Source organism: Pleurodeles waltl, chromosome 4_1 (assembly GCF_031143425.1).
Source record: "Pleurodeles waltl isolate 20211129_DDA chromosome 4_1, aPleWal1.hap1.20221129, whole genome shotgun sequence".
NCBI classification, from domain to species: Eukaryota; Metazoa; Chordata; class Amphibia; order Caudata; family Salamandridae; genus Pleurodeles; species Pleurodeles waltl.
Window position 1 is genome coordinate 608,301,273 of NC_090442.1, and position 439,417 is coordinate 608,740,689.

The 439,417-nt window shown below is 45.9% G+C and overlaps 1 protein-coding gene across 1 annotated transcript; it reads left to right on the plus strand.

Moving 5' to 3' along the window:
* Positions 1-63,418: 63,418 nt before the first annotated feature.
* Positions 63,419-379,597, plus strand: LOC138287178 (sodium-coupled monocarboxylate transporter 1-like). The gene is given in 16 exon segments (XM_069227537.1): positions 63,419-63,754; positions 126,807-126,872; positions 135,234-135,285; positions 194,667-194,734; positions 211,139-211,293; positions 232,614-232,754; positions 238,930-239,059; positions 250,499-250,587; positions 253,029-253,060; positions 253,063-253,140; positions 257,969-258,036; positions 280,927-281,013; positions 289,886-290,097; positions 308,908-309,011; positions 376,670-376,758; positions 379,354-379,597. Coding segments are annotated over 16 exon segments (1,803 nt in total). The 3' UTR covers positions 379,450-379,597.
* Positions 379,598-439,417: the final 59,820 nt, after the last annotated feature.

A 439,417-nucleotide genomic window follows, 5' to 3' on the forward strand; every position in this document is an offset into this window, starting at 1 on the left:
ACCAAAAGGCTGCACTGGTTGAGTTCCAACCAGGGCAGAAAGTCTGGGTTCTGGAGCCTGTGGCTCCCAGGGCACTCCAGGACAAATGGAGTGGCCCTTACCCAGTGCTAGAAAGGAAGAGTCAGGTCACCTACTTGGTGGACCTGGGCACAAGCAGGAGCCCCAAGAGGGTGATCCATGTGAACCGCCTTAAACTCTTCCATGACAGGGCTGATGTGAATCTGTTGATGGTAACAGATGAGGATCAGGAGGCAGAGAGTGAACCTCTCCCTGATCTTCTGTCATCAGACCCAAAAGATGGCACAGTAGATGGAGTGATCTACTCAGACACCCTCTCTGGCCAACAGCAAGCTGATTGTAGGAGAGTCCTACAACAGTTTCCTGAACTCTTCTCCTTAACCCCTGGTCAGACACACCTGTGTACCCATGATGTGGACACAGGAGACAGCATGCCTGTCAAAAACAAAATCTTTAGACAGTCTGACCATGTTAAGGAAAGCATCAAGGTGGAAGTCCACAAGATGCTGGAATTGGGAGTAATTGAGCGCTCTGACAGCCCCTGGGCTAGCCCAGTGGTCTTAGTCCCCAAACCTCACACCAAAGATGGAAAGAAAGAGATGAGGTTTTGTGTGGACTACAGAGGGCTCAATTCTGTCACCAAGACAGATGCTCATCCAATTCCAAGAGCTGATGAGCTCATAGACAAATTAGGTGCTGCCAAATTCTTAAGTACCTTTGACTTGACAGCAGGGTACTGGCAAATAAAAATGGCACCTGGAGCAAAAGAGAAAACAGCATTCTCCACACCTGATGGGCATTATCAGTTTACTGTTATGCCCTTTGGTTTAAAGAATGCCCCTGCCACCTTCCAAAGGTTGGTGAATCAAGTCCTTGCTGGCTTGGAGTCCTTTAGCACAGCTTATCTTGATGATATTGCTGTCTTTAGCTCCACCTGGCAGGATCACCTGGTCCACCTGAAGAAGGTTTTGAAGGCTCTGCAATCTGCAGGCCTCTCTATCAAGGCATCCAAATGCCAGATAGGGCAGGGAACTGTGGTTTACTTGGGCCACCTTGTAGGTGGAGGCCAAGTTCAGCCACTCCAACCCAAGATCCAGACTATTCTGGACTGGGTAGCTCCAAAAACCCAGACTCAAGTCAGGGCATTCCTTGGCTTGACTGGGTATTACAGGAGGTTTGTGAAGGGATATGGATCCATTGTGACAGCCCTCACTGAACTCACCTCCAAGAAAATGCCCAAGAAAGTGAACTGGACTGTGGAATGCCAACAGGCCTTTGACACCCTGAGACAAGCGATGTGCTCAGCACCAGTTCTAAAAGCTCCAGATTATTCTAAGCAGTTCATTGTGCAGACTGATGCCTCTGAACATGGGATAGGGGCAGTTTTGTCCCAAACAAATGATGATGGCCTTGACCAGCCTGTTGCTTTCATTAGCAGGAGGTTACTCCCCAGGGAGCAGCGTTGGAGTGCCATTGAGAGGGAGGCCTTTGCTGTGGTTTGGTCCCTGAAGAAGCTGAGACCATACCTCTTTGGGACTCACTTCCTAGTTCAAACTGACCACAGACCTCTCAAATGGCTGATGCAAATGAAAGGTGAAAATCCTAAACTGTTGAGGTGGTCCATCTCCCTACAGGGAATGGACTTTATAGTGGAACACAGACCTGGGACTGCCCATGCCAATGCAGATGGCCTTTCCAGGTTCTTCCACTTAGAAAATGAAGACTCTCTTGGGAAAGGTTAGTCTCATCCTCTTTCGTTTGGGGGGGGGGTTGTGTAAGGAAATGCCTCCTTGGCATGGTTGCCCCCTGACTTTTTGCCTTTGCTGATGCTATGTTTACAATTGAAAGTGTGCTGAGGCCTGCTAACCAGGCCCCAGCACCAGTGTTCTTTCCCTAACCTGTACTTTTGTATCCACAATTGGCAGACCCTGGCATCCAGATAAGTCCCTTGTAACTGGTACTTCTAGTACCAAGGGCCCTGATGCCAAGGAAGGTCTCTAAGGGCTGCAGCATGTCTTATGCCACCCTGGAGACCTCTCACTCAGCACAGACACACTGCTTGCCAGCTTGTGTGTGCTAGTGAGGACAAAACGAGTAAGTCGACATGGCACTCCCCTCAGGGTGCCATGCCAGCCTCTCACTGCCTATGCAGTATAGGTAAGACACCCCTCTAGCAGGCCTTACAGCTCTAAAGCAGGGTGCACTATACCATAGGTGAGGGTACCAGTGCATGAGCATGGTACCCCTACAGTGTCTAAACAAAACCTTAGACATTGTAAGTGCAGGGTAGCCATAAGAGTATATGGTCTGGGAGTCTGTCAAACACGAACTCCACAGCACCATAATGGCTACACTGAAAACTGGGAAGTTTGGTATCAAACTTCTCAGCACAATAAATGCACACTGATGCCAGTGTACATTTTATTGCAAAATACACCCGAGGGCACCTTAGAGGTGCCCCCTGAAACTTAACCGACTGTCTGTGTAGGCTGACTAGTTCCAGCAGCCTGCCACACCAGAGACATGTTGCTGGCCCCATGGGGAGAGTGCCTTTGTCACTCTGAGGCCAGTAACAAAGCCTGCACTGGGTGGAGATGCTAACACCTCCCCCAGGCAGGAGCTGTGACACCTGGCGGTGAGCCTCAAAGGCTCACCCCTTTGTCACAGCCCAGCAGGGCACTCCAGCTTAGTGGAGTTGCCCGCCCCCTCCGGCCACGGCCCCCACTTTTGGCGGCAAGGCTGGAGGGAACAAAGAAAGCAACAAGGAGGAGTCACTGGCCAGTCAGGACAGCCCCTAAGGTGTCCTGAGCTGAGGTGACTCTGACTTTTAGAAATCCTCCATCTTGCAGATGGAGGATTCCCCCAATAGGGTTAGGATTGTGACCCCCTCCCCTTGGGAGGAGGCACAAAGAGGGTGTACCCACCCTCAGGGCTAGTAGCCATTGGCTACTAACCCCCCAGACCTAAACACGCCCTTAAATTTAGTATTTAAGGGCTACCCTGAACCCTAGAAAATTAGATTCCTGCAACTACAAGAAGAAGGACTGCCTAGCTGAAAACCCCTGCAGAGGAAGACCAGAAGACGACAACTGCCTTGGCTCCAGAAACTCACCGGCCTGTCTCCTGCCTTCCAAAGATCCTGCTCCAGCGACGCCTTCCAAAGGGACCAGCGACCTCGACATCCTCTGAGGACTGCCCCTGCTTCGAAAAGACAAGAAACTCCCGAGGACAGCGGGCCTGCTCCAAGAAAGGCTGCAACTTTGTTTCCAGCAGCCTTGAAAGAACTCTGCAAGCTCCCCGCAAGAAGCGTGAGACTTGCAACACTGCACCCGGCGACCCCGACTCGGCTGGTGGAGATCCAACACCTCAGGAGGGACCCCAGGACTACTCTGATACTGTGAGTACCAAAACCTGTCCCCCCTGAGCCCCCACAGCGCCGCCTGCAGAGGGAATCCCGAGGCTTCCCCTGACCGCGACTCTTTGAATCCTAAGTCCCGACGCCTGGGAGAGACCCTGCACCCGCAGCCCCCAGGACCTGAAGGACCGGACTTTCACTGGAGAAGTGACCCCCAGGAGTCCCTCTCCCTTGCCCAAGTGGAGGTTTCCCCGAGGAACCCCCCCCTTGCCTGCCTGCAGCGCTGAAGAGATCCCGAGATCTCCCATAGACTAACACTACAAACCCGACGCTTGTTCTAACACTGCACCCGGCTGCCCCCGCGCCGCTGAGGGTGAAATTCCTGTGTGGGCTGGTGTCCCCCCCGGTGCCCTACAAAACGCCCCTGGTCTGCCCTCCGAAGACGCGGGTACTTACCTGCTGGCAGACTGGAACCGGGGAACCCCCTTCTCCATTGAAGCCTATGTGTTTTGGGCACCACTTTGAACTCTGCACCTGACCGGCCCTGAGCTGCTGGTGTGGTAACTTTGGGGTGGCTCTGAACCCCCAACGGTGGGCTACTTTGGACCAAGAACTAAGCCCTGTAAGTGTCCTACTTACCTGGTTAATCTAACAAATACTTACCTCCCCTAGGAACTGTGAAAATTGCACTGTGTCCACTTTTAAAACAGCTATTTGTCAATAACTTGAAAAGTATACATGCAATTTTTATGATTTAAAGTTCCTAAAGTACTTACCTGCAATACCTTTCGAATGAGATATTACATGTAGAATTTGAACCTGTGGTTCTTAAAATAAACTAAGAAAAGATATTTTTCTATACAAAAACCTATTGGCTGGATTTGTCTCTGAGTGTGTGTACCTCATTTATTGTCTATGTGTATGTACAACAAATGCTTAACACTACTCCTTGGATAAGCCTACTGCTCGACCACACTACCACAAAATAGAGCATTAGTATTATCTATTTTTACCACTATTTTACCTCTAAGGGGAACCCTTGGACTCTGTGCATGCTATTCCTTACTTTGAAATAGCACATACAGAGCCAACTTCCTACAACACACTAGTAGGTCCACTTTTAATCTGAAGGGGGTTGGTACAAAGAGTCTCCAGGAGGAGGGGTAGATCCTCCTCATCTGTCCATACCCATGTCTCAGCAGTATCTGACAACTCTAGCCCAGAATGGGAGCCCTTAGATAGGGAGTTCAGCAAACTGAGTTTAGACGAGGGCAGGCTGACGCAGCAGCAGCAACAGTTAGCCCTTCACAGGGAGGCCGTCGCAGTAGAGAGGGAAAGACAGACTTTGGGGTTGATATCCCATGGTGGCACAACAGCATTAGGGAAACTAGGGTCAGGAGGGACTTCTATGACTCCAGAACTCTCAGCAAAATATTCCCACCTTTCATGGCCGGGGAAGATATCCACAAATGGACCACTGCTTTAGAGAGGGCTTGTACAGTACAGAATGTCCCTCAAAGATATTGAGCAGCCATCTTCTGGCTTTCCTTTACTGACAAGGGTAGGGACAAACTCCTCACTGTCAGGGAGGAAGATGCAGACAACTATCAGGCACTTAAGGATCTTCTCATTGAAGGGTTTGGATTGACCGCAGAAGAATTCAGGAAAACCAGGAAGGAGTCCTCCCAAGATTGGGTAGATTTTGTGAACATCTCTGTCAAGGCCCTGGAAGGCTGGTTACATGACAGTAAAATGCATGATTATCAGGGCTTGTACAATCATCCTATGAGAGAGCAAATTCTTATCAACTGCATATCTGATAAACTTTATCAGCATCTGATGGACTCAGATCTGACCACTCCCCAAGAATTGGGTACGATGGCTGACAAATGGGTTTGCACCAGAGTAGGTAGAAAAACTAACACTGGGGTTGACCAGAAGAAGAAGGATTCTTCCAAGAATCAGGACAAAGGTGGGGAAACATCTAAAGATAAGAAAAAGGCTTCATCAGGCCCACAAAGTTCTTCTGGGGGAGGGTCTAAATCCTCTTCCTCATCCTACAAGAAACTTTGGTGCTACATTTGTAGACAAAAAGGCCATGTAGCAGGTGACAGCACCTCTCCTAAAAAAAGCACGAAGCCTGCTACTACCACTACCATTTCTGTCCCTAGCAATAGCACAGGTAGTAGTAGTCAGTCCAAGAGTGTAGCTGGGTTCACCTTGGGAACTGCAGTGGGCTCTGGGGTAGTCAGTGAGACCTCTGAGGCTGTGTTGGTCAGACCCTTGGATGACACACTGCACCCTGCCCTGCAGACCCTCCCCCCAGGCAGAACAGATACCTCCACCACCATATTATGAATACTCTACACCTCCTCACCCTCCTCGTCTGTGTGACCCCTAGCCTCCTTGGCTGCCACCCAGGCCCTCAATGCCTTTTGCAGGTGCTCCTTCCTGGCGGAGTTCTTGATTGGGCCGACAAGATCCTTACAAAATTGCTTAGGTTGAGCCACTGTGTACTCCTCCATTTTCTCCAACTCAAAAACAGCCTTTGAGACACAGATGGTGCATCCCAAGATTGACACGTGTTGGTAAGGTTCAATCAAAAATGCAAAGTTTCAAAAACAACAGAGAGTTCCCAAGAGAAGTTAAAAAATCACAAAAGTATGGAAGCAGGAGAAAGTCTGAGAGAAAAAACAAAAACAAGTAGTATGTGGTCACGTAATGGTCTGCACTGAAAACAGTACGCTTAATCACTGTATGTCAAGTACAAATACAAGTCCAATCCCACCACTGCCACCAATGTTAGAAATGGGGTCTCTGCTTGGCAGTCAGTTTGCACTTTGTCCAAGCAGGGACCCTCACTCTAGCCAGGGCAATGAAGGTACATACTCAAGATAACTCCTGCTCACCCCCTTGGTAGCTAGGCGCAAGCAGTCAGGCTAATTTAAAAGGCAATGTGTAAAGTACTTGTACTAACACACACAGTAATACAATGAAAACACTACAAAATGGACACCATACCAGTTTAGAAACATATGTTATGTATATCTAAATCAAACAAGACCTAAACGACAAAGATCCAACATACACAAGTAAAAATATGAATTTTCAAAAGAATTAGAGCATTACTCAAAAGAAAACAATGGAAACGTTACACAAAGTACCTGGTTTGCATTAAAAATAAAGCCGCACGGACGAGCATGCAAACAAAAAAGTTAGCGATGTTTCGACTCCTTACTCGCAAGGGAGGCTGTGCATCGTTTCTTCTCCATTCGGGTCGGTCATGCATCGTTTTTCTCTCCCGCAAGAAAGCGATGCGTCAATTTCCAGACATGCACCTCGGATCCACGCAGGCTTGCATTGATTTTTGACGCCCAGTGAGGATGTGTGAGAAATCCAGTCGCACAATGTGGATTGCGTCTTTATCAGCAGCCGCAAGCAGGTGTTGCTTTGTTTCTCCAGCACCAATGTGGCGATCTCCCAGCCACAATGCAGGTGGAGCGTTGATTCTCACCGCAAAGCAGGTGGTGTGTCGTTTTACAGCTGTGTTGTAGTTGATACGTCGAACATTTCCCAGCACGGTGTTCTGTGCGTGGATTTCAGTCCTTGTTCTGCCAACCTCACCTTTCAAGGGCCCATGGACTGGATGGGGCACCACTTGGCAGGGCAGGAGTCTCAGCAGAGAGTCCAGGTGCTGGCAGAGGAAGTCTTTAATGGCCCTGAGACTTCAAAACAGGAGGCAAGCTCAGTCCAAGCCTTTTGAGATTCTTCACAAGCAGGAATGCACAACAAAGTCCAGTCTTTGTCCTCTTTCAGTCAGAAGCAGCAACTGCAGGCCAACCCAGCAAAGCACAGTCACAGGCAAAGGGGTAGTACTCCTCCTCCAGCTCTTCTCCTTGGCAGAGGTTCCTCTTGATTCCAGAAGTAATTAAAAAATCTGGGGTTTTGGGTCCACTACTTATACCCCTTTCTGTCTTTGAAGTAGGCAAACTTTAAAGGAAAGTCTCTGTTGTTCACAGGATCGTGCCTTGCCTAGGCTTGGTTCTAGACACACACCAGGGGGTTGGAGACTGCATTGTGTGAGGGCAGGCACAGCCCATTCAGGTGTAAATTACCACTCCTCCTTCTACTCCAGCTCAGATGGCTCATCAGGATATGCAAGCTACACCCCAGCTCTCTTTGTCTCACTGTCTAGAAGGGATTCACAAACAGCCCAACTTTCAGTTTGACCAAGACATGGAATCCACAAACAGGCAGAGTCACAGAATGGTTTAAGCAAGAAAATGCTCACTTTCTAAAAGTGCAATTTTCAAACTGACAACTTAAGAACCAACTTTACCAAAAGATGTATTTTTTAAATTGTGAGTTCAGAGACACCAAACTCCACATTTCTTTCTTCTCTCAAAGGGGAACTACACTTAAAAGATATTTAAAGGCAGCCCCCATGTTAACATATGAGAGAGATAGGACTTGCAACAGTGAAAACTGAATTTGGCAGTATTTAACTGTTAGGACATGTAAAACACACCAGTACATGTCCTACCTTTAACATACACAGCACGCCGCCCATGGGGCAACCTATGGCCTACCTTAGGGGTGCCTTACATGTATAAAAAGGGAAGGTTTGCCCCTGGCAAGTGGATGTTCTTGCCATGTCAAATTGGCAGGTTAAAACTGCACACACAGACACTGCAGTGGCAGGTCTGAGCCATGTTTACAGGGCTACTCAAGAGGGTGGCACAATCAGTGCTGCAGGCCCACTAGTAGCATTTGAGTTGCAGGCCCTAGGCACCTCTTAAATCAAATATGCCTATTATGGAAACGCCAATTACACATACGATTTCACACTGGGAGCACTTGCACTTTAGCATTGGTCAGTAGTGGTAAAGTGCCCAGAGTACCAAAAACAGCAAAAACAGAGACCAGCACACAGTCAAAACATGTGAATCAGAGGAAAAAGACAGGGGAGACCACACCAAGGATGCCAGGTCTAACACTATAATAAAGTGAGAAAGCAGGGTGAAAAAGAAACTGCAGATGTGGGATAGAGAGACAGATGTAGGAGTGAAAGAAACAGGCATAAGGTCAATCAAGACTAGGCAGTCTTGGTGTTTGGCAAACCTATCATTCAGCAGGGGGCACGTAAGAAAAACTTTGTGTCCCTTTCCTTATTTATTTAGAAATAAAGCACTCTCCTTCTGCAACTTTCATTCCTCCTTTTTCATGACCTGCTGCAGACTTCCTCTCCACCCCCATTCAACCTTTTATTTGCTGAGCCATTCTTGGACATTGTCTTGATGGTCACTGTGAATAGAAGACTACATAGTAGAAGACTTTAGTTATTGGTTTGAAAAATATGAATTGTACGAGACTAGATGTCTTCTCTTGAACTTCACTCGATTAACCTTCAACAAACTTATACTTGATACATGCAAAATTCTATCTCATAATATCACCAGAGTGACCAGAATCATCACATCATTTGAACTGCCCATCATGTGATTCACTTCAACTTCACTACTCTGTCATCACTTAATATTACTATAGTCTTTTAACACATACAAATGGTCACATCTTGGAGAAAACATAACCTACCAAGAATCAACTCTAATCTAGTCATAATCATAGCTACAAAACCAATGATAAAAGTTTAACCATTCTACCTCTGGCTGACATCCGCCCTTGACAACCTTAACCTCCCGACTACTCAGCCCACCCCGAGAGCATAGGTCACAAATGTTTTGCTGGAAATGCTTCCAAAGTCGGCATTCCAGAGAAGATGCAGATTTTTAGGCCTTCGATTTTTGTTGATGAAGAAATATTGGTTGTTGTTGTACAAATAGTTTCATGGCACCAGAAGGTTTGATGATTGGTTAGGTGTCACTCTGTCCCTGTAGTCTTGAAATAATTCTTTGTTCAAGTTGACATCTCAGCGATCAGGCTTGGAAGTATTTTTTGGCTCTTGTACTTGAAAATCCATTACCTCTAGAATGCACTTCACATGTACTTCAGTTGGATTGCAGTTTCATTTTGTTCAAGTGCCATTCCTATTCTCTACGTTGAGGTGACAAGAGGCAGAGGGTATCTGTGAGTAACTTGTTGATCTTCACTCCGCATGTCGCAAGTGTAATAAGGGTGTTAATGCAGAAATCTCTGCTATATTTTAGTCACAACAGACTAGATAGCAGATTTAATACTATAGGTCGATGAACCGAGCGGAATCTGCTTTAAAGAAAACGTCAGAATCATCAAGTCAAACATGAAACAATGCACTATATATCATTATAAAACCAATGCGACCATTAATACCCAACCAGTTTATTAAGAAATTTAAATATTTATTTCCCTTTATTAACAATGCTAAAGTCACGAATATTATTCTAAAGTTCAATTGATACATGTAAAGAAACAATAAAGGCTGATTGAGTCTATAAAGGAGTTGGTATAACATGCAACTTGTTGTGGTCAACGGTGTTGCCTGATTTTCCTCTGAACTACCTAAACCTTCAGATCCAGTCTAGTTATGTGTGCATCAAATGCTGTATGGAGTAGCTCCTGAAAGCTGTGCCCTTACAGGCCTCTGATTCATGGCTGATAACATGTCGGGGTTAAACTCTTTAATTCAATTTAATTTCAGGATAGTATTGAAGTGCATGTACTGTGAAATGAACGTCATTGTGGATTTTATTGCTCAGTCATGGGTTGATGGCAGCTCGAACCTGGTGCCCTGGTAGGTTGACTTTTTTGCCCTTGTGAGCATACTCTCACATGGAAGAGCTCATTTAGGTGAAATTTGATTTTGTGCTTGGGTAGTGGTTTTGGCTGGTATCACTTTGGTAGCCTTTGTTTTTTGCACAAACAATGCACTGATGTCTGACTGACCATGATGTTCAATAGTAGACATTTAGTGCATGCTTCACTGTGCCTCTGATTATGGTCTGGCTAAACTGTGACGCTGTCACCAGACAATTATGTGATCATCACCAGGAGAAGGGTGTTGGCCCCACCAACATTTTTTCTGCAGTTCTTTGCCCCACCCTAACACATATCCATTCCCATGCTCTTAACTTATAACACTTCACATTACCATACAACATCCCTCTAAGGACAAATCTATTGGCCATACCAATGTCTGTTTTCTTGTAGATTTTACATGGAAGGCTATTTCTTAAAATGATACATGTCGACTTTTGGACTTCTGCTTCTATTTGGAGAAGTTCATCCTCATGATTTGTGGAAAGTCTTGGACACTCTTTTGTGCTTTTCCCATTTTGGACTTACATATCCATTGCACCCTCCCAACACTCTTAAGAAACTACAGTATTTACTAGGTTTCTTCAATTTCGGCAGAAGGTACATTCCAGACTATGAACAACGTCTCAAGCCACTTTATGACTTGGTTCAGGCCAATTTTTCTAGCAGACACTGGACAGTTGAACACACACACATCCTTAGGGAATTGCAACAGGACATGCTAGAAGATAAACACTTGCACACACGTGACAATAAAACGAATTTGGTCATCAGAATAATTGCTGGTGCCATTGGATTTACTTATGTCACTTTAATGAAGGCGAAACAGTACCCATAGCATATAAATCACATTTATACTCAAACGCAGAATAACGTTTTGCACTACAGAAAAGATTCTGACAGCAGTTCAGATGGCTGTCATAAAGGAGAGGCCACTTGCCCAGGGGAAACGCATTATTGACGTTACCCCGGTGCCGGCCTTGGAGGCTGTCACCAAAGCAAGCATTCCCAATGCAAAAGCATTGCATCCACATTAGATACAGTGGGCAACGTCTCTGACTGCCAATGATGTCGATTACATCTTTGATTCAAAACTTCAGACACAAGAGTTTCTCCAGTACGAACAGGAGTACCCCGCTCCTCTAAATATCTTGCCACTTGACAGATACCATACTGTCATTTACACTGATGGTTCAGCACAACCCGCTGAAGGTACTAAACATCAGTATTCAGCCGCTTGCACAGCCATAAGCGGAGTGATGGAAGGTGGAGTCTTCCATCCACATAACACCTACACGCAGACCCTAGGGGACTGCACAACTCAGTTGGCTGAACTTAAAGCTCTTATATTAGCGCTAGAACACACAGAGCCAGGATGCCTGACTTTAATAGTCTGTGACTCATATTACTGCATCCAGTCATACAATGATTATCTTAATCATTGGAAGCTGAACGGGTTTAGAGATTCAAAAGGGAACACCATTAAACACAAGACATTGTGGGGTAGGGTGGCTCATCTTAAGGATAAGCTACCGTGTGTCCATGTAGTACATACATTGGGCCACCAACGTGTAGGAGTACACGTTACCGGCAACACTTTGGCTGATGAAGCAGCCAAATCTGCAGTAGCTCTGGCTTCTGTGGCTGCAGTGACTCGTTCACAGACGAGACAGGATAATGAAATATTGACTTCCCTGAAAGCTTCGGCTGCAGGCAAGTCTCTTCCGAAGGTATACCCTACAAATTATTCTTATCATATCAGTGGGCAGAATGTTGCCTACGCAACAATTCCTGGGGTTGGAGATTGAGTGATCCCCAACGAAGACCAGAGATTAAATCTAATAAAAGCAGTGCATGAGGGTGTCGCTTCTGCACATGCTGGTATTTCGGCCACGATAACACTCTTACAGAAACGCTTCTGGCGGCCTGGTCTATGCAGGCAGACAAAGAAATATGCTCCAATATCAAACGCCCACCACAGACATCCCTCTTAGTGTCCAGCAGGCCACTACAATGTGTGTACCTGGATCATTTTGGTCCACTCCAACCTGATGGTGCATACAAATGCATCTTAGTCGCTGTAGATTCTTGTTCTAGATTCCTGTGGGTATGGCCACAGCGGTCGGCTGACGCTCGAGCTGTTATAAAATACTTGCTGATCTTTATCAGTACATATGCTATTGCAGCATGCCATTTGCCTCTAAGGCATCCAGGGACACCATGGGGACGATGGATGTTGAACTCCATTACTCCTCACCATACCATCCAGAGGGAAATTTGGTCGTCGAGAGGCAGAACCGTGATCTAAAGCAGTCCTTAACAGCTCAGGTATTAGGTTCAGGCCGGAGTTGGCTTCATCACCTATATGGGGTCCAGAGACCACTGAATAATCTGCCAAGACGGTCCTTGAGGGGACGCACTACTTATGAGGTTCTCTTTGGGATACCCATGTATGTTCCAGATCTTGGTGCCTCTGGTTTGGTGGCAGCAGAAACACCATTTGACATAAATGAAGTCTCACTGTCTTACAGGAGCTACAGCAATTTCGTGATCATAAATCATCTACCGGTGCTGCCACTTTAGGAATAATGGATTTAGCGAAAACTTCGACTGGCTGGATTCCTAAAGTTGGGGTTCTGGTTTGTGAGAAGATCGCTGTGAAGAAGGAATTCGGTTAATCATACAGAGCACCTGTACCGGTGTTGGGCATTCAAGGTACCAGGACTGTCATCTTACCACCACTGCCTGGTTCACGAACGAACAGATTCATTTCCATTGATGACATCAAACTACACCATGTGGCTGATCTTTCACAGTAGACCAAGAGGTCACTTGGGTGGTTCCCGATCCCCTCTCCAACAGGACATACCTTTACATAATAGAATGACCAATACTACTACGGACTATGCAACAATGTCCAATTCTGTTACAGATACCTCCTCGACCATGGGGAGGTCGGGAAAACGAACTCTTGCTAGTTCCAGTTACCACTTCAATGACAACACCTGTCCATAATTTGTCCGTTTTTTTTACACGTACACTTCACAGAGTGATGACACTGCCTACCAAGAGCCTCCACGTGAAGTGGACCAATGTACAAGTAATGCACCGGCACCAGAATTTGCAGAGACTGCCTCTGGCTATTTCGTAGACATTGATGACTTTTCTTCAGACTCATTCACTATTGTGATTGACAATGTCCCAAAAATACGAAAGGTGTATCAATGGCTTAAAAAGAACTATTTGAACTACCCATGGAACTATTTATGGCTCTGTTTGACATTTTCAGCATTATTTTTTGGGGTTGGTTTTGTGACGGTTTTCTTTTTGCTCATAAATGGTCACTATATTCCTGACCGCTCCTCTGTTGAGCCTGTGGATGAGGTCTTAACTCCATATCATTCCTCACATAAGGTCTGAAGGGACTTGTCCCTTGTGAATATTACAGCAATACCAATTCCTGATGGGATTGTGTGGGACAATGTTCCCTTTGATATATACGGTCCTACTGAGGTTATTCAAATACCATATGTGTTAAAAATATCTATGACAGATGTGATTACACCTGTTGTTGTATCTAATGATTGGGATGTCCAAACAGTTGATTCCATGCTAGCTGAAATGAAGGACTATTCCGTATTTAAAAGTGATGATGTATACGAACACACAATGAATTATGGGGAAATGTTCTGTTACAACAATTGGGGACATTATTACCTACACCGTGCCACTAGACACACGCCTGTATTGAACTATACACATTGGGAACACTGTTCAACACCACCAGTGGGGAGCCCAAAACACTATACAGATAAATTTACATATTTTTCTGGGCATGACACGAAAAATGCGGAGTCATACTATTTTAAGTTACCTCCTTCACAAATTAGGAAAATTTTGCTAACTAACACGAAACTGATTTATTCAGATCCCTTTGTATCCCGGCTCGCAGTTGAAGGTTACGAATACTGGAAGAGCACTATTGACTTAAAAAGTGTATGGGGAACACAAGATTGGCAGATACAGGGTAAAGAAGCTTTGTTTAGAGCATGCCCGATTCCTGTGCAAATGATCTTTTTAAATGACACGATTCAACAGACATCCTGTCTGGGATTAGCAAAAGTTAAAGACATGAACACGCCCAGTATCCCCACACCGGCAAAGTTTAATGATTGGCAATATTTCCTTAACATCACCGAGGACCCACTAGATGCGATGGTTAAGGCTGGTACCTATAATTCTTCTCTTTCCAGTCCTGGCGGGTGCTTAATATGGCCGACTGACACCAATAGGTGTCAAGCACGTTTTTTGAACTCTTCAGGGGTTTTTTCAATTAACAGGCCAGACCCTTGTTTTATATCGGGTCAACATACAGGTATAATTACAACATACAGGACCTGATTCTGACCCCGGCGGTCTGAGACCGCCGGGGCCAGGGTCGGCGGGAGCACCGCCGACAGGCCGGCGGTGCCCCGCAGGGCATTCTGACCGCGGCGCTTTGGCCGCGGTCAGATTTGGAAAACCGGCTGTCTCCCGACGGTTTTCCGCTGCCCTTGAGAATCCTCCATGGCGGCGGAGCGCGCTCCGCCGCCATGGGGATTCTGACACCCCCTACCGCCATCCTGTCCGCCAGGACCAGGATGGCGGTAGGGGGTGCCGCGGGGCCAATTCTGAGCCGACGTCCTCGTGGGAAGGTTGATTTGCCCTGGGCTGGCGGGCGGCCTTTTGGCGGTCTCCCGCCAGCCCAGGGCAAATCCCAAAATACCCTCAGCGGTCTTTCGACCGCGGAGCGGTATTTTGGTGGGGGAAGTCTGTCGGGCGGCCTCCGCCGCCCGCCAGACTTAGAATGACCCCCACAGTGTGGGTAAACTGTGCCAACAATGGGTACAGACTAACACGTTAGCCGCAGTTAAAAAACACCTGAACTCTCTTTCTGACGATGTAGACTTGCAGGATTTTCTGCTAGGTCCTAGGAAACAGCGCTCTAAATGGTTCTTATATGCTATGTATAATGAGATCTGGAAGCTTTCACAGATAGAAGCTGCTGCACGTTTAAGGCAATTAGATAAGGAAAACTTAGAGAAAGCTTTAGCAGTTGTCGACAATGGCATGAACACTCTGTCCAATAGGATTTATTCACTATCCAACATTGTGTCGTCTGCTATTGATATTACTCAGACAGACTTGTCCCGGTTATCTCATGGACAAACACAGCTACGTTCCATCATGCAGCTAGGTTGGACATTACAGATGCTGAAAAATGGCCGCATTCCATGGAAGTATATTAACAGGAGTGAATTATTCACTGTTTTTAATCTTTCTGTGAAACAACAGACAATGGCTAAAAGGGAAGCTAGTTTCACCATGCTTCACATTGAGAAGTTAGATAAGTTGCCCTCCACAGTAGCAGAGAGTCCTTCAAGTATTTGGCTCTTACATGGCATAATTAACTTGCCCATTTCGACCTTTCGTTTCTCACACTGCTCGAAACATCTTGCAGTGGCAGGTTCGAGCAACTAGGCGATAGCTATATTAAGGAAGAGTGGGAGCTGCCCTTTGATTATAAATGTTTGAACGGCGAAACAGAGGTTTTTGTGAGTGGAAGCGAATGTGAGACTACTGTTAGTCATTCAATGATATGTAAGCAGGTGTCCCTTCAAGGCCTTTGCAATGCGGGGGTCGTGAACTTAGCCTGTTTTCTGAAGGGTACTCCCCTCCCTTTGATTCAACCGGTATTTCATGTACTTTCCAATGGAAGTTATGTGGTACTGAGCGATCAAAGTTGTTGCGGCATGCAACCAGGAATTGCCTACGCAATCTCGGTCTCGAAGGTCATTATGTGTCGCGGACGTATTTTATTCCCCCCCACACGAGAGATAAAAGTATCTGACATGTGGCCCCACATAGATACTATTAATGTAAATTATGACAAGCTGAGCAGCCTAAAGGCGCTATTGTTTCAAAAACAGGTCGCGTTGACATCTGCTAGAGAGACGTATGCTCTCCAGATAGCGAGATCATGAGCCAAGATAAAATCCCTATTCAATACCAACTTCCCCAAGCACTTTGAAGAACAGGTATCCAGAATATTCAATGCTTCAAGCACTGCTGGGATTGTTCATTTCTTTAAGGCTGTTGGGTCTGGTTTCGTGTCCATCTTCCAGACTTGTTTTCGGAGTGATCCCATCAGCCATCCATTGGCTCTTTTCAAGCGTGTTTGGTGGTTTTCCGATTATTTTGGCATTGATTGGCAGACTACTACTGCTATTTCTTCTGATTCGCAGTCGTTGTTTCTTTCCAGCTAAGCAGAGCAATGGAGCCACTCCCACTAACTCAACTGTGCTGTGAACGCATGGTTCGGATCTTCGGTGCCCCCTTGCTGGTGGAATTGGAGCATGATTGGTCATTGTCATTTCGGCCACTTCTCTGGTGTGTACAGCCAGTTTTCTGCTGCATGTGGTGCCTCTTCGAACACCTGCCTATGGTATGTCTTGCTGTTGCACCGGCATCTCCTTTGGACCACGAACTGCTGATGTCCCCGATGATGGTTTGTTCACGGTCATGCCCCTTGAGACTAAGGTTGCTCGGCGAGGCCACTTATGAGCCTTCCGTTCTAATGTCTGCCATGGACGATGGCCGTGCTGCAGATGGCTCTGCACTTGAGACTGACACGCACTACTGCTCCGTGGATCCGTTTGCCCGCCCGGCAATGATGATGTGGACTCTTTTTTGAGGTCCTTGATTGGTGACTTCAATGACACTCTTCGAGATCATGACTGTTAGAAATGGGGTCTTTGGTTGACAGTCAGGTTACCCCCTGTTCAAGCAAGGACCCTCACTCTAGTCAGGGTAAAAGGGAATCACGCTCAGCTAACCCCTGCTTACCCCCTTGGTAGCTTGGCAGAGCAGTAGGCTTAACTTCAGAGTGCTAGGTGTAAAGTATTCGTACCAACACACACACAGTAACTTAATGAAAACACTACAAAATGACACAACACCAGTTTAGACAAATAGGAAATATTTATCTAAACAAAACAAGACCAAAACAACAAAAATCTGACATACACAAGTCAAGGTAGGAATTTTTAAAGATTAAACTAAAAAATAGCGCTTAGAAACACAAAATGCTTCGATGAAGTGTTAACACGGCGTCGTGACGGAGTCGTTCCCAACAAGCCGACACCAGCGGCGCCGGACACGGAGTCGCGTAGACCCCCAAGTACAGTACCTTTGGTGAAGAGTGAAAACAAGTCGATGCACGAAGTCGGGATCGCGGCATCAGTGCGAAAAATGTAATCCGTGCACTTCGAGCGGCGTAGGTCATGACGTGGTGCGGCGACTTCCACGGGGCTGCAGTGGCGTCGGGCCTGCGAAGATCGTCACGTTCCAGCGAAGGTCACGGTGTCGGGTGCAGGCGGCGTCACCGGATTCAGCAGTGCCGTTGGTCCGAAGTCGATTTCCACCAGCTTTCCTTTCATTGGCCCAGGGACTGGATAGGGCACCATTTGTCAAAGCAGGAGTCTCTCCAGAGACTCCAGGTGCTGGCAGAGAGAAGTCTTTGCTGTCCCTGAGACTTCAAACAACAGGAGGCAAGCTCTAAATCAAGCCCTTGGAGATTTCTTCACAAGATGGAAGGCACACAAAGTCCAGTCTTTGCCCTCTTACTCTGGCGGAAGCAGCAACTGCAGAATAGCTCCACAAAGCACAGTCACAGGCAGGGCAGCACTTCTCCTCAGCTCTTCAGCTCTTCTCCAGACAGAGGTTCCACTTGTTTCCAGAAGTGTTCTAAAGTCTGTGGTTTTGGGTGCCCTTCTTATACCCATTTTCTCCTTTGAAGTAGGCCTACTTCAAAGTAAAGTCTCTTTTGAATGTGAAATCCTGCCTTTCCCAGGCCAGGCCTCAGACGCTCACCAGGGGGTCGGAGATGGCATTGTGTGAAGACAGGCACAGCCCTTTCAGGTGTAAGTGACCACTCCTCCCCTCCCTCCTAGCACAGATGGCTCATCAGGAAATGCAGACTACACCCCTGCTCCTTTTGTGTCACTGTCTAGTGTGAGGTGCACCCAGCCCAACTGTCAAACTGACCCAGACAGGGAATCCACAAACAGGCAGTCACAGAAATGGTATGAGCAAGAAAATGCTCACTTTCTAAAAGTGGCATTTTCAAACACACAATCTTAAAATCAACGTTACTAAAAGATGTATTTTTAAATTGTGAGCTCAGAGACCCCAAACTCCATATGTCCATCCTCTCCCAAAGGGAATCTACATGTTAACCTATGAGAGGGATAGGCCTTGCAACAGTGAAAAACGGATTTAGCAATATTTCACTGTCAGGACATATAAACACATTACTATATGTCCGACCTTAACCATACACTGCACCCTGCCCTTGGGGCTACCTAGGGCCTACCTTAGGTGTGCCTTACATGTAAGAAAAGTGAAGGTTTAGGCCTGGCAAGTGGGTACACTTGCCAAGTCGAATTTATAGTTAAAACTGCACACATAGACACTGCAGTGGCAGGTCTGAGACATGATTACAGAGCTACTTATGTGGGTGGCACAACCAGTGCGGCAGGTCCACTAGTGGCATTTGATTTATAGGCCCTGGGCACCTCTAGTGTACTTTACTAGGGACTTACTAGTAAATCAAATATGCCAGTCATGGATAAACCAATTACATACAATTTTACACAGAGAGCATGTGCACTTTAGCACTGGTTAGCAGTGGTAAAGTGCTCAGAGTTCAAAAGCCAACAGCAACAGGTCAGAAAAAATAGGAGGCAGGAGGCAAAAAGATTAGGGATGACCCTGCATAAGCAAAAAAGTCCAACAATGACTGTAGCAAATAATTTGATGAATTGCCTTGCCATTTCCGATTAAAAGTATGCATTCAAATTGACTTTGCTTTGGCCTGCTGTGCTTGTCATGATTGACAGTAATATCTTCGTATGTGTTTTAGCTAAATATTTTTTACTATCTTTTTTAACATATTTTAAATGATTTTTAGCTAGTTTTATGCTTTTAGCTTTTTAGTTCAGAGCAATTTTAGCGTTTCGGTTCCTGTACCTTCGTCATACCTGTTACGGCAATGGGGAGGGTGTAGTGAATCCTAGTTTGTTTTAATAGGATAACAGGAGTTAGCTTAGCCTCTGGCTTGCAGACTCGTGCCCCCGTCACCTAGTGACTTTTAACCTACTTAGCTTGCTCTGTCTTAGCCCATTTAATTATTTATTTCTTCTACAATGGCTGCCTTGTTTATAGTTAGGCCACTTGTTAAGGGTAACATTATCAGTGTCACCGCGCCAAGGCGTCAAGATCAAGCACCAAAGACAAACATGATGATTTCAAGATGGGGATGTATTACTCTACGACAGTGGTTCTCAACCTTTTGACTTTTGTGGACCCCCTTTTAATCATTACTGAAACTCGGGTAACCCACTGCATTATTGCTGGAATCTTGGGGCCCCCCGATGAGCCATTGCTGGAAACCAGGGTCCCCAGCTAAGCATTTATGATTTGAACAGCAAAACAATGCACAGCAAATACAGAAACAGGCATTTATAAAACAAACACACAAATGCTAAAGTATTTTATTCATTCACAAATAAACAAAATCAACCTTTTAAAAGGAATGTTGGTGCTTTTCCAAATTAATTTAGGTCACTCATCGTTCATATGATACTATATTCTATTTGATGCAGCAATGCTCCCACAAATAAATCGGAGGATTTACAGTTGTACATTTTGCTTCTTTATTTTAATACATTTTATTAGTCTGTTAATATTTAAAAACATTTAAGTAGTCGCAGTACTCCTTAGCAAGTCCGCCCCCCGACCACATGTTAAGAACCACCGCCCTCAGATGATCCTGAATATTAATGGGTATACCTTGTCTGACATACTGTGGAAGTTAAGAATTCCATATGTTAAAAAATGTTGTCTGCAAAGCGGATAATGCCCAGAAAAAATGCAAGTATCTGCTTCATGGCAGCGGTGACTGGCTACTGTAGAATTGTGTAGTGAAAGTGGTTTTGTCAAGGGATACGAACATCATAGTATTGTGAGTGCTTAAAGTTAGTGGCGGAGATGAGATAGTTGTTGGGGTCATTACTCTGTGTTTGGGTGATAGTCTAACTGATTGGTGCTGAAAGAAAGTGCTGTTGCAACTGCCTAAAGGGAAGTGAACGGAGGGAGTGACTTGTGTAGGAAGCGGTGCCGGAATCATGTGTCAGTGGTGTTCTGAAAGGATAAATGGTGTTAGGTGCAACAGAATGTGTGTTGTGAGGGGTCAGTGAAAGGGTGATGGAGGAAGGTGCTTTTGCTTCTTGTATCTGTTTAGTGTCTCAAACTTGTGTAAGTAGATGATGGGGAGTCAATGGTGTAAATCAGTGCAGTGAGTGGGTTATCAGTTTTGCTGATGTTGCTGTGTAGTATTCAGAGTGATTGAATGGTGCTTTGTGAGGATGTTATGGTGAGATGAGTGATTAGTGTTGTGAGACAGTTATATGAGTAGTGTTATAAGTGAGTGGAATATGCTGTTAGCATGTGGATGACTGAGCTTTGCGGCACATGGCTAAATTACATTAGGGGGTGAATGCTTTGAACAGGTGGTTGCATGTACAGTTATGGAGGGTTGTTGTAGACGACTGATGAATTAATTTTGTAAGAAATTAATTTTGCAAGAGGAGGGCGCTGACAGTAGTGTGGGAACAGTGAGCAGTGTCAAGGGTGAACAAATATTGAGTTAGTAGTGTGTGCAAGTGAAGTCTAATAGCTTCAGTGATGGTGAGTGAGGGATCATGTAAGTGGGTGACTTTAGGTAAGTAATGTTTCAAGTGAATGTGGGTGAACTGCGGTGTTGTGTAAAATTGTGAGCATGTACTAAGTTAACTGTGGATTGAGTAGGTTAAAAGGCTGTGGTTCATCACATGACATGGTAAGCACTGCATGGTTAGTTATAGCATTTTGATTGTGTGGTTGCGCTTCAGTCTGTGAGAGGTGTTCTAACTACAGGGAATGTGTGTGGATAAATGAGGTAGTTAGTGAGAGGCTGTGAATTATGATATGCCGTTTCATACTCTTCCTGCAATGGACGCTGATAATTTTGTGTTGTGAAAGTTGACTCGTGAGTGAGAAATAAAATTGGCTCTGGAGTGTAAATGATGTGCAAAAGATTCAAGGAGTAGGCTGGAAGAGAACAAGGGAGATAGAGGAGTGTGGTAAGAGGATAAGGGTTTGCTACGAAAGGACAATGTATTGCTTTGTGTAGGTATGAGTGATGGAGGTGTATAGAGCAAGGTGTATACACCAAGGATGTTGCAGGATTGATACACTGCTGATGCAATACTTTTTTTGGAAAAGAAAAACAGTTTTTCCATCACTGGACCGTACAGTGGTTGGTTCAAAGCAATTTAAAGTAGACTTTAGAACAATAGGTGGGGGGTGGACACCACATGCCTCTGCAACAAATCACCACATGATCTACCTACGTGCATACTTGCAAAACCTAGAACATGGCTCAAACACATTGGCAAAACCAATAGCTCTTGCAAAGGCAAGACCTATTGTTTTTTGCCAATGCTTGCTTCAAAAAGGCAGTCACAGACATGGTAGCCTCCTGACTGCAGTAGGCCACCATCCCAGTGAGGGTCTCTGATCGGAGTAAGCCACAATTTGCAACCTCATGAATACTGAAGTAACAGATCAGATTGCGTCCCACTCTGAATTAAAAAATTTAAACCAACTTATTTGTGCATAGATCAGTTCCAAGAATTATTTACTGGTCGCAAAAACACTAGCTGAAATTTGCAACCAGTATTCAACGAGCATCAAATAGTACATCTTATTATCCAGTCAGCTACTAAATCAGCGTGTCCAGCCAGGGAAGAGTTGGCAACCGTCACCACCTTCTCCTGAGTCCTGAGATAGACAAGAAATCTGGCTATTGCGACTGGTGAGTGAACCCATGCAAAAAATACTTTGCAAGGGAGCTTCTTCATGTGTGGTGGAAGCATACAGAGGTTATCATAAGGAAAGTCAATAACAATGCATGTCTTAAGGCTACAGAACAAAGTATGGTGGCACTCCGCAGTGTTTGTTCTCACACAAGTCCCAGCTAAGGGTTCACTTACCACATAGTATGTTAATGACAAGGGACTGGTATGTCCAGTAGCCACCTGTTAACTTGCACTCTTTGATAGCCACCAACTCCCAGACTCTTCAGTAACACACCTCAGCTCTCGGTCTTTGAATGTTGCAATAGAAGGATCCATTGATCTTGAAATGCTGCTTCAACTTTGTATTGAAAAGTGTGGAAGGTGGAAAATAGTTTGATCAGAGATGGAAACTGGACTTATTTTCCTGCAAATTAACAGAAGACCCTCTGAAAGTTGTCATGACTTCACATATTGATTCATGCCAAACACCCCTTTTTTAACCATCCCCCATGCCTGTTTACCATTTTACCATACCTTTTAGCCATCCCACCATCAATTACAGCTGTCTGATTTCAAAGCCCTTCATCGCAAACTCATTCTTCTGAGATTGGTAAATGGATTAAGATGAAGCAGTGTATTAGTAACAGTATTTAAAAGATAAAGTAGAATTGCATTTTTTTTAACTGCCATCGCCTGCTTCCCCGTCACCACCTGAGGTCTTCAGTCACTTTAATGTGCTAATTCTGGCCCCCATCATCACCCACAGTAATCAAATGTTACTCAATCATAGCACTTGCCTCAACACATAGTGTTATCTGGATCAAGATCCACACTATCATTTTTCATATCAATCGCACTTTGTTATTTATTGTGGGACCAAAGCCATTGTTTCAAATTATGTAAACAGAATGCTATTTAAAGGGTTTGAAAACCTACACTCCCTCAGAAAACGGCTCATATATTTAAGGAAAAGGCTTTGGAAAACCTTAATACACAGCCACCTACCCAAAAGTACTCCAACCTGTTGATTTTACTAAATTTCTATGTATATTATACCTACTTATAGTGGCTTTCAGCTGTTCTGTTGTTGCGTCATTAATATTTTTCACCCACTCATTGTAGCACAAAGCACAGGGAGTAGGTGAACCGACTGCAGCCATTAGCTAATTTCACTGTGAATGACAGCATTCTTCCTTTTCACTAGAAACACATAACCAAAGTAGTTCCTTTAAGAGCTAACGACTACCATGGATGGCAAATTGTGCTTTTTGAAACCAAAAATACTTTTGTTTTTAGCCGATTAATTTTTAGATTGATGCGTGTCTAGCAGTTTTTTTGCAAAAAACAAGACACAATGAAAAGAATGACAAAGTCAAAGGGATGGCAGTCATGCCTTACTGTTGCTGTTTCATATTTTAGAACATCCAAACCCAGTAAGGAACACAAAATTCACTCAAAAAGTTAGATATACGTTAATATTTAACAATCAAAATGAGGGTGATACTAGAAACACTGTCACTAGGTCACAGGGTTAAGGCTAAGCTGAGCAGAGATAGGTCTTCCACAGGATTTTTGTAAATTTCAGGACAGTGCAAGACCACATGAGATTCCACCCGACCTATCACTTCGTGGCACAGCTGTGACCATTGTAAAGCAATAGTTTTATCATATGATCATTGCACTCATAGATCAGGCATGGATTACAATGTGCAAACACGATCTCAGGTGAAGGAGTATGAAAGAACTGTGGATAAGGAAGGAAGGAAACAGAAAGAGATGGAAACCATCAAGTATAGGTGAGAAGGAAAGACTTATAAAAAGAGAGAGTGAGGAAGGGGAAGAGATTGGAGGGTGAGCCAGAGAAAATGACAAGAGGAGAGCGAACTGGGGAAAGCAGAGACTGGAGTGGAAGAAAGGAACATGATGAGAATGAAAAGATGAGAATGAAAAGAGGGGAAAGGAGAGGGGGTAAGGGAAAGGAAGAAAAGAGGACCTAGAAAAGAGAGCATTAATGGGGACAGAAAGGAGAGTGGAAGGGAAAGATTGAAAAGTGAAAAGCAGTTAGTGAGGGGAGTGTAAAAGCAGAGCTTGAAAGGAGAATGGATAGTAGTAAAGGAGTGAGGTGAGAAGCGGAGAAAAAAAAAAAGGAGATAGTGAGGAAAGAGCGAGAAAGTGTGTATATCGCTGCTTCATAATACATACAGTAATAAAATATGTAAAGCTGAAGAATGACAAGGCTGTATCATTCCCGGGCCTTCCTCACCTAGTGTGTAGCTCTGCTTTACAAGGCACGAAATAGTGATTCTTAGGTGATTCCCAGACTGCTATGGTTTTTTGTCATCAAAAGATGTTTTCCTGACATTAGTATAGGTATTCTGATAAAAGTGTCAGTGTTCCCATCAGAATTTTTTGGTGGAGAATTACGACGATGCTTTCAGATACCAAATCCCACTGCTACGTCTTTCGAAATGAAGTCCTACTTTCAGATAGACTCCCAAACATGCATACCTTTGCATGAACAAAGCATGAAATTTAACTAAGTCTGCAAACTGGTGTTCAGAGGCGAGCTCATTCACGCCCTTAATAGTGGTGGGAGAGCCACGGACAGCTCGAGGCGGGCTCATGTTAGATGCCTGCTCTGGCTCAGATCAAAGTCCTCGTGAAACCTTGAGCCAAAAAGTAGCTGATCTTTCACACCAGGAGATGTGGTCTGGTGGCTAAAATGCCAACCCTGGTATGTAGGGAAGCAGCAGTGGCAGAGCCAGTGTGCCATGGGCCCGAGTGCAAGGAAGGAAGTGCACCCGTGGCTGCTGTTTGAATTGGAAAATACAACAATAATCAAGGGTCAGTGGGTCCCTCAGTACCACTGTACCTGCTGCAACAATTAAAGAGACGCCCTTTGTGACAAGGTCCTGATCTGAGCCTTGGCTTTACATCCTGTGTATACAGCCTACTGTCCCGGTGCTGACAAAAAAAAGTTTAACAGTCTGTGTTGTTGCCCATGTTTCGTGCTATATAAAAAAGCCAAAAAAGTGGTTTCTGGCAGTCACAAACGCCCTGTTCACGTATGGCAACAATTAAAGTCAAGGTATTACTTTCGATGGGAAAAGATATACCCATCTAGTGGTCGAATTGCTCTGTGTGAAATCATGTAACTAGGATTAATCCCAGTTCCTTAACTGTGGCCAAACTGTGATCCTTTGAAAATACGTGTTATGCATTATCAGTACGTGAGAAAGCAGCTTCAAATACTGGATCGGCGCTGCACAAAAAACTCTCCCGTTTGATTAAACTAACTATAATGTTGCCCTGTGTATTATAAGAATCAATGCCACATATAGGGTACACATGACAACGGACTTGCCTCACCTCACTAACTAGCATTGTATCAGAGCAGGGGCAGTACTGTATGTTTCTCAGTCCATGTCACTTTAAATACTCATGAATGCAGCGGTATAAAACGATGTTCTAATGGGAAACACTTTTGCATGTTAAATAAATATACTTATCTTGGTTTAAAAACGTTATCCCACTCCAGCAAAATTGCTGCATGATTTACATACACCTTTTTTCAGTGCTCGGCTCCTGCGTGAGTTCTAATAGCCAGCCACTCGTTTCTCTCAGCCTCGGTTCTCCCTTTGTTAGCTTCGCCAAGTCTAACCCCCCATGGAAGTGCCTCGTTCAAAAGTCTGTGCGGGGCTCCAAACAAAGTCACAGTCATGCAAGCCCACGGGTTTTGGGGTCCTACTCCCATGTCTTAAAAATACTTGAAAACATGCTTGTTGAAGATCACAACGGAGAGGTGGGCCTGAGCATTTTACACCCTGCGTCCACCTCTTCCAAATAAAACAATACATTCAATGGCTGCATTTAAATGGTGGTTCCCGCTTTTCAAACAAAGAGCCATGCTTGCCAAAAACCCCAGAGGGTGGAAAAGAGGTGGAAAATCACACCTGCCTCTCCCCGGTTTCTACCTCTCTAAAAAAAATACCGAACAAAATGGAACAATGCCTTCTCCTTCCCATCTCTAGTGAATAGGGCACCGGATCCACAGACTGGCACAGCTCGACACTTCACCACTTTCTCTCTCACCTCACCCTCGGTCCCACTCGAGCTACACTTCCGCTTCCGTTAAGATGCAAAACAAGTAGATAAAAGAAACAGAAAAGGGGCGACAACAAATGTGCAGTGCAATAATTAAACTGTCGCCCATCAAACATTGGCAAAGACAGCCTGTTCCTAGCTTATACCTACAACATCTTTGCAGATGTGCACACCATCTTTAGTAGCCTTTAGTTTTCTTGTTTGTGCTAACTATTGTGGAAGCAGGCGAGACACTGCACAAATTATTATTTGCGTTGAAAGTACAGCAGTTTTATGTTGCAAAAACTTGACCGAAAAACGTAAACGCGCTTTACGTGAGAACAAGATATTTTTACATCTGAGAACCAGGCGTTACAATTTTTTTGGGGAACAGGGAAGTTACGTGATTTACTCACACAATGTTGAGTAGAGATTGGGATTTGAACCATAAAGTTGATGCAATGCTTCACTTGGAACCATATTCTTTTCATATAACTGCCACACAAATCGTTGTGGAACTGTGTATTCCTTTGCTATAACAGCTATACTAGGATTTTTTAAGAGTACCTAAAATTATTAGTTTTTAAAAAAGAAACACAAAAAGTTTGTAAACTTCTGCTACTTTATTACTATTTGGAAGTTACATATTTTTGGGATTAGCAATAAATGTAAGGGTCCAATAATTTAAATCAATCTAATAACGTAGTAATAAAAATATATACACATGTGTATGTGTGTAAACACAACACACACATGCTAGGCAGTAGATGGAATTATATGCAAAATAATAATTTACACATATATTAACAATTTTCAAAATGTTTACCCTTAGAGATGCAAAATAAAAGCACTCTCAATATAACAAACTTTGATGTAAAGTTACTCCCAATGCACCCACCTCAGTGTAATGGCCCCAGATGTAGAGCACTGCAAAATAACTACTCATTCCTATTTGCATGCATTAGCAAACTTGTGTAATCAGATACTTATCCTCAAATCATCGGGAACAATCTTGTGTTGTGAAGTAAAGTCAGAAAGTCATTTTCAAATCATCATCAAGGCCTCATGCCTAGTTTCTACAGTTTTGCTGATGACTTCAAGAGCTGGATGATGTCTGATGACATGAAAATGACTTCTGGAGTAGTTGGATGATCATCCAATTACTCTGGGATGGCTTCTAAAGTAATCCTGGTTGACCTGGGCTGTCAGACCAGTACCTCTAGCGCTGTCAGACAGCCCTATAGGTAAGTCTGACCGTGGAACTATTCCTGGCAGAGGGTGCAGCCACTTGAAGTAGCGATTCCGCGAATTCTTGAAATACTTTTCTGCTTCGAAGAGTATTGAAATGGATAAGTATTCCTTACCAAAAGTCATCGTTTACTTTTATGCCAGGCTAAGGATATGGGGCACTGTACATCATGAATCAGGACCTGACTGGGTAAATCGCAAAAAACAGAAGTCTGGAGTGACATTGTGATTGCTCAGAGCCTGGTGTGTTAGCTATTAAGACTATAAAGGTACACCAGGTACTTACTGTTGGTAGGTTTGCTTCTCACTGGGCTGTGGGAACTATGCCGGTCACATCTACTTCAAAGACAATTAACCTTGTGGTTCAGTTAAACATTTCCACGGCCAACATACGAGATAAACTTTCTCATAGAATCATCACTTGGAGCTCTCCTCTGCGTGTGTGGGTCTCTGGCTCTTGGTGCCATCAATATTTTAAAATTTGTGTATCTAAAGGACTCGAGGCCAGAACGAATTCCCACAAAATGGCCGGCTCCTTTAGCATCTGGGACTATGTGGTCTTCTCTGGGATGCTCCTAATCTCAGCTGCTATCGGGATATATTGCGCCTTCGCCGAGGCAGGACAGAAGACCTCCAATGAGTTCCTGTTTGGTGGCAGGAACATGAATGCTGTCCCGGTGGCCCTGTCCCTGACTGCCAGATTTATGTCAGCAATAACTTTACTCGCTATGCCAGCTGAGATTTATCGGTTCGGGACTATGCTTTCTATGTTGGCCATTTCTTACCTTTTAACAACCGTTTTTTGTGCTGAGACTTTCCTTCCCGTTTTCTATCGGTTGCGAATGACAAGTACATATGAGGTGAGTGGGATATTCAATATCGTTGTCACCGTGGATTGGCATTGCTAGACCTGTAACAAAAAATCCCAAATCAGATAGGCCCCATTTTTAAAGTATGCAAAATTCGTATCTCAATGTGTGAAAATTGGAAGTTAAAAATCGGATAAGAGGAAGGACACCTTTAATGCAAGCAGGGTCAATCTCGTGTGTTTTTTATGAGAATTCCAAAACAACAGTTTTACTGGCTCCTTAAGAGTATATCACTAAACCTTCAAAGTATGCTCTGTAGAGTCTCAGTCGGAAGCAGTTAGGAACACTTTGATAATACATCCACAGCAACATTAAGCATTTGTGGATGTATTTGGAGAATGCATGTGGGGCGCCTCCTTAATCCAACCGGAGATATAGGTGGTCATTCTGACCCTGGCGGTCTTTGACCGCCAGGGCGGAGGACCGCGGGAGCACCGCCGACAGGCCGGCGGTGCTCCAATGGGAATTCCGACCGCGGCGGTAAAGCCGCGGTCGGACCGGCACCACTGGCGGGGTCCCGCCAGTGTACCGCGGCCCCATTGAATCCTCCGCGGCGGCGCAGCTTGCTGCACCGCCGCGGGGATTCCGACCCCCCCTACCACCATCCAGATCCCGGCGGTCGGACCGCCGAGATCCGGATGGCGGTAGGGGGGGTCGCGGGGCCCCTGGGGGCCCCTGCAGTGCCCATGCCACTGGCATGGGCATTGCAGGGGCCCCCGTAAGAGGGCCCCTACATGTATTTCACTGTCTGCTGCGCAGACAGTGAAATACGCGACGGGTGCAACTGCACCCGTCGCACAGCTTCCACTCCGCCGGCTCGATTCCGAGCCGGCTTCATCGTGGAAGCCTCTTTCCCGCTGGGCTGGCTGGCGGTCTGAAGGCGACCGCCCGCCAGCCCAGCGGGAAAGTCAGAATTACCGCCGCGGTCTTTCGACCGCGGAACGGTAACCTGACGGCGGGACTTTGGCGGGCGGCCTCCGCCGCCCGCCAAGGTCAGAATGAGGGCCATAGACCTTGGGAGAGGCCCACCTGCCTGCCTGTTCAGTGGAAGCTTTGGCCTCTAAATAACTCCCTAGCAGAGGATCGCCTGCAGTATTTAGAGGTCCTTGTCTGGCGTGGCGTAACGACAATTCACAGCCCCACCCTGTAAAGTACATGCAGGCCCTCCCCCTCCCCACCACCTACCGCTTTTGCTGAGTAGTCCCCCTGGAGCTCAGGGCCCCCCTCCGCACTGCGGGGGTTACGGGGGCTTACGTTAGGACACCAGCTATGCAGAGACCTATGTGATGAAAGTACATTTGTCAATGTGTTGGATTCACTTTCAGTTGTGTGCTGAGAGCCATGTTGAAGCGTCCTGTTGGACGTTATCTTTGACTTTTCAGCAACACGTCTCAAAAATGAGGATTTGATGTTTCAAAGCAAAAAGAAAAAAACACATGTCCTTCACATGTGCAATGATGGCCTCAAAAAGAAAGACGTAAGAACAATTCGTATTTTTTTTTTGGGACAGCACGTTACAATGAAGCCCAGCAGCCTGACAACAACTGCCCCCCTTCTCCTCAGAATGTCCTTCATGCCAACTCCCACACGTGAAACAAAGCAGCGGATTTCAGGCCACCCTTATAATAAACCCACCTGACTCCAAACACAACAGTTTCCCCGAATATACCATAATGCAATCATTTTTTCCCTTTGTTTCAGAGGCATTTTTTATATTTTCCTGCCTGGGTCTTTGCTTCTTCACCTGGCAGATCTGGACAGAAAAAGTGTGGTCAAGTAAGGTTAAGCTTGACTTTGACCTGGTCACCCTGTGACAGCGAGTCACCCCACTTCAGATATGAGCCCGTGGTGACTGGATCTCTGAAAAGTAGCCAGATGTGAAGCAGTCTCATAGCCCCCCTCCAAGAGACCAGCTGTTAAAAGCACTCAACACTGCAGAAGCACCCAGAACAGTCTCTCTGAGGCAGGACCACCAAGAATGAACTGCAAGGCTGCATGCTCACTCCCCTTTAGAACAACATTTCTCCTACCACTCCCACCAAAACAGCTCATTTTAGGGAACAGTGCTCCAAAGTATGGAATGGGGTTTAGGACTTTGGTGTAGCTCCTCAGTGCGGTGCCTTGTGGTGAAAAACACAATACTAGCATTATCTTGTCTTGTCACCTGGGAGAGCATCACACTTCTGTGATTTCTTGGAACTTTTACTTAAGCAATTTCCAGGTTTTAACACTTCTGCCATGATGGGCTTTTCTTGTGAGCAATGACACTCTTCACTGCATTTAGTAAAGAAATAGCATATCCCTAGCAGTGGAAGCCTTGTCCAGGTTATCCTCTGATGGGCTGATTTAGAGTTTGGCCGACACACTACTCCATCACAAACGTGATGCATAGCCCGTCTGCCATGTTACAAGTACAATAGAATGTAATAGAACTGTAATACGTTTGTGAAGGATAGCCTGTCCGCTGTGTTACAAGTACCATTGGATATAATAGGATTCTAATGGCTTGTGATGGAGTAACCCCATTCGCCAAACTCTAAATTGGGGCCTAAGTCTCCCTGTGAACTCCACAATAGAGGTCTCCCATAGGCTGCATTGAGAAGAAGGTTGCGGAGGACAAAGCTTGCCATCTCCTGTTGTCACACACTATTTAGATTACCATTGCATGAGTGGAAAGGCACCCAAAAAGATATACAATGTATACAAACTTTCTGAAAACCTGCATATTACAGCCTAAAGAATTGAACACCTCGAGGAGAAACATTATAGCAATATGAACAGTTGATTACACAAAATAAGATGGTCGTATGTGGAACATACTCATTTGCAAAAGACTATCAGCAGCATTATAGTCACTAGCTCACTGGTTCACATGACGTGATGGAATAGGCTACTGTTCAATTAAAACAAAGAGGGGCATAACTAGGATCCCCACACAGGAGGAATAAGTGGAAAAGCACTTGAATGGCTCTAACCAGAAGAAAAAATTATATAATTCAACCAAATGCGCAGCATGTTTAAAGGCCTTGGGAACATAGGCTTTTTTCAGTGTGGGGAATTGGCACTTTGTTGCAGTGCCCCCATGTTTTGCCTAGTTTCTGGATGCAATGGGATCCTGCTAGCCAGGTCCCCAGTGCCAGTGTTCTTTCCCTAAAATTGCAAAGGTAATTGAATACACCACTATAAGTCCACAGTAAAAGGGTACTTAGGTTGCCAGGGCTTGGGGTACTATGGGTAGGCTCCTGAGAACAGCAGCACCCTCCAGGGCATGCATCCAGATGCACCCAGCACTGCCATTGCAGGCTAAGTGTCCTGGTGCAAACCTAAAACACAAAGTTGACATGGCACACTACCTGTGTGCCCTGTCCACCATACACTGCATTTACTATAGGTAAGACACCCAACTGGCAGGCCTTACAGCCCTAAGGCAGGGTGCACCATATTGTATGTGAGGGCATAACATCATGAGCATATGCCCCCACTGTGTCCTTGCCAAACCTGGGACACAGGGAGTAAACAGAGCAGCCATTTTAATACATGTGCTAGACACTGGTCAACATGAGTTTCCCAACTGGTACCAGTATTGGATTTATCCCTAAATGTACCCAGGGGTCACCTTAGCTAACTACCCTGGCATGGTTGCTGAAAGGTTCTCTCCAGCCTGCCACCTCCATACACTCAATCTACAAACCGTGCGGGAGAGCCCTGTCTCTGGTTTGTAGAACAATGCCCTTCCTGGGTGGAAGTGCTAACACCCCCTCCCTCAGGAACTCGGTGGTGCCCAAGAACTGCCTCCAGAGTGGAGGTACCACTCTGCAACAAAGAAGAAACCAGCAACCCAGTGAGGGTCACTTCACTGACTGGCCGCTAACTCCCGAACTGGAAATTACAGCCAGACCAGATGACATGCCAACAACCACGAAGACAAACCCTGCAAGTGTGCTAAGATTAGCAGCACTGTGTCCTCCAGTGGCCAATCTGTACCAATACCCTGGGTACTGGTCAGCTGATGTCAGACACCTAGAAAACCAGTCCGCCTGGGACTGAAAAAGGACAAGGAGGAAGTCCCAGTCAAAGGACTTCAGAAACACCCTAGACCTCCAGCCAGAGTACCCCGGTTGTCTTGTTAGCGACCCTTAAAGTGATTTACCTCCTGGCTCACAGATTCGCTCTGCACCTGGCCGCTCTGTGCCCTGCAACGAAGAACCTGCTGTGCCCTAAGGGTCCCTCACCCCTTGTGACCTGGATACTCCAACAGGACCCTAAGGAACCACCTCTAAACTTATCTGCACAGACCTTTTCCAAGTGGTCCCCGCAGTGGCACTGCACCAGCTCCAGAAACTTTTTACCACTGCTCCCGCTGGAACGGGAGCTGCTCGAACTTTTTCAGTGGGACCAGTGTGCCCACCAACGACCTCGACCAACCTACAAAAGAACAACTTGGTAAAGCAACAGTGTGATTTTATATGTATTTTTAAAGGTGACCTTCCATTGATTCCTATGGTGTGGAATTACTCACAAAAAGACTAGTTTTCTTAAATGTCAAAAATCCATATCTCCAAAAGTATTTAACCAAATTTAATAACCTTGGTCTTAAAAATGATATAAAAATCGGAAGTATTTTTATAAATTGGTCTCGAGTTATTCCGTCGATTGTGTGAGTTGCATGATTGATACTGTGAGTACAATAAATGCTTTGCACTTCTCCAAGATTGGCCTAACTGCTTGAGCAAGCCACCATAAAAATTAGAGTATTAGGTGAGCTAGTTTGTACCTCTGTAAACCAATGTGTAGTTGCCTGGACCCCCTGCACAGTGTGCCTAGCTTTGACCACTACATAGAGGGCCAGCCTTCGACATTCAGTTTTAGAGAGAAAAGCACTCAAGTTTAGAAACTTAGTCAAACAAATATATAATGGAATCTGTGGTTCAAAGAGCATAATTGTTATCTAGGATCACGTTTCTCAGAATACAATCACTTGCAGGTGGGGTTACTAAGGGCTTTTTCTGTTTCCATAACTCGTGTCATCAGTATCAAAAACATTCATATAGAGAGGATTTGAGTCAGTCCCCTTCCTCCTTTGGTTCCTTCGAGTTAGTTTCCTTCCGCGAAATTGCGTCAAGAAAGTGTCATTCTAATTTTAGATCAGGTCAGGGGAATATTTCAGTTTCACTGTTACCTACTGTTAGAAATGGGGTCTCTAGTTGGAAGGGGTATACACCCTTGTTCAAGTATGGACCACTATCCTACTCAGGGTAAATCACACACAATCCAAATTATCTGGTGCCCACCCTCTGGTAGCTTGGCACTGAGCAGTCAGACTTAACTTAGACGGCAATGTGTAAAGTATTTGTGCAATAAATCAGACAGTAACACAGTGAAAACAACACAAAAATACACAACGCAAGTTTAGAAAAATAGAGAATATTTATCTGAATAAAATAAGCTCAAAATTACAAAGATCCAATAACCAAAGGTTGAAATATCTCTTTTAAAAGATTTAAGAGAGTCTTAATCCTTAGAAATAAACAGTTGTCTCTTTGTTACACATAGTACCTGGTATGTGTCACAAATAACGATGCATGGAGACTGCAGAGGAGGAGCTGCGTGGAAAAATAAGGTGTTGTGTCAGATTTTCTGACGCAGCACAGACAATGCGTTGTTTCTTTCTGCGCAGCAAGGGGTTTGCATCAGTTTTTGGTGCGCAGTGTTGGTTCCTCACTGCGATGTGGGGATATTTTGATGCCCAGGGACAATGCGTAAAAATCATTGATGTGACGGGCGCTGCATTGATCCGGTAGGCGATGCGTCAAATTTGTCCATCGCAAGGCAGATGCTGTGTCAAATTCCCAGTCGGGAAGTCAGTCTGCATTGTTCCGGTTGGCTGTGTGGCAATTTCTACGTCGTTTTCAGCAGGTGTTGCAGTAATTTTCGATGCACAAGGTGTTTCTTTGAAGAGATGAAGTCTTTGTTGGCCCTCAGACTTCAGAAAGAGGGGGCAAATGCAATCCGACCCCTTGGAGAGCACTTTTGAGGGAAGGCAGAGTCCTTATAGCAAAGTCAGAGGCCAGCAGAGCAGCAGGGCAACAGCAGGGCAGCAGTCATTCTCAGCAAAGCAGTCCAGATGAGTCCTTTGGGCAGCCAGTTTGTTCCTCTTGACAGGGTGCAGGAGTAGGGCCAGAAGTATCTAGTTTGGTGGGGTCAGAGACCCAGTTTATGTACCCAAAAATGCCTTTGAAGTGGGGGAGACTTGAAAGAGTGGTTTTGACGTGCACAAGTTCCCTTTCAGCTCAGTCCTGTCTGCCAGGGTCCCAGTGGGGTGTTTAGCAGTCCACTGTGTGAGGGCAGGCCACTGGCCTTTGAAATGTAAGTGTCAGGCCCTCCACTCTTCCAGCCCAGGAAGACCCATTCAATATGTAGATGAATGCAGATGTGACAGAGTATCCTGTGTTTGAGGTTGTCTGGGTGAAATGCACAAGGGAGCTGTCAACCAGCACAGACCAGACTTTGATTGGAGACAGGCTGTAAGGTACATATGGTTTAAAGTGCAGAGAAATGCTCACTTTCTAAAAGTGGCACTTCTTAAATAGTAATATAAAATCCAACCTCACCAATAAGCCGGGTTTTCTATTACCATTCTGGTCATACTAAATAAGACCTGGTTACCCCTTTCAGATCAGGGTCTACGACTCAAAAACTATATGAGGGTAGTCCTAATGCTAGTCTATGAAATGAGCAGGCCTCCCATTAGTGGAAAACAAATTTAGGAGTTTTTCACTTCCAGGACATAAAAAACACATATGTACATGTCCTACCTTTTACCTACATATGATCCTGCTCTATGGGTTACCTAGGTCCTACCTTAGGGATGACTTATATGTAGAAAAAGCGGAGTTTAGGGCTTGGCAAGTACTTTTAAATGCCAAGTCGAGGTTGCAGTGAAACTGCACACACAGGCGTTGCAATGACAGGCCTGAGACATGGTTAAGGGACTGCTTATGTGGGTGGCACAATCAGTGCTGCAGGCCCACTAGTAGCATTTAATTTAAAGGCACCAGGCACATGTAGTGCACTTTGCTGGGGACTTATAAGTAAATTCAATTGGGTATGAACCAATGTTACTATGTTTAAGGGAGAGAGTATATGCACTCTAACACTGGTTAGCAGTGGTAAAGTGCACAGAGTTCTAAAACCAGCAAAAAGAGTGTCACAAAAGTGGAGAGAGGTTGCCAACAAGTTGGGGGATGACCACTCTTAGGCTGTCAGGTCTAACACCTACTGGTTCTTAGACGTGCCAGTAAGCCTGCCTGAAGTGTACCAGTGCATGGATGGTGATGTGAAGTGCCCAGGAATTGCAATGGAGGCAGTTTTGGGTTTTTGCACCTTAATGTTTTTTCACATCTAAAAGTTATTTTAACTTTATCACCTAAAATGTGTTTTTTGCTGCCAAACATGATTTTTGTTCCTATAAATGCATAGTCCTCTTGATGTTGAACCAGTGATGATTTTGCACCATAATGTGATTTTGCACCTATGCTGTCTGCATTTTTATAGGGATCACACCACATCCCCAACATTTATTTTGCAAACAAATGCTCCTAGAGGTGTTTCACACGCATGCTGCTGTTGCATCGTGTGATTTTGCATCTCAACGTGTTGTCAACTAGTTGTGTAGCCACACTAATGCGTTCCGTTTACACTTAAAGTGACATCTTATTAACTTTGTATGCACAGTAATTTTGCATTTATATATGCGACCACGTTCATACTGACTTTGCACCATCTGTAATTTTGCACCTACCTGCTTCTCCCCTAAATCGTATTTTGCACCGGAATGTGTTTTTCACATTATTGTATTTTTGTGCAATTAAGCGTTATCCTAACTTTGCTGAGGTTATACCGCTGGAGGACAATAGGATGTCATGGTCAAATCCTCAGAAACCAACCTCCATATCTTTACTACTTTGTTTAGCATTGGAAAGCCCTAAACGCTTCTACCGTGGCTAGCGATATTTCCACTGGTATCATGCCTATCATCCTTACCGGGGGCAGCCCACTGTCCCACTAGCTCACCATCACCCTTTCCTCCTTCTCCATTACGGTACGGGATGGTCACCGACAAATACTGAACGGAATAGAATCAGAGAGCATCATGCCAGCATGAACCAAGGCAGCCTCTACCATAACCGGGAGAAAAGCTACTCCTACACTGAAACGGATAGAAGTACTATCCAGGACCAACCCCTAGCTCTCACAGAAGCCACCACTGCCCCTTCTCACATCCTCCCTCTCTCAACTAACCTCCTTGACCAGGCCAGCTTCAACAAAACCAAAGAACACAAACTGACATTTGACAAAGGTAATCGATCATTCATAGATATGCATTACTTGCGTCACACTTCATTGTATTCATGTACTACTGATCAGAGCAACAATGTTATCCACTTCCCAGAATTAACTGCTTGAAGTCAAAATTAAGCTGCTTCTCTGGTCTCCACATCTCTGTCACAAGTATTCTCCTTCCATCGCAAAATGACAGGCAGGTCATAAAAAGCCAGTTAGCATTTTTCACCCACTGTTTGTTATATAACTGATTATACATCACTCCCCTTGTTCTGATGCTTCTACATATGACCATCTTAACCGTGGGAAACAACAGCATACGCCATCATTTGAGGAGTGCCTAAAATGCAATCTTATGAACTAAATAAACTCCTCATTCCAGTACAAACAAGACACCTAAACCACTAATGCCGAACCTTTAACATTGCCCATCAAGGGGGCATAAAGAGATTGATGGTTTCCTAAATGATAGCACTAATCAGCTCCTCTCTTATTGTGATCAAGTTTTCCCTGGAAATGTAAACTTCAGTTGGGAATAAAACAAAGACATTCTGAATAAGGGTTCCATCATCGTGAGAAATTGGTTCGTTCGTTGAGGGGGGTTAAGCCCTACTAAGGCAACAGCCATTATCCCGGTAAGGATGAACCACCCAAGAAATTCACTAAATGTACCTCTTCTTAACACTCAGGTTAAGCACAAAGGCAGTCAGGCTTAACTTTGAAGCAATCTGTAAAGTAATTATGCACTACTTAAACAGTAATAAAGGGAAAACACAAGACAAGGAAAACTCTGCAGCATTTAAAAAATAAAGAGTTAATCTTAATAAATTAGTTAAGATAAAAAATAAAAAAAATGCAATCCGTAGAACTGGAATCATGATTTTTAAAACTTTTTAGTGAAAAATAGCTCCTAATAGGTCAAAACGCAAAGCACACCTAGTTGCGAGAGAGGGTCAAAAGGTATAGCCGACCACAATAGAGTGTGGTTTAGATGTACAAAGTGGATTGGGCCCGGTCTCTCCTTACATTCGGACTTACAGAATTTTCAAGAAAAAATGACTGAGGAGGAAGTGTTCAATAGGGCAAGGCAACCATCGGTGACCAAGGAGGAAAGGTCATCACTGGGGAGCTGCTGGATGAAGTGGTGGTGAAGATTTCTATGTTCGAAATTAGGGGCAGATTTATTAAAAGGTTACATCACTTTTGCACCATTCAATGGATTCCAAAAGCGACGCAACCTTTAAAGTGTGATTTATCAAGCCACACAAGGACCCTGCATTGCCTTGAGTAGCAAATCTAGAGTAATGAAACACAGCACAAATGGCTGTGGTGCATTACTCTGCCCAAGGGAGGCATTTCATGGGTGGTCCATGGATTTTCCCACGCAACACCCAAGGATTATGATGCATTCCCAAAGTTACCATAAGTAGAAGATCTGGGAATTAGCCAAAATTGCTATGCCTCTCTAGGTGAGGCATAACAAAGAGACATGTTTATTTCTCCATATTATTTCATCTTTCTATGTGTGTTGCATTCTGCAGCACACTTAGAAAGAGGAAAATGCCTCAAGGGATTGTTTTTGTGCAGGAAGATGCCCCTTCCTGCACAAAAACAATACAGCTTACAATCAGGCACCCTTATACCATGGTGCCAGAGTGCCTGCTTTGGCACCAGGCAGCACATTGAGTGCCAGCAATGGGAAAAGGCAGAAATGCACTATATAATGTTAAATATGGTGCATTCCTGCCTTTTTCCTATCATGCAGAGCAGCACAGCAAGGTGACTTGTTGAGCTGCATGAATTTTTGATAAAGGTGCCCCTTAGTCTATGTTTTGGAAGTCAAAAATCTCCAGCAGGACAAAGTGCAGGTTGAAACAAGCGAGGGTTTCAGAAGGCTGGATTCACTTTCACAAAGAATTTCTGAACAGGATTTGTTGCTGCGGAGAAGAAAGTAGTGGGAGCTGCTCCAAAGTCAGGCAGACTGGCGATGCACCTTGGGCAGATCAGCAAGCAGTTAGGTCCCAGTCTCCTCTTGATTCTCAGAGAACGTTTGGACAGAAAACTTTCCAAGTCCCAACCTTTGGATTAGTGCTGTTTGGGAATCTTTAACATCACTTTCAAGTGTCCAGGACTGGGGGGGCACCACATGGAGGGCCTGGACTTCATTAGGCTGGGTACAGATGTTAGGTCAAGATGGTTGGAGCCTTTTCTGTGCCTGAGGCTCTGATAAGGAGGCCAGCCAACTAGCCCTTGGAGTCTTGGGTTCAAGCATGAAAGCAGGACTCAAGTACCAGAGCAGTCCTCTGAAGTACACAATAGGCGACAGGCAGCAGGGCAGTCCTATGAGAGTCCCTCCACAGGGCAAGAAGTGAACCAATTTTTGGGACATGTTTTAAGGGGCCACTTAAGTGGGTGGCACAATAAATGCTGCAGGCCCATTAGTAGCATTTAATTGACCAGCCCAGGTATATGGGATACCACTGTACTAGTAAATTGAAAATGCCAATCAGGTGTAAGCCAACTATGGCATGTTTTAACCTTTTGGCAGCCAAGGACATAACGGTTATGTCCTGGCTGCGGCGCTCAGGCGCCAAGGACGTGACCGTTACGTCCTTGGAACCCCCTGGGCAGGGTTGGAAGGAGAATCGCTTCCCCTTCCACACCCGCCCCCCGATCCTTACGTTGCGTCTGATGACGACAGCGTGCGATCGCGCGCTAATCTCATCAGAGGCCTACCCATCCGGGCTAGGGCTTCCAGCGCAGATCGGAGGAGAAATGCAAAAGCATTTCTCCTACGATCATGTGGAGTGGCTGAGAGAGGCATCAAAGGGACGGAAAGGCCTGCAGAAATGAACACTAGACACTAGGGAGTTTTTTTTTTGTTTATGCATAAGGGGAGTGGCCCCTTGGGCAAGGGCAGCTCCCTAGGGGGGTAAATTATTTTACATCTGTTTCTGCCCCCAGACGGGGGGGGGGGCATTGGGGGCAGAAACCCCTAGACACCAGGGATTTTTATTTTTATTTTTTTATATTTGGAGAGCGACCTCTTAGGCAAGGGTCGCTCCCCTGGCAGCAAAATTAATTCTAGGCCGTTTCTGATTGGCCTATTTTCATTAGGCCAATCTGCCCCCAAGGGGGGCAGAAACCACTATACACCAGAGATTTTTTTTGTTGTTGTCAGTTTCACATTAGTGGAGCAACCCCTTAGGCAAGGGTCGCTCCCCTGGAGGGGGGCAAATTTGTTTTAGGCCATTTCTGACCCCCTTGGAGGCAGATTAGCCTATTGTAATTAGGCTGATCTGCCCTCAGGGGGGCTGAAACTTCTAGGCACCAGGGATTTAAAAAAAAAATAATAATAATTTTTTTAGGCAAGGGTCGCTCCCCTGGGAGCAAAATTATCTTTAGGCCATTTCTGCCCCCGTTGGGGGCAGATCGTCCTATTTTTATTAGGCCAATCTGCCCCCAAGGGGGCAGAAACCACTAGACACCAAGGATTTTTATTTTTTTTGCGTCAATTTCACGCAAGCGGAGCGACCCCTTAGGCAAGGGTCGTTCCCCTGGGGATCAAATTTATTTTAGGCCATTTCTGCTCCCCTTAGGGGCAGAAACCACTAGGCACCAGAGATTTTCTTTTTTTGCACCAATTTCACGCAAGGGGAGCAACCCTATAGGCAAGGGTCGCTCCCCTGGAGTGGGGGGGGGATTTATTTTAGACCATTTCTTCTCCCCTTGGTGCAGATCCGCCTAGTTCTATTAGATTGATCTGCCCCCGGGGCAGAAACCACTTAGGCACTAGGGGTTGGTGTGTGTGTGAGTTTTCTTTGGGGGGCAGCCCCTTGGGCAAGGGTCGTTCCCCGTGGGGGCACATTATAGTTGGCCATATCTGCCCATTGGCCTATTTTTGGAGGGCCCATCTGCCCCCAAGGGGGGCAGAAAGCCCACCAGAGACCAGGGAAGATTCTTTTTCAAAATAAGAGGGTGTGGGTATGGCTATAACCCCGTCCCAAATAAATGGGGCCAAAGTTGTTCTGCCCACTGGGCAATTACCCCCGATCCTCAGCCCGGTGGTGGGGCAGAAAGTCTATTAGATGCCTGGGAATAAAAAATAAAAAAATAGTGTGGTGGTGGCTACCAACCAGTATGGACATAGTTCTGCCGCCACCCTAACTGAGCTTGGCTAACTCGCAATGGTGAGGGGTGCACTTTTTTGACTTTGGGATGCTGCCATGTAGAAAAATCCACAAGACCTAGACACATCTGAAAACTAAACATCTGGGTGAGTCCAGGGTGGTGTACTTCACATGGACCCCGCACCATTTTCTTACCCACAATGCCCAGCAAACCTCCAACTTTGCTGGAAATCACACATTTTTTCCACATTTTTGTGATGGAACCTTCCATAATCTGTAAGAATCCACAAAATTCCTACCACCCAGCATTGTCTCATCTATACTGATAAAAATTCCCACTAGTCAGCCTAAAAATGATTTTTTCAATCTGCCCCTTTTGGACCCGCTTTGGTTCCCCCTCAATTTCAACATGTTTTTGGCTCTTCCCTGTCACAGGCACTTGGCCCACCTGTACAAGTGAGGTATCATTTTTACCGGGAGACTGAGGGGAACGTTGGGTGGTAGGAAATTTGTCCCAGTGCTGTGATCCCACACAGAAATGTGGGAAAAATTTGATTTTTTGAGCAAAATTTGAGGTTTGCTGCGGATTCTGGGTAAGAAAACACTGAGGGATCCACGCAAGTCACACCTCCCTGGACTCCCTCAGGTGCCCAGTTTTCAGAAATGTCTGGGTTCGGTAGGTTTCCCTAGATGGCTGCTGAGCCCAGGACCAAAAACGCAAGTGCCCCCTGCAAAAACAGGTAGTTTTGTATTTGATAATTTGATGTGTCCGGATAGTGTTTTGGGGCATTTCCTTTCACGGGCACTAGGCATGCCCACACAAGTGAGGTACTATATTTATAGGGAGACTTGGGGGAACGCTGGGTGGAAGGAAATTTGTGGCTCTTCACACATTCAAGAAGTTTCTCTCACTTTCTGTTGCGTTTCCTGTCACAAGCATTAGGCCTACACACGCAAGTGAGGAACCTTTTTTGTTGGGACACTTGGGGGAACACAGAATAGTAAAACAAGTGTTATTGCCCTTTGTCTTTCTGTACATTTTTCCCTTCCAAATGTAAGACAGTGTGTAAAAAATACGTCTATTTGAGAAATGCCCTGTAATTCACATGCTAGTATGGGCACCCTGGAATTCAGACTTGTGCAAATAACCACTGCTTCTCAACTCCTTATCTTTTGCCCATTTTGGAAATACAAAGGTTTTCTTGATACCTATTTTTCACTCTTTATATTTCAGCAAGTGAGTTACAGTATACCGGTATAGAATGAAAACCCATTGCAAAGTGCAGCTCATTTATTGGCTCTAGGTACCTAGGGTTCTTAATGAACCTGCAAGCCCTATATATCCCCACAACCAGAAGAGTCCAGCAGACATAACAGTATATTGCTTTAAAAATCTGACATTGCAGGAAAAAGTTACAAAGTAAAACGTGGAGAAAAATTGCTGTTTTCTTTTTTTACCTAAATTTCAATATTTTGTTATTTCAGCTGTTATTTTCTGTAGGAATACCTTGTAGGATCAACACAAATTACCCCTTGCTGAATTCACAATTTTGTCTACTGTTCAGAAATGTTTAGGTTTCTGGGATCCAGCATTGGTTTCACACCAATTTCTGTCACTACATGGAAGGAGGCTTAATGCACAAAAACGCAAAAATGGGGTATGTCCCAGTAAAATGCCAAAATTGTCTTGAAAAATTGGGTTTTCTGATTCAAGTCTGCATGTTTCTGAAAGCTGGGAAGATTGTGATTTTAGTACAACAAATTCTTTGTTGGTGCCATTTTCAGGAAAAAAAAACACAAGCCTTCTTCTGCAGCCCTTTTTCCCCATTTGTTTTAAAAAACAAACTGTTCGCTGTATTTTGGCAAATTTCTTGGTCTCCTTCAGGGGTACACAAACGCTGGGTACCTCTAGATTCCCATGGATGTTGGAAAAAAAGAACGCAAATTTGGCGTGGGTAGTTTATGTGGACAGAAAGTTATGAGGGCCTAAGCGCGAACTGCCCCAAATAGCCAAAAAAGGCCTGGCATCTGAGGGGTAAAAGGCCTAGCAGCGAAGGGGTTAAGGAGTGAGCACAAGGACTTCAGCACTGGTTAACATTGATGAAGTGCACAGAGTTCTAAGGCCACCAAAACAGCTTCAACAGAAAAAGGAAGGGGGTAGGCAAAATGTTTGGTGGAAGACCAGCCTCAGGCTGACAGGTCTACCAACCGTGGACTTGATTTCCATAATGAAACACCACATACAATTCTCAAACCCTCTTAAATTGGATTGATCAGACGACGTATTTATCCCATTGAAAATCCTAAACTTACTGATCATTCTAAAACAGAGATGGAAATGGTAAAAACTAGAGATTCGTGCCAATTAAAAAACATTGGCAACATTAACAGGTCTCGCTTAAATATTCTAAGATATGCCAATTCAGGAACCTGAGACTTTCTGTGCCTTCTGGGTATGTACTGTGTTTTTTTTATTCCTCATGCATGGGGGGGAGGGAATAAAAATCCACAAATTCATCTCGTTTTCCCACGATGTAGTCCCACCATATACAACCGCTACATTTAAAGAAATCTTTTGGCTAGATGTTCATCCATGTGCTCTATACCTTGGTTACATACCCTATAGAATCTCATGGACACAGCATGTGTTTCAGTGCACTTGGTTAAATGACATAATAATTCAGGTTTTGTGCCTGATGATTGTGTTTTAAAGCGTGTGTGTTGTATTGTGGTATACACGCCCTTTGGTGCTCCTTGGATATCTTTTGTTGATGTAAAAGTGAATTGTCCATGGAACTTGACAATAGTTGTTGCAGTAAGTGGATATGTGCTAATATTTATCGCTGGTCTTCAAGGTGTGATGTTAGAGAATACTGTTTGTAGGGTAAAAGGCGATCAGTAACTGACGTTTTACACGGAGAGTACATCGGTTCGCAAAATATATCTGCGTTTTGGGTAACTACGTGCGCTTGAATAATTATGGGTTCTGAGATAGTTGTGTCTTCAGTGAGCAGCAGCCACCACCCCTTATAGGAGATTTACTTTTGCTGGCCTGTGGATTTTCCACAGGAAGACCCTGTATATTGGCCATAACTCACACAGCCCTGGCATTACTGATAACGGTGGTACCGGCAATTCACATTGGGGTAGAGGTTAAATTACAGGAATTCCGAGTTTTTGGAAAGCAACATGCAGCAATGGACTCACAATGTTGATTACCAGACGCTTTTCCCGGAAAGCTCCGGGTGAAATACCCCACAGTTGCTGTGTTTTGTAAATCTTATAATTCCAGTCAAATCGGAATTATTGTGCCATTCATAAGGTGGCTCCATAAGTGGCAGTGCCCTACTGAGGCACTGAGGGGTAACTTTCATGCACTGTGAAATGTTGATCTTACTCACTTCTATTGCTGGTTCTACGTGTCGTTTCAGTATATTATGACTTCTGGAGGAAAGGCACACATCACCCAAAATAGACCCATAAATAGATGGTCAACTTTAGGCAATGTGTGCTGAGGGCACTTGCTGGACTAATTGACGCCCACTGAGTTGACTGGTTCCAGGAATATATATATAACTGTAAGAAGGTGGGTCTCTAATTGGCAGTGGTTTGTACTATGTACAAGTAGGGACCCTCACTCTAGTCAGGGTAAGGGGAGCCACACAGCTAAAATAACCCCTGCTCACCCACTTGTTAGCTTGCCATAAGCAGTCAGGCTTATCTCAGAGGCAATGTGTTTTAAGTATTTGTACACACACACACACACACACACACACACAGTGAAAACACTACAAAAGAACTCCACACCAGTTTAGAAAAATAGTGAATATTTATCTGAATAAAACAGGAACAAAACAACAAAAATCGAACATTCACAAGTAAAGATACAATTTTGTAGTAGAGAGTTTAGAAACACAATAGCTCCAACTGGGGCTGCCACGGCATCTTGACGAAGACATTCCCAACTGTCCAACGCCACTCATGAGGGAGTGCGGGATGGTCATGGAGTTGCACGGACCCCAGTCACAGTACCTTGGAAAACAAAGACGTTGCACGGAGTTGTGAAGGTGACGTGCCACTGGAGCCAGTGAGGCGGTGGTTCCTTACTGCTACCGAAAAGGTGAGTCATTGGTTCCTTACTGCTAGGTAGGGAAGGTGAGTCGTCGGTACCCTACGGTTGCAGGGGAGGTGATGTGCCATTGGTACAAGGTATCTGTTCCTTACAACAAGGCAAGGTCGATGAATCCAGCAGGTCAAGATGCGAGGCGTCGACTTTGCAGTGTTAAGATCATACCAGGGGCCCACAGGTGCAGAGTCGGGTGTCATAGATGTCTGTGATACGACACTTGGAACTCACAATGTGGCAGGACTTCAGAGTTTATGTGCTTTGTGTATTTTTGGTTGTAACAGAATGCACTCCAAGGGCACAGGAACTGGATTTGGCACCACTTGGCAAGTCTGAACTCTCAGCAAGAGAGCGCAGGTGCTGGCAGATAAAGTTTGTGATGTCCCTGAGACTTCTTAACGGGAGGGAAGCTCAGTCCAACCCCTTGGAGAACCTTTGGAAGCAGGATGTAGAAAGCAAAGCCCAGTCCTTCCACTCCCAGGAAAGAAGTAGCAAGCAGCAGGCCAGTGCAGCAAAGCAACAGACAGAGTGGCAGTCCCTCCTACAGCATCCGGCTCTTCTTCCTGATTGTCTTCAGTCCAGAAGGATTCTAACTGTGTCGGGTCGAGGGCCAGTACTTATACCGTTTCTGCCTTTGAAGTGGGCAAACTTCAAAGAAAAGTCTTTGTGGTGCACAAGACCCTGCCTTTTCTGCCCTGGTCCCAGACACACTCCAAGGGGCTGATGACTGCTTTGTGTAAGGACAGGCACAGCTCTATTCAGGTGCAAATATTAGCTCCTCCCACCACTCTGGCCCATCAGGATATGCAAGGCACCCCTTAGCACCTTTTGTGTGACTATCTAGATTGAATTCACAAACAGCCCATCTGTCACCCTGACCCAGAAGTGTATTCCGCTGATAGGCAGAGGCACAGAATGGTTAAGCAAGAAAATGCCCACTTTCTGAAAGTGGAATTTTCAAACTTAGAGTTCATAAACCAATTTCACCAAAATATGTATTTTTAAATTGTGAGTTCAGAGAGTTCAGTGACCCCAAACTCCATATCTGCTCCCCAATGGGAAATTCCACTTAAAAGATATTTCAAGGCCATCCCCATGTTACCATATGGGAGAGGTAGGCCGTGCAATAGTGAAAATCAAATTTAGAAGGATTTCATTATCAGGACATGTAAAATACACCAGTACAGGTCCTACCCTTTAAATACACTGCACCCTGCCCATGGGGCTGCCTTGGGCCTTCCTTAGTGGTGACTTACATGTAGTAAAATGGAAGGTTTGGGCCTGGCAATTGGGTGCACTTGCCAGGTCGAAATGGCAGTTTAAAACTGCACACACAGGCACTGCAATGGCGGGCTGGGGACATTGTAGCAGGGCTACTCTTGTGGGTGGCACAATCAGTGCTGCAGGACCACTTGATTTGATTTACAGGCCCTGGGCACTCCCAGCACACTATACTAGAGACTTACTGGTAAATTAAATATGCCAATCTTGGATAAACGAATCACCAATACCATTTAGACAGAGTTTAGTCAGCAGTGGTAAAGTGCACAGAGTACTAACGCCAGCAAAAGTAAATTTCAGCACAGGACAAAAACAGGAGGTCAGAAGCCAAAAGGGTTGGTGATAACCCTGCAAAAAGGGCCATTTCCAACAATAATCAAAACATAGTTCAATGAAAATAAAGCCAGGCACCTCAAATGAAAGGGGCAAGAACACCAAGTAGTATCACTAGGAAGTCGAAATTGCTCATGATGAGATGCTAAATTCTCTTAAGGAAGTGTATCAGAGCCTTTAATGTAGGGCACCATGCTTGTAAATTAGATCCACCAATGAAAATACGTGGTTACTACATCTCATTGGTCAAAAACGAATAAATTCTCACATACACAGTTTGACAAAGTGGTAAGTATACTTTAATTATAATTAAATATGAGATTTAATGTTAGAATCAACAAGTGATTATCATGCAACATAGCTTGCACATGGTGCAAATAAACTAATACAGTTGTTACCAACAACATATCAACATTCTCTCATTAGAGGGTTGGAAACTATGGGACTAGTTAGAAGTTTGGCGGAAAGGCACTCTGCCACAAGTGTGGCTGAATGTCATGTCTGCCAAACAGATTGTTCAAGCTCTGTATTTAGAGTTGGACTGACCATCACTTTTCAGGTGGTGGTTCCCCCACTGACTCTGCTGTCAGCAACCCTACACTGACAGTCCAACAGAGTTGGGGCTGTCGGTGTAGGTGCATCAGACTGTGTGCCATATTTAGAGTGGTTTGATGTATTTGTTGTCATTTGTTGTCAGTTTGGGATAACCCTAGAAACTGTGATGAACCTGAATTGACAAAATATCATAATGACCCTCTAACTCTGGGAGAAAATTCCAGGGGTTTTAGGGTTAATTAATTTTTTTTAAACCAAACTCACAGTTTTGGAGTTTGTATTTTGAAAAACTAAAAGGTTTGAGGAACAGCCTCCTGAAACATGGCTGCTGCTCAGCAAACTTCCTGTGCCTTTAGAGGGGCCGTTGTGGTAGTGCCTCCCCTGAAGCCACAAAGATATCAGTAGGGTGGCAGTGAACTCAAAATAAAGAGGTGCTAGTTCAGCCAGGGTAGCAGAGTAAAAGATCTCTGCCACTCTGGTGAACTGCGGGCCTCTATAGTTTAAATCAGGTCCTGTATAGTATGTTTCGAGCAGATCAAGGATAATAACACATAAAAGCGCCAGGAAAGGAAATATTATAGATTTCTTTTTAAAAAGTTGGCTCAGGATCACATATGTTAGGGCATGCAGAGGAGAGGTTCACCCTTCCTATCTAATGGAGTATAATTCATTAGAGACAGTAGTGTTTGAAAGTTGGAACACATTGATCTCTCTGCTTAATCGCAGAGGCAGCATGAACACAACAAAGGTACATTCAGTAAGCAGGAACCAGCTGATGAGCCCAAGCAAAGGGAAACAAAATGAACTCAAATAGCAAAAGACAAATGAGCATGCAGTAATCTCTGTTGAGAAGAGCAGAAATAGTAACACACAAAAGCAACAGGACAGGAAATATCAGCGATATTTAGAAAAACATTAGGCTCAGCATCACAAATGTTTGGATATGTGTAGGGAGCTGAGTTCTGGTTGCAGTACCCCCCACAAACACACTTTTTCCAGATTTGTAGATGCAACTTTGACTGAAGTGTATTGGGTTCCTGCTAACTAGGTCCCTAGTGCCAGTGTTCCTTCCCTAAAACAAGACACCTGGTCACTTGATCCCAAAGTCACTAGGCCCTTCAGCCCTCCCATAAGTCCCTAGTAAATGATACCGCTGGCACCTAGGGCATGGGTACTGAAGAGTGCCCCTCAGAGCTGCAGCACAACGTGTGCCACTCTGAGGGACCCAGCACCAACTTTATGCAGACTGCCAATGCAGGCTCCCAAAATTGAAAACACGACATGGCACAGACTTGGTTGCCAAGTCCCCTAAAACACTGCTTGCAATATCTGTAAGTCACCCCTACAATGGACCTTCAGCCCTAAGGCAGGGTGCATTATATTACAAGCAAGGACATATATGCATGAGCAAATATGTCCCTACTACGTCTTTGTTGATTCTTAGACATAGTAAGTTTACATGGAAATCATTCTAAATGCATGCGATGGACGTTGGTCACTATGAGTTCCCCAGCTACATGCTGGCTTCTCTGAACTTAGGGATGTTTGGTATCAAACATCTCATATTAATAAACCCTCACCGATTCCAGTGATGGATTTATTCATAAATGTACCCAGAGGGCACCTTATGGGTGCCCATTGAAAAACATGCCAACTGCTGGTGAGCTCACTGACTGGTTCTGACCAGCCTGCCACCAACAGGTGAGAATCTGACCTCCCAGTGGAGAGCCTACACTCTTGAGAGGTCAGAAACAAAAGCCTGTCCTGGCTGGGGTGTTACCCACCCCTCCCCACGGGATGACCTGCATTCCAAGGCAGGAGATTCAAAGAAGCCCACAGCCTTTGATATTCAGAACTGGTCTTACTCAGAAGAAGCTGCCACCCTTGTTCCCACAGGGCCCATCTGGCACCTGGACAGGTGGGAAAAATAGCTATGCAAGAGGTGTGTCACACTTCCAGACTGGAAACACTTCTAGAGTGGCCAACCTGAAGTGGACACAACTTAGGAAATTCCGCCATCTTAAGTGTGGTGGAATGCAGGACCTCTGTACAGGGTGATGCCCACTCCCCACAGGAAGTGGTCATCTAGGGTGTGCCCTTCACTCCCATTAACGCCCCCTAAATAGAATATTTAGGTAACCCCTTGATACCACATCCTGAGATCTTTGCTAGACACAAAAGAAGGAGTGGACAAGAAGCCTGCTGAACCTGAGAACCAAGGAGCACGACTGACTTGGCGCCAACCCTGCCTGCCTGTCTGCTGCACCAGACCCTCGAGGAGCAACTGTCCTACTGTTTCGGCTTCCAAGAAATGTGGAGCGCTACCAGTGGTTAGCCAGGAGGAGCTCCCTTGATGAAGAAGAGGTGCTCCCCTGCATCCACAGGCACCCAAGAAAGACCTGAGAGGATCTGGACCCCTAAAAACCAGACGCTGGATATCACCACTGCACCTGAGCCTCCCAGCCTGTGTTGAAGTGGGCCAGTGGTGTAAGCATGGTCCCCAGGCCCTCCAGAAAAGAAGTCAACCCTGTGCTCACCCACTGTAGACTTCCCAATGGCATCTGCAAACTGTTTCTGCAGACCCACCAGCAACTGCAAGTGACCAGAAGGCAAAGGTACGGTGCACTAGAACACCTCTGTACCCGGGTTGGAGAAATGGCATAGGCCCCTGTGCCTGAGCTAGCATCAAACCAGTCCGCTCAGGCCAATCCCAGTGCTGCTCTCATGCTTGCTCTAGCATGAGAGCAGCTTCTATATTGAGATCCTGTGCTTTGTGCCCCAGTGCCAGGATTTGTGAAGAGAGAAGCATCACAAAGGCGACCAGCAGGTAAGTTTTATTTATTTTATCCTTTTTAACCCTCCCTCCCACAAAGCCCTCCCCATCCTCCCTCACAGTCCTCCCCACCCTCTCTCCCCCTGCCACCCCACTGCCTTGGAGGTCTCACAAGAATGTCCCAGCCACTTGCAGATCTGCAAAAGAATAAAACGCAGACCCAGCCACTCTAGTCCATCATCAAGCAAGGCAAATGCAGCCCCAACCACTTCAAACTGACAAAAAGCACACCCCCAGCCACTGGAGAGTCATTTTCCACAGTTTTATAAAGACATTTCTTCCTGAGACATCTTAAAAGGATTAAAGGCAAAATGAAAACTTAAAAGATACTAGTTAGCCAGGAGTGCCCTCAGATCATTTCTCCATGAAATATAAATGCCACAGTGTGAACGAATAGGTGTTGCTTGAGATAGCCTAAACTGTGGGACGCATGACAATTTAACAGCCCTTAAATGATAACAAGTATGTGATTCCTATTTTAATCTGGAAAGTCTTAACATCTATTGTACATAGGTAAATGCATAGCAGAAGAAGTCATCTTTAAACAGTTGGTAGACGTCACCATAAATTCAACTTTCTGGCAAAGATCTGAGATCCTACTAAAAACTGGTGATAAAGTAGATCCTTGTAATTCTAATAAAAATAAAGAAAAAAACAGATGTGTGTAATTCCACTTTTGATGGTCCTCCTCAATGCCACTACCTCTGTCTCAAAATTCCATTTGAAGGCTCCATCAGTGCTTAACCTATGCTGGTGGTTGGAGGTGGTGGGCACCGGAACTGAGATTTTGGGACCGGGACGTATTTATTACCATCAGACACTGACCCAGTGCAGGAAGGATAAAGGAAAAATGGGGACCAAGAAGGCAGAAGAGAAAATATTGAAAACTATGATAAACTGAGGCAGCAGGGATAAAAAAAGAAACTACAGATGTGGGATAGAGAAACAGGTGTAGAAGCAAAAGGCACAAGGTGAATAAAGACTAGGTAGTCTTGGTGTTTGGCAAAACTATCGTTTAGCAGTGAGCACCTGAGAAAAATGTTGGGTTCATGCCCTTATTTATTTAGAAATTAAGCTCTCTCCTTCTCCAACTTTCATTCATTTTTCCTTGTGACCCACAGGCTTCATCTCCACCCCATTCAGCCTTTTATTAGCTCAGTCATTCTTGTACATTATTTTAATAGTCACTGTGGATAGACAACTTCATAGTAGACTGCATAGTAGAAGACATCAATCATTGGGAAATATATGAATTGTACCACACTAGATGTCTTCTCTTAAGCCTCAGATCAATTAACCTTTTATTAATTTATTAATTTATGCACGTACAGTTGGACTTGCACTTGATACAAAATTCTCATTCATAATATCATCAGAGTGACCAGAACCCTCACATCATTTGAACTGCTCAGAATATGATTCACTTCAACGTCATTACTCTGTCATCACTTAATATTACTATTGTCTTTTACCACATACAAAGGTTTACGCCTTGGAAAAAACATAACCTACAAAGCTTCAACACACATATATCCATTGCCAAACCTGCCATTCTAAAAATAAAAGTTCAGCAGTTCTTTCTCTTGATAACTTCAATCCTTGACAGCCTTAACCTCCTCAACTACTCAACCCACTCAGAGAGCACAGGTCACAAATGTGTTGCTGGCACGGCCTCCACAGTTTGCATGCAAGAGAAGATGCAGATGATTTTTAGGGCTTGGATTTTGTTGATGAAGAGATAGGCCTTTTTAGCTCTGAACTTCCAAATGCACAGCCACTAGAATGCACTTTGCATGCACTTCAATTGGATGGCAGTTTAGTTTTATTGAAGTATCATTCCTGTGTTCTATATTGAGGTGTAAAGAAGCAGAGGGTATCTGTTAACTACTTGTCGATCTTCAATTGATTTTTCTTGCGTGTGGAGGGTGCGATAAGGGTGCCTAATGCAGCACTTACTTTCCTCTGAAGGGGCGCTAGAGGGTCATCAGTTTACTCCATGAGGCGGCCTGGCGCATCAAGAATCAGCTGTGAGAAAATATTGGGGTGAAGGGTATTACAATTCCCACAGGAGGTCCTGTGTTCTGGGACTGATGAGTATTTTATTGTTGTTTTCTTTTAAATGAGCATATCCTTATTGATAAAAATACTGAGCCAATGGTCAGATCTGGATAACTGAAGGATGTGCAAGACACCATGGCTAGAGGTAGTGGATACTAGGTTGAGGCAATAGTCTGGGACATTGACCATTTGGGAGATGTCTAGAGTCTCCAATTCTTAAATTGTGTTTTGTCTGGTAGTTGTTAGGCATGAATTTGTTTAAGGCACTTTCTTTTCTACTTGAAAAAGGTATTTTCAAATTTTTAGATACTGAGCTGATTTCCTTTAATCTTTATCTTTCCAATATTTTAAATATTTATACTGAGTGAGGGGATGTGGAACTTTTTGTGAAGATGTAACAAGCTTCTTACCTCCCACAGTCATAGAGATTGGTGAGGTAGGGTATGTGAGTTCCAGGTTTTTCATTGATATGGATCTTCATACAATTGTGCGAGGAGTGTAGAATAATAGCTATGTGGTGATTTCTAGGAGTTCATGGAGGGCATTTTGTCTTGTACTTCTTCATTCTTTGTTTCAGAATTACAGATGAAGAATAATTGTTTTTAGAGCTGAAAGGGCTGCATTTGGCGAGCTTATGAAAGACATAGTGAAGCTGACAGGTTTAACGGTTATCCTGATCTCTAAATGCTTTCTGGTGTTAGGTACCAATGACCCACAGGTTATCCATCGTTCAGCATCAATGCCAGAGCACTGATAATTGGATCAGATCATTGTTATGGGGGTTGTTAGATGTAAATACCTTATGTCCAAGCCAATGTAGAACAAACCACACATATTTAGAGAAATTGTTTAATGGGTTTGAAAAACCTATATAGGATAAACAAATTCAGACTCGCTCCTGTTTTTCATTAGATTGGAGACCTAAGCTATTTTTTGTAAAAAGTCAGGGACTGCGTCTTGTACCAGAGAGGTAACAATCAGGTTTGTCCGGTGGAATATATCAGAAGAGTTCTCTGGAAATGTATTAAGAAAATAGGCTCCAGGAATCAGGAGAAAGGTCTGTTGTTGACAGCGGTGTTGAGCATTTGCATGGGTGTGATGTTTCTTAATAATGATCATGTAGCCTCATTTGTCTGTTTTTGATCTTTTTCCACCATGGGTCATGTTCTGCTTTGACATAGAACTGCCTGCAGATGGCATCCTGTGTACTTTTATTAAAGGCTCTTTACTTACGTCCTGATTGACAGAACAGATTTACATGAGCCTCTATTTCCTGTTCAAGGATGAATGTTTTATCTATGGTGAAGTTGGGCATCTTGATGGCTGCCCTGTCTCATTAGAGCATCCTATGTGAGCACGGTCACCTGGTGGCCATTGCTTGTGGAGCTGGTGACATTAGCGTGCATTGGGCAATATATTGAGGCCCTGTGAGGCAATGTTCTGGTGATCCTGGAATCCTGCTGACTTTCAGAATCACTGCTGCTGCTTATGGATGTTCTTCCATTTATGTGTTGTTCCATTGATTCTCCATGGAATGTTTGTTTTCTGATTTGCTCAGTGGTGATTTAGCCTTCCTACATGCAGTTCTTCTATAAGTGATGTGGCAAGTACCTGATGTTCCTAGAGGCAGGTGTAGTATGTGTTAACCCAGACAGACAACCATGCTTATAGCTTCTCATCAGTTGTCCTGAGTGGGTGTCCAATGGGTTCAGATGCCTCCTGTTTAAGACTTGCATGCCCCTTTATAACGTGTGTTAGAAGCCAACAAACACAGGTCAGAAAAATATGAGGAAGGAGGTAAAAAGATTGGGGATGACCCTGCAAAAAGGGCCAGGTCCACCACAACCCCCCTCCGGATGAAAACCAGGGGAGACCAATCAATACCTTGATGGACTTCCCTGATTAGGCGATAGAACAGGGACCCTAGCCCTCAACAGCAGGGGCACGTTCCAGTTCTACGCCTTCCTGAACCCAGTTGGATCCCTCTGTCCATACTCTCAGGGCTTACTAAGCTAACCAATGGGGAACCCTTCTCCTCATCTGTGGATACCATCTGTGCAGCCCCTAATCTTACTTTGCCCACTGTATCCCAGGGAGCGGACAGTACCACCATGGCCAACATAGTGGTGTGGCTCACTCCACCCTCAGGTGTGACTTCTGTCCCACCCCAGGGGCAACTCCGTCCACCAGGACAGCAAGCCACAGTGGCCACTGACAGCTGTCAGCGATGAGAGCAAGACCCCAGGCCTTTCAAGGCTCTCTAACCACTGTGACTGTAGAGAGTTGGGGGCAGTAGCCCCAGGTGCCTGGCACCCTTTTACCACTCTCCCTTCCACCAGGTCAGGGATGACATCCTGACACTGGTCCTCCCCTCAGGGGCTCTGTACCCTACCCCTAGAAGTGGCATCCCCAGAGTCCCGAATCGTTATGCTGCTTGTAGAAGCAGCCCAGCACAATTCTCCTATCAGTGCAGGGATGTTAACCTGCAACTGGTCTTTCAACCTGGGGTCTGTCGCCTCAGGTTGGACCAGAGTAAGGGGCTTCCCTCCCTCTACCTCACCTTCTGGGGTCCTGCACCCCCCCACTAAAAGTGCCCCCAGGAATCCAACATGGTAGGGGCACTATTAGCAGTTGCCCTCCCTCCAGGTCAGGGGGGCACCCTGAACCAGACCCTTGAATCCAGGGCACCCTTGAATTGAACTGGGGTCAAAGGTGAATCTCTCCCTCCCCTGCCCCTACTCCCAGGATTCTGCACCCCCCACCATGGAACCTAGAAGTCACAGCACGGGAGGGGAACATCCGGAACAATGACTCCGGAGCAACGACCTGCGTTGTTAATGCAAGCGGAACCACGCTTGCGTTAACAATGACTCCCTTTTTCTCTGCCTTAACCACACATGTGCTGAACAACGCAGGATTGGGGGGTAGTTTTTAGGGGTGGGTGGTGGATTAAGGGCTTGGGGTGGGGGAAGGTTGGGGTAGTTTGTTTTTTTAGGGGCAGGGGATCGGGGTAGTTCTGGTTTTTAGGGGCGGGGGATTGGGGCAGTTCTGTTTTTAGGGACGGGGTTGGGGCAAGCTAAGTTTGTTTTGGGATGGGGAGCCGGGGTACGTTTGTTTTAGAGAGTGGGGGTGGGGCATTAGGGTAATTGGTTTTTGGGGGTGGGTGATCAGGGTTGTTTTTTGGGGGTGGGGGGTCTAGGTAGTTAGAGTTTTTGAGGGTGTGGGGGTTAGGGTAGTTTGGTTTTTGAGGGTGGGATATCGGGGTAGTTTGTTTTTTGGGGGTGGGGGATCGGGGTAGTTTGGTTTTTGGGGGCGGGGGTTGTTGAATTTGGGGTTGGGGTCAATGTAATTTTGTTTTTAGGTGCGGGTAGCTTTCTTTCTGGGGTGGGATTGGTTGTTTTTAGGGCACGTGGGGGTTGGGGTTGGTTTTAGGGCTCAGGGTGATTGGGGGTATCAGGGTAGTTTTTAGGGGTGGGTGGGGTGATTGGGTAGTTTTATTTTTGAGGTGGGTGGGGGTCAGGGTAGTTTATTTTGTGGGTGGGGTCGGGGTAGTTTTATTTTAAAGGCGGGTGGGGGACGGTGTAGTTTTACTTTTAGGAAGGGGTAATCTTGTTTTTAGCGACAGGGTAGTTTTGTTTTTTGGGTGGGGTGAGTTTTTAGGGTGGGTGGGGCGGTCGGTTATGTTTTAGGGCTCATGGTGGGTGGGGGGTATCGGGATAGTTTTTAGTGGTGGGTGGGAAGGACATAGTAGTTTTATTTTTAGGGTGGGTTGGAGGATCGGGGTAGTTGTATTTTTAGGGCAGGTGGGGAGATGCATGCATTGTTCAAACATTCCACTGGGAGGGTGATTGGGCAAGCCGCCTCCCCCCAATCAGGTCAGAGTTTACGGTGCACCTGACCCTCCAGCCTAGGATCTGCACCACTCCCTGGCAAACCAGGACTTCCTGGGGAGCACACATACCCCTCCCCACAAGGGAAACACCTTCCCTAAGGGCCACATGAGAGTCTGGTTGTTGCTGGTCCCCTGACCTCTGCCCACCTGGCAGAGCCTGGATCCCCCCAGTCCAGAAATTGTATCACCAAGGTCATTCCTGGGGGGCTCTGACCTCAGTGCTGACCCCGAGCCTCCAGGTTCTCCACTGGGCCCACAACCCCCTCTCAACCCTCTGTCTGGACTTCTACACCCTGTCACTAAGAGTGGTACTGCCAGACACCAGAACTAGTGGGACACTGGCGACAGCCCCCCCAAGTGCTCCTGACACTTTAGGGGTCACTCTCAGTGGACGGCACTATGGTCCAGGCTAGGCTCCCCTCCTGGCTTTCACTCATGGAATCCTCCAGGATCTGGGTCTGGATCTCAGGCATCCTGGGAGTCAGCCCACCCCCATTCCGTCTCCTCTGAGACTGGACATGGGATCCCTCACCCATCCCACTACACTGGGACCGACCTGGGACATGCAAGTCTTCCCCACCTCACCTGGTTGGGAAATACCTTAGGCAGTCCCTTCAGGATCACCCCCAAATGCCTCTTCTGTCCCTCTGGTACTCACCCAGAGTTCTGCCTCCAGTGCAAGTTCCCTAGGGTCAGAGAACTTGCACTCTACCTGGTGTTGGTGTAGCTCTGGAAAACAAGGACTGGGCATATGCTCTCCAGTAATCACATCACACAGCCCCTCACACGAGTTAACCAAACTACCCTTCACCCAACCATCCACTGATTCAGCCTTGAAAAAGTACCCCACATCACCCTCCTGAGACTGGTGAGACAGTACCTGACTGTCTCTGACTCTCAATCCACACTCTTCTGGGGTTTCTCCACACTCCACAACCAGGACCTCCACCTGGAGGGAACCCCTCTCCCAGTCACTCTCACCTAGAGCCAGTAGAGTGTCTCTCCCATCACTAGGAATATGACTCCCCATGCCAGTTCCCCAGTCCACCTCAGGGACCCTGTGCACTACTGGAGCTGCCTCATACCCCTTAACCTCCTGGTGTATGTTAACCCCCTCCTTCAAGTCGGACACCAAGTCTCTGGGCATGTGCACTTCTTCAGCACTGTATATAATATATTTGCTGCCACCATCTGAACTGGACTCGGCCCTCATGGCTTCCAGCTTCAGCTCTTCACAGCTCAGTTCATGAGCTATTGACATTTCTTTTTCCAGGGCTAAGGCTCTCTCAGCCTCAGCACTTTCAAGCTATTTGTATAGCTCTCTCAGCCTCCGCTCACAAGCTAGACTCCATTCCTCTCTCTCTGATTCCCTTTCCGGGCCAATGCCCTCCTCATCAGAATAATTAGTATGGCTTCTTCCCAGCGTTTCATCTCATAGTGAAACAGGGCTGTCTCAAGAACCCACCTTTGGGACATTTTTTGACAGCCAGCCCCCTTTTCTTTCAGAAAACCATTATCTCCCTCATTGTATAAATCTCCAGGTGCCAGAAGTTGGCATCCATTCTGCAAAGGCCTCATAGGTGCAACTAAAAAATAGAGTCCCAAAAGTCCCAGTACCTCCAGGAGGACAACAGAGAAAATAAGAGGAAAAAACAGAATGTGGTTGCGTAATGGTCTGCACTGAAAACAGTAGTGTACACTTAATCACTGTATGTCAAGTACAAATACAAGTCCAATCCTCACCGCTGATCACCAATGTTAGAAATGGGGTCTTTGTTTGGTAGTCAGTTTGCACTCTGTCCAAGCATGGACCCTCACTCTAGTCAGGGCAATGGAAATACACACTTAGATAACCCCTGCTCACCCCCTTGGTAGCTTGGCACAAGCAGTCAGGCTTATCTCAGAAGCAATGTGTAAAGTATTTGTACCGACACACATCAAAGTAATACAAGTAATACAGTGAAAAACCCTACAAAATAACTACCACACCAGTTTAGAAACATGGGTAATTTTTATCTAAATCAAGCAAGTCCAAAATGACAAATATCCAACATACACAAGTCAAGATATGAATTAAAAAAAGAATGAGAGTCTTCCTCCATAGGAAACAACGGAAACATTGATTTTACACATAGTACCTGGTTTATGCCAAAATCATAGCCGCACGGGTGAGTGTGCATCGGAAAAGTCAGCGATGCGTTGATTCCTTCATCGCAAGTGAGGCCGTGCATCGTCTCTTCTCCGGTCAGGTAAACAATGTATTGTTTTTCTCAATCGCAAGAGAGCAATGCATCCATTTCCGGATAGGGCACCTCGGATCTGCGCTGATTCACAATGACCTTGACGACCAGGAACGATGCGTGAGAAATACGGTCACGCAGTGTTGGAAAACCGATTTGCGTGGGGTTCTCATCATTATCAGCAGCCGCAAGCAAGTGTTGCGTCATTTCTGCAGCCGATATTCATTGTTCTCCCAGCTGCGATGAGGGTGGAGCATCAATTTTAGCCGCGGAGCGGGTGGCGCATCGTTTATCATTCACGTTGCAGATGATGTGTCGAAAATTTCCCCACATGGAGTTCTGTGCATGGATTTCAGCTCTTGTTCTGCCAACTTTACCTTTCAAGGGCCCAGGGACTAGATAGGGCACCTTGTGGCAGGGCAGGAATCTCAGCAGAGTGTCCAGGTGCTGGCAGAGGAAGTCTTAATGGCCCTGAGACTTCAAAATAAGTGTCAAGCTCAGTTCAAGTCCTTGGAAATTCTTCTGAAGCAGGAATGCACAACAAAGTCCAGTCTTTGTCCCCTTTCACAGGCAGAAGCAGCAACTGCAGGCTAGGCCAACAAAGTACAGTCACTGGCAGGGGCAGCACTTCTCCTCAGCTCTTCAGCTCTTCTCCTAGCAGAGGTTCCTCTTGAATCCTTGAAGTTATCTTGAAGAAACCTAAAGCCTGGGGTTTTGGGTCCACTATTTATACCCCTTTCTGCCTTTGAAGTAGGCAAACTTCAAAGAAAAGTCTCAGTTGTTTACAGGATCCTGCCTTGCCTAGGACAGGCCCCAGATACACACCAGGGGGCTGGAGACTGCATTGTGTGAGGGCAGGCGTAAGTGACCATTCCTCCCTCCACTCCAGCCCAGATGGCTCATCAGGTTATGCAGGCTACACCCCAGCTCCCTTTGTGTCACTGTCTAGAGGAGATTCACAAACAGCGCAACTGTCAGTCTGACCCAGACAAGGAATCCACAAACAGGCAGAGTCACAGAATGGTTTAAGCAAGAAAATGCCCATGTTCTAAAAATGGCATTTTCAAACTAACAATCTAAAATCTAACTTCACTAACAGATGTATTTTTAAATGGTGAGTTCAGAGACGACACCAAACTCCAATTTCTATCAGCTCTCAAAGAGAATTTGCACTTTTAAGGATATTTAAAGGCAGCCCCCATGTTAACCTATTAGAGAGATAGGCCTGGAAACTGTGAAAAACAAATTTAGCAGTATTCACTGTTAGGGCATGTAAAACAACACAAGTACATGTCCCATCTTTATCATACACTGCATCTTGCCCATGGGGCTACCTAGCGCCTACCTTAGGGGTGCCTTCCATGTATGAAAAGGGAAGGGTTGGACCTGGCAAGTGGGTACACTTGCCAGATCGAATTGACAGTGCAAGGCTGCACACACAGACACTGCAGTGGCAGGTCTGAGACATGTTTACAAGGCTACTCATGTGGGTGGAACAATCTGTGCTGCAGGCCCACTAGTAGCATTTGATTTACAGGCCCTGGGCACCACCAGTGCACTCTACTAGGAACTAACCAGTAAATCAAATATGCCAATCAGGAATAAACCAATCACCAATACCAATAATTTACACAGAGAGCATCTGCACTTTAGCACTGGTAAGCAGTGGTAAAGTGCCCAGAGTCCTAAGCCAACAAAAACAGGTCAGAAAAATAGAGGAAGGAGGCAAAAGATTGGGATGACCCTGCAAAAAGAATTGCACGAATGAGTGGTAGATGTCATGCTGGCATTGGATTATTATGTGGCCTATTTGGCATGCAGTAGATCCTTGCCATCCCAAGGCATTGTGGTATGAGCTACAGGAAACATTACGAAGGAGTTGGTGTAATATGCACCTTGTTGTGCATTGATGGTATTAGCTGATATTCCTCTGAACTACCTAATCCTTCAACTTCAGCCTAGTTATGTGTGCATCTAATGCTGTAGGTGTAGATCCTGAAATCTGTGCCCTTACAGGCCTGTGATCTTGTGATGAATAACATGGGGGTGGGGGGGTTAAAGCCTTTAATTCATTTTTATTTCTGGAGAGAAGTGCATGTACTGTGAAATGAATGCCATTGTGGCTTTGATTGCTCAGCCATGGATGATGGTAGCTAGAAGCTGGTGCTCTTTTTGGTTGATTTTTTTGCTCTCAAGAGCATGCTCTCACATGGAAAGGATCACTTAGGTTAAATTTATTTTGTGCTTGTGTAGCAGTGTTGACGGGGCATCACTTTGGTAGCCTTTTTTTATATGCACAGTCTCTATGTGTGTCTGCGTCTTGACTTTTCTCCTTTGTGGTTTCTTTCTGACTGGATGTGGTAGTGTTTTTACACCAACACATTGATACACTGATGTCTGACTAAACATGAAGTTCAATAATAAATTCTGACAGAACATGTTAGTGCCTGTTCCATTGTGCCTCTGATTATGGTCTGGTTAAACAGTGCAGCTGTCCCCAGGCAATTATATGAGCATCACCAGAACAGAGCTTTGGATCATTTTGGAAGCCAGGAGTACATGGTTTGATTGTGCATGGTGATTGTGATCAATTAGTTTTTGTTACTATCCAGCTGCCTGAGCTTGAACTTTTAGGGGCACACACATGACATTGTAATGCTATTAAAGTGCTTTAGATAAATAGATACTTTATGTTGTTTTTCTCTGACAGCAGCACAGATTGGAGGAGGACAGTCGTTAACCTACATGAATTTTTAGGCCTGGCTTGACAGTGCAATTGTCCCTTGTCCTTTGTACCTAAACTAATATTATTCTGCAGTTTTTTTGCATCCCCTAACACATATCTATTCACATGTACTTTACTTATAGTGCTTCACATTACAATACAACATTCTTTTTAAAGCCAGACTTATTCGGCATGCCATTGTTTGTTTTCTAGTGGACTTTGCATGGATGGCTTTTTCTTCAAATGATGCATGTCGACGTTTAGGCTTCTGATTCTATATTGAGAAGTTCATCCTCGTGGTAATTAGGAAGCCTTTGACACTCCTTCATGTTTTTTCCATTTGGGACTTACATTTCCACCAGAAAAAAACCTGAAAGTTGTAATCAACAGGCAAAAAACAGCATTTCCACGATGCAGCTTGAATTAGCTGGAATTGTCTTCATAATTTTTCAGTACATATCACATATTCTTCAAAGTGGATATCGTAAAATTAGAAACCACCTGTAACTGATCAACTAAAATATATATGGAACTTATCCAGGGGGCTCCTAGACAGAAAAGCATACGCTGATTATTTGATATGTGCAGGGATTCGTACAGCCTGACCTTTAGTGGCGTCATGGAACACCATGGGGCTCCTGCAGAACCTTGAGTAACCTCTGGAGAATGAGGTCTACAACTATATACGATCATTTGTTCAAAGCCATCTGCAAACAATATGAGAGCCCTGCATGTTTCCATATCCAGACTGCATCTTAAACCAGTGGCTGAACCGCCCAATGTTTAAGAACACCTTACTGTGGCCACCGATGTGACCGAAATGCCACAAGGAAATTCAGCAAAACGTCATGCAGTCTTCTCCTACGCAGGGTCACGCTGGTTCGAATTTTATCCTTTTGCCACATCAGAAAGCAGAGAACGGTATAATTCTGGCACTTAATCTAGCCATATACTCCCGGTGTTCGGTCATGGACGTTATTTACTCCAGCGATTTTTAGCATGGATATATTTTGACTTAATAAAACTATAATTACTTCTAGAATTCTACGTATAGAATTGTATGGCTTCTCTTCAAAAAGTTAATTGGAGCTCTAGTTGAAGGACATCGGCAGCGTGACATTTTCCCCCAAAGCTTTACTCTTTTGCCCCACTTTAAAAAAAAAAGTTTTACTTCAAAACCTTACATTTTTTATATGTTTATACGTTGATGGTGTTGTATATGTTGAGTTAGCAGGCCACGTGCAATTTGGTTTGTGTCAAGTACTGATGTCCGGAGGATGTCCCTGTTTCCACTGTCTTCATTTATATATTTTTTGCTATTTTATATATCTATTTTATATATCGTGAACTCGACACTAAGGTATTGGAGCGCTTTACATTAGCACCAGTTATGTTACACAAGGACACATTAATTTATTTGTTTTGGGAGGCACGGGGAGATTAAGTGATTTGCCCCTAATCACAGGATGTAGAGCCCTCCCCAAGACTCGTACCTCAGTGCTTAATTTGTATTTGTTGTTTCTGGTGCGGATTAAACCTGGGAATGCATCATAATACTATGCCTTCCCAGGGGAGGCACAACAAGGAGAAATTTGCATATTTCTCTTTGTTGTTTCCTATTCTAAGTGGGCTGTATCTTGAAGCACACTTTGAAAGAGAAAAGTGATGGGGGTTTGTTTTTGTGCAAGAAGGTGCCCCTTCCTGCACAAAAAAAATCTTGCCTACAAGGCAGGCACCCTTGCACCATGGCGTAAGAGTGCCAGCAATGGTGGCTGGCAGCCAAAAGGGTGTCAGCGCGCACCGTATAATGTTAAATATTGCACATTCCTGCCCTTTCCCTTATACACAGCGCAGCAAGGTGTCTTTTCTACAATGCGCGAAAGTTTCATAAATCTGCCCCAGGCTGTATATATATGTTTGTAAGGTATTGATGGGCGGACAGCGTGCTTTTCAGCTTGGTGCACTCAATATCTGTAACAATATCAGGGAAATAGACAGTCAAAACCGGCCCTCCGACCATAAACCATGCCCACATAAAGACAAAAAACGATGCACACGGTGACCTGTCAGACCAGTACCTCTAGTGCGGTCAGACAGCCCTATAGGTCAGTCTGACCGTGGAACTATTCCTGGCAGAGGGTGCAGCCACTTGAGGGAGCGATTCCGCGAATTCTTGAAATACTTTTCTGCTCTGAAGAGTATTGAAACAGCTAAGCATTCATTACCAAAAGCATTGTTTACTTTTACACCAGACTAAAAATATGGGGCACTGTACATCATGAATCAGTGACCTGACTGGGTAAATCACAAACAACGGAAGTATGGAGTGACATTGTGTTTGCTCAGAGACTGATGTGTTAGCTATTCAGATTATAAAGGTACACCAGGTACTTACTGTTGGTAGGTTTGCTTCTCACTGGGCTGTGGGAACTATGCCGGTCACATCTACTTTAAAGACGATTAACCTCGTAGTTCAGTTAAACATTTCCACGGCCTTCCTACACACGAGACAAACTTTCTCATAGAATCATCACTTGGAGCTCTCCTCTGCGTGTGTGGGTCTCTGGCTCTTGATGACATCAATATTTTTACATTTGTGTCTCTGAAGGACTCGGGGCCAGATAGAACTCCCTCAAAATGGCCGGCTCCTTTAGCATCTGGGACTATGTGGTCTTCTCTGGGATGCTCCTAATCTCAGCTGCTATCGGGATATATTGCGCCTTCGCCGAGGCAGGACAGAAGACCTCCGATGAGTTCCTGTTTGGTGGCAGGAACATGAATGCTGTCCCTGTGGCCCTGTCCCTGACTGCCAGTTTTATGTCAGCAATAACTTTACTCGCGATGCCAGCTGAGATTTATCGGTTCGGGACTATGCTTTCTATGTTGGCCATTTCTTACCTTTTAACAACCGTTTTTTGTGCTGAGACTTTCCTTCCCGTTTTCTATCGGTTGCGAATGACAAGTACATATGAGGTGAGTGGGATATTCAATATCGTTGTCATCTTGGATTGGCATTGCTGTATCTGTAACAAACAACCCCAACTCAGATTGGCCCTTTTCAAAAGTATTTAAAATTCGTATCTCAATGTGTGAAAATTAAAAGCTTAAAGTCGAATAAAAGGAAAGGCACCTTTAATGCAAGAAGGGTCAATCTCGTGTGTTTTTTTATGAGAATTCCAAAATAACAAATTTGCTGGCTCCTTAAGAGTATATCAACTAAACCTTCAAAGTGTGCTCTGTATAGTCAGGAGAGATCAATCAATCAATCACGGTTCTTATAAGAGCGTGGCTAATCACCTGTGAGGGTCTCAAGGCACTAGGGGAAGAATGGGTTCAGTTGAAGACCCAGGTCTTGAGGTCCTTCTTGAATTGTGGTAGTGAGGGCGATCCCCTGAGGTGTAGCAGATGAGTGTTGTTGGTTTTTGCGGCGAGGTAAGAGAAAGATCTTCCTCCAGCTGAGTTCTTGCGCATCCTTGGGGCAGGTATGAGGGCCAGTTAGACGGATCGGAGGTGTCTTGTGGGCGTGTGGAAGGTCAGGTGGTGGTTGAGGTACATGGGTCTGATGTTGTGAAGGGCCTTGTATGTGTGCATGAGGAGCTTGAAGGTGATTCTTTTGTTGATCGGGAGTCAGTGAAGGTCTCTCAGGTAACCAGAGATGTGGCTGTGGCGAGGGATGTAAAAGATGAGTCTGGTCGAGGCGTTCTGGATTCTTTGCAGTTTCTTTTTAAGTGTTTGGCAGGTGCTAGCATAAAGTGGGTTGCCGTAATCTATTTTGCTGGTGCCGAGAGCTTGGGTGACTGTTCTCCTGGACTTGTCAGATTGAGTTTAAAGCAGCTGTCCGTCATCCAGGCAGTGACTGCCTTCATTCCATTGTGGAAGTTGTTTTTTGTGGTAGTGGACTTGTCTGTAAGGGAAAGGATCAGTTGGGTATCGTCTGTGTAGGAGATGATGTTAAGTCCGTGGTTTCTTATGATGTTAGTGAGTGGGGTCATGTAGATGTTGAAGAGGGTGGAGCTCAGAGAGAAGCCCTGAGGAACTTTGTCAGTTGTAGGGAGAAGGGTGGGATCCTGACTCTCTAGGTTTGGCCGGTGAGGAAGGAACAGATCTACTCTAAGGCTTTGCTGTGGATACCAGTGTTGTGGAGTCTAGTGCAGAGGGTGTGGTGGGAGATGGTGTTGAAGATGGCAGAGAGGTCTAGGAGGATGAGGGCTGCGGTTTCACCCTAGTCGAGGAAAGTGCTAATGTCGTCCGTTGCTGCGCGGAGTGTGGTCTCGGTGCTGTGGTTGCTTCTGAAGCCTGATTGGGAGGGGTCCAAGATGTGGTTGGTCTCAATGAATTTGGTGAGTTGGGCATTGATAGCATTCTCAATGACTTTGGCTGGGAAGGGGAGCAGTGAGATGGCTCTGTAGTTCTTGAGGTCTATTGTGTCGGCCAAGGGTTTCTTCAGCAGTGGGTTCATTTCTGCGTGCTTCCAGTCTTCATGGAAGGTGGAAGACTTGATGGAGCAGCTGATGGTGCGGCATAGTTCAGGGACGATGGTGGCGCTGGCACAGTTGAAGATGTGATGGCAGCAGGGTTATGAGGGGGCTCTGGAGTGGATGGTTTTCATGATCTTCAGGGTATCGTCAGTGGAGAGAGTGGTCCAATTGTGCAGGGTCGGATGGGATCTGGATTCTTTGGGTGCAGTGGTTGCAGGTGGGGTTGGAGGGTCTTGGGTGGGGAAGCTGTTTTAGATGTCTAATATCTTGGGATTGAAGAAGGTGGTGAGGTTGTCACAGAGGTCTTAGGAAGGGGATGTCTGTGGAGTCCGTGCTGAGATTGGTGAATTCTTTGATCACAGTGAAGAGGTCTTTGCTGTTGTGTGCATTGGTGTTGATGCATTCCTGAATGGCTATTTTCTTTGTGGTTCGGATCAGGTGGTGGCGTGCAGTGATGGTGGTTTTGAAGAGTGCATGGTCATTCACACATGTGTAATGGTGCCTTAAACCAACCAGAGAATGTAGGCAAGAGACTTAGGGGCATATTTATAAGAGGGTTGGGTCACATGTGCACCACGAAATGTAGCAGATGCACAACACAAACCTCTAAGACAAATTTATGAAGCCACAATAAGCCACTTTGCCTAGCTCTGAATGACCTCATAAATCTGGAGTAGCACAACCCCGCGCAAATCCCTGCATTGTGCTAATCTGCCATGGGCAGGTGTTCCAGAGGTGTTGAGGCTGATGTTCTCCTGCAATTCCCATGGGTTTTGATGTATTCCCAGATTTACAAGGACTTGTAAACCTAGGAATGTGCTGAAATCTTACACCTTTCCAGGAGAGGTATAACAAGGAAAAATAGCTTTCTTTCTCCTCATTTTTTCCTCTTTCCAGGTCTGTTGCATTCTTCCTGCAAAAAATCCTCCTTCCTGCGCAAAAACAATACTGGATACAACAAAGGCACCCTTGCGCCATGGTGCAATGGTGCCTGTGTTTGTGCTATGCAGCCCATTGTGCGCCAGCACAGGGAAAAGTGCAGGAATGCACCGTATTGCCTTAAATATGACTCATACCTGCTCTTTCCCAGTGACACAATGCGGCGCTGCACTGCTCCACTTTGTCACAAATATTCCCCATAGGGTCTGATGTAGAACTTGGGAGATGGTCCACTTTTCTGCCTGTCCAGTTGCGTTGACCTCTACCACCTCCCAAACTCCCCAGCAGAGGATTGTTTGCAGAAACCTCTGTAATGAAAATACATTTGTCAATGTGTTGAAAGAACTTTCTGCAGTATGCTGAGCGGGCAGCCATGTTGAAGCATCCTGTTTGACATTCTCTTTGGCTTTTCAGCGAGAAGCCCCCATAGTGAGGATTTGCTGTTCCAGAGCAAAAGGAAAAAAATGTCCTTCATATGTGCAATGATTGTCTTGAAACGAAAGAGGCATTAACCATATATGTTTTATTCCGGATCACGTTACCATGAAGACCAGCAGCTTGCCCAGCAGATGCCTTCCAGCTCCTCAGAATATCCTTCTTGCTCACTCCCACATATTGAATAAAGGAGCAGACTCCAGACCACATTTATAATAAACCCTCATAAACATCGTAGTTTCTCCGTTATAACATAATGCAAGACTTTTCTCCCTGTGTGTCAGGGGAATTTTTAAAAATATTTTTCTGGCTGGCTCTATGCTTCTACACCTGGCAGATCTGGACAGGAAAAATTCTTAGTGGGCTCAAGTAAAGTGGAGCTATTACTACTTTGCCTGTCACCTTGTGACCGCGAGTTACCCCACTTCAGAAATGAGTCAATTGAGTGGATCTTTGAAAAACAGCCAGATGTGAAGCAGTCCAATAGCCCCCACCAAGAGTCCAAAAACACTGATTTTGCAGTGTTGAGTGCTAAAAACACTCAACACTTCAGAAGCCCCCAAAACAGTCTGTCTGAGACAGGCCCACCAAGAACGAGTGGACAGCCTTAGAAAAATTGAACTACGAGGATGCATGACCATGCCCCTTTATAGCACAACCCCTCCTCCCTCTTGCACCAAAACAGTGTTTTTAGGGAACAGTACTTAAAAGTATGTCACTGGGGTTTAGGACTTTGGTGCAGCTCCCCAATTGGGTGACTTGTGGTGAAAATCCCAGCATCAGCATGTCTTTTCTTGTCATCTGGGAGAGCAGCACACATCAGTGACTCCTTGGATCTTTTACTTAGGAAATTTAAATGTTTAACACTTTGTCCATGATGGACTTCTCCTCTAAGCAATGACACTGAATTTGGTAAATACATTTCATAATTCTAGCAGTGGAAGCCCTGCACAGTTTAACTTCTGATGGTTTATTTTGCACCTTTCACCCTTTATTATCCTTCCATAAATAAATGTTGCTGATGTCGCACATAACCCTGGAGTGAAGAAGAATCACTTTCCTCATGAGGGAAGTAAGGGCCTGACTTAGAGTTTGGGGGATGGGTCGCTCTGTCACAAATGTGAAGGATGTCCTATCTGCAGTGTAACAACTACAATAGGATATATTAAAATTCTAATATTTTGGGATGGATTAACCCCATCTGCCCAGGTCTAAATGAGGGCATAAGTCTCTCAGTGACCCACACAATAGAGGTCTTCCATAGGCCAAGATGAAGCTTGCCCTCTGCTGTTGTCACACACTATTTATATTGCCATCGCCTGAGTGGAAAGATGCACAAAAAATAAACACTGTGTACAGACTTCCTGAAAACCTGCATATCACAGCCTAAAGAAATTAACACTTTGAAGGGAAACATTATAGCCATATGAATAGTTGATTACACAAAATAACATGAAGGTATGTGGAACATTCTCATTTGCAAAAGACTATCAGCACCATTATAGCCACTACCACACTGGTGCACGTGACGTGATGGAAAAGGCTGCTGTTCAATTAAAACTAAGAGGGACGTAACTAGGATCACCAGGCAGGAGTGGAAAAGCCACTTGAATAGCTCTAACCGGAAAAAAATGTATATAGTTCAACGGAATGAGCAGCATGTTTAAAAGCCTAGGGAACATAGGCTTTATTCAGTTTGCGAGAGAAAAGCACTCAAGTTTAGAAACTTTGTAAAACGAATATGCAAGGGAATCTCTGTGGTTCAATGAGCATAATTGATACCTAGGACCACGTTTCTCAAAATACAGTCACTATTAGGTGGGGTTACTAAGAGCTTTTTCATTTTCCATAACTCATATTAACATGCATATAGAGGGGATTTGAGTCAGTCCCCTTCCTCCGTTGGTTCCTTCAAGTTAGTTCCCTTCTGTCTTTTCCTTTAAGAAGTGTCAGGTCAGGGATATATTTCAGTTTCACTGGTACCTGCTGGTTGTCTGTCCTGACAGTAAGCCTACCTAAAGTGCCCAGGAATCGCAATGGAGGCATATTTGGGTTTTTGCACCTAAATGTTTTTGCATCTAAAAGTTATTTTGTCCTTATTTCAGATTTTTGTTCTTACGAGTTTCGCACGTTGCACCAAGGGTGATTTTGTTCCTAAAATGTGCTTTTGCTACTAAATATGATTGTGCTCCTATGAATGCACATTCTTCTTGATTTTGCACCAATGGTGAATTTGCATCATAAAGCGATGTTTTACTTATGGTGTCTGCTTTTATCTAGGGATCACGCTGCACCCCATAAGTGATTTTGCGAATAAGTGTGATTTGTGCACCTAAACTTTTTCCATACTAATGCTGACATTGCGCCGTCTGACTTTACCTCTCAATGTGTTGTCAACAAATAATGTAGCCATACAGATACATCCCTTTTACGCATAGTGACATCTTTTAACACATTTTTGTGTGCAGTAATTTTGCACCTGCACGTGGTACCACATTCCTACTGACTTTACACCATCTGTAATTTTGCACCTACATGTTTCTTCACCTAAAATGTTTTTTGCACCTAAAAGTGTTCTTTCTCATGTGTGTTTGTTCAACTACCATTAGCACACCTTTGTTGAGGTTGCACAACAGGAGGACAATAGGATGTCGTGGCCAATTCATCAGAAACCACCCTCTACATTTTCATCACTTTGTTTAACATCAGAAAGCCCTAAACGCTTCTACCGTGGCTAGCGATATTTCCACTGGTATCATGCCTATCATCCTTACCGGGGGCAGCCCACTGTCCCACTAGCTCACCATCACCCTTTCCTCCTTCTCCATTACGGTACGGGATGGTCACCAACAAATACTGAACGGAATAGAATCAGAGAGCATCATGCCAGCATGAACCAAGGCAGCCTCTACCATAACCGGGAGAAAAGCTACTCCTACACTGAAACGGATAGAAGTACTATCCAGGACCAACCCCTAGCTCTCACAGAAGCCACCACTGCCCCTTCTCACATCCTCCCTCTCTCAACTAACCTCCTTGACCAGGCCAGCTTCAACAAAACCAAAGAACACAAATGTTATCCACCTGCCAGAATGAACTGCTTGACGCCAAACTAAAGCTCCATTACTTGCACGAGGAATACGAAAAATTCAAATCACAGACTCCATATCTCTGCCACAAGCACTCTCGTTCCATCGCAAAAAGACAGGCAGTTTGTAAAAATTCAGGTAGCATTTTTCACCCATTGTTTGTGACCTGACTAATCATGCATCAGGCCCTTTGCTTTGAAGCTTCGACATTTCACTGTCTTACCCCTGGAATACAACAACATACACCATCACTTAAAGAATGCCTAAAATGCAAAGTGATGAACTCAATAAATTCCTCGTTCCAGTACAAACAAGACATCTAAGCCGCTAATGCTGAAAAACTTGCATTGCCCACCAGGGAACATAAAGATATTGATGTTTTCTTTGATAATAGCACTAATCAACCTACCTCTATTGTGATAAAAGTTTCTTGGGAAATGTCAGCCTCCATTGGGAAAAATACAAAGACACAATTCCATGCACACACCCATCCTAAATAAGGGCTCCAGCATTATCAGAAATTGGGTAGTTGGTTGAGTGGGGTTAAACTGCAATAACCACACTCCCTGTCAGGGTGAACCATAAAAAAGTCACTAAATTCACCTGTGCCTAACCCTCTAGTTAAGCACAAAAGCAGTCAGGCTTAATTTAGACGCAATGTGCAAAGTACTTAAATAGTAATAAAGTGAAACCACAAGACAAAAAAATCTCATACCAATGTAAAAAATAAGGTAAATCTTAATAAATTATTTTACACCAAAATTACAAAAATTCAATCAGTAGAGTTCTGAATTTTTAAAGTTTTAAGTGAAAAACAATGGCAAATAGATCAAAGCACCAACCGCGTACATCTAGTTGCGCATGCGCAAGATCCGGGGCAAAATGAAAAGGTATTGCTGACTGTAAGGGAGGACAGTTCATATACAGAAACCAGATTGGGCCCAGTCTCCACTTACCTTCAGACTAAGAAGACATTTCAAGAAAAAATGTCTGAGATGGTAAAATTCAGAAGGACAAGGCAGCCAGAGCTTTCTGAGGAGGAGGTGTCATCATCGGGGAGCCGCTGAACAAAGTCAATTTTTATGTTTGGGCTTAGTCTCTTTTTTGGAAGTCGAAAATCTGCACTGGTATGAAGCTGCAGCTCTAAGGCTCCACAAGGTGTGATACCCCTTCAGTGAAGAGCTGCTGAACAGGATTTGCTACTGTTTAGCAGGAGCTGCTATAAAGTCAGGCTGACCAGTGATGCACCTTAGGCAGATCGGCAAACATGTAGGTCACGGTCTCCTCTCAGTTCTCAGACAACTTTTTGGCAGAATGTTTTCTAAGTTCAAAGTTTTCGGTTTGGCTGTCAGCGCACCAATAGCAACAGTTCCAATAGTCCAGGACTGGAGGGGCACTACTTGGAGGGTTGGACTCACTCATGCTGGGTCGAGGTTTGTTGCCAGGATGGCTGGAGCCTTTTTTGTCCCTGAGGCTCGGATCAGGAAGCCAGCCAACTAGCCCTTGGAGTCACTCTGGGAATCTTGGTTTAAGCATGAAAACAGGACTCAAGCGGTAGGGCAGTCCTCTGAGGCCCCAAGGCAGGCTTTAGGCAGCAGGACAGTCCCCTTAATGCAGCCGTGAATTCCTCTGAAGTACACAGCAGGCCACAAGCAGCAGGACAGTCCTCTGAGCATCCTTCTGCAGGTCCAAAAGTGAGCTGAAGAGTTTGAGGGTCCAATTTTTCTAACTGGTTCCCCCTTTGAAGTGAAAGAAAGTTGTGGAGTTTTCCCCCTACAGGCATGTCTGGAATTTCCTGCCTCCCTGCCCTAGTCCCACTTTGTTTGCAGGCACAAAATGCTAGTGTGAAGTTCTTTGTGTGTGAACTGAAGCTGTCCCTTTGAAATGCAGGTAAGGTTATGGGTAGCTTTACCCCCATCCTGTATTGGATGGCCGAGCCTGCCAAAACAAAGACCCTCTATTCTATGCCTGTCTAGGAGGAACACACCAAGGCCAGCTACACCTAGTCATATGACCCAGGAAACAGGCTGCACACACCAAATGGTTAGTGCAAGAAAATATAAACATTTCAAAGAGGATTGTAAGTTAAATTATAATTCCTTAGACACCAAACATGACATTTCTACCAGCTCACAACAAAAGTTATCACTTGTTAAATGTAACACAATAATCCAATGTTATCCTAAGGGAGGCGCAGACCTCACAGAAGTGATTTTTTTTTTTGAGTTTTTCACTACCAGCACAACCTATATGTCATGGTTTCGGGTGGGTCTGATCAGGACGATGGTTGGGACACACCTTGAGGTCACCTAATAGCCTAAAGAGGTAGTGTACTGGGGCAGAAGAGCAGCTAAAGGCATACACGGAAAAGACAGCCATGGACAGGCACAGGAAACAGGAAAGTAAAAGCAGAGCAACCATTGTGTGAACAAACAGGAAGCGGATTACTAATGGACAAACACGCTGAGGTTGTACACAGAGTAGAGCGCAGAACCTCCCACAGTGACAGGGAATGTCAATGCCTCTGTGCAGTTTGCTCTTACAGATAGTCACCCTGCCAGCCCCATAGAAAGGAGGCAGCAGAAGTGATTCTGTCTCTGGACCCTAGAGCACAAACAAGGATAGAACTTACATACACAAAACAAGCTCTAGTGGGTCCAGCTGGATACACAGTGGCGATTCCTGGAAAAACAGCAGTAGCACACTGTCACTGTTAGGCACAAAAGACAACGTATAACAGTAGACAAGGATGGGGGCTGAAATTGCCTCCTGGAAACCAGGAGCCAACCCCAGTACAAAGGAGGACACCTATACACTGGTGAAGACTGATAGAACACTTACCAGACACAAATACTGAGAGGAAACCAAAACAGAAGGGACAAACTAAGAGACAGAAGCAGGAACTGGGAACAGGCTCAGGCTGAAGCAAAGGCAGGACTAGGACTTGAAAACAGGGCGCAAACTTGTGGCTGGAACAAATAGAGACAGGACTGGGAAACAGGGAGCAGGCTCTGGCTGGAATAGGCAAGGAGAGGGCTGGAATACAGGGAGTAGGAATAAGCAGTAATCAGGACTGGGAAACAGAGAGCAGGTTCAGACTGAAACTAGGCAGGAGCAGAACAGAGAAACAGGGAGCAGGCTCAGGAAGAAACAAACAGGTACAAGGCTAAGAGATAGGAAGCAGGCTCTGGCTGGAACAATCAGGAGCAGGGCAGAGAAACAGGAAACAGGATCAAGCTGGAACAGAACAGGAACAAAACTGGAACACCATCCGATAAGGAGTCTGTAACACAAAGGAATCGAACTCCAATGCACGACGGGGATATTGAGGAAATGGCCATTTTGGCCCCCAAGGAAACCATACAACTACTAAAAAAATATAGATCTATATGTACATATAGATCTATATATATAGAAATAGCTATGTATAAACCAAAAAACAATAAAAAATATACAACACTTGCACATGCAGGACTCCAGGAAAAGAAAAATAAAGTTTAATACAACACAACGCGTTTCGGCTGTCAAGCAGCCTTGGTCACGTGATAAACACCTCATCCAAATCACCATTAAATACTGTCTCAACATAGACATAGAAATGGGACAATAACAGCTAATTGGAAACAAGTCCATATACCACAACCTCCCAACCTATACAGTTTTTTAAGACATAATAACTGATTTCAAATTTCATTATTGCACCTACAGTTGAGTCAATATATAAATAATTAAATATTGCCATTATCTGTGTAACAGGAAAGAAAAGATGATAACATGTACCAGTGTAATTAAATAAATAAAATTCATATTCACCGGACCATTCAATTATATAGCAAAATACTATAAATAAGGTCTTCTTAAGAATATAAATATATTCAATAATCAAACACTGTAATCCAAAAAATTATGGTCTCCTACATCACAACTGATAAGTACAATATATTACTATGCTTAAAATATTCTTATCTGTAAACTCAGCAAGGAAGGTCCCCCAACAATAACGTGACACCCAAAAAAGAATGATGACAATGATGACAATAGATTTCCATCTGACCCCTCATATCAGAAAGAAGAATTGTATATAAATATCAATAAATAGAAAACTAATTTGACAACTAACCAAAGAAGTAAATATATACATATATAAATACCTATCATTACCTCATACCTAATACCTAAACCAGTTAAAACACATTCATATTAAACTGTCATCATCAATAGGTCTTGCTAGTTTTCAAATAAGTGAGTATTTAATTCCTCACCCATATTTAATCCATTCGGAATCTAAGTTTCCAATTCTATGATATATTTAGATTCCTTCTTCCTCAATGTCAATTCTCTATTGCCCCCCCATGACAAGGGGAAACATGTTCAATGCCAAAATATGATAGCTTAGTGCAATCAGAGTTATGTTTTTCCTTAAAGTGTCTCGCAACAGGATAATGCTCATCATTAGTTGTAATCGCACGCATATGTTCTAAAATGCGTTTCTTAACATTATGTTTAGTACTGCCCACATACCATTTTAAACACGGGCACTCCAATATATAAATCACAAATGGAGTACTACACGTTATAAATTGGTTAATATATCCCACTTTTCCCGGTTGGCATACATCATATTGCTTCCGCATAATGCTGTTGCGACAGGCCTTACAATGTCCACAAGGAAAAAAAAACTGTAAATTGTGTTGTTTCAATTGAGGAATTGTAGTTATATCATTAGATCTTAACATATCATGTAAACTACGTACTCTCCTATTAGTAATCTGCGGTCTTTGTTGAATAACATCTCCAATAACAGGATCACTCTTCAAAATTTTCAAATTTTTTGAAATAATCTTGTTTATATCTCTCGTATCGTCATTTTATGTCGTAATCAGTCTAGTTACTTCTCCTTTCTCCTTTTCTAATCTCCTAGTATTATCAAATAGGGTATCTGCTCTACAAATCCCCTTTACCTTATCAACTGCCCTTTTAATCACCCATTCCGGGTAACCCCCTGTTTGAATCTTTTGGTCATCTCAACTTGTTCTGCTTCGCTGACGTCACGCCCCCCCTACTGCTGTTAGTTCTGGTGGGAGCCGACGATGCTTGCAACAACGCCTTAACAAACAGGGTAAGGGAATGGATTGCAATTAACTGTACAAACTTATTCAAGCGGAAAAAAATATCGTTTTGATTCAGCTATATTTTTGATGTAGCTGTGGTGGAGCGGAGACAGCGGTAAATTAATGATTATGGTTAACCCGCTGTATATACATATATTTTTTCAAGTCACACAGTTTTTAAACTAAAGTTTGAGGAAGAATTAAACATATATCTAATTTCCATGATAGGATATGTTATTTGTGAGGCAAAGCCTTGAGAGTTTGGGAAAATCTTCTGCGGTGGATACTTGGATACAGTACATTGAGCATTTGAGCAGCATAAGTGCGGCGGGTATTATTTGGATTATTTAATCCGGCAAGGGGAACCAGGAATGTTCCTGGGGGACTCCGGATTTTTGTGGAGTTAGTTTAATACATTTGAGTATAGTTCTGTCTCACTATGAATGATGACATAGAAAACGAGAGACGATTGGCAGCGACAACGCTGTTCTCTATCGACATGGTTAGGAGGACCCCTCAGTACTTTGGCCAGGAGAACGCTAATGACTTGAAGACTTTGCTATACATATTGGAGAATATGTATAGAGCTGAATTATCTAAATGGTGGGAAGCTACATCCCTGCAAAATTATGTTGATCAACGAATGGTTCCAAGGGGTTTATGTATTTTTATTACCCCTTCGTATGAGACACCCAATCCAGAAATGTTGAAAGAATTGGCAGAGAATTCTGCCCGGAGCTCTAGACATATGCTTGAGATCCTTATTAAATATGCGTGGCAGGACCGGAAAGCCCTATTAGAGGAGCAAGAAAGAAAGTGCTAGATGACCTCAACCTAAGATCTGAAAAAGAGAAGGAAAAGATTTCTAAGTTTATGGAAGCAATGAACTTGAGATTGAAGAAATATGAAGAGGACATTAAGACTAAAAAACAACAGAAATTACACAGAGATATAGGTGACTAGGAAAGTGGAAGAATTTTGACATTTAGCAGGAAATATGACCATCTATATAAAACATCTCCTAGTAAAGATTTATTGCAGGAAGGACAGTCTATTTCGGAACGTGATATTGAAAGTACAAGAGAATCTGATACTCCTAGTTCCACAGAGAGTGAGAAATCTATTGAGGAGATCAGTAATAAACCAACTACTTTTTTAGACGAATATCACCTGCTACGTCATGGCAGGCACATTTTCAAGAATCAACAGGAACAAACATCAAATTTCAAAGGCAGAACATCAGGCCGAAGTGGAAGACGGGCGGAGCAGAAGAGGCGAGAGAGACTCAGAAACCATAAGAAGAAGAGATGTCACTTTGGGGCAAGTGGGAAAAACAATGAGAAGCTCCAATCTACAGATCTAATGAACATTACTACGGTGAATAAAACAATTATGAATTTATCTAATTTGGTTTTGTCTGACAGTGATAAATTTACATTAGGTTTAGGCCTCTCTTTTTGCCCTACAAAATGTTTTAATTATGCTGATTTAAGGATTGATCTCTTCAAGTTTATTAGGAAATTGAAACTGCACAAATGGTTCAAACAAAAGAATTTGTGTGCTGGGGAGGCTGTTGGTTCCCGGGGGTCTGATTCTCAGGAAATTCTCAGTATCAGTGATGTGGACTCATTAGTAGCCCTTTATGAATTAGAGAGGAATGAGTCTGATCCTGAAGTCTCTAGGAATTTGTATAAAATTCTAGATGAGTTAACTATTACTTATGACTTATCTGCCCCTACGGGGTTTAAACCACAGTCAACTTTCTTCCCAATTATGAACCATGATAACATTGATACATTTCATGAGGTGGTGGTCAAGGATTTGATTCATTTCCGACATAAAACATGGTTTAAATCTCGGTGTAATCACAATTTGACACAATGTCAGAGAAGGTTGATTAAAAAAATGGCTGATGACAAAGAAATAGTTGTCTGTCCTGCTGATAAGGGTGGAAATATAGTACTTATGGATAAGCAGAAATATATTGATGAGGCTGAGCGGCAACTCCACAATATACAATTCTATAAGGCTACTAATAAAGAGGCATACTCTAAGAGTGTCACAGAAATTTGGCAACTACTGTTGGAGTGGAAAGATAAAGGATTATTGTTATGAGAAGAATATTGCTTTCTTAAAAAAGATTTTTCAAAATTACCAGTGTTTTACATCCTCCCTAAAATCCACAAAAATGAAACCAACCCTCCTGGGAGACCTATTGTGTCCTCATGGGCAGTGTATTAGAAAATATTTCCAAATACGTAGACCACTTTTTGAGGGACTTTGTGCTTAATTTGCCATCATATGTCCGTGATACTAAGGACTTCCTGGGAAAATTGGAAGGTATTGTATGGGAAGATGATTTCCTACTATTGACATTGGACATTAATTCTCTCTATACTATTATTGACCATGAGAAGGGCATTGCTGCTTGTAGACATTTTTTACGTGTGAGATCTTTGAAATATTTAGCCCATACGGAGATGATGATAGACATGATAAGGTACTGTCTGACTAATAACTTTTTCTTGTTTAACGGGGCCTTATTTCAACAGATTCTTGGGACGGCGATGGGGACATGTTTCGCTCCCAGTTTTGCTTGTCTGTTTTTAGGCTGGTGGGAAGAGTAAATTTTTAAGGATGAGGAATGTTACTCAGGAGTCAGCCAGGCTATTTTGTGGTTGAGATATATCGATGACCTTTTCATTATTTGGAACGGGACGGAAGAAGAGGCATTACAGTTCATTGGTCAATTAAGCGACAATAATTTGAAAATTGCGTTGTCTTTGAACATGAGTAGAACCTCTATTGAATTTCTGGACGTTCTAATTAAGATCAGAAAAGACAAAACTACCACTGAACTGTTCCGTAAAAGTACAGCAGGCAACAGTTTGTTGCATGCTACTAGTGGTCATCCAGATAGTCTAAAAGGGAGTATCCCATATGGAGAACTGCTAGGGGCTAAAAGAATTAGTAGTACTGAGGAAGCCTTTGAAGCAGAACAAGTTGAGATGACCAAAAGATTCAAACAGCGGCGATACCCGGAATGGGTCATTAAAAGGGCAGTTGATAAGGTAAAGGGGATTAGTAGAACAGATACCCTATTTGATAATACTATGAGATTAGAAAAGGAGAAAGGAGAAGTAACTAGACTGATTACGACATACAATGACGATCCAAGACATATAAACAAGATTATTTCAAATAACTGGAAAAGTTTGAACAGTGATCCTGTTATTGGAGATGTTATTCAACAAAGACCGCAGATTACTTATAGGAGAGGACGTAGTTTACATGATATGTTAAGATCTAATGATATAAATACAATTCCTCAATTGAAACAACACAATTTACTGTTTTTTTTTTCCTTGTGGACATTGTAAGGCCTGTTTTGCAACAGCATTATGCGGAAGCAATATGATGTATGCCAACCAGGAAAAGTGAGATATATTAACCAACTTATAACGTGTAGTACTCCATTTGTGATTTATATATTGGAGTGCCCATGTTTAAAATGGTATGTGGGCAGTACTAAACATAATGTTAAGAAACGCATTTTAGAACATATGCGTGCGATTACAACTAATGATGAGTATTATCCTGTTGTGAGACACTTTAAGGAAACACATAACTCTGATTGCACTAAACTATCATATTTTGGCATTGAACATGTTTCCCCTTGTCATGGGGGGGCAATAGAGAATTGACATTAAGGAAGAAGGAATCTAAATATATCATAGAATTAGAAACTAAGATTCCGAATGGATAAAATATGGGTGAGGAATTAAATACCCACTTATATGAAAACTAGCATGATCTATTGATGATGACAGTATAATATGAATGTGTTTTAACTGGTTTCGGTTTTAGGTGTGAGGTAATGATAGGTATTTATATATGTATATATTTACTTCTTTGGTTAGTTGTCAAATTAGTTTTCTATTTATTGATATTTATATATAATTCTTCTTTCAGATATGAGGGGTCGGGTGGAAATCTATTATCATCATTCTTTTTGGGTGTCACGTTATTGTTGGGGGACCTTCCTTGCTGAGTTTACACATAAGAATATTTTAAGTATAGTAATATATTGTACTTATCAGTTGTGATGTAGGAGACCGTCATTTTTTGGATTACAGTTTTTGATTATTGTATATATTTATATTCTTAAGAAGACCTTATTTATAGTATTTTACTATTTAATTGAATGGTCCGGTGAATATGAATTTTATTTATTGAATTACACTGGTACATGTTATCATCTTTTCTCTCCTGTTACACATATAATGGCAATATTTATTTATTTATATATTGACTCAACTGTAGGTGCAATAATGAAATTTGAAATCAGTTATTATGTCTTAAAAAACTGTATAGGTTGGGAGGTTGTGGTATATGGACTTGTTTCCAATTAGGTGTTATTGTCCCATTTCTATGTCTATGTTGAGACAGTATTTAATGGTGATTTGATGCACTTTAAGATGGCCGCCACATTTTGAGTCCTTTGGTGGGGATCTGAGATTTTGTCTGTCTTTTATGTCTAGTATTATATGGTTTTTTAACTTGGAGCACTGTAACAATGATGTATCCATGAGTAAGGCTGTTGCCGAAACGCGTTGGATTTGTGTGCTGAAATAAATTGATTTGCACCTTGGAGGTGTCCTGGGTCTCCTGTTATTTGAAGGAGTGTTGGAAGATATATATATATATATATATATATATATATATATATATATATATATTTGCCACCAGTTGTCTTGCAGTTGCAGCTTGCGTCTTCAAAGCAATGCACATACCTCAACTGACGCAGTTCAACTGTAGCTTTTAGGCAGCAATAAAAAAGTCAAGTAAGTATTGTGATTATGTTTCTGCTACAAAAGGATCAGACGTTTGTCTAGTGGCAGTTTGAGTGCCATAAAGTAGCACAGAAGGTTTATATGCCTACTGCAAAGATCAAATCTGTATTTTATGTCAATAGCTGAGTACATTAGTAAAGTCAGCCATTACCTGCGCTGTAATACAAATGAAATGTATGTGCAGGGTGGGAGGAGGCTATGGAGAGATGAAGGCCACTTTTGCTGGGTGGTAATGAGGGAATCCGAGGAGGAGGGAGTGGGAGCACCAATAATGATTGTTGTACTGGGCGCAGGAGGTGCTAAAGACTGTGACGAAAGGAATGTGACAAGGTGTTTTTTGAGTGTCTTGAAAGAACGTGCTGATTGAGCGAAAAAGCGCAGGTAAGGTGGCCTCTACTGTTGCACGTATCTCACACACACCATCGATTTTGTGACTGTCTACGTAGGCTACTGTTTTAGAGCAACAGTTTAACCAATAGGATGACTGCTGCCGTCACTCGGGTTAGAGGACAGCTCTGACATAGGATCAGAGACTGAGACATCAGATACTGAGACAGCATCTGAGGGATAGGACAATGGCGCAGACTCTGGGAGTGATTTTTCAGTCGGAAGAGTCCCATTCGATAACTCCTCTTCCAGTAAATTATGAGGGAGGTGATGAGGACAGTCCTGCTGTCCCTTCGCAAGCACAGTCTGTGCAACAGGGGAATAGTGGGTTAGCCCAACCCAGAGAGCAGGTGAATGCGGCAGCAAGCAGAGAGAGAGAGTGCTCTCTTGGGAGCTCCCCAATTTAGTTCAGCCCCAAATTCCACTGCCCAAATCGTATTGTGGAGACATCAAAATTATCTATCACAAAACAAACTATTTTTGTAAGGCAGGCACCTGTGTTTTTGGTCCTGGGTTCGGCGGCCATATAGAGAATCATACTAAACCCAAACATTTCTGGAAACTAGACATCCGGGGGAGTCCACAGAGGTGTGACTTATGTGGATTCCCCAGAGTTTTCTTACCCAGAATACCCTGCAAAGCTGAAATGTTGAATAAAAACTCTATTTGTGTCACATTTCTGTCACACAAACTACAGGAATATGCTGGGATCCACCAAATTCCTACCACCCAGTGATTCCTCACCTGTCCTGATAAAAACACTATCCCACTTGAGTGCCTATACTTAGTGCCTGCGTCAGGAATGGATCACCCCAGGGTCAACAGCTGCCTCATGTAAGGACCAACATTGACCGTTGTGTGATCTATTCCTGTCGCGGGCACCAGGCCTACCCACACAAGTGAGGTACCATTTTTATCAGGAGACGTGGGGGAACACTGGGTGGAAGGAAATTTGTGGCTCCTCTCAGATTCCAGAACTTTCTGTCACCGAAATGTGAGGAAAAAGTGTTTTTTTGGCCAAATTTTGAGGTTTGCAAAGGATTCTGGGTAACAGAACCTGGTCAGAGCCCCACAAGTCACCCCATCTTGGATTTCCCTAGGTGTCTAGTTTTAAAAAATGCATTGGTTTGCTAGGTTTCCCCAGGTGCCGGCTGAGCTAGAGGTCAAAATCCACAGGTAGGCACTTTGTAAAGAACACCTCTGTTTTCTGTGAAAAAATGTGATGTGTCCACGTTGTGTTTTGGGCCATTTCCTTTCGTGGGCTCTAGGCCTACCCACACAAGCGAGGTACCGTTGTTATTGAGAGACTTGGGGGAACGCTGGGTGGAAGGAAATGTGTGTCTCCTCTCAGATTCCAGAACTTTCTGTCACCGAAATGAGAGGAAAAAGTGTTTTTTTGGCCAAATTTTGAGGTTTGCAAAGGATTCTGGGTAACAGAACCTGGTCAGAGCCCCACAAGTCACCCCATCTTGGATTCCCCTAGGTGTCTAGTTTTCAAAAATGCATTGGTTTGCTAGGTTTCCCCAGGTGCCGGCTGAGCTAGAGGCCAAAATCCACTGGTAGGCACTTTGTAAAAAACACCTCTGTTTTCTGTGAAAAAATGTGATGTGTCCACGTTGTGTTTTGGGCCATTTCCTTTTGTGGGCGCTAGGCCTACCCACACAAGTGAGGTACCGTTTGTATCGGAAGACTTGGTGGAACGCTGGGTGGAAGGAAATTTGTGGCTCTTCTCAGATTCCAGAACTTTCTGTCACCGAAATGTGAGGAAAAAGTGTTTTTTTGGGCACATTTTGAGGTTTGCAAAGGATTCTGGGTAACAGAACCTGGTGAGAGCCCCATAAGTCACCCCATCCTGGATTCCGCTAGGTGTCTAGTTTTAAAAAATGCACAGGTTTGGTCGGCTTCCCTAGGTGCCGGCTGAGCTAGAGGCCAAAATCTAGAGCTAGGCACTTTGCAAAAAACATTTCAGATTTCAATGTAAAAATGTGATGTGTCCATGTTGCGATTCCTGTCGCGAGCATTAGGCCTAGCCACACAAGTGAGGTACCATTTTTATCGGGAGACTTGGGGGAACACAGATTAGCAAAACAAGTGTTATTGCCCCTTGTCTTTCTCTACATTTTTTCCTTCCAAATGGAAGACTGTTTCTGTAAGAAAACCTTGTAGGATCTACACAAATGACCCCTTGCTGAATTCAGAATTGTGTCTATTTTTCAGAAATGTTTAGCTTTCCAGGATCCAGCATTGGTTTCACACCCATTCCTGTCACTAACTGGAAGGAGGCTGAAAGCACCAAAAATAGTAAAAATGGGGTATGTTCTAGTAAAATGCCAAAATTGTGTTGAAAAATGTGGTTTTCTGATTCAAGTCTGCCCGTTCCTGAAAGGTGGGAAGATGGTGATTTTAGCACCAGAAACCCTTAGTTGATGCCATTTTCAGGGAAAAAAACACAAGCCTTCTTCCGCAGCCCTTTTTTCCCATTTTTTAAAAGAAAACAAATGTGTCACTGTATTTTGGCTATTTTCTTGGTCTCCTCCAGGGGAAACCACAAACTCTGGGTACCATTAGAATCCCGAGGATGTTGGAAAAAAGGACGCAAATTTGGCGTGGATAGCTTATGTGGACAAAAAGTTATGAAGGCCTAAGCCCGAACTACCCCAAATAGCCAAAAAAGCACTGGGGGGTGGGAGGTGGGGGGAGGGAAAGGCCCAGCAGCTAAGAGGTTAAATTGAATTGATCAGAATATGGATTTATCTTTTTTTAAATCTCAAACGTACTGTACCCTCATCGTGCTAAATCGGAGATGGAAATGGAAAAGAGACTTCAAACACATTACAAGCATTGGCAGCATTAACTGGTCTCACTTGAATATGCTAATACATGCAAATTTGGGAATCCGTCACTTTCTGTGACTCCTGGTTAAATACTGCGTTTTTTATCCCTCAAGTTTGTGGGGGAGTGAAAATCCACAAATGTATTTAGTGTTCCCCCCATGTAGTCACACCATATACACCTGCCATATTTAGAAAAATATTTTTGGCTGGATGGATGATCATCCATGCATTATAAAGCTTGGTTACATACCCTATACTATCATATGGACACAGCATGTCCTTTAATGCACTTCGATAAAATGCTGAAACAATTGGACTTGTGTGCCTTATGATTGTGTTTTTTTAAGTCAAGGGAGTAGCCAGAAAATTAAAATAACCCCCACTTTGAACCAAAGCTCTTATTGCAATCGAGCAAGCAAAGCAAGTCATTGCGACCCTCCCTAAAAGAAATCTAGTCTCTTCCACCTAAGCATACATAAATTCATCCTTTCATCCTTCCATGCACCTGGTATCCACCATTTCATATTTACATTCTGTCATCCATACATTCTTTCATCCATATTTCAGTCTTTCACCATTCTGTCTCTCTGTCCATTCATCTGCCCATCCATTTCCAAACAGATCTCCAAACCTATACGTCAAACCCATCCATTCTTTCACTCATTCATCCACTCTTCACTTATCCATCCATCCACCCATCATTTCACTCACCCATCATGCACCCTTTCACTCAATGCATTCACCCTCTCACTCAGCCATCCATCCTTTCACTTATCCATTCACCCTTCCATCCATGCTTTCCCTCACCCATCCATCCTTTCACTTATGCATCCACCTTTTCACTCATCTATCCATTCACCCTTTTTTCATCATCTATCCACCCTTTCATCCATCCATTCATTCACCCCAATTTCAATCATCTATCCATTATTTACTCTTCTATCCTATATCCATCCTTTCACTCACTCATCTATCCATCCAGCCGTTCTTTGACACATCCATCCATCCATCATCCTCCCTTTCACTCATCCATCCAATTTTTCACTCATCCATCCATTCTTTCACCCATTCATCCTTTCAGTCATCCATCCATCTTTTCACTCATTCAACCATCTAAGTCATCCATCAACCCCTCTATCCATCAATCCCTTCCCCATCCATCATCCATCAATCCGTTAATGCATGTACCCCTTTACTCACCCATCCATCCACCTGTCCACCTGTCCACCCACTTTCACTCATTCATCCATCCATCCACCCTTTCACTCACACACTCATCCATTCACCCATTCACTCACACACCCTTCCATCCATACTTTCATTTACCTACCCACCCACTCGACCGCCCACCCTCCCTTTCATTTTAATTGTGAGCATTTATCTGCCGAGTTGCAGACAGAGGAGGCCCATCAAGAGGCCCATCCTCACTGTCGCTGCTAAAAGGGGTGGGGGGGAGGTAGGCGGAGGGAAGGGGTGTTCACTACCTCCCTGTTTGAAGTGTATGTATTGTACTGTATTATTCATCCCAAGCCTTTGGGTTGAGTAAATGAAGGATATACTCCAAATTAACACTTCTGGATTTCTTTCCTCCTCCACCCCTCCATTACTCCAGTCAATCTAACTAACAAACTCTCATATCCGCGGCTCAAATTAACTCATAATAATACTAAAACTGTACCCATTATTAAACGATACTAATCCATCACTAATTCTTGTTGGGTACCAGAGTAGCATGCTGCTCATCGAAAAGCGCTTCGACGCCTCGTCAGGGGTAGTAAGCGCTATATAAATACGATTACAATACAATTACAATTACAATATTGTAGTGTACTTGCTCCTTGATGCCCGTAGGATAATTATACTGATTTGAATGTGATTTAGCCATGGAAAATGACAATAGATGTTGCAGGAATTGGTTATGCGCTACTATTTACCGCCGGCGTCCTAGGTGTGATGTTAGAGAATAGGATAAACAGTGATCAGTAACTGAGACTTTCCACAGTAAGTGAATCACAGAAATGTGTTTTATTTTCCAGGAATATTTCTGTTGTAGATTCTAATTCTGAAAAACACGTTCCCGTTCCAGATATTATTTCTCAAGTTGCTGTCACCTCTATGAATCACTATGTTGGTAGGCAAATTCCCTATCAATTTATAATTCTTCCTGGAAGATGTTGGAGAAGCCAATGAAAAATATGCCTAATGTTGGAGAATTTGAAAGCTTCCTCTCACAACACTTGTAGGCTGAGGATGTTGCTCCACTGTTAGAACCACTCCATAAACTAAGCACTTGAAGGACATTTAAAGTCTTACAATAAAAGGAAAACTAGAGAATGTTTAGAGTGTCATTTTAATATTTATTGCTACCCGGTTCGCAAAATATAGCTGCCTTTAATAATTATAGGTTCTGAGATAGTTGCGTCTTCCGGTGAGCAGCAGCCACCACCCCTTATAGGAGATTCACTGTTGCTGGACTCTGGATTTTCCACAGGAAGGCCATAATTCACACAACCCTGGAATCACTGATAACGGGGGTACCGGCAATTCACGGGTTAAATTGCAGGAATTCCGAGTTTTTGGAAAATAACATGCAGCAATCGGACTGACAGTGTTGATTACCATACACTTTCCCCGGAAATCGCCGGGTGAAGTACCACAGAGTGACAGTGTTTTGCTAACCTTATAATTCCTTCCAAATCTGAATTATTGTGCCATTGATAAGGCAAGTCCACAATTGATAGTGCTCTAGTCTAGCTTTGAGGGTGAGTATGCTTGCTCTGAGAAATCTTGATACTACCTACTTGTATTGCTGGTACTACCTGACAGTTCTGTATATTGAGACTTCTAGAGGAAGACATACCCCACCCAAAATGCACCAATATCTAGATGGTCAGCTTTTGGCCATGTGTGCTGAGGGCACATGCTGGTCTGATTGACACCAACGAGGTGACTGGTTCCTGGAAACCCGTCTGTACCTTCCATGGCGTCCGAGGAGCGTGGAGACGAGGCAATTCCCGACTGCCAAGTAGAGCCATCTTTACCTTCTGCAGACTGCTGAGTGGAAATCGGCTGGAACACAAGAGAATAGATCACTCTGCATGTTTTGTTACCTGGTAAACAAGAGGGAGATTGCATTTTGTGATCTCACTCAGCCTTATGTTGTCTGCATGATGAATACTGTGACAAACTGGGTTACTAGTTGAGGGGGGTGAAACCCTACTCAAGCAGTAGTCACAATCTTCGTCATATGTGTAAAGCATTTATGCAACACTTCAAATAATAAAGTGAAAACACAACACAAGAAAAACCCCACACTATTTTAGAAACACAGAGGAAAAAATGCAATAAATACATCAACACCAAAACAATAGAAATTTAACCAAAAGATCTTGAGATTTGCAATTTTAAAGGTTTCAGTGAAAGTAGCAGCAAGAAGTCTAAAGCGACACTCACGGCTATCTGTTGTGCCAGACCGGGAGAAAGTCACAAGTTTCAAGCTGACTGCGATGGAGCATGGGATGGATATAGGGATCAGGTTAGTCCAGCTGAAAAGTTACCATCTCAGTCCGGCTCAAAGATTCCCGTTCGCAGAGGAGGGGCCACATGAAGCAGGGAAGCGCCATAGATGGTCGTCAATGTAGCGCAAAGACCAGGCCTTGTGTCAATAACGATCTTTGCTGTAGCAAGAAGATCCTGTTGCCGTCATGTGCGGCTGGGTGGAAGCTTCTCATTGGCGTTCCCTGTGAGCGGTTGATGCTGCGGAGTGAAGAGTTGGGCTAATGAAACTTTGCATTGGTGGGCACTGCGATTGACAAGGTTTTCGCACCAGCGGGTCCGTTGGCAGTCACAAAGAGCCTAAAATCTTCAATTTAGCCCCCCTAAGGGGCACCACTTTGGGTCAGGAACATGCTATAGCTGGATCTAGGTACTAGTTCGGATGGTTGAGAGCGTGTTATGTCACTGTGGCTCTGCACAGGAGGCCAGTAGACTAGCCCTTGCAGTCACTCTTTAAGTCCTGGTTCAGGTGCATATCCAACCCTGCTCACTCAGGCTGGACAGCAGTATGGTAGTAGGGCAGCAAGATACCAAAGCAGCAGCCCAGAGGGGCAATAATCCAGTAGGGAACTACGGTCCAGCAGAGTGGCAGTCCTTTAAGCAGAACAGCAGTCATTCTTCCTTGCAAGGTCTCCATAGGTCCTGAAGTGTACTGAAGGCTTGGTGTCTGAGGTCGTATATTTGTACCAGGTGCTTTCTTCGAAGTGTGAGACCCTTCTGGAGATTTCCATTGGAGGTGCACAGGTTTCCTGCCTCCTCTGCCCTGGCTCCGGACCAACAACAAAGGGTATGCAGCTGTTTGTGTGGAGGTTGGACACAGCCTATACATGTGTAAGTAGGGCGGTTCCCAGCTCCACCCCTCCCATCCTGCCAGTGATGGCTCATCCAGGCACATCTAAGCCCTCTATTTGTGTGGCTGTCTAGAAGGAATACACAAAGCCCAAATGTCAGCTGCACATAGTCACGTGACTTATTAAATGTAATACGGTTACTCCAATGCTGTCCCATTGGAGAGGTAAGCCTTGCAGTAGTGAAAAACTAATGTAAGTGTTTATTACTTCCAGGATAAGTAAAACTTAAAAGTAAATGTCCACCTTTTTAGATACATTGCACCATGCCCTGCCCTGCCCTATAATATATATATTAAAAGGAAGGTATAGGCCTGGCAAAGGGTTTATTAAGATAAAAATAGCAGTTTAAAACTACACACAGAGGCTGCAATAACAGTCCTGAGATATACAAAGGGCTAATCGGGAGGGTGGCACAATCAGTGCTGCAGGTCCACTAGTAGCATTTAATTTATAGGCCCTGGGTACATGTAGTTGCACTTTACTAGGGACTTATAAGTACATTAAGTACGCCAATAGGATGTAATCCAGTTCTACCTTCTTTTAGATCACAAACCCTTTAGCACTGGCTAGCAGAAGTAAGGGGTGCAGAAAAGCCAACAAAAATGGGGTCAGAAAACAGGAGTGTGAAGGCAAAAAGGTTGGGGATGACCCTGCAGAAAGGGCCATGTCCAACAGATACCTTTACCACCCCTCCAGGCAGATAATGAGACACCAAATCACTGTCTGTCCCTCAAGATGAAGGTTGAACTCTGGCCATCCTCTTATGGGCTAATGCATCCCACATCCAAGCTTGCCTACAATAGTGGATTTAAAAAACTGAACAATTCGAGAACTGCTTCTAGAGGCATAGATAAATTGATCACATTATTTGGAGTGTTTACAGTTTCTCTTTTCACTATTGAGCTCCCATAGTTCACAGAATATTTGATCAACTGTTGATGGAAGTACTCCTTGTTGGAAAATATATGTGTGTCACGTGAGGCGATCCATTTTGGATTATGAGCGAAACTTTAAGCAAACTACTAGCTGGTGTTTGTTCACAGATGTGGTGGCTGTCCTCTGTAGACAGAATCTGTGAGATCATTATAATGCATCCCCATTGCATCCATCTAGTGAGAATATCTGACTTATACCTATCAGGCAGAGAATAACTGTTATCCTTTATGCAGCCAGTCCTGCATTTGCTGAGCCTCAGTGACCCTATGACTGACTCATTGTACACAAGATTTGAAACAATGTGAACCATCAGACTCGGGAGATCCATGGTTGTGGTTTCTTGGAATTCTACAGCAGGGTTTTAATAGTGAGAAAAGGCAGTTCAGGGCTCCAGTGTGCAAGGATTTCATACACCTGCTTGCACAATTTCATGCCTTGGCCTGCGATAAAACACCCAGATGTTGGAGCGGATTCATAAGTGCTAAATGTATCTTTCTTGGTTGTAGGTCCGGTCCCCCATGCTATTCATTTGGTTTATCTAAACCTCAGACCCTAATGCATAAAGACAGAAGGCAATTGAATTAAACCACCTTAAAATTTCCCCACATCCTCCTTGATTTGATGTGGCTTTTTTACCACTGTGAAATCACACAGTGAAATCTACCAGACCAATCGTACCAGCCAGTGCTTAAGGTTTTGTAAGAAAAAAGGGGAAGGAAAAGTCTTTTCTTCTGATTAAGTGCCCATCATCCAATAGCGTGGCATGCTTCATCATCGGGTCCCACCGTGGTGATGTTCAGCCAAGGAGGCTCAACCTCTAGGGAGGGAGCTAAAAATGCAGGTAGTTTATTTGGAAATTTCTCGGACAAGATGAAAAAATATTGGGGTGGATATATCAAGGTCTTAGCATCCCCAACATTTATCGGCGTTTTACCACTGATTCTTACCACCTCTTCACAGATCATCAACATATTATTGTTTGATACCTCAACACTGTTATACCCCTGAATATATTTAAATAAACTACTGTTAGAAATGGGTTCTTTGGTTGGCAGTCAGGTTACCCCCTGTCCAAGCAAGGACCCTCACTCTAGTCAGGGTAAGTCACACACAATCCAAATTATCCTGTGCCCACCCTCTGTAGCTTGGCACTAAGCAGTCAGGCTTAACTTAGAAGGCAATGTGTAAAGTATTTGTGCAATAAAACATACAATAATACAATATAGCACCACGAAAATACATCACACAGGGGGTTATTCCAACTTTGGAGGAGGTGGTAATCCGTCCCAAATGTGGCGGATTTACCACCAGCCGTATTACGAGTTCCATAGGATATAATGGACTCGTAATACGGCTGGTGGTATATCCGTCACTTTACCGTCACTTTTGGGACGGATTACCACTTCCTCCAAAGTTGGAAAAACCCCCACAGTGTTTAGAAAAATATATGATATTTATCTGGTAAGATGCAGGTCAAACGATTAAAATGCAATAAGTATATGTTGAGATATCACTGAAAAGTGATATAAAGTGTCTTAAGTCTTTTAAAAGTAAACCAACGTCTCTTTCAAGCACAAAGTACCTGGTTGGCATGAAAAATCTCTGCAAAGAACCGCAGAGGAGGAGATGCATGGAAACAAAGGGGTGTGCGTCGATTTTTTGGGCTGCACACGGCGATGCGTTGTTTAGTTTTCACTCAGGGACGGCTGTGCGTTGATTTCCGGTGCTCAGTCTTAGATCCTCTTCAGGTTGCGTGGATTTCCGGTGCTGCTAGGCAAAGTCACAGGAGCTGCGTCAATCCGGTAGGTGTTGCGTCAAATTTTCTACCACACACCAAGCACTGCGTCGATTCTTCTCTGGATGTCGGGCTGCATCATTCCGGATTGGCTGAGCGTCTATCTGGTGAAGCCGTGCGTCACATTTCCGGTCGCTACGCTGGTGCTGGGTCGATCTTCTCGTTACAAAGTTCGGCTGCATCGTTCCAGTTTGGCGTGCAGTGAAACTTTCACGGCGGTGCAGGCTGTGTGTGGTTTCTGGAAGGCTGTGTGTCGAATTTCACTGCACAAGGAGTCCTTCTTGTAGAGATGAAGTCTTTTTCGTCCTGAGACTTCAGGGAACAGGAGGCAAGCTCTATCCAAACCCTTGGAGAGCACTTCTTCACCACAGCCAGAGAGCAGCAAGGCAGCAGGGCAACAGCAAGGAAGCAGTCCTTCACAGAAAGCCGACAGGTGAGTCCTTTGAGCGGCCAAGCAGGTCTTCTTGGCAGGATGCAGGTTCTAGTTCAGGTTCTCTTCTCCAGGAAGTGTGAGTTGGTAGGGGCAGAGGCCCGGTTTAGATACCCAAATGTGCCTTTGAAGTGAGGGAGTCTTCAAAGAGTGGCTTAGAAGTGCAAAAGGCCCCATTTAAGTTCAATCCTGTCTGCCAGGGTCCCACTAGGGGGTGTGGCAGTCCTTTGTGTGAGGGCAGGTTACTGTCCTTTGACTTGCAAGTGTCAGGCCCTCCACCCTTCCAGCCCAGGAAGACCCATTCAAAATGCGGTTGTATGCCAGTGAGGCTAAGTATCCGGTGTTTGGGGTGTGTCTGAGTGAATGCACAAGGCAGCTGTCACTGAGCCTAGCCAGGCGTGGATTGTAAGGCACAGAAGGATTTAAGTGCAGAGAAATGCCCACTTTCTAAAAGTGGTATTTCAAAAATAGTAATATCAAATCAACTTCACCAGTCAGGAGGATTTTGTATTACCATTCTGGCCATACTAAATATGACTTTCCTTCTCCTTTTTGATCAGAAGTTACTGTTGAGGCGGGCCACTCACCTGAAAAGCAGGATGTCTGCAGGGGCAATGGTATGCCCCCGACCTCTTGAAACACCTCTTGGCACTTCCTGGTGGACACAGAAACCCTTGCAGGTGTCCCAAAAGGAAAGGAGTAGTGGAAGAGAAAGAGACAAAACACTGCCACGTCTTGCCGGTCCAGTCAGGCACCCTGTGTCTTCGGGGGGCAGGTTGTTGTTGACAAAGTGATAGTAGAGTTAGTGCACTCATCTTCCTTGAGACTGAATCTCTCTTTCTGATATGGGCACGGGAGTGGTAGAAGAACACCGGGATGCTCCAGCACTTTTCTTGGATAATAATAACTGTTGGCACAATTACTAACACTGTACTACCAAAAACCCAAACTGAGTACCATAACAATAAGTACTGTGACACTAGGGCTGGCGTCACAGAGATTCACTGTTGCACACTACAATTAGAACTGTGGTTGCACTTATCATGCACAAGAAAGACAAACAAGGGCATTAATTATATCACACATAACTTTCCTGCATGCATAGGGTTAAACTAAAAGGAACAAAACAATCCAAGAAATACAAATGTCCACTCTGGGTTTAAACAGTTAGGGTGGCACAATTTGGTTTGGTTTCACTGTGTGTGTGAAAAACCCTTTGTAGGAAGTTGGCTCTGTATGCACTATTTCAAAGTAAGGAATAGTATGCACAGAGTACAAGGGTCCCCCTTAGAGGTAAGATAGTGGCAAAAAGAGATAATACTAATGCTCTATTTTGTGGTAGTGTGGTCGAGCAGTAGGCTTATCAAAGGAGTAGTGTTAAGCATTTGTTGTACATACACACAGGCAATAAATGAGGAACACACACTCAGAGACAAATCCAGCCAATAGGTTTTGTTATAGAAAAATATCTTTTCTTAGTTTATTTTAAGAACCACAGGTTCAAATTCTACATGTAATATCTCATTTGAAAGGTATTGCAGGTAAGTACTTTAGGAACTTTGAATCATTACATTAGCATGTATACTTTTCACATAAAACACAATAAGCTGTTTTAAAAGTGGACAGTGCAATTTTCACAGTTCCTGGGGGAGGTAAAGTAATGTTAGTTTTAACAGGTAAGTAAGTCACTTACATGTTTCAGTTTTGGGTCCAAGGTAGCCCACCGTTGGGGGTTCAGAGCAACCCCAAAGTTATCACACCAGCAGCTCAGGGCCGGTCAGGTGAAAAGGTCAAAGAGGTGCCCAAACCACATAGGCTTCAATGGAGAGAAGGGCGTGCCCCGGTTCCAGTCTGCCAGTTTTTCTCATTATTTTCTCCGGCCTTGCCGCCAAAAGTGGGGGCCGTGGCCGGAGGGGGCGGGCAACTCCACTAGCTGGAGTGTCCTGCGTTGCTGGCACAAAGGGGTGAGCCTTTGAGGCTCACCGCCAGGTGTGACAGCTCCTGCCTGGGGGAGGTGTTAGCATCTCCACCCAGTGCAGGCTTTGTTACTGGCCTCAGAGTGACAAAGGCACTCTCCCCATGGGGCCAGCAACATGTCTCGGTTGTGGCAGGCTTCTGGAACCAGTCAGCCTACACAGATAGTCGGTTAAGGTTTCAGGGGGCACCTCTAAGGTGCCCTCTGGGGTGTATTTCACAATAAAATGTACACTGGCATCAGTGTGCATTTACTGTGCTGAGAAGTTTGATACCAAACTTCCCAGTTTTCAGTGTAGCCATTATGGTGCTGTGGAGTTCGTGTAAAACAGACTCCCAGACCATATACTCTTATGGCTACCCTGCACTTACAATGTCTAAGGTATTGCTTAGACACTGTAGGGGCACAGTGCTCATGCACTGGTGCCCTCACCTATGGTATAGTGCACCCTGCCTTAGGGCTGTAAGGCCTGCTAGAGGGGTGACTTATCTATACCTGCATAGGCAGTGAGAGGCTGGCATGGCACCCTGAGGGGAGTACCATGTCGACTTACTCGTTTTGTTCTCACCAGCACACACAAGCTGGCAAGCAGGGTGCCTGTGCTGAGTGAGGGGTCTCCAGGGTGGCATAAGATATGCTGCAGCCCTTAGAGACCTTCCTTGGCATCAGGGCCCTTGGTACCAGGGGTACCATTTACAAGGGACTTATCTGGATGCCAGGGTGTGCCAATTGTGGATACAAAAGTACAGGTTAGGGAAAGAACACTGGTGCTGGGGCCTGGTTAGCAGGCCTCAGCACACTTTCAATTCAAAACATAGCATCAGCAAAGGCAAAAAGTCAGGGGGTAACCATGCCAAGGAGGCATTTCCTTACACAACCCCCCCCCCTAAACGAAAGAGGATGAGACTAACCTTTCCCAAGAGAGTCTTCATTTTCTAAGTGGAAGAACCTGGAAAGGCCATCTGCATTGGCATGGGCAGTCACAGGTCTGTGTTCCACTATAAAGTCCATTCCCTGTAGGGAGATGGACCACCTCAACAGTTTTGGATTTTCACCTTTCATTTGCATCAGCCATCTGAGAGGTCTGTGGTCAGTTTGAACTAGGAAGTGAGTACCAAAGAGGTATGGTCTCAACTTCTTCAGGGACCAAACCACAGCAAAGGCCTCCCTCTCAATGGCACTCCAACGCTGCTCCCTGGGGAGTAACCTCCTGCTAATGAAAGCAACAGGCTGGTCAAGGCCATCATCATTTGTTTGGGACAAAACTGCCCCTATCCCATGTTCAGAGGCATCTGTTTGCACAATGAATTGCTTGGAGTAATCTGGAGCTTTTAGAACTGGTGCTGTGCACATAGCTTGCTTCAGGGTGTCAAAGGCCTGTTGGCATTCTACAGTCCAGTTTACCTTCTTGGGCATTTTCTTGGAGGTGAGTTCTGTGAGGGCTGTCACAATGGATCCATATCCCTTCACAAACCTCCTATAGTACCCAGTCAAGCCAAGGAATGCCCTGACTTGAGTCTGGGTTTTTGGAGCTGCCCAGTCCAGAATACTCTGGATCTTAGGCTGGAGTGGCTGAACTTGGCCTCCACCTACAAGGTGTCCCAAGTAAACCACAGTTCCCTGCCCTATCTGGCATTTGGATGCCTTGATAGAGAGGCCTGCAGATTGCAGAGCCTTCAAAACCTTCTTCAGGTGGACCAGGTGATCCTGCCAGGTGGAGCTGAAGACAGCAATATCATCAAGATAAGCTGCACTAAAGGATTCCAACCCAGCAAGGACTTGATTCACCAACCTTTGGAAGGTGGCAGGGGCATTCTTTAAACCAAAGGGCATAACAGTGAACTGATAATGCCCATCAGGTGTGGAGAATGCTGTCTTTTCTTTTGCTCCAGGGGCCATTTTGATTTGCCAGTACCCAGCTGTTAAGTCAAAGGTACTTAAGAATTTGGCAGCCCCTAATTTGTCTATCAGCTCGTCAGCTCTAGGAATGGGATGGGCATCTGTCTTGGTGACAGAATTAAGACCTCTGTAGTCCACACAAAACCTCATCTCTCTCTTTCCTTCTTTGGTGTGAGGTTTGGGGACTAAGACCACTGGGCTAGCCCAGGGGCTGTCAGAGTACTCAATTACTCCCAATTCCAGCATCTTGTGGACTTCCACCTTGATGCTTTCCTTAACTTGGTCAGACTGTCTGAAGATTTTGTTTTTGACAGGCATGCTGTCTCCTGTGTCCACATCATGGGTACACAGGTGTGTCTGACCAGGGGTTAGGGAAAAGAGCTCAGCAAACTGTTGTAGGACCTTCCTACAGTCAGCTTGCTGTTGGCCAGAGAGGGTGTCTGAATAGATCACTCCATCCACTGAGCCATCTTTAGGGGCTGATGAGAGGAGATCAGGGAGAGGCTCACTCTCAGCTTCCTGCTCCTCATCTGTCACCATCAACAGATTCACATCAGCCCTACCATGGAAGAGTTTTAGGCGGTTTACATGGATCACCCTCTTGGGGCTCCTGCTTGTGCCTAGGTCCACCAGGTAGGTGACCTGACTCTTCTTTTCCAGGATTGGGTAAGGGCCACTCCATCTGTCCTGAAGTGCCCTGGGAGCCACAGGCTCCAAAACCCATACTTTCTGCCCTGGTTGAAATTCAACCATTGCAGCCTTTTGGTCATACCAAAACTTCTGGAGCTGTTGGCTGGCCTCAAGGTTTTTACTTGCCTTTTCCAGGTACTCTGCCATTCTTGAGCAAAGGCCAAGCACATAGTCCACTATGTCTTGTTTAGGTTCATGAAGAGGTCTCTCCCAGCCTTCTTTAACAAGAGCAAGTGGTCCCCTTACAGGGTGGCCAAACAGAAGTTCAAAGGGTGAGAACCCTACTCCCTTCTGAGGCACCTCTCTGTAAGCGAAAAGCAGACATGGCAGGAGGACATCCCATCTCCTTTTGAGTTTTTCTGGGAGCCCCATGATCATGCCCTTTAATGTCTTGTTGAATCTCTCAACAAGGCCATTAGTTTGTGGATGATATGGTGTAGTGAACTTATAAGTCACTCCACACTCATTCCACATGTGTTTTAGGTATGCTGACATGAAGTTGGTACCTCTGTCAGACACCACCTCCTTAGGGAAACCCACTCTGGTAAAGATACCAATGAGGGCCTTGGCTACTGTAGGGGCAGTAGTCGACCTAAGGGGAATAGCTTCAGGATACCTAGTAGCACGATCCACTACTACTAGGATGTACATATTTCCTGAGGCTGTGGGAGGTTCAAGTGGACCCACTATGTCCACACCCACTCTTTCAAAGGGGACCCCCACCACTGGAAGTGGAATGAGGGGGGCCTTTGGATGCCCACCTGTCTTACCACTGGCTTGACAGGTGGGACAGGAGAGGCAAAACTCCTTAACATTCTGGGACATATTGGGCCAGTAGAAGTGGTTGACTAACCTCTCCCACGTCTTGGTTTGTCCCAAATGCCCAGCAAGGGGAATATCATGGGCTAAGGTCAGAATAAACTCTCTGAAACTCTGAGGCACTACCACTCTCCTAGTGGCACCAGGTTTGGGATCTCTTGCCTCAGTGTACAGGAGTCCATCTTCCCAATAGACCTATGTGTTCCATTTTTCTTGCCTTTGGACTCTTCAGCAGCTTGCTGCCTAAGGCCTTCAAGAGAGGGACAGGTTTCTTGTCCCTTACACAACTCTTCCCTTGAGGGTCCCCCTGGGCCTAAGAGCTCAACCTGATAAGGTTCCAGTTCCATAGGCTCAGTTCCCTCAGAGGGCAGAACTTCTTCCTGAGAAGAGAGGTTCTCTTTTTCTTGTTGTGTTGCAGCTGGTTTCCCAGCTGACTTTCCTTTTCTCTTGGTAGGCTGGGCCTTTCTTCCAGACTCCAGCTCTACTTTTTCACCCTGTGCCTTGCACTGTGCCCTTGTCTTGACACACACCAGTTCAGGGATACCCAGCATGGCTGCATGGGTTTTCAGTTCTACCTCAGCCCATGCTGAGGACTCCAGGTCATTTCCAAGCAAACAGTCTACTGGGATATTTGAGGAGACCACCACCTGTTTCAGGCCATTGACCCCTCCCCACTCTAAAGTTACCATAGCCATGGGATGTACTTTAGTCTGATTGTCAGCGTTGGTGACTGGATAAGTTTGTCCAGCCAGGTATTGGCCAGGGGAAACCAGTTTCTCTGTCACCATGGTGACACTGTCACCTGTATCCCTCAGGCCCTCTACACTTGTCCCATTAATTAAGAGCTGCTGCCTGTATTTTTGCATGTTAGGGGGGCAGGCAGCCAGTGTGGCTAAATCCACCCCACCCTCAGAGACTAATGTAGCTTCAGTGTGACACCTGATTTGCTCTGGGCACACTGTTGATCCCACTTGGAGACTGGCCATTCCAGTTTTAGCTGGATTGGAGTTAGAAGTGGTATCTTTCTTGGGACAGGCCTTGTCTCCAGTTTGGTGTCCAGACTGACTACAGCTACGACACCAGGCCTTTTTGGGATCAAAGTTTTTACCCTTGTACCCATAATTGTTTTGTGAAGAGGCTCTGGGCCCACCCTCCTGTGCAGGTTTTTGGGGGCCTGTAGAAGACTCTTTACTATTTTTGTTTTTTGGCTGTCTCACCACCCTTCCCCTGGGGAGGTTTTGTGACCCCTTTCTTTTGGTCACCCCCTGTGGAAGTTTTGGACACCCTAGTCTTGACCCAATGGTCCGCCTTCTTTCCCAATTCTTGGGGAGAAATTGGTCCTAGGTCTACCAGATGCTGATGCAGTTTGTCATTGAAACAATTACTTAACAGGTGTTCTTTCACAAATAAATTGTACAGCCCATCATAATTACTTACACCACTGCCTTGAATCCAACCATCTAGTGTTTTTACTGAGTAGTCTACAAAGTCAACCCAGGTCTGGCTCGAGGATTTTTGAGCCCCCCTGAATCTAATCCTATACTCCTCAGTGGAGAATCCAAAGCCCTCAATCAGGGTACCCTTCATGAGGTCATAAGATTCTGCATCTTTTCCAGAGAGTGTGAGGAGTCTATCCCTACACTTTCCTGTGAACATTTCCCAAAGGAGAGCACCCCAGTGAGATTTGTTCACTTTTCTGGTTACACAAGCCCTCTCAAAAGCTGTGAACCATTTGGTGATGTCATCACCATCTTCATATTTAGTTACAATCCCTTTAGGGATTTTCAACATGTCAGGAGAATATCTGACCCTATTTATGTTGCTGCCACCATTGATGGGTCCTAGGCCCATCTCTTGTCTTTCCCTTTCTATGGCTAGGATCTGTCTTTCCAAAGCCAATCTTTTGGCCATCCTGGCTAACTGGATGTCCTCTTCACTGGAGTTATCCTCAGTGATTTCAGAGAGGTTGGTCCCTCCTGTGAGGGAACCAGCATCTCTGACTATGATTTGTGGAGTCAGGGCTTGAGAGGCCCTGTCTTCCCTAGATAGGACTGGTAGGGGGGAATCACCCTCCAAGTCACTATCATCATCCTCTGTGTTGCCATCCTCAGAGGGGTTGGCTCTTTCAAACTCTGCCAAAAGCTCCTGGAGCTGTAGTTTGGAAGGTCTGGGGCCCATTACTATTTTCTTTAGTGTACAGAGTGACCTTAGCTCCCTCATCTTAAGATGGAGGTAAGGTGTGGTGTCGAGTTCCACCACATTCATCTCTGCACTAGACATTATGCTTCTAAAAGTTGGAATACTTTTTAAGAAACTAAAAACTAGTTCTAGAATCTAATTCAAACTTTTACCAAACTTTTAAACTCTAAAAGGAAATGCTAACAGGGACTAACACAAGGCCCTAGCAGGACTTTTAAGAATTTAGAAAAATTTCAAATTGCAAAAATCAATTTCTAATGACAATTTTTGGAATTTGTCGTGTGATCAGGTATTGGCTGAGTAGTCCAGCAAATGCAAAGTCTTGTACCCCACCGCTGATCCACCAATGTAGGAAGTTGGCTCTGTACGCACTATTTCAAAGTAAGGAATAGTATGCACAGAGTCCAAGGGTTCCCCTTAGAGGTAAGATAGTGGCAAAAAGAGATAATACTAATGCTCTATTTTGTGGTAGTGTGGTCGAGCAGTAGGCTTATCAAAGGAGTAGTGTTAAGCATTTGTTGTACATACACACAGGCAATAAATGAGGAACACACACTCAGAGACAAATCCAGCCAATAGGTTTTGTTATAGAAAAATATATTTTCTTAGTTTATTTTAAGAACCACAGGTTCAAATTCTACATGTAATATCTCATTTGAAAGGTATTGCAGGTAAGTACTTTAGGGACTTTGAATCATTACATTAGCATGAATACTTTTCACATAAAACACAATAAGCTGTTTTAAAAGTGGACACAGTGCAATTTTCACAGTTCCTGGGGGAGGTAAAGTAATGTTAGTTTTAAAAGGTAAGTAAGTCACTTACAGGTTTCAGTTTTGGGTCCAAGGTAGCCCACCGTTGGGGGTTCAGAGCAACCCCAAAGTTATCACACCAGCAGCTCAGGGCCGGTCAGGTGCAAAGGTCAAAGAGGTGCCCAAACCACATAGGTTTCAATGGAGAGAAGGGGGTGCCCCGGTTCCAGTCTGCCAGCAGGTAAGTACCCGCGTCTTCGGAGGGCAGACCAGGGGGGTTTTGTAGGGCACCGGGGGGGACACAAGTTCACACAGAAAGTACACCCTCAGCGGCACTGGGGTGGCCGGGTGCAGTGTAGAAACAAGCGTCGGGTTTTCAATGTAAATCAATGAGAGACCAAGGGATCTCTTCAGCGTTGCAGGCAGGCAAGGGGGGGGGCTACTCGGGGTAGCCACCACCTGGGCAAGGGAGAGGGCTTCCTGGGGGTCACTCCTGCACAGGAGTTCCGTTCCTTTAGGTGCTGGGGGCTGCGGGTGCAGGGTCTTTTCCAGCCGTCGGGAAATGGAGTTCAGGCAGTCGCGGTCAGGGGGAGCCTCGGGATTCCCTCTGCAGGCGTCGCTGTGGGGGCTCAGGGGGGACAACTTTGGTTACTCACGGACTCGGAGTCGCCGGAGGGTCCTCCCTGAGGTGTTGGTTCTCCACCAGTCGAGTCGGGGTCGCCGGGTGCAGTGTTGCAAGTCTCACGCTTCTTGCGGGGAGTTGCAGGGGTCTTTAAATCTGCTCCTTGAAACAAAGTTGCAGTTCTTTTGGAGCAGTGCCGCTGTCCTCGGGAGTTTCTTGGTCTCTTGGAAGCAGGGCAGTCCTCTGAGGATTCAGAGGTCGCTGGTCCTGGAGAAAGCGTCGCTGGAGCAGGGTTCTTTAGAAGGCAGGAGACAGGCCGGTAGGACTGGGGCCAAAGCAGTTGGTGTCTTCTTTCTTCTTCTGCAGGGGTTTTCAGCTCAGCAGTCTTCTTCTTCGGTAAGTTGCAGGAATCTAAATTCTTAGGTTCAGGGAAGCCCTTAAATACTAAAAAAGGGCGTGTTTAGGTCTGGGGGGTTAGTAGCCAATGGCTACTAGCCCTGAGGGTGAGTACACCCTCTTTGTGCCTCCTCCCAAGGGGAGGGGGTCACATCCCTAATCCTATTGGGGAATCCTCCATCTGCAAGATGGAGGATTTCTAAAAGTTAGAGTCACTTCAGCTCAGGACAACTTAGGGGCTGTCCTGACTGGCCAGTGACTCCTCCTTGTTTTTCTCATTATTTTCTCCGGCCTTGCCGCCAAAAGTGGGGGCCGTGGCCGGAGGGGGCGGGCAACTCCACTAGCTGGAGTGTCCTGCGGTGTTGGCACAAAGGGGTGAGCCTTTGAGGCTCACCGCCAGGTGTGACAGCTCCTGCCTGGGGGAGGTGTTAGCATCTCCACCCAGTGCAGGCTTTGTTACTGGCCTCAGAGTGACAAAGGCACTCTCCCCATGGGGCCAGCAACATGTCTCGGTTGTGGCAGGCTGCTGGAACCAGTCAGCCTACACAGATAGTCGGTTAAGGTTTCAGGGGGCACCTCTAAGGTGCCCTCTGGGGTGTATTTCACAATAAAATGTACACTGGCATCAGTGTGCATTTACTGTGCTGAGAAGTTTGATACCAAACTTCCCAGTTTTCAGTGTAGCCATTATGGTGCTGTGGAGTTCGTGTAAAACAGACTCCCAGACCATATACTCTTATGGCTACCCTGCACTTACAATGTCTAAGGTATTGCTTAGACACTGTAGGGGCACAGTGCTCATGCACTGGTGCCCTCACCTATGGTATAGTGCACCCTGCCTTAGGGCTGTAAGGCCTGCTAGAGGGGTGACTTATCTATACCTGCATAGGCAGTGAGAGGCTGGCATGGCACCCTGAGGGGAGTGCCATGTCGACTTACTCGTTTTGTTCTCACCAGCACACACAAGCTGGCAAGCAGGGTGCCTGTGCTGAGTGAGGGGTCTCCAGGGTGGCATAAGATATGCTGCAGCCCTTAGAGACCTTCCTTGGCATCAGGGCCCTTGGTACCAGGGGTACCATTTACAAGGGACTTATCTGGATGCCAGGGTGTGCCAATTGTGGATACAAAAGTACAGGTTAGGGAAAGAACACTGGTGCTGGGGCCTGGTTAGCAGGCCTCAGCACACTTTCAATTCAAAACATAGCAGGGGGGTAACCATGCCAAGGAGGCATTTCCTTACACCCTTCAAAAGCAAATTCCTCAAACCTGAAACACAGGCATGAATGACACAATTCAAATCCAAAAGTTATGCTATTAGAGAAAGAAAAGTCACGTAAATGTTCTTTTAAAATTGCACTGTCACTTTTTGTAGTACTTGTGCTCAAGCAGATGTCCTGAAGCACATTTAGGCAAGTAACTACAATAATAATGTAGAATGTTCAGAAATGCATTTGTCTCTTCAAGATAAGCACTCTGCCAAAATACGAGATCTGAAATACACCAGCTGTTCTAGGAAAGAGCTGCACTCAAAGAACAAACTCCCTGGAGAATACTAGTCACTTAGCTGCAGTCTTTTCTGGAGTGCTGGAGGAATGCCTGGTGTCAGCTGGTACAGGAACAAAGAAAAGAATTGCCTCAAAAGTCCTGAATATGAGGATGACAGCAGGGGCTGGACTGCCAAATCAGATGCTGAGATCAGGAAGCAAAACAAAGCCAAGCAGGGAGACATGCTTCACTCTGCTGTTTATAGCCAATCAGCAGTTGAGTTTCCATATGTGGATGAGTCACCACACCCAATTAGAAGAACATGTCTATGCCACACCCAATTAGAAGCACATGTCTACACCTACTCACATTAGCAAACAAGCATTGGTAAAACAAGCATTAATAAAACCAATTGCGTAACACAGCACTTTATGTTTACTTAGAAACATGACGGTTTAACCAAGAACAGAGTTATGATTTAACCCTGGTCCCTGGGTATGCTGACAGATAATGCAGGATGCACCTTGGGGATTCCTGACAGTTACCACTCAAACAATATATGAGGGTAGCCCTAATGTTAGCTTATGAAAGGAGCAGGCCTCACAGCAGTGTAAAAACAAATTTAGGAGTTTTTCACTATCAGGACATGCAAACTACACAGGTACATGTCCTGCCTTTTGTCTACAAAGCACCCTGCCCTATGGGTTACCTAGGGCATACCTTAGTGGTGACTTATATGTAAAAAAGGGTGAGTTTAAGGCTTGGCAAGTACTTTTAAATGCCAAGTCGGAGTGGCGGTGTAACTGCACATACAGGCCTTGCAATGGCAGGCCTGCAGCATGGTTACGGGACTACTTATGTGGGTGGCACAATCAGTGCTGCAGGCCCACTAGTAGCATTCAATCTACAGGCCCTGGCACATGTAGTGCACTTTACTTGGGACTTATAAGTATATTAAATAAGCCAATGCGGTGTGAACCAATGTTACCATGGTTGAAGGGAGAGAGCATATGCACTTTAGCACTGGGTAGCAGTGGTAAAGTGTGCAGAGTCCTAAAACCAGCAAAAACAGTGTCCAGAAAGTGGAGGGAGGCAGGCAAAAAGGGGTGACAACCCTCAGGCTGTCAGGTCTAACAACCACTTTTTTGGAAATTAGTGAATTGCAGATCTGTTGCTTAAAACAATTAGTTGACATTTGTCTTAATTGACTTCAGTAACACCCAGCTCTATTGTGTATTAAAGTCTTTTATCATCATTCATTAGTGAGTGTGAAAATTCCTTGATTTATGCTACGTTTTAAGTAAATAAGGAGCAAGTTAGTGTCTCCAGGTAAATGGCAGAGCAAAGACTAAGGTATTTAGAATATATGTGTAACTGTGAGGTAGGTTTGAGCCACAGTCAGTGAAGAGTGGGATTGTGAAAGCCTTTAGTTCTCTTACTTCTCACATATTAATGAATAGTCTCAGTATTTCATTCATTAGGTTCTATTGGAGTCAAACAACAAAAACTTGTTCAAATTAAGTTGAAATTGAGAAGGATCAGAATTGGTCACGTGAAAGAATGCGCCACTCTCTGGCACGAGGCCTACCACGGACATAGTCAAACAGAATTCAAGGCTGTAAGGAACTTCAGAACACGTACCATCCAACATGAAATGTCAGTCGTGAAGGCTGGGAGGTTTGTCCATCTGACCAAGATCTTTTTATTCAAACCACATGTCTTGGAACAACAACAAACAACAACGCTAAAACCGTTTTCTCAATGGTAAACCGAAAATTAATAGCTTTTGGAGATTGCAAAAATTCTGGCCTTTGGAATTTCATGCACGCATCGCTCAACCTGACTCAAACGTGCCATGCGATTGCGGGTTGTTATCTTTTCTACCCAAAATACCGTCATTCAATACATGAACTCTCCATTCGAGGAGGATTGCTGTTAGGGTTTGAAGTGTGCATTGTTGCAGGTGTAGTATTATTTTAGTGGAGCGTGACTGGGCGTTGGCCATAACAAGGTTTGGGCAAGGTCACTGGGTGGGGTTTGAAACAGGGGATCATAGTTGTGCAGATGTAATCCAGAAACTGTGGAGTCAGGTCCGAAGTTTAAGAGGAAGGGTGTGGGCAAATGTAATATATTTGAGATCATGGGTAATAGTCGTTTCCTACTAATATTAATTTTGGAGTTTCATCACATTGAACAGATTTTCCAGTAGTTACAAAAGCAAAAGGGAGAGGAGGTTGTTTAGGAAATTCAGGTTCGAACTCATTGCTTGTATCTAATATGGGTATTGCTTTGGGTCTGACTGATTGATTGGTAAAATAATCTGCCACCAAGAAGCGCTTTGGCTTACTTATGACTTTGAACACATAACACTTTATGAATGAAAAAGTAGTAAATCTGCCCCCGTAGAAGTATGCTTATGTAGAGGTGCAGATTTGCTACTTTTTTGCAATTCACTAACACTCCTATTGCATGCTGAGCAAGCTGTCCTAGGTAGAGGTCCCAGATCGGACATATCCCAAAGGGGAACTGAGTCTCCTGTGTAAAGCCACTTCTTTTTTTCTGGGGAAAAACACTTTTTTCTGTGGAGAAAGCTATTCTCCCACACACCATACCGCTCTGAAAGGTAAGTTCCTCCATCCCTTTGCTGGTGTAAATCTCTACCCATATTTATGTTTGGATGGAGTCATACTGGAGTTTCTGAATGCCTTCAAGCATACGTTTGTGGATATTTCTTCGTCAAACCAATTACGCTCTGAATGTGACCAGTGTCTGGTTGTAATTGTGCATCAGATTATTATTTGTAAATTCCCTTTTCGAATAATCAAATGGTCGGGCCCATTAGCAAAACATTAAAATGCTGTGTTACTTGAATTTTAATGTCTTTATGGACTGGCTCGAGGGACTATAAGAAGCGTTTACTGAAGAGAATGGATGAGGTGTGTTAGAATATTACCAGGTGCGTAGCTATCAATAGTGGAGCAGTTGTAGCGGTTCTAGATTCAGAGTCGTCGGGGTCCACAATGGAATCCCTGTCCCCTTGTCAAACAAGAGGACAGGGTTCCCATTTTTAGGTTGAGCACGCAAGCGCTTTGACCTGTTTTAAGTATTGCGGGCTTTTAACCACGCCCATCTCACGCCCATCACTTTCTTTCGTTCCTGTGCTTTCCTTTAAAAAATCACTTGATGTCATTGGCAAATGCTTTACATTTGGCCCGCCTTGAGGCTGTTTTTGTCATGCCTTGCAGGCTGCTACTGTTTCATGGTTCGTTGCACGATTGCTGATATACTTCAGCAAGAGTGAACTATTTTTTTTCTTTTGTCTCTCCCCTTCGTGCTGCATGGCGCACATGGTGCTCACAGCGCAAACAGGCACAACAGCTGAACCCGATCAGCGGTATTAAAGCGCTGGTCACATTGCTCACGGTTGCCTAATCAGAGTCATTTCTTGTGGCTCTTCCCTTAAAACACTTGAAATTGGTAAATGCTTTAAGTAAAACACAAATCCTCAAAGTGAAAGCGGCTTTCTTTGTACAACGGAGGGACACTACTACAATATTCACTGCACTTGGGAAACTCGCCCAATAATGCTTTGCAGGGCATTACTTTTACAAAATATTTTTGGTGATAACTAAGGCTCTCATTACAACCCTGGCAGACTGTTTTAAAGTAGCGGTAATACCGCCAACAGGCCGGCGGAAAGAAAAATGGAATCACGACCATGGTGGAAACCGCCAACATAGACAGCCACTTTAACATTCCGACCGCCACGGCGATAGAAACACACAGGGAGGTCACCGCCAACAGACAGGCGGAGGACAAAGTACCGCCCACTGTATTCCAACACGTCTATCCGCCACCTTTTCCGGGGCGGAACCAACGCTATCAGAAGCACGGCAGAAACAGTACACAGAAGGTAAACCACTCACCTCTCGACACCCAACGAGGAACCAGGACGCCATGGAGCCAGAGTTACACGTCCTGCCATGCTGGTCTTCCTCCTGCTGTATCAGGAGCAGGACAGCCACCGTTGACGACCACGGTGAGTCCTGAACCTACAACACAGGGGAGGGGGGAGGGAAAAGAGAGTGACACACACACGCAACACGCAATACTCCCACCCGCACCATAACCCACAACACCATACACACAAATACATGCAGCAACATTACATATACACCTCCTCACCCCCTGGAAAAATGCAAGGACAAAAGGAAATGATTGTAACAAGTGCAATCAAGAAAAATCAGATAGTGAAAGTTCAAAAATCAGTTTATACAAATATGTACATCAACTAGACAAGTCCGGATAGTGTTCCAATCATTGTCCGTGGACCAGTGGTCCCAAAATGCATGGACGAAGCCCACACAAGATACCTGACTTGAAACGGAGACAACACTGCAGGGGAATCAGATCGAAATTAAACAGGCACCTCAGGGGGAATGGGAGGGGGGGCACCTCAGCCGGATGAACGCACTATGCCACTGCAGTATGAGGAGGCTCCATGCCCATTGCTGTATCCTGGGGAGTGCAAAGCCACGTTCTCTCAAGTCTTTCTAGTGGGTGGTTTGCCCACTGCATTATCCTGGGGAGTGCAAAGCCAAAATCTCTCAAGTCTTTCCAGTGGGTGGTTTCCCACTGCTTTATCCTGGGGAGTGCAAAGCCTCAGTCTCCCAAGTGGATAACAGTCTCCACTGGTTCTGGAGGGGGCTTGGTGCCCAGGGTGCTTCATCCTGCCAAGGACTGAGGTAATGGATGCCTTTCTCCAATGGTTCTGGAGGGGGCTTTGTGCCCAGAGTGCTTCATCCTGCCAAGGACTCAGGTAGTGGATGTGATTGTCCACTGGTTCTGGAGGGGGCTTTGTGCCCAGAGTGCTTCATCCTGCCAAGGACTGAGGTAGTGGATGTGATTGTCCACTGGTTCTGGAGGGGGCTTTGTTCCCAGAGTGCTTCATCCTGCCAAGTACTGAGGTAGTGGATGCCTTTCTCCACTGGTTCTGGAGGGGGCTTTGTGCCCAGAATGCTTCACCCTGCAAAGGACGGAGGTAGTGGATGTGATTGTCCACTGGTTCTGTAGGGGGCTTTGTGCCCAGAGTGCTTCATCCTGCCAAGGACTGAGGTAGTGGATGCCTTTCTCCACTGGTTCTGGAGTGGGCTTTGTGCCCAGAGTGTTTCATTCTGCCAAGGACTGAGGTAGTGGATGCCTTTCTCCACTGGTTCTTGAGGGGGATTTGTGCCCAGAGTGCTTCATCCTGCCAAGGACTGAGATAGTGGATGTGATTTTCCACTTTTTCTGGAGGGTGCTTTGTGCCCAGAGTGCTTCATCCTGCCAAGTACTGAGGTAGTGGATGCCTTTCTCCACTGGTTCTGGAGGGGTCTTCGTGCCCAGAGTGCTTCATCCTGCCAAGGACTGAGGTAGTGGATGCCTTTCTCCACTGGTTCTGAAGGAGGCTTTGTGCCCAGAGTGCTTCATCCTGCCAAGGACTGAGGTAGTGGATGTGATTGTCCACTGGTTCTGGAGGGGGCTTTGTGCCCAGAGTGCTTCATCCTGCCAAGGACTGAGGTAGGGGATGTGATTGTCCACTGGTTCTGGAGGGGTCTTGGTGCCCAGAATGCTCCACATGCAGTGTGGCTGGTCCCATTACCTCACATGGGTGTGTGTGCCACAAGAGTGCCTAGGAACAGGTAGCATGATACGCCATGGAGGCAGAGACATACCTCACCCTGCAGCGGCTTCGCCTTCCACCTGCAGGTGCAAACAGTGATGACATTCATGCCTCATGGAAGCTGTGCAGGGTCCAAGCAGTCTCCTCCAGCCTCGGACGGCTGCCCACTGGGGATGGTAGCCATGTCAGCTGTGGTGCCACTGTCTGAGCATGTCGCAGGGCTGGTGGCTGTGCTTGCGGCGGTGTCTGTGGCAGAGGTGCTGGACGTGGTGCATGTGTCAGCACCTGTTCAGGGACACAGCAGGAGGTCTCATGCAGCCTCGGACGGCCGCCCACTGGGGAAGATGCTGGGGACTGTTGCTGAGGCTGCAGACGTGCAGGTGGCAGTGCAGGTGGCAGTGCAGATGGCGGTGCTCATGGCGGTGCAGGCGGTGGTGCAGGTGGCGGTGCAGGTGGCGGTGCAGGTGGCGGTGTTCGCCGCCGTATAGGTTGGTGTAGTGGTTGACAGAAGTGGTGACTCTAGTCCCTCAGTCGGAGCCACCTGCTCTTCAGCTTGTGTCCCTTCCCCACCTTTGATGGTGCCGCAGGTGTCTTGCCACTGTCCCCTTTTGTTTTGGAGAAGCCCTTGGTGGCTGGTAGGTGTGGCTTCTCCCTCCGGGATGTTGGCACCTTCTTCACCTTGGCAGGTGGGGGAATGTCCTTGGCCTCGCTAGGTGGCACACTGGCAGCCCTGATGGGTGGCGCACTCGATGACCCAGCAATTGCTGGTACCACTGTGCCTGGGGATTTCTGTGGCTGAGGTGCTGGGCTGGGACCTGGAAAGCCTGGCCCTAGGGGAAGGACGGGGGAGGTGTAGGGAAGAGGTCAATGTTAGCCAGGAAAAGCTTCTTAGACACTCTGGGACGGGAAGATGGAGGTGGTTTGGGAGTGGAGGAAGAGGTAGTGGTTGTAGGAGGTGTATGTTTGCTGAATTTGGGTGAAGGTGCATGGGCCGGAGGCTGTTGTGAGGTGGATGGCTGTTGGGTGGGTGTGTGCCTGCGTTTGTGTACTTTGGGAGGAGGGCTCATAGACACACTGGGAGAGGACACTGGGGATGTGTGAATGGAAGTGGGGGTGGTGATTGCACGTGAGCGGTGTGTGGTGGTGGGCGTGCTGGTGATCGAGGTAGTGGCTGAGGATGTAGTGCATGCAGGTGTGAGTGGAGACGAGACAGGGAGGGAGGAGGAGGACGTGGAGGAGGGGGACACAGTGGAGGCAGTGGATGTTGCTGTGTCTGCATGGGGATGGTGCTTGTGTGAGTGCTTGTGGGATGTGTGGTGCTTATGTTTCCCATGTCCACTCTTGTGTGTTGTTGAGTGTGCATGCTGATCTGATGGTGTGCTTGGGATAGGTTGAGGTACAGGGGATTGGGTAGGGGTGGGGGAAGTTGGAGGGGGGAGGCTGGACAATGGGACAATGGCTGCCATCTGTGTTGAGGACAGAGCCTGAAATGCTCTCTGTTGGGCCGCCTGCCCAGAATGAATTCCCTCCAGGTATGCATTTGTTTGTTGCAAATGCCTCTCAACACCCTGGATGGCATTTAAAATGGTAGATTGCCCAACAGTGAGGGATCTCAAGAGGTCAATAGCCTCCTCACTGAGGGCAGCAGGGCTGACTGGGGCAGGGCCTGAGGTGCCTGGGACGAAGAGGATGCCCACCCTCCTGGGTGAGCGGGCACGAGACACACACTGAGGGGCTGCTGGGAGGGTGATGCTGGTAGGGGGGGTAGCAGCTGTACCTGTTGATCCGGTGGGCACAGAGCTGCCCGCCACCTCAATGGAGCTCCCATCAGAGGAGGAGTCGCTGTCACTGGTGTATGCTCCTGTCCCCGTCGTGGAGCTCCCCTCGCCCTCTGTCCCACTGGTGGCTTCAGATTCCTTTGCTTCACCCTCCAGAGCTATGTGGGTTGTAGCTCCCTCCTGCTCCGGTGCCACTGCTCCTCTGCCAGATTATGCTAATGCACGCAAGAACAGGGAGACAAAACAAAAAGGGGGGGATGGCAGAAGAAACACATGGTCAGTGCATGCAACACAACTACTGTTGGCGGACACAACACACAGGGAGCAGCCTTATGCACTAAGCCATGCACTAACAGTCCTTAGCAAATTCACTGGCCCATGGGGGACGAGGCCTAAGCCCAATTGCTGTACACCTGGAAGTCACAGGAGCCTGACTAGGTGTAGATGGCTATTACTAGTAGTGGGGTTGGGGTGGCACAGACCTTGCCCAACAAGGGACCTAGCCTACCAAGTTCGCCCTCGCCTAGGGGAACCCACAGCCCACTTCGCCCACCCAGAAACCTCTTAAAGCGTGCTGAGTCAGCCGAATTAGAGTGTACTCACCCCCTTGTGGCTGCTGTGATGCCCTCAAGCGCCCATTCAACTCCGGATAGGCCACCGCCAGGATCCGGTACATTATGGGGGTCATGGTGTGACGGGCACCCCTTCCACATTGGGAGGCCATCTTCAGCTGGGCCTCCACCGTCCTCTTGCTCCAGCGGCGCAGGTCGTCCCATCTTTTTGGCAGTGGGTGCTCCGTCTATGGTAGACCCCCAGGGTCTGGACGTCCTTGGCGATGGCACCCCAAATACCCTTCTTCTGGTGGGCGCTGACCTAGAGGAAAAGTGAAGTAAAAATTGATGTTTCTATCACGTACATTTCATCTCACGCATTGCCAAACACCTCCCACCCTGGCCCAGACTTACATACACACACACTATCCTCACATGCTGGCCTGTCCCCCTCCCCACCCTCTTCCATCCACGACACTCCATACATTCATGTGCCATCCACCATGCTCACAGTGCACTCACCTGTTTGTCTGGAGGACCGTACAGTTGCGTGTACCCATCCACCAGTTTCTCCAACTCCTCCGAAGTGAAGGCAGGGGCCCTTTCCCCAGACACTGTAGCCATTGTTGCTTCCAGAGAAAGGTCACAGCAGCACTTGCAGTGTAGGACCTCTCCTGTTGAAGGTCAGGTATGAAGTGAGTGAACAGATAGAAAATGGCAGCCACGTCCGCGGCGGTGCGTACCGTCACCGCCGGCGTACATCGTCATTGACTCCTGGGACCCATAGGGCCCAATGTTAACCAATGCTGAATTGCGCAGTGTTCTTCGACCGCCCACCGCGACGGTGTACAACGCCAGCGCTTTTACCTCATTTCTCCTTGTCTCACCTTACAGGTCAGGCAGCCGCCATTTCAGGGGGCCACATGGCATGGAAAAAAAACTGCATCACACCTATTTAGGCCTGGTATATGGACATCTAAAGGCAGATTGTGAATTTCCATTGTTTTACCAAATTACACATTGTGATACCTAAGTGTTGGATGACCCTATGCTCGCTGTTCTCCTCCATAGGGCACGTCTGCTGTGGCAGGTGATGAGATGGCGACATCCTCCGGTGTACAGACCCCTGGTGGACCTGTCGACAATGGAAGAGACACATCATTATCACATACAGTGCAACAATCCTGGAACTGTGTGCCTAGTTGGAGCCAGACCTGATTCCAGCTATCCGCCATCCCACAGGAATACCCCCTCTAGTGCAGGTTCTGTCTGCACTCCATTTCCTGGCCAGTGGGTCTTTTCAAACAACAGTGGCCATGGCATCAGGGATGTCCCAGCCAATGTTCTCTAACCTGTTGTCCAGAGTGTAATCTGCCCTGCTGAAACACATGCGCAGCTACATCATTTTCCCTCAAGTGGAGGATTTGCCCACAATGAAAGGTGACTTCTGTGCCCTGGGACATATCCCCCAAATCATTGGTACACATGTGGCAGTTGTCCCCCCCGCAGGAATGAACAGGTGTACAGAAACCGGAAAAGCTACCATTCACTGAATGTGCAGATGGTGTGTTTGGCAGACCAGTACATCTCCCGTGTGAATGCCTAGTATCCTGGCTCTGTGCATGACGCTTACATTTTGAGGAATAGCAGCATCCCTTATGTGATGGGGCAACTCCAGAGGCACTGTGTGTGGCTAATAGGTGAGCCCAAGGTCCCAACACAGTTGACATAGGTGTCTGGGTATGGGTTTGTCCCTAAGGGTTAGTGTCTGTCTAACAGTTGTCTCTCGACATTTGCAGGTGACTCTGGTTACCTCAACCTGTCATGGCTACTGACCCCAGTGAGGAATCCCAGGACAAGGGAAGAGGAACGCTACAATATGGGACATGGGTGAACTAGGAGGATTATACAATGCACCTTCGGCCTCCTGAAGGCCAGATTCCGGTTCCTCTATCTTACAGGTGGCTCCCTATACTACTCACCGAAGAAGGTGTGCCAGATAATCGTCGCCTGCTGTATGTTGCACAACCTGGCTTTGCGACGCTAGGTGCCTTTTCTGCAGGAGGATGGGCCAGATGGTGGTCTTGTGGCAGCTGTAGAGCCTGTGGACACTGAAGAAGAGGAGGCAGAAGAAGAAGATGAAGACAACCAAAACAACATCATCATGCAATACTTCCAGTGAGACACAGGTAAGAAGATGTAACTTCTTCCCACATCTCATACTATTGTTGGAGCTAGCATAGGTCTGTCATTTTCACTCAGTGTATGGACCCTGACTTGTTACTTTGCCTTTCCATTTCACAGATCTGGGTCCCACTTTGTGCCCTCTGCTATGTTTACTGCTGGCTTACAGCTGTGTTACATTGGTATGTGAACAAGTACATTTACATTGCTATATTCCAGAGGTTTTGCAATTACACATTTGTGAAAGCACAGACTGACTCCAGATTGTTTTGTGATTCAAGGATGTTTATTTCTGTGCAAATACGTGGAGGGGTGTGTGAAATGGGCTGGGGTGATGGCTGAGGAATGTCCATGGCAGAGTCCACTCTATTTGTTTCACAGGTGCATTGTCCAATGGGGCATAGGAAGTGGAGCAATGGCAGTTTAAGGTGGACAGGGTGTCAAAGTGGGACAGAAGGGTGACATTCAGGGGGGTCTTATTTCCTGGCGGGGGTCTTGCCAATGTTCTCTGTCTTGTTCCTGGATCTCAGGGTCCATTTGCGGGGTGGTTCTCCTTCTGCAGGGGGTGGGGTGCTGGTGGCCTGTTGGTCCTGTTGCGGTGCCTCCTGTCCACTAGTGCCGGTGGAGGTGGAGGGCTGTTCATCGTCCTGGCTAGTGTCAGGGGCCCGTTGGTGTGCCACTGTGTCCCTCCTGGTGTTGACAATGTCTGCCAGCACACCTCCATGGTGACCAGGGTGGTGTTGATGGACTTCAAGTCCTCCCTGATCCCCAGGTAGTGTTCCTCCTGCTGCCGCTGGGTCTCCTGAAACTTGGCCAGTACCGTGCCCATGGTCTCCTGGGAATGGTTTTAAGCTCCCATGATATTAGAGAGTGCCTCGTGGAGAGTGGGTTCCTTGGGCCTGTCCTCCCCTTGTCGCACAGCAGTCCTCCCAGCTTCTCTGTTATCCTGTGCCTCTGTCCCCTGAACCGTGTACCTACTGCCACTGCCCCCAGGTCCCTGATCGTCCTGTGTTAGTGGGTTTGCCTGGGTTCCCTGTAGTGGTGGATAAACTGCTGATTGACGTGTCCTGGGGACAGAGGGATGGGCCCACTGGGAAACCGACTTTCCCGAGGTCCCAGATGGGCCGGGCTGGTCATCTTGATCCAGGCGTGCAGAGCTGCTGTTGTCACTGTGGACCTCTTCTGTGGGGGGACTGGATATGTCTGGCACCTCCTGTTTGGTGACGTTGGGTATGGGTCCTGTTGGGGTGTGAATGCATAATCTTAGTATCTGTGTGTGCCATCTTGTGCAATGGGTGAGTTAACCTCTACTTCTGTGCTTGCATTATTGCTGTGGCCCTTGTGTGATTGGTGATTTCAGGGCATGAGTGAGTCTCTCTACTGGACATGCTTTGGTGATGGGTGTCCATGCATTGGTGTTACATGCAGGGCTTGATTTTGGGATGTGTGGGGTGATGGGTATAAGGGTGAGGGTGGGAGTATGTGATGGCATGTAGGTGGGGTTGGGGAAATAAAGTAGTTAAGATATGACTTACCAGAGTCCAGTCCTCCTGCTACTCCTACGAGGCCCTCAGGATGCAGTATTGCCAAGAGTTGCTCCTCCCATGTTAGTTGTGGGGGAGGAGGTTGGGGTCCAACACCAGTCCTCTGTACAGAAATCTGGTGTCTGGATACCACGGAACGTACCTTCCCCGGTAGGTCGTTCCACCTCTTTCTGATGTCATCCCGTGTTCTTGGATGCTGTCCCACTGCGTTGACCCTGTCGACGATTCTCTGCCATAGCTCCATCTTCCTAGCAATGGATTTCTGCTGCACCTGTGATCCGAATAGCTGTGGCTCTACCCGGATGATTTCCTCCACCATGACCCTGAGCTCCTCCTCTGAAAACCTGGGGTGTCTTTGAGGTGCCATGATGTGGTGTGGGTGATGTGTGAGGTGCTGTCTGTTGTGATGTGTGAGGGGATGTGTTGGTGTGTGTTGCTTAAGATGCGTGGATGTTGTATAAGTGATGGTGTTGTGTGTCTGTGGATGCTGGTGTTGTGTTAGCTAATCTCTCTCTCCAGCCTTCTTTCAAATTTTTGGTTGTAAGGGTTTGTGGGTGATGTGGGTGTGTGCTTTGTATTGGATTGGGTGTGTGGGAGTGGTGTGTGTATGTGTATCAGGTGTGTGTATTTCGAATTGTCCAATGTGGTGGTGTTTTGTAAATGTGTGTATATTTTGAGCGCGGCGGTGTGTACTGCCTATGGATTACCGCAGTTGAAAGACCGCTTCGTTGATTCGTGGGTCGTGATAGTGTGGGCGTATTCCTGTTGGCGTGAGGGTGTGGGTTTTGGTATTGCCAGTTTATCACTGACCTTTGGTGTGGCAGACTTGTGTGGGTGTCTGTATTGTGGCGGATTCCGAGCTGTGAGTCGTAATACCTGTAGTGGAATTCCGCAGCCGCAACGGTATGTTGGAGGTCTTCAGCATGGCGGAAAGCGGGACTTACTGCCAGGGTTGTAATTAGGGCCTAAGTCTGTGGTAGTCCTAGGACAATGGGACCACTTACACAACGTTCAGCATGACATGCTCTTTCTGTCTACATCATGTCTGGGTCCCCACACTAGGTTAGTGGGGACCCTAAAACAATAACTCCACCCACTATGCAGTGTCTTTTTAAGTGCTTTCATGGGTGGAATTTTTGTTTTACAGCTGGCCTTAGCTTGTGCTTTAAGGCCTTGTTTGTAATATCATTGCTAGAAGCCTGTTGCCTCTAAAAATGTGTAATTTACTATGCTTTTTAGGAGCTAAATATATGGTTATGCGGCATCATTTAATGTAATTTTCTTTTTGTGTGGTTATGATCTCTAAGGGCTAACTATAGAGTTACATGATCATGTTTCTTACAAATGCTATTTTCATTGTGGTGTCCTCTAGGAGCTGTTCTAAGCATTACCATCATGTCAACATACTAAAGTATTCGCAGCATGGAAACTTGCCCCATAATGCTTTGCAAGGCATTAATTTTACAAAACATTTTTGCTCATAACTCAGCCTGTGGTGGTCTAGGACAACCTTCAAAATATTGACCACAATATGCTCTTTTTTTCTACATCATCTCTGGCTCTCCACACTATGTTAGTGGGGACTCCAAAATATTAAACCCCTACTACCATTCATTATCTTTTTAAGCTTTCTCATGGCTGGAATGTTTGTTTTGTTGCTGTGCAAAGTTATGTTTTATGGGGTTTGATTGGAATATTATTGCAATACGCCTGCTTGTCTTGAAAATGTGTAATGCTAATGTATGGTTATACTGCATTACTTTCTCCCATTTTTTGGGGGGTAATTATGCTGTCTAATGGCTGATTGTATGTTTACATGACCATGTTTTTTCAAATGCTATTTTTATTGTGGGGTTTGCTAGTGGCTATTCTGAGCATTGCATTCAACATACTATATTATTCTCAGCACTTGTGGGGCATTACTTTTACAAAACATTTTTGCTAACAACTCAGCCTGTGGTGGCCCTAGGACAACAGGAAGATTATATGACGGAACACCGAATTAAAAACAACTACTAACCTTAACAACGAGGTCGGAACACCGACCTCGTCCTTACTACTAATGATTTTACCACGAATGCCTTAACAACGATATTTCGTTGTAAAGGCATTCCTGATAAAATCATTAGCAATAGGCACCATTCACCCTACATCCCTCAACCCACCCTCCCAACCCCACCCCAAAACCTAAAACCCGCTGACCCCCCACCCACTCCCCAAAACCAAAAACGCCCCACCCCTCAACCCCACCCTAAAACCTAAAACCCCCTGACCAACCACCCACTCCCCAAAACCAAAAACGCCCCACCCCCCCAACCCCACCCTAAAACCTAAAACCCCCTGACCCCCCACCCACTCCCCAAAACCAAAAACGCCCCACCCCCCCAGCCCCGCCCCAAAACCTAAAACCCCCTGACCCCCCACCCACTCCCCAAAACCAAAAACGCCCCAACCCCATCCCAAAACCTAAAAACCCCTGACCCCCACCCCCTCCCCAAAACCAAAAACGCCCCACCCCCCCAACCCCACCCCAAAACCTAAAACCCCCTAACCCCCCACCCCCACCCCAAAACCTAAACCCACCACTTACCTTCGCCAACTCCCTTCTTTGTACCTTAACCACGCATGTTCGTTGTTCAGAACATACATAGTTAAGGCACAAAAATACGAAATCGTGGTTAAAAAAAGCGTTGTTACGCTTTCGTTAACCATGACTTTTGTAATAAAAAAGTCGTAAAAAAGGATGTTTCCCCAACAGGAACACCTTTCTGTCTACATCACCTCTGAGACCCCACACTAGGTTAGTGGGGACCCCAAAATATTAACCCCTTCCACCATTTAGTGTCTTTTAAGCTTTCTCCTGGATAAAACTTTTGTTTTGCAGCTGGGATGAAGGTTTGTTTTAAAGTCCTTGCTTGTTACATCATTGCAGTAGGCCTGCTGGCCTATAAACATCCTCCAGAGGCTGAGTATATGGTTATACTGCATTACTTTCTCCTGTTTTTTTCATTGGGTTATGCCCTCTAGGGTCTGACAATATGGTTACATGACCATGGGGGTCATTACAACCCTGGCGGATGGCGTAGAACGGGCGGTAAGACCGCCAACAGGCTGGCGGTCTTACCTTGGTGTATTATGACCATGGCGGTTACTGCCATGGTCAACCGCCGGTTCTCTGTCCCGCCCGCCAGGGCGGAGATGACCGCCGGGCTGGAGACCTGGGTCTCCAGCCCGGCAGTCGTCAGTATACACCAGCGGTATTTGGACCCGGCTTACCGCCGTGGATTTCCAGCGGTTTCAACCCTGGCTCTGATAGGGGTCTCCCCACCCCCCACCCGACACCCTCCCCTACACCCCCCACCACCCCTGCCACCCCCCAAAGGTGGCAGGGCCCCCCTCTCCACCCCGACCCCCAACATAACATTTCTCACACACACCCGACACGCATGCAGGCACCACCAACACACAAACGCACACACCCGACATACATGCCTACATCCACACACAGTCAGACATGCACACCCACATTCAAACATACACGCACACATCCATACAGACATACCCACAGCCATACACGCACTCATTCCCGTCAACACAACATCCCCGCAAGCATACATGCACTCACACCCCCCTCTACATACACACACGCACACCCCCATGCACACACACAACACACAACACCCCCCTCCCCTAACGGACGATCGACTTACCTGGTCCGTCGATCCTCTGGGAGCGGACGGGAGCCATGGGGGCAGCTCCGCGGACACCACACCGCCAACAGAACACCGCCACGGTGAATCACAGGACGTGATTCGCTGGGCGGTGTTCTGTTGGCGTGGAGGTGGAGGTGGAGCAACTTCCACTTCCCCGCTGCCCGCAAGTATGGCTGTTGGCGGCTCTCCGTCGGAATAATGACGGAAAGCAGCCAACAGTCATAATACGCCGAGCGGCAAACCGCCTGCTCAGGTCTTGCAAAAAGACCGCCGAGGTCGTAATGACCCCCCATGTCTCTTACAAATTATATTTTTGTTATGGTGCCCTCTAGGGACTGTTTTGAGCGTTAGTGTCTAATGCCAAAACTTTATTTCTGATAAATGTTTATATGACAATTGTATATGTTTTAATAATCTCTCCTTATTACAATTATGACCATGATTCAGACCAACTTAACATCCTTATTACACTATGACTGTTTGAACACTCTTGATATGTTTGGGTGACCCTTGTAGTTTATTTCTCCTCTATGGCTGTCTTGTGTCTTTTTTGGGCAATTGTGTTAGCCAGCCAGCAACTCTGATGGTAGAGTGGTGAAAGCAGTATTCTATTGGAATTAATATGGCAGAAATTAAGATGCTAAATGGCAACATTTTTCATTTTTTGCTGCAGATAGAGGAAGAAGGGAAATGCAAGTGCTTTAATTATGTGCAGGGCCACTGGAATGATATGGCAGGAAAAAATGAAATTATGAAGCAGGGTTAACCAATTTATTTAGCAAGAAAGTCCAGTTAAGAATTTACAATTTCAATAGCTCTAATTCAAGCAAACACAAGACCTATTGCATTGCAAATGCGTGTTCTTGCTTGCATTAGGACTCATAGCACCCTTGCACTGCCACTGAATATTAATTGAGACACCACATGCTCTTCTGGAAGACTAGGGGGTGTTGGCTATGCGTCAGTCAGGTTTCAGCATGTATAGGGTTCTTTCTTCCTTCCCTTGTTGTTCACAGGTTCATGGTTTGGCTGACCCTGTGAGGTCATGGTGTTTATATGAATGGGTGCTGTCCGAGGTAGGGACAGTGGTTTCTCTAATAAAGTACACAAGCAGCCTACTGAGTGTGTGTAGTACATTCTTCAGAGTTGAAAGCTGTTCTTGCAACATTGGCAATGATAGTGGGATCCGACATCCCATTGGCACCGCCAACAGAGGAGCCAAAAAGCCTCAGCAGCCCCCAGCTTTGATCTCAACCAAGAGAGGGCCAAGCGTCACACTAAAGGTAGAGGCCCGCACAACTGAACGTAGCTGCCACAACAGGCCAGGCATTATCAAATCTGTGAAAATACCCATCTACTGGTCACACTAGTAGAGCACTGCCACTGTGAGGCCATCTCTGTGAAACCGCCCACCAACAAGGAAAGAGCGGTGTCGGAGAATGGACAAGTAACCAAAGAGTACAGCCACGAGGGGGGCCCAGAGTGTTTAAGTGCAGCCCTGACAATTGGTCGTAGCTTGGTCAGTAAGATTGGGGCGGGGTTTGTTCTTGAGATTACCCACAATCACACATAAAGTTGAAATACATTGTACAACAGACATTTCTTAAGATGTCTCCTGAAGGAAAAGAGGTCCTTGGTCTGATGCAGGCCAGTTCAGCAAAGCACCACAGCAAAGGGACAGAACTCCTCCTCCAGCTCTTCAGCTGTTCTCCTGGGCAGAGATTCCTCTCAATTCCAGAAAGATTCTAAAAGTCTGGGATTTTGGGTCTACTACTTATACCCCTTTCTGCCTTTGAAGTTGGTAAACATCAAAATAAAGTCTCACATGTTTTCAAGATCCTTCCTCATCCAGGCCAGGCCCCAGACACACACCAGGGGGTTGGAGACTGTATTGTGTGAGGGCAGGCACAGCCATTTTAGGTGCGAGTGACCCAGACGGGGAACCCACAAACAGGCAGAGTCACAGATTGGTTTAAGTAAGAAAATGTCTACTTTATAAAAGTGGCATTTTCAAACTCACAATCCAAAAACCAACTTCACTAAAAGGTGTATTTTTAAATTGTGAGTTCAGAGACTCTTAACTCCCTATTTCCATCTGCTCTCAAAGGGAATCTGTGCATTAAAGTGATTTAAAGGCAGCCCCCATGTTAACCTATGAGAGAGATAGGCCTTGCAACAGTGAAACCCGAGTTTGGCAGTATTTCACTGTTAGGACATGTTAAACACACACGTACATGTCCTACCTTTTAAATACACTGCACCCTTCCCATGGGGCTACCTAGGCCTACCTTAGGGGTGCCTTATATGTACAAAAAGGGAAGGTTTGGGTCTGGCAAGTGGGTGCACTTGCCAGGTCGAATTGACAGTTTAAAACTGCACACACAGACACTGCAGTGGCAGTTCTGAGCCATGTTTTCAGGGCTACTTATGTAGGTGGCACAATCAGTGCTGCAGGCCACTAGTAGCATTTGTTTTAAAGGCCCTGGGCAGCTCTGGTGCAGTTTAATAGGGACTTACCAGTAAATCAAATATGCCACCATGGATAAAACAATCAACAGTATAATTTACCTAGGGAGCACTTGCACTTTAGCACTGATTAGCAGTGGTAAAGTGCGCAGAGACAATAATCCAGCTAAAACAGACCTGAAAAAATAGGAGGAAGAAGGCAAAAAGTAACCCTGCAAAAAAGGCCATTTCCAACAGGTGCTTTTCAGAATTATCATAAAAAATGTTGAATCTAATCCTGCAAAGGACCCAGAGGCCCATTGTAACAAATCAGAGCCTCCTTTAATGCCTGCTCAGAGCAGACATTATAAGTGCCGAAAAATATGACGCAAAGAGTTCACTTAGATTGCTTTACCCCATTTTTTCGCCCTCCCCTAATGGGGGAACATCCCCTTTGCATACATTATACCATGCGCAGGCATAAAGGGTCACAAAGTGGCACAATGCATGCATTGCACCACTTTGTAAATATGTGGTGGGTGTTTTCGACCATCTAACGCCACAGCGTAAACAAATTATGCTAATATGTCGTTAGTATGGTGCTTGGCCCTCTTAAATCTGGGCCTTAGTGGTTCTTGCCACTGTTCCTTTAACAAATGGTTCACATAGGACACGCTTAATAAGTTTGTGGCCAACCCCATCCTGGAAAACCAGTGGATTGGTTTCTTCTACCCTTTAACCTGTCCACTTTAGTTGATGCTGGTAGTAGTCTGAGCTCCCGCTGGCATAGAGCTCCAAGTTGATGAGAAACGCAAGCCCCTTACCCTCCTCAAGGTGGTGATCTTTGAAGGAGAAAGCAATGCAAAAAATTATCAAAATATCACATATCACAAAAAACATTCAAAATCTAATGTAACACCGCAACACAGTACAACAGAACAAGACTAAATTGCAATAATGCAGCATACAAACACGGCAGCACAATAAAAAATAACAGAACTTATCACCACCACCACCACAAAATGCTACAAAACAAATATGCACAAACTTTTTTGTCACACATTACCACTTACTGAGCCCTATTTTCAGTGGCAAAAGTGTTTGCGCCAAGCACAGCCTTAACCTACCACCAAGGTCATGAAATACTGAAGAGTCCAAAATGTTTCTTGATCTAGCCCATATATGTTACCTTGTAGCCAGCCCAGTGCAAGTACTTTGAAAGCAGCTAAACCTTGCAATATTATGCCAATAAATGTTAATAGTAGTAAAAGCTGTTGATGTGTGTAAGAAAATGCTTCTTTTTACATGATCGCCCTTAATGGTCTTTGGACTGATGCTGCTGGTTTCTTGACTCTGCACACTGGTACCCTGCTAACCAGGCCCCAGTGCATGTGCTCTTATCCCTGGAATGTTTAACTTATCTATGAGTCTCTAGTATATTGTATCCCATGTACTGTAAGATAAATGCTCTAGTATATTGTATCCCAGGGCGTGTACGATAAATGCTGATAAACCATGCCCTTATGATGGAGGTGCACTAGACACACAATACCGTGGAGATGCAATACAAGCAGGAACGGAGATCTCATGAATCTAAACATTGCTGAGCATTCTTTGATTACCAGGGAAGTTGCAACACAGATGCGTAGTAGTCCACCAGGGATCCGTATCCATCTTTTTCTTAGAAGTGACCCACTGTGGCAAGGGACTGCCTCTAGGGTTACTCTTACTTCGGGTGACTGCTCAGCCCAGAATTCCTTTGAGTGTCTTGCCATTTCTTGCCATTCCTGAAGCCTGAATTGCCCTGCTGTGCTCCTTGCACCATTTTGGCAGGCCTAAATCTTTCTTTTTAATAATTATCAGTCACCCTTAAAGTAGGCCTGAAACCTTAAAAGCCTATGGGACAGGATGCTTGGTTTTTCAAAGTAGGGCATTAAGGCTTAAGATTTTGCATGCCCTGGTAATTAAAAATCTCCAAAGCTGTTTTTGACTGTGGAAAGGCTGGCTCTCCCATTGGCTAATACTAATTTACTCCATTCCATGCAATAGGTGCTAAACTCAGTTTGGGATTAGCTACAAAATGGTCAAGGACTCATTTTATAAGTAATTTGTTAGACCTGACAGCCTTAGGGTGGTCTTCCCCCCAACATTTTGCCTTCCTCCTCTACTTTTCTGACCTAGGTTTTCCTGGTATTAGAACTCTGCACACTCTACCACTGCTTACCAGTGCTAAAGTGCTGTAGTCTCTTCGCTAAACATGGTAATATTGGTTCATCCTCAATTGGCACATTTAATTTACCTATATGTCCCTAGTAAAGTGGTGACACACATATCCAAGCATGTAAATTAAATGCTTCCAGTAGGCCTGCAGCACTGACGCACTCAAGTAGCTCTTTAACCAGGCCTCAGGCCTGCCATTGGAGAGGCTGTGGGCCTCATTATGACCCTGGCGGGCGGCGGAGGCCGCCCGCCAGGATTCCGCCCTCCATTATACCGCTCCGCGGTCAGAAGACCGCGGAGGGTATTATGAGTTTTTCCCTGGGCTGGCGGGCGGTCTCCAAAAGACCGCCCGCCAGCCCAGGGAAAAACTCCCTTCCCATGAGGATGCCGGCTCGTAATCGAGCCGGCGGAGTGGGAAGGTGCGACGGGTGCTACTGCACCCGTCGCGTATTTCACTGTCTGCTACGCAGACAGTGAAATACTAGCGGGGCCCTCTTACGGGGGCCCCTGCAGTGCCCATGCCATTGGCATGGGCACTGCAGGGGCCCCCAGGGGCCCCACGACAATCCCTACCGCCATCCTGTTCCTGGCGGGCGAGCCGCCAGGAACAGGATGGCGGTAGGGATTGTCAGAATCCCCTCGGCGGCGCAGCGAGCTGCGCCGCCTTGGAGGATTCTTATGGGCAGTGGAAAACCGGCGGGAGACCGCCGGTTTTCCCGTTCTGACCGCGGCCAAATCGCCGCGGTCAGAATGCCCAAGGGGGCACCGCCGGCCTGTCGGCGGTGCTCCCGCCCCCGTTGGCCCTGGCGGTAGAGAACCGCCAGGGTCAGAATGAGGGCCTGTGTGTGCTGTTTAGACTACCATACCAACCTGGCAAAATAAAACTTTTCCCAGGCCCAAACCTTTACTTTTTATACATATGTCACCCGTAAGGTAGGCCCTGGGCAACCCAGATGGAAGGGTGCAATGTATTTAAAAGGAAGGACATGTACTATTAAGGTTTACCTGTCCTGGTAGTGAAAAACTCTCAAATTCGTTTTTTAACCACTGAACGCCTATCACTCCCATAGGATAACAATGGGATTACCTTATTACATGTTTTTAAGTGTCATTTCTAATTGGGAAGAGAGACTAAGCCTGGTGTCTTTGGAATCACAATTTAAAATCCAAGCTATGGTGAAGTTGGAGTTTACATTGCAATTCTCAAAATGGCACATTTAGAAAGTTGGCATTTTCTTGCTCTAGCTATTTGATGCCTGTATCCTGTTTCTGATCACATGTCTGGGCACAGCTGACAGTTGGACTTTGTGAATTCCTCATAAACTGCCACACACAACGGGAGCTTAGGTGTGCCTCAATGGGCCATCTCTGGTAGGATAAGAGGGAATAGCTGGGCACAGCCTCACCTACACCTGAATAGGCTATGTCCTGTACACACACAAAGGGCGGCATACATCCCTGTAGTGAGTCTGGAGCCAGGGCAGGAATGGAGGACCTCTGTGCAATTCAAAGACATCTCCCCCACTTCAAAGGCACCACTGGGGATACATTCTGGACCTCAGACACCACCGCTTCGGTACACATTTGGACCTGTCAGGAAGTTGAAAGCACTGCCAATCTGTTGGACTGCCACTCTGAAGGAGCTGCTGCCTTGCTGTGCTAGCCTCCTGCTCTCTTGCCTGGAGAGGAATAACTGGACCAGGAAACGATTGTGAACCCAGGACCCTAGAGGGACTAAATAGGCTTGTCTGCTGGCCTCCTGATCTAACCCTCTGGGTCACAACAGGATCTCCACAGCTGTGGGACCCATCTTCAATGAGTTCCTGATGCCCCAAGGGGTACCCCTCAGATCCTGGGCTCTTGGTGTGGTTCTCGAGGTCTTAAAATCAAGCTGTTGGACTCTTTGTGAACCTGAACTGGCCCATTTGCTCCCAAACTGTGCCCCTCGCATGGAGCATCAGCGAGAGCTGTCACTAGTTCATCTCTCCACCAAGCAAGCATCATCCGCCAGTGTGGATCCCCTCAGCGAGGCCCTAGCCTGTCCATCTGAGATGCCTGGCCTGCTTTTTGTGCCACATCAACCATTGCCAGTGAAACCCCCCTTGCTCCCAGCAAACTTCTCCCCTGCAAACAGGACTCTTGTCACAAAACTTCATAAGGTAAAACTTTAGCAGGTCTAATTTGAGACTGTTTCAAACCTGGCTCCATCACGGTCAGCCTGAACCTCTGACTTTGATCCAGTCTAGCGTGACCAGATTACTGTGGTTGTCGCTTTCTGTTCCTATGGGCTATTTTACAGTTTATTCTTTAAATAACTCCAGTTCTACTAATTGTATTTTTGTTGTTTTATTTATTAAATTATGCTCTATTTGTCTAACCTGGTGTGGAAACTGTTTTACTGTTTGACGGGTTACACAAATACTTTACACACTGTTTCTAAGTTAAGTTTCACTGCTCTGTCCCAAGGTACTTGAGGGTGAGCACAGATTCTTTTGGGGTTTGGGTGTACCTTACCCTGACTAGGATTGTGGTGATTACTTGACCAGGGCTTACACCCCAGTCAACCAGTAACACAGTTTCTAATGTATTTTAAAATCCAACTTAATGGTAAAGTTGGATTTTTTTTATTTTTTATGGACCAGATACTTTCAGAAAGTTACATGTTTCTTCCAAACATCAAAAGCCTTTTCTACCATTGTCCAGCTGTCACCTGATTCATCATAGCTCCCCTGGCGTGAGATATGGATTGCTGCCAAACAGTGGTCAAAGAGCTTTGGGTGTGGAGGGGTGACTTTCTTCCTTGAGCAGGATGGCCTGGGGCTGTGCCCAGACCCTTTCCGAGACTTAAAGGATGCCAACCCTGTCACTGGCAGATGTAGTTCACTCCTGGGCCTGCCTCTATTTTGTCTTCCTAGGCAGGCTGGCTCCAAACCCAGTAGGAGGGGAACTTTCCCAGAACTGGTTTAGAGCGACTTGAAGGAAGGTATGCCTATTTCCATTGCCACACCTATGGGTGGGCAGAGGAAGCTCTGCAGAAGCGAAAAAAGGCTCTGACCTGGGTGCTTACAGTGGCTAGGGAGGGGCCAGGAGTCACTACTACCTACACAGTAGTGTTTGGCATAACTGTCGCACCCCTGGATGCATTCTTCAGAACAGTACTGGACTGGTGGAGGAAAGGAATGCACCTGCTTTTGCAACCTGTGAGGACAACCCTAAGAGCTGAACCTGTAGCCACTTGTACCCAGGACAAAAATGTGGACCCCTAGGGTCAGTTGGCCACAGGAACACAAAACTGACCAGAGTCAACTGGACCTGCCTTAGGCCTTACTGGTGGCTTCCACAGGAATGAGTCCTGACCACTAAGTGATGTTCTTGAGGATCTGGAAACCTTGGGCCAGATGTATCAAAGGGTTTTATCCATTCTGTGTCTATGAGAAAATGCGTTCATACATATGGCCCCTTGTCTTGTGTCACAGTGTATGTCAACCCTAAAAGTGAGGACTTAAAAATGTTCTGGCAACTTTTCTTCAAGAGAACCAATGTAGGACTGGGACCTACCTGCTAGCCAATCTGTTGAGGGTGCATCACAGGTAGAATTGGGCTTCCCACAGCTCCCGCCATGTTCTTCACTGTGACGATATTGAAATTGCGTCCAATAACATTGAACCCTGCGCCAGCTTTAGCCTGGAGCCTTGGGGTAATTCTGAGCTCCAGAGAAGTGTCAAAGATTGACCACCAATGACTTCATCAGAACCAACACCAACTGGCACCCTATTGATGACGAGGCAATTTTTGGCTCGAATCGTGAACGTCCAATCAGAGCTTTCCAATATTTGTCAATCACCGCATTGAAACCCCATCCTTCTGCAGCTTACTTCTACTTCAGTCTGCTGTCTTTGACGCCAGCGGACCGATTGATGACCTGTCACCATCTAGTACTGTTTGTAAGACAAGAAGGTAACTCTTTGACTGGGACAAACACAGTCCGTTTATCTGACTGGTGAATAACAGCTGTCGGTCTTAACTTTTGACTCTGCCACAGTATAGTATGACCAGTTGCCAGCGGTTGGTCTTTGCACATTTTGGTGATAGTTTTATTTAAAATATTAAACATTCACATCTCTGGTTCCCCTTATGTTGGTCATTTTGTTCATGAACGTATTCATTGTTGTTATAAATTTGAGTGGGGGTTTTATTGTATGTTGTTTTGATGTTTAACCTGTTTTGGTACTTCTAAATAGTTTACACATTTTCATAATTTAAGCTGTCTGCTCTGTGCAATAGTTACCAGGTGTTGAGTTCAGGTTTAAACTGCTTAATTCTTTACTGGACCTAACCAGAAGAGACACATTATTGCTTTTGGTGGACTCCGCTTTAGCCAAACTATTAATCAACTTTTCACAATGTGAGTTCTCAAGTTGTAAATATAGGGCATCTGTTCCCTTCTGAATTCATCAACACAGCTTAAAATGTCTTTCTGTGAAGCACACATATCAATCACACCATATTTCCAGTTCCTGCCACTATCAGAAAACGCTTTAGATTTGAGACATTTGTTTCAAAGCATTTTAAAATCTTTGAAGCATAGGCATCAAAGTTTGGTCACTTGTAACTCTACCTGATCCCCACAAAGTGGATAACAAAGAGACAGATTACCTGATTTACTTAGATTTCATGCAAACAGTTCAGCAAGGGACGTTGCTGTGCTGCATTGCAGGAAAGAGAGAGGGAGAGAGCAGAACTGCGCCATATTTAGCAAGATATGCCACAGTTCAGCTCTTTCCTTGCACTGGCACAGGTTGGACTGCCTAGTACTAAGGCAGGCATCCTGGCACAAGGGCACCTGCATTAAAGTCAGGATAGATTTTGTGCGGGAGGAGTACTTTCCTGCACAAAAACTACATTTGAATAATATTTCTCTTTGTATATTTGCAGCAGAATGCAGCACACATGGAAAGAGGGAGTAACAAGGAGAAATATATATTTCTCTTTGTTATGCCAGCCTCGGGTAGATGCGCCATTTTGGCACAAACCATATGGGCTTGTATTAAAATACATGGATGGATAAATGGGAATGCCCAGATCCACCAAAGGAATGCCTTAATGCGATGCGATGGCTTGAGTTGCCTTGTTATGCAATGTAGCTCAAAATGCTAGTCTGTATTACTTTTCCAATTTTCCAGGAAAAAAATCCTGATTTGCATTTAAAACTTAAATTCCACCACATTACTTTTTAGAAAAGTAATGCAAATCCATCTAAAAGTGCTAGTAAATCTGGGCGGAAGTGTTTAACTCATTATGAGGTACTGGACTGATTCAGCACTATTCTGAAAAATAATATGCAAGTGCAGTGCTGGTAATGCATGCAATGTATTAATGATTCTTGTTTCTTTTGCAGTATTTAGAACACAGATTCAATATATATGTACGGCGTCTAGCGACTCTGCTTTTTATCCTATCTACAGTAAGTAATTTTGTTGCTTTAGTTAATAGTCATGCAATTTGTAATGTAAATCTTGGCTAGAATTAGCAACGACCATAAACAATGCTCTCTCAATTGGTTTAGAAAACAACTGTGAAAGTGGACTGAAGACTGACCGTGCACCAACCACAATATTGCTGATAGGCACAAGCTTAAGAGCTTGATCTTAGAGCCGTGGAATAAAGGTCTCGCAATCTCATCACTGTATATTTGTTCTCATTTGCGTCAAACAGAGGAATCTCAGACCCTTCGGCCATATTTATACTTTTTAGTGCAAAACTGCACTATCGCAGTTTTGCATCAAAATGTTCTGCACCGGCTTGAACCATTCCCGAGCGCCAGCCGGGCACCATATTTATGGAATAGTGCAAGGAGACGCAAAGCGTAGGCTAGCATAAAAAAATGACTCTAGCCGGGTGGGGTGGCAGTATGGGAGAAGGGGGTTTTGCGCCAAAAAATTACATTAGGCAGGTTAGAGTTTAAAATAATGACTCTAACCAACGTAGTGTCATTTTCTGATGCAAAACCATCCATACCACATGACTCCTGTCTTAGAAAAGACACAACTCATGCCCACCACCCCAATGGCCAGCACAGGGAAAAGTGTCCCCTGGGCATGGCCATTGCACCCAGTGCCATGTAGGGGGGCCATTTCAGGGCCCCCAATGGCACTTTAAAGAAAATAATAATACTTACCTGTACTTACATATACTTACCTGGAATGGGGTCGCCCATCCTCTCCTGTTCCTCTGGTGTGGGTGGGGGTGTCCCTGAGTCCAGGAGAGGGCACCTGTGGGCTTATTCCATGGTGTTCCACCATGTAAATAGACTCACAGGTCCCCTAACCCCTGCCCTGAGCCACTTGTTAAATAATGGTGCAAAGCAAACTTTGCACCATTATTTGACCCCCTCCTCCCCCATGCGTGATTTTAGCACAGGGGGGATAAATATACCACTAAAGCCATAGAGTCATTTTTTGCACAGGAACGCCTACTTTGCATCTCATTGACCCAAGGTGGGTTTCCACGTCAAAAAAATGACTTTAACTCCATAACTTTGTCAATAGACGGGTCTAGCACCAAAGTATGAATATGGAGTTAGTTTTGCACGGAATTTGGGTAAAACAATGACGCAAATTTGGTGCAAAACAAGTATAAATATGCCCCCAAATCCTTTCTTATTGTACTATCTAAAATGCACATCCCACAGCTGGTGCAAAGCACAATCATGCCCATTTAGCCCCAAAGAGCTGGTGTAAGCGATGATTCCCTACATGAGTATAATTCTATCCTGTGCATGACTGACTGCCCCATGAACACTCCCACGCTGGTCTGTGATACCCTTCACCTGCCCCATTTAGGTGAGCATCATTACCTTGTCTGGTAGACGTTTCTGTAAAACCCCTGATTAATCCATCAAAATTCATTTATTTAAGCCCTCAGTTTGCATGCATCTCAGACCATGATCACAACCCTTTGTTCACAAATGAAGTTCCCCTAACAGATCTTGCATCATTGCATCGTTTCCTTGTTTATCTGTTGTAAATGTATTAAGACAAATAACAATGTACCTCTGTGTATGGATTTGCCAGGTTTGAGTGATGAATCAAATAGAGAGATTACATAATGGTATCTTAAATACCTACTGTGGTTAATCATCACTATGTTCTTCACGGCAGTCAAAGAAGCCCATTGTTGGAGAGTTGCTGTCTTTAAATATTAATTGTTGTCCCCCACCGCCCTCCTATCCCCACCCTCAGTGTAAGATAAGGTGTGATCTGCTGCTCATTGTTAGCTTCTAAAAATGCTATTCATTGTTACAGACGTAAGGCGTGGGGTAGATGTGTGGACTGTGATTGACATATTACATTGAAAAAAAGATCAATAAGACACAAAATCGAAATTTAGGCCACATCCAAGTGTCTCACTAAACTCTTCAAGAATTTACTAGAACATCAAACTTTGTGGATCCCTGCAGGTTCCAGAACGTTTCTCAAGATAACATGAGGAAAATCTATGTTTTTTGCTAAAGATTGTGGAAGCCACACCTGTGGACACCACTGTGGACTCCCCCAAGGAGTCTAGTTTGTAGAAGTTAGTAGAAATATCTATGGCTGGTAGTTTGCCAGGGGTGGCAGCCAACCCCAATGCTAAATAATGCAGTTACTCCATCCCAACAACAGATGCAATTAAAATAAAACATAAAACATCCCGATGTTGCCATTGTGTGTTTTCAATCCCTTCCCGTCTCTTGCATAAGTCCACCTCACACATGTGCAGAAAGGTTTTATTGGGAAAAGTGTGTAAACACAGAATAGTAGAACTATGAACAGAAGCCAGGGCGTAGCTTGGTCAGTAAAATGGGTGTGGGGTTGGGGTGGTTGTTGAGTTTCAGATTTCCAACAATTGTGCTGGGAGATAATGTTAAAATAAATTATTCGACAATCAGAGTGCATAAGAGGGGGGCTTAAAGGTGTTGGAAAGGGAGAGGAATGCAGATTGGTAGGAGTAGCAAGTGAGATAAGCAAAATATTATGGAAAATAATCAACACTTCTAGGGCTTTCAAAACAGAGATGAGAGAGAGTGTGTGTGTTGTTGTCAGTGTGTGCATGCAGAAATCCCTGGTGAAATCTGATACACACCTCACCATATCCGACTGAAAGCACCTGAACCCAAGTATTTGTCAGAAAATATTTTTTTAGGGGGGAGTAACACCCCAAACACCCCAATACCCCTGAAGCTACGCCCTTGATTGAAGCATGGTGAATTTACAATGACAAAATTCAGTACTGACAACCACTTAAAAAACTGTTGAAAAAATTACAACCCTGTCTGTTCCTGAAGGCTGTGGGAAAGAATGCTTAGCACACCAAGCATTTTACTAATCCCATTTTTAGAACAAAACACACTTTCCTGCTGATTGACTCCCCCCATTTTTTAAATAAAACACATATTTTGCTACATCTTAGCTGTTTTCCCTGTACCCTCCTCTGCAATCCCCAAAGCCTGGGTGCCTTAAGAGTCCCTAACATATAGAAAAACATAAGCAAATTTGGCCTGGATATCTTGTGGAAAAACCTTTTAAAGGCTTAAGAGCGCACTGCTCCAAATATCAAAGAAAGGTTCTGCATTTGAGGAAAAAGTCTCAAGATTCAAGAACTCTACAGTTAACAGAGAAAGTTCAACTATGTTATGTTTAGCAATGTCCACATCTTTTACTGTCTGTCTCAGGGCAAATGTTTACTCAAACCTTCCAGGTGCAAGATTCTTGGAAGTATTTCTTCACAGACAAGGAACAATCTATCAGTGCAATTTCCACTGCTTGGGTACATGTTGGGCCTCGTTTTGAGTTTGGTGGGTGGCAGAGGCTGCCCACCAAACTTTTTGGGAAGGAAAACAAACACTCTTGTTTTCCGCCCGCTGGCGCTATTAAGAGTTTGGGCCCCCTGCACCCCACCTCTGCCAGCCTTTGGGACCACCTTGCAAAAGCTGGTGGAGAGGGGACTCGTAATCCCAAGGCCAGAGCTGCTTTCAGCTCTGCCCTGGTGGATTAAGACCGCTGGCACCGCCAGGCTGTCAACTGGTGGCAACCTGGTGGTGCCGGCGGTCAGACCGTGGCAGCTCCGCCAGGGTGTAAAACCATCTCTTAATTTTCTGGGATGCACTATGTATTTCAAATGTTTTTGAGGGTTCTTGAACTGTATGTCTACTGATAAATTCAAAAACTGATAGGCAGGTCGCTCCCCCCATCTGCTACGCAGCCCCCTGTGGGTTGAACCTCCGTTGGCGCTTTTGCCACCTAACTACTCGCTCCCTTTTTTCTGTACCCCTGCGCTTGGCTTCTGTGCCAATTAGTTTTTTCATTCTGTGCCCCTGTGTTTTGCTTTCTGTACCCCTGTGCTCTGTTGTCCCTCTCCCGCCGTCTTTTCCCGCTGTTTTTGTTCCCCGGGTTTTCCCCTGGGTTTTTCCCTGGGTTTTGCCCTTGCTGCTGAGCCCCTGCTGCCCCACCCCCTTCACTCCCATTGGCTGCCCCGCTCCCACCTCCCAGCTGCTCCTCCCTCCCTCTGCCCTCATATGGAGGCCGCGAAGTGGGCGCGTCGCTGGCGTGCCGTAGGCGCGCCTAAAGCAAGCCCGTCTGCGCCCGTCAGCGCCTGGACTACACCCAGCACCAGAACCCCTGGAACCCGCACCCCCGCAACACCAGACTGCACTATGACGCAAGCACCCTCCACGCACTCAACACCAGACGAGACCACCCCTGCTACCGGGCCACCCCGAAACGCACCCAGGGGCCTTTCACCTGCCGGAACTGCAGATTCACCAGCATCCAACTCTCCACACCACCAGCCAGAGAACCCAACCACCTCCGCTGCATCCTCCTCAACACCCGCTCCGCTTGCAAGCACTGCATCGAACTTTGGGACCTCCTAGACTCCACCGCCCCCGACGTCGCCTTCCTGACGGAGACCTGGCTGAACGCCACCTCAGCACCAGACATCGCCATAGCCATCCCACAGGGCTACAAGATCTCCCGCAGAGACCGCACCAACCGAGCGGGAGGAGGAATCGCCATCATCCACAAAGACTCCATCAAAATCTCAACAAACACCGATGACACCCTCACCACCGCCGAGCACATGCACTTCCAGATCCACACAGACCCCAAAACCACCCTCAGAGGAACTCTCATCTACAGACCTCCCGGACCCCGCCCACAGTTCAGTGACACCATCGCCGACCTCATCAGCACCCACGCCCTCGCTTCCATGGACTACATCCTCCTCGGGGACCTGAACTTCCACCTCGAGAACAACAACGACGCCAACTCCACCGCCCTGATCGACAACCTCACCAACCTCGGACTCAAACAGCTTGTAACGACACCCACTCACGCCGCTGGACACACGCTCGACCCCATCTTCTCCGCAAGACCCCACGTCTCCTTCTACCACACCACCGAACCACACTGGACCGACCACAGATGCTTCCACTTCACCTTCAGAAAACCCACCACACACCACCGCACCCAACAGCTACCACGCCGCTGCTGGAGCAAGGTCACCGAGGACCAACTGACTACCGCCCTTGCCCTGACACCACCCACCGACACCACCGACCCAGACACCGCCGCAACCAACCTCACACAGTGGATCAATGACTGCGCCAACACCCTTGCCCCTCTCAAGACCTTTACAACAAACCACACCAACAAGAAAGCCGCCTGGTTCACTGAGGACCTCCGGATCTCCAAGCACACCTGTCGGAAGCTGGACAAGAAATGGCTCCACGACCGAACACCAGACAACCACACAGCCCTCAAGAGTGCCACCCGCAGACATCACCAACACATCAGGACCGCCAAGAAGACCGCCTTCAAGGACCGCCTAGACAACAACGCACACAACAATAAAGAGCTCTTCAGCATCGTGAAAGAACTCTCCAACCCCAGCTCCATCACCAACGACATCCCACCATCTCAAGACCTGTGCGACTCCCTGGCCACCTTCTTCCACCGCAAGATCACCGACATCCACGAGAGCTTCAACCCCGACCCCCCCGCACCCACCACCCCTGCGACTACCACTCGCACCAGTCGCCTGACCGTCTGGTCCAGCATCAGCGACGAAGACACCATCAAAACCATGAAATCCATCCACTCCGGATCCCCATCGGACCCCTGCCCTCACCACGTCTTCAACAAAGCCAGCGCAGCCATCGCGCCCCACCTCCGGAAAACAATCAACTGTTCCTTCGAGACAGCAACCTTCCCAGAAAGCTGGAAGCACGCCAAGATCAACGCCCTTCTGAAGAAGCCCAAGGCGGAGCCCAAGGAACTCAAGAACTTCCGGCCCATCTCCCTGCTCCCTTTCCTGGCAAAAGTGACCGAGAAGATTGTCAACAAACAACTGACCCGCTACCTCGGACCCTTCCCAATCCGGTTTTTGCAGTAACCACAGCACCGAGACCACCCTCATCGCCGCCACTGACGACATCCGGACCCTGATGGACAAAAGAGAAACAGCCGCCCTTATCCTCTTGGACTTATCAGCAGCCTTTGACACGGTCTGCCACCTCACCCTATCAGCACGCCTCCATGATGCCAGTATCCAAGAGAAAGCCCTGGCCTGGACCACATCCTTCCTCTCCCGCAGAACCCAGAGCGTCCGCCTCCCACCCTTCCGCTCCAAAACCACGAGATCATCTGCGGCGTCCCACAGGGATCCTCCCTCAGCCCGACACTGTTCAATATCTACATGGCCCCCCTTGCCCACGTCGCACGACAACACAACCTCAACATCATCTTCTACGCCGCCGACACCCAGCTGATCATATCCCTCACCGAAGATCCCCACACCGCCAAAGCTAACCTCCACCGAGGAATGAAGGCCGTAGCCGACTGGATGAAGGACGGCAGACTGAAGCTGAATTCAGACAAGACGGAGGTCCTCATTCTCAGACCCACCCCATCAGCCTGGGACGACTCTTGGTGGCCCACGTTACTAGGCCCAGCCCCGGAACCCACGGACCACGCACGCAACCTGGGGGTCATCCTCGACTCCACTCTCTCCTTGACCAGGCAAGTCAACGCCGTCTCCACGTCCTGCTTCAACACCCCCCGTATGTTCCGCAGGATCTTCAAATGGATCCCCCTCAACACGAGAAAAAACGTTACCCAGGCCCTCATCACCAACAGACTCGACTACGGGAACGCCCTCTACTCAGGAACTGCAAACAAGCTCCTGAGATGACTCCAACGCATCCAGAACGCCTCGGCCCGACTCATCCTCGATGTCCCCCGCCGCAGCCACATCACACTCCACCTGAGAGGCCTGCACTGGCTCCCCGTCAACAAAAGGATCACCTTCAAGCTCCTGATCCAGGCACACAAAGCACTGCACAACACCGGACCCACCTACCTCAACAACCGACTCAGCTTCCACACCCCCACCCGAAGCCTCCGCTCAGCCAACCTCGCCCTCGCCACACTCCCCCGCATCCGAAAAACCACTGCCGGTGGCAGATCCTTCTCCTACCTCGCCGCCAAGACCTGGAACACTCTCCCCACCATCCTACGACAGACCCAGGACCTGCTGGCCTTCAGAAGACTCCTCAAGACCTGGCTCTTCGACCAGTAGCACCCCCCCCTCCCCAGCGCCTTGAGACCCTCGCCGGTATGTAGCGCGCTTTACAAATGCAGTGACTGATTGATTGATTGATTGATTGATTAGATCAAAAGTGTTCAACCACACCACCTCATTGGTATCAGATATCATATTACAGCTAACACATTTAGTAGATGGAATGAAGTGCTTTTTAGGTTCTTGAAACTTTTTCACAAGGCCTTTGCCTGGCCAAATCCTTATTTAAATACATAGCAGAAGTTGGTTCTCATGAATTTCAGCATCCAAAATTCTATAAAGTGCACAGGTCCAAAGAACAACACGCAATTTAGCTTTACCAATATGCAACTCTACTATTAGAAATCATTGGCAGATATTAACATAGTTCCAGATACATTCTGAGAACCTCACCCACCCCCACCCCCTCATTAATTCTTACAAAGTCAAGTATCAGCCTTCTGCATTCAGTAAGATTTCAAAGAAATGCCCCAGCCTTAGTACATGGGTTCATCACTCAATGTCTGAGCTGATTTGTAGCTCCAAAATCTTTCTAAGGCTTGTGTTACAAATAACCTACACTTCTTCAATTCTATGAAGAGCCAATCTTTGAGTATCCTTAATTGAGCAGCGTTATAATAGTGTTCCCCGCTGGGCACCTTATTGCCTGTTTCTGGGCATCCTTAAGAGTATAATGGTGATCTGCACGTATTTAGTGTCCAGATAAGCTTCATAACGTGCCCTTGTGCCCTCTGTAGATCTCTTCTCTGCACCTCTACTGAGATAGCTAGAAACATGTAAAGAAGTTGGGGATAGAATTACTATTTCACGCATTGCTTTTTCTTCTTGGCATACAAAAATATATTTGATTAATTACTTTAAGTAAAGTAAAATGAAGACATCAGTTCTATTTTCCTTTCCATTAAAACATTCAAACAGTCACTGTTTGAAAACTGAACTTCTCCTAGTGTAAAGAAAAAAGCAACTGTTTCTAGTGGGGATGTAGCAATTTCACGCTCTGAGTGAGTTGCAAATCTGTTTTTTTGGAATACAGGGTAGTTACATGTATCAAAACGCTACATTCTCTCCGCAGCAAAGGACTGCATTGATGAACAGTGGTAACAGGGGATGTTTGTTTTGAATATATTTAGTAATTGTGGTAAAAACTTCAACTTTTGTGGATTGTGCTGATTGTGTGATTAAATGTTGTGGATTTTCATTTCAGGTGATGTATTCTGGCATTGTAATTTATACACCAGCATTGGCACTGAATCAGGGTAAGAAACTGTCATCACCTTTCTAGATTGATTTGTGTTTGATAGCTCCAGTGTGTGGAAACTCAGGGACTAATTTAGAGCTTAGTGGGTGGGTTACTCCCTCGCAAACGTGACAAATATCCCGCCCACCATATAACAAGTGCCACAGAATATAATGGACTGGTAATACGGCAGACAGGATATCAACCACATTTGTGACGGGGTAGCCCGTCTGCCAAACTCCAAATCAGGCCCTCAATTTGTAAACCACTAAATGATTCTCATACAAAACAGCTATGAATATTAATTTGGTCACACGCAGACATATTCCATTGCAGGTATTTCCTATATAAACAGAATATCAATTTTAACATCTTTGTTACAAAGCTCACTGACAGAAAGTGGATGCAGTAGGTTATTCTTTAATAAGCTGCCCTTCCTCCTGTAGAAAATGGTGGTTACTCTGATCCAGAATGACACAATAATGGAAATGGAGTTTATTATGCTCTTCTTTGACATTCTATTTTATAAGCCCATCGTCTCATGTCAGGCACTGCATTTGGGGTCCTTGGTACCCTTGAATATTTATAAGTGAGTGATAATTTTCTTGAACAAAATATGCACTCACATTCCATGCTTTTTCTGAGAGTTGTGGGTGGTGGGAATTTGATTATACACAGTGAGGAGGTGGGGTAAACCCTTGCAATAGCGTAGCCAGTATGTCATGGGCCCTAATGCAAGGAAGGAATCTGCCCCTCTGGCTACTGTTGAAATTTGGAAATATTACAATAATCAGGGTTCAGTGGGCCACTCGGGCCTCCCTCTGGACTCCGGTGCACTGCACCTGCAGCATCAATAGATGTTACAGCCCTGACCTCTAGTATATTAAACCAGAGCACTCTTGTTCCCTGGCCACAGCCCAGAGTGAAATATCTGCTACTTTTAGGATCCCCGAGGAGGTTCCCCCACAGACATAAAGCACAATATTATTTGCTATCTGTCATATTGAAAAGGAATCATTAATGCAGGCCCGTAACCAGAAGTATGTTTTTATTGAGGTGTGGCTCTCAGATATGAACAAACACTAAAGCTATGCACAATATGTGCATTGTGTCCCGCTTGTAAGCAAAAAAGGTACAGTATGCAAGGTTTAAAAGCACACAATGCATTTTTGTGCTTCTTTTTCTCTATTGGTGTGATTGGATATATGACTAAATATCAACCTCCAGAGTATTGTGGTACAAGAATATCAAGGACTGAATATAGAAAGATAAGTGCGTATAGGAAAGTATAGGTTTACTATTTCAAGCTCCACCACTTCTACATACCTTGAAAGATAAAAAAAAATTATATATATATATATATATATATCCACTCAAAAAGAAATTCAAAGTCTGGCACTCCATGCAATTCACTGGCCTTTGTTTATTTAAAAAAATCCATTAAACAAAACATAGGGCAACGTGTTTCAACCATCACGGTCTTCTTCCTTGGCCCTTTTTACAAGATTACAACTAACAAGATGTGGCCCCTCCCACTTACTATATATACACCCTTATCCATAGACATAGAAAAAAATCCATTTTTTTTTTTTTGTGTACATCAAACAGTGTCAAATTCTAATATTATGTTTTATCTCCATTTCATATTACCTTCCCTTCTAGAGTAATAATGAACAATAATACAGATAATTGGATGAGCCACTCTATAAAACACTAAATCATCAAATGGGAATTCATGTAGGCCTTTCAAAAAATAAATGATAACCTAACCTAACATTATTACAATTTGCCTCTGCCTTTATAGCATCTGACTAACCAAAATGAACAGAAAGTTCTTCGTCCTTGTTCAGTCCCCAAGGATAATGACTATTCAGCTGAATAATATATTCAGATTCCAGTCTCCTTAATTGTTTCTCTCTATCACCTCCTCTCGGGGTACCCAGGACCCTGTCAATACCATAAAATGTCATCTTCTCAACTTTACCCTCATGTTTCTGGTTGCAATGCTGCACTACTGGATAAGCAGCGTCCTTGTTCAATATTGCTCTCCAGTGCTCAAGAATACGTTTTTTCAGAGGAAAAATTGTGCTGCCGACATATTGCAACCCACATGGACATTCAATTACATAGACAGCAAAATCTGATTTACAACTTATATATTTCTTAATGTTAGCTCGCCTACCCGTAGGTAATTCATATTGCTTGCGATTTGAACTGTATCTGCACGCTTTACACTTGGCACATTTATAAAAACCTTGATGTTTATCTAGGAAAGTTTCTTTTGTCTTCCTTGTGTAACTATGTACAAGAATATCCCTTAAAGAGCTACTTCTTTTATAGGTTATCCTAGGCGTACGACTCACTAACTGCCCAATTATTCTATCAGCCTTAATGAGATGCCAGTACTTTGTGAGGATCTTTTTGACTTCTGGAGAATATGCGTTAAAAACTGTCACAAATCTCGGGGTATTGATACCTTTTCCTCTCTTTTTAGGAATCAATAGTTCTGCCCTTTGAACTTTTTCTGTCTTTCGGCATGCATTCTTTACTATTCTATGTGGATATCCCCTAGATCTAAATCTCTGTATCATTGTTGTTCGTTCTCTCTCAAACCTTTGTGAGGTACTACAATTCCTCTTAGCTCTTAACAATTCCCCATAAGGTATACTCCATTTTACATTCGGTGGGTGGTGACTTGAAGCGTGTAGAATACTATTCCCAGAAGTACTTTTTCTGAACAATTTTGTATGCAACGTGCCTTCTTCTACTCTAACTTCTATATCTAAAAATTCCATCACCTGTTTGTGTATCTTATATGAGAAATGCAAATTCAAATCCCTATTCGTTAACGAATTCAAAAAATCATATAACATTGATTCTGGACCTTCCCATATCATAAATATGTCATCGATATAACGTGTCCAGAATATGATATGTTGGAACCATTTTATATTCTCATCTGTCAACACCAATTGTGTTTCCCACCACCCCATAAATAAGCAGGCATAACTGGGAGCAAAGCAACTCCCCATCGCAGTCCCAGTTATTTGTCTATACAATTGATCCTCATACATAAAGAAATTATTTTTCAAACAGAATCTTAACATAGTCAAAAGCAGTTCAGAATGTTCCAAGAGTCTAATTGGTTTATCCCTGAATAAATGTCGACAAGCCTGAATTCCCTTCTCATGTGGGATACAAGTATATAGCGATACTACATCTATAGTTACCATAGTGTAATTAGTTTGCCAAGGAATATCCTGTATTTTTGTTAGAAAATCTGTAGTATCTCTGCAATATGAATTTAAATTGAATACATAAGGACTCAAAAAGTAGTCTAAATAAATGGAGGCATTCTCCAATAAGCTGCCTCTTGCTGACACTATGGGTCGACCTGGAGGGTTTTCAATATCCTTGTGGATCTTGGGTAGCAGATAGAAACATGGTACCACTGGTTTCCTTACCAGTAAAAACTTATATTTGTCATCTGACAGTAGACCTCTACTGACGCCTTCAAAGAGCAAGTCATGAAACCTGCTTATGGAATGCCAGTAAGCTGACATTGTAGATAACTCATAACAGGCTGGATGAAGCAGTTGCCTCTTAACTTCCTGTTGATACTTAATAACGTCCCACAACACTACATTACCGCCCTTATCCGTTGGCTTTATCTCAAATGAGGTTGCTTTCTTAAGGGATGTTAGTGCTGTTCGTTGGCCTGCTGTTAAGTTTTGTGCAAAAACATCCCTTGTCCTCTTCCACAATTTGAGCAGCTCCAAGGTTACTGCTTCATGAAAGGCATCAATGTTGTCATGTGGTAAGACTGGATTACAACTCGATTTGGCTTTAAAACTGCTACCACTGGCACAATCTGTTTGTAAGTCTAAATCCTCTAGTAATTCAATGTCTGTCACCCATGTTTTTTCTCCTATCTCCAGTTCTCGTAAGGCAGCTAAATCATCTATATCGCTAATCATTAGTTCTAGAGCACCCTCCGAACCATCCGTTTCTGTTGTATGTGAAACTATATCATCCTTCTGTTGCGCAAACATTTTCATTCATTTTAATTTCCTGATCAGGTGAAAAATATCAATTCGTGTTTTTGTGTAATTGAAATTGGCTGTCGGGCAAAACGATAGCCCTAATTCCAATACCGATCGTTCATCCTGTGACAAAGTATAAGATGAGATATTGACTACTGTCAGCTCTCTATCCTTCATTGTTTCTTCCTCCTGGTCTGTCGTGCATTCCTACCGGACAATTTCTCGTTTTCTTGTTGGCCTGCCCCCTCTCCTGATCTTTTTGTTTCTGCACCTTCGCCTTTGTCTCTTGGAGGTTTCCTCTGTGGTCTTGCGCTCATCTGTAAAAAACGATATTCTTCTAGTGTTGTGAATGGTTGACCCACCGATGTACTTGGGCCCGAGGTCTCTTCCAGGTCTGATACATTCTCCACACTCGATTCCGATGAAGACATTTCCTGTCGTCGTAGGGCTTCACCTTGTCTGTAATCCTTTCTGGCTTGGTCATATCGTCTACTGAATGTTAGGACACGTCCTGTTGCATAGTCATTCTTGTCCCGCAGGAATTTCCTCCTCTTTTTCAATTTTATCTCATCTTCATATTTCTTAAGTCGTACCTCCATGTCCTCACAAAATTTCTTGATCTCATCTTGTGTCTCGTATTGTTCAAGACTTGTTTTTAGTTTCTCAATTTCCTCACTGGTTTGCGTAAGTTCCATCTCCGCGTATTTGGATAAGAGTTCTAACATACTTTTACAAGTTGTTGCCATTAGAAGTGACCATTCTTCCAATAACTTGGGATGTGGATTAAAATGTGTTGGAGTAATTAAAATTCGTAGGCCCCGTGGGACCTGGCCAACCTCAATATAGTTATTTAATGAAATCACTTTCCAGACTATGTTGATCTCTTTCCTCCTTAGTTTCTCCAATTGCCATAACTGTTGCTTGAGGGGTACCGCCCCTTGTGCGCTTCCATCTCTGCCCCTATGCATGTCAAATCCCATGCTTATCGCTGTTTCATCAAACAGATTGCATGCTTCATCTATCCTCTGGCGTATTACCTCACTCATGTTTCCCAAACAGGTAAAACTAATTAATGATCCAACCAATATTACAATGCTGTACGATCCAGTAGAAGGTATTTAACTACTGGGAATGAGGAGATGACTATTTACACAGCATAAAGACTGAGAGGCAATAATAAATGGCAGATATAAAGGACATTAGGGGAATAGCACCTTGTGCTTATTTATCAAATTTTTATTGGAAATAAAATTAGTTGCCATTGTAAAACACTTTCCTCACATACGGCATTGTAATATTGGTAGACTTACAAACAGATTGTGCCATTGGTAGCAGTTTTAAAGCCAAATCGAGATGTAATCCAGTCTTACCACATGACAACATTGATGCCTTTCATGAAGCAGTAACCCTGGAGCTGCTCAAATTGTGGAAGAGGACAAAGGATGTTTTTGCACAAAACTTAACAGCAGGCCAACGAACAGCACTAACATCCCTTAAGAAAGCAACCTCATTTGTGATAAAGCCAGCGGATAAGGGCGGTAATGTAGTGTTGTGGGACGTTATTAAGTATCAACAGGAAGTTAAGAGACAACTGCTTAATCCAGCCTGTTATGAGTTATCTACAATGTCAGCTTACCGGCATTCCATAAGCAGGTTTCATTACTTGCTCTTTGAAGGCGTCAGTAGAGGTCTACTGTCAGATGACGAATATAAGTTTTTACTGGTACGGAAACCAGTGGTACCATGTTTCTATCTGCTACCCAAGATCCACAAGGATATTGAAAACCCTCCAGGTCGACCCATAGTGTCAGCAAGAGGCAGCTTATTGGAGAATGCCTCCATTTATTTAGACTACTTTTTGAGTCCTTATATATTCAATTTAAATTCATATTGCAGAGATACTACAGATTTTCTAACAAAACTACAGGATATTCCTTGGCAAACTAATTACACTATGGTAACTATAGATGTAGTATCGCTATATACTTGTATCCCACATGAGAAGGGAATTCAGGCTTGTCAACATTTCTTCAGGGATAAACCAATTAGACTCTTTGAACATTCAGAACTGCTTTTGACTATGTTAAGATTCTGTTTGAAAAATAATTTCTTTATGTATGAGGATCAATTGTATAGACAAATAACTGGGACTGCGATGGGGAGTTGCTTTGCTCCCAGTTATGCCTGCTTATTTATGGGGTGGTGGGAAACACAATTGGTGTTGACAGATGAGAATATAAAATGGTTCCAACATATCATATTCTGGACACGATATATTGATTACATATTTATGATATGGGAAGGTCCAGAATCAATGTTATATGATTTTTTGAATTTGTTACCGAATAGGGAGTTGAATGTACATTTCTCATATAAGATACACAAACAGGTGATGGAATTTTTAGATATAGAAGTTAGAGTAGAAGAAGGCACGTTGCATACAAAATTGTTCAGAAAAAGTACTTCTGGGAATAGTATTCTACACGCTTCAAGTCACCACCCACCGAATGTAAAATGGAGTATACCTTACGAGGAATTGTTAAGAGCTAAGAGTAATTGTAGTACCTCACAAAGTTTTGAGAGAGAACGAACAACAATGATACAGAGATTTAGATCTAGGGGATATCCACATAGAATAGTAAAGAATGCATGCCGTAAGACAGAAAAAGTTCAAAGGGTGGAACTATTGATTCCTAAAAAGAGAGGAAAAGGTATCACTACCCCGAGATTTGTGACAGTTTTTAACACATATTCTCCAGAAGTCAAAAAGATCCTCACAAAGTACTGGCATCTCATTAAGGCTGATAGAATAATTGGGCAGTTAGTGAGTCGTACGCCTAGGATAACCTATAAAAGAAGTAGCTCTTTAAGGGATATTCTTGTACATAGTTACACAAGGAAGACAAAAGAAAGTTACCTAGATAAACATCAAGGTTTTTATAAACGTGCCAAGTGTAAAGCGTGCAGATACAGTTCAAATCGCAAGCAATATGAGTTACCTACGGGTAGGCGAGCTAACATTAAGAAATATATAAGTTGTAAATCAGATTTTGCTGTCTATGTAATTGAATGTCCATGTGGGTTGCAATATGTCGGCAGCACAATTTTTCCTCTGAAAAAACATATTCTTGAGCACTGGAGAGCAATATTGAACAAGGACGCTGCTTATCCAGTAGCGCGGCATTGCAACCAGAAACATGATGGTAAAGTTGAGAAGATTACATTTTATGGTATTGACAGGGTCCTGGGTACCCCGAGAGGAGGTGATAGAGAGAAACAATTAAGGAGACTGGAATCTGAATATATTATTCAGCTGAATAGTCGTTATCCTTGGGGACTGAACAAGGACGAAGAACTTTCTGTTCATATTGGTTAGTCAGATGATATAAACGCAGAGGCAAATTGTAATAATGTTAGGTTAGGTTATCATTTATTTTTTGAAAGGCCTACATGAATTCCCATTTGATGATTTAGGGGGTCATTCTGACCTTGGCGGTCCATGACCGCCATGGCGGAGGGCGGCGGAAGCACCGCCAACAGGCTGGCGGTGCTTCCTGGGCGATTCTGACCACGGCGGTAAAGCCGCGGTCAGAAAAGGGGAGCCGGCGGTTTCCCGCCGGTTTCCCGCTGGCCCAGGGAATCTGCCATGGTGGCGCTGCTTGCAGCACCGCCATGGGGATTCCGACCGCCTTCCCGCCAGCCTGTTTCTGGCGGTGTCCACCGCCAGAACCAGGATGGCGGGAACAGGTGCCGTGGGGCCCCTGGGGGCCCCACAAAGATTTTCACTGTCTGCTTAGCAGACAGTGAAAATCGCGACGGGTGCCACTGCGCCCTTCGCACCCCTTCAACTCCGCCGGCTCCATTCCGAGCCGGCTTCATTGTTGAAGGGGCTGTCCCGCTGGGCCGGCCGGCGGTCTTCTGGCGGTCGCCCGCTGGCCCAGCGGGAAAGCCGGAATGGCCGCCGCGGTCTTTTGACTGCGGAGCGGTCTTTCGGCGGGAACCGCTTGGCGGCCGCCGACCGCCGCGGTCAGAATGACCGCCTTAGTGTTTTATAGAGTGGCTCATCCAATTATCTGTATTATTGTTCATTATTACTCTAGAAGGGAAGGTAATATGAAATGGAGATAAAACATAATATTAGAATTTGACACTGTTTGATGTACAGAAAAAAAAAAAGGGATTTTTTCTATGTCTATGGATAAGGGTATATATAATAAGTGGGAGGGGCCACATCTTGTTAGTTGTAATCTTGTAAAAAAGGGCCAAGGAAGAAGACCGTGATGGTTGAAACGCGTTGCCCTATGTTTTGTGTAATGGATTTTATGAAATAAACAAAGGCCAGTGAATTGCATGGAGTGCCAGACTTTGAATTTCTTTTTGAGTGGATATAAAATGGGTCTTGTGCCCATTTACTGAGCACCAACCACGTCAGGCGAACGCTGGAAGGAACACAGGACTGTTTTTTAACAATATATATATATATATATATATATATATATATATATATACACACATATATCACGTGGGTACATATTAAAATTTCATTTTTTACAAGGAAAGTTGGGAAAGCCCCACAATTAATTTCACTAAAAGGTTGTGACAAAAGATGGATGGTTCAACTATTTTGATCAAAAGCAAGTCAAAACTACATGGACTTGAAGTATGGTTTGGAATTGGCCTACATCCCTCACAGGTACAGGCCAGTTGTGGGAAACGTTCTGTTCAAAAAGAGACCTTTGTTAGACATTGACCAGCAAGACAAGTGGGCATGGTAAAGGAAAGGTGAATGTGTGAACCTGGGATAGGTCTATTTGAGGCCTGTGACCTGGCAGGGGCATTAGTTTCATCCCATCTTAGAAGAGCCATAGATGGGCTAACAGCAGCTTTGTTAGGTTATGTTAAGATAAATTATGATATTAGTTTTGTAAAGCACATAGCTGACCCAACCCTAGGGCTTCACAGTGCTAGTCCCAAACACAACCAACAAAAACCAGAAGCAAAAGGATGCTAGAAACAGAGTACCCCTCAGAGCATTCCAGAAGCAAATAGCCAGGTTTTCATCTCTCTTAACCCAAGATACAACAGCCAACTTGAGATTGGCTGATTGCAGATGTCGGTAAGGTTGGTACAGGGTCAACATGCTACAAAATAGGAGCCCTCTGGGAGGATAAGATTTTATGAGTGGTGCACAAGGGCTTAAACTGCACACGCTTCTCCACAGGTAACCAGTGCAATTTGTGAAGCAGGCCGGTAGCTGAGCAAAATTTCATAGGAGAAAACAGCAGCCTAGCTGCAGCATTTTGAACTCACCGGAGTCTGCAGATTGCTAATTTATTAGCACCTAAATATAAGATGTTACAATAGTCCAATCGCAATATGATTGCTGACTGAACAATAATCTGATGAAAGCTCTGCCTCTAAGCCTTTGAGTGGTGGTTTCATGGTTTACATCTAGGACTCACTTTGTGATAACCTCTGTCTTTGATACTGCTTGCATGGTACCTCCCATTTGGATGCTACAGTATTCTCCACTTCCGGAAGTATGGATACTCTCTTCTCTTTCACATGCAATAGGGTTTTTGCATTGAATCCTCAATATGGCACATTCTGTGTGCCTAAGATTGCTTGGATGAGCGTGCACTTTTCCGAGTGTAGAGTGTAGAAACGCCATGTGTACTAGAAATGGAAACTATGTACTTGCAGAGGGATTTTTCATCTTTACTACAGATGTAGATAAAAGTCAAGCTTGATGTTATGAAATAGAGACTGCCATATTTAAATGTACACTTGAAAGCCAAATCGCCTCCATCATAAAACTTAGGCTTCTCAGCAAGAAGGTTGTTCTTTCAAGACCATTTTTAGAAAATAAGTGCGAATTTGTGCAGTGAAATAAATTGGGAAAGATGTATTGGCAAAAATATGATTGTGGGGAACTGGCTTTTTTCAGGTACATGGCCACTTTATGCTCCACTTTTCGACTATTAGGTTCTGGTGTAATGACTCTGAGGGTGCACCGATGCCTGCTAACCAGAACCTAGTGACAGTGTTCTGACCCTTGCAAGTGTATGTTTAATTGCCTTACACACAATTGTCATAAGTAAACTTACTTATAAGTCCCTAGTATATGGTACCAGTGGAACCCAGGGGCTGTAAGTTAAACGTGTCCCTCATGGACTGATACACTTATTGTGTTATGTTATGTTATATTTATTTGTATAGTGCACTAACCACCCAAGAGGGTATCAAGGCACTTGGACAGGTGTGTAGGTTTGTGGTCTTCAGGGTGCTTATATGAAGAGCCAGGTCTTCAGCTTTTGAGGAACTCAGGAAGTGAGAAGGAGGATCTGATGTGTTGAGGGAAGTCATTTCTTGTCTTGCGTGTGATGTAGGAGAATAAACAACCTCCAGTTTTGCTTTTGTGAATGCAGGGAATGTGTGAGAGTGAGGCAGAGCGTAGGTGCCTGATGGGTTGGTGAAATTGCATGCAGCTGTTCATGTATTTTGGTCTTGTGTTGTGTAGAGATTTGTATGTGTGTGTTAGAAGCTTGAATTGGCTGTGCTTGTGAACAGAGAACCAGTGAATCTCACTGAGGTATGATGTGATGAGGGTGTGGCATGGGAGGCCAAGTATGAGTCTTGCAGTGGTATTCTGGATAGTGTTGAGTCTGTGTAGGAGTTATTTGGAGATTCCAGCATAGAGAGTGTTGCCATAGCCCAGTCTGCTCGTGATAAGTGCTTACATGATGGTCCGTTGGTGTTCTGAGGCAACCGTTTGAAGATTTTTCGCAGCATGCATAGAATATTGAAGCAGGAGGTGCACACTGGATTGATTTGAGATGTTTCCTTGAGCTTGTTGTCTAGGATGATCCCTATATTTCTTGCGTGGTCTGTGGGTGGGTACTAGCTCTGACGGCCACCTAGTGGAGTCCATTTAGGAGGTCTTGTTGCCAAAGACCAGCACTTCCATCTTGTCAGAGCTCTGCTGCAGGCAGATGATTCACATCCATTCTGCTACTATGGTCATGCAGTTGGTGAAGTTTCTTCTAGAGGTGGTTGTTTTGTCGGTCAGGGAGAGGATGTGTTGGTTTTTAAAGTAACTGCTAGCATCAGTAGTTGCCAAAGTTTGTGTTTAAAGTGAAAATGCAATCATTCATGATTTGCATCTTTTGTATTTCTGGAACTCTCCAGTAGATTTTGTTCATTTTGGTGTCTAAAAATTCATAAAAATAAAATCTATTTTTATAAATTCGTGCCAGATTTTTTTTGTGTCGTATTTCTATCTTATTTAATTGGAGGAGGGGTGACCTATGGCTCACCAGGGTATTATATAGTTATTTAATTACATATGTAAGAATAATGGTCCACAATAATACTAATACCACAACACTCATTGGCCGGCAGCCAACTGAAATTGGCACCTCTTATATTCACATATCTGCTACAAGGGTTTTCTGTGAACAGTACTGTGCCTCCAATAAACCAGCCATCACCAAATAAACAGGCATGGAATAACTGAAGTGATCTATCACACACTGGTGGTCTATTGGAGGACTTTAATCTAGACCACTATGGCAGTTTCCAACTATATGTCCACTATGGCTGCTTCTTTACACCTCACAAGGACACTCAGATATGGAATGATAGTAACAATGCCCATTCCCACAGATCTCTCCACTTCTCTCTACCTCCAACCATGCCAGCTCAGGCTCACAACGATACACAAAATGTGTGATTTGACAATCTAGTGCAGTCACCGGCTATGCAGACTATAATCATAAGAAGTGCAATAAAGGCCCTGCTGAGCTGTTGAAAGCTGTTAGTGTACTGAAAAACCATGGACTGCATGGCTGTGTCCTTCACACTTCATCATCCACCACACTGTTTTGGGTTGTGTCTCATGACGTGATAACAGCACCTCGATGGTCATTACGCACAACATGGGAACACTTCCCACATAGGATCACTAAACAAAGACAAAAACCTTTCCAACTACACACCCTACATGTCATGACTTTCTGCCCATCTAGGTAAGCACCTAACTGCCCCAACTATGGGTAGTAGGTGCTATAAAAGTCCTGCAATACAATACAATATTTATTATTTGTGCATCAGCAAGATTTGTTTTGATATTATTAAAATCTTTGTTTCCATGATCACACTTTGGAATTCCAAACAAGATATGCTGAATTTGCACTTTCATAACTACTGATATATTTTGAAATATTTGTAGAGTTCATTTACAGGTATTTACATGTTCTAGTGAATTAGAAATAAAATGACATCCTACAGACTCTTTTTGTACTCCATGTACTCTGGTGACAAGGTCAGCTGGATCACATTACAAAATTCTCTCACTTTGCAGTCAGAGAAAGGAAAGTAAACAACATCCCCATATTAAAAGAATGAGCAGCAATTTATCAGGAGACATAGCCTGATGTTTGTCCTTTGAAAATGTGACAAGATAAAAGCGAAACTTAATGGCACCTTTATGTCTCATCCACCTTCTTAACTCCAACGTGGTGCGCATTCAATAAATGGTTTGCCAACTGCCTGGGTCACTCAGGTAGGGAGCAAAAATGAATATGGGCTAGACCAGCCCTCAAATACCCCCCATGGCTAGGGCCCTGCATGAATGACAGAATGATACACTCTAGAAGTTAACTAGCTAGATTCAAAATTACCTGAGGAATCTTGGATACAAATACATTTGCATGTATCTGAACACATTTCTCCATGGTTTCTCTCTTGCTAAAGGATGTCTTTCTTTATGAGAATACACATTACAAACTAAAAGAAGAGTCATGGTGCTATGGTACAGATGATCTAAGTTGAAATGGCTGCTCAGTAAATTATGAAGCTTAATGAGCACACATTTAAAATTTTGCAAGTATAAATGTATGGTGGCACAACAACTTCTTTCTTTGTTTTCCAGCCTACTGACTCATAGGCATGTAAAGAATATTTTTTAATGGGTTACTTTGTTGATTTAATGTTGGCTTCCAAGCAATGCATGACTTGATTACAAACACAAGTGCGACAAAATAATTGGGAGAATTTGGGTTACTGGTTGAAGGGAGTGAGCCCCTACTCAAGCAGCAACCAACAATTCTTCTTAGGATGAAAAACAAGGAAACCCCAAACCAACCTGTGTTTAATCTTCTGGTGGATTGAGACAAATGCAGTCAAGCTTAACTTAGAGGCAATGTGTAAACTATTTATGCAGCATAAAAAGTGAAAAATCCCACATAATTTTAGAAAAATTGAGTAATGAAAATAACAACAATTCAATCAGTAAAAGTGGAGATATGCAATTTGAAATATTCATGAAAAAGTAGTGTCAAAAGGTCCAAAGCTTCAACTGAGGGTATCTGGTCATGCTACATGGGGACAAAATCACTGCCCAGGATTGTACCTTGTGTCCTTGGTGTGCGCGGCAATGTTTAAGTGAGGCTTTGCGTCATCTGACATCAATTCCAGTAAATCTGAGAGCCTTTGCGCTGCTCTGGGTCGGTTCCAATGAAGCGTGCATCTGTGTGGCGAGGCTTTCTCGGGTGTCGCTTTGCGGGGTGACACTTCGCAGCAGGTTGGGGGGAACCTTCAGTTAGGCCAAGAGGAACTCTCTTTGATGCCCAGGCCCTAGGAAAGAACCACCCCTTGCAGATCATGAACTCACTATAGCAGGCACCAATTGTGCTTAGGCAGGTCCAGTCAGGTCCAGTGCAGCAGGTCAGCTGACCCTTGGAGTCACTTCAGCCTGGGATGAAGGCTATTGGTCCAGTTTTACTTCCCGGCAAGCAGCGCAGGCCTCAAGCGATATAGCAGTATGGTGTCCTTCTGTATTAACCACAGATCCAGGAGTGTACTGAAGAGTTGCCTCTGAGGGTACACTACTTAACCATTTTGAAGTGGGGAAGCTTCTACAGCCCTCCCCTTGTAGAGATGTCTGCAATGTCCTACCTCTGTAGCCTGGCTTCAGCTTGTTTGGGGACACAAATGACAAATGTAAACCCCTTTGTGAGTGTGCTGAGGGATATCCTTGTGGTGTACAAGTGTGGTAAGCAGTAGAGGCTGCCACTTAATGGGGTTGGAAAGGTGGGACAGAACAGGAGTGAAAAAAGGGACACAAAAAAACACTTACCTTCGGGGTAGACACGTTAGTCTCCCCTCCGTCCTCGTCCTCTCCCTGTTCCTGGCTGCACACAGGCTCCCAGCCAATCACGATGCTGCTGTCACCAACCTGACAGCAGTGTTGTGATTGGTCTGAGCAGCCTGCTTCACTGCTCAGGCTGGGAGTGGGAGCCTGTGCAGGTTCTCCACTCTGCTGTGCAATACAGCCGCGTAAAGAACATGCAAAGTTTGCATGTCTGTTTGGCCGGCTCAATGCGGCTGGCCAAACAGACATGCAGACTTAGGCCTTCATTACAACCCTGGTGGTCGGTGTTAAAGCGGTGGTAATACTGCAAACAGGCCGGCAGAAAAAAATATGGGATTACGACCTTAGCGGAAACCGCCAACATAGACAGGCACTTTAATACTCCGACCGCCACGGCGGTACAAAGAAACATTGCGGCGGATACTGCCAACAGACAGGTGAAAGACAATGTACCGCCCACCCTATCACAACAGGTGTATCCGCCACCTTTTCCGGGGCGGAACCAACACAAACAAAAACACGGCAGAAACAGGACACAGAAGGGAAAACACTCACCTCTCCACACCCCACGAGGAACCAGGACGCCATGGAGCCTGAATTGCAGATACTGCCGATGATGGTCTTTCTTCTTTCTATCAGGAGCTCCAACGACGGCGGCGATGACCACAGTGAGTACTGCACCTACAACACAGGGGAGGGAAAAGAGAGTGACACACACATGCAACATGCAACACCCCCACCCACAACACCATACACACAAATACATGCAGCAACAGTAGACATACACCCCCCCTCCCACCCCCTGGAATAAAGCCAGGACAAAAGGAATTGATTTGAACTAATGTAGTCATGTGAAATCTCATTATCAAAGTTCAAAATCCAGTAAACATAATTATGTACACCAACTACACAAGTCCGGATAGTGCACCAATCATTGTCCATGGACCACTGGGCCCAAAATGCATGGGCCAAGCCCACGCATGACACCTGACTGTAAACGGAGAGAACACTGCAGGGGCATCAGATCGAAATGAAACAGGCACCTCAGGGGGAGGGGAGGCACCTCAGCCAGATGAACGCAGGACGCCACTGCTGCACGAGGGGGCTCCATGACTTTTGATGTATCCTGGGGAGTGCAAAGCCACAGTCTCTCAAGTCTCTTAAGTGGGTGGGTTGCCCACTGCTTTATCCTGGGGAGTGCAAAGCCACAGTCTCTCAAGCCTCTCAAGTGGGTGGGTTGCCCACTGCTTTATCCTGGGGAGTGCAAAGCCACAGTCTCACAAGTCTCTCCAATGGGTGGTTTGCCCACTGCTTTAACCTGGGGAGTGCAAAGCCACAGTCTCACAAGTCTCTCCAGTGGGTGATTTGCCCACTGCTTTATCCTGGTGAGTGCAAAGCCACAGTCTCTCAAGTCTCTCAAGTGGGTGTGTTCCCACTGCTTTATCATGGGGAGTGCAAAGCCACAGTCTCACAAGTCTCTCCAGTGGGTGGTTTGCCCACTGCTTTATCCTGGGGAGTCCAAACCCACAGTCTCTCAAGTGGATGCCTTTCTCCACTGGTTCTGGAGGGGGCTTTGTGCCCAGAGTGCTTCATCCTGCCAAGGACTGAGGTAGTGGATGTATCTCTCCACTGGTTCTGGACGGGGCTTTGTGCCCAGAGTGCTTCATCCTGCCAAGGACTGAGGTAGTGGATGTGATACTTGTAGGAAAGTACCATCTTGCCTGGCATGTTACCCCCATTTTTCACTGTATATATGTTGTTTTAGTTGTATGTGTCACTGGGACCCTGTTCACCAGGGCCTCAGTGCTCATAAGTGTGCCTGAATGTGTTACCTGTGTAGTGACTAACTGTCTCACTGAGGCTCTGCTAATCAGAACCTCAGTGGTTATGCTCTCTCATTTCTTTCAAATTGTCACCAACAGGCTAGTGACCATTTTTACCAATTTACATTGGCTTACTGGAACACCCTTATAATTCCCTAGTATATGGTACTGAGGTACCCAGGGTATTGGGGTTCCAGGAGATCCCTATGGGCTGCAGCATTTCTTTTGCCACCCATAGGGAGCTCTGACAATTCTTACACAGGCCTGCCACTGCAGCCTGAGTGAAATAACGTCCACGTTATTTCACAGCCATTTTACACTGCACTTAAGTAACTTATAAGTCACCTATATGTCTAACCTTTACCTGGTAAAGGTTAGGTGCAAAGTTACTTAGTGTGAGGGCACCCTGGCACTAGCCAAGGTGCCCCCACATTGTTCAGGGCCAATTCCCCGGACTTTGTGAGTGCGGGGACACCATTACACGCGTGCACTACATATAGGTCACTACCTATATGTAGCTTCACAATGGTAACTCCGAATATGGCCATGTAACATGTCTATGATCATGGAATTGCCCCCTCATACCATCCTGGCATAGTTGGCACAATCCCATGATCCCAGTGGTCTGTAGCACAGACCCTGGTACTGCCAAACTGCCCTTCCTGGGGTTTCACTGCAGCTGCTGCTGCTGCCAACCCCTCAGACAGGCATCTGCCCTCCTGGGGTCCAGCCAGGCCTGGCCCAGGATGGCAGAACAAAGAACTTCCTCTGAGAGAGGGTGTGACACCCTCTCCCTTTGGAAAATGGTGTGAAGGCAGGGGAGGAGTAGCCTCCCCCAGCCTCTGGAAATGCTTTGTTGGGCACAGATGTGCCCAATTCTGCATAAGACAGTCTACACCGGTTCAGGGGACCCCTTAGCCCTGCTCTGGCGCGAAACTGGACAAAGGAAAGGGGAGTGACCACTCCCCTGACCTGCACCTCCCCTGGGAGGTGTCCAGAGCTCCTCCAGTGTGCTCCAGACCTCTGCCATCTTGGAAACAGAGGTGCTGCTGGCACACTGGACTGCTCTGAGTGGCCAGTGCCACCAGGTGACGTCAGAGACTCCTTCTGATAGACTCCTTCAGGTGTTAGTAGCCTATCCTCTCTCCTAGGTAGCCAAACCCTCTTTTCTGGCTATTTAGGGTCTCTGTCTCTGGGGAAACTTTAGATAACGAATGCAAGAGCTCAGCCGAGTTCCTCTGCATCTCTCTCTTCACCTTCTACCAAGGAATCGACTGCTGACCGCGCTGGAAGCCTGCAAAACTGCAACATAGTAGCAAAGACGACTACTGCAACTCTGTAACGCTGATCCTGCCGCCTTCTCGACTGTTTTCCTGGTGGTGCATGCTGTGGGGGTAGTCTGCCTCCTCTCTGCACTAGAAGCTCCGAAGAAATCTCCCGTGGGTCGACGGAATCTTCCCCCTGCAACCGCAGGCACCAAAAAGCTGCATTACCGGTCCCTTGGGTCTCCTCTCAGCACAACGAGCGATGTCCCTTGAATCCAGCAACTCTGTCCAAGTGGCCCCCACAGTCCAGTGACTCTTCAGTCCAAGTTTGGTGGAGGTAAGTCCTTGCCTCACCTCGCTAGACTGCATTGCTGGGAACCACGACTTTTGCAGCTACTCCAGCCTCCGTGCACTTCCGGCGGAAATCATTTGTGCACAGTCCAGCCTGGGTCCACGGCACTCTAACCTGCATTGCACGACCTCCTAAGTTGTTCTCCGGCGACGTGGGACTCCTTTGTGTAACTTCGGGTGAGCACTGTTTCACGCATCCTCGTATTGCCTGTTTCTGACACTTCTCCGGATGCTACCTGCTGCTGAGAGGGCTCCTTGTCTTGCTCGATGTCCCCTCTCTCCCCTGGTCGAATTTGCGACCTCCTGGTCCCTCCAGGGCCACAGCAGCGTCCAAAAACGTTAACTGCACGATTTGCAGCTAGCAAGGCTTGTTGGCGTTCTTTCGGCAAGAAAACACTTTTGCACAACTCTACAAGGCGAGTGGAATCGGTCCTCCAAAGGGAAAGTCTCTAGCCCTTTGCGTTCCTGCAGAAACCGCAGCTTCTACTGTCCAGTAGAAGCTTCTTTGCACCCGCAGCTGGCATTTCCTGGGCATCTGCCCATCTCCGACTTGCTTGTGACTTTTGGACTTGGTCCCCTTGTTCCACAGGTACCCCAGATTGGAAATCCAGCGTTGTTGCATTGTTGGTTTGTGTCTTTCAAATATTATTCCTCTAACACGACTTCTTTGTCCTTAGGGGAACTTTAGTGCACTTTGCACTCACTTTTCAGGGTCTTGGGGAGGGTTATTTTTCTAACTCTCACTATTTTCTAATAGTCCCAGCGACCCTCTACAAGGTCACATAGGTTTGGGGTCCATTCGTGGTTCGCATTCCACTTTTGGAGTATATGGTTTGTGTTGCCCCTATCCCTATGTTTCCCCATTGCATCCTATTGTAACTATACATTGTTTGCACTGTTTTCTAAGACTATACTGACATTTTTGCCATTGTGTATATATATCTTGTGTATATTTCCTATCCTCTCACTGAGGGTACACTCTAAGATACTTTGGCATATTGTCATAAAAATAAAGTACCTTTATTTTTAGTATAACTGTGTATTGTGTTTTCTTATGATATTGTGCATATGACACTAGGTGGTACTGTAGTAGCTTCACACGTCTCCTAGTTCAGCCTAAGCTGCTCTGCTAAGCTACCATTATCTATCAGCCTAAGCTGCTAGACACCCTATACACTAATAAGGGATAACTGGGCCTGGTGCAAGGTGCAAGTACCCCTTGGTACTCACTACAAGCCAGTCCAGCCTCCTACATTGGTTGTGCAGCGGTGGGATAAGTGCTTTGAGACTACTTACCACTCTTGTCATTGTACTTTTCATAAGAGAAAAATATACAAAACAAGGTCAGTGTATATACACATAGCCAAAAAGTTTTGCATTTCCTCTTTTCACTCTTCTCTAAGTGCTGAAAAGTACTTCTAAACTTTCTAAAAAGTACTAAAAAGTTTTAAAAGTTTTTTTCTCTGTCTTTCCAAAAGCTCTGACAAACTTTTTTCTCTTTTTCTATCACTTTAACTCTCTCTAAAAAATATCTGGCACAGGCCAAAATGTTGATCTGTCCAAACTTGCATATGATCACCTTAGCTGGAAAGGAGCAAGGAGTCTCTGCATAGAGAGAGGTTTGAGTGTAGGGAAGAATCCTTCCTTGGAACTGTTACTTAACATGCTTAGAGAACATGATAAGGCTAAAAGTGCCCCATCTGTTGAAAAAGTAGCTAATGGTTCTCAATCTGATCCAGGGACTCCCCAAGGAAAAGATTCAGGAAAGAAACTTCCAAGCCTGCCCATTACTAGACAGTCTAGCATAGTTGGTAATGATGATGAGCCACACCATACAAATAGTGTTGTCTCACATCATAGCAAAAGCATTTATTCTCACCATACTGGTAGTGATGTTTCTGTTAGCCAAGCTGTTAGGGTGGCTTCTGTAAGGGACAGGTCTCCTTCTGTTCATTCCCATCATACCTCTGTATCTAGGAATGTCCCTCCCACCAACCCTGATGACAGAATGTTAGAGAGGGAACTCAATAAGTTGAGGGTAGAACAAACCAGACTGAAGCTTAAAAAGCAACAGCTGGATTTGGATAGACAGTCTTTTGAACTAGAGAAGGAAAGACAGAAGTTGGGTTGAGAGACCCATGGTGGCAGCAGCAGTATTCCCCATAGTCATCCTGCAAAAGAGCATGATTCCAGGAATCTGCACAAGATAGTTCCCCCTTATAAGGAGGGGGATGACATTAACAAGTGGTTTGCTGCACTTGAGAGGGCCTGTGTTGTACAGGATGTCCCTCAAAGGCAGTGGGCTGCTATCCTATGGCTATCATTTAGTGGAAAAGGTAGGGATAGGCTCCTTACTGTGAAAGAAAATGATGCTAATAATTTCCAAGTTCTTAAGAATGCACTCCTGGATGGTTATGGCTTAACCACTGAACAATACAGGATAAAGTTCAGAGAGACCAAAAAGGAGTCTTCACAAGACTGAGTTGATTTCATTGACCATTCAGTGAAGGCCTTGGAGGGGTGGTTACATGGCAGTAAAGTTACTGATTATGACAGCCTGTATAACTTAATCCTGAGAGAGCATATTCTTAATAATTGTGTGTCTGATTTGTTGCACCAGTACTTGGTGGACTCTGATCTGACCTCTCCCCAAGAATTGGGAAAGAAGGCAGACAAATGGGCCAGAACAAGGGTGAACAGAAAAGTTCATACAGTGGGTGACAAAGATGGCAACAAAAAGAAGGATGGTAAGTCTTCTGACAAGGGTGGGGACAAATCTAAAAATGAGTCTTCATCAGGCCCACAAAAACACTCTGGTGGGGGTGGTGGGCCCAAATCCTCTTTTAATCAGAACAAGGAAAATAAACCATGGTGCTATTTATGTAAAATAAAAGGCCATTGGACAACAGATCCCAGTTGTCCAAAGAAAAGCACCAATGCTCCTACCACTACAACCCCTACTGCTACCCCTATTGTCCCTACTAATAGCAGTGGTGGTGGGAGCAAACCTACTAATAGCCAATCCAAGGGAGTAGCTGGGCTCACTATTGGTAACTTAGTTGGGGTTGGCCTTGTTAGGGAGGCCACAGAGGCTGTGTTTGTCTCTGAGGGGGCTATTGATTTAGCCACCTTAGTTGCTTGTCCCCTTAATATGGATAAGTACAAGCAGCTACCCCTAATAAATGGTGTTGAGGTTCAGGCCTACAGGGACACTGGAGCCAGTGTAACTATGGTCATAGAGAAACTGGTCCACCCTGAACAACACCTACTTGGTCACCAGTACCAAGTAACCGATGCTCACAACAACACACTTAGCCACCCCATGGCTGTTGTTAATCTCAACTGGGGGGGGGGTTACTGGTCCAAAGAAAGTTGTGGTAGCCACAGATTTACCTGTAGACTGTCTACTATGAAATGATTTGGAGACATCAGCTTGGTCAGATGTGGAGTTGGAGGCCCATGCAGCAATGCTGGGCATCCCAGGGCATATTTTTGCTTTGACAAGGGCTCAGGCCAAAAAGCAAAAAGGACAGGGAAGCTTGGATCCTGGAACAATGGACCAAGTGCTCCCTAAAGTTAGGGCTAGTAGAAGCAAACCACTTCCTACTATCCCTCCCTCTACAGTGGATTCTACTTCTGAGGAAGAAGAATTCCCTCCCTGTGCAGAACCTTCACCAGAGGAGCTTGAAGCAGACACTGCTGAGCTTTTGGGTGAAGGGGGGCCTGCCAGAGAGGAGCTGAGTGTGGCACAGCAAACCTGTCCCACATTAGAGGGTCTCAGACAGCAAGCTGTCAAACAGGCTAATGGGGATGTCAGTGACTCTCACAGAGTTTACTGGGAGGACAACCTCTTGTACATAGGGATCCTAAACCTGGAGCTGCCAGGAGATTAGTGATTCCTCAGGAGTACAGAAAGTTCCTCCTAACCCTGGCACATGACATTCCCCTAGCTGGGCATCTAGGACAAATGAAAACTTGGGACAGGCTTGTTCCCTTGTTTCATTGGCCTAGAATGTCTGAGGACACAAAGGAATTTTGCAAGTCCTGTGAAACCTGTCAAGCGAGTGGCAAGACAGGTGGCACCCCAAAGGCACCCCTTATTCCACTGCCTGTGGTTGGGGTTCCCTTTGAAAGGGTAGGGGTTGACATAGTTGGCCCCCTTGACCCTCCTACTGCTTCAGGCAATAGATTTATCTTGGTGGTAGTGGACCATGCCACAAGATATCCTGAAGCTATTCCTTTAAGGACCACTACAGCACCTGCAGTGGCAAAGGCCCTCCTGGGAATATTTTCCAGGGTGGGCTTCCCAAAGGAAGTGGTATCAGACAGGGGAAGCAATTTCATGTCTGCATACTTAAAGGCCATGTGGAAGGAGTGTGGTGTAACGTACAAGTTCACAACACCCTATCATCCACAAACAAATGGACTGGTGGAGATATTTAATAAAACTCTCAAAGGCATGATTTTGGTTCTTCCTGAAAAGCTCCGCAGGAGATGGGATATCCTTCTACCATGCCTCCTTTTTGCCTACAGGGAGGTACCCCAGAAAGGAGTGGGCTTCAGCCCCTTTGAACTTCTTTTTGGACACCCTGTTAGGGGTCCACTCACACTTGTAAAGGAGGGTTGGGAACAACCTTTAAAAGCTCCTAAGCAGGATATTGTGGATTATGTACTTGGCCTCAGATCAAGAATGGCTGAGTACATGAAAAAGGCCAGTAAGAACCTTCAGGCCAGCCAAGAGCTCCAGAAGCAATGGCATGATCAGAAGGCTGTTTTGGTGCAGTACCAACCAGGACAGAAAGTGTGGGTCTTGGAGCCTGTGGCCCCAAGAGCACTCCAAGATAAATGGAGTGGACCACACACAATTGTTGAGAAAAAGGGTGAAGTCACTTATTTAGTTGACTTAGGCACTGCCAGGAGTCCCCTCAGGGTGCTCCATGTCAACCGCCTGAAACCCTACTATGACAGGGCTGATCTCACCCTGCTCATGGCAACAGATGGGGGACAGGAAGAAGACAGTGATCCTCTACCTGATCTCTTCTCTTCCACAGAACAAGATGCTCTGGTGGAAGGTTTAGTTTTGGCTGATTGTCTTACTGCTGAGCAGAAAGACAATTGCATAAACCTCCTAGATCAATTCTCTGAACTCTTCTCTACTGTGCCAGGTACCACTTTTTGGTGTGAGCACACTATAGATACTGGAGACAGCTTGCCTGTCAAAAGTAAGATCTATAGGCAGCCTGACCATGTCAGGGACTGCATAAAGCAAGAGGTCCAGAAAATGTTAGAACTAGGAGTGGTTGAGCACTCTGACAGTCCATGGGCTTCTCCTGTGGTACTGGTACCAAAACCCCATTCCAAAGATGGAAAGAAGGAAATGCGGTTTTGTGTAGACTAGAGGTCTCAACTTGGTAACCAAAACTGATGCTCACCCTATACCCAGGGCAGATGAGCTCATAGATACACTGGCATCTGCCAAGTATCTAAGCACTTTTGATTTGACTGCAGGGTATTGGCAGATCAAATTGTCAGAAGATGCTAAACCTAAGACAGCATTTTCAACCATTGGAGGACATTACCAGTTTACTGTAATGCCTTTTGGTTTGAAAAATGCACCTGCCACTTTTCAGAGGTTGGTGAACACAGTCCTGCAAGGGCTGGAAGCTTTCAGTGCAGCATATTTGGACGATATAGCTGTCTTTAGCTCCAGCTGGGATGATCACCTGGTCCACCTATGGAAAGTTTTGGAGGCCCTGCAAAAGGCAGGCCTCACTATCAAGGCTTCAAAGTGCCAGATAGGGCAGGGTAAGGTGGTTTATCTGGGACACCTTGTTGGTGGGGAACAGATTGCACCACTTCAGGGGGAAATCCAAACAATTATTGATTGGGTTCCCCCTACTACTCAGACTCAGGTGAGAGCCTTCCTAGGCCTCACTGGGTATTACAGGAGGTTCATTAAGAACTATGGCTCCATTGCAGCCCCTCTTAATGACCTCACATCCAAGAAAATGCCTAAAAAGGTATTATGGACAGCAAACTGTCAGAAAGCTTTTGAGGAGCTGAAGCAGGCCATGTGCTCTGCACCTGTCCTGAAAAGCCCTTGTTACTCTAAAAAATTCTATGTCCAAACTGATGCATCTGAATTAGGAGTAGGGGCGGTCCTATCACAACTTAATTCTGAGGGCCAGGATCAACCTGTTGCTTTTATTAGTAGGAGGTTGACCCCTAGAGAAAAGCGTTGGTCTGCCATTGAGAGGGAGGCCTTTGCTGTGGTCTGGGCACTGAAGAAGTTGAGGCCATACCTGTTTGGCACTCACTTCATTGTTCAGACAGACCACAAACCTCTACTTTGGCTAAAACAAATGAAAGGTGAAAATCCTAAATTGTTGAGGTGGTCCATATCCCTACAGGGAATGGACTATACAGTGGAACATAGACCTGGGAGTAGCCACTCCAATGCAGATGGACTCTCCAGATATTTCCACTTAGACAATGAAGACTCATCAGGTCATGGCTAGTCTTATTGTCCTTCGTTTGGGGGGGGGGTTGTGTAGGAAAGTACCATCTTGCCTGGCATGTTACCCCCATTTTTCACTGTATATATGTTGTTTTAGTTGTATGTGTCACTGGGACCCTGTTCACCAGGGCCCCAGTGCTCATAAGTGTGCCTGAATGTGTTACCTGTGTAGTGACTAACTGTCTCACTGAGGCTCTGCTAATCAGAACCTCAGTGGTTATGCTCTCTCATTTCTTTCAAATTGTCACCAACAGGCTAGTGACCAATTTTACCAATTTACATTGGCTTACTGGAACACCCTTATAATTCCCTAGTATATGGTACTGAGGTACCCAGGGTATTGGGGTTCCAGGAGATCCCTATGGGCTGCAGCATTTCTTTTGCCACCCATAGGGAGCTCTGACAATTCTTACACAGGCCTGCCACTGCAGCCTGAGTGAAATAACGTCCACGTTATTTCACAGCCATTTTACACTGCACTTAAGTAACTTATAAGTCACCTATATGTCTAACCTTTACCTGGTAAAGGTTAGGTGCAAAGTTACTTAGTGTGAGGGCACCCTGGCACTAGCCAAGGTGCCCCCACATTGTTCAGGGCCAATTCCCCGGACTTTGTGAGTGCGGGGACACCATTACACGCGTGCACTACATATAGGTCACTACCTATATGTAGCTTCACAATGGTAACTCCGAATATGGCCATGTAACATGTCTATGATCATGGAATTGCCCCCTCTATACCATCCTGGCATAGTTGGCACAATCCCATGATCCCAGTGGTCTGTAGCACAGATCCTGGTACTGCCAAACTGCCCTTCCTGGGGTTTCACTGCAGCTGCTGCTGCTGCCAACCCCTCAGACAGGCATCTGCCCTCCTGGGGTCCAGCCAGGCCTGGCCCAGGATGGCAGAACAAAGAACTTCCTCTGAGATAGGGTGTGACACCCTCTCCCTTTGGAAAATGGTGTGAAGGCAGGGGAGGAGTAGCCTCCCCCAGCCTCTGGAAATGCTTTGTTGGGCACAGATGTGCCCAATTCTGCATAAGCCAGTCTACACCGGTTCAGGGGACCCCTTAGCCCTGCTCTGGAGCGAAACTGGACAAAGGAAAGGGGAGTGACCACTCCCCTGACCTGCACCTCCCCTGGGAGGTGTCCAGAGCTCCTCCAGTGTGCTCCAGACCTCTGCCATCTTGGAAACAGAGGTGCTGCTGGCACACTGGACTGCTCTGAGTGGCCAGTGCCACCAGGTGACGTCAGAGACTCCATCTGATAGACTCCTTCAGGTGTTAGTAGCCTATCCTCTCTCCTAGGTAGCCAAACCCTCTTTTCTGGCTATTTAGGGTCTCTGTCTCTGGGGAAACTTTAGATAACGAATGCAAGAGCTCAGCCGAGTTCCTCTGCATCTCTCTCTTCACCTTCTACCAAGGAATCGACTGCTGACCGCGCTGGAAGCCTGCAAAACTGCAACATAGTAGCAAAGACGACTACTGCAACTCTGTAACGCTGATCCTGCCGCCTTCTCGACTGTTTTCCTGGTGGTGCATGCTGTGGGGGTAGTCTGCCTCCTCTCTGCACTAGAAGCTCCGAAGAAATCTCCCGTGGGTCAACGGAATCTTCCCCCTGCAACCGCAGGCACCAAAAAGCTGCATTACCGGTCCCTTGGGTCTCCTCTCAGCACGACGAGCGAGGTCCCTCGAATCCAGCAACTCTGTCCAAGTGGCCCCCACAGTCCAGTGACTCTTCAGTCCAAGTTTGGTGGAGGTAAGTCCTTGCCTCACCTCGCTAGACTGCATTGCTGGGAACCGCGACTTTTGCAGCTACTCCGGCCTCCGTGCACTTCCGGCGGAAATCCTTTGTGCACAGTCCAGCCTGGGTCCACGGCACTCTAACCTGCATTGCACGACCTCCTAAGTTGTTCTCCGGCGACGTGGGACTCCTTTGTGTAACTTCGGGTGAGCACCATTTCACGCATCCTTATAGTGCCTGTTTCTGGCACTTCTCCGGATGCTACCTGCTGCTGAGAGGGCTCCTTGTCTTGCTCGATGTCCCTTCTCTCTCCTGGTCCAATTTGCGACCTCCTGGTCCCTCCAGGGCCACAGCAGCGTCAAAAAACGCTAACCGCATGATTTGCAGCTAGCAAGGCTTGTTGGCGTTCTTTCGGCGGGAAAACACTTCTGCACGACTCTACAAGGCAAGAGGAATCCGTCCTCCAAAGGGAAAGTCTCTAGCCCTTTGCGTTCCTGCAGAAAGCGCAGCTTCTTCTGTCCAGTAGAAGCTTCTTTGCACCCGCAGCTGGCATTTCCTGGGCATCTGCCCATCTCCGACTTGCTTGTGACTTTTGGACTTGGTCCCCTTGTTCCACAGGTACCCCAGATTGGAAATCCAGTGTTGTTGCATTGTTGGTTTGTGTCTTTCCTGCATTATTCCTCTAACACGACTTCTTTGTCCTTAGGGGAACTTTAGTGCACTTTGCACTCACTTTTCAGGGTCTTGGGGAGGGTTATTTTTCTAACTCTCACTATTTTCTAATAGTCCCAGTGACCCTCTACAAGGTCACATAGGTTTGGGGTCCATTTGTGGTTCGCATTCCACTTTTGGAGTATATGGTTTGTGTTGCCCCTATCCCTATGTTTCCCCATTGCATCCTATTGTAACTATACATTGTTTGCACTGTTTTCTAAGACTATACTGCATATTTTTGCTATTGTGTATATATATCTTGTGTATATTTCCTATCCTCTCACTGAGGGTACACTCTAAGATACTTTGGCATATTGTCATAAAAATAAAGTACCTTTATTTTTAGTATGACTGTGTATTGTGTTTTCTTATGATATTGTGCATATGACACTAGGTGGTACTGTAGTAGCTTCACACGTCTCCTAGTTCAGCCTAAGCTGCTCTGCTAAGCTACCATTATCTATCAGCCTAAGCTGCTAGACACCCTATACACTAATAAGGGATAACTGGGCCTGGTGCAAGGTGCAAGTACCCCTTGGTACTCACTACAAGCCAGTCCAGCCTCCTACAATACTCCACTGGTTCTGGAGGGGGCTTTGTGCCCAGAGTGCTTCATCCTGCCAAGGACTGAGGTAGTGGATGTGATACTTCACTGGTTCTGGAGGGGGCTTTGTGCCCAGAGTGCTTCATCCTGCCAAGGACTGAGGTAGTGGATGTATCTCTCCACTGGTTCTGGAGGGGGCTTGGGTCCCAGAGTGCTCCACGTGCAGTGTGGCCGGTACAATTCCCTCACCTGGATGTGTGTGCCATCAGCTTGGCGAGGTACAGGTAGCATGATATGCCATGGAGGCTGCGACATACCCCACACTGCTGTGTCTTCGCATGCCACCTACAGGTGACAATTGTGATGACAGTAATGCTTCATGGAAGCTGCCCAGGGTCCTGGAACTCACCACCAGCCTCAGACGACTGACCACTGGGGATGGTAGGCATGTTTGCGGTGTTGCCACTGTCTGAGGATCTCGCGGGCCGCTGGCAGTGCCTGCGGCGGTGTCAGTTGTGGCGGTGCTGGCTGCGGGGTCTGTGGCGGCGGTGCTTGCGGCGGTGTCAGTCCTGGCGGGGCTGGCTGCGTGGGTCTGTGGCGGCGGTGCTGGCTGTGGGGTCTGTGGCGGCGGTGCTGGCGGCGGTGCTGGCGGTGGGGTCTGTGGCGGCGGTGCTGGCGGCGGGGTCTGTGGCAGCGGGGTCTGTGGTGGCGGGGCATGTGTCAGCACCTGCTGAGGGAGAAAGCTAGATGTCTCCCCCAGCCTCGGACGGCTGCCCACCGGGGAAGAGGCTGGGGACTGTTGCAGCGGCTGTAGACGTGCCGGTAGCGGTGCAGGTGGCGGTGTTCACCGCCGTACAGGTTGACGTGGACGTGGACAGAAGGTGTGACCCTGGTCAATCAGTCGGTGCCACCATACCCTCTCCTGACTTGCCCTTCATTTTTTGGCCCTTCCCCACCTTTGATGGCCACTATCCCCTTTAGTTTTCGCTGACCCCTTGGTGGCAGGTGTTTTTGGCTTCTCCCTCCGGGATGTGGGCACCTTTTTAACCTTGGCAGGTGGCGGAATGTCCTTGCCCTCGCTCCGTGGCACACTGGCAGCCCTGATGGTTGGGGCACTCCATGACCCCGCAGTTGCTGGCACCACTGTGCCAGGGGATGTGGTGGCTAAGGTGCTGGGCTGGGACCTGGAAAGCCTGGCCCTAAGTGAAGGACGGGGGGGGGAGTGTAGGGAAGAGGTCAATGTTAGCCAGGAAAACATTTTTAGACACACTGGGATGGGTAGATGGAGGGGGTTTGGGAGTGGAGGAAGAGGTAGTGGTTGTAGGAGGTGTACGTCTGCTAAATTTGGGTGAAGGTGCATGGGCTGGAGGCTGTTGTGAGGCGGATGGCTGTTGGGTGGGTGTGTGCCTGCGTTTGTGTACTTTGGGAGGAGGGCTCACTGACACACTGGGAGAGGACACTGGGGATGTGTGAATGGTAGTGGGGATGGTGAGTGCATGTGAGCGGTGTGTGGTGATGGCCGTGCTGGTGATGGAGGTAGTGGCTGAGGATGTAGTGCATGCAGGTATGAGTGGAATCGAGACTGGGAGGGAGGAGGGAAATGTGGAGGAGGGGGACACAGTGGAGGAAGTAGATGTTGGTACCTGTGCATGGGTATGATACTTGTGTGAGTGCCTGTGGGATGTGTGGTGCTTATGTTTGCTTGAGCCACTCTTGTGTGTTGAGGTGTGTGCATGCTGGTCTGATGGTGTGCTTGGGATAGGCTGAGGTACAGGGGATTGGGTCTGGGTGGAGGAGGTTGGAGGGGGGAGGCTGGACACTGGGACAATGGCTGCCATCAGTGCTGAGGCCAGAGCCTGAAATGCTCTCTGTTGGGCTGCCTGGCCAGAACGAATGCCCTCCAGGTATGCATTTGTTTGTTGCAAATGCCCCTCAACACCCAGGATGGCATTCAGAATGGTAGATTGCCCAACAGTGAGGGATCTCAGGAGGTCAATAGCCTCCTCGCTGAGGGCAGCAGGGCTGACTGGGGCACGGCCTGAGGTGCCTGGGGCGAAGGAGATGCCCACCCTCCTGGGTGAGCGGGCACGGGACACATGCTGAGGGGCTGCTGGGAGGGCGGTGCTGGTAGGGGGGTGACGGCTGTACCCGTTGATGGGGTGGGCACAGAGGGGCCGCCTGCCGCAAGGGAGCTCCCATCAGAGGAGGAGTCGCTGTCGCTGGTGTCTCCTCCGTCTCCGCTGTGGAGCTCCCCTCGCGCTCCGTCCCACTGGTGGCTTCAGACTCCGTTGCTTCACCCTCCAGGGCCATGTGGGATGCAGCTCCCTCCTGCTCCGGTGCCAATGCTCCTCTGTCTAATGATGCTATTGTACACAAGAACAGGGAGACCACAAAAAGGAGGGGGAGACAGAAGAAAGACATGTTCATTGCATGCAACACCACTACCGTTGGCGGACACAACAGACAGTGAGCAGCCCTCTGCACTACGCCATGCACTTTTAGTTCCTAGATTAATCACATGCCCATGGGGTACGAGGCCTAAGCCCAATTGTTGCACACCTGGAAGTCACTGGCGCCTGACTAGGTGTAGATTGCTCTAACCACTAGTGAGATTGGGATGCCACATAGCCTGCCTCACAAGGTACCTTGCCTACCAAGATTGCCCTGGCCTAGGGGAACCCACTGCCCACCTCCCCCACCCAGACACCTAGTAATGCGCGCAGAGTCAGCTGAATGAGAGTGTACTCACCCCCTTGTGGCTGCTGTGATGCCCTCAAGCACTCATTCAACTCCGGATATGCCACCGCCAGGATCCGGAACATCAGGGGGGCATGGTGAGATGGGCACCCCTCCCACATTGGGAGGCCATCCCCAGCTGGGTCTCTGCCGTCTTCTTGCTCCAGCAGCGCAGGTCCTCCCATCTTTTACGGCAGTGGATGCTCTGTCTGTAGTGGACCCCCAGGGTCCGGACGTCCTTGGCGATGATATGCCAAATAGTCTTCTTCTGTTGGGCGCTGACCTAGAGGAATGGTACAGGGGGGAAGGACATTACTTACCCGTCCGGACCATCATAGTCATTGCCCCACGTTCCCACCCTTGCCCCATCCGCACATCCAGGCCTCAGCCCCCCCATGTATCTTCCATCCACACCACTCAAAACAGGCATTGCCCATGCAGCATGCTCACAGTGTACGCATCTTTTTGTCTGAAGGACCGTACTGTTGCGTGTACTGGGGAGGACCCCATCCACTAGTTTCTCCAACTCCTCCAAAGTGAAGGCAAGGGCCCTTTCCCCAGACACATGAGCCATCGTCGCTTCCAGACTGAGGTCACAGAAGCACCTGCAGTGTAGGTCGTCTCCTGTTGAAGGTCAGGTATCAAGTGAGTGAACGGACAGAAAATATCAGTCACGTCCGCGGCGGTGCGTACCGTCACCGCCGGCATACATCGTCATTGGCTCCTCGGACCCATAGGACCCAATGTTAACCAATGCAGAATTGCGCTGCGGTCTCCGACCGCCCACCGCGACGCTGTACAAACCCAGCACAGTTACCTCATATCCCCTTGTTCCACCTTATAGGTCAGGCAGCCGCCATCTCAGGGGGCCATATAGCATTAATAATAACTGTGTCACACCTATGTAGGCCTGGAATACTCACAGTTACAGGCACATTGCGGAATTATAAATTTGTGCAGATGACATTTTGGGATACCTTAGTGTTGGCTGACTCTCTGCTCGCTGTTCTCCTCCATAGGGCACGTCTGCTGGGGCAGGTGATGAGATGGTGGCATCCTCCGGTGTACAGACCGCTGGTGGACCTGTTCACAATGGAAGAGAGACACATAATAGTCACATACAGACTTGATCGTGCAACAATCCAGGAACTGTGTGCCCAGTTGGAGCTGGACCTGATGTCAGCTATCTGCCATCCCAAAGGGATACCCCCTCTAGTACAGGTCCTGTCAGTACTCCATTTCCTGGCAAGTGGTTCCTTTCAACCAACAGTGGCCATTGCATCAGGGATGTCCCAGCCAATGTTCTCTTACGTGTTGACCAAAGTGTTGTCTGCCCTGCTGAAACACATGTGCATCTACATCGTGTTCCCTCAGGTGGAGGATTTGCCTACAGTGAAAGGTGACTTCTATGCCCTGGGACATATCCCCCAAATCATAGGTGCCATTGATGGGACACATGTGGCATTGGTACCCCCCGAAGGAGTGAACAGGTGTACAGAAACCGGAAGAGCTACCATTCTATGAATGTGCAGATGGTGTGTTTGGCAGACCAGTACATCTCCCATGTAAATGCCAAGTTTCCTGGCTCAGTGCATGACGCTTACATTTTGAGGAATAGCAGCATCCCTTATGTGATGGGGCAACTCCAGAGGGCAACTAATAGGTGAGGCCAAGGACCCAATACAGTGTGAATAGGTGTCTGGGTATTGGGTTGTCCCTAAGGGTTAGTGTGTGTCTAACAGTTGTCCCTCGATATTTGCAGGTGACTCTGGTTACCCCAACCTGTCATGGCTACTGACCCCAGTGAGGAATCCCAGGACAAGGGCAGAGGAATGCTACAATGAGGCACATGGGCGAACTAGGAGGGTGATTGAACGAACCTTTGGCCTCCTGAAGGCCAGATTCTGTTGCCTCCATATGACAGGTGTTTCCCTCTACTACTCACCAAAGAAGGTGTGCCAGATAATCGTGTCCTGCTGTATGCTGCACAACCTGGCTTTGCGATGGCAGGTGCCTTTTCTGCAGGAGAATGGGCCAGCTGGTGGTCTTGTGGCAGCTGTGGAGCCTGTGGACAGTGAAGAAGAGGAGGCAGAAAAAGAGGATATTGACAACCGAAACAACATAATCATGCAATACTTCCAGTGAGACACAGGTAAGAAGATGTCACTGCCTCCCACATCTCATACAATTTCTGGAGCTAGCAGAAGTCTGTAATTTTCACTCAGTTTATGGATCTTGACTTGTCACTTTGCGTTTTCATTTCACAGATGTGGGTCCCACTTTGTGCCCTCTGCTATATTTCCTCCAGGCCTACAGCTGTGTTACATCGGTATGTGCACAAGTAAATTGACATTGCTATATTCCATGGTTATTGCAATTACACGTTTGTGAAAGCACAGATTGACTCCAGATTGTTTTGAGATTAAAGTGTGTTTATTCCTGTGCTAATAAGTGGCAGAGGTTGTAAAATGGGCTGGGGTGATGGTGGAAAATTGTCCATGGCAGAGTCCAGTCTATTTGTTTCACAGGTGCATTGTCCAAAGGGGCATAGGAAGTGGAGAAATGGCAGTTTAAGGATGGACAAGGTGACATAGTGGGACAGAGGGTGACATTCAGGGGGGTCTCATTTCCTGGCGGGGGTCTTGGCAATGTTCTATGTCTTGTTCTTGGATCTCAGGGACCATTTGCGGGGTGGTTCTCCATCTGCAGGGGGTGGGGTGCTGGTGTCGTGTTCCTGTGGTGGTGCCTCCCGTCCAGTAGCGTCGGACAGAGGTGGAGGGCTTTTCATCATCCAGGCTAGTATCAGGGGCCCCTTGTTGTGCCACTGTGTCCCTCCTGGTGTTGAGAAGGTCTTGCAGCACCCCTGCAATGGTGACCAGGGTGTTGTTAATAGACTTCAAGTCCTCCCTGATCCCCAGGTAGTGTTCCTCCTGCAGCCGCTGGGTCTCCTCAAACTTGGCCAGTACCGTTGCCATCGTCTCCTGGGAATGATGGTAAGCTCCCAGGATGTTGGAGAGGGCCTCGTGGAGAGTGGGTTCCCTGTGCCTGTCCTCCACCTGTCGCACAGCAGTCCTCCCAGCTTCCCTGTTGTCCTGTGCCTCTGTCCCCTGAACCGTGTGCCCACTGCCCCCAGGTCCCTGATCGTCCTGTGTTAGTGGGGTTGCCTGGGTTGACTGTAGGGGTAGACACACTGCTGATTGACATGTTCTGGGGACAGAGGGATGGGCCCGCTGGGTGGGTGTTGTGCTGGTGTTTCCTGCGGGGGGAGGTTCAGTGGTGGTTTGTGACTGTGTCAGGGGAGCCGACTGTCCCGAGGTCCCTGATGGGCCGGGCTGGTCATCTTGATCCAGTTGTGCAGAGCTGCTGTCATCACTGTGGGTCTCTTCTGTGGGGGGACTGGCTATGTCTGGCACCTCCTGTCTGGTGATGTTGGGTAGGGGTTGGTAGGGGTGTAAAGGCATGATTATTGCATCTGTGTGTGCCATTGTGTGCAATGGGTGAGTGACCCTGTACTCCAGTGCTTGCATTCTTGGCTTGGTCTTTGTGTGATAGTTGGTTTGGGGTCTATGTGGGTATCTGTTGTGGACATGCTTTGGTAATGGGTGTCAATGCTTTGGTGTTGCATGCAGGGCTTGGTATTGGGACGGCTGGGTTGTGATAGTGGGGCATATGTGAGGTGCTGTAGTGATGGGGGTGAGGGTGAGGGTGTGGGTATGTGTTGGCATGCATGTGGGGTGGGGGGATAAAGTAGTTAAGATATGTCTTACCAGAGTCCAGTCCTCCTGCTACTCCTGCGAGGCCCCCAGGATGCAGTATTGCCAAGAATTGCTCCTCCCATGTTGTTAGTTGTGGGAGAGGAGGTAGGGGTCCACCGCCAGTCCTCTGTACAGCAATATGGTGTCTGGAGACCACAGAACGCACCTTCCCCCGTACAGCGTTCCACCTCTTCCTGATGTCATCCTTAGTTCTTGGATGCTGTCCCACTGCGTTGACCCTGTCGACAATTCTGCACCATAGCTCCATCTTCCTTGCAATGGAGGTGTGCTGCACCAGTGATACGAATAGATGTGGCTCTACCCAGACGATTTCCTCCAGCATGACTCTGAGCTCCTCCTCAGAGAACCTGGGGTGTCGTTGAGGTGCCATGATGTGGTGTGGGTGATGTGAGAGGTGGTGTGTGTTGTGATGTGTGAGGGGATGTGTTGTGTGTTGTTTGAGGTGCATGGATGTTGTGTAAGTGATGGTGTTGTGTGTCTGTGGATGCTGGTGTTGTTTTAGGTAGTGTCTCTCTCTGGCCTGCTTTCAAATTTCTGGTAGTAAGGGTTTGTGGGTAATGTGGGTGTGTGTTTTATAGTGTTGTGAGTGTGTGGGTGTGGTGTGTGTATGTGTATCAGGTGTGTGTATTTCGAATTGTCCAATGTGGTTGTGTTTTGTAAGTGTGTGTGTATTTTGAGCGCAGCGGTGTGTACCGCCAATGGATTACCGCGGTTAAAAGACCGTTGCGTTGATTCATGGGCCGTGATAGTGTGGGCGTATTACTGTTGGCGTGCCTGTGTCAGTTTTGTTATCGCCAGTTTATCACTGACCTTTGGTGTGGCGGACTTGTGTGGGTGTCTGTATTATGGTGGATTCCGAGCTGTGGGTCGTAATAGCTGTAGCGGAATTCCGCGGCCGCAGCGGTATGTTGGCAGTCTTCTGCACGGCGGTAAGCAGCATTTACTGCCAGGGTTGTAATGAGGGCCTTAGTGCTGCAAAAGTCTTCCTCTGGCCCCCTCCCTCCAGCCCGGCCCTGCCGCTTACTCCCTGGAAAAATAAAATGATATTAACATCACTTTATTATCATTTTACTTACCCCACAATCCAGTATGGCAAAGTTCCTCCTCCTTAGCGGGGTAGCCGACCCTGGTGGTAAGTAACAGTTCCACCCTCTATCAAGTCAGAGATGGCCCATCCTGCCAACACCTATTCTACCTTTGTCTCCCTGTCTGGGAGTAATACACAAAGGCCAACTGCCAGCTACACCTAGTCATGTGACACAGTATACAGGCTGCAGGCACCAAACGGTTACAACATGAAAATGCCAACTTTCTAAAGGCAGCATTTTCAGAATTGTGAGTTGAAATTCAACTTTATCATTAAAGAAGATTTTACATTACAATTCTTTATGGACTAAACTCGTTCCTAACGGAAAGTTAAAAAAAATGTTTATTAATGTCAAAAAACGTTCATTGATATAATAAGGTAACCAAGTGTTATCCAGATTGAAGAGTTTTTCACTACCAGGACATGTAAATGTTAAAGGTACTGGGCCAACTGTTTTTTAAAAACTGCACCTTGCCATATGGGCTATTTAGGTCCCACACAAGGGGTGACTTACATGTACTAAAAAGAAAAGTTTAGAACTGGAAAAAGATTTATTTTGCCCTGTTGAAATGACGGTCTAAAACTGCATATACAGTCTGCAATGGCAGGTCTGAGACATGTCTAAAGGGCTACTTATGTGGGTGGCACAATCAGTGCTGCAGGTCCACCATTATCATTAGATTTATAGGCCCTGGGTACACGTTTTATCATTTAACTATGGACTTGCAAGTAAATTAAATGTGACAATTTGGTGTAAGCCAAGTTCACCATGTTTAAAAGAAAGAGCACAAAAACATTAGCACTTGTTAGCAACGGTAATGTGCGCAGAGCCCCAACACCAACAAAAACAGGCATTTGAAATGCAATAGGTCTCAGATTTGCTTGAGTTAGAGCTATTGGTGTTATAAATTAATAACTAAACATTTCTTGCCACATAAATTGGTCAACCCTGCCTCATAATTTCGTCTTTTCTTGCCACATAATTCCAGTGGCCCTGCATATAACTAAAGCACTTCCATTCACCTTTTTTCTCTATCTGCTGACTGGCTAACACAATTCCCTCCAAAAAAGACACAAAACACCCACTGAGGAGTAATAAGAGAAATCAACTAAAAGGGTTGCCCAAATATATCAAGAGTGTTCAAACAGTCATAGGCCCTCATTACAATCCTGGCAGTCGGTGATAAAGTGGTGGCAATAACGCCAACAGGCTGGTGGTAACTACTGTGAAATTATGACCATGGCGGAAAGATCTCCGAAAGACAGCCAATGTACCACACCGACCACCACGACGGAAACAACAGCCACCACCGCGGTAGCTGCCTACAGCCAGGCGGAAGTCAAAGTTCCACCCACCATATTAATACACTGCAATCCGCCACCGTTTCCGGGGCGGTACCAACGACATCAAGAGCCTGGCGGAAACACTGCACAGCAGTGAAAGGACTCACCATTGGAGACACAGGGAAGAACCACGCTGCCATGGACCCCAAACTGAATGTCTTCCCCAAGATCTTCCGCGTTCTACTCCACCACGAACACCAATGCTGGTGAAGACGATGACGGTGAGTACAGCCGCCTAGCACACAAGGGAGGGGGAGAGGAAAAAGAGAGTAACACACACACACCACACACACCCCCAACACCACACACACAAAAAGCTGCATTACAAAAACAAGTTGACCCCGTAACTCGGCTGAATAATGCAAGGACAAAACGATTTTGAAAAAGTGAATGTAAAGAGATCAACACAGCATGAAAAATAAGATAGGCAAGATAATAGATATATACATATGTACACAAAAAGGGACACAGCCCAGTCCACAATGTTTGTAGGCCACATGGCCACAGGCCAAAGTCCAAGGCCACACATGTCACCTGCACCAACACGGAGAGAACACTGCAGAGGCATCATTTGGTAAATAGGCAGGTACCTCAGGGGGATGGGAGATGGGGGGGCCCTCAGCTGGGAAATTTAACAAGACCACTGGTTCCTGGAGGGGGCAACATGCCCTATGCTTGGTCCTGTGGAGTGCAAGGCCACAGTCTCTGAAGTGGGTGACTTGCCCACTTGCTCTGGAGGGGGCAACACGCCCTGTGCTTAGTCCTGCGGAGTGCAAGGCCACAGTCTCTGGAGTAGGTGACTTGCCCACTTGATCTGGAGGGGGCAACATGCCCTGTGCTTGGTCTTGGGGAGTACAAAGCCACAGTCTCTGGAGTGGGTGATTTGCCCACTAGCTCTGGAGGGGGCAACATGCCCTGTGCTTGGTCCTGGGGAGTGCAAGGCCACAGTCTCTCAAGTGGGTGACTTGCCCATTTGCTCTGGAGGGGGGCTCGTGCCCTGTGCTCTCGATCCTGGGGAGTGTTGGGCATGTTGGTGTCTTATCCACTAGTTCTAGAGGGGGCACCGTGCCCTGTGCTCTTGATCCTGGGGAGTGTTGGGCATGTGGGTGTCTTACTCACTGGTTCTGGAGGGGTCATCGTGCCCTGTGCTCTTGATCCTGGTGGTGATGGGCTTGTGGGTGTCTTACCCACTGGTTCTGGAGGGGGCATCGCGCCCTGTGCTCTTGATCCTGGGGGGTGCAAGGTCACTCTCTCTCAGGTGGGTGTAATACCCACAAGATTTGCAGGGGGCAGACTGCGCAGCAGCCCATAGAGGCAGGAATACATGCCATCCGCCAGTGGTGACGGCTGCTCAGTGGTGGTGGTGCTGCTGGTGGGGGGAGGCTCCTGCCCATCCCCATGCAACCTCTGACGGCTGCTTAGTGGAGGCGGGGTGCTGCTGTTGGGGGGAGGCTCCTGCCCATCCCCTGCAACTTCAGATGGCTGCAGAACCATGGTTGGTGGTGGGGGCTCCGTCACAGTTCCTGCCCCAGGCCCCTTGCTCTTCCTGGCAGCTGGGGCAGGCTCCTTTCCCTTCTTAACAGCTGCTGCAGGCTCCTTTGTCTTCCTGGCAGTTGGGGGCAGGCTCCTTACCCTTCTGAGCAGCTGTTGCAGGCTCCTTTGTCTTCCTGGCAGGTGGGGCAGGCTCCTTTCCTTTTTTTAAAGCAGGCTCCTTTGTCCCATTGGCAGCTGGGGCAGGCTCCTTTCCCTTGAGGCTGTCTGGTGCAGGCTCCTTCACCTTCAGGCCACATGTGGCCTGGATCCTTTTCCCCCACGAGTGGGTGTGGTGACGACCAGGCCTGTGGACTGGGTGGCTGAGGTGCTTGGCTGGGTTCTTCCTACCCTGCTGATACATGCAGGACGGGGGTGATGGGTAGGGAAAAGATCAATGGTGGGTAGGAACAGTTTTTTAGGGACATTAGGGCAGGAAGAGGGAGAAGGATTGGGAGTTGGAGGAAGAGGGAGTGGTTGTTGGAGGTGTCTGTCTGCTGCTTTTGAGTGCAGGTGCGTGGCCTGTATGCTGTGGTAAGGAGGATGGCTGTTGGGTGTCTGAGTGCTTGCGTTTGTGTACCTTAGGAGGGGGGGACAGACACAGTGGGGGAGGGCACAGGGGACTTGTGCAGGGCTGTTGTGGAGGTGTCTGCCAGTGAGGTGTGTGTTCTGCTTGGTGTTGTGGTGATGCTGGTAGTGGATGATGATGTAGTGCATGCAGGTGTGAGTGTAAACTGAGAGGGAGGTGGAGGAGGAGGGGCAGACAGTGGAGACAGTGGATGTTGGTGTGTCTGCATCTGGATGGTGTTTGTGTGAGTGCCTGTGGGATGAAGTGTGGTGCTTGTATTTGCCTGTACCACTCCTGTGCGTTGTCTTGTGTGCATGCTCATTTGCCTGTGTGCTTGGGATGGTTGGGGTTGAGGAGAATGGGACTGGGAAGAGGAAGTTGGAGGGGGGAGGGTAGAAACAGGGACAATGGCTGCCATCACAGAGGAGGCCAGAGCCTGGATTGATCTCTGTTGGGCCACCAATCCAGTAAACTGCCCTCCAGGAATCTATTAGTCTGTTGCATCTGGGTTGCCAGCCCCTGGATGGCATTCGCAATGCTTAACTGCCCTACAGAGATGGATCTCAGGAGGTCAATAGCCTCCTCACTCAGGGCAGCAGGGCTAACTGGGGCAGGGCCTGAGGTGCCTGGGGTGAAGGAGATGCCCACCCCCCTGGGTGAAAGGGCATGTGCAACTCGATAAGGGGCTGCTGAGAGGGCAGTGCTGGTATGGGGGGTGGCAGTGATACCTGTTGCTGGGGTGGTCACAGAAGTGTCTGCCACCACCTGGGAGCTTCCATCGGAGGAGGTATCTCTGTCAGAACTGTCCCCTCCAGTCTCCGCCAAGGTGCTCCTCTGGCCCTCTGTCCCACTGGTGCCCTCAGTGTCGGTGGACTCCGCCTCCTGGGTCCTATGGGATACAGCTCCCTCTGTCACTGGTGCCTCTGCTCCTCTGCTGGATGATGCTAATGCACATAAGGACAGGATTACAAAACAAAATGGGGGGGAGAGACAAAGGATACATATGGTCAATGCCTGCACCAACACCACTGTTGGCGTACGAGGCACCCTCACACACAGGGAAGAGGCCTACGCAATATGCCATAGCACTACCAGAGAAATAGTTAGCAGCCAAGGCATGGGGAGGGGCACACACCACCTACTGCAGCACACCTGGGACCCACACAGCCCTAACCAGTAGTGGATGCCTACGAGCGAGGTAGCAAGATTTGCCCTTCTGAACCCTAGCCACCAGGGGACCTACGCTGCAATGTCAGACCTGTCCTGGGGCACCCACTGACACACATCCCCCACCCAGATACCACCCCACCAGCTGTAGGTTGTAATGATGCCCACTGTACTCACCCCCTTCTGGCTGCTGTGATGCCCTCAAGCGCCCATCCAGCTCAGGGTAGGCCACTGCCAGTATGCAGGTGTAAGGAAATGCCTCCTTGGCATGGTTACCCCCTGACTTTTTGCCTTTGCTGATGCTATGTTTTGAATTGAAAGTGTGCTGAGGCCTGCTAACCAGGCCCCAGCACCAGTGTTCTTTGCCTAACCTGTACTTTTGTTTACACAATTGACACATCCTGGCATCCTGGTAAGTCCCTTGTAACTGGTACCCCTGGTACCAAGGGCCCTGATGCCAGGGAAGGTCTCTAAGGGCTGCAGCATATCTTATGCCACCCTGGGGACCCCTCACTCAGCACAGACACACTGCTTGCCAGCTTGTGTGTGCTGGTGAGGACAAAACGAGTAAGTCGACATGGCACTCCCCTCAGGGTGCCATGCCAACCTCACACTGCCTATGCAGTATAGATAAGTCACCCCTCTAGCAGGCCTTACAGCCCTAAGGCAGGGTGCACTATACCATAGGTGAGGGCACCAGTGCATGAGCACTGTGCCCCTACAGTGTCTAAGCAAAACCTTAGACATTGTAAGTGCAGGGTAGCCATAAGGGTATATGGTCTGGGAGCCTGTCAAACACGAACTCCACAGCACCATAATGGCTACACTGAAAACTGGGAAGTTTGGTATCAAACTTCTCTGCACAATAAATGCACACTGATGCCAGTGTACATTTTATTGTAAAATACACCCCAGAGGGCACCTTAGAGGTGCCCCCTGAAACCTTCCCCAACTACCTGTGTAGGCTGACTGGTTTTAGCAGCCTGCCACACTCGAGACATGTTGCTGGCCACATGGGGAGAGTGCCTTTGTCACTCTGTGGCTAGTAACAAAGCCTGCACTGGGTGGAGATGCTATCACCTCCCCCAGGCAGGAGCTGTAACACCTGGCGGTGAGCCTCAAAGGCTCACCCCCTTTGTTCCAGCACCACAGGGCACTCCAGCTAGTGGAGTTGCCCGCCCCCTCCGGCCACGGCCCCACCTTTGGCGGCAAGGCCAGAGGAAATAATGAGAATAACAAGGAGGAGTCACTGGTCAGTCAGGACAGCCCCTAAGGTGTCCTGAGCTGAGGTGACTCTAACTTTTAGAAATCCTCCATCTTGCAGATGGAGGATTCCCCCAATAGGGATAGGAATGTGACCCATTCCCCTTGGGAGGAGGCACAAAGAGGGTGTACCCACCCTCAGGGCTAGTAGCCATTGGCTACTAACCCCCCAGACCTAAACATGACCTTAAATTTAGTATTTAAGGGCTCCCCTGAACCTAGGAACTCAGATTCCTGCAACCTAAGAAGAAGAGGACTGCTGAGCTGAAAAACCCTGCAGAGAAGACGGAGACACCAACTGCTTTGGCCCCAGCTCTACCGGCCTGTCTCCCCACTTCTAAAAGACACTGCTCCAGCGACGCTTTCCCCAGGACCAGTGACCTCTGAATCCTCAGAGGACTGCCCTGCTCTAGAAGGACCAAGAAACTCCCGAGGACAGCGGCTCTGTTCACCCAAGACTGCATCTTTGTTTCCAAAGAAGCAACTTCAAAACAACTGCGTTTCCCGCCAGAAGCGTGAGACTTGCAACTCTGCACCCGACGCCCCCGGCTCGACTTGTGGAGAAACAACACTTCAGGGAGGACTCCCCGGTGACTCCGAGACTGTGAGTAACCAAAGTTGGCCCCCCTGAGCCCCCACAGCGACGCCTGCAGAGGGAATCCCGAGGCTCCTCCTGACCGCGACTGCCTGACTCTCAGATCCCGAAGCCTGGAAAAGACCCTGCACCCACAGCCCCCAGGACCTGAAGGATCGGAACTCCAGTGCAGGAGTGACCCCCAGGAGGCCCTCTCCCTTGCCCAGGTGGTGGCTACCCTGAGGAGCCCCCCCCTTGCCTGCCTGCATCGCTGAAGAGACCCCTTGGTCTCCCATTGATTCCTATTACAAACCCGACGTGTGTTTGCACACTGCACCCGGCCGCCCCCGTGCTGCTGAGGGTGTACTTTTTGTGCTAACTTGTGTCCCCCCCGGTGCCCTACAAAACCCCACTGGTCTGCCCTCCGAAGACGCGGGTACTTACCTGCTGGCAGACTGGAACCGGGGCACCCCCTTCTCCATTGAAGCCTAAGTGTTTTGGGCACCACTTTGAACTCTGCACCTGACCGGCCCTGAGCTGCTGGTGTGGTAACTTTGGGGTTGCTCTGAACCCCCAACGGTGGGCTACATTGGACCCAAACTTGAACCCCGTAGGTGGTTTACTTACCTACAAAAACTAACAAATACTTACCTCCCCCAGGAACTGTTGAAAATTGCACTGTGTCTAGTTTTAAAATAGCTATATGTGTTTTATTTGAAAAGTATATAGGCTATTGTGATTATTCAAAGTTCCTAAAGTACTTACCTGCAATACCTTTCATGCAAAGTATTACATGTAGAATTTGAACCTGTGGTTCCTAAAATAAACTAAGAAAAGATATTTTTCTATACAAAAACCTATTGGCCTGGAATTGTCTCTGAGTGTGTAGTCCTCATTTATTGCCTGTGTGTATGTACATCAAATGCTCAACACTACTCCTTTGATAAGCCTACTGCTCGACCACACTACCACAAAATAGAGCATTAGTATTATCTCTTTTTGCCACTATCTTACCTCTAAGGGGAACCCTTGGACTCTGTGCATACTATTCCTTACTTTGAAATAGTGCATACAGAGCCAACTTCCTACAGCGGGCCATCAGGGGGGTCAGGGTTCGATGGGCACTCCTTCCTTGTTGGGCAGCCATCCCCAGTTGGGCCTCCGCCGTCTTTCGTGCCCAGCATCTCAGGTCCTCCCACCGTTTGCTACAGTGGGTACTCCGCCTGTCATAGACCTGCACTTCCTTGGCGATGGCACGCCATATACCCTTCTTTTGATGGGCGCTGACCTGCAGAAGCAATAGACACAGGAAAATATATTTAGACAAACAGTCCTGCCTGTTGCAATTATGGCCCACTATTCCCCTTCACATTGCCATTTACACACACATGGCCCAGCACACAAACTATACGCCGCCCAGAGGACATCCACCCACCCCCTTACATGAGGCCTTCACACACACACCACTCCATGCATTCATGCCACATGTATCGTGCCTACAGTGTACTCACCTGTTGGTCTGGAGGCCCATACAGCAGTCCGTACTGAAGTAGGACCCCATCCACCAGTCTCTCCAACTCTTCTGAAGTGAAGGTTAGGGCCCTTTCCCCAGTCACACGGGCCATGGTAGGTTCCAGACACAGGTCACAGCAGCACATGCAGTGTAGGTCCTCGCCTGTGGATGATCAGGTAGCAAGTAAGGGATCAGTTAGAAAATGGCAGTCACTTCCACAGCGGTGCATACTGCCAACGCCGACATAGATCACCATTGGTCACTGTAACACATAGGACCCAATGTAAAACAATGAGGAGTTGCACGGCGGTTCCGGACCGCCTCCCGCAATGGCGCACAATGTCACCTCACTTCCACCTGTCCCTCCACACAGGACAGGCAGATGCCCTTTCGGGGGGGGGGGGGCAGTCCCTCCAAAATTGCGGCGTCACTGGTGAAATTAGGACATAATGGACACATCACCCTTACCCATTACAAGTTAACAGCATGCAAAGTTCTGTGTAGCTCCATTGTTCAATTTGTGACCGGGTCCTCACTCTTTTGCCTCATAGATTGCTACCGCTACGGATGAATAGGAGATGGAGACATACCCCCGGTGTACAGACCCCTGGTGGACTTGGCAACACTAGAGGACAGGCACATTATCCTCACCTATAGAATGGACAGGGCCACAATCACAGAGCTGTGTGCCCAATTGGAGTCTGACCTGATATCTGATATCCCTCACCCCACTGGGTTTCTCCCTCCTGTGCAAGAGCTATCAGTTCTCCATTTCCTGGCAACTGGTTCTTTCCAAGTTACAGTGGGTTTGGCAGCAAGAATGTCACAGCCAATGTTCTCTATAGTGTTGACAAGAGCGTTGTCTGCCATGATTAAACACATGTGCAGCTACATTGTATTTCCCCAGGTTGAAGATTTGGCCACAGTGAAGGCTGAGTTCTATGCAATGGGACATATCCCCAACATAATTGCAGCGATTGATGGAACACATATTGCATTCGTCCCTCCCCTCGTCAGAATGAACAGGTGTTCAGAAATCGGAAGAGTTTCCACTCTATGAATGTACAGATGGTGTGCCTTGTGGACCAGTACATCTCCCACGTCAATGCTAAGTATCCTGGGTCGGTGCATGATGCCTTTGTCCTGAGGAATAACAGCATCCCAAATGTGATGGGCCAAGTACAGAGACACAGGGTGTGGCTAGTAGGTGAGTCCTGGTTTCCACCCAGTAGATGTTGGTATATGAGTATGGTGTGGGCCATATTGGATATTGTGTGGCTAAATGTTGTCCCTCTATATTTCAGGTGACGCTGGTTACCCAAACCTATCATGGCTGCTGACCCCTGTGAGGAATGCCAGGACAAGGGCAGAAGAACGTTATAATGAGGCACATGGGCGAACCAGAAGGATAAATGAAAGAACCTTTGGCCTCCTGAAGGCCAGGTTCAGGTGCCTCTATCTAAAAGGTTGATCCCTGTGCTACTCACCCTAGAAGGTCTGCCAGATAGTAGTCGCATGCTACATGTTGCACAACCTGGCCCTCAGATGACATGTGCCTTTTCTGCAGGAGGAGGAGGCTGGAGATGCCCATGTGCCAGCAGTAGACCCTGTGGACAGTGAGGATGAGGAGGCAGAGGATGAGGATGAGGACAACAGAACATCAGTGATCAGACAATACTTCCAATGACACACAGGTAGGACAGTGTTACTTCACATTTCAATTACATTTGTTTGAATTTGTGTGGCACTGGCATGCTGATATTTCTCACTTCTATGCCCAATTACTGTCCCCTCTGGCAATTCATTTTGCAGATGTTGGTGACCTCACAAATACTCCTGGTGTGATCACTGCAGCCAGCTACAGGCCATTAATCTATGCTCAATTTCAGTACAGTTGAATTGCAATGTTTGTACCAGTTTCAATGAATACATAATTGAACATATGACGTACTCCAGACTACTTTTCTTTCAAGGGTGTTTATTGAAGTGCTAAGAAATAGAGGGGCAAGTGCAAGGTGATGGGGTGATAATGGAGGAAAGTCCAGGGTATTGTTCCAGTCTGTTTGTAACACAGGTGCATTGTCCAAGGGGACATAGGAAAGGGAGCAATGGCAGTTCAAGGTGGACAGGGTGACAGAGTGACAGAGTGGGACACAAGGGTGACAATCAGGAGAGTCTCATTTCCTGGCAGGGGTCTTGGCAAATGTCTCTGGCTCCTTTCTGGATTGCAGGGAACATTTGCGGGGTGGTTCTCCTTCTGCAGGGAGAGGGGTGCTGGTGGCCTGTGAGTCCTGTGGTGGGGCTTCCTGGCCACTCGTGGCAGCGGAGGTGGAAAGCTGTTCAGATGTCTGGCTAGTGGCAGGGGCCCGCTGTTGTGTGACTGCCTCCCTCATAATGTTGGCCATGTCTGCCAGCACCCTTGCTATGAGGATCAGGGTGTTGTTGATGGCCTGCAAGTCCTCCCTGATCCCCTGGTAATGTCCCTCCTACAGCCGCCTGTTCTCCTGCACGTTGTCCAGGATCTGGCCCATCGTGTCCTGGAAATGTTGATAGGCATGCAGGTAGAGGGGTAGTAGTAATAAAGAGTCGACTTACCAGAGTCCAGTCCTCCCCCTACTCTGGCCAGGCCTTCAGGATGCAGGATTGCCAAGACTTGCTCCTCCCATGCTGGTAGTTGTGGGGGAGGAAATGGGGGTCCACCGCCAGTCCTCTGTACAGCGAGTTGGTGTCTTGCTGCAATGGAAAGTACCTTCCACCGTAGGTCATTCCACCTCTTCCTGATGCCATCTCTAGTTCTTGGCTGTTGTCCCACGGCATTGACCCTGTCCACGATTCTCCGCCATAGCTCCATCTTCCTACCTATCGATATTGCTGCACCTGTGCTCCAATTAACTGTGGCTCTACCCTGATAATTTCCTCCACCATGACTCTTAGCTCCTCCTCTGTGAAGCAGGGGTGTCTTTGTGGTGCCATGGTTGTTGTGTGAGGTGTGTAGGTGAGGGTGTGTTGGGTGAAGTGTTGGGGTATGCGATGTGGGGTGCATGAGTGGTGTATAGGTGTGTATAGTGTGTGGCTCTCGTTGTGTCTGTGGTCTTGATGTCTCTCTGCTGGCAATGAATTGTAGCCGTAAAGGATTGTGGGTGATGTGGGTGTGTGTTTTATAGTGGTGTGGGTGTGGTGTGTGTATGGATGTCAGGTGTGTGTTGTTTGAATTGTCCAATGTGGTGTTGTTTTGTTTGTGTGTGTCCATTTTGAGCATGGCGGTATGTTCCGCCAATGGTTTACTGCCATTGAGTGTCCTCCGTAGTGATTCGTGGGTCATAATGTGGTGGGCGTAGTGCTGTTGGCGTAAAGGTGTGGGATTTAATACCGCCAGTTTATCACTAACCTTTGGTGTGGCGGATTTGTGTGTGTGGCTGAATAATGACGGATTGGTGTGTGTGTGTTTCATAATATGGCAAACGGATATCCACCGTCGCGACGGTAAGTTGGCGGCAGTCAGCGTGGCGGTAAGTAGGATTTTATGCCAATGTCATAATGAGGGCCATAGTGTACTAAGGATGTTAAGTTGGCCTGAGTCATGGTCATAATTGCAATAAGGAGAGATTAATAAAACATATACAATTATCATATATACCCAATAAAAACCTTTCATAAATAAACCTTTGGGATTAGACTGAAATTATAAATTAAGCACTGCAAGCTAAAGGGGTTAAAAGTGATTGTACATATATTAAACATGCCTGAGATGGCTTTGGAATAATGGTGCCTCAGTATTCACATTGAACTGCAACAGCTGCATGTTGGAAAGGAATGCTTTAGGCACCTGCACGTGATTATTTACAAATTAAGCTCTGAGTGAGCTAAAGGCATTAAAAGTGGCGGAACATATATAAAAAATGCCCAAGATGGCTTTAGAATAGTGGTGCTTTAGTATCCACATTGAACTGCAACAGACGCGCATTGCAAAGAAAAGCTTTAGCCACTGGCATGTAATTATTTACAAATTAAGCACTGCAAGAGTGAGCTAAAGGGGTTAAAAGTGTCTGAACCTAAATAAAAAATGGCTGGGATGGCTTTAGAATCATGGTCCCTCACTATTCACATTGAACTGCAACAGCTGCGCATTGGAAAGGAAAGCTTTAGGCACCGCCACTTTATTTGTTTACAAATTAAAAAATTAAGCACTGCTTTAAAGGGGTTAAAAGTGGTTGTACATATATTAAAAATGCCCGAAATGGCTTTAGAATAATGCTGCCTAAGTATTCTCATTAATCTGCAGCAGCTGCGCGTTGCAAAGGAATGCTTTAGGCACTGGCATATGATTGTTTACAAATTAAGCACTGCGAGGTAAAAGAGTTAAAAGTGGCTGTAAATATATTAAAAATGGCTGTAATGCTTTAAAATCATAGTGCCTCAGTATTCACATTGACCTGCAACTGCCATGCATTGGAAAGGAAAGCTTTAGGCATCACCACTTGATTATTTACAAATTAAACACTGCGCTAAAGGGGTTAGATGTGGCTGTAAAGATATTAAAAATGCCTGAGATGGATTTAGAATAACTCTGCTTCAATATTCACATTGAACTGTAGCAGCAGCGCTTTGCACAGGAAAGCTTTAGGCACCTGCACATGATTATTTTCAAATTAGGCACTGCAAGATTGAGCTAAAGAGTTTAAACGTGGCTGTACATATATTAAAAATGCCTGAGATGGCTTTCGAAAACTGGTGCCTTAATGTAGGAAAGTGCCACTGTTGGCATGGTTACTCCCTCACATTTTGCCTAGTGTTGATGCCAACTTTGTGTGAAGGTGTGCTGGGATCCTGCTAACAAGGCCCCAGCACCAGTGTTCTTTCCCAAAATCTGTACCTTTGTTTCCACAATTGGCACACCCCTGGCACACAGTTAAGTCCCTTGTAAAAGGTACCCATGGTAGTAAGGACCCTGTAGCCCAGGAATATCCCTAAGGACTGCAGCATGTATTATGCCAACCTAGGTGACCCCTCACCTAGCACATGTACACTGCCTATGCAGCTTGTGTGTGCTGGTGGGGAGAAAACAACACAGTCAACATGGCATCCTTCTCAGGGTGCCATGTCCAAAAATCACTGCCTGTGGCATAGGTAAGTCACCCCTCTAGCAGGCCTTACAGCCCTAAGGCAGGGTGCACTATACCGCAGGTGAGGGCATAGCTGCAGGAGCAATATTCCCCTACAGTGCCTAAATCCATTCTTAGACATTGTAAGTGCAGTGTAGCCATATTAAGTATATGGTCTGGGAGTTTGTCATTACGAGCTCCACAGTTCCATAATGGCTTCACTTAACTTCTCAGCACAATAAACCCCCGCTGATACCAGTGTAGGATTTTTTTGAAAAATGCACCCAGAGGGCATCTTAGAGATGCCCCCTGTATGTTAGCCAAACTACTAGTGCAAGACTGACCGGTCTGTGCCAGTATGCCACTTTCAGAACCAAGCCTTTCCTTGGTGGAGGTGCTTCTCACCTCCCCCCTACAGGAACTGTAACACCTGGCGTGGAGCCTCGAGAGCTCAAGCCTTGGATTACAGTGCCCCAGGGCACTGCAGCTAATGGATGTGCCTGTGCCCTGGACGAAGCCACACTTTTGGCAGCAAGTCTGGCGGGAATATTAGGGAAAACAGGGAGGAGTGACCACCCCATCCAGGACCACTCCTAAGGTGTCCAGAGCTGAGGTGACCCCCTCTCTGCAGAATCCTCCATCTTGTTTTGGAGGACAGGGACCAATAGGATTAGGGTTGTGCCCCCTCCCCAAAGGGAGTGGGCACAAGAAGGGTGTAGCCACCCTCAGGGACAGTAGCCATTGGCTACTGCCCTCTGACCCCTGTAACACCCCTAACTCCAGGATTCAAGGGCCTCCCTTAACCCAGCTCATCAGATTCTAGGTGACCTGACAAGAAGAAGGACTGCTTAGCTGAAACCCCCAGCAGAGAAGAAGGAAGATGACAACTGATTTGGCCCCAGCCCTACCGGCCTGTCCCCTGCTTCAAAGAACCTGCAGCAGCACAGCGACGCATCCAGTGGGACCAGCGACCTCTGCCAAGCTCCAGGGGACTGCCCTGCACCCCAAAAGGACCAAGAACTCCAATGGACAGCGGCCCTGTCCAAAGAAGAAACAACAACTTAGGACTCCAACCCCACTCCGAATGCGTGAGTCCTGACCACTCTGCACCTGACCCCCACGGCCTGTGTCCAGGTGGTCCAACTGACTAGAGAGGGTCTCCAGGTGATTGTGAGCAAGTGCCCACCCTGGGTTGACCTCTCCACCCATCCAGAGGGAACCCCAAGGACCTCCCTGACCGCAAAAGCTCCGGACGAAGATATCCGAGGCCTAAAGACACACTGCACCCGCAGCCACCAGGCCTTGGAGAAACTGACCCCCTGTGTAGCAATGTTTAGCAAGGGCCCTCCTCCCTGTCCAGCCTGTGGTTTGCCCGAGACGACCTCCTGGACCTTGCCTGCAGCCTCTGAGTGACCCCGGGGATCCCCTCATAGAGAATCATTAGAGACCCGACACCTTGTTTGCACCCTGCTCCCAGCTGCCCCAGTGCCGCTGAGGGTGTTTGTTTGGTGCCTACTTGTGGCCCCACCAGTGCACCTCTAAACCCCCAGGTCTGCCCTCCGAAGATTTAGGTACTTATATGCCTGCAGTCTCAATAGGTGCCCATGCTTAGTTTACCTGCACTTTGACCTCTGCACTCGGCCTGCCCCATGTTGCTGGTGGTGGGTGTTTGGGGTTAACTTGAACCCCGACTGGTGGGCTTCCAAACCCCCGGAGACTGGAACTGTAAGTGTTTTACTTACCTGCAAATGAATCTAACTTTTCTTAACCCAGGAACTGTTTCTGAAAATTGCAGTGTCAACTTTTAAAGCAGATTATTGCCAATATTTAAAAAACTGTATAACTTATCAATTTCAAACAAAGTACTGTTGATATATGTGTGAAATACAAATCTATTAAAGTTCTTACCCGCAACTTGAATCTTGTGGTTCTAAAAATAAATTAAGAAAATATATTTTTGCTATATGAAAGCCATTGGTCTGGAGTTAAGTCATTGAGTGTGGGCTTCTTTGATTTTCTGTGTTACTTTAAACTACCCTCTGATAAGCCTAACTACTCAACCACACTACCACAAAAGAGAGCATCAGTGTTATCGACGTAACCTCTGTTAAGCTTTTGGGAAACCCCTAGACTCTGTGCACGCTATATCTCACTTTGATATAGTATAGACAGAGCCAGCTTCCTACATTGGTGGATCAGCATTGGGGTCTACGACTTTGCATTTGCTGGACTACTCAGCTAATACCTGACCACCCAACTAAATTCCAAAATTGCCTCTAGAAAACTGATTTTTGAATTTGGCATATTTTTCTAAATTTTTAAAGTCCTGCTAGGACCTTGGTTAAGTCCCCTTAGTATTTCTTTTTAGATTTAAAAGTTATTGTCAGTTAGGAATTGCTTACTAGAAGGAGTTTTTAGTTTCTAAAAAGTAATCCCAACTTTAGTAACATAATGAACAGCTCAGAGGAAACAGTTGTGGAACTCAACCTCACCCCTTACCTCTATCTAGGGATGGCAGAGTTAAGGACCCTCTGTAAGCTGAAAAAGATCAAAACAGGTTCCAACACTACCAAGGTCAAGCTCCAGGAGCTCTTGGCAGAGTACACCAGGGAACACCCTGCTGAGGAGGAAGACCTCCACTCAGAAAGGGAAGCTGTTAGATTTGAGGAGGATGAGATCAATGAAGAAGACATACTTTTAGCAAGGATGGCCAAAAGGTTAGCTTTGAAGTAACAACTCCTGGCTATAGAAAGGAAAAGAGCAGAAATGGGCTTAGCACCCATTAATGGTGCCAGCAATATAAATAAGGTCAGAGAGAATACTGATATCCTAAAACTCCCCAAAGGGATTGTCTTAAAATATGAAGAGGGTGGTGATATCACCAAGTGGTTCACAGGCGTTGAGAGGGCTTGTACAATCAGAAAGTTAAACAGATCTCACTGGGGAGGACTCCTTTGGAAACTGCTCACTGGTAAGTGTAGGGATAGACTGCTGACACTCACTGGTATAGATGCTGAATACTATGACCACATGAAGGCTACCCTGATTGACGGCTTTGGATTCACCACTGAGGAGTATAGAATTAGGTTCAGGGAGCCTCACAAAACCTCAAGCCAGTCCTGGGTTGATTTTGTAGACAACTCAGAGAAGACAGTAGATGGTTGGATAACTGGCAGTGGAGTGCTTGACTATGATGGGCTTTATAATGTGTTTATGAAGGAACACCTGTTAAGTATCTGCTTTAATGGCAAGTTGCATCAACCTCTGGTAGGCTTAGGTCCAATTCCTCCCAAGAATTGGGAAATAAGGCAGGCCATTGGGTCAAGACTTGGATGACCAAGCATTCCTTAGGGGGTGGCCAAAAGGAAGGGGTCACAAAGCTTCCCTAGGGGAAGAGTGGTGAGACACCTAAGGACAAAAACAAAGAGTCTTCACAAGGGCCCCAAAAACCTACTCAGGCGGGTGGGCCTGAGCCTCTTCACAGTCCACAAATGGGTATAAGGGTTAAAACTTTGATCCCAAGAAGGCCTGATGTAACACCTGTAGACTGCATGGACACCAAACTGTAGACATGGTCTGTCCCAAGAAAAATCCTACTAGCACTACTCCAGTTAGTACTGGAATCGCCAGTCTCCAGGTGGGATCAGCATTGTGTCCAGAGCAAATCAGAGTTCACACTGAAGCTACTCTAGTCTCAGAGGGTGGGGTGGATATAGCCACACTGGCTGTCTGGCCACTTAACATGCAAAAATACAGGCAGCAGCTCTTAGAAGCCCTGAGAGATACAGGTGCCAGTGTCACCATGATGACAGAAAAACTGGTTTCCCCAGGACAGTATTTGACTGGACAAACATAGGCAGTTACCAATGCTGACAGTGTGACTAAAGTCCATCTGATGGCGATGTTGACTTTAGAATGGGGAGGGGATACTGGCCTGAAACAGGTAGTGGTCTCTTCTGTAATCCCAGTGAAATGTTTGCTAGGGTATGAACTGGAGTCCTCAGCTTGGGCTGAGATAGAGCTCAAAACCCATGATGCCATGCTGGGAATCCGTGAACTGGTGTGTGAAAACTAGAGCACAAAGAAGAGCACAGGGTGAAAAAGAAGTGTTGGAGCCTGGAAGAATGGCCACACCTTCCAAGAGAAAAGGTAAGAGGACTGGGGGACCAGCCTCTGAACAGCACAAGAAACAAGACCTCTCTTCTCAGGAAGATATCTTATCACCCAAGGGAACTGAGTCCTTGGAGCTGGAGACTTATCAGGTAGAGCACTTGGGACTAGGGGGACCCTGAAGGGAACAGCTGTGCCAGGGACACCAGACTTGCCCCACTCTTGAAGGCCTGAGGCAGCATGCTACTGCACAGGAGAATGGAGATGCCATTGGCTCCCACAGGGTCTATTGGGAGGATAGACTTCTTTACACTGAGGCCAGAGACCCCAAACCTGGTGCAACCAGGAGGGTGGTAGTGCCTCAGAAGTTTAGAGATTTTATCCTAACTTTAGCATATGACATCCCCCTAGCTGGGCATTTGGGACAAGCCAAAACATGGAGCAGACTTGTCAACCACTTTATTGGCCCAATATGACCCAGAAAGTGAAGGAGTTTTGTAGCTCCTGTGTCACCTGTCAAGCCAGTGGCAAGACAGGTGGTCACCCATAGGTCCCCCATTCCACTTCCAGTGGTAGGGGTTTGCTTTGAAATGGTTGGTGTGGACGTTGTAAGTCCACTTGAGCCACCCACAGCCTCAGGGAACCAATGCATACTGGTAGTAGTGAATCATGCAACCAGATACCCTGAAGCAATTCCCTTTAGGTCTACTACTGCTTCTGCAGTAGTCAAGGCCCTAATTGGTATTTTTACCACTGTGGGTTTCCCTAAGGAGGTGATTTCTGACAGAGGTACAAACTTCATGTCATCTTACCTCAAACACATGTGGAATGAGTGTGGGGTGACTTATAAATTCACCACACCATACCATCCACAAATCAATTAACTTGTGGAGAGATTCGACAAGACATTGAAGGGTATGATCATGAGGCTTCCTGAAAAACTCCAAGGGAGATGGGATGTCCTCCTGCCATGTTTGGTTTTTGCCTACAGATAGGTGCCACAGAAGGGAGTAGGGTTTTCCCCTTTAAACTTCTGTTTGGCCATCCTGTAAGGGGACCACTGGCACTTGTTAAAGAAAGCTGGGAGAGACATTTCCATGCGCCTAAACAAGATGTGGTGGACTATGTGCTTGGCCTTCATTCTAGGATGGCTGAGTACATGGAAAAGGCACCCAAAAACCTTGAGGCCAGGCAACAACTCCAGAAGTTGTGGTATGACCAAAAGGCTGCACTAGTAGAATTCCAGCCACTGAAGAAAGTTTGGGTTCTGTAATCTGTGGCTCCCAGGGCACTTCAGGACAGATGGAGTGGTCCTTACCCCAGTCCTGGAAAAGAAGAGTCTGGTCACCTACTTGGTAGACCTAGGCTCTAGCAGGACACCCAGGAGAGTGATCCATGTTAACTTCCTGATACTCTACAATGTTAGAGCAGACATCACCATGCTGCTGGTTACTGATGAGGATCAGGAGGCAGAGAGTGAACCTCTTCCTGACCTCCTCTCAACTGACCCTGCGGATGTGCCAATAGATGGAGTTGTCTATTCAGACACCCTCTCTGCCCAACAGCAAGCTGACTGCAGGCAAGTCCTACAGCAGTATGCTGAGCTCTTTTCTTTGACCCCGGGTCAGGCACACCCGTGTACCCATGATGTGGACACAGGAGACAGTTTACGTGTCAAAAACAAAATTTATAGACAGTCTGACCAAGTCAAGGAGAGCATCAAAGTGGAGGTCCACAAGATGCTGGAGTTAGGGGTAATAGATCACTCTGACAGACCCTGGGCTAGCCCAGTGGTCTAAGTCCCCAAACCTCATACCAAAGATGGCAAGAGAGAAATGAGGTTCTGTGTGGACTATAGAGAGCTCATCTCTGTCACCAAGACAGATGCACACCCTATACCTAGAGCAAATGAACTAATTGACTAGTTAGGTGCATCTAAATTTGTATATACCTTTAACTTAACTGCAGGATACTGACAAATTAGAATAGCACCTGGAGCAAAAGAAAATATAGCATTCTCTACCTCTGATGGGCATTATCAGTTTACTGTTATGCCCTTTGGCTTAAGGAATGCCCCTGCCAGATTCTAAAGGTTGGTGAATCACGTCCTTGCTGGCTTAGAGTCCTTTAGTGCAGCATATCTAGATGATATTGCTGTCTTTAGCTCCAGCTGGCAGGATCACCTGATCCACCTTGGGAAGGGTTTGCAGGCCTTGCAATCACCAGGCCTCTCTATTAAAGCATATAAGTGCCAAATAGGGCAGGGCACCATTGTATACTTGGGCCACCTTGTAGGTGGAAGCCAGGTGCAACCCTTACAACCCAAGATCCAGACCATTCTGGACTTGGAAGCTTCAAAATCCCAGACTCAAGTCTTGGCATTCCTTGGCTTAACCGGTTACTACAGGAGGTTTGTGAAGGGGTATGGATCCATTGTGACTCCCCTCACAGAACTGACTCTAAAGAAGATGCCCAAAAAGGTAATTTGGAATCTTGACTCTCAAAAGGCCTTTGACACCCTGAAAGAAGCACTGTGCTCAGCACCAGTTCTTAAAGCTCCAGATTATTCTAGGCAGTTCATTGTGTAGACAAATGCCTTTGAACTTGGGATATGAGCAGTCCTGTCCCAAACCAATGATGATGGCCTTGACCAGCCTATTGCTTTCATTAGCAGGAGGGGACTCCCCATGGAGCAGCATTGGAGTGCCATTGAGAGGGAGGCCTTTGCTGTGGTTTGGTCCCTGAAAAAGCTGAGGCCATATTTACTCACTTTATTGTTCAAACTGACCAAAGACCTCTTAGGTGGCTAATGCCAATAAAATGTACGACCCCTAAAAAGTTTGAGGTGGTCCAAATCCCTAAAGGGAATAGACTTTGCAGTGGAACACAGACCTGGGACTGCCCATGCCAATGCAGATGGCCTTTCCAGGTTCTTCCACCTAAATAATGAAGACTCTCTTGGGAAAAGTTAGTCTCATCCTCTTTCATTTTGGGGGGGTTGTGCAGGACAGTGCCACTGTTGGCATGGTTAGCCCCCCACCTTTTGCCTAGTATTGATGCCAACTTTGATTGCTAACCAGGCCCCAGCACCAGTGTTCTTTTCCAAAATCTGTACCTTTGTTTCCATAATTGGCACACCCCTGCACACAGTTAAGTCCCTTGTAAAAGGTACCTATGGTACCAAGGGCCCTGTGGCCAGGGACTGGCTCCAAGGGCTGCAGCATGTATTATGCCACCCTAGGAGACCCCTCACCAAGCACATATACACTACCTATGCAGATTGTGTTTGCTGGTGGGGAGAAAAAGGCAAAGTCGACATGGCACCCCTCTCAGAATGCCATGCCCACAAACCACTGCCTGTGGCATACGTAAGACACCCTTCTAGAAGGCCTTACAGCCCTTAGGCAGGGTGTACTATACCACAGGTGAGAGCACAGCTGCATGAGCAATATGCCCCTATAGTGTCTATGTCTATTCTTAAACATTGTAAGTGCAGTGACACATATTGAGTATATGGTCTGGGAGTTTGTCATTACGAACTCCACAGTTCCATAATGGCTTCACTGAATACTGGGAAGTTTGATATCAAACTTCTCAGCACAATAAACCTCCACTGATGCCAGTGTGTGAGTTATTGAAAAATGCACCCAGAGGGCATTTTAGAGATGCCCCCTGTATATTAGCCAAACTACTACTGCAGGACTGACCGGTCTGTGCCAGTCTGCCACTTTAAGAAATAAAGCCTGTCCTGGGTGGAGGTGCTTCACACCTACCCCCTACAGGAACTGTAAAACCTAGTGGTGAGCCTCAAAGGCTCAAGCCTCGGATTAAAGTGCCCAGGGCATTCCAGCTAGTGGAGTTGCTTGCCCCCCACAAAAGCCCCAATTTTGGAGGCAAGTCCAGAGGGAAAATTAGGGAAAAAAGGGAAGAGTCACTACCCCAGCCAGGACCACCCCTATGGTGTCCAAAGCTGAGGTGATCCCCTCCCTTCAGAATCCTCCATCTTGGATTTAAGGGCCTCCCTGAACCCACCTCAACAGATTCCTGGCAACCTGACAAGAAGAAGAAGAAGAAGAAGGCCTGCTTAGCTGAAACCCCCAGCAGAGAAGAAGGAAGATGACAACTGATTTGACCTCAGCCCTTCCTGCCTGTCTCCTGCTTCAAAGAACCTGCACCAGCACAGCGATGCATCCAGTGGGACCAGTGCCCTGTGCCAAGCTCCAGAGGACTGCCTGCACCCCAAAAGGACCAAGAACTCTTGTGGACAGTGGCCCTGTCCAAAGAAGAAACAACAACCAAGGACTCCAACCCCACTCTGAATGTGTGAGTCTTGACCACTCTGCACCCAATGCCCACGGCCCGTGTCCAGGTGGTCCAACCAGCTAGAGAGGGTCCCCAGGTGATTGCGAGCAAGTGCCCACCCTGGGTCGACCTCTCCACCCCTCCACGACAACACCTGCAGAGGGAATCCCAAGGACCACCCGACCGTGAAAGCTCCCGATGAAGATATCCGACACCTAAACACACACTGCACCCGCAGCCACCAGGCCTTGGAGAAACCAACCCCCAGTGCAGTAACGTTCAGCAGGCGGCCCTTCTCCCTGTCCAGCCTGTGGTTGTCCTGAGACAACCTCCTGGATCTCGCCTGCAGCCTCTGAGTGACCCCGTGGTCCCCTAATAGAGAAGCTTTGGAGGTCCAACACCCGGCCGCCCCAGTGCCGCTGAGGGTGTTTGTTTGGTGCCTACTTGTGGCCCCACAGTGCTCCTCTAACCTCCCCAGGTCTGCCCTCTGAAGACACGGGTACTTACCTGCCTGCAGATCTGAAATCTAGTGCCCCCAGTCTCAATAGGAGCCCACGTTAATTTTACCTACACTTTGACCTCTGCACCTGGCCGGTCCTGTGTTGGTGGTGGTGGGTGTTTGGGTTTAACTTGAACCCTGACAGGTGGACTTCTTAACCCCTAGAGACTGGAGCTGTAAGTGTTGTACTTACCTGCAATTCGATCTAACTTTTCTTCCCCCCCAGGAACTGTTTCTGAAAATTGCACTGTCAAGTTTTAAAGCAGATTATTGCCAATATTTCAAAAACTGTATAACTTGTCAATTTCAAACAAAGTACTGTTGATACATGTCTGAAATATGAATCTATTGAAGTACTAACCTGCAACTTGATTCTTGTGGTTCTAAAAATAATTAAGAAAATATATTTTTGCTATAGAAAAACCAGTGGTCTGGAGTTAAGTCATTGAGTATGTACTTCTTCAATTGCCTGTGTGTGTACAACAAATGCTTTACACTATCCTCTGGTAAGCCTAACTGCTCAACCACACTACCACAAAAGAGAGCATTAGCATTATCTACTTTAGCCTCTGAGGAACCCCTGGACTCTGTGCACACCATATCTCACTTTGATATAGTATATACAGAGCCAGCTACCTACACTCGGTATTAGCATTGAACTGCAACAGCTGCACATTGCAAAGGAAAGCTTTAGGTACCAGCACGTGATTATTTACAAATTAAGCACTGCGCTAAAGGGGTTAAAACTGGCTGTACATGTATTAAAAATGCCTGAGATGGCTTTAGAATAACACTGACTCAGTATTCACATTGAACTGTAGCAACAGCAAGTTGCAAAGGAAAGATTTAGGCACCAGCACTTGGTTGTTTACACAAAAAGCACAGCGAGCTAAAGGGCTTAAAAGTGGCTGTACTTATATTAAAAATGTCTGAGATGGCTTTAGAATAATGGTGCCTCAGTATTCACCTTGAACTGCAACAGCCACATGTTGTCAAGGAAAGCTTTAGGCTCCTGTATGTGATTATTTACAAATTAAGCATAATGGTGCCTAAGTATTCACATTGAACTGCAACAGTCACATGTTGCAAAGGAAAGCTTTAAGCACCAGCACGTGATTGTTTATGAATTAAGCACTGCGATCTAAAGGAGGTAAAAGTGTCTGTACATATATTAAAAATGTCCAAGATGGCTTTAGAATAATGGTGCCTCAGTATTCACATTGAACTGCAAAATCTGCACATTGTAAAGGAAAGGAAAGCTTTAGGCACTGGCAGGTGATTATTTACAAATTAAGCACTCTGCTAAAGCAAAACAAGGGCACCATGGCAGAAAAACAAATGCCTTTAAGTTTCACATGAAGGAGACACACTGCTTTTCTCCCCCAGCCACTCCAGGCAGCAGGTGTGCCTGTACTTAAAATTCATAAATATCCACGATCCAAGCGATGTGTGTAGTTCACGTGTGTAAGTTGATTAAATTGGCCCAAAAACAGGGGGTATAAATATTGTAATGAGAGGTGTACTTTATACTTTGAGTTTTATACCGAAGAAAGTCCATGGATACCCCTATGATTGATCACCAGAAAGAAATTGGTGTGGCTCCTTTCTTCTCTTGCTGAAAATCTATGCGCCGGGCCATATGGTCATGCATAATTTTTACACCGGGCTGCTTACATTAAAGAGTGGGACTGTTTTAAGACCGTGGCTTGTGACATCATTACAATTAAATGAAACCACACTGAAAAGACACTGAAAAGGTAGCCTCACAAGCCTGACACCTTTTGAAATATCCACTCCACACCCAGCTAATTAGGAGGACAAGCTCTTGCAAAGCAATAGGTTTCGCACACTGCAAACAAGTTAATTGACATCTTTTGACAACAGTGCCCATAAGCAAAAAACATAAAACGAGTTAGTGCTATTAGCATTGTAAACTCCTAACTCTTGCCACATAAACTAAAAATGAAAAGTAAAACAGTTTCACAGAAGCGAGCCGACAGCCGCCATGAGTGCGAAGCAGACACACAAAAGGAAACAGAAGTTCGCTTGCTGTGAAACGTATTGGCCAAAAGTGCAATTATCCATGTAGCAGCAAAAGTGCAATTATCCATGTAACAGGGTCAATATCATGTAAAGGGCTCGACACCTGCCCAGCAGGTTTGCCCTGCATAGGAGGAAACAAAATAAAAAAGTAGTTCAGAAAGGGACTTGTATGTTTTCAGTAGTTTACCGGTGCACTCAAGGAGGGTTAAATACCAGAAAAGGCATGACTTATGCATGCTTTTCACTAATGAAATCACACAAATTTTAAAAGGCAAATCCATGGACCAATGAAGTGATGGGCGTGACATGGGCGCGTTAAAAGCCCACAGAGAGATTATAACAGGGGCCAGAGCACTTTGCGCGCTCAGCCCCTAACAAATCGAGCAAAAACAGCAGGAATAAGGCAAAAGGTTTGCAGGGACACCAACCTAAGGCTGATAGGTCTAACAATAATCGTCAGTGTAAACATTATTTTATAATATTTATTTTGATATGGTGCACTGAAATTCAAAAACCTTGCTGCTTCTACTTGTTAAAGCATCCATATCAATGCATGATTGTTCACAGTGTTTATTTTGTTTTAAAATGCATAATATTGTATTACATATTTATGTGTTTTATTATTCTTTTTAGTGACAGGATTTGACTTGTGGTTTGCTGTACTCTCAACTGGATTAGTTTGCACATTCTACTGCGCGATGGTATGTTAATTTCATTACAGAAAACTCAGCTAATATTTACATTTTTTCTTTTTATTTAATAAATATTAAAATGTGGTATGTTGTTAAACTGACTTTACAAACCTGATACTGAAACAAAGTGTACACTGCATCCAACATCACAGAATAGAACATCAATGTGCCTTTTTCCTGCTTTGAAAATAAGGGGTGAAAACAATTTGAAGTTCAACCAAGCTAGCATGTAATGAACAGCTAATTGCACGAAACTAGCTATTTTCAGAACATGCTGTGAAGGTATGATGACTGCCTTTGATATGAACCCTGGGGAATGGCTTCTTTCTACAAACATCCCTAGCATTGTACACATATCTGGTGTCGGAATTACTGACTGTTGATGCTAAATTGGTGAATATGGTTCCTAACCAGTAACTACTAGGATAACCACTTACCCTGAGCACCGGAGCATCATGCTACTCGTCATAAAGCGCTTAAGTGTCTTGACAGAAGGAGAAGGTGCTGTGTATATACAGTTATAATACAATGCAATAAGCGTGTGCGCGGCTCTCCAAAAGTAATGAAAGGGTTTTGTAAAATGTATATGCGAAACAAGCAATCATGAAATGAAGTAATTTCAAGCCCACTTTCCTCCTATTGAAGAAGATTGTCTATTTGGCACACTACATAAGGCCATCAGTTTCCTTCAAACACATGGCAAAGTGATTTTACGAAAGGACTTGACCGTGCAGCAATATCATCCATTCACTTTCAAACTGATTGTGGGCTCAGCTGTGAAATGCACAACTGTGTGTTACTTCATTTCATGGCAAGCCAACATTCATACATATTTTCTTTCCATTGACTTTTAAATTAACAACCATTTCTTAAACAGACTTTTACAATGATTTGCATATTTATTTAAAGTAATGCATTGAAGACTGATGCACGTCTGTTTAGGGGCGGTTATCTAGTCTGCATGCACTTCCAGACCCTCTGCTAATCACTGCTGCAGGGAAACAGAAGGTGGACATGGTCGGTCTTGGCACTAAGGATGGGCTTCTTTTAAGCACTATTGTGCCCATACATAACACTTTAGTTAGGTAATGTATCCTTTGCTCAACTGCACTTAAGGGGCCGTGTTACAGACATAAATGTATTTAACATTCTTATGCAGTGCCCCAGCATCCAAGTGCCTTTCGACACTTTCAACTAGGAACAATACTGTTGATATAGTCAGAAACAATAACATAAAGAAATAACTTCATTAGGCAGACCGTATTGATTTACAGTAAATATAGGAAGGACATGTTGCCATTGGTGATGAGTAAATTACATGGTTAAGAAGAAAGCCTTCAGGAGAAGAGCTATCCTCACATTACAGTTGTTCCTGAAATAAGGATGTGGGTAGAGTGTTCTTCTGAAGTAAGACTGTGGGATCAAAGCTCATCGTTCTCATTCAGTTCACATGAGAAACATATAAGCATTTCAGAATACTAAGCCTAGGAAGCAAAAAACGCATTGACACTTTTATAGGCAGACCTAATTCTTGGATATTTAGACAGCTGGCAGGTGATTGAGAAGATGGTGGTGGAAGGGCTAGATTGGGAGATGAATAATGAAGGAAAACCGGATTGGAAGATGGAAGAGAGGACTGTCTGCAGGTGGTGCAGAAGGTACTTGGTCTGAGAAAAGGTGGGGAAAATGAGATTCCAGATGCTTACCGGAAGTGAGGAGAGTAGGATGGTTCTGATATATATTTGTAATGAGATTCAGACAGATATTGCTGCTCTGAAGAAGTATCTATTGTGGGGAAAGGTGGTTTTGAATTTAAAAACGTCGATTCTGATATCTGTTCTGGTTCAGCTATTCATTTGTTTTCCTGAGATGGGGAGAAGGTCAAAAGGATTAGAAGGACTATTGGTATTTAATGCTTAGTAAGTCAGGCAACAAAGTATGAAGATTATACTCTCTTATAGAGGTAGTAAATTTAATTCACATCATATGAAGAAAATGTGGAAGTCGCTCACCTGGCTGCGAAAGGCACAATGGATTTAATGGTGCAACGTGTGAATGAGCAACCCACTGCTAAAATAGAGTATCAAAGACCAAGCAAGAAACTACTTGGGCATGAATTACTGTTTTCATTCAAATTTTGAGTAGATAGTCATTCGCATATTGTGTTAAGGATTGTCAAAGTATCAAACTCAGAAGTTTAAAATAAAGGTCAAAGAGAGTAGGTGCAAAGATTGAGCCTTTGGGAACTTCGCATATTTTCGCAGGAGAAATTCAACTTTGAAGAACTGCCACTCGGCTGGACTAATGACTTGCTGTGCTGCTGCTTTGTTGTGCTACCTGGTTCCTGCTGCCCTCTTACCTGGGCGAGAAGGACTGGACCTGCATTCCTTGAGCCCAGAGAAACTTCAAGGGCTAGTTGGCTGGCCTCTTGATATGAAGCCTCGGGGACACTACAGACTTCTAACAACCTTGCACCTGCACCTGGACTCTGCAACCTGTGAGTCTGCCCTGTCAAGTGGTGCCACCCCAGTCCTGGGCACTTTGAAATTGTCTTGAGGTGCTTACCAGCCTCTCAGGATCCAGCAGAATCAATGCATCACCTCTGCTGTGCAGCACAACCCAGAGCAGAGCTGACAGATTGCTGCTGCTGCGTGGATTGGACCCAGGTCTTTGGAACTGCTGTGTTGCCCTGGTTATGTGATTCATCTTCGGTGCATGTCCTCGCATCCCTCGTCGACGGCAGTCTCAATGATGATGCTGGACTCCACATTAAAGCCTCACAGCTTTATGGAATTGGTGCATCACCCGGACTGAGTGACACATCCTCAATTCCTGACTTTACAGTGCAAGCCCATCAAGGGGATCGACGGCGCAGGCCCTCACATCGCAGCATTACCACATCTCGGAACCAATCCATTGCTTTGGCTGCGTGCAGCATCTTTGACGCAAATCCTCACAACTCATGCAAACTAGGATTCAAGGAACTTTGTACAGAGAGACAAACTGGGACCCTACAGCCGGCCCACACTCCATTGTGATCAGCCTTAACTTGTGACTTTGTCCCAGTCCGGTGCAACCAGATATCCACAGTTGCCATTTTATGCTTCTTGGCGCAATTTTTACTGAATCCTTTTAAATTGAATACATATGGTTCTACTTGTTGTATCTTTGTCATTCTGCTTTTGTTTTATTTATTAGAAATTACTCTATTTTTCTAACTTTGATGTGGGCTCCTTTTTTGGTATGCTTTCACTGTGTTACTTTTTGAAGTGCTGCACTACTTTACAAATTACCTCTAAGTTAAGCCTGACTGCTCTGTGCCAAGGAACCCGAAGATTTAGCACAGGTTAATTAACAGTTTGCTCGTGGGTTCACCATGACAAGAATTGTGGTTGTTGCTTGAGAAGGGTTTCACTCCCCTCCGTTCTTAGTCAGTATTATGGTCAATATAGTGATAATGCAACAACTGTGCTCCATAAAGGAAAGTTCCCTATTCTATAAAAAAAGTAATTCTAAGAACAGGTGTCAGTTCAGATACTCATAAAGAGTTCTCATTGGAGAAATCGAGGCATAAGTGTAAAGCTTTTGGGTGGTAAACTGGAATGTATTTTCAGCTCACAGATAACATCAGACAATCACAAATTAACGTCAGAGGTCTTCCATATAGAGTGCCTTCTGCAAAATTGCAAGTGAGAACAAATTTCCGTAAAGAAGACTTTTCCTTGACTATGGAAGAGGAAGGGGGCTTCCCTCTGTGTGGGCGAGAGTGTCTATTCTGTCTACTCTAGGAACACACATAATATAAATACAAAAGTTCTTCTGTTGCAACATAATTTTCTTTCTTCTTCATGAGTATCGATAGGATTTCAGTACACTCCTGGGAAGAGGTTCACTCCTCATCTTCTCGCCAGAGAATAATAGACTTTCAGACATTAGTCCTTGAATGTTACAGCATGACTTTCCTGTGGTCCATAAACTTCTTCGCACAAATCAGTCTTCCTATGGTCTCCATCTCCTCACAGTGGAACCTTTCTAACAGTTGTCTAAAACAAAACAAGTGTCTATTCCATAGCTAACAGCAGCTTCTGAAATGGCAGCATCTGCAGTAAAGAGAAGAAAAACATCTTAGACAAAACACTATTCAATGCAAAAAAACAGACCTTTTAGTATTGATGCATTATTGTTCAGTTAATGTCAGATAGGCTAAGTTTAAGTCAATATTACTTCTTCATTTTACAGACTTAGAACATTTAATTATATTTACCTACTACTAAATTTGCTTTTAGCATATGTTTATATTTTAATGTAAGCTTTGCACGTCATGTTTGAAAGCATTTTGTAGCCTAGTAAATTCACTGAAGCAACCATTAGCTAGTGAAGTGAGGCCAGTGAGTTGGCAACAGAATGGTCTTTCGGAATCCTCAGAAAGAGGCGGGCAGCAGCATTCTGTATTACCTGCCGTCTCTTAGCCAAAGGAATAGACAGAAAGTTAAAATAACCCCCGGTTTGAACCAAAACATTTATGGCAACCAAGCAAGTCATCGCTACTCTCACCAAAAGACACTTTCATGTTAACTATGGACATTTGTCTGCCGAGTTGCCCATCAAGAGCCCACCTCCCGATGTAGCTGCTAAAGCAGGGGGTTCACGAACCCGTGCTCTTATATTGCGAACATCCGCGACTGAGGGGATTTCTGTAGTCTAGGCGCGGCAAAGAAGGGCTTGGACAACGGTTCTCCATAAAGAGGAGGGTACAAGGAGACTCTAGTGTCTTTCTAAGCATTCTTCAAATGCCATAAGAAAATTGCTGCTATTCCATTGAATATCATTACCGCGAAACAATAAATTGAAACAACACATTCAGAAACATTCATAAAATAAACACTAACTGCTTGTGATTAAGTGACAAAGTGAACTGTTGGCACCATCTTCTGGTTAAAGTTCATTATATCAGCTTAATGGTTACAGAGTGCAACTCACAGCTAAGAAGCGGCGCGACATACTAGAGTGCAAACAATCCGTATTTATACTTTTTTTGCGCCGCATTTGCGTCGTTTTTTGACGCAAAAACGGCGCAAACTTGCAAAATGGCATTGTATTTTGTAGGTTTGCGCCGTTTTGCGTCAAATAGCGGCGCAAATGCGGCGCTAAAAAAAGTATAAATACGGAATATATATTTAATTGTATCATTCTATAGAAAAACTGATAATCCCTGTAGAGTCCAGCTGGACTCATTCTAGTGTTTCTGTCAGCCACTCTGCTGAGGGCTGGTCTTACTTGTATAACCCACACCCACCCAACACAGGCGTCACCAGTCAGGTGACCCTGCCAATATAAGGGGCCGGGCGCACGTGCCTGAGGCCAGTTCAGTACCACCCTACCACCGTGTCTGCGTCCCTTCCTTTACTAGCATGAGGGCCTAGGGCCCCACATTACATTGGCGACGAGTGGGATCTGCAACCCCACGTGGTTGCAGACATGAACCTAATCGGTGGAGGAAAGGAGAGAAGCGAGGCCGTCGCAGCCCCAGTCTCACTGGTGTAAAGGGGGTGAGTGCTGCTAATCAGCGCGTCCCGCAGCACTGCCAAAACGGCTGCGGGCGCCGAAAATAAAGCGCTACAAAGTGCGCAGATTTGATTTCCCTCAGCCCGAGGAAAAATGCACTAAGCCCCCCCCCAAGAATCTGATCCAGCGCGGCCCGCAGCGTGAGAGAAAGCTGCTGGGTCCGCGTGGTATGTGGAAGGAAATGGCGCTGTCGTGCGCCGTGGAAAGAATTGAGCCCGCAGCGTGCCGCTTGAGGTAAAAGAGAAGAGGGCGCCGAATCATGCCTGTAGCCGGTCGCGCCCCCACCCCCAAGAAAATAAACGCGATCCGCAGCGCAGCGTGTCCCGTGCTGCTGCGGCCGCGTGTGGAAAAACATGGTGCGATCGAGCACCAAGACCGGGGCCGTTTCCCCTTTCACTTTGAAAGTGGCGCTGTCGCGCGCCGTGAGAAGGTGCCAAAGCTTGGCCGGGGCCGGTCGCCCCTTTCATGTTAAGAATGGTGCATTCGAGCACCGAAGAAAACTTGCCCAGGGCCGCCCCCACCTCAAAAATGCCGGAAAACGGCCGCAGCACGGAGGAATGCTGCGGCCGCAACTTGAGATCACCGATGGTGCTGGCATGCACCAAAGAAGAAACGAAAATGTCCAAGGGCTGCCCCCCCCTTGTCCCGGCAGGAATTCAAGGATGAGGTGCAGACACGCACCGAAATAACATGGTGCAGGCACGCACCAGGTGCCCACGGCCGCGCCCCCACCTCCCAGAAATGAGTAAAGAAGAGAGGTGCTCACACGCACCTACAGGAAAGAAAAAAAACAGTGCCCGGAGCCCCCACCCACCTCACTGAAGTCCTGCCATCTGCATGCCTCTTCAAACGAGGCTGGGCAGTTTAAAAAAAAAAAAAAAAAAAAAAAAAAACAATTGGACAGAAAGAAAAAACAAAACAAAGAGAAGAGAAACAGGGAGAGAAGATAAAAGAAAAATAAAATTGAACTTACCTGCAGCCCCCACCAGCTCGAGAAGTCCTCCCAGCAGCATGCCCTCCTCACCGGCATCTGTTGAAACAAACGAGGCCGGTAACAAGAAAGACCGTCTAGAAGCTAGGAAAAAAAAAAGTGCACTACTGGCATCCAGTGGCCAGAGCTGGTATTGCACCCTATTTCTGTTTTAAAGATAAAGCAAGCTTGGATGAAGGAAAGTTTACAGCAGCACCTTCAGAAAGTGACTGCTCCAAACCAAGAGTGCGCCCGTGGACAGGATTGGCGCAGAAGACGGAAACGGCGAAGAAGAAGGAAGCGACGCTGTAAAAGGGAAGGAGAAGACTGCAGCTGCCCTAGCCAAGCTGCAACGGTGAGAAACGGACGCAAGTGCCACGTGAGGTACGAAGAGAGCGCGCATGGTCTGCGCAGCCTCTGGCGGCCGTCCGCCGCCACCGACGAAAGAACGCCACATGCCCCAGCAGTGATGGACATCACCGCAGGACAAGAAAGGGACATGCCAGGCGTTGCCACAGGACGCCCAGAAAAAAAAAGAGACTGACACGTGCGCAGCGTGCACAGAGAGCTGCGCCCGAGAATGTGACGACATGGGTAAAGTCCGTGAAGATGGAGAGAGTACCCGAGAGCGTGACGTAACGCACGGGAAAAGAGGCCATGTCAGCTGGCCACGCAGCGACGGAACATGGCCACTGTTGGCCCATCAGTGAGCAGGTCATCTGAACTGACCGACCCTGCCAGAGCAGATGGCAGGAGTGAGCGCCGTAACAGCGCAGCCTCAAGGCGCAAGAATGGCGCCATCGAGTGAAGAGAAGGAGAAGAGAGAGGTCCACCAAGAGGATCCGGGAACGGACCAGACCGGGTGAGGTCTGCCTGAAGAGCAGATCATGTCCTACCCGCAGGACTCAGCCTGTGAGAGGCTGGGACCGAGCAAGATGCACCAGAGGAGGTGCAGTGATAGGTCCATGTGACGCAGCATGCGACCTGTGGCACAACGCCACATCGAGGACGAAGAGGAAGATGCACCAGCGAAGGTGCAGTGATAGGTCCGTGTGAAGCAGCATGTGACCCATGGCACAACGCCACATCGAGGACGAAGAGGAAGATGTACCAGCGGAGGTGCAGCGCAAGGTCCATGTGCCGCAACATGTGACCTGTGGCATGACACCACACCAAGGAGAAGAGAGAGTGGCACGATGCCAACAAGAAATGAGGAGAGGAGTGTGACAGACCGGTCACACCACAGATCAACTCCATCGCAGGTGTGAAAGTGGAAGGAAGTAGAGTGACACAACTGAGGACTCGTGCGAGCAGATGAGGAGGCACCCATCAGTACAAGACAGTCACCGGGGTGAGCAGAAGTCACTGAAGACAGCGATGTGGGTGGTCCCCCACGCTTCCCAGTACGACCGACCTGTCACCGGCTGCTTGGCTGTGATGGCATCCCTGACGCCGACTGCACAGGCCACACAAGACCCGCCGTGGCCACTAAGTCCATCAAGTGGTCCTTCCACTGACGAAGCCGCCGCCACCTGTTTGATCTGCAAAACGATGAAAAACATCATCATGATGTGGTGCATCGCCCAATCATCGAAGGAGGAGCACAGCACCACCTGAGTGGAGACAGTCAGCAACAAGAACCGACGCTGACAAGGCATGTCTGGCAACGTAGAAACTTATCATCTGAACACTTGCCATGAGCTCCGTGAACCAGACGCCTGCCGGTGAGAGCAGACCAGATCATTTGGACCATCCACCCTTGGGGTCGCACAAGACTAGGACGTGGCCCTGTTGGGAGTTCAGAGAGACTCCTTTGGCGTGGCCGACGTTGGCCCGCACAGCCCACGCAGTCCCGTCGCAACCCAGGGACAAGGGCCTCCAATGAATTCCTGTGAGAGCGGAATCTCGCTGGGAGAGAATGCATCTGAGACCGCTCCACATCAGGCATCCGGAGGCACGGAGGTCTCATATCGAGAGACTGGTCACCTGAAGACTTTGCACTATGGCCAGAGCACCTGAATCCGGATGGCTCGAGCAAGCGGACCCTGCATCAACAACCCTTGTGGCTCCATGCGAGACTAGGATGTGGTCCTGTAGGCTGTTCCTCTGAGACGTCTTTGCTGGGCCTGAGATAGGCAAGCACAGTCCACACAGTCCTGTGGAAGCCCGTGAAAGGGCCTTGAGGAGACTCCTGCTTGATGGAGATCTGGCACGAGAGGGAAGACTGCCGCTTCTCTGCCGCTGGGCTCCCAGGCGCCCCAGGCCGTCACGTCATCTGCAGTCTTAGGAGGTAGACAATCTCCAGAGTCAGAATGCCGTCCAGAACTGTGTACAGTGGACTCCCCACTGCTCCAGATGCACCCGCATCAGAAACTGTAAATAGACTTTGACCACATGAGCCCAGGCAGGACCGGATCGACTATATCCAGTGAACTGTGAGGTCGTGGACAAGCAACTGAAGTATCTGGACTTCATCCACTCCGTGTTCGTGCCCAGCTGTACCTGGTTAAATTATGGACTCGTGCGGAGGTGTCCGGATGCTCCCAGCTGCACCATGTCCACTGCAATTCTGCAGTCTGCCTTTTCGAGGCCGAGAGACTGATTGTGGTGCTTTGTTATTGTTTCTTTTACAGGTTGGACTTTTGTTTGGTTCCTCAATAAAGTTTGGGAGGGATGTAGAGTCCAGCTGGACTCATTCTAGTGTTTCTGTCAGCCACTCTGCTGAGGGCTGGTCTTACTTGTATAACCCACACCCACCCAACACAGGCGTCACCAGTCAGGTGACCCTGCCAATAAAAGGGGCCGGGCGCACGTGCCTGAGGCCAGTTCAGTACCACCCTACCACCGTGTCTGCGTCCCTTCCTTTACTAGCATGAGGGCCTAGGGCCCCACATTACAATCCCCAACCTTTGATTATAATATTTGTAGATACAAATCTTAAACAATAAATTAATTGAGACTCTCTGTGGCGTAGCTCTGGGGCTCCGTCACCTGGTCAAGTACTGGTTAGGATTCTATCAATGGCATAGCATTTTCAACCTTCGCTTTTTGAGCCACGCCCTGTCTGGAAATGTAAGGCTATAGTGTATGTTTTTTTCCACTGTGTCTTTATGTGGTTCTATATTACATAGCAACATTAACAATAAACTCTCTTTTTACACTTTTTAGCTTCATTCAGAATTTCAGAAAATTGCTAAATTACAATGGTTACACTTATTATCACTTTTGACAAACAAAAACTGACCTGATCTCCTCCAAAATATTTAACAATGCTAAGGTTCGTAACATGCACATATCCAACCCTCCCCATTCCTGGGCATCTCCATGTATCCTCGCTGCCCCTTTACTGATCTGATTCTCACTGTAAGCCCCTCTGCAAGTGGGCTCCCCCGCCCTAGAATATTTACAGCCTTTCTTGCTTACTAACGCTTGCGTGCTGTCTACTGTCCTGCTGGACACATTCTGGTGTTTCCACCTGCCACTCTGTGAGGGCTTCCACACTCGCCCTACACTCATCAATCACAGGCGTCACCAGTCAGATGACCCTGCCGATAAAAGTGTCTGGGCGCACGTGTCCTCAGGCCAGCTACCAGTCCACTAACCATGCATCTGTGTGCATTATTTATGTAGCACGTGGACCCTGGGCCCACCACGTGACATTGGTGACGAGCGGGTCTGACCACGCGTGTAAGCTGGCTGCAGATCTGTCGAGCCCGAAGGGGAAATACAGCTCAAGGTACCTTGCCCCTGTTGCCTGTAGGGCATGCCCCTGCCGCCGCACCGTGAGCCTGCACACAAACGGCCAGAGAGAGAAAAAGGGGGTGAAGTGCACCCCAACACCAAATGACCAAACCCGGCACCTACAAGTGCCTGCAGGAAGGAGAAGGGACAAGTTCAGTGCAGCAGTCCAGCGAAGGGCTGAAGCCTCACCAGCAGGAGAGACAAGCATGGATGGGCCCATGAATGCCACCCGCACTATAGCCATGCAAGGCACCCGCAAAGAAATCTGCCCGCAGCAGCGAAAGGCGGCCTGCCCAGATGACCCGCAGTGCCTAAAGACACGGCTCAGAGCTGACTCTGCTCAAGAAACAGAAAAAGGGCAGCGCAAGCAGAAGCTGTTCATCAGAAACGTTAAGACGGGAACCAGCACTGCGGCCGGACTGTGAAGCAGCACGAAGCAGTCGTGTAGCCCCTGTTGCAGGGGCGACCGGCACCTTTAGGAGGGAGGGGGGCGGGCGGGATACACACACACACACACACTCATTCTTTCACACACAGACACGCATGCACGCACATCCATTAACAACACTCATACCATTCAAACACGCACCAAACATTCATTTTAAAAGATCGCAAACACTCATTCTTTCACACACACACACACACATGCACGCACGCACGCACATCCATTAAAAACCCTCATAACACTCAAACATGCAGACGCGCACCAAACATTCAATTTAAAACATCACACACATACACACACACACACACACACACACTTACCTTCAGCCTCCAGTTCCCAGGAGGGTTGGGACTGCTGCCTTCCCTCAGTCCCAGCCTCGTCAGAGTGGGATGGGGTCAGTGAGACTGCTGACCCCACCCCACTCTGTGAGGAAGGGTCACTGATTGACACTCGCCCTGGGCACTTCAGGGCTTAAACCTGAAGCGCCCAGGGATTGTCAATTGGTGACGCTTTCCTCGTCACCCAGGGGAGGGCCTCGAGGCACCTTTGCTGAGCTGAGGAGGTCATGCCCATAGGAGCTGTGACCTCCTCAGCCCAGCAAAGTTCAGCTCAGACAGCCAGGAGTGTGTGAAAATCGCGCATGTCTGCTCCTGGCTGCCTGAGCTGAACATGGAGAGTGTCTGTCAGGCTGACCTTTGTTCAGCCTGACAGACACTCTTCATAAGGGGCAAAAGGTGGGGGGGCGTGATCCCTCTGCCCTAAAGGACGGGCCGCCACTGCCCTGTTGGGGAAGTGAAAGCACAATCATCAAGTGACTTGTGCAGGGTGACCCTGCTGAGTCCCACTCAGGGACGGCGAAGCCGGCTGCCCCGTGGTGAGTGAAAAACCCCCGCACTTACAAAACAGACTGTGCTGCTCACGAAGAGACACCATCTGGTGCACATAGACCACACCTGCACTGACCAGAGGAAAGAAGAAAGCAACCTCCTTCGCCTCAATTCCCCATCCACAGCTGGCCTACCATCACCACCAGAAAAGATAGAGAGTGCTGCATTTAAGCCAGAGGCCACTCCGTGCGCCTGCATGGCAGTATTTTCCTCAAATCTGCTCCTGTGACGCCCGTGTGGGTGAAATGACCCGAGGCTTCAGGAAAGCTGTCCCGTCATCAAAATGAGTGGCTGCAGCGCCACCTAGTGGTGGACCTCCGCACCAGCATTGAGACTGTCCATCTCCTGTGATGGCCCGACAAATAGAGAGGGAAGCCTTGCACCCAGTAGTGTTCCCACCCACAGAAAAATAATTACAGCGCTGGTGAGGAGCAGCATGACCCCACAGCTAAAGCACCACACAAACTAAACTGCATGGGGTGGTCAGGTCTAGGGTTAATGTGATGCCACATGCAGTGACAGTATTTGTGCAACATGCAAGTGCTACATTGGTTAAAAGACAAGCCAAGCCTCCCTGCCACACTGACACTAAAGGACCTTCCTGCACCAGCTGTGTATGGGTGGATGAAAAGGCTGCACCTACCCTGAGCAGCCCCCTGTCACATCTGCAAATAGCCTGCATGGCACCTGCTGTGCATGCAACCCAGTAGCAATAGGCCACCACAGCAAGAGAAAACCCATGATGTCTCAGTGAGAAATTCAGTTTCTGGTTGATTGGGCTGTGAACTTTTCAAAGTTTAAGGTTCAAAATAGCAAGTCCTCATTTTTGAAAAATAGCCACCTGGGCACCTCTAGCACCAAAACCAAGGGTCTAGGAATGGATGGAGATCTCTTGGGGGTTCAAGACTCACTCAGTCTGGGTACAGGTGCAGGTTTAAGAGCCTGTCATGTCCCTGTGGCTCAGAACAGGAGATCAGCTAAAACAGCCCTTGGAGTCACTTCTGAAGTCCTGGGTTCAGGTGGTGATGCAGGGCTCTAAAGGAGGGCTGGCCTCTGAAAAGTTCCAAGCAGGCTCCAGGCTGCCAAGCAGTCCTTCCTGGTACAGCAGCAGTCTGGCAAAGTGCACAGCAAATCTCAATTAGAAGAGAAGAGAAGAGAAGAGATGTGGCAGACCTGCCACATGAAAGATCATGATAACCACAGGTGTGCAAGTGGAGTGAAGAAATGTGTTCAAGATCGAGGACTTGTACCACCACCCATCTACAGAAGCCAGCCACCGGGATGCAGTGACATCACTGGAGACAGCCAAGCAAGGGTACCGAACATAAGCCGCCTGCACAATTGCACCACTTACCAGCCCCACGTTTCAGAGTTCAGCTGTTCAGTCACCTGTCACCAGCTGCTAGAGACAAATGACATCCCTGCTAGTGACTGCACATGCCAAAGAAGAGTCACAGGTGGCTACGAAGTCGCACCAGTCATAGTCACTCCAAGCAAGACCTCGCCACCCGTAGCACAAGTTGTCAGTTGGTAAGAAAGTCATCGTTACCATATACATCACCAGAATCACGTAAGGCACATCTCACCACGTGAGTGCAGCCTTGTGCCTACAAAACATCAACACCAAGGGACCGACAAGGCATTCCCAGTGCAGTGGGAGACCAATCACCTGGGGACCATCTGTTAGGTCCCATGTCGGCTTGAGTCCTGCTGGCAAGAGCACACTGACCATGACACACCAATCCTTGTGGTTGCACGAGCGACTTGGCCGTGGCCCTGTTGGCGGTTCCATAGCAACACCTTCATGTGGCCTATGAGAGGCCCCGCGCAGTCCACAAGGTCCCGTGGCAAACCAGAGAAAAAAGATCCTAAGAAAGTTCCTCCAAGTGAATCCTGGCACAAGAGATTAGTCTGAAGCTGCTCCACCGACAGGTTCTGGGAGGCACGAAACCTGAGAGAGAGATATGTCCAAATATTGCACCGTCATCCCAGTCTTGGCAGGTTTGCCGTCCTTGACGAAATGGCACCTCCAAAGACACCTCTGCAGAGGATTCCATCAGCACTGCTGATCCAGCCCCCATTGAACTGTTAACACCCACTCTAATACCACAAGAGCAAGCAGGAATGACCAACAGTGCATCAGTGGACATTGATTGAACCGGCAGTCACAAATCAAGACTCCATCCACACTGCGTTTGTGCCCAGAGTTGTCTGGTTAAATTACGTATGTGTGCCATTATGCCCTGGTGCACCTGCACAGTGATCCTGTTCTGTCCTGGGGACTGCCTGAAGAGACTAAGAGACTCATTGGTGTTTTTATTTTGTTGTTTATTCTTTTTCCACAGGTTGGACTTGGTGTTTTTTTTTTCAATAAAGGTTGGGAGGGATGTAGTCTCCTGCTGGACACGTACTGGTGTTTCCACCAGCCACTCTGTGAGAGCAGGCTTCCACACTCACCCCTCAATCACAGGCGTCATCAGTCAAGCGACCCTGCCTATGAAAGGGGGCTGGGCGCACGTGCCTTTAGGCCAGTTACCAGTTCACCAACCATGCGTTTGTGTGCATTATCTATTTAGCATTTGGGCCCAGGGCCCCTGACACAACAGCTTGCCCCTAGAGAACAGAGGTCCCTCTGTACAACATTCATCACCGAGTTCAACTTTAACACACCACATATTATGAGTCCATTCAATTGGCTCAAGGTGGTCGTTCTTCAGACCTGGCTTCCAATCAGGTGTATACAGAGTTTATAATGCATGTCACCTTCTGCTCCACTGTTTCAGGTCTCTGAGCCAGATACTGATATCTGTCCTCCCAACGTCTTCCAGGCCACAGTGATGCGCCTCTATCAGGGTCCACGCCAGATAAACACATCTAATCTTGTATAAATTCTTCTTTGTTTGTGGCATCAGACCTAGTAAGCATAATTGAGGCTCAGCAACAAGGACCTTATCCACCAAACTTTAGATTACTTCAACCACCTTTGACCATGGCCCAGATGAGTGTGGCAAAACACCATATGGTAAAAGTGGGCTTCAGTCCCTCTGCACCCTGGGCATTTTGACGTGGCTCCCCTGCACATATAAGCTATGTGGTGTGGCATAAGGTAAGTCTGAGGTACAAAGCTGAATTGCATATTCTGTAGTTTAGAATTTCTGGAAACTTTCTCGACCATTTCAAACGCTGTTTCCCATTGCTTGCTCGCTAATTCCTGTCCTAAACAAGTCACCCACTTTACTCTTGCCCCTGGACCTCTGGCAGTGTGTTGTGAGTGGAATGAGTAGAATACTATCGTGGCTACCTTCTGTTCATTTCCGTGAGTCAGTACAACACCCAACAACTCCAACATCCCCGGGCTCTAGTATAACTTGAAACAGCCTTTTCACGCATGTGTCAAGCACAAATGTGATACAGCTCATAAACATTGGGGCATATTTATACTCCGTTTGCGCCGGAATTGCGTCGTTTTTTTTAACGCAATTTCGACGCAAAACTAACTCCATATTTATACTTTGGCGTTAGACGCGTCTAGCGCCAAAGTTCATGGAGTTAGCGTCATTTTTTAGCGTGGACACCTACTTTGCGTTAATTATATGCAAGGTAGGCGTTCCCGTCTAAAAAATCGACTCCGAGGCATGTGCGTCGGATTTATACTCCCGGGCAAAATTCACGCCCGGGAGTGGGCGGGTCAAAAAAAATGACGTATGGCCGCTTTTGCGCCGTTTTTTAGCGCCTGCAAAAGGCAGGCGTTAAGGGACCTGTGGGCTCTGAAGGAGCCCAGAGGTGCCCTCCCATGCCCTCAGGGACACCCCCTGCCACCCTTGCCCACCCCAGGAGGACACCCAAGGCTGGAGGGACCCATCCCAGGGACATTAAGGTAAGTTCAGGTAAGTATTTTTTATTTATTTTTTTGTGGCATTGGGGGGCCTGATTTGTGCCCCCCTACATGCCACTATGCCCAATGACCATGCCCAGGGGACAGAAGTCCCCTGGGCATGGCCATTGGGCAAGGGGGCATGACTCCTGTCTTTGCTAAGACAGGAGTCATTTCTATGGGGGTTGGGAGTCGTATAAAATGGCGCAAATCGGGTTGAGGCGAAAAAATTGCCTCAACCTGACTTGCCCCATTTCTTGACGCCCAAGCTCCATTTTCCCCTACGCCGGCGCTGCCTGGTGTACGTCGTTTTTTTTAACGCACACCAGACGGCGCCGGCGGCTAACGCCGGCTAACGTCATTCAATAAATACGGCGCCCGCATGGCGCTTCAGAATGGCGTTAGCCGGCGCTAATTTTTTTTACGCAAAACTGCGTTAGCGCAGTTTTACGTCAAAAAGTATAGATATGGACCATTGTCTTTTAAAATTTTCTGGTTTGAATACTTCAAATTGGTCCTTTGCCTGCCCCACTTGCCCATCCCAGTTCTCCCAGTGCATTATATATGTGCCCAAGTCACAAAAAACAGTCTGCATGTCTATTGTATGCATGTCCCTACCACTCCCCCATTATTATGTGTAATATGGACACAGCTGAATGAAATTACCTTTTTAGTTAGAAGGTTCACTTACTACTTTCTGCCACCTAACTTTAAATCAGGGATTTTGAGTTATGTAAAGCAGTGTCATCTATTGACACAAAACGCACATCTGTAGCTATCTATTCCATTTCAGAGTACTGTTATATTTTTTAAAGTAGTCATATTTCATAAGTTACCCAGATGGTCTCACTTTTATCTTCCATGGTGCTTGCTTTAGATGCACAGTGTCGAGAATTCGTGTTGTCTAATGGTTAAAATTTCTTTCCGACAGGGGGGCCTAAAAGCAGTAATCTGGACTGACGTGTTCCAAATAGGATTTATGATTGCTGGGTTTGCATCCATCATTGTAAGGACTGTGATTATTAAAGGAGGCATTGATCCTATTTTAGACGATTCCTATAAAGGAGGAAGATTAATCTTCTGGGAGTAAGTTTTGTTTCTTGCTTCATGTTTTCCTGAACAAAAATTGAAATATTCAATTTTATTTTATCTACCGTTTACATTTATGGTGCATTTGAAAATATATGCATGTACATTTCTGTATTTGAAAATCTTTATTAGTGTGAAGCTCCCAATCAATTTATACTTAGTTAAAATTCTACCTGCATTAATGAAAATATTAAGCGCATTCCATTAGATTGGCAGAAATGGCCAACTTCTTCCCGAAGTGGATGCATTTTTTTTTTAAATATTTGGATTGAATTCTAGGCATTAATAATGATCAGAGGAACCTTGTGCATAGAGTACCGAACAAACCAACACCCACCCAACTTCCATATATTGACCTCTGTCTTACAATTCGTGATGGTCACCTGTACAAGAAAACTTCCCAGTTTTCCCCCTGGTTTCACTCCCCTGAATGCTGCCAGGCTAGTGTGTTGTGAGAATGAGCCCATCTACCTCCACCTAGGGTGGCATGCATCATTCAGGAGGTACCGGAACATATAATCACATGTCACCTTCCATATCGCTGAACCCAGAGTTACCCCGCCAGGGAATCCTTGTTGGAAAGCATACAGGTGACAGGAATAATCATTCACCTGTATGTGACATTCCTGGCCCCCCCTTTTCACAATCCCTACCCAGCCCCCAAGCCCCTAGAAAAGCTCCCACCCCCACCCCCACCCCCTGAACCCAAACCCCGAAAACCGACCCCCCCAACCCTCCACCCCCAAAACCCCATGCAGGTCCCCCCACCCTGACCCTCACTATCTCCTGCACCCCACCCCCCCACCCCTACATACAGGTCACCCCAACCCCCCACATCCACATTCACCCATTCACGTACATGCACACACGCAGACATGTACTCAGACACACCTCCCCCCACATACAATCATGCACACCCCCATGCACTCACACACACATCCCCTCTTCCCTCGCGGACAGCACTTACCTTTTCCGTTGCGCTGCTCCGGGAGGGAACGGGCTCCCTGGATGCTGCTCTGCCACCATCCTCGCCTCTCCATACACCGCCATGCCTATATCAGGCCGACCGTGATGGAGTGTAGTCCAGCTACAGAACCGATGCAGGGTCTGCTAAAACAGTACCTTTGATGGAGCAAAGCTTCAACACTGCGGTCTTGATGTGTAATTTGTTGCAGAAATCAGCTGCAGAACACACTTTAGATGCTCAGTACTTGAGGGGGCACCTAAGGCAAGGGTAGGACTCACAAATGGCAGAGTGCAGCAGCACCAGGAGAGTTGCAGGAAGTCTTTGATGTCCCTGAGACTACGGAGAACAGGGGGCAACCCAACAAGCCTTTGAAGAATATTGGGTTTAGGATGAAGAGAGCAGGTCCAGTCCTTCTAACTACAGGCAAAAAGCAGCAGCCAGCAGGCCAACACAGCAAAGCAATAACAAAGCGGCAGACCTTCCTAAAGCACAGCACGCAGCAAGCAGAAGGTCAAAACAGCAATGCAGCTGCAGGGTGTCATTCTATACTGGCAGCACAGCAGTCCTTCTTCCTGGCAGAATGTCCTTGGTTCCAGTAAAGTTCTGGTTTGGAGGTGTTTGGAGTCCAGTACTTATACCCAAATGTGCCTTTGAAGTAGGGGAGATTTCAGAGAGGCCTTTGAAGATCACAAGATCCCTACTCTTCCTTCCCTGGCTCAGACACTCTTCAGGGGCATGCAGCCCTTTGTGTGGGGAGAGAAACAGACCTATTCAGGTGTAAGGGTGGCAGTACTTAGCTGCATCCCTCCATCAAGCCTGTTAAAGGCCTATTAAGTTACACCAAATATCCAATTGTGTGCGACTGTCTATAGGGAATGAACAAAGCCCAGCTGTCACCAACCCCAGACGTGTATTCAGAGACAGGCAGATACTCAGAATGGTTAAATTAAGAAAATGCCAACTTTCTAAAAGTGGCATTTTCAGACTTACAATTTAAAATCCGACTTCACCATAAGTTGTGATTTTATATTGTGAAGTCAGTGACACCAAACCCCAGATTTCTAACTTTTCCCATTTGCAAGTTACACTTAAAGGCTGTTTCAATGTTAACTCATGGGAGAGATAGGCCTTGGAGTAGTGAAAAACAAACAGTTGTTCACTACAGGGACATGTTAAACTTAAAAGTGCATGCCCAACTTTTTTAATACAATAGACTCTGTCCTTGGGGCCAACTAGGGCCCTTGCCAGGTCAAAATGGCAGTTTAAAACTGCCACACAGGCTCTGCAGTAGCAGGCCTGAGACATGTTTAAATGGCTGCTGTAGTGGGTGGCACAGTCAGTGCTGCAGGCCCTCTAGTAGCATTTAATGTACAGGCCCTTTACTAAGGACTTACAAGTAAATTAAATATGCCTATTGTGGGTAGGTCAATGTTACTATATTTTAAGCCAATTAAGTTAGTGGAACCCGTTAATTAGATTAGGCACTGAGGCAAGAATTATCTGGACGGAGGGAATTGAGCCCAAGACCAACCCAGGCAGGAATTGAACCCTGGTCCCAGGCCAAATGTCTGCATCAGGGTCTGCTGCTCTAACCATTGTGCCACACTTATGCACTTCTTGATGTAATATATTGGTAAGAAAATGTATTTCAACTTTTCTCAAAAATTATGTTTCATCAGCCGATTTTCATCAGGCTGTTTTTTTCATTTTAGACTTTCATCAAAATGACAGAGTAACAGAAGACAGAATTTTAAACTTTCTCTTAATCCAGTCCAAAAGTATTGGCATTGCCAACAGGTCTAATTGAAAGTGCCTTTTTCATGACTGGTTAGTTTACGTACTAAACAACTCATCATACATCCACTCTGCCATTCTTCTCTACACTCATTTATCCATTCATCCACTCACTGACTCATTCTTGCATTCACTCCCTCACCCATCCACAATAAAATACACACATGCAACTCAATAGGCTTATTCAAGCTAAATGTGATATTAAAAGTACTTCTACTATACATGATGAAATGTCCCAAGGCAAGCGATGAAAGAGCAAAGCTTACAGTAAGTGCTCTCCATTACTAAGATACTATTATCAGCAATAAGTCTCACAAACTCTACAATCAGTTAAATGTCAGCTTAAAAAACGTTTAATGAATGTAGTCATTTCGTCGGAAACAGCAACTTGGCAGATTCTGAAACTAGAGACATTTGCCATAAAATTCAAAATGTTAATTTGGGATAAAAAATAAAATTATATTTTTAATGGGTAACAAAATATTTTTGCCTCAAAACAAAGGATTTTCATTCTTCATGTTTTTGTAACATGTTCTTACTATTTGAACATGTAAAATACGAAATGAATCAAATGAATAGCAATCTCTAGGCATAGCACAGTGCACCACATGCAATTTAGGACAATATAGCCTTGCGGACCGGAGTACAGACAGGCGAATGGCAGGTCTACCTGGGACCAAGTCCGTAAGAGTCTGGCTTCCGGTTCATCATGAAGGCTGCACGGAGGTCACAGTCCTTGTACACTGGGCTAAGCTGTCATCCCCGCATTGGAGTACCTGGGTATTCTCAGGCTTACCTCTTAGTTCTTGCTACTGACACCATACCTTGGAGAGTTTCTGGGGGAGCCTTATACCCTGTAAATCATTTCTTCAGCACGCATGCACCAGTCTGTTTTGAGCTCAACGGTCCACTCCTGGGATCGCCTTACAGTCAATTTTTGCTCATATTAATGCTATATTGCAAAATAACAAGGCATATCGCAAAAGTGTTTGCTCATTCCATATTCCCCAAACCACCAGCGGTGGGGTGAGACCCAGCGAAACCCTTATTATTCTTGAGAATAATTGCCCTACCTTGGACCAGAATGGTCCAATCAGTGAACCTTCCCATAAAGTGTGGACCAGGGTGGCTGGCAGACCTGCAAGCACTTGTCGTAATCTATCCTCCTTATTCTGGAAAGCCTCATTCAGGAGAAGTAATCCCTGTGCAGTAGCATCAGTTTGAGTTGGAAGCACGCTCTAAATTCAACCTCCCTATGGTACCTGCAAGTCTGCCTCCACTTGCCATGTATGTCGAAGGGACTCCAATGGGCCTTGGATGTTGGTAATCGAAGTTCTATATATTTGGGATGTGGCATGCATGTGGAGTGGCACTGCCAGTATTCTGTATTCCAAGGGAGATTTGTCCTCCATAGAGTTGAGGAGGCGCCCTTACTTGGCCATCACATGTTTAAGTTAAATATAGGGGAAGCCTATTGCATCTGTTAACTCAAATTGTTGTTGTAGTTCTTTGAATGTCAATAGGGCCTTGAAGGCCCCATACAGCTCGTATTTTAGATATACCCAGGAGGTCCCATTTTTTAAAGCCCCTCAGACCAACCATCCAGCATCATGTCAGAGTCCCACATAGAGGTTTCTAGGTGAGTTTACCCTGCCAACCTAGTGCCCGATTGGCCTTCCTACACATTTTCATAGCTGTAGCCACCACGGTCGGATCTGGCCTAGCCCCTCTCCACTGAGGTTCCCTGAGGTCCCCTCTTGAGGTCATGGCCCTCCTATGTGCCTGAAGTGAAGGTTGCTGCATGTCAGCAAATCCCCAATTGTTCACAACTAGGAGTTGAGAGGCCCAGTAGTAGAGTTGCAGGTGTGGTAAAACTGTTGACCTTTTGGAAAAAGAAGTTTGAAATCTCATTAGGTGCATTCTGCAACCTATAAAGAATTTGGGTTGGGAGATCAATTATAGAGTGCAGTCCTGTCCAGTATAGACAGGAGGAGTTACCTCCAGTGATCAACATCCGCCTTGTAGTCCTCCAAGCTTCTAACCAGATCTTTGCGCATATAGGCTGTGCAGTCCTTAGTAAAATAAACCCCTACGTTTTTTAAACCTTCTGCAGGCCACTGTAGATGACCTTACCAGGTCACCGGGGGCCCCAAGGAGTGTGTGGAAATGCTACTGATTTATAGCAGGTTAATCAGACCTCTGCATTTTCCTCAAATATGTTAAGCATTTTCAGTTGCACCTTTTTAATAGCCGGGACACTGAGAGTTTATGGATATGTCACATAAAGAAGTAAATCGTCAGCATACAGGAAGATAATGTCTTTCTGATCTGCTTCCTAGTTAATACCCTGAAGTTGGGCATCACAGTATACCCAGTTAGCCATGGACGCCACCACCAGAGTGTACAACAGAGGGAAAAGGGAGCAGCCCTGCCTAATTCCACCACCCAGGCCAAACTACCTTGAAACCATGCCATTCCCCCATACTCCTGCCATTGGGGCTGCGCATAACAGTTTATTGCAAGCCCTGAATTTTGCACCAATCCTTATTTTCCCCAAGACTGCTAAGAAGTAGGGCCACTGCAATGAGGCAACTGCCTTCACAGCATTGAGAATGAGCAGCACTGCTAGCTCCTGAATAGCATCTGCCCGCACCAGGATCTCATAAAGGCATCTAAGTCTATGTTTGGTCAACATTTATGAGCTTGGTATAGGCAATTAGCCAGTACTTTGGCCATTTTCTTGGCCTCAACATTTAATAGTAATATGGGTCAATATGAGGAACAGTTCTCTGGTGGCTTGCCTTTTTCATGGATAAAGGTAATGTTAGCCATTCAAAGGTCTCTGGTTAGGGCTTCCTACCTCTTGGCTGCATAGAACTTCCTTGTCAGTGATTCTTGAACGTCCAGCAAAGGCATTTAAAGGATACCTCAGACAGCCTAGTGGGCCCCGGTGTCCTCCATGAATGCATTTGTTTCGTGGCCTCTTGGATCACCTTCCCTTTTATTTTGAAAATATAAGGGAATGGGGATAGGGAGATTTTTTACAAATGCTTCCACTTCCTGACAGGACAGGCACAACTTGGACTGGTAAAGACCTTTGGCCCTCCTCTCTGTGTGCAAGCCAGGACACTAATTTGCAAGCCTTGTTGCCTATCTCATAAGGATTGCGCTGTTTTGCACAGAAGAGCATTTTTGCTTCCTCCTCCTCTGTGAGTCTGTATTGTATTTGCAGGAGCTCAATCTGGTAAGACAGGTCTCATCTAGGGTTCTGTATACAGTCTGCTTCAAACTGGCCCAATCATTGTTCCAGCTCCTGCACCATCATTTCCTTCTCCCAAAGTTTATTAGCTTTAATGGCTACAGGTTGTACCCTGATGACCACCTTGCATGCTTCCTAGATGGTGGCTTCCAAAGCCACCAACCTGGAATTCTCCATAAAGTAGTGCTCTTTGGCTTGCTATAGTTGGGTTCTAGTGTCCAATCCCCTAATGTCCAGATGCCAGTCTCCACTCTGTCCTCCCCCAGGCACTCATGGAGTGTAGTGTGGTCATAAGTTGGGAGTGATCCGATATTCCATGTGGCAGAAAGTGTGTGCTCCCCATTTGACATCAGAGTGAAAAAATATTCAAGTCTTGAGAGTGAGCCCTATTGGTTGCTACATAGGAGTATTCCCGCACACAGACATGGGCGTTCCTCCACAGATCCAAAAGCCCAAAAGTGCTTACAAAGTGGTGCAGTCTCCTATCACCTCATTCTGGGAGCCCCATGAGCCTGTCCATGTTGTTGTGCATTTTCAAGTTCATATCCCATCCATGGTCATGAGGCCTTTGGGAGCTTGTGTCCTCCATGACCCCATGCGTTCCAACTTGGCTAATTGTAAGCCTGGTGAAAAGTACAAGGACACTGCCACTATTTTCCCCCCTGCAGTTCCTCTGGATTGTCGTGTAGAAGCCCTCCTGATCAGTCCAGAGCCTGTTGACCGACAATGGAAGAAATCTATGCACTAGAGCACCCACCCCTCATGTACCAGAAGTGAACCCGAAGTGGACCAGGACCCTAACCCCACCTATAAATCTGCAGTTATTGCCCTCTACGTGTCTGTAACAAGATCAAGTCTGGATCATGTCTAGAAACAAATCTGACCCTCTCTCCAGTTTATGTTCCAAACCATTAACCGGTTCTGTGCCGAGGACGTAGTGGTTACGTCATGCGGCACAGCGTTGCTGTGCCGAGGACGTAACCATTACGTCCTCGGCACACAGCCCAGAGGGAGCGCTCTCTGTGTGCTTCCCCCCACTCTCCCAAAGGCAGGGATGGAAGGGGAAGCCCTTCCCCTTCCACCCTGACCCCCCCACCCCCGTGACATCAGCGCGCGAGCGAGCGCTGTTTGTCACAGAGCCTCCCCCATCGCATCGGAAGAGAAATGCTTTGCATTTCTCTTCCTATCATGTGGGGGAGGCCGAGAGAGGCTTCAAAGGGAAGGAAATGTATTTCCTTCCCTTTGAAGTCTCTCTCTGCGTTTTGGCAGCCGGATTGAAAGCAATCCGGCTGTCAAAACGCCCACTAGACACCAGGAATTTTTTTTTTTAAATGAAACTGGCATAAGGGAGCGACCCCTTGGGCAAGGGTCGCACCCAGGGGGGGCATTTTTTTTTAAGGCCTTTTCTGCCCCCCTTGGGGGCAGAAACCTCTAGGCACCAGGGATAAAAAAAAAATTGTTTTGTATTGTGTTTTAGGTGTGGGGAGCGACTCCTTAGGCAAGGGTCGCTCCCATAGGGGGCAAATTATATTTAGGCCATTTCTGCCCCCCTTGGGGGCAGATTGCCCTATTTTTATGTGGCCAATCTGCCCCCAAGGGGGGCAGAAACCACTAGACACCAGGGAGTTTTTTTTTTTGTTCGTGAATTTCACGTAAGGGGAGCGACCCCTTAGGCAAGGGTCGTTCCCCTGAGGGGCAAATTTATTTTAGGCCATTTCTGCCCCCCAGGGGGGCTGATCAGCCTATTTTAATTAGGCCGATCTGCCCCCAAGGGGGGCAGAAACCAGTAGGCACCGGGAATTTTTGTTGTTGTTGTTGTTTTACTGATGGGGAGCGACCCCTTACGCAAGGTTCGCTCCCCTGGAGGGACAAATTGTATTTAGGCCATTTCTGCCCGCTTTGGGGGCAGATCGGCCGATTTTAGGTCAATCTGCCCCCAAGGGGGCAGAAACCACTAGGCACCAGGTATCTTTTTTTTTGCGCCGTCACGCAAGGGGAGTGACCTTGTAGGCAAGGGTCGCTCCCTGGGGAATGTGGGGGGGGGGCAAATTTATTTTAGGCCATTTGATCGGCCTATTTGTATTAGGCCGATCAGCACCCAGGGGGCGCAGAAACCTCTAGGCGCCAGGGCAAATTTTGTTTTTTTGTTTTTTTAGAGATGGGGAGCGACCCCTTAGGCAAGGGTCGCTCCCCTGGAGGGGCAAATTGTATTTAGACCATTTCTGCCCCCCTTGGGGGCAGATCGGCCGATTTTAGGTCAATCTGTCCCCAAGGGGGGCAGAAACCACTAGGCACCAGGGATCTTTGTTTTAGCGCCGTCACGCAAGGGGAGCGACCTTGTAGGCAAGGGTCGCTCCCCGAGGGGGTGTGGGGGGGAAATTTATTTTAGGCCATTTCTTCCCCCCTTGGGGGCAGATCGGCCTATTGTTATTAGGCGATCTGCCCCCGGGGGGGAGAAACCTCTAGGCGCCAGGGCTAAATTTTTCTAGTGTTTTTTTTTGTTTGTTAGTTTTTTTAGAGATGGGGAGCGACCCCTTAGGCAGGGGTCGCTCCCCTGGAGGGGCAAATTGTATTTAGACCATTTCTGCCCCCCTTGGTGGCAAATCGGCTGATTTTAGGTGAATCTGCTAGGCACGGGTCGCTCCCGGGGCGGGGGTGGGGGGGTACATTTATTTTAGGCAATTTCTGCCCCCCCCTGGGGACGGCAGAGCTAGAGGCCAAAATCCACAGGTAGGCACTGTTTTCTGTGAAAAAATGTGATGTGTCCATGTTGTGTTTTGGGCTGTGTTTTGGGCCATTTCCTTTTGTGGGCGCTAGGCCTACCCACACAAGTGAGGTACCATTTTTATCGGGAGACTTGGGGGAACGCTGCGTGAAAGGAAATTTGTGGCTCCTCTCAGATTCCAGAACTTTCTGTCACCGAAATGTGAGGAAAATTAGTTTTTTTTGCCACATTTTGAGGTTTGCAAAGGATTCTGGGTAACAGAACCTGGTCAGAGCCCCACAAGTCACGCCATCTTGGATTCCCCTAGGTCTCTAGTTTTGAAAAATGCACAGGTTTGGTAGGTTTCCCTAGGTGCCGGCTGAGCTAGAGGCCAAAATCCACAGGTAGGCACTTTGCAAAAAACACCTCTGTTTTCTGTCAAAAAATGGGATGTGTCCACGTTGTGTTTTGGTGCATTTCCTGTTGCGGGCGCTTGGCCTACCCACACAAGTAAGGTATCATTTTTATCGGGAGACTTGGGGGAACATAGAGTAGCAAAACAAGTGTTATTGCCCCTTGTCTTTCTCTACATTTTTCCTTCCAAATATAAGAGTGTGTAAAAAAGACGTCTATTTGAGAAATGCCCTGTAGTTCATGGGCACCCCGGAATTCGGAGATGTGCAAATAACCACTGCTCCTCAACACCTTATCTTGTGCCCATTTTGGAAATACAAAGGTTTTCTTGATAGCTATTTTTTACTCTTTATATTTCAGCAAATGAATTGCTGTATACCCAGTATAGAATGAAAACCCAAGGCAGGGTGCAGGTCATTTATTGGCTCTGGGTACCTAGAGTTCTTGATGAACCTACAAGCCCTATATATCCCCGCAACCAGAAGAGTCCAGCAGACGTAACGGTATATTGCTTTAAAAAATCAGACATTGCAGGAAAAAGTTACTGAGTAAAACGTAGAGAACAATTTCAGATGTTATTTTCTGTAGGAAACCCTTGTAGGATGTACACAAATTACCCCTTGCTTAATTCAGAATTTTGTCTACTTTTCAGAAATGTTTCGGTTTCTGGGATCCAGCATCGGTTTCATGCCCATTTCTGTCACTGACTGGAAGGAGGCTGAAAGCAAAAAAAATCGTAAAAATGGGGTATGTCCCAGTAAAATGGCAAAATTGTGTTGAAAAATTGGGTTTTCTGATTCAAGTATGCCTGTTCCTGAACGCTGGGAAGCTGGTGATTTTAGCACCGCAAACCTTTTGTTGATGCCATTTTCAGGGGAAAAACCACAAGCCTTCTTCTGCAGCCCCTTTTTCCCATTTCTTTGAAAAAAACTAAATTTTCACTGTATTTTGGCTAATTTCTTGGCCTCCTTCTGGGGAACCCACAAAGTCTGGGTACCTCTAGAATCCCTAGGATGTTGGAAAAAAAGGACGCAAATTTGGCGTGGGTAGCTTATGTGAACAAAATGTTATGAGGGCCTAAGCGCAAACTGCCCCAAATAGCCAAAAAAAGGCTCGGCACAGGAGGGGGAAAAGGCCTGGCAGCGAAGGGGTTAATGCTACATGTTAGAATCCTATGACCCCGTCTGTGCTGCCCTGCTAGCTTGGTAAAAGAGAAGACATGTGCAGAAACGCCGTTCACTGATCTTCCCCATAAAAATCTTGTACACAAGTGTGCCTGGATATGCCAAAAGTCCCCCATCAGCCTAACTCTTCTGATCTCCCTCCCTACTGCCTTATGCTTTAGATTTAGAACTCCCTCCTCTCCAAAGCTCAAGACATCTGTTATTGACCCTAAACAGACATATCAGCTCGAAGGCACCAGATATGGCCGTCTCTCGCCTCCAGGTCGCCTTGGCAGTTTAAGAAACAGTTCATTGTGGTCGACCAATCCTGGTTCACTGGTCCCATGGTATCCGTGGTTCATCCTTGTCCCCTTCTTCCTGGCACAGTTGAGCCCCTTTTTTTCGGGATGGCGTTGGGGCACCCAGGTCTGAGTGCACTGTCACAGTTTCTTATTTTCTGCTGGACTCCATTCTTCCAACCATTTCCAGACTTACTCCGTGGTGTGAAACACCATGATTTGCCTTCTGACAGAATTCTCAATTTTCCTAGGAATAGCATCATGTATTGAACATTCAGTGTCTGCAGTTTTGTTCTTGCCCTAACCAAGAATCGCCATTTTGCCTGCACCTCCTGTGTGTAGTGTGGAAACAGCAGGACTGTGCTATATTCATAGTTTAGTAGGTTGTATCGGCGTGCAAATCTGAATATGGTTGCAGTCCATGTTAGAAAGGATTCTGGCGATCACTGGAGGCCATGCCTCCAGGCCTGGGGGGTGCTTCGGGCACCCTGCATACCCTTTTGATCATAAAGTGGTGAGAGAAGTCTGGGAATGGACCACAATTTTGATAACCCCTTTGATGAATTGCTTTAATAGAAGCTTCTACTTCACACTCGGACCACTCTGTAGGACCGATAACTGACTATATTCTAAACAAGGCAATCTGCACCCCTGTAGATCTTCCACAATGTCGGATTGACTAATTAATTGTGGCTGACTATATACATCCTGATTAAAGGGATGTAAACTGCTCTGCAATACCATGGGGGCTGGTGCGGAGAACTCCATCATTAAGTTTAATGGTATGAATAACACACCTGGACCTTTTGTCAGAGATCAGAAGAGCTAATATTCGACAAACATTTTCACCATACTGGAGCACTTTATTTTTATGATAACTGGCGGCCACCTTTTCCCTAAACCTCCACTGTAAAAGACATCGGCTTTCAAGTAATTCAAGTTATAGAGCTTGCTCCCCTAGATCTCTAGCTAGAATTTCTTGGGCATGCTGAAGCTCTAATTCCCTTATTCTCTGATGTAGCTGATTCACTCCCTCCTGCATTGCCCCATTTTTATTGAGAATAAACTGCAGCGCAATACCATGAATTTGCACTTTCATAGCATCACAGATAACCTGCATCGGGGCCATTCCAGTATTTAACCTTATAAAATCCCTAAGTAGCCTAGACAAATAATTTTGATAATCAGAATTAGAAAGAATCTGGAGAGGGAAGGTGAAATGGTGACTTTCCCTTCTGCCAGTGGTTACCCAAAGTGAAAGAAATATTGGGTTATGGTCTGAGATAATCTTAGGACAGACGTTCATTTTGGTGCCCTGGGCTAGCTGTGTCCCAGCAAAGATCAAATCAATCCTTGAACATGGTTTGTGAGAGGAGGATTAAAAAATATACCCTGGCATAGAGGGATTAGGGCCCTTCATACATCAGTAAGCCCATGTAATTGGGCAACTTCTAAAATGGATGCCCTTGTTTTAGCCATATGAAGGTGAGCAAAGCGATTAGTAGAATCTATCCCATAATCCATTACGCAATAGAAATCAACCATCAATATTAAATCCCCCGCCAAGTCTAGCAGTTCTAAACAGAGCAGATCGAACATCAAAATTTAGACCATAACCGGTACAGATGACATATTTTGAACCATACAATAAAAACTGAGCAATCATCCATCCCCCTTGAATCAGCTGCAGTTTTGAGTATCTTGACCATCCTGGTTGACATTGTGCCCACCCCGAGTAGAAGCCGACTGTGAGGTACTAATAAGAGTATTGTAGCCAAGGTGTTTCAATAGTGAGCGGTCCTTTTAGCCACATGGGTCTCAGTTAGACAAAGTAATTGTGTTTTATAAAAAATTATCTCTTCTCGAACTAATTGTTGCTTGATAGGACGATTAAGGCCAGCAACATCCCAACACATAATTTTCAATCCATCCTTTGCAATGGACCATAAATGCTCAGTGTAACCATTCCATAATTGCATCCCAAGTAGGATAGCTAGTTTCCCCTTCCAGTAGCACCTTGTGACCATTCTGACTCACTTTACCCCTGTAGCCCCCCCACCCCAAGCAGAATGCCAATCGGCCAACAAATATTGAGCGGCACACCCAGCCACACCTCATGAAAACTCTTCCCCCCATATCCATGGAAGGGAATACTCCCACCTCAAATCTGTCAGCTGCAGTGTCATCGCAGTGAGGTCCCTGCGCTGGGACCCCTGCCTACTTCCAAACCCTCACACCCATGACAAAAGTCAGACAAACGTTGGGCAGTTAGCAGGGCCTAGACACTTATAATAATACAGCCAACATCATTTCAAATCAAGTAGGCAGAGATGATCCCTGCCATTGACCAAGAACCTGTACTGCATCTGACTCATTGTACCAAAACTGTGTTCGACCACTCTAAGTAATCTTAAATTCGGCTGGTTCCTAAAGAAAAACCTATGTCCCAACAGATTTCAAAGGATCAATCACTTTGCGCAACTTCCACAGTGAGGTTGCAAAGATCTGATGGTAGGAATTAAGACATTCAACCACCAGTAACAGGCGCAGTGGGACAAGCTTTAAGGGCGATCTCCTGCCTCAATAGGAAATTGCCCACAAATATCAGAATCAGGCGAAGATGTATTTGATTAGCATCTGTATGGTTCTGGGTTATCAGGAGATGATGTGTATGCTGGATTAGAGGGTCCATATCCCAGTCTGCCAGGTCCAGGAACTCTCTTCCAAACAACCTGACAATAAACTGCTGTGGATCGCCTACTTGCTTTCCTTCTGGTATCCCAAAAACCCTCAAGTCATTACAGTGCTTGTGATTCTTCAGGTCTTCAACCTTGGATTGGACCAGCACCAGGCGGTTCTCATGCTTCCTGATAGTCTTAACTGTAGCTGTCCCTACTTTCTCGGGCCCTGCAACCTGCTGCTGGAGCTCGACCACTTCTATGGTGAGTGCTGTGACCTTCCCAGTCACCTCTGCCAGAGAGTGCTGCAGTGTCTGATTATCCGTTCTGACTTGGGCATATTGTTGCAGCACGTCTGAACCTGCATGAACTTTGTAATTGTAGATAATGAGGGCTCCGGTGTTGCCTCCAACACAGAGGTATTAGCTGATGCCACAGGTATAAAGTGCCCGGAAGTGATACTGTCAGAAGAGTTGAGAACATCTCCCTGAGTCAGACTCCTATCATGACTAAGTGGAGTACTGGAGTGCCATATCACTGCGGGAGGGACGGATTGAAGATCTTACCCACTTGGGGGTTGACACATCAGGCATACAGCAATTGGCTGTGGAGTCAAGGCCTTTACTCCCCCTTTAGAGGTGACTCAGTTCTGCCGGGAGCTTCCTTTAGAGATGCTTTTAGTCTGGGAGGGAGCCGGGTTACCATTCCAAGTGCTTCCTTAAAGACCAGTGCCTTTCTTTGTATTGCCTCGACCTTTCTGAGCCAGCTGTTTGCCTCAAGGAATATAGAGGAGGGACCGGGAGATTATTGGTCCTGTGTACGGCCTCCCAATATAAACATTAGAAGACAAAAGAGTACACTGTTCCAACCAAAAGAGATAACCAGAGCGAACCAAATTTTGCAGGAGCGAGAACCCTCATGCATCACACTGGATGACTGGCTTCATCATTGGGAAAGCTCCTTGTCAGGCTGGTGCTGCAATGCCTAACGGGCTCCCCAAAGGGGGTGCTCTTAACCGAGTTGCTCAGATAGTAGCAGATGAAAAACAAATCGTTTCAATCGGGTGCCCAATTGTAAGTAACCAAGCAAAGGTGGAGAGAATAGAACGTTAAAATTGGTTCACCATCAGCGAATATCAGTCATAATTTAATCAGTCTTAATGTGATGGGGACCAAGGTTAAAAACAAAAAAAGGAGTAACAGGTGATTAATAATGTTCACCTACTCTCACTGAAAAAAGAGGATAAAACCAACTATGGTACCTCACTATAACAGGTCTACATGTTTCGCGTCTATGTGATCCAGCCGGATCCAATGACGCTTCCTCAGGACCAATGAAACATTTTCTCCAAAATCTAAACTCAAGTAATCCTCAATGTGTGAAGAAAAAGCAGTCACTTACTTAGTTCTACTTGTTAAGTCAAAAAGGTCGCCCTAAGTAAATGAAAACAAAGTAACCATGATTAATGAACATGAATAAAAATGCAGTCCAGAAATTGGTGCACGTGTGAAAATGAAGTGATTAAAGTGAAACACTCATGTAAAAAGTATGGTGAACAACATAAGCTTACCATCCCCAGTATCAGGATAGAGCTCAAAAAGGATCGCATGTCAGGAAAAGGAACCAATATTCTGAAAATTAGTAATCGTGAGAAATAAAAAATAAAAAGATTATGACATAATGAGTTATGATGATACTCAGCTCACAGTCCATCATATCTAATAGTTCTAGACATGGAAACAGTTATTATTTCTGACATGGCGCAGCCACAAACAGAAAAAAACGGCAAAATACATATCACCGTATGGCATTTGTGGAAAATATCTCACCACTGGCACCTAAAACCAATCAAGTAGTTAAAATGTCCCTTATAATGAAACGATGGGTAGGAACCAATATGGCAATAAAAACCAGGACGTGTATTTGCTAGCAAGGTAAGGAAACGTCAATGTAATGCACATGTGGAAGCTAGTGCATGCAATTCAAAACGAATGCGCGCTTGAAAATATCGAGATTAAAGGACAGAATTTAAAATCCGCAGAGTCAGTAGCGCGTATAAAGGCTCTTCACTAGATGCAGCACAGGGTTTCTGTACACCACCCTCAGCTATATTAGCATTTAGTGTATCACAGACAATAATGAGATCACTGCCTCCAGTAACAAGGGCAACTGAGGGAGCTGCTATACTGCAGTGCCTTCTGAGATGATACATTAGAGAGGGGCACAGCTACATAGGAGACCCCTCCTACTCCGTCTCATTGACCATATACTCAGTACACTCAGTCTCGATCGCATTTGCCCCCTCAGTGGCCTCCTCACCATTGGCAATGGGTTCAGGCACCAAGCCCTGTATCTGCTCCCCCCTGGCAACTTGCAGGAAAAAGTAAACAGAGGGAACAGCACGGGCCTCAGTCACAGCTACAGAGTTACTTTTGCTGCAGAGTAGTAGAATCGGCTGCAATATTGTTGGTAAACATCATTGACGGTGAGGGAGCCACCAGAACAGGTGAATCCATCTCCCGACTTTGAAATGAGTCCATTAATATTTCAACACTCAGTGATTCTCTGCCCATATCTGAACCATCCTCTATGCCAGTCTAGAACAAGCTGGCCGCAGTGTCTGGTTTCAAAAGCTTGGTAATCGGACGGCCGACCCCCTTCTCCACTGCAGGCCGCCTCTCCTGAAGCTGTTGCTGCCACTGAATGGGCCCTGTCCTCCGCATGGCGCACTCGACCAGGACGGAGCCATTTTGCAGACAGGATTTGCAGGACCATAAGCAGCTGTTAGATGCTGAAAACACCACAGGTACGAGGCGGCCAAGTGACCTCCAGACACGCAATTTCCATATCAGAGTTCACACCTGTATTGATGGGCCGCTAAAATGCTGAAATCATTGAGCAGCGGGGCAGCAGGATGCCAGGGAGAGAATGCTCACAGCCGCAGCGTAAATCCGCCATCTTCCCTTCCCCTAATCTTCAAAGGATGTCCAAAGCGATGCTCCAACCTTAGCACATTTCCGAAGGACCTAACAAGGGGCTCATCGACTCCTCAACTCCATTCTCTCAGTTGGTAGAATCATTTCTGTACAGTTCATTCTCACTGTACTCTAAAGCAGGTGCAAGATTTGTACTGCTCTTTGTTATGTTTTGGTAATGGAAACTACAATAATATTTGTATAAAAAAATAAAAGGCAGGTATGCATTGCAAAATGTAGCTGTCAATAGGGAAACAGCCTTACTGTAGAGTCAGGCTGTTTTTACCAATAGCATTGACAACAGCGCTATGTCTGAGGAGCACAGATTCTGGCAAAATTGTTCAAACCAGCCCCATGCTGTAGGAAGCCTCAAGCCTGATAAGAACATGAGGGCAAAGCTGGATAACGGCAGCTCATCTGGCCTTGAAAACATCCCATGGCCTGCAGCCTAGTGGGGAAATGTCTGAATAGCCAGCCCAGCTATTATTAGCTTAGTTTGGATGTGACTAGTGCTGTTACTGTTTGAAATGGAAATATTAAAAAACACAAGTATTGGCAATGCCAAAGAAGTATTGACAATGCCAACAGGTCTGGCTTATAATTGAAGTGCTTTTTACATCACTGATTAGTTTATGTACTAAATAACTCATCATACATCCACTCTGCTATTCTTCTTTACACTCGTTTATCAATTCATCCACTCACTGACTCACTCTCGCATTCACTCCCTCACCCATCCACAACAAAATACACACATGCACACTCAACAAGCTTATGCAAGCTAAATGTGTCTATATGGTCAAAACGTTTTGTAATAAGCAGACTAGTCAGTTGGCATCTGACAAAACCTTTGCCATTCGGCCTATAGCCTTTATCATTGGCTTGTCACCATATCAAGCCTAGAATACACAGCATAAGCTTTTTCATAAGGCTCCCATCAGAAATTTATCAAATAAAAAATATATACAACATTGCAACTGACAAAACAGTTTACACCCTATCCTAAGTGCAAACTAAGTGCAAACCTCTGACCCCCAAGGTTTGTCAGAAGAGCTAACCAATATCAAATAGCTTTGTCTACTGAGGTAATCTGTGGGATTCCATGTATCAAAATACCTGCCTACTGGCTTTAAATTGGCCTAATAGTAATCCTTCTTTAAAAGTTAATTGTTTAACATATATTTTGCACAAGTAATAAGTCAGCCATATTGCCTTTATTGTAACCTTTGTTCTCTGGCTTACTGTATTGGCAATAGGATTTCTCACAAGGCACCTAGTAGGAATGCAGTAATAAAATAACAAATGTGTACACAAATACATTTGAAAAAAGAATACAGAACGTTAATAAGGAATATTAGTGTTGTAAAGTGCACTTTTTGGATGGTCACCTCCCACTACTTGCTGTTTGATGCTGTCGTTTTTGATCTGAAAGTTCATTGAGGTCTAATAATCAGATCCCAGTGCTTATTCCCTTAAATTGTAACTATGATTGGTAATCCTAATTGGCAAGGACTTTACCATCCCTGTAAGGCCCTTGTAAATGGTTCCAGTGGTACCCAGGGCAGGGATGGTAAAGGGGACACCAGGGCTGCAGCACTGATTGTGCCACCCTGAATGACCAAAGTAAAAGCAAAGCCTGCAGGGCAGCCATGTCAGCCTGCACAAGCAGCTCGCTTGTTTGACTGTGTCCACACCAGTTGCAGGCAGAGCCACCTTGCTGCCCATAACACGTCAGCCACCCCTAATGTAGGCCTTCTATAGCTCGGGAGACAGAGTGCATTGTGTTATGAGTGTGGACAAATATGTGCAAACATATATGGCCCTGTGGTAGCATTTAAAACGTAAAACTAGTACAAGTGACCAGCAGTCCATAGAATAACATGGGCTGCTCCCCATGCAAACCCCAGATGTCCAGCTCCATTGCGGCCCAACTGAATTCCCTCATGTTTGGTGTCAAACACCGTGCTTTTTAACCCTGAACATGATTATCATGCCCGGGTTTACCTATCATGCACCCACGAGACATCCTTAGAGGATGCCCGCCGAGTTTTGAGCTTTCCCCTGCCTTGGTGGGCTTTCCCGAGTCATTCCTGTCAAGAAGGAAGTCTGAACACATGCTGCGGAGTGTGTGCCACTCCCAGCGTTCAGGACAAAGGTCTGTACAGGAAGGGTGTCACTCCTCTGCCCTGCCAGGATGATTAGTGATTAGAACAATCACGGCGGTGAGATTCCAATGCTACAGTGCTACTGCTGGACAAAGACATTTGTCCACCGCTCGAGGGCAAAGCCTCCCCCTTCCCCAGGCACCTTCTGAGGTGGGCAGGTGGGAAAATGAGCTAGTCAGGAGATTGACATTCCATTAAGGCTGACCACACCCCCAGGGTGGGCTAGCTGGAGTGTACCGTGGCAGATGGCCTGTGCCACCTTGAAAAGGTTTAAGAATAGTGGGTGCTGTGTAGAGTAGTGACTGGATGTAGTCACCTCAGAGGCAGCTTAGTTGCAGGAAGTGAAGCCCATTGGCCACTGGTCCTCACACCCCTTAACACCGCAAAATCTAGGACTTAAGGGGCACCCCAGGCACCAGAACCTCCGATCCGCTGTGAAAAAAGAAGAGATGCGACTCCTCAACAAGGCAGAACTACACAAAGAAGAGGCACATTATCTTCACCTGTGGCAGCCTCTCTGGACACCGCAGAACTTTGACTCTCCCCAGACCAGAGACTGGTTCCAAAACCCATCTGCAGCCAGAGCCCTTCACCAGAACTCCCTAGGTCTAGAGGGACTAGTCCCCTGATGACTGTAGGACCAGACTGAACTTTCACGACAACCAAAGAACTGACCACTGGGCCCCAAAGCATGGCCGCCCAAAAGCAACAGGTCAGACGCCTTCAGAGAACTGCAGACCAGACCGTCAGTGAGGCTCAGCTTTCTGCATCGTTCTCCTGGTTCTTTGGAAGAAGATTCACCAAACCAATGTGCTTGCCCGCACCAAAGCTTGTTGGTGGTCAGCCCGACTATTATCTGCTATACTCAATGCTCCAGGCCCAAGGAACCATTTCCTCCATAAAACAACCCATCTCAGTGGCTCAGGTTTCCAGTCTTTGCATCTCCTTTCAGCCTACGTTGGCACGCCTAGTAAAGCCAGCATCTGTGGATCCCATTCAGTACTATGGACAGCCAGGAGCACCTCTGTTCCCAAGTCATCTGAGTGTTGCCGAGCTGCTCTGCCTGGTGAGTCCTGATTCGAGGCCAACTCCCAATTTAAGAACCACAAGGCTACAATGAACTCGACCTGCTAAGGTGCCCAACCCAAAACCGCGACTCCCTCTCAGCACCAAGGGCAGCCAGCACCACTCTGCATCCTGGACTCTCGAACCAAGTAAAATTGTACTGACTGTTGTTCCTTGGACTGTGGGCCCACAAGACCTTAATCCCAGGTGGGATCAACGGAACTCACCCCACAGGTGACCGATTGCATACTGTATTTTCTCCCATTGACCACAATGATAGAATTTGATAGCTCTGCAAAGTACTGATTTATTTAATGATCTAAAATTGATCACTCCAGTTATCTGCAATGTACCAACTTAATTTTGGTGCCTAAGCTAATATATAAATCAGCTTTATTTTTAAAAATTGATGTCAGATATCTTTGGAGTCCTGTCAATTACTTATCATCCAAGTTGGTGTTGTGAAATGCTTTGCACATAATACTCTAATTTGCTTGACTGATCTTTGCCACTCTACCAGGACTGAGCTAAGGTTTACTGGTTTGAATCAGGGGTCCACTTTTGGGTATTGCGTTAGTATTACATGGTAAGACACCTCTAGTCATAACACATAATACTGCTACCTTGCGGAAATGAGAGTACAATTCTTCTATTCTAAGGGGTTTTTCAGATGGGGAACCATCAATAAAACCTTGGCATAATTGAGTAATTTGTGAGATTTGGGAATGACATAGCTCTCTGTAGGGTTTAAGATGGTGTAGTACCAATCCACCATCAAAAGCCTATCAGCTTTAAAATGTAGCTTTTACAGAAAATCACTCCAGCTGATAATCTTGGTTGTAAAATGTAATAAAATCAGTCTTGGTTGTTGGTTTCTCACCATACCCAACTCAGGCTACTGTACAGAGTACAAGCTTCACACAGGCAAAAAGTGCAATACAAGCACACTTTTGCAGTGGAAGCATGCATCTTCTGCCCAATCAAAACTTGCACAGATAGACATGTTGGGCCCCCCACTCTCAGTACTGCTTCATGAAGCTCTCTTTCTTGTGAAAATATATTTCTGGTGACAGCTGTGAAGTCAAGCCATACCTGGTAAGTACAGGTACTCACTTTTCCAGAATACCTGTTTGCAACTGAGAAGTGGCACTACTCTCTGAATAGAAGTATTGCACTCTTGCTGAGAAGGGAAGAAACTCTCCCTTTTAAATTAAATAAGTGCAGATGCTCAGTATTTGACAGTACCTACCCATTGAAATCAATGTACAACCCTTTTATCGGTAAGCAAGAGAAGGAAAAATCCTCCACAAGTGATTTTAGCTACTTTACCAGTTTGAGAAACTAGTGTTAGGCAAGGTCCAGATTTGTCTCTACATTTTTTACCATCAGCATCAGAGCAGGGGCAATGCCATATATTTTGGCTGCGCTCACTCACTCACTCACTCATGCACACACTCACTCATGGACAACCTTACTCACTCACTGACTCATTCACAAATAAATGGAATGCACTGGATAGTTTAAAAAGCGTGTAACTCTATGGAATTCCCTGCAGCCTACAACAGTAGCTCACCTCATTTATATTTATAGATGATAACGAAATATGGGAGCATATAGAATTGGGAAGTGACAGAATCACTGGGTTACATGTGTGGAAATATGAAATTAACTTCCCTGTAGAGGTGGCTGATGTGTGAATATTGGTTTGCTGATATGTGTTACTAATCTGCCTCTGCTGATATTAATATTGTGTTATTACTGATATTAATATTGTATCATTATGCTTAAAGTTAGCAGCATTTTGTAGCTATAATAACATATATTTTCTCTTTAGTTTTGATCCAAACCCAGTGAAGAAATATACATTCTGGACAATAGTAATCGGTGCGTGTTTTCAGTGGACCGGCATTTATGGAGTAAACCAGTCTCAAGTTCAGAGATACAACGCCTGTAAATCCATTCGCCATGCAAAAGTGTAAGTTGGACACATATTGTGGATAAGGAGCATATAATTTTACTAAAGCAACATAACATAATCATGTTTTGGGGGGAATTTTTATTTTACCCACTCCTAATCTATCTATCTATCTATCTATCTATCTATCTATCTATCTATCTATCTATCTATCTATCTATCTATCTATCTATCTATCTATCTATCTATCTATCTATCTATCTATCTATCTATCTATCTATCTATCTAAATTCACTAAAAAACAAAGGTCACAGGGATATTATAGTTGGGTTCAGATTTTAAACACACAAAGCCAAATACATTTGGCAGTTATAGTTCTGTTGCAGTGAGATTGTCACTGATTTCATAGAAGATGTTATGATTGATGTAATATGTGGCAGTGCATGGCAAGGGCACGATTTATCGTTACTTTAGGACACAAGTTATAATTACTTGGTATAACTAAGGCTATAACTGCTGAATTTCTATGGTTGCAACCTAGTTTTGCGATCTGTCAGACGGCCACCTTCCTAGGGCACTAATGAAAACTAATGCAGGGGGGCTGCTTGCCCCCCCCCTGCAGCCCAGGGGACTGCCACCTCCCCGGGGCACTAGTGAAAACTAACGCGGGCTCCAGCCGTTCGCAGCCCTAGGGACTGTCAACTCCACGGGGCACCGAAGTAAAACCAATGCGGGGGCCGCCCTGGGGACTGCCACGGGGCATTAATGAAAAGTAATGTGAGGGCACCTGCCACCTCACAGCCCCAGGGACCACCACCACCTTCCCAGGGTAAATTTAAGTTTAAAAAGAGATGGGTGGTCCATTTCAGACCCTCAGGACCACCACCTGGTTGGAGGGGAGCTATGTGGCCCCCTTCGAGTAGCCAATTAAAGCCCTTGGCAACCGCCACCTCACAGGGCCAGTTCCTGCTATGTTCCGAGGTGCCCACCCTTGGGGCATAGCTATTTGCTGTGACTTGGTGGGAGCAGACAGCAAGTCACAGCAAACACAGCAAACACTCCCCTCAAATAAAGTGAGAGCTGTCAAACAAGTGAAGGTTTCCTCTGTTTCCCTGTCTGCAGAGATGCGGCTGCACACATGCGCTGCACACAGCCAAAGGCCGTACACAGTGCACAGTTGGGTGGTTATAGGGGTTGGCTGCAGGCTCTGCAGCCACCCACCGCCGCGCACGGCCAAAAGCCCTCCACTGTGGTGGTTGGATAAGTGTATAGTAATAAAACATTTTTTACATTAAAAACAGTAGACATTCACTGAAAAAAACAACGGTTACAGAGATGTTATAGTTAGGAAATAGAATTTTAAAAAACATAGAAATGTACCTAAAAAACCAAAGGCTACAGAAACATTATAGTTAGGCTCACATTTTACACGTGCAAACCATAGAAATTCATCAGTTATAGTTCGAGTTATCTCAAGTACCTATAACTCGTGCCCTAAGGTAACTATAACTAGTGCCCCCGCCATGCACAGTGTTTTTGGAAAAAAGTTTACTGCAAATATTACATTGATATTATCAATGATGTTATAAAAGATGTCACAAGTGCCATAATTTGTGTGGTAATTAGCAGTGCATGGTGAGGATGCAAGTTATAGTTACCTTAGGGCATGAGTTATGGTTACTTGCAGATCCGTCTGGGGTAACATTTAAAGGAACTGAAATATCAAGTGAGTAAGCTAAACATGTTAAGTCTCTTGCATGTGTTGTGCAGAACTATAAAGCATAGCCAAATTTGTGAGTAAATCAATGGTATTTTTAATAACCTTTAATTTAGTCCCCCTTGTCATATCTGAAAGGAAACTTAAGATGACTGTAATGGGCTTAGCCTGATAACAGCCTGCCAAATTTCATGCAGATTCATTCATTAAACAGCAGCAAAGTTACTAGCACATAAAAACCTTGTTGCACCCCTTTTAACTTCCCCTAATAGGTCTACATGAAAATTCCCATACCCACAAAAGACTTATCATGCAACATGTCTGCCAAATGTCACTTAAATGTGTAAAATAATGTCATAATTATTATAACTTGTGGACCCATGCGCGTCCTTCCACGTGGTCAGCAGAAAAGGACCAACGTCCAAGACACAAGCCAAGAGTATGCAGTGCTTTTGCAAGGGTTTGTTGATCCGGGAGGGGTGAGCATGCTGGAAGCCTGGAGGCCAGTCTGGGGTTTAAAAATTTCTGAGGCAAAATCAGGGACCTTTTACATTTTTGTCATCAGCGGTCACTTTGGGGCCTCCACCTCAGTTAGTATGCCCCTCTGCAACCTTATTGCTCCATAGGTGCCCCGAATCTCTTAACAGCAGCTGTCACACGTTTCCTGAAGTACAACTGCCAATGAGAGAGATTCAGGTCTGCACATCTGGCTTTGGGGTTACAACTCATATTGCTGATGGGTGCAAAGCTTCCTTGTCCAATCAGATTTGAACATGTTTTTAAATTTTGGGCATGCGGAGGCCCCTGAATCATAGTTCTCTGACCTCTACAGACTAACAATCCAGATATCTCTATAACTTAATCATTTCAAGCCCAACCCAATTTTTGAAATGATAATGTTTTGAAAATTATCAAATAGATTTACACCAAACAAAGCAATGGCATTTCTTTGGGTAAAGTTATACCTTTTTTCCAAGATTGGTGCAATTCTGTTTAGTGTTTTTTTAACTGAAGAGCAAAAAAACCCTATGGAAATTAGGAATGGAAATGTCAATGATTTGACCCCCCTGTTTTTTGGCCCTAACAGCATGATGGATCTGCATGAAATGTGCCATGAAGAATCTGACCCAGATTAACGTTTTTATTCAAAAGTTTCAAGCAGATTCGTCCAATAGCACCAAAGTAATTAAAAGACAGAAAATGTATTTTCAATAAAAACTCTGTCCTAATCATAAATACACACTGGTCATCACTAGTGTGTAATATTTATATGGATAATTTATATCTTTTTTAGAACAATACTTTGAACTAAGGGCTACAGATGCTATTACATACCTTTGGACACTTGATAGAGTGGGCAGGTATTAAATCACTTAGCAGAATCTTTTTTTATTCGACTAATAACGCTATGAATGGAAAGCTGACCATGCCATATTGAAGTATAATTATTTACAACAAAGGAAGAAGTAAGAGCAATAGTAGAAAGCATACACCAGGAGATGCAGATTGCAGCTCTGTCACATCCAAGTTGGGCACAGGGGGATAAGGCAATGAGGGCTAAATTAATTGTTGATGGGGCGTATTTCAGAATTATTGCCATTCTGATTGTTAATGAACCAAAGGACTCTCTTGAGATAGAAGAGAAAGCATTTTTCAAATGTGTGACGTTGTTTGTGTTATTTCTTATCTTTGGTGTCATGCGATCTTCATGAAATGACGAACTTGCTTTTGTGGTATGATGGGACAGCATTGTTCTTTTGTGTCATCTAGAGCATAGTATTTTGCTATCAGTGCCACTTCTGTAGTCCCTGGCGCAAAATAACTCAAGTTGAATTCTCTGACAATTAGTCATCTGCTCATGTGTAAGATTCCCTACTTTTTCTTTGTCTGCATTCCTATATTTTGACCTGGAGTGTGGCCTAGTGCCTGCGACTCAGACTTCGGACATGGCAATCTCCGTATTGAAGAAAACAAGTTACATTCTAATGTAGTCCTGATAATGCAAGTCTACTGTGACATAGAGTCAAAACACTAGACTAACAGTGAAAGTGTGTAATGTTAATAACTATCATGATGTAAGGTGCCTGTAGAAGTACACTCTGCCTACAACTGTTTTGAGACAATCAGCTGCCTCACGCACACTTTGGGGGCTAATGGTATGCCATTGCACATCTGCAGTGAATTAGTATGTGTTAGATCTGACATCCTTAGGGTGGTCTTCCCCAGACTTTTTGTCTTTACTTCCTGTTTTGTTGCTGTATCTCTTGTTGGCCTTAGGGCTCTGACCACATTAACACTGCTAACTACTGCTAATGTGTATGTACATCTCCCCCAGACATGGTAACATCAATGTAACCACAATTGGCATATATTTAATTGACCTGTAAAGTGATATACCAGATACCCAGGGCATGTAAATTAATTACTAATGGGCTTACATCACTGATTGTGCCACCCACTGAAGTAGCTCTGTAAACATGTCTCAGGCCTGCCACTTCAGAGCCTATGTATGCAGTCTCACTGTTACACGAACTTGGCATCTAAAATCTCTACCCAAGCCCAGAATTCCCCCTTTTTTCTATACAAGTCACTACTAAGGTAGGCCATAGGTAGCCCATAGGGCAGGGTGCTATGTAAGCAAAAGACAGGACACTTTCAAGTTTTTCATGTCCTAGTAATGAAAGACTCCCATATTTGTTTTTCATTACTGTGAGGCCTGCCTCTCTCATAGGCCAGCATCAGGAATTCCTTATATTACCTTTAAGCTGTAATTCCCGATCTGAAAGGAGTAGCTGCATCATGTTTAGTACCATTAGAATGGTAGTAATAAATCCTCTTTACTGGTAAAGTCAGATTTATTATTACTATTTTAGAAATGGCCCTTTTAGAAAGTGGGCATTTATCTGCACTCACTGCTCTGTGTGCTCACAGCATATCTCCAATACAAGCATGCATTCCCTCCAGACACCCACAACACAGGATATTCAACTAAATCTGCATACTGATTGGTCTTTCTGGGGAGGAGGTTGGGAAGGGCTCACACTTACACCTTACAGGGTAGTGACTGGAGTCCACACAAAGGGGCTGATTACCTCCCACTGATAGCCTGGAGCAGAGGCTGACCTAAAAGGGGGGATCTGTGAACTTCATAAGAACTCTTTATAGTCATCCCCCGGATCAAAGACACTTTCTGGTATAAGTACTGGGTCAATGACCCACTCAAATCAGTACACTTCTGGACTTCTGGAAAAACTGCTGGAGTAAAGATTGCTGAGTACCAGGATTTCCACTCTGCCACGATTGACTGCTCCCAGGAACTGCTGCCCTGCTTTGCTGTGCCCCTCTGCTACCTGCTGATCTCTGCCCAGTAACCCAAGACATGTTCACGAAACCAAGAGTGACTCCGAGTGACTTTTGCTTCCCCTCACCGCTTATTACTTCAATCACTCAGAGAGGTCTTGCCTGACTTCACCGCTCGCTACTTCAATTATGGCTTTGCCAAACTCTGCCACTTGCAACTTTGTTTGACTGCTGCCGCTCTGCGGAAACTTTGCCACTCACTACTTCAATCACGCCAAGCGGCTTTTCCAAACTCTGCTGCTTGCAACTTTGTTCGACAGGACAGGCTCTGCTGAACCTTTGCCACTCGCTCCTTCAATCACCCTGAGCTGCCTTGCCAAACTCTATCACTTGCGAGCTTTACCAAACTCTGGCGCTTGCATCCTGGATCACCCAAAGCGGCCTTCCTAGACCCGGCAGCCGCACTGTTTTCACGTGGTCCCCATCTGCTTCCCTGGTGACCTCTCCCAGAACTACTCATCTGCTCCCCGAGAGGAGCGCAACAAAGACATCAACGAGGAATCAATGTGTCCTCGTGCTGAGGAGTCCCCGGCACCATCTCTTTGACCTCATCATTAGTTATCAACCCTGTTTTACTTTGATTCTGCAAGGCAAATATTTAACCATTTATAAACTGGATCTGTATCATTCTAATCTTAAGTTACCCAGATAAACAAGCTTTATTTTTCTACATATATGTGGAGTCTTTTTGTGGTGTACCTCCTGTGATTATCGTGTGTGTGATGCTCAGGCTAATTTATGTTCTACAATTGACTTGCCCTGACTAAGACTGTGGCCCCTATTTGGACAGGGTGCATATCTCTGCCAAATAGAGACACAATTTCTAACAGTAAGCATCCGAGTTATGGGTGATTGACGGTTTCATACATTTGCATCTTCTAACATTTTTAAAGAATTTTAGTCCCTCAGGCAGACTTAAGGCCTGATTGAGATCTTGGTGGATGAGTTACACCGTCACAACGGTGAAGGATATTCTGAAATATAAATCCTATTATATCCTTTGCGATTTATATTTCGGCAGACGGAATATCCATCACTGTTGTGACAGAGTAACTCGTCCGGCTAGATCTCAATCAGGCCTTTAGACTAAATGTTTGGATTTTGATTCAGCAAAGCTGTTGACCTTCAATAATTGATATATGCTTTCTTTCTTCTAAGGTCATTGTATATAAATCTGCTGGGTCTTTGGCTGATTCTTGCATGTGCAATATTATGTGGACTTTGCCTCTATTCACTCTACAGAGACTGTGATCCTTGGACTGCTAAGCTTGTATCAGCTCCAGACCAGGTGTGGTTCTATGCATGTTCCTTGGTTGTATGTAATATTGTATGAAGGAATTTAACAGTCACTCAATTAAGGAATTTAATGTATTTTTAATGTGTTGATTACATGATCTAAGACCATTGTTCACATTGCAATACAGACTTTTGTGCCATTTGAAATGGTGGACGAAGGTGAGCAAGGTACTTAATTTCTATACTGAAATCATGAGAACTAGCTGCCAGCTTAGACTGGTTGGTGTGACATTTACATAAGGTATTGACTTCTGTATTTAATTTTCAATTAACAAAGAAGGTTCTCTTGAGACCTCTCCTTATCTAAATATTATTTACAAACACAGTTTGCTGTTGTGCCCAGTTCACAAAACTTCAATGTACACACTGAAGCACAAAACAGCAAACCTGAAAGAAATAATTTGTTTGCCCTGCAATACATTCAGTAAGGAATTATCTTTGGAATGCTAAAAGGAGAATTGCATGTCCCTACCTCCCAGATTATATCTGCAAAGCTGTGTACCAGAGGCTGCACAAACCAATACCACATGGCAACATCAATAGACATTGTACGTATGTAATGAACATTGCTGAGATATCATCTATCTATCTGCTATCTATCAATCATAGGTCAACAAATAATACCCATGGAGTCCTGATATAACCTTAGGGTGGGTGGGTGATGAGGATTCCATAAATGTTGGAAAAAAAGCCTATGGGGCTACACTGTCAAGTGCACTTTTTTTTGTAACTAGGCTCAACAAGGAGGCATTAATGTTAACTTGTGCTGTTGGTTAAATTTATTGTAATATATTTGCCCTATATTTCTTTTGGAAGCCCTCTACAATGTGCACTTTTTTATTTGCGTAGGCCATATACGTTGTTATTCATTCGCAATAGATGCATCTATTTTTATTTTTGTGCAATAATGTGCATTACTTTTATCATCTGTTTTGATAGTATGCTTCTAGTTCATATATTCATGTATTCACTTGAATAGGTGCTAAGGCAAAGAAAAAATAGTTTTAGGCTTTAACATGAGTGTGCAAAAGAATTGTGATCTTATTTTTCTTACCTCATATCATAATCAGGATCTAATGTACCTGCACTAAAACTGGCTTCTAATAAATCCTTCAAGATAGGTTGAGAGAAACGCGTAGGAAAAGGATGTACCAGGTAAAGTACACAGAACACAATGAAAACAAGACAGATAGCCTGAACCCACTGCAAGGAACCAAGGGCCAGATGTAGGTAGCCTTTTGCGCCTCGCAAATGGCGAAAAACGCCGAAAAACGCCGTTTGCGAGGCGCAAAAGGCCTTACGCGATGCAGAAACACATTTTGCGAGTCGGCACCGACTCACAAAATGTGTTTCAGACTCGCAAATAGGAAGGGGTGTTCCCTTCCTATTTGCGACCGCATCACGATATAGAGTTGAGTTGTGACCGCGAAAGCGGTCGCAAATCAACTCGCAGTTACCATCCACTTCAAGTGGATGGTAACTCATTCGCAAACAGGAAGGGGTCCCCATGGAACCCCTTCCCCTTTGTGAATGCTCACAAAAATATTTTTTCAGAGCAGGCAGTGGTCCTATGGACCACTGCCTGCTCTGAAAAAAAACGAAACAAAAAGGTTTCGGTATTTTTTCTATTTGCAGCTCGTTTTCCTTTAAGGAAAACAGGCTGCAAAGAGAAAAAAAAAACTGCTTTATTAAAAAGCAGTCACGGACATGGTGGTCTGCTGTCTCCAGCAGGCCACCATCCCCGTCAGTGCCTAGACTCGCTATGGGGTCGCAAACTGCGACCCACCTCATAAATATTTATGAGGTGGGTCTTTGCGACCCCATAGCGAGTCGCAGAAGGTGTCTGAGACACCTTTCTGCATCGCGAATTGCGAGTTGCAATTTGCGAGTCGCTCTGACGCGCAAATTGCAAGTCGCAATTTGTCACGTACCTACATCTGGCCCCAAAAGCTTTTATCACATCTAAAAAGACTTCGGCGGCTTCAGTTCTAACTGTAACTCACGATTTGGCCCAAATAGAGTAGGGCAAACATTATTTGTTTCATTTTTTATTTTTCCATTTTTGTATAGCCAAATAGGTGCCAGAGTGCTTTGCATAATAAAAATTATCACAAGAACATAAGCACTTTTGTTTTGTTAAAATACATTTTTGCAAGGATAAATTTCAAGTTAAATTCAAGCGCAATCATTTTCTTCAGTGCAGTGTATATGTGGATTGCAAAGCACAACCAGGACAAGGTCAGCCTGATCTGGTACTACAATCCATGATAGTGATGGAAGGATCATATTCAACTGAATTTTAACTAAAATGTTACGGTTTGATTTACAAAGGTAATTTACACTGTTGAGTAATTTTATACTTGTGACCAAGTTTACTACTTTTAGATATTCATGAACGCCAAGTGTAAGTTACAACTAAAAAAAAAACCAAGTAAGTTCAGTACAACACATGGCCACCACTGGTACTGCAGCACCCTCCTATGCAAAATAATGGAGAGAGGGACATAACCCCATAAGAGATAACATTAAATGTAATTAAATTGTTGGAAAAAAGGCACAAATAGTAAAAAATATATAAATATTACATATTTATTTTTTAATTATAACATACTTATCTTATCAAGGTGACTGGTTGACACCTGTTCGGTATAAGTCAATAAGGACGCTCAATGAAGGACCACACGCCAATTATGAACACAATTTAGCTTTACTAGAATTTCAGGTAAATGTATGCATTTAGCACATCAACAATAGTAGAATAAGAATAGCAATGAAAAGAATCTATTTATATATGAGTACACTACAAAGAGCATCTATGCATATAGATATATATGAGCAAAGAGTTCAGTGACAGATATAAGCTTTGATTAACTGTATACCAAATGCATCACACTACAATGTTCAGGAAGCAAAATATAAATGAGTTGAATACTTCAGATATGCTTTGATTTACTGCACACCAAAATGCTTGTTTCAATTACTGCAGCAGGCTCACACTACGATGTTCAGAAAGCAAAATATAAACGAGCTGAATACTTCAGATTATAAATACAGTGCAAGCTTAATAATCAATCATAATAATAGAGCAGAGAATCAAAGGCCTTTCATTCCTGTGTGGAACTTAACCTAGTTCACAAAATGCTGGGAAAACCTCTACCGCCCGCTTGGACCTCTCCCCCTCTCAAGCATCCCGGTCTCTGAACAGCAAACAGGGAGGCAGCACTGGGTCTGAAGATGGCAGCTTTCACAACCCCATCTGCGAGCTTCAAATCCCTCACCCGCACTTCAGTGCTTAAATAACTCGAAGCTTGGATTCTATCTCTTTCTGGCATTTTCTAGCTATGTTTTCATTCCATCTTCTCCCTGTACTCTCGTTCTCAAGGTTGAGATGGAGTCTCCTACACAAACAAGCTTGAAAATAATATCATGAACTTTTCCACGTTGTTCGGGGGTTTCAGCAGGCATCATGCTCATCTACACTGTTCAAGCTAATTAACCCTTCACGTCACAATGTCTTCCGCACCTTTCCCTATACTGATCAATACTTTAAAACATACTTTAAAACCCATTTTTAATTTGAAAAATAAGGTAGCATTATATTTTATTTAAAAAGTAATTACATTATTAGTCACAATTTTTATACATCACCTTTAATAATTATTAATGCACATTGAACAATTATGTTTTCTTTTGGTGGGAATGCATTCTTTACTTAAAACTTCCATTGTGTAAAGTTTTAAATCAAATGAATTTAAATAGTGCTGTAGCATAGTTTTTATTTTTGTCTATTTTCAAAGTAATTTTACAAATTGAATTTACTAATGTTTAACATAAAGTATGTTTTATATTTATTTTAGAGTTAAATAAAGTGCATTTTTTTCTATACTTTCCCAAGCAGAGAGCTTTGCTGTGGAGTCTCCATGTGCATACATAAATTAATTTTAATTCAAGCATTAATTAATGGAAATATAAATAAATTAAATTACAATTATTTTTCTCATGTGTAAGTTAATAAATACATCTCCACCTATATAAATATTAACCTTTAAGTTTTCCTCTGATTAATAAAAATAAAAAGCAATTCCATTTTGTTGCCATATTGCATTATTGTGAAAGCATAAGAAATCATGAGTTTGAAACCTCACCTCTGTGTTTCGCAAGAATGATAGTGCTTTAAAAATTAACATTAATCAACATTAATCAAAATGTATTAACAATAAGAAAAAATGTATGGCAATAGCATAGCTCATATTCAATATATGATACATGTACAAGAGAACATTACCACTTTTATTTCTCAGATCTCTTTTGTGTCTCTCCTTGTGATTCATCAGTGCATTTCTTGTTGAGGTATACACGAGGGTAACTATTAACAACAGTTTGTAGTATAAATATTTTAGGTTCCTAGTGCTGTTTTGTAATTTGTGGCAATATAATCTCCTCTTGAAACAAACATATAATATGTTCACATAACACAGCGATAAATGACACTTTCTCCTGGAATATCTTATCAGCACAATAATTAAAATGTAGGTAGAATCGAAAATAGATCTTTATGAGGAATATTAATAATATAGTTGTGAATGCACTTCAACAATGTCAATTATTGTGGTGTCACAATGTTAAGGTCATACAACATCAAGTCCTAGGAAGGTTCAGTGTCAAGGGTAATTTGACATCTCTTTCTGTGATGTAATTGAGGTGAAAATTGTTTGATGTCACTTATGCTAACCCCTGGCCTTTTGGTGACTTGATGTCCGTGAAAGTAATCAACAAGGGTTGTCTTAATTTCGTCGTGGAAAAACGCACCCACGAGGGCATCATTCTGTAACACTGTTTGTTTGCTCGAGAATGTAAAGTCGATAAGGAAAGCACCAGCGAGTAACTAGATAAAATCTGAGGTACACGATTGTGCCTCTTACCGAGAAGCAGAGCTCTTGCAATTCTAACCAGATGCCACTTTGGGACAACATATCATGAGTAAATGGAAAAGTCCTGTGTAGTGAGTGCCTTTGTGTCCAAATTTTCACTAGTTTCATATGTTTCATGCTAGTCAGAATAGCTTTTGAGGCAGCCTTCTGCAGACGGGCAACATTATTGTACCTTTAAAATCATTATTAGTATTAATGTCTCCTGCACGGAGCAGTATTTGTTTTTTCCAATAATACGTTCCTCCACAGCATCAGGAAAAAAAGGGGACAGTCTGTGTTATGACCTTATGTAGTAACCTACCTGAGGGGGAGCACTCCCAGCATCCTCTTGTTCATAACATAGAATCAGACAAAATCAACCACGGTACTTATAAATCGAAATGAGACATATGCCTGTGAGTCCAGATGGTCACCTCCGTGAGTGTGATGTGTGTGGAGTAGAATACAGATGATTCCTCATTCCTCTTGCGAACGAAAATCTGGCCGCTGTGGCCCGGTGCAGATGGGCTTTCTGTACACTGGCCTTTGAGTCCCTCGTTGGAGACACTGGAAGACGACTTTGCATGTCTAGGGCAGCTGCGGGGGGCTTCTCACTCTACCCAGCTCCGCGAGTTTCACTGCAGCACACAGGGGCTCCAACAGAGTGAGAGAGCGAGGGATTGACAAAGGAAGGAGACAGAAAGAGAGAAACAGAGAGAGATATTGAGGTAGAATGGCTGGAAAGACAAAGCGAGGAGAGGGTGGGAGCGGGGCTAGTTTGAGCATTTTTGACAGTTGCTTTGGGTTTGGCTCTGCTTATTCAAAAATGTTCTATACATTTTGTATCTGTTCAAGCAGGCACAAATACCCCTAGCTGTTGTCTCATTCTAGCGTAGCTGACATTCCAGGTCTACAGCCTATCAGCAGCCGAACGTGAGTACACGAGCCCTATCCTACCCCAAACGTTTTAGGCCACCTTTGATGACAACATAGTAGCCCATTACATGCACTGGGATCATTGTGCATCTAGGAGGAGCTAATCATTCTAACGAAAATATAAAATGGACGACCATGCACTCAAAACGTACATTGACCATCCGAAAATCCTTCATCCAGCCCCATAGTAACCCGGCAATGTGGCCTGTGATAGGAGGGCCAGCAGTGTCACTAAACAGAAACATCGGTAATAAACCCTCCCAGCGCTAGGCTCCGTGCCCCAGCACAATTTAAAGACAGCCCGGCCCTGTTTCAGATTTGACTAACTTTCCTGCACTCCACCAACAAAGACACTCAAGCTGCATACAGTGAATACACCTCGTAAAGATAATACTGTCCACAGCGTTGCCTCAATCACCTTAGGGAGACCTCCCAGAGGCATTTCACTTCCAAGAGCAATGCAATGCAATGGTGGTGTATGTCAGGGAGCCAATACTTTGCAATAACCAATATCTACTCCCCCTAGTCCGTAGTCTCCTATCATGAGCATCATTATTAAAAGGAAAGAGTAAATTCAGGTCTTTCCAACCCAGCCTCATTTTCCTTACATGCATGTTTCACTCACTGTCATCAGAGTCAAAAGGAAGACCCTCCATTATCAGTGCCAAACGCAGGTTTTTATTCCAAGTTGTCCACATTGTTGAGGAAAACCAATGTCAATTTGGGGTTATTGAAAATGCACCTGTTGTCATTGCGTGCATACTTCGGTGTGCCACTTAGACCATAGAGTACCCCATGCGTAATTGCATAGGGGGTGATTCTGACCGCGGCGGTACAAGACCGCCGGGGCCAGGGTCGGCGGGAGCACCACCGACAGGCCGGCGGTGCCCCGCAGGGCATTCTGACCGCGGCGGTTCGGCCGCGGTCAGAAGAGGCAAACCGGCGGTCTCCCGCCGGTTTACCGCTGCCCTTAGAATCCCCCATGGCGGCGCAGCTTGCTGCGCCGCCATGGGGGATTCTGACACCCCCTACCGCCATCCTGTTCCTGGCGGTTCGCCCGCCAGGAACAGGATGGCGGTAGGGGGTGCCGCGGGGCCCCTGGGGGCCCCTGCCGTGCCCATGCCAATGGCATGGGCACGGCAGGGGCCCCCGTAAGAGGGCCCCGCAAAGTATTTCAGTGTCTGCTAAGCAGACACTGAAATACGCGACGGGTGCAACTGCACCCGTCGCACCCCTGCAACTCCGCCGGCTCAATTCTGAGCCGGCGTCCTCGTTGCAGGGGCATTTCCTCTGGGGCGGCGGGCGCTCTTTTGGAGAGCGCCCGCCGGCCCAGAGGAAATGTCTAAATGGCCGCCGCGGTCTTTTGACCGCGGTGCGGTCATTCAGCGGCGGGACATTGGCGGACGGCCTCCGCCGTCCGCCAGGGTCATAATCAGGCCCATAGTTTCTTCTTGATGCAGCAAATGTGCTTCTGTTTTTGTGGGCTCTCAACATAAAGCTGTGATAGATCAACACAGATGCTCCATTCTGAGCTTGTTCCCAATTCTCTCCGGTGGTTCTTCACTTTGCGTCAAAGTCCCTGAAATTATGCAAGTGAGCTATGATGGGGCACTGTGGGGGCCTCGCAGTGCCCTGTCACCCAACAAGCGATGGATCCTTTGCTCTGACAGATTATCTATGCTCGTAGTCACAGTGTCAATTTGCCATCACAGGTGCACAGGTTGTTTCATTTCAAGTAAAGAGGATGCTATCATTCGAGTCCTCCATGCTTTATAAATGTCACTCTGTTCATTCATTCAGGGAGATCTGCTCTTTCCCAGCAACAACCTTAGTCATTAAGGTTCGTGGCCAGGTCACACAGATCTGTGAGGTACACGAATCCCTCGGGAAGGTATTTATGATTCGTGGGTCTGCTGGTGCCAGGTTCGTTGGTGCTTACAGTGCATGGGATCAGAGGCAGTCTTTCAGCTCCCCCAATACAGTCCCAGTCCCAGCTTCAGCAGTCCTACAATGATACCTCCTTCCCAGGCACAGGGCCACAAGACAATCCTGCAAGTACTGTTATGCTACCCACGAAAAACACATTGGCTACGCTGTCCCCTATCCCTTGAACAAGCATCCAGGAGTCAACAGTGACCCAGAGAAGTACACGGGTGCCTCACCATCAGACCCCGGCTCTCTGAGACCAGAACACAGTGTAAGCACTCCATAGGCATGGAGCAAAGCCTCCCAACCAGGCGGAGCAATTATAGTTTTTGGAGTGCATTAGCTATACCCAGGAGAGCTGTCTGATGACTTCCCAGTGTAAGTGAAGAACAGAGACTTTTGTCAGTTAATGGCCTTTCATCAATATCCTTCTTTATTGGGATTTGTGAGAATTCTCACAATATTGATTACAGCTGTTGGAACATATGTGCATGGTAAATGTGTTGAGAACAGTATCGGAGCCTGTCATTAAGATAATCCATAGCTATTTGTGAATATTTATTTTTGTAAGAAAGCAGTTGCAAGATGCAGAATCGATACTGCTGACAGATGATAATACCACTGCCCACTTTTCTTTCACCTATTCTTTGTTCCAGGGCTGTTTGGGTAGAATGAGTATCGTTTTCTGCCATAGAAGCTCCCACAATAGTGTGCGTGGTTATCTGCACATAAACAGTGAACACTGCTTTAGATAATAGGGAGACTCCTCTCCGAGGATGGGCACCGTGCCCCAACCTGCTTGACTGAACTTGTTGAATCTGGGGAATGCACTGTCTTGGAATGGCAGTGGCTTTGTTCTCAACAACCTAAACTTGGGCATGTCAAGAGAAGCTTCCCTCCACCTTGTTAGACACTTCTAAGCTTGACCATGGTGGACCTTGTTGCTTTTAGTGCTTCTGGAATGTGAAGTTGAGAGTGGTACATTTCCCCTTGGTTAGGAACAAGTCTGAATTCCCTTGCTGACGCTCTGCTGGCCTTGTTTATCTGGAATTACTCATGCACCCCGGGCATTCCAATAGGCACAGACCCTCTCAACACCTCAATGGAGACAAGAGGAAGTGTCACAAGTAAAGGTGAGCTGAGAGGTGACTCTTTCTGTCATGCACATTCGCTCTGGGTAGCGATCTTTGTTAGATTCTGTTTTTCACTGCCCCTCTCTTCTGGCCTGTCATCATGTTGATCTCACCTACCTGGAATCCCTCACTTACAGTCGCACCTAGCAGCTCTTAAAAAGGGCGGGTGTGGCACATCAGAAGGGTGGAGTGTGTGGGAGTGGGGGGGATACATATATATATACATATAGTTTTTAAAGTACCTGAACGCAGGCCGCGACGCTCCTCTGTCTCTGCTTTAGCTGGCTGCAGGCACAGGCTCCCAGCCTGCCCTGCGCCTATCCTGATGCTGCTCAAAGCAGCATCAGGATTGGCAAGGAGAGCCCAGCCAGGTCACCCCCAGGCAGACTGGGAGCCTGTGCAGACTCTCTCCAGCCTGGTAACTGTGCTGCCGGGCTGGAGACAGCCTACTGCGCATGTGTGTTTGGCTGGCCCAAGATGGCCGGCCAAACACACATGCGCTCTGAGGGAGCGTGCTGAGCATTCTACCTCAGTGCATGTCAACCCCGTGGCCCCACCCCTTTCAGAACAAAAGGATAATAAACACAGTTTTTTATCCTATCGTTCTGAAATGTTTGCAGCTTATGCTGCTTGCGGGGGGGGGGTGACAATCCTCCTCTCTTATGGAGGAGCCACCCCTGCTCACTCACCCTAGGGATTACATATACAGGGACGCCACAATTAACAATTCACCTCTCCGGAGACCAGAGAAAAGGCCACAGGTAAAGGTGAGCTGGGTGGTGACTTTCCCTTGGAACCCACTGCTTTTGTACACTTATCTTTGTCAAATTCAGTTTTTCAACTGCCCCTGCTGTTGCTTCATTGGACCAGCTCCTGGATAGCTTTCTATCTAGTCGGACTGGGAGAGGCATGCTTGGCTTGAGAGAGTCCTTCTTGCTTGGGGGCCTATAACTGTGTGAATGGCTCAGTCAGAATTCTGCCCCCTTGTTACTGAAGATGGCTCTCCATAGTATGAATCAACCAACCCGGAGTTTCCAAGACACCCTCTTACTCGGATATACCCATTTTGGATGTTCAACACCACTAACCCTAAACCTAGGGGACAAGATTGTCTCCCTGACCACAGTAAATGCACTTTCTAAAACACTGCCCCCTTCTTTTTCAGGTTTCTTAGTGCACTGTTTATCATTTACCTATGTTTTTATTTGTTTTTTTCTGTTTAATAATCAACGTCAGTGACTTGTAACAAAATAACTGCATTTTGATGGAACGTTCCTGAGCTCCCATTTTGCAATGTGTTTATGATAGGTTTTGCAAACATTGAATACTCTTATCAGTGGTTCCATAACTGAATTGTTGCGTTTCGTGCATACAGTTTTCATGATTTGCAGCTTTATGTTTTTCATTTTCTGGATTGTGCTGACATTCTCGATCATTTAGTGATTGTGAACTGTGCAAAGCCAAGGATCTAGTTTTAATACTGTATTGCATTACACCACTGTTTTACTAGTTTTTGTATCAGGTCTCCAATTGTTTTTTTTTATTTTTTATTAATGATAGTGCAGGGTCCTTCATCAATAGCAATCTTTCTAGAAGTAACCAGGGAAATAGACAGTAACAGAGACGTGAATGTGACAACCGGACTGTTCGATGGCAGCTGATGCAGCGTTGTTTATCTAAATACATACTTTAAACTGCATTGTGTGCAAGACTAGAGCAAGAAGAATGTTTGTCTGAATTCCTCTATAGGGACTGAGGCAGTTCTTACCTATGAAAAAACTGAAAATGTAGATACAACGGTGCATGTTGGCTTTGTTATGGCTTTGCCACCTCTAAACCTAGAATCACATTATGTGGCAAGCCTCAGCTGACCCTTCATCATATTATATTCTAAAGTAGAGAGAAATATTGAACGGTGTGCTTGGAGTTTGGGGTGGTAATGAAGAAGGCCAGGTTTCTACTTCCTTTCAGTGGCCCCTGGTTGGCTTAAGTTGTAGGTACTTTAGCCCATATGTAGTGACGCATTTTCCCATAGACACAGAAAAGGAAAGCCCTTTGATACATCAATTCCTTACTTCCTACATAGTGACCCTACCCAACACCAAACAGGAACGTGCACCTGTTTACAATGAGTGGTGCCCCATTATTTACAGATTTGCAGCTTGTGCCTCTAACCATGCCTAGCGATAGCTTCAAGTCCTCTTTCTAAAGTGATAGCACTCGTGGATGCCACAATTGTGGAAGTGAAAGCTACATTTGCAGATGCATATTTACCTAGTAACTTCACAGGTGTTTTTGCAAGAGGAATAGTGTTAACTGCCGCTTTCATCGTATTATATGGCATTTGCACCAGGAGGTCCCTTTGACTACCAACCTTCTGCACAACCGGAGCATACCATTAACTGCTTGATTGTGATGAAAATTAACACATCCCCAACGCAGTGAAATATGAGCATTGTAATTATGTCATATCTTCATGTAACATAAATGTTAATATTGCAACATGTGTTATGGTTTAATTTTCAGCTCATGCCATACATGGCGATGGATATTCTACGGACCTATCCAGGACTTCCAGGGCTCTATGTAGCAAGCGCCTTCAGTGGAACATTGAGGTAAAAACTCCCAGCATTCATAATGCAATTTTAAATACATTGTGGGTGTAAACTGACACCTTGTAGTACGAACTTTGCACTGTACACAGCTGGCGGCATTGTGTATTGCTGTGTGCGTGGTTAGTTGGGCACATAAATCCTCAAATGTAGAATTTCAGTGCAGTTGCAGCACTTCGACTCCAAAAATGCGCGTGAACTGTAAGATTTAAAATGTCAGCTGTTCTTCACCATTTGTGAACACCCAGAGACTAGAATAAGCTCTATGCTCCTGTAGTTTTAGGAGCCCATCCCAACATTAAGGAACCCGTAATAAGGTACAAAAAGAGGAATTGACTACACCTGTTTAATTCCATCCCATAAAGTAGGCATAGTGAACAGTTTAATACATCTCTGTAAAAACCAGGTCTAGAATCACTGGGCACACGGAGGTTACTAGGTCTCAACTGATGTGATTGAGTCGGTTTACCTTTGGTATCCTATGACTGACCTGCTGTTGCCTTAAAAAATGAGCACCAAGCACACACTTTTAACACTTGACTCTCGGGATAGCAAGATGAGTAGTCTACGGCTTACTCGGGGAGGTAGTGCTCATTTAGAAGCTCAGAACTCAGTGTAAACCACAGCATTCAATAGCAGTCAGAAAATCTAGGCAGGTGGAGGCTGTCGTGGGTGCAGTGGGCAACGTCTCTGTCCATCGGTGACTAGAGGTTAGTTTGCCTCCTGTACTCTAGTGGCCCTATAAAAGTGGTCTCTGTCCCAAATGTGTGGACAGGTTTATGTAGCAACCATCATTGACCCAAGGATGGGAAGGACTTTAAAATGGCAAATTCACAACAATAAGCTGCCAACGATGTATAATATGAGAAAATGTAACATTATTTGGCGCAATTTAAAACGTTGCTGTATTACTGTGCAATACTGAGATATCTAATTTTGTAAAAGCGTTTACCAGATGTTAATAAATATTATGGGGATGGCTATTTGAAAGATAATTAGCGGGTGCCTTGTGAAATTATACTTATTGAACATCAAATATTAGCCCGAAAGCCACTTCCAATGCCCCAAGTTGTCAATATTCAGTATATCATTTGCTGCGAGTTCCTAATGATCATTTCTGAATGTCAGAGAAGAATCATGGCAATACTGATAGTAGGGAGCTGATAACATTGAAACTGAATAGGATCTCACCGCTCATAAAAAATATTGTCTGGTAGATCACCAAGTGTTTTAAAGAGGCAACGGGCTTTTACTTAGAAATTCTGGGCTAGCGGTAATTGCATGCATTGCAAAAACTGCATGTGAGACATAAGCAGCAGAAGAAACATGGTCATTTGTTTTACCCCTTTAACTTCCAGCATCTTTCCTGAGTTGCCAAGACGGTAGTTTGTACAGACGTCACAGGCCACTAGAACGGTTGCACTTTGTTTAAGAAATTTAAGGGGCATATTTATGAAAGGCTTCTGCTGCGGAAGCGTCACTTTTTTTTACGCTCCGGCAGCACAAACCTCTCAACCATAACTAGGAGGCCACGCAAAGCCACTTTGCATGGCTTCATGGCCTCATAGATATTGAATTAGACAAAGCAACGCAAGTCGCTGCATCGCCGTACTCTGCGCCAGGGAGGTGTTCCATGGGTTCCATGGGTGTTGCAGTGGGTTTTCCCATGCAACACCCATGGATTTTGATGCTGCCCCAGATTTACTTAATCATGTAAACGCGGGGAAGTGACAAAACCTTATGCCTCCCCAGACCAGGCGTAACAAGGAGAAATATTTCCATTTCTCCTAATTTTTTCCTCTTTCATTGTGTGCTGCATTCTGCAACATTCCACAGCACACATAGAAAGAGGAAAACGCCTCTCAGGATTGTTTTTGTGCAGGAAGGTGTCCCAGTGACGTAATGAAGTGTAATGGGGCTCCTTGGAAAAGTTCACGGAGTGGCCCCCCTCTGAACTCACTCAGAAGCTCTCAGGCCAGGACACTGTTTTGAAGGGGGACCCCTGGAGCTCGGGGCCTCCCCTGCACCACAGGAGCTACGGGGGCCTTTGTTGTGCCACTGAGGTGTCCCTTCCTTCACAAAAACAGTCCTGCTTGCATTGGTGCTAGGGAGCCAATTGTGTGCCAGCACAGGGGGAAAGGACAGAAATGCATTATACTTTGTAAATACAGTGCATTCTGCCCTTTCACATTTGCGTAGAGCAGTGCTGTCCTACACCAGTTCTTCATAAATATACCCCATATGTGCACGAACAACTGTGCGTTGATAAGAAAAGGATGCTTTCCAGCACTCTGGCTCCCTCTACTGTTTAATAGAGTGAATGAAAAGAATCTCGGTGAAGATGAACAAACTTAAATTGTGTGTTAAACTGTCTGAACCACTTGCAATTAAAATGTCTCCAAAAAATGAGTATGACCTCCTGATTCAGCCTTGTATTTTTGTAGTACTGTATCTTCCAGCATCAGTGCCTTAGCAGCAGAACTATAGAGGACTTCATTAAACCCTTCTGCAGCTCCCTCTCGGAAAGGAAATTATCATGGATCTCCAAACTGATGAGTGAGTGTTTAATTGAGCTCTTGAGTTTTATGCCACATACTATTACTATTTAAAAGGAGATATTAATGAACATGCAGTGAGATCGTGAAGTACTACATTTGAGGGGAACAACACGTTGTACCGCTGCAAAGGCTTGAAAAGAAGCGCAAAATGTGTTTTACTTTTTTTTTTTTATTGACTTGGTAGAATGTGTCTGTACAAAAAAGAGACCAACATGTCAACAGTAGCCCTCATCAATCACATCACAGAGAGAACAAGCCGGTGCTACATAAGCAGATCCGTTATGTAACATAATAGGTAAATCGACCTACTTCGATTGCCGGAAGCAGAGTCAGACAATTCCAGTCCTCCCAATAGCAGGGTAATTATCCGCAAAAACATTCAAGCATCAGTAGAGGAGGCAGAATCCTCCTCATCAGCTGAGGAATGCTGCCGCGAGACCCCAGGGTCCAGAAAATCAGAAAAGGAGCGTGAACGTAACTTAGGGGTCGCCATGGGTCGCAGCTGTGACACCTGGCTTGCCGCTTGCGACCCCTGCACTGCCTTTGCGACCCCTGGCCTCGGAGGTGGGAAATTCACTGTCAGGAGCACAGGGGCAGCTCTTTCCCATGGACGTCACTTGGGCCTCCACTCTCTTTGTTTTATGTCAATTTTCTATTACACTGATAATGAATAATAAAATATTATTCCCTATTAGTGTAATAAAAAAGGAGTACAATTGCATGGAATATGCCTTTCCATGGCAACTAAGATAAGTAAAAAATGCTTTCAAATGTATGTTGTGTGCATGCTTGTCGGTGAGAGTGTGTTTATGTGAAGGAGTATACATAAGTGTGACTTTGTATGTATAAGTATGTGTGTGTGAGTGAAAGTGGAGGTCAAAGGGCGTGTGATGTCACTTCGTACCCCTGGCACTTCGGTGAATTGACGCCCATGGCAAAGAGCTCCCACAAACATCAACATCGTCTCTCGCCTTATCATGCCTACACTCTATCCCCCCGCACCTCCTCTGCCACCGCCCATTCAGTCACATCAGCCACCAATCGCTCCAATCTAGGACCCCACCCCGGACCCATCCAGGTGATTGCCATAAGGCTCCTAGCTAGTTACAGTAACAAATGCAGAAATGTGAACACTATTTACTGGCCTTTGTTTCTTCAGATGTCACCCAACAGGCAAACTGTGGTGCCGCAGAAAGGGGAATCAGCACCATAGCTCTCGCCCGAGGCACCACACTCATCCAGAAAACCTGCACAGGTGGGCAAGTCCATAGCAAATGTAAAAAAGAAGCTACAGGAATCTGACATCAGCGGCAGCTGACTGGCTGAGCGGGATCCATTTTATGCAGGAGCACAGGTGTTATGTACGTGTGATGCAGGAAATGGAAGTGAGTGATTTTGGCACCACTCAAAATAGATTTCACCAAGACACACATTCTCTCCCATTGTGTATCTTCAATGGATGTCCCCAGATCACTATCCTAGGCTGCGCACAAAGGGTGTGGGATGCATGTCTGATCAGCTGTCATAGACCAAGGGCCCGATTTATACTTTTTTAGCGCTGCATTTGCGTCATTTTTTTAAGCAAAAGTGGCGCAAACTTACAAAATACAATTGAATTTTGAAATACAATTGAATTTTGTAAGTTTGTGCCGCTTTTGCTTCAAAAAATGATGCAAATGCGATGCTAAAAAAGTATAAATCTGGCCCTAAGTGCGCCCCCCCAGTTCCAACAGCCCCCAGAATATATGGGACTTACCCAGCACAGTGTGCAAGGAGGGCCATATGGCCCTGACTATAGTTGTGAGACTAGCGTGCTGGTGAAATTGACCTGGTCTAGGCAGAAACTTTCTTGCACGGCTTGTAATTATATAAACTCCCCGTCGGGGTATAAATGCCCCAACGTCTCACATCCACCCTCCCGCCAGGCAGACACCTCCATGGAACCCAAGAGCACCCTGAAAAATGGCAAGCCCAGGAAGACATTTCCCTGGCAAAGGGGGCCTTCTTTAAGCCACTGTGATGGCACGCTCTCACACGGAAGCAGTATGTTGAATAAGGTATAGTATCCCGCCAGCATCCCTCCTCCACCATCAGAAGCTGAGGGAGGTTGAGCACCTCGCAGAGCCCAGCAAGAGTGACTTTTCCCAGTTGCCCCCCTCTGAGCCAATGTGCAGCGTGTTGTATCTGGGAGGTCAGGTAATATTGTTCCAAGTTTGGAACCACCAGTCCACCCTCTTCCCGCCGCAGTAGTGGAAAAGTCCCTTGCCACCCCACTATGCACCCCCTGCCCAAATCAGGAAGTAAGGAGGCAATGTAGTCTCTTCAACACTGTCTGAGAAAGAGTGTCAAATGAGTGTTGAATGTAATACAGACAATGTGGTAAAAACACCATCTTCAAGATGACCACACATCCCAAAAAAGAGAGAGAAAGGTGCTCCAGAATTGAACAGAGGACAGGAGAACCTCTGTGACCCCACCAATATTATATTGTAGGTGTTTCTGCATCGCGTGGGCCACCACCAATCCCAAGTAATGTAATCCATCAGTCTCCTAGCGGAGAGGCAAGTCTGGCAAACTCTCCGGTTCTCAGGAAAAGAGTGCTCAGAAGGAAAAAATCAACATTTCTTTTGGTTAATCCTATGGCCTGAAAGTTTCACAAAAGTTTCAAGGTTTCCCAACTGGAGGGGGATAGAATGTCTAGGAGCTGTAAGATAAAATATGGTGTCATCAGCATAAATAGACACCATATGGTTAATGTCACCCACCCTGATCCCACTGCCAGACATCTTCTACTGGATCCTAATGGGCAGCATCTCCAGGGCAATAGTGAAAATGATCAGTGATATGTCCTCCTGCCAACCAGGCAAGTATAAGAGAATGCCTAACCAACCCGCACCCTAGCTGTGGAGCTTGTGTATGGGAGCCTCACCCAAGATCAAAAGTGTGGGCCAAACCCCATGTCTTCCAACACCTGCGTGAGGTACTGCCAGTCGACCGTGTCAAAGGCCTTGGCAATATCGATGGAGACATTGGAAAGTTCCTCTTCCCTACCCTCCACTTCATACAAGACATGCATTAGCCGCCATAGGCTCAGAGTAGTGTTACGACCGGGAATAAACCCACATTGATCCTCATGGATTAACCCTAGATTTACTGGACATAATAAAAGGGACAGCACCTTACAAAGCACTTTCGTATCTGTACTGGTCATCATGAGTGCCTGTATGAGGACAGGTCTGAGACATCCACATTGGGCTTTAATATCATAGAGATGCAACCTTCCTGTATGGATGAGGGGAGTATACTAGAGTGTCCGGCCTCAAAATATACTTCCAATAAGTGTTGAGTAAGAGAGTCGGAGATAACTTGATAAAACTCTGTGGGGAAGCTATTGCTGCTTTCCCCCTGGGCAAATGCAGAAGCAATAGCTGAATATCTTCTAATGTGAGAACCACCTGGAGGTCCTGGCCAGCAGCCTCCCCCTTCCACAGAGGCCACGAGACATCCCTGACCCCCCCAAGGCCCTCAGTCAATCAGGCAGCCAGTTCTCCTGCTCCGTCGGACTAAGCCCTAAGCCATACACAAGGCATTCTCACCATCAGGGCATCCCAGCTTTGGTCATCCTGAGAGGAGCCCTACCAGGTGTGGATGCCGTCCACGGTCGGTCATAACACCAACTCAAACACTCCCCTTCCAAACCTCAATAATATCTCTGCAGTGATCAGGCATGCAGGCCGGAGTTGCCTGGGCCCTTCCCCTACATCACCACAGGCTCCCCTTCATTCTTCCCCAACCACCGCTTACAACATCTCTCAGCACTCAGTAGCAGGGCAGCAATCTGGGGACTTCAAAAGTTACAACTTGAAAAAACCAGAGTAAAGATCATTGACTGATAATGCAGAACGTGCTCATTACATTGCCATGCAAAGGAGAATATATGACATAGGTAACAAAGGGGGCAGGGCCCAGTTAACAGGAGGAGGGTTTTTGAAGGATTGGTGTTTTGCAGAATTAAATAGGAACATTAATAGCAGGGAGAGAATAGATTTTACAAATGTTTGTCAAATATGTTTGTGCTTTTTACCAGTGCCAGAATAAGAATTGCTATTTGTGATCTACAGGGATTAGTTGCAGTATTGCTGACATCAGTAATCCTAGAGGAAGGCAAGGCAGAATTAGAGGCAGTTTGATTGGTGGATGAGATTTCCTAAGCTATCTCCCAATTACAAAGTGGTCCTACTGGTTTCATCTTAGAACTGTAAAACCAACTGCCCAGAAAACTGGCAGGGCCAATGGTGCTGGTGTTGGAGGGAGCGAGAAAGGGCAAGACGTTATTTAGCTATGGCCACTTATAGTCTGCTGTCTCTAATGAACATGCAGACAATGATCCCGGCCAAGGTGCTGGTAAGCCACATCTATAGCAAAGTAGGATATTCAATTTATCCTGATGAATCAAGTTTTATGCCCATTTGGAGTGCAAGATTTAATCTCAAGAGGGTATTTGGTTGTAATAAATGGTGCTCTTACAAAATGCCACAAAGCCTTTTGATGCTGTCAATGAGCATACATGTTTGAGTGATGAACCTTGAAGCCCTCCACATATGTGTTTACAGGCTGCCGAGGAGTAAAATGCCACTCTGACAGCTTGTGTTCTATGTGTTCAGAAGCATAACTAGTGGTGAGCAGTTTTGTTCAGTAGATTTTAACATTACTAGGAGAACCAGCCCACTTTCAGTAGTTTGGCAATATGTACACACACACACACACACAACCTTTAAATAATAGATACAATCGCAATCATTTGTTTCTTCAATTCATCAATACAGATATTTTCTTCGGTGGAGTGTGCATTGCTATGGCTGGTCTGGCTTCTACCTTGGGGGGTGTGCTACAGGTAGGTCTTTCATAATTTTGCACTGTAAAAGTAAACATTGGTGACAAATTGCATTTGAAAATGCAAATCCTTTGAAAGTGAGATTCAATGTCCTTCAGACATTCATGGATACATGTGGCATGCTCTCTCCTGATTGTCACAAACTAACCACTATTGGCCCAAAAGAGACACTGAACATAGGATCCTCACTAGTGATCTCTATCTGCACAATACAATGCAGCAGAACATGCAACTGTATCATCATGAAGATGCTCTACTGCAGCTTTTATCAGGAGATTTAACTCCATGCTTGAAGCACTGCCAGATGTTTGTATGTAAACTTCAAATGACAAGCATCCAAGAGTATTCAGTGCACTGATGCCTTGTTAACATGTGAATGATGCTCATGGCCACTGGAGCATTCAATTGTATCCTGTGCTGCATACCTCTGAACAGCATCTTTTGAACTGTGCCAGGGCAGTAAACCTAATGTGTAATTTTTGAAGCCTTTCATGAATGGAAAAGTGGGTCCGGGGTCTCTGATGCTCTTCTTGCTCAGGGTGCTTCTAAGTTAATACTCCCACGTCAAAGCCATCTTGACAGTAGTGTCAGCATATTCACTGGCACATGACCCTTAGACTTTGCAGCCTTTCTGAGAGCATTACTTGCCAACATTAGGTGCATCTATGAGGATGGTATTAGTACAGTTGCCTGGACATAACTAGAAATACAAACAAAAAACAAAGAAGAAAGACAAAAGGCTGGGCCTCATCTAAATGCCAACTCCATCTTGTCAGACAGATCCTTTACCTCCCACCCCTACCATTTATCAAACAACAGTGCTTCAAGATGTCTTAACAGCAGTCCCTTGCTAACAAATTCCACTCACAGGAATGCAGGCAATACAATTCCACTCTGTGGGAAAGCAACCCTCATACTCCATCTTGTGCCATGTCAAATCAGAGGTCCCCTAATGGACCCCACTTTCCTTTTATAATTAGCACTGTGAACCAAACTTCAGGCTAAACACCAATAGACATCCTCTCCAGCATTTGTAGAACCTCCTTTCAATGTTTGCTTCCAGCCATTACCTTAGGCTTCCACCACCTGGGCTGATCAGCTCTCGTTACTGAAGCAGTGTTCTAGTGTTAACATAGGAGCGGGCAGATTGTTCACCTTACTGTTACACCTATCAAAGTACCTAATATAGAGCTATTGTCACATGTAGATAATGTTGTTTCTTTCTAGTTTTGCATCCTCAAATTACTTGCTACCTCAAAAACACTCCTTTATATTTGTAGAATCCGACACAAAAAATTATCTTTACCTAAACTTCTGATGATCACTTCTCCTTTTTTCTTGTAAATGGGAAAGAAACAGTCATTACAGTGCGGCTGTTTCCCCGAATAGCCTTTACCACGTATGCATTACAATGCATGCGTCTTTACCACGAATAGCCTTTACCACACATACCATTGCAAAAAATTATCTTGCAATGGTATGCATGGTAAGGGCTATGCATGGTAATGCTGGTGAAGGCAATTGGCGTTGTTAGAGGATCCTTCTGTTTCCTCAGAACGAGCTGTGCTGTGCCTTAGGAGTGAGGTAAGGGGTATTGGGGCTGGAGGTGGGGGGTACTGTTTTAGGAAGAGGGAAAGGAGGTGGGGGGTTAGGTTTTAGGGCAGTGCGGACGTTTTTTTTTAAGGGGTGGGAGGTTAGGTTTTGGGGTGGAGGGATGGTTTTTAGGCTTAGGGCAGTGGACTCTATCAGTTTAGTGCTATATCCACAAAGGTGGGGTGGGATTAGAGGGTGGGGGGTTCGTTTTTAGGGCAGGAGATGGTTTTCGTGCCTAGGGTAGGGGCACCATCAGTTTAGTGCTAGATCTGCAGGGGGTGGGGTGGGTTCTGTTTTAGCAAGTATGCAGGGTGGGAGGTTAGGTTTTAGGGCGGGCGGTTTTCGGACTTAGGGCAGGTGGGGTACCATCAGTTTAGTGGTATGTTCACAGTGGGTGGATACTGTTTTAGGGAGGGGTGGGAGTTTAGGTTTTAGGATGGGGGCATGGTTTTCCAGCTTACGGTGGGGCAGTGGAGAAGATTTTAGTACTCAAGGTGGGGGATAGGGCTGCACTAATTTAGGGGTCAGGGCAAGGGAGGTGGTAATGACTTGCCTTGCAACGGAATGAGTAGTTCTGTCATACAACCTTTTTAAATAGCTCTCTCCTTCCTTTCTATCTTCTGCATGCGTCTTCTCTTTGAGAAACCTTTCTAAGTTACATGTGTGTGTGCATTATTGTCAGTTAAGTAATTCTGCAAATTGCCCACAACTCATTTCAAAGGCAACAACCTCTCCTTCCTCTACCTGAAACCACCTGACACCATCTAGCTCATCTACCTCACATGTCCACTTTACTTACTAATATTCATACTTAAATCCTACTACTTTCATTTGTTGCAAGCAAACTGGAATGAAGGCATGCAATGGTTTGCTTGAGTGCATAAAATTAATCCTAATAACCAATAACACTGGACTAACCACTAACCATGGGGTCCGGAGCAGCATGCTGCCCAGCATGAAGCACTCAATGCCTTGTCAGGGGTAGTAAGTGCTATTTAAATACAATTGCAATCATATGTTGAATGATAAGGTGGGAGGAACATGTTTGTTAATAGGGTGCACCAACTATAACTTCTCTCGTTTTTTTATGATATGCAGGTAAATATGCTAAATTAGCATAAGTTTCAAAGTATCAGACTGACATGCTTTCAGATAATCTCAACCAACATTGCAGCAGTTCATCACAGCATGAATATGTTCACACATTTAACATCAAGCATATTGATTTGGAAATCTCTCACTTCATGGCTTAAAAGAAAATATCTTCAACTGCTTGTTGTGGATGAAGGAGGCTGGATTTAAGAAATAGAAATTAGATTAAAATGACTACAAGTTTAGTTAAAGCTCTCGTGGTTGTTTGCTTAAAAATATAATTATTTTGTGCAATTAATATGCAAGTCTTTGTTGTTTTCCATTACAAATAGTTAACCTAGGCAGAGATATCCTAGCAATAATCATATCTGGTTGGCATTACTTATTGTTTAGCAAATTGTGTTAATGGAGGTGGTCCGAAAGTGCTAAAATGTGACGCCAAAGCATTGGTGTGATTGGTGTGCTTGATTGAGAAGTCGAGAAGATCTTTGATGAAGGGTAGAGGGCACAGATTCTTCGATCCTGTTGCATTTTTAGCAGGCTATATATGGATTGAAATGTTTCATTTTCTCACAAAAAAGTGGTACCTCTGCAGGGGAAGTAGAAGGTCATTTACATTCTTTCTGAAAACAGTCATGGATGTAGGGCTTACATACATGACTCTCATTATTTGGTAGGAACAATCAAAATCCAGCATTTCCGCGATAAGATGTTGTTGTCCTTGGCACAAAGGCAGCTCACAACTGTGCGTCCTTCTGGAGATATCTCGCACAGGATGGTACATCACGGTCAAGCCATCCCATGCACAGTTGCAAGAAACTCATTATTCAGTTTTCAGTACAATTCACATAATAACGGTTCACACAGAAACTAAAACAAATTAAACTAATCATTAATTCAAAATACTGCAGTTTAGAGCTAGGCTCCTGAAATGAGAGAAAGAGTGGGATAATACATTACAGCGAAAGGCACAGTTTCAATGTTAGCATAAATTATTTAACTGAGACCTACATTAACTACGGCTAATTTAACATGAACATACTTTATCTATGGTCAGTTATAATTTGAAAATTATTACTATGGTGAAACCTAACATGAGAAATAACACTTTATATGTAAGTATATAGTGAGAATTAGTACGTATGTTAAGCAAAACAAAAAATAGTGACATGGAGTAATCAATAGTCTTAGGTTTGAAATGTAATACAATGCTTTAATGGGTTAGTAAATCCTAAATCATTCTGGAGTTGTCCACCAATCTCATAGTTACTTCTTTAGTGGTAATAGTGTAGAACGTTATTAAGTAATGTCTTGATCCATCAAATTACCAGTGGCACAACAGTCAAGGAGATCATCAACTGAAGAAATCCTGACACTCCACCAAAATTTAGAGATAATATGAAGTAGTGAAGATTGAGCCACCAAGAAAGATACCTGAAAATGGTCTCGAATTAACTTCTGATGTCAATTGTTTAAAATGTGCTATATGTGAGACCATACGATAAGTATCTTGTTTGATATACAATAATACCATACCCTTTGACTGTTTAGCATATTTCATGTCAAACATGGATTTGAATTCCTTGAGGAAAAGTTAAAATTTTCAAACAATTCAATTGTCTTGACTTAACTAATGATAAGCACAAGTTAACCCATCATTCCCTAAATTGGTAATCATATAGATTTCTTTCACGAATAATATGGGAATAACATAGATTTTATCCTGTAATGTAAGATTGCGTAAAAGAAAAAGTGCACATGGCTAGGCCCAGTGAAACGTTCAGGTAAGGATATATTTTTGCAACAGTGGGCATAACTTGCAATACAGGCACTCCTAGTTGAGGTGCCAGCGCCATATCAGATGATGATGCTGGAAGTGGTAGGTTATCTTTGTTGAGTGGCATCCAGTCTTCCTAATATTATTGAATTTTCCTGCTGACTGTTTAGCAGATCTGCTTGAGCCATAAATAGCTGTATCATTCGGTCTAGGTGTTGCTTGCTCAAACTGTCATCCTATCATAATTCAAGCAAGAATAAATGTACACTCAGGAGCCAATACCTGAGTGCGTGACAAATAATTCCAGGTATTTGGGCTTAAAATTACACCCACAGGTAGCTGAGAGTGTGTTATGTCCAGGTCCGGCGCATGGTGCTGCGTGCCGAACCCGAACTGCCTCGAGGAGCGTGCGGTCGCGGGGGCCTGCACGAGCGAGGCTAGAGGACGGTTGGATGTAGATGAAGCTGCCAGGCAGACGCGACTGCGGCGCTCCTCCTGGCGATTTATTCTTCAATAAAAGAGAATATATTACACTTACTTCGGCGTCCCCAGCGTTGACTACAACAGTCTATTTTGGCTACGAGCTGGTTTCTTCCTACGCGTTTGATGTGAGGAGATTCTGACTATATTCCTGTGCCCTGTCTTCGTGGGGAGCGTCCTCCACATCATTTTTCAGAAGAAAACAGGCGTATACTGGGCATTTCCTTCTGGAGGTTTGTCAATCAGCAAGTGTGTTGGGGATATAGAACGTGTATTTACTTGTACTGGATATGGCCATTTCAGGCACCTTCTTGGAAGTACTTCTTGCATGAAGCTTTACTGAAATATATCACCAGTAGAGTTTTATGGTTACGTTGTTCACAGCATATTGACTTTGTTCGTCACGTCTGGTCTTAAGTTATGCACTCAGTTAATCCTCCACCACCGTTCTTGGAAACTCCTGGTGCTCCTCCTATTCCATGGAGACAGTGGTTTGATGGCTTTGAAACCTACCTTGGTGCCATAGGAGCCTCTCGTTTTCGCCCTGAGAGAAAGAAATGTTTGCTTTTACATTCATTGGGGTATGAAGGGAGAGAAATGTTCAAACACTTACCTGATCTACCGCAAATTGATGAAGAAGAACTAGATGAATATTTGATGACTACAAAAAAGTTGTCCACAAGATTTGATGTTTTACCTAGTCTAGTAGTGTTGCGGCACAAATTCTTCTAGCGTCAGAAATTTCAACGCGAGGATGTTGATACATATGTCAGTACTCTAAGACAACTGGCTTCTAAGTGTGAATTTTGGGATTTTCAAGACCAACTCATAAGGGACCAGTTCATTGGTCATTGTTCGAATAAACATATTCAGCAGAAATTACTCACCTTGGGAAATCCAACGTTGGATGAAGCTGTCAAAGTTGCCAGGAGCGTGGAGCTTGCCCAGATCTCTTTGATGGAACTTTCTTACAGCTCTACTGTGAAGGACTCGGATCCTCTTCATGTCAGTGTTGTTACAAAAAGGGGCGTGGCTAAGAATGCTGAGATGAAGAAAAGGGACAATCCTTTTTTTAGGTCTTCGAATATTTGTTTTATATGTGGAAACATGCCTCATTTCAAAGAGGCTTGTCCGGCAAAGAACGTTATGTGTAGAAAATGTGGTAATGTTGGTCACTTTGCTAGAGTCTGTCAATCCACTAGCAATAAGCAAGCTAATGTAACGTGCATAGTGGAGGATGAGGAAGAAAATAGGGAAGAATCCTTTGTAAAAGCCTTCCAAGACATGATTGTTGTGGTCACAGATAAAGTATTAGGGGTCAAGGAACATAATCAATGCATAGATCCCATGGTGGATATTTGGGTTGGGGATAAGATGCTTCGTTTATTGGTGGATTCTGGTGCACGCATTACTGTGATTTCATCAGATCTGTTCCATAATACTTGGGGTGACAGAAAGTTATTCCCTCCCGATAGGTCACCGGTCTCGTATGAAGGTAGGAAAATTGAGCTAGAAGGTTACATGGAAGACATTTTAATGTTCAAGGGTCGGAGGATTTTTGGTAAAATCTATGTGGCATACAAGGGTTTGAACATTTTAGGGTGGTACCATCAGGGTTTGTTTGGTATGGTGCTGAAGCCTGGAACTAAAGAGCAAGTTTTGGTGGTGGAGAGCGCAGATTCCAAGACACCGTTTGAAGATGAATTTCCTGGTATTTTTGCCCAGGGTTTGGGGAAGATTACAGGTTTCAAGCATAGAATAAAGGTTAAGGATAGGGCCATTCCTGTTAGACATAAAGCCAGGTCAGTACCGTTTAGTTTAAGAGAAGATCTTAAATCTGAATTGAACAAGCTTCAACAGAATGGTGTAATTGAGCCAATTGAGTCCAGTTTGTGGCTTTCGCCTTTGTTTGTTGCCCGTAAACGTAATGGAGACCTGCGTTTATGTGTGGACCTCAGGAGTCTTAATAAGGAAATATGGGTAGACTCGTATCCTTTACCCAAGATCAGTGACCTACTTGAAGGGCTCAGGGGCTCAGTATGGTTTTCAAAGATTGATCTGGCATCTGCATATCACCAGGTTGAACTGGATGAGGATTCGCGCCATTACACCGCTTTCAATTCACCCTTTGGCACTTTCCAGTTTTGCAGGATGCCATTCGGGTTGGCTTCTGCTGCATCAGCGTTCCAATGCATCATGCACAAAATTTTGGGGGAAATTCATGTTATTCTAATCTTTCCGGATGATGTGTTGATTCACACAATGGGTTTAGAAGATCACAATGAGAAAATTAGATCAGTGTTTAAGATTTTTCAGTCCTTTGGCGTCTGTGTAAAGAAGGAAAAATGTGAGTTTTATAAAAAAAAAAAGAATTTTTGGGCCATTGTGTGTCTAGGGAAGGTATTACACCTCGTCCTGGGTTAGTAAAGGCGATCGTAGATTCTCCTAACCCTAAAGATAAAGATGAGTTATGATCTTTTGTTGGCATGTGTGAATACTACTCAAAGTTCATTTCCAACTATGCTAGCAAAATGAAAGTTTTGTCAAATATGCTCAAAAGCAAAGTTCCGTTTAAATGGGACAGTGAATGTCATACCATTTTCGAAAGGGTGAAGCAAGAGTTGGTGGACGCCAGACCACTGAGTCCTTACGACCCCAGCCAAGTGTGTACCATTACGGTCGATGCTAGTAGGTATGGGTTGGGGGCTGTGTTGTCGCAAGGTCTGGGGAAAGAGGAGAAAGTTATTAGTTATGCTTCTAGAGTCTTACGTGATCCTGAACTTAATTATTCGGTTATTGAAAAAGAGTTGCTAGCATGCTATTTGGCTAGCGAGAGATTTAGGAGTTATGTGTGGGGCAGAAAATATATCATTTAAACAGATCATAAACCATTGGTTTACATTTTAAATGGTGATAAAATTAACTATACGACCCCTCGTATTGCACGCCTTACCACAAAATTGTTGCAGTACGACTTTCAGGTCAAGTATATTCCTGGAAAAGATGATTTCACAGCAGATTTTCTATCTTGTCTACCTATAAATGAAGAGAGTAATCTTGAGTTTGAGGATGATGTGGAAGATTGTTTTATAGCTGCAGTTGATGCTGATGAGTCCAAGGTGTGCACGGAGACTGTGTGGAAGGAGGCTCAAAGCAGCGATGAGGTGTTGTGTCCATTGTTAAGCAGCATATAATCAATGGCTGGCCTAAAGAAAGAAATGTGATTCCTGAAGTTCAGCCATATGTCAAGGTGGGCAATGAATTGTCAATTGAAAATGGGATCATTTTGAGGAATGATAAATGTGTTCCCCAGTGTGAGATTCGTACAAGGTTGGTGGATCATGCTCATGAGGGTCATCTTGGTGCCACTATGACTAAGAGACGTATTAGAGCACACTATTGGTGGCCTTCTATGGACAAGGATGTCAAAAGAGTGGTTGATGGGTGTGTGGTGTGTAATGGTGCAGAAAAAGGGTTGAAGATGGCAAAACCTCCATTACAACCTATATTGTTACCAGACAGGGCTTGGGTCAAAATTGGGGTCGATATGGTTGTACCTTTCAATTTTCTCCCCAGCCAGATGCGTTATGCTTTTGTACTAATCGATTATTTCAGTAAGTGGCTAGAAGTGCGTTTCTTTTGCAAAGCCTACTGCTGGTAGTGCGATTCAGTTTCTCAAAGAGATTTTTGGGAGGGAAGGTTTTCCGGAAATCTTGATTTCGGATAATGGTGTACAGTTTGTGGGTAATGACATGGAAACATTTCTGAAAGAATCTGGTGTGAAACATTTGAAAAGTTCTCTATACCATCCTCAAACGAATGGTTTAGTAGAGAGAATGAATAGGGTGGTTGTGGAGTGTATCAAGTGGGCTAAAGCAAGTAAGCTGTATGTGGAAGAAGCAGTGAATTCTATGTTGTGGTTCTAGCGTACCACTCCACATTCTGTGACAAAAATATCTCCTTTTGAACTGCTCAGAGGAAGACGTAGCACCTCAAGACTGTTTCCAGCGTGGTTAGCCAAAGTTGTCTTTGGTAAAATTCCTGAGTCTGTGAACAAGGACTGGGTGTTGGGTGAAGTAAAAAAAAATCAAGAAAAGGTAAAAGACCTGAAGAATTCTACAAAAAAACTTTCATTTCAACCTGGAGATCTGGTGCGCGTCAAGTTACAAACATTTGTGAGGAAAGGGGAAGCCTGCTATGGTTCTCCTGTGAGGGTGATGGGAGTATGTGGTAATGCTATCATGGTTGAGGGTGGTCAGTGGTGGAATATGGGGAAGGTTGTTAAGGTTAAGGATGTCGGTCACCGTGGAGTGGAAGGAAGTGGCTTCTCTGGGTCAGAGGGCATTCATCAGGAACGCAAGGTGTTAGACAACCATTTAGAACCCGACACCTTGAGGAGATCTGTCCGTGAGAAATGGGTACCGATCAAACTCAGGGAATATCATAGTATTTAGCAAGAATGTTTTAACTTTTTGTAATCTCATGGACACACTGATGTGATTGTTAAATGTTATGTAATGCACAGGTTATCCAATGCTCTTATGTTTTTTGTTCTTATGTATGTAAGTTGTTTTCTGCTTTAAAAAAAAAAAGGAGCTAATATGTTATGTCCAGGTTCGGCGCGCGGTGCTGAGTGCCGACCCGAACTGCCTCGAGGAGCGTGCGGTCGCGGGGGCCTGCACGTGCGAGGCTAGAGGATGGTTGGATGTAGATGAAGCTGCCAGGCAGACGCGACTGCGGCGCTCCTCCTGGCGATTTATTCTTCAATAAAAGAGAATATATTACACTTACTTTGGCGTCCCCAGCATTGACTACAACAGAGTGGCCGGTGTGCACAGAGGAAATTTGCATAGTGACTAAGGAAAGCTTGTAGCTTGATGGTCATGTAAAGTAGAGAGTCAGAAGATTACCCATCAAATCAAACTTCCACAGGAGCAGATGCCTTATACCCAACCTCCTCCAACAGATGCATGCTCAGACTTTAACTGACTATCTGGACCCTGCATCTGCTAGGGGGGAAGGGGAATTGGAATAGAAAAAGAGAGACTGCCTCCAGATCCAGTTCCAGCTTGTGTTTCCCACATGAAGATAGGATATTCAGTGTGTGCCTCTGAAAACCTGCACCTTTCTTCTTATTGGGATTTCTTCAAAGGAAGGACCTGCAGTCGGGTGATAAGAGCATAGATAAGTACGTTCCTACTGCATATTCAACTGTTCAGTCATTCACATTCACCCAATTCTATTGTTCTCCTAACCTGGATCTTTTGAGAGACTAGCCTCTCTCTAGGAGAACAATGTTAACTTAATATCTTCTTTTCTCCAGGAGTAAGAGGTTTCCAAGGTTCTCTGGAGAACAGTTCAAAAGTTCACTATTTTACAAATAATTAATATCTTTTACAGGAAATGTAAAATCCTTTTCAAGGTTCAGATTTTTCAATCACAGTCTCTAAGAATTAGTCTGAGCACTGAGGTTTGTCTCTAAGACTGACAAGTTTGCAAAGCAAAGAGTTCTTGAATATTTATGTACATACATATATATTGGCAAGTCTGGAAATTATACAAAAGGATTCCTTACTGCAGTTGCTTGAAGTTCTGTTAAGCCAAAACTAATTCTCCTCACAAAGCCGATAGCCAGTTCTTGGAAGAAGGAAAAAAATCAGCTTCTTCAAAAGGGAAAAAGTAGCTGGTGTGCACACCGTAACAAGAAAAATAATTAATTACTCAAAACTGGAAGAATTCTCTGTGAAACCGAGCGCCTCAAAAACACTGCTCATTCTCCTCAGGATGACACTTAAAGTGCAGGGCTCACAGAGAGAAACAGCTGGAGGGAAGCTTCAGCACAAGACTAAGGTAGAAATACTAGAGCGCTGACCTCACAAGGATTTGCGGCCACCATCTTGAGTGGCAGTTAAACCTAAAGAAGCAAGTTCTAAGAACAGCCTCTGCAACAGCCACCGGGAATGAGGACGTCGCTGCACCCAAAGTGGGTCCAAGGAAAAGGGGAATTGTTTTTGCTGAGGGAAGAACTTAACAACGCTGGTAATAATTTTCCTGACTGAGTGAAATAGTAAATTGTTCTCATACATAGGTAATAACAAGGTAAAAAAAAAAAATGGAAATATTAGTTCCAATCAGCTAGGGTCCAAACAACATTAACCTTTAGCAAACTTCAGGAAACAAACCACCATATTGAGTGGGCATCTGACGTCTGTAACTGTTGCTATCCTAATCAGTCACAGGCTAGTCTCACATCATGTGATGCAGGCTTCATGCAAGCAGTGAGAACCTCAAGGGTGTAGTATCTGACCATTATACCAAGTTCATGTCTACATACATGAAGTCCATGTGGAAAGAGTGTGGAGTGAACTATATGTTCTCCATGCCCACCATCCCCAAAGAATTGGGTTTTTTGAGAGGTTTAACAAGACCCAAAAATGCATGATCATAGGCCTTTCTGAGCCCTTCAGGCAGAAGTGGGACATCCTCCTGACATGCCTGTTGTTTGCATAAAGTGAGGTACCACAGAAGGGGGTTGAATTCAGCCCTTTTTAACTTCTGTTCGGTTACCCTGTGAGAGAACGTCTCAGGCTGGTGAAGGAGGGGTGGGAGCAAGCTCCCAAGAAGACCCCCCCAGGGTGTGGTTAGCTACATGCTGACATTCCTTACCCGGATGAGGTGCTCCAGGAAGAAAGCTAAATAGAACCTTTCCCGGACCTCTTTTCTTTCAAGGAGCAGGATGGGTCAGTGAAGGGTGTCAGCCTCTCCCTTACACTGACCCAAAAACAATAGAGGGACTGCTGCCAGTTGCTGGGGCAGTTTGACTTTCTTTTCTCCCTTGTCCTAGGCCTCACTACATGGTGAATCCATGATATTGATACTGGGAACAGTATGCCCATGAAGAGCAAAATCTACAAGCTTTCTAATAAGATGATTGATAGCATAAAGAAGGAAGTATGCAAAATGCCAGAGAAAGGGGTAATTGAGCCCTAAAAATAGACCATGGTCCATTCTAGTGGTATTGGTCCCCAAGCCTGCTCCTCCTGGTACCATCCCAGCACTTCTGCATGGATTACCAGGAGTTCAATGCAGTCACCAAGACTGACACACACCCCATCCCCAAGCTTATAGATTGGTTGGGAGCTGCTAAGTGCTTCAGCACATTTGACTTAACATCTGGGTACTGTCAGATTGCCTTGACCAAGAGGGCCAAAGAGAGGACGCCTATCTAGGTGATATTGCAAACTTTGGTTCTAGCTGGGAGGACCATCTGTGCCACATCAGAGAAGTGCTTCATGCTCTTGAGAGGGAAGGCCTGCCTATCAAGGCCAGTAAGTGCCAGATAGGGCAGAGTTCTGTGGTCTCGGTGGATGGAGGAAGGGTGCAGCCCCAACAGGCCAAGATTGAAACCATTATGGCTTGGTAACCCCCAAGACCCAGACAGAGGTGAAAACCTTCCTAGGAGCTAACCGGGAATTGCAAAGGATTCATCAAGGGGTATGGCACCATTGTTGTTCTCTTGACAGGGCTGACTTCTAGGAAGCAACCCAGACAGGTGATCTGGATGAAGGTTTGCCAGAACACTTTTGGCTCCCTGAAAAAGGCCATGTGCACAGCACTAGTGCTCAAGGCCCCTGACGTCTCCAGACAATTCACTGTGCAGACACCTCAAAACATGGCATAGAGGCCATACTCTCACATCTGAGTAAATAGGGCATGGTTCAACCTGTAACATTCATCAGTAGGAGGTTACATTCCAGGGAACAGAGGTGGAGCACAATAGAAAGGGAAGCCTTTGCAGTGGTCTGGGCAGTGAAGAAGTTGAGGCCATACCTGTTTGGTGCTCACCTCCGGGTCCAGACAGAGTACAGACTCCTCAGAGGGCTAATCAATGTGTAGGGTGAGAAACCCAAACAGTTGAGTTGGTCTCTACAAGGAATGGACTTTACAGTGGAATATTGTTTTGGAACAGACCACACAAATGGTCACAGTCTCTCAAGATTTTTCTGTCTCAGTGACGAGAACTCCCAAGGGGTTGGGTAGTTCTCCCCACTATCAGCTGGTAGACATCTTTCACTTGGCCCTTTGCCTTTCATCCTCCTGTTTTTCTGAGTTTGTTTTTGATGGTCTTAGGACTCTGCACACTTTCCCACTGCTATCCAGGGCGAAAGTGCTTGTGCTCTCCCCTTAAACATTGTAGCACTGGCTTATACCCAATTGGCATACTGAAGTTACTTCTAAGTCCCTACTACAGTTGCATTACCTGCATGCAGGGCCTGTAGATTAGATGCTACTAATTGGCCTGCAGCACTGATTGTGCCAGTCACTTTTGTGGCACTTTAAACATGTCTCAGGTCTGCCACTGCGGCCTAAAAGTGTAGTTTTAAACTGCCATTACGACCTAGCAAAATCAATCCTTGTGCAAGGCCAAAACCTTCCTTTTTAATATATCTAAGTCACCCCTAGGGTAGGCCTTGGACAGCTCAAAGAGCAAGGTGTAGGGTATTTAAGATGTGTATCAGTAACCCTATACGAATTACAGCTGTGTGATATCTTTAAGCATTCATGTTTTCTATGATATAGAGAAGGGCTAGTTTGAGAGAAGGCTCTAATCCATCCAAACACCCCACAGATTCTCCCACTATGGGCCTCAGGGAGCTCCAGAGTGTATTAAAGAGGATTTTGTTTCTGCTGTAACCTCAGAGACATTTGGGAGAGGAGTTTAGGCCCATTTTTGGTGTCTTTCCAATATGCAGCAGTTCCTTTGTAAATGTTTTAATGGAATCAGGCAATGCTGTGCAGAGATGGTGGCTTCTAGGAGGGCCATCAGTGTATTCCTCCAGTCTGCATCTTCCAGACCACTGACATCCTCTTCCCAGACATGCCCCAAGGCTGGGAAGGTATATTGGGCATTGATGAACAGAGACCTATACAGTTTAAAAGTCATTTTACTTCAGATAATTTCCATTGTGAGCTTGGAGTCTAGGGGAATACATTTGGCTGAAGCACACAAGAGGTCATGGGAGGCTGCTTGCAATACGTCTAACCACTGGCAATCACTCTCTGTAGCATTCCACCCCATCGCTCTTTTGCTCACCATGCAACATCAATTTGGACTCAGCCATATGCAAACCACTCTTAACCTTGCTCCTCATGAGAACAACCCGCCTGAACTGCCAAACCATTCCTGAACTGGAACCAAAGCAACCCAGAACCGATTTTGCCCTAGTTATGGGCTCATCAGCTGGGTATCACCTTGGTTCCAGTGACACACTGAGCACGGGCCCCACGTCTGGGCATACCCATGCCACTTAGGGCGATACATGAAACAAACAAAATGCGATGGAAGGCTGCTAACCACTAGTAATAACTTGAAGTGCTACCTGAGCACTTAAAAGTGGTTAGACATATTTCAAGCAGTCTCGCATTACGTTTTGTGTGTTTTGAATAAATTTGGCTACCTCTTCCAATTCTCTCAGGTCTGGTAGGAGAGCATGTCTCATCTGCAGGTAATAAAAGAACTGGGATCTATGCAAACTGCTCATCTATTCAGCCCTCTGCTTCAGTAGTATTTCTGTAGTCCTGCCTCACCAGTGTGATATCTAACCAGACCTCACCAATATTGGTTTCTCGTGATGTTTTGAATAGCTTGAAGAATTACTTCAGTTGATGAAGTTGATGAAACAGGACAACCTTGTTTCCACCAAGGCATTAGAGCTCACTCTCTGAAGTTGGAGTGGTTTCAGGTTGATAAATCTGTCTAGTATTCAGTGTTTAGGGAAACAGCCCTGCTTTTCATCGATCATCGTACCTCAGTGAGTTTTTACACTATCTAGCCCTTTCAGAGGAAGGATTTGTAATATATTTTTAATAATAAAGCTGTGAAACTAAACAGAGGAAGTTTCTTTTCTACAATGGCTACAATCTGGGCTTTGGAGAACACCACATGACGCCTGAACACCCAGACCTGTTGTCATCCGGTGTGTGGGTTTGCATACACTGCATACTTACAGAAGCAGAGCCAAGCTGAAACTAGTCAACAGCATGTTGGGACAGAAGAGGTCTTCAGTGGTCCTCTCCTGAAACCTGATCTCAATTTTTTATTACACTGTCTGTAAGTATACAGGTTATCTGACTTTTAGAGATCCCGCTGCAGAATTCACAGTTTATAGTGCGAGATATGGAGCATATGACATACTGTTAATCTGTAGAGTGCGAGGCAACTGAAGCACAATGTTATTGTGGTGTGTGTGTCACTGTCTAGGTGATGAGCGAGAGCAATTAGAGCACACTGCCATTGTTGTAGCCATGTGGCTGCAGGCATGTCAGCATATGATGTGGAGCATAGCCTTAGGGGCAACTAGAGCACTCACCCTAGTAGTTGAGGACAAGTGCATGATTGATGGAGAGACCACACGCCCATGCATATTGGAAGGCGGCACTGTTTCAGGCATAACCTTTGTATAGGCAACTAGGACGCTTATTCCAGTGACCTCTCTCTTTCAAATGCATGTGTGTGATTGGGTGTGCAGAGAAGGTGTACCTGAATACAGGCATGTGAGCGGTGTGGAAGGTGCCTCATACACTCATTAATTTTGTCAATGGATAATCAGTGCTGCAAGGAAAGGAAGTGAGCGGAACATCTGGGAGTCTCGCCTGCAGGGACTTGAGAGACTTGAACATTAATGAGGTGAGACAAAAAGCAGTATTGGTGGTGGCTACTATCTCTACCAACATTTGCTTACACCAGTGCCTCATCATTGTTAGGCATGACTGTTGTGAGAGTGCATGGTAGTCCCATATTAGTCCTAGATATTTTCTCCAGAATTGTGGTTGCATCAGCTCACAGAAATGGTGTGGCACAGCTTCACATGCTGACAGTCCATGATCATTAGTCCATACTAATCAGCAGTGGATACTGATTGCTGGAAAAACGGGACATCTCTTACATATTTTATTGATTCAACTTGACTACCTTAAGTTCATTCCAGTGGGCAGCCTTAATACACTCAGTTGACTATTGGTCACAATTCATCATGTCAATGTATGGATTGACCCTAACTGTTTGTTCAGGTGTAGTACTGAGGGCTGCTACTGGAGGTCGCACATCGTCGTGGGTGTCAGCTACCAAGTTAGGTACTGGTGGTTTAAAGACAAGTTATAAAGTGTCATTCACACAAAATGCATCCCACTGCCTTCATTTTTTCTAATGTCACCAGGAGAACCAGGGTTGAAATGGGAAAAGTGGAAAATGGTCTTTATGCATTATGCATGGATGTGTGGGATAGTGGAGAAAGGAGACCTTCTCTACTTCGGCGTTGTCTGGGCCTGGAAGAACAGGAAGTGTTTGAACATCTTCCCCAATTGGATGATGTAGAATGCCTCAATGAGTTTGAGGTGTGCAAAAAGAAATTTGATAAGCATTACTTACCTATGAGTATGATACTAGAAAGATACCACTTTGGGAAGAGAGTTCAAAAGGCACAAGAGTCTTAGGCCCTCATTATGAACACAGTGGGATTTCCCACTGTGTTCAGGCTGGTGGTCTAAACACAGACCGCCAGCCCAATAAAGAACATTCCACAGGGCCCGTGGGCGGAAACAGTGTTTCCGCCAGCTGCCCCAGCGGGATGCTGGGCCAGGACATTGCAGTCGTCAATGCCACAGTGCGGCAGATGCAGCAGCACCCGTCGCGCATATCACTGCCCGTGAATCGGGCAGTGACCTGCGCGACGGGGCTGTGCACGGGGACCCCAGCACTGCCCATGCATCCCTTCCGCCATCCTTTCCCTGGTGGGGGAATCCATCAGGGAAAGGCTGGAGGACCACAGGTTCTTTATCCCGAGGGCAGCGCTGCTTGCTGCCCTGTCAGATAGAGTACTCCACCACCATCATGCTGTCTGGCGGCGGTAGCCTGGCGGTGGCGGAAGGCCGCCTGTGGCGGTCCCCATGTGTTTGTAATATGGCAGTCCACACCGCCATGCCGGTGGCGGTAATTTCCGCCACCGAGACCGCCATGTTCATAATGACCCCCATAGTGTCCACATGTACGTTTGAGGGAATTCAGAAACAGCAGATCAGAGACCAGTTTATGTTGGGGTGCAACATACAAAAAGTAAGGGGCAAACTCTGCCAAAAGGATTATTAAAATTATACGAAGTTTGCTTTAGGTTAAGAAGATCGAGCAGTCCTTGGCATGTGTGGATGTAATAAAAAAAGAGAACGGTGCTGGGTGGAAACATCAAGTTTAGTATTTCATCAAGGTGAAAACCAATAAAGTCAAAAGCGATCTTACTCAGAAAATAAAACAATTGCCGGAAAATGTTACAGATATGGTGTGAGTGGACACCTGGCCAATGATAAAAAGTGTCCAGCTTTGGGAATGATCTGCAGAACCTCCGGGGCAAAAGGCCACTATACAAAGAACTGTAGATCTAAAAGTAAAAACAGCAAGGTTATGGAGGTGTGTCTGAATAATGAACAAGAAGAGAGTGGTTATGATGACTTACAGTGTGGTCAGATAGTTCTTCAAGTTCAGAATCCAGGAACAAGGACCAAAGGATAAAGTATATGTAAATGGCTTAAAAAAATAAGAATAACAATGCAGCAAAAATTACCTTTATACCTTAAACCTTTTATGATAAAAAAGTGCCACAACTGTAAAAATGTTCAAGCCAGATATAGGGCCTCTGGTTTATAGAGGTCAGCCCATCAAGTTGGTGGGTTATTTTCTAGGGTAACTAGAATATACAGATCACATCACTGCAGGAAAGATTAATGTATTATGCAAAGGTGATAGCATAATTAGTTGGTACCATCAGGGGGACTTAGATGTGATGCTGGATCCCAATAGCACGCCACCCATAGTATTAAGAAAGGATGTTCTCTTTGGATGTGGGAAAACACAAAGAGTACTCAACACAAGTAGGTGCAGGGAGTCGTAGAGGTGGTAACGCATCAGAGTAAGGATGAGGGAGGTATACAAAAACATAGATGAGCTAAATATTTTCCAGAGGTCTTTAATTAAACTTTAGGTTGCTTGACAGGATGCACTCACAAAACTGAACTAAATGGGAATGCAGTGCCAGCTGTCTGTAAAGTATAAGGGGTTCTATTTTCAATGATGCACGCAATGAAGGGTTAAAAAGAAAGATATAATTCAGGATGTGGAAGCAACAGAATCAGTGTCATCTGTAGTTTTAGCATGGAAGGCCTCAGAAGCCAGGTTTTGTGTGGACTTGAGAGGATTGAACAAGGTGGCAGTTATGGATAGGGACCCTCTACCTAATGTTACTGAAATGCTGACATAGTTCAAGAGTGCCAAAGTTTTCTCCACTCTGGACCTACAATAGCATGTCACCAAATTGAGCTGGAAGAGAGTTCCACAGTTCTAATGCATTTATAACATCGTTTGGTGCTTACAAATTCAATAGGATGCCATTTGGCTTAATCTCACCAGCCTCAGCATCTCAGAGAGTGAACTAGTATTTGGCTCCACACTGAAGGAACACAATAGCAGGTTGAGGTCAGTACTGGAAAGATTCAGAGAAAGAGGGTTGACATTAAAGGAGATTAAATGTAGGTTAAACTGTGCAGAGATAGTGTATCTTGGGCATCAGTTGCTGGGAGCAGGTATAGAGCCTACTAAATAGTTGGTAGACATGATAAGGGATCTTCCAATCCCAGAGAACAAGGAGAACCTAGGTAATTGTTTGGGGATGGTTGAATATTAGCATAAGCTCATTCCTTACTTTGTAGGTAGGGCACACAACATGAGAAATCTTATAAAAGGAGTAGTAAAATGTACTTGGTCAAGACAATGTGATAGAGAATATAAAGTTCTGAAAGAAGCCTTATCAAATGCATCTTCTTTGAACATATTTAGCTTGTAGGATAAGTCTATTCTCATTATGGTTGCAAGCGGGAGGGTTTAGGGGTAGCCTTGAAACAAAGAAAAGCCAGTAATAAAAAACATCATGTTCATATCAAGAAGTCTGAAGGGTCCAGGAGACCACTATACATTAGAAGAAATTGAGGCCCTATACATATTTTGGGCTGTCAAGAAATTAAAGACATTTTTCTGGGGTAACTAGTTTGTGGTGAAGTCAGATCACAAGCCACTTAAAGAAATATTTTTGAAGAAAGGCTCGGATGCAGTCTCCAGCAGGATCTGTAAGTGGGTGTTATCCCTACAAGGGTAAACTACATTCCTGGAGTAGAAAACTGAATAGGAGACTGTCTTTAAAGATTGGTACTAGTGAAAGGGGAAGAGAATGCAGAAGGTAAAAACACAGATGAGGATCAGTGGGAATTGTATGATTGTAAGGTCTGTGAGTCACAGAAGGAATAATAAAATATGCAGAGTTAAATCAATTGACTCAACAGATAGAGAAAACCTGGCATCAATGCAAGAAAATAGCACTAGAGTGCCTAAAGTTTTGGGAGGTAAGAAATGAATTGTCAGTACGCCATGGGTTGCTGTGGAGAGGAACAAAACTCATTCCCCTGGGAAGACTGGGCTGAATTGGTGGACTTAGCATATCAAGGCCATTTAAAAGTTAGAAAGACTAAGGAGAGGATCAGGCTGAATTTTTGCTGGCCTGAATTAGACACATAGGTGGAGAGGTCATTCAGGGAATGACTGGATTGTAAAAATAGTGAAAAGGGATGTATCACAAGGGCACAATCCATGGTGGCGAGAAGGCATGCAGAAAGACTGTGGGACCTTGTGGCCCTAAACATTTTAGGACCTGCGACCAATACGACAGGGTAATATTATGCGCTGGTACTGACTGCTTTGTTTTCAAGGTGGCTGGAGATGTGTATCACCCAGGGTGTAGAGACAAAGTATGTGGTCAAATTTATAAAGGAGGAAATTTAAACAAAGGTTGAAATATATCACCTCACTCCGCATTCAGTCATGGGAAGGGTCCTGTTTGTGTTATTTAGAGGGAGGCAACCCAATTTGCTCATGTGTCCGCCATGGATTGGTCATCTTAAGGAGAGGAAGGTAAATGGAGACAAATGGAATCACATACATCAGATCAAAATGCATCAGAGAGAAGAGAGAAGAATTATGACACCAGGCAAGAGGGGAAAAAGACAGAAGCAACTGTGGTGGATTGGGTTAGGAAAAGGTTTCCAAGGGTTACAATGAACTTCAAAATTTGGAGCTCCACAAATGGTGGTCAAACTCTTTACAAATGCGGTCAAGTTGGAGGGCATTTACATTTGGAACTTAAATAGAGTGGTTGTGTTGAAGTACAGGGGGAGTAATGGTCAGCCAAGGAAAATGCATGAGAACAGAGATGTATAAAAAGTTGAAGACCAGTGCTCCTGGCATAGTAGCAGGGTCATAAAGGCACCTCTATATTTGAGAGACTGTGTGATATGTGTGAAAGAGGGAACGTTAAGTAGCCAACATTCTGTGGAGAATATTGTAGAATGCTTATTGAAAAATATATATAAAAGGGGTTAGGAAGGGTTAGTATTTTATATGTATGCTTGGTCAGGTAAAGTAGCTCCATGTTTATAATGAACAAGTAGTTATATGTTTCATTATAAAAGAAGGGAGCTGTGGGTTTTATCTTGTAATGTGGAGTCTTATGGAATCTGGGGAAAGGAATGTGAATTGTAGAACATGGGAGTGCCATGGAAGGTTTGGAGTCCTCTGGGTTTCACAGTTGTCAGTTGGGACAGAAATCCAGGGCATATGGGTGGATGAGGCGTTTGTAAGATACTTCTCATTATAAAGCTGTGAAACTAAACAGAAATAGTCTATTTTCTACAGTTTGCCTTCTGAAAACAAAGACAATGATTTGTTTTCAATGGCATCTTCTTTAAATGGCTCTTTGCAATGGTTGGTAATGTGAGCATTCTTCAAGTGAAATGCTTGATGTGGTACGTAATTGTAAAATAGTAAATACATTACCTCAACGTATGTTAACAAAATTAAATGCATAGCTTTGAGACCAGATATTTCTGATTAGACATGCTGATTAATACTTATCAAAGGGTTATTGCACAATGATACTTTATAAAGTATAGAATACTTGTTGAGGGATGCTTGTCAACATTTAGCATGCATTTATTGAAACTCTTATGAAACTTGATAGTGAAAAGGGACTGTATTGTTCAAAGCTAATGAGAAGGAAAGCTCACATGGGTCTTTGAGGAATCTTTCTGTTCGTAATGTTTCAGGAATGTTATATGCTTTGCTTGCAAAACTCAAGGAGGCCCACCTTATTAAAGGATCAATCTAAATGTGTAACAGTGTGATTTTTTAGCTATGTGGTATTTTCACATCTTACAAAAAAAGACTCTACTTATTCAACATAATTAGGTCACCAGGTCAAATATATTTTAGCTAGAATGTCTTTTGAGAAATATTTGTTTAAGCAAGAAAATATTTTGGCTGGATTCAAGAATACCCATTTATCAGGTAATACCTTTAATGATAATTAACAATTGGGGTAGAGACAACTTGACTGGTATCATGGTTATCAAAGCGTCATTGTCATGTGTATATCCACTTCTATGTCAGTGGAATTGATGTCCTTGAATGCTTCAATAGAAAATAAAAAAGTGAATTATCGAAAGAAATAGAAGTGGTTAACGCATGATCTTCACGTGTTATAGCATCAACCCCTTGCAGCTGAGAAGGTAATCTTTTTAGCTTCAGGGACAAGCCTACACCGTGTATTCAGGAAGCTTCCCCAGGTTTTGAGACCACATATCCCTGTGAATAATACCAACAACAGGAACCTCCTTTTGAGAAGTAACGCCTGCTTAAGAACAGGGGAGACAAACTCAGCATGTAAGCAAGTGCAGATGGGAACTAAGAGGTGGAAAACTCCTTTGAGCATTGGTGTGAATACCTGAGTCTACATTCGAAGGGGTTTATAAAGATTGGAAAACCAGCAGAGGTAAAAAAAAGTCAGGTTCCATTTTCTTTCTCTGAAGTGAAAAGAACTCTGGGGCAGATGTTGCTAGGCAGCATATCAATAGAACCCGAGTTGAGTCACTTTGCAGAAAATCATGGGTACAGAAAGTGTAGGAAATTTCAGTTCAAAGTCCTTATTGGTCGTTGCTAATAACAGGCCATTTTTTAGTGTTTCTAGCTTTGCTTCAAGACAATATGGCTGGATGGCTGAATCTCCTAAAGCGTATCTGTAATGCCCTGTGGGGAAGGGTAGGTCTCTTGGATGGCTTGAAAAGATACAGTACACTGCCCAACACCTGAACTCCTCTCTTAAGTCTAAAAATAAGAGTGCCCCGTAATATGCCTTGGCACTGTTATGGGTGTGGTGGCTGGATCATCTTGTGAGACCGGTGTAGCCTGTCAAATCCCTTGAATCTTGCAAAAAGATTTGAAAGGGCAGTTCTATGTCAGAACATGGTAAGCAAAAATACTGCTTAAAAGAAATATTGTGTCCTAAATATTGTTTATAAAATGTAGTTGCCCTGTAGATTTTCTATCATTAACTCCAAAGGGCGATAGTTTTATAAATGATTTGTTGTACACGATATTTATGTTAGCTACACTCTCTATATTAGCAGATTTTTATTGCGGAATTGAACAACTAGGCAAATTTGTTACTATCATGTTGTATGTATATTGCTTAATGTCTACATTTCATAATACTTAATAGTAGCTTTTCATCGTTGTATTTCGCTAATAGTTCAGTAATGTTTACGTATTTTATCATACAACAACACCACAAAACATGATGTTTATTAATATTTCTCTACTATATTATTTGTACATGTTCAATATACGTTTCTTGATGTGTGCGTTTTTTACAGTTTTTACTACCTAGTTGCTCATTGTGTTCTCAATTAATTTTTAGTGCATTTCGCTAATAGTTCAGTAATGTTTCATTTACGTATTTTATCACATAACGATTGAACATTTCTGTTGAAATTTCTGCGTGATTTTTTGTTGTCCGCAGGCAACCGCAACAATCACTTCATTTCTCACTGGTCCACTGCTTGGAATTTTTGCCTTGGGACTGTTCTTTTCCTTCGCAAATTCAAAGGTATATAATATGTAAGAAATTAAAAGTGTATAAAGTGCAGTGATTACTATATAGCAGTAATATTAATTCAACCCCCTTTTTTCCCCCCAAAAAAGTCCAATGGAGGGCGGTGCTTGTGCACAGGGGCAGGTGGAATAAAAGATACGTTCAGTATTCCAGGCCAACAGCCATTTTGTTCATTTGAGCACTGAAGCAAATAATCGTCTAAGTACAATGTGTTCCTCCCAGACTGTATTCTGCAAACATTATGTACCGGGTCATCATAAAGCAAGTGAAAAGGAATGGCTTTGTCTCAGATCTAGCACAATTTGCATTCAGCAAATATATGGCAAAACACAGCTCTCTCTTTTGCTACTTCGATGCAAAGTGCTAAGTACTGGGGCCTACACTCTCTTGTTTAACTCATTTCTAGCCAATATTCTTTTGGGGCTGGTGGTTTCTGGTGCTCACCTTCAGAGCCTATTTCGGGGACCAGGATTCTCTAGCCCCTCCCTGTTATCATGGTTCATTCCTAATCAAAGCTTCCCTGGGTTGCCTGGCTGCAGCTTCCTCCAGATACACCCACCCAGGCCTATGACAGTAACTATACTGCCTGGTGACTTCAATCGTGATGGTGAAACTAGTAACATTAATGGAATTTGATACACCTGGATCATCAACTCCTATTGGTCACACTGCATCAACCAATGAGAGGCTGGATGACTCACCTGGTTGAGAAAGCCTTTGGGCCATGATGTATGCAGTAAGACATTGGCTTGATAATGCCCTGGTTATGGTGATATTCGTTACCAACACTTCGCCTGCCTTTTTTAGCCACGGCACTGGTGCTTATCTGCCACCTGCTCTCTTGCCTGTTTTACTCTGTGCTCAGATTCGGAGGCTCGAGTATGGACTGCAACAGGCTCAGGCATCTACTTTCTACCCAGCTCAGGACTCTGAACAGATTGGGAATTGAGATTGCTAGTTTACAGTGCTGCTGCTGTCTGTGCCTGCCAAGGGCCCAGAATCCAGGCTGGTTGTGTGCAGCTTCGAGGACAGGTAAAGGACTTGGCACAGCATGCACGGAAAAGGGATGTAGTTGTTTATGTACATGCAGTTTGTGTACAGAATGCCTCTCCTAGCAAGACTTCCCTATGCTTAGGCCAACCTGTGAATGGCAGGGAACAACAAGGAAGTAGGTGACTGACAAGTGCGAAAATAGTATTTTTCTATGGAGGATGTGAAGTGACAATCGATCGTGGCAGTCAGGAGGTATGTGGTCTGGGGAGGATAAAAGAGCCGTCTCAACTACAAGGTCCATTTCGCAACTTTAGCCAGTAGATAGCCTGAGACACACTGAAAGGGATAAATTCAAAGTGAAGTGATGCTTTTTTTGTATAGCATGCATAACACCTGATTAACCCGTGGGTGCTAGCATGTGCACTGGGTGTTGAGTTGAAAGCCAGTGTGCTTGAATTGCTCTATATTGGAGTCAACTTCGAACACCCATGCATACCACGCTCTAGGTTAGCAGTGGGGTAGAGGAATTAATACTCCAAGCTCATTCTTTCCTCGACCCATCAGAGACAATGTCTGGTGGTAGTGTTGATGGGAAAAGTGTGGGTAAGAAGGTATGTGGTGGTTAAAAGAAAGAGTGAGCAAAGGCCCGAATAATTTGGGTATCCCGTCTGTTAGCAGAGGAGCACCTGCAATAAAGGTGAGCTCCTAATCTAGCAATCCCTCTTAAAAGCACCAGACTCTGGTAGCAGTCAGTACTATAATTCATTAAAACCGAGGGTATATTATGGGGTGCCACACTCATAGTTAAACAATTATGCAAGGCTGGCGGTAATCTCAGGGGCTTCATTACACATTTTGTATTAGGGTCCCATCAATTGGTGGCCACTGGTATGTCTCGAGTGTGCTGTCATGCTTTTCCGGTTCTTTTAACCTAATTTTGTTATTGTTCGAAACTGGCTATTAGTAGGGCTAAGTGCACACCTACCAATAGCAATAATACCCCCAAACCAATGTTAGGTCCAGTCAAGGTCTCAAAACATTAGCCCCTGGCAGCTTGGCAACGAGCATGCAGGCTTAATTTAGGTATGTAAAGCATTTAAATACACCAATACAGTGAATAAGAAAGACAACACACAATAAAAATCCCACACCAATTTAGAAAAATAGTAAATACTTTTGTCTTTAGAATGACACCAAAATGACAAAAATCCAATATAGGGAACAGGAGTGATGACGTTTTAAAGAGTAAATTAAAAATGTGCTTTCCAGTGCTCAGAAATCAATAGCGCCAACTGGGGACATATGGCCACTTTTGACTGGGAGAAAGTCAAAGTTTGGGGCCGATGGTGATGAAGCTTTTCTCCGATACACTGAGCAGGAGGCCTGAGTCAAAATTTTACCTTTACCTTTTAACTTTTCTGGAGCTTCTCTCTCTCTACGTCAGCGGTCCTGCTTACGTATCCGATTTTGATGCAGCTTTATCAGACTGCTTTTCTGCGAGAGCCCAGTGAAATCCTGGAAGTCTGGACCTTAGGATCTTTCAGTGAGATGAACCTGAAATTCAGGTCAGGTTGTGGTTGAAGGTAGTTGGCTTTATTCACAACGTTTGTTCGGTCCACACGTCCAAGGGTCTAAAAGCTCTGAAATGGTCTTTGGAAGTTAAGGACTCAGCTGCCACAATGCACCTGGCCAAATCCTTAAAAGTCCACTTGGCGCCCTCCAAGCTAGGGACGTTTGTGATAGTTGGTGCAGGCAAGTTCTGTTACTCTGTTGCTTTCAGGGAGTCCACTCCTGAGTCCTTTTTGAAGCAGGGCAAAGTCCTTAGGCCTGTTGTTCCAGAGTGCAATCTTTGGGGTTGCAGTCCAGGGTTCCAGCAGGGCAGTCCTCCTTCTCTTGTGGTTTCAGGCAGGATATTGGAGTTGCACTTCAGCTCCTATATATTTATTCAATATCTTGGGGGACAAGCAAGGGGGCACCCCTGTAAAATGACATGCAGGGTGCTGCACAAAAGCATGACAGCTTCCTCCAAACTGTGGCATTTTCTTGTCCCACAAAGCACTGCACTAAAACAAATCCAAGATGGATGATTTCTCTTCAGAGGAGCAGGACCTGGCTAAACCAACCTACTGGTGTGGCTCATTTCCATTAACACTCCTCCTCCAGACCATCTGCAAATTGCTTTCCTGGGCCTGCTATCTGTCTGTCAGGTACAGGGCGAGAGGGCCGGACTTGCTGGCATTCCCTACTGCCCTGCTTCCTTTGAAGCCCAGTTTGATTTACCCAGCCCCCTTCCTGTCATGGCCTCTGCAGCTGCAGAACTCTCCCATCAGATAACCTCTGCTCATTGCAGGCTACCTATCATCTCATCAAAGCAGTCTGGCTAATCCTGATAAGGGTGACCAATCAGTAGAAGCCATTAGCAGTCTGGATTTTGGCTTACAGAAAATAAAGAATTATAACAGTGGCAAGTTGTTGGATTTTTCTTTACCAATCATTTGAGTCCTTTCATGATACATTTAGCTTCTTCTTAGCAATATTTATACTTACATGAAATATTCCAATGTTAGCCTTTAGAGCTAAGTATCTACAGTGGGGGGGTGGGGAGGGAATGAAATGGGCAGTTCTTCCCTCACCAGTGCGTATAAAACAGCTTTTATCCCTGCTTATAGTTACATGACACCCCACACTCCCTGGGCACCCAGGAGAGATCCTAGGGGTGACAGATATGTAAAAATAAGGTTGATTATCACTTTGGAAGTACCTTTAATTCCAAAGTCGAATTTGCACACATTTTATTTTTTAAGTACAGCCTGCAAGACAGGGCTGCCTTTAAAAATGACAGCAGGCAACACAGCAGTGCACACTCCAGTGCAGGAAATCTACTGAGCCTCTAGACTTCCCTGCCCTATTATATCCTAAAGACTTACAGGAGTCTGCCATTGTCAATTGTAATTGTGCCACTTTACCATATACTTTTTGTTCAGAGCACTAACCCTGGGCCTGGTTAGCAGCTCCCAAGGCACAGTCAGGGTCAGTTACCACCAGTATCAGTCAGACAAAATAAGGGTGAACATGCTAAATGGATGACTTTCTCACAGTTATACTGTCATGTTATATTAAATGGAATTTGTACAGCACACTGCCCTACAATAAGGGTATCTTGGCGATGTAGTGAATAAAATAGACAATTTTAGATGGGAGTCTACAACCAGAGAATTATAACCGAAAAGCTAGTTTTAATGGCTTTTGAAACACAAGATAGTTTTCAGTGAAATATAAATGCAGGGCAGGTTGTTCAATTGTTAGTGACGATGATAGAAAAAAGAAAAGGAACGGCTGCCTAGGCAGGTAATGTGTTCTTTGGGAAACGCAGAGAGTCGCTGATAAGATATTAGGGAGCAAGAGACAGAGTAGTGACAGAATTTCTATTTAAAGCAAAGAGGGCCTGTATGGTGGAAAGTTTGCTGGATCATGTACATGGCCCTAAATTAAATATGAAATGAGATGTGGAATCAGTGCAAGAAAGCAACCTGAGGAGAGCGATGGAACCTAAGGAGAAGATGGAAAATTACCCGAACCACTACATTTTGAGTGCCAGAGAGTCGAGCAAACAGGGTCATAGAAATGCCAAAATACAAACAATTACAGTGCAGGTTAGGGCCTCCGGACACAGAGGCTCTAGAAATTGCCTAAGGTAGTGTTAGATTCAAGATATGAGGTGTGCACAGGCAGGGCAGCCCCTCAAGTTCAAATTAAAGAGTATTCTTTTCCGTGGCTACATTGTCTTAAGCACAAATTATTAGAATGACTACAAAAGGCTGAAATGCAATACCTCTTGTTTCTGTGGAAGCCTTGAAAAAAACCCAGGCCTGTGCTCCACTGTGGGTAAAACACATGTTGGCTAATAGCTCCATGTACTGCAAACAGAAGTTCAGACAAATAGGAAAGATGATAACTGCCTTAGCCACTGTCCAACAAGCTGAACATGGTAGAAATGGGGTGATTTTATGCAATAGAAGGATATAGTAGAAGCAGACTGAAAAAAATATGATTGATCTGTGGTGAAAGAGAGAGATGTCAAAAAATAAAACCCAGATTTCTCACAGTGGTTGCAGCAGGAGAGGTAGAAGGGAAGCCTACAGACCACCCCTGAAAAGTCCAAATGTGTGAAGAGTTATTGACAATCAAGATTTCAGTTTTGTCAGTATTCATTTTCAAAAAGTTACACTGCATCCAATAAACCACTGCAGAAAAGCAGGAGCTCAGAATCTGTGTTTTGCCAACATAGGTCATGATCTTAAGAGACTAAAATAGTGGATCAGCGTTGCTAGTAGAGTAACATAGGGCCTAATTTGTATGTTGGCTGTGTCCTCATGTTAATGATTGTGCAGTGCTGAGAAAGCTTGCTAGTTGTACTACACTAGCGTGACCTCATGCCTATGGTCATTCAGCAATGTGACCTTATGTCGGAAGTTGTGCACTGCTTTGATGTCATGTTAGCTGTGCACAGCGGTGACATCATCAGTTGGTATAAGTGGTTGTCAGGGAAAACTTCAATGTTGTTTTCTATGTCTAATCGAAGCGTGTGCCCAGTGCGCTTCCGCTCATAGTTCACTTCCGTCCACATGCTGCTAGTACGGGATCATTGTTGCAGCCCATAGTGTCACTGTGCATGCACTCCCACTGATTGGGCTTCCTCTGATGCAGAGCTGGCAATTTTCCAGCAGCGAAAAACATGATGATTCTCCTCTCTCAGCACTCTCGCTTCACCAGGTGAAGGCACCTGACTCTGAGAGCTGCGGTCTGACACAGAGGCCATCCTCAGAGGCAAAGAGCTCAGCACTGGCATAATGACTCTACATGGCCAAGAGGCAGGTGGGAAAGGAATACCTGATGTTTGTTGTGATTAAGGTAGGTAGTTTGAAACCCCAAGATATATTAACTTCCTTGTGCAGCTATATTTGATTGAAGTTGTTTTTCTTCCAATTGTCTCCCTTATAGTAGTGCTATCCCTTTTGCTACATGATATGAGGAACTCCATGGAACCTCTCAGAGTTTTTAAGGAACTCTGCGGAATTCCACAGAGTAAAACACTGCGAGGTCCGCCCACCCCTAACGATCATATCCGCATTATGCGGACCAGGATGTCTCTCCCTCTTTCTCTATTACTTTTTGGCTTGGCGCATATCCACGCAGATGCACACTTCACCTCCACTGTCCTTTTTCGGCACTACCATGATGGGCGACACCCATAGTTTGGGGCAGGCAAGTGCTCAACAAAGTCATATTTCAGCAAAGCTTCTAGCTCCTTCTTGACCACTTCTTGTAGGTGAAATGCTATTATGTGGTGTTGCTGTGCAACAGGCCTGATGACTTCATTATTGTGAGGCTGATCCTTCATCATTTTGATCCTTCCTAGACCATGAAACAGTGACAGGAACTGACTCACAACTTTTAATTGATGGATATCAACCCCATGTCAACAGCAGTTGTAACGCTAAGCATGTAGTAGATGGAGGACCTTGAAGAGCATGAATTAAGACCTGCACAGATGCCTTCTTCCGCTGCAGGGTGGCTATGAATAATCTTTGACTCTGCAACGGTTTGGATGCCTTCAAACTCAACGCTTTAGGTAGTGGTACAGGTGATAAACTGTGAAATTATTCAACTGGCATGATGTTGTTCTATGCACACTATTGATTACAAAAATCACTGGGCAAATGTTGACTTTCAGTTTGATTTTGGGGAAATTTTCATATGAGTTCTTTTGCTTTCTCAGCTCACTTATTTCTGCTCTTCTTTTGTCTTCTACACAAGCGGCAAAGCCCACTTGTGCACGTCATTTCCTTTTATCTATGATCATTGCACCCTTTTCGCTGTCGCTCAACTGTGACATCAAGGAACTTTTGCAGGATGAACTTAATGGTGATCAACTTTGTTTGGTTTTGGCCTGTCGCAGTTGAGGTCGTATTTTGTCTTTGTGGGCATGGCGAGACTGCTTATGGAACATCCATCTACTTCTCCTGCCATGACGCACTTGGTTTTCTCTTCACTTTGCTGAAGGTTATAAAGTGGCTCCCCTTTCCACACCCTTTACATGATTGTCGAATGGCTTGACATTTATTCTCATGTGGAAATAAAAATCCACATCAGAAACACATTTTTATTTTTTTGAGGATGTTGACTTACAGGCATCTTCTTGGCGCTGTTGTCTACTTTTCATGACTAATGCTCACCTTTCGCTGTTCCTGTTTCCATGTCGGTGGCTTGCCTATTGTCTCATTTCTCATCTTTAGCAGCCATTAATACCTTTTCTAGACAGAGTGTCTCTTGCAACATGCATCTTCTGAACCAGTCTGACAAACAATCATCAATGACTCTGAGGCACATGGCTTCTTCATCACTAAATTCACTAAATTTGCAGTGTTTCATGAGCACATCAAGTCTTTCAACAAACTCATCCATCGTTTCACCAACTTGTTGTCTCGCTTGATTGAAAATTTACTTTTCATAGTCGAAGTTTTGTATTGGGTTGAACGTGGCTCCTAACACTTCTTTGATTTGACAGTAAGACATTGTCTCAATCAGTGAGAGTTTCTTTATCACTTCTTTCACTCTTTCAGCAGTCAGATTTTTCAAGTATTAAATGATTCTCTCATCACTTACTTCTACCAGAGCATCTGTAAAATCATCAAAAGCCTTCATTTGCGTGGTCCCTTTGGTGTTAATATTCAGTTTTTTTGGCAGTATCAAATGGCGGCAGAGGGTTGGGAAAAGCAGTTGCCATGTACTCCACCCTTCTTTCTTCTGGCTTTGAGAGTATGTGCTGTTCAGGCAGTGTTCATTGTGCACCTAGAACCATGCCTTCTGGAAGTACCAGCTCCGTACCTGAGCTTGGGTCGCTGGACAGGCCAAGTGGCTGTAGTGCCCCTTTTGCACTTTTGACAGTAAGTTCAATTTCATGTTTCTTGTATGCTCTGGTCTTTGCATTTGTCTTTTTATTTCGCTGAGTTATTTCTTCGTGCTATTTTGTCAGCTTTCTCTTTTGGGCCCACGCTGTGACTTTGATAACGGTGGGCTGTGTGTTCAAACCACCTTGCGATTCAGAATGTAGTGGATGCTACTTGCTAATTTGCACATATCAGTCTCTCCAGGAGGTCTCAACCGGTGTGTCCGATGCTTCAGTTGTGACCGTTAGCCTTACTGGTGAGTATATATTTATTTCTCTTACCTTGTTTTCTTTGTAAAAGAGATGGTTCAGTGTTGTGGCACATCACCTTCTTTTTCCTTAGCCTGACTGGCATGTTGTGACGGGCTTTTCCAACGATGTTCTCTTGTCGGGCCTTTAACTTCTCCACGAGGCCTCATACAGGCCAGAGTGGCACTTGCACTCCACATACGCCAACTGCAGGCTTCTTCCTTTCAGCTTGAGTGCACATGACCTACACAAGCATTTGCTATTTCTTACAAACTCTCAGAGAGAGCACTTCTATTTCTTCGGAGCACGTATTCCCTACTCGTTGCCAGTTGTCACTCCCTCCCCAGCCCGGTAGCATGCAGAAGAACAAACTTCACACAGAGCTCATAGCTGACATCTTTACTCATCAGTGTACAACATGTAACTATCTCTCAAAATCCAAATAACCATTTAGACCACACTGACACAACCCAGATTGATTATGTACTTTCCTTCATTAGTCGGCCTCTAGTCACAGGGTCCTAACAGGTACAGTGTTAAGACATTACACTTAGCCCATGCCATGGGATTTAGAATTAATTATAGTAAGTTGAAACCTAATATTTCCTTGCAGTAATTAATGTTTGTCTTTTTGTGTTTTTAAAACTATTTTTTCTTATGTTTCCATTTTTGTAGGGTGCAATAGCAGGACTTATAATTGGATTAGTTTTGACATTTTGGGTTATGATTGGATCCTATATTTACCCTCCACTTCCAGGGAGTAATGCTCCTTTAAACCTGTCAATAAAAGGTTGTAACATAAGTAGCATGAATTTGGAGAGCAATTGGACTTCCACCACAGACTTACCATTCTTAATAAAATTACCAGAAGCTGAAGTCATTGAACGGTGAGTGGTATTCCTATACTTAACTTCTCAAGATTATTAAAATGTTTCTTGAAATGTGATAACAATAGTACGTGTCAGAGGTGCCATTTTAATCACAATAATAATTTAACATTTAGATTGGGTGCAATGACACATACTTGCAGTAAAAAACAATGTTACTGTCATTCTAAATCAATGAAATCTCAGCTTCATGAGTATCAACTGATCTGCTAAGTTGCAAGGCAGGGAAATGCCAACTTTCTGTACAGAGTCAAAAAAGCAACAGCATTTGCTAAAACAATTGAGGTGATTATGCAGAAAGAGGCAGTTGCAGGCACCAATATGAAAAAAAATCCAATAAGGGGAACCAGAGATTAATTAAATTTTTCAATTTTAAAGTAAAAAGGATGCTCACAGCCCCGCCCTGCATTTCTGTGAGCTTCAGGTGGAGTCATCTCAGCCTATTCAGGCCAGTCTGCTCCTGGGAAGCATTTTAAACCTTTTCACACCTATTTAAATGCTAGTTATTGGCTGGCAGAAGTGGGAATGCAAATAGACCTCCAAAAGCTTTAGTCAGGTAAAAGTTAACGTTCTAAAAGTAAAATTTCCTTAATAGCTATCACAAATCCTACCAACTATAAAACATAATTGTTTTATTATTTGTTTAGCTGTTTTCTATCCAAAATTACCATTATTAAATTTAATAATATAACCCAATAGTTTTCTATGGAACAGCCAGCCTTGCCACAGTGAAAATAGCTTTTGGGAATTTTTCAGTGTAAGGACATGTTTAAAGTTAACTTCCTATATGAACCACTTTTGAATACAATACACCGTGACTTATGGGCAATAAGACCTGCACAGGGTTTACTTACCAATTTTTTAAATAGAGGTTTTGATCTGTTACAGTGGATTAGTTTGACAGGTTGAATTTGCAGTTTAAAACTGCAACACCAGACTGCAAATGGTAGGCCTACAGTCATGTTTGAACTGTCAGTGTGGTAGATGGCACAATGTGTACTACAGGCCACAAGTGACATTTAGCTTACAGGCCCTTAGTACTCGTTGTACCATACACTACGAACTTACAGGTAAGTTAGCAACTTGTTTGCAAGAGGAGATGCTGTAATGCCAGGCAAAGGTCAAGTGCACCCTTGCACAAGTGAGTAAGGACGGATAGATTAAACTGCATCATAACATTGCATGCTTCTCACGCAAGGCACCTAGCAAAGAGTCCATGCGGCGAAGGCGGTTCAGAGCTCAGGTCCAACCTGGCGCTGCAGGAGGAAGGAGCCTCACACCTCAGGAGGCACAATCTTGTGTCGGTGTATGGGAGTTCTTGATTTTGTGCAGGGAGTGCAGGAACAGAGGACCCACATACTGAAGCCGATGTCAGCAGGGCGTGGCCCTTAAACCCTCAGGTCAAGATAGCCGTCGGAGCTTGGTTCTCTGGGATTGGGTCGGTGCTGCTGATGAGAAATTAAGTCCTCATAAGTGCTGCAGGAGAATGCTCATTGCAGGTTAGAGGACATGCTCCGAATCTCACCACAGCACACCCAAAGCCATCCCACATGCACACTGGTACATTCTTTTATGTCCTAACATTCACACTGGTATTTTATGAGAGCTAGACACCATTCACAATTGTATATCGTGGGAGAAAGGTGTGCACATGATATGGAGCCAACAAACAACCTGAGCACAATAACCTATACGTTGTGCATTTCCAGCCTAAAAGGGTTTGTGACTGGCAGGCATCTGGTAGCTTTGATGGCATTTGGTGACACCTGTGACACACAAGCACTTTACTCCTCATTAGCAGGAGTAAAGTGCACAGGGTTCTATAACTGGCAAAACAGTCAAGGCAAAAATCTGAGAGCACACCATGCAAATGATGGTCAATTCCTACAGTAATATTATACCATGAAAATGTATGCGCCTTCTATATTTTAAAACCTGTGTTAATTTAGAGGTGAACCCGTCTTTAAGCTTATTTTTTAAGAGGCTTACTCTCCGCAAGTCTCTTTATTGATTTAGAATACTGAGTATTTTGCACTTGATTAGAGCACAGACTCACACTAGTCTGTTTACTGATTTTTATTTAGTCTTTCCTTGGGTTTTCTTCAGAAGCAGATCTTATGTTAGTCCTCTTACAGAAGTTTACTGTGATTATTTGGAATATGGTAATTCCTTAATAGAGTTAGTAATTATTTTTTGCTTTCTGTAATGATCATATTACGGAATAAACCCATGACGTTTTAATCTGGAATCCTTTCTTGTGTATTTTTGTTTATTAGCCTTGAACTAAGCTTTACTGTAAGAAACCAGGATAGTTGTTAAGGCGAATGAAAGCACCCAGTTAGGCAACAACCACAATCCTTGTCAGAGTGAACCACAAAATTCACTGAATTAATTTGTGCTTAACCCACTGGTAGGTCAGCACAAAGCAGTGAGTCGTAACTTAGAGGCAATGTGTAAATTATTTATGCAGCACACAAACCGTAATAAAGTGAAAACTCAACACATAAAATCCCCTAAACCAATTTAGAAACAGAGTAAATTGTAAAATGAGACCAGAAAGACAAACTTCCAATGAGTGTAATTGGAGATATTGACTTTCAAAGTTTTAGGACAGTACAATGCCTAAAAGCACAAAGTGTAACTCTCAGTCATTTGGTCGTACTACACCAGGGAAAAGCCACAAGTTCAGATGACCACAGTGGACCTTAGGGTCAGATACAAGTACCAGGTTTGTTCTGCTGAAAAAGTTACATTCTCAAAGTCCAGTGGGAAGAGTTCCCTTTGGGAAGGAGGAGGCTATGTGGAGTAGTGACATCTTTGCAGACAGTGGGTGCTGTATTGCAAAGAGCGAGCCTGGCATCACAGTCAAGCATCGCTATTGGAAGACGATCTGGTTGGGCTGCGCAAATGGTCATTGTTGGAGCTTTGCATTGGCAGTCACCCCAGGCTACTGTTTCTGTAGCATGAAGTGCCGATCCCCCATTGTCAGTCGTTGATGTAGTATGAGGAGTTGGGTTCACTGGAACTTCGCATTGGCACTTGCCGCATGCAACAGAGTCTTGGCTTGAATGGGCTCGTTTACAGCCACAAAGAGCCCAAAACATCAGGATGTCACCTTTCTCCACTGGAGGAGCTCAACTGATACCAGCCAAGGATTCAGGGCCTGGGGAGGCACCTTTTGGGGGTCAGGACCTCACTCAAGTAAAGTCCAGCAGGGCTCAGGCAGTCCAGTTCCAGGTCCAGGCAGGTCACAGGCTACAGGTTAGCTTAGTTCCATTTGTGTCTATGTCTGGAGGGAGTACACACAACCCAACAGCAGAGCCTTTCACAGTCATGTGGGCAAGGATACTCATGTAAATGGTAAGGGCAAGAAACTGGCAACAACCAGTAAGAACAACCAGTAAGAGCAAAAAAGGATGGCAGGGCACAGGCCCCCCACATTGCTTCCAGATTGAGAAGGTTAAACATTGTGGCCCTGTTGGGCAATACCTATTCACTTAGAACACATAGGTTACTCAGAGTAGGTTGAATACAGAGATCTTAAGATAGCACCACACAGGCAGACAAGCCTACATGGAGGCTGTCTCGGGTAATAAATGTTCACTTAAAGTGCACAGATCTTAAGACAACTTGGTACGTGTGTCTTATTACAAGTAACTTGGTGCCAGTATCTTATTACACACAAGTAGCTTATTACACAGTGGCATGTGTACTAGCATAAGTATTAACATGTATTAGGATGTGGACTAGCAGGCAGGTACATGAATGTATGGAGTCCTACGGAGTATAAGGGGGTGTTGTGAGGTATCGTGAGAAGGTAAGGGTTGTTGATAAGTGAGGTTTGATATTGCTGGGGAGCACATCATGTGTTGAGGAAATATGGTGTGCAAAGATTTGCAACTAAGTGCAATGTAATATGCTATAGGAGGGCACGGTGGCTGTCAGGAGGAGCGTCCTAGGGATTCGAGTCCAAGGATGTGGGACTTAGTAGGGTGCCTAATAAGGATGAGGATGAAAGGGGACCAAAGGGTCGAAGTGTTGCAGAGTTGGGGAATCGGGTTCAGGCATATAACAGCACCTTGAAACCCAGCATTGAGGGTCACCTGAGTGTCACCCAAGGGGAAGTATGACGAGTGCAATATTTTGGTTTTGTGGTGGGTTCATGATGGGTTATTTATCAGCCCCTGAGTTATATCATGTGTTGGGTCCCCTGTGAGCGCACTCAGTGAGTTGAACGGTGCCATGGAGTGCAGGGTGTAATGATGGGGTATTGGGATGAGTTGTAGACGGTGTGGTGTGAGGCCAGGAGCAAATTGAGGTTATGTTGTTACTGTGGGTAATGCATTTGAGGGATACTGGCTTAAGTAGAGCAGAGTTAAAGACATGCATCGCCCAGTCGGCATTCTTAAGTAGGTGTTTGGACTGCACTGCCAGGCGATCCTCTGTCATGCTTATTTGGTTTTTGGTGTTCATTGCTCTCAGATTTAGGGGCAGATTTAAGAAAAGTGGCGCTGCATCCAATGCAGTGGCACTTTCTGGTGCCCCTTAGCACCCAATGCGTGCACTGTATATAAGATATGGTGCACCATGGCAGTAATTAGGGAACTAGCGTCAACATTTTTGTTTGGTGCTTTGGAGGATTAGCGTAAAAAATGTTACCACTAATCCTGCAAAGCACATAGAAGCCCATTTAAAAAAATGGTGTGCCTCCTTTAACACTTGCTCACTGCAGGTATTAAAAAAGCCGCAAAAATGGCACAAAGAAATCTCTCAGATTTCTTTGTGCCATTTTTTCAGCCTCCCCTAACGGGGGAATGCCCCCCACCTTGCATACATTATGCCAGGCGCAGGCATAATGTGGTGCAAGGGCTTACAAAGGGGCACAATGCATGCATTGCACCACTTTGTAAACATGGACCGACGATTTTGGCCTCATTGGGCCACATTACAAAAAAAGAAAATGGTGCTAATGTGGCACAAGGAGGTGCTAGATCCTCTTAAATCAAGGTTCCATGTAGTCCCATCTGATCGCAATGACTTCCGTTTGAACTATATCAGTGTTGGTCTTTGCAATTTTGTGATTGTCATTCAGATTTTTGAGAATCATTTTGAGTGTGGATTGAATCTCATCCTTCTCCTTGATTGGGGAGTCAGGATTCAGAGCTTCATGTTTCAACCTTTTCAGGACAAGTTTAAGATCCTTGTCTTTGGGCGACTTGTGATCTCTCTGGTCCGCCATGCCTGAAGGAGTTCGGTGGGTTCTGGTGGGGGAGTTGACCTTAGGCTGCAGTTGATCGATTGGGGCAGGAAGAGTTAATCAGCAGAGATATTAGTGGAACAGAAGCCCTCCGTAGCTGGTCTGTTTAGTCTCAGTCCAGTTACTATGCAAACACTGTGGTGTATCTATAGCAAGGTATATCGACAGACTCTATAGCTGTCCCTTCCAGCTCCAGCAGTTAGGTACTGTGGTAGAAGCTGTATTCTGAGTGTTGTGTGTAGGTCCCTTCAGGTCATTGTAGGCTTGGAATTAGAAGATCGCCCTGAATGCCATGCATGCAGTTGCTGGCACGTTAGAGCTGATTGTGTGTGTTTACAGATAGTGCTCCTATGCAGGAGCCAGGGAATAACTAACGGAATGGCGGCCAAATCAGCTTGAGCTGCCAGAGGTGATGAACAGCTGGAGGGGTGGGCAGATAGGCAGACAGGCACAGGGGAGACTAAAGAGCTCAGGAGGCACAGCGAATAGAAGGATCCAGGTGAGCAAATGGGTCTAAGTGAGCCAGACAAATCCCGGTGGGGATCACAGCCTGCTTATTAGCCCACTTAATGGCTTTGTTAGCTAGTTATTGGCGTTTTACAGTCTATCAACCTGTTTGATGGCTTTATTAACTGTCCATTGTGGGTGAAAAGCGATATATTGCATGGCCTCCAAGACCTGTTATTTCCAGGTGCACAAGAGATGCGCAATGGAGGCCTGGGTGTCACATAGGCTTGAGCATAAAGGAGCATAAAGGAGCCCCTGTGTGGGTGTCAAGAGTCCCTATGCTTGTGTCATGAGAAAAAGCAGTAGGACTGAGCATGGTTAAAGTTGAGATTAGACAGGGAGAGCTTCTCAGTTGTGCTGGTGTGTAGGCGAGCAGGCGTGATTATGCAGGTGGTAACTTCCAAGCCCTGGTCTTGATCGCAGATATGGGTGCTTCAGGGCCTATCAGCCTGTCAAGGTCTATTAGTGAGGAAGATTGAGGACATATGGTCTCAGTACCCTCAAAGTCCCCACATCAGGGCCTATCAGTGTAGGCAGAGGAGGTTGCCTGCCCGGCGGTGTGTCAAGGGCCGCAGGAGCAGATCAGTGTGTTGGCCACAAGAGCAGATCAGCTTGCAGGTGTAGCATGGCTAAGGCAGAAAAGTAGGCTCACTGGGCCGAAATGGTACCTTAGTCCAACAATATTGCCAAAAAGGTGAGGTACGCAGTGCCCGCTGAGTACTCTGTAGGATAGGGTATGTGTATGGCTCATTCATATTCTGCTCGGTTCACTGATCGAGTAGCAGACGTTGCCTTCTTTGCAGGTGTGGTGGTTTCACATAGCTTGATGGAGAAGCACACTTCTCGGGGTTCTGGAGCCTTGAAACTCTCAAATAAGGCTCTTCTTCGTAACGGGGTGTGAGGCCTTACAGCAGGATGATTGAGAAATGGTCAAGGCCATGGGATTCAGGCAGCTAAGCGGGGGGCTTGGCAGAGCTCGGAACTAAGCTGCCATCTTGCGTGGACACTAAGCCATGCCCCCCATTGAAGAGGATTTTAAGAGAGGATTTTAAATTACAATTCATTTCAGGGTATACACCATGGGGGTCTTTACCAGTCTGGTGGTCACTTGACCGCCAGACTCACGGATGGTGGTCGGACCACCGCCATTGCGGCGGTCTGAGTGCCACATTACAACCCTGATTGTCGGGCTGCCAGGGAACCACCAGCTGCGCCAGGATCAAAGGTCTCGGCTGTCTGGAGGTGGTGGGGGTCCTAATCAGTGCTGCCCTGGGGATTACGATCCCCTTCTCTGCCAGCGATTTCATCATGGTACCACTGCCAAGAAAATGCTGTCAGAGAAGAGGTGCAGGGGGCCCCCCTGGCCAGCACCCTCGATATTCACTGTCTGCTTTGCAGACAGTGGACATTGCAAGGATGCTGGTGAACCCTACAGACTACAGCATTGCCGCCGGCTCGATTACGAGCCAGAGACAATGCTGTAGCCTGATTCCACTAGGCCAGTGGGCAAAAACTCAAGTTTACGCCCACTGACCTAGTGGGAAACTCTTAACGGGGCCAGTGTGTAGGTAGCCTTTGTGGCGGCAACCTCCCCGTTGGAAGTTTAGCAGACAGTAAAAACCATCTGCCGAACTCATAATGATCCCCCATTTCTCTATCTGCTCCCAATCAAGTTATCACTTATTAAATGTAATTAGGTAACTCACTGTTAGTCAATGAGAGAGTTAGGCCTTACAACAGTGAAACATGACTAGGAGTTTGTCACTGCTAGGACATGTAAAACTTAATCCATGTTTCCTACTTTCAATGCACCTTGCCCTGTGAGACTTTAGGGCCTACTTTAGGGGTAAGCCATACATATTAAAAAGGAAGATTTCGTTTTTTTTGCCAGGTTGAAAACACTGCACTACAGGCTGCAGTGGCAGGCTTGAGGCATGTTTTAAATGACTACTTTACTGGGTGGCACAATGAGTAGTACAGGCTCACTAGCAGCATTCAATTTACTGGCCCTGGATACATACTGTACCATTACTAGGGACTCATAAGTAAATTATATATACCAATCAGGTGTAAGCTAATTGTAACATGTTTAGAGAGAAAGCTCAACCCCATTGCCACTGATTAGGAAGACAAAGGATTCAGCAACAGAAGGCAAGGACCTGGGATCGACCCTGCAAAAGGGGCTCGGTCCAACACTTATGAAGACACAGTAAGTCTTAAGAAGACTCAGACAGTCCTAATCTAGCACATCCACCCTCTTAAATAGTTAATTAGATCTTTGACAGTTACATATATGTGTAAAACCTTTAAAAGTACAGTGAAAAAATCCAAAACACAACACAATAAAAATCCCTCTCCAATTTAGAAAATTTGAATTAAATATAATAAACAAATTGACACCACAGTGACAAGCATTCATTAGGTATAACCGGTGATATGACTTTTTAAAGATTTAAAGCAAAAAGAGCTATGAAAAATTAAAGCACCAATCAGCAGTCTCCATTCGGGTTTGACCTGGACTTAGGTGCAATTTCAGGCCTACTGCAATGGAGCAGAAGTGGGGTATACCAAGCAGGTTTGTCCTCGTCAAAGATTTTACCTTTTGACTTAGGGTCTGATTTAGATGTTGGTAGTAACTGACCTGCAGTCGCTTTCCCACCCTCCGACTTGGCGGTCCACTCGCCCTATTTAGATGTTGGCAGGACTGTCGACAAAAGACTGATACAGACCTGCCGACTCTGCCCGGCTTTTGATCCCAAGTTGATGGAGTATAGGGAAACAGTGGCTGACAGAGAGGCTGCAGCCACTGTTCCCGCTGAACAGACTTGGATCTGCCTTCCTGCCAGGCCGACTGTGGCAGGATTACCTCCACTCCAAAGTCAGTGGATTGGACAGATAAGAGGATGAAAACCCACCGCCACCCCTTGCCCACTTACTGTTTCAACTGGAAAATGGCCGGAGAACTCCTGCTGATGCGGCTGACACAGGACTGTGACAGACATTGAGCGCGTCATTGATGAGCTCGAAGGGGGTCCGATCCATGGTAGCCATATAAGTAAGATGCCTACTTCGCATAAGCTCGGGACACCTTCAATATCTCACAGGTAAGTGTGTTTGGAACGCACCCATACCAACACACATACCCATTGTGATGCCCCGTCTGTCAGCAAACCTTGCTGACACACCACCGGCAAAGCAGTGACATCTAAATCAGCCCTGATGGCACTTAGAATTCCAAGGTGAGTACTGGCAGCCAGCATTGAGAACCGACATTGCAGCAATTTCATTCCTAACCTCTAACATCTAAATACAGAGGGCAGGACTCTGTCAGCTCGACATAGTACTTAGTACCCCCACAAGAGTGGGATGGCAGTAAGACCGTCAACATCGAAATCAGGCACTTAGTTTCTCATTTGGAAGTTAAAATCCTCCAGTGAGACAATGTTGCAGGCTATATTCATGGACGTCCTCTCAAAGCTGGAAAGCCATAAGATGAGGTTTCACAAAAGGCATTGGTTTTTGTGGAACTTTGAGCAGGAAAAGTTACATTTTGAGTCCAGGGCATTCTTCTCATCAGCTGGATACGTTTTGCTCCTCCATCTGATCACAATTTCTACATTCAGACTTATTCTCTTTTCCAGAGCTCTGAAGCCGCCTAGCTGGCAAGGCTGCAGACTGCATTGTGATGAGTTCCACAAGACTGCATACCTTGTCACTGAGGGCCAGCTGAAATGGATTTTCTGCTGTGTGAGAAACCTGTTTCTTCAGCCCAGGGAAGTCTCACCCTGGCCAATCAGCAGCAGTGGTTGTTCCCGATCCTCCGGTAGGCTGGAAGTCAGAATTTCTTTAAGTCCCACAGCTTTTCAGAGATTGTAGAAGATGTCCAGTTAGATACAGCTAAAGGTCTCAGGACACCAGTGACACCACTTACAGACCTGGACCCATTCCATCAGAGGCAACCAAAAGGGCAGAGTCCAGATTCAGTAACAATTGGTCATATGGGTAACTTGCAGGTTGTTTTGTCCCTGTAACCAAATAGAAGGTCAGGCAACTGACTCGTAGAATCCACTTATTTGTCCTCAGTAATAAAGGGAGCAGGTCCAGCCCTTCAGGTTTCCTCACAGGTTTTAAACTGCAGACGCAGTCATTCTTCTATTCTTTGCCAGGTCCACAATGTTTTCTGTGGAGAGTTGCTTGGTTGGCAGATTTATTATTGGCACCAACTAGTAGGTGGGGGGAACTCCTGGCTTCTCCCTAGCCAATAGGTTAAAGTTCCCAAGGGCAACCCTACCCACATTTTCAGCAGGCCCTGTTATCTATCTCCAACCAAGCCCACAGTCCACCTTACTCCTAAAATCCATGATGGGGAAACTTGTTCTCAGTAGTGTAAAGTCAGTGTTTCCTCCAAGAGATGTGCCAAGGGAAGTACGTAGACCCTCTCCTTCACGGTTACTCAAATCTGGTTCTGAGAGTAGCTTTTCTCCACTGGAATTAGCTGGGGGAACAAAGGATTACTTTTCCCAGATCTCACCTTATATTTACTTGTGAAAGAGCAGGCCCTTTACAATTTAATGAAGTTCCTGAGTTCACCTTTACTGATCTTTCTGCAGGCAGGCAAAAAACACCTCCCCACTCCGTTCTGGGAGCAAGTTTCACACCTTACTAAATTCAAGCTGTAGCTTGGGTGGCTGCTTTTAGGCTAATGTATATCAGCCACAATGAGTTTCAGGCAGGAAAATGTAACTTTCTAAAAGTTACTATTCCTAAATATTTACTTTCTAAAAATTTGACTTCACCAAATGAGTTTTATTAAATATTAAAAATTGCCATTGAATCATATTTTATGTGGGTCCTAACCCTGAGGTAGCAGAATTAATATTTTAATATGTACTCTAGATTTTTCACAGGACAGCCAGAGCCTCACACAGTGAAAATAGGGGGGGTTGTCATTGCAGGGACATGGTAACATTACATTTCTATATGCCCCACTTTTAGATTCCATGCACCCTACCTTGTAGGCTAGAAGGCCTAGAGAGGGGTGATTTATTAGTATTTAGAAGAAAGAGTTTTCCTCTTTCAAAAAGGGGGAATTTGACAGATTGAGATGGACGTTTTAACTACAGCAGTTTGGCTACAAAGGCACGCCTGAAGCTTCATTTCCCTATCTCATACTAGTTGTGCAGACCACAGGTGACATTTAACTTTCCATGCCATGGGTGTAGTTTCTACAGACTGTACTATGTCCTTATAGGATAGTTAAATATGTCAATCAAGCATTAGCCAATGTCTACATCTGTTTGGGGTCAGAGAACACAGAGTGTACAGTGTCTAAAAACTAGCAATACAATTTGTACAAAATGGGAATAACTACGCAAAAAGGTTTTACTATGCCAGAGCAACAGAGTACACTATCATCCTGACAGTGTCCCCGCCTGCCAAATTTTGAGGTGTCTGTTGACAAAGCAGACACTTCTATTATTGGTAGAAACCACTGACACAGCAGATTCTGTCAATGCATTGTAAGTTTGACTTGATGGTTCCATTAACATGACTGAGCTGCACTGCAAACATACAATGTTTGTGTTTTTTTCTTTTCCACAACAAAAACCCACAGTGGGATTTTGTTTCAGAAAATTAAAAAAAGCAATGCCCCTTCACCGTGAGAGTTTTTTCCCATGGGGAGGGAGGCATTTTACAATTTTCAATGCCCTTTGCCTCCAGGTTTTACCTGGCAGGGCAAACAGTGAAACTGGCCATGTGTTTGTCCACTCTAAATCGATTGGGCAGACACATGGTCAAGGTTCCAACTGCTCTTATTTTGCCAGGAAATTGGAAGGTTTTGTCGGTGGCACAGACTTAGAGGTCTCCACTGTGAACATCCACCCATCTCTAACTGATGTTGGTGACTTTCCTTTTAGCGGAGAGGGTACTCGGGTGCTGTTGTGATGGAACACCCCCTCTGCCAAAGTATAAATCAGGTCCTTAAACATGAAATGTAACAGTCTAAAAAGTACTCATAAATGTAAACAGTTGTTATCTATCTATCTATCTATCTATCTATCTATCTATCTATCTATCTATCTATCTATCTATCTATCTATCTATCTAATTAGTCTAGGCAGTTATCTAAATACAACCACATTAATATATATTTATATAAATATAAACAAAATAAACCTACTGGTGATGTAGTGACTCCAAGGACTAAATAATTTGTTTGTATCTCACCAACTGTGGAGACCAAAAGATCAGCGGGTGTGACACCAAGGGCTTCAAATGATGGCAGGAACAGAGAATTTTTGCTGTTATCAAACCTTGCACAGTTTACCATGATGAGCTTTTGGCTTGTGGTGATGATACTAACATGTGCATTTGAAACTGCTAGTTCATTCTCCTCTTCTCTGTTAGAAAAAGTTGATCCTTCTGGGTGTCACACAGGGCTTAAATAAAAATGTTTAGCGGTTCCTGAAGACTAGTTCCTTCAGGTTGATGATGAACCCTGTTGACTTCATACACTTACAAATTTTGTCAAAACTCTTTTACCCCTTAAAAAAGAGAACAATTGTCGATGAGCTAGTCATTAAGATACTAAAAGATTTGAATTCCTTGTAAATGTGAACGTGCTCCTAGTGGCACCAGTACCTTAGTGAAGATTCAAGGGGAAGTCGGCAAGCCAAACTGCAGGGCTTTGAATTGGAAATCCTGATCCTCCAATGCAAACATCAGGTATAGTTGATTGTTTTGATGAATCAGAACATGAAAATATGCATCCTGTAGGTCTAGCATTATGAGAAAATTGCCTTGGTCAATCAAAGGTATGATCAATTGGAGGGTCACCGATTTGAAGGAGGGGCAATGGAAAAACGTGTTCAGTTCCCTTAAGTCAAAGACCGGTCTGTACATTTCATCTACTTTTGGAGCTAAGAAGAGCCTTGAATAAAACCGAGGTCTTCACTATGATTCTGCCACAGGGATTATCACCCCTTTCTGAAGTAGAGTTATGATTTCAGAAATCATTGATTCTCTTTTGGTTTGTTGTAATCATTCTTCACAATAAAAAGAACCCACTTGTCTGTAACAAGAGCTCTTCATTGAGAATAGAAGTATGTAATCCTCCCTCTCACCTGCTCTATCAGATGGTCATTGTTTTGGATTCTGATGAGAATTGTTGGATTGTGGTTGAGATTTGTCTGACAAAGTAGCTTCCCAATGACGAGCCTAACCTGAAAAGGGATGTCAAATATCTTGTAAACTGGGGATGTTCTCTTCTGAATAAAAGTTTTCTTCCCTGCTGAAACTTTAAATGGTTGAAGAATCTTTTTCTCCTCAGCTAACTTGTGAACCAAGTCATTAAGCTCTGGAACAAAATGTTTGGAACCTTGAAAAGGAAAGTGACTTATAAGATCTAGCTGGGAAGGGCCTAATTTTCAAAGCTTTGCTAAAGCTGTCTTCCACCTTCAATTGTAGACCCAGCTGCTGATACTCTATCTGATAAAAATTGTGCTAATAATTCTGTTCTAGAAAGGATTTCTGTAGGGTCTGATTTTAATTGTAGACAATAAAAAAAGTGTTTGGAAATCCTTCTATAGAGTTTGGGAAATGTGGGATGCACATGCACCCACTCCAATATAATGATTTGCAGCTGAATATGTTATTTTGAATGCTGGATCAATCTTTCTGTCAACAGAATCTGACAAAGATGCCTTCTCAGAAAAGGAGATAAAGCCATGCTTGCGAAGAGTGAAATTACTTTAGTAATCTGAGGAAAAAGGTTCAAAAGATATTTTTCCCGAAAAACGTTGGAAAATATACTTTGTTAGCATCCTTCCATTCTTTTAGCAAAATATTTTGATGACATAATTAAAAGGCTAATCATTTTCTCTTCCTAAAGCATATTGTGCAAAAAAAAGTCCTCATTTTGCACAAGCTTCTCTCCAAATTTTAGAACCTCTCTAGTATGGTTCAATAGGTTAGAGTCGTGCTGCCCCTGCACTTTTCTCCCTTTGGGACCTTCCTCCTGGTCTTCATCAGTGCCAGCAGAATTGTTTTGCTTTTTCTCTTGAGGTTTTGCCAACGTAACATTGACTGCCCCCTTAAGCAAGCATTTCAGTCCTTCTTTAGTGGGAGAAATTCTTGACTCTTCCTGATTATCAGATGCAGAGGTGGCTGCCGCAATTCTCAAGGGGAGGTGTGGTGGGGGGGGAGGGAGGAATAGGGATGGAGGGGTAAAATAAAAAAATAAAAAAAATAAAACAAACTTACCTCGGACCGCCGTCTCCCGCCGCCTCCGGCCACCTCCCGCCGCCTTGTTCCTGTTCCCTTAATGTGGTGTCCCAGCATTCACTGGGACACCAGCACAGGCTCCCCAGCAATCCTGGCGCTGCTTTCATGCTAAACCTAGCATGAAACTGGCACTAGGATTGGTCTGAGCAGCACAGACTGCCACTCAGACACAACCCCGGGGTCTGTGCAGTTTCTCGAGACCGTCTAATAAACACAGCCGGGCTGAAGAAACCTAAGTGCGCTTGTGTGTTTGGCTGGCCTGAGCCAGCCAGCCAAACACACATGCACATTTAGTGCACTCTGTACTCCTCCCCCTCCCAACTCCTGTGGCCCAATAGTAGACTATTGTTTTATTTTTCTGCTGCTGGCTCAGTCAGGGGGCGACGCTCCTTCGCCATAGCAAAGGAGCCATCCCTGAAATGCTGAGACAACATGGTGCCTCTTCTCACAGCATTTGGTGTGCTCTGTATTGGCTCACACTAAGCCCAAGAGAGCATGCTGGCAGCAACGTTATATATCTATGATGCTTAGGAACCAGCTGGACTCATGCTAGAATTCGTACTAGACTCCTCGTGAATGTCTAGTTGGGTTTCTGCAGTCTTGGTAGACAAAAGAAAAACTTGACTGGGACTGCTAAAAACAGCGTCTAAAAGATGTGCTGCAGAGGACCCTCTCCACTCCCCACCCCAGCTCAGCGCAATAGTGGGGAGTCGTCCGCTGAGTGCTGTGCTGCAATATTTAGACAAGTAAGGCACAACAACATTAAAGAAGCAAAACCTATTGTTCTAAATTTAACTACACATTACTGCCTGTTCAGAAGAGCTGTTTAGAGAACAAAGCAACAGGATGCTGGGAGGGTAAGGGAAGGATTATAGACATAACAACAATAGAATGGAAACTGAAGGTCTTTTTGTTTTACTTCCAGCAAAAGCTTTAAGGAATTGGCTGCAGTGGATGGGGCACCTCAAATATTCAGGGTTAGGAAGAGGAGCACAAAGGGGTAGTGGCATATTTTTAGTACTTTTGTGCATCAAACATAACAGAAAAGTCCAGAAATTACATAGAATTTACCAGCGTAATTTAAATTTCATCCAGGCCTACCTTCCATCAACAGAATCCTGATTTAAGGAACAGTAGATTTTGATTCATTGTAATAAAATTAAGAAATGGTAAGGCTTGGAAGGTGCACACATCATCAGAAAAACCTGTGGTAGACACAACTATGATTTGTATATTAGCAGGGGGAAAAGTTGCTATAATTGCTTTTCACCTAGGAAGCTTCTTTCTGCAACTATTGGGAAAAACTGAGAATAAAAGATATTTGATTAGATAATTTTTTTCCTAATCTAAAAGATATTTTAGCTTTGTCGGTGGATACAACTCTTTTAATTCTCACTCTTTTCTATCAAATTCCCATTTCACGCCATCTTTACACTTTCTGAATTCATCTTTCTTCCATAGTGTTTCCTCTCTCTTTAATTGTTATATTTTCATTAGTTTTCCTTTAATTATCTGTATTTTTTATTTTCTTCCACCTCTCTCTTTTGCTCTCATTCTCTTGTTGAACCTGCATCCAAAGCCATAAATTCCCCCAACTTTTTGTCTGTCTCCCTCCATTTGTTATCTCATTTTTGCTGGTTTTAGGACTCTACACACCTTACCACTAATGACCACACTAAAGTGCTTATGCTCTCTCCCCTAAACAAGGTAACATAGACTCATACCCCACTGGCATATTTAATTTACCTATAAGTCCCTAGTAAAGTGTACTAGATGTCCCAGGGCCTGTACGTTAAATGCTACTAGTGGGCCTGCAGCAATGACTGTGCCACCCACATAAGTAGCCTTTTAACCATGTCTCAAGTCTGCCGTTGCCAGGCATGTGCTTGCAGTTTTACTGCCACTTCGACTTGGCACTTAAAACTACTTGCCAGGCCTAAAATGCCCTTTTTCTTACATAGAGATCTCCACTAAGGTAGGCCCTAGTTAATCCATAGGGCAGGGTGCCATGTAAGTGAAAGGTAGAACATGTACTTATAAGTTTCACATGTTCCCGTCTTGAAAAACACCCAAAGTAGTTTTTCACTGCTGTGAAGCCTACTCCTCTCATAGGCCAGCATTAGAAATTCCCTTATATGCATTTAAGTAGTAATTGCTGATCTGAGAGGAATAGACTTGCCTTGTTTGGTATGGTTGGAATGGCAGTGAAACATTATACTTACTGGTGAAGTTGGACTCTACATTACTGTTTCAGAAATGCCACTTTTAGAAAGTAGGCATTTCTCTGCACTTACTGCTCTCTGTGCCTTATAGCCTGTCTCCAATCCATGCCTGACCTGTGCTGGTTGACAACTCCCCTTGTGCAGTCTACCTAGTCACTAAGGACACTGAGCTGCATCTGCATTCATCTACTTACTGATGGGTCTTCTGGGGCAGGAAGGCTGGATGGGCTCCCACTTACACTTCAAAGGCCAGTGGCCTGCCCTCACACAAAGGACTGATAACCCCCCACAAGGCTCCTGGCAGACATGGCTGGGTTGAAAGGGGAACTTGTGCACTTCAACTCCACTCTTTGAAGTTTCCTCCACTTTAAAGGTACTTTTGGGTATATATACTGGGTCTGTGACCCCACCAAATCAGACACTTCTGGATCAACAACTGGACTCTGTCAGAGGGACTGCGTGGCTGCCCAAAGGACTCATCTGACCAGCTTTGCTGGAAGGACTGTTGGCCTGCTTGTTGCCTTCTGCCTGTTGACTCCTTTCTCTGCTGGAAGGAACTTGTCTTCATCCACAAGTGCTCTCCAAGGGCATGGATTGAGCTTACCTCCTGTTCTGAAGTCTCAGGGCTATCAAAGTCTTCACCAAAGAAAAGAAAATCCAGCATGTCGGAAAATTGACACAATGCCTACAAAATTGGGCGCAAAGCCGACCAGATCGATGCAGCGCCTGTCACACCGCCGAAGAATCACCGCATTGCCTTCTGAATCGACGCAGCACCTGTTGTGACTTCACAACTCATTCTGGTTTTGCACGCTTCGTCCCTGGGCATCAAAATATCCCTGCATCGCAGTGAGGAATTAAGGCTGTGCTCCCGGAAACTGTAGCATCACCTTGCAGCATGGAACGAAACAATGCATTACCTTTGCTGTGCCGGAAAAATCAAAGCATTGCTTTATTTTTCAAAGCATCTCCTCCTCTGCGGCCCTCTGCATCATTATTGTTGACGCATCCCAGGTACTGTGTGTTTCAAGGATACAGCCACTGATTCCTATGGATTGAGACTCAGCTAAACCTTTAAAAAGTGGTATCTTGAATTGTGCATATTGGATTTTTGTCGCTTTGGTCTTATTTTATTCAGATAAACATTGTCTATTTTACTAAACTGGTGTGGAGTACTTTTTGTGGTGTTGTCACTGTGTTGCTGTATGAGTATTGCACAAATACTTTACACATCACCTTCTCTGTTAAGCCTGCCTGCTCAGTGCCAAGCTACCGGAGAGTGAGCACAGGATAATTTATGTTGTGTTGTGACTTACACTGACTTGGATTGTGGTCTCTAATTGGACAGGGTGCATACCTCTGCCAACTAGAGACCCAATTTCTAACATTGAGTAAATGGCTTTGACTTCTGATTGCAAATTTATTTTTAGATTTATTTACTGTGAATTTGCACTAGTAAACTAATTTATGCAGACCCGAATATCACCCCAGAATAATGTAATGGTGTTTGGTAATGAGTTTGCTCCCATGGACAGAGATTCGGTATTCCAGTGCAAATATGCCATGGAGCTTTTGGGCACGTTTACAACTTGTAGGTATTAACACACATTTCTCTGACCAATTCCAACGATGGAGAAAGACAGAGATTCACTCATATCAATGATGAGACAGCATGGACATTGATGAGGCTGTATGGAAAGGGGATCTTCACTAGGAAATATTTGCACTTTTTCTAAGAGAAAATCCTTTTTTGCATTCAAAGTTCTACCCAACATTCAATTACAAGTGCAGAAATTGCTTTGCATAGTTATAAGTAGGAATTCAGGAAGGTTTTCTATGACTTCTCATGGAAAGCTGCAACTGTCGAAAGTTTTAAGGAGCGCTCTTAGAAACTGTTGTGAATACTACACATGTACTCGAAGGTAGACAGAAATCTATGAGTACAGATTTTCTAATGCATTTAACCTCTTTATTTAAATGTATTTTCCTTCCCTCACCCTCTTTCTCTCTTTCTTTCTCTCAGTTTCTTTCTTTGTTTCTTTCTTTCTTTCTTTCGTTCTTTCGTTCTTTCATTCTTTCTTTCTTCTTTCCTCCCCTTCCTACCTTTTTCTTTCTTTGTATTCTTCCATTATCTCTCTCCATTGCCTCTTTCTTTTTTCCTTCCAATTTTCATTATTTCTCTCTCTGACTGTGCCTCTTTTGACATTAGAGGCCCCCGTCATACCACAACTTAATCTTGCTTTTCCTTTTATTGTGTTATCTATTAGCTTTTCTGTGCAGACCAACAATCTTGGATCACAATTGGTAGATTACAAAAAGCTTTTTGAAAGTTTAGAGTGACCTAGAATATCTTATTTGTACTGTCTAGCCTAATGGGCCGAGTAACAACCCCTTAACGCAGCTGATATTGTGGGGTTGGCTCTCTGATGTCACTGCTTTATAATGTGCGCCATCACAGAGAGAAAGCAATAATATTCTGATTTGTTATTCCATTATAAAAGTTGCAGCATTCAACAACATATTGTTTGTCTATTTTTTCAGGCCAGCTATTGCTGATTACTGGTATTCCTTGTCCTATGTCTACTTTTCTGCACTTGGAACCCTTGCTACTGTCATTGGTGGTTTACTTGTCAGCATTCTAACAGGTAAATGCAATGTTTACCTATATTATGGCATGGCTTGGTTGCCCTTCTGACCTTCACGAGTGTTTGAACTCCTCCATCTTTCAGGGGTTACAGTGGCTTCCCTGCGATGTGCACTCTGACCTGCAAGATGGCGATAATTGTCACACGAGGTTATAGTTCTATTGTCCATGCATTGATGGCAACAGTAATTGATCTCACAAAGTGTGTGTGTTTGTGTGTGTGTCTTCTGTCGCACATGAAAGATGACTACACTCGTGGAAGGATCTCATGTACTATCCTTGAAGAGAAAACCTAGCTCCGACTATGACATAAATGCTGTGGTGCACAGTGCACAATCTGACATGCTTGAAAGGGATGCCATCCTGAAATGTCTTATGTAACTTGCCACTACTTATCCAAACGTTTATATAAAATTCACAAGTTGAAGAACTAAGGATGTCACTTAGATCCCAAATGGATCGTCTGCTGAACCAATGGCCTCAGCAGAGACCCTGCCACCTGCCTGGCTTTTAGCTGACAATTGCAGAAGAAGTATTTTTCTGATTAAAGTGGTCCCTATGACATAGCTGAAGCACTTTCATCACAAGTTACCGCTGAGTGGGCACCACGTTTTTTGGCCTTCACAGCATAGATGTTTTCTTATACAAACAAACTTCCAAAAGTGGGAGTCTAAAAAACAAAAAAACAATGACCTTGACATGCTAGGAAGGTTTTTCCTTGCATATAGGGGCAGTTATCTGTTTTCCCTGCCCACAACCTGAAAACCTGACTTGGAGGAACCAGAAAGGGAAAATTTGATTTGTGAAGATCTAAGTAAAGCAGAGATCCAAGTGCATGAAATGGTGTGACCTTGCGGCAAATGGCTGGGTTGATGCCATCATTGACCAGTAGCTGAGCAGGGAAATTTTCCACTGACTGTCAGTCATTAGTTCTCCCAGCTCTAGAAGAGCCAGGGGAATTGCAAGCTTGGCTGCGCAGGTGAACCGCTGATTTGTGAATTCCCAGAAGTGTCATCCTGTTCCTGTGGGAACAGTCCAGCCCAAACTGCAAAAAGCATAAAACACTCAACATCACCTCTCCCACTGTGACACCCTCAACTGCTCCTTGAGTAGCATCTATTACTGCAAGCATACATTGCTAAGACCTTGTAAGATGCCTGCTATTAGCTCAGTTTTTCTAATGACTGTCAAGGCCATCAATTCTTCTAGATACTTCAAGCTATTCATCCAGCCCATGGTATTGTCACATATTAATGGCACCAACACCATTCTTTGAGAGTCCTGAAATCCTTACATATACCCTAAAAGCTATACCACTTAGCCGGGCATCTAATAACAAGTACAGATGAGTCTGACCAATCAGAAAAATCTACATTGGGTTTCCTTGGATTACCATACTACATATAAAAATATCCGCTAAATAATAAAAGCTTTCTACTTTCCACTCAAGAAGCAAGTGCATAATTAATTTGAAAATTAAACTTATCAAAAAAGCCAGGAATCGCAGGCATTTATATGCATTTCTCTAAATCATTGAATCTTTTTCCAGAATCAATGTAACTGTTTCCTAGTATACCTTTCTTAAACAAAGCACTCAAGGCTCACTTCGTCTTCACCTACTTCAAGGCACTACTATTACTTTGAATACTTCGAATGAAGAAGGAATCTACTATGGAAAACAATTAGAGGTAGGAGTAAGTTTGGGCACAAGCCTAAAGGTGAAGTACTATCTGAACCCCTCACTGCCAAGTTTTTCTTTCTGTAGACACCTACTTTGTTGCGTAAGAAATCACAACTCCCCAAATCCCCACAAGATGACAGGTGAGGGATCAAACCTCCAGTCTAACTCCAATATGCTCAATATACTGTGGATGCTGCAGAAACTAGAGACACTCGATTCATACAAGTAGCATATATATACCCCATGTGATGTGATGGCTACCACGATATCACAAATAGCTGACTCACATACCTCTCTTAATGTGATGAGCAGTATGGACTCTGCAAACCAAGAGGAATCTGAAAGCGTTCAAGCTACTCATGCCTCATCTTTCCACTAAATCAATGTTTAAAATCATACTGAAGGAAATTAAAGAAAATCAAAACGGTGCAATTGGAACAAGGACCTAAAATGGAGGCTCTGCCAAAAACAAGCATTGGCAAAGCCAATAGGTTTCACCTATGTAACCTCTTCTTTGTTATTGAATTATATTATTTTTTTGCATTCCGTGGTGCTATCTAACTTAATCCAAGCGTGATGGTAGCTTGAAGAGGAGCACAGCTAGAAAGTGCAGGAGCACAGAGTGTGTGAGCATCTAGCAGCTAGGAAAGGAAAGCACACAGAACGAACAGCTATGGTAGGAGCACATAGACCATGAACAACTAACCTAGGAGCACAGCTAGAAGCAGCAGGTATGGAAACTCCTCAAAGAAGGCAATAGGTAGCAAAGGGGCACATCTAGAAGAGCAAGTGGACACAGGAGGAGCACCGAGTGCAGGGGTGGGGCAGACTGAGTTTGAGAGGGTAGAAGCGAACAGTGCAGTGTGTAAATAGACTGACAAAGAATATTAAATATAAGGAGAGACAATTATAATGGTATGGTGATGATGTGTGCTCAAGCGTATATGTTGTACTGTGTTTTGGTACCAAAAAAGACACATATGTTATTGAATATGCTGTAAATAAAAATATGCACGTGTCTGTGTGTTTAGGGGTGTGGGGGGGTGAGAGCTGTTTTTGGAATTTCTAATTTTGCGCTATTTAATGTGTACAAGACTGGTAACAAATGTGCTAAAGACATCAACAGTAATACTGCTTTTACTGTGTTGCATTAGTGACAAACAGCGCACGCCCAGAAGACATGTCAGCACTCAGTTAGGGACTTCATGATTAATTTGTGGCTTGCGTGCTCCTCACTGCACTTATTCCACACCAGGGTGCGGTGGGAGGGATGAGATCTACACTGCAATGCATCACAGAGGTTTATTGTCAGAGGTGTGGATGTGAGGCGGTGTTATTCTGTGATGTATTGCTTGTAGAGCTTTCAATGCCAGGCACAGTGGTAAACACAAATATAATACACAGGTTCATAATATATTGTACGCTCACGGGACAGCCCATTATACAGTGCTCAAATGATAAGAGTATGTATCTCCCTCTCTGTATATACAATGTGATTATTCCAATATCAGGCAAGTTATTGTAATAAACGAGTACACGGCCGCCATACTCTTGCGAGGATTTTCTGTTTTGGCTCATAACTAATCTCCTCTTAGATGCTGGCTCGTTTCAGTCACAATTGTGCATAGAGGAAAGAAAGGTGCTCCTTGATTCCACATAGAAAGCGATTGTTACACGAATGACTTTCCTGCAGTATTAACATGCATGGTATATCCCACAATAACATGTATATTTTTTTGCTTTATGAATGTGCTTCTGCTTGGGCCCAACCCCCTGCCACGCAGTTTACAAAGCTGTAAACAGCTGGGTTCAGCAAGGGCAGAGGGCAGCGGTGACACATGGTGTATATGGGCACTGACTTGCACTGTAATGTGAGGTATCCCAGGCGAAGGAAAGAAAGAATGCATCAAGAAGGTGAATTTTTAAAATAAAGATTGTGTATTCCTCTGAAACAGGAAACTCTGAGTGCATAATCTTCTGTGTACACAGACATCTCCCCTGGTGCCCGGCTGGGCCTGAACCCCTAGTCCACTCTCACTTCACTTCTCTGATGCCCAAAGTGGGCCTCAACCAGTGCTTAATTTGTAAATAAAAAGGTGCCGGTGCCCAAAGTTCTTCTCTTAAACACGCGGCTGCTGCAATTATATGTGTGAACACGGAATACTGAGGCGCCGTAATCCTGAAGCCATCTCGGGCCTCTTCAATCCATTTAAAGCCACTCCCTGCCCCTCCTGCTCACTCTTACAGCTTTCTACTTTCTTCCTTTGTGACACTTTTTCGTTTTTCCCTTCCTCCGTCTTCCCCATATGTGTCTTTTGCTCGCAGCAAATGCTTGAGGCAGAAGAGCAAGCCCCGGCCCTCAAAAATAAGTGCTGGTGTTCAGCACCGGAAACAACAAGCACAAATTAAGCACTGGCCTCGACTGCTGTCTCAGAGAGTACTTGCTCCCGGAAGCAAACAGGTCAGCCGGAGAGTAGTGCAGACTCTCCAGGGCTGCCTAACAGACAAGTGCTGGGTTGTCGGCAGACTGAGCTCAAGAGGAATGAAACGAGAAGCGTAAGAGGATGGTAGCAGGCAGAGCTGAGTCCCAAGCGGAGCAGAGGGAGAGCAGACATCACTGTGGAGTGGGGAGATTGCTCGGGACTCAGCTCCATCCGGTGTGTGTGTATGTGCTGTGTGTGTGTGCGGGAGGGTGTGAATAGGAAGTGCTGAGAGTGTCCGAGGCTCAAGCTGTTGTTGGAGCTGCCTTGGGCGTCGTAGCTCTCAGATGAGTGGATTTTATCTGTGTGGAGCTCAGCATGTCTCTTTGCTGCAAGTCCCCGGCTCAGGTCTTTGTCCAACGGGAAGCCGTGGAGGCCGCAGCGCAGGATAGGATGCATGGTGGGTGCTGAGGGTGAATCGGCAGTCGCATCTTCAAGATTTTAGGGATCTATGGGAGGAGTGGCATGGTAGGTCAAGCTGCTGAATGGAAAGTCTTCTGAATGCGCAATATGTATGCCAACTCAGATTTTCTTCACCACTGACGAGGACTCCGACACGTCAGATTTCTTCAAAGGAGAGTTCCAGACCCCCTGCTGGTGATGCCTCAAATGGCGGACAACCTGATCTAGCCTCCTCCAACAGCAGTTGGGGGCAGTTTGCAACGCAATCTGGTCGCACTTTTTTGAATTCTATGTCTCTGTCCCTATCCTTCCTGCAGTGCAGGAATTGAAACACTTTGGGGCATATTTATACTCTGTCTGCGCCGAATGTGCATAAAAAATGTTGATGCACATTTGGCGCAAACCTTGCACCATATTTATACAATGATGCCTGAGCCCACGTACGCCAAAATTCTGCTGTGTGCGTCATTTTCTGGATGCAGGAAACCGCCTTGCGTTAATGACATGCAAGGTAGGTGTACCCGTCCAAAAAATAACGTAAACACCCGTGCGCCATATATTTATGCTACCGCGCAAAAATCCTGCATGTCCGGGAGGCGGAGTCGGAAAATGGCGCACAGCCCGATTTGCTTAAAAAAATAACGCCTGGGTCAGGGCAGGTGTTAAAATGGGGCACACACACCACTACTTAAGGAAAACACACAGAAGCAACAGCAGAGCTGAAAAAAGAAGACATGGAGGTGCTTTTCATCCAGCATGCATGCAGTCGCAGAGCACAGGACCATCCAGCAGCTTCCATAACACCAGCAAGGACCCCAAAGGCAACGCAGAAGGCAGGAGAGGATATTCCGCACCAGGACAACCCTTCTGGGACTCTGGCAACAAGACATCATCCAGGGGTACAGACTCAACTGGCAAGCCATTCAGCAGCTGCTGCGCCACATTGAGCTACAGTTGGCACCCAGCTTGTAGACACCCCACACCTTTCCACCAGAAACCAAACTGCTAGCTGTCCTCCACATGTTGGCAAGTGGCTCCTTTCAAACCACTGGTGACCTGGTTGCCGGGATCTCACAGCCCTCATTCGCTGCCTTCCTACCCAAGTTATTGGATGCCATCATCTCCCTCACACCCCGCCACATCAGCTTTCCCAACACACAGCAGAAGCAGCAGGAGACCAAACAGGGCTTCTATCAAATTAATGGCATCCCACACGTGCTTGATGCCATTGACTGCACACATGTACGCATTGTGCCACCTGCTGCAACCAAGCATCTATACCACAACAGGAAGCACACAGACTCCATCAATGTGCAGGCCATTGTCGATCACCGGGGATTGATCACCAACATCGTGGCAAAGTATCCTGGGAGTGTACATGATTCATTCATCTTCCACCACTACACCATCAATCAACACTTCCAGGATGGACAATATGGAAATGGCCTACTTGTTGGTAAGTACAGAAACCTACTTATATACACACAGCACAACAACCCTGTAGGACAACCAATACATGCACCACTACATTGACACGTGGCCAGGAAGACACTGAGGTTGTGACACTGCTAGGCATGTTTGAATTCCTGACCCAATGGGATACACACCTATGGACAAATGACAGTTCCAAATAACAACAGATGCCACTGCACAGACACAAGGGAACAATTTAAAACAACATAATGACAATGATATGGCCTTAACTGGCAGTACAACTTGGAAGATTAATCTTTCAATATCACATCAATAACACTCAATCAAACACCCTTCAATAAGTACTGTGTAAGGGGTGTGCAATGTGTTTTGCTGCAGGTCAAACACCATTAGACACATAGCATGATGATGATGACTACAATGAAGGTGACATGGAATCATTGAGGCAGTACCAATATCTCACATCACTCCTGCTCTGACATTGCTCACTACCAATAGGCAAGTGGACTGTGCTAAGAACACATATTGATGTGACAATATTGAAAGTACACATTCCTACACATATGGTTTGAGATAATTACACATATACACCACAGATGTACAGGCATATGGACCTTCTGACACTCAAAATGTCAACCTCACAACCAAGTTAGCCAACTGAACTGGACCAGGTTCAGTAATATAGGTACACGTTTGAATATGAGTCAACTCGGCAAGGGCGTGGAAATAGGCCTCCAGAAAACTTGTCACACATGGGATATTTGTGCATTGTCAATTGTCAACAATTCAGTGCTGACAACTTATGGAGATGTGTTTTACATTGTCACCTAGCCAAATCAAAGGGCCTCACTGATGCTAGGAGTCCACACAATAACACAAACACAGATGAGACACAGACAGCACAAGAGAACAACTGTCATGCAAAGTGATGATCATGGTGCTAGCAACATCAACATTTTCTCACTCATTTTCTCTTTCAGCTGATCAGGGGTATGGGATCCAGCCATGGATCATGACCCCATTTGCAAACCACAGCATCAGAGCCTACAATGAGGCACATCAGAGGACACGCACCATAGTCGAGAGGACTTTCAGCATCTTGAAGTCAAGATTCAGGTGCCTTGACATCACCGGAGGCAACCTCCTATACTCACCAGAAATGGTCTGCAAGATCATTTTGACCTGTGCCATCCTGCACAGCATTTGTGTAAGGAGGAACATTCCCCTCTATGAACCAGACCCACAAATGCCTGAAGAGGAGGAAGAGGTGGACGTTGTCCATCAAAATGAGGGGGACCATCCAAATACAGCAGCAGGATTGCGTCGGAGACAACACATTTTTCAAAACTTATTTTAACTATAGTCACCATCACCACTGTCCTACCATATGTCGTTAAAAACCTATTCTAATCACTATATCAGGGTCTGGGTAATCATTTTGCATCACATTATCCCTAAGATTCATAATCAGAGTACCTCCATGCAGACCAGCCATTTGAACATGCACTGCCCTTGCTGCTGCCTGGAACGGCATAGAAACTGCCATTATATGTATATCACTGTTATGCATTGCTGTATAAATCACTTGTGTAACACAGACCATGGGTTATTGTGTAACGTTGCAGCACACAGGACAAAAACAGTTTACATTTTCCAAAGTGTTGTTCCGTCTTTGACCAGTCTCAGTCTGCTCACTGTGTATTTGCCTTAATCATTTTTGTTCCTGATTGACCCTGCATCCTGTTAGCCTGACTGGTTCTTGTCTTTGCGTTACCATAAAGGTTCCTTGTGGCTACATTTGTCTCATAGTTGCTTTCCATGCCCTCACTTTCCTCCTGGGGTATTGTGTCAGGTAGGTCTACAATGAATACTCAAACACATTGTATAGCGTAATCAGTTTACTTATCGTATCATGGGGTGAAACTTGTCTTCAAATAGCCTAATAACGACCCATCCCTTGTCTGGGTTTCATGTATGCATGAGTGACAAATAGTGACAGTGTACCATGGCTGTATGCATGGATTGGGTATGGTGTCTCCAGCACAACAAACAACGTTACATAATGTGCATGAAATGTCAACACATGTTTGTACCCTGACGGTCCACACACTGATTCACATCGGCCCCAAAATATTGATGGGGCTTGCGTGGTGAATAGGTGTGAGATTAATCAGCACTGAGGCACTGATGTTCTAGGCTGCATTGGGAATTTTAGAGGCCACCATGTGTACAAATGTTGTGAGGAAACCTTCCGGTTTAAAATTCCTGATCCATTAACTTTGTCAGCACACCAAGGTTGCCCCGTTGAGTCTCATAAAAATTCTGCAGTGCCAGTGCTGGACTATCCCCATGTGTGTTCTCAATTCCTCTTTGGCTTTCGTTCAATTCAGCTGTGAAGGATACTTTGTTAATGCAGAGAATGGATCCACAGACTCATGACTAGACCTGCACGTAACTGTGACAACATGGACCCCAATAATGACACAGGCTACACATGGGCCCACACACTTGAACTGGACACCTTTGTGCAATTAACCACTGGAAATATGTGAACACATGCTGCTTGGTCTGCTGGTCCTCCACTGGCACAGGAGAAACATAGGTCATTTCTACGACTCAAACTGTGGAGTGACATTACATTTGTGGATTGGTTTTGGGACTTGGTGTCACAAACACCGTACCACGTAGCATTTTCAAATGCCTGACTCATGGGTAGTATACAAACAAGTGACCAGGAAATGGTATCCAACATTCACAGGACATGTGATGGCTTAGTCTTGGAACATTGCCATGATCAACCGTCTTCTATCTATCCTGTGCATGGTTTGTCATGGAAGATGCTTATGTCCCAAAAATTTGGCAACATTTGTTGCTACGTGTATGACAAACACATTTCCTTAAACACAAAGGGTATGGGATTCACTTATATTGAGGAGCCACTGGCAGAGGATTTCGCTTGGGGCTCCTTGAACTCACTCTAAGAGTTGCTGTGTTGGATGCTGTGGAGAGTTGCGTGGTGGGGGTTTCCTTTACGGACTAGGTGGTCTCACACACTATATAGTGTCATGCTTCATCATATGACAGTGCCACCTGGGCGGACTCAACCTCACTTTTAAAAAGAACAGGAGGGAGTGCGTAAATTCAACTTGTCTGGAAAAATATGGGATCCAGCTATCCTAGGGTAGAAGTAAAAACACCTAGACAGTCACCTGTGTAAAGGTACACTTTTATTAGTGGTGTCTGCTGGTGTGATTAAGAGCAAGGATGTGACACCTCTGTGAGAACAAGGACTCACTGGGTCACCTATCTAAACCTTACTGGCCAACATGTTTCTGCCCACTACAAAGAGCCAAGGATGGTCTGGGGGCATTCTTCAGGGCCTAGGATCCCTCATAGTCATGCATTGTCATGCATTGCAACCAATAACCCACTCCGTTAATCGGGAGTGCGGGTGAAGTAATATGAGAAATATATATGGGGCCTACCTGTGGGAAAAGGAAATACCTTCTGGAGGCCTAAAGGAAACAAAAGCAAGAAATGTTGGCATATACGTGACACACAACACTGCACAGCAAAAACACACACAAAGGTGACACTGCAAGCAAAAAGTCATGCAATGCATACGTGGGTAACACATGTCTAAAGGGAAGGATGAATATCTTACCCTATTCCTGAAGGCTACTGGCCCCAGGTCGCAAGGAGGGGGAGTGTCCCCTTATAGTCACACACTAAGGATAGGAGATATGGTAAAACAGGAGAAGGCAGTAAATTAAAAGGATATTGAAATATATGATGAGGAAGGGACCACTAAATGGTCGCAATCAATGCCCACTCCTGCATGAGACACTAAATATTAGTGCCTGGTTGCACATCTAAAGCCCAAAAGGAACAGTGGGAAACATACAAAGAAATAATGGTCTAAAGCACAAATATTGACAAATAAAATGATCACATCACGCATGTATCACACAGATCGTTCAAACGTCCAGAATCAGGCTAAATAACCCCTGTGGGGGACAAACTGTCCGTGAAAATGCAGAGTGAATTGAGAAAATCTTATCTGTGCGTGGGAGGTCGCCACTGTGTGCCGAAGAGAGAGACTCACAACTCCAAAGGAGGTGCTCGCTTGGCGCCTACTCCGTCCCCTCACTGGACTGCTTGAGGTGCCGAGTCGAGAGTGAGGGCGGTATTTAAGGAGAAAAGGTGGCGCATGTGACTCGTGCGTCCAGCGCCGCTGGCCCGGACTGGATCTCTGGGCCCAGGGCGTGGCAAGCGGCGTGGAATCAGCGTGAGAAGATCACTTGACGCCGCAACATGCTACAGAGCTGGGAAGTGTAGTTCCAAGCTCAAAGGAACACGTGTGTTGCCTCTAGCAGATGGTGAGGGAGGCTGCGCGTTGATGGCAATGGGCGTGTACGGCGGTGTTGTTGATGGGGGGCAAAGAAAAAGATGGTGGCAGGGGAAAAAAGAGAGAGGAGGGGGGGTTTAAGCCAGAGTAAGGAATAAAATAAAATAAAATAAAAATTGAAATGAATTAAAATTGAAAATAATAATAACGCAAAAAGAAAAGAAAGAAAGGAAGGAAAAGAGAAAACAACAAGAGAAAAAAGAACAGAAAGGTAGAGAAGAGAGGAGAAGGGAAGTGAAGGAGGAGGAGGGGTAGGGGGAGGAGGAACAGAGGAAAATACGGGAGGTCGGGGCTGTGGTGAAGTGCCAATGAGGGCAAACTAGAAGGAACAGAAGGAAAAGGGGAAAGAGGGGGATGGTAGGGGGGAAGAGTGGGCGGCGGGGTGCTTAATGAGTGCTGATGTATGTCATAATGCTGGTTGGTGATGTCACTTGTTAAGTGATGACCACGAGATTTTGTCATTCAATCTATTTATATCTGAGTGTAGTCTCCAGACCCATCGTTGTTCATAATAAAAACAGCTTCTGGGTCATGTTGTTTGTTGTTGGTGGTAGTTGGTCTAAAACTGTCTATTCCAATTCCTCTGGGGAATGGTTACTCGCGATGAAGTGGCTCGTAGGTTTGGTGGCATCACGTTTGCACCGGATGGTGCTCCTATGTTCACAGATGTGGGTGCCTACCTTCCTGGTTGTCATTCCAATGCACTTAAGCTGGCAGGGACACTTGATCATATAAATTACATTCTTACTGTTTCAATTTGTAAGAGATTTCAATATCCACAGTGTTTTTAGACCAAGCTCTACCATGGTGGATTTCTGTGTGAACCGGCAAACGCTGCAGTTGCCACACAGGTGGTGACCCACTGGGGGTGGTAGACGCCATAGTGTTGTCTGTTTATTGAGAGGTTTCCTGGTGGGTCTTGTGTGCACCACCATGTTGCGTATGTTTGTGGCCCTTTTAAAGGCATGTAAAGGTTGTTGGAAAGGGAGGCCGCCAGAGGTCAGGATTTTCCAGTCATCTCTGACTATTTTCTGTATTTTGTTAGATAGAGGGTTGAATGTAGTCACACACACTATCTGTTCTGTCTTAGGTTTGCTTTGGCGAGGTTGTAACAGTTGATCTCTATTGTTATTCCGTGTCCTTTTGTTTGCTCTCCTGACAAGATATGCAGGGTAATCTTTTTCTTGCAGTTTAGTGGACAGCTTTTGAGCATGTTTTTTATAGTCTGACAGATCTGAGCAGTTCTGTCGTAAACATAAGAACTGGCCCACCGGGAGGTTCTCCCACAGGGACATTGGGTGAAAGCTCTGAAATTGGAGTAGATTATTGCGATCTGTAGATTTGTAATAGACCTCTGTGGCCAATGATAAATTTTTCTCATAGATAAGTAGATCCCGGAAAGGCAATTGATTATTGCCTATTGTCATAGTAAATTTCAAAAAGAGGTTTGCAGTGTTAAGCCAGTTAAAGAAGGCATAGGCCTCATCCCTGGTGCCTGTCCAGATAAGTAAGATGTCATCTATGTAGCGTTTTCATAGTTTGATCTGCCTTAGGAACGGGTTGTCATCATAGAGGACCACTTGTTTTTTCGAAACTATCTACGTATAAACAGGCCAGACTGGGAGCAAAAGTACTGCCCATGGATGTCCCCTGTATTTGTAGATAAAAGGTATTTTCAAATTCGAAATATTTCCTTGTTAGTGCTAAGTGTGCTAGATCAAGTATGAATTCTGGAGGTGTATGTGAATTCCCTCTGGTCTCTTCAAGGAGGTCACATATAACCCCCAGGGTGGCTTCCTGGGGCATATTGGTGTAGAGTGATTCAACGTCCAGCGTGATCCAAAGTTCAGTAGTTTCATCAAAAGACACGGAGTCTAACAGAACCAGGACATCAGTCGTGTCTTTTAAGTAGGTTGTTTAACTAGGGGTTGTAAGAAGAAGTCACAGAACTGCAAAAGTGGTTCTAAAATTGAACTGATTCCAGAGACGATAGGCCTTCCAGGGGGAGGGATTTTCCCTTTATGTTCCTTAGGAAGGATGTAGAAGTAGGGCATTTTTGGGTTATCTTGTGTCAGGAAGGCTGCTTCATGTTTGGTTAGCCAATTGTTCTCTACTCCTCTTGTCACTAGAAAGGAGATTTCCTCCTGAATATCTGGTGTTGGGTCTCTGGACAAGCATTTGTAGTGTTATGTGTTCCCCAGCAGGCGTTGGCATTCATCTCTATACATTTTTTGTGGTAAGATCACCGTAGCCCCACCTTTGTCTGCTGGTTTGATTATAATGGAGAGATCGGATGTCAATTGTTTCAAAGCTGTTAGTTCATTTGAGCTCATGTTGTGGAATGAATTGCTTGGTGTCTCCATGAGGCCATCAATTTTGCAAGATACTGATTTTTCGAAGGCTAAAACCTCAGGTGGCATCTGCCCTGTTGCGGGACAGAAAGTGGACTTGGGACGCAGTCCTGTGTTTCTATCCGGTTCGTCAATGTTTCTCTCTAAGAAGAATGTCTTGAGACAGATTTTGCGACAGAGGTCTGCAAGTTCAGTTCTGGTTTTGAATAGATCTACTTTAGGTGTTGGGACAAAATTCAGACCCTTGTTCAGTGCTTTAGACTCGAGGGTGTCAATGTTTCTATCATTTAGATTTATGATGTCATTTCTACCTGTCATGTTTGTAGTCGCTACATGTTGCTCATGCCTGGGGCATTCTCTCGCTGTGTCTCGCTCTCTAGAAGTTCTTCTCTTGGTCTCCAGTGCACCCCTTTCTTTTTCCCTTTTCCCCTCCCTTGACCTCTGTCTAAAAAAGGCAGAGGAGGTTCAGGAAATGACCATTGTGCTGGATGCTGGGATACAGGAGCCTGATAATGGGCTGGGGGTCCATATTGAGTTGGCCATCCCCATTGTTGGTTGTTGAAAGGGGATAGGGGGATATCATTGGTGGATACTTCCACCTTCCCTAATATTGGCTGCGGCGTCTGCAACGCTGTCATGTGATCCCTGATAAATCACTGTCAGGATCTGAGCTGGTGTTTTTGCATGATGATGTATCAGACATATTATTGGCTTTTGCCACGTAATCTGGTTTAGTATAGGGGTACACTTTCTCATGTGAGAATCGGGTTAAATCTTTTTGAAATTTGGAGATGTTTTGTTGGGTAAGGTATTCTCTGTACTCATTCATACTTTTATTGGTTTCCTCTAATTTCGTTTTGAAAGAGAGGATACTTAGGCCTGTTTTCAGATTGTTTTCGCTTGTTTTAATCTGTATCAGTAATGCCTCTGATAGTCTAGTTGCTGTTTTGATTATGAGTATGAGCAAATCCTGTGTGCATTTCAATGCAATTAGTGCCCAGTCTTTTCTAAATTTTAGATCTTCCAGAAAGATTTGTGGTTCAATGGAGACAATGAGACCATTGGGTGATGTGTTACTGCGTAAATATTCAGTCAGGACCACCACATGTGTCTGTTTAAGCTCCACTAATGTATCCCAGTCCCCTAGCTGAGATAGGCTGTTAGAGAGGGCCGTATCGCCGAGAAGTGAAGGAGCTGACAGAATTGCTGTCTCCTCTTCATCGTGGAAAGTAAGACCTTCCGCCATGTCTATAGATGTGGTAAAACGTGTATGGGTCTATTACTGCCTTATCCTAGAGATACCTAATATGGGAATGTTAATCTGGAAATTTCAGAGCAGAAACTCGAAAGTGAGGAGACTCTCGCAGCTGGATGCTGCTGTACCCATCAAAACACATAAAGAGAGTCAGGGAGAGAACAAACAAGAGGAACCAACCTATACTTTTTCCCTATAGCTAGAACCATAAACACAAAGGGTATGGGGTTCACTTATATTGAGGGGCCGCTGGCAGAGGATTTCGCCTGGGGCTCCTTGAACTCACTCTATGAGTTGCTGTGTTGGATGCTGTGGAGGGTTGTGTGGTGGTGGGGGGGGGTTTCCTTTACGGACTAGGTGGTCTCACACACTATATAGTGTCATGCTTCATCATAGGACCACCTATCCCCACCAGGTAGGACAGTGCCACCTGGGCGGACTCAACCTCACAGTTAAAAGAACAGGAGTCTGCTGGTTTGATTAAGAGCAAGGATGGGACACCTCCGTGAGAACAAGGACTCACTGGGTCACCTATCTAAACCTTACTGGCCAACATGTTTCTGCCCACTACAAAGAGCTAAGGAAGGTCTGGGGGCATTCTTCAGGGCCTAGGATCCCTCATAGCCATGCATTGCAACCAATAACCCACTCCGTTGATCGGGAGTGCGGGTGAAGTAATATAGGAAATATATGGGGCCTACCTGTGGGAAAAGGAAATACCTTATGGAGGCCTAAAAGGAACAAAAGCAAGACATTTTGGCATATACGTGACACACAACACTGCACAGCAAAAACACACGCAAAGGTGACACAGCAAGCAAAAAGTCATGCAATGTATAAGTGGGTAACACGTGTCCAAAGGGACGGATGAATATCTTACCCTATACCTGAAGGCTACTGGCCCCAGGTCGCAAGGAGGGGGAGTGTCCCCTTATAGTCACACAATAAGGATAGGAGATATGGTAAAACAGGATAAGGCAGTAAATTAAAAGGATATAGAAATATGTGATGAGAAAGGGACCACTAAATGGTCGCCATCAATGCCCACTGCTGCGTGAGCCATGAAATATTAGTGCCTAGTTGCATATCTAAAGTTCAAAAAGAACAGTGGGAGACATAAACAAAGAAATAATGGTCTAAAGCACAAAAATTGTCAAATAAAATGATCACATCATGCATGTATCACACAGATTGTTCAAACGGACAGAATCAGGCTAAATAACTCCCGCGGGGAACAAACTGTTCGCGAAAATGTAGAGCGAATTGAGAAAATCTTATCTGTGCCATGGGAGGTCACCACTGTGTGCCAAAGAGAGAGACTCACAGCTCCAAAGGAGGTGCTCGCTTGGCACCTACTCCGTCCCCTCACTGGACTGCTTGAGGTGCCGGGTCCAGAGTGAGGGCAGTATTTAAGGAGAAAAGGCGGTGCTCGCGACTCCCTCCTCCAGCGCCGCCAGCCTGGACCGGATCTCTGGGCCCAGGGCGTGGCAAACGGCGTGGCATCAGCCTGAGAAGATCAGTGATGCGTGACGTGCTACAGAGCTGGGAAATGTAGTTCCCAGCTCAAAGGAACACACGTGTTGCCTCTTGCGGATGGCGATGGGAGCGGACGGCGGTGTTCTTGATAGAGGGTGGGGCAAAGAAAAAGAGGGGGGTGGGGGAAAAAAGAGAGGGGCGGGGGAGTGGGGAGGGGTTTAAGACAGAGTAAGCCATAAAATAAAAATTTTAAAAATACAAATAAAAATTGAAATGAATTAAAATTGAAAATAATAATAACGCAAAAGGAAAAGAAAGAAAGGAAGGAAAAGAGAAGACAACAAGAGAAATTTCCTTACTCATTTCCACACTGAATAGCATCTGATGATTGTCCACATTGTCAACACATGCATAGAAGCACATTTATGAAAATACGTCTTGTGATGTTCACCCAGTGGGACAACTAAAGTTGTAAGAGCCAATTCACACACATTGACACACAGACAATGAGTTACTGTATTGAGTTGCGTAGCCTTGCTATCCTCTATTGACGCACAACCTGCTCAAACTGGGTAATACCAATTTGTATTCCTAAAGTTTCGTGATCTATTGCGTCAGTGAAGAGTGCAAACCCGGTACAACAACTAGAGGATCATGGTCCACAGTAGTATGATCTGCCACATGTGCCCATACACCGTAATGCACAATGTAGGTGCAAACAGCCTATCTCTGTATAGTTACAGCTGTCATATACTATAAAATTTGAGAAATGACCCAAACCCAGTAAAAGACATACATTTTGACGCATATGCATCTAAAAAGACGCACATGCGTAAAAAAACACTGCATATGCGTAGAAAAATAACGCTCACTGCCATGACACACCCATTGGCTCTGAGCGGTAATTCCCACACTGTACCCCATTGTTAGAAATGGTTTTTTTGGTTGGCAGTCAGGTTACCCTCTGTCCAAGCAAGAACACTCACTCTAGTCAAGGTAAGTCACACACAATGCAAAATTAGCCTGTGCCCACCCTCTGGTAGCTTGGCACGAGCAGTCAGGCTTAACTTAGAAGGCAATGTGTAAAGTATTTGTGCAATAAATCATACAATACCACCATATAGCACCACTAAAATACACCACACAGCGTTTAGAAAAATATATAATATTTATCAGGATAATTGTAGGTCAAAACGAATAAAGTTGCAATGTGAATTTGTAGAGATATCACTGAAAAGTGATATGGAGTGTCTTAAGTCTTTAAAAAGCAAACAAAGGCCCTCATTACAACATTGGCGGTAAAAGGCGCTTACCGCCGCGCAGAAGACCGCCAAAACACCGCCGCGGCCGCAGAATCCTGCCACAGCTATTATGACCCACATCTCGGAATCCGCCGAAATTCAGACACCCACACAAGACCGCCACGCCAAAGGTCAGTGATAAACTGGCGAAAACAAATCCTCCAACGTCACGCCAACAGAAACAGGCACATGCTATCACGACACACTAATCCACGCGGCGGTCTTTCAACCGCGGTATTCCATTGGCGGTACACACCGCTGCGCTCAAAATACACACACATCTCCAAAACACCGCCACATTGGACAATTCCAAATACACACACCTGATACACATACAAACACCACTCCCACACACCCAACACAATATAAAACACAAACCCACATCACCCACAAACCCCAACGACCAAAAAATTAGAGACGAAGGCCAGATAGACAGAGAGCACAGCAACTGAGAACCCCTCCCTACCCCCAGCCTCACCCCCTCCCCTATCACTCCAACTCCTCACTAATGTACTCATAACACAAACCACCCATCCCAACACCAAGCCCCGCATGCAAAAACAAAGCATGGTCAGCCCTCACCAAAGCATGCTCACTGCACATACCCATAACAACCCCCTAACCATCATCACACAAACCCAAACACCGGAATGCTTGCACTGGGGTACACAAACACCCACCCACTGCACACCATTACTCACACACATGCACTAATCATGCTCTTATATCCCTGCAGGACCACTACGGAACGTCACCACACCGGAGGGTCCAGACATCTCCACTTCACCCACAGAAGAGGCCCACAGTGACAACAGCAGCTCTGCCCTACTGGATCGTGATGACCAGCACGGACCATCGTGGGCCTCGGGACAGTCGGTTCCCCTTGCACAGGCACAGCCCAACACTGACCTTCCACCCTCTGGTAACACCAGCACAGCACCCACCCAGCGGGCCCATACCTCCCTACCCAGGACACGTCAATCAGCGGTGTGTCCACCACTACAGGGAACCCAGGATAACCCACCACCCCAACAACAACAGGGACCTGGGGGCAGTGGTAGTGGGCACACGGTCCAGGGGACGGAGGCACAGGAACACAGGGGAACTGGGAGGGCTACTGTGCGACAGGGGGCGGACAGGCCAAGGGAACCCACTCTCCACGAGGCCTTCTCCTCCATCATGGGAGCATACCACCACTCCCAGGAGACGATGGCGACGGTCCTGGCCAAGTTTCAGGAGACCCAGCGCCTGCAGGACGAACTGTATTTGGGGTTCAGGGAGGAGCTCAGAACCATCAGCTCCGCCCTGGGCACCATCATAGGGGTGCTGAAGGACATACAAAAGACCATGAGGGACACCGTGGCACTCCAAGGGGCACCTGACACTAGCCAGGGCGATGGACTGCCCACCACCTCTGCCGGTGCTAGTGGACAGGACGCCCTGCCACAGGACCACCACACCAGCACCACACCCCCTGCAGATGGACAACCACCACGCAAGCGGTCCCTGAGATCCAGGAACAGGACAGAGCAAGATGGCAAGACCCCGCCAGGAAATGAGACCACCCTGATTGTCCTCCCACTGTCTCACTTTGTTACCCTGTCCCGATTGGAACTGCCCCATCTCCACTTCCTATGCCCATAAGGGCAGTGCACCTGTGTGACAAATGGACTGGACTCTGCCATGGACATTCCTCCACCGTCCCCCATCACCATATCACTACCCCCTCCATTTTTGAGCACTGAAATAAACGCCCTTGAACCACAAAACAATCTGGAGTCAGTCTGTGATTTGGTAAATATGTATAATCAATGACAGTGTCAACATGCTGTCCAATTTTATAGCCAATATACCTATGTCACACATCACAAGTCCTTGAAGGATGCAAGCAGATGACAGACGTTGCTAACCACACCTGTGAAACCGTAATGGAAAGGTACAACTCAGTGACCGAATACTGCTATGAACTGACAGACAGGATAGAGGTAGAAGTGTGAAAGTGAATGTAATGGTAAAAAGAAAACTGTTCTCACCTGTGTGTCACTGGAAATATTGCCGTATGACTGACTCCCTGTTGTCTATGTCTTCTTCCTCAGCGTCCTCCTCATCACTGTCCAGAGGCTCCCCAGGCTCCACAGCTGCCACAACACCGCCATCTGGACCATCCTCCTGCAGAAAAGGCACCTGGCGTCACAAAGCAAGATTGTGAAGCATTGAGCAGGCGATGATGATCTGGTACACCTTCCTTGGTGAGTAGAATAGGGAACCACCTGTCATATGCAGGCACCTGAACCTGGCCTTCAGGAGACCAAAGGTGCGTTCGAGCACCCTCCTAGTTCGCCCATGGGCCTCATTGTAGCATTCCTCTACCCTTGTCCTGGGATTCCTCACTGGGGTCAATAGCCAGGACAGGTTGGGGTAACCAGAGTCCCCCAATAGCCACACCCGGTGCCTCTGGAGTTGACCCATCATATAAGGAATGCTGCTATTGCGCGGGATGTAGGCGTCATGCACTGAGCCAGGGAACATAGCATTTACCTGGGAGATGTACTGGTCTGCCAAACATACCATCTGTACATTCATGGAATGATAACTCTTCCGGTTCCAGTACACCTGTTCACTCCTGTGGGGGGGGGGGGGGGGGGGTTCAGAGCTACATGGGTCCCATCAATAGCACCTATGATGTTGGGGATATGTCCAAGGGCATAGAAGTCACCTTTCACTGTTGGCAAATCCTCCACCTGAGGGAAAACGATGTAGCTCCTTACGTGTTTCAGCAGGGCAGACAACACTCTGGACAACACGTTTGAAAACATAGGCTGGGACATCCCTGATGCCATGGCCACTGTTGTCTGAAACGATCCACTTGCAAGGAAATGGAGCACTGACAGCGCCTGCACTTGAGGGGGGATTCCTGTGGGATGGCGGATTGGTGACATCAGGTCTGGCTCCAACTGGGTACATAGTTCCTGGATAGTGGCACGGTCAAACCTGTACGTGATGAGTAAATGTCGCTCCTCCATTGCCAACAGGTCCACCAGCGGTCAGTACACCGGAGGATTCCGCCATCTTCTCAAATGTCCAAGCTGACGGTGCCTAGGAAGGACAACAGCGACCACAGAGTCAACAAAATCCCAGGTATGTATCCACAGATACACAGAACATGACACCAAAGACAAAAATGATTCCTGTATGTGTGTCGAGTGTAGGCCCAGGTATGTGTGACGCAGTTGCAAATTAAGCCATGTGTACCCCTGAAATGGCGGCTGCCTGACCTCTAAACTGGGACAGTGGAATGTGAGGTAACTGCGCTGGCGTTGTACACCGTTGCGGTAGGCGGTCGTAGACCGCGCCGCAATGCTGCATTGGTTAACATTGGACCCTATGGGTCCCAGGAGCCAATGATGAAGTGCGCCGGCGGTGATGATACGCACCGCCGCGGACGTCACCGCCGCGGACGTGACCGCCATTTTCTATCTGTTCAATCACTGGATACCTGATCTTCAACAGGAGAGGACCTACACTGCAAGTGCTGCTGTGACCTCGGTCTGGAAGAGACAATGGCTGCTGCGTCTGGGGACCGGGCTCCTGCCTTCACTGCTCAGGAGTTGGAGAAGCTCGTGGATGGGGTCCTCCCCCAGTACACGCTACTCTACGGTCCTCCAGACCAACAGGTAAGTACACAGAGAGGACGTTGTATGGGCTATGCCTGAGTGGAGAGGGCTGGTTGTAAGAGGGAAGGGGGCAGAGTGCAGTCAACATGAATGAGTATGAATGCATGTGCCACATGGCAAGGGCAGGGATGGGGGCCACGCACTTCGATGGTGCAGTTGGTAATGACTTCTCTTCTTCCCCTGTACATGTCAGGTCAGCGCCCACCAGAAGAAGGACATTTGGCGTGCCATCGCCAAGGACGTCCGGACCCTGGGGGTCCACCAGAGACGGGGCACCCACTGCCGTAAAAGATGGGAGGACATTCGCCGCTAGAGCAAGAAGACAGTGGAGGCTCAGCTGGGGATGACCTCCCAACGTGGGAGGGGTGCCCGTCGCCCCATGACCTCCCTGATGTTCCGGATCCTGGCGGTGGCCTATCCTGAGTTGGATGGGCGCTTGAGGGCATCACAGCAGACACAAGGGGGTGATTACACTATCATTCTGGGGACTTTGCGCGCAGTTGAGGGGTCTAGGTGTGGGAGGAGGGCTGTGGGTTTCCCTAGGCCAGGGCGACTTCCATAGGCTAGGCCCCTCCGTAATGCAGGCCATGTGGCACTCCACCCCACCGCAGTAGAGTGCCAAGTACAGGTATACATGACCCTGTGGCTTCCATGTGTGCAGATGTCCACCATAGCCATGTAGGCCATATCCCAGGAATTGCATCTGTAGAGGCCAGGAGCACGGCGTAGGGCAGGGGGCTGCTGTGTCTGTATTGTCCGCCAACGGTAGCGGTATGCCATGCACTCAACTTGTCTTTCTTCTGTCGCCCCCCTTTTTCTGCTCTCCCTGTTCTTTTGTGCATCAGCATCATCAGGCGGAGGTACAGTGGCACCGGAGCACGAGGGAGCTGCATCCCACATGGCCATGGAGGGCCACACCACGGACTCAGAATGCACCAGTGGGACGGAGGGCGAGGGGAGCTTCACGTCGGGCACCGGATCACCAAACAGCGACACTGACTCGTTCGCCGATGGGAGCTCCCTTGTGGTGGTGGCACCATCTGTGCCCCACACTTCTACAGGTACAGCCGCCACCTCCCCTACCAGCACCGCCCTCCCAGCAGCTCCTCAGCGTTTGCCCCGTGCCCGCTCACCCAGGAGGGTGGGCATCACCTTCGCCTCAGGCACCTCAGGCCCTGCCCCTGTCACCCCTGCTGCCCTCAGTGAGGAGGCCATTGACCTCCTCAGGTCACTCACTGTTGGGCAGTCTACCATTGTGAATGCCATCCAGGGTGTAGAAAGGGAGTTGCAACACAGTAATGCATTCCTGGAGGCCATTCATTCTGGTCAGGCTGCCCTTCATCGAACCCTGCAATCTTTGGCCTCAGCACTGATGGCAGCCATTGTCCCTGTGTCTAGCCTCTCCCCTCCAACTTCCTTCACCCAGACCCAGTCCCCTGTACCCCAGCCTATCCCAAGCACACCAACAGACAAGCATGCACACACCTCAACACACAAAAGTAGCTCAGGCAAACATCCCACATCCCACAGGCACTTACACAAGCATCAGACACATGCAGACACAGCAACATCCACTGCCTCCACTGTGTCCCCCTCCTCATCGTCTCCCTCCTCCCTCCCAGTGTCGTCTACACTCTCACCTGCATGCACTACATCTACAGGCACTAGGACTCACACCAGAACACCCAGCACCACACCTCGCTCACCTGCACTCACCACCCCCACTCCCATTTACACGTCCCCTGTGTCCTCTCCCAGTGTGTCTGTGACGCCCCTTCCCAAAGTACACAAACGCGGGCACCCACACACCCAACATCCATCCACCTCACGACAGCCTCCAGTACCTGCACCCAAAACACCTAAAGTGACACCTCCTACAACCACCTGCTCTTCCTCCACTCCCAGACCCCCTTCGCCGACCCATCCCAGTGTTCGCCATAAACTCTCCCTCAGCAACGTTGACCTCTTTGCCCCCATCCCCACCCCTCCAATTCATAAGTCCCATAGTAGCGCCTCAGCCAAAAAGACTCCAGTACCAGTGGTGCGTGTTACAGGTGTGTGAAGTGCACCGGCCACCAGGGCAGGCAGTGTGACACGGAGCCAAAGCACTGCCAGTCCACCCCCTGTAAAGCATCTAAAGTTGGAAAGTGGCCGACGGGACAGGGTGAAGACTCCGGGTGGCAAAACTGCTCACAAGCGTCCCAGGGGGATTGCAGAGTCAGCTGTGACTCCTCCAAAGGTGGTGAAGGGCCAGAGGAAGTCTGCACAGTCTGGTGAGAGCAGCACGGTGGAGAAGGGCGCTATCCTCCCCGGCGGCCGGGACACCACCTCCAGCACCGTCGTCACTGGTCAGGAGACCACCGCCAGAGTCATTGCCCAGGAGGGCAGAAGTATCGTCATTGGTCAGGAGACCACCGCCAGAGTCATTGCCCAGGAGGGCACAAGTATCGTCACTGGTCAGGAGACCACTGCCAGAGTCAGTGCCCAGGAGGGCCCCGGCTGCCACAGCCCCGCTGGAAAATGAGGGACCGTCATGCCACACACCAATGCACAGGTCAGAGCCCGCCATGGCAAAGCACCGCTGAACAAGGGAATCACCGCTATGGTGAAGACTGCTGAACAGGGCACAGCACCGCTGAACAGGGCAGAGAACCGCTGAACAGATCAGAGACCTCCATAGCAAAGTACCGCTGAACAAGGAAACACTGCCACATCAAGCATCGTTATCCCATGTACAGCTGGAACTGTGACGGTACAGGAACCGTCACAGGGAGATAAATGCAGTGTGGGCACCATTCCCCCTCCAGAACCAGTGGAGACTGTTATCCACTTGAGAGACTGTGGCTTTGCACTCCTCAGGATTGTTCAGTGGGCAAACCACCCACTGGAGACACTTGAGAGACTGTGGCTTTGCACTCCCCAGGATGGTACAGTGGGCAAGCCACCCACTGTAGAGACTTGAGAGACTGTGGCTTTGCACTCCCCAGGATGGTACAGTGGGCAGACCACCCACTGTAGGGACTTGAGAGACTGTGGCTTTGCACTCCCCAGGATGGTACAGTGGGCAACCCACCCACTGTAGAGACTTGAGAGACTGTGGCTTTGCACTCCCCAGGATTGTTCAGTGGGCAACCCACCCACTGTATAGACTTGAGAGACTGTGGCTTTGCACTCCCCAGGATACATCAATGGGCATGGAGCCCCGTCGTGGATCTGGCGTGGTGCTGTAATCCGGCTGAGGTGCCCCCCCCTTCCCTTCCCCCTGAGGTGCCTGTTGTATTTCGATCTGATGCCCCAGCAGTGTTCTCTCCGTTTGTGGACAGGTATCTCTTGTGGGCCTCGCCCATGCATTTTTGGACCAGTGGTGCACGGACATTGATATGTGCATACCTGCACTGCTTCTCGTAATGTATATACTTTTGAATGTGTATATATATATCTGTATATATTTGGTAACTGTATTTTTCGACTGATTTCCTTTGGTCTTTGCATTCTTCTGGGGGGGGGTTGTGGGTTGTTACCGTGATGTTTTGACATGCATATCTGTGTGTGTTATAATGTGCGAGGGTGGGGGTGTTTCATGTGTGTCCCCCTGACTTTTGCCTCCCCCCTCCCCTATGTCGTAGGTGCAGTACTCACAGTTGTCTTCGCCGCCGCCGTTGCTGGTGTTCATAAATGAGCAGGAAGACAAGGGCAGGTAGGATTTGTAATTCCGGCTCCATGGTGTCCTCCTTCCTCGTGGAGTGTGTAGAAGGTGAGCGTTTTCCCATTGCAAAAGCTGTTTCCGCCGTGTTTTTATCCACGGTGAATCCACCCCGGAAAAGGTGGCGGAACTGCTCACAAGCGTCCCAGGGGGATTGCAGAGTCAGCTGTGACTCCTACAAAGGTGGTGAAGGGCCAGAGGAAGTCTGCACAGTCTGGTGAGAGCAGCACGGTGGAGAAGGGCGCTATCCTCCCCGGCGGCCGGGACACCAACTTCAGCACCGTCGTCACTGGTCAGGAGACCACCGCCAGAGTCATTGCCCAGGAGAGCAGAAGTATCGTCATTGGTCAGGAGACCACCGCCAGAGTCATTGCCCAGGAGGGCACAAGTATCGTCACTGGTCAGGAGACCACTGCCAGAGTCAGTGCCCAGGAGGGCCCCGGCTGCCACAGCCCCGCTGGAAAATGAGGGACCGTCATGCCACACACCAATGCACAGGTCAGAGCCCGCCATGGCAAAGCACCGCTGAACAAGGGAATCACCGCTATGGTGAAGACTGCTGAACAGGGCACAGCACTGCTGAACAGGGCAGAGAACCGCTGAACAGATCAGAGACCTCCATAGCAAAGTACCGCTGAACAAGGAAACACTGCCACATCAAGCATCGTTATCCCATGTACAGCTGGAACTGTGAAGGTACAGGAACCGTCACGGGGAGATAAATGCAGTGTGGGCACCATTCCCCCTCCAGAACCAGTGGAGACTGTTATCCACTTGAGAGACTGTGGCTTTGCACTCCTCAGGATTGTTCAGTGGGCAAACCACCCACTGGAGACACTTGAGAGACTGTGGCTTTGCACTCCCCAGGATGGTACAGTGGGCAAGCCACCCACTGTAGAGACTTGAGAGACGGTGGCTTTGCACTCCCCAGGATGGTACAGTGGGCAGACCACCCACTGTAGGGACTTGAGAGACTGTGGCTTTGCACTCCCCAGGATGGTACAGTGGGCAACCCACCCACTGTAGAGACTTGAGAGACTGTGGCTTTGCACTCCCCAGGATTGTTCAGTGGGCAACCCACCCACTGTATAGACTTGAGAGACTGTGGCTTTGCACTCCCCAGGATACATCAATGGGCATGGAGCCCCGTCGTGGATCTGGCGTGGTGCTGTAATCCGGCTGAGGTGCCCCCCCCTTCCCTTCCCCCTGAGGTGCCTGTTGTATTTCGATCTGATGCCCCAGCAGTGTTCTCTCCGTTTGTGGACAGGTATCTCTTGTGGGCCTCGCCCATGCATTTTTGGACCAGTGGTGCACGGACATTGATATGTGCATACCTGCACTGCTTCTCGTAATGTATATACTTTTGAATGTGTATATATATATCTGTATATATTTGGTAACTGTATTTTTCGACTGATTTCCTTTGGTCTTTGCATTCTTCTGGGGGGGGGTTGTGGGTTGTTACAGTGATGTTTTGACATGCATATCTGTGTGTGTTATAATGTGCGAGGGTGGGGGTGTTTCATGTGAGTCCCCCTGACTTTTGCCTCCCCCCTCCCCTATGTCGTAGGTGCAGTACTCACAGTTGTCTTCGCCGCCGCCGTTGCTGGTGTTCATAAATGAGCAGGAAGACAAGGGCAGGTAGGATTTGTAATTCCGGCTCCATGGTGTCCTCCTTCCTCGTGGAGTGTGTAGAAGGTGAGCGTTTTCCCATTGCAAAAGCTGTTTCCGCCGTGTTTTTATCCACGGTGAATCCACCCCGGAAAAGGTGGCGGATTGGCGGGTTGTGATACTGTGGGCGGTACATTGTCTTCCGCCTGTCTGTTGCCAGTGACCGCTGTGCTGTTTGTCTGTACCGCCGTGGCGGTCGGAGTGTTAAAGTGGCTGTCTATGTTGGCGGTTTCCGCCACGGTCATGATTCACTTTTTTTGTCCGCCGGCCTGTTTGCGGTATTACCGCTGCTTTAACACCGTCCGCCAGGGTTGTAATGACCCCCAAAGTCTCTTTCAAGTACAAAGTACCTGGTTTGGAGTGGAAAATCTCCTCAGAGGGCCACAGAAGAAGAGATACGTGGAAAAAATGGTGTGTGCGTCGATTTCTCCCCAGCACACACGGACTTGCGTCGTTATTTTCCACGCGGGGAAGTCGTGTGTCGTTTTCCGGTGCGCGGACAGTCTCCTTCTGTGGATCGCGGGGATTACCAGATGTCCCGGGTCTGTGCGTGGATTTTCATGCTTGTTTTCCGGCTGCGCGTCGTTCTGCGGGGCTGCGCGTCGAAGTTTCGCTCTCACGGCAGGCATCGCGTTGATTTCTCCTCTGGAGGTCGGGCGGCGTTGTCCTTGCGAGGCCGTGCGTCAAAGTTCCGGTCGTCCCGAAGGTATCATGTCGATCAGCGTCGGTGTGCAGCATTTTTCTTGCCGCGGAACAAGCTGTGCATCGAAAATTTCGGCGCATGGAGCGTCCAAGTGAAAACAAGAAGTCTTTTTGGTCCTGAGACTTCAGGGAACAGGATGCAAGCTCTATCCAAGCCCTTGGAGAGCACTTTCACAGCCAGACAAGAGTTCACCAAGGCAGCAGGCCAACAGCAAGGCAGCAGTCCTTTGTAGAAAGCAGACAGGTGAGTCCTTTGAGCAGCCAGGCAGTTCTTCTTGGCAGGATGTAGTTTCTAGTTCAGGTTTCTTCTCCAGCAAGTGTCTGATGAGGTAGGGCAGAGGCCCTGTTTTATACCCAAATGTGCCTTTGAAGTGGGGGAGACTTCAAAGAGTGGCTAAGAAGTGCACCAGGTCCCCTTTCAGTTCAATCCTGTCTGCCAGGGTCCCAGTAGGGGGTGTGGCAGTCCTTTGTGTGAGAGCAGGCCCTCCACCCTCCCAGCCCAGGAAGACCCATTCAAAATGCAGATGTATGCAAGTGAGGCTGAGTACCCTGTGTTTAGGGTGTGTCTGAGTGAATGCACAAGGAACTGTCAACCAAGCCCAGCCAGACATGGATTGTAAGGCACGGAAATATTTAAGTGCAAAGAAATGCTCACTTTCTAAAAGTGGCATTTCTAGAATAGTAATATTAAATCCGACTTCACCAGTCAGCAGGATTTTGTATTACCATTCTGCTCATACTAAATATGACCTTCCTGCTCCTTTCAGATCAGCAGCTGCCACTTCAACAATGTATGAGGGCAGCCCCAATGTTAGCCTATGAAGGGATCAGGCCTCACAGTAGTGTAAAAACGAATTTAGGAGTTTTACACTACCAGGACATATAACTACACAGGTACATGTACTGCCTTTTACCTACACAGCACCCTGCTCAAGGGGTTACCTAGGGCACACATTAGGGGTGACTTATATGTAGAAAAAGGGGAGTTCTAGGCTTGGCAAGTGCTTTTAAATGCCAAGTCGAAGTGGCAGTGAAACTGCGCACACAGGCCTTGTAATGGCAAGCCTGAGACAAGGTTAAGGGGACTACTTAAGTGGGTGGCACAACCAGTGCTGCAGGTCCACTAGTAGCCTTTAATTTACATGCCCTCTGCACATATAGTGCACATTACTAGGGACTTATAAGTAAATTAAATAGTCCAATCAGGTATGATCCAAAGTTACCATGTTTAAAAAGGGAGAGAGCATATGCAATTTAGCACTGGTTAGCAGTGGTAAAGTTCGCAGAGTCTAAACGCCAGCAAAACAGGGTCCACAAAGTGGAGGGAGGCAGGCAAAAAGTTAGGGGTGACCGCCCTAAGGCATGTCAGGTCTAACACCTATGAAATTGGTTAACTATGAAAAATATTTGAAAATATGGATGCAGGGTAATTTCTAAGCATGTGCGTAAAAAAATAATGATGCCCAGACTGTAAGCTTTATAATATTTTGACACATCAGAATAAAAACACACCGCATTTGAGGCAGGAAGTGATGTAATAGGATATCCTGTTTACAGAATTGGTTCAGTGGGTGTACTTTCACTTTTACTTTGCAGTCTGTGATTTTTCTTGACTGTGTGGCTGTGTTTGGACTTGTCTCTCTGTGATTAGTGTGAATTTGTCTCCTGTGTGCTCTTTATATTGTCTTTTGGTGTTTTCTAAGTGTCTGTGGTATCCTGTGTAAGTGTATTTTTGTCATTTCTGGTGTCTAATTTTGTCTTTGTACTGTTGGGAGTCTGTTGTGGGTAGTGTTAGTTTGGGGATAGTTGGGCTGTTGTAGTGTTATTTAGTTTTCATTTCCCTCTTCTCCTTTCCCTTCATTATCCTCTATACCCCTTAATTCCTTCATTTTTTCAAGCATGTTGGGTAGGCCACGTCTCTGTAGAATGGGAGAGGAGGAGCGGGGGGATTCATTTCGCTGGTGTGCCACTTCCTCCCATTGATGATAGAAGCAGGTGGTCGGGTGATACAGGGGTATCACACAGAGGCAAGGAGGCTCCGGTGGGCAAAGGTCCTGTACCATCTACAACGCATATACAACACACCGCGCAACGACCACCAGCTAAAGCACCGTTGGGCTGACCTTGTTACCAGGGAGCAAGACCTGCTGGACAACCTGGGGATTGTGATTGGTGGCCCTGTTGGTGAGTACAATTCAGAGTAATGTGCACATTTAAATGTTCTGTAGTGACAGGGGCAGATTTGTTCATATGCTGCAGGCAATGTTTTTGGACATGTGGAATGCAAGTTAAACATACAGTGGCCGTGAGTTATACAATAATTGCTACACATTACCATCATTTGTTGACGCAACAGCTGCAGTGAGTTACAAAACACAACTGGAGCCTGTAAATTAGTGCTGCCTTCACGTCAATAGATGATGCAAATGTGGCTCTAATATATGTTTTAGGCATGGTCTGTGAGTGTACCAGGAAAGACAAGTTTTTAATCCAGATATTTTCAAGAATTAAAGTGTCCCCCAATTATTTCTGATACATGTCTGAACTGGAATCTGAGACATATGTAACAAGTTATTTCTAACCTCAGGTAACATCTTAGGCTGATAGTTTGACTTGGTTGTGCAGCAATTAAATTAGGGATGGATGCCAAAAGTAATGCACACGGGTTCATATCTAAATTTTTGGTGCTACTTTCCATAGCTGTGGCACATAAAATGAAGCAAATGATACAAATTGAGGGATTAAAACTAGCCATGGCCATATGTTCATTGTACCTGTGTGTTTTACATTGGTCTTGGGCACAATATGCATTTGCCATCTGTGTTGCTCTATAGCCATGAACTTCTCATAAGTTATGGGATCATCATGGGATACCTGTCGTTGGGGAATGCATGATCACAATGTATTACGTGCATGATGTCGTGCAAGGGACCCTTGACCAATTCCATCATACATATAAAGTTCACTAATACTTTGCTAGTTTAGTTTGGCACACCCATGCTGATCTAGTGCAGCATATGTTTAATAACTAACTTCCCAGTATGGAGGCTATTACAGACATGGGTGTATGCTAAGATCAGAAGACCAGCATTCCTGTGACTGCTGCCATTCCGAAGGTACATACAAATTGAAACCTACATCATTATGATTGACACAGTGGTACATTTGCTAAACCATGTGTTAATAATATCACAGTGTCAGTTTGCTGTATATCCGCTGATCAACCAACTTGGCAAATGTACGATGATGAATGTGGCTCACTATGATTTCCTAAACCCATAATGTGTACACAGGGCAATGAGTGACACATTTCAGGTGCAATGACTACACCTGTGCCCATGCAGTCTGTCATGGATGACTACAATATACACTGTTGTTGTATCCTTGTTATATCCAAATATTAAAAGTGGTCAATCCATGGCTAGCCTCAAACTGTCACCAAATAATGCACAGGATCCCTGCCAGTATGGTGTCATAGGCAGCATATGTGGCTCAGGGTACACTGTTAATGTTGCATATGTAACCTAGACACAACACAGGCTCTACATGTAAGGGAACATAGAAGGCATGATAAATCATGACCTTAAATCACCCCACAGGTGCGTCACACAGTAAATGATTGTCCTTTGACGCACAAGCCACAATACCTGAGTGACTGGCATTGCAGTGCTCCAGGAAAGCGGTTTTGCATGTCTCTCATTACTACAAATGATGAGAGGAGTACACTCCATAAATGAGTCTGCAAACAATTGATGGAGCATGTTTGCCACCACATGATAGTTAGGGCCACTGCATGTTTGCAGATATGTGTGTATCACTCACTGGAGTGACCGGGTCTGTACATGTTTGCAGTGGTATGTCTGTTGCAGTATCATCATGCCTGAGAGGCTGGACTTTCAGATTTAATGTTACACACAGTAATTTTATTTGGAAGTGTTGTAGAGTGAACAGACATTGAGCACATTTCTCCCTTCCATGCTTTACAGGTGGACCAGCCCCCTACACAATAGGAGAGGTGGCTCGATTTGCGGACCCAGACATCTCCAGTAAGTTTTGATATTTCAGTTCTGTGTTGTGTTTGCAGCTGTTGTGTGATTGACTCCTGTGTGTTGGACACATAGCAAGGAATGATGTGCTGGTAAATGATCTGATATGTTACTTGAGTGGAGTATCACTTTTTTTCCATCTTTGAGTTGGACAATCATTAATGTATAGTCATATTTTGGGATTGAAGTGCAGCCCTGTAGGCATGGTCATGTGAATAGGGTGACATTTGTTGTTACATTTTTTAGTAAGAAAATTTAGCAGAGGGACATATTTATGATTTTGTCCTCAAGTCAGACCCTGAATCTCACAGAATAGGGATGCCAAAGACTAATGAACATGTTCGACTGTATGTTTGACTTCCTAGCAGCATGCAGCTCCACATGTTGTGCTACGTGTATGTGGCACTTGACTACAATGTCATAGGTGTGCATGCAGCTCATTCCAAGATGGGTGCTTGCATCTATCTGCTTGTTGTAAGACATGTATTAGTGGTATTAAATGATGTTGACAATTGTCTGCATTTACAAACATAAATGTGGATGGGCTTGTCCAAGGTGTGAGTGTATCCTAGTTGGACATCCTCCTTACCTGTGGTGGACTGCCCAAACCCATTTACAGCTGTCCAAAGCTTCCTGGGAGTCCTAGATGTTGGAAAGTATTTGTTGCTAGTCCATTCCCCCCCGAGGCACAGGAGGAGGGTTATGAAATGTGTACCTAGGAGTGATGATCCAAGTTTAGAACACAGACATGTAAATCTGTAAATCACTTGTCCAAAACTAGGATACCCACTCATGATTAGCAACTGCATTCCATCCTGGCAATTCCATTTACAAATCACAGATCTTGTGGCCCTTGATTGTCATCCAGAAGATAGTCATTAGTTGGCCTGTCACATGTGGAGGACTGGCAGCATTTGTTACATGACAAATGGCTGAACAATGATGCATAGGTCATTTAATTTGTTACACATCTTTTAGAGCATTGCTGTGCTGTTAGATAGGACATGTGTTGGCTGCGTCGGCATGTACTTCCTCAGGGCAAATCTGTGATCTGTATGGTTATATGGCCTGTTTCAGCAACATTAGATCTATTGTCTGATTTACTTCAGTAGCTATCTCAAACAATGAAGTACCTAATGTTTGGTTTTATCTTTTTTAACAGCAGCCAATATGAATGCCATTCAGATTCTGGAGTTTCAGCGCCGGGCAATGCGTTACTGCCAAATTCTGGATGTGGAGTCTGGGTTCTGCCACATGGGACGGCGTTATCACCATGAAAGAGCCTCCGGAGTGTGGAGGGCATTTGCCCAAGGGGGCCCTTCGGTGTCCACAACAGCCGCCACCACCAGCACCACCACTACCACCCAGGTGGCACCACGCATATCAGGCACCACTGCAGGACCATCGACCTCCACTGCTCCCAGACCTATCACAGCACCACCTGCACCTCCCCATACAAGCATGGCACCGACAACCAGACAAACATCTACAACTGGCACCCAGACCACCCCTGCTGCAGTCATTGAGCCTGCAGATTTCCAAATGATGTAACATGACATGCAACGTATGTTGAGGAAAATGAACAGGCTGCAGCAGGAGGTGGCACAAATTAATAAGAGGGTGCGTGCCATCAAGAATACCCTGCGGAGGGCGAACTTGTGAAAAATATACACTCTGCCTTGAATCCCTCCCCTCCCTCCTCTTTCCTGGTTCTTTTAATTAGTGGGTTTCGGGGGCTTAGTGTTAGGTTAGAATAGACTGTTAGTTTAGATAGTAGTAGTGGGTTGGGGTGGGGGTATGATCATTTTAATATGTTTTTTTATTGTGAGTATGTTGGATGATGTTTGGATTTTTGGTGTTTTAAAAAAATATATATATAAAAACACAAAATATATATATATATGTTTAATATAAGATAGTATGTGTCTAGGTTAGTATATGTTGTCCTCCATGTGTCCCGTCTTATAAGGGGGGTTAATGTTCAGAGTGTTTAGTTAAATGTGATAAGTAAGTTTAGCTTAGATTAGTTAGGGCCTGTTGTGGGTAATGTGTAGTTAGGATAGGTTAGGTTAGTTAAGGTGTTTCCTCAGGTTTTATCTTCCTTTTTTTATTGTTAAATAAATATTTAGGTAATCCTGTACAGTATGTGTCAAATGCTTGGGGATCAGGACCTTGCCATGACTGAACAGTGTCTCTTTAGTATTTGCATTTGTGTCCCATCCTGCAACCAATTCCCAATTGAGCTGTTACATTGGCAGCTACACCAGAGCTACTTTGCTAAGATTCTGCCATCCATTGCACCCACCACTCAAGGTTACTATGGATCCCAAAGTGTTGTTAATTTTTGATGTATGTTTTCAATCTCACATACTTTGGGACCAGTTTTGTTATTGAGGGCACTGTGTTATGTCTGCCTGCAGCTTGATGTTAAAGTGAAGCCTTATAGGGTGAGTGGTGGTATGATCTCAAGTAGTATGGTATATATAACTCACACCTATCATTTGTTACATTATTCAGCCAGGTTACTTATTTGTTCCTACACTCATATACATCCATTCTTGCTGTATGGTGTGTGTTAGGAAAATTTTGGGTCAAATGTCACATACGTAAAGATTGGCTTGAAGAAAAATTTGAAGACAAGAATTTTTGGCTTAGACATCCCTTGAGGAAGACTTAGGCCCCCATTACAACCCTGGTTGTTGGTGGTAAAGCACGGTAAGACTCAAGGAATCACGACCATGGCGGAAACCGCCAACATAGACAGCCACTTTAACACTCCGACCACTGCGGCGGTACAAACAAAAAGCATGGTGGTCACCGCCAACAGACAGGCAGAAGACAATGTACCGCCCACACCATTATGAAAGGCCAATCCGACACCTTTTCCTGGGCGGATTCAATGCGAACAAAAACACAGCGGAAACTGGACTTGGAAGGGAAAACTCTCACCTCTACACACCCCACGAGGAACCAGGACGCCATGGAGCCGGAACTCCAAATTCTACCTGCCATTGTCTTCCTGCTCCTCTACCAGGAGCACGACCGACGGCGGCGATGACCACGGTGAGTACTGCACATAGGACACAGGGGAGGGGGAGGGAAAAGAGATTGACACACACACGCAACACGCAACACCCCCACCCCAACCCACTACAACACACACACCAGTATATGCTGAAACATTACATTTACACCCCCTAAACCCCCCTGGAAGAATGCAAGGACAAAAGGAAATGATTTGAATGATTGTAATCTGGAAAAATCCATTACTCAAAAATATATATACACTATTAACAAATATGTACACCAAGAATTCAAGTCCAGGTACTGCACCTACATAGTCCGTGGATCACTGGGCCCAAAATGCATTGGCGAGGCCCACACTCAATACCCGATCCAAACGGAGAGAACACTGCAGGGGCATCAGATCGAAAGAAAACAGGCACCTCAGGGGGAAGGGAAGGGGGGGCACCTCATATGGCTAAGTGCACAACGCAAGCTCCACGAGGGGGCTCCATGCCCATTGATGTATCCTGGGGAGTGCAAAGCCACAGTCTCGCAAGTCTCTCCAATGGGTGGTTTGCCCACTGCTTTATCTTGGGGAGTGCAAAGCCACAGTCTCTCAAGTCTTTTCAGTGGTTGGGTTGCCCACTGCTTTATCCTGGGGAGTGCAAAGGCACAGTCTCTTAAGTCTCTCAAGTGGGTGGTTTGCCCACTGCTTTATCCTGGGGAGTGCTAAGCCACAGTCTCTCAAGTCTCTCAAGTGAGTGGTTTGCCCACTGCTTTATCCTGGGGAGTGCAATTCCACAGTCTCTCAAGTGGATAACAGTCTCCACTGGTTCTGGAGGGGGCTTTGTGCCCAGAGTGCTTCATCCTGCCAAGGACTGAGGTAGTGGATGTGATTCTCCACTGGTTCTGGAGGGGGCTTTGTGCCCAGAGTGCTTCATCCTACCAAGTACTGAGGTAGTGGATGCCTTTCTCCACTGGTTCTGGAGGGGGCGTTGTGCCCAGAGTGCTTCATCCTGACAAGGACTGAGTTAATGGATGTGATTCTCCACTGGTTCTGGAGGGGGCTTTGTGCCCAGAGTGCTTCATCCTGACAAAGACTGAGGTAGTGGATCTGACACTCCACTGACGGTGGGCCATCATGGAAGCTGTCCAGGCCCCTTGAACTGACCACCAGCCTCGTATGACTGGCCACTGGGGATGGCAGCCATGTCTGCTGTGGTGCCACTGGCACACGATGTGGCGCAGCCGCTGGCGGTGCTGGCGGCAGCCTCAGTAGCGGCGGTGCTTGTGGCACTCATTGGGCGGGGGTGCTGGTGGGGGGCTCACTGAGCGTGCTGCTAGCGGCGGTGTCCTGGGTGGCGGTGCTGGTGGGGGGCTCACCGAGAGTGCTGCTGGCGGTGGTCTCCTGGGCAGCGGTGCTGGTGGGGGGCTCACTGAGCGTGCTGCTGGCGGCGGTGTCCTGAGCGGCGGTGCCCATGGCGGCGGTGCATGTGGCAGTGCAGGTGGCGGTTTTGTCCGCCGTGCAGGTTGGCGGCAACTTCCCTTTCTTTCTCTGGCCCTTCCCCGCCTTGGATGGTGGCGCAGCTATCTTGCCACTCCCAACTGTTGTCCTGGCAGAGCCCTTTGTGGCAGGTGTTTTGGCCTTCTCCCTCCGGGCTGTGGCCAACTTCTTTTGTTTTTGAGGTGGGGGAATGTCCTTGGCCTGGCTCCTTGGGACAATGGCTGCCCTGCTGCTTGGCACACTCCAGAAGCTGGTTACTGCTGGCACCACTGTTCCCGGTGATGTGGTGGCTGAGGTGCTGGGTTGGGACCTGGAAAGGTGGGCCCTAGGGGACGGAAGGGGTGGGGGAGGTGTAGGGAAGAGGTCAAGGTTTGACAGGAAAAGATTTTTAGACACACTGGGACAGGTAGATGGAGGGGGTTTGGGAGTGGAGGAAGAGGTAGTGGTTGTAGGAGGTGTTCGTTTGCTGACTTTGGGTGAAGGTGCATGGGCTGGAGGCTGTCGTGAGGTGGATGGCTGATGGGTGGGTGTGTGACTGCGTTTGTGTACTTTGGGAGGTGGGCTCACAGACACACTGGGAGAGGACACAGGGGATGTGTGAATGGTAGTGGGGGTGGTGAGTGCAGGTGAGCGGTGTGTGGTGATGGGCGTGCTGGTGATGGACGCAGTGGCTGAAGATGTAGTGCATGCAGGTGTGGGTGGAGACGTGACAGGGAGGGAGGAGGGAGACGTGGAGGAGGGGGACACAGTGGAGACAGTGGCTGTTGTTATGTCTGCATGGGTATGATGCTTGTATGAGTGCCTGTGGCATGTGTGGTGCTTATTTTTGCCAGAGCTACCCTTGTGTGTTGAAGTGTGTGCATGCTGGTCTGATAGTGTGCTTGGGATAGGCTGAGGTACTGGGGATTGGGTCTGGGTGGAAGAAGTTGGAGGGGAGAGGCTGGACAAAGGGACAATGGCTGCCATCAGTGATGAGGCCAGACTCTGAAAAGCTTGCTGTTGGGCTGCTTGACCAGAATGAATGCCCTCCAGGTATGCATTTGTCTGTTGCAACTGCCTCTCTACACCCTGGATGGCATTCAGAATGGTAGACTGCCCAACAGTGAGGGATCTGAGGAGGTCAATGGCCTCCTCACTGAGGGCAGCAGGGCTGACAGGGGCAGGGGCTGAAGTGCCTGGGGCGAAGGAGATGCCCACTCTCCTGGGTGAGCAGCCACAAGGCACACGCTGACGAGCTGCTGGGAGGGCGGTGCTGATAGGGGGGGTGGCGGCTGTAGCTGTAGATGCGGTGGGCACAGAGGGGCCTGCCACCGCTAGGGAGCTCCCATCAGAGGAGGAGTCAGTGTCGCTGGTCTCAGCTCCTGTCCCCACCGTGGAGCTCCCCTCGCCCTCCGTCCCACTGGTGAATTCGGAGTCTGCTCCTCCGCATTGATCATGCTAATGCATACAAGAACAGGGAGACCACACAAAGGGGGAAAAAGAAAGTAGAAAGACATGTTCAGTGCATGTAATACTGCTACAGTTGGCGGACACTACAGACACAGCAGCCCTCTGCACTACGCCATGCACTTAGAGTTCCCTAATTAATCACAGGGCCATGGGGTACAAGGCCTATGCCCGATTGCTGCACACATGGAAGTCACAGGAGCCTGACTAGGGGTAGATGGCTCTTAATACTGGTGGGGTGCCACATAGCCTGCCTCACGAAGGGACCTTGCCTACAAAACTCGCCCTGGCCTAGGGGAACCCACTGCCCACGTCCCCCACCCTGACACCTCCCATGCGCGCTGAATCAGGTGAATGTGACTGTATTCACCCCCTTCTGGCTGCTGTGATGCCCTCAAGTGCTCATCCAACTCCGGATACACCACCGCCAGGATCCGGAACATCAGGAGGGTCATGGTGCGACGGGCACCCCTCCCACGTTGGGAGGCCATCCCCAGCTGGGCCTCCACTGTCTTCTTGTTCCAGCGACGAATGTCCTCCCATCTTTTCCGGCAGTGGGTGCTCCATCTGTGGTGGACCCCCAGGGTCTGGACTTCCTTGGCGATGGCACGCCAAATATCCTTCTTCTGGTGGGCGCTGACCTACAGGAATAGTACAGGGGTAAAGGAAAAACTATAACCGTCCGGACCATCACAGTCATTGGCCCACATTCCCACCCTTGCCCTGACGCACATCCACTCACCGTCATTTCATGCACGCGTCATCCCCCCCCATCTCCCATCCACACCACTCCAAACAGGCATTGCCCATACAGCATGCTCACAGTGTACTCATCTGTTTGTCTGGAGGACCGTAGAGTAGCGTGTACTGGGGAGGACCCCATCCACTAGTTAGTCCAACTCCTCCGATGTGAAGGCAGGGGCCCTTTCCCTAGACACTTTAGCCATTGTCGCTTCCAGACTGAGGTCACAGCAGCACTTGCAGTGTAGGTCCTCTCCTGTCGAAGATCAGGTATCAAGTAAGTGAACAGATTGAAAATGGCGGTCACGTGCGCGGTGGTGCATACTGTCACCGCTGGCGTACATCGTCATTGGCTCCTGGGACCCATAGGGTCCAATGTAAATCAATGCAGGATTGCGCCGCGGTCTTCGACCGCCTAGCGCGACAGTGTACAACGCCAGCACAGTTACCTCATATCCCATTCTCCCACATTACAGGTCAGGCAGTCGCCATTTCAGGGGGCCACATGGCATTAATTTTAATTGCGTCACACATATCTAGGCCTTGCATACACACTAAGACAGGCACATAGCGGATTGACAAATGTGTGCAATAAAATAGTTTTTTCGTACCTCAGTGTTGGCTGACCCTCTGATCGCTGTTCTCATCCATAGAGCACGTCCGCTGGGGAAGGTGAGGAGATGGCGGCATCCTCTGGTGTACAGATCGCTGGTGGACCTGTTGACAATGGAAGAGCAACATGTAATAGTCACCTACAGACTTGATCATGCCACAGTCCATGAACTGTGTGCCCACTTGGAGCCAGACCTGATGTCAGCTATCCGCCATCCCACAGGAATCCCCCCTCTAGTGCAGGTCCTATCAGTACTCCAATTCCTGGCAAGTGGTTCCTTTCTAACAACAGTGTCCATTGCATCAGGGATGTCCCAGCCTATGTTCTCCAACATGTGGTCCAGAGTGTTGTCTGCCCTTCTGAAACACATGTGCAGCTACATCATTTTCCCTCAGGTGGACGATTTGCCTACAGTTAAAGGTGACTTCTATGCCCTGGGACATATCCCCAACATCATAGGTGCCATTGATGGGACACATGTGGCCTTGGTCCCCCCGCAGGAGTGAACAGGTGTACAGAAACCGGAAGAGTTACCATTCAATGACTGTGCAGATGGTGTGTTTGGCCGACCAGTACATCTCCCATTTGAACCCCAAGTTTCCTGGCTCAGTGCATTATGCTTACATTCTAAGGAATAGCAGCATCCCTTATGTGATGGGGCAACTCCAGAGGCACTGTGTGTGGCTATTAGGTGAGGACATGGACTCTATACAGTGTGAATAGATGTCTGGGTTTGGGGTTGTCCCTAAGGGTTAATGTGTGTCTAACAGTTGTCCCTCAACATTTGCAGGTGACTCTGGCTACCCCAACCTGTCATGGTTACTGACCGCAGTGAGGAATCCCAGGACACGGGCAGAGGAACGCTACAATGAGGCACATGGGTGAACTAGGAGGGTTATAGAGAGGACCTTCGGCCTCCTGAAGTCCAGGTTCAGGTGCCTCCATATGACAGGTGGTTACCTATACTACTCACCAAAGAAGGTGTGCCAGATCACCGTGGCCTGCTGCAGTGGCGGCCGGCAGCTTTGGGAGGGGGGTGGGCGGGGCACACACACACACACAAACACACACACACACACACACACACACACACAGACTCATTCTTTCACACACAGACACGCACGCACGCTCATCCATTAACAACACTCATTCCATTCAAACATGCACGCACGCACCAAACATTCATTTTACAAGATCACACACATTAATTCTTTTACACATGCACGCACGCACGCACATCCATTAACAACGCTCATTCCATTCAGACATGCACACACGCACCAAACGTTCATTTTACAAGATCACACACATTCATTCTTTCACACACACACACGCACGCACATCCACTAACAACACTCATTCCATTCAAACATGCACGCACGCACCAAACATTCATTTTACAAGATCGCACACATTCATTCTTTCACACACACACAAACGCACGCACGCACATCCATTAACAACACGCATAACACTCAAACATGCACGCGCGCACCAAACATTCAATGTAAAACATAACACACATACACACACACACACACACACACACTTACCGTTAGCCTCCAAGTCAGCAGTCCCAGCCTCGTCACAAAGTGGGATGGGGTCAGTGAGACTGCTGACCCCACCCCACTCTGTGACGAAGTGTCACTGATTGACACTCGCCCTGGGCGCTTCAGGGCTTAAACCTGAAGCGCCCAGGGAGAGTGTCAATTGGTGACGCTTTCCTCGTCACCCAGGGGAGGGCATCGAGGCACCTTTGCTGGGCCGAGGAGGTCACGCCCATAGGAGCTGTGATCTCCTCTGCCCAGCAAAGTTCAGCTCAGACAGCCAGGAGTCTGCGCAAATCGCGCATGTCTGCTCCTGGCTGCCTGACTAGAAAATGAAGAGTGTCTGTCAGGCTGACCTTTGTTCAGCCTGAAAGACACTCTTCATGGGGTGGAGGGGGGTGGCCCCTTCGCCCTAAAGGACGGGCCGCCACTGGCCTGCTGTATGCTGCACAACTTGGCTTCGCGATGACAGGTGCCTTTTCTGCAATAGGATGGTCCAGATGGAGGTCTTGTGGCAGCTGTGGAGCCTGTGGACAGTGAAGAAGAGGAGGCAGAAGAAGAGGACATAGACAACAGAAACACTGTGATCCATCAATACTTCCAGTGAGACACAGGTAAGAAGACCTCACTGCCTCCTACATCTGATTAAATTGTTCGACCTCTCATCTGTATGTCATTTTCACCCAGTGTATGGACCCTGATTTGTGACTTTCCCTTTTGATTTCACAGATGTGGGTGCCACTGTGTGACCTCTGCTATGTTACCTCATGGACTAGAGCTGTGTGACATAGGTATGTTGACAATACAATCGACATTGGTATTTTCCTTAGTTATAGCTAATACACATTTGTGAAAGCACAGGCTGAATCCAGATTGTTTTGTGATTCAAGGGTGTTTATTTAAGTGCAAAATGCTGGAGGGGGTTGTAAAATGGTCAGGGGTGATGGTGGAGGAATGTCCATGGCAGAGTCCAGTCTATTTGTCTCACAGGTGCATTGTCCAAAGGGGTATAGGAAGTGGAGTTAGGGCAGTTTAAGGATGGACAGGGTGACAAAGTGGGACAGAAGGATGACAATCTGGGTGGTCTCATTTCTTGGTGGGGGTCTTGGCATTGTTCTCTGTCTTTGACCTGGATCTCAGGGACTGTTTGCGGGGTGGTTCTCCATCTGCAGGGGGTGGGGTGCTGGTGTCGTGGTCCTGTGGCAGTGCCTCCTGTCCACTAGCGCCGGCGGAGGTGGTGGGCAGTTCATCGTCCAGGCTAGTGTCAGGGGCCCCTTGTTGTGCCACAGTGTCCCTCCTGGTGTTCACGAGGTCCTTCAGCACCCCTACAATGGTGCCCAGGGTGGTATTGATGGACTTGAGTTCCTCCCTGAACCCCAAATACTGTCCCTCCTGCAGACGTTGGGTCTCCTGAAACTTGGCCAGTACATTTGCCATTGTCTCAGCGGAATGATGGTAGGCTCCCATGATGTTGGAGAGGACCTCGTGGAGAGTGGGTTCCCTGGGCCTGTCCTCCCCCCATCGCACAGCAGCCCTCCCAGTTCCCCTGTGTTCCTGGGCCTCTGTCCCCTGAACCGTGTGCCCACTACCACTGCCCCCAGGTCCCTGCTGTTGTTGGGGTGTTGGGTTAGCCTGGGTTCCCTGTAGTGGTGGACACACTGCTGCTTGATGTGTCCTGGGGACAGAGGTATGGGCCCGCTGGGTGGGTGCTGTGCTGGTGTTTCCTGAGGGGGGAGGCTCTGTGGTGGCCTGTGACTGTATGAGGAGAACCGACTGTCCCGAGGTCCCAGATGGACCGGGCTGGTTATCTAGATCCAGTTGGACAGAGCTGCTGTCATCACTGTGGGCCTCTTCTGTGGGTGGTGTGGACATGTCTGGACCCTCCTGTCCGGTGACATTGGGTAGGGGTCCTGCAGGGGTGTAAATGCACAGTTTTAGTATCTATGTGTGCCATGGTGTGCAATGAGTGGGTGACACTGTACCCCAGTGCTTCCATTCCTGTGTAGGACCTTGTGTGATAATTGTTTAGGGGTCTGTGTGGGTATGTGTAGTGGACATGCATTGGTGATGGGTGTCCATGCTTTGTTGTTGCATGCAGGGCTTGGTGTTGGGATGTGTGGTTTGTGATAGTGGGACATATGCGAGGAGTTGGAGTGATGGGGGTGAGGGCGAGGGTGGGGGTATGGGATAGCATGCAGGTAGGGTGGGGGATAAAGTAGTTAAAGATATAACTTGCCAGAGTCCATTCCTCCAGCTACTCCTGCAAGGCCCTCAGGATGCAGTATAGCCAAGACCTGCTTCTCCCATGTTGTTAGTTGTGGGGGAGGAGGTGGGGGTCTGTCTCCAGTCCTCTGAACCACAGTGTGGTGTCTTGAGACCACGGAATGCACCTTCCCCCATAGGTCGTTCCACCTCTTCCTGATGTCATCCCGTGTTCTTGGGTGCTGTCCCACTGCATTGACCCTGTCCATGATTCTGCGCCATAGCTCCATCTTCCTAGCTATTGTGGTGTGCTGCGCCTGTGATCCGAATAGCTGTGGCTCTACCCGGATGATTTCCTGCACCATGACCCTGAGCTCCTCCACAGAAAACCTGGGGTGTCTTTGCTGTGCCATGGGGTGGTGTGGGTGATTTGGGAGGTGGTGTGTGTTGTGATGTGTGGGATGATGTTTAGGGGTGTGTGGTGATTTGTGCGTGGATGTGTATGTGTGATGGTGTTGTGTGCCTCTGTATGCTGGTGTTGTCTTTGCTTTGCTGTCTCTCTGGCCTTCTTCGGATTTTTGGGTAGTAAGGGTTTGTGGGTAATGTGGGTGTGTGATTTATATTGTATTAGGTGTGTGGGAGTGGTGTGTGTATGTATATCAGGTGTGTGTATTTTGAATTGTCCAATGTGGTTGTGTTTTGTAATAGTGTGTGTATCTTGAGCATGGCGGTGTGTATCGCCAAAGGATTAACGCGGTTGAAAGACCGCCGCATGGATTCGTGGGTCGTGATAGTGTGGGAGTATTCCTGTTGGCGTGACGGTGGAGGTTTTGTTATCGCCAGTTTATCACTGACCTTTGGTGTGGCGGTCTTGTGTGGGTGTCTAGATATTGGCGGTTTCTGAGCAGTGGGTCGTAATAGCTGTAGCGGAATTCCGCGGCCGCGGCGGTGTGTTGGTGGTCTTCTGCACGGCCTAAAGCGGCTTTTACCGCCAATGTTGTAATGAGGGCCTCATTCTGTCCAACACATCATTATACTGTATAGTTTCTATTTCCCTCAGAATTAACCCTCAGGAAGGGCATATGATGGTACAATCCACACCACAGTGCATAGTTATCAGCCCACATTCTTTCAGGGCAGTTGTATTGACATTCTATAATCATTGACATGAGGCGAACATCACTAATCTCCCTCACGGTTGATGTGTCACATTACACAGAGACTAAGGGCCGTATTTATACTTTTTGGCGCACAACTGTGCCAACGCAGTTGTGCGTCAAAAAATGTAACGCCGGCTAACGCCATTCCAAAGCGCCATGCGGGCGCCGTATTTATGGAATGACGTTAGCCGGCGGAGCTGCCTGGTGTGCGTCAAAAAAAATGACTTACACCAGGCAGCGCCGGCGTAGGGGAAAATGGAGCTTGGGCGCCAAAAAATGGGGCAAGTCAGGCTGAGGCAAAATTTTCACCTCAACCCGATTTGTCCCCTGGGCATGGTCATTGGGCATAGTGGCATATAGGGGGGCACAAATCAGGCCCCCCTATGCCACAAAAAAAAAAAAAAAAATACTTACCTGAACTTACCTTAAGTTCCCTGGGATGGGTCCCTCCATCCTTGGGTGTCCTCCTGGGGTGGGCAAGGGTGGCAGGGGGTGTCCCTGGGGGCATGGGAGGGCACCTCTGGGCTCCTTCCGAGCCCACAGGTCCCTTAACGCCTGCCCTGACCAGGCGTTAAAAAATGACGTTAAAACGGCTGGACGTCATTTTTTTTGACCCGCCCACTCCCGGGCGTCATTTTTGCCCGGGAGTGTAAATACGGCGCACATGCCTCGGAGTCATTTTTTAGACGGGAACGCCTACCTTGCATATCATTAACACAAGGTAGGGGTCCACGCAAAAAAATGACGCAAACTCCAAGATCTTTGGCGCTAGACGGGTCTAATGCCAAAGTATAAATATGGAGTTAGTTTTGCGTCGGAATTGCGTTTAAAAAAACGACGCAATTCCGGCGCAGAGTATAAATATGCCCCTAAGTGGTTGTGTAAGTGCTATTTATTATAAAGTGCTGTAGTGCTATATTTACATTGGACATGATTGTGAGTCCATTAGTGTGACACCTTCCATTGTGATCCTACACAAGTGCAAAAGGACATGTCATTGGACATGTTGGGGTGAAGTGTCAGACAGTGCAGAGGGACATGATTTGCCAATGAGTTAGTGAGAGACAATCACAGGGCAGAGTGACAAGATAAACAATGGGCTTGAGAACAGTGCTTGAGAGCAGGTGTTGCAAGACTGGCATGTTACAAAGCACAGGACCTTGGTTATAAGTGGCCAGGTGGCAGGGACTAGTGCTACCGGGTACTCTTACGGGTGAAGGTGATCTGTTCCACGTCTTCATCTTCTGATGTGTGTGTTGTCTCCTCTGCCCTTGGTGGTGGTGGTTGTGAAGGGGCAACACATACCTCAGTGTTTGAAGATGTGGAGTCAGACATCCCGGTAGCTGCCAACAGTGGGGCTATTAAGGTCAGATCTGCAGCAAGGAGGCGCTGCTGGTTCTTAAGAATAGCAGCCACATCACTGTGGTAGGCAGCCAGGTCGGCCCTGAGGGGGTCAATATTACATTCATGCATCGTTGAAAAGTTTGTTGTTGGAGGTGTTGTGTCAATTCTCTTACAGCTGTACTCATTTCCTTCACACTTTTTTCAAGTTCTTGCAAGATGGATGTTCGCCCTTGCATGGCTGCTGCCTCTTCTGCAGTTGCCATCATGCAAAAACACACCCCCTCTAGGCTGGCTGCCATATTTTCCATCCCCACCAGCACCTCCTTGGCCATCTCCCTCTGTACTCCAACTACAGTTCTCTCAAAGCTGGTGCCAGTGTCGTTAGAGTCCTCAGCTGGGTTGGAGCTGGCAGGTCGTACAATTGGGGTGATGGGTGGATCCTCTGTGATGGCTGCTGTATCTGTGCTCCTCCTTGCGACTGAAGGTGGGGTCTGGAGGGTTCCAAGGACATCTTGGAGGGTCTGCTGGCTGATGTTTGTCAGCTTGTCATCCATATCATCAGGGAAGTCCAGGACAGGCCTCTCCCCAGGAGAGCCATCGCCCTCTGCAATGAGATATTGTACATTTAGTGTGTCTGTGTTGTGGGATTTGTAATGTGACGTGCCTGCCTTCCTATTTGTTGCACATTGTGATCTTGGTTCCTGTTCATTATTAGCATTCTCCCAGGCATATGCCCCACCTGCATGTCACATGTTGTGTGGTCAGTTTGGGGACTTTTCAGTATCACATCCTCTAGTTGTAGGTTCTGCCCAAATTGTATATTGCCACCTTCTTGTCCTACTCATCCCTCTGTCTACTTCCATTCTCATGGTGAGGCCTTGCAGTGGCTGTGGTTGTTCTGATAGCACTTGCACCACACATAACAAACTGGAACTGAGCCTGTCTCAGATATTTCACATCCAGCTATATGTTGCTGAGACCTAGCATATACTATGTATAGCATTGGCATGGCACACTACAGAAGTCAGCATTGGTAGTGTGTAATGTTGATGTTGGGGAATGTGTACTACATTGGATTGCACTGATGGTCCTAGCAGTGTTCCATTTCCTCTTCTGACTGTGAGGGTGAGTTTCACTAGCCGATGACATATGTCCTCCCCCTCAATGCTGTTGTCTGAGCAGTATGACATTTGGGATGTTGCATGGTGTCATTGGAGCTATTGTGACCCAGGCACAGGGTGGACCCTGACATATGGAGCATGGGTATGACATTAGTGCTGTGTACCTCATAATGTTTATGACAATGGCTGATGTTTGTCGCAACTATGGACATTAACAGTTGACTGGATGAGAACATTTATGTTGATTACAGGGGATTGATAACGTTGTCATCCTGAACCCTCTAATTTGAGTGTGTTTGATCCATGGGCACATAACTGCCATTAGCTACTTGACCTGCACACACAGCAGAGGTGGTAGTGGCAACTGTTGTCAATGTTGAATTCCACTTGCGGATATGGCCTGAGACTGTTAATTGAGCCCTAGTTCATGTAGGGAGAATACCAGCTGTGGTGTGACTGGAGGCCAGTTTTACATTGTACCCTACCTTCCTGGACTGGCTTTACCTTTCCAACATCCTTGGCATGGTAGCATACCCCCAGGCAAAGGTTGTTGGTGTAGTGTAATACTGTGCCCGAGGTTTCCACTGAACAGCCAATGCCCCTCTGCCGTGCTCCTTTACCCATGCCACTCCCTGAATATCATGACTTACATGCATTGTGTAGTAGGTATGTCCCCCCGCTTGCAGTTAACATTTGTGCATTTTAATTCCCCATGCGACTTACCTTGCATCTGTGTTGTCTCCTGGTAGTCTGCGTTGTCCTATCCTTGAATCCCTGTGACGATCTCCTCGGGGATGATGGCTGCCACCATCTTCTCCATGTGGTCCAGGGCATCCTGCGGTGCTGGACTCCCACCTCCAGTCTGCAGTGCTGCCTTCCTGTTCCTGGCCATTTTTTCCTTGGTCCTGCGCTTGCAGTCATGCCAGCGTTTCTTGCACTCGGTGACTGTTCTTTGTGCTTCTGCTACACTGTTTATCTTATCAACAATTTGTTGCCATATTGCCTCCCTCCTACTAATTGGCAACTTTGAGGTGACAAAAAGTTGGTGCTAGTGTTCCGTCACCTCCTTCACCAGCCTTTCCTGCTCCTTTGCACTGAAGCAACACTTTCTTTTCTTCTTCTCCCTCTCGTGGGTCTTGTGTGGGTCCTCCTGGCTGGTTCCTGGTCTGTTGTCATCTTCCTGGGGTCTGTCCAAGCATCTGGGATACATTTTGGGTCTCCTTAGCACATTTTGCTGTGTTTGCGCCATTTTTTTATGCTATTGTGTCAAAAAAAGGCACGTATCCGGTTTACGACTTCTTAAACCGGCTAACAGTCATTTTCGCCGCATTAAGGTCGTTTTTCTTTACGACGTGACGCATTGGTCTGAGTAAAAAAAAATGTCTCACACCGGTGGTTTGCGCCGCCATGTGTCAAAGTATAAATTTGACGCCCGAGCGGCACAAATAAAGGGCGTTAGCTGGTGGTAAAATTGAAGCCCGCGTTGGCGCAGTTTTGCATCAAAAAGTATAAATATGGCACTATGGATCCTTGCTTTACAGCAAGGGAGGCACTGCTGCACTTTTTATCCCTCTAGCTTCCCCCTTTTCACGCTAGCCCAAGTCCGGCTATTAAATGAGGTGACAAATACGGGCAACACCACCCATGAATACTGTTCGTACTTGCTCATCCACTACCCCTTTCTATTTGATGATTAATTGTAACATTCTCTTTGGGCGTTACGCCTTTTGAGGTAGTGTCTGTAAGTTTCTGTTTACACTTGCAGTTATGATGCCTGTCTTTTCTCTTCCCTTCTTCTTGGGCTAAGTAGACATGTACCATTTCCCTGGGAAGGAGGGGGCAATAGGGAAGGGGAGGAGGGAGACACCCTACGGAATGTGCTGCATGCACTAGCCCAACACAAGTCCTCAAACTCGAATGGCTACACCTACAATCACTAGGTTTCTCACCCTGAACGTATGAGGCATGCACGCAGCGCAGAAGCAATATAGTATATACTCCTACCTTAAGCACCAGCATGCACAAGTTATTTTCCTCCAAGAAACACATACCATGGCCCCAGAACCACAACTGCTGTAGGAACAGTGGAGAGGGCAATATATGTTACTAACTACTTCTGGGGAACGATGCACTGGATCTGCCCAGGCATTCCTTTCCAAGTCCTTGACAGAGAAGTAGAAAAAGAGGGATGATTTGTAGTGGTGGAAGGCCACCTCAACGAATCCTCGCTCCAGCGGGGGTGCAATTATGCCCCAAATATAGATCAGGGTTCCTTTTGGACCGTACTCTCAGTTGCCCTTGCACATGGAACCCTCATGCCATGGATACTGTTTGGGGATTACATTTGTGTGCGCGACCTCCACCTGGACAGCTCTCACCTGACGTGCACTTGATAGATGTGCAGTGGAGCACCCCATTCCCCACAACGTCCACATGGTCCCTCCTCAGGAACTGCTTAGGGTATCCAAAATTCTGTGACTCTCAGGAGTCTCACATTCACTAATATTTTGCAGAAAACCACACCTCTGCATCTGCTAGAACTGTTGAATAGGTTGCTTTTAAGATGCATCTACGTACAGGAGGTTACAGAGGTACGCAGAACTCTATAACAGGGGATTGAGACATCCGAATGACTCCTACCCTCACAGGAGAGGGGGGCAGAGCGAGATGCTTCAAGGAGACAAGTGCTATGTCTTTGCCTCAACATGCTGCTCTATTGGAGTGACTGTGCTTTAACCTTACCACCTATGCACCAAGAATGCATGAGGGCGACAAGTCTGGACGCCTGCTTGCTTGGCTCATACACCAGGAACAACGCTTGTGTCCAGTACTTTAAATAACTTTCTTAACTGGCAGTACCCTATTCACTGAACATGACATTCTGAGCATATTCTTCAGCTGTTACTCCACCATTTATGAGACACGCCCGTTAGGGACGTGGTGGGCACTTTCAGAACAGGAATTGCCCTTTCTTGCATCTCTGAAGCAACTTGTAAGGACCTGGACGCCCCAATCTCGGTTGCAGACTTGAAGCAAGCCATCTGAGACTTGACTTAAAATAAAGCCCCAGGTTTAGATGACCTACGGAATGAGGATTATAGAGCCTTCATCATAGGCTTTCCTCATTGTTTATTGGAAATGTTCAAAAAAGCCCTAAGTACTGATGAACTGCCTCATTTCTTCGTGAATCCCTCCTGAAGCCTCTCCCAAGGTGTGGCAGTGATCCTGCCAGTCTGTCTTCCTATCAGCAAACTGCAATCTTAGACATGGACTATAAGAACCTTGGGAAGATATTAGCAGATAGATACACTCAGATTCTCTCCGGGATCATCTATCGATGCCAAAATGGCTTGGTTCCTGGCTCCAATACTTCTCATAACATCACATGCCTTTTCATGTGCAGGATCAAGCCCCCAAACAACACCCACACACCTCTTGTCTGATCCTAGATCTCAAGAAGCCATTCAACACACTCCAGTGGGACTACCTCTTCCAGATTCTGGCTCTCATGGGAGTGGGCGATCATCTCCTCAACTACATGAAACTACTCTATACAAAATCCACTTCTCTGGTGCGGCTAGAACAGCTCATCTCACCACTCTTTCCTGTGGGAAGGGGAACCATACAAGGATGCCCCTTATCCTCCCTACTCTTCATGATGGCAATAGAGACCCTCACCATCTCCCTTCGCAAGGGAGGGCAAAATTGGGAAATTCCCCTGGACAATGGATTGTATGCAGTGTCCTTCAATGCCAATGACCTACTTCTTTAACCCCACGACATTCATTCCAATCTAGCATCCCTAAACACCACACTGAGTCCATAATTGCTCTCCGCAGGCCTCCATGGTAATTGGGCTAAATCCAGTGTATATCTGCCCCGCCCTGGCATTTCCCCACAGGCGGTACAGCTTGGGGGCTCTAAGCTCAACGGGTGCGGCACCACTGTCTAATATTTCGGGGTACATTTCTACCATTCAACAGCTGACCTATGTGACGATAATTTGAAAAAACCATATCCTCACCAAAACTGAGAATTAATTTCTGGAAGAACTCCCATTGGCCGTAACAGGGAGGACAGACTTCTCAAAAATGTACTTCCTTCCCATTCCTTCTTTCAGGGACTCCATTTTGAGGGAGCTTATCTGGGGCAACAAGCACCATCGGATTGCATTGAAAACTTTCAACTGCTGTTTGCCCCTTTCTTCGAAGTGTACTACCTAGCAGTCCAGCCACAGTAGCTGTCACACTGGCTACCAGGGTGGAACCTGGGAAAGACATGTTAGGGGTAGAGCCTCTCACACTGACCTTGATCAGAAGTTTCCTACCCCCTGTGAGAACACCACCATCCCTGTGGTCTGTTCAGATAAAGGTGGCTCGGAAATGCATTGCCAGGATCCATTTTCTCATGCGACACATTCCCTTGTACACTCCTGCACTCTGACTGGAGGCACACCATGCATCCCTGACTCCTATTACGCTGCAAAGCTGAGATGTTGGCACAAGCACTCTTTACATACAGTGGGCGATCTCTTCACCGATGGTCACCTACTTACCTTTGACCAACTGATCATGGACTACGAGATGCTTCCAGGCCAGTTCCGCACTTGTAGACAACTTCAAAACACATAACGGAGCCTCTGGTCCACACTAGACGATGATCCCCAGGACAATGCTGTCCTACAAACACTACTCCACATTGGAGAAGACACCACATTGTATGGATATACAAAGTGATCCAAGAACACACTGGTTCCCCGCTGCCAGTGCTGCAAAGCAAATGGGAGGACTATATCGGGAGGGTGCTGCATGATAAGGAATAGGAGCAGGCCCTAGAATTCCTCCAGGTATCTCGGCCTTGATAAACTCAATTGCTTTTCCCAAAGGAGCACCTGCTATGCGTCTATTAGCACTTGGCCACCACTGAGCTGCGCCGTATCATACTCAGCCCTTTCTGCATATTGCTCTTCGGTACAAAAGCTCTGTGAGGAATCACAGAATAGTGAGATATTTAGACATAGGAGCCCTGTGCCCTGGGCATATTTGAAGTCGGGATTATGACCCCACCTACTGCCATGGTTTTCGTGGCAATCGTACTGCCAATAAAACCATGGCGGTAGGCACTATCAGTGCCAGGGAATTCTTTCCCTGGCACTGATAGGGGTCTCACCCGCCCCCTGCCCAGAGCCCTCCCGCACCCTCCCCCTCCCTCTCCCACCCCGCACATTTACACACCGACTCGTGCACACATACACACTCATACACACACGCATACCCACATCCACCCACGCATACACACAAACATACCTAAACACCGCAACACAAACTAACATACATTGTCGCACACACGCATTCACAAAACACAACGTACACTCACATTCAGTCATTCACGCACGCATTCCACGCGACTCACACCTGCATGCACGTATACAAAGACACACAGCAATCCCCCAACACAACACCCCCACACATACACATACCACACCCGCCCCCCTCTTCTGTCGGAGAAGCTGACTTACCTGCTTGCAGGGGGTCCTCCAGCAGGAGACGGGACGTGGTGCTGCTGCCAGCAGCAGCGTCCACCAGCAAAACACCGCCAGGCTGTATCATGGGACATGATACGGGAGGCAGTGTTTTGCTGGCGTGGCGCTGCTGCTGGCAGCAGCACCACCTTACCACCGTCTGCCGCCATGACCGCCGACGGAATCCCACCAGCCTTCTGGCGGAGTTCTGTCTACGGTCATAATGCGGTTGGCGGCTGGTAGCCACAGCGATGGTATGTTGGTGGCCGTCGCCATGGCGGTAGGTGGCATTTACGGCCAATGTCATAATGAGGGCCTGAGTCCCTTTTATATTATACAAAGTGCATTTTTCATGGGATGGAGAATTAGGCAGAAGAATGAAAACTCATCCTTTTTGCCATTGGGCAGGAACATAGCTAATGCCCATAATTATGAGCTTTGTGGCGCAGGGCAGCACAGCAAGTCACCATGCTGTGCTATCCTGCATCCCAGTTAAAGGGCAGAAATAGGTAGTATTTATCCAATATGGAGCATTGCTGTTCTTTCCCCCTGTGCCGGTGCCCGTTGCATGCAGGATTGTTTTTGTGCAGGAAGGGACACCTTCCACACCAAAACAATCCTGAGAGGCTTTTTCCTCTTTTTAAGTGTGCTGCACAATGTAGCACACATAGAAAGAGGGAAAAAACTGAGAAGAAATAAATATATTTTTCATTGTTACATCTTTCCTAGGAAGGCATATCTTTTTGGCACATTCTCAAGCTTACAAGTTCTTGTAAATGTGGGAATGCATCAAAATCCATGGATGCTGCATGGGACCACCCACGCAAGACCTATGGAAATGCCTCCCTGTTGCAGAGTAATGTAATGCAGTGATCTGCGCTGCGTTTACTCGAGATTTATGAAGCCATACAGGGCCACACAACACAAGGTGGCCTTGCCTGGCTTCATAAATCTCAAGTTTGCGTCGCTTTTGCACCACATTGTGTGGTGAAAGAGTGACGCAAATCAGACAATAAATATTGCCCTAAATATCTTAGCAGTAGCTGTACTTGTGGATAAGACAATAGGAAAAAATATTTGTTTTATTCCACTTTCCTAGCTTTCAAAGCAGCCTTTGACAAGGTCCAGCAGAAGGTGTCTGCAAAAAGCTGCAAAATGGGTTGTACTGCATCATTTCTTGAAAGCCAAACATGAGTTACATTTCAATACATGGGTACAATCAAAATTGTTACAAAACATTTGGGGCTGCAGAGATCAATAGATTCCGTAAGTTTGTGCTGTGACATCAAGAGGCCAGAAAGTAATACTGACAAAACGATACTATGATGTTTGGGAGGAAAATAAATAAAAAAGGCAACATAGTACTCCCAGAGAAAAATCTTTGAAACAGTTCAGGAATAAAAACATCGGGATAATATTTAATTACAGAGGCTTGTTTAAATTACACACAACCTCACTGGGAAAAAAAACCTCTTTGGCTTAGTGTTCAAATTATTATCACCTGGCATGGAAGAAGGTGTTAAAATTACTACACAAAAACCTTTGGACGTCATTTTAATAATGTTAATTGCACACTTTAATTAGTTTAACTATACTTGGGAACAACTTGATGTACCGAGAATAGTTAAATTGTTAAAAAATAATGATAATAGGTTTGTGCTTGGTTTTATTCTTGATAGTTTGAATATTGTAAAGATTTTAATTAATCACTTGGGCAGCTATGCTTCCATCAAATTGGTACCAAATTTGACTTTAACCTGCACAATTTGCACTATGTGAAATGTAAAAAAAACACTGTCTTACCTATAGGCATAAAGGGGGTCATTCCAACCCTGGCGGTCATCGACCGCCAGGGTGGATGACCACGGAAGCACCGCCAACAGGCTGGCGGTGCTTCCTTGCCCATTCTGACCGCTGCGGTAACGCCGCGGTCAGAAAAGGGGATCCAGCGGTTTCCCGCCGGATTTCCCCTGTCTGGGCTGAATCTCCATGGCGGCGCTGCAAGCAGCGCCGTCATGGAGATTCCGACCCCCTTCCCGCCACCCTGTTTCTGGCGGTTTTTACCGCCAGGAACAGGATGGCGGGAATGGGTGTCGTGGGGCCCCTGGGGGCCCCTGCACTGCCCATGCCACTGGCATGGGCAGTGCAGGGGCCCCCTAACAGGGCCCCAGCATGATTTTCACTGTCTGCTAATCGCGACGGGTGCAACTGCACCCGTCGCACCCCTGCAACACCGCCGGCTCCATTCGGAGCCGGCTTCTGGGTTGCAGGGCCTTTCCCGCTGGGCCGGCGGGCGCTCCCTTGGCGGGCGCCCGCCGGCCCAGCGGGAAAGCCAGAATGGCCTCCGCGGTCTTTTGACCGCGGAGCGGCCAATTGGCGGTTGCCGCTTGGCGGGCGGTGCCCGCCGCCCGCCACTATTGGAATGACCCCCAAAGTCTCCTCACATAGCCCTAATACAAGAGGCACACTTTTCAGAGACTGAGGACCTAATTATGGGTTTGGTGGTCTCACTGCAGGACCGCCAACCTCATGGGAAGGACACCACTGCCTTGGTGGCGTCACATCCAAGTGTATTACAATGTTCCCGCCATGCTGACCAATGGGAACATTGAAATATGAGTTTCCGTCGGGCTGCCCAGCGACAACAGCGCTACCATAATGGCCTCGGTCCGACAGTGCAGGGGCCCACCTGAGGTCAATATCATAGCACCCAGCACCCTCAGAATGTGCATTCCAACTGTGCTGGGTGGGGCAGCCCCCAGCACTGGCTTACTACCAGCCTTTCCATGGCGGTGTAAAGGCCATGGAAAGGCTGGTGGGAAGTGGGGTTGTAATAAGCTAGGCAGCACTGAGTTCAGCGTTGCCCTAGCTGAGTACAACCCTAACCACTGTCACCACGCTGGAAATGATGTTCCTGGAAGGGACGGTGGTCTTTAGGCGGGTCCACCTGCCAGGGTCGTAATGTGGGGATCGGACCACCTGCATAATGAGGCCCTGAATCTGAATGGATTGGTAGAGTGATTAGTAGTACTCAGTAATCAAAACCCACAGAAGATCCAGTCAACTCCAATATCTCCTCATCACCTAGGAGATGCGGTGTGGCAGTCCTTTTTCAGAAAGCCTTACAATACATAGTTAGAAAGGCACGACTAGACCTGAGAGGATTGTACGACGAAACAACGACTTCAAAAACAACTACTGCCTTAACAACGAGGTCGGAACACCGACCTCGTTGCTACTACTAATGATTTTACCACGAATGCCTTAACAACGATATTTTGTTGTAAAGGCATTCCTGATAAAATCATTAGCAATAGGCACCATTCACCCTACATCCCTCACCCCACCCCCCCAACCCCATCCCAAAACCTAAAACCCCCTGACCCCCCACCCACTCCCCAAAACCAAAAACGCCCCACCCCCCAACCCCACCCCAAAACCTAAAACCCCCTGACCCCCCACCCACTCCCCAAAACCAAAAACGCCCCACCTCCCCAACCCCACCCTAAAACCAAAAACCCCCTGACCCCCCACCCACTCCCCAAAACCAAAAACGCCCCACCCTCCCAACCCCACCCTAAAACCTAAAACCCCCTGACCCCCCACCCACTCCCCAAAACCAAAAACGCCCCACCCCCCCAACCCCACCCTAAAACCTAAAACCTCCTGACCCCCCACCCACTCCCCAAAACCAAAAACGCCCCACCCCCCCAACCCCACCCCAAAACCTAAAACCCCCTGACCCCCCACCCCTCCCCAAAACCTAAATCCACCACTTACCTTCGCCAACTCCCTTCTTTGTACCTTAACCACGCATGTTCGTTGTTCAGAACATAGTAGTTAAGGCACAAAAAAACGGAGTCGTGGTTAAAAAAAGCGTTGTTGCGCTTTCGTTAACCACGACTTTCGGAAAAAAAAAGTCGTAAAAAAGGATGTTTCCCCCTGAGAGGGGCAATTTGTGTTTGCTGAATTGACACTGTACTTTTCTTGGTTCCTTATTGGATCCTAATATTGCCAAATCCCAATTACTAGCAGCAGGAAATATGTATGCATGGTCACCCCACATTTCTTGTCTTTTTCTGGACACTGCTTTTGCTGTCTTTAAAACATTATGCAGTTTACCCCTGCTAAATATGAGTAAAGTGCCTGTGCTCACCCTTTGAATATGGTTAAATTGCCCTATTCATGATTGACATATTTAACTTGCCAGTAAGTCCCTAGTATATTGTGTAGAAAATGCACCCAGGCCCTACAAATGAAATACCACTTATGAACTGTAAGACTCATTGTGGCATACACTATAGAGTCAGGGCAAACATAACTTCAGGCCTACCCTGAGTAGTCTGTCAGCTGCAGCTTTAAGTCTGCTACTCCGACGTGTCAAAATCACCCTTTTGACAAGTAGGTATGAAAACCGGACTTTAAATATTAAATATTTCACAACTAAGTGAATCTTGCTGTCCACAAGGCAAGGTGCATACTATTTAAGAGTGGAACATGTGTGACATTACAAATGACATATTGTCGCAGTGACTAGCTCCAAAAAGATGATGTCACCGGCAGCGGCAGCTGCTGCAGATATCAAGGGGAGGTGTGGGGGGATACGGGGATGACGGGGTGGGTGGGAATACATTTAAAAAAAAGAAAAAATCTTACAGTTCGTCACCACCCTCTCCCACCACCTGGTTCGTCCTCCTTTCCTATTCTGGTGTCCCAGCACATGCTGGGACACCAGAAGAGGCTTCCCAGAAATCCCGGGGCTGCTTACATGCTAAGCATAGCATGTACGCAGTGTCAGGATTGGTCTGAGCGGCAGTGACTGACACTCAGACACAAGCCTGGGGCCTGTGCAGTTTCTCCAGCCCAGCAGTGTACACAGCTAATGGAATGTGCAGACAGTATCCCCCTCACCATTTGATCCTCGATCTCTAACTTCATTTACCTAATTTTTGAGGTCGAGTGTAAGCATGCGGCCTCTTGTATACTTTTAGTATACTTCTGAGGGCTTGAAGCCATTTCATTTGTTTGTTTCTTTGTCATTTAAAAATCTTTGCTTGCTAGTGGTCCGTCATGCATCTTTGTCCCTCCTTTTTCATTTTCAGAGGAGGGACTAACTACTGTATAATTATGCTTTGTCATGCTTATCTGTTCTTTGGTGGACTTTTTTTTGTTGGTTTGCTATTCATGTTCGCCAAAGCTTTCCTTTTAATTTCCACAGCATTGTTGCTCTTGTGTCACAAGAACATCAAATTGACCATTCACTATACCACACTTCCCACCTCCAGAAGCATACCTCATCATGTAACTCGCCTCCTCAAATTTCAAATTTTGGGTGACTACTTCAGACCAGGGGTTTTTAACACAAAAATCTGTGCTGCCAAAAGTGGTAATCAAAACAGGTCAATAAAAGCTAATAAAATCTCTAACTTCCAGATTGAATGAGCTTGCTATAATGCAGCTCAGGACTCAAAACATTGTCCGTGAAAATAAAAAGATAGTTACACTACCTAATTGTATAGTTTCATTGAGGAAAGGCTACATCAATGGGGTGCTTTGGCATCAGCTGCCTGAAAGATGCACCATAAATTAACCCATTACAAATATATGTGTTTATCTATTCCCGCAGTCCTACAACTTCAAAACTCACAGAGCTCTCTGCTGCCCGTCGTCCTCCATGGTTTCCTTTTAACTAGTGAACATGTCTCTCAAACGAGAGAGTAAGCCCAGGGAACAAAGGTCCCAGACCTCTCAGCAAAGACTGCAGACTCAGGAGCCGCAGTCAGAGGGAAAATAAATTGTGGCTGGCATCCAGTCAGGAAGCCGCTTTCAGCGCAGGCTCGAAACATCAACATCTGCCTTTTAAGTTACTAAACAATCCTTGTTCATGGAGACTAAAGAAGAACAAGAACAGCACTATACGTGGGGTAGTGACAGACAAATGCAAATAGGTGGCTGTCTTCTACAGCCAAACAAGAATGGGCAGTGATAATAATGAACATGTTTATGTTGGTAAGAAGATTTATACAGATCCATTAAAGTAACACTACATATTTAGAAACAATTTTGATTTGAAGATAGTTTGGAAAGTCTCTTGTGACTTAAAAATAATTAGTACTGTTTTCACAATAACCAAATTTATACCAATTTATCAAGTTATTCTTTTTGTTTTTCCTGGCTGCTTTTCTCTTTAAAAACGTGGGTACCTCTGATTTTTCACTTTTAAAGTTTCAGTGCTCATGTTTTCTTTCATGTAATGCTCTGTTCTTGCATGTCACCTTAAGTAGTTGGTGAGCCAGTAGCTGCTTCAGGATCAGAGGTAATGTCAAACCAGCTTATTAATATATTCTGAAGTCTGGTACCTATTAAAACACGACAAGGCTTTGTGTATTCCTTAGTTTTAAAAAAGTATGAAAGAAGTGCACATGCACAGGAATTTCTGTTATTTTAGTCACCCAATTCTTCTCAGGGAAGTGTAGTCCCAATGATGGTTGAGTTTTTAGGTTGAGCTTAAGCATACGGCCTCTTGTATACTATTAGTATATTAGGCTGAGCATAATTGTAGGGCCTCTTGTATACTTTTAGTAAACTTCTGTGGGCTTGAAGAAATTTAATTTGTTTGTTTTAGTGTAATTTAAAAATCCTTGCTTGCTAGTGGTCAGTTATGCCCCTTTGTCCCTCATTTGTCTTTCTGGGAGCAGGGACTAACTACTGTATAATTATGCTTTGTCATGCTTATCTCTTCTTTGGGGGACTTTATTTTTCTTGGTTTCTTGTTCGTGTTCGGTGAAGCTTACCTTTTCATTTCCACATTCCTTCTAGGTGCTAAATATATGGGTACACTGCATTACGTTCTGCCATTCTGTTGTCATGCGGTTATGCTCGCAAGTGGCTGACTAAATGTTTACATGACCATGTTTCTCTAGGGGCTGTTCTGAGCATTACAGTCAAGGTACAACAATATTCGCTGCACTTGGAAACTCACCCCAAAATGCTTTGTGTGGCAATCTTTTTACAATACATCTTTGCCCATAACTCACTGCATGACTTGCTCTTTCTGTCAAGGTCATCTCTGGATCCCCTCACTAGTTTGGGTGGACCCCAAAATAATAATTTAAACAATATAATAAATAATGGCAATATTTTAAATTTTTGCTGCAGATACAGGAAGAAGGTAAAGGGAAGTGCTTTAGTTATATGCAGGGCCACTGAATTGCAACACTACCAGCTCTAACTCAATCAAATGCAAGACCTATTGCATTACAAATGATTGTTCTTAATGATACCTTTCCTCCTTCTCCATCTTGGGTAACAGCATCAACTGGGATCAAACATAAGTTGTCTTCCTTGCCAAAGGGACTATGGTAGTTGCAAAGGAAGGACTTGGATTCAAATGTTTATTAACCAATTTGCAATAAAGGGTGTCTTGATGAGTAGAGGACTGGTTTGGGCAGGCTCTGATAGCTAAATCAAGGCTATTTTGCAAAGACTGAAAACTGTTTTGGCAGATGGTCATCACTCAATTGTCCCTATTTAACTAAATACAAGTGTTGAAAATGGCGGCAGCATTGCAATGCAACATCTACTGTGCATGTTGTCTGTTACATAGACTTAAGTCTGGGCAGGCAGGAAACCTAGATGTAAACCTATGAAGATGTATGCTGCCATCACCTCAGGGGTGTTTCTGCCTTTCAACCATTAACCTGTATTAGAACATTAGAAGGTTGGCAGCTCCATTGAAAACAATGGAGTGCTGCAGGCTTTTACTGGCCGGTAAAAGCCCGCAGCGCCAACATTCCAATGTTCGCTTTGTTTACAGCAACAGCTGTGAACAAAGCCTCATGGAGCCCGAGGGGATTTTGCTCTCTATTGGTCTTAACAGTTGGATGGACTCTACACTGAACACTGAAAATCTGTGGTGACACACAAATAGGGGCTGCAGCTGTGACACAATGAATGTCTTGTGTTTGAAGGTATCACAACTTATTGGTCATTGTGGTTGTCTGAATATATTAACAGGATTGAGTATCTAGTCCGAGAGGGACCCTTGAAATCGTTGGATAAGATTTAGTGGAGAATTTTAATACCACCATCTCAAAGGTGAAGGCACTATTAGCTTATACATCGTAACAGGGTACAGATTGCCAGCAGCCTTTTTACGCCGTTTGAGTCCCAAATCATTTCTTACATTGAGCACTATTGTAAGGGCAGGGGAGTAGTGTCAGGCAAGTACAGCACCCTAATGTCAGTGCTAGTCTCCAAACAGGTCATATGGAAACCACAATTTCATTGGTAATCATGGTTTTCTGTTCAATACACAGAAGAGGGTTAGTCATCTCTATTATATACTCGGTATACTTACTTCAAGATTTTAAGTACCAAACTGGTGTTGGTCGCAATAAATAACAAAAATAAAAAATAGCTAAAGACAACCTCTGTTGAAGATTCAGTGTGACGGGCTGTGACCTGCTGAGTCACGTAGAGTTGAAGACAAAAGGAAATAATACACAAAAAACTGGCAACAAGCTAACTGTCAGGGTAAATCGGGGGTCGCAAATGACTAAATTAAGAACTAACGTGGGATGATTTCCGATCCTTGTTTCCCACTATACATATTATATGGCGACTCACTCTTGCATTTGGTAGAGCATATTTTATGTCGCCCATTCTCATCTATAAACGAGCATAAAAGCAATACGAAGTAAATCAGCTTTCATCCAAAAGTGGCACGCGAGTACTTGCAAAAAAGTTGGAAAGAGCACATTGAAATCATAAATAAAAAATAAACTATAGCAGAAATGAAAACAGCGAGTGGTTTACACGTTCAGGCACTGAAGTGGACTACCTTCTGGGTGGAGGTGCATATGTTCAAAAGCAAAATGCCCTCACTCACAATGACGAGAGGCAATGGCTGAAGTGGAGGTCGTGGCTGTGTGACTAGTTTTTGCCTTGACTTTCTAAAGTATTCATTGAGTTAGACACATATCAATGGAAATTTGAAATGCGACCAATATTATACAGTCAGAGGTCCGCGATTGCTATCCTGACAGATTACGAGTTACTGAGTGTGGTTAAGACCCTTAGTAGGAAATAAGGGCCACATGTACAAAGGGCCATATTTATACTTTTTGACGCAAAACTGCGCTAACGCAGTTTTGCGTCAAACAAATTAGCGCCGGCTAACGCCATTCTGAAGCGCCATGCGGGCGCCGTATTTAATCAATGACGTTAGCCGGCGTTAGCCGGCGGCGCTGCCTGGTGTGCGTGGAAAAAAACGACGTACACCAGGCAGCGCCAGCGTAGGGGGATATGGAGCTTGGGCGCCAAAAAATGGGGCAAGTCAGGCTGAGGCAAATTTTTTGCCTCAACCCGATTTGCGCCATTTTTTTCGACTCCCAACCCCCATAGAAATGACTCCTGTCTTAGCAAAGACAGGAGTCATGCCCCCTTGCCCAATGGCCATGCCCAGGGGACTTCTGTCCCCTGGGCATGGTCATTGGGCATAGTGGCATGTAGGGGGGCACAAATCAGGCCCCCCTATGCCACAAAAAAAATAAAAAAAAATACTTACCAGAACTTACCTTAATGTCCCTGGGATGGGTCCCTCCAGCCTTGGGTGTCCTCCTGGGGTGGGCAAGGGTGATAGGGGGTGTCCCTGGGGGCATGGGAGGGCACCTCTGGGCTCCTTCCGAGCCCACAGGTCCCTTAACGCCTGCCTTGTCCAGGCGCTAAAAAACGGCGCAAAAGCGGCCGTACGGCATTGTTTTTGACCCGCCCACTCCCGGGCGTGAATTTTGCCCGGGAGTGTAAATACGGCGCACATGCCTCGGAGTAAATTTTTTAGACGGGAACGCCTACCTTGCATCTCATTAACGCAAAGTAGGTGTCCACGCTAAAAAATGACGCAAACTCCATGGACTTTGGCGCTAGACGCGTCTAACACCAAAGTATAAATATGGAGTTAGTTTTGCATCGGAATTGCGTCAAAAAAAACGACGCAATTCCGGCACAAACAGAGTATAAATATGCCCCAAAGTATTTTCCTAGTCGCAAATGGGCTGATAGAAAAATGCTTTTTGGGATGTACGAAGGCCAAATTGTGATTCGACAACTTGTTACCGAATCACAAAGTTTTGTGATTCAGTATTAGGAAGGGGCGTGTTCAGGGCATCCCTTCCTAATACTGAATCTGAACGGTATGTATGATTGATTTGTGACCATGAATGCGGTAACAAAACAATCTCAGTTACCACCAATTTCAAATTGGTGTTAACCCAGTCGCAAATCCATTCACAAACCCCATGGGACCCTTTCCCCTTTGTGAATGCATGCGAAAATGTTTTTTAAGAGCAGGCAGTGGTCCCACAGACCATTGCCTACTGTGAAAAAATGAAACTGAAACGGTTCATTTTAACAATTTTAAACGCACCCCGTTTTCCTTTCAGGAAAATGGACTGCGTTTAAAAAAAAGATTGCTTTACTTAAAAGCAATCACAGACATGGTTGTTTGCTGACCCCAGCAGGCCACCATCCCTGTAATTTTTGTGATTTCTAGTGGGTCACAGATTGCGACCTACCTCATTAATTTTAATGAAGTAGGTCTATTTGCAACTCACCGGCAAAAGAACCTCAGTGGAGTGTCCTGCATTTGGAATTGGGATTTCTTAGTTGCTATTCGCATGGAATTGCAATTAGGAAATCGCAATTCCAAATGTTCGTACGTGTGCGCCTAGATGATTTGTTATGAAGTGGAATAGTAAATTCGAGATAATACTACACATGGCTCTATCAATGACATAAAACATGGAAACAGAATAAGAAGGTACGTGGTGTTGATTGCTCAATACATTTCCTAGGTCATTGGGCAATCTTAGAGAGAATGAAGCAATGTGCCTGCCTAACTATGTGGCGTTTGTCTACACAGATTAAGTGCAATAATCAAAATACTCAGAAATCAATAGCCAGTTTGGGTGCAAGGCTGCATGCCTCAGAGTTTTTACCATCTCTCATCTTCCCTCAAGCGCTTGGTACAGGCTAGAGTGACTGAGCAGGCCCAGAGGTCTCAGAGAGAAAACCCTCTATTTTTTCATATTAAAGTCCATGAGCTTTAGGCCAACAATGACGACTGCACAATAAAATACTTGTAATCTAGTAGATCTCACAGGATTTAGTAAGGAAGTAAAACCTGGCAGTTCTAACTAGCTGAGTTTCGAACCGCCAGGCAATAACTTTCTGTTCCTCCAGGATACACTTACGGGTGAGATGCTCATGTGACAATTGCAAAAAAAGATCAGATCAGTAAAATGAAAAATAATAGATGAAAATTGGTTTTATCACATAGCTGGCTTCTGTGAAAGAAGTGTGGACACACACACTTTCTCTTTCTCTCAATCCTGAATTCTTTATGAGTATGGTGCCTTACTTTAGGCTCCCGTTCAGTCAGGATCCACACGCGGTGCTCAGCTTCACATAAGGTGCAGGTGGCTTCCTGATCCTTGTTCTTTTTTGTGCTTCAGGAAGACTGGAAATATGAGTTTAGATTCCTACGTTGAGGAGTGCTTCGGGGATCTGCACTGAGAGCCACACTCTTCATTGCCTATGTGCAAGCCTTAGCTACTCCTATAAGATTATTTGATTTCCAGTAATTCCCAAACAAAGATGGCACCTTGATCTTGCTGCAATTGAATGACCCACTGGCTAAAGCTTCGACTAATTTTCCGGAGCTTCTCTCTTCTTATGTGAGCTTCCTGTGTAATAACACACGTGAAATCAGATAAGACAGAAATACCTGGTCATAGGCGGTCCTCCTTCAGTCTGGACTTTGGCATGGTGGTATGTGGACCTAAGCACTTTATTAACCCCAGTGGCTCGGAGCCATAATCTGAGGGTCACTTTTGACTCAGAATTAACTTTCTTCACGAATGTGAATAAAGTTCTGTCAACTTACTTACTACTTTTAGGACACTAAGAGCAATTCTTTCTTTCATGCAGGCAGAAGGCTAACGTTTTGGTTGTTCAAGCAATGATAACATATAGGCTAGGCCAATGGGAATGTCCAATACCAGAGCCGCACAAAATACTTGCTAGCCAGGCTGCAAATAATCCAGAACATGACTACTCGCCATATTTTGGGCCTTAGGAAATGTGAACACATGTCCACGTTTCACCAGCTTTTAGTAGACAAATGTACTTATTTTAAGTGGTACACATGGCCAACAGAGTCTTCTATGCCACAGACCCAAAATATTTTCAGCAGAGATTAGGGCCCAGATTGAAGAAAAGTGCTGCTTCATGTCATGAAGCGCCACTTTTCTTGCAGCACAAGTTCAGGTGACTGGTCCTTTTCACACATCAGTGTTACATTGTGGGATTACGTTTGATATATTTATGCTTCATTTCCAATATACAATTTTTCCCCAAAGTATCACCAGCTTTCCTGTGTTTAGTTCAAATGATGATTCTTCTTCACTAGAACACCTTCGGTTACCAGGGCACTCTATAGGTTAAAAGCTTTTATGCATTCACTGTTTTTACAATGGAAAGTGCCCATGGTTATACCCACCTCATGACCTGGTTTCCATAACCATAACTGGAAGGCACAAGAATGTCATATAGAGCGGTGAAGAACAATGGAAAGGTGCGTGTTTCGTGAGCTGAACTTTCTGAATTGGTGAAAAGGAACAGATGGGAATATGACTCTGAGGACATGAGATGAGCATGCTTTTATTGCAAACCATGACTAAATTACGAAACCTCCAGCACAAGTCATCAAAAAGAAGGAAATGGCCCTATGGATCACTGGTCCTTTCCTCCCTTGATCAGCAAGGTTTCCAAGCATGGTGACAAAGATTGGCAGTGGGAAGCAAAAGGGGATTCATGGTTTTCTCTAAATAACACAACCTCAAGCTGGCAAGCTTAAAGCTGACTGTGACTTATGCTACTTTGAAACCAAAGGACCTATGCTTTGCATATTGCAGTGGAGGACATTTTTACAAACTTAAGAGTTCTTATGGCAAAGGTAATATGAAACCAAAAGATACAATATGGATGGTTCACAATGGTGGGACATCACAAAGAGTAGAAACATGCATGAGCTACTACCTGGTATAGAAAGACCCATCGAATGGGATGTAGAATGCTAGTAATAGAAATGGGAGTTCAACAGCTCCATTTGGTGAATGATGGCAAATCAAATGAGATTTACGGTCTTGTAGCTTAATAGTGTTGAAAATCACTCACTGGAGGCTTCCTCTAGCAGACTTAACAGAAAAGTACTAATGCAAATAACACCAGCTGTGTCATAGTGCTGCACTGGGTTCTGCTCCAGCCGTTCATCTAGATTTTTTGCTTTTTTGATCACCCGATTTTAGGATCTTTTACTGTGGGTGAGCCTCACTACCAGTGTCTCACCCATGGTAATTCCATGGTAAATGGACTACATGTGTTTACCAGCAGTGTCAGCCAGTTAAGGTAAGACAACTGCAACGCAGCAAGGGTAAGGGGCACTTGACTAGTTACACATGAACATATGTGCACACAAAAGTGCACACATGTGCGGGCTGAATGTGGGAGACTATTGCATGCACAGCCTGGTAATAGCCCACAGGTAGCTTGGTGCAATGGGGACTCTGCATGGATATGAATTCACTTGGGATATACCTCATGAGGGTGGTGTACACTATTAGTGTGCTTTACTGTTTTAACTACAGTGATAGTCGGTTATACATATAGGGAGGGAACTACCTTAGAATGTAGTTTCCCTTCTCCTTGCCCTACGGAGACCAATGACGTCCGGAACTAGAGTGTATCTTGTGTGAGAAAATCAAATTTGTAACTTCCATATTGATATCTGTACATCCTGTGAGTCGGTCAGAATTTACATGATTTCTTTGTTCAGCTCAGGATCAGAGCCCAGGCCTGTTGTCACCCTTCCCTGTGCGGTAAATACATTTCCTCCAGCAGCAGGAACAAAGGCCACCCCCCACACAAAAGGAGAACCTTAGCAGGAAAGGGGTGGGGCGAGATGACCTGTATCAATCACCCAGCTGTCACATTCCACCAGGGATGGTCCTGCCCAAGTCCTGTAAACCGAGGAGAGTGCCGAGACAACTGGAGTGAGACCACAGGGGGACTTCTTTTGAAATTCTAGTGTGCAAGTCCTTGGCAGTGACATCAGCGAGGGGTGGAGCTGAGGCCCCAGGAATTGATGTGACCAGTGGCTCCTGGATGATGTCATTTTTGATCGTCACAACATCATGTGCAGGAGGGTTAGGACAGGGGTGGAGAAATTATGTGGCACCTGAGGAGTGGGTAGGAGTGCCTATCTTCTGGAATCTTCCTCTCCCCTTTATAAACCCTTGCACAAGTGGAGGACTCTTCTTGCCTGGGTATTTCCCAAATACTGGGCTTCTGGATCCTGGGACTGTTATGTAGAACTGGCAGAAGGAACCCCTGGACGCCACTCAGTTGAACCCAGAACCAGTAGGTCTCCTCAAGGGCCAGTGAGGCTGGCCTTTACTCCCCCTAAGGACCAGTTTGGGGAAGACCTGGCCTTCTCTGCACCCACCAACAAAGCCACAAAGGAGAACTGGAAAAGGGGCCAGAAGGGCTATGTTTTGGGGGACTGCCCCACTATGGAGGTGAGGAGGATTGTTGCAACTGTCCCTGGTCGTTAGGGCTTGGCACCATAAGTCAAATGATCCCAGGGTTGTCCAAATCGGTTCAAACTGGTCCCTAGTTATGGAATTGTATATTTTGTGGACCTTTGACCTACTTTTCTGTCAGAGAGCATGTAGCTCCGCTGCAGTGCTAATAATTTCCCTCAGGGTGGGCCAGGATCCGGGGTTCAGCGCAAGAAATCTAAATCTGCCCTGTTGAGGAAGGGGGCGTGGGGCCCCCTTCCTGTGTTCCTAACTTACCCGGGGAGCCTGTCCCCGGGGAAAATTAATATTGCAAGGGCTGGGGACCCGTCCCCTGATCCCTGCACTGCAAGGATGTGGAGAAGCACCGAAGGGCTTCTCCATCGGACAACAGAAGGGGCCCTGGACCCAGTCCATGGGCCCAGGATTGCAGAAGGAGGCTGCTCCAACCTTACATGTCTGTCTGCTAGAATGGGAAGACACCAATGAAGGTTGCTAGCTTCCAGAGCAGCACGCGGCCGTGTTGCCTGCACGGGGAGGCAGTGAGGGCAGCCAGGGTTGGGCTCCCCATGGTGCCTTCCAATGAAGGCAATCTCTGGGGTACCCAGGTGGGACTGCTGAAACTCTCCCCATAATGCTTTACAGAGCATTCCTTTCACCTATAATGCTTTGCAGGGCACTCCTTTCACCTATAACTTCGACGGTGATGGTCCTAGAAGAATGGGACCACCACCAAATTGTTCAGCATGGCGTGCTTTAGTTCCTCACCTTTTGGGTCCTCACCTTAAGTTGAGGGCGGACCCCAAAATCATCACCTTTCCCACTATTTCAAGGCATTTTCAAGCTTTCCCATGGCTGGAGCTTTAACTCTACAGCCAAGAGTAGTTTGCCCTCTAGGGGCCTTGTGTGTGAAAATATTTTGAAAGGCCTGGAAGGCCTCAGAATGTCTAATGTACTGTGTTCTCTAGAGGTTTAGTGTATGGCTACAGTAGAATGCTTTTTCGGGTGGGTTATGCTGTTTAGGGGCTGACTGTATGGTTATACTGCAATTCTTTTTCATCATGCTATTTTGTTGTTAAGCCCTTTAGGAGTTATTCTGATCACTACAGTTCAACGTCAAATATATAAAAGAATGCACAAACACAAAGTTAATTACTGATAAATGTTTATTGGGTTTTCATGACGATTGCATTTGTTTTATTGATTTATCCTTAGCACAATTATGACAATGATTCATACCAAAATAATGGTGTTATTGCACAATGACTGTTGAAACTCACGTGGTATGTTCGGGTGACCCCTCTAGGGTGTCACCAATGATTACACAATGTCATCTATGGTATGTCCCATCTGACAATGTATATTTTTAAGTTATTGCATATTATTTAGTAGTGTGTGCATAATAAATGTACTCCTATTTCTAAAAAGACGTACTGACTGGACAATCATTTATTGAGTATTATTATTGAATGCCAGTGATTGGTGATTACTAGCCCACACCACCCCGCTTGAGTAGGCCTTAGACTGCTCTGCCTCACCACCCTGTGAGAGTCAATCCCTACAACGGGGTGTTTGGTTCCTACTGAAGACAATTGAGGAAATATTACTTGTGCTGGCCACACAACTAAAAGCCCAATTTCCAACGCATAGTAAACATATTTTGTTTTCTTCTTTGTAGAGATTACCCCCAACCACTTATCCACATGTTTAACATACATCAGGATTTTGACCACTGTCATGTGAATCATGGGTTTAAAAAGGAAGAAACAGATGTGTAGTGGGATATACGTCTGCTTGGATGTGCCATCTATTATCTATGATCTTTCCCAAAAGGCAGCACAGTAATGGTACTAATCCCTGTCTGCTGTTGGCTAACCAAGTTAGCAAGGTGAAATTGTAGCAGATCTTAACAATATGTAATTTTTCTGAGACCTCAATCCTCATGTGGAGTACCAAGAAGGCAGGCACTTTTATATCTTGAGCACCTTCACGGCAGACCTGGGAGTTTCATCAAAATATATCAAATAAGAGCTCAGAGGGTTAATGTTTACATGTCAAAGTAACTCTTTGTGAGCAGCTTCTCTCGTTAGAATACTTATATCATCATCAGTTGTTTCTACTTTTAATTACAATCAATTTGATTAAAAAAAAAAACATTAAACCTAGTTTTGTTTGCAGAGTTGTATTGTGATTTATATTAAAATATTACAGTAATACTCTGGGGTTATTTGCAGGCGGTAGAAGTCAAAACATAAATCCACAATTACTCCTCACAAAAGAAGATGTGTCTTCCAGTGTATTTTCTTGGTTCAGTTCAAAGCAGGTGAGTCTGACTTTCAGTATCTTTGCTTCCATTTTAATGATTAAGGTGCCCTCTGTGCTTGATTATAAAAGTCCTTAATCCTAGACAGAGGTTTCGACCCTTCACATAGATCTGTCTTTATCCGCTGACTTCGTTAATACCGGGGGAGGCAGTGGAGTGAAGAGAAAGGACAGGGGCCACACTAACTTCCCAATGCGATTTTACACATTATGACAATATGATATCGACACATCTTTATAATACACTACTAAATTGCGTCACATGATTATTCACGTATTAGCAAAGGGAATTAATAGAAAAACAGAATGTCGAGGAAATATTAAACATATTACAAAACAATCTAACAAAATCTTGCAATATCTTCTGCAGTTCTTTAGAAATGTATCCATACTCACACACCTTTTCCTATGCTACATTTTTGTGAATGCAGCCCTCACTTTTGTCCAAGTCCATGCACAAAGAAATCTAGCACTAGCCCTTAGATTGTAGCCCAGCACAGTCAGTCTACTCCCTGGTCACAAGATAACATGTGTGCTTTTATGGTATGTTGCCCTGAATACAAAATATGTTGAGAGCAACTACTTGTTTCCCAAGATGTTTCTGAGACTAGGGCAGAATGGAGAGTAAAAACAGGCACAATACTCATCAATGAGAATTTAGTGGCGGGAGGGACTGAGGGAAATACCTTCAGAGAGAGAGGATGGATCTATACCCCCTGAAGCCTGTAAAGCTCTTTAGCCATGGTCCAATTGAACTCCTTCAATTGGAGAAAAAGGAGAGGGCATCATAATTCAAAGTTAAAACTATTAAAAGTGCTAGTAATCTAGTCGTTGGGGTGCATTTCGTTACAAATATTCAAAGCTAAAAGAGTGTGATAGTGTGTTGGTTCCACAGTGAAGTCCACTCTATTCTATGCTAATGGTCCTTCCACTTTCTTTTGCTGGCCCACAAGGGGCATACATGAAAACTCTGTAGCCTTCTGCAGCAACTGCCTGTTGATTAAGGGAAAGGAAGACTCCACTGGCAGCAATCGAGAAGGGTCAGATGTCTGCTATTCAGCAGGTGGTCTATTGTAACATTTTCTAGGGAAGTTTCAAGACCTGTATGGCCACAAATAAATAAAAAAATGTATGTGCTTTGATTTTGGATAGAGCTGTTATGTGGAATTCCCACCTATGTAATGGACTGGTTTGTTGTATCACATGTGGCACCAATAGATTGGATGTGTCCTTCACCTATCACAGAACTCTAATTGTCTCTTCGGGGAAGGAGAGTAAAAAAGAGTTTTGAATGAACGGAGGATGGATCAGCTACCCTGTGGTCTCTGACAGGAACCTTGATGGGTGCACTCATTCCTGTCTTTTACTCCTGGATTTCTTTATTTCCCAGGCCTAATGGAGCGGAACATGGCAGGGGCTTTAAAGGAAGGGCTTCAATGGACTCAGGTTGTATCCCAATTGGACTGGTCAGGGTTTAGTACCTTGAGGAGTAGGCGCTGTGCTGTTGTGTACAGTCACCTGCAAGATGTCCAAGGCCTTGATAGCTGGAGAGGACTAGCAAGGATAGTGGCCTGCCTGCACAAAAACAATCTTTAAGGTCGATTTGCTCCTTCTATGTGTGCTGCGAAATGCCTCCCCTGGGGAGGCATTAGTTTTTGGCGCTGCCTCAGGTTTACAATTTTTTGTAAATCTGAGGCAGTGTCAAAAAGCTTGGGTGTTGCATGGGAACTCACACAGCAACATCCATTGCACTCCCCTTAGCCACATAAAGCTGCAACAGGCTGCCAATATCGACAAGGCCCCTCTAAGCCAGGAAAAGTGGCTTAACGAGGGCTTTTAGATATGGTGCAGTGCACAGTGCTACTGGAGCATCGCAAAAAGTAATGCTTTGGTGATGCTAGGGTCTCGTAAATGAGGCCCCTAGACTCTTGGAGGTGTATGATAATAATCACAGTAGAATAAAAATACACTAAATAAATTGAAATAGCCACAGTTCATAATATTTTTCGAATTTTACCAGATTAAAAACTAAATTGTCAACTCTCTCAGAAACAAAAAATATGCACTTTTCAGTCCAAGAGAAGGGTGATTTTTGATTGTTAGAACAGATATGTTTTAATAAAGAAAGTTATAGACGCCTTATTGCAAGTCATAAGGAAACAAGGAGGAACGAAAGGATTGTGAATTTATCAAAAAAGAAAAGATAATTCTCGTTTATGTGAAAAAACTTGGACACTTTTTGTGTATGAAAAGCATTTTCATTGTATCTACTAAAAATTGAGTTGAGTACATGTATTTGTCAATTGGATGTATTGATGTTCTGTATCCGAGACTTTAAATGTTTATACAGAGTAGTTGTATGCACTGGCAGACTTAACATTTTAAATTTTACATGATTAAATTCTTTGTTCTATGAAAATTGATGGTTTCATTGTTGATTCGTGGCATTGCTCTTGAATTCATCCCTATGTTATACCCCTTTTGTGCAGTTGAGTCGCAGAGCCCAGGTGAAGAGGGGTTAGATTGGCAAACCCCACTGTTCGCATGGTTCTTTGGAACAATTCTCCTCATTGACTTAAAATTATTCTTTTTTTAGGAAAACAACGTTGAAGCTATCAGTTGGATTACTCTACAGATGTTTGATATGAAAGGTGTGCCCAAGAAAGAAGCAGGCAACAGCAACCAGGCGTGACGTGACGTTCATGTTCAACTTGAGGATGCTTGGAATGAGGAGGATAACCGGAAGGGACAGATGTGCCTCGTCTCAGACAGCACACAAAACATGTAAAATTACATATAAATTGATGGTAAAATCTCCTTAACATCTTTGGGTATTGGTGTCAGGACAAAATAAAATATTACTTTTGGTTCTCAATATTTTCTAAATAAGCCTTCAAACGGACTGCTGCATTTAAGAGCATTGAGAACGAGGATGAAAAGATGATCAACATCAGATAAGCAGATATTTTTAATTATCTAAAGTAACTATTTGTAAAATTGATCACCAAGAAAGAAACACTTTGATCATATTGAATATTTGTATATTGAGTAATCAAGTCTTGTTTCAACATGATAAGATCAGCACATGTATGGCCAGATCTCTGCAGGGAGCCTGAAGTCAGGTTTGATAGGAAAAGGGAGTTACCCAAGGCATTAGCGTCACCATAGAGAGTTATATGACCTGCTATTCCCAGTAAAGAGGCTATGGTGAACCATTTATGTACTTACACAGTGTATTTTTATCAATTAATTTACTTGCAGCCAGGTTATTACTTCAGACCACAAAGACTTCAATTAGAACTTGGCTTCAGTAATATCCCTTGTTGGAATACCTCTCCGCCCAATTGTAAATGTCCCGGTAAACCGGCACCCGTATTCCCTGGGTACGGGAATATCAGACCCGATTTACCATCTGAAAAAATCAGATGGTAAAATTCCTTTAAGGCTAGTTCTCTGGGCCCTCTGGCCCCTCGGAAGGAAGAGCGGAGCATGTAATGCCCCCTGCAAACCCACATCCTCCCCTTCACTCTGCAACACTCCCCATCCCCATTCCTGGCTTACTGCCTGCTCTGCCCTCCTCCTATTTAAGACCCTCTTGAAGCAGGTAGTAAATGTAAGCCTTAATCCCACAGAACTTGGAATTTCGTGCACACTTCTGTTGTGCAAAACTGGCTCCACACAGTTATTTCCCATTCCTTGGAGATTAACTCAGATTTAGGTGTGGAAATACCAGCGGAAAAGGTTATTTCGAGCCACATCTAAGTCAGCATCACTGTTAATTGAGGGCTCAGTAGGGAGAAGGAGTGGAGGAAGATTGTCTGATACCTAGGAGGCGAAATGGTATGCTTTTATGATATGCGATTAATTTTTATAAATTACAACTGTCCCACCGAAGCAGTTTTCCGGTATTGTGTTAGAAAGTAGTAACTAAAAGAAGTGTCTCTGATTACCGCAAGTATTGCATTTTTTAAAACAAAATAGATGAGTTTTAAGGTTACGTTTGAAATGATTACCGTTTTCCACTTCCTTTAAAGCTAAGAGGAGAGCGCTCGACAACAGCACACAAAGCGAAAGCCAATAGACATCCTAAACCAGATACACAGAGCAAAACTGTGTCAGCCAGTAATTTCTGAAATAATGACCAAAAAAAGTAGATCCTATTTTGAGTCACATATAGGTCCTTGAATTTAATTTAAAACATACACTTTTCAACAAGGGCCCTTTTATCAATGTTTTTCTTAAATGAAGCCAAAATCTTCCCCCGAAATAACAATTGAATGAAGCCTACAAATTGCATTAAAAGATATAGGCAGCCACTAAACTTGTGACAGTGCCCCATGTAAGGCTCTTACACCATACACAAAATACAAGATATGCACCAACCAATCCTGACACATCATCTCAGCCCCCAAACCAGTGATTAAGGCCACTGTTCTGGAACCCCCCTTTTAAGGGTCGTGACGCAATGGCAGAGAACAGATAACAAAGCATAGGTTGAATTAAAACCTATGGACCACAATACATTGGGTTTAGTTGAGAGCAGAAACCAGGAGGAAAAAAAACAGTTCCACCTAGGAAGAGAAGTACAATGAGGAGATGGTGTTAGCGCATCAGACCTTAATAAGTAAACTTACAAAGGGACGCAAATAGGTCGATGGACCTTTTGACTAACGCTTGAGATGTTCCCACCATATAGGCCCACACCATCTCAAATTAATACTCAATTGTCAATTCTTATAATCAATTAACAATAATCAATAACTTTGGAGGAGTCAGTAATTGACACACCATAACGTTTCAGTCATGAATAACCACAGCCTTATGTAAAAGTTAGAATATTTATTTCCCTATATTAACAACGTTAGTGTCACGTAGGTTAATCTCAAAATTAAGCGATAAACATACTGAAACAACACTGGCCATCCGAAGCGTCTGAAGAAACGCAATCTAATCAAGGCTTGAGCTACTACACATTCTGATATTACAGTGCAAATTAATAACAAGAATATATGCACAAACAATATCACATACATTTAGATTCAGCAAAGAAAAGACCTCAATTGTTATTTCATGTAGCAGGCTTCAGTAGTGAGCTCCTTGACTAACATCAGATTAGCATCAGCATGTTTGGCTTCATGCAAAACAATTTAGTCAACGCAAATTTGGAAAAACATCTAACTATTGCTCTATCAAAATATTGCTGTTGTTACCTAGAAACAAAAGCAAATATAAATGACAAACATCATTACCATTATATACCTAATCCTCAGTGTGGATCAGCAAGCAGAGTCAGTCTTTGTCCTCAGGACATCAGTTTGGTAAGCAAGGCATCAGGCAAAGTTCAGAAAGGGCAAAGTCTTTTAAGCAAAGTTAAGCACGTCTCTTCTCAAGACAGAAAATGGGGAAAATCTATGATCAATGGCAAATGGCAAAATGCTGAATGCTGTCCTCTTCTCAGTACAGTCCAGCTAAGTTAGATTTCCTAAAACTATCTCCCAAGTCCCTATCGGTCAAGGGATCGTACGTTCAATCTTTGTCCTATGAAACAAAAACATCAGATCTATAGTTCCGTTAGTACACAGTCCACAAGCTGCTGATTGGCTCCTATTGTAATGTCCTCATCATCTGGCTCATCAGGTAACAATATTGTTGCAGCTTATACTCCAGTTAGTGTAGTATTGTTCTCCTCTGAGAAAGTCATTTTTACACGTTACATTTACAATGTTTCATTCAACAGGAACAGCATCTTCTAGTAAGCAGTTCTCATGAGAAAGACTTTTAGCTACGAGCACTTTATGACAGCACAATGGAAAATCACTGTTTAATTCTCTAAGCAGACATTTTATGAAACGCTTTAAGAAATGCAGTTTGACATGAGGCCGTGCATCTAGGCCAAGGCCTCTGCTAAGTTAAGGCTTTTGATTAATAAATCTAATACATAATGCATAACCCTGAGTGTGACATATTACTACATTAATCAAACATGTGCTCAATATTTCATATTAATAAGCCATTAATAAGTACACTTCGTGAATACTGGCGGCCAATCTTCGTGGTTACATTTTCAAATGCGTGCATTATTTTCTTATTTTCTATGCAATTCAACACTCAGAATACATGAATTTCCATTAATAATTATTTTAAAAACTGCGCTATCAATAGCATCAGATGAGAGGATCACACAGTAACACCTCCTTGGCACATGCAGCTGAAGGGATGAAATTTACCACATGTCTAGTTGCCCTACCAGGGGAAGCACAGAGTGGTCCTCAACAGCCTCTTTCTCTGTGACTTTGTCATGGCTGGAGATGAAAGTGCCCACAGAAAGCACCAAAAGATGTGAAAACCCTGTTTGGCCGATGTATTCTAAATTGACAAGGAGCTATTTATATGTAAACATGCGCTGATAGTGGCATTCGTGGCATAGTGAAAAGTACTTCCACATGCTATAAGATAAAATAATGGCATGACCATCAGCAGTGGAAGACACATTACTCAAACAAAACACACATGTGTATGTATACCTCTACACATTCATACAAAATCTTGCTTTTGAGAACATGGGCGCTGCCATTAATGAATCTCCTGAAGCATACCCTGGCTTCGCGGTCCACAAAAACTACAACCAGTAGAGAGGATTTTTGTTAAGACTGTACTTTGTATGCATTAAGAGCAAAGCTACATCTGAACTACTCTATTTGTTTCTGAGGCCCCAAACTTAGGTACTGCATCTAGCTGAGGAAGCCCCTAAACATCAATACATCCAGCATCAGGATGCAATACATCCAGCATCACAGATAATTCCTTGCCGAGATGAGTGGTGGAGGGCACCCCAGATCTGAACCCGGTCTCTACAACAGACCAAGCACAATAGCAGGAAGTCACAATATCAATTACTGCCCATCTTGCAAAACCCTTGGCACTGCAATCATTGGCATCTACATCAGACCACACCATGCCTATAGCAAGCTGCAACCCCAGTGCCTCTCCCTTCTATAAGAACTAAAGAAACATATCTGTGACAAGCTTCAACCAAATATTCAGGCAAGAAGAAACTGCAGCAGTCTGCCCCATATATAGCAAAGTGTGCAAAACAGCCACTTTGGAGAAAGTATCAATGAATGGAATTCAAACATAAAATTATAATTAATGATTGTAACAAACAGCCTCAAAGTAATTTACAAATATACAAGGGGAGAAGAATAATCCCTGCTATGTGCTCCTAACGGGCAGACAAAGTTTCAAGTAGATAAGGATCTGCACCCAAAGTGCAGGAGGCGCACACAGTATCTGTAGCAACATCCATGAGGAATTCCCCAACATTGCTCCAATTTAGGAAAGAGTTAAAGACTCACTATACTACAATGCATGAACTGTCAACACAGAGCTTCCTTTCTTATTACTCATTGACTTAATGCTTGTGTTTCATCATGTACAGTGCTCCGCTGCCTTTTGGCTAGATATGTGTTATAGAACTACCATATGCCGGTCAACATATAAAAGGATGGAGAAAATACATGCATTCATATGTTCTTATGTATGTGAAACATTTTAGAAAGAGAGTAAAAAGTGTAAAGCGATTGCTCTGTAAGATTAAACAGTTATCAGTTTGTTGGACCTGACATCCTTGGCATGATTTTGCCCCAGTTATTTGTCCATCATCCACCTGTTTTGCAGACTTTGTTCCTGTTGGCCTTAGGACTCATTTTATGACTGCTACCCAATGCTAAAGTGCCTGTGTTTTCACCTTCAAACATGGTAAAATTGGCTTACCACCAACTGGCATATTTAATTTACTTGTAAGTTCCTAGTAAATTGGAACATGCGCAAAAGACCTGTAAATTAAATGCTACTAGTGGACCTGCAGAACCTATTGCGCCACCCACTTAAGTAAACATTTAAATATGACTCCGGGCTGCCATTACAGCCTGTGTGTATAGATTTAAACTGCAATTTTGATCTGGAAGAATAAACCTTTAGTCAGGCCAAAATCTCCCTTTTTAATACATATAGGTATCCCCTGATGGGGGCCCTAGGCAGCCTAGAGGGAAGGGTGTAGTGTATTTAAAAAGTTGGACATGTACTTTAAATTTTTGCATGTACTAGTAATGAAAAAATCCTAAATGTGTTTTTCGCTTCTGCAAGGCCTACCTCTCACAGAGAATAACATTGGATTAACCTATTACATTTAATAAGTAATAACTTTCAATTGGGAGCAGGAGGGCCTTTTGAGTTTGGAGTCTAAGAAAACCCTCTTAATGAAAAAGTTATATTTTAGGTCACAATTCTGAAAATTACACTTTTAGAAAGTTTGAATTTTCTTGTCCTAACCATTTAGTGCCTGTGTCCATCCTAGGTCACATGACTAGGTGTAGCTGTCTTCATGGGATATGGGTAGGTGTTGGCAGTATGAGTAATTTCGGACATGATGCAGAGGGAGCTATCCCCTACCACACTTGCACTTCACAAAGGATCTACCTGATCACACTCACAAAGGGTTTGACAGTATTCTTTTGTGACCCCAGCCAAGCTGGGACCAGAGCAGGGAGGCAGGAAATTCCAGACACCTCTGGGGTAGAAACCTCCAGAACCTTCTCCTACTTCAAGGTAGGTACCAGGTACACATATTGGACCCTCAGACCTAACTCTTCAGTACACTTCTGGACCTGTGAAAGACTCAGAAGGACTGCTGTGCTGCTTTGCAAGAAGGACTGCTACAGTGCTGCCATGCTACCTGAGTGAAAGGACTGGACATGCATCTTGAACTCAGGACCACCAGACTCCAAGGGCTAGTTGGCCAACCCCCTCAGGGACAGAAAAGGTTCCAATCACCTTGAACCCAGAACCTGGGTTCTATCTGCTGTGAGTCCTATCACCCAAGTGGTAGCATCCCAGTCCTCGACTCTTCGAAGTAGGCCTGAGAGTTTTCTGCCAACCCAGCTGTGGTCCTGTTTGCAGACCCGACACAGCACAATGTACCTCCTTGCAGCTCCACTTGAGAACTGCCACAGCACAATGCATCCCAATGCCGGACTTCCCATCGCAGCCCACAGTCTCCTTGGGACCACGGCTGCATGGCACATTCTCATTGCAGGCCTATGCACTGCATGCCCCTCATCAACGGCATCCTCGACAATGATGCAGGACTTCACATTGCAGTCCCGGAGCTTCTTCAGCACTGCACGATGCATCCTCATCACCGGACCTCACATTGCAAGCCCCTCATGGATGGCATCCTCGATGACAATGCAGGACTCCACATTGCAGCCGGATAGCTTCCTCAGAACCGCTTCTGCACTACGCATCCTCAATGCTGGATCTCGCAATGCTCTACAAAGCATGATCTAAGGTTCTTTGCTCAGCAGGCCTAACTTGGTTCATCGTGGTTGGCCTGAAGGTATGAATTTGCCCCCGGTCCGGCGTGACCAAATAGCCACAGTTGGTGCCTCATGCTTTTTGGCACTATTTTAATTTAAATCTATAAAATTGCATTTCTCTGGTTCCATTAATTGGATGTTTGTCATTTTGACCTCAAATAATGTTTTACAGTTTACTCTATTTGTCTAAATTGATGCAGGATTTGTATTGTGTTGTGTTTTCACGTTATTACTGTTTGAAGTGTTGCATAAATACTTTACACATTGTCTAGTACTTAAATTTGACTGTTTTTGTGCAAAGCTATCCGAGGGTTAAGCAAAGGTTAATTTCATGTTTGCTTCTGTTTCACCCTGACAGAGATTGTGGTCACTGTTTGAGTAGGGTTTCACACCCCTCAACCAGTAACCCAACTGTCAACACCGGTGCTCAGCGGTGTGTTTTGGGATTATTTTTATGCAGTGCCATACAATGATTATGTGTTACATTAAAATCCCAGATAATTAATTTGAGAACATTTTGAATTTCTTTTTTTTTAACTCCTTGATTAGTTGTTTTGGCTTTTTTTCCAAATTTACCCTCAGTCTACCTGACTATCTGTAGCCACACCTGCAAGGATGCAGTTTGAGCTTGCCATCCAGGATCACTATATTGATTGAGCTCAAGTACTTCTTCTAAGAATGGGGACTTCCAGTCACGAGGAATACGAAGAACCTGGAACTTCAAAAAGCCTTGAGAGTCTGGGGGAGGCTCACCAAGTATTGACCATGATGGCAACAGTGGATGACCATGATGATGAGGATAATGATGTGGAAGACCAAGGACAGAGCCTGGATACCAGCCCTGAAATGCAGCGTTCATGGGAGGGAGATTGACTTGTCTCCTGAATTAGGGCGCTTTGCCAGATTGGAGAGCAGTGTTATCTTCACAAGGCCTGTCTTAAAGGAGCTGGTTGATAGGAAGGCTGAGAGGAAATTCAGGCTGCAAATGATCAAGGTCAAGTTGAAAACAGAAGAAAGGATGGCTGGGGCTGAGAGAGCCTTGGCCAGGAAGAAAGTGCCAAGGAAGAAAGAAGAATGGCCCATGAGCTGAGACTCTGCGAGCTGGATATAACAGCTAGGCAAGTGGATTCGAAAAATAAGGAGTGCAGCATACCTACAGTTCCCTTTGAAGACAGGAGAGTCCACATTCCCAAGTATATGGTGGTTAGCTTTGTTGTGGTAGATTACATCAACAAGTGGTTTGGAGCCTATGAGGTTGCTCTGGAGATGGATAGGTCCCAGAGGAGGATTGGGGAACACTGTTTGGAAGCACATACCTAGTGAGGAGAGGGATGTTTCTAGAGAAGAGGGACAGGATGAGATATCTCCCATGAAGGACACCCTTGTCAATAAGTATGACCACACCCCAGAAAATTACAGGCAGATTTTTAAAGACAGACAGAAGCTACTCCATCAATCCTGGGTGGATTGTGTAGATTCCTTATGCAAGATACTGGATGGTTGGGTAAAGGGCTGTGAAGTAAAAGATTACCAGGGTCTGTATAATTTTGTGGTGGGTGGGCACATGTTCAGTCTGTGTATTGCAGTGCCAACACCTGATTGGTAGGAAGTTCACTGACCCCAGAGAGCTTGTCAAGGAAGTGGACTGCTGACTCAGCATCAGGATTCACGTGAAGGTATTTGGGGGGAGTACTACAAGGGCATGCAGAGTCTCTACCAGAATAAAGATGGAGGGGTAAAAGTAAACACAGTGAGTTCTCTAATGGTCCCTAAATAGGTCCAGAGGGTAGAGTTCCCAATCCCCAATTATGAAAAAGAAGAATCGGTTCCCTAATCATAATTCCTCAGGTATGTTCACCCATAAGTGCTATGAATGCCAGTCGGTTGGGCGCTTCAAGGGTGATGCCAAATGTCCCAAGTGGGCACAGCCCCCACTGGTGGACAGACACCAGGACTGGCTAGTGTGGTGACTGGGGAGGAGATTGCTCCACTTAGTATTGGGGATAGTGCACAGGTTATCTTTGTGTCCTTCGGTGACAAGAGATAGTGCCAAGAGTCCATATGCCTAGCTATAAAGAGGAAGAGCAAGGGGCAGGGAAAACCCACTCCTGTAACTCCCACAGTCTGGGAGGAGGCTGCGTTTGTGGGCTGTCCTGGTAAACCTAGCTGAACAGACCACTTTGCAGAAGGAAGGAGGTCCCACCAGGGAGGAGTTCTGCAGAGTGCAGAAGAAGTGCCCTACTCTGGAGGGCCTACAGAAGCAGGCAGACACCCAGACAGTTTTGAACACCTCTGTGATCACCTGATTTACTATGACAATGGTCTCATATACAGCGAGCATATGGTCCCTAACCCTGGTGCAACCAGAGAGTTAGTGGCCTCCCAGTGCTAAAGGGTCTTCCTACTGGAGCTAGCTAATGATGTTCCGCTGGCAGTTCATCTGGGGCACAACAAGACCTTTGGAAGGCCTGTCACCCACTTTTACTCACTGTGGATGAAGATGGGATCAGATGTGTTTTGTAGGCTATGTCCCACTTGCCATGCCAGTGGGAAGAACAGAAGGGAAGTGTAACGCTCCCCTGCATTACCTTCCAGTCTATGGCACTCCCCTTGAAAGGGTAGGCATCAATATTCTCAGGCCTTGGGACCCCAAGACATCCCTGGGTTCATCCTGGTCTTGGTGGACCATGCCACCCAATACTCAGAAGCTATACCCCTGAGGACAGTGACTGTACTCACAGTGGCCAGGACACTGATGGGGATATTTTCTGAAGAGGTAGTATCTTACCATGATACCAACTTAATGTTAGCGTGCATGATGTTCATGTGGGACAAGTTCTCCACACCTTATCATTCCCAAGCCAGCGAGCTTGTGGAGAGATTCAACAAGACCCATAAAGGCATGATCATGGGCCTGGCAAACCTCTTGAGGCAGAAGTGGGAAAACCATTTGCCATCCCTTTTGTTTGGTTACAGGGAGGTACAGCAGAAGGGAGGTGGATACAGCCCTTTTCACCTTCTGCATGGGCACCCTGTCAGAGGGCTTCTTAGGTGAAGGAGGTTTGGGAGCAAGCACCCAAGAAAGTCCTTTAGAGTGTGGTCAGCTATATGCTGACCCTCCACCCAGACCAAGGGGCATATTTATACTCTGTTTGCGCCGGAATTGCGTCGTTTTTTTTTACGCAAAGCTAACTCCATATTTATACTTTGGCGTTAGACCCGTCTAGCGCCAAAGATCTTGGAGTTTGCGTCATTTTTTAGCGTGGACACCTACCTTGCGTTAATGATATGCAAGGTAGGCGTTCCCGTCTAAAAAATGACTCCAAGGCATGTGCGCCTTATTTAAACTCCCGTGCATTGTCAGGGCAGGCGTTAAGGGACCTGTGGGCTCGGAAGGAGCCCAGAGGTGCCCTCCCATGCCCCCAGGGACACCCCCTGCCACCCTTGCCCACCCCAGGAGGACGCCCAAGGATGGAGGGACCCATCCCAGGGAATTTAAGGTAAGTTCAGGTAAGTATTTTTTTTTAAATTTTATTGTGGCATAGGGGGGCCTGATTTGTGCCCCCCTACATGCCACTATGCCCAATGACCATGCCAAGGGGACAGGAGTCCCCTGGGCATGGCCATTTGGCAAGGGGGCATGACTCCTGTCTTTGCTAAGACAGGAGTCATGTCAATGGAGGGTGGGAGTCAAAAAAAATGCCGCTAATCGGGTTGAGGCAGATTTTTTGCCTCAGACTGACTTGCCCCATTTTTTGACGCCCAAGCTCCATTTTCCCCTACGCCGGCGCTGCCTGGTGTGGGTCATTTTTTTTTACGCACACCAGTCAGCTCCGCCGGCTAACGTCATTCCATAAATAAGGCGCCCGCATGGCGCTTTGGAATGGCGTTAGCCGGCGTTAACATTTTTGACGCACAACTGCATTGGCGCAGTTGTGCGTCAAAAAGTATAAATATGGCCCCAAGTGTTTCTAGCAGAAGGAGAAGGATAATCTGGAAGCCAGCCAAAAGGCTATGAAATAATGATATTACCAAAAAGCTACTATGTTTGAGTTTCAGCCTGGCCTGAAAGTGTGCATGATGGAACTTATGGGGCCCAGGGCCCTACAAGACCGATGGCTTGGGCCCAATGAGGTGAAAAAGTGCAAGGGGGATGTCAACTATCTGGTTGACTTCAAGACCCCCAGGAACAATTTATGGGTTCTGCATGTCACTCACCTCAATCCTCACTTTGAGAGGTCAGGAGAAACTGTGCTCCTGGTCATGGATAGTGAACCTCTCCCCTACTCTGACCCTATAGCAATAGAGATACTGTCACCAAGTGTTGAGACAGTTCACCTCTCTCTTCTCCCTAATCACAAGGCTCACTACATGATGTACCCATGATATTGACACTGGAAACAGCATGCCTGTAAAGAATAAGAACTACAGATGAGAGCCAGCATAAAGGAAAAGGTCTACAAGATGCTGAAACTGGGAGTTATTGAGCCCTCAAGCAGCCCTTGGTCCAGAGCAGTGGTGCTAGTCCTCAAGGCTGCCCCTCTAGGTGCCACCCCCTGTGTGCATTACCCGGGGCTCAATAAAGTCACCAAGACTGATGCTCATCCCTTCGTCCAAGCTGATGAGCTTATTGATCAGTTAGGGTTTGCCAAACCCCTCAGCACGCTTGATTTAATATCTTGGTACTGACAGATAACCTTAATTGAGGGGCACAAAGAGAATTCTGCTTTCTCTACCTCAGAAGGCCACTTCCAGTTTCGGGTAATGCCCTTTAGGTTGAAGAGCACCCCAGCCAACTTCCAGAGGTTGATCTATCAGCTCCTGGAGGGGTTGGAGAACTTCGAGCTGCCTACCTAAACAACATTGGCCCGTATTTATACTTTTTTTAGTGCCGCATTTGCGCCGCTTTTTGACGCAAAACGGCGCAAACCTACAAAATACAATGGCATTTTGCAAGTTTGCGCCGTTTTTGCGTCAAAAAACGACGCAAATGCGGCGCAAAAAAAGTATAAATACGGGCCATTGTGTCTTCAGTTCTAGCTCTGAGAACAACCTGTGCCACCTCAGAGAAGTGCTTCAGGTTCTGCAGAGAGCAGGTATTACTATCAAGGCCAGTAAGGGGCAGATAGGGCAGGGTTCCATGGTCTTGGATTGCCAGGTTGGAAGGGCCAAGATAGAGTCCTTCCAGGCCCAATTTCAAACCATTCTGGCTTCGGAAACTCCCAAGATCCAGATAGAGGTGAGGGCCTCTGTGGGCTCACTGGGTAGTACAGGAGATTTTTCAAAGGGCATGACACTATTGTTGCTCCCTTGACAGAGCTGACTTTAAAGAAGCTGCCCCAACAGGTGATCTGGACAGAATCACACCAGACTATTTTTGTCACCCGGAAGAAGGTCATGTACACAACACCCATGCTCAAGTTCCTTGATTTCTCCCAGGTGATCATCATGTAGAAAGACGCTACAGAGAATGACATAGGGCCCATGTTCTCACAGCTAAATGAAGAGGTCCTGGATCAGTCAGTAGCGTTCAGTAACAGGAGGCTACCACCCAGGAAACAGAGGTGGAGTTTAGTAAAAAAAAAAAAGAAGACACCTCAGAGAATGGCATACAGGACATGATCTCACAACTAAATGAAGAGGTCCTAGATCAACCAGTAGCCATCAGTAACAGGGAACAGAGGTGGAGTTCAATAGAAAAGGAAGCCTATGCAGTGGTCTGGAGCTATGCAGTGGTCTGGCAGAAGCACACCAGACTGCTTTTGACATCCTGAAGATGGTCATGAGAACATCACCCATGCTCAAAGTCCCCCAGGAGATCATCATGTAGACAGATGCCTCAGAGAAAGGCTTAGGGGGCACACTCTCACAGATAAATGAAGAGCTCCTAGATCAACCAGTAGCCTTCAGTAACAGGACACTACCTCCTAGGGAACTGAAGTGGAGTTCAATAGAAAAGGAAGCCTATGTAGTAGTCTGGTCAATGAGTGTTTAGGGCTCACTTCTGTGCTTAGACAGATCAAAGACCCCTCAGGTAGCTAATGCAAATAAGTGGTGAGCATCCCAAACTGTTAAGGTGGTCCATCTCCTTAGAGGTAATGGACTTTATGGTGGAGCATCATCCAGGAACTGACCATACCAATGCTAATGGCCTCTCCAGGTTCTTCCACCTTAGCTACGAGAATTCCCATGAGTGGGGGGACACATGTTGGATCTGACATCCTTGACGTGGATTTCCTCTAGCTTTTTGCCTTCCATACTTCTCTTTTTGGCGGACTTTTTTTTTGCTGTCCTTAGGACTTTGCACACTTTGCCACTGCTAACCAGTGCTAAATTGCTTATGCTCTCACCTTCAAAAATGGCAAAATTGGCTTACCCCCAATTTCCATATTTAATTTACTTGTAAGTCCCTCATAAAGCAGAGCTACATGTTCCAAGGGCCTGAAAATTATTGCTACTAGTGAACCTACAGCACTTATTGTGCCACCCAGTTAAGTAGTCCTTTTAACATGTCTCTGGCCTGCCATTGCAGCCTGTGTGTGCAGTTTTAAAATTGCCATTTCGATGATAATTTTCTTCCCAGGTCCACACCTCTCTTTTTAATACATAGACGTCAGCCATGAGGTAGGTCCTACGCGTCCTTGAGGGCAGGGGGCAGTGTATTTAAAAAATGTAGGCACACTTTTAAGTTTTTGCATACCCTGGCAATGAGAAAATCCCACAGTTGTTTTTCATTACTGTGAGACCTGACCCCCACCCCCACTGGGATAACATCGGACTTTGAATTGGGAGCCACAAACTACAGGGTGAGGAGAAATGAAACTACTAATCAGTCATGAGCTTACTCTACATATAGCAGTCACCTAGAAGAAACATCAGTTTGACTTGCTGTGAAGAGTAGTTAAACTCCATGAATGAAATGTTGATCAGAAGAACCCCCGAAAACAATGAAAATAACTTCTTTTGAATCCCCAATGAGTGGTTGGAAATATCTAAAAGCCTGGATGCTTGAGTTTATATGTTCATACATCTAGCTGTTGAAGCTCAAAGAAAGAATCAAGAATGTTTTTACTATAGAAATTTGATTGGAAGGGAAGCAAATGGCTGACAACTTATAGACAGTGGAGGGATAATATTTGGAGGGATAATATTTGCCCCTTTGTCTTTAATAAAATCTGTATCTTTCTTCACTCTTCTATCTAGGAAAATCTCCATTTTATTACATGACTTGAGTCTCATAATCTGATTGTTTAAATCCACTTCATTGCTACCATCTAGAAAATAACCACCAGTTTGCACCAGTTGATACTCTAGACCAATCCACATATCCAAGAATGTTTCAGCCAAAATAGCTCTGCAGGCCATATCTGCAAGTGGAATGAACACCACAGATTTGTGTTCTTTTTTTTCAACCAGAGACATGGCCTTAGCCCATCTAACTAAAGTAGAAGATGATACAGCAACATGTATTTAGAAAGATTAACAATTGAGGAGAAGACATTCTTAAATGAGTAGTAATCAATTAATACTGTTTAAGGCCACACTACAGACAACTTTGGATGAGAGGAAAAATAAGGATACTCATCACTAGTGGAGGCAATCTTCATGTGGCTGCAAACTGAAAAAGAAAATCTCCTGAATGAGAATAATGCTGTGCAGAAACACCTGGTGCTCTATCGTTAGAGACATTTTCAAATGGAAATCAAGCAGAAAAATGAGGTGGGTTTTTCAATAATGAGTCATTGTCAGGCCATGCTTGGAACAATTGAAGAATTAGCTGAACATCACATGTTGAGGAATAAGGGAGTTTAGGGAGTAGAAATCAGATATACATTGTCATTTTATGAGCTAAAGAATGTTCCCCTAGGAGTCTATCTTCCAAAAGTGCAGGACCCGAGCTAGACATGGCATCCTTGGCATGGTTTCCCCTAACATTTTGTCTTCAGGCCTCCTGGTTTCTCTGACTTCATTTTTGCTGACCGTAGGTTTCTGCATACTTTACCACTGCTGACTAGTGCGAAAATGCTTGCGCTCTTTCCCTAAAATGTGGTAACATTGGCATTTTCCTAATTGGCATTTTTAATTTACTTATAAATCCTTAGTAAATTGCACTACAAGTGCAAATGTAAATTAAATGCTACTAGTGGGCCTGCAGTCCCAAGGGTAGGGTGCAGTGTATTTAAAAAGTTGGACATGTACTTTTAAGTTTTACATGTCCTGGTGGTGAAAAAGTATTAAATTAGTTTTTCACCACTGCAAAGCCTATTTTTTTCATAGGTTAACACTGGAATTAACTTACTATACTATATAAGCATAATTTCCAAATGGGAAGAGATAACACCTCCAAAGTTTGGTGTCTCAGGAATAACAATTTAAATCGTATTAACGGTTAAGTCGAATTTTAAATTTCAATTCTGGAAATGCCACTTTTGAAAAGTTAACCATGAAAAAAAGGCCATTGTTGGAAACAATTATCAACAAACTATTTACCACATGATCAGAAAATTAATTAACATGAACAAATAGGTTTTCCATCATTTAGAATCATCGAATTCGTTGGCTTTACACAAGAAAAATCAACACATCTCAGGACATAAGTAAACCATATGCAGTACACATTTGTCCCACAATTTTATGGCATGACCATAACATTGAAAGTATGCACTTTTGATCCCACAGTTTTCATGTTTTTTGTGCAACAACTTCTCCACTAGTTGTGCTTAAATAAAAAATATGAAATATACAAAATATACATCAGTGCAAAAAAACAATCCTGCTATATAAATGTACACCAGTTCATTGAACACCACCAGAGTGCGGTGTGAATCATTTATTTATAGTGTCCATACTCCATCACAACAAGGGCTTGAAGTGAGTCCTTATTATAAGGGAGAAACTCAATTTTTCAAGAGTTGACTCCACAATTGGATTGTTTCAATAAACTCCCAAGTTTAAAAACATCGCAATTGGATGGTTTTATCCATTGAAACAGCGCAAACATTATGCAAAAAATGACTGGATGGAATTTTAAAACTCGAACAAGAAATCAAAGATAGCCTAACTGTGGCAGAAGCCAATGCACTTTTTGACAAACTGCTAAAGAAATTGACGACTTCAAGGACTTTAACATCAACCAACAGAGCTTTACGTGTGAGAGAGACAAAAAGAGCTTCAATTTGGAGACTGTGTACCCAAATCTCCCAAACCCAAAGGACAAACTTATATTTAAGATCTGAAGTCAGAAGAATGCTTCCATGTCACCCCGGGAGGTCCAATGAATGATTCATCACTTCTTCTGAAACTTCCTCCTCTGAATTGGCTGGAGAATCGGACCCGGGGATCCCTCCTCTAGCCAGAGCTCTTCGAACCAGAACTTCCCTACCTAGGGACAACAACCGATTTTTTTAGGCAGAGGATACCAAAAGGGCAGCAGAAAATACAGGCCAAACAATCAACCATGGAAAATGAGTACTCACCACGAGTACTGGAAGAACCAATGAAATCATCAATTATCAATCTGTCTTCAAAGATTTTGACAGGTGACGAAATTGCAGTTCTGGAAAAAAGTCTAACATTTGTTCTTTCTAAACATACCGATTATACCCATTTAAACATAGAAACATTGGAGTTCTTGCAAACAATGAGCTTGAAATCATTTTTCAAAGAACAAGAATATTCCCAAATTGATGAACCCTCAGGATTTAGGAATAAATCTACCTTCTGCCTTACTCCTAACACCATTCAGTAAGGGGTCTTAGGTTTCGAGCAGACAGTCTTCTCAGCCATCAGTCAACTTGAAAATACACAGGAATATTATAAAAGCAGCGTATTGAAACAACAGCATCAAGCACTTAGAGACCTACACAATTATACTATAGTAGTCAATAAACAAGCCGATAAAGGGGGAGCAATTGTTATTTGATCAAAGAAGGACTATTTATCAAAAGATGGTCATCAACAAGTTCTTTATCAAGAATGTTATTGAAAAATTCCCTTGGATCTGACTAAAACCATTCAAGCTGAGATCTTTGAGATTCTTCAAGATGGTTTTGATAATGGCTACATTGGTCCCAAGAAATTAGAATTTCTAAAAATCTAAACCCATGTATTCCAGTCATTTATTTTCTGCCAAAAATTCATAAAGATGCTAGAAACCCTCCAAGGCGAGCAATCGTTTTGCGGTGTGATTCGCTGTTAGAATCAATTTCAAAATACGTGGACACTTTTTTTTACATCTGTTCGTTCCATATGTACTCTCCTACTTGTGAGACACCACTGATTTTATCACAAAAAATGAGGGTCTAGAATATGATCCATGAATACAATGGCTGGGAACTCTTGATGTAGCTTTTTTTATATACACAAACTCCACAGGATGATGGGCTAGTGGTAATCGAGTGGTACCTGGAACAGAGACAAAGACCACACCAGGTCGGCACCAGATTTATTGTTGATCTGGCATGTATAGCATTGAGAAAAAATGATTTCAAATTTGATGAAGATTTGTTTTCAGATCAAATGGACTGCTATGGGTTGTTCTTTTGCCCAAGAGATGGCAATACATTTTATGCCTCAATTTGAAGAGAAGTTAATCTATAACAATAATCTATTTCACAGTCAAGTCACAATGTGGCTCTAATTTATTGATGATGTATTTTGCATCTGGAAAGGGGAAGAGAACACACTAGACCAATTCCATCAGTGGTTAAATAATCAAACTCGGGACATCCAGTTCAATATGAGTAAAAATAAAAAGTCAATCATTTTCCTTGATGTGGAAGTCAAGTGCCCAGACCAGCACCTACTGTATATAAAAAAATAACAGATAAAAGCAATACATTATGCACATTTTCACCCACGAAGCCTCAAGGATAATCTACCGTATGGACAGTTTTTGCAGATTCAATATAATTGTACAAATAAAGAAGTATATTTCCATTATGCCACAGTCTTGCCAATAAAACAAAAAGAAAACGGCTATCCTGGTAAACTCGACATAAATCCACTAAAAGGAGCTTTGTATATCTTCGGGACACTTTATTAGAGAAAAAGGAGAGAACGACCCATTTGTGTTTCAACGTTTTGTCCTCAGACTAACCATTTTCAAAGGATCACCCAACAAAACTGGCACTTGTTATCAAAGTTTGGCAACTCTTTTGAAAGACCTATATTTGCCCTAAAAACATAGCATTGGCAAACCGATATTGAGGGCATAAAATCTTATACTGTGTAAAGTAATTCGGTGCCAATAAAAAGCACACTGAGAGATCCTTGGAAATTGTCACTGCTACAAGGACACCACAAAAGTGGAACATGTATAGTGTGTGACCAAACAATTGAGGGCTTGGAATTCACACTTGTGAATATCAAATGGAAACATCAGTTTTTCAAAACTGCAAAACAAAGAATGTTGTTTATGTCATTGTATGTCCATGCAACATAAATTTGAAAAGCCAGTCGGGAAATTCGTCAGTGAATTATCCAACACAAGCCAAGGATTCACCAGAAAGCGTTCTCAGCATCACTACTTAATTTTTTTCATGAGAAGAGTGATTCAGAGAATGACCTTCAAAGGGCTGTGCTATAAGTTATCCAACTAGATCCCAGGGAGGGCTATTCCGAACGCAACTTAATCGAGAAAGAGGCTAACTTGATCCTGAGATTCAATACAGTAATCACTGGCCTGAATAAAATGTCCTGTCTTCATAACATATGAGTACATAAGCAAAGACAACGGTTCCTTAGAGACATTACATGCAGTGCATAGCTAATGTAGTTTGGAGTATCAAAGAAACTACAAACCCCATTGCCCCTGGCTTCCAACAATATCCATGAAGGAGACACTACTGGTTCACGAACGTGCAAAACAAAGGAAGTGAAATACATGCTGCTTACCCGAGAGCCTGACACCATTAAAAAGGCGGCATCGGCAGATACAGATGTTTGGATTTTGTGAATCGAGGAAGCGCTTTAAAAAAACTGCGGAGAATAAACCTTTGTGTGAGATCGAAGAGGAACATCCTGTCCTGGGCAGTTGCATAGTTGCGAAAACAACACGTTTGCCGAATACATCGTAAGTGCACTGTAAAACTGAAGCGGATGTATGATGGAACAAATAATGCGTTTACAACGCATGCCTTTACAACGCGATCTTTACAACGACCGCGCCTTTACCACACATGCCTTAACCATGCATGCCTTTACAACGAATTTAGATGTAAAAGCATGTTTGGTAAAGTAACATGCATGGTAAATTCTCCCTCGCCCTGCACCCTAAACCTGACATCATAGTCCTACTGCCCAAGCCCTTAAAACTGTCCCTTCCAACCCCTGCCCAGAGCCCTAACCTCTGGCCTACCCTACCCTGTCCTAAAACCTGTCCCAAACTTTCCTAAAATCTACCCCGACCCCCCCACCCTACCCTAAACTCTAAAATCTACCCTGGCACAAAAACGACCCCACCTGTCCTAAAAACTACCCGACCCCTGTCCTAAACTATAAAAACCTACCCTGGCCTAAAAACTACCCTTCCCTGTCCTAAAAACGACTCCCACTCTCGCCTCGAACCCTAAAACCTACCTTGTCCTGTCCTAAAAACTACCGCAACACCGACCCTCTGCCCTAAACCCTAAAATCTTCACTGTCTTAAAACCTACCCCGCCCTGTCCTAAAAACTATCCCAACCCCCTGCCTTCTCTCTAATCCCTAAAAGCAACATTCCCCTGTCCCAAAACCTACCACACCCTGTCCTAAAAACTACCCGACACCTACTATAAAACCTACACTGTCCGTCTTAAAAAGTAGCTCAACCCCCACCCCACCCTAAACCCTACAACCTACCCTGCCCTGTCCTAAAACCTACCCGCCTCTGTCCTAAAAACTAGCCAACCCTGTTCTAAACCCTAAAACCTACCCTGTCCTAAAACCTACCCTACCCTGTTCTAAAAACTACCCTGTCCCCCTACCCCACCCTAAATCCTAAACCGTACCACACCCTGTCCTAAAAATTACCCCGACACCTGCTTTCACCCTAAACCCTAAAACCTACCCTGCTCTGTCTGAAAAGCTACTCGACTTCGCTCTAAACCCTAAAACCTACCCTGTCCTAAAACCTACACCACCCTGTCCTAAAAAATACCCTGACCCCCGACTTCACCCTAGAACCTACCCTGCTCCTGTCCTAAAACCTACCCCGTGCTGTCCTAAAAACTACCCTAACTGCCACCCTAAAACCTAAAACCTACCCTGTCCTAAAACCTACCCCGCCGTCTCCTAAAAACTACCTGACCCCCTGTCCTAAACCCTAAAACCTACACTGTCCTGTTCTAAAAACTACCCCATCCCCCAGCCCACCCTAAGACCTACCCCGCTATGTCCTAAAAATTACCCCATCCCACTACCCCGCCCTAAACCCTAAAATCTACCCTGCCCTGAAACCTACCCCGATCCCCCACCCAGTCCAAAAAACTACCACAACCCTCCCTCCCAAACCCAGGCCCCACTTACCTCTCTCCTCTGGTCGCTGCTCCTTCCTGCTTGCTTCATTCCTTCAGTCCGACTGCTCTCTCTACTGTTACCACGCATATGCATGGTAAACGCATGCATAGTAAATGCATATGCGTGGTAACGGCAGCGTGGTCAATGCATATCATTGCATTGACCGCGTTATTAGTGCTGTTTCCCATTTTAAAGCAGCTCACTTGCTGAAGTTATAGTAAGTGCCTTTCACTCCAAAAGTGAAAATTACGATTACAAAAAAAGAATGCATCAAAGGCTAGATTCTAATCACTCTCCCCTTTTCTCCAATTTTTTTCAACTTAGATTAATTTTAATAAAGTTGGCTTTTGGAGCTGCACATTAATCCAAAATACACTGACTTTCATGCGGCTATGGAAAATAAAGGTAAAGGTTCTAGAAAGGTTGATATCAACTCACACACTTCCCACAGGGCGTACACTAATGTTAATGTTCCCCTTGTTTTTAATTATTTTACAGCCCTTCTTAGTTCATAGTTCTGAGGAGACCCAAAAATGAGATGGGTTGAAACACGTCAACATTTTTAAACTTGGGAGTTGATTGAATTAATCAAATCATGGAGTCAACACATGAAAAATTGAGTTTCTCCCTTACAATAAGGACTCACTTCAATCCCTTGTTGTGACAGAGTATGGATACAATAAATAATGGATTCACGCTGTTCTCGGATGATGTCCAAAGAACTGAACTGGTGTACTTTTATATAGTGGCAGGATTGTATTTTTGAACTGATGTATATTTTGTATATTTTTTATTTTTTATTTAGGCACAGCTCGTGGATATGTTGTCACACAAAAATATAAAAACTGTGGGATCAAATATGTATACTCTGAATATTGTAGTCATGTCCTAAAATTGTGGGACAAAAATGTATACTGCATAAGGTTTGTTTATGTCCTAATAGTATATTATATGTGTTAACATTTCTGTGTAAAATCAACAAATGAGATGATAGTAAATGGTGAAAAACCTATTTGATCATTGTTGGACTTTTTACCTTATGCAGGGTCATCCCCAGTCTTTTTGCCTCCTTCCCCTGGGTCTTTCTGACCTCTCAATGTTGGCTGTAGGACTCTGAGCACTTTATCACTGCTGACCAGTGCTGATGTGCAGGTGCTCTCCCATCTAAAGTTGGTATGATTGGCTTATACCTAATTGGCATATTTAATTTACCTATAAGTCCCTTGTACATTGGTATCTCTATACACAGGGCCTGTAAATTTAATACTACTGGTGGGCCTGCAGTGCTGCTTGCACCACCCACTGAAGTAGACTTTCAAACCTGTCTCAGGCCTGCTAACGCAGGGCCTGTGTGCATAGTTTTCTGCCACAGGGAACTGGCATCTAAAAATACTTGCCAGGCCCAGAACTCCCCTTCTACTACATGTACGTCACCCCTAAGGTACGCCCTCGCTAGCCCTATGAGCAGGGTTCCATGTATGTAGAAGGCAGGACATGTGGCAGGTTGCACGGCCTGTCCTGGTATTGACAAACAACCTAACTTGGTGTCTCACTGCTGTGAGTGCTGCCTTCTCACAGGATTGCATTAGAAATGCCCTGCCTTATGTGTAAGGGGTATTGTCTGATTTATGAGGGGTAGCGTAGGCATGTTTGGTATGGTTGTGATGGTGATAATAAATGCTGCTTACTGGTATAGGTGTATTTTTTATTACTATCACAGAATTGCATTTATCTGTGCTTATGACTAGTGTTTTGCAGCTTGACTCCAATCCACGTCTGGGCAGAGTGACAGTTGGGGCTTTGTGCATACTTTTCAGACAGCCTGTACACAGGGAGGGTGGAGGTGTCACAGAGGTGCATCTGTATACTGAATAGTCTTCCTGGGCTGAGAGAAGGGAGAGGCGGGGCACACCTCCATTTGCAAAGGCTGTGCCCTGGCCTCACACAATATGATCGTTAACCTCCCACTGATGTTTGGAGCCTGTGCTGAAAGAGAGAGGGGGCACTCCCAGAACCAGTTGTAACTGGCTGGAACCTTCTCTCCATGCCATTGCAAAACATTGTAAGGACTGAGTATAAGAACAGGGGAATTTTCCCCACAATTTGGAGACTCTTAATCATCTTTGAACTGGACACAGAAAGGGTGGAGGAACTCACCAGGAACCGCCATGGACTACTGCTGCTGTGCTGCCCTGTGACCTGGTTGGTCACTGAAGGGGAATTTCCACTTGCTGCATACTCCTTGTGCTGGCCTTGTGGTTCTAATAATTCTGGACCCATGTAATCTGCTTTGCCACAGCAGTACGATTTTAGTATCAAAAGACCGATAATGACTAGTACACTAAGCATGAGCATTTTTGCTCAATTCCAGCAGCGTTTTCACCTCGAAATCGCCATTTTCGTCCTGCACTCGTGGCTCCCATTTTATACACGACAGCCATTTTAAAAGTTGCCCTCACATAGGCTTATAATACAGTCGGATTTGATTCCAAGGACACGTACACCTTGATTGACTTTTCTCTGACCTGGGCAAGCTGGAACCATTGCCTCAGGCCAAACCTGTTTGGTCAGTCTCTCTCCCAGTGGCCGAATCAGATAGCATCAAGGCACACCATGCCATAAAACCCTTATTATCGCTCACACACCCTGCCTAATCTTGCTCACACCTGCACCTGCTCTTTTCTTCTTCTTACTTTACGAGGGGGAGGTGCCCGTTTTTATTGGGGGTCCACACTTATCTGATGTGAAATTCTAGGCCTTGCCGGGTAATTTATTATGGGTTGGATGACATGAAATATGAGGTTTCATCATGACACTGTTTTTTCCTTTGTAGTGAAAACATGTGAATGACCAACCAAAATGTCAAGAATGTTTGCCTGAAGCTTAAAAAACTGTATATAAGGAAACCTGATTTTGCATTGACACACAGTCTCCTGAGAACATACAAGTCGTGCTGTTGTACTTCTAGGACGCCTGTCAATTGGTTGCAGCCAATAAATTCGATCTTTGACTTCATTTAGAAGACTCTGAGTTTCTGTAGTCTGAATCAGGAGAGTACCCGAGGTCTTTGGGTGTACCCTGGCACCGCTGGGTTACCGGATCAGTACCGGTTCTGAAAAACCCAGTACCTCAGTTGGCGCCCAATGTGGGGCGATACCAGCGGTACCGGTCCAAGCCTGAGGTTCGTGAGGAGCTTCGTGTGAAAATTCTGGAGGAAGGCCGCCACTTCATCGACCCCTGCATGTCGACGTGGTCCGAAAGTCTTTGCTGCGAGGTTCCCCGCTTCCAGACGGCTACGAAGGACTGCTGCCCTGGCTATCGCCCTGATTTGGACCCTTGATTTTTGGTAGAGCGAAACGATAAGACGAGTCTTCTGGTGACGTCATTGATATTTTCAGTTAAGTATAAGTGGAGCGTCTCCCAGTCCTTAGTTGGACACTTGGTTTGGTCCTTAGTTGGACACTTGGTTTGGTCCTTAAGTTGGACATTTGGTTTGGTATCCCTTCGGGATCACTTTGATTTGGAACTTGCAAGTACCAAAGCCGAAGGACTCGTGTATTCACGAGACTATCGTAAACGATAATCCTTTGAAGTTTGAAGCTAGACTAGTGAGCGAAGATGCCTGGTCTTAGCAGACTTGGAAATTTGTTTTGTCTTGGTTGTAAAAGGGACTCCCGGTTGCAGGACTCATGTCCGGTTACTCCGATTGGAACTCCAACTTATGAACTATATGTGAAGCACGGAGTAGGCCCCATCACATATAATGAAGTATGGATCCGTTACACCAGAAAAGATGGTGTTTTAAAATGGCCCCAAAATGGTAGCTTTGACACAGAAATCTTAGATAACCTCGAAGTTAGACTTTTTAAGAAGAAAGCCCGGCCGGCAATGTTTGATTATTTCCGCTTATGGCGTAAAGAAGCCAAGCAAAAGGAAATTAAATTAGCTAAGAAAAATAAGAGAGAAAAAGGTATTTCGATTATGCAAGCTGCTATACAGTTTAAAGATAACGAAGCAGAACAGTTGAATGAGCAGTTGCATAGGCGACATAAAATGACAGTAGATAAATGCTATCCAGTTTTGTCGCCTCTTCAGCAAGATGCAGCAAAAGACTCTGAAAAAGATCCCCTAATGTCGCATTTGCTAAGTTCGCCACCACCCTACGCGCAGAATGCAACGGCACCTCCGCAACCCCTAGTTGCACAACCAGTGGTTGCATTGCCTCCTGCTCCTCCCCAGCACCCACCAGCTATTCTTCAGTTGGTTCCTATTCCTCCGGTGCAGCCTTCTCAAGGGCCACCGGCTTTGACATCTGCTCTGCCTTTACTTCCTACAACTTTGACTACTATAGCGACTACCACTCCTGGTATTGTTTCTGACACTGCTTCGGTCTCTGCCTTGTCTCATTCTGTTTTTCCTCCTGTTCATTTGTCAACCTCTCCCTCTATCCGTCAGAGAATGACAAACACTGTGACTAGTCTTTTATCCCCTCTCTTTGGGTCATTAGCTACGACCCCAGTTACAGAGCGTAAGCAATTGCGTAGCCAATTGCCTGATGGTATGGAGAAAGAGACACTGAATTATTTGGCGCATAAATGGGTTACTGAACCAGCGAGATATGAACTAGAGTCTGTTATGGATGTCTTCCATCAGTGGGAAGAACCTAAACAGAGATACGTTTTTGAGAAAATGTGTACTTTTCTTTCTGAGGATTTAGAGGAAAATGGTTTGGAGCCCAATCCGCCTAAGTTGTGTCGTGTACGGTTTGATTTTTCGACAGGTTTGATTGTGGGTTCAGATGTCGAGAAAGCAGTTGTGACGTTATTGTCGTTTAGGACTGAAGGTGTTTCCAGGTTATTGTTTAAATATGATTCTTCTGCTAAAAAGAAAGGGAAACAGTACCCCATGAGAGAAGTTCCCCCACAGTGGAGGGAAGGGGACCCAAATGCTAATCCACCTGTCCTGCCTCACTTCCAGCGTGTATGGGTACACGTTCCATGGAAGCGAGCTGAAGTTTTAGCCCTTAAGCAGACATTGCCTGATCCCCGTAAGAACCCTACAGGGTATTACAAGGAATTGTCACAGACTGCGGGGTCTTGCATTATGAATTTAGCGGACATAGACATGTTGTTTGGGAATGTTGTTCCACAGCCTTTATGGGGAAAGATTCGCCATGCAGACCATGCTCAAGAATTAGGTGACACATGGGCTAATATTGCTGCTGCAGATGCCCGACAAATTGGTGGTGCTAAACCTGAGCCTTTAGTGACAGAACTTCCTGGTAGAATTATTGATTACATGAAAACTATAATGCCTGCGATGCGTGTAAACTGGGATAAATTGTCTGCATGTAAGCAAAAGAAAGAAGAAACGGTATCAGATTTCTTCACCAGGTTTGAAGAAACGTTTGTGGATCACAGTGGTCAAGATATGAGCACGGAAGGTGGTCAACGTTTGTTCGTCGATAAATTTGTGCATAATCTGCTCCCTGAGTTGTGTAAAAAGTTAAAAGATTCAGAAAGTTCTTGGGCAGTTTCCTCTTCAGCACAGATACTGGCTACTGCACAGTACTACGAAAATAGAGATAAAGATGAGAGAGATAGAGTAGAGAAGAAAACAAAAGATTTGAAAACGAAGGTTCTGTTACAACAAGAGTACCCGCCACGTGGTGGTCAGAATAGTGGTGCACAGAACAATTATCAAAATAACTATCAGCCCCAACCGTTTCAGAGAAACTCGCAAAGAGCTGAGTATGCTCAACCACGTATCCCAGTAGGTCCCAATCAGTGTTCATATTGCAAGGAAGAGGGTCATTTCAAGTATAGTTGCCCTGCTTTGCTACAGCGCGCAAATGGTACTTCTGGTTTAAGAGGTCGAGGTGTTCCACAAGCACCTAGAGGAAGAGGACGTGGATATGTTCCCCAGAGCGCGCGCCCATTCCTCCCTCAAAACTCAATGAACAGATTTGATCAACAGGTTAATGCATCTGATAGGACGGCTCAGTACTATACTGATGATTACTATACAGAGGGTGAGCATTTGGACAGTAATGATTGCTAGGACAGCCATAGACAAAGAGAGGGAGTTGTTTCAGTTCCGGTAGATCAGAGTGGGCCTTATGTTAAGGTGATTGCATCAGGTGTGTCAGAACCTTTTCTGTTGGATACTGGTGCTACCAAGAGTTCTATTATGCACTCAAAACTCCCTGGCGCACCTTTGTCTGGCGAAACAAATGTATCAGTAGGTTTTTCCGGCGCCCCAGTTAGAAATCCGATTTCTAACCCTATATCTCTTTCTGTTGGACCTTGTTCATTTGAAACACCCCTTATTTTGACGACAGGTTGTGGCGAGAACTTATTAGGACTAGATCTGTTAAAGAGATTGTATGCAACATTGTATTGCTCTCCTTCTGGAGTGCAACTCACATTGGGTAAGAAAGTGGTTTCACCAATGTATTTGTCAAAGGACAGATTTCCATCAGAATTTTCGTCTCTTCCTAATACTCTTTGGGCTACTGGACCTAATGATGTAGGTCTTTTGGAAATTCAGCCATATGTGATAACATTAAAAGCCAATGTTAAAATGCCACGTATTCCCCAATACAAGATCTCTAGTGAAGGGGAAAAAGCGTTGATGGCAATTATTCGTGATCTGATTGAGAAGGATGTAATTGAAGAGACAAGAGGCAACGTTTGCAATAGTCCTGTTTTGCCTGTCTTGAAGCATACTGACCCTACTCAGCCACCTGTTTATAGGTTTGTAATTGATCTTAGAGAGGTGAACAAAATAGTTGTGCCACAGTTTCCAGTCGTCCCCGATATCACTGCATTGTTGACAATGATTCCAGCTTCAGCCACTTGGTTCTCAGTAATAGACCTGAAGAATGCTTTCTTCAGCATCCCTATTGCAGAAGAGAGCAGGGACATTTTTGGCTTCAATTTGGGAGGACGAAGCTTCAGATTTAAGAGAGCTCCTCAAGGCTATTGTGAAAGTCCATCTATCTATAGTCAGGCTTTGAAAACAGAACTTGACACTCTTATGTTACCTGATGGCGCCACTCTCATTCAATATGTCGATGATTTGCTAGTTGCCGCAGATACTAAGGAGATCTGCAAAGAAGCAACATTGTCATTATTGCGTCATTTGTCTGACTTACACCACAAAGTGTCCCTTTCAAAATTACAGTATTGTCAAAAAGAAGTGACCTATTTAGGTCATCTCTTTTCGAAGGAGGGAAGGCAACTGACCCCAGAGAGAATCAGGGCTGTTGCAGCAATAAGTGTGCCAAGAACACAAAGAGAAGTGTGTGCTTTCTTGGGTATTACATCATATTGCAGACAATGGATACCTAATTTTTCGTTAATAGCAAAACCCTTGGTGGCATTAACTTGTAAAGATATACCAAATCCCGTCCCATGGTCTGAAGATTGTCAGAAAAGTTTTGTCGAATTACGTGATGCATTATGTTCAGCTCCTGTGTTGGGTACCCCCAACTACAGCAAGCCTTTTACATTGTATGTCCATGAGAAAGAAGGTTGTGCGTTAGCAGTTTTGACGCAACAGTTTGGAGACAGGGAGCGTCCATGCGCCTATTTCTCTTCAACCTTAGACCCAGTAGCTAAGGCACTACCGAGCTGCTTAAGAGCGGCAGCGGCAGCTGCTGTTTCTATCCGACAGTCTGCTGGTTTAGTGATGAATAACACATTAGTCGTAATGGTTCCACATGAAGTGGACACGTTGTTAAACAGAACCAAGACACAGCATTTAACTAGTGCTCGATTGTCAGGTTACGAGTTGACATTGTTAGCAAGCCATGTACATATAAAAAGATGCACTACACTTAACCCAGCTACGTTATTGCCAATTGTGACGGAGTTAGATACTTCTGAACAACATGATTGTCTCCGTAGAACAGAAGAGGAAACGAAAGGGAGAATAGACCTTCTGGACACTCCCATTGCAAAGAGTGATGGTACTTTGTGGGTGGATGGTTCATGCTTTAAGCTCCCGAATGGTGACACGACTGCGGCGTATGCTGTGACAACTTTGTGTACGATTGTTGAAGCTGCACGTATCCCACATAATTCAGCCCAAGCAGCTGAGTTAATAGCCCTAACAAGAGCATGTACAGTATCAAAAGGAATGAAAGTGACTATCTATACCGATAGCCAATATGCGTTTGGTGTGGCCCATAGTTTTGGGCGTTTGTGGAAGGAACGTGGGTTCCTGACCTCGCATGGAACTAAAATACAGCATGGTCAGTTGGTAAATGAGCTCCTTGATTCACTTACTTTACCGTTGCAAGTTGCGATTGTGAAGTGTAGCGCACATAAAAAGGTGACTGATGATGTTGGTCGTGGGAATGCATTTGCTGACGAGGTCGCAAAAGAAACGGCAAGGAATGTGATGAGCCGAATGTATGTCGCGGGCCCTGCAAGATGGATTGGTGATGTTGGAATGTGTGAAGACACGATAGAAAGCGTGAAATCGATTCAAGCGGAAGCCACAGAGAGAGAATTGAGTGTGTGGAGAGAAAGTACGGGTAAATTGGATGCGAATGGTTGTTGGGTCGAGTTGTCAGAACATCAGAGATGGTTGCTACCCGATGCGTATGTGCTTGCAGTAGTTACAATGGCTCATGGAATGGCTCACATCAGTGTGAAAGGGATTTGTAAGTTGTTGGCCCCAGTATGGCAAAATGCAGGAATTCCCAAGTGCGCAGAAAATGTAGTTAAAAATTGCATGGTATGCCTGAAACACAACCCTGGTAGAGGAACCCCAACTCCAGCTGGTCATTTTGCACCTCCTACGTATCCGTTTGAGGTTTTGCAGCTAGATTTCATCCACATGGAGAGGTGCAACAACTTAAAATATGTACTCGTTGTTGTTTGTCCCTTTTCAAGATGGGTGGAAGCCTATCCCCTAAAAGACAATACTGCGCTATCCACAGCCAAAGCCCTTGTGAAAGAGTTCTTCCCTAGGTTCGGAATGCCGAGAATGATCTGGAGTGACAATGGAAGTGAATTTGTGGGTCAAGTGATGAAGAAAGTATGCGAAGGGCTAGGCATCAACCAAAAGTTTCACGCTGCAAATCACCCCCAATCAGCTGGATTAGTGGAGTGCTATAACGGCACTCTAAAGCTAAAATTGGCCAAGATACAAGCGAGCTCTGGTCTCAAATGGCCTGACGCTCTACCCTTAGCACTCCTATCAACCAGAATGACTGTGCATTCACGAGTGAAACTTAGTCCTTACGAAATAGTCTTTGGCCGCCCGGCCAATATATGGGGAGTGCCTAGGCCCAAGAAGTTCAGCGAGATAGAGCATCCTGTCTTGCTTGACTATCTGTATGAATTGACGGCTAAATTGCGTGTCTTACATCAACAGGTCCACGACACCTTGCCTCCGGTCTCTGAATCTCCAGGTCATCCCATTGAGCCTGGATCCTGGGTTTTAATAAAGAACTTTCAGCGAACCAAAAACGAGCAGCCCAGGTGGACCGGACCGCACCTCGTTCTTCTCTCCACAAGATCAGCTGTTCGAGTAGAAGGGAAGAAACACTGGATCCATGGGACCCATTGCAAAAGGGTATCCCTACCTCTGACATGTGACCGGTGGGTCCAGGAAGGTGTCGCCGACTCAGAGACTGAAACCGTGCCACGTTTTTTGCCTTTCAGCGATGCACGAATAAAAGGAACACTCACTGAGAAAGAAAGTGATGACATTTTACAATCAGCAGTATCACCGTCAGTCCGATTGGACACTACAGAACCTGAACTCCTTTTTCAGGACCACACGATACCTGGGACTAACCGTTATAATCTACGACCAAGAATAAAGGACAAATAAAACAGTTTACTTTTCTTCTCTTTAGCAAAGTTCTCCAATATGGAAAATTATTTTTGAATGACTTTTTGCTTTTTGTATTTTTTGAACCTCCATCCGGGTTCAGCTGTAGGATCATGGCTGAAAAGACTTAGGGGGGTAGCCTGTGGACACAAGGTCTACAGGTCTGGTTTGTTCTAGGGCGGCCTGGAACATTCAGAACACTCCTAAGTGAAGTAAACCAACCGCCACGAGCGGCAACGGTTAGAGGATGGAATCTTTCCAAAATGGAGAACATGTTGAAAGACTGAGTTTCAAGAAGAGAATATGTGAAACGATAACCAGGAAACGGTTTTTGCTGCTGTGCATTTTTATGTTATTTAGTATACTTATGTTTTTTATAGGATATATTTTATTCTGTTTTAATGTGATATTGGCACCCACTACCTCGTCTGCACCTCCTCCTTCCACTGTTTCCCCACATTCTTTTCAACTCCTCCATAAACATGAATCTGCTAGGAGACTAGAGTTCATTAATAACTCCTTCATCCAGCTTTTGCACCAACACCAACTAGTAATAAATACAACTAACTGTTGGGTGTGTGGCCTTATGCCTCACACAGCAGATAAAGGTATCCCTTATCTGATCCTGCCTTTTAGCCACAATGGTTCCGTGTGGGCATTCAGAACGATATTCATCTATGCACACTACCCCCTATGTTTTGCGGAAGACAACCCTAAGAAAAATGCTTTGGTTAAAGGAATCATAGACATGATGAAGGACAATGGGAGTGATTCTAACCCTGGCGGTCGGTGTTAAAGCGGCGGCCAACCCGCCAACAGGCTGGCGGTAAAAAAAATGGGATTCTGAGCCTGGCGGGAACCGCCAACACAGACAGCCACCTTAACACTCCGACCGCCACGGCGGTACAAACAAACAGCGCGGCGGTCACCGCCAACAGACAGGCGGCAGACAATGTACCGCCCACACTATTCCAACTCACCAATACGCCACCTTTTCCGGGGCGGGAGCACCGCCGATAAAAACACGGCGGAAACAGACTACGGACGGGAAAACGCTCACCACTACGCACTCCAGGAGGAAGGAGGACAGCATGGAACCCGAATTAAACATCCTACCTGCTCTCGTCTACCTTCTCATCTACCACGAGTACGAAGTCCGGCGCAGACGACAACGGTGAGTACTGCACCTACGATACACGGGAGGGGGAGGACGAAAGGTTACGGGCACACACATATGCGACCCCCCCCCCAAACTATGTACTCACCAATGCAGAGCACCAAGTCACAGTGACACCACCCAAACACCCCTGAAAAATGCTAGGACATAATCAAATTTGGAATAAATATTTATGTACCAAAAAGCTCCAGAAAATTATCGTACAACCATGAAAGATATTCACAACAAAACTAATGACATACACATCAGTGTATAACTGAAGTACCAAGTCCTGCACATCCTACGAATTCAGCATGTCCGTGGGCCAAAGTCTTGAGAAATAAGGGCAAAGCCCACACAGGAGACCTGAGTCCTTTGGAGAGAACACTGCAGGGGCATCAGATGTAAAAACTACAGGCACCTCAGGGGGAAGGGAAGGGGGGGGCACCACAGCCATATGAGTCCACGACGCCAGATCCACGAGGAGCCACCATGCCCACTGGACCATCCTGGGGAGTGCAAAGCCACAGTCTCTCAATGTCTCTACAGTGGGTGGGCTGCCCACTGGACCATCCTGGGGAGTGCAAAGCCACAGTCTCTCAATGTCTCTACAGTGGGTGGGCTGCCCACTGGACCATCCTGGGGAGTGCAAAGCCACAGTCTTTCAATGTCTCTACAGTGGGTGGGCTGCCCACTGGACCATCCTGGGGAGTGCAAAGCCACAGTCCATCAGGTGGATGACAGTCTCCACTGGTCAAGGAGGAGGCATGGTGGGCACAGTGAACCATAAACGGTGCTTGAGACGGCGGTGCCCAGCGGAGCGGTGCTTGAGATGGTGGTGCCCACGGAGCGGTGCTTGAGAGGAAGGGCCCAGCGGAGCGGTGCTTGAGATGAAGGGCCCAGCGGAGCGGTGCTTGAGATGAAGGGCCCAGCGGAGCGGTGCTTGAGAGGAAGGGCCCAGCGGAGCGGTGCTTGAGATGAAGGGCCCAGCTGAGCGGTGCGTGAGAGGAAGGGCCCAGCGGAGCGGTGCTTGAGACGGCGGTGCCCAGCAGAGCGGTGCTTGAGAGGAAGGCCCAGCGGAGCGGTGCTTGAGAGGAAGGGCCCAGCGGAGCGGTGCTTGAGATGAAGGGCCCAGCGGAGCGGTGCTTGAGAGGAAGGGCCCAGCGGAGCGGTGCTTGAGATGAAGGGCCCAGAGGAGCGGTGCTTGAGAGGAAGGGCCCAGCGGAGCGGTGCTTGAGACGGCGGTGCCCAGCGGAGCGGTGCTTGAGAGGAAGGGCCCAGCGGAGCGGTGCTTGAGATGAAGGGCCCAGCGGAGCGGTGCTTGAGAGGAAGGGCCCAGCGGAGCGGTGCTTGAGATGAAGGGCCCAGCGGAACGGTGCTTGAGATGAAGGGCCCAGCGGAGCGGTGCTTGAGAGGAAGGGCCCAGCGGAGCGGTGCTTGAGATGAAGGGCCCAGCGGAGCGGTGCTTGAGAGGAAGGGCCCAGCGGAGCGGTGCTTGAGACGGCGGTGCCCAGCGGAGCGGTGCTTGAGAGGAATGGCCCAGCGGAGCGGTGCTTGAGATGAAGGGCCCAGCGGAGCGGTGCTTGAGAGGAAGGGCCCAGCGGAGCGGTGCTTGAGATGAAGGGCCCAGCGGAGCGGTGCTTGAGATGAAGGGCCCAGCGGAGCGGTGCTTGAGATGAAGGGCCCAGCGGAGCGGTGCTTGAGACGGTGGTGCCCAGCGTAGCGGTGCTTGAGAGGAAGGGCCCAGCGGAGCGGTGCTTGAGACGGCGGTGCCCAGCGGAGCGGTGCTTGAGAGGAAGGGCCCAGCGGAGCGGTGCTTGAGAGGAAGGGCCCAGCGGAGCGGTGCTTGAGATGAAGGGCCCAGCGGAGCGGTGCTTGAGATGAAGGGCCCAGCGGAGCGGTGCTTGAGATGAAGGGCCCAGCGGAGCGGTGCTTGAGACGGCGGTGCCCAGCGTAGCGGTGCTTGAGAGGAAGGGCCCAGCGGAGCGGTGCTTGAGACGGCGGTGCCCAGCGGAGCGGTGCTTGAGACGGCGGTGCCCAGCGGAGCGGTGCTTGAGAGGAAGGGCCCAGCGGAGCGGTGCTTGAGACGGCGGTGCCCAGCGGAGCGGTGCTCGAGAGGAAGGGCCCAGCGGAGCGGTGACTGAGATGAAGGGCCCAGCGGAGCGGTGCTTGAGATGAAGGGCCCAGCGGAGCGGTGCTTGAGAGGAAGGGCCCAGCGGAGCGGTGCTTGAGATGAAGGGCCCAGCGGAGCGGTGCTTGAGATGGCGGGGCCCTGTTCAGCGGTGCTCTTCTCCACGGCGGGGCCCTGTTCAGCGGTGCTCTTCTGCACCGCGGGCCCTGTTCAGCGGTGCCTATCTCCACGGCGGGGCCCTGTTCAGCGGTGCTCTTCTCCACGGCGGGGCCCTGTTCAGCGGTGCTCTTCTGCACCGCAGGCCCTGTTCAGCGGTGCCTATCTCCACGGCGGGGCCCTGTTCAGCGGTGCTCTTCTGCACCGCGGGCCCTGTTCAGCGGTGCTCTTCTGCACCGCGGGCCCTGTTCAGCGGTGCCTATCTCCACGGCGGGGCCCTGTTCAGCGGTGCTCTTCTGCACCGCGGGCCCTGTTCAGCGGTGCTCTTCTGCACCGCGGGCCCTGTTCAGCGGTGCTCTTCTGCACCGCGGGCCCTGTTCAGCGGTGCCTATCTCCACGGCGGGGCCCTGTTCAGCGGTGCTCTTCTGCACCGCGGGCCCTGTTCAGCGGTGCTCTACTCCACGGCGGGGCCCTGTTCAGCGGTGCTCTACTCCACGGCGGGGCCCTGTTCAGCGGTGCTCTTCTGCACCGTGGGCCCTGTTCAGCGGTGCTCATCCAGCAGGTCAAGGGAGCCAGACCTGGCCTGGACTCCCTGCTCAGTCGCCCTCGGACCGTGACGTTTCTGGACCCTTCGGGGACGGACTCCTGGCCTCCTTAGTGTCCTCCTTCCCAGCTGGGATGTGGCATGTGGGGTCCACCTTCTCCACGCTCCTGCTGCCCTTCCGCTCCTTTGATGGGGCTCTCGGGCCCTTGCCTCCCCTACAATGTGTGGGTGGTGAAGTGGCCGCACATTGCTCCTTGGGGGCAGCCCTGTCGGTCCTCGCACGGCGGCCCTTGTTTTTGCGGGTCCTCTTGCCGGGGGGGGGGCTGGACGTGTCCTTGCTGCTGATCGATGTGTCACTGCTGGCAAAGGGTGGGCTCCAGAACCCAGGCACAACAGTGACACCCGAAGCTGGGCTGGTGGTGGCTGTGGTGCTCTTGGGACTCTTTGAAGATGGATGGGGGAGCTCATCGGGGGGAAAGAGGTTAAGGTTAGCCAGGAAAAGTTTTTTAGGGCCAAGGTAAAGGGTAGGAGAAGTGGAGATGGAAGTGGAGGTAGAGGAGGTGGTTGTAGGAGAGTCAGGTGTGCTGTCATTGGGTGAAGGTGCTGGTGCTGTAGGCTGTCGTGAGGTGGATGGCTGTTGGGTGGGTGTCTGCCTGCGTTTGTGTGTCTTGGAAGAGGGGGTGACAGACACAGTGGGAGAGGACACAGGGGACGTGTAAATGGCAGTGGGGGTGGTGACTGCACGAGTGTGGACTGTACTGGAGGGTGAGGTGGTGATGGAAGCACTGGCTGATGTTGGGGTGCATGCAGGTGTGAGTGTAGACGTCACAGGGAGGGAGGAGGGAGACGAGGAGGAGGGGGACACAGGGGTGGCAGTGGCTGTTGGCATGTCTGCATCTGGGTGTTGCTTGGGTGAGTGTTTGTGGGATCTGTGGTGCTTGTGTTTGGATGAGCTGCTCTTGGGTGTTGAGGTGTGTGCAGGCTGGTCTGATGGTGTGGATGGGATAGGCTGAGGAACAGGAGACAGAGAAAGGCTGGAGGCAGTAAGAAGAGGGAGGCTGGAAACAGGGACAATGGCTGCCGTCAGTGCTGAGGCCAGAGCAGTGAACGCTCGTTGATGGGCAGCCTGACCCGAATGAATGCCCTCCAGGTACGCATTGCTCTGTTGCACCTCCCTTTGCACACCCTGGATGGCATTCAAAAGGGTCGTCTGCCCAACAATGAGCGTCCTTACCAGGTCAATGAGCTCCGCACTGAGGGCAGCAGGGGCAACAGGGGCAGGGGCTGAGGTGCCTGGGGCGAAGGAGACGCGCGCCTTCCTGGGCGAACCGGCACGGAGCGAAGACTGAGGGGCTGCTGGGAGGGTGGGGCTGGTGCGCTGGGTGGCGGCTGTACCTGTAGAGGCGGGGGGCACGGATGTTGCCGCCACCCCTAGGGAGCTCCCATCCGAGGACGTGTCGCTTTCGCTGCTCTCACCAGCGGTCCCCGTCGTGGTGCTCCCCTCGCCCTCCGGATCACTGGTGCCCTCGGTGTCTGTTCCTGGGCCCACCGGGGCCTTGTGTCCTGCAGCTCCCTCGTGCTCCGATGCCAAATCTCCTCCGCCTGATGATGCTAATGCACACATGCACAAGAAGATGAAGAGAAAGGGTGGGGGGAGAAAAAAGAAGACCAGGTTGAGTGCATGCAATGTCAACACCGTTGGCGGAGAGGACAGACACAGGTGCCTAATGCACTAAGCCGCGCATTCGGGGTACACTACTCAGTACTACTGACTAAGACAACAGGCCAAGAGACGTCAAACGCGCACAGGGGAGATGCTGGACCTTCAATGGCTGTACTTGTCACCCTACCGAGGTGGGGGCCGGGGGCACAGGGCCATGCCTAAGGGAGAGGACTACACTACAGAAAGCGCCCTGGCCTAATGTCACCCACAGCCCTCCTCCCCCACCCAGACGCCTCCACTGCGCAGAAAGATAGGAGAATGTGCTGATATTCACCCCCTTGTGTCTGCTGTGATGTCTTAAAGCGCCCATCCAATTCAGGGTAGGCCACCGCCAGGATCCGGGACATCAGGGGGGTCATGGTGCGACTGGCACCCCTCCTAGGTTGGGAGGCCATCCCCAGCAGTGTTTCTGCGGTCTTCCTTGTTCCGCAGCGGATGTCCTCCCACCTCTTGCGGCAGTGGGTGCCCCGTCTGTTGTGGACCCGCAAGTTCCGGACTTCCTTGGCGATGGCACGCCAAATCTCGATCTTCTGATGGGCGCTGACCTATTTGACATGTACAGGGTGGAAAGGAGGAAATCATGAATGACCTGCATGTTAGATGTGATTGGCCCCCCCCACCAACTTTGCCATATGGCACATGCTCTCATCTGTCGGGCGTTGCACTCCTCATTCGCCCCCCACCCCACCAACTTACATCCACCCCAATCCACACAGGCATAGCCCATTCCATGTGCACCCGGTGTACTCACTTGTTGGTCTGGAGGACCGTAGAGTAGCGCATACTGGGGGAGGACCCCATCCACGAGCTTCTCCAACTCTTCAGACGTGAAGGCAGGGGCCCTTTCCCCAGTCGCAGCAGCCATTGTATCTTCCAGACCGAGGTCACAGCAGCACTTGCAGTATAGGTCCTCTCCTGTGGATGATCAGGTCTCGAGTGATTAAGCAGATAGAAAATGGCGGTCACGCCCGCGACGGTGCGTACCGCGGCGGTGCGTACCGCGACCGCCGGGGCACTTCGTCATTGGCTCCTGAAACCCATAGGCTTCAATGTTAACCAATGCGGCTTTGCGCCGCGGTCTTCGACCGCCTACCGCCACGGTGTGCCCCGCCAGCGCATTGACCTCACATCCCATTGTCCCACTTCACAGGTCAGGCAGCCGCCATTTCAAGGGCCTACATGGCTTAATTTTGACTGCGACACACAGGCCTTGCATTGCCACACATACACACCTTTCAACCCATTGCCATTCTTTAACTGTGCAAGCTGTCTGTACGTACCTGTGGTTTGGCTGACTCTGTGCTCCATGTTGTCCTTCCTAGGCACCGTCCGCTGGGACTTGCGATGAGAAGGAGGAATCCTCGCGTGTACCGACCGCTGGTGGACCTGTCGACAATGGAAGAACGCCATATATTACTTCGATACAGACTTGACCGTGCCACTATCCATGAACTGTGTGCCCAGCTGGAGCCAGCCCTGATGTCCCCCATCCGCCAACCCACAGGGATTCCCCCTCTGGTGCAGGTTTTGTCAGTCCTCCATTTTTTGGCCAGTGGGTCATTCCAGACCACAGTGGCCATGTCATCTGGAATGTCTCAGCCTATGTTTTCTAAGATTTTGAGCAGAGTGTTGTCTGCCCTGATGAAACTCATGCGGAGCTACATCATTTTCCCAGAGGAGGGTGACTTGCCTACAGTGAAGGGTGATTTCTATGCCCTTGGACATATCCCCAACATCATTGGTGCCATTGATGGGACCCATGTGGCTTTGGTACCCCCAAAAGACGATGAGCAGGTGTACCGAAACAGAAAAAGTTATCATTCGATGAATGTCCAGGTGGTCTGTTTGGCTGACCAGTACATCTCCCATGTAAATGCCAAGTTCCCAGGGTCAGTGCATGACGCGTATGTGATGCGAAATAGCAGCATCCCCTATGTGATGGAGCAGCTACAGAGACAACGTGTGTGGCTAATAGGTGACTCTGGTTACCCCAACCTGCCGTGGCTACTGACCCCAGTGAGGAATCCCCGGACAAGGGCAGAGGAACGGTACAATGAGGCCCATGGGCGTACTAGGAGGGTGATTGAGCGAACCTTTGGCCTCCTGAAGGCCAGGTTTAGGTGCCTGCATATGACAGGTGGATCCCTAATGTACTCACCAAAGAAGGTGTGCCATATCATCGTGGCGTGCTGTATGCTTCACAACCTGGCTTTGCGACGCCAGGTGCCTTTCCTGCAGGAGGATGGTCCAGATGTGGTGTTGTAGAAGCCGTGGAGCCTGTGGAGAGTGAAGAGGAGGAAGACTCAGAGGACGACACAGACAATAGGGACAGAGTGATACAACAGTATTTCCAGTAACACCCAGGTAAGAATCACCCACGCCATTTCACAATTGGTTCTAGCCTCCTGCATCTGTACTTTCTGTAGTTCCCACCAGATCTTTTTGGGTAATTTTTGTTTTTCCCTTCCCTTCTCAGTGCTGTATGACTCAGTGCCTGACTTCTGCTTGGTTTGCCCATGAACTACAGCGTATTGACATTGGTATGTTGTCATCACTAATTGACAGAACAGATATTGAACAGTAATATGTAATACATTTGCTAATAATACAGCATGACTCCAAACTGATTTGTGTGCAATATGTGATTTATTTACAGGGCTAGATATTGGTACATGTGATTATAAGGGTGATGGGTGGGGGTGGAGTAATGTCCATGGCAGAGTCCAGTTCTCAGTCTCACAGGTGCATTGTCCTTTTGCCTGTGGAAGGATGGAGCAGAGGCAGTTCATGGTTGGACAGGGTGGCAATGTGGGACAGTGGGAAGAGTTCAGGGGGTATGTCCTGCTGGCGGGGGTCTTGACATCCTACTCTGTCTTTTTTTTTGGATCTCAGGCTCCTCTTACGGGGTGGTTGTTCTTCAGCAGGAGGTGGGGTTCTGGTGGCATGCCGTGGTGTTGGGGCCTCCTGTCCACTAGCGCCGGCGGAGGTGGTAGGCTGTTCCTGGTCCGGGCTAGTGACAGGGGCCCTGTGTGGTGCCACATGGTCCCGCAACGCGTCTTCTATCCTGTTGAGGGCCAGGACGATGGTCCCCATTGCGGTCCCGATGATTCTCAGCTCCTCCCTGAACCCCATGTAGCGTTCCTCCTGCTGTGCCTGGATCTCCGTGAACCTGGCCAGTACCGTCGCCATCGTCTCTTGGGAGTGGTGGTAGGCCCCCATGATGGTGTTGAGGGCCTCTTGGAGAGTGGGTTCCCTGGGCCTCTCCCCCCCCCCCTGTCGCACAGCAGCCCTCCGAGCTGCCCGGTTTCCCCCGGCCTCTGTCTCCTGGACGGTGTGCCCGCTCCCACTGCCCCCAGGTCCCTGTTGTTGTTGGGGTGTTGGGTTAGCCTGGGTGCCCTGTAGTGGCAGACACACCGCTGATTGACGTGTCCTAGAGACAGAGGCATGGGCCCGCTGGGTGGGAGCTGTGCTGGTGTTGGCAGAGGGGGTCGGGTCTGGTGTGGCCTGTGTCTGGGTGAGGGGAACCGACTGCCCAGAGGTCCCCGATGGTCCAGGCTGGTCATCAGGTTCAGTGTCGACAGAGCTGCTGTCCTCACTGTGGGCCTGTTCCGGGGGTGGGATGGACATTTCTGGACCCTCCTGGCTGGTGTTTTGGCGTTCGGGTCCTGCATGGGGTAAGAGAGTTTGGTTATTGTTTCTGTGTGTGCAATAGCGTGCGTGTTATGGGTGCCCTCGTCCCCCAGTGCAGGCATTCCCTTGAGGGAGGTGTTGTGAGGGTAGTTAGTGGGGGGGGGGTAAGTGCAGTGGTCATGCTTGGGTGATGGGTGTCCATGGATTGTGTTGGCATGCAGGAGTTGGTGTTGGGATGGGTGGGTTGTGCTGGTGAGACATTGTCAGGGAGGATGTGTGCTGGGGGGTTGGGGGTGAGGGTGGGGGTGTGGGTTGGCATGCTGGTGGGGTGGGGGGGATCTAGTAGTTGAGATTGGACTTACCAGAGTCCATTCCTCCGGCTACTCCTGCGAGGCCCTGAGGATGCAGGATGTTGAAGACCTCTTGCTCCCATGATGTAAATTCGGGAGGGGTCCGCCGCCAGTCTTCTGGACCGCGATGTTGTGCCTGGAGACCATCGATCGGACCTTCCCCCGTAGGTCGTTCCATCGTTTGCGGATGTCCTCCCTATTCCTGGGATGCTGTCCCACCGCGTTGACCCTGTCCACGATCCGCTGCCATAGCTCCGCCTTCCTCGCTATACTGGTGTGCTGCACCTGTGAGCCGAAGAGCTGGGGTTCCACTCTTAGGATTTCCTCCACCATGACCCGGAGTTCTTGGTCCGAAAAGCGTGGGTGCCTTTGGGGTGCCATGGGGTGGTGTGGGTGAGGTGTGGGGTGGTGTATGTGATGATGAGTATGTTGGTGTGTGGTGCTTTGTGCTACTATGTGGTGTGTGTGATGGTGTAGTGTGCCTCAGTGTGTATTGCTATGGATTGTCTGCTGTGTCTCTCTCTCCTTCTCTCAGTAATTGTGGTCGTAGGGGTTTGTGGGTGATGTGGGGGTGTGTTTTATAGTTGATTGATTGTGTGGGAGTGGGTTGTGTATGTGTATCAGGTGTGTGTATTTGTAATTGTCCAATGTGCCTGTGTTTTGGTGCTGTGTGTGTATTTTGACCGCGGCGGTGTGTACCGCCAATGGAATACCGCGTTGGAAAGGCCGCCGCGTTGATTCGTGGGTCGTAATGGCATGGGCGTTTTTCTGTTGGCGTGACGGTGGAGGTTTGGTCATCTCCAGTTTATCGCTGCCCGCTGATGTGGCGGGCTGCAGTGGAGGTCGGATTTTTGGAGGTTTGGCCGTTGTGGGTCAGAATGACCGTGGCGGCTTTCTGCGGCCGCGGCGGTGTTATGGCGGTCTTCTGACCAGCGGTAAGCGCCTTTTACCGCCGAGGTCAGAATGACCCCCAATATCTCCTACGAGATTATCCCCAGAGATGAGACAATGGCATATATAGGATGGAACATGACCGGATATGAAGCCACAATGAATGAGAAACAGCAAGCTAAGATATCTTCCCTGATTTGGGTTGTACCCCATCAGGGTCACCTGTGTCTGCAAGGTACTGGCAAGAATCCCAGAGCTCAGCTAGGGGAAAGCGTCTGCACTGAGACATATGTCTTCGCATCTCAGACCTCCCCTCCGCTTTTGGCAGCTCAGGGTACCTATTTCATCTGCCATGATAGAGCCTTTACATGGTTGCCCCCTGACTTTTCGGGCACATGCTTCGTTTCGTTCCTGTTGCCCCCTACCTACACAGCAGCAGCAGATTACCACAAGACAAGGATAGTTAGAGGCGTCTTCAGTGAAGAAGACACTGCAGGACAAGAATTTGGGGACTTCGTAAAGGGTTTTCTGCCGTTCTGGGGACAAATAAGTAACAGCAGGAGTATAAGGCAATTGATAAGAGTGGTTGAATCCACCGTGGCTGAAACCGCTGGTGCCCTTGGTAACTTGACTGCTGAGCTCCAGTCGGATCGTCTTATGACCCTTCAGAACAGGGTCGCATTAGATGTCATACTTGCAGACCGGGGTGGAGTATGTACATTGATCCAGTCGAGTTGCTGTGTTTTTGTCCCAGATAACGCTCCAACAGTATACCAGGCCATCTCCAAACTGCATAGAATTTCCGAATCTATTCATTTAGATAAAGGAGATTGGTCATTAATGGGATGGCTCTGGGAACTGATATCAGCATGGGGATGGAAGATTCTGATGGTCATTGGGATGATCTTGGCCATTCTTTTCCTGTTCTGTCTATGCGTGCAGTGTGCTCCTGCGATATGTGGCCTCTGTGTTACATCATGCATAAGGAAACCTGCACCAAGAGACGAGCTAAATACTAGGATGATGTTACAGCAACATCTCAACGACTTTAGAAACATAGACCTGGACTCAGATTAGCATGAGAATAGGTTTATTGCCTATGTAAGGGCAAAAGGAGGGTTTGTGGTTCTAAAAATTCTGGACCCATGTAATCTGCTTTGCCACAGCAGTACGATTTTAGTATCAAAAGACCGATAATGACTAGTACACTAAGCATGAGCATTTTCGCTCAATTCCAGCAGCGTTTTCCCCTCGAAATCGCCATTTTCGTCCTGCACTCGTGGCTCCCATTTTATACACGACAGCCATTTTAAAAGTTGCCCTCACATAGGCTTATAATACAGTCGGATTTGATTCCAAGGACACGTACACCTTGATTGACTTTTCTCTGACCTGGGCAAGCTGGAACCATTGCCTCAGGCCAAACCTGTTTGGTCAGTCTCTCTCCCAGTGGCCGAATCAGATAGCATCAAGGCACACCATGCCATAAAACCCTTATTATCGCTCACACACCCTGCCTAATCTTGCTCACACCTGCACCTGCTCTTTTCTTCTTCTTACTTTACGAGGGGGAGGTGCCCGTTTTTATTGGGGGTCCACACTTATCTGATGTGAAATTCTAGGCCTTGCCGGGTAATTTATTATGGGTTGGATGACATGAAATATGAGGTTTCATCATGACACTGTTTTTTCCTTTGTAGTGAAAACATGTGAATGACCAACCAAAATGTCAAGAATGTTTGCCTGAAGCTTAAAAAACTGTATATAAGGAAACCTGATTTTGCATTGACACACAGTCTCCTGAGAACATACAAGTCGTGCTGTTGTACTTCTAGGACGCCTGTCAATTGGTTGCAGCCAATAAATTCGATCTTTGACTTCATTTAGAAGACTCTGAGTTTCTGTAGTCTGAATCAGGAAAGTACCCGAGGTCTTTGGGTCTACCCTGGCACCGCTGGGTTACCAGATCAGTACCGGTTCTGAAAAACCCAGTACCTCAGCCTGTTGTTGGGCTATCCATCTGTGGGCCTTTTCTTACAACTTTGCTCCCCAGGGGCAGGGTGCTGTGGCCCCTGACCCCTGCATTTCACCCTGAAGCACAAGGGGTGCCTCACCTTGTTCAAAAGCTAAGCGTTCCTTAGGGGATTACCTTAGCGATTGAAAGCGCTTCCCCTTGCTGGTGCTTCGTGTTGTTGACAGCGTTTATTCATCTTTCTTTTTTTTGGCAAAAGAAAATCACCGCCGCAGCCGGGCACTGTGAATTACTGAAGTGCGTCGGAGCGCGCTGTGTTTAAACCCAGGGCACTTCAGGAGAAAGAGAAAATCCGGTGCACTCCTCTCAGGGCCCCCGGGTACCTGACGATTCGAGCAGTGCCCCTGGGGTCCACGCCAGCTCCCCTGTTGCCAAGGGGATCACTGCCGCGACCCGGGAAGGCACAGGATAGGCTCTGGAGAGGAGCCCAGCATGTGAGGGAGAGGTGCTTTTCACAGGCAGCCACACCGGGGATGAAGGCGGCTGCCTCCAACCTCGCAGGACTCGGGGAAGGCGCGGGGAGCACCCCCTTCCCCGGTCTCTGCAGTAGAAGCAGGATGCTCCAGTTTTCCTTAATAAAAAGCGGGTAATTTGGAGACCGAGAAGGGAGACCTCAACGGAGCCCCCCTTCTCCTCGCCGCTGACTATTGTTGGGCCTAGCGTGGCTCCCACCCTGAGGACAGGGTGTGAGGAGGCCGAGGAAGGCCCCCATCCAAATCGCGGGTCCCCTCAGGGGCCCATTTTCTGCAGCGAGAGGGTGCCTACCACCCCTCTCCCCCAGGAGAACTGTGTGGCCCCCAGCATCAAAACATGGTATTTCCTAGGGAAACAAGATATATTCTAAGTTCTTTCTCCAGACTGGAGTACATATATTGCGTACCTGCTTGATGATGTTTATGTATGTATGCAAATGTTCCTTTTATGGACATGATTTGCTGATATGTATTTTTGTGACTTGCCATATGTTTTCTAATGTTCCTACTATGGGCGTTTATGATATTCTTATGACAAGTGCTTTGGTGTAGTAACGTGTTTTCCTGACTACTGCTTATGTTGCAGAATACTGAGTAACCTGTGTTATATGTTTGCAGAGTAACTAATGTGTAATGTTCTGACAACTGCTAAGGTAGCAGGATAGTACTGATATGTGATGTTTGGTCTAATAATTGCGTTGTGTACAATACAGTATATTTCCATATAACTTGGTGTTGTGTTTCCTTTGTGGTGGGGATAGTGTGTCACATGTGTTGTGTGTGTTGTGCAAACACTTTACACATTGCCTCTGGGATAGGCCTGACTGCTCGTGCCAAGCTACCAAGAGGGTGAGCAGGGGTTATCTTGGAGGTGTAACTCCCTGGCCCTGACTAGAGTGGGTAGGTTCTGCCTGGCTGAGGTGCATACCCTAGCCAACCAGAAACCCCATTTCTAACAATCATATTAATTAATTTTCCGATTATGTGGTAAATAATTTGTTGATAACTTTCTCAGACAAGGTGTCTTTTTCATGGTTAGTTTAATGTAGTCCAACCTTGCTGAACTATAAGGATGTTTACTCATACTTTTAAAAAGTTTGCATTTTCTTACTTAACCATTTGGTCACTGCTGCCTGTCTCTTATCACATGTCTGTGACCAGGGGCAACTGGGCTTTGTGTATTCCCCTTAGACTACCACACAGTAAGGGAACATCAAAGTGAATTGATGGGCCATCTGAGTCTTGATGGGACATCCTGGGCACGATGGGAGGGAAGAGCTGGACACAACCTCACTTACACTTGAATAGGCTGTGCCCTGTCCACACACAAAGGGCTCCATATCTCCCAGCAGTGAGTCTGGAGCAAGGAAAGGAAGGACAGGACATCTGTGCACTTCAAAAGCATGTCTTTGAAGTCTCTCCATAGCAAAAACACCAGTGGGAATAAGAACTGGACCTCAGACAGCACCACTTCAGTACACTGATAGATTTGTGGATACTCTGCCAAGAAGAAGGAATGCTGTGCGTCTACAGGCCTGCCACTCTGCTGGCCTGCTGTTTTACTGGGTCCTGCTTTGCTGTGCTGACCTCTGCCTGATGTCATCTTGCCCGGCAGTGAGAAAGACTGCACCTGCATCTCTCCAACCCAGAACCCGGAGTGAATTCAAGGACTAGTTGGCTGGTCTCCTGATATGAAGTCTCAGCAACAGAAAAGACTTCCAACCACCCTGCTTCTGCATCTGGACTCTGACATCTGTGAGTCTGCCCTGCCAAGTGGTGCTACCCCAGTCCTAGACCCTTGGAAGTGGGCATAGGTTGTTTGCTCCAGCGGAACTGACGCATCCTCTACTATGGGAGCAGAACTGACGTATCAGCACTGCAGACGCATCGCTGCTAATGCGTGGGTCTGCTGCAACAAGCAGAACAACGCATTGCCGCTACTGCCTGGGTCAGAACCAACACAACAGATTCACACCACTACTGCCCCCACAACTTGGGGCTGGCACATCACTTTCGGAACCATCACTGCATGAAAGTTTCCCCGGAGCAAGCTCCTCATATCTCTTGTCCATGGCAGCCTCAATGACGTCGCTGAACCTCTGCATCGCCGTTACTGCGTGGATTGGAAGTAACTCATCATCTTGACTGCACCACACATCCTCAACACCAATCTTCACATCACAAACCTCATCGACAGGATCCTCAACGCTTCAGGATCTTGCCCACACGCTTGGTGCATCTCGGAACTGAAGCATTGTATTGGTGGTGGGATGCATCTTTATCTTGGATCCATGCAATGTTTGCAACCAAGATTTAAGGTACTTTGGTTCAGCGGGCCTAACTGGGTCCCTGTAGCCCGGCCTGCCTTCCATCTAGGTCGACCTGACCATTTGACCTTGCGCCAGTCCGGCATGAGAAGAGATCCCCGGTTGGTGCTTCCTGCTTCTAAGAGCTATTTTACAGTTTATTCTATAAAAAAAATCATAACTCATTTTCTACGTATTGGATTTCTTTTGTTTGAGATGTATTTATTAAATGAAGTTCTATTTTTCTAACCCATTACAACCAACATACGGCCAGTGGTGGTGATATGCTACCCACCCTATTAGGAGTTTTCCACTGGGCCAGTGGGCAAAAACAGCATTTCCACCGGCTGCCCCAGCGAAAAACTCACCACAACATTGTCGCTGGCTTGTAATCGAACCAGCGGCAATGTTGTGGTGCGTCGGGTGCGCCAGGACTACGAGTCCCCTTTCCGCCAGCCTTTGCATGGCGGTGTGACTCCCATGCAAAAGCTTGGGGAAAGAGGACTCGTAATCCCCAGGGCAGCGCTGCCCTGGTGGATTGCGACCGCCCAGACCACCAGGCTGTCGACAGGACAGGTGGCAACCTGGTGGTGCCGGCGGTTGGACCGTGGCCCATCTGCCACAGTCATAATAGGACAGTCGGACTGCCCTGTCTGCGGCAGTCCGACCGTCATTGCGAGTGTGGCGGTCTTGAGACCACCAGACTCGTAATGAGGGCCTAAGACTAGATCAGGGCTCCTGGTGCGCATGATACAACCATTCTAAGCAACTAAATGATCTTGTCATCATTTCATCTGTTCTCAAGTATTTTTTTCTAAGGGCACTATGTTGAAATAGAGAGCTCTTTCCATAATTGAATGATTTACAGTCATTACCATGCCTTGGCCTTAGAGGAAACCTTGAAACAAAGGAGAAAAAATTGCATTTTCAAAACCCTGTATAGTCTGAAGTTCCTAAGGATTCTCCCAAATTGCTTGCTAAATTTCAAGAAACAGACAGTTTGCAACAAATTACCAGAGGGTAAGAAAATGGGATAATGACCCTGAAAAAAACTCTCCTTTATCCTCTGTTGTAGGGTAAAGATTGTCCCGTTGTCTTTTGGGAAAAGGAGGATCATTGGCATTGCTGTAAGTGGCCACCACAAGGGTACATTTGTAACTATTTAGTGATGCGCTAAAGACTGGCACAACACTTCATAGACCTATTAGCCCTACTGGCTTCACCCAAAACATGTTTTCCAAATACATTGTTCAGAGAGCATTGCATTTTATATAGTGAAGAAAAGCCTTGACAAATATTCCAATTTTCTTTATACTGAAAAAGGAAATGCTGAGATGCTGAACCACTTTCTCAACAGAAACCCTGTCCACCAGCTTGGCGGTTCGCCCGCCTGAATTAGATGTTGGGAGTCCTATAGACTTTAACCCACCCGTGTCCTGTTGACTCCCGCAAGGACACTTACCGCCGTGCAGATTTGGATAATCCTTACACCAAGCCAAATCTGGTGATCTGTCCTCCACTTCTGAGTTGGCAGGCAGATTGGGGGGAAAAGGAGCAAAAACTCACTTTTGTTCCAGGTTCCACTTCTGTTTCTGGCTGGACACAGCTGAACAACACCCTCTGTCCCTGCTGCCACTGGATCATGGAGAAAACACGCCCCCCATCGCAGGACACAATGTTATGGAACCCCCATTGGGTGCTCACTGCACATGAGCTCGGGACCACTACAGACATGTACATGTCACAGTAATTTTAAAAAAATACTGTGACATGCATATGTTGGGGACACAAGTGGGTCAGACACAGATGCATATTGTATATTTACACAACTGTCATTTTAGTGTCAGTATTCATTGCCAAATAAATGCTGACACCACAATGGCGGTACAATCACACATGTCAACTGTGTACCTGTGTACACATTGCATGGGGACCTGTACCTGTCATGTTGTGCTTCGAGTTGTGTGAGTGCGATGCGATTGGCTGGGTGACATGGAGGGAACTGAAGTGGGTGATGTGGCTGTCTTCGTATGTTTGCCATTTGCATGTGGCATTGATGTTGTGTATTGTGTTGCTGTGTGCAATATTCAGGTGAGATTTGTTGTGTGGCATTCGTTCTTGTGATGTGTGTAGTTGTGATGTTGTGTGAGTATGTTTGTGTAAATGAGACTGTAGTTGTGTTGGTGTGTGAGTGTTGTATCAATACTGTGTATATGTTATGTCATGGATGTACATCAATGTGTGTTTCTGGCTTGTACATATTGTGTGGTTGAGGAATGGCAATGGATAAATGGTGTCTATGTGTAGTGTTTTGTAGTCTGTTATGCAGGGGGCACATTTTTCTACTGCAGACTGTTTTTAAACTGCTGTTTTTTCCTACCCATGACTGTTTAAATTTGAAGACTGCATTAAGCTACCCCTTCTCCCCCAGATTTACAAAAGACTACATATACCTCAGCTGCTTACCAGGGTGTGTTTAGGAGACTGCTTATTCTACTCTGTGTTTTAACTGTGTTTGGATAGTCTATGCACCACTTGTTTTTTACTTAAAAAAGTGATATATTTGAGTGCCCAACAAGCAGTATTTCAGTCGTTTCAAAATTGTCCCCCACCCTGAAAAGTAGAATCTGCTAGCCTGGAAGTGTGGATTGTAGGAAGCTGGCCTAGTGTGTGGTGGACACCTATAGTGTTTGCATGTTATACCAGGTCCAGGCAACTCCTATTAGTTAGTGAGACAGTGTCTAGGAAGCCAAGGCTCTCTAGTGGTAGCTTTGGTGAGCAGCCAAAACTTATCTAGGAGGAGTGTAAAGCACTTGCAATACTACATTAGTCACAGTAACTTATCATACATGAAAGAACCACACAGTGTTGCAAAAATAAAGGTACTTTATTACAAACACGGACCTAGATTACTTATAGGCAGTCCCCCAACTTGAAGTAAGTACTCACTATACATACATGATAAGTATTAGAAATTAGCATAGAAAAACAACAAACATTGGCAAGTAATGGCAGAAAATAGCTGGAGCCCTATACGGGTGCCAAACCTTATATTAAAATAGTGAAATGCGAAGTTAGGTCCCCCTCCCAAGGAGATGTAATAGTTAGAAGGAGCTGAGAGAACTCAGGTTCCCAAGAGATGACTACCTAGGTGATCCCCAGTGACGAAAGACTAACATGGGGACCTGGAAAAGGAAGATTGCAAAACCAGGACCAGTCCAGTAGATACCAATTGTGGATTCTGGAAGAAGATGACCTTCAAGAGAAGGGGACAGAGTCCAGTCCACATAGGAGTGTCCAGGTGGGGCAGGAGCCACTACCCACCCTTCTTTCGATGAAGATCCGGGTTGACGAGGGAAGATGAAGATCAGCTGTGGAGCCCAGGAGCTGCAGGGTGGTCCTTGGAGTCATGCAGATGATGTCCCATGCTGGTCGGTGGGGTTGCAGATGGTCAGTGGTCAGGAGGACCACCAACAAGTCTTGGCAAATGCAAATCTGGGCAGGAGAGCGTTTGCAGCAAAGAAGAGGACCAGCAAGGCCCAGGGGACTTGACCCTTGGAAGAGGGTCCAGGCTCACCCTCGGCAGTTGGAAGAACCAAGAGATGCAGTCGCAGCCCCCACAGGCTACCCACTGGCAGCAGCAGGCACTGTAAGTTGCAGTGAGGCCCAGTCAGCACACCTGGAGAGGAGTCCCACATTGCTTGAGCAGCAGAGAAGAGACTGCACTCACAAGGATGAAGTGCTGGAGGCCAGGACTACTTGGAGCCTGAAGATCCCTTGGAGCAGGAGTCAACAAGCCTTGGTTGCGGAAAGAGTCACAGTGCATAGGGGTACTGTCCTGCAAGGAAAGGGAAGGGCTCACCATCTCCCAAGATGGACAGAGGGCAGAGAGGACAAAGAGGACCACTCAAGACTACCACCTGTGTTGGAGGTTTCACACAGTTACTGTGGAGAGCATATCCCAACAGCCAGACATCATTGCCTTAGGTGCCTGGGGATGCAGGGGAGTGACTGATTCACTCCAATGGAGATTCCTTCCTCCTTCTTTGGTGCAGCTGACGTCTTGCTGACCCCAGAGGATATGCAGCCAAGGAAATGTTGCAATTACTGGAAGAAGCTGAAGAAACAATGTTGCAAGGCATCTTTGGAGTTCGTTCCTGTGTAGTTCAGCAGAGGTTCCAGTGGCCAGAAGCAGAAGATGTTGATGCAGAGGAGTCCTGGTTGAGTCTTGCACACAGAATCTGGGGACCCATCTGCAAGGGAGTCCCTAAATAGCCCTAACAGGGCACTTGGACACTCTGCAGGCTGACTATCTATTAGAGGGGTTTACTGACGTCAGTCACCTGTCCTGACCAACCAGATGCTACCAGGGGGCCTCTGCGCATCTTGTTTCCAAGATGGCAAAATCAAGAGGCCACCTGTAGGAGCTCTGGGCACCACCCCTGGGGTGGTGATGGACAGGGAAGTGGTCCATGGACTGGTGCAAACTGGATTATGCTAGGAGGGCACCAAATGTGCCCTTCAAAGCAAGGCAGTAGCATGGGGAGGCTACCTCTCACAAGCCTTGAAACACCTATTTCCAAAGGAGAGGGTGTTGCGCCCCCTCTCCCACAAGAACGTTTTTGTTCTGCCTTCCCCTGCTTGAGCTGGTCAAGCAGCAGGAGGGCAGACACCTGCCTGAGGGGCTGCAGCAGCGTGGGCTGCTCCCAAACCCTGAAAGACAGGTAGTAGCAATACTGGGCAATCCTCTGAGGAGCCCCCAGATTGCATGGAATCATGACACCAATACTGTCATTACTATTGGGGTATGACTCTGTCATGTTTGATGCCAAACATGCCTAGGTTCGCAGTTAACATTACCAGGGAAGGACCTGTGGCCAGTACACAGGTAGAATGGCTTCCCCAGACTAATGAAGACCAGTGCATTGGAATTGGAGTTTGTAAGGGCACCCATGCTCATTCAGGGGTGCCCTCACACACAGGAACATGTACCCTGCCCTCTGGGCTGGGAAGGTCTACCATAGGGGTGAGTTACAGTGGCCTGGTGCAGTGACCAGCATTGAAAAGGTGAATGCACCTTTTCACACAAGCTGCAATGGCAGGCCTGCAGACACAGGGGCCGAATATGACTTAGGCTTACGGAAAAGCCAGTCTGCCGAAGTCCTTATGGGTAGGTTGCCACCAGTGTGGCAGCCTCCATGCCGGGCCAATTGTGAGTTTCCAGCTGGTTAGTGGAACTACGGTTGCTATTGGACTTAGGGCTGTGGTTTAGATTGGCTGTTAAGATTGGGCTATGATTGGTTAATTGGGCTAGATCTCCAATTAGTTCTAGGGGTTAGGGTTTGGATTCTAATTGGTAAGGGTTCCATTGGCCAATAGGGCTATTTAAGCCTAGGTCTCGGGGCGTCTCAGCCTGGGCATCAAGGCTAAGGGCGGAGAGGACAAGGGCAGTTGCCTGTTTGGGCCTGTTTGGGACAGGTCAGGCCTAGGGCCAGAGATGCTGCCCAATTTTCCATTATTCAGAAGGACCTTAATCCCTCCCCATCCTCCAACATCCAAACAACAGCAGGGCATTTTACTCAAATACCACAAACAAACCTCATACGGATCTCAGTTTCTCAACAACCACTACAAAGCCACACAAACCACACATGTACACCATTCTGTCGTAGTTTGGACACTTGCTCTGGGCAAGACTGCTGGTTTAAGGATGACAGACAGTACTTTTGTTTGTAGGCGACTGCGTCTTTCCTACAACAAGTCGCAACTGTTATCCCAACCTTACCGGCTCACTAGCAGCACCTCACCAGAAACGCAATAGTAAAAGGTGATTTATGGCAGCCGTTTAAGCATGGACTCGAAAATAAGACTTCTCAGGGAGTGTCGTGGTTAAACGGAGATTACCCTTTTCTCACAGATATATTATGTCTCATACAAACACAGGCAATGACACAGATGCAGTAAAGTTATAATAGTTTTTTATTTAACATAACTGTAATTTGTGATAAGTTGCATGGACTGCAATGATTAGGATAATGAATATAGTAAGTAACAGTATTGTGAAGACAAGAGTGATTGTTACGAAGACCCCCACCATTTTGCAATACATCAAAAAGATATATGAGATGTAAGATACCCTACTATCCTAAGAAAAAGGCCTAACCTCCTACCTAAAGGAGAGCTGGGTTCGTTAAACCTAATCTGCCAATGCCGTGTCCATGAGAGGAGCCCCCCAACCCTCGTTACCTTGGAATGAGGTCTCTATCTCAGACTTCGCAGGGACACGAAAACTGGGTTAGCGTCAAGATGACTGCACCATCGGTATCAGCGATGGTGGTGATGCCCTCTGGTCGGAATCCCTCTGATTATCTGTCTAAAGTGTGATGTATTTATACAGATCTACAAGGTCCCCTGACGTAGGTGTATTCCTAAACAACAGATAACAGGCATGCTTGGGACGGAAATTAATATCAACAATCCCTCAAAAATATAGAGAGGGAAAATCCCTAAGTGTGAACACCTACTGTTTGTTTGTCTTTGGTGCTTGACCTTGACGCCTTGGCACGGTGACACTGATAATGTAACTCATAACAAGTGGCCTAACTATAAACAAGGCAGCCATCTTAGAAGAAATAAATAATTAAATGGGCTAAGACAGAGCAAGCTAAGTAGGTTAAAAGTCACTAGGTGATGGGGGCACGAGTCTACAAGCCCGAGGCTAAGCTAACTCCTGCTATCCCATTAAAACGAATTAGGATTCACTACAATTCTATCCCAACTACAACATTATGGCTTCTTTATTTTCACACAAAACACAACTCTGTCCTATTCCAGTAACGCATCCACACATTACAAACACAACACAAGCCACATTATACAAAACTTTGATACGTCCAGACACACGCTCCCTGTTCATTCAAAACACCAGCTCTATCCTCTACTTACCCATAACAGACCCCTTTTTTATCAGTCTTCCATCACATTATCCACAAACACCCTCCTCCTTCTTTTACAATTAACCACAACTATGGACTCCTTACACTCAAATCCACCCCACATATTACCTCTTCCGGTGATCAAATCTAACACAAACTCTCTGATACCTCCTCTCCATCCCCCTTACTCACAACATGCACTCTTCTTCCAAACACATCACCACACCCTGTACCTTTCAAACACCACCACTAGCAGTAACTCACATAAAAATAATTTATATAAAACACTGCATCTTTATCTCTTCTCACTACTCAACAAAAACAAAACAACACGCACACCAGCACATCAAAATCACACACATTTTAAAAATACTTTTCATCATACCCACTCCCACCCTCCTGACTACACAAATAATACAAATCCTAAACTAGCTTTACTCCAAAATTCACATTCTTCATCAACATCTATCACAAACACCCCAACACAGCAACATTCCTTCACTGCCTCTCATCCATTGCACAATTTGGAGCCTTACAATATGATCCTCATGCTGCACCACCACCCCTAGCCCATACTGAACTGAACGGAAGCAAACAAAATATACAACATGCCACTCTTCACAATTTCGCATCCCCATGCCTATTACACAACTACGCTACCCTACAAAAACAAGACAATTCACCATCTCACTCTCAATCCCCATATTCACCACCCACACAGGCAGACCCCACAAAATGCTTCCTAAGCCTGCTGGATGAGGAACACAATATAGAAAAACAACACTACTGTGACCTTCATACAGTTAATATCAACACTAATCAATTGCACAATATGTATGGGGGATGTTCGAAAATGGCTATATTTGACCTATTCCACTGCTTGGTAGTTCACCAACTTGGTGGTCTGAGATGAAATGTGGTAGTGGTAGCCAGGTGTTCAATGAAAGGTTGGGGCATTCCCCTTACTGACTAGGTGGTCTCACACACATTATTGTGTCATGCTTCATCATATGACCACCTACCCCCACCCAGGTAGGATGATACCACCTGGGCGGACTCAACCTCGTTGTTAAAAGAACTCTGAGGGAGTGCTGAAATTAGTCCTTCTGGATAGAGCAGGGATCCAGGTGAAAGGTAATAAAAACTAAAATTACTTCACAAATCACCTGTCTAGTCTAAACCTTTAATTGCAGTGTTTGTTTGTAAGATTAAAAACCAATTGAGATAATCTTGAATGCAATGATTCAAGGTGTCGTCAGATCTTAAGTGACCAATAAAGTTTCTGCCCTCTTCTATAGCCAAACTAGTCTGGGGCATTCATCAGGGCCCGGGATCCTTATTTATGGGGCTGGCTGGCTTAGTTAAAGAGTGAGCACATACGTTGACATGCACACTGGTTCAACCTGTTCATGAAAACAGTAAAAACAGCCTAAGGAGAAGAAATTTAATAAAATACATTAGTCAAAGAACACGGGGTGTACAAGGTTCGTGGGAAAAACCACTGCAAAACACTACACACAAGTGTGAAGAACCATGCTGTGGGATACAAAAACAGCCATTCAAAAGCTATTGGAAGTGCTGTACATGGCTCTTAGAGTCCTAAATAAAATGCTCGGGCAGAAGCTCTTACCCTAAGAGGAAAGGCAATTTGCCTCAGGTCTGGGGGGGGAGTTGCCCCTTGTAGTCACACTCTGTTGAAGGGATACAAGTCCGAATTAGGAAGGAAAGCAGGAAGGGTGTCAGAGGGGTAAGTAAAGGAAGTGACAATACATTACTCAATAAGGCGCTCAGGGCCTTACTGAAGTCTTGAGTCAGCTAATTAATGTTGATATCTAAATAGGTCAACAAAACTACACATGTATGAACATAGCAAAAGTAACCAGTTTAGGCCGATATCTGTACATAGCAAAAGTAACCTGTTTAGGCTGATATCTGTATTGGTCAACAATACTACATACATATAAACATAGCAAAGGAAACCCGTTTGGGCTCCAGGGTCAAATTGCAAAACAAAATACAAAACAAGACATGAAGCACCACAGAGATGTTATCTGTAAAGGTTCAGCGCATGCTCCTTAGGAGCAAACCGGGGTGTTCCAAATCGAGTCTTAGAGGTGGCCCCCACGGGGGGGACCAAGAAGCTCAACTCACTACACCAAAGGAGGCATCTTGTTTAGTAACCTAAGGATATCCCTGTCCCAGCTGCTTGCTCGAGTGGGCCGGGGCAAGGGAAGGCTAAATATAGCTTTGTCAGCTACGAAGATCAGAGGATGCCCGGTCAGCTGAAAGTGCATCTAGCGGGCACGTCCTCATTGCATCATCATTGGACCCGGGCTCATGGGAGTTGTAGTCCCATGTGCTCGGGTTGCCCAAATACAGGCCGGGATGTGTGTTGCAAAGGTGACTCATGGGAAGGCAATCCTACAGGTCTGCTGCAGGGTGCAGCTGAACGAACAGACAGTGTGGTAGAAGAGGGGGGAATTAGAGAAAAGAGAGGAGAAAAAGGAAAAAACACAGCCACCTCCTAAACTCTCTCAGGAAGTAAGAAAACTTGGAATTACCATGGACTCCAAGTTAACAATGAATGCTCAAGTGGGCATATTAGCAAGATCAACCTTCATCACTATGAAAACTCTGCTGCGACGCATCTTCCCCCACGTAGGATTTCCACACCTGGTACAGGCTACTATCTCTCTTGTGCTACCTAAACTGGATTACACCAGTGGCCTCTACCATGGATCATCTCTATCTACTATGAAAAAACGACAACACATTCAGTACTCAGCTTCCAGACTACTCCTACATGTAAAGCCAATAGCCCACATCTCTTCCTTGAGGACCCTACATTGGTTACCAGTTGCCAAAAGATTCAGCTTCAAGCTGCTTTGTATCACCAACAAAGCACTACATAGAACAGGACTGCTTTTCATCAGGAATAAAATCACCAAATACATTCAACAAAGAAACCTCCGTTCAAGATTGATACCCTGCCTCAAAACACTACAATAAAAGAAAAAGACAATATGTGACGTGTTTCTGTTTTCAAGAGGCTGAACTATGGAATTCATTACCCCCAGATATAAAATCCACAGATAACTATCTTATCTTCAGAAGGCTACTCATGATTTGGCTCTTTCCTACATAACCACCATACCCAAACAGCAAGGGACTGCCTATCCCTGTGCATGTAAGCATGTTATTTGATTATGTCTATATAGCTAGAGTTGTGTATTTCTTTGTACAAATAAGTTTAAGAAATATTTTATCTTAAAATATATACATGCTCTTTAGTCCTGTTTAACAAATGTATATTTTACTTCAGTTAAATGTATATATGTATGTATTTGTATGTATAGGTGTTTGTATGTGTGTATATATATATCTATATATATATAAATTATATGTATAGTTGTATGTTTCTATGTATATATACATATGTGTATATTATTCTACACTTGACATGTTCATAGGTCACTGCATAGTTTCTATTTAATTGCTTGATTAGATGCTTATGAGTCTTTGTTTTTATCTTATCTGTGTGACATGGAGGGAACTGTATCACAATAGGTGAATATTATCTTAACTATTTATCTACAAGGATTTTACTACTGAAATATTGAGGAAAGATAAAATAATGTTATAGAAGTACACAAATTAATTAACTTCAAGTATTGTTACAATTGAAAGCATGTGTTTATACGATACAACTTTAAATCTCAATATATTATATTCCTTCCACATTATCATGTATCTATATATTTACTACTCTAATCCTACTGTACAAGAGAAAAAAAAAATATTGAAAGCTTTACTCTATCTGACCATCACCCTATACCTCTATCAATCTATTCTGTTTCCATCTCCACTCTCTGACTCATCTCAAACCCATTCTACTACTATGATCCAAAATAACTCTTCCCTCCTCTGACCCTCCTGGCACACCCCAAACCTCAGTTTACAACTATGATCTCCCAAACACCCCTACTAAATTCTCCCTCATTTATCTCTCTTTTGATTGATCTTAAACTCCATTTAACTACTATGATTTCCCTAATATCTTCCTACAGACTCTTCAACCCTCCACCTCTCCTTTACTCATCCCAAACCTCATTTTACTACTATGACCTCCCAATTAACCCTACTCGATTCTTCCCTTCTCTATCCCTTCATTATTCTATTCAAATCAGGGAACAGACTCACATGTCATCCTCTCAAATTAACTCATACCTCCATATACTAATACTAATACTGTACTCATATTTGCCTATACTAAGCCACCACTAATCCTTATGGGTTCTGGACTAGCGCGATACTCCCAAAAAACCAATGTGATGCCTAGTCAGGAGTAGTGTGTGCTATATAAATACAATTACAATATGGCTAAGGTACAGTGTGTGTGTGTGACTTACCTCTATTCTATAGCCACTGCCATTGTCTGATGTCCATTGGGTCCAGCGCTCTCCTCCCTCTGTCAGAAAACCGCCACCAGTACACCATCTGCAGTTCTGTCACCTAATAACCTGTAATCTAAATGAGGCGGGGGAACACTGTCGACTTGACGGTCTTCTCGGGTCCGCCGCTGCAGCAGTTTGGTGGTAACACCACCAAGATCTAAATCACGCCCTAGGAGTCTAACACCTTAACCTTTAGGCCACATGTGATCCTCCAACTTTGTGTGAAAAAGGTTACTATTCTAGGATCTAATGTAGTGACAGCTGTGGAAATGGTGCTAAAATGAGATGGATCAAATATATGGTAACATTGACATTGGGAACATATTACATTAGTTCTGAAATACTCCTGTTCTTAGGGACAAGGGCAATACATATCTTTTGTTTTCTGATGGGTCAGGACCAAAGAAGAAAGTATTGAAATCATTCCATTATCATTGTCTGAATCAGTGGTATTACAATCATCATAACCATACGTTTGCCTACTAAGATTACTAAGGTTTATTAAGGGTTGTTATCTATGGGTGGTTGAGAACTGCTAATCAAAATTCTGAAACTTTTGGAATCATCCTGGTTATCAGGGGTATTACAATAAATTATAATTAATTAGCATTATCATCCTTGTTGTGCAGTTTCCAAAACAATGTCACGTAATTTACTGAATGTGTTTCTGTATGAAATATGAGGCTTTACATGTCTCGAAGGAGTAGTCAATATGTTTTAAGGGGGATAATGGTCTGATTTGTTGAAATTGAATTGAAGAAGACTTGAGCAAGGAGATCCAGGAGTTGTGCCTACGTGTTGCATGGTACTCTGTGTCATAGCTATGGCATTTCCCTGCTTCCTTACATACTCTCCTGATCAGACTTTTTTTTGTCTCTTATCTCTACTCAGTTACCCCTGATGAAGGGTTTTCCCAAAATGCATTGGGTTTTGGACATCACTAAATAAGAAGATTTTTGCATTGTCAGACTGTTTTTGCTAATGTGGAGCAAAATCTTGTCTGAACTTTTAATACTGACAGCACTTTCAATAAAGTAATTGAAGTACTGAAAAGGATCTTAATGAACTGTTTAATCATTGTTGATTTGGTCTATATTAGAGGCCTGCGGGCCTTAAGGTTGTAAACTTTGCGTCTGATCAACCATTGGTGACCAGTTTTTTGCCAAAATAAACAATTTACCATCCTAAATCTTTCTCTTTCTTTATATGTCAGCCCTAAATTAGGGCCTAAACATAGGGCAGTTTCCGTTGTATTTAAAAGGACGGTGTGTTTTGCAGTTTTACATGTCCTGGTAGTGAAAAACTCCTAAATTAGTTTTTTACTGCTCTAAGGCCTACCTCTCCAATAGGATGACATAGGGTTCCCTTAGTGCATTTAATAAGTGCTAATGTTTGATTGGGAACAATGTCATGTTTGGACTCAAGTCAATTGTAATGTAAAATCTGCTTTAATGGTAAAATCTGATTTTAAGTCACAATTCTGAAAATGCCACTTTTGGAAAGTTGGTGTTTTCTTATCCTAACCATCTTGTCTCACATGACTGTAAATGGCTTAGCTGTTGAGCTTTGTGTATTGTGAGACAAAGGGGAATTGGTGGTGGCAGGGTGGGCCATCCTGCCTTGTTTGCTGGGGGCTAATTTGCTCCATGGCCCAGTTACATTTCAAGGCCTGCGTCCGGTACACACACAAAGCATCCTGACACTATTCTTTTCTCATCTCAGACTTCTTGGAGCAGTGAAAGGGGAAGGAAAGAAGTTTTCAGAACCAGATGTGTGGGTGGCCTTGAAGATTCCCCCATTGCAATGACTGGAACCAGGTATAACTAACTACTGGACACTCAGACTAACACTGCAGTATGCTTTTGGACCTGTGGAAGACTTCAGAAGCACTTCCTGGACCCCCAGAGGACAGCCCTACTGCTTGAGACTTGTCTTGCTCCGCAGAGGATAACCCTGATGCTTGAGTCCTGCCTTGTTGCCTGAACTTAGGACTATCAAAATGACTCCAAGCACAAGTTGGTTGGCCTCCTGTGTAAGATACTGGGACATAACAAGCTCCAGAGACCTTTAACCTAATATCTGGCCTCTGCTGGAAAGAGTCCTAAGCCCCTCACGTAGAGCCCCCCAGGTTCTGTACCTTGGAAGTAGTGTTACATGTGCTGCTCCTGCCTAACATTAAAGGATGAGACTTAGAAACATTTTGTGGCAGAAGAATTGACAGAAGACTGAGGCCTACCTACCACTTTATACCCCCAAGGTGCATCGCTGGTCAGCCTGAATTTGTCACGGCTCCAACTACGTTCTTCTCTAAAGCAGCAAATTAATTCACTGAAACCTCTGAGTGATGGTATCCAGCCTAGTGGAGTCCTCATTGGCTTGTAGCGTTAACCCACTGGAAGTTTCGACTTCCAAAAGGTTGTGTATGTCTGGAGGTAAAATTCTTTAACGGTCTCAACGCCAACAGGCTCCCCATCGATGATGATGATCTGGAAATTTGACTTCTCCAGCTTGGCTTCTCTAGCTTGAGCTCAGAACCATTGCCATTGTCGACTGCTTCACTGAGACGTCATTCAGTGCTCCTCGGCAATGACTTCTCCTCCTTGGAAACAGATACACAGGGTCGATGCTTAGGATATTTTGGCCCATATTTATACTTTTTAAGCGCTGCATTTGCGTAGTTTTTTTACGCAAAATCAGTGCAAACTTACAAAATACAATGGTATATTGTAAGTTTGCGCCGATTTTGCATCAAAAAACGACGCAAATGCGGCGCTAAAAAAGTATAAATATGGGCCTTTAGGTGCAATTTTGTACTAAAAACTTCAAATTCATAACTCCAGTTCTACCAACTGAACTTCTTACATTTTGGTGTCCTTTTAGTCATTAAAATGTTTTCTATTTTTCAAAATTGGTTTTGGATTTTGCTTGTGTTTTTTTCAGTTTATTACGGTTTGTGTGCTGCATAAATACTTTACACAGTGCCTCTAAGTTAAGCCTGACTGCTTTTGTGCAAAGCTACCAGAGGGTTAAGCACAGGTTAATTTAGTGACTTTTATGGTTCACAGATACAAAGATTGTGGTTATTGATCTGAACTGATCTGATTTGCAGTTTACTCCTGCCGTACATGATGATGTCTTACAATGAATTGTGTGAGT